The 536,629-nt window shown below is 45.4% G+C and overlaps 7 protein-coding genes, 1 long non-coding RNA gene, 1 other non-coding gene and 3 pseudogenes across 17 annotated transcripts in view; 5 read left to right on the top strand and 7 right to left on the bottom strand.

Annotated features, from left to right (window-relative positions):
- The window catches only part of LOC112834987 (O-acyltransferase like protein-like), a 60,464-nt gene extending 58,697 nt beyond the window's left edge, over positions 1-1,767 (top strand). For both annotated transcript variants that reach the window (XM_073898112.1, XM_073898113.1), the window contains 2 exons: positions 1,220-1,362; positions 1,638-1,767. In XM_073898112.1, the coding sequence (XP_073754213.1) occupies positions 1,220-1,362; positions 1,638-1,763 (269 nt within the window). In that variant the 3' untranslated portion in view covers positions 1,764-1,767. The remainder of the gene's footprint in view (positions 1-1,219; positions 1,363-1,637) is intronic.
- Positions 1,768-6,024: 4,257 nt separating this feature from the next.
- On the top strand, positions 6,025-27,280 carry LOC112835142 (glyceraldehyde-3-phosphate dehydrogenase-like; annotated as a pseudogene).
- A 10,003-nt stretch (positions 27,281-37,283) lies between these two features.
- SEC11C (SEC11 homolog C, signal peptidase complex subunit) lies at positions 37,284-54,211 on the top strand. Its single transcript, XM_025886697.2, has 6 exons — positions 37,284-37,472; positions 44,086-44,195; positions 48,685-48,834; positions 50,930-51,049; positions 53,321-53,378; positions 54,011-54,211. The coding sequence occupies exons 1-6, from the start codon at positions 37,386-37,388 to the stop codon at positions 54,062-54,064; spliced, it is 579 nt and encodes a 192-aa protein (XP_025742482.1). The 5' UTR covers positions 37,284-37,385; the 3' UTR covers positions 54,065-54,211.
- Positions 54,212-84,123: 29,912 nt separating this feature from the next.
- GRP (gastrin releasing peptide) lies at positions 84,124-96,139 on the top strand. Of its 3 annotated transcripts, none has more exons than XM_025886810.2 (3): positions 84,124-84,411; positions 89,543-89,764; positions 95,941-96,139. In XM_025886810.2, the coding sequence occupies exons 1-3, from the start codon at positions 84,273-84,275 to the stop codon at positions 95,976-95,978; spliced, it is 399 nt and encodes a 132-aa protein (XP_025742595.1). In that variant the 5' UTR covers positions 84,124-84,272; the 3' UTR covers positions 95,979-96,139. The 3 variants fall into 3 exon arrangements, with proteins under 3 accessions (XP_025742595.1, XP_025742593.1, XP_025742594.1); XM_025886808.2 differs by having other exon boundaries at positions 89,543-89,778; positions 95,920-96,139; XM_025886809.2 differs by having other exon boundaries at positions 84,125-84,411; positions 95,920-96,139.
- Positions 96,140-107,291: 11,152 nt separating this feature from the next.
- On the bottom strand, positions 107,292-107,831 carry LOC112835320 (small ribosomal subunit protein uS13-like; annotated as a pseudogene).
- Positions 107,832-113,302: 5,471 nt separating this feature from the next.
- LOC112835386 (U2 spliceosomal RNA) lies at positions 113,303-113,493 on the top strand. The gene has a single exon (XR_003211200.1). It is a non-coding gene; the product is annotated as a U2 spliceosomal RNA (small nuclear RNA).
- Positions 113,494-120,934: 7,441 nt separating this feature from the next.
- Positions 120,935-125,284, bottom strand: RAX (retina and anterior neural fold homeobox). The gene is made up of 3 exons (XM_025886873.1): positions 124,996-125,284; positions 124,438-124,688; positions 120,935-121,432 (listed from the first exon to the last, which is right to left on the bottom strand). The coding sequence occupies exons 1-3, from the start codon at positions 125,282-125,284 to the stop codon at positions 120,935-120,937; spliced, it is 1,038 nt and encodes a 345-aa protein (XP_025742658.1).
- A 16,208-nt stretch (positions 125,285-141,492) lies between these two features.
- Positions 141,493-162,831, bottom strand: CPLX4 (complexin 4). The gene is made up of 3 exons (XM_025886874.2): positions 162,515-162,831; positions 156,110-156,197; positions 141,493-141,721 (listed from the first exon to the last, which is right to left on the bottom strand). The coding sequence occupies exons 1-3, from the start codon at positions 162,679-162,681 to the stop codon at positions 141,494-141,496; spliced, it is 483 nt and encodes a 160-aa protein (XP_025742659.1). The 5' UTR covers positions 162,682-162,831; the 3' UTR covers position 141,493.
- A 2,730-nt stretch (positions 162,832-165,561) lies between these two features.
- On the bottom strand, positions 165,562-193,115 carry LMAN1 (lectin, mannose binding 1). Its single transcript, XM_025886709.2, has 13 exons — positions 192,838-193,115; positions 189,162-189,316; positions 188,973-189,080; positions 187,777-187,838; positions 185,778-185,877; positions 182,805-182,928; positions 180,594-180,652; positions 180,043-180,175; positions 178,210-178,403; positions 178,021-178,091; positions 173,726-173,879; positions 169,502-169,623; positions 165,562-168,921 (listed from the first exon to the last, which is right to left on the bottom strand). The coding sequence occupies exons 1-13, from the start codon at positions 193,073-193,075 to the stop codon at positions 168,885-168,887; spliced, it is 1,557 nt and encodes a 518-aa protein (XP_025742494.1). The 5' UTR covers positions 193,076-193,115; the 3' UTR covers positions 165,562-168,884.
- Positions 193,116-217,616: 24,501 nt separating this feature from the next.
- CCBE1 (collagen and calcium binding EGF domains 1) lies at positions 217,617-466,695 on the bottom strand. 5 transcript variants are annotated; one of them, XR_012379994.1, is made up of 12 exons: positions 466,239-466,694; positions 465,773-465,853; positions 268,706-268,758; positions 264,001-264,135; positions 261,582-261,734; positions 252,590-252,693; positions 246,595-246,715; positions 243,422-243,561; positions 243,285-243,320; positions 242,536-242,571; positions 222,549-222,690; positions 217,617-217,839 (listed from the first exon to the last, which is right to left on the bottom strand). XR_012379994.1 is itself a non-coding variant. In XM_073898114.1 (12 exons), exons 1-12 carry the CDS (start codon positions 466,367-466,369, stop codon positions 229,678-229,680), a joined length of 1,140 nt encoding a protein of 379 aa, XP_073754215.1. In that variant the 5' UTR covers positions 466,370-466,694; the 3' UTR covers positions 229,663-229,677. The 5 variants fall into 5 exon arrangements, 3 of the variants coding, with proteins under 3 accessions (XP_073754215.1, XP_025742491.1, XP_073754216.1); XR_012379993.1 differs by lacking the exons at positions 217,617-217,839; positions 222,549-222,690 and adding exons at positions 228,634-228,782; positions 229,664-229,977 and having other exon boundaries at positions 466,239-466,695; XM_073898114.1 differs by lacking the exons at positions 217,617-217,839; positions 222,549-222,690 and adding exons at positions 229,663-229,701; positions 229,852-229,977.
- Positions 387,575-389,065, bottom strand: LOC112835157 (tubulin alpha-1B chain pseudogene; annotated as a pseudogene).
- Positions 466,696-487,400: 20,705 nt separating the features above from the next.
- On the bottom strand, positions 487,401-501,029 carry LOC141373717 (uncharacterized). Of its 2 annotated transcripts, XR_012379996.1 has the most exons (5): positions 500,851-501,029; positions 496,448-496,523; positions 496,120-496,175; positions 494,926-495,033; positions 487,401-487,792 (listed from the first exon to the last, which is right to left on the bottom strand). It is a non-coding gene; the product is annotated as an uncharacterized lncRNA (long non-coding RNA). The 2 variants fall into 2 exon arrangements; XR_012379995.1 differs by lacking the exons at positions 494,926-495,033; positions 496,120-496,175.
- Positions 501,030-536,629: the final 35,600 nt, after the last annotated feature.

The raw sequence follows: 536,629 nt of genomic DNA, 5'->3' as shown, positions 1-536,629 counted from the left end.
TTTTTTTTAAAGATTTTATTTATTTATTTGACAGAGAGAGAAATCATGAGCAGGGGCAGTGGGAGAGGGAGAAGCAAGCTCCCTGCTGAGGAGGGAGCCCGGTGCAGGACTTGATCCTAGGACCCTGGGATCCTGACCCGAACTGAAGGCAGACGCTTAACCATCTGAGCCACCCAGGCGCCCCCTTTCTTTCTTGCTTGCTTGCTTGCTTGCTTGCTTGCTTGCTTTTCTTGGCTTAAAACAACAGAAATTGATTCTCTCATAGTTCTGGAGACTAGAAACCCCAAATCAAGGTGTTGGCAAGGTCCTTCCAGAAGCCCTGTGGGGATCTGTTCCGTGCTCTCTCCGCCCCCCACCCCCATGGCTGCCGGCAAGCCCCGAATTCCCTGGCCCATGTGTACATCACTCCAATCTCTGCCTCTGTCTTCACATGGCCTTCACCCAGTTCCTCTCCTCTGTGTTTTTTTGTCTCCTTTTCTGTCTCTTACAAGGACACTCATTTTTGGATTTGAGGCCCACTCTATTCCAGGATAATCTCATCTCGAATTCCTTACCTTCATTTCATCTGCAAAGACCCTCATTCCAAATAGAGCAAGGTTTCAGGTGGACCTAGCTTTGGGGAGACCACTCTTTAACCCACTACAGAGAGCAGGAAGTCCTCTGCAGAGAGGGATGTCTCATTGTACTTCATTTGAATTAATTTAAATTAAATAGCTCAAAGTGGGTAGTGGCTACCATGTGGGACAGCACAGTTCTAGAAGTTATAGCAAGTTACAGAATATTTGTCCTGAAAGGGACTAGAAGCTGGCCAAACGCAAGCTCCTCCATAACGGATGACAAGTCCCGGGCCTGGTGATGCCACTGCCTTGTCCCAAGGCCCAGCGGATCTGGTGCTGCATCTGGAGCCAGAACCGAAGCTGGCGGAAGGACTTCGCACCTCGTCTTACACGTGGCATGTCTTGTGCTCCGGGCGACTGTAAACTCTATATTAGCATCTCTTATTTTTTTCATACTCCCACAAAGGGAAGTGTTTTTTTGTTTTTTTGTTTCGTTTTCTCTTGTCTTTGTTTTGGGCACATTCTCTTAAAAATGAGAAGAATAAAGACCTTCTTAGAGGAGGTTCACATACTCAGGAGTGGGGCCCCGAGGGAGCGGGGATGGCCCCGTGGAGCCAAGAGGCACCCGAGGCTCCATAAACCACACTGTCGGTTCCCTCCAGGTGTGGTGAACTGGCTGCTTTCTTGCCGGCTCTGGACTCTCCTGGCCAGCATCAGTTACGCTTGCTACTTGGTGCACCCTATCCTCATCATGCTCTACAACGGGCTTCAAGAAACGCTGATTCACTACACTGACACCAACATGGTGAGTCCCTGCTCTGGGCTCTGGTGTGACTGTGCTGTCCCTTCTCTGCTGGAGCCACAAAGCCACTGGCTGGGGGAGTAGCGGGTTCTGTTGTTGTTGCGAGGAGCCTGTTGTCCTTTGTTTTGTTTGAGGGAGGGCTTCAGGATAATATCTTTCTTTGATTGTATTTTTTCTAGTTTTAATGTTCAGGGCACTCTGTCTTACAGATGCATTTCGTACAGCCAGGAATCTGGTAGTAAGATTGCATCATCCACTCTGCCCCTTTTTCTCTCCAGTTCTATCTTTTCTCTGGACACTGTTTGCTGACCTTCGTCATTGGGCTGGCCCTGACGCTGTGCATTGAGAAACCATGTCAGGAACTGAAGCGGCACCTGCTGGGACCAATGCCTGCAGGGCCATGAATGTTCTGGTAAAACCCGGAAGAATGGATGGTTTCATTCTGCTGATGATGAGCAAAAGCAGGCGTGGCCTCGTTTATGTAATGGATGTTTGTCCCCCTGGCAAGGGGTGTGAATCTGATTTTGTGAATGTTTAAGATATACAACTTCTCTGTGCTTAATACATGAAAGAGTTCTGAGTGTTTACTATATAAAAGGGTTCTGTGATAGCCTACCTAGTAGCACAATAATCACCCTCTGATGTACCTTTTCAGAAAAAAAAAAAAGCAAACAACAACAGAAAACAACCTGGATTTTTGGGGTCTCGTCCTCCATGTATTTTCTATACCTATGATCATAGGAAAACCGAAAACCTAGCAAATTTAATGCAATTTGGGTTATAATGTTCACTTTTCTTGGTAAAAATCACAGTGTATAGTTTTTCACATCGTAATTGTCTTTGTGTTATCATGATACCTTTGTAGACTTGTAACTTTATCCTGGTGCCTCAGGATTGTATGACCCACTGGCATGCACAATTCATGAGTGCATTGTGACAGGCCTTCCAAACATTATCTATTTTACAGTGTGGTCCCTGTTAGGGGTTGACTGTGTCCACTGAAAAAGATACAAAGTCCAAATCCTCTAGTACCTTAGAACGTGACCTGTTTGGGGGTTAGGGTTTTACAGAGGTAATCAAGTTAAAGTGAGTTCATGGGGGGAGGTGGCCCTAATCCAGTATGACTGGTGTCCTTATAAAAAGGGGAAAGCTGGACATAGAGACAGATCTGCACATATGGAAGAAGGGGTGAAAATGTACAGGAATAAGGCAGCCACCCACAAGCCAGGAAACACCAAGGATTGCCGGCAGACCCAGAAGCCAGAGGAGGCGAGGAAGGACGCTCCCCTGGAGCCCTCAGAGAGAGCACAGTCCTGCCGACACCTTGAGTTAGGCCTTCAGCCTTCCAGAACCGTGGGACGATACACATCTGTTGTGGTAAATCAGCCAGTGTGCGGTGCTTTGTTACAGCAACCCTAGCAAAGGAATACAGCCCCTCAACAAAACTCCCAGTGGAGAAGCAGGAGACCAGAGTGAATGGCTTCCAACCCAACCCCTCCGTTTGCAGCAGCAAGGCCCAGAAACGGAGAGATTTTATAAGGCCAGGGTGTCCCGGTTGTAGGGCGTGTGTTCCTTCCTGGGTGTGTGATTTCACGTTAACCATCCCTACTCACATATGCTCGTCACTTACAACAACACTCTCATGTACTGGAGAATCAAAGGATTTATTAACAATCACAGGGAGCTACAAGGAGCTAATTAGCACAGAATGCTCCCCGCCTCTGTATGCACTATTTCTCTCCAAGTGGGTCTGCTAGGAGGACCACTGCGGGGGGCAGGGGTGGAGAGGGCTGCTAACCTCAAATCCTTCAAAGGGCAGTTAATAGCTAACCTTGTCTTTTTTTTTTTTTTTTTAAAGATTTTATTTATTTATTTGAGACAGAGAGAACACATGAGAGGGGGGAGGGTCAGAGGGAGAAGCAGACTCCCTGCTGAGCAGGGAGCCCGATGTGGGACTCGATCCAGGGACTCCAGGATCATGACCTGAGCCGAAGGCAGTTGCTTAACCAACTGAGCCACCCAGGCGCCCGCTAACCTTGTCTTTTTCCAGCTCATCTCGGGGGCCTCATCTCCCAGAGGACTGGTCTATTCTGCTGACAGAATCTGCTGTGAGTGAGGAGACAAGTCCCCGCCTGGCATGTTTAGGATCTGTATTAGAATGCACCAAGTTGGATCTTTGGGCAACCCCAAAGTTCATGGAATTCTTGGGAGCCCCCTGACAGCTGTTTTGGCACCTGACCCCTCTGACTCGGGCCTCAGAGAGGATCGTGAGGGTGGGTGGCGTTTACAGGAGGAACACTGCAATCCGGACAGATGCCAGTGGGAAATGACTCTCCTGCCAACATTGCTGGGCAGTCAAATTGCCAAGTGCTTCTAGTTATGAGGCTAGAACCCTGGGGCCCACGGAAATAGCTTTCATAACTACTAGCGACATTGCTTTTGAACGTTTTTTTTAATAAGAAAAAAATACCCTCTCCACTATTGCAATTTCATAAAATATAAAGTAGGGATAGAGAAATCCAATTTTGTTCTGGCTTTGGTTTCGATCTGGAATTCCCTAGGAGTTTAAGATTTATAGAATATGGGGACCTTCTTTGGATTCAGAAACGAACTGTAAAAAAGCCTATGACATTTATGAGACAGTTGAAAATTTGAACACCACCTGGCTATTCGATGACATTAAGGACTTACTAATTTTTTAATGTGGTCATGTTTTGGTATTGTGGTATTGTGGTCATTTTTTTTTAACAGCCCTTATGTTTTTGATGCATACTGAAATATTTATGGACAAAATGATAAAATCTGGTATTTGCCTCAAAATAGTATCAGGAGGAAGTGGGATAGATGAAACCAGACTGGGCGTGTAGTGATCATTTTTGAAGCTGGGTGATGGGTATGTGGCACCTCATTATGCTGTTTTTTTCTATTTTTGTGTATAATAAACTCAAGCAAATAATAATTATAAACTTGTGCAAATTTATAGAGGCAGCAACATCAGCACAGAGTAAGCATCCATTGATGGGTCCCTCCTCTAATTCTCCCTAAATTCTGAAATCCATGTTTCATCCCCACATACCAGCCCATGGATAAAAATAGGTCATATCGACACTATAGTCACCCCCAGCAGATCTAAAGGCACTCCAGCTCTCCTTAAGTTCCTCCTGACTGGTCTTGGGAGAGTCCAAGAATGTCTGGCTTGCTTGTCTTGTAAACACCTGGACCCTCCTAGCTCCATTTTTTTTTTTTTAAGATTTTATTTATTTATTTGACAGAGAGAGACACAGCGAGAGCGGGAACACAAGCAGGGGCAGTGGGAGAGGGAGAAGCAGGCTTCCTGCTGAGCAGGGAGCCCGATGCGGGGCTCGATCCCAGGACTCCGGGATCATGACTTGAGCGGAAGGCAGATTAACTACTGAGCCACCCAGGTGCCCTCTAGCTCCTTTTTTAATGGCACTGGCTCTCCTTAGAGCTGTGCCCTCCCCCAATCCTGCCCTCAGACTGCTGAGAGCTGCTGGCGGGGCCAGTGCCTCCTTCACCTGCTGGCCCCACTCCACTCTTCAAAGCCTGCCGCCTTCCCCTGACTTCTCTGGGCAGGAGATGGGCTGCGCTGGTTGGGTGCTCAGGCCACTGTGTCCATTCACAGCACAAATGGCACAAACAGATAAGTCCCCTCTGCCCCCCCCCCCCTTGTGCCATCTGTGTTTTCTCATTCAGGCTTTGATGCAGTGCTGCTAAGTGCTCAGCATGTTTTTATAGAAACTGCTCTTGCAGATCTTCCTTATTTTAATAGAGGTCGTTCTCCCTTGGATATACTATGAGTCTGTGGGCGCTGGGATGGAGGGTGATCGGAGTGACAATTTCTTCCTCTTCACATTTACACCATGTTCACCACTAGCCCTGACCTGGCACACAGCAGGTGTTCAATAAACGGCGGCTGAAATAGTGATGGAATCAACCCCTTCTTTTTTTAGGTGAATTCTTTTCCAAGAGCCTCCTCATGCATACAGGTAGGCACCTCTCAACCAGGTCTTAGATATGTTCAGTTTTTTTTTTTTTTAAGATTTTATTTATTTGACAGAGAGAGAGACAGCCAGAGAGGGAACACAAGCAGGGGGAGTGGGAGAGGGAGAAGCAGGCTTCCCACCAAGCAGGGAGCCCGACGCGGGGCTCAATTCCAGGAACCTGGGATCATGACCTGAGCCAAAGGCAGACGCTTAAGGACTGAGGTACCCAGGCGCCCCTAGATATGTTCAGTTTTATAAGAACCTTTCCCCCAAATGGCCCAACCAGACCCCCTTCCAGGGAAGGTCAAAGTTCAGATGCACCAGAGTACTTAAAAGGGTGAGAGACCCTTAGAACTATAGTTCCTAGGCCCCAGCTGGGACTTAAAACAGTGCTGTGCTAATATACACTCAGAGGCAGCCATTTTTGGTGGTCTACCCACCTTCAAGTTCCCCACCCCCGACAAACTCTGACGTTCTAGCATCAAGGTACCCGGACAGAGGCAATGACTCATACTCAGTAAAAGCCAGTTTTGTGCCCCTTGGTGCTTCTGCCAATGATTGGGCCAAGCGTGGTCATGTGACCCAGCTCTGACCAATGAGACTAAGCAGAAGTGTGCCGGGGACTTCTGGGAAAGATTGTCCTCGCTGAGACCTGCGGGGATGGGGGCGTGAGGCAGGAAGCCCTTCTTGTCCTCCCCTCCTTCAGTCTCGGGAGGGTGTGGTGCCGTCGGGAGTTGTGTCAGCATCCTGTAAAAGCGAAGGTGGCAAGGCCGACACACTGAGACTGATGGAGCGACTGAGGGCTGCCTGGCACAGCTGAGGATGAAGACGCTCTACAACAACACGGTGTCTGGATCTGTGTGCTGAAGACTCCCGAACCCCAGCACGCAGATCTCAACTCTCCAGGTAGGAGACTGGAAGTTGCTTCTCGGAGGATTCTGACTGGCGTAAGATGAAACCCTTAAAAATATTGACATACGGGCTCCTGGGTGGCTCAGTCGGTTGGGCGACTGCCTTCGGCTCAGGTCATGATCCTGGAGTCCCGGGATCGAGTCCCGCATCGGGCTCCCTGCTCAGTGGGGAGTCTGCTTCTCCCCCTGACCCTCTTCCCTCTCGTGCTCTCTATCTCTCATTCTCTCTCTCTCTCTCAAAGAAATAAATAAAATCTTTAAAATAAAATAGTGACATAAAAGCTCTCCACAAAAATGTCCTCGCCAGGTCCCTGCTAGTGAAGCTCACAGTCGACAAGTTCAAACCATAGGCTCAAAGTAGGGTGACCACCTCATCCCCATTTGCTTGGGATTTTGTCGGTTTTTGCACCGAAGCTCCCCCATCCTCACACACCCCTCTGTCCTGGGCAAACGGGGATGGGCGGTTACTGAGCTCATGTCCATCAGCTTTTTATTTTATTTATTTATTTTTAAGATTTTATTTCTCTGAGAGAGAGACAAAGAGAGTGGAGGGAGGGGCCGAGGGAGAAGGAGAGGCAGAGAATCCCAAGCAGACTCTGCGCTGAGCGCAGCGCTCCATGCCAGGCTCCATCCCACCACCCTGAGATCATGACCTGAGCAAAACCAAGAGTTGGAGTCTTAACCGACTGAGCCACCCAGGCACCCCTCCATCAGCTTTTAGTTCCTCACTCTTAATGGTGAGCAGAACAACCAAGGTTCCCACAAACCTGAGAAAAGTCTTTAACATCTGGAAAACTGAGTCTAAAATGAACACACAGAGCAAAGGAATTTGGAGGAAAAGGTTCCACGGGGATAAGTAAAGCTACCAGAACTATTGCTATCCTTGAAGAGGTGAGAGAAGAGACCACCTCCAGTAAAGATGCTGAGACAAAGAGGTGATTATTCTTTCTTTTATTCATTCAGTCAGTAACCAAATATTTCTTTTTTTTTTTTTTTCGTTTTTTTTTATTTGAGAGAGAGAGACAGAGATAGTGAGAGAGAGAGCACAAGTGGGGAGGAGAGGGAGAAGCAGGCTTCCCGCCGAGCAGGGAGCCCGATACGGGACTCGATTCCAGGACCCCAGGATCATGACCTGAGCCGAAGGCAGATGCTTAACCGACTGAGCCACCCAGGCGCCCAGTAACCAAATATTTCTTTTTTTTTTAATTTTTATTTATTTATTTATTTGAGAGAGCGAGAATGAGAGAGAGAAAGAGAGAGAGCACATGAGAGGGGGGAGGGTCAGAGGGAGAAGCAGACTCCCTGCCGAGCAGGGAGCCCGATGCGGGACTCGATCCCGGGACTCCAGGATCATGACCTGAGCCGAAGGCAGTCGCTTAACCAACTGAGCCACCCAGGCACCCTAATGTTCACGTGTTTTACTGACTGCATGTGTGCCTTAAATATTTATCCATTCACCGGTTGGTAAGTAGAATTTGGTTTTTCATTTTTGCAAACATAGTTGTAATGAACTCCTTGTATGTGTTTCTTCATGGAGATATGTTAGTTTCCAGGATATATAGTCAGGAAAGTAATTGCAGGGTTATCAGGTGTATGTATATTCTGATAATACTACACAGCTTTCCAAAGTGATTTTGCCAGTTTATGCCTCCACTAGTGGAGGAGGGGAGTAGATACCATTAGCCAAGACCTTCCCCAACCCCTGGTTCTATCAACCTGTTAATTTACTGTTAAATCCCTGATGAGTGGTAGGGTCTGATTACTTCAATTTTCATTTCCCTGTCTACCAATGGGGTTGCGTGTTTTCCATGTGTGTAATGGCCCTTGGAGCTTCTCTTTCAGAGACTGCCTACCATATCCTTGCCCGTTCTTCTACTGAGTGTTTTTCTTGTTATTATTGATTCAAAGATGTCCTTTATATATCCCAAAGACTAATTCTTTGTTGATTATTTGTGTTGCAAATACTTTCTCCCAATCTGTGGCAACAATGCAAAGTGATAAATGCTTTTATCATCTATCATTTACATTTTAATGTAGGCAAATTTACCACTCTTTTCCTCTTGGCTTGTGAGTTTTGGGGTTTTGTTCATGAAATCCACAGAAATATTTTTTAATATTTTTCTCCATAGGGGAAAAGGCTCCAGTAAAAATTCCTGATCTAATGCTAAAAGTCCTTTGATTCATTGTAAGGTGGACTTGTAAGGTTAGATAAACAATGTAATAAATTTGTAAGGTTAAATAAATAAATAGTGCTCAGCAGGGCAGAGAGGACAATTTTGTCTTTCCAGGGGAGGTTTGGCAATGTCTGCAGATATTTTTGTTGTTCTTTAGTGGGCAGAAGCCATGAATGCTGTTCAGCATACTGCAGTGCAGGGGCAGCTGGGTGGCTCAGTCGGTTAAGTGTCCAATTCTTGATCTCAGCCCAGGTCTCTATCTCAGGGTTGTGAGTTCAAGTCCCACATTGGGCTTCGCGCTGGGAGTGGAGCCTACTTCAAAACAAAACAAAACAAAAAAACCCAAACATACTACAAATGTGTAGGGCAGCTATCCCCTCCCCCCTCAAAGAATTATCTGATGAAAGTCGATAGTGCCCAGGTTGAGAAACTCTGAGTCTGGAATGGAATCGGTTTGATTGCTGTGTTCTCACAAGCCAGGAACACTCAGGTACAGAGCCCCTACATGGAGGGACTTGGCATTGTGTCTGGGGCCATCAGTACTTAGACAAGTAACACTGGATCATTCTGTCTTGAACTTGGCAAATACACCCCAGCCAAGTGTGGCGAGTCTACTGGTGGAAACTTGGCTGAGTCTGCCAGACAACCTAATACCTTTGCTCAGATCGCAATAGGAGGGGGACGGGGTGCTGCCAGGGCTTTCTCATCAGGGCCTTATTGCCATGCTAATGAACCCCAACATGCATTATTTGTATTATGCACTGTTTCCAAAAGGCATACCCTATTTTCTGGTCCCAACCAAATTATGTTTACTTCCTTGTTCATTAAAAAAATCATGCTATGCATCTTGACATGGTGTCAGTGTGCCTCTGCTTCTTTCTCTGTAAAATGTTGGAATTTGGCAACAGGAGAGGTTCTCCGATGCTGGTCTGTGCAGGCTGCAGAATCACCTGAGGAGCTTTTAACAAATACAGGTCCCCAGGATAAACTCTGGGGGATTTGCAGGTGGGGTGGGACTCAGCAATCTATACCTTTCCCAAAAATTCCGGAAGGATTCGGGACGCCTGGGTGGCTCAGTCGGTTAAACAGCTGCCTTCGGCTCAGGTCATGATCCCGGGGTCCTGGGATCGAGTCCCGTGTCGGGCTCTCTGCTCGGTGGGGAGCCTGCTTCTCCCTCTCCCACTCCCCCTGCCTGTACTCGCTCTCTCTCTCTCTCTCTCTCTCTCTGACAAATAAATAAAATCTTTAAAAAAAACAATTCCTGAAGGATTCTAGTAAGTAGCCAAGCGTGTTTTTGAACCACCAGACCCACTGAGTGATGGGATTTGTTCGATGTCACAGAGTCTGAATTAATGACACTCATGTGCCAACAGCGACTTCTCCAAGACATGCACAATCTTTGGCTCACAGAGAGCTTTCTCATGCCCAAAGGGACTCCCTACAAGGCTTCCTTTGGGAGTCACAGTCAGTCTGTCAAGCCACCAGGTATCCTTTGGCCAAAGATGTCTTCCATAGTGAGTTTATCAAGGGATATGGGGGCACTGGCTCCCTGAGGCTACCTCCATTCATGCAAGAGGGCACTCACTCATTCACTCACCCATTCCTGTGGGAATTATATGTTCAACAAATGTTTACTTGCTCCTGGCATGTGCCAGGCACTGTGCTAAGCCCTGGGAATACAATGTTGACAAATACAGAGGCAACTTCCACTCCCTTTGATCTTATAGTATCCCAGGTGAGGGTAATAATAACCACCACCACAAATACCTCATTACAACTTAGGTGAGAACCGTGAAAGCCTGGCTCTAACTGGGAGGCTGCCGGGGGAGTTTCTGAGAAAACTAGCCTCAAGCTGAGGTTTGAAAGACAATAACGGCTGTATTTGTCTAGGGCTGCTACATGCCACATACTATTCCAGGCACCTTGTAGAAACCAAGGCATTTAACCCTAACACAGCACCCTGAGGGAAGTGCTGTTCTCAGCCTCACCCACACACACACAAAATGAGGCACAGGAGAAATCATTCGCCTAAGGCCACAGCCATGTGGGGACACCAAGATATGAACCTGAACAGTTTGAGTCCAGAGCCCACACTCTTAGGTACCATGTCCTGGGGCTTTCAGGATGAGGAGGGTCAACCAGGCAGGGCCTGTATGAAAAATTCCTTCCAGAAGTTTGGCTGTGAGGGGAGGAGAGAGACAATGGGGAGCTGGAGTGTAATGGGAGTTGCAAGGATAGAAAAGACAGCATGTTTACAGTCCTTGCAGATTCTGAGAGGACTTTCTCCTCCATACTTGAAGGAAAATGAGGACCAAGGAAGTTTAAGGGAGAGTCTCACAACCAGACCTGGCAACTCGGGGCTCCTTCCAATATGCTGCTTCTCTGCAGCCTCACTCAGTCTCCCCACATCTCCCCAGAAGCCCCTCTTGCTCCCTCCAGGTTCTGCAAACATGCTCAGGGACTTCACAGATCTGAGCCAGAGACCATGGAGACCCTTCCAGAGGTTGGCAGCCTGTGATTTCCAGATCTGCTCTGGGAGTGGGATGGACCTGTGCACTGAGAGCTGGCAGTTCTTCCTCCAGCATCAGATGAAGCTCGTGGCCTCATAAAGCCTTCTGAAACATGGCGAAGCCCCTTCTTGGGAAATGTCTTCATTTACAGAGAATGACCTGAGACAAATGTGCTTGAAGCCTGTGAAGTGTCTCGATATTCTACCCTCCAGTGCCTGCTCTTGGGGATACTGGAGAAATACTCCAGCCGTTCATTACATTTTAAAAATCCCAAATATTGTGTTCCATCATGGGCCTCATGCATAGACATTTGGTTGGTGAAGTAACGCTCCCCAGTTTCCCAAAATCTGATTTGCGAGGTGCTGTTTGGTACAAGGCAAGGAAGCAGGTGTAGTGATGGCACAGATGGGGATCAAGAGACTGAGCATATCTAGGTATAAGCAAATATCCGTGGAGTTTCATCGAGGAGTGGGTGGAAAGGGGGCGACAGAGTGACTAGATGGGGTTGGCGGGGGCAGCGCCTGCCCTCGGGGCTGCCGGAAGCCACGCAACTGGCCGACACTGGAGCGGACAGGAGGACGCTCTCTCTACTTTGGAAGTGGATTCGCGATGGAGAGCGCCTCTTTCCCCAGAAAGCCGACATGCCAGCTGGGAGCTAGGAGTCACATCCCCTCTGTCTCCTCAGCGAGGAGTGGCTGCTGACACGTGATTGCCGGCCTTCCGTTCTCCAGCTGCCTGCCTTCTTCATCGACGTGGTAACTTCCGGGATGATAAACGGGATGCTGGTAGGGCCCAGCCCACTCTGCTCTTGGATGTGACTCTTTCTCATGGGAACGCCGAGGCTACACTAACCTGGCATGTGGCCTTCCCGTGGTTGAAGGCTCCACCTTGCAGGAGAAGGAGAGTTCACAGTCTCCTCCACCAATGGTACCTGCTACCCGAGCAACAGCAGGGCCAAAAGCTCCAGCTTGCCCTGCTTCCACCTCTTTCTCCAGCTACTCAGTGCTGGCTCATCAACAAGGCCATCGACCAGGTGGCATGCTGGCTGCTTAGGAAGAGGCTGGCTGACATCCAGAGTGTGCCATCCTGCTCACCTGATTATTAAGAGCCTCATATGCAGTGGTACTCTTTGGCGACAGTTACATGGGATCCAGTTATTGTCACACCCGGGACTCATTCTGCGAGGATCTTACGTATAACTTTCTCCCAGACGTGGTAACAGTTCCCCTGGTCTCACTCCTTCTGAGCCTCTAGCCATCCAGCCAGATGACTAGTTGCTGCCCAGGAATTAGTGAAGAGCTAGGTCTCTGACCATATCTCCTTTCAGGAACCCAAAATTCTGCTCGTTGCAAAGATTCCTCTGTCCCATAGGGCTGCCCCGCAGCCGGTGTCAGTCTTCTGCCTTGTTGCAGACCATTGTGGGGAACCTTCTGAAAACCAGACTCAACTTCTTCTCGGTCCAAGGGACACCCTCCCCTCAGTCCCCCCACCATGAAGTCATGGCCAAGGGTAGAAGGCAGGTGGCAACGTGGCAGAAGGTGGTGTGCTGGGGTTGTGCAGCATCTGTTCCAGCAACCTAACCATACCCCAGGACCTGCTCATGTATTCCATTGTCCCTTGATGATGGGGTGCCTCTGCATGCATCCAACCTTGCTGGGTTAGATAACAGGCAATTTCTGATGGAGAGCTTAAGGCACATGGCTACCAACGTCCCATGGCCAGGTATTCTATCTTCACCAGGGTGCAGCAGCAAGGTAGGAGCTATTTCTCAAGAGAAGAATATTAATGGCCAGAGAGAGCTTGGTTTTGATCCCTGAACTCTGGGGCCTATTAGGGCTTGTCACAGGCTCCACGGAGCATCTTGGCTGCCCCAGGACCTTGGAATACCAGTGGATCACTTGGGTCACAGGGGCCAAATGGCAAGCTAGATCCCTGGAGAGCCTTCTCTTGCTCAGAACTTCCAGGAACAGCTCTCAAAGGCACACCTCAGTACCACGAGAACTACTTCCTCTTCTGTGACCAGAAAGTCACCTGTCAGTATGGGTACTCAGCTCTGCAGCTGCTAACCCCCAAGCCATGCTTCTGCCGCCATATTTTGGAAGCCAGTACAGCTAGGAAACTGCCATGATCAGGAAGCTCCACAGAAGAACCAGACATGTCCAAGAGGTTTTCTAGCAGATACTACAGAAGCTGCAGAGGTTTCGTGTTTACCTCCCTTCTGCCTTCCAAATCTCTCCCAAATGCCTGTTTGACAATCTAAATCACAGTCACTACCTGTGTTAGTCTGCCAGGGCTGCCATAACAAAATACCAAAGCCTGGGGGGCTTAAACAACAGACATTTATTTTTTATTTACTAATTTTTTTTAATTGAGGAAGAATTGACCTATAGTATTATATTAGTTTCAGGTGTACCACATAGAGATTTGACACTTGTGTATATTGTGAAATGATCACCACATGAAGTCTAGTTAACAACCATCTCCTCACGTAGTTACACATTTTTTTCTTGTGGTGAGAACTTTTTTTCTTAATTCATTAATTTAGACAGCTCGAGGTGGGGGTGGGGAGGGGGAAAGGAGGAGGGAGACAGAATCTCAAGCGGTCTCTGCTGTGTTCAGAGCCTGATGCGGGGCTGGATCACGATCTGAGCCAAAACCAAGAGTTGGACACAACCGACTGCATGACCCAAGCGTCCCTCTTGTGGTGAGAACTTTTTCAAGATCGCCTCAATTAGCAATTCTCAGATATTCAATCCGGTAACAGACGTTTATTTTCTCACAGTTCTGGAAGCTGGAAATTCAAGGCGGAAGTGCTGCGGGGTTGGCTTCTCCCGAGGCCTTCCCCCACTGTGGCTTGTTGGCCGCCATCTTGCCGGGCTCTCACACGGCCCCTCTGTCTTTGCACGCACGCCTCTGGCCTCTCTCCCTCTTCTTGTGAGGACACGAATTCTACTGGTTGAGGGCCCCGTGCTGATGACCCCATGAAAGCTTAATTACATCTTTAAAGCCCTGTCTCCGAATGCAGTCACACGAGGGGGTTAGGGCTTCAACCTATGAATTCTTGGGAACACAATTCAGCCCCTACGAGGACGCTAACTGCAAATGAAGCGAAGGAAGGCAATGTTTGGCTTTCTAGACTCTACAGAACAGTAGTTGGAGGTGGAGAGGGATAATTCCAGCCAGTCCCCCGCATCTCACCTGCCGGGAGGAGGCGAGGGTCACGGGGCCCCAGCCGGAGGGCCCGGAGCCAGGCGGGGACACAGCTTCTCAGCATTACACATGGCGCATCTTCCCTGGGGCCCCAGCTTTCTCTGGCTCCGCACAGATGTAAAGCAAAGCAGCCTCATATTTCCTGGGCCCAGGGAAAGTTTAATGGGACCTAAGAATATCCTTCTGGCTAGCGGTGTTGAACCTAACCTTCCTTCTCCACCCTTCGGAACTAGGTAAGTGGACTGGTAACCAGCCTAAACCTCTCCTCACCTATTATAACGGGTGCAGCCCTAGTGACCCACGGTCTCTCACACGTCTCGTCTCTTTGGAGCAGATACTATTACTATCCCTGGTTTTGGTCTCAGGACCCCTTTACATCTTCAAAATTATTTGGGACCCCACAGAGCTTTTGTTATGTGGGTTCTAGGTGTTGATATTCACTGTGTTAGAAACTAAAACAGAAGGAAATTTTAAACACTTATTTACTAAGGAATTCAAACGTAACAATAAATCTATTACATGCTGGCGTAACATTTTCATGGAAAATATCTATATTTTCAAAACCGAAAATAAGAGTAAGAGGAATGTCATTGTGTTACTGTTTTGAAATCTCTTCAATGTCCAGCTTAATACCTCTGCTTCTTTTATATCTGCTACTGCTTTCAGTCCACTGCAATATGGCACATCATGTGGATTCTGGAAATCTCCAGTGTATACTCATGAGGGACAGAGAGAGTAAAAAAAGGAAATAATATCTTGGTATTACAAAAATAGTTTTGACATTGTGGGTCCCCCAGAAGGCTCTCGGGGACTCGGGGTGTTGTGGGGGGGTGGTATCCAGATTACACTTTGAGAATCACTGCCCTAAGTCAGCATGTAAATTAAAGCAACGAATGCCTGGTGTGTAGCCTGCCTAAAAGAGGAGCTCCCTGGTGAAGCCTGACCCCAACAGCTCCTGAGCAGGAATTGCTAATTTACAACAATAAAGGACGTGGTAAGATACACACAAAAGTTTTAGGGGAGTGTGAAAAGAAGAAAAAGAGAAAAGCAGAGACAAGACAATTGGAAAACCCTTGAGTGAGATTCAAGAAGAAAAATGGAACTTTCCTACATAATATTGAAAATCTCAAAAAGAGGGCAGCACGGAACTAAGCCAGAATGACAGCGTCGGGAGTCCTCTGCTGGAGGATATGGGAAGAGAAGCAGGAAGGCAGGCAGGCAAAGGGGAGGCAAAGTATATCAGCTGGGGCATCTGAAATGAGTGACGAGAAGGGGTTTCTCTTCCATCTTGTTTTAAGTAGTTTCAGAACCTGAAACAGGAAGGGACTGTAGCGATTATCTATTCCATGACGGCATTTTACAGTGGGGCAGCTGAAGCCCAGAGAGGTTGTTACACGTCCGGGTTCACCCACCTGTCATCAAGCAGTCAGCACCAAAACCTGTTCTTCCTGCTCGCCCATATGAGCAGGACAGAAGAGCAAAATAGACCCCTCTGTCTCTCCCTCTGTCTCTCTCCCTCTCTCTCCTTAGATATACTCAGACACAGACAACATAAACATATTCATAGTTTTTTTCCCCTTACTTTCCAAATTTCCTATTAACAAAGTCTAGGAAATCAGTATGACCTGCCTCAGTGATTTCTCTTACCGCCTTTGTGCACAAAACATGATGCAGCGACAGCCATGGCACCAGTTTCAGGCCTGTGGAAACATCTGTGTGTGGCAGATGTGACACCACCCTTCCCCCTTTTGTGAGAGAAGTCCGTTCTGGTCTCAGCTCCCTTTGATTTGAAGGAACAGACGTGCAGGATCTACAAGAAAGCTTTAGTTTGCATGCCCACAAGAGGGCAGCACCTGAAAGAGCAGTGCAGGGTCCCTTTGCCTTGTGGAAACTCACCAGAAGCTTCCCGGGAAAATTGCAGCCTTGCTGAACCGTTAATTAAAAGACTCAGAGTATTCATGGTTTCCTCGTAAATGGCCAGCCTACTAGGAAAATTAGACGATCATCAGGAGGACCAGAATAAGGTTTCCACTGAATCCTTTTGGAAATGTATCTCTTATTTCTAATCTAATCGATTTGTTATTTTCAACCAAAAACAACTTATAATCTTCTCCGTGATTTCCACTGCCTTGTTTCTGAGGAAGTTGAAATGAACTTTATGTTTCATTTATTTTTTCAATTGTTAAGATGAGGACTGCCTGTCACATCTGACTGCCTGTCACACCTAAAGACCCAGAGTTCCTGGATCTTTAACACCCGGTGCATCAGACAAACGCCCAGATGCGCCCTTTCCCCCGCCCCCACCCAAGCTAAGGGACAATGCTGGCTCCTCGGTGATGGAAATCCCTTTGGGTGGACGCTGGCTTTCCTGGGTCAGAGGGCAGCTGGGAGGACTGCTCAGCCCCACGCTGCTCTGGGGGTTTCAGGACCCGTGATCTGATCCGACTGTGGGGCCAGCCCAGAGATATCACGAACCTGAGCACAAACCTGGACCCCGACCCCCCCTGGGAGTGAGGGCAGGTCTGAGGGGGCAGAGTGTCTTCGTAGCCCTGGCTGAGGCACGGCCCAGGGAGTTGTCTCTAAGCCTTTATCTCTAGCGTCATCCCCAGCCCAGCAGCAGCACCTGGGAACTTGTTAGAAACGCAAATGCTCAGTTTCCACCCCAGACCAGCAGCGTAGTCGGAGACTTGGGGGCTGGGGCCCGGCAGTCAGTGCTTCAGCAGGGCCTCCAGATAATTCTGATCCCCACGCAAGCTTGAGAACCAGCAAAGCAACATTTCAGTGGGAGTGTTCATGGTTGCAAAGCCAGGGGAAGCTTGAAGTAAATTATGGAGGAAGTGCGCGAGAGAATATAGAAAAAAGAAGAAAAACAGAGGAAAGGCATTTTCAAGCAAGCATAGAATGGAAGGGCTTCTCCTACCCTGCCTGGGCGTGTGAGGACTGCTAGCTGCACCTGCCCCATGGGGTTGTCAGCAACTTCGTGTCTCTCGAGAGCTTTCCCCTCTCCTACGTCAAATTTATTTGGCTACAAACAACTTTTGTGGTAGTGACCTTCTATTCAGCTACTATTACTCCCCTCACTGCCTCCAAAGCACACAGAGAAATTGGAGGGCTGATGAAAATGTTTCAGGTCTACTAAATACTAAAGCCTTCCCAAACACTGTGTACTTTTTAGAGAGAGTTTCTTTTTATTGGGATTTCGGATTATTGAAAGGTTATCTGTGTCCTGTTCCTAGAGGGATTAGAATAAAACAAAAGAGAGCAGAACATACCGTGATGTGTGTTGTGTGCTGTCCTCCCTCAACTAGCTCTGCTTGTCTGACCACGGTGTGGGCAGCCGGTGGGAAGAATCTGAAGTCATTCCAGAAAATATCACCATGAGCCCGGGAGGCTGAAGCTGATGCAGATGGTTGCTCAGCAGCCCCCCGAGAATGTGAAAATTCCCCCACGTGAAGTGATTCCTTCCAGACTTCTGCAGCTCTAGCTGCAGGAGGTGCCTGTGACAGCCTCGTGCCTCAGTTTCCCTTTCTGGACAACGAGAACTTTAGGGCCTCAGGACCTCTGACAGGCATATGGCCCTTCTGCCCAACTCTGTTCCTTCTCTCTCCTCTCGCTGTCCCCCTTGCTCTGTTCTGTGTCATGGCCATCTCCACTCCTTGAAATTCCTGCTCTAATCCACATATTTTGTGCTGTTTCACAATCTTAAATTAATTCGCATTCAGCCCAGCAAGCTACTTGCCCGTCTTGTTTGTACCCCATGAACTCTCTGCCTTGAGGTATAGAAGTAGACACTTATCAATATCCCTGTTTTATAGTTGAGGGAAATGAGGTTCAGAGGAGTTGGGTGAGTTCCCCAAGATCACACAGCTAGTAAATGACAGAGGGGGGCGGTTCCAGTCAGGCATCTGACCCCCGAGGCGGTGCCCTCAGCGAGTCTCATTATTAATATTGGCTTTTCCTGCCTTGCAGTTTTGTTTTAGAAGGAAATGAGACAGCATCTGTAAGAAACTTTCAAAAAAGTTAAACCCCATAAAAAGGGAAGGAAGGGTGCTGTATTTTTTCAAGCTAGTAGGAGACCCCACATTCCATCCTCCCTGATCAGTTTCTGTTCCCGTTCAGGTTGTCTCATCATCTGACTTAACCAAAGTGCTCAAATAAGGGGGAACAACGATGTTCGAAGTCTGAAGCACCAGCTCCACAGACCGCAGCTGCAGGATGAACGGACGTGCAAGCAGGTGAGGCCGAGCAGTAAGACCGGCGTCCCTCCCCACTAAGTCACGGACCCCAAGAGCAGAGCAACGAGCAGAGCCCGCGACGCTGTGGGGGACACAGTGGAATCTATCCCCACGGCTTCCCCTCAGCCAACAGGGCTGCTGCTTCCACTTACAGTTCTCTCTTCTCCATTCTCATCTCTCTCACTCTGGTTCCCTCTTCTATCTTCACACGTTTTCCCCCCCCCCTCTTTGTGAGGGAGACTGTTGTTTGCCCACCCACGTCCACTTGTTCCTTCGTTCATAATAGCAGACACTTAATAGCTAGGCACGTGGCTGCCCGTCGGGAGGCCATTTCCCAGCCTCCCTTGCAGGTGGGTCAGGATGTGTTGCTGTAGGCTCAACAACTAACCATCGTTCCACTCTGGTGGGGGACGTTCATAGTGGGGGGAGGCTATACACATGCAGGGAAGGGGGGGTATGGGCAGTCTCTGTATCTTCGCTTAGCATTGTTGTGAATCTGAAACTGGTCGCATGAAGTCCTTTATTTATTTATTTTTTTAGATTTTATTTATCAGAGAGAGAGAGAGAGAGAGAGAGAGACAGGCAGGCAGAGGGAGAAGCAGGCTCCTTGCTCAGCAAGGAGCCCGATGTGGGGCTCGATCCCAGGACCCTGGGATCATGACCCGAGCTGAAAGCAGACGCTTAACCGACTGAGCCACCCAGGCGCCCCTCATGAAGTCCTTTAAAAGAAGCAACACACATTCTCAACTCAGAAAGCTTAGAGAGACTAACGAGGGGAAAGGAAAAGAAATGAAACAAAGAAGGAAAATCACTCACAATTTTACTTCCCCAAGCTGGGGAAAGATGACTGTTAACATTTTGGAGTATAAACTTCCAGGATTTTTTTTTCTATGTACACATTCACTTTGCCCTCTGCACAAATTTAAATGTTTAAATTGGCTTCCAGAGTAACTTTATCACTTCGTGTCTTAATATATCCTTGTTGTCATTGTTGATTTTTATGTTACAAATGATAACTCTGAAAGCATATGATCAGAAAAGTTTTTCCTTGGGCACCTGGGTGGCTCAGATGGTTAAGCATCTGCCTTCGGCTCAGGTCATGATCCCAGGACTCTGGGATCGAGTCCCGCATCGGGCTCCCTGCTCCTTGGGAGCCTGCTTCTCCCTCTGCTTCTCTCTCTCTCTCTCCCTCTGTCTCTCATGAATAAATAAATAAAATCTTTAAAAAAAAAAAGAAAAAAGTTTTTCCTTTGGTATTTGAAAAAAAATGCCCATGGGTTCACATAAAAAAGAAAAAAATCCCTCAGTGATGGCATGAATGTAAGAAAAAGTTGTTATCTAAAAAAAGCCCTTTAATATAGTTTACCAGAAACTCATGTCTATTTTTTTATGTGCCAATATACATATTTCTTTTTTTCTTAAGATTTTATTTATTGAGAGAGAGAGATTGAGAGAACAAGTGGAAGGAGGGGCAGAGGGAGAAGCAGACCCCCAGCAGAGCAAGGAGCCCAACACAAGGCTTGATCCCAGCACCCTGGGAGCATGACCTGAGCTGAAAGCAGGCACTTAACCCACTGAGCCACCCAGGTGCTCCAGTATACATATTTTGTATTCCTGACTCAACAATTAGAGACAGACACGTTTGCCCTATAAAATCCAGGCAGAGGCTGCCTGACGGCTGGCCCTGTGGGCAGAGACGAGCTGGATGCTTATGAATTCAGCAACGCTGATCTCATCTATTCTGTTACTGGACTCCTCCCAAATTCAGACAAAAACCAGCTCTGAAAGAACGCCGTTTCCCAGTGCCTCCCTGGCTGTTGAGCTCACTCACATCACTTCTATGCCATGTCCTCTTAAATTGTATGTATGCTCTCTCTGAATCACAGAAGGACAAGCCACTTAATTCTCTAACCTGTAGACCGGCAGGGGACCTGTGCCTACACCTCGGATGCGGGAAGAAGGAGACACAATTTCCTTTCATCCCCCTACTACAGTGTGATCAAAATACCTTGAGCACTTGAGCTTCCTAGGCCAAAGGACAGAAGTGGGCAGATCACCGTTGTGCTCCTCAGGGGCCACCCCAACTTCTGCAGTCCAAACCATGCGTGGCTTAAACAATCAATGAGGAAGGCTTCGGTCAGATGCCCCGAAGAGGGGAGTCATTCTTGTTTGGGGCCACAGCGTCTCTGGTGTGTCTGATACGGGATTTCTGACACACTCTGTTGTTTGGATGGTCCTCCGAAATGCAGTACAGTTGCAGAGGACAGGCCCATGGGATGGAACATTGCGGACGTTTCCTGGCAATGGTCCTTTCTCAAAATCCAATCAATGGAGCTGTTGGGGCCCAAAGAGAGATGACCTGAAAGTGGCTGGGACCCCGGGGGTAGCTGAGAGGCCTCATTCAGAATAAAGCTGGAGGCTCACTTGTGCACACGCGGCTGCTTCCAACTCCACCCATGTGGCCTGGCTGAGTGCTAAGGGGTGGAGGGGGCCAAGGAGAGGACTGGTGCCCAGAGCCTCCCATCGTCGCTCCCTGTGCTGCCTTCCTGTCAGGCAGGCGCACTTACCCATTTCCTATCTCCATCGTCTTGACCATTCCCTGAGAAAGAGTTCTAGAAAAGTTCCTCTGATGGGCTAAATGTTTGCCTTAGGGTCAAGGCTTTCTTGTCTTTCACTTCCAGGGTCATTTGTCTTCAATGGCAGTGCACACAATATTGCATTTGGGCCGTGGCCAGATCTCTCCCCGTTTCCTGATCTGCTTCTCCTGAACCTCAGGGAAGTCTGGCTGGCCTGCTTATTCAGGATTCCTAGTGTTTTTTAATCCCTGACAGCCCTGTCTTCCTCCCCAATGTCCATGTTCTTCTCTAGGTTCTGTCTCACCTTTCTGTCTGGTTTGCCTCAAACCCCCTCATTCCCATGGAGCCCTGGTTACTAATCTGATTTTGATCATCCCATTGCTCAGGAAAGAGTCTTTCTAGAATCTGTATACTGACCAGAAATATTGAACTGGGACAGACACCAGTGCCGAGTCAGACATGAGTAGACAAATTGAAGAGTCAAGCATGGGTGGGGAAGGACCTTGGTCAGGAAGGAAATGTCAACAATCAATGATGAAATCTGAGCCAAAGAAATGGGAAAATCCCACGTCTGAGAAAAACCCAAGATAAGAGACAGCTGGGGCTGGTGTGGGTGTAAGCAAGAAACCACACGTGTTGAATCTGGATGAACTAGGTAGGGAGACGTCTGCTGAAGCAGAGTGGTTTCTGAAGGCTTCCGGTGGTGTTTGAAGCCTGGCTTCTGATCAGCATGTGCCTCTATTTCGAGACCATTCAATGGGCTCCTGAAGACTGGATCTGCCTTGGTTCCCTCTTCCCAAGGCTCTTATGGATCCTGGCTCCCTTTGGCCGTGGTTGAAAAAGGCATCTGATTTACACAGCTGGTTTGGCCTTATCCATGAAATGTTTTAGTTGAATGTGTAAGAACTGGGATTCTTTCCCTTGGAGTGTCTTTGGGTGGTTACATGGATGCTCTGGGCAGGAAAACCTTTGAACCACTGGGGATCACGAATCCCATAGTCCCCCAAGCCCCAGAACCCACTGCTGAGTAACAGAGTCCCAGAGCCTTGTGTTTGGGATCCTGACTTCTCTTGACATCGTTCCCTCTCTGCTGCTCAGCCTCCTGTCCTCACTTCTCTTGATCCTCACAACTCGGTTGTATGGTGGGCTCCAGAACTTTGCTTACTTTTTGGGTGTGGGGCAGAGTCTGAAGACTTTTGATCTTTCCTGAAACATTTATTTATTTACCTATTTATATAAGATTTATTTATTTATTTTAAAGAGAGTGAGCTGGCGGGGGGGGGGGAGAAGAGGGAAAGAGAGAATCTCAAGCAGACTCCCTGCTGAGCTCAGAGCCCAACGCGGGGCTCCATCTCATGACCCTGAGATCATGATCTGAGCCGAAATCAAGAGCCAGCCACTGAACCGACTGGGCCACCCAGGCACCCCTCCAGAAGTGTTTTGTTCAGAGAGAATATATTTCTGTTGTTTAAGTCCCCCCGCCCCGTTGTCACTCTTTGGGGTGGTAGCTCTAGCCAGCCAATACACTGGCGGGGCGCCTGGGTGGCTCAGTCATTAAGCGTCTGCCTTCGGCTCAGGTCATGATCCCAGGGTCCTGCTATCGAGCCCCGCGTCGGGCTCCCTGCTCGGCGGGAAGCCTGCTTCTCCCTCTCCCACTCCCTCTGCTTGTGTTCCTGCTCTTGCTGTATCTTTCTCTGTCAAATAAATAGAATCTTAAAAACAAAACAAAACAAAACAACAACAACAACAACAAAAACACTGGCATGGGCTGGAGCCAGGCAGCAAATCCAGGCTGGGCTCCAATGTCCCTGCTTCAGACTGTGAGGACAAGGCGTGCCATCAGCCTGCTGGAAAGGCGGGGTCCTAAACAACACATTACAAATATACTTCCGAGTGTTTTAGAAGAACCACTAGGGATGAGGAGAGGCAGTGCTGGGTGAATTGACCCTCAAGGCTTTGTGTTCCATGTCCTCTATGTTCCCAGCACAGACGGTGAGAAGATGAACAGTCACTGCCCAGGTTGATGACCGATGCCAAGAAGGGCAGCAGGCCTGTGGGGAGGGCCCTCTTGACAAAGCGCTCCCCAGACACTCACACGATTTCTGGACAAACAGGTAATTACAAAACACGGTTTTGTCCCTGCTTTTCACCAGCTGGACTGTGTTTGCTGTTCACAAAGTTTGGTCCCTATTAACCTCCATGCTTCAAATCAGGAAAACACTTCTGCGAATAGCACTTCAGCGGGCTTCATGGAGACAGACCGAGAATACCTTATTTGCTCTATTTGCCAGATAGATAGCTGGACGGCTGTACTGGTGCAGAGACCTGTGAGCAGCTAAAGTGATGGGAAATACCCTATTTTGCAAATTAAAGTTCAACTGATGAGAGGCACTGGGGAAGATGTGCTCATCAACTACGGAGGGCGTGTGTGGATTTAAACCCCTGCTTCAGTGCAGATCATCTGTAATCACTTGGAGGAAGATGCCCCAACACAGCCAAAAGATGCAGGGAAGAGTCTAAAAGCAGGATTACTATGATAGAAGGAAAGTATTTTCTACTGACTTCTACCCCATTCCTTGTCAATGGTGGCACACACAATTTGAGCTATACCAGGTTATTTTTATATACAGCTCACTTGGTAAAAACCAAACCAAACCCAAACCAAAATAATAACAACATTCTCCCAAATCATTCTTGAACGGAGGAGAACATTTTTTTTTTTTTTTTTGGTGGGTGGGTGGACCTGTCTCTGGGCATCTGACCGAAGCCAGGCCAGGCAGAGTCCTTCCTGGGATGGCAGAACTTGCACTGTGGAAAAGGGTCAGTCTCTCTGTCTGCTGCTGGAGCTGGGAAACTAGGCTCGAGAACTCTTGGCAGGTATTATCTGTGGCATGTGGAGGAAGCTGGTCTGCACTGAGAAGGAAGAGATGAAACCTCTCCTTAGAGAAGCAGAGACCAGAGGGACAGAATGAGAGAGAGCCCCAGCCCCGCCACTCCCTCAGCAAGGTCCCGAGAGAAACACTTTCTTTAGTTCTGGGTATTATCTCAGCAGCCCGCTAAGAAAGCTCTGTTTCTTGTGTATGTTGGACTTCAGTCTTCTGTCGTTTGCAACCAAATACTTTGGAGAGACCAGATGGAGATGACCACTGGAAGCCAGGAGTAAGTCAGCCTGAAGCACAAAGCAAAGACAAAGGAAGAGAGTGGGGGTGGGAATGCTCCAGAAAGGATTGTCCGCTGCCTAAATAGAAACCTTCCCAGCCCTCTAACATTTTCCAGGTAAAGGTGCAGCCAGTTCATCAAACTGGGAGTCTGGAAATTCTGCTAACTGGCCTTGCTCCCCAGAAATTCCCCACTGACCTCTTCGAGGTTACTTATAAAACCTGTGGGTCACTCTGTGCTATTTGTTGGGTCAAAGTATCAGAACTTGAGCTTCCTAGGCCGAAGGACAAAAGTACGCAGATCACCATTGTGTTCTGCAGGGGCCGCCCCAACCTCTGCAGTCCACATCACATGTGGCTTAAACAGTCAACGAGGAAGGCGATTAAAAAATAAAAAGTCTTGGGCGCCTGGGTGGCTCAGTTGGTTGGGCGACTGCCTTCGGCTCAGGTCATGATCCTGGAGTCCCGGGATCGAGTCCCACATCAGGCTCCCTGCTCAGCGAGGAACCTACTTCTCCCTCTGGCCCTTCCCCCTCTCATGTGCTCTCTCTGTCTCTGTCTCTCTCTCTTTCATTCTCACTCTCTCAAAATAAATAAATAAGTCTTTAAAAAAAAAGTCATCTTTAAAAAAAATAAAAATAAAAAATCTCACAGATCAGGTAAGTCCAGAGATAAGGCAAACTCTAGGGTTCTAGTGATGTCGATAAGCACCCAGGTTCTTAGGTTCTTTCCATCCTGCCTAGTTTGTATTATTGTTCCCCAGTAGTTACTGTTCCCTTCTGTGAAGACTGCCATCCTTGGTATATTCTCTTCCTTCTCAGATTGGTCTTAGATTGATACGGCAATTCCATGCATCACCTCCTGGCATGACAACATCCAGAGCTAGCAGAGAGACCCTCTGTTCCAGGGGCTTCCTCTAAGAACAAGGGACTTTTCAAGGAGGCCTCAGGAGACTTCCTCTCATGTCTTTTTTTTTTTTTTAAAGATTTTATTTATTTATTTTGACAGAGACAACAAGAGAGGGAACACAAGCAGGGGGAGTGGGAGACGGAGAAGCAGGCTTCCCGCGGAGCAGGGAGCCCGATGTGGGGCTTGATCCCAGGACCCCAAGATCATGACCTGAGCTGAAGGCAGATGCTTAACAACTGAACCACCCAAGCGCCTCCCCCCCTTTTTTTTAAAAAAGATTTTATTTGTTCATTTGAGACACAGAGATACAGAGAGAGAACACACGTAGGGGGAGAGGCAGAGGGAGGGGGAGAAGCAGGCTTCCTGCAGAGCAGGGAGCCCGATGTGGGGCTCCATCCCAGGACCCTGGGATCATGACCTGAGCCGAAGGCAGATGCTTAACCATCTGAGCCACCCAGGTGCCCCTTCCCCTCATGTCTTATTTGCTGCATGGGGTAGATGAATATTAAAAAAAAAAAAAAAAGAAATCTAGTTTCTGTTAGAAAGGAAAATCAATAAGGGAGTGCTCCCAGTGGTGGTGGTGGGAGTCCGTCCCAGGCAGAGCAGAGATAAGGTCATGGCCTGCTCAGGTTGATGGCTGTGGTTGCCACGCTACCCCAATATGGCTCGGCTTGAGTGGCCTGAAGCTTCTCTGTATTCAGTAGATGGGTCAGCAGTGGAACGTCTATTAGTATTAATAACACTAATGAAAAAGAATCAAAAATCCAGCTCTCTGCTCCTCCCCGTTCCACAGACAGCTGCATCTTCTGGTGCAGTGCCAGCTGCGTCCCCAAGACACGATGGTGAAGGTCGGAGTGAACGGATTTGGCCATATTGGGCGCCTGGTTACCAGGGCTGCTTTTAACTCTGGCAAAGTGGATATTGTCGCCATCAATGACCCCTTCATTGACCTCAACTACATGGCCTACATGTTCCAGTATGATTCCACCCACGGCAAATTCCACGGCACAGTCAAGGCTGAGAACGGGAAGCTTGTCATCAATGGAAAGTCTATCTCCATCCTCCAGGAGCGAGATCCCGCCAACATCAAATGGGGTGATGCTAGTGCTGAGTATGTTGTGGAGTCCGCTGGGGTCTACACCACCATGGAGAAGGCTGGGGCTCACTTGAAGGGTGAGGCCAAGAGGGTCATTATCTCTGCTCCTTCTGCTGAGGCCCCCATGTTCATGATGGGTGTGAACCATGAGAAGTATGACAACTCCCTCAAGATTGTCAGCAATGCCTCCTGCACCACCAACGGCTTGGCTCCTCTGGCCAAGGTCATCCATGACAACTTTGGCATCGTGGAGGGACTCATGACCACCGTCCATGCCATCACTGCCACCCAGAAGACCATGGACGGCCCCTCTGGGAAGTTGTGGCGTGACGGCCGAGGGGCTGCCCAGAACATCATCCCTGCTTCCACTGGCACTGCCAATCCCCACCCCCAACGTGTCCGTCGTGGATCTGACCTGCCGCCTGGAGAAAGCTGCCAAATACGACGACATCAAGAAGGTGGTGAAGCAGGCATCAGAGGGCCCCCTCAAGGGCATCCTGGGGTACACTGAGGACCAGGTTGTCTCTTGCGACTTTAACAGTGATACCCACTCCTCCACCTTCGATGCCAGGGCTGGCATTGCTCTCAATGACCACTTTGTCAAGCTCATTTCCTGGTATGACAATGAATTTGGCTACAGCAACCGGGTGGTGGACCTTATGGTCCACATGGCCTCCAAGGAGTAAGAGCCCCCTGGACCACCAGCCCCAGCGAGAGCAAGAGGAAGAGTGAGGCCCTCAGCTGCTGGGGAGTCCCTGCCCCAACTTATCCCCCAAAACACCGAGAATCTCCCGACCTCCACCATTTCCATCCCAAACCCCCTGAAGAAGGGGAGGGGCTCGGGGAGCCCTACCTTGTCATGTACCATCAATAAAGTATACTGTACCCCCCAAAAATAAAAAATCCAAAAAAACCACTAATCCACAAAACTCCATGCCTGAGCCCACTCTTCCCAAAATCACATTCCTGTCTAGCTTCAGGGGGAAAAATCTGTAGTCACCAAGTTCCGTATTTATACATGCATTCTAGTCACTGAAGAAATAGAAGACATAGACCCAGCCGTCAGAAGCCGCTACACTCTAGTTAGGGAGAGAAAAGAATCACAGCGGAAATATTCAAAAACGGAGCTAAACCCCACAGGGCAAAAGTCTCCAGCCTGAGTTGCACGGACCCCAGGAGCAGGCAGGGACTCGGGACCGAGTGGCGTTTGTCTCATCCGCTAGAGGGCGCTGGGGGGGGTGCGGGGTGGGGGCGGGGACAACAGCGGGAAGTCTGTTCTGCCCCATCATTCCCAGCCTATGACAGGTGTTCAGGCAGTGTTTCCCCAGATTATTTAAAGGGCGTCGGGAGAGCTCTTCTGCTACCTCACTCCGCCTCTCTTGGCTTTTCACACTGACTGACCTTAAAATGTGTATGTGTATGAAATACATCGTGTCCTCAAAAGCGTGTATAATGTACCTTTATTTTTATTTTTATTTTTTAAGTAGGCTCCACTCCCAGCGTGGAGCCCAGCTGGGGGCTTGAACTCACAACGCTGAGATCAAGACCTGGGCTGAGATCAATAGTTGGATACTTAACTGACTGTGCCACCCAGGCACCCCTATCATGTACCTTTAAAGTTAAAAAAAAAAAAACCCATGTGGCCACCAACCATTTTAAGAAATAAAACATTGCCACAGCCCTTGAATCTCCCAGAGGCCTCACACTTTGATCAGAGGTAACCATTCGTCTCATTGTCGCTCTCTTGCTTTACTTTAGAGTTTTACCGCAAACGTATGTATGTATCCCTACGCAATGCACTTCGGCATAATTCACTTTTTGTTTGTATTTAATATTTCATTGTTTGAATACAGCGTCATTTATTTGTCCATCCTACTGTGGATGGGCGTTTTGGTTGCTTGAATTTTTGTTATTCTGAATAATGCTGCCAGGAACGGGCTCGTGTGTATCTCTGATGTACATACGTGTGCAAGAGTTTCTCTAGGACTCATGCCGACAACTGTCATTGCTGCCTCACAAAGTATGCACACCTTCAGTTGTACTAATTCATGCCGATTTCTTTCAAAAGAATTGTGCCAGTTTACTCTCTGGCCCGCAGGACTTGAGAGTTTCTGCTGCCCTGCATCTTCATCCATTCTTGGCCGGCAAGACTTTTACATTTGTGTCCATCTGGGCCATGTGAAATCCCATTACCAGTGTTGGCTGTATTTCCTTCCTGATTACTAATGGGGTTAGGAAACGTTTCCTATGTTGATTAACTATCTGTAATCCTGCTGTGAATGCCACTTTTTAAAAAATGTCTTTCAGTCCAACTGTTTTACTTTTATGGGGTCTTCTTACCTTTAGAAGCAATGAAGAGATTTACACAGGTTGAACAAAAGCCTGTCCTCCGTTTTTATTTTTAAACCAGAATATAACTGGACAAATTGACTGTGCAACCTAGGTCAAGCCTGGAGTGTTCCTCATGTCCCTGCATCTGAAATGACAAGCCCACCAGTGAACGTGCCTCACGTTGCTGTCATTTTAGGGCATTGTCTGACAAGCTTCCTCAAGGTCATCTGACTCTCTGGATAGGGGAAAGCAACTCTGTTCCTTTTACTATTTTCTATTGATTAGGACCCGGAAACCTTACAACTCTGTAAAGTTAGATGTTTATAAAAATACTTGCTGGTGAGATGCAGATTTTTATCTGGTAAAGGAGATAATTCTAAAAGTTATGACTTGGGGTACCTGGGTGGTGCAGTTGGTTAAGTGTCTGCCTTCGGCTCAAGTCATGATCTCAGGGTCCTGGGATTGAGCCCCACATGGGGATCCCTGCTCAGCGGGAAGCCTGCTTCTCCCTCTCCCACTCCCCCTGCTTGTGTTCCCTCTCTTGCTGTGTCTCTCTCTGTCAAATAAAATCTTAAAAAAAAAAAAATTCAAGCCCCAGGCCACCAGGGGTCAAAAAATACCAGCCATTGTATCGCTTGCCCTCTGAGTTCAAGCTTTATTGTCATATCTGCTCTCTGAGGAATTTCTTTACTTTCCTGACAGTTCAATGGTGCATTAAATTAAAAAACAAATTCAGTGTGCTGTATTGAAAGGGTTCTGTCTGAATATATAGTCTGCCATATGGATCAAAATGGAAGTGCTTCCAACTGATTTTTTAGCGGTTTGATGTTCGTTACATTTTGCCAACCAAGGCCTTCCCGGACCAGGAAAATGCCTCTCTGCTCTCTGGGTTTGGGGAGCCACAGGGCAGCATGGAGGCTGTGGGTGTGTAGGGCACAGGAATGGGGAAGAGACAAAGGAAGGCGGGCACACCTGTAGGAGGGTAAGGTCGGGCCCACACCCAGGGGCTTCCCCGTTGTGAAACTCGGGGCTACCCCAGGGTGAAGAGGAGGCTCGTGCCCAACAGCAGCAGCAACAAAACTGACACCCCCTGTGCTCTGGGCGTGGAGACCACTGCTGTCCACCCGCCTGCCCCCCCCCTCGGCCCTGGGCTGGAGGCACCGTCCCTGGGTGTCTAACCCCCCAAAGCGGGGTTTGCCTTGCATTCTGCTCCCTCTCTCAGAGTCCTGCTTGCGCCTCAGGGTGTGGGGAGCTGACTGTGCCCAGTGGACTGAGAGCCCGCAGGAGCTGTACGATTGGCCTCGCTGTCCTGATTGCACTCCCCGGAAGCTCTGAAGCTTGAGTTGGCCCTATGCGTGGCATTGCAAACTTCAGCAAGGAGACAAAGAAACCTTAAGAAGAAAGAGAAAATAACAAAACAGTGCCAGGTTGTGAAATTCAATGTGTCTGAGCATCTACTACAGGGGAGGTGCTGTTTTGAGAGTAATCAGTTCTCAAGGAAAAATTCCAGATTTTCCAAGATGGTCCTGCTTTCAAATATTCTGCCCTAAAGTCAAACTAGTTATCAGAACTTTGTCTCCATGCTTGGGCTGGAAACTATGTAATGTATCCAGCCCATGTCACTTCTTTCTAATCTGGAATCTGCTATTTACTGGTTAAATAAGCACTGACAGGTCACCTACTCTCTCAGCCTCTGCCTCTTCTGCAAAATGCAGAGACTCCTACAGAGTAAACGTCTATCCTCTGGTTCTGCCTGGAACTTCCTCTGTCTAAGGGGGACACTATACCCATTTGGAGAACAGCCTCTCTCCCACTGCAGCCTCCCAATCATGGGGTTCTACAGGGGGCTACAGTCACAGTTCCCGTTACTCCTTGCCTCTGGGGGGGTGGCATATATCTTAAACCAGTTAGAATCCTCCATAATCCACCCCCCCCCTAGAATTAAGTGATTCCTTGTCTTTCTATCTGTGAAACTGGGCAGGTAATGTCTCTCCTCTTCCCCCAGCTGCTGACTGCTAGATTGGGGCCCCACAGAGCCTTACTGAGCCTGCTGGGCTCTCATCCATCCAGGACAAGACATCACTGTGGCAGACCCAGCTCAGTGTGGGACGGGGAGGGGCTCCCAGGCTCCCAGGAAGTCCCAGCATTTTGGGGCCCCCTGCATTCCCTCCCTGTTGTGGGGAGTTGGGGGACAGTCGGCCAGGTGGCCGGTGACCCTCTCCAGGGCTCCCTCGGATCATGTTCAATTTTAACAAACGCACAACCCTGATGTGCTGGCACTTCTGGCAAAAACCTATTTTGGCAAATGCAAAATTGCTAATGAAATTAAGTACCATTCCATGTAGCATCTGTTCTGTGACCAATTTACCAGCTTCCGAGTGAATTGGCACTTGAGCCTGTTCTCAGGCACAGCCTACGACGCTTCTTGCTTCCAGCTGCAGAGAGCCTCTGTGGGGAGAAGGAGTCAGGGAGGAATGTTGACAGCCCACCATTTCCTTCTATTAGTGAAGCCAGCACCTCCTTCCCATTCTCCCCATTTCCATGTGAGTCTACCTGTACGATTGTAAGAATGTGCTGTATTGGGTAAGACTTTATTGGTCACCAGTGGCAGAAACCTAGTTTTACCCAGGTTAAACCACAAGGGGATTTTATTATAAAAATACCATTTTTATAAATTCTGTCCATATCACGGAGCCCAGGACAGGAATGAGGGGACCTCTGGAACATGGAACTCAAACGTGGTCGGGGCTGTCCATCTCCCAGCTCTGTTCTGCCCTGTGCATCCCATTGGGTCCTCCTCTCCTTTCTGTTGTCTCTCCTTGTGTGATTCCCGAGGAAACATGACTGCATGTAGACCCAGATACTGAGGGAAAGGCTTTCTGTGCCAACTGTGTATGGTGCCCACACCTGGACAGGACCACTAACGATGCCACAACAGGATAGGCTCTGAGGCCAGCCCACTGTGGGCCGGGATCTGCCAGGACCTGTGGCCGGGCTCAGGATCCTGTTGGAACTGGGGGCTGCTCCTGGCTCTCTGCCCGTCTCCATACCCTGTTCTTCGAAGCTGAGGGCTTGCCTGGGCACGGTCTGTGCCTCTTCTCCCCTGAACTATCTCGCAGGAGCTGCCACGCCCCAGGGGTGTCCGGCCCCAGAGGTGTCCGGCCCCAGCGGGTAGACATAAAAACAGATTCCAAATCTTCCTGAGATTTAGATGACAGGGCTGGCTCCTCATCATTCATAACATTATGCATGTCTAAAATCACCCTAATTATTTATATTTACTTGTTTATTGTCTCTCTCTCTCCCTACTACAATGAAATGCCATGCAAGCAAGAACCCTGTCATGTGCCCCTTCCAATTTGTATTTTTGTATCCTTCAGGTAAATACCTAGTAGTGCAATTGCTGATAGGGTAGTTCTATTTTTAACTTTTTGAGGAACCTCCATACTGTTTTCCAGAGTGGATTCCCACCAACAGTATAAGAGGGTTCCTCCCTGTCTCTGCATCCTTACCAACACCTGTTGTTTCTGGTATTGTTAATTTTAGCCATTCTGTCCATGTCCTACTTATTAATCTCTTTGTTTGTACCCCAAGATTCTGTCTTTGCCCCAACGTAACATGGATAGCCAAAGATGAATTACCTCCGTTGGGGAGTAAGGGGTCACTTCAGAATCTGAGACTAAGGTGGTGAATTCTTGACTTCTAAGATCAAAGGTACCATTCGGATGTAAAAACGAAGATATGAATGGGGATGCTTTCTCTTTTTTCTTTTGAATCCCTTTGAAAACTCTAAGCCCGGGCATGGAGAGGAAAGGTAGAGTGGACCTGGTATAGATTACAAGAGCTAACTCTGCTTTCCCCCTTCCAGCAGAGTCCTGAAGGTGGAACGAGGTATAAAGATACATGCTGATTTCTAAGATCAGTCATTCCAGAGTGGAAGTGCATCATCTGGACCTCTGAGCACCTTGCTAGGGTCCCCTGAGCCGCAGTGATGGACGATAACAGAATAGAAATTGATGGAGGGCCATTGACGCTCAAGGCCAAATGACGCTGAGCGATGTACCAAACTTACCTGGGAGTCAGAAAGACTGGGGAAGCTAGCCAAGAAAAGACCCAAAGAGCAGAGCTGGTAGACCCCCAAAGCCTGGGGCTTGAGTTGATGTGTGTGCATATGAAGACCGAGGACATGACAGGACCTTGGGCACTTCAATGAAGGGGCAGCGAGGACAGAAGCCAGTGACTCAGCAATGGAAGGCTCACATCCAAGGACCAGATACAACAAACTACATTGTCAAGATTTCTAGAACAGGAGTGGGACAGATCAAGAGGGAGAAGCAGATGCAAACGACAGTCCCTAAAAGTCGGGATTTGCCTCCCTTAACTCAGTTGCCATCTGGGGTGGAAAGAGAGGGGTAGGAGAGAGTGTTTAAATACTCGCAAATTGATCGAGTTTTAAAACTGAAAGTGACTATATTAAGTTGCTGCAAACCAGGCGGAAGGGGGCTTTAATATAACTTTTCTTTTTTTTTTCTTTTAGATTTATTTACTTATTTATTTGAGAGAGAGAGAAGGAGAGAGAGAGAGAGGAGGGGCAGAGGGAGAGAATCTTCAAGCAGTGAGTGTGGAGCCCAATGCAGGACTCGATCCCACGACCCGTGAGATCACAACCTGAGCAGAAACCAAGAGGTGGATGCTCAACCGGCTGAGCCAGCCAGGCACCCCTTTAATATAACTTTTTTAAGCTTTAGGAAAAGATAGTTACATTTTGCTCCCCAGGGACCATGACTGTGAAATTTATACCTGCCCCAGAACATGAGAGGCCACAACTTTGTTTCTACAGATGGGGAAACTGAGGCCCGAGAAGACAGATGGGTGGTTCAAGGTGATACTGCCGCGCAGGGGCACAGCAAGGAGGACAACGCAGATCTCCTGAATCTTGTTCCGGATGCCCAGCAACAGGGAATTACCGTCCTTTGTCTATCTAATTCTTGCAGAAAGTACTGAGCCTCATGGATGGAGCAAATGTAAGACAATGTCTCCCTAACTTTTTGTTAAAAATAGTGTTAAACTGAGATGCCAAGTTTTAAAAGCTCTCGACTCTCCCATGTCAGCCAAGTAGCATGGGACATAGATCGAAATGAGCATCTTTGGTTAGTGAATGTCATCTTCCTTCCCCCCTTCCCGTTACTATTCCTGACAGTATAAAATCCCTCCTGGGTGGTTGTAACGACTGTAAGGCATAGGGAAGTAATCAGAAGGGCTGGGTGGGATAGAAGAGGTGGCAGCTGGAGAAATGGCTTATTTTGACAAGAGCACTTAGGCAGCAGGTGGGAGATAGATGGAGAAAGAAGGAGAGGCAGCCAAATTTCCACGCTCTGATGATTACATCCCCGAGGAACAGTGCAGCTCTTCTGAGGCGTATCCTTCCACAGATGCAGGAGACAGCAAAGCACAGAGCGACTCAGAATGTTGGTGTCTGGCACCATTAACCAGGTGCTGCTGATTCAGATCTGACACAAAGCGACTCATTCGTGCCCAGCCAGACGAGCTCCAGTGTTCCTGCTGGAACTGACCAGATTCCAAGTCATCCACCTGATGTCTTCCTGTGTGGGTGCTCCATTTAAGAACGAGTCCTACCTCTCTCCATCCAGCTCAGGTAGCCCAGGATCCCTGAGATTCTGCTCATGATGGTTTCTAATACCATCAATCTGTCGGCAGTACCTTGAACTTAGAAACTGAAAGTTGAAATTCCCACCTGGAACTGTGTCTGCTCATGCAGTCCCGGGGGCTTCAAAGGGCAGAAAAGAACAGAGGAGAGACAGTGTGGTGTAGGAAATGAGAGCATAAGTTTGGATTTGGCAGACCCAGATTCAAGTTTTGGCTCTGTCTTTTCTTAGGTCTGTGACATTGGGCAGGCTGCTTATCATCTCCGAGACTTATTTTCCATTTTCTGTAAAATACAGTTTTTGTCATTGATAGTAAGTATAAAGAAGCATTTATCTGATGCAAAGTAAATATGGGAACAATGTTACCTGGTGTTGCCTCTGTAGCAATTCATCTCCCCACTCACAAGGGCTACCCGGATGTGCTAAGAGGGTTCCAAACTAGAGTGCATACTTTTTAGTATGCCCCGCCCCTTTCACTGGTTACCCTATATGATAATCATGTCCTGCACATTTACAGCTTCAACTGGATTTAAGAACTGTGTCTTATTCACCTCTGGATTCCTAGTGCTCAGTGGAGCAGACAAATCAATAATTAAGAGAGTGGACCAATTGTGGTGTAGAAGATTTCTTAGAGTTTTATTTCTGATTATGGCACTTGAAGGAAGAGAGGGTATATGGCATCAGCCTTGGGGGATTTGTTTGGGGGATTTCACTCAGAAAATTAGTATGCTTATTTCTCCATGGAAAAAGGATAAATAAGGCAATGTTATGTTTTGGTTTAAGATATGCAATAAATCAGAGACAACTTCAGAAGCAACATGTAGGCAGAGGATTGGTTGATTTCTGGGCACTAAACTAGACCTCCCCAGATACTGGCAGCAGGGTCTACAGTAATTAAACTCTGCTCCTTTTCCTAAGTCTTTGGAGGAAATAAGCCACTAGGAGTTAAGATTCTCTGTTTGGTATCACAGCACTGCTGGAGATGGTGAAAAAGGAGCTGAGAACAGAGACAAAGAGGCAAAGTCCAAGCCCTAGTTGGGGGATGGGGTTGGAGATTTTCGGGTTGCTTCGTGGTACTTTGAGACCTCACTTGACTTTAATGACTTCCTTTGTAAGAACAAGACAAGCAGACAAGACTGGGGGCCCAGTAGCATCAAGAGTTGATTCCCGAGGGATGTCCAAGATCACACCTGTCACAATCACACCACATGGAGGAGTGTGGACCCTGCCCTTGGTCAGGGGTAGGTTGGAAGGATGGCTGGTCAGGTGTCACAGCTTCTGCTTTGTCTCCTTCTTCAAAGGGCTTCTTTCTTTGTTTTTAAGAGCGTAGTGCTAAGACCATTCCTACACCAGGATGGCAGGGAATGACCATGAACCACATAAACATATCTACTAAACCCAAACTAAATGTATCTTCAACTCAACTTCTCCTTAGGTTGGAACCTCAAAATGCTCTTTGTGCCTCCAACATGAAGTATGATGGAGGGGAGGTTGGAATGCAAAGAAACAAGATTCAACCAATAGCAATTCAAATATCTTGCTTTTGAGAATTTTACAAAACTATTTGGCCATTTTCTTCTCCAGGTCCTTGGAAGGGGCCTTTGCAAGTAAAGGGTCCCAAAGTTTACCTTTCATTAGCTTTAGAGTGAGTTAGTTTCTGGGATATTTTATTTATTTATTTTTATTTATTATTTTTAAATTAAAGATTTTTTTAAGGGGTGCTGAGGTGGCTCAGCCAGTTAAATGTCTGCCTTCAGTTCGGGTCATGATCCCAGGGTCCTGGCATTGAGCCCCGCATGGAGGCCCACATCGGGCTCCCTGCTCAGTGGGGAGTCTGCTTCTCCCTCTCCCTCTGCTGCTCCCCTTGCTCATGCTCTCTCTCTGTCAAATAAATAAAATCTTTCTAAAAAAGATTTTTAAAAATGATTTTATTTATTTATTTATTGAGTGCGTGAGTGAGTGAGTGTGAGCAGGGGGAGGGACAGAGGGAGAGGAAGTGTGAGAATCTCAAGCAGGCTCCGTACTGACTGAGCGCAGAGCCCTACTCTGGGCTGGATCTCATGACCCTGAGATCATGACCTGAGCCCAAATCAAGACTCTGATGCTTAAGTGACTGAACCACCCTGGGACCCCTGGGATATTTTAAATTGCAACCTGCCCCCTACACCCGGAGCACCTCATTCCTCTTATTCCCTTTTCTTATTTCCATAGCACCACTGCCCTCTAGGTACTGTATAATTTACTCATTTATTATATCTACTTCTGTTAGAAGGTATAGAATGTAAGTTTTATGAGGGCAGGCATTTTATTTTGTTCACTGATGTTTCTCAAGTGCCTAGAAAAAGGCCAGGTGCATAGTAGATGCTTCAGAAAGAGTTGTGAATAAAAGAATGAAATAAATAATGCATAACTGAGTGAATGAATGATGTAGCTAATCTACAATTGGAAACTGTAAAATTTGAGTTCTATTTCAGACTCTGACCCTTAACCTTGGCCAGGTCCTTTAGACTTTCTGTGCCTGTTTCTTCGTGTATAAAATTCGGTGGTTATTTATTCGTTCAATTAATATTTATTGCAACACAACACAACATGGTCAAGAGGATACAATGATGCTTCATAGCATTCAAATCCTACTACTTCTTGCAGAGCGTAGAACTCCGAGACTTCAAAAATCCCGCCTCTTTCAAGCCCCGCCCACCAGCCATGTTATTCTTTAGGCTCCTCCCCGGTTCAGCCCAGCCGGCTGCCTGTGTAGAGGCCCCGCCTCCCCTCGGCGCAGTCATCCAATGGCTAAGATACACGGGTAGGTGAATGCCGGGGAGCTTTAGGTGTCCTCTTGGCGCCTGACCAGAGTCTTGAGGAATTCAGTTCCTCTTGAATAGTCGCTTCCCCGAGTTGTCCCTGCGATATGCAAGATCACCCTCTCCCCCAAGTTCGCTCGGAAGGGTCGGACAAGGCTCCTGAGTCCCCTCGCTGCCCTCCCTAGAAGCCCTGGGTCTTCACTGGACGAGCCTTTCGCCCCGCAGCATTCTGGGAGTGGTAGTTTTCTTCTTCCCTGTTCCTTCCAGGTGGACTGGTGGCTAAGATTCGCAGAGAACTACCATTCCCGGGCGCCCGAGCGAGTTGCCGGTCACGTGACCCGCAAGGACGCGGAGCTGGTAGGCGGGGGCCGGGTCGGGCCGGTGCTCCGCCGCTGTCTGTGACACCCGGGGCGGGTGGGCAGACTCGGCCCCTGAAGAGCCCACCATGGTGCGCGCGGGCGCCGTGGGGACGCATCTCCCGGCGTCCGGCTTGGACATCTTTGGGGACCTGAGGAAGATGAACAAGCGCCAGGTAAGGGAGGCCCGCGCGGGGGGCGCGCCCCGGAGCAAGAACCGGCTGCAACTGCGGGGAGTCGGGGCTTTCTGGGTCGGGCTCCGGGAAGGACAGCGCCCGGCGACTGGGGCCGACGGCGCCCCCAGGCTCCCTCACCGGCTCTCAGAGGCCCTGGGTTCAAATCTGCGCGAACCCACGTGTGGGCACTGGTGTGCGCTGTCTTGACTGACAAGAGCGCCGTGAGGGGAGGGTGGCCGGAAAGGAGAAGAGAATCGGAATCTAGTGTGGTTGAGCAAGCTAGGAGAGGTGACTCGGCCGTGAGTGACAGCTGTCTGCACGTGTTTGAAGGGCCAGCCCCTGGAAGAGGCTCTGGAGGCCTGACACCCCGAGGAAGGCTGCCCCCGGATGGAAGGGGCGAGAAGGCAGGCGAAAGGAAAGAACTTTCTGACAGTGGAAACTGTCCAGTAATGCCTTCCAAAGTAATTTCTTCGCATTCTGGGACGTGTTCTCCCCACTATGCATCGGGACTAAATAAAGCTCCTTGTGCCTGGCGATCTCACTGGGGATGCTCAGTCGTTTTTAGACACAGGGTTCCAGAGGGGACCCCAGAAGTCTTCCCTAATTTCTTAGATTCTGTCATCTGGCTACACCTTGAATATAGGAAGCAGTTAGCATGGGGTCTCTGGGCAGCTGGGGTTGATTTCTCACTCTTCTGTGACCTCAGAGGAAAGCTTCCTTTTTGCTCTCTCCTTGGTCAGCTCCTTGGCCAGCATCGCTGTCTTTGAGTCTTCAATATAAGGCTGAGTAGGGACTGGAAAGGAAGCCCTCTCAGCCAGGAAAAATGCGATTGCTTAAGCTTCTAGATAGAGAATTTAGGGGACCTGTAGGCATGATAGATCCTAATGGATCCTAATACTTTTACTGGTATGAATAATAAATTATGCTAAGAAAAATGGAACCATCCTATTGGTAATTTTGATCGTCTTTGAAAATGGTATAGGGGCTCCTGGATGGCTCAGTGGGTTAAGTGTTCAACTCTTGATCTAGGCTCAGGTCAGAGTCCCAAGATGGAGCCCCATATGGGGCTCCCCGTTGGGCATGGAGCCTGCTTAAGATTCTCTCTCCCCCTCTTCCTCGGCTCCTCCCCTCCTCCTCCCCCCCCCCCCCCGTGCTCTCGCTCTCTAAAACAAACAAAAACACTTAAAAAGAAAATGGTATAAATTATTATGATTTTGACACATCCTGTCATTTTTGCCACTATATTGTGGAGTGGGATGATGCCTACGGCATAGCACAACTTACGCCTGTGGACATATGGGTTTTTTGTTTTGTTTTGTTTTGTTTTGTTTTGTTTTGTTTTGTTTTCCAAAAAGAATTTCATGCTAGTGCAGTAGTGTGGGAGAGCTTGGTGACTCAAGTCACCAAGTCTAAACTGTTGTTTAGAATCTGGTTGTTTCTAGGTGTGCATGGCTGATGAGCTCTTAGGAGTTTCTGTGATTAAGACGAGTTGTGGCAGTGATTATCACCAGCTTGAAAAACCAACAGCTAATTCCTTGAGCACTGATGCTGTTCCCAAGAAAATCCTCCAGAAAATAGAGCTTTATTTTAAAGTCTAGACTTAATTGGCTAGGTTTTCAGAATGTCTCTAAAACTGGTACTGATTACTGGTGGTTATAATTGCAGACTATCAGAGAAGGCCTTCTGATGAATGTCTCAACTCCTAAACTGGTTTGCCTTTTCACAGGTCTGTGTATTCCCACTCTCGGTGATAAGGCCTGTCCGTAGCTGTTGCATTGTCTATGTTTTGCTAGTTTTCTAATTAAAATGCACAAGTTCAAATCTGCTTCCTCCTGGTACTTTCTTTCTTTTTCTTTTAAGCTTTGTCCTTTTCTTTCTTTTCCCCTCCAAAATAGCATCCTCTGACACCTTGTCAGGCATGCGTGCTCCGCCAGTCTCGGAAGTGGGACCTCCTTTCTCTGCTGCCCCAGCTTGCTATAAAGTAAGGCAAGAGCCACACGCAAAAACAAGGACTCTTTGTTTCTGCAGTGAGGAAGAGAGGAAGGAAGAAATACAGCTACTGGCATTTCTGCTGCTTTGTCGGCCAGAATATCGGGTCTGAAACGTTTGTTTGAAACTCTCAGACATTGGCTGTTTCATCTCTGGTTGACAAAGACTGAGTGTGCGCTTGCTTCTGAACTTTTGCTTCGGCTATGAATTGCCGAGCTTAGAAAGTTGGGAGGTGAAGATGGACGAACAAAAGGCACCAGTGAAACGTGGCGGTGTATCTCTTACATCCCCATCAGTCTGTCCAGTAGTTCAACCAAAATTATGTTTCGGAATTCTGGGATTTTAATCCCATACTCATATTAGTAGGTTCCTTAAAGGTAGGGTGTTGAAGTAGGATCTGCGGTTTTGCAATTAGCTTGTTAGGTTTTTGTATAATCGGTTATTTTTTTTAGCCAATAGGCGTCTTGCTCAAAGGACTTTTTTTTGAGGAATTGATTTTACTTCCCCTCGATGAATTTTTCAAGCATAGAAAATCATACTGGAAAAAATATTTTTAGCACTAGGCCTTTATTACATAAATGGCAAGGTTTTATACTTTGCTTTTATCAGGGTGGAGCCCAGTGGTTTGAAAATCTGTCTAAAAATGACAATTTCTGTTTAAAACTGTGGTTTGGGGCTTTCCCAGTCAGATCTGTAATTCATAATGGAACAACATTTATTTATCAAGTCCTTCAAGTCTGGCAGAGCAGGTGGAGAAGTTTTCGAATGCGAGCTACAGTGAACAGCCTCTGCTTTAGACTGATGTGCCTTGCAAGGTGGATTTTACTTCGGAAGCAACAATGTAATGTATTATAGCCCAGTGCTTTAACAGTATCCGCTTGGCACTCCAGTTTCCTTCTTTGTCTTTTGGGGATTTAGTGATAGTTTCATAATTTGCTCTTGACACAGTAGCCAAAGAGTTTTTTTTTTTTTTTTTAATGGTGTGTAACTTTAATTTTGAATTACATTTATCTTCTTTTCAATTATTACATCAGAATAGCTTCATGGTAATTTTTTTAAGGTTTTATTTATTTATTTGAGAGAGAGAGAGAGAGAGAGAGAGGAAGCGGGAGAGTGAGAGTGAGCAGGGGTGAGGGGCAGAGGGAGAAGCAGGCTCCCCGCTGAGCAGGGAGCCCCATGCGGGGCTCCATCCCAGGACCCTGGGATCATGACCTGAGCCGAAGGTAGACACTTAACCGACTGAGCCACCCAGGCGTCCCACTTCACGGTTATTTTAATTCATTTTTATGTCCCCACTTTCAGTTATTTCCTCCATAAATACCTGGAATGACATAATTTCACAGACGTGTAATAGGAGCAGTATGAGCTCTGCTTTTCCTACCTTACTGCCACGTCAGACTGCGTGTTCCTGTTTTGTCACACTCCTCAAAGTAATCATTTTAACGGCCGTATAACATTCTGTCAAGTTCCTTTAAACATTTGTTTTCCCCCGACTTTGGAATTAGTTCATGTCCATCACAGACATTTTAAAGAATAGAGACTAGTGTAAAGAAGAAAATTCAGTCACTCATAATTCCACCATGCTAACATGGCCTCTGTTGGCCTTTGAGGGCACCCCCTTATGTTCGTTCTACAAACTGTTTTGCGGTTTGTGGAGATTCTACTGCAGCCTACACTTTTGTTTTAAATAGTGCAGTTACTTGCCATTATTTTACTCAATCATTTCTCTGTTGTTGCTCATTTATTTCCTTTTCTCTGTTCCTAGAAATAGGACCATGATGCGTATTGTTGGGCCATAATTCCCTATCTGCCTTTATTGTAGACGAAATTCCTAAAGTAGGATTACTGGGCCCAAAGTAATCTCGTGATTCTAGTGCCAGATTGCTCTCAGAATGACCGGGTCTGCCTCCTTTCTCACCACAGTGCACCCTGGGCCAGCACCGAGTATTAGCATTAAAAAACAAAAACCAAAAAAACCCCCCCAAACTTGAAGTTTGCTAGGCATAAAAAAGAAGAGGGGAGGAGGGAGGGAGGATTGGATTTGAACACTCTAAGTGTTTATTCACCACTTGTATTTCTTCTTTGGAAAAGTAATAGTTTTAAGCTTTTACCTCTTTTGTTGTTGTTGTTTTGGGGATTTTAGTGTTTTTCTTACTAATTGTTTGTGCCCACCATATATTAAAGATGTTTATTTTCTCACTATTTACTCAACAAATTGAGTACTTACTTTTTGCCAGACCTGTGTTGAACTTTGGAGGTACAGCTGTGAACCAGGCCAAAATGATCTTTGCCTTTGTAGAACATACAGTCTAATGTAAAAGACACATTAAAAATGATATGTATAATTATAGTGATGGACGGTATAAAGAAGTGCAGAATGCAGTGAGAATATGTAACAGGAGGACCTAGGCTGGTCTACAGCAGAGTAGCAAGCTCCAGCCCACCATCTGTGTTTGTTTGTTTGTTTAGAGACTTGGGGGATGGGAGGTAGGGTTGGGGGAGGGGCAGAGGGGAGAGAGAGAATCTGAGGCAGGTTTCATGCTCAGCGTCCAGTGCAGGGCTCAATGTCAACGTTCCTGAGATCGTGATCTGAGCCGAAATCAAGAGTCAGACACTTAACCGACTGAGCCACCCAGGCACCCCCCACACCATCTATTTTTATAAATAAAGTTAATTGGAACACAGCCATATTCATTCTTTTACCTATTGTCTTTGGTTGCTTTCTCGCTGCAATGGCAGGGTTGAGTAATTTCAACAGACTATATGGCTTGTAAAATACTTATTATGTGGTCCTTTATAGAAAAAGTTTGCTGACTCCTTGTCTAGTGGGTCCGGGAGGGCTTCCCTGGGGAACTGGTGCCGAAAGTAGGATTTAAGATAAGTGAGCATTACGTATGCTAAGGAATCTAGGGAGAGAGCCTTTGGGCAGAGTAAATAGCCAGGTAAAGATCCTGGAGTGGATAGGAGCATGTGCTCGCTGAAGCACTTGACAGATACCGCTATCGTACCTGGAGTGAAGTGAGCTTCACCAGCTGAAGCTAGGGAGTAGGGGGATGTACCAGACAGGGCCATAGAGACCATATTCATCCTCAGAGTAGTGGGATCCAATTGAAGGGGTGCAATCGAGGGGCAGTTGAAGCAGGGCATAGAGATGATCAGATGGCCAGAGGTGCCTTTGCAAGTGAGTGTAGAGTATAACGTGGAGGGTGCATTGACAGAGGTGTGTATGGACGTCAGGAAACTGGTTAGCAGGCTCTTGCAGTTGCCCAGCGGGCTCTGTTGGTGACTTGGATGAGAGTGGTGCCAATGGGAAAAGAGAGAATGCAACAGATTCCAGAAATGTTTAGAAGGTAGAATGTATAGAACGAATTGGGAGGGGGAGTGACAAGAGTCCTGCCATGTAGGTGAGCACATATGGCAGAAGAACAGGTGTACATGGGCAGGTAGAGGGGGATAACTGAATTAGAGACGTGGGGATTGAGCAGTTTCAGTTCCAGGCATGTTGAGAGTGGTTGGTTCAGGTGGAGGGAGAAGGACTTTGGAGATGAGGATGTCTAAGAATTGAGACACGAAAGTGTTGGGTAGGCCGTCTCCGTGGCTCTTCAGATCACCCAGACAGAGGGGTTGTGAGGAGGAAGACTTGAGGCAGGTACTAGAGTAAGGAGCCATCCTGGAGGGCACTAAGGGCAGATGCCCTGCGGGACTTACATTCCAAGTAGTAGTAGGCACAGTGACTTTTGTCCCTACAGCCTCTTGGAAGACTGTAAACATCTGGCCCAACAATCCAGCTACAGTCCGATATAGGGTGTTGTGAGGTAGGCACGTGTTGCTCCCCCTCCCCCCCCCGCCGCTGTAGTCACCAGGGGTTGTGTGTGGCAGGCAACTGTCAGCAAGGAAGAGCCTTGAGCTTTGGCAGGACAGGCCCTGTGGATCTTAACTCAGTGGTCTAAGGTGGAGCAAGATCAGCTTAGAACTAGATATCATCTTGTGTGGCTTTCTGCCTATGTTCTTAACCAGATATTGTTTGCTTTTTACCTTTTAAACATTTATGGAAAATTTAAACATCCAGGTGTTTAAAGTTTTTGTTCACTTTGCAATGTAATTTCAGATGCAGAACAGCCTCGTTGCAAAGTACTATAGGACTCTGAAGCCTCATTTGAGGTCTTTGGCCAGGTGGCTATGGAGTGGTTCTAGGTAAATCACACTGCGTGCATTAGGCTCTCAGGTCTGATGGGTAGTCTCTACACTAGAGCAGGAGGCCCTTGGGGTAGAACTTGAATAACAGGACTCTTCAGGGTTGAAGGTTCTGGGAAATCCCAGAGAGGTAAGTAAGTAGAGTCTTACCGAAGCTTTAACAAAGTAGGTCCCATGGATTGCTCTGGGTTTTTTTCTCTCATTGCTCATTGAAAGAGAGACAATATACAGAAGACTCATTCCATGGACAAAAGTTGAAATACTACCTGAGTTTGCAGTTTGTGTGAATTAGCTTCATATCCTAAAATCACAACTTAGCTTTTGGTTTGGTTTTGTTTTGTTTTGTTTGTAAACAGACTCATCTCCAGCTTAGGGTTTGTGCATACTCTTCCATTGGTTTTCACTTTGGGTTTGGCCTTTCTCGTTCCAGCTCTATTACCAGGTTTTAAACTTTGCCATGATCGTGTCTTCTGCGCTTATGATCTGGAAAGGCTTGATCGTCCTCACTGGCAGCGAGAGCCCGATCGTGGTGGTGCTGAGGTACGTGCCGCACACTGTCTTGCCGCCGTCACGCTCCTGCCCGCGACAGAGGAGCAGTGTTGCCTGAGCGAAAGCCTGCGTGACAGCCAGCGCTCAGTATTTTCACTGGGTAGATTATTAGAGTTTTCTTTGTTGAAACCTGTTTTCATTTCGTTCTGATCTTTGTTGAAACATCTCACCTTTTTCAGCACACGCTTTGGAGCTTTGATCGTGGGGATGCTAATGCCCCAGTACTGTATATTTGCTTTTGCATTTTAATGCTTTAATGCACCTAAAATAACAATCTTATGTGATTATTTGTGTACAAATTGATTTTAAACATAAGTAATTTAAAACTGTGATTTAAAACTGTGATTTGGTTGTCTTTGTACCAGACAGGGAAGTGTATCTCCCCAGTGCCCAGCAGAGTGTGCTGTGTTGTTTCAAGCATCTTCCGCAACACTGTTGTACGGGGCTGCTCTCTTCCTGAGACTAGTATCTTCTAAAGCACAGGACGTTAATTTAAGAAAAGTTAATACTTTAATTAACTTCATATAGCCATAAAGTCATGCAAGGGGGGGGGAAACGTAATCAGTTTGAAATCAAAGAAACATGTTGGGGAGCCCTTAGGTGCTTCAAGATGCTCTCTGTCCAACGTGGCCTAGACCATCAAGCCTTGTGGGGCAGGGCGGGGGTGGGTGGGTGATGGAGCCCGTGTGCTTTACAGGGGGAGCGGTAGGCTGTAGCAGTGACCGGGCAGGGTCACCGCTGGCCCGTGGAGGAGCCAAGGTCAGCACTCAGGGTTCGTGCCTCCCAAACCAGTGCCCTTTCCCTCCACTGGGCCTTGCTGCCGTATCATGGGGCTTCAGCCATGGCCCTGGCTTCACCAGGTTGCCCTGGTGTGGCTGGCCAAGGGGCCTATTCTAGAGAGACACTGCTTTCATAAATTTAGGAGCCTTAGGAGAGCATGCAGGTTTCTGATTCACTGGTGTGCACGCTGTGCTCTAGGAGTGCCCTGGGGTCCAGTGGATAGGTTAGGAGGGAGAAGGGGAACAAATGCATGGATTCTAGATACCTCAGCCTTGTTTCAGTTATAACAGCTCTATTTTTATGTATTGTATATGGATATGCAGCCTGGTAAGATTTCATTCGAAGGAAGGATTTTAAGGCTTTTTTTTTTTTCATTAGAAATTAAAAACCTCTGGGGCGCCTGGGTGACTCAGTCAGCTAAGCATCTGCCTTCGGCTCAGGTCATGATCTCGGGGTCCTGGGATCGAGCCCCGCATCGGGTTCCCTGCTCAGCGGGGAGTCTGCTTCTCCCTCTGCCCCTCACCCCGCTGTGTGCTCCCCCCTCAAATAAATAAATAAAATCTTAAAGAAAAAAAAAAGAAATTAAAAACCTCTAATTTAGATGGGCCCTCCTACTTAACAGATAAAGAGCCTGAGGCCCATGAAGGCCAAGCCACTTGCATCTTACAGTTACTTTTGACAGAGCCCAAACTATATTCCAGATGTTCTGGTTTTCCTTTAATCACACAGACACACTTGTACACAGAAACTGTTGTAACAAAAAAGAAGTCTGTAGGGACTTCTTTTTTTTTTAAGCACGCTTTATAGTTCTAAATTTGGTTTGTCAACATAAACTGTTGACATCATGAGAGATGTGTGACCTCGGGGAACACTGACCTTTGGGAAATCCCTGGCCCGTGAGGAAAGCAAGTGTAAGTTGATATTAGTGAAACATTCCAAAGAAGTGCATTCCTCATGAGACATGATAATGACTCTTTTTCTTTTTTTTTCTTTTCTTTCTTTCTTTCTTTCTTTCTTTTGTAAAGATTTTATTTATTTATTTGACAGAGACAGTGAGAGAGGGAACACAAGCAGGGGGAGTGGGAGAGGGAGAAGCAGGCTTCCCGTGGAGCAGGGAGCCCAATGCGGGGCTCGATCCCAGGACCCTGGGATCATGACCTGAGCCGAAGGCAGATGCTTAACGACTGAGCCACCCAGGCGCCCCAACAATAATGACTCTTGATGACAAACTGTACTCTTCTGCCTCTGAGACTTATCCAGGAGGTTTTTCTAGTTGTAGTTCTTAACTGTTTGCTCTTTCTTTCCCTCATAGTCATTTATATTTTTAGCCCTCTCTCTGTTTTTTATTCAGACTTCCTATTTTTGAATGCTAGATCTATTATGATACTTAGTGTCACTGGTTTCACTTAAATAATAAACACATCAGCAAGTACTTAGTGACAGGCAAGTCTCCCCTGTGTTTCTCTTTGCTGATCTGCATGTGCTGACAAGTTTAAGGTGGTCCAGGGCCCGGAGGGACAGGAGGGCCAACTTCTTGAGCTGCTCCCATTTTGAACTCACATTTTCCTTTAAAGCACCCCATTTCTTCACTAGTCTGGTTCTTCCTCGCTGCATCCTGCCCTCAACTAACTTCTCAAAGGTTTTTGATCATACAGCCTCTATATTGCAATATTGTTTGGTCTTATTTATTTTCTCATGCATTATGACACAGCATGAGCATATAGAAAATGAATTCTGAATGGATTAAAGACCTCAGTGTGAGACAGGAATCCAGCAAAATTCTAGAGGAGAGCATAGGCAGTAACCTCTTCGACATTGGCCACAGCAACTTCTTTCAAGACATGTCTCCAAAGGCAAGGGAAACAAAAGCAAAAATGAACTTTTGGAACTTCATCAAGATAAAAAGCTTCTGCACAGCAAAGGAAACACTCAGCGAAACTAAGAGGCAACCCACGGAATGGAAGAAGATATTTGCAAATGACACTACAGATAAAGGGCTGGTATCCAAGATCTATAAAGAACTTCTCAAACTCAACACTTAAAAAACAAATAACCCAGTCAAAAAATGGGCAGAAGACATGAACAGACACTTCTCCAAAGAAGACATACAAATGGCTAACAGACGCATGAAAAAATGCTCAACATCACTAGCCACCAGGGAAATTCAAATCAAAACCATAATGAGATACCACCTTACACCAGTTAGAATGGCAAAAATTAACAAAACAGGAAAGAGCAAATGTTGGGAGGATGTGGAGAAAGGGGAACCCTCTTACACTGTTGTTGGGAACGCAGGCTGGTACAGCCACTCTGGAAAACAGTATGGAGGTTCCTCAAGATGTTAAAAATAGAGCTACCCTATGACCCAGCAATTGCACTACTAGGTATTTACCCCAAAGATACAGATGTAGTGATCCGAAGGGGCACATGCACCCCAATGTTCATAGCAGCATTGTCCCAATAGCCAAACTGTGGAAGGAGCTGAGATGCCCTTCAACAGATGAATGGATAAAGATGTGGTACATATATACGATGGAATATTATTCAGCCATCAGGAAGGATGAATACCTACCATTTGCATCAACACGAATGAAACTGGAGGGGATTATGCTAAGTGAAATAAGTCAAGCAGAGAAAGACAATTATCATATGGTTTCACTCATATGTGGAACATAAGCAATAGCACGGAGGACAATAGGGGAAAGGGGAGAAAACTGAAGGGGGAGAAATCAGAGAGGGAGATGAACCAGGAGAGACTATGGAGCCCGGGAAACAAACTGAGGGTTTCAGAGGGGAGGGGGGTGGGGGATGGGGTAACAGGGTGATGGGTATTAAGGAGGGCACGTGTTGTGATGAGCACTGGGTGTTATATGCAATTAATGAATCATTGAACACTCTATCAAAAACTAATGATGTACTATACAGTGGCTAACTGAACATTAAAAAAAAGGAAAATGAATTCTGTTTTGAGAATTTCAGCTTCTACTAGATTACAATTTACTTTGAATCCATTGAAGATTTTTGGCATGGGTTTAAACCAGTACCAGGTAGGATTATTTATTGACCTCCACATCAGAAGCAGTCAACATTTGTTAAAATTGGGCTTTCTGTAGAATACGGCCTAGAGGATGATGCCGCAGGAGTCCCAAGACTTGGGTTTGAATTTTGTCCCAACCCTCAGCTCATTTTTTGGGTAGATCACTCTTCTCAGGCATTCATTTGTTTGCTTCTCTTCCTTGAATGGGAGTGCCCACGTCCTAGGTGCTGGGGATGAGCCATGAAACGCAAGACTTGCCCTAGAGTATCAACCAGCTTCAGAGTCTGCACTTCTGAATGAAAATAGTAATGTATTTGTAGATGTAGGACCTTTTTTTTTTTGAGGCTAAAAATTGGCAGCTTTTACTTCAAAGTGTTCACATTATACCTGGTTCTTTTTCTACCTAATACAAAGTACAGTGGGGCCTGCAACTATCCTTTTCATACTTAATCTAAGAAGAAATCGTTTCCTTTCTCACTTGATGTCATCATCATGAGCAGTCGGAAGGGAACCACTGTGGCATGATTGATAGCTCCCAGACCTGCCTGACAAATGATGGAGGTGGAGACTTTCACTGATCCCTTTATTTTTGTGTTCTTCATGAATTGAAAAGTTCCCCTGTGAGCCCAGGCTAAATGGATGTGATTTTGTGTTTCTTCCCAGTGGCAGTATGGAGCCAGCCTTTCACAGAGGTGACCTTCTGTTCCTGACAAACTTTCGGGAAGACCCTATTAGAGCGGGTGAAATCGTGGTCTTTAAAGTCGAAGGACGAGACATTCCAATAGTTCACAGAGTGATCAAAGTTCATGAAAAGTAAGGTGACTTGACTTCTTTTTGGTGTTGTTTTATAAATTTTGGTAGCCAAATTTATTTATTTATTTTATTTATTCATTCATTCATTCATTCATTCCACTAGCACTGATTATTATCCAACTTTTTTTTCCCGTTTTTTTTCCTCAAGTTTTATTTGAATTCCAGTTAGTCAACATACAGTGTAATATTAGTTTCAGGTGTGGAATTTGTGATTCAATTTCGGTAGCCAGTTTTCATGGTTGAATAGAAAGTAGCAGATGCTCTGGATTATGCTCCTAGTCCTGCCGTTTACTAATTGGGTGAGTGTGGACCTGCTACTTTACCCAGTCTGTAAGACGGGCATGATAACATCACCATTTCCCACCATGACTCACAGGGCGAGTGTGAGAACTGAATGGACAGGTGTTTCCGGAAGCACTCAGTAACTTAAGTTGCACACAATGGGAGGTGGAATGTACGAGAACATAATCGTTATTTGAAGGAGTCTCAGAAAAAATCCAGTCCCGTTGCAGCCGAGGATGATGGTGATGTGAGGACTGTTTTCTGAAATGCAGAAAGCTGCCTGTTTCTCTGTGTCACTTCGGACCAAGTGGCATTCACAGCTGTAGCCTTAGCCCTGGATGGCGGCCCGGCTCAGGGTTCAGTCACTGCATGTTGTGCTTCAGTTCTCCCCGCACAGATAGTCTTCCTTTCCTCTAAATGCCAGTGGTGGCTTCTGAAGGCACTTTTTGGGAAGGAGAGACACTGACTTCTCCTTCAAATATATTAAGTTCCCAGGGGAGGGTACAGTCACGTGATTAGTGAAAATGTTACCTTCTCTATACTGGGTTATTCATTTACCTCTTGCAGCTTAGTGTAGCATTTTTTACCTGCCTGAGTTACGGAATTAAACTGACCGCTGTATTTGTGTTTTTTAAATAACAGGGCGTTTCTCATTGCGCGTGGGTGTGTGCGGGTGTGTGTACACACAAGTGTACTGTAACTATTTGTGTATCTCCAGTGTTAGGTTCCCATTCCATTCACTGCTTGCAGGGGTCCCCCAAGAAGTCGATATTTAAAATTGTCACCTTGCTTTGCTGTAAACATTGGAATGACCCTGTTCCTGTTTGCGTTGCGCTTGTGGGTCTACACGATGGGACTTGATGTCCACTTGTTAACTGACTAATAAAGAAATATGCATGGTTGTAATGTGACAGCTGACTTAAAAACAATTTCTACAGATGAAAAATTATTCAAAATTGAGGAAATAATGGTGATTTTCTGTAATTTGCATGAGTTGTGGGAGAGACTGCTTGGGGTTTTATCTTCTTGATTTCCTTTATAACCGCAGCTGCAAATCAGCTTGCTTCTTCTGGCGTGGTTTCAAATCTTTGTGGGCTTTTAATATTTTATCTAATTATAATAGTGCCTTTTTTCATTTGTCTTATTGAAAGAAGACCCTCTTTATAGCTCTGTAATATGCCGTAATGTTGTGTTTCTAGTGTCAAGGCTGTGTAAGCACCGGTTTAGAATGTTCAAAATTAATCCCATGGGTCTCTTTAACACACTGGTTTTATGCCATTTGTGATTCCTGTTTCTTTGCAAACCAGATTTTGTACCACTTTGCTCAGCACTGAAGGAAATAATGCATTAACATTCTGCATTTGGCAAGGAGAAGTAAGTTTGAGGAGGGGTAAGGGCACACCCGCATTGAATTAGCTTGTGCTCAAATCCATGTGATCTAGGACCACGTTCATGTGTAGAGGGAAGGGGAATATAATCCATGTTCACAAGTTGGTCTTTGAGGACTAAGAGAGTGAAGACAGTTGCTGGAAGCTCATCATTGCCTTGCTGGTGCCCTCGTGCTTTGCCATGCTTTTTGGTTATCAGGGTAACATGAGCATTTTAGAATTTGAGTCTGCAAGATCACCAGCAGACCTGTGTGTTAGTCGGATGGTTATCTGTAAGCAATCACCTTAGACCAGGAAAGATCTAGTTATTGTCGAATGCTCATCTAAATGCCCGTATCTGACTGTGACATGCTGGGTAAACTAATTGTTTTCTAATGATGCTGTGCTGAAAGTCATTTGTGAAAGGACATTATTTTGCTTTCTAGAGATAATGGAGACATCAAATTTCTGACTAAAGGAGACAATAATGAAGTTGACGACAGAGGCTTGTACAAAGAGGGCCAGAACTGGCTTGAGAAGAAGGATGTGGTGGGAAGGGCCAGAGGGTGAGCATTAACTTTTAAGTTATATAAGAGATTCAGGAACCAGAAAAATAGTAACAAAGAAACTAGGGGTGCCTGAGTGGGCTCAGTTGGTTAAGCGTCCCACTCTTGGCTTCAGCTCAGGTCATGATCTCAGGGTCGTGAGATCAAGCCCTGCATGGGGCTCCGTGCTGAGTGTGGAGCCTGCTGGGGATTCTCTCTCTGCCCCTTCCCCTCTCTCTTTCAGTCTCCCTCTTTCTCCCTCCCTCCCTCCCTCAAAAAAAAGTAAGAAACTAAGTGTATAAGATAATGGAATCACTTGTTGTAAGTAGTACAATTTGTACTGTGTACTGCATTTACTGTGTAAATACCACTCAGAACTAAAACTGAATGCAAGTATATTATCTATATCATTGGTTTAATTCTGTTTTAGAAAGAAATCGTCACCTAGAGATTAGTTATTTGTGGTTTTAAATAGCAATTACAAGAAATCCTCCCAGAGATAACACTCAAGGGAATATTCTAGACATTTCCTCTACCTATACAGATGTGTGTACTTATACAATATATAATTTTACATAGTAGAATTTTATTTTATTTTTTCACCCAACAAGAAGTTGGAAATAGATTTCTGTGTCAAATCTACACCCATGTATTTTTAAGTGGGTATGTACTGTTGTTCCACTGAGAATCATAAAATCCTAACTTAGCCAATCCTCTTTTGGTGGACAGACTATTTCCTGTTTTTCTCTACCAGAAACAGTTATGTGATAAATCTTTTAATATTCATCTTTGCATAATTGTTCCAGCAGTGAGTTCTGCTTCTGACTGTCACAGCAGAGCATGTATCCTTTTATTAAAAAAACAAAAAAGGCAATTCTTCCTCTCTCTTGGTGACTGTTTTTTATGTTTAACCTGTGTTAGAAGTGTCTTTTTTTTATCTTCTCTAAATCCCTCGAGCTGTTTAAGGCTGGAGAACCTGGTTACCATTTTCTAAGATTTAGCTTTATCAGTCAGATTGTGGTTTGAGGCCTCTGCTCACCTTCTAACTCCTTTACCCTATTGCGTTTCCACTGGAGTATCTGTGGGGAGAAGAGAGAGACTTCCAGCTAGTCAGTCCTCTATTTTTAGATGTCCTGGGGACAGGCTTCGTATAAAGGAGAGCTTGGAGCTGCTGATTTACATAGGACTGGTTGCCTTACCTGGAGCTGCTGATTTACATAGGACTGGTTTCCCCTTGGTGAGGTGAGGCTTGGGTCCTCTGACTGCATCTTTTTTTTTAAAGCTTTTATTTATTTATTTGTCAGAGAGAGAGTGCATAAGCAGGGGGAGGGTCAGGCAGAGGGAGAAGCAGACTGCCTGCTGAGCAAGGAGCCCGATTTGGGACTCGATCCCAGGACCCTGAGATCATGACCTGAGCCGAAGGCACTTAACCGACTGAGCCACCCAGGTGTCCCCACTGATTGCATCTTCTCATGAATTTTGTCAGGAGAATCATTGGCTAGCTTATGCCCCAGACCTTCTGTGTCTGTGATCATAATCATGTGGGTATAAATTATGGGACTCACATCTGTGTTCACTGCCCAGTAAGCCTGTTACATCTGGAAAGCCCCATGAAATGAAAATGATGATGGTTCTTCCAGTTACAAACTAACTCTTCATGTATTTTGAAAGTTTTCCCTAACGGCTGTCTTAATATAGGCTGTCTGGATGTGACTTCTCCACTGAAAAAATTAAAAACTAGTCTGATAGCAGTTGTTGGTTCCATTTGTACAAGTGGCTCAACTAATTATTTTATTTATTTTTTTAAAGGATTTTTTTTTTTTAAGATTTTTTAAATTTATTTGACAGAGAGACAGCCAGAGAGAGAACACAAGCAGGGGGAGTGGGAGAGAGAAAAGCAGACTCCCGCAGAGCAGGGAGCCCGACTTGGGGCTCCATCCCAGGACTCTGGGATTGTGACCTGAGCCGAAGGCAGACGCTTAACGACTGAGCCACCCAGGCGCCTCTCAACTAATTATTTTAATTCTGTTATGGTGAATGCAGCGAGTGAAGACAAGCAGCATCTCTAGTTGAAATCATGCGCTTGCTTAAAAAATCATCCTGCTGTTAGTCATGATCCTTTTGATTAAGAAAGCCTTTTGAGGCAGGAGTAAATGTTAGTTTTATAGCCCTAATCAAGGCTATTCCCAAGGAAGATTTGTGTCCTAAGGCTGATTTAGAGTGTTTTTAAATGTTGCTATCATCATTTTACAAACAATTTTTATATTTCTGGCTTTTCATCCCACAATTTAGGTTTTTACCATATGTTGGTATGGTCACCATAATAATGAATGACTACCCAAAATTCAAGGTAGGAATGTGTCTCTACGTCTGCATTAAAAAAATGTATATATATTGGAGCTTTTTGCACGTGCCGCTGTGAAGATGCAGTCTGTTTAAAATGTTTTGCTGGGTTTTTTTGTTTTTTTTTTTTGCAGAGTGTTTGTATTTAACTACGAATTAATATAACCATTTAAATTAACACTTAAATCAGTTATTTAAAATAGCTACTTTCATCTTTTGTGTTCATAGTGTATTCTAAAACGGCACCTCTGTATTTGTTGCTTTTTATCACGGAAATCTTTAGACATACAAAAAAAAGTAGTACAATAAACCCAGTAGTGATGATCTCTCAACCTCAATAAAAATGGTATCTATATTTTTTAAAAACCACTTGAAAAACAATAGGGAACCTACGCAAGAATGAGCAATGAATTAGCCGTGTTTGTTGGGTGCTTGATCCTTAGTCCATCAGTATATTTGGGAGGGGTTTAAACCATAATGTGGCATTGAGCAGCTAGTTTGGAGAACCAGGCAAGGGGGAAGAGGTCATCTTTTGATTCTGTCCTCAGTCTAGCACTGAGCAGACTTCATCTGAATACATTTATAGACCAAACTAATTTGTAGAGCTCACAGTAATTTCCCACTGTGTTTTCTTTACAGTATGCTCTTTTGGCTGTAATGGGTGCATATGTGTTACTAAAACGTGAATCCTAAAATGAGAAGAAGTTCCTGGGACCAGATCGAAATGAATTCTGTTGAAAAAGAGAAAACCTAATATATTTGAAATGTTCCACTTTCTGTATAAAAGGAAACAATGTGGAGACGTTTTTGTCTTGTCCAAATAAATGATTCATCAGTGAAGATTGTTTTCTTTTGTGGGCTCTGATTTGAACCTGCTCAATCTATGTGCCACTTGTGGTAGTCATTCTAAGCCAAGCACCGGGGTCTGGGCCACTTCTGGACCTGCTGCTGGGGATGATGCATGGTCCCCACGATGTAGTCATAATGTCTGAGTTTCAAAACTAAAACTCTTTGCATAGCATAATAGCATTTCGGGGGTGGGGGGAATGAACAGGCCCCTAAAAGGAAATGGTTTCTTATTTACTAAAGTAGAATCTGATAAGTTAATAAAGCCTAAAACCTTTTTAAAAGGAAAGATGTAATCTGCTTTGTGTTTGTGGTGGGATCTATCTTGAGATAGTTGGATAAATTATTTGAAAAGTGCTTCATAAATTAGAAAAACAGTGCATCCTCCTTTGAAAACTTACAAAAAGTACAGAAGGGTGAGAGACACACGTCCCTCTCTGTAGTTTCCCAGGGACCTCCACTGTGGGAGTTTTACACACACAGTATATTGTCCTGCGCAGAAAGTGGTCCTTCACGAAACTGTCAGGCACTTCTTTTTTTTTTTTTAAAGATTTTATTTATAAGAGAGAGAGAATGAGAGAGAGAAAGCACGAGAGGGAAGAGGGTCAGAGGGAGAAGCAGACTCCCCGCTGAGCAGGGAGCTCGATGCGGGACTCGATCCCGGGACTCCAGGATCATGACCTGAGCCGAAGGCAGTTGCTTAACCAACTGAGCCACCCAGGCGCCCACTGTCAGGCACTTCTGTTCCAGTTAGTGCCCTAGGTGCTAGGGCTGTGAAGTCCTAGCCTGGATGGAGTTTGCAGCGCATGGGAGGAACACTTGGATTTCAGAAGTGACAATTGCTCTGAAGTAAAATTGACCAGGGTCAGCTGATAGAGAGCCAAAGAGAATTCTTGCTTTTCATGTAGAGGCCAGGGAAGACTCTGCGGAGGGGACCTTGAGCAGAATTAAGAAATCAGGCAGATAAATCCTGGGGAAGAGCATTCCAGTCCAGAGAAGGGAGGGATGCTCTCAAGCTTTAGTGAGCGTGCAGAGCACCTGGCTGCCCTTAAAGGCAGGTTCTGACTCAGGAGGGCTGGGGTGGGGCCCGAGACTCTGCATTCCCAACTCCCTCCCGGGAAGGAAGGGCGATGCTGCTGGGGCCTGGACCACAATATGTGTAGCAGTGTTAGAGGAGTAGAAAGGAGGCCAATGATGTTTTCAAATGCCCTCTTCAGTTTTAACAGAAATGTTCTCTTTTCACCAAATATCCTTTTGGTGAGAACTTACAAGTTTCCGTCATTCTTTGAGGTCTGTCCAAATCTGGTGGAAGGGCTTAGGATCCCTAAAAGCCACTTAACCACCTCTCGGCCTTGAGCAAGCTCAGTTCTCTCAGGATCGAATGGAGGATAGGAACTGCACTCAGCTCCCTGGCCGTCCCCAGGAACAGGAAGCTAACTGACTGAATGCTCTTAGCACGGGCGCTTGACGTGTGTGCAGTACGTGCTCAGTCGCCCTTCCCTATTGTTAGGCGAGTTTTCCTTTTCAGTGTGAGCCTGTGCCTCGTCACCCACCTGCACAGCTCCTCTCTGATGGAGCCCCTGATCTGGGGAAGAGCAGCAGGGGTGAGCCGCAGGGGGGGCAGCTTGCCCCATAAGCCTTTCTCTCTGCCGAAATAGGTTGTGGCGACGACAATGGCCCTCATCCTGTCGAAATCAGCAAAGTGAAAGAGAAAGAATTTACAGGACGCTTTCTAAAAACATGACTCTCCTGTGCCCTTTAATAAACTCCTTTCTTAAGAAAAAGATTTTTATTCCTTTAACTAAAAATGGAATATCAAAATGTTGGGTCAAAGCTTTATTATTTTATCATCTTCCTGGGGGTCTGTCGTTGGTTAATATAAACTTTAAAGAAGTCTCACTGTGGCTGAGCTGATCGTTAATTCTTTCCGCATGCCTGACATCCTGGCATAAACCCTACCATGGCTCGGTCGGCACCAGATGATTGTGGCTAGTTAGCAAGCACCAGCGCTTTGGGCCTCTTAGATGCTGTCGGGGCCTCGTGCGGTAGAGGTGATGGGGTTGGTGCTGCATTGAAAGGCCTTTTTCTGGGGGTCTCCGCTGCAGCCTCGCTGATGGGAACACATGCACAAGAACTGGGCCACCATCCAAGCAGACGCATGGGCACTGCGACATCCCAACAGCTTACGCTGGAATCTTCAGGAAGAACCTCTTGCTGGGAGCTTTCGGGTGCTCCTGGGACACACATTTCTTATGGGTTGGGCAACTGTTTTTCCCCTTCCCAATGGCTTCGAAGCCTCAAAATGGAAGGTGGCTGGTGGGAGCTGGCCAGACAAGAAATCCCCACTGAGAAGGGAGAAGACAACAGGTAGCAAGGGGAGCAAGGGTGGCAGGACGCCCCCTGGGGTAGGGACAGACAGGCCACGGTTCGGCTCCCCGAGGCCTCCCCATGTTCTAAGAGGCCTTACAGGGTCAAATGGTGTTTGCTCTACTATGTTTAAATCAATACAGGTTTCCGTCGAAAACTGGAAAGTTCCCACTATGGGAGTAAGCTTCAGTTTTTCTAACAAGGTAGTGGTAGAACCTCTGGTTTTCCTGCCCACAGGCCTCAGTCAGGCTCTTTCTCCTTCGACAGTGAATGTGTCAGTCTTACTCAAACGCCACACGCACACACGTGCACACACGCTACCGCAGCAGCCAGTCTGTGGGCTTTAAACCGCTCTACGAACACTGTGGGCCAGCACGGTCGCCAGCAAGGCAGAGCAAACGGGGCATTGCTGTGAAGTGGGAGGAAGTCTGACCAGTCGAAGTGAGCAACGTATGAGAATCCTCAAATGAGTGGGGCGCACGCCTGGGCATCTGCACTTTAAAAACCCCCCTGCATGACGTGTCCACGCCAGGGGTGGAGAAGCACCGAGAAACATCTGCACGGGTAAGTTGGGAGTAAATGCTATTAGGATGCTTGATCGTTCACATTTCCCTTTATGGTCATTTTCAGATGGCAGGATAGGAAAAGCCCAGAAGCGCAACGTATCCGTGTGCCCCCTTCCTGTCGCCATTTTCCAGTCTGATGCTAACGCCTGCATCCGTGACCATCTGGTTTCTGCTGGAGCACCTCTTAACCAAGCAGCCTCTGGCCCGGGGCAGGGGACAGTCAGTCGAGTTGCATCCAGAAATTCCGGACAGAGATCCAGCCACCGCACTCTTTGGGTTCAGCAGGTTCCCTCCGTTTCCAGTAAGAGGCGTGGGTTGGGGTGAGGCAGGGTGCAGTGAGGGGAGGGATTTGCAGTCACATGGAGGTTTAAGCCCTGCCTCCACCTACGAGATCTGTAGTCTGTAACTGACTCAGACTCAGTTTCCTTGTTTCCAGAATTAATGTCAAGGTGGGGCAAGAGTTTATTAGATGCTCCTTTTGATCAAATAGAACTTTACCCTTTCTTCCTTGAGATCACTGGAGTTTAGGGGTGCCTGGGCTCAGTCGGTTAAGCATCTGCCTTCTGCTCAGGTCATGATTCCAGAGTCCGGGGATCCAGCCCCATGTCGGGCTCCCTGCTTAGGGGGGAGTCTGCTTCTCCCTTTACCCTTCCCCCTGCTCCATTTCTCTCTTGCTCACTCACTCTCTCTCAAATAAATAAATATAAAATGAAACAAAAGATAACTGGAGTTTAAATACTGAGGATCGAGTGATTGCCTCCCAGTCATCTTGAACATTCTTTCCTATCATCTTTAGCCATGAGTGCTCTATTTTCTCTGAATTTCGCATTTGCATCCCTACATTGTTGCAAACACATCCTATGACAGCAACATTCTGCCTTGGAGGCTCAGCCTTTAGCCACAGGAAGCTTTAGGATGATAAGAAGAGAGCAGAAATCCCTTATACGCTTGATATTGCCTCAGCGCCTGTTCTGTGCGGTTCTGCACAAGTGTGGGCATGGGACACTGCCTCCCATGCTCTCTGTGGCTCAGCTTCTGTTGGGTTTCCTCTGGGCTTCCCTCCGCCATCACCCAGTGCCATCCACTGCAAGCCTCTTGTCAGACTTCATGCTTTCCCCAAAGTGCTTAGCTTTCGCTGTTCGGCAGGAATTTCTTTGAATGGACTTTATTTTTTAGCGCAGTTTTAGGTTATGGCAAAATTGAATGGGAAGTGCAGAGAGTTCTCATGTATTCCCTGTTGGCCCAAACACAGTACCTCCCCACCATTGATGTCTGCCACACAGTAGTAGTGTATCTGTTACGATGGACGAACGAACCTACATGAGCCCGTCATTACCACCTGAAGTCCATAGCTCACATCAGGGTTCACTCTTGGTGTTGTACATCCCATGAGCTTTGACAAATGTATGATGGCATGTACCCATCATTATAATATCATACAGAATAGTTTCACTGTCGAAAACCCCTGTGCTCTGCGTCTTCACCCTTCCATCCCCCAACCCCTGGCAACCACTGATCTTTCTTATTGCTTCTGCAATTTTGCCTTTTCCAGAATGTCCTGGGGTTGGACTCACACAGTATGTGTAGCCTTTTCGGGTTGCTTTCTTTCACTTAATTATTTGCTTTTAAGTTTCTTCCATATCTTTTTTTTAAATTTTATTTTATTATGTTAATCACCATACATTACATCATTAGTTTTTGATGTAGTGTTCTGTGATTCATTGTTTGCGTCTTTTTATGTCTCGGTGGCTCATTTATTTTTATCACAGAATAATATGATTTCACTGTATGGATGTGCTGCAGTATATTTATCCCTTTATCTACCAAAGAATATCTTGGTTGCCTCCAGGTTTGGCAATAAGCAAAGTCGTTATAAACATTCATATACAGCTTTGGTGTGGACATAAGTTTTCAGGTCTGGGTAAATACCAAGGAGCATACTGGATCTTACATAAGAGTATGTTTAGTTTTGTAAGAAACTACCGAACTGTCTTGCCAAGTAGCTGTACCACTTTGCATTCTCGCCAGTGATGTCTGAAAGTTCCCATTGTTCCACATCCTTGCCAGAATTTCGTATTTCAGTGTTCCAGATTTGGGCCATTCTAATGGATGCGTAGTCAGTATCTCATGTTGCTTTACTTTGCATTTCCCCAATGACATATGACATGAAACACCTTTCATATGCTTATTTCCCATCTGTATATCTCCTGTGGTAAGGAATCTGTTAAGGTCTTTGGTCCATTTTTAAATCAGGCTGTTTTTTCATTGTTGAATTTTAAGAGTTCTTTGTATCTTTTGGGTAATAGTCCTTTACCACATGTGCCTTTTGCAAATATTTTCTCCCAGTCTGTGGCTTGTCTTCTCTTGCTATTGTCTTTTGCTGAGCAGAAGTGTTTATTTTCATGAAGTCCAGCTTGTCAAGTATGTGTTTCATGGATGATGGCTTTGGTGTTATATCTAAAAAGACATTGCCATACCCCAAATCAGCTAGATATTTCTCCTGTTATCCTCTAGGTATCTGACAGTTTTGTATTTTACATTTAGGTCTATGACCCGTTTTGAGTTGATTTTTATAGAGGGTGTAAGGTCTGTGTCTAGATTCATTGTTTTGCATGTGGATGTGCAGTTATCCTAGCACCATTTGTTTTGAAAGACTGTCTTTGCTCCATTGTATTGCTTTTGCTCCTTTGTCAAAGATCAGTTGACTGTATTTATGTGGGTCTATTTCTGGGCTCTCTACTCTGTTCCATTGATCCATGTGTCCATTCTTTCACTGATACCACACTAATTACTCTAGCTTTATAGTAAGTCTTGAAGTCAGACAATATCAGCCCTCCAACTTTGTTCTTCTCCTTCAGCACTGAGTGGCTCTTCTGGGTCTTTTTTGCCTCTGCATGTAAAGTTTAGAATCAGTTTGTCAATGTCCAGACTGCAGGATTTTTACTAGGTATTCATATTTGGAAAAAACACACAGTCCCCCACTGCTTTATTCCTTTGTACGTTTCATTCCTCAAACCCAACTATGAAGAAGAATTCCTGCCTTCTTTAAAATCTCAAGTTGATGTTTATCTACCTTCCCTGATTCGTGCACTGGTATAGAAATAGCTGAGCCTCTTCTTCCCCTGAGATTCACTGGGAGCTTCCTTGGTTATTTTTCTGTTTTGCTGCAACATGTCTGATATCCTCCACAGATCTGTTTGTCTGCTGTGGCTGCGTATATATCTCCCTCCCTCTTGGTTATCGATTTCAAGAGCTCTTGATTAGATCAGTGGATTTAAAGGCAGATTGGGTCTGGCTTCTCACTAAGGAAAAAACGCATCATAACAGAATCAGGCTGCCGTTTAGAGCTCCTACCTGGTAGCTCTGGGAGCATTCGACGGGAGCTCAGCAGCGGATGAGAGACCCAAACGGACCTGGTGATTCACTCTCAGAGTTAACAAATCATCCTTAAGATGGGGTAATGTAATCCCTGTGAGTGCAAAGCTATGCTTCATGGTCCCACTTCATGCATTGTACCTAGGCCAGGTGCCTTTTCAAGTCAACATAGGAACCAAAAATGGAAAATAGCAGTAAAAGATAATTTTTCACATTTTTATGCTTACAATGTTATATTTTCTACTTTCCAATTTTTTTTTTTTTGAGAGAGAGAAAGAAGGGGGAGGAGTAAAGGGAGAAGGGGAGAGGTAAAGGGAGAGGGGAGGGGTAAAGGGAGAGGGGGAGGGAGAATCTTAAATGGGTTCCATGCTTGGCACAGAGCCCGATGCAGAGCTCGGTCTCACCACCCTGAGATCATCACCTGAACTGAAAGCAAGAGTTGGACGTGTAACTGACTGAGCCACCCAGGGGCCCCTCTACTTTCCAATTTTTAATAGAAAGTGAATGAGCCACTGTGAAACATTTTAAAGCGGAGCAAAGACCCATAAAAGAGCTTCCTTACACGTATGTAGAAAGTTGGTGTTTTCCAAGCGTTTGCTTGTCGCTTGCCCTCTGGCCCTTTGGGAGTGAGGTTGGGTGCTACCTTAAAGGTCATCGTGAGTAGTCTTGGCTACTCAAGAACTAAGTGGAATAAATATTCCCATGGAAAATATTCTCCTCTGTGGTTTTGAATTTTATTTTCAAAGAATCTCTTGAATCGATTGCTTCATAGAAGCCCGGTCTGACCATATTCTTCCCATGAGAAAGGTCTCTCTCAGACATTTCTAGACTTCCTCCCAGACTGAGATCCTAGAGGTGGAAAATTTAGACAAGAGGGCCCTCTACGTCCAGAGAGTGAATACAAATGGGGTCATTGCAGATGCCTTGGTAGGTGAGGGAGAAACACGGGGGGGTGCCGATTTCCTGGGCCTATGGAATCACATTTGCTTTGATTAAACAACAGGGGTTATTGGGTGCCTGGGTGGCTCAGTTGGTTAAGCGACTGCCTTCAGCTCAGGTCATGATCCTGGAGTCCTGGGATCGGGTCCCACACTGGGCTCCCTGCTCAGCAGGGAGTCTGCTTCTCCCTCTGACCCTCGTGTTCTCTATATATATCTCATTCTCTCTCTCAAATAAATAAATAAAATCTTAAAAAAAAAAAAAAACAGGGGTTGTTATGAGGTGCCCTGCACCTAGCTCCTGCCCACAACTTCTCCCTCAGTGGGTGCAGACCCACCCTCTCCACACACACCCCACGTGCGCTTCAAGTGGTTTTTGATGGATTGGCCGGTTTAAAGTTGTGGTCCAAATTGGTAAAATAAACAAATAAATAAACAAACAAATAAATAAATAAATTTGTATCGTTCCAGCAACTCATAGGAACTTGCAAACTGAGAATCCCAATGGGGACTCTGACAGGTAAGATGTAAAATGGAGATTAAGGGGTTTAAGAGGAAATTTGAAAAACAAACAGTCTCAGATAAAAAGATAGGTACGAAACTGCCCAGTAGTGGGGCTCCAGACAGCACCTGTAATTCTTCCCAGCTCCAGACTGGACCTCGCCCAGGGACACAGCATGGAGAGAGCCGGACTGTCCGCCCGCCCCTCTTCCGGGATCTGATGGCTTTTCCCGTCAGAAGTGACTCTCACTTGCGACTTGCAGCCCAGCCTCATGCTGCTCGGTCCTGAGTCTTAGAGCCCCCATTGCTCTGTGGAGACCCCCCTCCGTCTTTTACCATTTCTTGCCAAATGAGAGGGGAGTTAGGGAGAGGAGGGAAGAGCCCAGTGGTAGGAAGGGAGCAGCTGGGGTAGGCCTAGGGCTTTTCTAACTTAAGTTTCTATATTTCATGTTCGAAGTTTCTCATCATCAGTGGTTTCCAGGCCTGGCCACCCATAAGAATCTCCTGGGCACTTGGAGCAATCCAAGTTTCTGGGCCCCACCCACACGTTTGAAAAGGGCTCTTTGCAGCTGGGGGCCAGATGTGGCCTTCTGTGGCCCGTCCAGGCAACCGTCACAGGCGGCCAGGGTTGCTGTTCGTGGGCTTGCGAGCAGCTTTCTCACCTCTGTGCGGGACGAGTGTGTCCAGTAAGCGGGTCAGAAATTCCTCTTTCAGAGGATATTTCCAGGGCAAGAGAGCCGTGCATCCCCAACCCCCTCAATTCGCCAGAATTTCTGGAACCTGATCTACCCACCTGGCCTTTACTTTGGGGCAAATGCCTCTCCCGGAGGGTGCTTCTTCACTCGCCTCCTCCTCAGGCCCTATAGCAAGTCCCTGTCTTCCCACAGCAGTACAGTATCTAAGCGGGGAGGGGTGTATGAAGAAGTTGGGGAGGGAAGGGAGGTCAGCACTTTGCTCCCCACCCATATAGGTGTCCCCAAGTCAGCGCTTTCAAACCTTGAGTGTGCATAGGAATCGCCTGGGGGGTCTTGTCAGAATGTGGATTCTCAGGCCGGGGGTGGGGCCTGAGAGTCTGCATTCCCTATAAACTTCCAGGAGCTGCTGGGGGTGCCCATCAGGGGGCCCACTTGGGAGAGCAAGGCCATAGGATGCCACTTCCCTCCACCCCTTCCTTGGAAATTTTTCGGGTAAATTTGGACCCACTGTGTTGTGTGGCTTCATAGGTGAGGGTAGCGGGCTGGAGGGGGACCTGGGATCCTTACCTGGGTAGAGTAGGAGGTGACTGTCCCGATTTGACTCAGACAAGGTCGCAGGTTCGATGTAACACTGAGACAAGAGCCCTGGTGAGAAGGGGGGTCTTCTCCTCGCCAGCCAGCTGAGCAGGGAGACTTACCCACAGAGAACCAACCATGACCTCCAGGCAGCAAGGGAGGATAGTCCCTCTCCTGTCCGCGCCCTCTGTGACTGCCCGTGTAAGGCTCCCTCCCATCTGTGCTCACGTTCCTGCTTGTACTGCGATCACCTGCTGTCACCTGTCCTTCCCCCAAGTGCCTGTTCCTGTCCTGCTTCCTTCGTGCTCCAGGAGAGATCATAAGAAGCAACACACGTAAAAGTCTTGAGCTGAGAGTGGGTGCTCAATAAATACATTTGTTGAGTGAATGTGAGTAAAATAATTTGCTTGAATATTCCACTCCGTATCTCTGCAGCATCAGCATCAGGACACAGAGGCACCAGTGAACAGGAAATATTAAGTGGGGCCCCCTGTTGCGCACACGGTAGCTACCACTCAGGGGGCTTCTTTGATGTCATTTCTTCTCCAAACACTGGCTTTCTTAGCTGTGAGCTCTCAGTCTCCAAGGTAAGCCTGTCCCCGGCAGAGGAACGAGGCAGGGCCTCGGCCACCCTCTGAGGAAGGCTGAGCCTATTTGCGTCTCTAATCACAAGGAAATAACTACTGACAGCCCCAACTAAAGGAGAAATATTAAGAATGACACTGAATTTCCTGTATTGGGAGAAAAAATGGAACATTAATAAAAAGTACTAGAGGCCAGAGCATAGCAGTAAGTTGCAGATTATGAAACCATATTTGAAGGCTGCTTGAAACTCAATTCCCTTGGAATTTGCAAAAGTGCGTTAGGCTTCAACTGGCTGTTTCAGAATTCTTTGATTATGATAGGTCAGCATATTATATATATATATATGGTAGGGGGCTTGCACTGCAGTCAGATATGCTGTAGAATGTTAGTTCTCTCTGGTCTCCACTCAAAGCTGGCAGCCTAACTGGAGACTCTCTGGGTTGGTCAAAGCAGCACACTCACACGTGGTATATGTTGCTTCTGAAATCCAAAAAGGCCAAATATTGCACCTCCTTTTTCCTAGTAGATGGTGCAAGGTGCAGGGATTTATCTTTCACCTTAGGGGGAAAAGCTTGACGTGGCCCAGACCACTGAACCCCCAGAATCATCAATTAAGTGGTGGACGCCTGAATTATGTGAGATTTATTCTCAGCCTCTAAAGTGCACCTGCCTTTAGTAAGGGCATCTAGAGTAACTTCCTATTTCTTACTCATCAGATTCAATCAGTATGTCCGTGTGGCACACCAGTGTGACATTGTGTGGACGGCCAAGCTCTGTCTGGACCATATTATGGCAGAGGGCAGGAGAACTGACAAAGGCCTGAGGCGAGAACATCAGGGTGTACTGTTGGCTCTGCCAGGAAGCAGCAAATTGCTTTTTGGTAGTTGGTCCTTGCACATTGGGATGGAGAAAAAGGCATTTTCTAGGTCAACAGATGTGTACCAAGTGTCAGGGCTTCTGTTGATTTGTTCAAGTAAAGATACTACATCTGGGATAGGGGCTATAATTGGAATCACCACCTGCTCAAACTTACAAGAGTCTGTAGACGTTCTCCAAGACATTCTCCAACTTCCACACAGGCCAAACAAATGAATTAAATGGTGATGAATATCACCACCCTCATATCTTTTAATCTTTTGGTGATGGCCTCGATCTCTACACTTCCCCTATCTTGGTAGGGAGGGGACATTTAATAGGCTTCCATTTAGCCCTTCCTACCCTAATGACCCTTTACTCTACAGGTGAGAGAGAATTTGGAGAGTCTGAAGGGGCCAAGTACATCTGTTCCGAATATACATCTAGGAACTGGGAAGTAACCACTGGATGGTCTGTAGATCAATTAATCCCACTGTGGCTCAAACATGGGCTAAGACTCAATCATTCACTTGACCACTAGAAGCCCTCACCTTGATGTTCGAGAACAGTCCATTTAAGTCCCTAGGAATTAAAGTCAATTCAGAGCCAGTGCCTAGTAAGTCCCCAAAGGTCTAGATATTTCCATTTCCCCAATGCACCATTCTCTCTAGTAAATGGTTTCAGGGCCTTTGGGAGAAAGCTTTGAGGAAGATTTAGAACACGTACATCAGTTCTTTGTATGTTTATAATATGTATTTTATGTACATTTTATACATATGTACTCCCTCAAGAAGACCCAGGTTCCCCGCAGTTAAGGACCTTGGGTCTGGTAGTTGATTTATATCTGGAGATTCAGTGAGTGGTTCTGACAGTGACACAGGTTTTGGGCTATCAGACCTAGAGTTTTCCTTGTCACGTTAAACCAGCAATACTCTAGTAAGCTATCTATTGTCTTCCTAGGGACACCAAGATCAATTCACCACCACTAAAGATCTTTGAAGCTCCAGGCATTCTTATTACTGGTATGTTCATGCTGCCCTTTTCAGGAGATATGCCCACTTTGACTTTGGTAGTTGAACACCCACTTTGACTTTGGTAGTTGAACGCAGCCATTTGTTTGCTGCTCCTCTAGGGTTCCCGTATCCCCCATTGAAATGGTGGAGCCCATCTCAGTGGTGTTTTCCAGTACTGTCATACCTATTCCACAAGGAGAGCAACCACACACTTTTCATGGGTTCAGGTTCTCCCCTCATTTATGTATTTCTCAGTGCTTCAGTTGAGAGGGTCTTCTGGCCCTTCTTGGGGAAAGTCGTTGGGGGAGAGTGTGGGAGGGGTGCAGATTTCACATGACAAACCCAGTCCCACATTCCTATTTAACCACACTGCAGCAGAACTAATCCCATCAAAAGCTGGGGTCTGTGTTTCCTCCCTTGAATCTGGCTGGGAACATGGAGCTACCCTGGCCAATGGAGCATAATGGAAATAAGTTATGAGACTTTAAGGCTAAGTAAAGAAGGAGTATGATCTCTCCCCCACCTCCTTCTCTCTCTCATCACTTGCTCTGGGGAAGCCAGTTCCCGTGCCATAAGGATACTCATTTAGCCCTGTGAAGAGGTCCTATAAGGAGGAACTGAAGCTTTCTGCCAATAGCTAACAATGTTCTAATTCTGGGAAGGAGCCACCTGGGAAGTGGTCCCTCTAGCCCCATTCCAGCCTTCAGATGATTGCCGCCCCAGCCAACATCTGATTACAACCATAAGAGAGCCCAAACCAGAACGGCCCTGTCAAGCCACTCTTGAATTCCCAACCCATGGAATTTATTTCAAGACAATAAATGATTATTGTCATTTTAAGCCACTATGTTTTAGGGCAATTTCTTACACAGAAATGGGTAACTAATACATATGCATTGCTGATGGGTACATACATATGTAATAAAAACAGAGAATGACATGCATGGCTGTGGTTGCTATTTCAGGAGAGTTGTTACTTCTGGGGATAGAAAAAGGAGATGGGACTGGAGAGGAGTGCAAAGTAAGCTTCAGAAGTATCGGTGATATTTTAGTTTTTAAGAAAAGATCTAAAGCAAATATGGCACACGTTAAGATATGTTAAATCTGCCTGATGTATACATAAAGTATATTTTATATTATTCTGTACTTTTCTATATGCTTAAAAAATGTAAATTAAAATACTGAGGGTGAGGGGGTAAAATATACTTTTGCCTAGACCACGATTTGCCAAGGTTGATTGTACTCCAAATTCTTAATGGCACAGTCTGGTTTTGGCCATTGGTTCTTTACTTGATCTGTCTGGTCTTGAGATTTTCATCAGAGACGCCAAGACTGCTATGCTTGCCACGGAGAATGTGGCAAGAAGAATGTCCCCAAATTACTCTGGCAAGCCTCCTCTAAGTAGAGCCGAGGGAGTTTATTTTCTAAAACTACATGTACACAGAGGTAGCTGTTCATAACCCTCTAAGGGATTGCTTTTATAGGTTTTGTCTCTGTGAGTGAGAACATATATGAGGGAATTAAAGGAACATAGCGTTATGGATCATAGAGTTTTAAGGTAGAAAGGGAACTCGCGTTCACCCTGTCTGCCGTGGCAGGGAGGTCTTTTACAATGTCCCTGACAGCTAGTGAATCAAGCCCTACTTCTATACCTAATGGTGACGGATATTTATTCCTTCCTGGAGCAGTGTGTTCTGTGGAACAGCACGGAAAGTGCTCAATTCCTATTGAACAGAAGCCCCCATGACTCTCATGCACGGCTTTTAGCTTCTAGAGCAACACATAGAAAGTTTACTCCCTTCCACGTGACCACCCTTCGAGTGTTTGAAAACAACAATCCGGTCCCTCTTCAGACTTCCCGCCTCCTGGTAATGCATCCTCAATTCCTTCAGAAAGTGAGGAATCTAGCAATTCTTGAATATCTGTTTCTATGCCAAGTGGTTTATATCCAGGGTTTTATATCATCTTCAAACTCCCTGTGATTCTCCACATCACAGATAGGGAAACTGAGGCTCAGGGAACTGAAGTAACTTAGCCTACAATCACAAGGCTCATAAAGCTGCAGAGCTAGTCAGTCTGACTAAGCACACTTTTTGTGAGACGTGGGGTCCTCAGAGGGCACTGCAGCCCTCCCTGCTTCTCCTGCTCTAACACACAGCTCCTGAGATGCGATGCCGAGAACCGGACATGACATAATGAGCCCATAGCCTCTTTGTAATATTTTGGCTTATTTGATCCTCTCTCCAACCCTGTGAATATGTGAGAAAGGCATCAGAACTCATGTACTGCAGATCAGGATAGAGGGTCAGCAAGATGGGTGGTGCAAAGAAATCAACCAACCCTTGAATAGGAGAATTGAGGTGCAAACCCAAATCTTCACATTCAATGTCAGTTCTTTCGGTTGTGCCCAGATGCCTCTCCATGATCCAGAATCCCATCAGCATTAAGAAGAGGTCCCACCCTGGGATGCCTGGGTGGCTCAGTCGGTTGGGCATCTGCCTTCGGCTCAGGTTGCGATCCCGGGGTCCTGGGATCGAGCCCCGCATTGGACTCCTTGCTTAGTGGGGAGCCTGCTTCTCCCTCTGCCCCTCCTCCGCGTGTGCTCTTTCTCTCTGACAAATAAATAAAGCCTTTAAAAAAAAAAAAAAGAACATGTTCCACCCTAATTAATCTGGACTTAAGTATCGTAATTGTTAATATATAGCCCCAAATGGCCTTAGTTTCTTTAGCAGCCACATGACACTATTCTGTAGTGTCCGAGATGGGTTCTGTTAGTGGGTGGCCCCCCAAATCTCTTTGTTTTACAGATACACCTGTGACGTCATCGTCTCTCTGCACAATTGAGTTTACATTGCTCCTTGTCAACCTTCCTCTTCCTTCCAACCCACCGAACCCAGTCCCAAGCTCTAGCCTTGGAGGGTGTTTTGAACTCCCACCGTGTTATCCATGTAGTAGCGACTCCTGTTAGCACCAGGTGACAAGCCCCTTGACAAGTACCTGTTTGCTCTCATCATGGAGTTCTTGACGCCAGTGGGGAAAACACAAGGCTAGGGGCAGAGCCTGAGGATGCGGGTTCCCAGCACAGTGCCCCAGGGAAAGATGATGGTGGAGGAGGGAAGTCAATGTGGGTTCAGATGCCTCCCCGCAGCATGACTGGGACAGCATGAGCACCAGCCCCCTGGGGACATAGTCCCTCTATACAGTGGGCGGGGGGGGGGGGTAGAGAAATTGATGGGTTTGGGAGTAGTGAGACACACACGGAGACCCTCCCCACATCCCCCAACAGGAAACCATTCTAATTTATGACAGACCTGCTCAACACCCCAGTGAAGGCTATTCAATGCCATTGCCTTCCCCCACCTTTGCCTCATTGGTGGGATTCTAGTTTGGAAAAACCCCATCGCAGCTGCCTGCCTCTGGAGCTTCCCCTCAACTGCAGGAGACCCCCTCGCACCCACAGCTTGCCTCGCTCTAACCGCTTAGCACACCCTCCTTTTCCGGTACCGTTTCTCCCAAACAGATGGTGTTCATAGACAAGAAAGACATGAAAGTTATTGAGCTGCAAGGCTGGTAATCAACACCCCAAAACCCGCCCTCTATTGATGCCAGTGAGAGGAGGGGTTCTTCCAGACTCAGCCACTGAAGGAGCTGAGAGAGACCCCCCACCCCCCCCACCACCGCATCCCCTGCCTGGCCTGGGCTGCGTCCAGGGACAGGCTGACAATCTATTGTGCGTCACTGACTAGGGGGCATAAATGGATGTGTTCCCTGCGGCTTTTTCTTCTTCGGACTTCAGGGCTGTGTGTGTGCAGGTTTTATAGTCGTGCACAGAGACCTGCTTCTCCCCTACCTCCCCCGAGCTGTGGTCCATCCCACTGCTAGGAGGTATTTATTGAGCTCCCCTCGATCCCGGAACTCTCTGCATGTGGCTGTGGGGGCCCCAGAGAAATGCCGGGGCTCTTGGACTGACGAGCAGGTGATGCTGCCAGGGCGGCCTGCCCTTTGAGAAACGTCCTGGGAGAAGGTAGAAGTAAGATAGGAGGCAGAGGGGGGGGTGGGGCGGGCAGTGAGTTTGTGTTTGAGTCCTGGGAACAACAGGAACGATCTGTAAATGTGGAATCACACGCCCATGCACGTGCAAGTGTACATTTGGCTGCCAGGAATCTGAGGTGCAATGGGGGGAGGCTTGGGGTCAGGATGAGGGAGGTGCCTGATTTCTGAACCAGCTTCTTGGGGAGCTGGGATGGAGGGGTGTGGCCGTGAGGAGGGAGAGTGGGGGGCATGGAGGACCCCCTGGGTGCTGAAAGAGATCATGGAAAAGGCCACAGGTTCTCCCCATAATCCCAGGACAAGGCGTTCCTAGTCGCAGACAGGCTTCCTAGTGGGTCGGGGGCCTATCTGTCGGTAAGAGGGCCGGGCAATGCATGGGATTTTGAAGCAGCCCCCAAAGCTCCGCCAGTAACAGTTTCAGAAACAAACCTCTCTACGGCCCCCTTGTCTTCCCCATGGAAGGTAATGTCTCTTTTGGTCAATGCCTAAAATGTCTGCAGCAAAGATAAATACTGTTTGTACTAGAATTTGGGGTAAAGCCTAAAAATGCAGCAGGCGCTACTGACGGAGACAACCCCGCGTGGAGTTTAGAAGGACAGGCTGTGGGTCCCACCGAGGCCTGGGATTCCTCCCAGCTCTGCCATTTGCTTCTTAGGCGATTTCTATCACTCTCTGGGCCTCATCTTCTTCGTCTGCAAACTGGGGTCTACAACTGACACTTCCCTTACAGTATTCTTGTAGGGATTAAAGGAGCCAGTGCATTTTTTGTGCAGTCATATTTGTCAACCACCAACAAATAGCAACTGTTATGAGCCCACCCATGCAGTCGAGTGGAAAAGGTTCACTGATCAGCGCATAAGTGATAGGGTCTCTCTTTATATAAGGGGACAAGCAAAGAGAACTCAGAGGTTGCTGAGGGACTTAAAGAGGAAGAATGGGGAAATTAGCAAAGGCCACCAAGCCAGGCAACTGAAGGCAGGGGGAGGCACAGGTCTCCCACCCTGCCCAGAGGCACTTCGGGTTCCCTTGAGCACACTCAGTGAGGAATTACCATCCTGTTGTCAGTTCCTGAAGCAGGTGGCTTGGCGTCCGATCATTTCTGTGGATATTTCGCTTGGGTAGAGGAAACTCATTCCCAGGGCAAGTGCTAATTAAATAGGTTGAGACTTGGTCTCTGCCCTCAAGCCATACAGTCTGAGTGGGGAGATCAAGTACCTGGCAGGTTGAACTGGGAAGGGGTGGTGCACTCGCTGTGTATTGAAAGCAGCACCCCCCCCCCAGGGGGCTGGGACAGCCAGCAACCACCAGAAGGAGTGGCATTTCCCACCGAGCCTTGAAGAGTAGGGTCAGCGTAACCAGAGCAAATGGAAAGGGCATCCCTGCTGGGCAGGACAGCAAAACTGACAAAGTGGAGAGACCTTCTCCCCAGGCGGTACTAGGGACATGTCGGTTCCAGCTGAACCTGGGTAAGGTTCTGACAAGGTGCAGCTCAAACAGAGTCAGGCTCTGGGGCTGAGGGAGACACATTGATCTCCTGAAAGGTGAGGAAAGGAATTGGGAGACCCGAAGGGCAGGATGATCAAGACACGGTTCCCCAGGCCTGCAATACCACCTCCGAAACCGCAAGGACAGACGAGACGAGCAGGACGTGCTTGGGGAGCAGGCAGGCTGTGGCAGGGGTCTTGTCGGGGAAAGTTGGCCCTGGAGCGAGGGAAGGTTACGTTGGGGAAAGGCCAAGTGGAGTGGGAGGTTTGTTGAGGGCTCTTTAATAACAAATCCTATTGCTAATAAAAAATATAATTTAATCAACTCCCCATAAAGATTACAAACTTCCAGGAAATCAGACAGTAAGTGTACCCATGGGGGGGGGGGGAAGACTTTGAGCTGGTGTGTTGTCTGACTCTGTTTTCTAGCTATTTCCCTCCCTTGCATCAAGCATGTGTAGACAACTGCATCCATTAGTGAATATTCAGTTCATATTAGCCCTGGCCTTTAAAAGTAATTGTAGCCTCGATGCTCTAAGTTGAATAATGACAAATAAGTGGCAGTTTTTATTTTTGGTTTTTGTCATTTCCATTCGAACTTCTTGAATGGCAGAGCAATGAAATTGCCAGCCTGAAACCCATTAATGTCTTCCTATCACCAGGGTCATTCCTGGATCATTTTGCCCGAGGCTGGAAACAACAGTAAAGCACCTTCCTTCTAACTCGCGGTTGGGTTGGGGGGGGGGATATGCTTTGGTATTCATACTCCTAAGTCAATTAAAATTGGTTTATCTGGCTTCTTTAGACTATAGGAAAGTTAAAAGGTCATGATTTCTCTTGGCTCCAATTAAAGAATTTCCCCATGACCAACTCTACTGTTAATTCAACCTGTTTCTTTAGGAGATTTAAAGCCTCCAACGAGAAATAAAAAGTCAGCCCCAAGGAGACTTAGAGTCTGAGCTGTGATTAAATTTACGCCTCGATTCAAAAATTACAGAAGGTAACCGGGAGCCCCTCCAGCCAAGCTGAAGCCAGGTTTATAACCCCCACTCCATTCATCAGGATTAACAGTTAATTTTAATTCAAACTCTGTGCAAGTGGGCTTCCAGAGAGCCTCCCCCAGCACCCTGGAGCCAGCACACTGATTTCCTGGCAGTCAGCTGTTTTACCCAAGAAGTTCCTAAATGGTGACAGGCCAAATATTTCAGGCAGAAATGACAGAAGTGAAGGTCCCAGGCATATAGCACTATTTACAGGTGTCCTCTGGGAATTTAGAAGTAACCAGAAAATTCCAAATGTACACATATTCAGATAGGGCAATTCCATTCTCAGGACGCTACCGTGCAGAAATATTCATACATGCGTATGAAGATCGTGCACCGGGATGTTTATCACAGGAAAGCCAGGCCCATTGAAAAGCACAGAATTCTCAGCACAAATGACTCTGTCCAGCCCCCCACACTACGAGGCTTGACCAAACTCTAGCATGGTTTCTATCAGCCCAAAACCGTGTTCCTAGGATGACCCTCGCCTTCTGAAAATGCCTATCCAAGAAAGCTCAACACTGTCAGAAGAATTTACTGTTGTTCCATCTAACACCCCAACTACGGGTCCCAGATATCTCTTTTCTCTAAAGCAGTTACTTTAGAAAAATTGCAATTATAAATCCTTTCTCTGCCCCTTTGAGACAGAAATCTTCTACCACCCAGAAATGTTTCCTCAAGGATCTGGGAGCCGCCTCTATGGAATGTAGACACCTAGGGTGATGGCTCCCTGGCTCCCAGTCTGGTGAAAAGTAGGAGCCCCACTTTGGTGGGTGCCTTGTTCCAATTCGCAAACTATCTCCTGTCCTAAAGATATGAGAAGCCTGTCTCTCCTCTGGATAAGCACTGAATAGCAAACGCAGATGGCCTAATCACACTGACCCCCCGCCCCCAACATGTCCTGTAGTAGTTTTCCTTAAGCACAACCCAGTGTTTAAAATTTCTCCACCCACTTGATGCGGGTAGCACTGCCCCCCAGCCCACCTCTGAGTTGTGACAGCCACAAAAGTCTCTAGGCGTTGCCAAATATCCTAGGGCAGGGGCCAGGGAAGGTGGGGATGGGGGTGGGGGGCAAAATTGGCCCAGGTCAGGAACCACTGGATTAGAAGGTAATGTAATGACTGGCTACTTAACAAGGTAAGAAGGGGTAATTAAACTCTAGTGCTTCTGTTTAGGAAGCGGGGGACACTTCAGGCTTTTGGGGGAGCCTCAAAGCCATTGCACACGCTGTGAAGAGAACAGGAATCTTGGGATCTGGTATGGTTCCAAACTCCAGAAGCAGAGGAATGTTCATCAACACGATGACTCAGGAAATGAGTGTTCTCATGCTCTGCCCACCATTCCAGGTAAGAATTTAAGAAATTTAATAAGAAAATTGATCTGTCCGCACATGGTGAAAGAGAATCTAATGAGCAACAAGCCAGGCAGATTCAAAAGCCTCAAATTCTTCTCTCTAATACTGTCACAGCCATTTTTGAACATAATTATGGACTTGAAACCCCGCAGGAGAATTCAGTGGAAATCATTTAAATATTTATTTGATGTGAAACCTCTGACCCAGGCAATTCATAGAGCAATTAAAGGAGGAGGGCCTGGAAGATTTGACGGAACATAGTTTTGAGTTTTGCTGACAAATGGTCAGTACCAGTAATAATTAGTGGCATCTTAAATTAGATCTAAACATGAATAAGGATCAAGGATCCCATAGGCCTCAGTACAGGAAACTGTATTATCCAATATACAGTGCTCATTAACAACCCGGAGGGGAAAGTAAATCTGACTTTAGAGTTAGATTAAATTTGCAGATAATGCAAAATGCATGACAAATGGCAAATGCAGAAGATAAATTAAAGTCAAAATTACCAAAGGACTGGACATTTGAGAACCCTGGTCAGAGCTAAATAAGGTGGCATTGAATGAGAAAAGGGAAAGCATTTCACTGTTGGGTTTGATTACATTTGACGGTCTGAGTAAACAACAGGAACCGGGGAGAAGTAAGGGGTTGCTGGAGAAGCTGAAGAAAACTTGACCTTCCTCCAACATACCTTGGAAGGTTGGCTTAATAACTTAGCATATTGTGTTTTAAGGAGATTTATTTTGCAGCAGGGGAAGTAGGAAGTGGCAGACCCGCTGTCCTTGCAATCCTAGTTCAGGGGTACAGAGTTTTGCTAAAGGCAAACGGAACTCTGGTGGAGGGCAGACCCTCATCTGGCTACATGGTGATTCGGTGCTTTCAAGCCATCATCCTGTCTCCATCATCATCACCAGCACCACCAACACCACCTATTGAGCTCCTACAGTTAGCCCAGACTCTGTTAGAAGAACTTATCTAGCTTCAAAAAAAAAATCTATGACAAAAGCTGGTGAACATCTATTGTTACTTGAACACATGCTTTAACACGCTTATACTGAAGAAAAGAGCACTCAACAGAATATATACCAGGAAGCTAAAGATTGGTATAATGGAAAAGATTTCTCTTTTCCTGATAACAAGGAATAATATAAAAAGTGCTTTAAAATGTTTATAGAGGACACTTATTGTGATGAGCACTGAGAAATGTATGGAATTGTTGACTCATTATATTGTACACCTACAGCACTGCATGTTAATTCTACTTCAGTAAAGAAAAATAAAATACTTAAGTCATTTTTTTAGGGTTTTTTTTGTTTTGTTTTGTTTTTATCCTCACAACAATCGTTACGAGTGACGAAACTGAGATGCAGTTTAAATGTTTTGGCCAAGGTCACACAGTAAGTGGTGGGGGAGGGATTTGCACCCCGGATTCCTTGGGGAAAAAACTGCAGCCAGAAGAAATCAGTGAGAAAACCTAGAAGATTCCCAGCAAACTTGAGAAAAGATTTTGATTCTATTTGTAGGCAAAGTCTATTTGTTGGCGCTAGTCAAAGAAACACAACATTTGCCTTCCACGCGCTCCTACCTCCTTTTTCAGAATCTGCCTGTATTGCTGACCGATTTATTGGTCTGTAGGAAAAACCTGATTCATAGTAGCTTAAACAAATAGGGGTTTATTTGTCACATGTAACAAGAAAACAGAGGTGGACAGATGCTAGAGGGACGACTTCTCATATTGGCAATGTCAGGGCTGATGTCTCTGGGTATTTCTGAGCGTTTCTGTCATGGCTGCAAGATGGCTGCTAGAGCTGGGTGGAGTGTCTATGTTCAAGGCAGGAAGAAGGTGGAAGGTCAGTGCCATCCATATCTGTTCCCTTTATCAGGAAGGCAAAAGCTTTCCCATGGCCACAGGCTGACTTCCACTTAGGTCCCATTGGCCAAAATAGGTCACATACCTGCTCCTGCCCCAAGGAGACTAGGGGTATAGGAAACAGGACAATATGATTGAGTTAAAGCAGCCATGGGAGGCCGGGCCCTGGAGGTAGCAAGAAAGGAAGGAGAAATGGCCGTTGGAAGTGACTTAGTGTATCTACAACATCCTTCTCTCTTCCCTTCAACCAAGCAGCTGGGTTCCTACAGTGCCTTGGTCTGAGTAGCCGACATGCTCTAGCTAAAGTGTGAGTCACCAGGGAGCTAAGATGGGCCTGTTCACAACAGTTCACAGTAGTTCATTTTCAATAGGGTGTCTTCAAAGGAACTTAAATCACAAATTTGTAGAAAAGGATTCTGGAAAGCCATCCCTTTGCAGGGGCAAACATCGATGGGAGAGTTTAAATGTTCACTGGGGTGAAGCTCAGGCAGGCATTTATTTCTGGGCAGTAAATAGAATCAGAGGCATTCCAAACATGGAGTTATAACTTGATGGATCACTCAAACAGGAAGGATTGGCTTTTGTATCAGGAGATGATGCTGGGCAGTTTTTTAGAGTGTTAAACACATAGTCACCATATGATCAAGCAACTCCACTCCCAGGTACTTACCCCAGAGAAATGAAGACATATGTTACACAAAGATATAAATGTTCATGGCAGCCTCATTTATTATAGCCAAAAACAAAGCACAAAGCAAAACAAAACAACGCCCTCATCCCCCAATTAGAAACAGACCAAATATCTGTCAACTGGTGAATACGGAAACAAATTGAAACACAGTCATAAGATAGAAGACTATTTATCAAAAGAAAGGAACAAACATTCTGATACATGCAACAGTGTGTTTGACTCTCCAAAGCATTACCGTAAATGAAAGACACCCCAACACAAAAGACTACAGACTGTCGAATGTCATTTGTATGAAATTCCAGAAAAGACAAATGATCTGTAGTAACAGAAAGCGTATCAGTGATTTACTGAAGCTGGCGGGGGGTACGCTTGGGGGTGATGGGAAAGTTAGTGATTAGGGTGGTTGTACACAACAGTGTATCCTCAAAACAGGTGCCTTGTAATATGTCAATGATAAGTCAATAAAGTTGGTCTGTATTTTGAAAAATCCTATCCATGTCTCCATTTTCATGGTTTCTTTTTCTTTTCGTTTCCTTTGTTTCTAGCCAAGTTCCTTTGGAAATTTCCAACTTTGGTTGGACTCCAAGAAAAGCGGTATTTACCCGATGCCTACAAGAAATGCAGAGTGCCTTCGAGATTACTGTGGCATTCATGACAGTTGCCCAAATTTGACAACAGAGAGAGATAGTGTGATGGTTAATTTGATGTGTCAACTTGGCTGGGCCTCAATACCTAGATATTTGGTAAAACATTATTCTAGATGTTTCTGTGAAAGTACTTTTTAGATAAGATTAAGATTTAAATCAGTAGACTTGGGGGAAAACAGATTGCCCTCCATAATATGGATGGGTCTTACCCAACCAGTTGAAGGCCTTATAGAAAAAAACTGACTTATCCCCAAGCAAGAAGGAATTCTGTCTGCAGTCTGCATTTGGATTCTGCAACTCAGCCCTGTCTCCAGCCTGCTGGCCTAGCCCATCAGATTTTGGACTTGGAAGCCTCCGCTATTGCTTGAGTTAATTCTTAAAAATCTCTCGATAGGTAGATGGATAGATAGATTGATCGATCGATCGATCTGTATGTATTCATACATACACACATCCTGGTGGTTCGTCTCTTTGGAGAACCATGACTGATGCAGACAGGTAGAAATGAGATGTGAATTAGGTAAAGCTCTAGGCCCTTAGTATACAAGTTGCTGCACCAGGGCCGGCAATGAAGAGCTATGATTAACAGGGAGGGCCTGCCCCATAGCTCCAAGAAAGGGAAAAATAAAATCATGTACTTGCTAATAAGGGTGAGATGAGATATCGATACAAAGCAATTCTCACTTTATCATAAATACTATGACTATGAGAGGGTCACATAGTTAAACCTCCTGACTTATGGAGCACTACTCTTTTCACTGCCTCTGGATACCTATGGAAGTGTCCCCTCCTTTGTCTTAGATGACAGCCAAAGTGACCCCACTTTGAACCTTAAGAGGACGAACACTAGTTTGAACTTGAATTAGAATTCCGATTTTGGTGGAAAGGATCGTCACATTATTATATCAGGTGCTACGATCGATCATTTTAAGCACCTTCCACCTAATTCATTCGAGCTGACGTTATTCTCCTCATCACTGTGGCCAGGAGGTTTCAAGAAATGCCATGCATGCCGCAGGACACTACTCTACTGCGGGATCCACCCCGTCCCCAGCACTCCCAAGAGGCTGTGCTGGGAGGCTCCATGTGTGCACTTGACCCATCAGGCACCCTTGTTCCCATCGTAATGTGATATATTGGTCTGAATACCTGGGTGCCACAGTGCTAGGCGCCAACCAGAAGGAGCATAAGAGAGATGAATAGGTGTACCTTGATTTGATAAACCAAATCAGATTAAACTAATAGCATTTCAGAGACTTTCCTGAATAATATTTTCCTTAGGAATGCACTACTAAACTCATTGCAAATTTGCCTGGCTAGAGTTGAGAGGCCATGGCCCGGAGAAGCCCACTGGTGGAGGGGGTTGATGATTTGGAGATAACCATGCTTCATATTGGTGTGGTCGGCTTCTCACGAATGTGAAAGCACTTCTAGAAAGTGCTTTCACATTCGTGGCCTTTTTTATTGTTGTCCTTACAAATATCCCAGGAGAGAGGCAGGATGCGGAGCACAGCCTCTGTGGATAGGTCCTTAGAAGAAAGAGCCAGAGTTGCTCAGAACGAGAACTTTCCCACGCTGCACCATCACCCACTCTCCTACAGCTCAGGGCTCAACTCTCTGCAGTCTGAGGGGTGGGGACAATGCCTGAAGCCTCCTAGCCTTCCAGCCAGGGTTGACCCGAAACAGGCAGCAGCTCATACAGTGGCTTTCATTCCTTAGGAGGCCAAGTGAGACAAGCATGTATCTGTGGAAAGTTCTAGAAAATAGTGCCTCTTGCCCACCACATCCCTTGACCCATGCTCAGCTCCCTCTGGGGAGGATCCAAGCAAGGGATTCCTTTGTGGACACCCTCAGCACCACCTCTGTCTCTCACTTTCTTAAGCTTAGAGGGGACATAGTCACACTGGAGGGTGTCCAGATCAGTCAGGATTGGGAGAGGAGGAGCAATCATTACATTTGAGGAAGTGCTGATGGCACAGGGAAAATCTAATGTAGAGAAGAATTAGTGTCTTAGGAAAGATATAGGGTTTGTAAGCACTTGAGGGACTGGACAGGGCAGAATAAGACCACCTGATGGGGGACGCTAGAAATGCTCACTACAAGGAATAGTTTTCCAATGTCAGCATTCTCTAAAGAGGAGAACAGATGAGTTCCCCCACACTGGGGTGTTCAAGTTGGAGCACAAGGAGCACCGGGTGGGAAAGTAGTTAAGGAGGAGGAGCAGTTAGGATGGACCAGAGCTTCTCAGGTGGGGTGATTAGCCCCGACCAAGGGGGTATTTGCAGTGTCTGCAGACATTTTGGTTGTCACACTGAGGGGGTGCTACTAACATCTAACAGGTAGAGGCCAGGGCTCCTGCTAAATATATCTTACAATGCCCAGGGCAGCCCCCACAACAAAGAGTTATCTGACCCCAAATTTGAACAGTGCTGAGGCTGAGAAGCCCTGGAGTAAATAAACTATAGGTCTGGAATCTCTCCAGTCACTCAGAAGGCCATGGAAGTAATCAGTGAAGTGCCAGGAATATTCGGATTTTGAGGAGGATCCCACAGTAAGATGTTCAAGTAGACAGATCTCGGAAATACATTTTCAGTTTCAGACATTGTGGGCTATATTTTGGGACTCTGGCCCTTCCTGCTGTAGCCGAAACTATGAGCCTCTCCGGAAAGCAAATTGATACATTCCCACCACGTCTGCCCACTTCCACGAGCGAGTAGGAAGGCGATGTGCCAACACCTAGAGGCACGGTGGGATGGGGAGTGGGCAACAGCTGCAAACAAGCAAGCAGGGAGGTCTGCAGTGAGATTTCGCCCAAAGGCCTCTAAAAATTATCCCCAATACCCATTCTAAAATTATTTTTAGTATACTTTTTATGCCTTCTGGGAGATGAAATTTATCAAACCCCAGAAAAATCCTGGAGCTACACAGAAGTCCAGTTTTACCAGACTTACCACACTTTGAGCTTGGGAATCAGATGGATCTGAGGTGGACTCTTGGCTCTGCCCAAGAGTGTTGGACAAGTCATTTATTTCTTCTGGGCCTCAGTGTCCACATTTATAAAATGGGATAAATAACATCCATGTCCTCGGACAGCTGGGAACATCACAAGAGTGAATGTACAGACGGCAATGCACGATGCCTGGTACATAATAGCTGCTCACTAAGTTAGCTCCTCAGGGGAGCTAAATAGCCTGGGGCATTGGGTCGGCACGGAACCAGGAAATTATGCTATCTTGAAGCTCACGATGTAAGATAAGAATTAGCTTGCCCTGGGGCGCCCGGGTGGCTCAGTCGGTTGGGTGTCTGCCTTCGGCTCAGGTCATGATCCTGGGGTCCTAGGATCCAGCCCCACATTGGGCTCCCTGCTCAGCGGGGAGTCCGCTTCTCCCCCTCACCCCCCCTCACCACAGCCTGGGTGCACTCTCTCTCCCTCTCAAATAAATAAATAGAATCTTTAAAAAAAATTAGCTTGCCCTAATTGTATTTCTCCATCATTAATTAAAATAAATAAGCCACTGCCAGTCGATAAATACAACATGACCTTATTTAATCCTCTTGACACCAACTCAATTTGTAGATGAAGAGATGAGGATGCGGATGCTAAGGGCCTGGCCTAAGGTCACATAGTTGCTCCTGCGTGGCAGAGGCCACATTAGAGCCCACACACAGGCCGCATACCACTGCCCTGTTCCCAGCCGTTTTCCTTCTCAGTCTTCTTTTGCTCTGTCCTTGGCCTGGAAATCTCGGGGCACCTCACTGCAGCAGGACCCGCCCTCGAAGCCTTCACAGACACCGATGTGTAAATGACCAGTTACAGCCAGCATAGCCCCTCAACCTTAAGCAGAGACTCCCTGCCTGGACAATGATGGGCAATGATAGAGATGGGCCCTGTTCCTATATTTCAAGAAGTTGCCTTAAAAAATATACATTTACAGGCGCCTGGGTGGCTCAGTTGGTTGAGCGACTGCCTTCGGCTCAGGTCATGATCCTGGAGTCCCGGGATCGAGTCCCGCGTCGGGCTCCCTGCTGAGCAGGGAGTCTGCTTCTCCCTCTGACCCTCCCCCCTCTCATGTGCTCTCTCTCTCTCTCAAATAAATAAATAAAAATCTTTGAAAAAAATATACACTTACACTTGATGAAGCTGAAAAGAGATTAACTATAAAAGTCAATGTTCCACTGATTTAAGCTGGAATTACATTGATCCTCTGTGGTAATACTACTTATTTCAACATGATTAGAAATTCTGATGGACAGTTCCTTAGGTCTTTGATGAGTGGAAATGGGAAATCTAAGCAATATGGTCTGTTTTGCAATAAAAAGCCCATCAAAACCTGAGTTCTATGGGAGAAATTAATTTTAAAAATGTCCGTAGCAATGAAATGTCTGGGAGTCACTGAGCTAAAAGGAAAAGCACAAATCATGGAATATCAGGCACAAGGCAATGTGTACCTGAGGATCTGGGGAGAAGGGTCGTGGTGTATGAGACACCAGGTGCCCATCTGCTCATGCCTTCTTTTCAGGGAACACTGCCGTGGAGTGGACACTGCTCCTAACCCGTGTGTTCCTAACCCCTGACAAGTGTTAACTGGACATAGTAAGATGTTCTCGATGGAGGAAGCAGTTCATTGATTTACATTTTGGTACAAGCTCCTTCTCTTCTTGTAGAACAGCCCTTTGAGGAGAGGCACACTAGGGAATGGTAGAGGCACAAGATGGAATAAACCTGGGTTCCTGCATATCCATGTGGAACACAGCTACTTTCCAACTGGGACCATCCGCCCTGGACGGTAATGAGAAAGAGAAAAAGACCTGTCTTTTGAATGTGGCGTCGCAGTGTGAGATTTCTTTCTCATAGCAGTTTAGCTTTCCCCTAGCAAAGTCAGTGGGGTTAATCATCTCTACCTGGCAGGGCTGTGGTGAAGATTTTAAAAGGCATAGAAGAGGGACGCCTGGGTGGCTCACTTGGTTAAGTGGCTGCCTTCAGCTCAGGTCATGATCCTGTGGTCCTGGGATCAATCCCTGCTCAGTGGGGAGTCTCCTTCTCCCTCTGCCTGCCCCTCCCCCTGCTTGTGCTCTCTCTCGCTCTCTCTCTGTCTGACAAGTAAATTTTAAAAATCTTTAAGAGTAAATAAAAAATAAAAGACATAGAAGAGGTTACCCAGCTAGGATCTGTTCGGGCTCATTTGTATTGAATGGCTGAATCAAACATGCTATGGTTTCTTTCTCTAGCTGGTAACAATCCATTGTCTTTCCTGGTTCGGGGGTTGGACTCAGGCTCCTATATCTGCAGGACGATGCATCCCTTCCATCCAGGGAGTCTCTTCTCTGTGCCTAGGACTGGGCTAGGCACTGTGGATGCAGCCTTGAGCAAGACTGACTTGCCCTTAAGGGGTGCCAAAGCAAGTCACATGTCCAAGCCCAAGACTGGGTGCAGACAGCCTGTGTCCTGGGATGCTTAGAGGAAGACCAGGAGTGGATGGAGGGACCCAGGTATTTCCTGGCCTGCAAGAGCCCCAAGACACAGCGGTTTGCCTGAATTAGCAAAGAGTTGCATTTTCCACACAATTGTTCCTACACTTCAATGTACTTACAGTGGTTTTTCCATGGTCTCAGAGGGGCAAAGCAGCATTTAAAGATCCTAAAATTATCTTGATTAAACAAAGGGAAGGAACATTTTTTGACAACTTAATCTGGAAAGATAAAGTCTGAATGCTCCTCCAAAGACCCAAGGTTGTAGAAGGCATTTAGACCTGACCATTTCTCAGGTTAGGTGTTCATGTATCAGACACATATTAAACACTACTGTGATCCAGGTTCTCTGCAGGAACACGGGGGGACAAGACCAACAGAAGTTCATAGCCAAGTGGGAGGTAGTAAATCTATGAATGATCACCTGACAGTGGAACGTCCGCTTACTGATGGGATGGATGCAGACAGAAGCTGGGAATCCAGGACAGATGGAGTCCAGGCCAAGTGTGGACTTTTCCTCCTGATTGTCATTTGGGTCATGCCTTCAGGACAGTAGTACTGCATTTCTGTGACTAATAACGTGATCTTGAAATTAGCTTTTTTTGGGTGCCTTATAGCCAGATACATGGATGGAAATGCTCTTCCAAGCCCAAGCAGTCAGTCATGCAATGTGCCCATGTAATAATCTCAGAATGGCACAAATACAGTGAATCACCAGATATGCGCAAAAAAATGTAGGATTTCAACTTCTACAGTATCAACACCAGAGCTGACAAGGAACACCAGGGATCCACCAGGGACCCACCAGCAAGACAAGTCACCAGCACTGGTGAGGAATCACCGTGCAGGAGCACACAAACATGCCCCCGGTGCTGCCAGCCTAGACGTGGGCAACAGCATCCTCCAGCTTCGGTTTATTGCTGCTTTGCTATGGTGTTCATCCCCTTTGTATCCATGGCATCAGGAACCTCGGGAGTTGGGCCCTTGATCGTTCTTCACATCTGAGAACAGAAGGAGCAGAGGGAAGTTAAGCAACTCCAGAGAGTTGTGTGAGTTAATAGTTTAGGGACAGTCTGAGCTTTCTGGTGGACGCAGCCTAGAGAAATCGGCATCAAAGCAGCTTCTTCATGGAAGCAATATGCTTATGAAAGGGGCCAGGTGTATAATAAAGTTATTGTTAGCTCTGTTCACATAACATATCCTTCCTGCTGCGACCTGCATCTCCTCATACAAGTGGACAAGGGCATCTCTGAAATGCCCTTTCAGAGGTGGGATGTAGGTATTACTGGTGGTGGTGGTGAGAAGGGGCTCTGCAAGAGGGAGGCGAGGGTCTGGGCTCTGTGGACTGGGACCTCGAGGAGGGAGTGTGGTTCACGGAGGGGGGAAAGGTGTGAGAATCCAAAGTCCCTCGCTATCCTGGTTCCAACCCCCTCCAGCAAAGCCCCGCCTGAAAGCGTCCTTCCTCTGTGCGCCCCCCCCCCCCCCCCCCCCCCCCCCCCCCGCCGCCGGCCCACCCCTGGAATCCGGCCGCGGGGTCTCGGCTCCCCCTTGCAGGATCCGAAGACAGCTCACCCAGCAGAACCCCGGGGTGAAATCGTGTTGGGGCGGAGGCGTCGAGGATGGGCAGAATTAATCCAACGTGGGCGGGCCGGGCGGACAGGATTACCGGGGCAGGTCAAGAGGGGCAGTGTGCGCAGCCTCTCCCTCCCTCGGCCGGAAGATGGATGATTTTCGGGGACTGCTGTCCCAACGCCCCAGCTCGCTGCAGGGAGACGTCAGAGCGCTCGGGGCCGCGGGAGAAGAGCCCCCCGCCTCCCCCCCCCCCCCGCCCGGGCTGCCGTATAAAGTCGGGGCCCCGTGGCGGCGGCGGCGGCGGCGGCGGCGCTCTCCGAGTCCGGGTCCTCGCGCCACCGCTCCGTGGGGAGAGCGCGCCCCGCCGGCCTCACCAAGCGCTCCAAGGGCTTCCCGCCGGGACCATGCGCGGCCGCGAGCTCCCTCTCGTCCTGCTGGCGCTGGTCCTCTGGCAGGCGCCCCGGGGGCCGGCCGCCCCGGTGTCGGCGGGCTCAGGGACCGTGCTGGACAAGATGTACCCGCGCGGCAACCACTGGGCGGTGGGTGAGTGTCCCGCGCGCTCCAGTCCTCGGCGGGACCCCAGCCGTCTGCCGCGACCTTTCCACTCCGCTCGCACCGGGCTCCACGCCACACCCCGCCCCACCCCCCTTGCCCGTCCTGGGAAGCCGTCGGTCCCCGAGCAGCCTCGGGCTGCGCCGGTGGTCCTTTCCCGCTCCCCTCCCTCTTCCCGCGGGCGCCCGGGCCGGCTCCCCCGACAAGCCAACCTGCCCCCTCACCTACCCCACACCTCCTTTTATCTGCCTGTTGGTAGCCTTGTCTCGCACGGTTCTGTCCTTGAACGACGTGGGGAGCCGGGTCCCCGAGCGCGTCCCGGAGCCCCGGGATTCCGACCGCCGGGAGCCGGACGCGGGCTGCGCCCCGGGCGCCGCGCAAAGCCACAGGTGTGGGAGCCGGTCCTGGGGATCCCGGGCTGCTCAGCGAGCGCGCCCGGCATGCCGCCCCCTTGTCTGTGGCTCTCCTGAGCTCCCTCGGTCCTTCCGCCACTGCGGCGATTTCCTCTCCGCCGCCTTCCCTCTCCCCGGCCCTCCCTCCTTCCCTCTCGCAGGCTCCGGGCGCCCGCTCCCCGCGCCGATCCCGGCCTCTCCGTCCCCGAGCCCCCGCTGTCCTCCGGCTCTCTAGATCTGCGGCCTCCCCTAGCTCCTTCCCCCTTCCCTCTGTCCACACGTCCTGGCCTCCATGCCCCGGGCTGGGAGGCGCGCCGGCCGGGCCCCGGAACCCCAGCGCCGGTGGGGAGGGCGCCCTCCGGGGGGCGGGCAGCCGGGCGCGACCCCACGGCTTTCCGGCAACTGGCCGGAGGGTAGCGGCCCCGCCACCCCGCGCCCACCCAGCGTCACTCCGGGGCTCTCCCCCGCGCCCGGCATAGCCTCTGTCTGGCCGATGCAAAGCTTCCAGCTTCCTCCGAAGCCTCCCCAGGTAGCCGGCTACCACGGCCCCAACTCTTCCCCAGAAGCTGGTCGATCCCACAGAGATTTAAGGGGGGTGGTGCGGGTGGTGCTGGTGCGGGTGGTGTGCGTTCCACTATTTCCTTAGCCACGTACTCGTAGTCGGGGAGGGTGTGTTGGAAAAAGATGCTAATCCCAACACCAGCCCAGTCACAGATGGTGTGAGGATCGGGACGCATTTATGGGAAGAGGTGAGGCTGACCGGTCACGTCCTCAGCTCCTCTGTGTTGCGTATCCTCTGTCAGAGAAATCCAGAACTTGGGGTTGCCACCAGGGTAGTCTTCATTGCCGAGTTCCTGAGGTCCCAGGGATGAAGGTATTTGCGATCTCTGAGGGGACACCCGGAACACATAGAGGAGAGGTTGGGATGGGTGAAGATGAAAAACCCCACCCTCAAAGAGAGAAGGGTATTTAGAAGGTATTCCAAAGCCGAACCTAGAATTCATGCTTTAAAAGGATTTCTGGGAATTTAGACCTAGTGGCCATTGTCCAGTCCGGCCACCAGCCAGTGGGCTGGAAAGGTAGAATGAAAGTCCCAGATTTCCAACCTCTTTTCGCTCATTCATATTTTTGGACTAAAAGGCTTATTATGAGGCAACCCGTACAGGCCAAAAGCAGGACAAGAGAGTCATCTGGGCCCCTGGAATCATGTTGTTTCTGAAGCAAGCCCACGCTGATTGCTATAGTTCCCCAGTGCACCTGTCCCCCGGGTGCTTAGGAGGTCCGGCATTGAAACACCCTGCATGGGGGGCACTCGGGCATTCCTAATCCAAGAGCACGCTAACCAGTGGCACCCCCCCCCCCAATTTTCTTATTTTCGTATGTGTTCTTGGAAGCACTCTTTTCCCTTTTCCTCTCTTGGCCAGCTTTGCAGAGTTGATGGAGAGAACAAGAGACAGAGGGAGGTGAAGTAGGAAATCACAGTTGGGTCTAAAATAACATGTGATTGAGAAAAAGTTTGCTTTGGAGAAATGTGCTCTCTGGGAATCTGAGCACTCATAAGCAGGAACAATGTTGTTAGATTTTAAATTTAGCTTTCCACTCTCCTAAGGAAATGCCTGTCCTCCTCAATCACTGAAGACGTGCAGTTTAGTTTTAATTATATCAAACTAAAGCTACATATTGCTGTCCATGAGGAAGCTGTCAGCACAAATTTGCAGGTTTGTTAAGGGAATTGCTTCTTGCAGCTGAGAGAAGCATGGTGCAGCAATGGAAAGCAAGTTAACAGATGGAAAACTTAAATTCTTATCTGGCTTGATGTTTCTGGAAATGTTTTGTTTGTGCAAAATATAGGTATGAGAATACAGGTCGTGCTAACTCTCCGCTCTGCTCCCATGAAATGCTCCCGGTCGTGGCTCTCACACTGACGTCACGAATGTCCTGGAGGGTTGAATTCTGAGACACCACTGTTCAGCGGCAGAATGGCTCTCTGTGGGAGTGTTGCCCCAGAAACTGTGAAATGTAGTTTAAGGATCACTCCAGAAAAACTAGCTCTCAGAAGTGCTCAACACTCTGTGTCTTAATGGAGATTTTCCTAAGTTGGGGTGATCTTCAAATTTTGAGTTAAGAAAATTCATTTATGTTTCAAGCTTGCTGTGGTAGTGGTATTTTTACATGATTAAAAGGGACAAAAGCTTTTATTTATTTATTTATTTATTTATTTATTTATTTATTTATTTTACTTTGGGGCAAGGTTTTATTTTTTTCAAGAGTCTGCCTTTTGTCTAGGCTGAGATCTCTATTACTATGATACGGAGACATAACAAATGATGGGAGAAGTGGAAGTGGGCAGAGCATCCGTGTCGCCATGGAGACGATTATTTGGTTGGTAGTATAGCCCTCTCCAAAGTGAAATAGGACCCAGGCAGTGGGTTCCCTGGGATGTTAGAGATGGTGCACTTCCTTCCCTTAATGACCAGTCTCTGGATCTGGGGGTGGGAGTCTGAACACCACCCACCCACCAAATATGCAGATCTATATGCTGTCACGAGGACCTATATTAAATCAATCACAGAATGGTGGATTACTTTTATCTTCCCGTTTTACAAAAGTCCACCAAATTATTCAGGCATGATAAAAATGGAGTTCTTATTTGTAAAAACAGCTCCATTGCCCCTCTGCTTCGTTGGCCATAGCACCTTCCTCATTTCTAGCATCCTAACTAGACGAGAGCAGAGAGGGGGGTAAGAGTGACCAAGGTCATTAATGGAGCATCAGGTTCTAATCCTGCTTTCCCATCATCATGATTCAATTTCCTCCATACAAATACAGCCAAATGCTTCATTGCTTCCTGGGAAGCTGTGCCCCATAATCACTGTTATGACTAAAAGCCAGGTGATTTCATGGATATCCGGGTACCAACCCGACCAAGCAGATAATGGAGGAGCCAATCCTTCAAGATTCCAATCCTTCAGGTGGGACCGTGTCCTCAGTCAGGTCTTGAAATTGTGTGAGGTGTCATGTCATAAATAACAGGTGCTCACACTGCAATGCAGTAAGACCTCACTTTAAGGCGCCCCAATACTCACAGAATTAATTTTTCTGAGTCACATAATGAATCATGATACACTGATACATGATCCCTATTCCTTTTGATAACATTAGAAAGCGCTTTGTAGACATTACCCTTATTTCCGGACCCCAGAGTGATTTCTACCTGCCTTATATTTTTAGGGAGTTCAAAGACACTTCCAAGCAGTATAATATAGTAGAGTCTTGTCTGTGAGCTGATTTTAATCCTAGAATCTTTGCTTATATGTGGATTACCTTTGGCAAGTCGCATTTGCATCGAACCTATTGTGGAATAGATCAAATGAAATGTCCCGTAAAGACACGCCAACAATAAAGTCAGGGGGAGGGCTTCTCTGTTGGTGGACGGAGCTCTTGCCATTTTAAGTGGCTGAGGTCTGTTGAACCTTATTCCCACGAAGTTTGCCTTAAATACATCTAATGCCAGACAACATTGGAGCCACAGAGAGTTTTCCTTGTGAGCTTTAAATCAAAAGCATCATGGCTTTGGGGCGCCTGGGTGGCTCAGTCGGTTAAGCGTCTGCCTCCCGCTCAGGTCATTGTCCCAGGGTCCTGGGTTCAAGCCCCGCATCAGGCTCCTTGCTCTGCGGGAAGCCTGCTTCTCCTACCCGCCGCTCCCCCTGCTTATGCGCGCTCTCTCTCTGTGTCTCAAATAAATAAATCTTTTTTTTTTAAGCACCATAGTTTTACTAGTATTAGGATTTTAAAAGTACTATAAAATCCAATTGCAGGGAGATGGGGAAAAAAGCACTGGAGAAAGTAAGTAAGATGATGTGGGTATTCTTAGCAAGGGGCTAAGGTGTTAAGAATGCAGACCTTGAACTCCCTTACCCACTTCTGACACCGTGGCTATCCCCACTTGCATACATGAATTTCTGCATTTTTAGTGGCCTGGCCTCCCACACAGCAACTTTTCTTCATTTATATGGCAAGTGCACATCGCTGGAGCCACGGGTAGGCTTTCACTGACCGTTTCAGACATCTAGGAGAAAATTCTGCATTTCTGTGACTGAGAATCGTTGCTCAGAACTTGTTTTCACCTTGTTTTTCATTACATACTCAACAAATGAATTTCTAGGTGACAATTCCTAGATTCAGTCTCAGCAAAAATTCTAAGAAAGTTTAAATGAAAAATTCCATTGGTACATTTGTATTAGAGCCCAGAGGAAACCAACGTCCTTTTTAATCACACGAAGAAAAGCACCAAGACTCTTCTTTTCAGCAGCAATTTAGAAGCAACTGAGGAAGACGTTTAACCTCCATCATTCAGCTGGGAGTAGAATTGGTGGCAACATTGTAGATATGGAAGGTTCCTTAGGTTTCATCTAGTCCGACCTGTTCAGTGTAGAGTTGAGGAAATTGAGGACTGGGGATGCTCAACACTTGGCAGAGGTCACCTAGCTGGTTAGTGGAGGTGCTGGGACCAAACCCAGGGGTCCTGAGCTGTGGTTGTAGGTTGTGTTCAGCTGGTTGCACATTCTGAACAGGCAGTCATTTATGAACTAACGTCTGATACGAAAATGCTGTTTATTCTGCACTTTGGAGGAAGCAGGGCAAACTTAATTGGTGTCCTTTGCAATTTCTTGTTTTTTCCTTCCCCTGGGTTTATTGGTGGTAGTCTGTTTTTGGTTTTGTTTTCACAGGGCACTTAATGGGGAAAAAGAGCACAGGAGAGTCCCCATATGTTTATGAGGGAGCAAGCCTGATGCAGCAGCTGCAAGAGTACATGCGGTGGGAAGAAGCTGCAAGGAATTTGCTAAGTCTCCTAGAAGCAAAGGGGACCAGAAGCCATCAGTCACCTCCCCCATCTGCTTGGGATTACCAGGATGACAGCAACTTTAAAATCCTAGGTTCAAAACCTAAAGGTATAACGTACCAGGTGGGAGAGGGCGAGGGGGTGGGGTGGGGTGGGGGGTGGAGGTGTTTGGGGAGAGTTGGAAGGAGGTTAGGTTTGAGCAGAGAAGAATAAAATTGTTTACGGTGCAAGCCTTCAGAACCACTTAATTAAGCTGACACCAATACATGCTGAGAAATGAGTAGACACTTCCCGTAATTTTCTTTCGACATAAGATGATTTTTCCTCTTAACAAATCGAAGGAGTATTGGTTCCAAACTCCAGTTTAGGAGTATAGTCAGTAGTCATGCTGATTAGTGATTGTGCATTGATGGGATTTTTTTTAATCCAACAGGCCCTCCCAGAATATTTTGAAAGGGAGGCCAAAGATTATTTGAGTCAATCCCTATGTTTATTTGTTTTAATTTTTATTTAAATTTTAGTTAGTTAACACACAGTGCCATATTGCTTTCAGGAGTAGAACTCAGTAATTCATCACTTACATACAACACCAGCACTCGCAACAAATGCCCTCCTTAATCCCCATCCCCCATCTAGCCCCTCCCCCACCCATCTCCCTCCAGCAACCCTCAGTTTGTTCTCTATCGTTAAGAGTCTCTTATGGTTTGTTTCTCTCTTTTTTCCTCCCTTCCCATGTGTTTATCTGTTTCGTTTCTTAAATTCCACATATGTGTGAAATCATATGGTATTTGTCTTTGACTGATTTATTTCACTTAGCATAATACACTCTAGCTCCATCCACGTTGTTGGAAATGGCAAAACTTCATTCTTTTTGATGGCTGAGTAATATCCCACTGTATATATACACCACATCTTCTTTATCCATTCATCAGCTGATGGACATTTGGGCTCTTTCCATAGTTGGCCATTGTTGATAATGTTGCTGTAAACATCGTGGTGCATGTGTCCCTTCAAATCTATATTTTTGTATCCTTTGAGTAAATACCTAGAACTGCAATTGCTGAATTGTAGGGTAGCTCTATTTCTAACTTTTTGAGGAAGCTCCATACAGTTTTCTGGAGTGGTTACACCAGTTCGCATTCCCACCAACAGGGCAAGAGGGTTCCCCTTTCTCCATATCCTTACCAATACCTGCTGTTTCCTGTGTTGTTAATTTTAGCCATTCTGACAGGTGTGAAGTGATATCTCATCGTGATTTTGATTTGTGTTTCCCTGATGATGAGTGATGTTGAGCATCTTTTCGTGTGTCTGTCAGCCATCTGGATGTCTTCTTTGGAAAACTATCTATTCATGTCTTCTGCCCATTTCTTAACTGGATTATTTGTTTTTGGGTGTTGAGTTTGATAAATTCTTTATAGATTTTGGATACTAGCCCTTTATCAGATATGCCATTTGCAAATATCTTCTCCCGTTCGTAGCCTGCCTTTCAGTTGTGTTGATTGTTTCCTTCACTGTGCAGAAGCTTTTTATCTGGATGAAGTCCCAATAGTTCATTTAATGCTTTTGTTTCCGTTGCCTCCGGCAACATGCTCATTTGTTTTTGATGAGTACTAGTGGAAGGGATTGTTCACATATGCTTTTAGAAGAGTGGACTCTGAGGACACCTGGATGGCTCAGTTGGTTAAGTGTCTGCCTTCGGCTCAGGTCATGATCCCAGGGTCCTGGGAGCAGGCTTCCTGCTCAGCTGGGAGCCTGCTTCTCCTTCTCCCTCTGCTGCTCTCCCTGCTCGCTCTCTCTCTCTCTCTCTGTCAAATAAATAAATAAAATATTTAAAAAAAGAGAGAGATAGCACTCTGGTTTGCTACCTTTTATGCAAAAGAGCACTTCTTTATATTTCTTCTGAGATTACCTAGTTTGGGTCTCACACTAGTATTTTGAAACTTGGTGAACATATCTTATCAACTGATTTGTCCTGTATATGGTCTTGTAGAAGAGAGGGAGAAAGAATTATACCAAACTGGCACTGCTTAGATAAAAAGACAGTAAATGGGATGAAAGAGAGAATAAAATTTATAGGAGGAAAGCAAGGCAACTGAAAATGAAGTGATTCTCATTAACCTTTAAGAAGTTTCCATGAAATTTGTATAAAAAGCAAAAATAATAATCACAACTCTAGTAAAACTAAGGATAGCTACTTCTATTGAGTGATTACCATAATCCAAGTCCTGGGCAAAGCAGTTTGCCTCCACTCTGTTCATGCTCACAGCAGTCTTAGGAGGAAGATTCAAGAACATTTTATTCCTCTCTCTCACATAGCTTTTCACTGGTGAGAGCAAGGGCAGGAGCCCACGCGGGCTCCGTGGACATGTGAAGTGTCTGCTGGGCAACGGTGGGTCCTCATGGATCTTAAATATGAAGGATGCAGGATCCAGTAGTGGCCTTGCTTCTCACTGTTTCTGACAATAATATTGTGTTTCACTCGCAGAGCTTGAGGAACTGCCGCCTTCACTCCTTCATGGTGATTAACTCTTTGATTGATGGCCCCTTTGTAGAGGTTCAGGGCTGGCTTTCCCAAGCCTCAGCCGGCTTCTCTGGAGGGAGGTTCTATGTTTCACTGCGCTTTGGTCTACTGTGGATTCTCGATGCTAAACACAAACGGAAAGTTCATTTGTTGCATTAAGCACCTAGGGAGAAAATCTCTAGTAGCCTTTATTCAGAAAGAAAATCTGGATTAAACCCACCGATACAGAAATAAGTAGCAACTTTGTACAAAGCTCCGAGTGATTCTCTTGCCCCCACCTGTATTATTGGGGTGAGCTCCCTTGTTTGTGGGTGGGTTACAGGGCTCTGAGGGCTCCGGGAATTTGGGATGGACTTCTCAGCCCCTGGCTGAGGTCTTTTCTTTGTCAGGTGACTTGATGGACTTCCTGGGGGTAGATGTCCAAGAGCAGCACCTTCTTTGTCTGAGGAATAACGATGATCACCAGCACAAAACCCCCAAAACCAATTTTACAAACACTGAAATGGACTTACACTCCCAGCTCATTTCCTTTTTGAGTGAAACCCCAATATCCGCTTTGAGTTGCTTTATTCTCTCAACTCTGGCTCTGCATAACTTTGGAATGTTTTTGTTTTTTGTTTTTTTTAATTCAGCTCCTGCGGCGCCTGGGTGGCTCAGTTGGTTAAGCGGCTGACTCTTGATTTTGGCTCAGGTCATGATCTCAGGGTCCTGGGATCGAGCTCCCCATCGAGCTCCCCATCGGGCTCTGTGCTCAATGGGCATTATGCTTGAGATTCTCTCTCCCTCTCTCAAATAAATAAATAAATAAATAAATTTTACTCTTCATTTATTTATTTGAAAGAGAGTGAGCGAGAGAGCAGGATTCTGGGATCATGACCCGAGCTGAAGGCAGACGCTTAACCGACTGAGCCACCCAGGTGCCCCTAAATCTTGTTAAAAAAAATAAAAATTCAGCTCCTTCCTTAAAAATCAAAGTTTTCCTGTCATATTCAGAAGAATATTCTGTAAGCTGTGAAGCCCATTATGAAATAGCTCCAAAAAGATCTCTGAGTGGTTTAGTGTGGGGTGGACTGAGTGGGCCGTCACAGAGAGTGTTTCAAGGGGACAATATTTATCAGTATTCATGTGACACAGGAGAAACTAAGTCATCTTTTTATAATCAGGCCTCAATTTTCTACTATTTTTGTATGTTTTGTTTTTCTTCTTTTTATAAGTTTAGGAAGCCCATCCCATTTCATTCCACCTTTTTTTTTTTAGACTTTATTTATTTGAGAGAGTTCGCATAAGGGGGGGAAGGGCAGAGCAAGACTGGGAAGGAGCCTCCCCGCTGAGCACAGAGCCTGTTGTGGGGCTCAATCCCACGACGACCCCGAGATCATGACTGGAGCCGAAACCAAGAGTTGGACGCCCAACTGACTGAGTCACCCAGGCGCCCTGCATTTTGTTCCACCTTAAGTTGAATAATGAACTATTATACACATTGGTACCATTCTTTTGGATATATTTCTCAGTGATATGAAAAAAATTCAACAGTTAGTGTAGTTGTTGCATAGACCAAAAGAGTTTATCACTCTTCCTGCTTTGGAAATTCCGTCTTAGTGAAAGAATGTTGATATGCAAATTGAAAACATCTTACAGTTCTTACTCACAAGAGGGAGTACCAAGAGAATGGTTCTATTAGAAATCCATATATTGCTCAGCGTTAGAAAGAAGTTTAATAACTTAGCCGAGCATTGCCAGAAGTAGCAGGAGGAATTTTCAAAGGCTGAAGGACTTTTCTTAACATTAAAAACTATTCACATATGCTCTCCTCTCCCATTTTAGTAATAAAACATGAAGTTCTGTTGCCAAATCTTCCAGAGCTGTAGTCAGAAACTCTGAGCATTTTCCTATGTTTTGGTGGCAGAGATATTTACTTAATTCAGAAAAGACTTGTATAAATGTGCACTGAATCTAGACTACTATATCGTGGCAAATGAGCTCTGGAACATTATTAACAATTATGGCCAATCATTTTCAAGGTTAACCTTCATCTTTTAACTGTACCCTTATCATAAAAAATTAATGGAACTTTTACCCAATGGTTTCTATCAAGTCAGCCCCGTGGCCTAATCCGTAATTCTAGATGTGGCTGTGGATTGTCTTGAGTTTCAATGAAGGTTGAAGTGGGCCTTCGGGTTCCTTTTGTAATTTGGACCTAGACTATGGTTCTTTACAGCCTTTGTTTTTTACTTATTTGGTGGACAGGAAGAAAGGGGCCCAGGGAGTACACTGGAGAGGCTGTTATGGAAAGGAAGTAAATGTATGAGTTTGCCCTCACTTTTAAGGGATGGCTCCCACTGTCCCATCAAATCAGCACAGAGAATAGAAAGGTTTTATTTCTTAATATGTGAAACGCTCCAAAGGAAGTTCCAAGTATAGGAAAAGCAGCAACATGTACTTGAGAATAACTAAAAATTCCCTGATTACCTTGACAGTTGCTATGAAGGAGCAGAGTGAGGTCACCCCCACCTCAAATATAGCCCCGCCCTCCTGCCTCTGGTCCTTGATCTTCCTAGGTTACCAACTCCTCTTGTCATGGTAGCTTCACCTCCATTCCCTTGAGCCAAACAGCTCAGATTCAATATTTTGAGCCAATGTGGGGGCTTCATGGATCCTCGCCCACCTCCTCTGCCGGCCCCTTTTATAACCAGTGGCTCATATTGCAAGATGGATGGAAGCATCTTCAGGCAGGCTGGTGACCCTTAATAGTGCAGCCCTGGGCACATGGAGAAAAGCAAAACTAATTGGTCTGTGTGGGAAGTGAACCCCAGACCCTGGCCTCGTTAGCACCTGGTCAAAATAGTTGAGCCACAGAGCAGGTAATAACTGGCCTGAGACTATCAGTAGTTCCTATATTAGAAACAAATGGCAGGTCTGGCCGCTGGGGAACCTGAACGGCCTGAGAAGCTTGGAAGGCGTAATAAGCTCGAGTCTGGTTGAAGGGCGTTTTCTCATCTCAGCATATAAAGGGTGCTGTATGGGAACAAAGACGTATTTTAACATTACAACTACTCATTCTTTCTTCAGTCTGAATTTGAACAGAAGCCACAATGAGCAAACCACAATAAATTTAGAATTGGCAGAAATTCAAATTAGCTCCTGTTCCCAAGTTGCACAGCACCACCCCTTGCAGTCATGGCTTCGTAATGTGCCGTCATGTGTTTCATAAACTGGCTTTGATTTGTGCAATGAGGCATTGCCAAAGTAAGCAAAGTAAGAATTAAGATTCCATATTCGCTAATAGTCCTCCTACCCCGCTGACACTTTAGTAACAAATTCCTGGCGATCATACATTTAATTTCCAACTTTGGTCAAAATAGACCTGAATAGTCATATCAGGATACAAGGTAGGCTAATAGAACAGAAAGAGGCAAACATATAGTGGCTCCGGAAAGAGGAAGTCAGTTTCTCTCTCTCTCTCTCTCTCTCTCTCTCTCTCTCTCTCTCTCTCTCTCTCGGGGACAGCTGTGGTTCTCTGGCATGGACATGCTCAGAATCTCCTGGAGGATTTCTGAAAGCCCAGATCGCTGGGCTCCACCCCCAGAGTTTCCAATTCACTAGGTCTGCGGTAGACCTAGGAATTTGCTTTTCTAACAAGCTCCCAAGTGATGCTGATGGTTTTTTGGGAATGTATTTGCCTCTAGCAGTAGACCTCAGGATCGCTAACTATGTTTGCTTCTGTCTTTTTAATATTTTTTAAGTTGGTGGACTCTCTGCTCCAGGTTCTCAACGAGAGGGAAGGAACCCCCAGCTGAACTAACCAGGACAACAGGCCTCTCTCAACGAAGCAAAGCAAAACCCTTAAGAGACTATGTTCTGCCGGCATCAATTCTACTGGATCATCAACAAGATTTCCTTTGTGCAAAACACTTAACTATTCTTGTATCTTTCAACCTTAACTAAATTCATGATTTTCAAGCAGCATCTTCTGTTTTGAATTTGTTTGCTGTGAATAACTGTCCATAAGGAGTCTTCCAATTAATGCTCTTTACATCTAAGCTATTTGTCAATTACATTCTAGTCCCCACCCTGTTACCATTCACAATAAAAAAACTTAAGCACATGGTCCAAAGGGCAGGTAGTTCTCTTATTTCAATTCCAAGTGAAAGGATGTGGCAGAGATTAACAAACAGCTTGATAATGAGCTTGTGTGCTCACTGGTGAAGGCAGACTGGCTTTTTAACTCTCCCTCCTGAAGGCCACTTACTGAATCCTCGTAGTGACTTCCAACTCTCTAGAGGCTTCAACTAGAAGCTCATATTCCCTTATCCTTACCATTGCATGGGCCAGGCTGAAGGTAGAGGCTTAATCTTCACTTAATAATTCCCATTTCTTTAGCCCTTACCATAGGTATTTTGCTAATGTTATCAATAACAGTTTTATAAGCTGAGAATGAGTCTTCTCACTTAATAGATGAGGAAACAGCATTAGAGAGGTCAAGTGACTTGGCCAAGGTCATATAGTAGATGGAACTGGGATTCAGACATCCAACGTCACGAGATGTTCTGTAGCATTTAACGTTGTCCATATTACCTTGTTTTTAACCTCCCTTTCAGTATATTTAAGCCTAGCAAGTAGTGCTCTTTCTTCAAAATCTCATTGCCAATCTGGGAGGAAAGTGGCCCCCACAGGCAGATTTAGTCAGCTCCACAACAAAAGGAGAAACTGAATTCGAGAGATTCCCTTCCATTTCCAGAGAACGTGGCCTGGTGGTTGGTATCACTCACCGGTTCCAAATTTATCATGACATTCACACATGAACAGATTTTAAAGCTTCTTGCCATATGTTTAGATTTCCTTCATTTGGGGAAATCACATTTGAAACAGTAAAGAGATTTATCTTGCTCTTGTTTTGATTGTCAAAGAACCACGAAGATGTGATGTTTTCTTTCTAATTTCTTTTAAAACCGCGTCGACTCACAGCTTACACAGAGCCAGCCCTGGGGAGAGACACGAAATGTGTCGTCAGTGTCCTACCACCGTCTTCTTCCTGGGGCCCTCCTGGTATCTTTCCCAAGAACTTGATCCTGAGCTGTGTCAGCTGAAGTCATCCAGGCAGCTAAGGATCAAGGGGTAAGCCCTATCACCAGGGTTCGCCCTTCGGAAGGGACACTCGTGAAGATGAAAACAGTCTCCCGACCCAGGGGAAACTTTCTCAAATGGTGTCATTTCAGGCAGGGAGAGAAAGGCAATACTCTTAGAACAACCACCCCGCTTAGACTGTCACTTCTTTGCTTATTGCTTATGTCATAAGAGTAGATGTGATCCTGTGTTTTCGCTGCAATTATTTTTCCTCTGTGTGTTCTGAGAGACAAGAACAGCTCCCTCAAGTCTCCTGAGCTTGTCAGGGCTCCTCTGTACCAAGGACAAGTCAGCATTAGAATCCGTTTATTGAAGAGATACACTGTTCCCTGCTTCTATAGAAGAGCTTTCTCGAATCCTCCTTTGCAAGTGCAGGCTTATCGCATATCAAAGTGTGTGCCGCTTGGGTAGGGCAATTTTTAGCTGCAAAGAACAGCATCCTCCTTGGCTGGTTTTAGTAGGAAAGGAAACTTTATGAGGAGATGGTAGGCAGGGAAGGCCAGAGAAACGGGCTCGAGGCACACTAGCACGTTCAGTGATCAAAGCCACGCCCCTGATCAGGTTGATGAGGTGGTGAGCGCAGGCCCTGCTATCCCTAAAGCATTCCACAGAACTGCCAGAATGAACTTGGCACTCTCATCTCCTGCTTGTGCTACCATGTGTGCTTGCAGTGGTGTGTCCCTCCTCCCCAAAGCTTCTTCAGCCTTGGCTTACTTCCAAATCAGAGTTTTGAATGTCTGTGTCTGATTGGTGGAACCTAGATCACATGTCTGCATCCAGCCTCAAGGGAAATTGGGAAACGTAGTTTTAAGGATTCTATTTTTGGGCCTACGGGACTTAAACTGTGGGACCTTATTTAAAAAAAAAAAAAGGAGGGCGTCTGGGTGGCTCAGTTGGTTAAGCGACTGCCTTCGGCTCAGGTCATGATCCTGGAGTCCTGGGATCAAGTCCCGCATCGGGCTCCCTGCTCAGCGGGGAGTCTGCTTCTCCCTCTGACCCTCTTCCCTCTCGTGCTCTCGATCTCTCATTCTCTCTCTCTCTCAAATAAATAAATAAAATCTTAAAAAAAAAAGGAGCTGGTGTTCAAATAATATGGTCAGAGACAGATAACATGTCCCCTTCCCTTTTTTTCTCAAAAAAAAAAAAAAAAGAATTTCCTCTTTGATCTCTACCCATTCCTCTTCTAGAGGATACTCAACATCCAGCCAGGGATTCTGGGAAAGCAGGAGCCTGGTGGCTGTTTTCCACAGCACGCGGGCCAGATGTGTGTGCACAGAGCAAGAAGAGAGATTGCTTTTAAGAGGTGACAGTATTCAGAAGTCCTTGCAGCAAAGCAGGATAACCAGTAGGAAGAATCCAGAAGGGAAGAAAGCAATAATCTTCAAATTTGTTCTTTTAAAAACAGTCTCTCTCTCTCTCTCTTTTTTCTTTTTCTAAGTGCTACAGGGTGGATTGCTCAGGGTAATTTGGCAATCTGTGCTTATGATCAGAGGTTCAGTAACACACGAAGCAGGCATTTCAAGCAGAGCAGTACAATTTCTCTAGCCCCACAATGCCCACCTTTCAGTTCCTACTGGGGACATTTGATCATCACAAAGCATTTTAACCCAGCTCAGATGGGAAGGGAGTAATCCAAGTAAATTGTGGGATTTGCATTATTCATTTCCTCAGCCACAGGCTGCTTCAATCAAACACTGTGAAATAGCTCTTCCAGGGAAACCCTCAATGATGAACTATTACCATTTCCAAAGCAGCAAGACCGTAGCCATCATGTGCACTGAAAGGCCTCCTAGCTTCGCCTCTTGGGGCTCTGTGTTTTCCAATTAATCACTTCCTTAATCAGACCCAGATGAAACACAGAAACATCTCTCTGTTTCCCCTCTGGTTTTCCTTCCATTCTCCCCGGCCCCCAGAAGTTATAGAACTTATCACCTGACTGACCACAGAGGTGGCTTTAACCATGGCTGGACTGAGAGTCTCCAAGGAGAGAATGAGAATGTTCTTGGTCCTTCCACTCGGCCGCTGTAATCATGCCCTGCTCGTGCCCCACTTCTTCACCAGAGAAGATTCTGGTGGCTCTCCCCTAGCTCTGTCTCCAGAGACCCCCCCCCCCGGGGGTGACCTCTCCTCTCTGGAGAAGGCTGGGCTCTCCTTCCTTGGAGGAACAGGTGCCACGCTTCCACACTTTGGCCGATGCCGTGATGTGAGGGCACAAAACACAGACTCCCTGCTCTTTGAAATCTTCCGCCTTTGTCTTTTGGTCAGAATGGGCTGCCACCTGCCCTTCCTCCACCCCCTAATAGCCGCATTTCTTTTACTATTAATAAGGAAAAGAAGGGGCTGGATGTTGGGTAGCCATGTCGGCTATTACAAGATTGAATCCCGGGAAGGCACCACGCTGGAAATAGTGGGTCTTGACACTGACATGACTGGAAGACTCCTAGACAACAGGTCACTGGGTTTAATATGAAGGTGCCCTGCCCTGTGTCTCTCCTGAACATTAAGTGCCAGAAAACCATTGTTTCCAGACCGTATGCTTTCTCTGTGGCCCCACCCATCCTTCATCTTTGAAAACAAGGGACTGCAATAAACACCACGTTTTGTTGATTGCATGTCATCTTTACTGCTAAAAGTAAACACAAGATGTGATACTTTCCAAATACCCATTGGCATAGGAGAGCCCCCTTTGTGCTGTTGTGGCAGCTGTCTTTATATATGGATGCGTGTGTTTATGTGGATGTGTGGGAGTTATGTTTGCGCTCTTCCGCCCACATTCCTTCAGGAACAGAGGGACTTGGTAAACAAACTGGAAGAAAGGAACCTACAGCCTTGCTTTTGTCTGTTTGGCTTTTTTTTTTTTTCAGCTTTACAGAGGTATAATTGACAAATAAAAATTGTGTATATTTAAGGTGTACACTATGATATTTTGATATACACATGCCTTGTGAAATGCTTACCACAATCAAGCTAGTTAATAAATCCATCACTTTGCACGTTACCTTTTCTTTCTTTTTTTTTTTTCATGCAAAGAGTTAAGATCTCCTCTTAGCAAATTTCAAGTATACAATACAGTATTGTTAACTATAGTCACCATGCTTAGATCCCCAGAATTTGTTCATCCTGCATAACTGAAACTTGGTGCCCTTTGACCAATATTTCCCACCCCTGACAACCACCATTCTACTCTGCTTCTTTAGAGTTCAACTTTTTCTTCTTCTTCTTTTTTTAAAGACTTTATTTATTTATTTGATAGAGAGAGAGAGCACAAGCAGGGCGAGCAGCAGAGAGAGACAGGGAGAAGCAGGCTCGCCGCTGAGCAGGGAGCCCGATGTGGGGCTCGATCTTAGGGCCCTGGGATCATGACCTGAGCAGAAGGCAGATGCTTAACCGACTGAGCCACCCAGGCGCCCACAGAGTTCAACTTTTTTAGATTCTACTCATAAGTGACACCATGCGGTTTTTGTCTTTCTGTGTCTGGCTTATTTCACTTAGCACACAGACCTCCAGTTTCATCCATGTCATCACCAAGGACAGGGTTTCCTTCTTTCTAAGTCTGAGTCATATTGGGGCACCTGGGTGGCTCAGTCAGTTAAGCATCTGCCTTCAGCTCAGGTCATGATCCCTGGGTCCTGGGATTGAGCCCCTTGAAAGGCTTCCTGCTCAGTGGGGATTCTGCTTCTCCCTCTCATGAGCAATCTCTCTCTCATCCTCTCTATCTCAAATAAATAAATAAAACCTTAGAAAAAGGCTGAGTAATATTCCATTTCCTCTGCACTCTGCATTTTCTTTCTCCATTCATCCACTGACAGACATTTAAGTTGTTTGCATAACTTGGCTATTGTGCGTAATGCCGCTACCGACATGGAAATGCAGATAATCTCTTAAGATACGGATTCTGAGGGCGCCTGGGTGGCTCAGTTGGTTAAGCGACTGCCTTCGGCTCAGGTCATGATCCTGGAGTCCCGGGATCAAGTCCCGCATGGGGCTCCCTGCTCAGCGGGGAGTCTGCTTCTCCCTCTGGCCCTCCCCCCTCTCATGTGCTCTCTCTCTCTCATTCTCTCTGTCTCAAATAAATAAATAAAATCTTTAAAAAAAAAAAAGATACGGATTCCGTTTCGTTTGGGTAGCCAGAAGTGGGATTGCTGGGGCACTCAGGAGTTCTACCTGTGGACCTGCTTTCCTTTGCCTTGTGGGCTGACTCATTAAGCTCATTAATGGATGATGAGTGAATGATTCCATCTGACTCTAGATGGGAAAGAGATTTACTGTAGATCTTTAGGAATGAACATTGTACCGGTTACGATACTTTGGCTGTTAGTAACAGAAAACCCTTAACTCAAATTTGCATAAAAGATAAAAAGATTTCTTTTCTCACAGGAAGGTGGGATTCAAGGTTGTTTAGTTCAATTTAATTTAGTGACTCAAATATATCCCAAGAATGTGGGTTTTTCCATCTTGCCTCTGCCACTAGCGGTTCAGATTTGTCCTTCAGATGCTCTCCCTCATGGTCACAGGATGGTTGCTGGTGTTCTGGGTGTCATATCCAGACATGACGACATTCAAAGGAAGAAGCGAGGCCATCTCTTTTTAGGCTTCACCTTATGAATAGAGATAAATCCTTCCCCAGAGGTCTCTAATCCCTCACCTCAGTGACCAGCTGGGTCACATGCTTGCCCTAACTCTGCCGCTAGTGAAGGGAATCGGACCACTGAGTAGGATTTACCAATGAGTCATGTGGTGGAAGTGGCAGGAACCTAAACAAAATCAAGACTCTCTCAGTGAGGAAGGATGATGGAAGTGATTTGGGATGGACTTCCAACAGCGTCTGCAACAAGCATGAGCTTCATTTCTCGTGACCTCACCCAACCCTGGTTTGATCAGTATACCGATTTCAAAACTTAGCCACAGCCAGTAAGTACAAACTTGCTGGGTTTTAATCCTTTCTCAGATGCTCATGTAAAGTCCTTCCAGTAGTTTTAAGACCATGAGTCCTGAAGAGCAAGCAATAGTCCGTCTCTCTTACTCAGAGCTCGGATGTTGTGATCGCAGTTGACAGGCTGCTCCTGGCTTTTGTCTGGGCCTCCCTCTGCCTTAACTGCTTACTCTGCCTGCAAGACAAACGGCCATCACTGTAGCAACATAATTGCTCCTTTGACTCCACCACTGAAATAAAGAGAAATGAAAAAGGAAATCGGGAGCTTCAAATTGTGGTCCCTCCGCTGGGCAATCTCCCGTGATACCTCAGCTAGCAGCAGACTGAATGGGCAGGCTGGGGGTTGATCTTGAATTAAAAAAAAAAAAAAATACCCAGACCAGATTGTGGAGAGGGCCCCTTTCTTCCCACTTGACTCCTGGGGTTGGATGGAGAAAAGGAAAATGAATAATGTAAAAAACAATTTATCTTAGTAGTAGTCAGGAACAGGCAGCCTGCTGGTCGGAGGCTACAATAGACATGCTGTTTGCCTGGACAGTGTCTAAAAAATTAGAATGTGTCACACATGCTTAAAAATCAAGGGATTTGGGGGCACCTGGGTGGCTCAGTCATTAAGCATCTGCCTTTGGCTCAGGTCATGATCCCAGGGTCCTGGGATCGAGCCCCGCATTGGGCTCCCTGCTCCACGGGAAGCCTGCTTCTCCCTCTCCCACTCCCCCTGCTTGTGTTCCCTCTCTCGCTGACTCTCGCTGTCAAATAAAAAAAAAAAAAAAAAATCAAGGGATTTCACATATCAATCCAGGTTGTGAGCTCTTGCAAAATGCTGCTCTCTCTAAAGACAGTCAGTGCCTGGTGCTGCCCCTGTGGATGGGGCTCACCTTGTTCACTTTGCCACAGTCCCCATCACACCCCGGTGCCCACACATTCCTGCTTATTTGTTTACATTACCTGCCTGAACACTCGAGGCATGAAGTTTATGCTCCTGGTTTAACTGTTAGGTATGTCAGGGGTAAGGGGACTAGTCTGTGCTTGTTCAACAATATTGTTTAAATTCCTGCCCGTGCTTCTGATTTCCTAGTTGCGCGGGCAACGTTTTGGAAAGGTGTTTACCACATAATATTTGCTCTCCCGACTGATTCTGAAGATTCACTCCCTTCCCAGCTGGTGGCTGGAACAAGTTAGGACGCCGGATCACTGGGCAATGCCGTGCACTCTGAAATGCTACTGCTCAGACATCCTTGATAAAGAAAAGGAGCTGGAATCGATTCTCGTGAGAACCTAGCACCAGACCATTTCTTTCCAGAGATTCTTTTGCTGAGGCCCTTGCTGTGTCTGGAAACAAACCGAAGAGGAGGCCCTCCGTGGAATCTTGAGGAATAACTGCGGGCTGTGCAGCACACACCCCGCCTGACCTCTCCCTGCTCCACCAAATCTTGTGACCCTACGTGCATTTGTGAGAGCAAGGGCACGGCTCTCCTAGAACCAACCAATCATTACGCAGAGATTTTAATGCAACCCATAGAATATTCTACTGTTCTCTGGATGATGAGATTGAGAGAAAGATTGAATTCGTACCAAGACTTCCAGAGATTCCCGATGACTGCAACAGGTGAAATATTAAAAGAGGGAGAGAGGCGTGTGAAGCAAGAAACTTTCTGTCATATTTTGAAGATGTCAGTGAATGTCTATGTCCAATCTCCACCCTGGTGGGGCAGCAGGGTCTCCAGTCCTGGGATCGAGTCACGCATCAGGGCTCCCTGCTCCACGGGGAGTCTGCTTCTCCCTCTGCCCCTCCCCTCTGCTCGTGCTCTGTCTCTTGCTTTCTTTCTCTCTCTCTCTCTCTCTCTCTCTCTCTCTCTCTCTCAAATAAATAAATAAATAAATAAATAAATAAAATCTTAAAAAAAAAGAAGAAGCCATTTATTAGTTTAAAGTTAAAGGACATGTGTTATAGGCATGCGAGCCCATTCAGGGACAGTAAGATGCCGGCGGTGGCCCTGACGCATCATTGGAGTGACCCCGAGCCTGCCTCATTTCTGGCACTGCTGGGTAAGCATGTGGTTTCCAGAGAGTAATCAAGGGAAGGAAATCCATGGCATTACGTGGTTGCTGAGGTGACTGATGGATTTAGTTTCTAGTAGACCTCAACTGGGATCCCTCAGTTGGTTTATTTCCTGCTGAACCCAGAAGGTTGACACTCAAAACAAGCCCTTTATTTATTAAGAAGTCCAAGTGTGAGGCATAGTATTCCTCTGCTCGTGCCCTCTCAGTGGGTCTAAAATGAACCTCATCGTCCTGAATCTCCTTCTCGAAGGATGTTGAAATAGTTTTCCTATTGCCACATGGCCTGAATGGCCTCTCTACGTGTATCCTTGCTGCCTTCCAATACCCTGAGTGGGCTTTTCCAAGTTCATAAGAAATCACGGAACTCTGCTTCATAAAACATGGTCTCTATTCTCAGGCAGAAGGTCAATTCTCTAGAGTAGTCTGTTGCCCTTCCTGGTCTTGCTACTGCCTCCGACCTCACCTCTCCCCACTTGGGTCTCACTGGACTTCTTTTAGTTCCATGCACTTACCAAGTTCTTTGGTGCTTCAGGGCCTTTGCACATTCTGCTGCCCCCTCTGTACCTTCATGTCTTGGCTTAAATGTCATTCCCTCAGAGAACTCATCCCTTTCATCACCACCCCTCCCAAATAGGTTAAAGTCTTCCTTTTTTAACTGAAAAACTTGAGATAATTAGAGATTCACATTGTAGTTGTAAGAAATAATACAGAGAGGGGTGCCCTGGGTGGCTCAGTCAGTTGGGCATCTGCCTTCGGCTCAGGTCATAATCTCTGGGTCCTGGGATCGAGCCCCACGTTGGGCTTCCTGCTCAGTAAGGGAGTTTGCTTCTCTCTCTCTCTCTCTCTCTCTCTCCCTCTCTGCGCCTCCCCACCACTCATTCTCTCTCTCTCAAATAATACATATCTTTAAAAAAATAAATACAATCTTAAAAAAAGGAAATCATACAGAGAGATACTTTGTACACTTTGCCCAGTTTCTCTTAATGGTAATATATTGCAAAACTGTAGTATAATATTACAACCAGGATGTTGGCATTGAAATAATTCTCTGATTTTATTCAGACTTCCCAGTTACACTTGTGTGTGTATTTCGGGTTCTATACCACTTTTATCACCCGAGTAGGTTTGCATATTCACCAACACGGTGGAGATACTGAGCAGTTTCAACATTGCATGGTCCTTCTTTTTTATTTATTTATTTATTTATTTATTTATTTATTTATTTATTTGAGAGAGAGAGACGAGAGGGTGAGGGTCAGAGGGAGAAGCAGACTCCCCGCTGAGCAGGGAGCCCGATGAGGGACTCGAACCCGGGACTCCAGAATCATGACCTGAGCCAAAAGTTGTCACTTAACCAACTGAGCCACCCAGGCTCCCCTGCATGGTCCCTCTTGTTACCTTTCTATAACTTGCTCTCTGCCCTGCCATCACCCCTCCTCCTGTCAAGCACTAATCTGTCCTCTATGTCTCAAATTTGTCATTTCAAAAGTATTAACATAAATGAAACCATAGAGAACACAACTCTTTTGGAATTAGCTTTCTTCCACAGCATGATTCCCTGGAAATGCACACTGCATCTCTCAAAAGTCCACTCTTTCTATTGCTAACTAGTATTCTGTGGCTTGTGGGCCACGGTCCTGTGTAGCCTCTTACCTGTGGGAGGATATCTGGGCAGGCTCCCAAGTTTGACCTGCTACGTACATTCTTGTGCAGATTTTTGTGTGAACATTAAGTTCCCAAATTAGAGCCTCTCAACTCGCATGGCAGCCCTCAGTACCATATCCCATCCCTCAAGTACAACCCAGATTTTTGTGCCATTGGATCCCATTCAGGGCCAAATCATCTTGGGGTTGTTATTAGATACTACCCAGCCTTATGTCTCCATACCGCTCCATACTCACAGATGTAGAAACAGAGAAAACTATAGGAAGTCCCCAATGCTATTATCTTTATACCTTCATATATTGAAGGCCTCAGAATATGACCTTGTTTGGAAATAATGTTAATTATTAATGAGTAAACTCAAGATGAAATCTTACCAGAGTAGGGTTGGCCACTAATCCAATATGACTGTGTCCTTATAAAAAGGGAAATGTTACAGACACACACGTGCGCACACACAGACACACACACACACACACACGGAGAATGCCATCTGAAGATTGGGGTTATGCTCTCACAAGCCAAGGAGTTTACCAGCAGCTAGAAAAGAGGCCTGGCAGGGACCCTTCCCTAGAGCCTTGAGAGAGCATCTTATTTCAGACTTCCAGCCTCCAGAAATGTGAGAGAATAAATTTCTGTTGTTTAAGCCACCCGGTTTGTGGTGCTAGCAGCCCTAGCAAACTAATTCAGGTCCTCTCCTGGGGCCCAGGGGAGGGTTGTACAAGTGAAAAGTCCCTGGCAAATCTGCCTTTTGCTCATGAGGATAGCTAGTTTCATTTCGGAAAATCAAGAATTGTGCTTTAAAAAATCTTTTTGCACATCAGTATTTAAAATCTGTAATTTTTTTTTTAAGATTTTATGTACTTGACAGAGAGACACAGCAAGAGAGGGAACACAAGCAGGGGGAGTGGGAGAGGGAGAAGCTGGCTTCCCGTGGAGCAGGGAGCCCGACGCGGGGCTTGATCCCAGGACGCCGAGATCATGACCCAAGCGGAAGGCAGATGCTTGACGACTGAGCCACCCAGGTGCCCCTGTATTAAATATACATAGACTTCTTTTATTTATTAGTTTTAAGTGATATTATTTGCATTCCAGCACTAGCAAATTTGCTCTAGTTCTGATCTCTTTCCTTTTTCTTTTTTTTTTTCTCAGTTCCTCAGTTCTATAATGTGAGTGCAGATAATCACACCACATCCCCCCATTTGTTTTGTTGTAGTTCCAGAGACTGCGTATAATCAGGGCTCATCCACGATTTTTTGGCTGTGGGTTCCTTAGTTATCTCTTGATTACCTGAAATCCATCCCCAAACAGTTATGTTTTTAAAGATTTTTTTTTTAGGTGTATAAACTATTTTATTAACAGACAAGGCCTACAAATTTATTTCTTCTTGGACACACCCACGGTGCGGCCACGGCGCCCTGTGGTCTTGGTGTGCTGGCCTCGGACACGAAGTCCCCAGAAGTGGCGCAGCCCTCTGTGGGCCCTAATTTTCTTCAGTCTCTCCAGGTGTTCACGAAGTTTGTTGTCCAGACCATTGGCCAGGACCTAGCTGTACTTTCCATCCTTCACGTACTTTTGTCTGTTCAAAAACCAGTCTGGGATCTTATACTGGCGAGGATTCTGCATAATGGTGATCACACGTTCCTCCTCATCCTCAGTGAGCTCTCCGGCCCTTTTGGTGAGATCGATGTCTGCTTTCCTCAACACCACATGAGCATATCTTCGCCCCACACCCTTAATTGCAGTGATGGCAAAGGCTATTTTCCGCCGCCCATCGATATTGGTGTTGAGCACTCGCAAAATGTGCTCGAACTTCTCAGGGATCACTAGAGACATGGCGGCGGCCCCAACGGCGGCGTGTAGGCCTCCTGTGGAAGAGATTAAAGATTTTATTTTTAAGTAATCGCCACACCCAGTGTGGCGCTCGAACTTACAACTCTGAGATCAAGAGTTGCAAACTCCACAACCTGAGCCAGCCAGGTGCCCCTCTAATAGTTATTTTAAAACGGGCTCTTAAGAACGAATAATATGGGGCGCCTGGGCGGCTCAGTCGTTGGGCGTCTGCCTTCGGCTGGGGCCACGATTCCAGGGTCCTGGGATCGAGCCCCGCATCGGGCTCCCCGCTCAGCGGGAAGCCTGCTTCTCCTTCTCCCACTCCCCCTGCTTGTGTTCCCTCTCTCACTGGGTCTCTCTGTCAAATAAATAAATAAAATCTTTAAAAAAACAAACAAAAAACCCTGGCTCTTTAAAAAAAAAAAAAAAAGAACGAATAATATTCCTTGGATTCTTGCTTATTCACAACTATTTGTCTATAGCTTTCGTTGTTTTTTAAAGATTTATTTATTTGAAAGAAAGAGAGAGACCATGAATAGGGGGAGGGGCAGAGAGAGAAGCAGACTCCCTGCTGAGTGGGGACTTAGACAAGGGGCTCCATCTCACAACCCTGAGATCATGACCTGAGCTGAAATCGAGTCAAATGCTCAACCACCTGAGCCACCCAGGAGGCCCACTATAGCCTCTATTCTTGAAGGAAACTCCATCTGGACACAAAACCCTCTCCTAATGTCTAAAAGGTACGGAATTGGGTACCTGGGTGGCTCAGTCAGCTAAGCACCTGCCTTTGGCCCAGGTCATGATCCCAGGGTCCTGGGATCGAGTCCTACATCAGGCTCTCTGCTCAGCGGGGAGCCTGCTTCTCCCTCTCCCTCTGCCTGCCACTCCCCTTGCTGTGCTCTCTCTCTCAAATAAATAAATAAAATCTTAAAAAAAAAAAAAGAATTGCCCTACTTTAAGGCTCATTTTATTAAAAATGCACATATTTCCTCACGGAAGTTTTAAGAAGCTAAGTCACTCCTGCTTTGAACGAATTACCTTAGAACCAATTCATTCCTAATGTGAAGTGCGGGCTGGGGTGGGGCATGAGAATGTGAAATCATAGCTTTCTTGGCCTCCTGGTTTCTCTTAGGGTGGCTTTAATGATGTAAGAAATCCCGTGGCTGGGCTGACCTAGCCTGGGTGGGAATCTGAGTGGAGAAGGAGGGTCTTTCCACCCAAGGGGAAGCATGAAGCCCATGGACTTGGGAGGAGTCAGACCGGAAAGCCATTACCCGGCTGAGGGAAGGCCCTTCTCATTGCAGGCCATGCTGGGAAGTCAGCATTCCAGCGGGAAAGCTTCTAGTGCGCAATCAGTGGGTGAAGTTCTCAAAAGGGCCATCAGATGGCACCCTCAGCCAAATTACTGAAGTGCGTGTTTTAGCGGGACAGAATTTTGCTGCTGGGAGACTAGTAGAGGCCCTGAGGTCTAGCCCTTTGGTTTCACAGCTCAGGAACTCCAGTCAGACGGAGACTACTCTGCCGGAAGCCATGTATCAAATCCGTAGCAGAACTGGGGTTCCTGTGACCTCCTGACAAGAAATCCAATCATCTCTCTATAATGGTAATCTGAAAGGAGTGCTCCTCACCCCAAAACAAAATATAGAAAAGACAGAGGAGGGCTGTTTGAATATTCACACAGTCCTGTGAGTTTGAGTACAAAGCCTCGCAGGCTAAAACCTTGAGCCTCAAGCAGATTTTTGTCAAGTGGGCTTATTTGCTTTAAAAATAGTGGGGGAGGGGGCGCCTGGGTGGCTCAGTTGGTTAAGCGACTGCCTTTGGCTCAGGTCATGATCCTGGAGTCCCGGGATCGAGTCCCGCATGGGGGTCCCCGCTTGGTGAGGGGCCTGCTTCTCCCTCTGACCCTCCCCACCCTCATGTACTCTTACTCTCTCATTCTCACTCTCTCAAAGATAAATAAATAAATCTTTATAAAAAAATAAAATAAAAATAAAAATGGTGGGGGAGCTTACTAGCCCTTTATCTGATAAGTCATTTGCAAATATCTTCTCTCATTCGGTAAGTTGCCTTTTAGTTTTGTTGACTGTTTCCTTTGCTGTGCGAAAGGTTTTGTGTTTTTTTTTTTATCTCCATGAAGTCCCAGTAGTTCATTTTTAGTTTTGTTTGTACCCTAATGTTTATGGCAGCAATGTCCACAATAGCCAAAATATGGAAAGAGCCCAGATGTTTATTGACAGATGAATGGATAAAGATGTGTGTATACCCACACACACACACACACAAGAATATTATTCAGCCATCAAAAATAATGAAATCTTGCCATTTACAATGACGTGGATAGAGCTAGAGCATATTATGTTAAGCAATGGGGCACCTGGGTGGCTCAGTCGGTTGGGCGTCTGCATTCGGCTCGGGTCATGGTGCTGAGTCCTGGGATCAAGCCCGTGGTCAGGCTCCCTGCTCAGCGGGGAGTCTGCTTCTCCCTCTGCCCGTCCCCCTGCTCATGCTCTCTCTCTCTCTCTCAAATAAATAAATAAATAAAATCTTTAAAAAAAATGATGCTAAGCAAAATAAGTCAGTCAGAGAAAGACAAACACCATATGATTTCACTCATATATGGAATTTAAGAAACAGAACAGATGAACATAGGGAAAGGGAGGGACAAATGAAATAAGATGAAAACAGAGAGGGAGGCAAAGCATAGGAGATGCTGAACTCTAGGAAACAAACTGAGGGTTGCTGGAAGGGAGGTGGGTGCAGGGATGGGGGCATGGAGGGATGGACATTAAGGAGGGCACGTGTTGTAATGAGCACTGGGTGTTATATGCAACCGATGAATCACTAAATTCTGCTCCCGAAACTAATGATACAGTATATGTCAACTAAACTGAATTTAAATAAAGAATTTTTAAAATAAAAATAAATAAATAAAAAATAAAAAGAGGTGGAGGAGGACAGAGGAGGGGAGTTCATAGATACGAGACAGACTGATCCTGGGGAAGTAAGGAGACTGCGGCCAGAGAAACCCAAGAGAGATCCCTGGAGGAGATGAGCTTTGAGATGCGTTAGATGCAAGGAGAGGAGAAAAGGCGACAGACACAGGATGGTTAGTACGCATCCAGGTGAAAGAAAGCAGGAACAATCCTACATTGACCCAGCGCTGGCCCTATGCAAATGGAATGCGAATCCAGCTTCCCTGGGGCTTCAGGCCCCCCTCTTTCCATGCTTGCTCCTCACGGCCTTGGGGGGGTAGCCCCAGCTCTCTGAACTATCACTGGCAGAGAAAGTTCTCTCCAGCTAAGCTTCAACATCACACAGTGAATTTAAGCAATTGCTCTCTTTCCCAGGAGAGCTGGCATTTTAGGTCGGTTTGTCATTTTGGATGAAAGGGTATTGCCCACCCGGAGTAATAATATGGAGAAGGAATTAGAGGGGAGCAAAATGCTGTCCAGGTTGCTTGTTTAAAGTGGAGAGTCTCTATCACCGAGAAGGTCAGGGGGAAAGGAAATGGGTAGCGAGGCATGCAGGGTGAGCCTTGAAGGTCAGAAAGAAGAGCTGAGATCTGGAACTGGAAGCAGGTGGATGTATCACTGTGCCTAGGACAGTAGGCGCTGAATGTGTTAGCGGAATTGCTACATCTTTATTGACCCTGCAAAGGCTCACCTGGCAAGGGAGCGGCATAATGAAAATGGTATTTAGGAAAATTATTCCAGCACAAGTACCTGAAATGGATGAAAGGAGCAAAAGCTTGGGGGAAAGACTATTTTGTGTATTTTTTAAAACAACTTTTGGGATATACGATTCACCCACTTAAGGTGTGCCATTCAATAGTGTTTAGTATATTCAAAGATACATGCAATCATCCATAATCACGGCCCATCTTAGAACATTTTCTTCACCTCAAGAAGAAATCCCATATCCTTTATCTATCACCCTCTATGTCCCCACCCCCCTCTCCCCCAGCACTAAGCAACCACGAATCAATTTTCTGTCTCTATAGATTTCCCTCTTCTGGACTTTCATAGGAATGTCCGTGTATATGGTATGTGGTCTATTGTGACTGGCTTCTTTCACTTAACCTAATGTCTTCAAAGTCCCCCCATGCTGTAGCCAGTAGACATACTTCATGCCTTTTCCTGGCTGAATAATCCCATCATATGTATATGCCACACTCTGTCAGTTCATCTGTTGAGGGACATTTGGGTTGTTTCCAGCTTTTGGCCATTATGAAGAATGCTGTTACAAACATTCACGTACAAGTTTCTGTGTGGACATCCATTTTCATTCCTCTTGCCCAGAATTGATGGGTCATATGAAATTGTATTTAATCATTTGAAGGACCACCAGATTGCTCTCCGAAGTGGCTGTACTAGTTTACATCTCCACTGTCATTGTACGAGGGTTCTCATTTCTCCACATTCTCATGAACACTTCTTCCAGCTGACTTTTTGATTCTAGCCGTCCTAATATGTATGCAGTGGTGTCTCACTGTGGTTTTGTCTTTCATTTCTCTGATGACTCCTTATATCAAATATTTTTCATGTGATTTTCTCTATTGTTTTTCTTTTCTCCATTTCATTGATTTCCACTCCGATTTCTTTGTTTTATTTTATTTTATTTTAAAGATTTCATTTATTTATTTGACAGAGAGAGACACAGCGAGAGAGGGAACACAAGCAGGGGGAGTGCGAGAGGGAGAAGCAGGCTTCCCGCCGAGCAGGGAGCCCGATGCGGGGCTCGATCCCAGGACCTCAGGATCATGACCTGAGCCGAAGGCAGACACTTAACGACTGAGTCACCCAGGCACCCCTGATTTCTTAAAAAAAAAAAAAATTATTTATTTTAGAGGTGTGGGGGTTGGGCAGAGGCAGAGGGAGAGAGCGAATCCGAAGCGGACTCCATGCTTAGCACCGGGCAGATGCAGGGCTCGATCTCATTACCCTGAGATCATGACCTGAGCCGAAAACAAGAATCGGATGCTTAACTGACTGAGCCACCCAGGCGCCCCTTCCACTCTGATTTCAACTATTTTCTTCCTTCTGCTCACTCTGGGTTTAGTCTAATCTTCTTTTCCTAGTATCTTAAGGTGGAAGGTGAGGTTGTAGATTTCAGATCTTTCTTCTTCGTTTAACGTAGGCACTTGCTGCTAAAAATCCTTCTAAGCACTGCTTCAGCTGTATCCCAGAACTTTGGGTATGTTGCATTCTCCTTCATCTTAAAGCATTTTCTGTGGGGAAAGATATTCCAGAGTTTGGGTAAAGCCATAGGGGTGGAAAAGCTCAGGGCAAGTTCACTAAATGCTGGCGTTTCTCAAGGCTCCGACATGAGGCATCCTCCTCTCTCCGCTCCCTCCTCCGAGGCAACCTCCTCTATGCCGATGGTTTATATTATCTTCTGTACACTGATCTCAGAGCTTGGATCCTTTCCCTGAGCTCCAAACCAGTCCTTGGAATTGTCTACTCAATATCTTCCCTCAAACTCACTTGATCAAAACTGGACTTAAAAAAAAAACTGTTTCTCAGTCTTTTGGCTAAGATCAAGTGTAGTATCTGTTCCAATCAGTTTAATATCTGATATGTCCTGGATCCAAAGACAATATATTAAGTGGATTTTTGGAGCAGGGAGGTGGAAGAGGAGTTTGTTCCGTCCACTGTACGCATCGACCTGGCATTGCAGTACTCCCAGGAATGGTGCTCCCCCAAAATCTCATTCAACCTCAAACCTGGCCACCTTGTCACTACACACACAAGGCCAAGCTTCCATTCTCCCTCAGTTACAGCAATAGCCTTCTATTTGGTCTTCTGGAACCCTGTCTTACCTCCTTCCAAGCTCTTCTCCATATGACGGGCAGGATAATCTGTTTGAAATGATCATGTCACCACCTGTAGCGACATTGGTTAATTTTTGCCTGTCTGGCACCAGAACACCCTTCCTGTGCTGGAGAATTCTCCTCCTTATGCGTCTTGGTTGGATGCTGAGCCTGGCTCCCGAATTGTTTGTAGCCACATACAGACTTATTTCTTCAAGTTGTCCTTCGGCTCCTGCCAGCCCAGCCTAGTTTGGGAGCCTTAGACAAGCCTGGCTCTCTCTTCCTTGGCAGGTGTGGTGACCTCCCCTTCTCCACACCTCTTCCTTGTTTTCTTCCATTTTCCCTTCAGGGCTCATGAGTGTCACTTCCTCAGGGTGACTTTGGTGACTTTGTGACTTCATAGGCTAAGGCAGGTTTCTTTGTTATAAGCTGTTACAGAATGTGGTGCTTTCCCTGGGAATCACATGCCCTTTGTGTTAGTTATTGCTCATCAATTACTAGGTGCTTCCATGGGGTCAGGCACTGAATATACCCAGAAGGGTCGGACAGCTGCCTGTAAGGATCCTACAGTTTCACTGGGGGCCACAGACAACACTATGGGATACGTGCTGGAATAGCCTCTGAGTGGACAACAACGAAGTGCTCTTGGCGGGGGGGTTGGTGCAGGGGTGGGGGAGAGGCAAGGAACTGACCGCCTGCAGGAATGCAGGCCAGCTGTGCAGAGGGGCGGTGGCACCTGGGCCAGGTCCCGGAGGAGTTTGCTAGGAGCAGGACGGTGGGAAGTCCTTCTAGGCAGAAGGAATATTTATGCTCAAAGCCACAAAGTGAAAAAGCATATGGTGGACCAGCGAGAGGCAGAGTATGCTGGTGTCACTGGAACAGAGGGCAAGGAAAGAAAGAGGGAAAGAAGGAAAGAAGAAGAATGCCAGAGACAAGCCTGGAAAGCTGGGTCGGGTCTGGTTCAAAAGAGCCATACTCGCCAGGAGCTTGGCTTTGGTCCCATGGGCCATAAGGAAATATTTTAAGCAGAGGAACTGTTTGAGATACCTAATTCTGGCTATAGTGTGAAGGAGAGTTTGAGGACTGATTGACAAGCAGATCCATATGGAGGCCATATCTTTACAGCTCCTGAGAGAGAGAGAGAGAGAGAGAAAGGACTCAATACATGGTTGTAAATGAATCAATGAAGAAACCACCATGAAGCAGGAGCATATGTGTTAAGTGCCATATGAGAACGTCTGTATGCCGTGGGAAGCCGGGCAGCATGGGGGAGGGATAATAAAGCCCTGAACTAGAGAACTGGCAGAGAAAATCAAGGCTAGGTGAACTTAGGTGTTCTGAAGTAAGAGCAATGCGGCTAAGTAATGAACTGCATATAGGTGTTTAAAGGAATGACTGAATCAGGGCTAGGTTTGGCTGGCAGTCATCAAATAGACTTAAAACAGAGAACCCACGTGGCAATCCGGAGCTGGTATAGTGCTCCTGTGTCAGGGACTTATCACATACGGTCCCTTCTATCCTGTTACTCAACATTCTCAACACATGGCTTCATGACATGGTCCCAGATGGGTACTCCAGGACCAGCATCACACCCGCCTCGTAGGCAGGGGGCAGCAGGGAAGAGATAAGAGCAGAGCAAGCTTGTGACTTGTAAGAACTTACTTCCTAGAAGTGTTTTCCCTTCCATGACATTAGTAGATATTTAATCATATCTAATTGAAAGGGAGGTTGGGAGGTGTCTTCATTCTGGCCCCCTAAGATTTGGAAGCTATATGGTGGAGAGAAGTAAGAGGTAAAAAGGAAGTGGAAAATAACTTGTCTGAGCATCAAGAATGATTCTCATACCCATTGGGTGGCTCTGAATGAAGAAAGAGGGAGGAGTTTTAAGGAGGTTTACAGGAAGCCACAGAATAAAGATGAGTGAGTTTTCTTTTGAGCATATCTATTTTGGGTGGCCTGTGGAACACCAAGTGGAGAAAACCAGTAGGCATTTGAAAACGTATGTAGAAATGGGTCATTTCCTCTACTTAGACCATGCTCCTTGAGGGTGGAGATTCTTGTTTATCATTACATGTCCACTATGCCTTACAAATTCCCAGAATGGATAACGATTGTAGGAAAATTAAGAAGGTGAAAAAAACCCGCTAAGGGCTAACTTTTTAAAAGTACAAATGGAGAGACTATATAGAACCCAGCTATTGTTAGTTCTGGAAATAACTTCTGCAGGTGACTTTTGACAGGAAGGCACCCTCCTATACAATTCATTCAGAATCTACTGTGAACACACACCCATGTTAAGTACAGAGCAGAGGAAAGCTGCTTGGAAAATGGGGTGTTATAGTTCAGGCGTCTTTGGTGGGACAATGATGGAGGAGGGGAGATCTTGGAGATCCAGCTTTGGTGTGTGTGTGGGGCGGAATGGGGCTGTTGAAGGTCACCACCAGGCAATGTCACAACTCCGCCATCCCACAGGTCTTCCCACTTCCAGGCTGAGGCGCGCCGCTGCACCTGCTTTTAAGAAGCCGACCCAGAAGTTGGAGGGAACATGGCATCCTCCAAGCCTCTTCCAGGGCTGTGAGAGAGGTGGCCAAGGATCTAGACGATTTAATCCAGTTTTAGGAAAGGGGGTTTACAGTGAGCAGTTAAGGCACAGTTAAAGAATTAATCACTAATGAGTCATTAACTCTGCCCACTATTGTACAGTTAACAAGCTGAGGCCAGATTATGAGAGCCAGTTTCCAATTAAGGGGACGACATTGGCCACAAAATACACCATCCGCCTCTTGAAGGGTCCCGCGCACCCGTGGGGCGCTGCAGGGCCGCCCCTTTCCCAGGCGAGTTAGGACGCGGGCGGAGCCCCGAGGGCCGGTGCGGAGCTCGCGCTGGATGTGCAGAGAGGAGGCGCCAATTTTTTCATTAATTTTATCTCCCCCGGAAATCTTTTCCTGCTGGCCTCCTGGAGGCTTGAGTTCTATTCGTGTAGTAAGGTTCTGAGGGTGAAAAGGAGCACTTGGATGGAGACAGAGAAGGGCCCGAGGCGAGGCTGGGGGGCCGGGGAGAGGGTGGGAAGGTGGCAGGAGCGGAGAGGCATGACTTCAAATGTTAAAGTCCCCTGGGCAGCTGAGTCCGCACTCCTGACGTCCCCACCGTACACCGCCTGCGGGGCTGCCGCGGCTCCGGGGGAGCGGAGTCCTGGGCTGCCCCGGCTTCCAGAATCCCTCAGCAGACTTTGGATTAACCGATGAATTTGGCTCAGAGAGGGGAGGATTAGGATTCCCTGTCTCCGTTCTTTGGATTCTGGATTAACTGGAGATGGGAGCGGGGGACGCGCAGGGATTGTCTCCCCTGCTTTGACATTTCCCATCTCCCAAACAGGGACTCTCTGTTTAAAATTACATAGGGGCCACCCTAGGCCAGTTGCAGACCTCTGGTCAAAGCCTGCCCCTCCCCAGGGGTCTCTCCCAGTCCTCCCTGTGTCACCCACACCAGTCCCGGTCACCCTCCCGGGCAGCAGAGGTGGGAGCTCAGACCCTCAAGGCGCAGAACTGGGTTTCGAGAGCGGGACAACCAATCCTGATGAACAGCCTGGACGGGCCTGGGGCCACAGCGTGGGGCCCCAGGACACGGAGCAAGGAGGGCCCCGCGGGGCCGCGGCCACCTCTGGACCCCGTGGCTCCTGAAAGGGGTGACCAGGAGACGCGGGGCCCTCAGTCCCCCGCGTCCCTGCGGGAGAGAAAAATCGCCACCATAAATTCAGAACCCTGGCGCGCGATGTGATCACGACACTCCCGTGGGCAAGAAGACACGCCTCCAAAATGGGGAAAACGCGAAAACGGAAACGCCCCCACGCGGGGGCCAGGACCGGGGTGGCATAGCTCCGCGCGTCCGCGATCTCTGGATTAGCCCTTGGTCTCGGCTGGGCACAGGCCCCGAGCACCCCAGGTCCCCCAGGCCGCGCCTGACTCCGCCCTTCTCTCGGAGTGGTCCAATCCGAGGCGTCCTTTCCCGCCCCGCCCCCCCCAGGCCCGGAACCGGGCCCTGAGCGGCTCCTAGCAGGGTACCCAGGAGCCCAAACCAAGCGATTCGGCTGCAGACTCACCTGCCTTCCGCCCGCGGCAGGTCAGACAATGTGCTGTCTTCTGGGGAGGAGGCTCCCAAGGCCTCCCTCTTAGACTGACTGAATCCAGTCAACCTGAAGCAGCGCCTGCCTAGAGACCTAGGTCGCTGTGCTTGGACAAGTGTCTTCCCCAAACCCTGTAGAACCACTCCCAACAGGTTCTTGCTCCCCTTCAGTGGACGCTGTAAGCGTCGCCTGAGCCAAACCCGCAGTCTCATCATGGAAGACTCAAGAACCATTTTTCAAGTGATGCAGGCTTACTGGGGAGACCTCCCCCCACCTCGAGTCCCTGAAAGACACCCCAAATCATAGCCAGCACAATCTGGTTTCCAAAGCTGGCGCCTCTGCAAAGGGCTTTTCGCAGCCACGAGCTTGAGCAGCATCCCCAAGTGTTTTCAGGGTCGTCTGGCGCTTTAAGGCTCTTTAGCGCAAGTCATTCTAACCTCCAGCCTGAGTTAAGTCCTGGCTTCTGGCCTCTCCAGCACCTCTACTCTTGGAATTCTTAGAGCTGCTTTGTTAGGCAGCCCCTAGGAGTGGGGGAGTGGGGGCTCCGGGGCTGTTGGAAGCTAGCACCCACCCCTCAGGATCTTAACTCTCAGTGTGGCCTAATGAGTTGTTCCTGGGAGTTGAAATAGGAGCACTTCTTCAGCAAGTGTTTCTGGAACACTGCAGTATGCTTGTGAACTGACCAGAGCTTCTGGTTATTTCAGCTCCAATGCTTATAAGAGGTGTCATTTGAGGCAACGTCCCTGTGCCCCAGTTTCCTCATTTATAAAATGAGGCTAACCGTGTCTTCCTGGCATGGTCCTTGTGAGGCTTAAATGAATCAGTAGATGTAAGCTGCTCGGGGGAGTGCTGGCACATAATAAGCTCTCAATGATCATTAGCTGTTAGTATTTTGATCATTTTCCAAGAATTTGTCCCTGAAATCCAGGTATGACTCACTCTGTTGGTGTCTAAAGAGATGGTTTAGAATATTCATTCTCAGACTAAGTAGTAAAAGAGGAGAAAGAAGTGATGGAAAGCTGCAGGTGACAAAGCAGAGGAAGAAAAGCGACGCAAGGAGGAAAATGGATCGTCATGGAAATGATCTAAAGGAAGCAAAGAAGACGCTGGTGGTGAGATGGGCAAGGTCAGAGGTGCCCAGGACTTCGGGAAGGAGAGGGAAGGCTGAGCCGCCAGCGAACTCGGGAGGCCTCTGACTAAATCATTCCTAGTAAAAGGAGGGCATTAAAGGATGAAAGGGTGGCTGCAAGAGGGCAGTCCAGACTGAAAGAAATGTACTTACACATTCATCCTGTTTACCTATTTTTTTTTTCCATGCCAACAGCCGGGATCACTTGGCCAATCCATCCATTTCCCAACGAACATCCTTGTGAGAGAAAGTACAGGTATTACTTCCTACCCCTTAGGGGAAATAACAGATCCAATAAATCCTTACTGAGCAGTCTGCTCTATGCAAGGCACCACGTGAGGGTCTTAGGGGTACACACCCCTGATTATGCTATAGCCTCTCAGGACCCTCAAGGCAAGGCCTGAGTCCTGTGATGACACTTCCTCTACCCCCAGCCTCAGGACAGTCATCCTTTGCCCAGGTCGGTTTCAGGAGCCCAGGAGTAGGGATAGCGCGGGATCACAGTATGTATTGCCTTGCTTGGTGCTTGGTCGTTCACACAAAGCCCTTACAGTTGATCTTATTGCATCTTTTCCACCTCCCCGGGACATAGGGTTCATTTAGACAAGGAAAGGGGGCTGGGCTAGCTCACTAACGTGCTAACGAACGACAAAACAGTAGGGGGTGGATGATGCTAAGGCTCCGGCCGCATCTTTTCCAGTGCACTCAAAGCAACGAGGCCAGAGGACCTGCGCGGCGGGAAAGCGGGTTATTCCCCAGTCCGCCCAGCTTCCAGGATCCACTGCGGATACCGCGGCTGCTCAGGCTGGGAGTTCCGGGCTCTCCTTCCCGGGGCGACTCCCCGAGGGCCGCGGGAGCTTCGGAAGCGGGCTGAGACCTCTGGATTCCCTCCCGCCCCAGGGCCGGCGCCAAAGAACAGCGGATACTGTCCACGACGCGCCCGCAAGGATGTGCGCCCCGGGGTCGCGGCGCGGAGCGCTCCAGAACACTGTCCCAGAGCACGGCAGCTAACCTGACGGGCACTGAACAGAACCGCGGGGCTGGGGGGTTGAGGAGCGAGTTGGGGAAGCGAGAGAGAGGCGAGGGGATCAGAAGAGGAAAAGTGGTTCTGCCCGAGTCTTCGGAGGACTAATGTCATCAGTCCTGGGTAGCAGGGGCTGGCACCGAGCCCATGACCCGGACAGTGATCCGAGAGGGCCCTTGGGCAGCGACGGGCGGCAAGCAGGGAGGCGGGGCCCTCAGGGGTTCCGGACACTCAGCTCTCCCCCTGGGGAAGGTGGTGTAGACGTTTCCTATTGGGATCAGTCTTTCGAAGTAGCAGTCACAGCTTGGCTATTGGGGTATAGAGGGCCTGGGAACGCGCAGGCAGCTGAGCCTTGGGCTCCAAACGCCCCGAACACCACACACTCGCGGCTCCCGCAAGCGCCAGGAGAGGAGCGCTCGGGGGTGGGGGGACTCGCAGTCTCTGCAGCAGCAAAGTGCCCCCAGGAGGGTACGCAGGAGGGAGCCCCAGGTCCTGCGCGGTCCTCTGCTTTCCCTGAGCCACCCCAGCCGTCACCGCAGCTCCTCCCGTACCGCCATCCGCCTTCCTCCCCGCCGCCGCAGTCCTGGGCGCCCTTAACCGGAGTCAGACCAAAACAAGGCAATCTTTAATTCTCCTCCCCAATATTTCAAACTACGCATACAAACAGTCCCTCAAACTCTATTTCTCGGCCTCCCCTTCCTCCCAGTTGTCGTTTCCCGGGCTAGCCACGCCGCCCGGGAACAGCCGAGGCCAGGCGCTTTGGGTCCCCTGAACCCCGAGGGGCCGGGCCGCCTCTCCCCCTCCAGCAGCAGGGCCGGGGGTCCTGGGGGTGGAGGGATGGCCAGAGGTCAAAGGGCCTCGGCTGGCCGTAAGGTCCGTCCTCCCGTGCGAGCCAGGAGCAGACGCGCGTCCGGGACCCAAGCCTGGCTGCAGCATCAGGCGGCTTGGGAGGGTGGCCGTGTGGGGAACCCGGGGGGGGGGGGGGAAAGGGCGCGCGCCTGCGGGTCCGGGTCGGTTCCCAGGACTGTCGTCCGGCCCGATCTCGTCGCGGGTGCCCCTAGAGGGCCTGCCAAGGCTTCCCGATGGCCTGGATGTGCTCCTTGGCCTTCAGGCGCAGAGCCGCGATGCTGCTGTTGCGCGGGTCCGCCTCGTCCAGGGGGAACTTGTCCCCGAAGCCCGGCGCGCAGGGGTAGGCGGACGGCGGCGGCCCGAGGGGCTGCAGGCCCGGGCCCAGCGGCGGAGAGTTCAGGAAGGGCGGCGGCGGCGGCGGCGGCGTGTAGCTGGCGGGCAGGCTCTGCGCCGGCGGCCCGAAGCCCGGCAGGCTCTGCAGCGCCGTGGCGCCCCCGCCCGGCAGCGGCGACCCCAGCCACGACTCGAGCGGCAGGGCGCCTCCCGCCGGCCCGCCGCCGCCGCCCGGGCCCGCCCCGAGGGGCGCCAGGGCTGCGGAGGGCGGGGAGCGGCTGAAGGAGAGGAGGGGCGAGTCTTGCAGCTTCATGGACGACACTTCGAGCTTCTCCTGCCGCCGCCACTTGGCCCGTCGGTTCTGGAACCACACCTGCGGAGGGCAGCACAGCGGCCGTCGGGCTGCGGCGGAGGCTCGGGCCGCGCCCCCGCCCTGCTCCCGGGGCAGCCCGACCGGGACGACTCTCTCACCCCCAAAGAAAACTGGGGTTGGACTGTTTCGCACCACCTCCCCACCCCTACGCTCTCCTTTCTTTTCCACCCCGTTTTCTCCTTTTTGCCTCTTCCCTCCTCTCGTTTTTGGAAAGCAGATGTCACCAAATTTCGGGGACCTGCTGGTTGTCAGCTCCTCCTGGCACCTCGGTTTAGCAGTTACTTCCTCTCTCTATGGTCCTGCTCTCAGTGACTGTGTTTGGGCTCAGACTCTCGTGCTTTTTTTTTTTTTTAATTTTAAAAAATATTTTATTTATTTATTTGGGAGAGAGAGAGCACAAGAAGCAGGAGCGGCGGGCAGGGGCAGAGGCAGAAGCAGGCTCCCCGCTGAGCAGGGAGCCCAACACGGGGCTCTATCCCAGGACCCCGGGATCATGACCTGAGCGGAAGGCAGGCGCCCCCAGTTTCTGTGCTTTGCCTACCTTTTGTCTCTATTATAAACATATATATAAACAAATACTCCAAGTACCCTAACTGGCAGCACTGGATGTTAAAATACAGCTATTTCCAGGAATTACTGGTTATGATAACTAGTAGAAAAAAGTGGGTTTATTTTATCCCAAGCTTATTTGAGTTGCTGCTTTAATAAGATCTTCATTCTTCTTTAATTGATATCCCTTTAGTATTTCTGATATTTCTTATAAATGGCTTTCAATGATTATAATCGTTTGTTTATCATATTGAAGTTTTTGGAGTCAATTTTGACATTACTCTAAGATAAGTTCAATGAATTCAGTTTTTCTTTCTTTCTTTCTTCCTTCCTTCCTTCCTTCCTTCCTTCCTTCCTTCCTTCCTTCCTTTCTTTCTTTCTTTCTTTCTTTCTTTCTTTCTTTCTTTCTTTCTTTCTTTCTTTCTTCTTTCTTTCTTTCTTTCTTTTTTCTTTACATATAGAAAGTCTGCACCAAGAATGAAGTCTGGTCTCTTAATGATAAAATGTCCATTACTGATTTGGTAAAAGCCCAAGAAAAGGTGTAATTAGGGTTTCACTACCAAATTCCTACCCCTGGAAACAGAACAGAGAGAACTGGTCTAGTTTGGTAGAGAATCTGAAAGAAGTTTGGCCAAAGTGGTGGCTTCCTTTAATGGAAGGAAATAGGGGAGTAGCTGAGACCTTAGAAGGGTAATGTATGTACTGCTAGGATTTGGGGGGCGGAGGAGGAAGAAAAGGGAAAAAAAGTTCAGTACCCTTGTCCCCTTCCCACAAAAGATTCATCTCCATAGCTGGGGCCCTAATTACCCCAGACACATTAGCTATTTGCCGATAATAGAGAAAAGAGAAACATCAGCTTGGGGAGGGCTCCCATCCCACTGCTTCCTCCAATTCCATGCATGTCCCACTCTGGCCCCCCCAAAATATCGGCTACCGCCTTCCACCCAGTATTCAAAGTCAGAGAGCTGAAGACTGGGACGGTCGGCCCTTAGAGGGCTGTACTGCTGCCCTCCGCGCAGCTGGAGGCCCCCGGTAGACCTCCCCCTCTGTCTGATTACATCAGAGCCATGTGTTAAGAACCCGCCATATGCTGGGCACTGTGCTGGCCCTGTGGTCACAGAGAAGTCACAGACACTGTTCTCAAGAAGCTGACAGCTTAGAGGAGGGGCCAAAATCCCTGAACAAATAAAGAGGGAGGAAGGAAGGTAGGACAGAGGTGGCATCAAGTGCGAAGGCAGCCCTGAGCTGGCTGGGTCTGCGGTCTGTGGGGGCCCTGGGGGCACTGGGGGCACTGGGAGGCTTTGTCTCTCCTCTTCTTTCCTCGTTCACTTGTGTCCCTTTCTTCCCCCTGGGGCAGCCTCTCTCCCTGAAAAGCAGGTACTGAAATGTCCACACCTTCAATGACACCATTGCAGTTCCACGGCCCCAAATTAAGAGAAATTGAACTGTCCTTGCAAGTTAATCCTAAATTACATTAGGGAACTATTTTTTTTTTAAACCATGGCATTTACTCGTTACTTTAAACTCCTAATCTAATAAGCAGAAGAGACAAAAGGCAAAAGCTTGTCCCCTTTCACCTTTAAGGTAAGGCTAAAAGCCCCCTAACATCTGAATATCTTCACTTCCTGGAAATCTAATTCATTAGACACACACAAAAATCCCACCTTAGTTCCACTGCCTTTCAGAGGTAGTGAAATTTGTTCCCAATGACTCCCTTTCAGGCCTCTGTAAACTCTCCTAATTTGGAAATCCTCCCAGATTTTTCACAGATGACTAGCAAATATTTAAGGCTTTCAAATATTTTAATGATCAGGGATTAAAGATAATTCAGCTTTAATTAAAGCAAAAACCCTTTTACAAAAAAAAAGAAAGAAAGAGAGAGAGAGAGAGAGAGAAAGAAAGAAAGAAAAGAAAAGAAAAGGCCTCTCTGCAGCAGCGGGAAGTTTGGTTGGATGTGCACCAAAGAAGCAAAAGTCAGTTTCTTAAACAAATTCACCAAAACTTTCAACAACTGCAGGCGCCAGGGCCCTTGCAAGAAGACTGGGTTTGGGTTTCTCGACAGGGTGAGCGCGAGTGACGAGGGTGGCATTTGGGGCCCCAATCCAGGAGGCTGCCTACATCCCGTCTCTACTCACCGCCTCCCGCCCCTGTCCTGGCTGCGTCTAATGAGCTGTGTCTCTCTTCATCTTGCCAGCCCTGTCTTAGTGCTCTCTTTAGGTTCGAAGAGGGAGACCCCCAAAAGGGAGATGCTACCACAAACTGGAACAGACTGTCCAAGGGGCGGTGGTGGGTCCCCCACAAGGTCGGTGACGCGCCTCTGAGGCTCTGGGCGAGCCCCGTCGAGGAGGACCAATGGGAAGAGCGTCACAATACATGCGTGGCCGCCCGGGGGTTTGGTGAGCACTAGCTGCAGCTTGGGCCTGGGGCCCTCCCGGGGACCGATCTGGGCGCTTTACCTGGACCCGGACTTCGGGTAGGTTGACTTTGCCGGCCAGCTCCTCGCGGCTGTACACGTCGGGGTAGTGCGACTTCTCGAACGCGCGTTCCAGCTCGTGTAGCTGGTATGTGGTGAAGGTCGTGCGGTTCCGCCGGTGCTTCTTCTTGGGTTCCTCCTCCGACAGCTTCGCGTCACCGGTGGCCGGACCGACCGGCAGCCCTGGGCTCGGCCGTGCCTCCCCAGGCTCCTTGGGGCAATAGGGTCGAGGGGCTGGGACGAAGAGGCCCCAGACGGTCAGAGACACTCCGGGAGTTATCTCTGGGCCCACTCCACCTACACTTGGGCGCCGGCAGCGGGACGCGGGCTCCTCCCGGGCACGGGACCAGGAGGTCGGGGTAAGGCTGTGAGGGGCCCCTAAGATTTCTCGGAACGCAAACTGGAGCCTCCTGCTATACACAGCCCGACTCCGCGCCCACATGCCTTAATAAAGGTTAAGGCAGGGGCTTATTCGTCTTGCGGAGCTCCTAAGTTTGGGCACCCCCTCAGGGCCCCGCAGCAGCCAGGGGTGCACACTCACCTTCGTACTCCGGAGCAGGCGCCGGGGCAGGCTGCGGGGAGGGCTCGCCGCCTCCCCCGGGCGCCTTGGGGCAGGCGGCCCGCGCGCCTGGCCTCCTATCCCGCTCCTTCGCGCCCCGGGCGCCGGGCTCCGCGGAGAAGGAACCAAGGATCGCGTCGTCCTTGGTAAATCCCAGAATAGCCTCGATGCTGTGCAGCCGCGAGGTGCTTCCTCCCGGGCTGCGGAGCAGGTGGCCGGCAAGCGAGAAGCTGCCGTCGGCCATGGCGGGGGCGCAGCCCGGCAGGTGCATGGGGAGCGCCAGGAGGCCGGAGGGCGCGGCCCGCACTCTAGCAGCGCCGCCTGCCTTGGAGACCGAGAGAAGAGGCTCGAAGTCGGCGCTTCCCGGGTACCGCCGTCCCACCCGCGGGGTCCGGACCCAAGGTCAAGCTTGGCGGGTGACGCGGGCCCGGGCTGCGCGCGCCGGAGGCGGGCAGCGCTCGGCCCACGGCGGCCTGGGTCTCTGCAGGAGTCTGAAGTTCGGACTCGGGGTAGCTGGGGCTCCGGGGGCTAAAGGCTGCGAGCCCGTTCGCCCCGGCTCCTCCCCTCCTGCCCCGAACCCTGCCTCTTCCCTCGGCCCCTCCCCCGGCAGCGGGGCGGGTCTTTCCCTCAGGGTCCCAGTGCTGCCACTCCGGGCGGGGCCGGCACTCCGAACTTTCCACCTTCCACCTTTCGATCCGCTCCAAACGCTCCAAACACGTCTCGGGGGGAACCGGCGGTGGGATGTTTGACAGGCCTGGGGACCCCGCTCCGGGGCCCGTTTCACCCGTCTGGCCTCAATGGGGCCGACGGCCTTGGTCTCACCTTTCCCCAGTACCCCGTGGGTTTGCCTCCCTTCTTGGGCTTCCCCCCCCGCCCCCACCATCACTCCCGCGACCCCAGAGTCGCCTCCGCCCTCGGGCTCACTTCCTCGGCAGGGCTGAGCGCCCGGGGCGACCTTTGGAAAGAGCGGACGGGCGGCTGCCCCGGCTCTTCAGCGTAGGACGTCGGGCCACGCACGCTTCTTCCCAGTTTTGAAATTTCCCTACTCTCTCCTTCTTTTTACCCCCAAGGGCACTCCTCTTTCGGCTCCGTAGTCCGAAGCCTTCGGGTTTATTTTATTTGTCTATATATGTTTAACCGCTCCTTCCTGTCTCCGGACTCGCGCGCCGGTAGGCTCGCTCACCCCAGCGCCAGCCCCAGGAGGCGGTGGGGCCATCTGTCCCTGCACACCCGGTGACCTCGAGTGCCCGACCGCCCAGCAGGAGGCTGGGAGGCCCCGAGACGGACCTGCTGCCGGCTCAGGCCCGGGGCGGGTGGGGTAGGGGGGACCCGCCTTCACTCTCGTAGACTGTCCCGCGGGACCCCTCTCCCCACCAACAGTCTCCAGACCCAGGAGGTGTCCCAGCCTCAGGCTGACGGGGCAAGGACCTTCGTCTGGGGTGAAGGCCTCGCACTTCTCTGGGGGGTTATAGGCGTAATCTGCTTGCATTTCCTTGCACTTTGGGAGCCCCACGAGGCTTCCTTGGCCCAGAATGAGAGTCGCAGGCCAGGTTGGAATGATGGTTACTGCCGACAAGTGTTTTTTCACGTGTGCGGGTGCTGTGGTCCGCGCTGTGAAGGCTGACACTTCTCAACTTTGCGGCCCGACCCGAGGCCACCCCCGCCCCGTCCCCCTTCTCTAAACTATTAGCGGGAAACGTGAACCAAAATGCTTTCCTAAAGGTCTGAGGACCTAGAGATTCCTTTCCTTTTCCCCACTTTTATTGCGATGTAATTGACATACAGCGCGGTGTGAGTTGAAGGTGTACGGTATAATGACTTGGTTTACCTGCCTAGTGAAATGATTACCAAGATAAGTTTAGTTAACACCTCATGATCTCATACAGATACAAAATAGAGATTCTTAAAATGTCCTCTGCAGTAGGAGCTCTGATCCCCACACAGGGACGTCTCCCCCACCTCCACCCCCCCCCCCACCATTAGTTTCTCTCTGCATGCATTCAGACAAGGGTTTACTGCCTCCCTTCTGAGTGTCCCACACTAAGGTGGGCCATGCCAGCACCACAAAAGAAAAGAAAGGCCGGGTGCTGGCCTTGAGAAGTTTAACGGCCAGCCTGGGAGATAAGACAACAGAAGGAACAAGAGAAAAACGCATATCTTCCAACCCTCACCTCTATTTTATTTTTTTAAAGTTTATTTATTTAAGTAATCTCTATACCTAACATGGGGCTAGAATTCAGGACCTCATGAGATCAAGAGCTGCATGCTCTTCAGACTGAGCCAGCCAGGCGCCCCCAATCCTTCAAACTGGTGTTAGAAGGGCACTCAAAAGGACATGTGACCACATTAAGGATCATGAAATGATTAATTCTCTATGATGGGCATATGCAAGTGGTCATTACACAAATTGCTCTATTTTTTAGTAGACCTATAAAAAGGTAAAATGGCAAGCAGGTGAGTTTGCAGTAGATAGATATTGAGCTACTGGTTCAAGTAAAAAGTTATGTTTTATTTTAAAGATTTATTGATTTTTATTTGAGAGAGAGAGAGAGAGTGGAGGAGGGTCAAAGGGAGAGAGAGAATCTCAAGCAGACTCCTTGCTGAGCAAGGAGCTGGTTGCAGGCTCCATCCCAGGACCCTGAGATCATGACCTGAGCCGAAATCAAGAGTCAAATGCTTAACCGACTGAGCCACCCAGGTGCCCCAGAAGTGACGTTTTATTTTAAGAAAAAGCTACATTAATGATAATCAATATGCACCTTATAGCTTTCAGAATCCTTTCACACTCTTCCCATCAGAGGATGCTCACAACCCTGTGAGGTGAGCAGGACAAATGCCTTTGTTCCCATTTTATAGAAGAGGACACTGAGGCTGTTAAGGGGAGAGACCAGGACTAGAACTCAGACCACGGGACTCCTTGTCCAGCGTTTTCTGCCTGTGGCTCATTTGTAATAAAGGTTGTAGAGTGGGATGTTTTTGAAAAGAATAAAAGCCCATCTTAGCCTGCCGTCCATCCTTAATCCTTCCCGGAGACTGGCCACCGCATCTAAGAGGCTGAGGTAATGGCAGCTTAGCTTCCCCGAGAAGTGAAGTCAGAGCCTGTAGACAGAGGCCTTTGGGGCACTGGTGTCCCAGACTAGTGAACAAATCCTAGGGAGGTTCCCATCTCAGTCCAGGCAAAGCCTGTCCCTGGGGCCCTCGGGCTTTCTAGGCTGTCGAAGGCCACTATCCCTGCAAAGGGTCTGGTGGCACCCCCACAATGTCCCAAATGCCAGTTACATAGACCTGGTGGCTGCCCGAGTGGCTGACTGGTGGTTGCTGTTTCCCCTATGACCAAGAATGCTTTTTATGTAAACTTCCCCAATATTAAATTGATCTCTATAATCACTGCTCAACAAAGATTGGCAGTGTTTTCTTAAGCTTCTGCCCACACGCTAAGGGGCTTAGAGCCTTGTTTTCCAAAGTTAATTCCCTCTGGGACTGGCCAGCTCTCCCTAATAGGTCCAGGTGAGGTTAGCTTTTATTTACTGTTTATTTCAGAGTCTTGAGAGAAAAGCAGAAAAGGCTTCAACAGCCACTGGCGAGGGACTCCGGGGGAAACAGGGCAAAGCAGGACAAGGGGAGGTTGGGGCTTCCTTTGTGCGCGACATAAAGAGCTAGTCAATGGCATTGTGGGCACGGTGGAGGGTACTCCAAGCAATCAGCCGGGGGTCATTGTTAGGGGCTAATCTACATGTGTATTTCCCAAGAACTCGATTAGGGAAGATGAATGGACTCGGCCATGTCCCTAATTCTAGCATGAAGCTCGCTGCATTTTTCCAGCAGTTACGCCAGCTCATAATCAGCCCAACTTTAGCAAAAGTAAGGCGCCTGCCTTCTGAACTCCACCTCTGTTTAATTCATTAATTCATTAGGTGGATCAAAGAAAAATCCCTCCTCCCAGGCCCCACATGCGGGCTGAACCTAGACATAGCTAAAGCCCATTTAAACTTGGCATGGCTCAGAGAAACCTTTCCAGAAGTGAGGAGAGTGGGGGTGGTCGGGGCTTGGGAAGGTCTTTAGAGTGGGAGGTTCTGTGTGATGTGGGAAGGACAATATGGAACAATAATTGAAGTGGGGTGGGGTGAGAGGGGGAGATTTTGAGGAGAAAGGAAATTGGGACAGGCTAGCATGAAGAAAATGAAATCTAAATGTAACCAGCAACTATGGGAAGTTGTAGCGTAAAGTGGCTCTTTTGTCTTGGATGGATGTGGGAGGTCCCATTTCTGGAAGCATTCTAGGTGGACTGCTTCCCCCAGAACACTCTTGCGGGAAATGGGCCTTTGTACGGTGATTTCCCTGTGCGCTGGGTGAGCAAGTGACGTGTTCACAAAGTGAGCTAATGGCGTTTGACTGTAGTGTCTAGTAATTTCACCTTGAAGCGGTGTTTGAGGTTTTGGCGAAAAATGTTTATTTAAGGGCTTATATGATATCACTTCACATGTGTAAAACCAACTCTATCATCTGGATGTAGATTCTTCCTTCAGTAGATGTATTTTTATCCTGGAATAACTCCTCTTGTCTCACACTCCTCCTATTAGCTCATACATGTTCTTTCAGGGAAATATATAAATAAATTTATCGAATACTAATGCTATGCCAATGGGCACTCTTCTGAGTGTGAATTTACGTGGATTACCTAATCAGTCCTCACAATAACCCTGTGAGATAGTCGATATTATCTCCTCTTATAGATGAGGAATCTGAAACACAGATTAAATCGCTTGCCAAGGTTTCAGGGTTTGGGGTGGAATCTGGACCTAGGTGTTTTTTCAGTAATGTGCCCTTCTAACCACTATGTGCACTGCCTCCCAATATGGCGTGTTTACATGATAGGCACTGTGAATCTTCCCGTGACTCTAAGAGAACTAGCAGATGAAATAAGAGCACTTGGGAGTCAAAGGATATAGGAATACTATGGAAATCAAGAGTCCAAGGCTGGGGGCGCCTGGGTGGCTCAGTTGGTTGGGCGACTGCCTTCGGCTCAGGTCATGATCTTGGAGTCCCGGGATCGAGTCCCGCATCGGGGGGGGGGGTCCCTGCTCAGCGGGGAGTCTGCTTCTCCCTCTGACCCTCTTCCCTCTCGTGCTGTCTCTCATTCTCTCTCTCTCAAACAAATAAATAAAATTAAAAAAAAAAGAGTCCGAGGCTTAACTGACTGAGCCACCCAGTATATTTTTAAGCAGCAGCCCTGTGTCATTTATTTTGTCTTCCCTTGATGCTACGAATTCTCTCCTGTACTATATTGTACATTGCATGTCACATCCTGGGCACAGTATACAAGATGCTGACCGTTGTAAAAAAAAAAAAAAAAGAAAACAGTGCTTGTTTGTCGGTCACTACCAAATCTTCCGAACCAATAAAATATTTTCCTACTTGAAGCACAGCAGAAGGAAAATCAGGAAAACGTTCTTAGAAATGCTTATCAGAAAACCCATCTTTACAAGTAGACAACCAATAATGAATATTGTTGGCCACTTTCATCAGATTGGCACAAGTGATAAAACACTTCCTATACATCAGTGTACCACTCCATATGGCAATCTAAATATTTTCTAGTATTTTCAGACTGAGGTGGGGTAAATGTTGATAAAAGGATACTGCAGTGAATTATTATGTACCCCATCACATAACTGTGGCTAAAACACACCAACCAATGAAGGGATGGGCATCATATAGGCATTTCTGGCTGAATGGAGAGCCTCTCCGATGGGCAGATGGAAATAGACGTTTTCCCTAATCACAAGATGAAACCAAGGGCATTTGGGAGCTGCTGAGTTTCCCCGGTGGCATTACGCTGTTTGAAAGACTCCCTTTGGGTAAGAACAGAGACCACAGCTCTCCGCAGATCATCCATTAGTTGGCAAGAAGTCTGCCCTCCTTTGGCATCCCTGTTGTTTCCCAATTACAGTATTTTTAGGAACACCATCACTTAAAACTAGCCTCTGATTTAGTTTTCTGGTTCTCCCACTGCTAGCCCCCCCCCACCTTTCCTTCGGAGATCTGGGAATCTGGGAAACCGGGGTCCAGAGAGAGGAAGTGATTTGCCCACGATGAGACAGAATGGCTGTGGCAGGGCTCGGACTAGGGGCCAGTCTCTGGACCTCCCTGACTCTTCCACAGGCCACCGTGGCTTTACCACTGCCATGCTGAGCTCTCAGGAGTCCTGCACTTGGAAGTCCCATGCTTGTCATTGGAGTAAGTGTGCGCATGAGTCCTGGAGGAATACGTTTATTGAACAAACACAATGAAGTTACTCTTCGTACTGCTCCCCAATCATTTACCAATCCAGTTACCTTGGCCTTGGTCCTGAGCTTGCTTTTGCAGCTGATGCCAATCCAAGTAGACTCCATGTAAGAGGAAAAATTCCCTTGGCAGTAGATTTGCAGAGCATTTGGGCAAACAACCCGTGTGCCGGAATCAGCCAGCAGTGGCTTGTGAGAGCCCATGGTTAGTATCACTTCCCAGCTCTGAGTTCACCGACGCCGCATTAGTGGCTTGAAACAAGTCATAGTCACAGTTAGGCAAGCCCTGAAAATCAAAGCATTCTCCCTCTTCTCTTTCTCCACCCCACATTAGTGGTCTAAAAATACTCACTAGCACACCAATGTTCTTACTTCATTAGAGAGTGAAGAAATCAGAAAGTAGTATTATTATTAAAGCTAAAATATAATCTATTGAGTAAGAGATGGCCACCTTTTTTGCCAATAAAATGGAGCATTTACATCATTATCTCAGAATATATAAATAAAAGAGGGAAACTTGGATTTCTGCCAAAGAAATGGGCCTTTTTTTTTTTTTTTTTGAGTTGTTAGGAGCAAAGCTATATTAAGATAATTCCTCTTTACTTGTTTTCTAATTAAACTAATTGAATTCAGAGTGTCTAAGGGAAGCACAAGAGACATTTATCTCAAGGGGATGATGGTCTTGAAGCCCATCAATCCTCTTTGGAGTGCTAAGAAGGTAAATCCGAGGATGACCATTCTGCAGCAGCCTTGACCCACCCCCGCACTCAGAGTTTGGCCATCTCCAGCAGTCTCCTCCCCTCTTCTTTTTGAAAGGACAGTTATCAGGAGTCAATTCTCATTTCATTTTCACAGCACCCTGTGAGTCAAGACTTACCCCTCCCCCACTTACCTGGCCTCACTGAACACTACTGGCCACTCTCCTGTCTGCTCCTACTTGCTCACGGAGCTACAGCCATATTGGTCTTTTCCTCTTCTTGAAATCCTCCAAGCCCCTTCCTGCCTCAGGACCCTTGCACTGACTACTCTCACTGCCCGAAATGCTCCCCACCCCCACGTTCACATAATCCTTCTTGTCATTTTATTTTTCTCATAGCACCTTCCATTCTCCAAAACTATCTTATGTATTGTTTGTGTAATTGTTACCTGTCTCCCCTCATTAGAATCTAAGCTGCGTGAGAATAGGGACTTTGTCTATTGGATCCCTAGCATCCAGAACATGAGCTACACACAGTGGTGGTTGATTTCATGACTAACAGCAAGGAACTGTATTTTACAGATGAGGAAACTAAGGTTAAGAAACTTGTCTGATTTCAGATAGCTATTAATTAGCACAAGTACATATATTTTCACATCCTTATCATCAGTCATCTGAAGTCCTTCTAAGTATTAGCTATTTCCCATGTGTTTGGAAAATGTCAAACTGCTTTGCTGTCCTTCCTACGTAGTTGACAGAAACCATTTGATCGCTTTCAAAAGTCAGTTCAGGCCACTCCAGTCTTGTTAGCATCAGCGCTGTCTGGGGTTTCCTCTCTGGTCTTTGATGTGAGTGTTCATCGAATGAGGAGCCGGGACCCATGCAATGCCCCAGCCACCATGCTCAGAGCCACCCCAGCCGGCTTCTCTCTCAGCGGAGTGCACCGTCTGAGGGAATGCCGTTCTTTCTCCAAAGCGGCTCCTGCAACTCTCCTGAGGACCATTAGCTGTAGCTTACTTTTATAATTTCATAGACATTTGTTTGTCAATTTTTATTGTACTTTCTCCTTTGACCCCTTAAGCCCTAAAAATGCTGATCTCATATATCCTGACCAATCTAATTAGCCCTTTTTAACCACCAGATGCTTTCAATAGGGTTTTCAAGATGCGCCCCCCCCCCCAGAAGAGTCTTCATTCAGATGTCAGGAGCTTACGGCACTTACTGAGGGTGCGTGCACTGTAAGTCAAAGGAATAAGCTTTAAAGAAATGTAACTTGGAAATCTTTAATGTTTTCTGAAATGACTTGAGAAAACAAGCAAGCATCACTTTGTGCTTTATGCTATTTTTCTGTAGCTCTAGGAATTAGATGCCATCTAAGAATGATGTCTTTAGTTTATAGGTAGGGTTGACTAACACAGAGTTTTCCCAGGAGAGCAGCACTTTAGAGGAAGGTGAAGAAGCTGAACTTGGATACATGTGCATTTGCTATACTTGCAATGCTACTTTTGGTTAGGTTTCAAATTTTTCCATAATAAAAAGGTTTTTTTAAAGAAAAAAAGAGAAAATCCCAGATTTCTGAATCTGAATTTAATTGGTATGATACCAAATTTTACTGCATTCTCCAAGAATCATTTTTGTAGCTTGACAAACTATTTCTAATGTAGACAGAAATCTAAGGGTGATCTAGAAATTCCACTTCTAGGTGGAATTGCATCCAATTTCATTGGGGGGGGAGGAAAGTAGGAGCTATCAGGTAGTCAAAAAGTAGAATCAACCCAAGTGTCCATGAACAGAGGAATGGATAAACAAAATGTGGTCTATACATACAACGGAATATTATTCTGCCTTAAAAAGGAAAGAAACCCTGACACAGGGGCACCTGGGTGGCTCAGTCGGTTGGACGTCTGCCTTCGGCTCAGGTCATGATCCTGGGGTCCTGGGGTCGAGTCCCGCATCGGGCTCCCTGCTCGGCGGGAGGCCTGCTTCTCCCTCTCCCACTCCCCCTGCTTGTGTTCCCTCTCTCACTGTCTCTCTCTCTCTGTCAAATAAATAAATAAAATCTTTAAAAAAAAAAAAAAGAAAGAAAGAAACTCCGACACATGCTGCAACATGGGTGAAAACTGAGAACATTCTGCTGAGTGAAATAAGCCAGTCATGAAGGGAGAAGTACTGTGTGATCCACTCATATGAGGTCCCTAGAGTGGTCAAATGCATAGAGACTGAAAGTAGAAAGGTGGTTGCCAGGCTGGGGGGAAGGAGAGAATGGGGAGGTCCTGTTTAACGGGTTCAGAGTTTCAGTTGGGGAAAATGGAAAGGTTCTGGAGATGGAAGGTGGTGATCACTGTTCAACACGAATGGACTTCATGTCACCAGAACTATACACTTAAAAATGGTGAAAGAGGGGGACGCCTGGGAGGCTCAGTCAGTTGAGCTTCCAACTCTTGGCTTTGGCTCAGGTCGTGATCTCAGGGGTTGTGGGATCAAGTCCCACATCGGGCTCAGCGCTCTGCAGGGAGTCTGCTTGAGGATTCTCTCCCTCTCCCTCTGCCCCTCCCTGCACTCACATGCGCGCTCTCTCTCTCTCTCTCTCAAATAAACAAATATGGTAAAAAATGTTGAAAAGGGTAAATTTTATGTTATGTTATTTTATGGTCCTTCAGAATTCCTGTGGTTACACAGTGAGCATATTTATTTCATTTTTACTTTTATATTCTCATTTGCATTAAGAAATATGTAATTTTCATCAAAATGTTTAGTTTTTGTGGGAGTAGGATTTATATATTATTCAATACTTTGAATTCTTAAGGGAAAGTCCTACACATGAATACATGAATATGAACCAAGTACCTGTCCGTTATTTGGACTACTGAGCAGAGAAGAAACTGAGAGCCTAAAACTCATGTGGGAAATAGGTGAAGGGGATCAGGTGGATACTTACCTTGACGAACACTGAGTAACATACGGAACTGTTGAATCACTATATTGTCCACCTGAGACTAATATAACACTGTATGTCAACTACACTGGAATTAGAATGTTAAAAATTACATTATTGGGGCGGCTGGGTGGCTCAGTCAGTTAAGCGTCTGACTCTTGGTTTCGGCTCAGGTCGTGATCTCGTTGTCTTGAGATCAAGCCCCGTGTCAGGCTCCGCACTGAGAGTGGAGTCTGCTTCAGATTCTCTCTCCTTCTCCCTCCTCTCTGCGCGCGCTCTCTCTAAAATAAATAAATAAAAATTTTTTGAAAAACTGCATTATTAAAAAATAAAATGCACGGAGAACTCCAAACTTCATTGCGTCCATCTGTTTCTGCCTTTCTTCCTATTGTACCTTTTTCACTAGCGCTGCTAACAATTAGAAGTTTGTTCATTCTGCCCCCGGTACTTATTCTTTTAATTTTTCAAGATTTTACTTATTTATTAGAGAGAGAGCGAGCGTTCAATAGAGAGAGCACAAGCAGGGGGAGTTGCAGGCAGAGGCAGAGGGAGAAGCAGGTTTTCCGCTGAGCAGGGAGCCCGATGGAGACTCAGCCAACCAGCTGAGCCACTCAGGTGCCCCTGCCCCCAATATTTAATGATAAAATATAAAACATGTATTAAGGACACTTAAAAATATATAATAAAGTTGAGAGGTTTATAAGCACCATGTATCCATGCGTTAGATTTTAAAATTAGTATTTTGTTATATTGTTCTAATATATATATTTATTCATCTCTCTATCCATCCATCCCTTGTACTTTTTTGTACTTCAAGTCAGTAGCAGATTTCAGTACATTTCATCCCCAAGTACACCAACACATGCACATCATTAGCTAGAGTTCAACATTTTTTAAGGATTCTCCTTTTCTTTTTCAGTACAATATATACATGATAAGATACATACATCTTAGTGTACCATATAATGAGTTGCACAAAAGCATATACCTTAATATGCTCTTTTATAGTAAATCCCTATCAAGACATGGTGCTCTACTGAGGCACCTGGGTGACCTCAGTCCCTAAGCTTCTGCCTTTGGCTCAGGTCATGATCCCAAGGTCCTGGGATCGAGCCCCACATCGGGCTCCCTGTTCATCAAGAGTCTGCTTCTCCCTTTCCCTCTGCCCCTCCCCTGGCTAGTGCTCTCTCTTACTCTCTCTCTCAAATAAATAAATAAATAAAAATTAAAAGAAAAGAAATTCTTGAACGGGTAAACCACTCTATGGTGAAAAATATCAGAACAGTATTTGCCTCGAGGGGAACAGTGGTGAGCACTGGCCAGGAAGGGGCATGCATGAATTTTCTGAGATGCTAGTAATGCACCATGTCTTTTTTTTTTTTTTTAAGATTTTTACTTATTCATTTCTATGAGAGAGAGAGAGTGAGAGAGAGGGGCTGTGAACATTCTTGGACACATCTTTTTGAGGACATGTGCTTTCAAATCCTAAGTGTGCATTGCTAGGTCAGAGGATAGTGTGGTTTAGTCCGTTACTTGCATATGAAAGTGCCAGCATGTTTTCCAAAACTGGTTGTACTATTTCACACTCCCTCCAGTAGTGCAGGAAAGCTCCAACTGCTCCACACCCTCCCTGACGCTTGTTGTCAGCTTTTACAATGTTAAGCAAATCTAGTGGGTCTGTCGTGGTGTGTCATTTTGTGATTGTTTTTAATGTTCATTTCCCTGACAATTACACTGAGCGCCTTTTCATAGGCTTGGCTGTCTCTGCATCTCCCTTCGTTAAGGGTCTGCTCACACCCTTCCCTTTCTTTTTGTACTTGTTTTTTAAAATTTTTATTATTGAGTTGTAAAGAGTTTTAAATATATACTTATGTAAATTACAGATACATTTATATCTAACAAAAGACTGGAATTTGGGATATATATATAAGTATATATATTTTTTTCTTTGTGGGTAAGATTTTGAGAATTCTTTCTCTTTTTTTTTTAGATTTTACTTATTTATTTGACAGAGAGAAACAGGGGGAGAGGGAACATAAGCAGGGGGAGTGGGAGAGGGGGAAGCAGGCAGCCCGATGCGGGACTCGATTCCAGGACCCTGAGATCATGACCTGAGCCGAAGGCAGATGCTTAACGACTGAGCCACCCAGGTGCCCCTAACTTTTGGGCTTTTAAAAAATATATTTGCTTGCTTTCTAGTTCATTGATTTGTGCTCCTATATTTATTGTTTCCTCCCTTCTCCTTAATTTGCTGTGTTATGTTTTTATGAAGAGTATTTTGGTTGGTTTGTTTAGCAGTCTGCAAACTTGGCTAGATATAAACTCCCAACTCTTTTCCCCCTCGGTGGGCAGCAACAGAATTCTTAGTTCAGTTGTTGACCTTAACTGGGCTGCTTGGCGTCTGCCTGATGCACACATAGTTGGGGGATTAACCAGTATCTTGAATGGACTTTATACACAAAATTAGGGCCATCCGCCTATGGCTCTGTCCCTTCTGGAAATTGCTCTTTCACTTTATGGCTACTGGAGTCACCCCAAACTCTGCTGGTTCTTTGAGCCAATACAGCTGCAGGTTTTCTATCTGAGTTTTAGCTGGCTTAATTGCCTTGACTGGGGTCTGCCCTCAGATGAAACCGGTAAACAAAGGAAAACTCACCTGCGCTTCTTCCTTCTTCCAAGCGTAGGTTCAATTCCCCTCCAGTGTGGGCTTGCTTTTGGCTGCTCTCTGGTGCCTTCGGGCTGTTGTTTCTTTGCATTTGGTCAAGAGTTTAAAGTTGTTTTTAAAGTTGTTATCTGCAGGAGGGTTAATCCACTAGGAGATAATCTGCCACTATCAGAAGCTGCAAACCCACAGTTTGTTCGTTTATAATCTCACTCCACTCCCCGTCTCCGGCCGTTCTGTTTGTAGGAGGCGATTTGGCCAGATTTCTAGCGTCAGGAGTGAAACTGAAGTGCTTCTAAAACTCACAAACCGGATTACTTGGCCTCTGAATGACTGAGCTTGCTATGTCAATATTCTTTCAAAAGAAGAACTCTCGTTTCCTTCAATTGTAGGAGCACCTAGCTAATTGAGGACTGAGTAATTCTGGGCAAAATTGGAAAGTCCATTTATTTTTTTTTTAAAGATTTTATTTATTTATTTGAGAGAGCGAGAGCAAACGAAAGGGGGGGCAGAGGGAGAAGGAGAAGCAGATTCCCTGCTGAGCGGGGAGCCTGACATGGGGCTCTGTCCCAGGACCCTGAGATCATGACTTGAACCAAAGGCAGACGCTTAACCGACTGAGCCACCCAGGTGCCCCTATTTATGGGAGTTTACAATTTACAATTTTTGGATTCTCTGTCGTGGTGAAAGGAGACCTTTTTATGTCCATCACATGGCACAGACACCATCTACCTCTAGAAGGAAAAAGGCCTTTTGGATGTCCTAACACAGGCCCTCCCTGCCCCAACCCCAGATGGATGTGGTATGTGGCGTCATCTGGTGTGCTGTGGTGGGCTTTGCTATGGTGTACTATGGACCAGGGTTGTGTGGTGTCACGTGGCGTGATGTGTTGTGATATGAGAGGAATCTGATGACTATGGCAGTCTTCTAGTAGTTACACAGCCCCACTGGGATGCAGACCGAAGGGCATCAGAAAACGTTGATTGTCGGGCGCCTGGGTGGCTCAGTTGGTTGAGCGGCTGCCTTCGGCTCAGGTCATGATCCTGGAGTCCCGGGATCGAGTCCCGCGTCGGGCTCCCTGCTCGGCAGGGAGTCTGCTTCTCCCTCTGACCCTCTTCCCTCTCATGCTCTCTATCTCTCATTCTCTCTCTCTCTCTGAAATAAATAAATAAAATCTTAAAAAAAAAAAAGAAAATGTGGATTGTCAAGATGAAGTACCAATGTAGTGATTTCCTTATCTGCATTGGCTGCATCTCATAAGAAGGCAAGTCTTCCGTGCCATCCTGCAGCTAGTCTGTGGGCTAACGTGGCAGCCACAGTATTTCATGTCACAACAAAGTATATAAACCCAGGGCCACATGCATCACCCATCCATCCCACTCATTCCGTCCGTTATGGGGCAGAGTCAGGCACTGAACTGAAAATAAATTGTATCCGTTATTTTGCAGCTTTAAAAATGTTGAATATTTTACATTTTCTGTTATAAAACCAATCACAACTCGCATGCCAGTTCTGATAAAAGACAAGCATGGTTTTAAAATGTGTCCATGGGGGCGCCTGGGTGGCTCAGTTGGTTGGGCGACTGCCTTCGGCTCAGGTCATGATCCTGGAGTCCCGGGATCGAGTCCCGCGTCAGGCTCCCTGCTCAGCAGGGAGTCTGCTTCTCCCTCTGACTCTCCCCCCTCTCATGTGCTCTCTCTCTCTCAGATAAATAAATAAAATCTTTAAAAAAATAAAATAAAATATGTCCATAGTATCTGGGGTTTGTGATGGCCTGAATTTGTGTCCCCTCAAGGTTCATATGCTGAATTCTCACCTCCATGGTGATGTTGTTAGGTGGGGTCTTTGGGAGGTGATTAGGTGATGAGAGTGGAGCCCCCATGAATGGGATGAGTGCTCTTATTAAAGGGACCCCACGGAGCTCCCTTGCCCCTTCCATGGTGTAAGGATAAAATGAGAATTCTACAACCCAGAAGAGGGTCCTCACCCAGCTACACTGGCACCTTGACCTCAGCCTTCCAGGCTCCCAAGCTATGAGAAATAAACATTTTTTATTTATAAGTCACCCAGCCTGTTGTATCTGATTATAGCAGCCAGGATGGACTATGACAGTGGACTTCAAGACCAATTAGCCGAGGGGCGCCTGGGTGGCTCCGTCGTTAGGCGTCTGCCTTCGGCTCAGGTCATGGTCCCAGGGTCCTGGGATCGAGTCCCGCATCGGGCTCCCTGCTCCGCGGGAAGCCTGCTTCTCCCTCTCCCACTCCCCCTGCTTGTGTTCCTGCTCTCGCTAACTCTCTCTCTCTGTCAAATAAATAAATAAAATCTTAAAAAAAAAAAAAGACTAATTAGCCACCAGCATTACTCCAATATTCTCCCAGGGACTTCCAAGAGAGGCTAAACTTTTCCAAGGATCATAGGTCCTGGACCTCTAATGATTTGTTTTATTTGCATATTTTCATAACATGAAACTTTACGTTTCATGCGTTCTAGACGTTCTAGAACACATTCAGGAACTCTAAGTTAGAGAACAGGTTAGCCCCTAGCTTTTTGGTCTTAGTTCTCCTTTCCTCTGATAGAGCAGTTCTTGTCTTTGGGGGCGCCTGGGTGTCTCAGCTGGATAAGCATCCAACTCTTTGATTTCGGCTCAGGTCATGATCTCAGGGTTGTGAGACTGAGCCCCACGGTGGGTTCCACGCTCAGCAGAGAGTCTGCTTGGGATTCTCTCTCTCCTCCCTCTGCCCCTCCCACCTCCGCTCTGGTGAGCCCTGAGCATTATTTATTCAATGAGCAGATTCACTGAAAGGCTAGTATTTTGTTTTGGTTTGGTTGGCTTTAGTTAAACAGCTCTAGATGTTTCTGAGGTAAATATTCTAAGTCTTTTGAGCAGTTCTCTTGGAAAGAGAGCAAGTGTTAAGGGAAGGAAATCCAGTATCCCCTGGAAGACTGACTGCGGCACAGAAGGGCAGCATGATTTACTGGAAGCCAGTCTGCAGCAGAGGGATGGGGGGCGGGGACAGGACAGGAGAACAAAGCAGAGGCAGGGGAGGCGAGAGGGAGAAGGGGACCAGAGAGCGGGGGGGGCGGGAGGACACACACACACACACACACACACACACACACACAGTGAGATTGATTTAACTTCTCAACGCTCTTTATTTGTCCACCTGCTTTGTTGCCATTGCAATCACCAACAGATGACAGGTGATGATGCTGAACGTGGAGAGAGCCATAGCCTTCCTAGTTGCCCCACCTCTACTGTCACCCCTCAATCCATTCTTCACATGGCCTCTGGAATGATGCCAAGGGCTGGGGAAGTCCATTCTCCGTCTTCATTTCTCATCATATCCCCGCCACCGCCCCTTGGCCTCGAACTGTCCAAGTGCTGAACTTGATGGGGCCTCGAGGACCAGCCGTGTCAAGGTGCCTGGGAGTGAGAGTCGGTGTGATCTTTGCTTGCCCTTGAGCGGCAGCCTGGGTTCCCAGTGGGCTCCCTGACTTCCCACATCTTTTTCCAAGGGACCTGGAGTCATGCTAACGGTTGGAGAGGGTGAGACCTTGCTCTTTAAAGAAAGGAAGTCGGAGAGGAAATGCCATTTGCTTTCGTTTCTTCCAGGCTGTCCTGAAGATCTTCAAGCAGGAACTGTTCCCTATCACTCACAGATGAAATTTCACACTGAGCCACATTTGTAACTAAAAGGAAAGTATGTTTCCTACCGCAAGGTGCTAGCTAAGCGCTCTAGCAGGAACAGTTAGAACATCAAGCTGTCGTCTACGTTGTGGAGCGCTTTCTGATCATGGATCTTCTGTGTTCATTATGTTTAAGTATACGCTGCTGGGGATGCTCCTCGGAGAGTGGTCACCTCCATCTTGACGCCGTTCCCTCCTCCAGCCCGCCTGGCCCCTCACATCACAGAACATTTCTGCTCTGCCGTCTGCTTCATTTCCGTGAAGGTGGCCTGGGCTTTTTCTTTTATGGTATCCAAGTCCATGTTCTGGAGATTCTGTAAGTGCCCAAGAATCGAATCCTTGTCTTCTTCCTCTTCTTGATCTTCATCTACCATTTTCCGGAGATCTTCGGGCAAGTCCACATCATCTCCAGCCATCTGGATTTGGTTCTCGTCCATTTCACTCTGTGCAAAACACAAATGCAGAAGACATAAACCACTCTCAAACAACCAAACCACCAAACAGATAGCAAAATCCTCCGTCGGAGATGAATGACATGGATGGCGCGCTCGGCTGTCTCTCTGTGCAGAGCCTGGAGGTCCTGGTTGACATGCCTCTCTTTCACTGCACCTCGGGCCGATTAGAACTTTCTACAAAGGTGGTTCTCAAAGTGTGGTCCCTGGGCCCAGCAGCATTAGACATCTAGGAACATGGTAGAAAGACAAATCCTTGGGCCCCACCCCAGACCAACTGAATCAGAAACTCCTGGGCGGAGCTCAGCACTATGGGTTTTAAAAAAAAAAGAATCCGTCCCCATCCGGCCTGCCAGCAAAGCTTGAGAATCACACTGTAGACTCCACCTCAGGGCAGATTTGCAAGCTTTGCCATCTACTGGCCCCAAGCTGTGACTCAGTGGCCCCCGCTGATCCCACCCTGGAGGGTGCGGTCTGGGCTCACAGGGGGACCAACCGTGCTCAGTCACCATGGCAACTTCTGCTTGACCTTTGCCCCCTCCCTCCCTTCTACTAGACAGGGGCCCCTTGCAGGGCGCAGAATCGTGTCCAGTTCAACCTCGCATGCTCCGCACCTGGAAGCAAGTCCGCACTGGCGCTTGTTTATTACGTGACTCGTCGGGGGCATGGCTGCTACCCAGCATCCTTCTGCGCTCCTCCCACCACAGTCTGCCCCTTACATATTTCACTTTGTGATCCCAAGAGTGTTCCAGAGTTTCGTAGTGCATGCTGCCTGGTCTTAGACATTCCCTTATCCCTTTGGCCACGGGGCCAAGAGAGAAGAATCTAAAGAAGTTTCTCTGGGATGGGCGCCTGGGGTGGCTCAGTCCCTTAAGTGTCCGACTCTTGATTTTGGCTCAGGTCATGACCTGATGATCTCAGGGTTGTGAAGATTGAGCCCCACACCCAGCTTAAGATCCTCTCTCTCCCTCTTCCTCTGTTCCTCCTTCCCCACTCCCTTTCTAAAAAAAGCTTTCTCTGGGAAAGGTAAGGGTAGTTTATATTCCCAGGTGGCTGCATCAGATGATTTCTGAGATCAGGTTCTAACAGGAGGCAAACAGCGCTCCAGGGGCCCAGAAGATTACAGAATGTCAGAAAAACATAGGGTCAGAAAGACCTCAGCAGGCTTTGGGGATCACCCACCTCGATGTGCTGCGACCAAAGTGTGTGAAAACTCACGTGGAGTTAAAGTGATCACTTAGTCTTGATCAGACCTGCATTGATTTGATTTTAGAAAGATCTTGACACCTGCTGAGTGCCCAGGTGGAGTTAAAGTCAACACCTACAGGAAAATATTAATTCCCCTTGCCTGGGTGCTGAGTAGAAATGGCTATAGACAAACATCGGTTGTCTCTGGGTCCAAAGAGCGCGTCAGAGTAAGGCGGACACTATGCTCCATCTGTAAAGTGGATCTCCCGGGCCTTCTCCAGCTCTAGGGCCGCATGGCTCCCCCCAGAGTTCCTTCTTTTGGTTGGTTCTCTGGGCAGAAGGACAGCAAGCCTGGCTGCAGGGACATGTAGTGGCAGGATTCCCATGCGGGGGGAGACGTACCCCTTTTGGGGGGTGCGATCCTCACACACGCCGTCCCGGAAGGCCCCTGGGAAGGGCCACTCTCCACCGCAGCCTCCCGAGGGAGAGAAGCCTCTCCCTGCACTTGGCCAGGCCTTGGCCCCTCAAAGCGCTTAATGGATTAATTAGTTCCTCGTCAAACTCTTGTGGGGATTAATTAGTTAGTTAATCCGCAGGGGCTCCCAGCCAACCCTCCACCTCTCTATTTTTTATTTACCTACCCTAGAGGTTGCCTTTCTTGCTGATCATCCTCTGGGCAATTTTGCAGGGAGGAGAGGAAAGGCAGGTTGTCAGCCTGGCAATTCTCAGTTCCTGTCGATGCAGGACATCTCCCCTCTCTTACGCACCCCGAAATAAATAATGATTTGAAAAGGCATTCCTGAGGGATGCCTGGGTGGCTCAGTCCGTTAAGCGTCTGCCTTCGGCTCCGGTCACGATCCCAGGGTCCTGGGATCAAGTCCCACATTGGGCTTCTCGCTCAGCAAGGAGCCTGCTTCTCCCTCTGCCGGCCTCTGTCTCTCTCTCTCTCTCTCCGATAAATAAATAAAATCTTTAAAAAATACATATTTAAAAAAAAGAAAAGAAAAGGCATTCCTGGGAATTCTGGCCCTCCCTCCCCGCCCCTCTGGTTGGAAAAAAGATCTCTGTGGATGTCACCGGAGTCAAGAACCAGAAGGGGTAGCCTGGAGGGGCGCTGGACCAGCCAGCTGGAGCTCAGAGAGTTGGGCTGCTCACGAGGGCGATGCTCCCCTGCCTCCCCTTCATCCCGCGGGTCAGCGTGCTGCCTCTGGGGAAGCTTTGGAACGGGTTCCTCCTTCAAGGAGGGGTTTCAAGTTTACTTTCTCCTCATTCCACTTGCCTGGGGAAGGGAGAGCGGTGGGGTTCCACTTTGCCTTACAACTCACCGAGGGGCTCTTGATTGGCACTTTTACCAAAGTGTGTCTCAAAGTGGGGTCCCCCAGTGGGGTCCCCCAGGCCAGCAGCATCAGCGTCTCCTGGGGCCTTGTTGGAAATGCGCATCCTCAGACCTCACCCCGACCTGCTGACTCAGAAGCTGGGAGGGTAGGCCCAGCAATCTTGGACTTAGTGAGCCCTCCTGGTGATTCTGGTGCACACTACAGTTTAAGAACCCCGGCTCCCCTTTCCTTGAAGACAGGACTGTAGCTGACTCATCTGCAAGGCTCCGAACCCAGCAGAGTGTCTGGCATGCAGACACAGACAGTAAATGTTCATTGAATGATTCTATGAGCCTGTCATCAGAGACTACAACAGCCTTCACAATCCTTAAATGTGCAGGTCTGCTTTGCTGTAAAGAGCTCTATTGTCGTAGCTACTGACTTACTTGCCACTGCCGTTGGGCCAGCGCCCTGGGAGGCCCAGTGTCGGTTTGAGAATCATTGCCTGAGTGCGAAGGTTGCCACCACCACCACCACTTACATGCTGTGTGACCTTGGACACCTTACACAACCTCTCTGAGCTTTATTTCCTTACCTAGAAATTGGGATTCTATTATTAGCCTTAGAGTTGTAAAGGATTAATTAGATGACACCTGCATTATTTGGAGTACATTAAGCAGTCAACCCCCGGTGGCTGCTCAGAAGTAGAATAACCCTCAGTGGTGGGCTGGGGATTTGCGCTGGATAATCGTGACTCCTGCACATGGTGGTCAGCCTGATCAGAGACCTTGCTCTCTGTGTACCTTCACCTCTGGCCTAGAAACGGCCCCCGCTTTCACTCCAGAATCACGTTCCTGGCAGGCTGGGCCTGTTCATTTCCCTTTCGGCACTAGGTCCTCAATTCTGGGAGACATCTACCAGGCCTCTCTTGCCATTTTGTCATCCCACGTGCATGTTTGTGGGACCCAGAGGACGGCCCAGGTTCATGACCAGCCCCCCCCCCCGCCCCGTCTGTCCCTCCCTGGGAACCTTATGTATACAGACCTCCTGCCTGCCTCCTGAGGCTTAGCAGGACTCACTGAACTCCCAGGGGCACCGGCCCGGTGCAGAGGCCTAAGCAGTCTCAGAATACATTTAGGCAGGGAATTTGGGGCCCTGGGAAGCCGGAGTGTGGTCTAAAAGAGGGTCGTAGGCTCTGGGCAGGGCTGTCCCTTTGGCCCTGTAGACTTTTCACCCCCATGTGAGGGAATGAGGCCCAGGACAGAGGGGAGCCCTCTAAAGCATGGGGCCCAAGGCAAGTGGCTCCAGTTGTCCAGTCTAAAGGCAGTATTCAGTGTCATCATTGGCTATGGCCAGAGTCCTACAGTCACCCTCCTTCTAGAAGGACAACACTACTGACCATCCATCAGCAGCACCATTGCTTCAGGTGAGAACCCTTTTCCCTGGGCTGCAACCTGTGCTGTGTGTACCTTACGACTAAGGGCAGGACAACCAGACAGGGCCAGTGAGCAGCTAGAGGATGAAATGAAGCCCTTCGGGACCAAACCTGGGCCCTAGCCTCATTAGCACTGGGTCCTAAGCATGTGAGCTGGCCCCAGACCCAGGACAGGTCAAGGGCGAGGGTCCTGTTTGTAAAAAGGGGTCTGGGCTTTTTGCAGCCTTCTGCGGCTGACTCGGACCGTTCCCACCGCGGAGGCGGCGTGGGACAGTCAGAGACCCGGGTTCGAGTCCCAGCTTTGTCATTCACCCTCTGCATGCCCTTTGTTTGGCAAGTCACCTTACACTGCCGATGCCCAGTGGGAGGATTCCCAAGCAGATGGAAGGAGACATGCTGTCAGATGGTCTTGTAAGCTTCTAAGCCCTGGACAAGCGTGGCTGCGGTTATTCATATTTTTGAGAAAAAACGGGCAGCTCGCGGTCACCATCCCTGCTGAAAGGGTCCCTGCGATGAAGACGACACAGACAGTGACACAGAGCGTGGGAGAGTATTGGCCCTTGAGAGAAAGATCCAGGACAGAGCAAGCCACGAAGAGGAATCAATGAAGTGTAGACGGTGGCCCGTGCGCAGCCTCGTCCCCTGGCCTCCCCAACCTCCCTGCCCGCGGGGCCTTGTCTGCAATCCACACAGCGAACGTCTCGAGCACACTTTCTGCTGCCCACTGACAAGTCAGGTGGGGGAGACCAGGGTTTGGACACGGTCCACACATCAAGGACGGCAGTGTGCCTCAGCAACCCCCCCAGATTCCAGGGCGGTTACAGACAACCTGACTCAGCTCCAGGGAGGCAGGGAGGCTTAGCCCTGGGGAGGGGGTGTGAATGAAGGGAGGCGAGAATGAGTGAGGGAGGAGGTGAGCCCGCATACAGCTAGGGGCCCCGACAGCTGCCCTTTATTCCTAGAGGCTCAGCCTCAGAGGTCTTCTCGTTTCTAGAAATCTTATCAATTTGGGATATTGTTTAATGCAGTTAAGAGCTAATTATTTTTATGCCGGCTGACCAGAATCAGTTTTAATCTCTTGGTTTTTAACTAGATTTATAATCTTCATTGCCAGTGCTGAATGCCCCATTATTTAAATAGCCCCGCACCCTGCTCTGGTTATTCCTTGTGACTGATTTCTGACCTTTCACTGAAGGGTAAGCATGACCCTGGATTCCCACGGTCTGAGCCCTAGATTTTGACAAACTGGCCTTTATCTTGTACCCACCTCGAGAGAGGTTGTAAAACGATCATATCTCAGACGGCTATTTTGTCAAAAAGCTCAGCATTCACCACTTCTTAGGGTCCGAGTCCATCAAACTTGGTGTGCTGCAAATACCAGCTTGCTGGATTCTAGGCAGATTTTATTTGGGGTTTGGTTTGTTTATTTAGTTTTGGTCTACATGATACCAAACAGCTAGATTACTGGATTTCTTTGACTCTGACACATTGATCTAACATCAGATGTTTCCCTATTTGAGAGGACAAACCACCTCTCACCGTCCTCGGTATGACTAGGGGGCTGCCTTGGCTTCTAGGGAGGGGGACAGCCACCCCTGGTTCCTGTCCCGCAGGAACCTATGAGACGTGGAGGGGGAGAGATAAAAGAACACAGCCAGTCAGGGCGCCTGGGTGGCTCAGTCGTTAAGCGTCTGCCTTCGGCTCAGGTCATGATCCCAGGGTCCTGGGATCGAGCCCCGCGTCGGGCTCCCTGCGCAAGCGGGAGGCCTGCTTCTCCCTCTCCCACTCCCCCTGCTTGTGCTCTCTCTCTCTCACTATGTCTCTATCTGTCAAATAAATAAAATCTTAAAAAAAAAAAAAAAAAGAACACAGCCAGTCTACACACCCCCCCACAGCAGGTAAAAGTGAGCATGGCCTGCTTTGCCAAAGGTAAAGGGGAATTGAGGCCAGAGCAGGAGCGAGGCAGACTCCGATGGTCTGTGGCAGGGGCCCAGGCAATAGAATTTTTTAAAAGCTTTCCAAGTGATTCTGGAGCTGAGCAGTGCGGAAGCCCTTGTCTGGGGCTTGCTACCTGCAATATCTGCTCCACCGCACCGTTCTCCCCCCGTCAGCTCCTTGGACAGAGGGTGTGGCTGTGACTTCTCCGGTTGAGAGTGTGCGCACATACAGGACCCAGGAGGAGTGAGGGTCTCTAGATACCAGCTGTATACATCTCCCACCTTCTTTCCTTCGCAAAGCCATGGCAGAGGGGCTTGAGAAGCCCGTGGAGGTCACTATCCAAGCCTCTCGTTTTCCAGAGGAGGAAGCCGAGGTCCTGAGACTCGTGTAACTGTCATTCAGCTTGTTTGGGGGTGAGCAGCCCGCACCGCCGCTGGGGCTGGCAGGAAAATGTGGCCAGTGGGGTCCGATCGGCTTGGGGTCTTATCCGGCCTTGCCATTTACAGGCGGCGTGACCTTGGGAAGCCCCTTTCCCTCTCCCCCTCCCAGCCTGTGTCCTTGTCTGTGTGAAGGAGAAATAATATCGACCCACCTTGCCTGGTGGTCGTGAGGACTCGGTGAGATTGCCCGCGTGGCTGAGGACCACGGCCCCCGCGTCCCGGCGTCCCGGGGCTCTCTCTCCCCTTCCCCGGCTCCCCTCAGGACATCCAGGGCATGGCTCTTTCAGGGGTGGGGGCAGAAGGAGCAAACTGAACCGGGACAGGATGGGGAGGAGAAGGAAGGGAAGGCCCTTGACGGGCCCCCGATGGCCTCCAGCTCTGCCACCAGAAACAGCTGCCCCAGAGCAGGAGGTTTCAGGGTCTGGGACCCTGCTGGGCGGCCCAAGAGCTCCGCATCTGAAGGAGGCCGGCAAAGAAACGTCCACAGAATCAGATCTTTTTTCAAGAGGCAAATTTTAAATTCTGTTCTAAGGGAGCTTTCAATGTGACACATTTAAAGGCAACCCCGCTGGTAGATTTTCTTCTATCTTCCTCTTTATTCAACATGAATGATGCCTCTAATACAGCAGACGAACACCAGGTGTAACTAAATCATATAGCTCGGCAGGGGGCACAACATCATTTTTCAATGACTAACCTAGATTGACAATTCCGGTAATAGGATTAGGGTTCATTGTGGAACTGTTTTCTCTTATTAATTTGGCTTGACTTACATATACATTTTGAATTGGCGAGGGAGAGGGGCACATTTGTTTTTAGAAAGAACCTTGTGGCTTGACTTAAAACGTATTACTTCCTCTATTTGAAGAAATACGACATTTTAGTTATACTATAAAGTCACCTTCGGGCTTTGCGTACACGGTTATAATGTCTAATGCAGACTTGGTCTCTCTCTGAAAATTTATTTTAACATAACTCTCCCAGCAGATAAATTCTTTCTGCTGTTTTCGATACTTTGCTCTTTGGGTGTTGTTGTTGTTGTTTGTTTGTTTGTTTTTCTCTTCCCAGTAACATCCCACATTCAGCAACCATTTTGTGTGTGTGTGGACACACATGCGTGCACACTTTCTACATGTCAGGCCCTGTGCAAGTCACCGAAGACAGAGATGAACAACTTAGCCCCTTTGTTACAGAGCGCAGATCCAGCAGGCCAGAATATTCACGGTGGTCAGATAACAGGAGACATGCACGCCGGGATCGTGGGAGCATGAAGGGCGGTGGGAAGAAGAGGGCCACAGAAGGTTCTGTAAGAAGTGGCACTAGACCAAATTCTTCCGGGAAGAAAAGGGGCCCCGGAGAGCGGAATGTGGGGAGCAGAGCAGGAGGAAGGTCCAGTCCAAGCAGGGAGTAGCAAGAGCTGAGACTGGAAAAATAGGAGCCGCATCATGGCTTTATTCTCGCAAGTTATGATGAGCCTTTTCGTTTGGTTTGGTTTGGTCTGGTTTTTAAACAGCGGACACACAGGATCAGGTTTGCATTTTGGAAACCTCACTCTGCAATTCTTTTTTTTTTTTTTAAGATTTTATTTATTTATTTGAGAGAGAGCACGAGAGGGAGGAGGCTCAGAGGGAGAAGCGCACTCCCCGCCGAGCAGGGAGCCCGACGCGGGACTCGATCCCGGGACTCCGGGACCACGACCCGAGCCGAAGGCAGTCGCCGAACCGACCGAGCCACCCAGGCGCCCCTCACTCTGCAGTTCTGAGGGGAGCAAGGCTCAAGTGGAAAAGCCGCTGATGAGCTGTTGTGGTAAAATGAGCCCTGCACTTGGGGATGAGTTGAGAATTATGTGGGAGGTGACATGAGGGTGACTTGATGATTTACTGGGTGTGAGGCTGGAGGAGGAGGGAAGAGTCAAGGGTGGCTCCCGGCTGCCAGCCTTGGCGGGGTGGGGACAGGCTGGGGTGGGGGTGGGCATCCCTGGAAATGGGGCCTGCAGGAGGAGCAGGTTTGGGGGAAAACGAGCCAGTCTGTTCTGGAGAAGAGCTATGAGGTGCCCGAGAGGAGGCAGATGCAGCAGGAACCATAGGGAGATTCCGGGGGCTGCGGGTGTAGGTCTGAGAGTCATCCACCCGCGTGTGGCCCCTGAGAGTGACAGCACGATGCCCTCCCTCCCCTCTCCCCCGAGGGGAGAGTGTGCAGATTCAGTGGGAAAAAGAGCAGGCCTGCGATATCCCAAAATCTGGGGGCAGCACACAGGGGGACGGTAACCCGTGGAGGAGACACAGGAGGAACAGTTCCGGGCAAATGAGACCCAGAAGCGGAGGAGAGAGAGAGGGCTTCCGGAGGAGGTGAGGTCATGACAGTCATGGCGTTGAGCAGGACTACCCAGCATCTGAAGGACGTAGGCGTCAGTGGGGCAGTAATGGGAGCCGGTCACTTTGGAAAGGTACCTAGAAAGGCACGTCTACTCCAAAAGTTCTATCTGCTTGTTCTCGTGGGGAGACATTTGACCTTCTTTATAAAGGAGAGACACGGAGAGGGAACGGGGAAGACACAGGGCAGGGGCTGATCAGTGGAGCCAGACCCAATCCTAACACGAGCATCATGCATTCCCTTAGGTGCCTTGAGTCCTCCGGGTACCTGCGACCCCAAAGCCAGAGGAAATCCACACCGCGTGGACATGCACACAGTTTCCCAGATCCTTCGGATTATTGCATTTGATCGCCACCCTTATTGGACTCCTTATGAGATTACTGCAATTAAAAGGGGTCATCCAAAGACACGGGTATAATAAATAGTGTTGTCATAAACAGTGAAGGATGAGCCGGGGGAGGAGGCTTTTACTGTTCCCTAGAGGGCTGGGCCCAAATTGCTCCTTTCCCCGAGTCCAAATTTCCTTCCCCCGGTCAGCAATCAGTGAAACTCTTTCACGGGGAACACCAGCCAAATAATTTCTTTAGAAAATACAGTTCTAATTCCAAAATGTGACATAGTTATCCTCATTAGACCTGACAGCTCCCGGGAAGACATTTTCCTCAAATCTGCTCTCCGTTGGGCCTCGGTAAGGGGAAGGGCCCAGAACCGCCTCCTGCTGGTTGTGTGGCTGCCGGTGACCCCGGGGAATTGTGAATGAGGCACCAGGGGGTCATCCCTCGTTAGCTGGAGGACACAGTGAATGTGTCCAACTCCCCGTGGACTGCTAAGACTATTAGTACGGCTGCTTACCCAATAGGCACTTGATAAGACAACAGAGGGCTTAGAAGTCTGCAAACCTTGAGGGGAGGGAAAGGTGGTTATGAGGAGCCCAAGGAAGGGCCTGGTGATGACCCTTTGCTTTCTGCCCAGCACTGTTTTCTTGTTAGACAGTTGTGTTCGTTCTCGAGTCTACCATCCTGGATGGAGATACAGTTGAGAGAGGGTGTAGGGGCAGTGGGGCATAAAAAGTACTGTGTGAAGAATCGGGAGGCTGAAGGACCCGTTGGCACAGTAAGCTTTGTGAACTTGGGCAAGTCCCTTGATTTCAATGGGTTTTATGATTATGCACTGATGTGCTTTTTTATGTCTATAGAAAATAAGTTTAATAAAAATAGAAAGACCATTCAGACAAGGGGAGCCAAAGTACCGGGGCAGCCCAGGAACCCACACCTGCCCCAGGAGGAGAGCTTGGACAGCTGGAAGGAGGGGCAGTGGGTATGTTCCTCAGATGACCCTGCCCATTCCGAGGTTAAGGCTAATTGTTAATGACAATATGATTTGTCCTACCAATGTCTTTTGATGACCTTTTTTAATAGTTGCCATGCCTTACATATATCCTCAGGACTTATTTATCTTACACCTGGAAGTCTGTCCCCTCTGGCCCCCTTCACCCTTTTCACGCTCCCCACCCACCCCACCTCTGGCCACCACCAGTCTCTTCTCTGTGTCTGACTACTTCTTCTTTGTTAAGATTCCACATACAAGTGAGATCATACAGTATTGTCTTCCTTTGTCTGACTTATTTCACTTAGGATGATACCCTCAAGGTCTATGTTGTTGCAAATGGCAAGATTTCCTTTTTTGTATGGTTGAATGATACACACACATACACACACGCACACATACACCCCAGGATGGCCATTTTCAAAGGCAATAATCAAATAAGTAATCTTATAAAGAATTGAAGTAATCAAGATGCCCAGCCCCACGAAGAGGATATATGTAACGATTTGGGAATCTGTTGCCCCATCTCCAGCCTCGCAGTTCCTCTGTCAGCACTGCCCCCCCACTCTAGGGGTGTAGCACTGGCTGCTGGCCCCTCATTTCTTTCTCTGGGGTCTCTGGACTTACGGCCATGGCCTTGAGCTTTCCCAATCACAACGAGGCTCCGGGGCATGGCCTGACCTTCCAGGGCCTCCTTGCTCCTTAAAAGGAGCATCGAGGAGATGAAGACCTACAAATTCAAGTCCCATTGTGGTTTTCGGAAGGCCTTCTAGGGATTCCACTGTGAGGAGTTCTTCTGCATAATCAAAGAAACCCCTAAGAGTTACATACAGGTCCGTGTAGCCAGCAGCACGGGCCCCTCCAGATAAGCTGGCTTGGTACAGTACGAGAATCAAAGCATGGCTTTCAAGGCCCAGGGAAAGACTGTCCCCATAGTGGTCATTTCCCCAAAGTCATCCCCTCTTGGGGCCGAATATTCCAATGCCTTCCCCTCGTCCTCGATTACTGGCGTTTCAAAATCTCCCTCCATCCTGCCCGCTGAGGAGACAGCTCACCCCGGTTTGCTTTCTAGCTCTCCGTCCTGGCACAGCATGGGAGGGTCCTGCTGCTCAGACGCTCCCCTCCCGGCCTGTCCCCACCCGGCCCTCGCGGGCGCGGCCACCTCCTGTTGGCGACAGCCGCTCCTAGGAGGGCCCTCCAGGCCCTTCCCGGCTCGCCAGCACGGCAGCTGCTTTACAATACAATGCACAATCTGGTCCTTAGCAGCAAACGAATAGACTTCCAAAAAAAAAAAAAAATCACGTCCATACATTTCTTTCTGTTCCCAGCATCACCGTCCCTGCTGCAACCCCCAGGCCCCACGGAAGAACTGAGAACCGCGGCGCGCCCATTACTTCCCTGCGGCTGCCGTGCGCGTCTAGGGACAGCAGGGGGCGCGAGGGAGCCGATCCTGTCCCTGCCCCGCGGGCTGCACACAGAAGCCAGGGCAGGAGTGGGGGCTGCTCTTGGCCTGGGAAATGCGTCTGTCCCCCAGTGCAACCTTCTGGGCCTGGGGGCTTTGAAGGCCCGCTGTGCCCAGAGCCTAGACGAGGCGGGTGGGAGGGAGGAGGACACTTGTAACAGCCCCGGGAGGCAGAGGGGGTGCCCAAGGGTGGGGCTGGACTTCACGGGCAAGGTGCTCCAGGGTGGCTGGGCCCTTAGCCACATCTGGTGAGAAGTGGACACAGTGGAATGGGAGCCCGCTGGTCTTTTTTTTTTTTATGATATACTTTCTATTAATAACCATTTTGTGGATCGTGTAGTTGGGTTAGAGTTTCCCCAATTTGTACGTGCTGTATGAAAAGCGGGTAATTGTATCTGTTAGTATTTTTACTATTCACACCACAGGCCGATCCTGGAAGCACCGTGTAGAATCAATCCATTTTTAACAAAATGCAGTCATAATATAAAAGGACGCCTGGGAGGCCTCTGCCCGAAAGCCAACTGCAGCGACGGATCAAGGGCAGAACACTTTCAAGTGATATTCTCATCTGTCTACTTGGCTTGTGTTTGGGAAGTTCGCAGCGGCTCCCATGGCTGGGGCGAAGCCGGCAGACCACCCCGGAACGGGAGAAGCCACGTGCCTGCTGGGTTTCAGGGTAGGATTCTGCACCACGTCACTGAAATCCCCAGCCGTACAGGTTGTCCCCAAAGTCTTCCTGCAGGTTGAAGCCACAAAGAGCTCAAAACTGCACTCAAACTTTTGGGACACCTCGAACACTGAGTAGAAATTGCAGAGACCTCGGGGCCAGAGGGAGCAGCGTTCAAATCCTTTTGTGAAGAAGTCCCTCTTTTTCGTGGTTGAGAAGCTTACGTTCCCATCCTGGTTCTACCAGTCAGTGCCTGTGGGTTTTTGCAAAGCTCCCTAACCCTTCAGGTTGCAGTTTCCTCGTGTCTAAAAAGAGGCAGTGGCATTAGGTCGTTAGATGAACTCAAAGTTCTTTTTCAGGGTTCAAGAAAAACTCAGGTGAGGTCTCACATGCATTAGGCATTTGAAGCAGCTATGCGGAAAGGAGCTGATGAGCACTGGGAAGTCATGCAATGAGAGATACTGGGCCCCACTGTTAACAATTGGTTGACTTTTTCACGTTCCCTCCACTGCACCCCCGGCTGGCTTTAGGGAGCCTTAGCCTATGCAGACATAGTCCCTGTCCCTCCCTTGGGCCTGATCATCTCCAGGGAGGATCTGAATGTGTACATTTTGTGGCTGTAATTCTTTCCTCTTTTTATAGCTTCTGTTGGAAAGGCTCTAGTCCCAAAGGATAGCTTGACTCTGAAATGTGGGTTCTTTTTCCTCTGAAGACCATCAAAGCCCTGCTGCTGAGCCTTGAGGGGTTCACCCCTGAGGTTCTGGAAAGGAGCAAGGCGTGGGGCCCTCATTACGAAGAAAATAATCAAAAGCTCATGTTCTCGACCTCGAGTTGTTGCCTTGTTGACACAGATCGGTGTGTTTACTCCAGGTCTTTGAGACCCCTGGCTATTTGCTATTATTATGAAGAAAGAAGACTTCCGGGCATAGACAGAACCACGGGAAAAATAAGAATTGTCATCTACTGAGCTCCACCAGTCAGGCACTGTACTAGGTTCTTTACATTATGGTACCTCGGACAAAGACTTGGTGACGCCGGTGTCACTGTCTCCGCTTTACAGATGAGGAAACTGAAGCTTAGCTATATTAAAGAGCCATCTGAGGCTGCAGCAGAATTGAAACCCAGTTCTCCTAAAGACAGCTGGACCCATCCCAGGCAGCTTTGGGGAATCCACCAGACGATGGGAGTGGAAGGGACCGTGTTCCCAAGTGGCCAATGGGAAAAAGCATTAAACGAGAATAAGGGAGGCAAAAAGCAAAGCCCTTCTTTTCAAAATTCGTGGGTCGCAGTGAAAATGTTTAACCTTCGCTGTGAGTTTTCCTCTCCTCTCTGAGAGCAGAACCTGGTTCCTGGGGTGTCTTAGGGAGGGGAGTGTCTCCCACAAGTTGGAGCTATTGAACTCTTTGGTGACTTCAGCACTGGCCTTGCAGGGACAGTGGGGCTGTCTCCCTTTGTTTAGTGCTGGTAGCTTCTGAAGTCCGTAGGGCACCCACAGGAGGAGAGCTTCTGAGCCCCACCGTCACACGTCAACACCTCCTTTTCCCCTCGGTAAGCCAGCTGCCTGACCAGAGCCTACAGGTGTTCGGTCTCTCCGCCAGCACCGAGATGGATCGACGGATGATGCCAGGGGATGGCCAACGCCACAACAGTGTCTCCATAAAGAAGGAGCCGATTGCTCTTTTGAAATACAGGCAGAGTATGGGGGGAGTTAAGACCCTGGGTTCTGCCCTTCCTGGCCTTTGGCAGGAGGGACTTACTTTCTCTCACTTCTGCTTCCTCTACCGTCAAGCGGAGGTGATGATAGAATACCCGAGAGGGCTGTTGGGAAGGTTTCAAGGAGTTGCTATGTCCGAAGCTGTTTGAACAGTGCCTGGCATGTGATACTAAATGCCAGCTATGATTTCCTCCCTGTGTAGTTACACATAGAAGTTCTATGGGCTTTACAGAACTTTACATTAAACTGTCACTTAGAGGTATTAACTCCATTTTGTTGAGAGAAAATGCAAGTTCATAGAGGTTAAATGACTTTGGAATCTAGTTTTTATGAACTAGTTCAATGTTCTTTTCACTACATCAAATGCCTCAATTAAGATTAAGACAATATACGTGTGTGTACGTGTGTGCATGTGGGGTGTGTATTCGTAAGTGTGACCCTTTGCTGATAATCAAACATTCCCCATTTTCTATTATTTAAGAAATTAAATAGGATGTTTATCGTATTAAGAGCGTCTCACCTTCGGGAGTCTGTACTTTTCTCTGAGATGAACTCTGAGGCATGCCCTCTCTGCCTTTTTTTGTGTAAATGCAGCATCTCTTTCCATCCTAAAAGTAAAAGAATAGAATAAAGGATCAAAGGACTTAGAAAGCTGAGGGCATTCCAATCCCTGCACAGAGGAGCTGGACACTGGGATAAAGCTTCCTATGTCCCCAAACACCTGCCTCTCTTTCTGTCGTTCTGTCATGACTCAAGGCAGACCCCTAAATCCCAGAGACGGCTTGGTTCTGGGAATCTCCTTAAGATGCAGCCCAGGGAGGGGCAGAGTGGCTATTCCTAGTGTATAGTTGACCTCCCAGGGTTGCTCTAAATAGAACTTGGGGCCACAACCATCAGAATCCCCTGGGTGCTGGGTAAGAGCGCAGCTTCCTGGGTGCGATCTCAGACTGACTCATCAGAATCCCTGGGGGCAGATGAGCGGAAGCTATGTTTTTAACAAGTTTCCTGAATGATTCTTAGTGAAGTGAGAACAGGGTCAGACCATCCACGGCTGGGGGGTCCTTTGGAGGCACATGGTATTTAGGGATGTAGAGAAAGCTGTTTCCCTTCATTGTCACCCCCTCTGGGCCCCATTTTGGTACAGTGTTCCCTTCCGTTTGGAAGGAGGCATCCCCAAACGGGGGAGGGTAGATTCCCATAATGCTTTGGGGATGACCTAATTGGACTCAGGATTAGGCTGGGTGGAAATGGACTCCCTTGCTTACAGTGACCGAGGCAGGAGCAGGCAACCTTTGGGGGAGGTGCATTACGAGGGCTTCCATTTACACACATGGCCCTGCCCTCTGGCTATATTGGACCGGCCCCAGCTGGGTAAATGAAATCTTTTCTCTGGGAGTTTGGGACCAGGACCGAGACAGACAGACATTCACTGGGAAAGGTGGCCCTGGAGGCCGTGGGCTGCCATGTTCCCCAGGCCACAGGGTCTGGGTGGCACGGCGAGGAGAGGTGACAGCTGAGAGGCCGAAACAAAGCAGCCATACTGGGGACAGGAGAGATGGCAAAAGCCCAGAAGGAGCTCACGGCTGGCTTGCCACATTATTCTGGTTCCTAGGTTAGGCCCCTGTGAGGCCTGGTGGGGTTTCTTTTCTTTGTTAATACTTAAATTATTTATTTATTTATTTATTAAAGATTTTATGTATTTATTTGACAGAGAGAGAGACACAGCGAGAGCAGGAACACAAGCAGGGGAGTGGGAGAGGGAAGCAGGCTTCCCGCAGAGCAGGGAGCCCGATGCGGGGCTCGATCCCAGGACCCTGGGATCATGATCTGAGCTTAAAGGCAGACGTGTAATGACTGAGCCACCCAGGCGCCCCAAATTATTTATTTATGGAGAGAGACTGTGAGCCGGTGGGGGAGAGGGGCAGAGGGAGAGAGAGAGAGAATCTCAAGCAAATGGAGCCCGACACAGGGCTAGATCTCACGACCCTGAGATCAGGACCTGAACCAAAATCAAGAGCCGGACCCTTAACCGACTGAGCCACTCCCAGGCGTCCAGCCTGGTGGGGTTCCTGCTGAGGGGTTTCGTGAAACATCGTTGCATGAAGCATTATTTGCATTAAAATAAATTCCGTTTTCATTTTTCAGGTGGCTAAATTGGTTTCTATTTCTTAACTTCACGGTTTGAAATCTTCTTCACCACCACACAGAAGCCTGCCTGAAGGAGGGGCTGATCTGAAGTGATCAGATTAAACTACTGTCCACGGGGCCCTGAGCACAGGCCCTCCCTGAGCACACTGCCCAGCCCCCCTCCCCCCGCAAGGCCAGGGCCAAAATAGGCACCAGATAGCACTGGCCCATCTTCTGGATTTGGAGAGCGAAACAGAGTAAGTGACTTGCCTAAGAGATCAGTGACCCAGGGCTTAGGCAGAAGCAGATCTTTTCTCCCCAGTATTTTACTACGAAAATTTTTAAACATACAGAAATGTTATTAGAATTTTATAGTGAAACCCATGTACTCACCGTCTAGATTCTACAATTAGCGTCTTACTACATGTTTTATCACATACTTTTCTCTCTACGCATTCATTTATCCATCTTATCTTTTGAAGCATTTCAGAGTTGTAGACACCAGTACTCCTTCCCCCAAACACGTCAACACGAAAGCCATTCGCTACAGAGACATACTTGTTTGCAGTTCTTTTTTTTTCTTTTGAAGTAAAATCTGTGTACAATTCAATGCACAGAGCTTCCATGTACTGTGCTGGTTAATTTTATGTGGTGACTTGACTGGGACGCGGGGTGCCCAGATTAAACATGATTTCTGGGTGTGTCTGGGAGGGTGTTTCCAAATGAGATTAGCCCTTGAATCAATGGGCTGAATAAAGCAGCTTGCCCTCCTGGTGTGGGTGGGCAGCATCCAATCCATTGAGGGCTTGACTGAAAAGCAAAGGCAGAGAGGAAGGGGGAGTTCTCTCTGCCTGTCTGCTGGAGATGAGGTCTCTCTCCTGCCCTTACCTAGGACTTACACCGACAGCCCTTCTAGTTGAGAAAGACACCAGCAACCTTCCTGGGCCTCCAGCTTGCAGACAGCCGAGAGTGGGGCTTCTCAGCCTCCATAATCACGTGAGCCAATCCTTACAATCAGTCTCCTGTACACATATATACACATACACATATGCATATGTCTGTTTCTCCTATTGGTTCCGTTTCTGTGTGTAACCCAAACTCCTATTAAGATATGAAAAAGGTTACTATCACCTGAGAAATTTCTCTCATCTCCATGTCCAGTTAACACCTGCTTCCCAGTCACTGTCCTTTATCCACCAGAGATTGGTTGTGACTGTTCTAGAACTTTCTGTAAATGGAACCATAACCTACACATTCTTTTGTATAAGTCTTCTTTTACTCAGCATGAAAAAACTTTTGAGATTTATCCAGGTGGTGTTATTTATCAGTGGTTTGTTCCTTTTTATTATTACTGAGTGCGTTGTCCTGTATGAATATGTCAGGCTTGTTTATTCATTCTCCTGTGGATGGACTTGGACTATTTCCCATTCAGGGCCACTGTCAATGAAGCTGCTATGAATACTTTTGTCCCAGTCTTTTTGTGGACATACATGTTCAGTTCCCTGCAGTAAATATCTAGGCATGGCACCACTGAGTTGCAGGGTAATTTGGTTGAGTGAGTTTAGTTTTATAAGAAACAGCCTGACTTTTTCCCAAGTGGCTGTACCATCTCATGTCTCATCAAATGGAAAAAAATTCTTAAGTTTTTCCACATTTTGGCCAACATTTGGTATTGTGTCTTTTTAATTTTAGCCATTCTGGTGTGTGTAGTGGTACTTTAGTGTGATTTTAACTTTCATTTCCACGATGACTAATAATATCAGATGGGTTTTTTCATGTACTAATTGGCCGGCCATTTGTGTATCTTTATGAAGTACTTGTTCAAAGCTTTTTGCCATTTTTTCTTCTTTTTGCTTTCATTATTGAGTTGTAGACATTCTGTATATATTCTAGATCCCAGTCCTTTGTCAGGCATATTTTGCAAATATTTTCTTTCAGTCTGTGACCTGCCTATAAGTATTCTCTCTTTTTTTTTATTTGTCAGAGAGAGAGAGAGAGAGAGAGCATAAGCAGGGGAAATGGCAGGCAGAGGGAGAAGCAGGCTGCCCACTGAGCAGGGAGCCCAGTGCGAGACTTGATCCCAGGATGATCTGAGCCGAAGGCAGACGCTTAACTGACTGAGCCACCCAGGTGCCCCTGTAAGTATTCTCTTAATAGTGTCTTTTGACGTACAAGAATTTCCAACTTTGATAAAGTCTACATTATTTTAAAATTTTATAGTCATTGCTTTCAGAGTCATGTTTAAGAAATCTTTGCCTACTTTCAAGTTGCAAAGATTTTTCTATATGCTTTATAATTGTAGCTTTTATGTTCAGTTCTGTGATGCATATCACCGTTCAAGTAACAGGGGCACCTGGGTGGCTCAGATGGTTGGGCGTCTGCCTTCGGCTCAGGTCAGGATCCCAGGGTCCTGGGATCGAGTCACGCATCAGGCTCCCTGCTCAGCGGGGAGCCTGCTTCTCCCTCCGCCTCTTTCTCTCTCTCTGTCTCTCATGAACAAATAAATAAAATCTTTTAAAAAAAAGTTCAAGTAACAAATGGTATGATAGCAATTATTGTACCATAACTAAGGTAAAGGGACATTTTACTATTATTGAGAAAAATGGAGAGATCAACGGACTGTTGTGCATTCTAGGTGATGAAGCTATTGAAAACTCAGGCAACAAACTGGAAGTCATGCCTCTTGCCAGAAGCAGGCTGACCCCATTGCCCTGCTACTATTTCTTAAATCGGGTGACTACATAAATTGGTAACACACACACACACACACAGACACACACAGCCAAGTAGTTGGCAAATAACCCAATCCACTGATTGACCACACCATTTGGGCATTCTGGCCTTTGATCTATCCAGATATAAACTTAGGGAAAATTAGGACATTGGTTAATCAAACAGATGCTGTATCTGTGACCAGATGTATTGCTTGGGCCTCTTATATGATATTTTACACAATCAGATGTATTACGTAAATTTCTGGTCAGTTTCTTTTTATTCACTCACTTGAGCTGAGAACATTTGGTGCTATCATTCTGCTTCTGTTTCTTCATTGTGCTTGTTTTTTGTTTGTTTACAAGCCCTAGGAGAAACTAGCCTATACGCAGTTTTATTTTAGCACCAACATCATGTGTGCAGTTCTATGTATTTTTTAAACTGACTTTAATTGACTGCAGAGCCAAGCGTAATACATTCTAGGTAGTTTATAAGCTACAATTTCTTTCAGAGAAAATATAATAGACAAAGTTTCCATTAAATGTAAGCCTTTGTACTTTCTTAGTTTCCTCCAGGTCATTAACCTTTCACTTATAATCATCTTAGCAATAGGACTTAGGCCACTCTTATGTAATTGATCATTAGCAAAAGAGCCATGATGGCAAAAAAAAAAAAATACTCTTATTAAATGAGAAATACTTCTTTTTTTAAAGTAGGCACCATGCCCAAAGTGGGGCTTGAACTCAAAACCCCGAGATCAAGAGTCGCATGCTCTACCAAATGAGCCATCCAAGTGCCCCGAGAAATACTTTTAATTAATACTTAAAAAAAAGAATGAACACTTAACCTCAAGATTGAGGCTTCAATTCTTCACTGTTATGAAAAGACTCTTAGGGCGCCTGGGTGGCTCAGTCGTTAAGCGTCTGCCTTCGGCTCAGGTCATGATCCCAGGGTCCTGGGATCGAGCCCCACATGGGGCTCCCTGCTCAGCGGGAAGCCTGCTTCTCCCTCTGACACTCCCCCTGCTTGGGTTCCTGTTCTCACCGTCTCTCTCTCTCTGTCAAATAAATAAATAAAATCTTAAAAAAAAAGACTTAAATTATTCTACCTTAAAATCTAAAAAATTACATACAGATTATACTTAAAGATCAGTCTGCAGCAGTGAAAAATTGTGGGTGATATTCACATTCCATAATTCCCAACTAAAATGTTACTGATGTTTTGTTTTTATTTTACATAGTCAGGAGAATGTCCTTATGTGGCCAGGAGAATGTTCTTATTTCTTGGGGGTACATTGAAGTATTTAGGGGTGAAGTACCATGTCTTTAACTTTACAACTTACCTTAAAAATGCCTCTATCTATCATCTATCTATCTATTTATCCATCCATCCATCCACCCAACTAATCATCTATAAGCAAATACAACATGTTAACTGTGACTTTATTCATAGGTTTACATGGGTGTTCATTATACTGTTCTACTTTTCTGTACTTTTAAAATTTCCATAATAAACAGCCCACAAATTTGTTCACCGTTTTTGTGAAGCCGAGTCCTCTGACCTAACCCTCTTGTTGTGCTTTCTAGGGTTTTCGCACACGTAAGAGAAAAAAGATTGCATGGTGTGTGCTTTGAGGCCCTCTTCCAGGTGTAAGATCTGAATTCCTCAATTTGAAAGCTTTCTATGTGCTAGGAGGGTGAGTTTGGGGAAGACCGTAGAGTTGGGCTCACCATTGTTCATCTGAACATTTCAACCGAGGTTAACTGAAATGAACCTAGACCAGAAAAAGTGTTAAGCCGCTTTCAGAACGACACACAGCTTCGTTCACTGTGTCTCCCCGTCATCCCTGCACGCAGGAGGACATGGTACCTGCTGCGGCGAGGAGACAGCGAACAGAACGTTCGCCCACGTTCCTGCGGCGAGGAGACAGTTCATGGGGCAGAACCCACGTTCCTAAGGCCAGAAGCACACAGCACAAGAACACGCATCTAAACAGCAAAGCGAAAGAGGTCAGGAAGCTGAAGCAGGTATGGCCAGAATTCATTTCTTTTGGCTCTGAGAGGGAAAGGGAGCCGCGGGTACTCACTTCTCCTCAATCATTTGCTTCTGATATTCCTCATACTCCTCTCTAGTCATCCCTTGAGCTGCTGCCGGATCCGATGTTCCTCCTTCTTCTTTTTTTTCTTCAGACCCGCCACCGAATCCAAAATTCTTTACCTGGTTACTTATCATAGTTTTCATAAAGAAAGCCATGGTTTCTGCCCCCAGAAAAATAAAACCTAACTCAGACAAAACGTGAAGAAGAGAGAGAAAAAAAGACAAAATCTCCAAATTTCCCCAACGACAGCAACGCGCTTAAGAGCAAAGGACTTTGCACAGCCTCATCTAATCAAGGGCATGATGATAGAGAAGAGTGGTTTGCGGGATGTAAGCTGGATTAAAGAGATGAACTCCTTAATATAGGGAGGCAGATGGTTCAGATTACTAAGGCATACAGTCAGACACAACCGACTGCTTTCTGAATTAATACACTAAGCTAATTTCAGAGGCAAAAAATCCCTCACATTGTCTACTCCTCTCCCCACCCATTTCTAAATTTGAAATTATAAGCGCAGCAGGGCTTCATCAAGAGTCCTGTTTCAATTAATCAGAGCTGACTGACTACATGTCTGTAATGGAATGTCCAAATTCCAGCCCTTGAGCACAACATCCTGTTGAAAACGGAGTCCAGTGAAGCTCAAAACCCCAAATGCTTCATTAAGCAAAAATAATCCTTTGATCCATCATTTTATCTCATTTAACTCTTAAGGACTATGCAAGGATTTGCCTTTTGGCATGCTGGAGTTGTGCACTTCTTCCGTGGCGCCCGTGGCCCATACATCAATCCTCAACTGAGGTAAGTCTAAAGGGCGAGCCAGTGAGCCCTTCACTTAGATCTGGAAGATCACCTCAGCCTTCTCCTGCACTGACATGTTACATCTCTGCTTGGAAAATGAAGCACCAGACACTTTCAGTGCTCAAACCCACAAGGTAAGCACATGAGCTAAACCACCCACGTGGAACGGGGTCACATTTTCCCCCTTACACTGGGTCCACTTCCTGGGGGCTCTGTTCATGCTCACTGGTGTACTCTGATCAAACTTTTGACAATGTTTTCTAACACGCAGCACATTTTCAGTGGCCGTGGTTTTCTTCAGGTCAAGGGAGGAATTGAGTATGGCTAAGACTTTAATCTGTTAGCATCTTTCTAATTAAAGCACTCCAAGAGGGGGTGGGGCGGAGAAAGAGATGTAGGCTCTTTGTAACCTGGGCTTGTTAATTTGTCTGTAGGCGTGGGCCCCTCAGATCGTACAGAACTGGGTAATGGTTAATAATTCCCTTTTACTAACCTATTTAAAGATGTTGCTAAAATGATCTCAACGGGAAAGACTGCAAAGGGTCGGGATGAGATAGGAACTGAGCCGAGTGCTCCAACCAAGAGCACGCATTCATACTGGCTGCACTTTCACTTTTAGAGGCACTGCCTAGAACTTAATGCATTCGTACCATTGTCTCTACACTTCCATTTCTAACCCACTAGGTCTCCTCTCCTCTTGCACTGAGGGGTGTTACAGAGCCCGTTAGCTGACGGGGTAAAACTACAGCCTGGGATTCCGTGTTGTGTTTGCTCAGGTCAGCCCGACTCTCCTTTAGAAAACACTGCAGTGTTTCATGAGATTAAAAACCACTTAAAAAAAAAAAGATTTTATTTATTTGTCAGAGAGAGAGAGAGAGAGAGAGAGAGCACAAGCAGGGGCAGTGGCAGGCAGAGGGAGAGGGAGAAGCAGACTCCCTGCTGAACAGGGAGCCCGAAACGGGGCTCCATCCCAAGACCCTGGGCTCGTGACCTGAGCCGAAGGCAGACCCTTACCTGACTGAGTCGTCCTAAAAACCACTTTTATTTCCCAAAGAAAAAGACGATCTGCGTAACAGTGTTGTTCCGAAAGCGGAATCCCTAGTTACACTTTCCGGTATGGATGTGGGGGAGGGGGTAATCTAGCATCACAGAGACCCTTAGGTAGTAGCTACACGGGTGCGGCAGCTGGATATCCCCGATACTGCTGTTTCCTGAAATCAGATCTCTCATGGTCTCCCCACTAGATAATTCCATTTAAAGTGGGATGTCTTTAAAATCTCTTTATTCCTCAATTTATTACAATGGCCTTCCACTTGGACATCCAATAAACTATTTGCTATGCGTAGAGTCTTTTATTCCTCCAGAAAAGGAAAATATCCCAAGATTTGTGACATGGGGCAACCAAGTGTAACCCCTCAAAGGCTTCTCATCATACCTGAATAAAGTCCCAAATCCTTACTATGGCAAGGCAGGCAAGGCATATCCGCAATGCTCCAAGTGAACTGCATAACCTCTGACCAGTGTCTAGGCTTTACCTACACATAGTCTAGTCCAGTTTCTACCACCTCTCGCTCTCCCAGCAGGCTCGCTGATCAGGCATTATGTCATTTCCTCTGATTTCTTTCAAACCCATCTAATTTATTTAAATCTTTTATTTTATTCCATCCAGTAGTTCTCTGTGTTATAGCAGAAGAGGGTCAATTACCATTTTCTGAAACCACTTTAAAAGACTCTTTTACGATGCTACCAAGCCTGTGAGAGAAATATTATAAGGAAACTGACAATCATGTTTAGTTAAGTGGCAGATCCCAGATTTAAACCCAGTTTTGTCGGACACCAAAGCCCCCTTCTTTCAATACTGCATGGGCTCTCAAAATTGGAATTACTAGGTTAAATAAATGGTGCTTGCCAAGAAGATAAAAGTACTTTTAAAAACTGCCATTAGTGATGATGAAGAGTTCCACCTTAACTACACTTTTACCAGCATCTGGTTTATTAAAGGTGAAAACGTCAAATACACTGCCTTAATTAGTTGGTGCTTACCATTACCAGCAAGGGTAAGCTGTGCACTGTCACTCCTGCTTCTCTTTTCCTGCTTCTGTGCGCTGATGGCGCCCGTGGTAGGCCACCTAGGGCACAGCGTGCAGCAAGTGAGAAATGAGACAGTATCATAATCCAGGCCTACTTGGAAAATAAATGACTACTTATTACCCGAGATCAATGAAGGAAAAAGTAAATTTACTAAAATATTTCTTTATTTGTTAAGGTCAATGTCATTTCTTGAATTCCAGCTAGCATCAAATAACAATCAGAAAAAAACACTTGACAAAATGTTATCCAATTGAAATTAACAGTGGATAGAAAATCCTTTTAAACTTTAAAAGAAATATATTAAACAGGCAACGTACAGATCTAAAAAATTGCAAGTGGTGATTTTACATTAGATCTTATAAATAAAAAAATCCCCCATATAATCGTCTATTCACTATTTCCCTGCAATAAGCACATGGACAGGAAAAGATAATCACATCTTAATATTCACAACTGTTATTTAAGTTCTTTACAAAGATTGTATCTCTGCAATGCACAGGGTCAGGCAATCCCTTATTCAAGTAATCTGTTTTCCCTAAGTTATCAAAAAAGTACAACTGTCTGAGATAAAATGTCACAAAAATTGCAATCAGGAAAGCAAAATGCTTTAGCAGGCAGACTTTGAGGTGGGAGTTTTCATGGCTTGACCATGATCTGATGATTTTGTAAGTTTAAAAGCTATCAACCAAAGTACCAAGAGCTACAGGCAACAATCTGGGTTTAGTCTGTGGTTGTTAACAAACCAAGAGTTTCAGTAAGGAAAACATTCATTGTAAGAATAAATGAATCAGTGCACATTTGCTAATGTCATTGAAAATGAAAATGGTATATTATGCTCTCAGCTCAGCTTTAAACCAACAAAACAAAAGAGTTTTCTTTCCCCACTCCCTATCTTAGTGGTTCTCAGACACTAGTGTGCTCAGAATCACCTGAGGTGCTTGTTGAAAAGTGATATTCTGAAGCCCCGCCCCTGAATTTTGATTCAGGTGGTTTGGAATGGAGGCCTGGAATCTGTATGCTTCACAAGCACACCATGACCCACGGACCACACTTCGAGAAACACCGATGTCCCTTTAATACACAACAAAACATTGTTTATTGTTCGTGGCTTCTTAGTAAAGTTTCAAGCTGAATAAAGCATTCAAACAATTAGAACACAAACAGGTACATTAAAAAAAAGTATTAGCTGTTATGTCATTGGATTTCTTTTTAAAAGTGGTATCACAGGAACAATGACTTACACTAAAATTTTAAAATCAATTTTGTTTTAATCCAAGGCACCTGTAAAATACTTGCTGGTGTGAGAGAAGGTAACAAATTTAATTATACAAAATAGTACAGAAATTAAAGAATCCTGGCAGTGATTGATTTTTCCACAGAGTAAACATTTTTCTTCAGAAATGAGCTACTTAAAGTCAAAGATTTTGAGGAAAATAAACCGATTTTCAAATAAAATGATGAACAGCCTGCGCGAACTGCTTTACTGAGTGATTTTCAAGTAAATTAAATTACTAAGTGAAAAAGAAAAAGATTCACACATTTTCGTAATAGCTCTCTCCACTTGAATTAGTAACGGTCAGCACAATTCCTCTCGAACTGTCGCCTGAACAATGTCCACTGCACACATACGCCTGGTGTCCCATTAGTCCGTTCAGGCACACAAGACCATGGAGTTTATAACACTGGATATTTTGCAGCCTTTTATCTCAAGAGGAGTTCCCAACTTTAACAGCCCACAACTTAAATATTCTTCTGAAGGTTTTTTTTTTTTTTATTTTCCCCATAGATTAAGAGCAAATCCTGTGATGACGGCTCTGGAACATGAATTTCAAAATGTGAATACCACAAAGGAGAAACACCAGAGAATCATTTTCTCTGTTAAAGTGACTGAAGTAGAGTGCGTTGTTATTAGAATATTCTTACTCAGCATTCCAGGATAAATGCTACTATAATTATAAAGCAGTGCTAGGACTGTTTGCGTACGCAGTACGAAGGAGGTACTGCTATAATGCAGAGGTCCTCATGGTCTCTGTATATATTTTAGGCAGTCAGCCCAATCTGTAGATGGCATTTGAGAACATACTTATGAAGATTTGGAAGAATGGAAGGGTACTGTTTTATAAAACAGTATAACTTATTTTGGATTCCGTGACAAATGAAAGATAAGTACTTAGCTAAAAGAGGTAAAAGAGTGCTTTGAAGTTGGCAAACACAGGTCTACACCAGCTGTGCAAACACTGCCAAGTCTGCATCTCAAAGTGTCCTTTACAGACCGATTCTGCAACACCTAGGACAACTACGGACAAAGACCACCACGACCCCTTCCAGGCTGACATTTCAAGGTTAAGCTTCCTAACAAGTGCTTCACAATATCCTTAGTTCTGGCATAAAAAAAAAAAAAAGAAAGAAAGAAAAGAAAAGAAGAGAAAGAAAGAAAGGAAGGAAGGAAGGAAGGAAGGAAGGAAGGAAGGAAGGAAGGAAGGAAAGAAAGAAAGAAAAAGAAATCAGAAGTATTGATTCTATTTTTCAAATTTTGTCTTCAAACGTCTTAACACTGCTTCTATTCCAGCCTCCTTGATTTAAACGACACCAGAATGTATGGAGTGATGTAAACCAAAATGCAGTGGTAGGTTTTTTGGTGAACTTAAAATCTCCTCAGGACATGCAATCTGAGCTGAATTTACATACTATACAAAATGGGAGAAATAAGTTCCTTAAATTACAAACATAAATCCAAAAATTATTTTCATACTATGGAACTGGTACTGTTGGCATGGAGACGTTCACGAACATGAGCAGTCATGAACTGAGCACACTACCAGGCAGAACCATAAAAACCGTTATGAGAGGAACATTTTCAACTCAACGGTTTTTCAGGCAAAGAGCAGCTATTAATTTTCCCCCAAAATTTCCTTTAAAAGTGAAATGCATCATTGATAATCAGAGGGGAAGATACTTCAACATTCTGAAGCCTATTATCTAGATCCTAAAGCTCTCAGACAAAATATTCTTTGATTTCAAAGGGAATTGTATTGGATAAAAGGACTGCTGGGGCCTCTAGACAAGACTCTGGTGATGAAATGAACAGGACGGGGGCTCAGCGCGGGGGCAGCAGGGCGCGCGTACTGATGTTAAGTAAAGAAATATTCAACGCTGGGCCTAGGGGTAACGTGCACATCTTGGGGTTGCCCCTCATTTCTATCATTTACCGTCTTATTTATCAATATTCTGTTCAGTGGCTGTATTCTACTGGCCAGAAACTCACTGAAATTTAAATAGATTTATGTACTATGCACAAATTTACATGTGTTTGTCTTTGTTTTAAGGTTTATTCTTACTGCAAATCAATATTTAAAGTCATTTTATATAAAATTTAATAATTTAGACTATGAAGCAATTTAAATACTTAAATTCCCTCAAAAAGACATTTTGTACATACATACATGATGTAGACATATGAAAATGGTGGTCAAAAGAATTTTTTGGCAGCTGCTTCTTGCTGAGTCCTACGGAAAAAGAGAAAGAAAAAAATCTGAAAGTTCTATATATTTTACTTCATAAAGAAACAGGATTGCTTAGAATTGAAATATACACTGCCTTTCGAAGTATAAAATGCACTAAGATAAGCATACTTTCTATACTTTCGAAGTATAAGTATAAAATGCATTAAGGTAAGCATACTTTCTATACATGCACTCCCACCTGACTGAAATAGACTAGAAATAATACTTGCTTTGCGGTAAACCGAATTTTACAAGTACTGAAAGTTGTTACACATACAGATTACTTTGAATATTTAAAATTAAACAAATACAGGGGCGCCTGGGTGGCTCAGTCGTTAAGTGTCTGCCTTCGGCTCAGGTCATGATCCCAGGGTCCTGGGATGGAGCCCCACATCAGGCTCCCTGCTCCGCAGGAAGCCTGCTTCTCCCTCTCCCACTCCCCCTGCTTGTGTTCACTCTCTCGCTGGGTCTCTCTGTCAAATAAATAAAATCCTAAAAATAAATAAATAAATAAATAAATAAATAAATAAATAAATAAAATAAAACAAATACAGAAAAAGGTTGAGTCAAATTTTAGACTTACCTATACATGATATAACCAATGAATAACACCGTTTGTACCACTACAAATATAACGAAGTGCATCGTCGATAAACATGATGGAAATGGTGGCAGTTCTGGGCATTTTGGTCTTTCATTTGATGGCTATAAGGCAAAGAACTATTACAATTAGTCCAAGTGGTATTTTAGAAAAAGAAATAAATGTGAAACCTTTATTAAATTCATGGTTAACTATATAAACTCAAGATTTTCATTTATTTGTCCCGTAAATATCTTCCACCCCCTTAACTTTTACCACCCCCCCCTTTTTTTAAATAAAGTTTACTTATTTACTTTTTTGGTCATCTCTATGCCCAATGTGGGGCTCAAACTCACAACCCCAAGATCAAGATTCGCATGTTACGCTGACTGAACCAGCCAGACACCCCCACCACCGAACTTTCTGAAAGAGGAATTGACACTGGAAGGCCTCTACCTTCACAGTCCAGTCACTAACACACTGCCATCTGGCTCGAATCTTCAGCATGATGATGATGATTTTTTGTGTTCCTGATGGTCACAGACCACGAATTCCCTGAACACACCCAGTTTATACTTGCTGTACTACAGTGATTATTAATAATATCCCCTTTATTCTCAAAAGTGTTCTGGTTCAGGCAATTACATCGTCACCTCACCAATGAACTGCCTGACAAATATAATGGCTTTTTCTTAGCCCTCATCCTCCCCAACCTCCTAGCAGCCAATATTACCAATTAGTATTTTGAAAAATGTTCCTTTTCCTATTTCCATGGGTATTCTTTCTATTTTAAGGGGGTAATTAAATACCAGGGACAAAGATTTAATCAAGGTATCCAGACCAGACAGAACGGCTTCTTGGATTAGCTCTTCTCAGTATGTTTCCATCCGTGGGACACCGCCCTGCAGTACATACATACCTCCCACAGCACCAGCCTGGGCACCGTAACACAGGCCCAAACTGGGAGAGAATAACCGCAAACAGAACTCGGAATAAACCACAGTGCTTTGGATGACAGGTAATGGTCATTAAGAAAACTCTTAACTCATATTTGAAAAATACGAACATCCAAGACATAAAAATATAGATTTGGCAGTATCCGAAAATATAAAGGAGACAAGATTACATGTTAAAGACCTAAGTTCTTCCCTTCTACCACTTACTAGTTAATGACCTCCGGAAAGTTATTTAACAACATACTAACTTTCTTTCCTAAAGGATAATAGATATTTTTAAAAAACTTTTGAAGATAAAAAGCTCCACATAACCTATAAGGTACTAGGACTTCTGGGAAGGCAGAATGGGTAATATGGACCAACCACCTAGCAGAAGACAACTAGCAGAGCTAGAAACAAATCCAATCCAAAACAAACAACACCTGTCTGAAGGCAAAGGCAGTGAACAAAATGGCAAGAAATGATGGGATCAGCATTTTGGGGGGAGGGGGGGTTCGTGGGGGAAGGCCAAAGAAAGACAACTTCAAACCCATGGATCAGAGAAGAAATTGGAATGGAAATTAGAAAGGGCCCCAGGATGGTTCAGTCAGTTGAGTGTGGGACTCTTGGTTTTTGGCTCATGATCTCAGGGTTGTGGGATCGAGCCCCACGGCAGGCAAAACCCAGGCTGGCTAAAGATTTTCCAAATTTAATGACAACTATAAACTCACAGAACCAAGATATTAAACCCCAAGCAGATGAAAAAGGAAACAAAAGCAAAGCATATCATAAACTGTTGAAAATCAGTATCAGAGAGAAAATCTTAAAAGCAGAGAAAAAAGACACATTAGGTACAGAGAAACAAAAGACTGACTTCTCATAAGAAATGATAAACTATGATACAGTCACATAATGGGGTTCATGCAGCTGTAAGAGGAATAAGAAGTATCTGTATACCACTATGGCCACCCCGGTAAGTGAAAGAAAGCAGAGAGAAGATAAATATGTATAGTCTGCTACTATCTGTAAAAATATAGTTTCTGCTTATATTAAGAAAAGCAAGAAACAGTGGACAGAGAAACGACAGTCCCCCCAGATTGTTCCCTAATAAGGAAGAAATAAAAAGCACAAGTGTAAAATTTAGCCTTCTTTGAATCTATCTTACTCTGTAGATGTGAGAAACCATCTGAGGTTTAGTCTAGATACAAATTTACAGGAAATTTACATTGAGTATAATTATCCATACAGTTGGGTTCATAATTACCATCTTGTTACTTATTTCCCATTTCCTTAATCTGTCCCCAGTCTTTTAGAGCTATTCGATATAGTCCTGCAAGAATAGCCTTGAGCATGCTGGGTTTTTTGGGTTTTTTTTAAGATTTATTTATTTGAGAGAGAGAGCACACACAGGAGTCAGGAGAGGAACAGAGGGAGAGAATCCTCAAGCAGACTCCCCATTGAGCACGGAGCCTGATGCCGGGCTCCATCCCACAACCCCGAGATCGTGACCTGAGCTGAAATCAAGAGTCAAATGCTTAACCAGCTGAGCCACGCAGGTGCCTCTAGGTATCTGGGTTTTTTTTTTGCCAGTGTATCTGTAAAAAATGCTAGGTTCAATAGGCAAATGAATGTGTGTTTTTACTAGACATTGTTAAATTCTCCTTCCTAAGGGTTGTGCCATGTTCTACGCCCTCTAACAATGTGCTACTAGCCTTGGCAAGGGAGTATGTTGTCAGACTTTGGCTTTTCGTCAAACAGGTGTGGTATCACAGGAGAGTTTTATTTTCCATTTCTCTTGTTATTTAAGTAGCTTCAGCATCTTTTCATATATGGTACAAGCTTTTTCCCACAAACACTCCGTTCATTTCTCTAGCACATTTTTGATTGGGTTGTTCCACAGCAAATTTTTAGTGTTGGTCATTTCAAGGAGACCGGACTGGAAAGGGAAGAGGCAAATGCTACAAGCTTTTGTGAATTTTTTTCTTTTTAAAGATTTTATTTATTTATTTGACAGAGAGATAGTGAGAGCAGGAACACAAGCAGGGGGAGTGGGAGAGGGAGAAGCAGGCTTCCTGCCGAGCAGGGAACCCGACGTGGGACTCGATCCCAGGACCCTGGGATCATGACCTGAGCCGAAGGCAGACTCTTAATGACTGAGCCACCCGGGTGCCCCACATTTGTGAATTTTATAAGGGTTTGGAAGCCAGTAAGTAAGTTAAGGAAAAACTGAAAACTGAAAAACTTCTAAGTACCACAGATCTGTCATCTAATATTGTCTCTTATGCATATTTAACTTTGAAAACATGTTACCTATCTTTAATATTTATGGCCAATTTCTAAAAATGTAGATGGGGCTTATACTTAAAAAAAAAAAGGCCTGATAAACTAAACCAAATTCAAAACCAAACAAAAAAAACTTTTTAAAAAGTGAACCAAGTAAGAGAGGAAAAGTTGCTGGAGAAAGAAGAATCTTGCTTAAAGAAAGAGGCTACCAATCATCCAGGGTCAGACCTGCGCTTCCTCAGAGCCCAGAGAGAGAAGTGGGAGCTACCCAGCGTCTGTCTCAGTAAAGGGTCAAGAGATGTTCACCTTTTTTTTTTTTAATGAAAGATTTTATTTATTTATTTAATTTATTTATTTGGCAGAGAGAGAGCAGGAGAGCACAAGCAGTGGGAACGGCAGAGGGAGAGGGAGAAACAGGCCCCCTTTCGAGCAGGGAGCCCGATGCGGGGCTCGATCCCAGGACGCGTAACCAACTGAGCCACCCAGATGCCCCTAGATGTTCACCTTTTTAAAACTGTTTAAAGATATCATTACTGATAATAAGAGCCTTTTTTTTAAAAGAAAATTTACAGAAAGAATCTAGAAAAAAGTCTGAGACTGTGACAGCTCCAATGATAGGAATAGCAATGTATTTTTTAAAAATTCTATTCAACAGGGTATGGAGGGGCGCCTGGGTGGCTCAGTCGGTTAAGCATCTGCCTTCGGCTCAGGTCATGATCCCAGGGTCCTGGGATCGAGTCCCGCGTCGGGCTCCCTGCTCACCAGGGAGTCTGCTTCTCCCTCTGCCTCTGCCCCTCCCCCCAAATAAATAAAATCTTAAAAAAAAATTATATTCAATAGGGTATGGAAACATGGAACATAAAGACATTTGGATCATATGGAATAATTCTACCTTGAATATTAAAAATGAACATTAGGATTAAGTAAAAAGTTAAAATATTTTCAGAATATGTGTTCTTTCTTTTCTAAGGAAGACTGATGATGATAAAAGTAGAAGGCAAGAGCTTACCATGTTTCGCTGCACTAAGTTGTCTATGTCCCGCTTCACAATGTGAAGGTGCTCTTTGATGTCGTTGAAGTGCTGGGTTGACTCATAAACTCCACCTGCAGATCCAGGATGCTGTATGCCGCTGACCAGCCTGACAGTTTCACTCATGGAGTTCCTGAAACAGAAAATCCCTTTAGATAAGGGAGTTGCTAGAAAAATGATTTTTTTCAGTCGCGCATTTCAAAAGGTTAGATATACTTCTAAGCCCATTATATTAGATTAAAAAAAAATCAATATTTAGAAATACTGAATTGTATTCAGGATTGGAAAACAATTTATAAAACTACAGTTTATGGGGCATCTGGGTGGCTCAGTTGGTTAAGCGTCTGCCTCCGGCTCAGGTCACGATCCCGGGGTCCTGGGATCAAGTCCTACATCAGGCTCCCTATTAGTGGGGAGCCTGCTTCTCCCTCTGTCTCTGCCCTTACTCATGCTCCCTCTCTCTCAAATATAAATAAATAAATAAAAATAAATGGAGAGGGAACTTCAGAGCGAGAGTGCCCCTCTTCGCTCTCTCAGGAAATGATGGATTCAGGTTATGGCTGGGACCGCTACGAAAATTTGGAGGGGTTGAAGGGGGTACTTCATAATGAACAGTGCAGGCCGACAACATCCAGTTATTAATAACTGTTGCAACCGGGGGATGGAGTATGAGGGATGGCTTTTATGCTCAACTTCTTTGTATGTTTGAAAATGTTTAATGAAAATAAAAATTGGCAAGGCATTCTGGTATGCTAGAAATAGCACCTGAAAGTGAGGAGATAATGAAACTACTTCTGACTGTTTTTATGTTGGGACCTTTTATCAGTCAGGACCTTTTTTTCTTTTTCGGTAAACTGAAGGGAATTGTACTACATGTTTTTGCTAAAAAAAATTCTATGATTCTCTAAGGAGATGAAAATCCACAGACACAAACCACCTATTCCACAAAACATAAATATTTCCTTTCTTTTTACGGTTTTTTTTCTGAAGCCTAATCCAGAAGGAAAAAACCTCTAGAGGATAAATTTAGAAATCTGAGTTCAGTTTTTACCTTAACTTATGGTATGCATGACATTCGTTCTCAATTAGTAAGTGGGAGTTTATGAGGATTGCTAACTACTCTAAATAAGTGCTTTCATGGATAATACAGCCAGATGGCTAGGATTTACTAACTACTAACTGAATCTTAAGATGTTCTAGTACCACTATTACGTGTAATAAGCAAAGCACAAGAGTATCTAGAATATACTACCATTCACGTAAGAAAGAAGGGGATCTAAGAAAAATACATGTGTGGAAAAAGTACAAGAAGAAGAAACCAGAAATGAATGGGATAGGTTAGCAATGGGGGGTGGGTGGGAAAAGGCTAGAAAGGGGGGAAATGGGAATGGGGTGGTGGTGCTGAAGAGGGAGTGACACTTCAGTGAACACATAAATTTCAACTCAGAACCTCTCAGAACCATCGTATTCATGTAACCTTCATATACCCCAAATATACACGATTAAAATCAACCAGGATGTAGGACGAATACAAATGCTAACAAAGAACGTAACTCTGTTATGAATGCATAGCATAACGGTACTGAAGACAGTGGGGAGAGAACTGAACTAACTAGCTGTCTGGAAAATAGTGTCTATATTACAAATTATAAGGTTAGATGCAAAAGGATCTTTACATAAATGTATTAGTAAATATGTTCCTCATGGGGATATTAGTTAACAATTTGAAACCACTTTATGGGTACATTATGTGCACACTAAAAAAAAGTAAGTACATTATAGATAATAAAAACCAGGCTTCTCCCTCCTGGAGAAAGAATTTTCAAAGAAGGAAAGAAGAAGGTGAAAATCAACTCTGTAATGTTCAGCCTAGTCTAGTCCAACCAGAATCCAAAATGTCTGGATAATCTCAGGGTCTTTTTAATACAAATGAGAGTGATGGGTACAAGAATAAAGATATGTGTGTATGCGTGGGTTAGTAAACATTCATCTATTCCCTAGCTCTGTCACTGAGAGGGCCTAGGAGCAGTGGAACCACAGGGGGAGTGAGCACACCTACTGCCCAGATCTTGGGTTTCTAAGTACCTTTCTTCAATAAAAGGAACCAGGGCTCACTGGAGAAGTGGTTGATTCCAGAGCCGGGGCAGAGAAAACACAAAATGAGCCTGAAACACGGTGTAGCACCAGAAAGTCAAAGAAATGGTTTAAAAAAAGATGAGAGCTTGTTGAAAGAACACAGAAGCCAACCTGGAGGAGTTCTTAATTACCAGAGCAGAACAATTTGAGCAGTAAATAATGACAGTATGGGATTGTAACCCACAGAATACATATCCATGAGCCTGTATGACATAAATAATTGATTAAATAAATAAATGGGGCAGAAAAGAGCCGGTCCTTACAGAATTCCAATAAATACATGGGAAGGAATGATGAAAAGAGAAAAAAAAAAAAAAACCCAGCATTTGGGAAATACCTCATTCTTGTTTCAGGCAAAATGTCAATGGATGCTACAATTAGCAAGCAAAAGTTTAAACTGAAACAGGATACTTATATCTTTACATAGTCTCAAAGTACCTTTTCCAAAATATAATTAAGCATCAAGGGAAAGACAGTAACTTTAAAGTAGAGAAAGCAGGAAAAAGCCACCATAACCAAGTGATCCCAGCCAACAACAGAAATAAGACATACTGACATCATGAACATGATACAGTGTTGTATTCTTGTCAAAAATGCAGAACCTCCATCCAATCATGAGTAAACACCAGACAGACCCGAATCGAGAGACAGTGGACCAAATAACAGCTTAATGCAGAAACCGTCATGGTCACGAAAGACAAGAGAAGATGAACTATTTCATACTGCATAAGTCTAAAGGGATAGAACTAAATGCAATGTGTGCTGCTGGACAGGATCATGGAACAGAAAGAAGGGCATGCGTGGAAAACGGGTGAAATTTGGATAAGATCATTAGTTAATAGTACTGTAACGCTGTTCATTTCTTGGCTCTGACAACTGTGCTGTGGTTATGTAAGTTGTGAACATTAGGGGAAGATGGAAAGGAATATAATGGAAATTGTACTATTTTTGCAATGTCTGAAGTCTAAAATCAGATCAAAATAAAGATTTTTTAAAATAATGTCACATGACCCAGTCTATTTCTGAAAGAATTTTTTTTAAAAAGATTTTATTTATTTATTTGACAAAGAGAGCAAGAGAGCAAAAGCAGGGGGAGCAGCAGAGGGAGAAGCAGGCTCCCCGCGGAGCAGAGAGCCCGATGCAGGGCTCGATCCCAGGACCCTGGGATCATGACCTGAGCCGAAGGCAGCTGCTTCACTGACTGAGCCACCCAGGTGCCCCTATTTCTGAAATAATTTAACTATTCACTTAGGATCATAAATATTTTAATCATGAGCTCACAACTTAAAGATTTTTAAAAATGCGAGACAGTAAAAGTGAAAAGAAGACCCAATCTGCAGTTACAAGTGGGGCTGCCTTTCATCTCTAGGTGTGGATATTATCACCTTGTGTATATTAACCGAATACTGTTTAATTTTCCAGTGCTAAAGAACTCACCTTGACATTTTTGTTTGTCAAGGGTTGTACTGGTTGGTGCAATGCTTTAAAAAGTTAGCTTATAAAATGTAACACTTTGGCTGTTTCTCTACTGTAGGCATTGAAAGCTGTTAATTATCTGTGTAAGTGAACACTTTTTAGAAACTTATCATTCAAAGTTCCAAGGACACGGTAGCTCTTCTCTGTTCCAACCCTGTCCAGTCTCTCTTAAGACTACAAGATGGAATGGAAGAGAGGTAGTCATACATAGCATATTTCCTTGAAAATGGTTTCCTTCCATCAAAAAGAAGTTCCTGCATCAGGCATGCGTGTATTACAGTTCTACAGTGCTATGCATGCTTACCCTTCTAGGATTTTTCACAGAATTGTTATATATTACACATGTTCTTTTTATTTTAGAAATATGTGAATACTTCTGGCTGTCAAGTAGCTGTGACAAATGTATTTTTTTAAAGATGCTAAAGCATTTTTTTCTCCTCTGCCTTAGAACAATTCAAACATTTAGGCCTACTGGCAGTTTCTGAGTATCAAAGGTTCCTGTATATTCCACTCCCTGATTTATAAAATGAATCTAGAATGTGATTCTTACCCTCATGGGGAATTCTTACGATAATAATGTGCTTGCACAGAGGGAGAGAGAAGCCATGGATTTTGGATTTTGGATATCACCTAACACTTGGACGTGGCTTCTGTAGACTTACTTCATTTCATTTACTTGTCTCAGGATCTCGTGCTGAGTGTTGACAACAGTATCCAGCTCTTGTTGGGTGATCTGGAGGAAAACAGAAGAACCCAGTTCTGTAGGAACACATGGCGGAGCAGCCTTTCCGCCACGCATCCTCCTCCATCAGAGGCTGCCTAAGGCACACATGCTTGCTTGCAAAGCTTACCCGGCCCTGCTGCCCTGGGACTCCTGATCCTCTTTTAGCGATCTCCTCTGTCAAGGAAGAGACGTATCTCCTCTGTTCATCAAGAATCATATCTAACTGGCGGTTCAGCTGCTTGATTTCAAGATGGATACGATTCTGTCCTTCAAAGATTTGTCTCAGCTCGCGGTCTCCTACACTCTCAAATATTTCATCCGCTGAAATGGAAATTGCATATTAAAATGATCAAAATCACCAACACATGTAGTTTTTCGTTTTTTTTTAAGATTTTATTTATTTATTTGAGAGAGAGAGAATGAGAGATAGAGAGCACGAGAGGGAAGAGGGTCAGAGGGAGAAGCAGACTCCCTGCTGAGCAGGGAGCCCGATGTGGGACTCGATCCCAGGACTCCAGGATCATGACCTGAGCCGAAGGCAGTCGCTTAACCAACTGAGCCACACAGGTGCCCCACCAACACATGTAGTTTTGGAAACATCGTAAGTGACTGAGGTATCAACATATACTAAAATTAGAACATCACCAATATGATCTACTCCAGTGGTATGACCTCCTCCATAGTGAACATGCAGATAATCAATTCAATCATGACAACATTACTATTTGTTTTTTGCCATGTCTGGTGGCTGAACACCTATTATAAATTAGTTCTGAATTTTTTTCACCTAAAAATAATTTCCTTTCAAATATACTATACGACTCTATTTATATGAAAAGGCAAAACTAATCTATGTTACCAGAAATCCAGAATAGCGGTTGCCTCTGAAGAGGGAGGCTGACTTTGAAAGAGGCATGAGGGAACATCTTGGGGTGATAAAAATATTCTATGTATTGACCTGAGTGATGATTAAGTGGGTATACAAATTTGTCAGAATTCATCAAACTACGCTTTTAAAATCTGTGCCTTTCACTTAGGTAATGAATTTAACAATGGAGTTGAGAACAGCTGATTTCCCTTTTAAAGCTGATTGTGCTGGAAATTATTTCATTCAAACACTTACTACAATAAGCTTCAGGATATACTCACAAATCATATGTGATATTTAAAACAAATTCAAGAAGAGAATTAAATTTATTTTTCATTTTTATCTTCTTTAAGTCTGATTTATATTATTGATCATTTAGAGAATCACAGGGAGTACAAAAGCTAGCTATGGGCCATATTAAATACAGCTTTGATCATCTGTGCTGGTGGGAACAATCCAGATAAAAGTTAGCAGATAATAGAAAGCCACTCTACTTGGACTTCTCGTGTTTTATTTTTGGCACACAGCACACTTAAGTTCAACATTGGCTTAGACTAATTATTTTACAATTTGCAAATTTTCAAGTCTAGAGTTCTGTCGAGCAGTAAGGGAAGGAGAGCTAGAGAATCATTTTATATTACTTTCACAAGAATTTTGATATTTTTCCAGTATTATCTCTACATTAATAAGGTAATGTGTGTCACTCAAAGGAAAGACATAAACTTTAGATGATTTCATTCCACAAATATTTACTGAGTCTCAACTACTAGGTCAGCATTGGGTTCTTGATGTTTTTTAGGTGTCGGGGGGGGGCAGAGCAGTCAACAGGAAAACAGAATCCCTGTCCTCACAGAGCCTGCACTTCAGGGGATCACTGTTCATCCACATCACCCAGTATCACCCACTGCATGCTTTCCTAAGCCACGCCCTTACTGGTAGAAACATCAACCTCCAAGCCTTGTGATGGCAGAAGATTCGCTTATAGATTGCTTCTGGAAACGACTTGGATATGCCAGACAAGAGCTCAAGGATGGGATGAATGCACATGCCACAACCCCTGTGCAGCTCTGAGCACAGCTTCCTCCAACTCACCAGGTTGCCCCTGAAGGTCAGGGTGGCCCTTCTGGAATTCCTCCTTTTTTTTATCCAATTCTTGTTGAAAGTGCTCAAATTCTTCCTGATACTTTTCTTTTTCTTTTTCTGAAATTTCTTTATCTGGGGTAGGCTTTTTTGGAATTTAGGAATAGATCATTAAAAAAAATTAAAAAGATAAGAAAATAATAAACCTCAATATACTTTTTTCCCCTTCATTTGAACTACTCAACCACTAGTTGAAAGGTTAACATAAAAATGTAATTTATTTAAATCAAAACCATTTTACTCTTGCTACTAATAATTACAACAAAACAGTAACACTAGCAACTACCATTTATTGAATTCACTGTCCTATTTAATGCTTATGACACCACAAGGTGGCCGGTACCAATGTCTCAGTTTTACCAGTGAAGAAATGGAGCGGTACAGAGGTTAAGTCACTTTTACAAGATCAAACAGCAATAACAGGCAGAAACAAAACCCAAATCTAAGTTGGGCTTCCCAAGTTTTCAGCAATAAACTTTGGAAAAAAAAAAATGTATACTTACCAGCTCTTTCCCAGGCTCAGTCAATTGGAAAGTCAGAAAAGAAAGGACATCATGGTCATCTACAAATTAAAAAAAAAAAAAAAATCTGAAAAAGTTCCATAACAGATTTTTATGGTTGTGAAGTTACTTTAGAGAGATCTGTTGCTTTAAAAATAATCAATATGAAAAATAACAAAAATCAGCTCTCATCTGGTAAAGGCAATGGTGCTGTGAGCTTAGAGATAAAAATTCACCAGAAAGATTTACATCAGAGATAAACTAAAATTCATTTTCTTTTATCCTAAACCATAATATTTAACAGTGTTTAACATATAACAGATGTTTAATAAATAAGGGATCAGGGAATAAACAAACGAGGGGTCAAAACAAGCCCAGACTCCTAAATCTGACACCAAGATCTTCCCATATTTTCCCACAAATCTCCCTCACAGGCTGTGTCCCAGCCAAATGAGACAAAATCCTGTCCTTCATGTGTTTCCGTTCCTGTCTCTCAACCTTTCTTACAGTACTTACCGCTACTTGCCTTACTTTCTTGTTACAAACTTGACATTGCCTTGTGCTGGCTTACTGGGACAGTCCTGATTTATCCATGTTGTCCTGGCATTACTAATAGCATCTTCTTTTATTCTCAAAACATTCCAATTTAGATAATATGACCACCCTATCTATATACATCATTCATATTTGTTTCCCTCACACAGCAGATATGAACAATTTTACTTTATTTAAAATCATATTTTAAAAATCAAATTAATTTCAGGCTGCTTAAGCTGAAAACGGACTTAGCAGATCAAACCTCATAATGCTGACCTAAAATACCAATCCTGGCTAGTCATGTCTGCACAGCAAGAGCAATTAATTCCAACTGGAAATCTCTATGCTTTCTTCCCGCTATTATGGAGATTGAGATATGCAACCAGAGGGAAGAGAAAATTGTAACACTCCAAGTGTGTAAGTTATGTAACTTTTCAGGAAAAGATGTACAGCGTGATAGAGCACTGGACCCAGGAGTCAGAAATCCAAACCAAGTCCTGCCTTGGTTTGGCCGCCATTACTGGCCATGTAATATTTATAATGTACTTTAATCCAAGATTTGGCAAGCTTAACTAAAAATAAGTAAAACAATCTATCCTCTCTCTCCCTCCCTGTGATGTTGTAAGGAACAATTATATATTTGAAAATAATAAAAAATTATACAAAACATACCATGTAAACACAAGATGATATATATTTTTTTAAACACAAGATGGTATTAACGTCGAACGAGAAGTTCATTTATCACCAAATGTGGGGCAAAAATGGTAAATATATCTTGAAACTTTAGTCCCCAGGGGCACCTGGGTGGCTCAGTCATTAAGCGTCTGCCTTCAGCTCAGGTCATGATCCCAGGGTCCTGGGATCGAGTCCCACGTCGGGCTCCCTGCTCGGCAGGAAGCCTGCTTCTCCCTCTCCCACTCCCCCTGCTTGTGTTCCCTCTCTCGCTATCTCTCTCTGTCAAATAAATAAATAAAATCTTAAAAAAAAAAAAAAAACTTTAGCCCCCAATAATATTTCCTCAGGCTACCAAATTCATTTAAATGTGCTGTGACAACTTTCAGGATCCTAAACCATTTGGCAATTAACCTATTATAGCCTTGACTTTAAATGTCGACCATCACATGATCCTGGAGTCCCGGAGAGTCCCGCATCAGGCTCCCTGCTCGGCAGTGAGTCTGCTTCTCCCTCAGACCCTCCCCCCTCTCACGCTCTCTCTCTCTATCTCATTCTCTCTCTCAAATAAATAAATAAAATCTTTAAAAAAAAAATAAATGTCGACCATCAGTTGTATGCAGCCCCAGCCAACTCTATACCTACAGAATATCAGTAGAAAATGAGCAGATTCAAGATACCAAAAGACCAGCTCTGCAGACTATGTAAAGGTTACAGCTCATCCTAAAAGGTTAAAAGTAGGGCGCCTGGGTGGCTCAGATGGTTAAACTTCTGCCTTCGGCTCAGGTCATGATCCCAGGGTCCTGGGATCGAGTCCCACATCGGGCTCCCTGCTCAGCGGGGAGCCTGCTTCTCCCTCTGCCTCTCTCTTATGAATAAATACATAAAATCTTTAAAAAAAAAAAAAGGTTAAAAGTAAATAAGTCTGCATTTCTCCAAATAGACTATTCCCAATGAAACTCAATACACGAACTTTTAATATTAAAAGATAGCAAGATTTACCTGCAAGACCTCCAGTTGCAGCAGATATTCCAAAATGCCCTTGAGGAGGGATAACCATATTGTCCACTCTGGCACAAAATTCATAGTCATTTTTATCTGGTGTGAAGCCATTATTGATCATTACCTAAAAAAAGACATACTGCAGCTATAGCTTTTACAAGACATTATAAAATTAATTTCAAATAGTCAATTTATGACTAAGTGATCTTTATACTTGGTCTACTAACCGTCAAAAAGCTATCAGTTTTCTCTCGCTATTATAAAGGGTAATCCCCTGTCCAGGAAATCACCTCACTTATTTAGCATCATTATACAAGATATTTCACTTTAAAGTTTTTATCCTACAACGTGTCAAAGGCTTAAAGAGAAATATTTGATAATGTTCCATGAAACTCTTTCTAAAATAGAAGACTCAGGGAACCACGATGACTTCCTTTGAATGGTTCATACAGAAGAGGGACCAGACTCGTTCCGAAACCCCAGTGTTAGACCTCAAACGAATAGGCTGAATTTACAATTTTTACCACAGCTAGTTGAGAATTAAATATAATTATATTAAATAGATTGCTGTGCAAGGAGTAAGCTTCTCTTTATTCAACTGGGGAGGGGGTGTGACTGGACAGTGGTTAAGTTAGCAGAGAGACAACAAAAGGGACAGAAGTCATATTGACACAAAGGCAGAAAATGAAAAAACTAAAAGGACACCTAAGTTTCTTCTCTGCAGAATGTATTTTTGAAGTAATAACCCAAAATGTCTTAAAAAAAAAATCTTGGAGTCCCAAGGCAGCACAGGAACCCGGCAGACACACAGGTACTCTTCTCCTGACCCCAATTAAGCAGTGGCCCAGCCTTTCACTTCCAACAACCCAGCGTAAGGGTGGCTGAGCCAGAGGGGAAGCCAGAGGAGGGCTGTGGCACCAGAGTGGGGCACTTCTGTTATTACTTACAGGTGCACCCATCACTTGTCAGTGACTGGTAGGATTTAGTCACATAGGTAAAATGATAGAGTACACTGTCCGCACTTTTGGCAAGAGAGTAAGATATCTGTCAATATGAAGGGTAAATCTCTTTGTAACGTAGGATGGAAACATGTGAACTACTACCATTCTTTTAAAATTCTTTTTTTTTAAGTAGGCTCCATGTCCAGAGTGGAGCCTGATGCGGGGCTTGAACTCACGACCCTGAGATCAAGACCTGAGCTGAGATCAAGAGTCAGACGCTTAACCGACTGAGCCACCTAGATGCCCCTACTACCAATTTTTTCAAACCACCTGCCATTTAGTTAGCTAACATTAATATTCTGTTCCCTCTGATCAGTAATGCTCCAATTTCAGTTTACATCATTTATGAATGGTTCTCCTCTACAGTGTTTTAAATCAGAATCAACAATCAGTAAGACATTTGTCTTTGAGAGATAAAACACAAAAAGTATTAAGTTAATCACACCCTAATTCTAACACTAAAAATTTTCAACTATTCCAATACTTTTCCCTTGAACCTGAACAAACTGAAAATCCATTAGGAGTCTTTACTGCCTAGTACTAATTCTTTCATTTACTTAAGATTTTATTTATTTGACAGAGAGAGAGAGAGAAAGAGAGTGAAAGAACACACAAGCAGGCGGAGCGGCAGGGAGAGGGAGAAGCAGACTCCCTGCTGAGCAGGGAGCCCAATGAGGGGCTCGATCCCAGGACCCCAGGATCATGACCTGAGCCAAAGGCAGACGTTTAACTGACCGAGCCACCCAGGCATCCCAGGATATACCCACTTTAAGTACTACCCTGAACTCAATTTGTCTATATAACTAAACTCATTACCAACTCCCAACCTTCCCACTCCTCACTCAAACTCAAAAATGTGCTGCTTCTTAGCTTAGTTGTACAACTGGCCAGAAATCCAGGAACTATCTCTGACTCCCCCACTGCACACACCCTCCCACCCCCAAGCACAGTCTCTCCCTCCTAATCACCTCTCCTCCCTTCTTTCCTCTCCCCTGGCTCAGACCACAAGGGGAGTCTTGCAGGGAAGACGGCTCTGGGTTCAAATCACAGCTGTGTTACTTATGTGGTATGATACTAAGTTACTTAAAATATCCCATATCCCATTTCCCCGTGTGTAAGATGGGGGTGCCTGCCCCATAGGGCTATTGGAAAAAATAAGTGAGAAACTGCACTTAAAGTACAGAGCACCAGGCATGGCCCATTACGTGTAGTCTCCTTTCACAAATACCATTATAAGAACACTGCTGCCTAAGTCATCTACCCAAACTACAAACAGGATCATTTCACTTTCCTGCTTAAAACTTTCAACAGTTCCTTACAGGATAAACTACCCGAGGCCTGCGTGACTTGCCACCACTGACCTTTCAACCCCACTCCCCAGTCTGCTCTATCCTCCAGCCATTCCAAATCATGTGCCTTTCCCAAACCTTTCACCAGTCCCTGTGCCTGTTTTCTCTGCCTTGAATATGCATCCCACCCTGGAAATCTCCGCTTCCCCTTCCTGATGCAGCTCAGCTCTGAGAAACCGTTCCTGACCTTCCCCACGCCCACTTGCAGTTACAAGATTCTAACCCCTTGATTCCTTAATGGTATGTGTGCTGTGACACGTCTCCCACCTAGCACAGTAATGTTCCACCAGTGTCTCCCCTCCACTAAACTACAAGCTCTTTGGAGAAAATGACCTTTCTCTTACTCAGATTCATATCTGGATGGCTCGGATATGTGTGTAATGTGTGGCATCTAGCAAGTAGGATGGTCAAACATGTACTGACTGAATGCAAACCTACGGGAAAGGTTTTACAACACATGACCACTCAGGCCAAGCTCTGAAGCCACTTCCATTCTCTCTTCGCAACGCTGAGTACATAAACCAATATCCAAATTTACATGCCTTTAATTTTTATCAGATTCAGAATGGTAAGTCCTACCAGAATACTGTTCATCTGAGTATCTCTAAGTGCATGTTACTTACCATCAGTGTTTTCTGGTAATATGTAATCTTTGCGCGGACAGGATAGGGTTTATTACGAAAGTCTCTCTGACAACTTGCTAAAGCTTGATTAACACCATCGCTGTAGTACGAAGAAAGGGAAAACAAACAAAAAAGGTAAGAAAGCTTCTCAATATCTAAAAACTCACTATTTAAAATGATCACCATCCAGAAAGAAAAAATAAAATCAAGTTATGACAGTCTTGGGATATTTGAAGTTACTTATTCAGAAGACACAAAGTTTTTTGTGTTTGTCTGTTTTTTAATTTTATTACATTAGTCACCATACATTACATCATTAGTTTTTGATGTAGTGATCCACGATTCATTGTTTGCGTATAACACCCAGTGCTCCATGCAGTACGCGCCCTCCTTAATAGCCATCACCAGGCTAACCCATCCCCCCACCCCCCTCCCCTCTAGAACCCTCAGTTTGTTTCTCAGAGTCCGTAGTCTCTTGTGGTTCGTCTCTCCCTCCGATTTCCCCCCCTTCATTTACCCTTCCTTCTCCTAATGTCCTCCATGCTATTTCTTATGTTCCACAAATAAGTGAAACCATATGATAATTAACTTTCTCTGCTTGACTTAGTTCACTTAGCATAATCTCCTCCAGTCCCATCCATGTTGATGTAAAAGCTGGGTATTCATCCTTTCTGATGGCTGAGTAATATTCCGTTGTATATATGGACCCCATCTTCTTTATCCATTCATCTGTTGAAGGGCATCTCGGCTCTTTCCACACTTTGGCTATTGCGGACATTGCTGCTATGAACATTGGGGCACATGTGGCCCCTCTTTTCACTACATCTGTGTCTTTGGGGTAAACACCCAGTAGTGCAGTTGCTGGGTCAAAGGGTAGCTCTATTTTTAATTTTTTGAGGCACCTCCACACTGTTTTCCAAAGTGGCTGCACCAACTTGCATTCCCACCAACAGTGTAAGAGGGTTCCCCTTTCTCCACAACCTCTCCAACATTTGTTGTTTCTTGCCTTGTCAATTTTTGCCATTCTAACTGGTGTAAGGTGGTACCTCAGTGTGGTTTTGATTTGAATTTCCCTGATGGTTAATGATGATGAACATTTTTTCATGTGTCTGTTAGCCATTTGTATGCAGAAGACACAAAGTTAATGCACAAGTTTTCTGTGATTCCTGTCAGAACTCGTGGATAACGTCAGAAGCCAAAGCTACCATGGGCCAACAGCAAGAGGAAAGTTCTACTCCTCTACCTGAGAGAAGGACAAAATAGTCCTTTACGTCAGGGCAGAATCGAAATACATATGGAGCTTTTAAAAATGTAGATGCCTAGATTCCACCCCAAGTCAACTGAAGCAGACTGACAAGGAGGTTGGCCTTGGCACCTCTGGTTTAAATAGCTTCCACAGGGGGTCATGACAAACTAGAAGGATTAAAAATCACGAAGGTAGGAAACAGTAAACGGAAGTGCAGATGAGTAATTTTTCTTACAGTTCACTGATTGGCTCAAAGGTAATTCCTCCCAAAACAAACATGAAAAATAAAAAATGTATATACCTAATTCATACACATCATAAATATACCACTTAGAAATTTTGTAGCCTATTGAGAATCTTTACATAAAGCAACATGAAGGATGAGTAAGGTGGTGTAAATTGCTCAGCCATTAGTTTGGTCAAGGGTTTCAACTTTATTTTTCAAAGATAAAGATGAAAGAAACATGATTAATGGCATCACCGAGAACCAGGAACATTTTATAAATCTTTCAAAATATTATCTAATTTTAGGTTCAATAAAACAACTCTTTTTTATGTTTGAAATCTGAGGTGGTCCATAGAATGAACTTTAAAACAGAACCAAATTAAAATAAGACCTTTCTACCAAGTTTCAAAATACATCAAGAAAATTAATAATCTTATTTCATCCGAAAAATATTCAAATTTGAAACAATACATTTTTTAAGGTTTCCAAAAAGCTGCAATCAAATAATATAAAAAACACACACTTACTTTTGATGGTCATAATGGATTTGTCCATTGTTGCCTATAATTACTATAGCAGGATTATTTTTCTAAAAATAAAAAGAATTTGTTTTAAAGTCCTTAGGTCAAAGAATTCTAGATCGTTCTAGAAGTCCTATAAAGTCTCTTACATCTCTAAAATTCTAGGACTCAAAATTTTAAAATAATAGGAAAGATTTCCACTTATTTAGAAAAAATTAGTAAACTCATAATCATTCAAAAAAACAGTCTCTTAACACCTCAGTAAAGATTGATGATGTGCCCTGTGTGAATAATCAACTACAACACATATTTGAGGATTCACTATGTGGGACCCAAGGGAGATTAGTAACAGAAGGACTAATATACCTCAGCATTCAAGGAGTTATTAAGTTTTCCTTTAAATTGCTAATAAAGACCTCTGACAATCAGCAGAGAAACTACCAGCTGAAACAAAGATCAATCTTAAGGCTGCAAACGCAGCACAAGTTAATGTTACTAAATCGCAAGTACATTTTGTTCTGAACTGTTTTAGGCTCTCTTAAGGACATCCTCAGAGATACTGGCGGATCAAATGGAGGGATTAACATATGAAAAGGTATATTAATATGTGAGCTAGTAGTAGTAATGCATAGGGTCTTTTCTTGAAAACAGACTATAATACTAAACACTGCCGGTTTCCTGCCTACCTCTAAATGACTCAGGCTTATGCATCAAAATTACTAAGCACATACAGAGCACCGGGGAGGGAGGTCACTGCAAAGTTCTAAAGAGTAAGAACTCCATTACAACCTCAAGTTGGTGTATGACAAATCAGGAGCAAAGAGCTTAAATTTCTAAAGTCTCAGTTATATAAAGACTAATCATCATACTTAGAATATATTTTGGGGATTTCTCAAACTACTAACCTGACAAAAGTGTTAAATAAGCAATATTTCTCATAGCCTAACTTTTGTTAGCAGATATGCTCAAGTAGGTAATAGTCCTGACAACAAATATACCTTTCTGGGCGCCTGGGTGGCTCAGTTGGTTAAGCGACTGCCTTCGGCTCACGTCATGATCCTGGAGTCCCGGGATCGAGTCCCACATCGGGCTCCCTGCTCAGTGGGGAGTCTGCTTCTCCCTCTGACCCTCTTCCCTCTCGTGCTCTCTCTCATTCTCTCTCTCTCCCAAATAAATAAATAAAATCTTTAAAAAATATATACCTTTCCGTCATTGTCGAAAGAATCAAAAAATATTCCAACACCATTCCACATATCAGCTGATCCAAACACAGGACCCTCCAAGCCTTGATTTTCTGTATACCAAACTGCCTGTAAATTTAACAAGGGACATTTAGAGGCTAGTGGTATATGCATAGATACACACTTTCTAAGTTAAAGAAGTTATCATACCAGGCCATCAGCTCCAATTCGACCTCTTCCAGTCACTCTAAATGTCACCTCAACTTCCCAGTTCTCAAAGGCTGCTTTTGTCTTTGTCCACACCGATCCTCTTTGGCTTTTTAAAGATGGTGCTATTCGAATTTGATCTGAACTTGGAATAGCATCTAGAACAAATATCAGGGAAGAACTTTAAGTTACAATTAGGTAAAACTCAAGGAACCATCACCAAACTGCTCCATATGCCTACAGAGATCTAATTTTAACTCGGTAACCTGTACAATAATTTTGTTCGGAAAAAATTACATGTTGACAGTTTTAACTTTAAAACTTTAGAGCTTTTGGGGCACCTGAATGGCTCAGTCAGTTAAGCGTCTGCCTTCGGCTCAGGTCATGATCCCAGAGAGCCAGGATCAAGCCCCGGTCTGGTTCCCTGCTCAGCGGAGAGCCTGCTTCTCCCTCTGCCCCTCATCCCGCTTGTGCTCTCTCTCTCTCTCTTGCTCTCTTCTCTCTCTCAAATAAAATCTTTAAAAAAAATAAAATAGTAAAAAAATAAATAAAATACTTAAAAATAATAAGAAAATAAAATTTTAGAGCTTTCTAACAACCTTCCCATCCCCATCTTTTGAATAGTGAAATACTTCTGGGGGGAAATAAAATTAATGCTGTACTACATTAAAAATTCAAGGGGCAGGAGGAAGGAAATTATGGCTTGAAGAGCAAATCAACTATTTGATTTGAGGTACTTGAAAACTATCCTTTTTCAAGTACCTCAAAAACTTGTATTTTTTTTAAAACTGTGAACTATTTTACCAGTTTATAAATGTTAGAAAGCTCAAACAGTGTGAAAAGAACATACCACTAGGAATCAAGAGACTTATTCCTAGTCTCAGTTCAGCTGTGTGACTTTGAACAAATAATTCTTACTGTCTTGGGTTCACCATATGTTCACCTGTAAAATGAAGGGGCTGGGCTCAGTCACTTCCATAAACACCCCAAAACTTATATGCAAAATTTTGTGCATGTGTATTCTTCTAAGGGAGAGGGTCAACTGAATTTCAAGTCAATAAACAGTTCTTTAGCTTCAGCAGATTCTCAAAGAGAATTGTGATCCCCAAAATGGTAGTTTGCATCTCCAAGCTAGGTTCAAATCCCAGCTCCACCACTTACTAGCTGTTTGATTATAGGCAAGTTATTCCATCTCTCTAATAACCTCATAGGCATATAATGCACAGAAGTACTTCAATAAGTGTTAGCTAGTCCTGTTATAGAACTAGATATTATTAAAGCACCTATCAGGCCCAAGTTTGAACAATTCTAACATATATATCCTCTCAGCTATTAACCAGTTCTGACATCCATTCTGGGAAATAATTGTATTATGTCTTTACAGCTAGGAAAAACTGACAAAAGACAAGTTGAGGTACTTTAGTAAGATCAGTCACTGTCGCCATCACTTTCAAGCACTTAAAGGTTGGGGCAAGCCTCATGGAAAGAGTGGTGGACACAGAATCAGAAGACCTGGATATGAGTTGCAGTCTCCTGACACTAGCTATGTAACCTTCTCCAAGAACCTTAACCTTTCTGAGCAGCAGTTTTTTCATCTCTAAGACAGGTAACACCTGCCTTGCCTACAAACGATCAAATCAGAAAGGCAGGCGAAAGAGCTCTGAGAACTACAAAGGGTTACAAATTGCTGTGATCATTCTTGTGCCCTTATGAACCCAGGATGTGTACTAACAGTACAAAAGGACATTAGAGTTAAGAAAAGAAACACCATCGATCTGGTCTTCATTTGGGGATGAATGTAATAGGCCATGTTTAAACTAAATCTTAAATCTCTATTTAAAAAAATTGCTCTAAATAATGGATCTCAGGGTAAAATTAGACGGGAAAAAATGATCAATGGAGTTAAGAAAACAATGAGACTGTAAAAGTTAGTGATAATGAAAGCAAGGGGTATTCACAGCAGGGATGCCCAGAGTCAGTATGCAGAAAAGTCATGACTAAAACACTAGTCCCTTTATTTCAAATTCAGTCTAGTCATACAACTTTAATTCAACCAGGGACACGACCTGACATTTTTGCAGGAGACAAGCTTAGTTGGGTATAGGCTCTGTAGAGAAAGTCAAGATAGCTAACTTGAGTAGTTGATTAACATTCTTAATTGGCTGATGTGTGTGGTATAATAAATGTGAAAGACAGAAGAACAAGCAGGCAAGGGAGAGATGCAGAAGTGAAAAAGTGTGAGCAAATTCATTACCACTACCGAAAACTTCATCATCACTCCAAAACAAAAACCAAAAACCCTCAAAACTTGTGTTTGGTACACCTGCAGCATCTTTGTATATTAGGAACAATGTTACCTTGGTAACAAAAGCCCAGCAATATATCCTTGATGAGTGGGCACACAGCAAATGCCTGCTGAATAACAAAATAACTGCGCTCTATTTCAAATACTTAATGACTTGGTCATTAAGGCAAACTGAAATTTTATACTTTCAAATTATACATTAATTTCAGTGAAATGGTCCTTCCTAAAAGTGTGTTTCCTACTCAGTAATTACTTTCTAGAAATGGAATATTTTGTTTCAAGCACTTGACATTCTAAAACGATGTATACAAACCTTATATAAGTGATTGTTTAATTACACAATGATGGAACTCAAAATGCCAGAACTTCACACCCCATAAAAAGGCATTTGCCACTTGTTTCAAAGGGTGCATCTGATGGTCACTGAACAGAGCTTACAGCATGCCAAGTGTTATGGCTGATTCCTTAGTCAGCAGTGACACATCATCACTAGAAAGTACAGATACATTTTCTTTCACATATGTAAATGTCTAGCAAGGCTCTCTTATCTACCAACAGTGACACAGAGTGAATAAAACATGGAGCACAGATTACTTTCAATTTTCAAAAAAACTAAATACAACTTTTAAGAGGCTGTACATGTAATGTTATTTTAACATATCAAGTGCAGAAACAATACCAAAAAATATATATATCCCTTCTACTAAATAAAGGGATGAGTGGGACTCTTGTTACATAATGTGTTGATACAACTGAAAAGATCAAAGATCACACCAAGTCACTGAAAGAGGCAAATTCAAGGTGTAGCAGTTCCAAGAGCGTAACAATGTCCTCGGACATAACAAGACTTAAAAACAACTCTAAAATCAATATATGCCAGCCATCTCTGGAGTCATCAGGGGGTACAAACTGGAGCATTAACCATTGCTTACACCGGAGAAAAGACAGCAGGGGAGGACGTAGGAACAGCGGGAAAGGAGGTAGGGAAGCTGCTTGAACAGGTCTCAGGTTGGGATGGCCGGGGGTGGGGCTGCGGGACGTTCGCGTAGAGACGTGGCGTTAGAGTGAAATGCGATGCTTAGAAGACAGTTTGAGTGCTTGCAAGTGTAGGAAAGTAACAAAACACCTCCAGACTGAACGGAAAGAACGGACGAAATCAAAGAAAGGAGGACAGGAGGCCGAGGGGTGGGCAGAATGGGGAGAAGAGTCGGGCGCAGGCGGAGAGAGCCCTGCGGACCAGAGCCGACCTGCAGGAGGGGCTGCTGAGAAGGGTCCACCGCGCTAGTGGTGTGCAGCAGGGACAAGGTAAAGGAGAGGAGAGGAGACGCAAGGCGGGGAGGGGACCCTGGCCCCCCGCCCTCTTTCCCGGCTTACTCCCCGCGTGGGCCCAGAAGGGCACTGTCCCGTCGCTCTGCACCAGGTGCGGTCCCTTGAAGCTGTATTTGTACTCGAAACGGCGGTGTGGCGACGCGGCTGCGGTGCCCGCGGCACCAGCGGCCGCAGGGTCGCCTCCCATGCCGTCGCTCCCGGCGAAGCGACTAAGCGACAGCAGCACGGCGCAGAAAAGAGGCTGAACTCTGGCCAGGGAACCCCATTGCCTGGATCCCGCCATCTTGGATTCTGGGAAGCGGAGGCCGGCGGGAGGAGGAGGGGCGCGGGAGCTGCGGACGGCCAACAGGGCGCTCGCTGATTGGCGGAGCCCGAGAGACCCCGAGGGCAAGGGTGAGCCCCGCCCCCGGACTTCGCTAGCCCGGCGGCGGACTCGGAGCAGCAGTGGGCGGGGCCCCGCGGGAGGGGGCGGGGCCTGGAGGCGGTGCTGTCCGCGAGCTCCTCCCGTCCTCTTTGGGGCGGGAAAAGGTCTCCAATATTCCCTTCCCACGTGACTGGGAGTGTTGGAGGAGCCGACCACATGCCTACCTGCAAGAAGCTTTCTCCTGCCGCATAACCTGCGTTAGAGGTGGAATTACGGAGGGGGCCTGGGTGGCTCAGTAGGTTAAGCAGCTGCCTTCAGCTCAGATCGTGATCCCGGGGTCCTGGCATCGAGCCCCATCCGGGGCTCCCTGCTCCTTGGGGAGCCTGTTTCTCTCTCTCTCTCTCTCTCTCTCTCTATCTGTGTCGGTCATGAATTAATTAAAAAAAAAAAAAAAAGAGGTGGAATTCCCGAGCCCTAACACCTGTGGACCCACCACATATGTCCTATCTGGCTATAATAAAGTGTTCCAGTATTTGTTGGAAGAAAGTAGTTTCTTTTGATGTTGATACTGATTGTTCGGTAGCTGGTTTTCATTAGGCGACAAGTCTTTCCAGAAACAAGGGCATAGTTTGGTGGTATGATGGTCCCAGCCCACTGAGCTCCATCAACCTGTGTTAGCGCATTTCAAACAGAGGGCCATGAATATTAAGCTAGGGAGTTTGGATATTGCCCTTGAAAATAGGAAGTGTCTGTAATGGTCTTAAAGGAGAAAAAACGGGGCAAGTTCTTGTTGAGAGAGGACATCTAGGGGAGAGGTGACTAGTGTCTGGAGTGAGACCGGAGTAGGGCAATCGAGACTAAAGAGACAAGAGAACTTGACACAGTGAATGAATTAAAAACATTAAAAATAAAAAATAAAATTAAAAGATAAAACATAAGGGTTTACCTATTTCTCTCCTAATCCCCTTTCGTCACACCCTCCACCTTTTACTTCTGTTAAGACCATTTTGTTCAGGGTGGCAATATGTACAGCTGAAATACTCATTTCTCCAGCCTGCAGGACATTTAATGAGAGGTAGGCAGAAATGCCTCAGGAGAGAGTCAGGTACCAAATAAAAAGGTAAAACCTCACTAGGTGAAGGCTTTCCTTTTCCCTGTTTGTACTGCTTCCTGACTGAAATGTGTGTGCAATGCCTAGACAGCCACAGCCATCTTGTGACCACTAAAAATGATGGCCCAAGAAGCCAGAGGAGCCCCTGTCTTTAATGATTTCCTTGAGCTCTCTGGCAGGCCGAGTCTGCCTATCTCCAGACTTCTGTTTTCTGAGATAAGACCCTCACTCATTTAAGCTATTGGTTCCAGGTTTTGTTACCTGCAATCCTAACTGATATCATAGCTCTCATGTATTGAGTGCTACTATGTATCAGGCACTATTCAGGGTGATAAACATACGTTCACTCATTGAGGAGGAAATTAACCCAATATTTTCATTTAACAACAAGGCTTTGCCCTAGCTATTTCATTTATAAGAAATAGTCCTCTTTCTGAAACTATATGTCTATCTTCCGTAAAATAACACGTTGAACATCTTAAAAGTCCTTCTTCAACTTTTTCCCAATTATAAATCAGTCATGAAACGTGAAGGCTTCTTTACGAAAGGATGAGCTTTGGCACCTGGGTGGCTCAGTTGGTTAAGCGACTGCCTTGGGCTCAGGTCATGATCCCAGAGTCCTGGGATCGAGTCCCGCTTGGGGCTCCCGACTCAGTGGGGAGCCTGCTTCTCCCTCTGACCCTCTCCCCTCTCATGTTGTTTCTCTCTCTCGCTCTCTAATAAATAAATAAAATCTTTAAAAAAGAAAACAAAAACGAAAGGATGAGGTTTTACCTTTGGGTCAGTACCATAAGGTTGGTTTTTGTTTTGTTTTGTTTTAATATATGAGTTTTATAAAATATGGTGGAGTGTCGCAAGTGTAGGAAAGTAACAAAACACCTCCAGACTGAACGGAAAGAATGGACGAAATTAAAGAAAGGAGGACAGGAGGCCGAGGGGGTGGGCAGAATGGGGAGAAGAGTCGGGTGCAGGCATTAGGGAGTGGCATCAGAAGGGGGATAGAAATTATGGAAGTCTCTCCGCATCCTACTGAGCCCAGCACAGAGCTGAGAAATGAAGTAGCAGTACTGGGGCTCACTTTGGTAACTGATTCCTTGTAACTCTTTCCTGGTAAAAGGGGCGACTCCTCGTATGCCTCTCCTATGCTAGCGAAAAGTGTCTTAGATGCCAGAAGACTGACCGGACTGTCCCATTTATAAAACCTATGGTGTTGCTTTGCTCTTAAATGAATAAAAAGACCAGGAGCAGATTGGGAGGCATCTTTTCTTCCTGGTCTTCCCACTCAATGAAGTGGCCATGTGGATCAATGTGCTGTTTTTCCATAATTGGTGATCAATTTCAAAAACTTTTTTTTAAAGATTTTATTTATTTATTTGACAGAGAGATAGAGCCAGAGAGCACAAGCAGAGGAAATGGCAGAGGGAGAGGGAGAAGCAGGCTCTGCACTGAGCAGGGAGCCCGATGCGGGACTCCATCCCAGGACCCTGGGATCATGACCTGAGCCGAAGGCAGTCGCTTAACCATCTGAGCCACCCAGGTGCCCCAAAAACATTTTTTTTTAACTCATCTACATTGCCCTTACCAGTGGTACTCATTCTTATTGGCTAGAGTCAGGGATAAAAATATGTGGTCCATGAGACACTTCAGTAAGCTTATAATTGACCCTCATTTTCACTTAAACTGGAAGTGAATGGCTGGAAAAATTTTCACAAAAAATCATTGCAGCAAATATAGCTTTAAAACTAAGGCCGCAGGACAAGTCATTATTTGCATTCATGGATTAACTATTTGAGGGGCCTCGTAATGACTCTAAATCAATCATATTTGATAAGAGTAATAAAAATGATGATATTATCTGCTTGATTCCTCAGTGTGTGATCATTCATTCATGCATGTGTTCATTTGTATCATTCATTAAGCATAATTGAATACTCCACTATACCAGACAAGGCAGTAAGAATATATCCTGTATAGAGAATTCAGATTTAATCTTAAACAATGAGAAAATTAGTATACATATTTTAATAAATGGGATGTTTTGGGCTATAGAAACAAAACAACTCAATTTAAAGTGACTGAAACAATAACATATACTGTAAGTTTTCCCCAGAACTGTAAGTTAGAGGTAGGACTGGGTGCGGGAAGGTACAAGGTTTGGCTGTGCATCTTTGAAATTTCCTTGGCTCTACCTTGTATTCACTTTGTCCTCAGGCTTCTCTCCAACTTCTAAGATGGCAGCTCCTTCTTCATATTCCATGGGAGAGAGAAAAAAAAAATATCTCTTCCAACCTTGGCATATGTTCTTCTATTCTTTTTTTTTTTTTGGTAAAGATTTTACTTATTTATTTGAGAGAGAGAGCGAAAGTGAGAGAGCTTGCACAGGAGGGGGAGGGGCAGAGGGAGAGGGAGAGAATCTCAAGCAGATGTTGCACTGAGCATGGAGCCTGACGCTGGGCTGATCCCAGGACGCTGAGATCATGACCTGAGCTGAAACCAAGAGTCAGGCACTTAACCAACTGAGCCACCCAGGTGCCCCCAAACTTCTGTTCTTTATTCAATTTAGGTTACATGCCCATCTTTGGAACATTAACAGCGACCAAGGGAAGACCATACACTGAATCAATTACTGATAAGAATATGGGGTTACTAGATTTGGTTAAGAACAGTGGTCCTCAAATCTTAGTGTGATTCAGAATTACCTGTGGAACCCTACCCCGACATTCATAATTTAATAGGTCGAGGATGGGGCCCACGAATTTGCATTGCTAACAAGTTCCAGTGATGTTAATGATGCTTGTTTGGGGACCACACTTCGAGAATCACTGGCTTAGACAAATCATGATCTACCTCAGGAACTGGGGATGGAGTTGGCTCCCCTGAGCCACATGGGCTATATGTGGGAGGGGCGACTCTCTGACCCAAGTTGAGGTCCGGTTTAGAAAGAAGAGGGTTGAAATGAAAGATCAGAAGACAACCAACCGCAACTCCTACACTTGTTTAAGCAAGAACATGATAATGTCATAGAATTTATGCATTATTAAGGATGCAAGATGGATGAGTAATCTAAATTAGGAGGACATGATAATGATTATAAGAACAAAGAGTTTTCAGTCTAAGATTACACCATAGTTCAAATAATCAGATCTTTTTACTCAACAGGGATGCAAGATGTAAGATTTCTAAGGAAGGCGAACACAGAGTTGGATGGAGTCTCTAGACGGAAGAGTCGTGTTCCCTCTCTGGATCGCCTTTCCTGGCTTATGGAGTCATTATTGTCTCTGCAAGGCCAGTTTGTAACTGCAAGGGCAGAGCCATAAGCAATTTGCTTAAATCCTTCTCAGGATGGTTTTTAATTAGGGTACCTTTTATAGGTGAGGGTGTAATAATGGAATGATTGATTGGTCAATCTTTGTATCATTTGTATCTGCACCCATTTGTCAAATCAGAGTAAGACAAACAAAAAGGTGTTTCCCAGAGTGTGCTCCTTAAAACTCCCCGGTGCCAAGAGATGCTATGAGATACTACGAGGATAAGAGTTTTACAAGCAAATGAGTGTAGGAGACTTGAGCTTCCGTATGCACATTAAAGGGTTAAAAGCTCATAGAAATTCTCTAGTGGTGAAGCCCAATTGATTTTGTTTTAACACATTTCCCAAAGCTATTTGGTCACAGGAGCTTTTTTGCACAAGGCTCTTAAACATATGGCAGGACTCCTGTCTTGTGGAACACACTTTTGGAAATGCTGAACGCAACTACTTTAAAACACTATCAAAGAATTCTGTTTCCATCAGGAACCACTCCAGGATTTGCCAAGCTTCTCTCTAAAAGCAAATTCACTCTGATGGCTAATCTGAGTGTACCATAGTCAGTTTCTGGGTGTTTCACAGATGCCATGATTAAGCTAAGATCAAATCTAATAAAATGATTTTTCATAGGACTTCTCTGCTAATTCCTCCTTTGACCGCTACATATGGACAAAATGAGGGCTGCTGATGCCTTATACACAACAGATATTTAAATATTTTTAAAGGTGGTATACAGCTGAGGAATATAATCATGAACACACAAAACTTTATATGTCATCAGTGAACATTACTGTTGAATAGGATTTTAGCAATTTGCCAACAACTCCTTCAAAAGTCTGCATGAATAATATGAGGTGTCCAATCACCAACAATGTTTCTTTCTTTTTTTTAAAAAATATTTTATTTATTTATTTGACAGAGAGAGACAGTGAGAGCAGGAACACAAGCAGGGGGAGTGGGAGAGGGAGAAGCAGGCCCCCCGCCGAGCAGGGAGCCCGATGCGGGACTCGATCCCAGGACCCCGGGATCATGACCCGAGCCGAAGGCAGACGCCCAACGACTGAGCCACACAGGCGCCCCTCTTTCTTTCTTTCTTTCTTTTTTTAATGGTGTTTATTTCTAACACATTCAGTTCGGTTGTTTCCTAAACACTTCCTGGATGGATGCCTCTGAGATTCCAGGGCCTCTAGTATTTCTAGTTTGTTACTTTTATGTTGAGAACTATTCATAATATTTTAAATGTTAAGACAGTTTCTTTTCTTTTCTTTTTTTAAAGATTTTATTTATTTATTTGACAGAGAGAGAAACACAGCGAGAGAGGGAACACAAGCAGGGGGAGTGGGAGAGGGAGAAGCAGGCTTCCCACCAAGCAGGGAGCCCGATGCAGGGCTCAATCCCAGGACCTTGGGATCATGACCTGAGCCGAAGGCAGATGCTTAACGACTGAGCCACCCAGGCGCCCCAAGACAGTTTCTTTTTTTAACTTCTAGAATTACACTCAATGGTTTCAGTATCGTCTAGATGATTAAACAACTAGTAATGCTAAATGCATGCTGTCATGATATTCTCATTCAATACCTGCATTTACTCATATTTTACTTCCAAAAACCATCTGAAGAGGCATCTTATTAGGTGCATTCTGAGGGTCCCTCCTTCTACCAATTTCCCTTTGAGGCCTACATAATATAAAGGAGGACACGCTAGTACCCCAACTTTTTTCCCCAAAGTGTTTACTTCTGTTTTTTTTTTAAATAGTTTCTTCCATTCCCTTGCTTGTCCCAAATTGGTACATGAAGCTTGGTGATTGCACAGATGAAATGCATAGAGTAAAAACCCTGCAATTATGGTAAAAATACGTACTTAAAGCAGTTAGTTATCAAAGACAAATGGATGCAGGATCCTGCACCAGAATGAATCTGCTCAATATTGACATAGTGAATTGTCCCGAGAAGATTAAACCACAACTAGAAAAGCAGGCGGAGGAACAGTGAGTGACAGGGGCTTTATGGGGGGGGGGGCAATGCCTCCCAGGGGGAGAGTTCATCTTCTTACTCAAAGAGACGCCTTCAGGGATCATGTAACTTGAATTCCCTGTGAATTCAGTGTCATCTTAGCTTGACCAGCTCTGGAAGAACATATTAACCTCCGCTTGTGATTTTCAGAAAACCATTCTAATTTAGCAAGTAATTAAGGGTCACATGCAGGATAAAGAGCTAGATAATCTTGGATTACCCACAGGAAGCTTTGTCTCCAAGGCAACCCCCGGGTGGAGGGGCTGTTAATGCAAAGGCCAGTCGGTTAATGAACTGGGAATAGTAACTGGCTCCCAGGCCCGTTAGAGCCAGGGAAATAGAAATAACAATTATATTGCTATTGAATGATTCAGCGATAGAAAATAAATGCTTCAAAAGCTATAGCAGACTAAACATGAGAAAGGATATAATTGTCACTATTCTTCTGGATCAAGGCTACAGATCTAAAATTAGCTTCTCTTGAATTCAGGCTACGCCAATCTTTATTTATGAATTTTAGACTTGTCTCCAGCGGAATCCTCTGGTTTCAGGGCTTCCTATGACCTAATTACCCCACAGCCTGGTTTCTCCAGAGGGGCAGCCTCAGTAACTACACCAGGCTGGAAGATTGGCCCAAGGGACCTTTGGAAGAGGAGACAAAGGTAGCATTGTCCGTCAGAGGCTTTAATATCTCACGCTGAGCTAGAAAATAAGATAAGGTTGCACAGATAAGCACCGTAAGAGGATTTCTGACCAGGTTGGTAAAGGGGGGGGGGGGGGGTTGCCGAGGACCTAATGAGGAAGTGCTGTGAAAAGGTGGGGTTGCAAAGGCAGCCCCACAAGGAAACCTAAGTGGGACAGGGCAGAGACCTCCGGCTCCTCACTGACTCCTTACGGGGCTTCATTTTCCCCAATGGCCAAGGTTGGGTCTTACATTCATTCCACAAAGCTTTCTACAACTCCGTGAACCCTGTTCACTTCCCGCCTTCAAAAGCGTACGGAAATGCATTTCACACTCAACTGTATGTTCTGTCTCGCCTGCCTTGGTTTTGGGATTCTTGGCTTGTGAGTCATGTGGATTTCGTCAATATTCTATAAACATTTACTAAGAATCAGTTGTGAGATGGGCATTGTGTTGGATGCTGGAGATACCAGGATAAATGAGATATGGTGTCTGACAGCAGGAGCCCACAGACTAGTGAAGGAGACAGGTGAGCAAGCAGAGATGGGCTGTAAACCCCGAGAGAGAGAAAAGCAGCCGGACTTACATGGGATGCTGTACATTCTTGGATATTCAGTAATAAGAGAGAGAACTAGCAACAAGAAAGGTGATTTATCAGGAAGGCCAATGGCATGGTAGACTAAAACACAGCATTCAAGGAAAACTCAGCATTGAAAATTTCAGCTCATAATCCCTAAATCAAGAGACAGACGAAAAGCAGAGGGTGAGGAACTTCTGGGTTAAGGTAGAAAAGAGTAAAGAGCAAGGAAGATATTTTGGCAAAGATTTACTACAACCTCCTTCCCAGGAAAATCAGCCCAGCGTGATGTGCCTTCAGCATCCGCCGAGGTATACACACTTTTTTTTTCTAAGATTTTATTTATTTATTTGAGAGAGAGGGAGAATGAGAGATAGGAGCACGAGAGGGGGGAGGGTCAGAGGGAGAAGCAGACTCCCCGCTGAGCAGGGAGCCCGATGCGGGACTCGATCCCGGGACCCCAGGATCATGACCTGAGCCGAAGGCAGTCGCTTAACCGACTGAGCCACCCAGGCGCCCGAGGTATACACACTTTTGAGTGAATTCTATGGTCCGGACAGATTTGAGTATGTGAGCGATGAAAATGATCCAAAACTTATCAGGTTTAGATGACAGGAAATAGAAAGAGATAATTCACTTTAACGTGACACCAAATTGGAAAAGGACAGATTTCATGGTTTTAGGGAACTAGTCTTAAGATTCCACAAAACAGAGATATATAGGCTGATGGGATTTATGAACGGTTGTGTGCTTATTTAGGAAACTGTTTTCATGATAAAGGAATGAACGCCCAGTGTTGACCAAAAAAAACGAGAAAGACAAAAGGAAACCTGATAGAATAAAGCTCACAAGGCTCTGGGGAGTTGAGACCCAAATGAGACTGCTGAGTGAGAAGCAGGGCCCTAAAGAAGGGCCAAAGAAATTCAGAGTCTTTAGGCCCAAAGGCAAAGGAGAAGAAAGAGATACCAGCTCCACTGAGGGAAACTGAAAACACTGGGTTGTATAGTGGAGCCACTCAAGGGAGGAAAACATGCTGCTTTATCAGATGGGGCTGGGGAAGGCTCCTAGTGGAAGTAGAGTACACTCAGCTGAGATGTTCACCCCGCCAGTGTGCATTTATAAATGGGATAGGCAGAGGTAAGGGGCTCTTGTATTTTCCTTTCTGTACTTGTAAACAGATATAAAAAGCACTGGGGTGGGGAGGGAAGTAGATTTGGGAGCAGATACAACACAAGCCGGCTGGGAGGTAGAAATAAACTGAAGCCCTTTGTCTGATGACTATTTAAATGGTCTGGAAGTATGCAGGAAGGTGCTCTGTGCCTATAATTATGGTCATGATTTATAACCTTCTCTGGGTTAAATTTCCAGATATGCATGACCACATCTAAAAACCACAACAAGGGCCTAAAACTGCAATCAACTCATTAACTCATCTGATTAACATTTATTATGTTTCCTCTATGTGCCGAGCACTGCTCCAAAGATCAGGGGTAGAACAATGAGCCAGACAGAGGAGGCTTTGGTCTTCCAGTGTGCTACATGCTCATAACAGGAGATATAAAATAAAACTATCAAGAGATTTTTTTAAAAGAAAATTTCAAACTGTGGTACTGATAAATGCCGCAAACCCCAACAACAACAATACCAAAAGCAAACAGATATGGGATTGAGAGTGACTGGTGGGGTTGGGTGGGCAGGTGGAGGGCTCTGGGAAGGCCTCACTATGGGGAGACATTTGATCTGAGGACTGAGGGATAAAGAGATGGCCAAGTGAGGATCAGAGGACAGAGTGTCGCAGGCAGAAGGAACAGAAAGTGCAAAGTCCCTGGGGCGAGAAAGCTATGGCTTGTGGCAGAAGAGAAACCCAGAATGACTGGGGTGTGGTCTGAAGCTGGAAAGGGGTAGGGGAAGATGCTGGGAGATTGCAGGGGCTTTCTGAACAGGGTGAGGGGTTTGAATCTTATTTGAGTTACAGATGGAAAGTGCTGGAGTGTTTTCAGGAAGTGACTACTGTAATCTTCCTCCGTGATCTGTGCCATTAAATGAATCTCATGGACCAGTGGCGCCAATATCATCTGGAAGTTTGTTAGAAATGCAGATCTCAGGGCACCTGGTGGCTCAGTCGGTTAAACATCTGCTTTCGGCTCAGGTCATGATCCCAGAATCCTGGGATCAAGCCCCACATCGGGTTCCCTGCTCATCGGGGAGTCTGCTTCTCCCTCTGCTCCTCCCACCACCACGCTAGTGTGCTTGTGCGTGCGCTCTCTCTCTCTCTCTCTCTCTCTCTCGTGTGTGCATGCTCGCAAAAATAAATAAATAAAATCTTTTTTTTAAAGATTTTATTTATTTATTTGAGAGAGAGAATGAGAGACAGAGAGCATGAGAGGGAAGAGGGTCAGAGGGAGAAGCAGACTCCCTGCTGAGCAGAGAGCCCGATGCGGGACTCGATCCCGGGACTCCAGGATCATGACCTGAGCCGAAGGCAGTCGCTGAACCAACTGAGCCACCCAGGCGCCCAGATAAAATCTTTAAAAAGAAAGAAATGCAGATCTCAGATCCCACCCCAGACCAAGGGAATCAGAATCTGTATCTTAACAAGGTCACCAGGGGCTGCACATGTACATAAAACTTTGAGAAGCACTGCTACGATCATATCCGTGCTTTAAAAAGACTCTAAGGCACACATAATAAGATGGTTACAATTAAAAAAAAAAGAAAAGAAGTGTTGATAAGGTTGTGAAGAAGTGGGAATGCTCGTACATTGCTGATGGGAATGTGAAGTGGTGTGGTCATTATGGAAACCAGTTTGGCTATTGCTCAATAACTCAAACATTAGTAGTTAACATGTGACCCAGCAATTTCACTCCTGAGTACACGTATCCAAAAGAACTGCAAACAGGTGTTCAAAGAAAAACTTGTCAATGAAAGTTCATAACAGCACTATTCACAATAGCCGAAAGGTGGAGACAATTCAAATGTCCATTAACGGATGCAGGGTAAAATGTGATACATCCCTATCATGGGATATTATTCAGCCATAAAAGGAATGAAGAGTTGATATGTACTACAGTACAAATGACCCTTGAAAATATCTACCCTAAGTGAAACAAGCCAGACACAGTAGGTCACTTACTATATGATTCCGTTTATATGAAGCATTGAAAACAGGCAAATCCATAGAGACAGAAGGCTGACCGGTGGTGCCCGGGGGCAGGGGGCGGGGAAGATGGAGAGGGGCTGCTTACCGGGTATAGGATTCCTGCTAGGGGTGATGAAAATGTTCAGGAACTAGATAGTGGTGATGGTTGTACAGCACTGTATACGTACTAAATGTCACTAATGGTAAATTTTATGTTATGTATATTATACCATCATTTTTAAAAAAGGACTGTAAAGAACAAGAGTGGAAAACACATCAGACAATACTTCCTCAAGGCCACTTGTGGGTGTGGTGTGTGGTTGCTAAGTGGTGTTTTGATTTTGTAACATTTCATTAAAGATTGTCATAGTAAAACTTTAAAATGCACCTACATTGTTTTGAGAAAACATCAAGCTAATGGACCTCGTAGTACCCTGTTGAAAGCTAAAGTTAGAATGTGCTTGGCTAACTTAGATATGAATCAAGTCGAATGCGGTTCAACAGGTCAAGCAAAGGAACTGAACAGTTGATGAGGGTGGGAAAGTGACAAAAGGTACGAGAGATAAAAAAAAAAAAATCAAGGAGTTAGAGGCCATGGCCAGAGGGAGCTCTGTGGACAGAAAGCCAATTCTGGCAACTGGATTCACGTATGATGAACTTCAGATCATGTAGAAACCACCGGGTTCCCTTGCCGTGCCATTCAACATCATTCAGACACATTCCCCAATGTGGGGTTGGTAACTTGGGAAGCACAGGAGAATGATGAATTGGTTAGATTTAGATTATGAATACCTATCAAGAGACGTTTTGCAAACCCCTTCATTTATTTGTCCCACCCTTGTCCCATCTCCTGGCCCCCTATTAACACGCCATGTCCCGAGAGCTCTGTCTACAGTGGTCTTGAATCACGCCACCACCATTTATTGTGTGTGATACTGGGCAAGTCACTTAACCTTCTGTGCCTCTGTCTTCTCATCTATGAAATGGGGATAATGATTCAGAGCGGTGTGAATGAACTGAGTCAATACATGGAAAAGACTCGAGGAAATGCTTGGCTCCTGAGTCACTCAATCCCATTAGCTGTGATTACTGTTACTCCGCAGGGCGCTGGGATTATGGAGAGAGTAAGACCTTCTCCCACCTATGGTAGAGCTCACATCTGGTAGGGAATCCACTGCGGTGCTGCCTGGCAAACATGAAGTAAGAGGTGGGCACAAAGTGCTTTGGGGTCTCAGAGGGACCCCATTATGACCCTCCTCCTTCAGCTAAATTCCCATTTAGCACGAGAATCCTTTTGGCAATTTTTTATTTTTTTATTTTTTTTTAAAGATTTTATTTATTTATTCATGAGAGAGAGAGAGAGAGAGGCAGAGGGAGAAGCAGGCTCCCAAGGAGCAGGGAGCTCAATGCGGGACTCGATCCCAGGACCCCGGGATCATGACCTGAGCCAAAGGCAGACGCTCAACCATCTGAGCCACCCAGGCGCCCAGCACGAGAATCCTTTTGACAGAAAGCACCCTCCCAGCCATTCCAGATGGGAGGCTTCATGCTCCCGCCTCTGTCACATCTTTCCCCTCCTCTGATACCTACAGAGCACAGCCCACCCTCCAAAGAGGGTTGAAATGTGAGGGTTCAAAGACTAAGAGATATCTGAGTAGATCAGGAAAGGGAGGCCAGTCGCTGTAGCCAGCGGGGACAATAGGTACGAGGTTATGAGGAGTCATCCCTACAGATAAGAGGGAAATCTCCCAGCTTCTGGTGGCTGCCAGTGATTTTTGGCATTTCTTGGCTGTGGCTACATTCCTCCAGCTGTGTTCACATGGCCATCTCCCCTCTGTGTTTCCGTGTCTAATTTGATTCTTCTCATAAGGACACTAGTCATTGATTAAAGTCACCCTAATCCAGGATGGCCTCATTTTAACTTGATTACCTCTGAAAAGACCCTGTTTCCAAATGAGGTCACGTTCATAGGTACTGGGGGTTAAGGATAGAACATATCTTTTGTTGAGGGTGGGGGAGATACAATTCAACCCACAGCAAGGCCTGGCCCATTAGACCAGGGCAGAGATTCACACAAATACATAGTTTACGTGGATCGCTCTGGGGGTTTGAGATGAGGAGTCTGGAGGACCACAGGATGCTAGAAGAAGAGTTAGGGGTTTATTGCAAAACAGTGAGAACTTCTGAGCCCTGGACAAAGGTTACCTTTGAGAACGCTGAGCCATCAGAAGCACCAACAACCTCGTTAGGATTTTCGGCAAGAATAGTTCATAGGCAGTGAGGAATGTGTACTTCTATTAGGAGATAGATGCATCGTGTCTGGTTCTGAGCAGCCATTGACTATTCTTTCCTCCATTCATTATTTCACTCAGTTTGATAAGATGATGATATTCTTTTTTTGGCACATAAAATACGTTTCATAAATATTTGGATCAAAATTAAACTAAGGAAAAAACAAATATATGGTAAGTAAATGCTACCAAAACAATCTAGAAGCAAAATAAAATATGACAAACCAGAAGCAAGAACATTAAAACCATGTCTAGGTAAGATGACCTTGTCAGGGAGGTCCCTCTGTCTATCCAAACCTACCAATTAACCTCTCGAACTCAGTCAAATTCTGTCTTCTCCAGGAAGCTTTCCCCATCCCTGCTGGTGTGCACCAGGATCACCTCTGAAATCCCAAATTCTGCCCTCTGCCCTTAAAGCTTCTCTTCTCCAGAACAGCTTTAGTCCCTTCTACCATTGCCCACAGGTCATCCTGTAGACCCTTTGGCATTATGACCCTCCTCCTCCAGCTAAATTCCCATTTAGCACGAGAATCCTTTTGACAGAAAGCACCCTCCCAGCCATTCCAGATGGGAGGCTTCATGCTCCTGCCTCTGTCACATTCCTGCTGGTGCATTACCTCCAGGCTGTCATTGCCTCTCCGATACCTGCCACCTGCCAGATTTGCCCTTCAGATGTACCCCCCCAACCCCCTTCAAAGCCTGCTGAACACGAGCTGATCAGATCACATCTTTCCCCTCCTCTGATACCTACAGAGCACAGCCCACCCTCCAAAGAGGGTTGAAATGCAGGGACAGTACAGTTTAATAGCTCCAAACTAAAGACTTAGTTCCCAGGCATCATCCAGAAGTGACCTATATGTTTTTGTTGTTAGCTTTCTGTGTTTTTCTGTTTGGTGGTATCGCTTTGAACTCTTGGCTTTTGATGTATTTGTTGTATTTTCATCCACTTCATTTATTATCCAGGAGCCCCGTTCTTTAATCTTGCCATTGGCATGATCTGCAAGGAAGTCACTTACCTTTCTGGATCTTCCTTTCTTCCTTGTCCAGTTGGGAGATGTGTCTCTGTGATCTTCAAATTCCCCTCACAGTCGGTGAAGCATCTGCCTTTGGCTCAGGCCATGATCCCAGGGTCCTGGGGTTGAGCCCTGTGTCGGGCTCCCTGCTCAGCGGGCAGCCTGCTTCTCCCTCTGCCTGCCACTCCCCTTGTTTGTGCTCTCTCTCTCTCAAATTAAAAAAAATCTTTAAAAAAAAAAAGGCTGAGATCTTAATTTCTGGCTCTCATGTGTCTCAGAGCTCATATAAAGGTATTTTTCCAATGAAGTCAACTGAATCATTGTATAACTAAGTTCAATTTAATTTTTGTCTGTGCACGTTATTTTATCAAATTAATTTGTAAAACAAAAACATTGTCAGATGGCTCGTTCTGTTTTTTCTTTTAAATATTAAAAAAGTACAGCCCCTGAGCTGATAGAGGTCACACTGATTGACCCTTCTGCTTGCTCTTTCAGAAGCTGCAGTCAGCTAGCAAACAGCTTCCCCAGCCTCCTGCCGAAGCATCTGCTGAGGTTCTGCATATTGTGGTGTGTCCTCCCTCCCCTCCTCAGTCGCCCCCCCATCCTCAGGCTGCTAATTAACTCATTAGAAGCTGCTTTAATAGGAGCTGACGGGAGGTTTTGCTGTCTGCTGACCGTAGCTCAAAGCACCTGCCTCAGCGTCACCTGGAGACCTTGGTGAATGTGTCCTCCAACACCCACACTCTGGCATCACACATTGCTTTTCCCCCATAGCATTTATGACAGCATCAGGAATCGGAACATTTCTTGTGTAAATCTTTGTGCAACGCCTGCCCCCCACCCTGGACAAGAAGGTCCGTGAGGGCAGGTTGTGTGGGGTTTTGCTCACCTTCACATCCCCCATACTCAGCTCAGGTGGCACTTTGCAGGCATCCCAGTATTTATTGGATGCTGAATGCATGGCTGCATGAGTGATTGAAAGCATCAGCTCGGTTGAGAGCCTCCCGGACACACAGAGACCTTTCTCTTGATTTTCAAATTGTCCATGTAAGATTAAAGAAGTATTTACCCCCAACTGGGGCTGACATCGTGGGTGTAGGTGTCAGAAAATGCGTGCAAACGCATGCCTGTGTATACGACGGACAGCAGGGCTCTCCTGTTCTAATGCAACGTACTCAGGAATTTCAGAGGAGGAGACTGGCCAATTTCTGGTCCTGTGGGGCTGCATGGTGCTAGGGGAAAAAAGCATTGACCTGGTAGACTGAAGATCTAGAGTCTGGGGCGGACTCCGCCCCTCTCGGTGACCTGGATGATTATGAGCTCCTCATTTCTTCCTCTGCAGAGCAGTGGCACTTGTAGGGATCTTTCTAGGTTCTCCATGTGGGGAGTATGGGTCTTACTGACCTAGAGCCAGGGTACTGGCAGGCTGCCTTCTCAGCCCACAGATGACATAAATGATGTCCATTCTAAGCATCTCCCCCTAAACCAAACCCTTCCTTCAATTCACAATTTTCAGACAAGATGCTGCACAATCGTTGTTGCCTTTTACGACTCTTCTACTTCCTGGGTTTCTGTCTCTCACTTAGTCTCCTTGTGTTGGCTTTAAAATTATTGACACCTAACTGCATGCCAGGCACTGTTCCAAGCACTTGACATGTATCAGCTTATTTCAACAAGGATAAACTGCAGTCGCCCTAGGGTTTGCACACATCACGTGCTCACAGTGACAGGCTGACCTGTGGCATGTCACCTTCATATTTCTTTGACCGATGCCTATGGCATGGCTGGATTTTACATTAAGGCAGCTGGGAAAGGTAACTTAAGCACTTGAGTACTTAGGTGGGAGTGGGAGACAAACTGCAGGGTCAGTGCCCTCAAGTAAGTTACAATGTGTCAGGAAATGAACCTGCAAGGAGTGTTTGACAACAATAAGAGATAATATATAAGGTGCTAAATCCTTTGGCATACTCTCTAAATCCTCCATGAGGTCAGGGAAGGGAGTGTCAAAAGGCAGCCCCTGTGTTCTGGATGCTTATCTCCGAGTCCCCCTGGCATCCTTCCTTTCTGCGGGGTTCCTGATACGCAACAAGAGCAGACAAGCCAGCCGCCCTGCCCGCCAGAAGGTGATTCTGGAAGCCCACTATTCCACAGCGCGCCTCTCCTCCCTGCAACGCACTCTGCTCTCATTTCTTTGCTACTTAAAAATGGAAACAGTCACCTTGACCAAAGATATTAAGATGCCATTTTTCTGATGATAAAAGTTACACAGTTTCATTCTAGAGATTTGGAAAGCATAGAAAAGTATAAAAAGGAAGCAAAAAAAAAAAAAAACAAAACCAACACATTGAACTCTCTCGGAGGCACCGTTGGTTAAGTCAATGCTACCTTCTTTTCCCTAATTCCTATTCCCTGAAGGCAAATGTTCACGCCCACTTTTCCACCCCATGCCTGGGATGCAGGGGCAGGTCTGTGATGAAGGCTCTTCTCCTCAGCGGGAAGAAACGGCAAATCACATCCAACTGGCGAGAGGAGAACTTTTTTCCCTCTGAGAAGGGGGACAAAGGTCGGGATGATGCATGCCTGTCTCCCAGACAGTCTCTCCGGAGCCACAGTTCTTGAAAGGGAGCCAGGGAGTTGGAACATAAAGGTTTTAGCCTGAATTCAGCCCACTACGGGAATGAAGGGACAGGCACAGCGGACTAACCAGATGATTCCCATTCTGGCTAACCTGGGAAGATGCTCTGGAAAGATTTGAAAATCAAATCTTTCGGTCGCGCCCCTTCCTCCCCCACCAAACCTTTCCGTTCCACCTCTCCTGGACCCACACAGATGACAGCTTTATTTGTGGTCCAGCTACACTTTATAGTTCTCTCTCTTTTTTTTCTTTTTTGGTCTCATTAACTCCACTCCCTCAGTCTCCCCAGATTTTCCAATGATTAAAGTAGTGGGCTTTTAAAAAAGGCCTCCAATTAGCACCTCATCAGCTCCAATTAGAGGAGACAAAAGCAGTGTAAAGATAACTCAAGGAGAGAGGCCGGCACAACCTCATGTAATCACTTAAGACAAGCATTGAGCGTTCTCTTTGCTAACCACGCTGGGCCTATTCACCTTTCTTTCTTCCTTTTGGATGCATTTAAGACTGTTTTGCTGGGAAGACAGGCCTCCCGGGAGTCTCATAATTCCTTATTCAGAGGCTACCTGTTTACAGCTCCCGGAGCCCGAGGACCTAAACAATCCTATATTGTCTGCCTGGCGCTTCCCTAAACTTCAGCCTCCCTAATGGCCAGTTCCCTGGGAGCCGCCGAATCAGTTAAAGCTGGGCTTTATACTCACAGAGGGTTCTCCTTGGAGTGTCTTCTAATTACACAGGAGGGCAACAATGTATTTTTTTTTTCAATGAGAGTTCTTTGGAGCAGTTAATTTGGTGCCTGTACTAAATGCCCCCAAACATTAATTAGGGTGGAAGGAACCCTAATTTCCTCTGCAGCTTTCCCCTCCACTTACTTCCCTCGCTTTCACATAGGCCTGGATGAGTCTCCATAATGAAATTACCTCATTAATGCCTTTATTCTTCACAGTAACTCATTCAAAACCGACCATTTAGCTTTAATTTAATGCTGTCAAAAGGAAAAAGGTGCATTCATGGCTTTGATTAGCAAAAAATTTCCCCCCCTAAGGGGCGGACAGATTTAAATTATGAAGATGGTAAGTAGTGAGTTATAATTGGGCACAAGCAGCACTTCAGGGAAGCGTAAATGCTTTCAAAGCCAGGCCTGGCCGGTCTGCAGACTATTAACTGTGTCCAGTGCCTTGTTCTATTTGAATTGATGGCAAGTTAACTATAAAAAAGAAAATGGGGTTTAATTTTTGTTTAATACACAGTGGGGTTGTATTTACCCACAGAGCAATAGCTTTTCGATGAGCTCAGCCTTTGTTCTCTTAATAATTTATTATCCGTGCTTTCTAGCATGAGTCTTGAAGGGCGCCGTGCATGCCTCTGTTTCTGGGGAAAAACAAACCCTTAAGTGTGTGGACTGAGCAGGCGGGTGGTTGACCTAACACCTCGACTAGGGCAGCACCAGGTATGTGAGCTCGAACAACATGTTTCGTAAGGATTTTTAAAGTTATAGCACTGTGCAGCTTTAACCTTTAAAAATCTCTTTCCTCGATGTTTTCTCAGTTGCTACAATCCTAGGAAGAAAGCCTTCAATAGAACATGCCCAGTGAAAAAGCAGATGTTCAGGGAGGCTGAGGGATTTACTAAGAAAAAAAAAATCACGGTTAGTGGCAAATGCAGGACCAATAGCCACTACATTGCAAGCTTGGGGAGCACACAATACACCATACTCCAGTTTTGAGGACCGAGCTGCCTTTTTGCAACATCCAGAGTTTCAAGTGTGTTTACATTGGCTCCATCTCAGTTTGTATATAAAGGAAAGTCTACATCACCAGGTAATACTATCCTATCTGAAACATACTGCCCGGTGATATAGATTTATATATGTATAATCATATAGCACATGGTTCATTACATGTCCGTGAATCGCAAATGCATGGAGTAGGTCATTTTGGATGCACAGGGTGTTCAGTCACTAAGCAATGAGAGAGAGATCCAAACAAGATCATGTAGCTTCTCTTAAAACCTGAATTTATGTGACATAACCATCAAAACAATATAGAGGCTCAATAGAAAGAGTATGGGACTTGGGGTCAGATAGATCTGCTTTAAAAATCCCACGTCTACCATGACCTGGGGTCTTCTATTTTCTCAGTCTGAGTCACGTCATTTGTCCAATCACAAAACCAATTTGGGAGGACGTGATAACACAGGAAACGTGTAAACATGTAAACTGTGCCTTGCAAGTTTCAGAGAGTAAGTGTTGGGGAGGAAATACTTTCATCTACCCTCTTAGGTTCTATACTTGAGGCGTGCAAATAAAATAGACAAAAGATAGATTAGCAAGAGAAAAGGCAGATTTTTATTCACTGAAAAATGTGACTTAAGGAGGAATCTGGGATTTACATACCATTTTAAATAGGAGATGGGGAGGGGCAGAGGAGCATTTCTGGGAGAACAAATGACTTCTTAGAAACAGGGTGGGGAAGTGGAAGAAAAGGGCATTGAAAAACAAATGATTTTTTGGAACAATAAATGGGCCCTTGGGAGAATAGATGGGAGATATGATAGTTTTGTGGCAGTGTACATTTAGGTGTGGTGTAGAATTTTCCTCTCCAAGAAGAGATTAGAGTTGCTTGAGGGGAAAGGATTTCTGACAACGGCAATCTTTTAGGAGACCCTGCTTTTAGGCAAATAAGGGGTTTCAGGAACTTAAGCGCTTTCAGCTTAAAATATTTTTTATGCCGCAGTGGCTTATTCTGGACCCTTTCATAAGGAAAACATGGTATTAATAATAACCATTTATTGAACCAAGCTAAATGCCCTATATCTTGGAAAAGCCCCATGTTGCACCAACTCATATACTTTTGTATTAATTCATACACTTAATATTTATGGTTTAGGAGATAATATTTTAAATAATAATTATTTTAAAACCACCAGATATTAAGCATGCCATTAAAATACTTTATACATTTTGGAGCACTTGAGATTACAAAATATTTTGGCAACAAATGTCAAATACAAATAGTTCTGCCCATATAGAAAATATTGACGATGGGAAAATGTGTTCCTTACATCAAGTCCATGTAATTGCATCAGATAGTTGACAAATATATATATATTTTAAAGATTTTATTCATTTATCTGACAGAGAGAGACATAGCGAGAGAAGGAACACAAGCAGGGGAGTAGGAGAGGGAGAAGCAGGCTTCCCGCGGAGCAGGGAGCCCGACGCGGGGCTCGATCCCAGGACCCTGGGATCATGACCTGAGCCAAGGCAGACGCTTAATGACTAAGCCACCCAGGTGCCCCAGATACGTGACAAATATTTAACCTCTTCTTGGTTAGTCAAGCATATTATTTATAAAAAAAAGATTATTCATTAGCAAAACAAATATCTCCCTTAATTAATATAATATCAGTTGTTTTAGCCAATAATCCAACATGCCAGTGTGAGAACGAGTATTTTTCTGGCCTTTGGTTATAATTTACTGGGCTTGGTCACTGTTGAAATGGCCGTGGTGTGTTTTGGGTCAAGACCCTTATTTTCTTGCCTTGGAAACATGAAACACACTCAGGTTTGGAATAGCTGGGAATGCCAGATCTTCTCAGGGAAAAGCTTCCTTCATGTTGGTTGCTGTTAAATCGTCACACCTTCCCGTTCCTTCCCTGCTTATGGTCGCTGTGTGTGTGTGTGTGTGTGTGTGTCTGTGTGTGTGTGTGTGTGAGAGAGAGAGAGAGAGAGAGAGAGAGAGAGATACTGAAAAAGATTAAAACCTCGACTGGCTTGGACTGTGAGCTTTCCTATCTTCCCGACATGTCAGGCACAGTGATGTGGACAACACACCTCATTAAATGTAGCACGATACACAATGGCATATACAGGACTGCTGTCCTCCTCTCCCTTACTCCGTTAGTGCAATTTTTGGACATGACCTCAGGCTTTTTATACTAAGAGAGAAGGATTTGCAAAACATCTTTTTGTGCATTTCCTCTTCATTTAGGACTTTTTGTGGGCGCATCACAATATCAAGAAATAATTACACCAGTGTGATTTAGTTCTAGAATTAGAAACGTATTATATTATATTGGCAATGTATTCCACATAAGATACCAAATTGCTTAAAGGCCATTGGAAAATAGGTGCTGTTAGGGACACCAAAGATTGCTGGTCACACCTGAAGCCAGGACAGACGCCTGGGACAGATCCTTCCCCAGGGCCTTCAGAAGGAGTGTGGCCCTGCCAGCACCTTATTTTTGGACTTTTAGCTCCCAGGACTGTGAGATAATGAGTTTCTGCATTTTAAGCCACCCATTTTATGATACTTCATTTTTGCAGCCCTAAGAAATGAACACAGGTGCAATACAAATGTTCTTAGAAATGATCATTTAACCTCATTTTAAGTAATGAGCCTTGTGCTTGCTTCGGCAGCACATATACTAAAAAAAGTAATGAGCCTTACTCTTTTGTCATCACGATTTGACTAATACATTGATTTATTATACAAATCAGGTTCATATGCTCTTATTAGTACAATATTTATGTATTTTTTTGTTCATATAATCCTTTTCTTCCAAAGATCTTTGAGCAGTAACAGTTCGATCACTGCTGGATATTTATCAGAAAAAAAAATTTTCTGAGGCACTTCTCTGACATTCTCCCTTTTCCCACCCCCCCAAATAAAATATCCTATGTATAGGCCACTTCAGTGTCTCGCCTTTACTCTGTGGTGTTCTTGACCATAGGGAAACACCAGATATCAAGGTGACTTTCTCATTAAGGGAAGTCATTTTCATCTCTCATTTTAAAATGAAGATAATATGTACATTTCAAAAATTTTAGGAGAAATTACATACTTACAGCATTGACAGAATCAAGAGCCATGGAGTAAGTGAAAATCTTTTCCATAAATAAATGTGAAACAAAGTTGAAAGTGTCTAGTTCAATGGCTGGTACATAGTAAGCGCTTAATAGATACCTATGTCTGTCTTCCCACTCCTCTTTTATATAACAGGGCATTAGTGTAATAGAAACAGGGAAGTCAGGCAGCAAATCCACGGTTTTTTTTGAAGATTTATTTATTTATTTTAGAGAGAGAGCACATGTGCGTGTGCATGTGAACGGGGGGAGGGGCAGAGGGAGAGAGAGAATCTCAAGCAGAATCTGTGCTGAGCGTGGAGCCCGATTGTGGGGCTCGATCTCATGACCCATGAGATCTTAACTGAGCCAAAACCAAGAGTGAGACGTTTAACCAACTGAGCCACCCAGCTGCCCCAGGAAATCCACTTTTATTTATTTATTTATTTATTTAAAGATTTTATTTATTTATTTGACAGAGAGAGAGACAGAGAGAGAGGGAACACAAGCAGGGGGAGTGGGAGAGGGAGAAGCAGGCTCCCTGCTGAGCAGGGAGCCCGATGTGGGGCTCAATCCCAGGACCCTGGGATCATGACCTGAGCTGAAGGCAGACGCTTAACCAATTGAGCCACCCAGGCACCCCGGAAATCCACTTTTAATCAAAGAGCTATGTGGGAGATACTCAAAGAATTTTGTAAATTCTTTTTTTTTTAAGATTGTTTATTTATTTATTTGAGAGAGAGAATGAGAGAGAGAGAGAGAGCACATGAGAGGGGGAGGGTCAGAGGGCGAAGCAGACTCCCTGCCAAGCAGGGAGCCCGATGCAGGACTCGATCCAGGGACTCCAGGATCATGACCTGAGCCGAAGGCAGTCGCTTAAGCGACTGAGCCACCCAGGCGCCCAATTCTGTAAATTCTTAAGACAAATTTAAAATATGCATGGTGTGAGCTGACAGGTGCATCAGAGCCAGGAGCTTCAAGCAAGGCTTTAAAAACATAGGTTAGACATACCCAGCACACTTGGACAGGACCTCTCCCAGCTCTGAATGTCTATGTTGTCTTGTTTTTTTAAGCACATTCTGCCTTGGAAACTGTTTGTGTCTGTGAATGGCCCACAATGACCTCACTTCGTATGTTGCCCCAAGTATCGTCATTCCTATCTTTTCGGCACTGTTTACATGTCTGCCTTTTCCAATAAGCTATGAACCCCTCAAGGGCAAGTGCAAACACACAGGTACATTCTTACTACCACTTCCTGCTCCAGGGTGCTGGCCAAATTCACATCTATTTCAAAGCCACTCTTGTTTCTGGCAAAATCCTCTTGGACCTGAGCTGGTTTCCTCCCTTGGGTTCGGGCCAAGAATTTTAACTCCATGATCTTATTCCACACGATGTGTTTCCACAACTGAACTCAGTATGGGGCACATTGTAGGTCGATACATAACTGTAAGAATAATGCTTTAGCATATTATAGTTATACATTGTACAGTCCTGTGACATCAGAACTGTTATGAAGATAAAAGTTCAGCTTGTAGATGGAGAAAAATGACATACTTGTACAGCAGTATAGAGACCGGCAGTAATTGAAGGCAATTGATGTGTAAAGCTTTATTTCATTCTTTGTGTCCTCATCTGAACAATGGAAAAACGAATGCCAGTCACCATTAAAAATACCGTATTCATTTTACAGGGGGTAATTTTCCAATGAGCAAATAAAACTGTGAGCCTTCAGGAGTATTCATCTCCTTTGATTGCTGGCTCATTTGATTCATGCTAGACTAAGAGTCTGTTTTGAAGAACACAGAGACAGTTTGTAATTATGCCCTGGAAAGTACACAATTTCGTTTTCTTCACCGTGGCTGTGCTGGAAGGAAAACTGCACACAAACCCCCTCTTCTCTCTTCTTTCCTTGTTGCATCTGGTCAATTCTAACAAATACGACTAATGGCCAGGCTATATCGGCATCACCTAGTCAAGTAGCCCATTCAGTCTGCTCAAAAGAGCACACACATCATCAAGCATTTGGCTGAATGCACAATTCACACTGAATAGGGCAAATATTTGGATTCAAGTATAGGTCAGCAGCAACCAATTGAAATATTGATAAAGGAAGCCTGTGGGAACTAAATGTACATAAAAGAAGGAAAGAAGGAAAGGGAAAAAAGGAGGTTCTTAAGGGGTGAGCCAGGGCACCGAGACCGCAGGGGTGATTTGTCTCTCCCACAAGTAGGTAGGTGGCTTAGCTCAGGAGGGGAGCAGGGCCAGCACTAGGAGCCTGTTTTCCTAGCTTCAGAAAGCGCTATGTTCAAACTGTCCTGTTTGGTTCCAACGTGGAATTCATAATTTACTACGAAAGTACCATGAAACTTTCCAGTAGGAACCCCCTGCCCCTGCTCACACAATTTTATTTAAAAAGAGAATGAGGCTGGAGTCTCTTTGTGTGTGTGTGTTTTTTTAAATATTGTCCTATTTAGCCCCCAGGTCACACTGCGGTAGGTTTTATTGACTTGAAAACACTCCAGAGCACGGAGGAGTCCCCGGTAACCTCCTGGCTCCGATCCCCATCGTGCACTCACCCGTGTCGCTTAGCAAATCCAGACCTCTGTGGCTCAAAGTAAATGTTTGCTGCCGTCACAGCCCATTTATAACGCCTCACTTTATGGGTGGTTTAATTCTCAAACATCCACTCTGCATGTGGGCATTAACGTGTCCCAGTGCCACACCCAGCCACATCCTTTTCTCATACAAGGGTCAGAAATCCCAATCTCCAGCTTCAGCCAAAGCTTGAAACCCTCCAGTGAGATGCAATCGGGACAAGGGCCCCCAGTCCCAGTCTTGCCGGCCTTCTCCCCTGCCCTTGGAATTGCGGTGGCCAACAGGAAGACCGGGCAGCAGCTTGATCCCAAGCACCGAGAGCTCGGCTGAATTTGGGGGGCAAGGGGGTGCGGTTGTAGATAATCGTTAGGTATCCAGGGGTCACTCCTTGGAAATGAAGATTCTGTCTGCAGCCTGCAGCCCTGAGGATGGCCATGTGCTTCAGAGAGGAGGGGAATGTCGATGTTCTAAGCTTGTTCAGCTTCACGAAGAGATTAAGGGAAATGACAAATGACTTTTGTACATCATTTTTAAAGGAGGTAGCAAACTTGAAACCAATGAAAGTCACACTGAATATACAACTAACTTCTCAGAAATTTCTTCCAAAACCCAGATAGGAAATGTTGGTTTATTTAGCCGTCTATGAATCAGGCTTCTTTATCAAACCTGGAGTTTTAACCCTATAGGATAAAGACAATTGATATTTATCACAAAGAACCATACATCTTGCAATGTTAAATTGTGCTCAGAATAAAGTGTTCTCTTATAGTTCTTTGTATTTTATTTGTTTATGGAGCATATGATATTTATCCAATAATCAATATGTTTATCTAAATAGACCACACCATACTCAGTCACTTCTGATAACTTTTTTTTTTGGCCTTATATTAAATGGCTATTTAAATGCTAAGTGGAACAATCTTACCCCAAATCTTAGGCCAACCAATGGGGAGGGTCAGGGTGGTTGTGGTAGTATGTGCACACTGATCTCCCATTCAGAAGACTCTCACTCCCTCTGGACCACCACCTGCGTAACTTGGGCTGTTAGAAGCATGGACAAGGAAGTGGGTGAGTCAGTGAAACTCATGATCACTCTTTAAGAAAGCGGCTAAGTCCGAACTGGAGAAGTAGACTAATGGGTGAGGGTATGTAGCCAGCACTCATGCCTCAGCAAGACTTTTATGATCGTAAGAGCAGAACCCAATCAATGAGGAAAGTAAAAAAGGTAGGGTGAGTTATACAAGGATGAAAGGGTGCCTCAGAGCAGGAAGAGCAGCAGGCCTCACAAGCAAGAGGAATCATGAAAGGCAAAGCCATCAGGGGGGAAGGCAGAGGTCCCTCCTCCACCCCCCACTCCTCCTGGGGCAGCATGGTCTACCACTTTGCCTCTCATGTGATCTCTCTGGATATCAGGGCAACTTCAGAATAGAGACAATACTCACATTATGCTGATTTCACTCATTTTCTTTAAAAAAAAAAAAAGAGAAAGTACCATGCCTTATCAATTCTAAGATGCCTTAGATTATAAGACCCATCATTAGCTGAAGTATCTCTAAGAAAGAAAAACCACCGCCCATTAAACCCTGACACCAGCTTAACAATAGTCCTTTGCCGTGTGCACAAATTGATGCCACTGGTCTCTCATTGCTTTGACACTTCTTGCATCCATTCTGAGGGATTTGGCCCTTTCTTCTGCCTTCTGTTGCATGTCTTGGAAAGCAATCCTTATCTCAGGAAACAAAAGGTGACACAGCTTCACTTGCTCGGGGGGTGTCTACATTTCGGAGATCTTTTTGAAGTGATCTGTAAGAAAATACAGAACTGTGGTTTACTTCCACGGAAGAACATTTGCTTTACTAACAGCAAATTCACACTGTTGTTCTAGTTCTGTGCTTCTTGGTAGACACAATAACGTTTTGTTTTAATGTTGAATCAGGGTGGAATTTTCTTGAAGCCAACTTAAAGACCATGTGAGTACCAAAAATGCACATTAACGCAGTGGGAGGGATGACAATATGCACAGCTACGGGAAATTGGAAGAAGCAACAGGTGACGGCAAGTACTTGAGGACTGTTGCCTGGTTGACAGCAATTATAAAATACCTTTGATTTGTAAGATGCTTTCGACTTTGTAGATGTTAAAGTGGGAAATAATGTGCATGTCATTAAAGAGGTCATTAAATTCGGTGTTTGCCGGGTCAGTGTTGAGAATAGAGGTCCTCAAAGGAAACAACGACCAAGGTTCTTCCAGAACAGAACTTTCCAGTTCTGTGAGGGTGCAGCTAGCTAGGAGGGAGCATCCACTCCTGGTGTCCATGTAACTTGGGAGCTCTCACAACCTGTCTCCTGCGAGCCTCATGACAAGACCTGGGAGTAGGCATTAGATCTTTATTTAGTGGTGAGGAACTGGAGCCTCAGGGAGGCAAAGGGCCTGCTCCCATCACACTGTCTGTAGGTGGCAGGGAGAGGTGGAGGGGAGATCTGTGAGGCTCCAGAGTGGGCGCTTTCCCCATACCATGGGGTGGGGCTGGGGCAGTTAAGGGTTTGCAGGCAATTCTGCATGGGTGGATGAACCACATGGAACAGCCTGGGGTTGGAGATGGGCCTGGACAAATCAGATCTTAAAACCAATGCTTCTGGGGCGCCTGGGTGGCTCAGTGGGTTAAGTGTCTGCCTTTGGCTCAGGTCATGATCCTGGGGTCCTGGGATAGAGCCCCATGTCAGGGCTCCCTGCTCAGTGGGAAGTCTGCCTCTCCCTCTCCTTCTGCCCCTCTCCCCGCCTCGTGCTCTCTTAAGCGCACTCTCTCTCCCTCTCTCTCTCAAATAAGTAAATAAAATCTTTAAAACAAAAAACCAACACTTCCTTTAGCAGAGAGCTGATTTACAATGTAGGTGACAGCTGAATATTCCCTAGCATGTCTTGGACAGAAAATATATGGGACAGTAGAGAAACTCTTTGGCTGGTTTTTTTTTCCTTTGGGGCCCAGAAACTTATGCCATATATATGTATATATATATAATGTCATAAAATATATGTATAATATATTGATATCTCTGCCAAATGCAGATGTGAAATCAAAGTAGGCCATTTATGATTTCAACGAGGTTCTAACACCCTTCTTAACGAATATTTATGAAATGAAAAAATCTAACCGTGACCCTAAATTGACCTTCACAAACTCTCTCCACCCCAGGCACATCTTGTTTTTTTCATTATTATTTCATTATGTACAAATTCGTGGCAAAGACAACTGTATTATATTTAACAAATGTAGAAGCCTCCCGTGGTCAGGAGCGGTTGGTTGGTTCATTGAGAAAGTCCATCAAACCAGACTTTAAAAAAGTAAACGTTTTCATTTAGCTTAAAGCATAGAACGTATATTCAGAGCAATCTGGAGATGTAAACCCATTGTCTTTTCTTTGCACAGGATCCACTGCTTGGCACTCTCATTATTTTACACAAATCACACCCTTAATGCATTGACTACAATTTACAGTTTTGGGTTCTTTACATTGCAGAGATACTGTAACACAATAAAAGTGTGGAATTCTACTAAGTATTAATCAATTTTCCCTAAAGGTCTTCTTCCTTTTTTTTTTTTTTAAAGTAATTGCTACACCCAACACCGGGCTCAAGCTCAGGACCCCAAGATCAAGAGTTGCGTGCTCTACCGACAGAGCCAGCCAGGCGCCCCTTCCCCTAAGCTTTTATAACAATCTCATTCAGACATGATCTGATAAAAAATATATGTTTCAACGATTATTTGTTTTTACTAAGTCTCTTCAAAGTATCCAATTTTGCTTTCTTTTTTTCGAGCACTCTCTTGTTCATAGATCTAGCCCATATTTTCTCAGCTACATAATAAATACCCTAACAGGTACTCAGCATGCCTTGCATTGTGGCCTGACAGCTTCCAGCCAGGTCTGGCTCCTTCCACACGGTCTCACGAAGGCCTTTCCTCTAATAGCACCCATGCACATCAGAGTCCATCTGCAGCTGCTTCTCAGAAGACCCCCAACTGACACAGCACACGTTACATGTATTGTAGAAAAAATTTACTGTAGTAGAAAAATATATAACAACTGAAACAAAAAAATCAATTAAGCTTTCAGATTTCCTGAGATCTGAATCCACATGAAACACAAGCTTTGATGTCGGCCTAGGCACCATCAGTGGTGAGGAGAGAGGGGCCCCAAATGATGCAGTAATCTTAATCAAAAGCTCAGTTCTCTAGTATGTACGTTTATTAAGCTAGGAAACCGGACTTGTGTGTTTACCGAATGCATTTCTATTGAAAAGAGATATTACAATTCTATTACGGGAAATGGGAAGGAGATGAAAGAAGAAGGAATCTTGCCTGCTAATGAAGCCATTGCTGTTTTGGTGAAGGGTGAATTCATGAATTTTAGAACATTTGCATAAGCATCGAAGCAAATAGGATTGTGAAGTAGCTATCAAGTAATCAGAACATTCAATTAACTAGAGCCCAAACCAGGAGCTTCTTGACACTCAGATTGCCAAATAATCCCAGAGGCTGGTACAGAGCTGGGCAAGCCTTGTTCTGTGAAGATCTGCTGTGGGCTTAGCTTCCAGGCCTTTCCTCAGCAGGCTTGCAAGGTGTGTGTTGGGCGGGGGGGGGTTGGAAGTTGGCTCAGGAGAATGAACCAGGCATCCCTTTTCACCTACATCTCTCAGACTGATTGTGGTGGGTTGCACTGTTGTTCCAGCAGAGGTCAGAACTAATAGTCACATTGTCACGCAGAACCTAGGGTGGAGGCACCTTCGATAGGTGTCTACCTTGTAAGCAAATCTGGTACCAGGTGTGCAAGTCTTGGATTTTGCCGTTGAGAGAGGCGTTGGGTAATTACCTGGAGAACCTAATGCTTTCTAGGAGTGCTGGAGGCAGCTAAGGGCCCTCCCCCTCCTTTGGGGGCACTCCCTGGTCTCCACAACAATGCTGAATGTTCAGTTCCCAGCAGTGGCAATACTACCTCCTAGGGGTTGTTTAGGAAATGATGTGTGGTGTACGGGGGTGTGTGTGTGTGTGTGTGTGTGTGTGTGTGTGTGTGTGGGCGGGGCTGCTGTCACAGGGAGTGAAAAGCCTACAGCCTCACTCTGCTTTCCATAGAAATGCAATTTATCCTTTAAAACTTTATAATTCTACATAAATTAAGGAAAGAGTATACTTACACTTGGTTGGAATTTTACTGAGAGTTAATCACCGATACAATGCAGCTCACAGTCACCAACACTTATTCTGCTTTGTGGCTGTCGTGTTTGGGTGAGTGCGTGAATAAGTGCAAGCATCAGCCTCCTCCCTTGTGTCTTCTAGCTGTTGGAATACAGATTAATTTATTATAACAACCTCTCTTTAATTTATTCTTGATATATTGTTAGGACATTAGAGTGATGAAAATAATATCTGTGTATGTGATTGTGCATTTCATTTTAGGAAACTATAGGCGAGTTTTGCGCAATATTTGCTAGAAAAGGGGGGGGCGTTGGGTCTGATAGAATGGGACGCGCTTCTCAGACTGAACCTACAAGCCCCAGCAATTCCTCTGTGCGGCAATACCACGGAAGTCAGTTGTGTTCTGGAATACGACTGCTATGGGCTCTGGCCCGACACACTGCGGTGACTGTTCACGGGCTGGACATTCTGCTGCTGAAACCCAGGGGCCCCGACTCAGTCCTCCACGCAGTGTGTTGGTCCAGCACTAACCTAGCCTCTTGGAGCTAGAGCAGACCAGGTGATCTATGTCCTATCCTGGAAAGTCAGGTGCTGGAGTGAAACGCAGGGACTTCTGCGTACTGCCTCCCTATGGCCTATTCCAGTCTCATATCCAACCTAGAACATCAGCTTCTCTTCACCCAAGCAGACAAAGCAGTGGAGAGCCAATACATTCTCCTTGATTCCAAAAGCGAGAAAAAAATCTTCCTTAAATCCAGGCAATTAGCAGTCTTCCTTACAGACAGAATATTAATGTGGTAAGGAGTTGGCCCCTAACGAAGCCCCTCTGGAGCACGCCTGCAGGAAACTGTAACAGACACCTGGCTCAACTGCCCTTGGCATGAAAAACAACAGAGTTTGCATCTGGGCAGAGGGGAAAGGGGGGGTTCCAGACAGCTCGGCTGGGTGTTTAAGTGAAACCTCAGACCGTATAGCGACACTGCAGTTGGAGCCTCCCGCCAGGACTGCTGCCCTCCACTGAGGAACGTTCTAGAAGGAATGTAGGCTTATCCCCAATGAAAGCGGCATGGGGCAGCTGCTTCGGGGGGCGTGACTCGGGCTCACTGTGCGATTCAACTGCTCCACCTGCCGACCCAGCTAGGAAATGCAGGGGTGTGTGCGGAGGGCGCGCCGGGGAGGAGGGAAACTGAGGCTGACCTGACAGCTCTGTGGTCCTCAGACTGAGCCGTAGGGAAAGCTAATTGCACGTTCATGCTTATAGTCTCCGTGTACGTGCTACTTTCCCAAGTGTTGCATATGACAGAGGATTTGTGTCTGCTTCTGCTAAAACATAGTTTCACACCTCTGTTCTTAAAAAGACACTGTCTTTCTTTCCTACCCACTCTTGCACAGCAGCAGAGCTAAACCTTAGCATTGTCCCCAAAGTCCTCCTTCCCCTCCTGACTCCTCTGCCCAGCCTCCACCAGGACTGCCTGGTCTCTTGGGCCATGCCTCTGCAGAGCCTCCTCCGAAAGACCCTTTGCGTCCTGCTCCCCTTGCTTCTAAGGAGACGCGTTCTGAAGGAGTCTTTCTCTTTTCATTCATCCCTCTCTTCTTCAGTTCTGCTTTTGGGTAGAGTACCTTGACACCTGTTAATTATTTTTGTTTGGTTACACTTCCCCTGGTCAAAGCAAAGACCAGTATCGAAAGGATATTCTATATATTTCTATATATAATCTAATGTAAGGGGTACTGAAAGTGTGGGTCACAGAACCTGTTAGAAATGCAGATGTTCCACCCCACCCTAGACCTGGTGACTCACAAGCTCTGGGCATGTGGTGCAGCAAGGTGCTTTCACAAGGCTGCCAGTGATTCTGAGGCCCACGCAGGCTTGAGAACCACAGGGCTAATGTCTTTCTTCCCTAGTTCCCTTCTCTTACTTGCGCAGGTGCACTCCCCCTCAGATGCCCCTGGAGGGGCTGACAAACACTGGGGTCTCCTCTAACAAATGCTGGGGCTGGGAAAGCAGATTTCCAAACAGCAAGCATGCAAACACTTACATTGTAGCATTTAACCACCTCCCTTCCAAGGTTAGAGTCTGGGTGGGAAGCCTGAGAGCAAGCCGCCTCTCAGAGCTACTCAATGCCCCAGCCAGAGAAAGTAGGACGGTCCCCATTATTTCAGAGTTAATGTCACGAACCCTGGGGCAAGGGGCTGAACAACTCTCTCATTTCCTCTGAAACACATTATACCATGGTGTCTCTTCCCGACCTGAGGCAGAATTTTGGAGGGTCTTCTTTTTTTCTTCTTTTTTATTTAAATTCAGTTAGCCATCATACAGTACATCATCAGTTTCAGATGTAGTGTTCAATAATTTATCAGTTGCGTATAAGACCCAGTGCTCATTACATCACATGCCCTCCTTAATGCCTATCACCCAGTTGCCCCATTCCCTCCAAGGTCTTCTAATTGGGTTTGAGGATATGCTAATTTTAACTCTTAGAGAACTTGTCTGTTGAGGGTTTTACCAGAGCAGATCAAGTTTCACTGCATATTACAGAAAACTAAAAACTAGCTATAATTCCAGTGGTTAAAAGAGACAGAAGTTCATTTTTCTCTCACGTACAAGGCCAGAGGCAGGCAGCCAAGGATTGGCTTCCTGATGGGGTTCCTGATGGCTCCATGACCATCAGGAACCCTGGCTCCATCTTTTTCTGCTTTACCATCCTTAATGGTTCAACTCATGGTATACAATGGCTGCTTAAGCTCTCAACATCACATCTAAATTCCAGCCAGTGGGAAGGAGGAAAAGAGCATGTCCCCTTTCTTTGAGGACATGTTCTGGAACTTAAACATAACATTTTGCTTACATTTGTTGGCTGATACCTAGTCACATGGCATCTCTAGTTGCAAGGGAGGCTGGGAAATGCAGCCTTTATTTTGGATGGTCACAAGCTCAGTGAAAAACTGGAAGTTTTATTGTTACTAAGGGGGAAGGTTGAGTATGATTAGCCATCTGCTTCAGAGGTCCCATTTTAAGGGCTATGGGTCACACCTACAACATTCCTGGCTTCCTGGGTCTACCCCAGAGTATCTTGCCTGCGTTTTGGGGGCCAGTTCTGCTGAAAGACTAACCTCCACGTTTTTCTCACTCCTTTCTTTTTCCTTTTTTAAAGATTTTATTTATTTATTTGAGAGAGAGATAGAGAGAGCACATGAGAGGGAGAGCACCAGCAGGGGGAGGGGTGGAGGGAGAGGGAGAAGCAGGCTCCCCGCTGAGCGGGGAGCCCAACATGGGGCTGGATCCCGGGACCCTGAAATCATGACCTAAGCCAAAGGCCGACACATAACCCACTGAGCCACCCAGGCGCCCCTGTTTTTCTCACTCCTAATGAGATTCGCCAGCTGCAAGAAAACATATAGGTCTTTTGGATAGTAAGGAAATTCCAAGTTGCTTATTTACTCTTTACATTATTTCAAGCAACTCACTTTGTAGACTTCTGAGGCCTCAAGAATCCTGTGATTCTCTGGAAAAGAACACAGTGTCGTGGTTCTTTCTGTTAGAACATAAAGCAGAGCAGTCTTTGCCAGGTCCTAGATCATGAATTTCGCATGGGTTCTGGCCCCTGTCAAGTGTGTTCTAGGGAATTGAGGCAGTCCTGCCCAGAAGCTTCCATCTTTGTTCCTGAAGCCCCCAAACAACTCTTAATGCTGAGGCCTTGCTAACTTTCATGCACGTAGCTTAGCATCCTCCCTGTCCCTAAGCCTATCCATTCTCTTTTTTTTTTTTTAAGATTTTATGTATTTATTTGACAGATAGAGACATAGCAAGAGAGGGAACACAAGCGGGGGGGGGGGGGAGAGGAAGAAGCAGGCTTCCTGCAGAGCAGGGACCCCAATGTGAGGCTTGATCCCAGGACCCTGGGCTCATGACCCAAGCCGAAGGCAGACGCTTAACGACTGAGCCACCCAGGCGCCCCCCATGGGATTATTTTAAAGCTATCATTTAACACATCATAATATTTTAGGTAACTATTTTTTAAAAAGATTTTCAAAAATCATAAAGTGCATATGAAATGTTTTAATGGTGTCACAGACTGACTTCCCCAAACTCAAAAATCAAAATGAGATAAACAAGCACCCCCCATTCTGTTTTTATCCTTCCCACCCATGCATCTGCCTTCCCCCAAGTGAGTCACTGCGATTGAGACTAATTATGGAGCTATTTGGATATCCCCTATGCCAAGAGCATCATCTTAATTATGCGCCCCAGGTCCAAGACCTGGGAATCTTTGCAGGCGAATCTGCACATGCTGGTGTTTCTCCCTGCCGTTTGGAAACCAAGTGACCTCAATGTTTGGTTTACCATGCACATCTTTCATTTTTCACCTCCCCTGGCATTTGAAGGAATCTCTGGCTAGGCCTGGATTTCCTCACATGTGTTCCCCGAGACAGCAGGAGTTGTGAAATGCCAGAATGGAGATGTTTCTCTTTCTGAAAAGAGAGTGTAGAGTTCTGCCGGACGGCGCTGGGGGAGGCAGGATGCTCTCTGTCTGACAAAGATGGAGGCACCTGCCTACAGCTCCTCGGGCACTTGCCTTGGATTAGGATCGGACCCCCTCAGACTTAAAAGATTGAAAGAAAAGATGATCTTTGGGCATAAATAAAAACAAATGGAGGAGAGCCTGAAGTAACTCTAAAGTGGTTTTGAAAGTGCTAAGAATGCATCTCATCTGTAAGTGGTTTATCGAAAAGTCTAAATTTGTTGAGGATACAAAGTGGTCCTTAAGTTTTGTTGAACTGTGTCCCCCCCACCCCTTCTTTTGGTTGTGGCTCCTTTCATGAAATTTTGGCCAAATTCGAACTTTCTAACCACCTTTGGGATTTAAGACCAAGTCCTGTTCCTTGAAAATACTTTAAACTTGAACTTGATTTAAATCTTGGCCCTTCCCTGCTCCGCAACTCCAGTGGGGGCTAGGGTTGTAGGCCTGGCTGTTTGGAAAGGAGCTGAGCGTCCTCCACCCTGGGCCTCTACCAGTTCAAGCTTCTGGGGGGCGGGGGGTTGGAGCAAGGCGGGAGGCGTGAGGACCGGTGTTGGTGATGGCCACGTGTCTGAGTGGGAAGGGGTCCCCGGCACTCCTCTTCCTTCTGTGTACCTTCACATGCAGGCAAGCCCTCCTTGCAAACACCTCCACGGTCTGTCCCCATCTTCCTCCCAGCGATAAGAAACCATGGTTCCTCGGGCTCCAAGGGAGAGGCTACTCTCACCGGGTCTCCGACTTCACCAACACAGACGTACAATACGTCTTTATGCGTAAGTATGTCCCCTCTCTTCAGGGCACGCATGCCAAGCACCCTGTCTTCTTCCTCATGGGGCTGGGGGCTGTAGGTGGAAAAGGAAAGCAAATCATACTCCCGGACTCTCAGAGCATCCTCCCAAGGAGGCCCGTTCCTTGGCCTTGCTCGCGTGGCAGTAAGCACGATCACCCGTGCGTCCTGTAGCTCAGCGCGCACCTAGCGAGGGAACCGTGAGCTGCCCTCTCGCACGCTTGTGAGCGCCCCATGTTGTCAGAGGTATTCTTTCGGAACTCCCTCTCACTTCGCTTTAGGATGGGGAGCTCCTCTCCTCATCCCCGTCCGTAGGGAATCACCTGGCCCCCAGAACCCCGTCTTCTCTACAGGCTCCCTGTGCCTCCCACTCCCCCGGCCCACTTCTCCCATAGCCCGGGTTGGGTGGGGAGTAAGCGGGGCAGGCACCGCTCTGAGCAGAAGCTGCTCCCAAGGCCCTGTGGGGAGGCGGCTGCTGCCTAACTCCTTGAAGATGCTCACTTTAGCGGGGCGTGGTTGGCTCAGTCGGTTCAGCGTCCGACTCTTGATTTTGGCTCAGGGTTTGATCTTAGGGTTGTGGGATCGAGCCCCATGTCAGGCTCCAAGCTCAGTGCAGCGTCTGCTTGTCCCTCTCCCTCTGCTCCTCCCCCTGCTCTCCCTCCCCCTCCCTCTCTCTCTATCTCTAAAATAAATAAATAAAATCTTTTAGAAAAAAGATGCTCACTTTAGAATGTGGGGGGTTGCTGATGCATTCTGTCTTCAGCTTTGGGCCCAAACACAATTTTGGCTCAACAGGAAAATTCCATTTCCTCAGCAGGCCTTGCAGCTTGTGAAAGCCACCTGTCAATACATACTTCATGCGGAAGAGGCAGCAGAAACTTTTTGAGGCCTTGTTTTATTGGCTTGTGTGGAGGTGGTTGCTTTTCCTTAAAAGGGGTGAGAGTCAAAATAAACAGGAGGTGTTATCCAGCATGAACCCAATTTTGAATTGTAAAATAAAGACCCTTGGGGGAATTCTGTACAGAAAAAATTTTTTTTCTTTAAGATTTTATTTCTTTATTTGACAGAGAGAGGCACAGCGAGAGAGGGAGCACAAGCAGGGGGAGTGGGGGAGGGGGAAGCAGGCTTCCCGCGGAGCAGGGAGCCCGATGCGGGGGCTCGATCCCAGGACCCTGGGACCGTGACCTGAGCCGAAGGCAGACGCTTGACGACTGAGCCACCCAGGCGCCCCTGTACAGAAAAAAATTTAAAAAAAGGTGCTGGGGCTTCAGTGTGTATCGACGCAGGCCTGGGATTTCATTCACTAGACCGTAATCCCAGACACTGGGGACCAGGACTCGTCTTGAGATCTATTATATTTTCAGTGCTCACCACAGTGTATGTCACATAGAAGGCAGTCGATACATACTCTTTGAAGAATTGAATGAACAGAAGTAATTGGGGACCCGCAGTGGCTGTATCCTTAGTGACTGGTTGCTTCCTGCATTTTCTGAACTCTAACTGTGCCCCAAGCACTGTTCTAGGTTCCCAGGAGCTATGAAGATGGTTAAAATTCCTGTCCTCAAGAAGTTTTTGACTAAGGGTGGGAGACAGAGTGACCCAGCTCCCTACTTATAAAGCCTCCAGATTCTATGTGGGAGAAAGCGACGAGCCTGTCTTTGAAGCCAGCAAGGAGTGAGGGGCGGGGAAGCCCCCGGCCTAACTCCTAGGATCCAAATTGTGTCAAGGGAAGCTGGGTCCTTCATGTTCCCCCAGTGTGACGTGGGGGGTCACCCAGCTAGTAATAGAAGTGACTCAGAAACCTCACCTTCACGAGGATGGTTAGCAGAGACGACACTCACTGACCTGGAAGAGATGGTGCATTTGAGATCATCAAGTTCATGGGTTGTCTTGGCTTCCCATAACCCTCCCTCCTTCCCTGGGGGACTTCCTCCATGCCTACCTTTAGTTCCCAGGTTAGATTTGTTTTTTTTTCCCCTCCTTGTTATATCTCACCAATTCCCCCAAACTGTTTTCTGTTGAGTCTTCACATGGAATCGGGTGACTAATTTCTCCACGTACCTGCTGGTTGATGAATACACCGGCTCTCACAACCGAAAGCTGTAGCCTGAATGAATGGTCCTTAGGAAGGGAAATTAGTGGTGAGGATTTCAGACTTGAGGCGGAGCCCATGGGGGTGGGTGGCTTGGTATTTTGGGTTGTCAGTTTCATATTCCCCATTCCCTCAGAGGGTGGCGCTTCACTCCTCAGAGGTCCCATCCACACACCCGGGATTCCTCCCCACCCCCCACTACCCCTTTGCCTTGAGTGACCCTGGGGCAGTTCTCCCCTGAGAACAGTAACCAGATTCCTTGGTCTCTTGGGGGGCCTTTGGGAACCAAGTAAAAGGCACGAAAGAGCCGGAATTGCCTGAGGAAGGGGTGCCTGGGAGTTGCCTATGCACCCCTCTGCGAACTGGGTGCAGCCCTCCAGTCCCATCTGACCACGGACAGGCCACTGAATGGAACTTCAAGTCCAGTAGTCAGGGAACCGAGCAGAGGAAGACCCAGGTGCCACCAAATGGGTTGGTTACCCAAGAAAGACTCACTAAGAGAAAATGCTCCCCTACACCACACTCAGATTTTATCTTTGCTAGAAGGATGCCCGTGTAGCTCAGAAAGCCAATCCCCTGGGGCTACTTTTGTTTCCTTGGAACAACCAAAGCAAATCGTATCAATCCAATGGCTGTCATCCCATCTTGCATGAATATTTATACATAAAGTGTGTACCAATCAGGTGAGTGGCATTGGGTCTCAGCAGCCCACAGCACCACGGACTCAGCCCTGGAAGGATAGTGTGCTGGGCTGTTGTCCAAGAAGGCTGAACTTCTGAAGGGGCCTCTTTCTGAAAGGTTTTCCAGCTGTGGTTTCCTTTCTGAATAATCTGAGCCTAATTCCATTTGTGGCACCTTTCTCCTTTCCAGGTTTTTGCAGAAGGCAAATTACCCACATCTGGCTCTCTATAATCACATATATGTTCTGCTCCGTTTGGCTGAGACTTTTACAGAGTTGTAAATAAATGACCTCGTGGGAACCCTGGAGAAGCAGTCCATGTTACCCGGTCTTTCAATTACAGGGCATGATGGCAGCCTAGCAAGATGCTGGGCATTATCTCCAGAATGCTGGGGGTAAAAAGGTCCACAACCTTCTCTGAGCTGACTCAGGGCAGACCCAGCACATGGCTGGGTTACTGGGCGGGGGCCGGGGCGGGGGGGGAGAAGGCAAAGCAGAGAGAACCAAGAATGCCCGTGGATTATAGTTTAAAACAAAACACTCAAACAACAAAACTTGACTTTGGAAACAGTCCCATCCTCCTATATCATAAAAACGATTTATAAAGCAAAATATGACTCTGTAGATAGGACTTCTCTTCTCGTTTAATAATTTCCCCACCCAGCTCCCATTCCCAGTGTGGTTGGCAGTGATGTTCGAGACGGATGATGAAACAAAGCCGCAGGAAAACAGACTGGAGGAGAAATGAGAATGGAAAGCATTGTCCCCTTGCTGGAAATGGACGAGAATCGGGAGGCCCTGAATCACCTGGGGCTGCTGGTGGAGACCACCCCATATGGAACAGGAACCAAATCACACTTAACTGGATCGACAAGCTATACGGACTTCACTATTTCTCTCCCATGTTTGGGAACCAGCCTTCCAATATTAGCAACCTTTGTCAAGGCCAGGGCCCCTGGAGGGAGAGAGGCAATAAAATGGGCAAAGCTTGTGTCTGCTACCTTCCCATATTCTCTTCCAGGGGCGTCCCCTTCCTCCCTCCAGATGTTTTCTTTCCCCCTCAGCTGGCCATTGACTCGATTCCTGATAAACTGTTAATGCAGAGATAAGCTTTACTTGATGCTGTCTCGGGCTGTGCCAGTTTCCAGGGAAACCACATCTATGTGTATTTAAAAAGTATCAGGCACAAAGGATTGGATAATTGATCTCTAAGAGCCATATTTGCATTCCCAATTCTCGTTGGAGTTCTTAGGGAATCTGATTCTCTCCTGCTCCCATCCAAAGTTCACAGCAGATACTCCCGCGTGACAAATGAGAGTCTTTGCTGGTCACGGTGCGGTTCACGAATCAGTAGCAGTGACCACCCCCCACCCACCCTGGCCCCGGGAGGGTGTCAGAACGCAGATTCAGATTCCGCATTGCCCACATGCGCTGAATGAGAACCCTCATTTTCATAAAGTCCCCAGATGATTCTTATGCACAGTCCCGTTTGAGAAGCACTGGTTAAGCAAGTGGGTTTCCAACTGTGGGCTGCCACCTATTAGTAAGTCATGGAATCAACTTCGTGATTGTGACCAGGATTTTAAAAAAAGAAAAACACATCCTATAGAGAACATACAAGAGTGCATCATACATAGGAAGGGTAAATACCGTGAAACTTGTTCCAATTGTAAATATTGGGCCATTGTGTAAAATGTGTGGAGCCTCCCCTCCCTCACCCCAGTGGGTCATCGTCAAAAGCACGTGGAAACCACTGGTCTCACGGTTTGGCTGGCTACCTGTGCAGTCTAAGCTTTCCCTTTCCATTGGGTTCATGCACCAGACAGGTAACTGCAGCTCAGTAAATTACCCTCTCTGTAAATACACCTGAATGGAAACATGCTTTCTTATGTTCCCTTTTACCATGAACTTTTACAAGAAATGATTATGTGTGTTGATGGGTGACTATTTAATAAGGACTCATTGGATATATTCCTTCTAGAAAAAAATCTCTCCTGAATGACAGCATGTTTTTTTTTTAAGATTTTATTTATTCATTTGAGACACAGAGATACAGAGAGAGAGAGAGAGAGAGAGAGCACGAGCAGGGGGAGAGGCAGAGGGAGAGGGAGAAGCAGGCTCCTCGCAGAGCAGGGAGCCCGATGCGGGGCTCGATCCCAGGACCCTGGGATCATGACCTGAGCCAAAGGCAGACGCTCAATCATCTGAGCCACCCAGGCGCCCCAACAGCGTGTTTCTTTTTATTAAAGTATTATTTAATCCATTATACATAATTTTTGAGTCTTGACTCCTAGTTTTCTTTGGGCCATATCTAGCACCAACCATAAGATCTTCATTATGCTTGCATCATGTCCTTGAGGATGTATCATATCTATAACTTATGTATATAGTCTCACTATGTGCCTTTGCCAGTCACCTCATATCAGAAGGTAAGAAAGGTAGTCAGTCCAGTCCAGATTAACACGCAGCCCCCGGCCTTCTGTACCACAGAGGCCTATTCTGTGAAGTCGTGTGTGAGTCCAACCTGGGGGCAGAATGTGAGGCTGGGTGGCTGAGCTGTGTGTATCCTACAGGGTTAATCTGACAGTGAATTGATGTTTGCTTTGAAATATGCCTCTGGTTGTTATGAATGTTTTAGCTTTGTGACCTTGGGCAAGTTATTTTACCTTGAAGTGGATGCATACATTAGGGATAATAAAAGTACCCACCCTGTAGGGTTTTGTGAAGACAAAAATGTGTGAATTCTATCAAATTCACTATAAAAAGTATTGATTGGACTCCCACCATATACTGGGCACAGTGGGAGATGCTGGGAATTCAGTTGAGGGAAAGAGAAAGTTCCTGCCCCTGAGGGGTTTCCAGTCTCTCAAGGAAGCAGACAACAGACCAGCAGCAAGTTCTCAGAGAGACAGTCAAGAAACAAGGCGCTTGCTTCTACAGCCTCCCAGTGAGTTTCCCTTCTTCCATCCTTGTCTGTTCCAGAACCCTCCACGGGTCCAGAAGGAAATACTGAGTCCTAACAGAGCGCCTTAAGGTTCTACCCAGACTATGGTTACCTCTCCGAGGCATTTCCTACCACTTGCCGGCTTGTGTATTTTGTACCAGCCACAGTGAGTTCATTGGTAGTTTTTGAACATACCAGGTAGGTCCGCCTCAGGGTCTCACTCAGATCTGTGTGGGTCATTTCCCCCCAACATCTCCCTATGGCTCACCTCTCCCTTCATTCAGGTCTCTGCTTACAACCCCTTTGTTGGTGAGGTCTTTCCAGAAGATCACATCTAAAGTATAGCTTCCTACCCTCCACCACTCTCTATTCCTCTACCCTACTTTCTTTTCCCCCATAGCTCTTTCTAACATAGTCAGACCTTGTAATGGTAGATTTTATGTGTCCACTTGTCGAGGCCCCAGGACCCAGATACTTGGTCAAGCATTATCTTAGAGGGTTGCTGCAGAGGGTTTTTTTTTTTTTTTTTAGATGAGAATAACATGTAAATGGGTAGACTGCACAAGCAGTTTGTTCTCCATAATGTGGGTGGGCCTCATCCAATCAGTTGAAGGCCTTAACAGAAAAACACTGACCTACCCCAAAGAAGGAATTCAGCTAGCAGACTGCCTTTGGACTCAAACTGCAACACCAACTCCTCCTGGGGTCTCCAGCCTGCCAGTCACATAAGCCGATTCTTAAAGTAACTCTGTGTAAATACATACACATTTATACTTTTATACGTGTGTACACACGCACGCACACACACACACAATCAATGTCTCTACGCATATATTCATCCTATTGGTTCGGTTTCTCTGGAGAACCTGGACTAATACCCATTATCTGTTTGTCTGCCTGGACCAAAATGCATCTCCATGATGAGAGCAAGGGCTTTTATCACTACTCTCTCCTTGGCCCTCAATAAATTTTTATTGAAGTGGGCAAGAATTTCAGATTTGAAAAATGCTATTAAAGGAAATAAGCAGGGTGATAAAAGCCAAAGATTAGGTTGAAAACTTGCTTCTTGTACTCGGTTGAGTGGTATTCCTCCCCACTCCCCAAAGTTCATGTGTACCTGGCACTGGAGAACATGACCTTATTTGGAATTAGGGTCTTTGTTGATATAATTGAGATGAGGCCATTGGATGGTAAGCCCTCATCTAATAAATAGTGTCTTTATAAGAAGAGACAACAGGGGTGGCTGAGTGGCTTAGTCGGTTAAGTGTCTGAGTCGTGATTTCAGCTCAGGTCATGATCTCTGGGGCGTGAGATTGAGCCCCGCCTCGGGCTCCGCACTGGGCATGAAGCCTGCTTGAGATTCTCTCCCTCTCCCTCTCCCTCTGCACCTCCCTTCCTCCCCACCCCTACCCCACCCCCATTTGTGCTCTCATGCTCTCAAAAGAAAAGAAAAGAAAAGAAAAAATACAGACACAGAACTCACAGACAGGAGAATATCACATGAAGATGGAGAGACAGAGACGTGAAGGGAGAGCAGCATGTGATGCTCGAGGCAGGAGCACCAAGCATGGCCAGCAGCCGCCAGCACCGGCAGCGGGGTGTGCACGGCCCGGCCCGTCCGGCACAGCCTCCGGGAGGTACTGACCCTGCCGACACCTCTTCGAAGGCCAGCCTCCAGAAGGGTGAGAAGGGCCCCCCAGAGGCGCTGCCCTGCTTCGGCAGCCGGAGGAACTGACCGCGCCCCTGCCTCCCGTCCCGTCTCCACCAGCTCCCCAGAGCCCTGCCGTTCAACTGTGGCTGCCCCCACAACCCCTCGCAGAGGTGCCTTTGCCTGTGCCCACCCTGGCCCCCCCCAGCTGCTGAGCGCAGGTGCCCACCTGGCCACCCCGTAACCTTGGGGCTGCGCGTGAACAGGTGATGAAAATCTGCACACCGAGCTGGGGCGGGGGGGCAGTATTTCAAAAGCACAGCAAGCTTCTTCACAACTTGAGGGGCCGGGTCTCGGGAGGCAACTAGCTTCCAGCTCTGCCAGAATCAAGACCCAAGTGCAGGGGGTGACCACCCAACGGCACAGATGGGCTGTCCAGAAGCGGTGAGGGGGAGCGGTCACCCAGCTCCCGTCACGAGCTGCTGTTTAAATTCAGAAGGCTGGAGAGATCACATATGAGGCAGCCTCCCAGCTCTCCCTGGGCTTATTTCCCCTAGAGGATTTGTGAAGCTTTTCTCCGCGAGGGCTGGAGGCTTGGGCGCTGCTGTGTGGGTGCGCTGGGTGCTGCTGGGTGCCACGCGCCACTCTGGGCGGGGGCGGGTCGGGGGTGCCCGGGGAGCTCAGGGCGGCTCCCGCGGGCAAGGGCTGGGACTGGCTCTCCAAGCACTTTTCCTTCCCAGGGCTTATCACAGTTTGTGACTGCATAGTTTCGTGATTAATTGATCTGCCTGGGAGGACCCTTGTCTGTGTTGCCAGAGATTCCCAGGAGGCTGGGGATTAGGGCTTCTCGCTGCCTGTTTTGTCTGCAGAGCCCAGCACAGTGTGCAGCTTACAAGCATTTGATAAATATTTGCAGAAGGAAAATGAGATGTATAAATACAGGCCAACTTCAGGATGTTAAAGGAACCCTGCTAATGAGTGCTACAAATCTCTTAGGGGCATCCTCCCTTTTTAGTAGGGAACTCCTCCTCCCCTAAGGCCTACCTGATGACAATTCCCTTTTTCTTGTCTTCACATAGGGGACCTCAGCTACCACCTCAAGGGGCTTCCTCCCCATTCTCTCTCTTTTTTAGGTAGTTTCTCCTCCAAAAGCAACCTTATGCGGAATTCTAATCCAGAACCAACTGAAAATGGAGTCGCTTGCACTACAATGGGACTAGGGGGCGGGACCCTCACAGGCCTCCACTTTGTGAGCTCCTAAGGCCTCTTCAATGATCCCCAGAGAGTTCTGATTTGAAAAGCCCACCCCGGGGGGAGGGGTGTCCCCGAGGATCCTCGCCAGCTGGAGACACGGGCCTTTAGGACTCAGATTCAGTGGAACCTGGGCTGTTAGACCTTGACTCAGACTCTAATGTTGGGTCCACACTCAGACCCCAGGAGGCAGCCTCCCCAGAATGCAGGTTCCAGCTCTTGGGAGAAATGTCTCCATCTCCCTGTCTTCATCTTGTAAAAAGACAGCTCATTCCCCAAGATCAGAAATCAGGACAAAACACAGCACAACCACATAAGAAAAATAACTTTGTTATTAAGCATATATAATCTTATCAAAAGTACTTCATAGTATCACATCCATAACTGAATATTAGCTCAACCGTGGTATGGACCTGTTATAAATAATGAACCCAGCTATGAAGTATAGGACTAGTTACTGCGAAATAAAAACAGTCGTGACACACACACAGAATCCTCCAGGGCACGTGCTCTCGGGATCTCGTAAAGAATGCTGAGGGTCTCTGGGGGATGTGTAGAAGGGTCTGTCTTCTAGGCTTTCCCTAAAGCAGTAATATTTTTTGGAGGAGCCTGTGAAGTCCAAGATTTTATGCTTTAACAATTACAGTCATGAGGGGTTTTTTTTTTTTCCTTCAAATGGAAAATTATTTTTTGATTTGTTGGGAAATACACATGCTGACCATGCCAGGAAAAACTTCATCTATTTCCCTGAATTCATTATTAATAACTTGAGATGGCTCTATTCTATTAGCTGTTTGGCTTGGATTCCTACAAATAAATTTCCCTTTCAGGAAGGTTATCTGAGAGATGTCAAGGTTGCACAATGAGGTTCCTGTCTCTCTGTGACAGGCCGGCCTTGGGGAGTTGGAGGGGCAGTGACACCCAAAGTGTGATGAGGGACTTGCTCTCGGTGCAAGGAGATGCCTGGCGCCTAGTCACAGTGATGATCTGCCCCTGCCTGCCTGGGAAAAGCCATCACAAGGCAAAGAGTAGTTGGGAATCCTGGAGAGGGAGCATGACCAGAACCGGGATGCCCTTCACCTGGTATTTGGTGTGCCAGTGTGCATATGGACCCACCTGCCTGAGTTTATACAGTAGAAAGGACTTCAGTTGGTCAGTTCACTCAGGGGTGGGTGCCGGAATTAACCCAGGACAGAGAAGGCAGCGTTTGCCTTTGTACCCTCCCCCCACACTTTGGCACAGTAAAGCTTATAATTTCTCCTCCTGGAATTGGGGAGGGAGGAGGATTTTCCTAAACTAAAATGTATGCTCTCCTTGCACTATTTTCAACAGCCTATTTTTATTCCCACAGCTTTCCAAAAACAAAAGCAATGATTAGGTTCCTATTCTAAATTCTAGTTATCAGGATGCAATGCAAAAAATGAAAGTCAACATTTCTACAAAGATCTTTTCTCCCCCAGAAAACATGGAGTGGCTTAGCAAAGCTGTAGCAAATGTTATTCCCCATTAGGTTTTGAGAAGCCCTGTTTAGACAATGAGCGTTGACTTTCTATCCATAACCTAAAGATACATTAGGAGTAACAGTATTATGTCTTATCTTTGGAAAAGTATAATTTGAGCATACAGAGTACCTATTTGGTCCTGAATAGCAGTCCAAATTTTGGAAATCTGAGGATGAACAATTATAAACTGCCCTCATCTAGCAGACTGAAGTTATACAACACAGGTTCTGGTGTGTTTTCCTGGAAAACAAGATGTAGAGTAGGCTCATGAATGCCAGATATTGCTTCCTTTAGTTCCTTTTTAAATATGTATTATCCTAGCCTCTGGTCGAACATGCAGTTTTGGTTGCATTTTAGGAGCATTTGACAATAAAGAAGTTTATGTTTCTAAACACAAATCCTCATTAAAAAAAAAATCAAAGATGGGCCTAATCATTTTTCATAAGGCCTGTAAATAATTTGCTTTAGCACTCATCCATCCACACCCTTTAAATATTGTGTTCTGCAAATAGGCAGCATTAAATGCGTTCCAGATGGGAATCAACAGCTGCTTAGCTCAGCTCTTGGTGAACCCGAGGTTGGCGAGGCCCCCGGCTGTGGAGATCGGACTCGAGAGACTGAAGGGGGAGGGAAAATGCTAGAAAAGGAGCACTGAGAATGCATTTGCTTGTCGCTGTGACCTTCTGGCGGGCTGGCACCAGGAATTGTGCAAGAGGAAGAAACGGAAAGCCCAGCCAGCAGCTAACCGACGGGAGTCAGGGCTTGTACCCTGATGGCAACAAGGGCAGGCAGGCCGTTGTCGCGGGGGGAGACTCGCAAACGGGAGCCCTTCCTAGCGTTCTGGAGAGAGAAGGTGGCAAGGTGGTGGGCACCCGCACACCAACAGCTCTCTCTTCAACAAGTTTTTCCAGGAGGAGAGTTAAATGAAGGGCAAAAAGGAAAAAGAGAAGTAAGCACATACCTCCCAGAAATGTGGGGAGAAATCGCAGACCAGGGAAGAGGAACCGCACCATGAGCAAGTGTGAGTGTGACCAGCATCATCTGTGAGGCTCAGTATGGGGGGGGGGGAGGAAAGGCCCCCAAACAGGTGGCTGCCTTTCTGGGTGGCAGATGCCAATGGGGACTTGAGGAGAACGGTGTGCTCCCCATCAAAGCCAAGAGGTTCCCCGATGATATTCCAAAGGAGCAGATGCTCCTGCTGGTCTCTTCAGGGTTTCTCTTGCTCCCATTTCTAAGGAACCAGAAGAAGTCTTTTCTGGGATACGCCTCCCTCTGGGACCCAGAGGTGTATGGGCGACCACAGACTCAGTGGCAGGTTTTACACCCCTTTCCCAGCTGCTTCCCACCTCTGCTGAGGAAGAGGGATCAAGGAGAAGGCCTGTGAGAACTAGAACTTGGACTAAATGATGGAAAATTAAGGAAAAATGGCAATAGTGGGAAGGAAATTTCTGCCAAACAAGAAAAATTGTTATTTCTTCGCTGGGCATCGAAGAGGACGTCCAATAGCGTGTTATTCTCTGTGTTGGCAAGCTTCGCTGGCCCCAGACAAGGACTTCCAATTCCCAAGGAGTGCCAATTGACTTGCCTCTGCAGATTCTGTAGGGACCCTGCCTGAGGCTCCCCTTCTCCCTCCCCAGTGACCCAAGCGAGCGACCTCCTTCCAACCTCCAGCTGGATCAGTGCACACTGATCTAACTAGGATCGCGGCGTAATGGTCCCTCCTGGGCACCCAGAGTCAGGCCATTCAGCGGGGGTCCCTAAGGGTCAGCCACCCTTATTTAACAGTCCGTGATTTACTGAGCAAGCCCATTCATTTGATCAAATAGCTTTAAAATGTCTTGGCAAACCAGGAGCCCATTATTCTAATGAGAATCTGGGCACTTCATTCATTTACTTTGTTTTGAGAAGAGGATTTACTCCTACAGTAATAATCTTCTCTGAAGAGGAAACTTACAGATATGCATGGCACAAACCCTTAATAGTCACATTGGAATTTAGAATGTGGCAATTTATAGGACAGGAAATATAGGACTATAATTTTCCTCCATCTTCCCTAATCTCTGCTCCTTATTTCCCTCCTTCCTTTAATCAAAATTGGGAAACAAGGTTGGATAAGAGGATAGAATATTTAAAATATATTAGATTGACAAGGAAAAAGAATTATCCACCAAGGTAAACATACACTGTTGTCTTCCCCCTTTTAATTAAAGAAGGCTAATTTTGATACTGAGTAATAGTCTATTTTGGACACATAACTTTTTTTTTTTTTAAATAAGTAACCTCAAGTCTTCTCAGAGCTCACCTTGCCACCTTTCCCTTTTGGATATTCTGCCAAACTTTAAGACACCATGAGAGTACTTAACTCAGAAATCCAGAAAGTTGTGAACAAGAAGGAACTACAAGGAAAGTTCCAATGTGTCCCCCCCCCCCCGCCCCCCGGCCCCAGCTGGCTCTTGGAGGTAAGGAGATAAATGAGTGACTTACTCTCCCATGTCTCTAGCAGGGGACTCTGAAAACATTATTTAGAACAAGCAGGAGGGAAAAGGCAGGAAAAGAGTGAAAGAAATTTAAGGTGTATCTTTTCTAGGTCTCCACTGGCTTGGGTTTTTTTCTTTCTTTCTCTGTATATGATTTAACTGCAGGTGAAAACACTCTTTGCTCCTCCTTTGGCATGACGATGATGGGATGTGCTAAGGGTAAAAGTCTCTGGTGGGTCCCAAGTCTCTCATCTCGGTTCTTTTTGGGTACTCGTCTCCAGAGCCAAAATCCATGGTTTCCGGATAGCTGGAAAATTCCTGAGGTGAAGGGAACTCCTCTGCTGAAGAGTGTGTCCGGTGCCCAAACACCTTCTCCTGCAGCTCAGCGATGTCATTGCGGATGTCAGCCAGCATAAGCAGCAGGAAGTCAAAAGACCCAGGGGGTCCCTGTGCACAGGAGAGGAATCAAAGCCAGAAGACCACAGACTCAATCCTGTGCAAAGCCATGGCTTCTATGGGCTCCTTGATTTGCTACTCCCCCTGCTTGATGGCAATTACTTAGTTGATAACTCTGCGTCCCAAATGGAGTAAACAACTACTATGGTAGCCAGGTTGCGGGGGGGCGTTCTTAAGATTGCCTCCTAATTCCTTCATCTCCCGTATGAGCTGTGGTGACACATACTCTCTCCTCCCTCCCAATTCTCAGCTACATCAAATCTGGTAGAATGAAAGAATAGGAGAAGAACCCTCCTACATTACTTTCCAAAGAAAACGGGGTAGCATAGAGTAGTGGTCAAGAGGCTGGGATTCTGTTGGGTTTGAATCTCAGCTTTGTCACTTACTAGCTGGTCTTGGGCAGGTTACTCAATTTCTTTGGGTTTCCATCTCCCAATCTGGAGATTATAATAGCCTCAACATCATAGGGTTTCGTAAGTGAGGATCCAAATGAGTTTTATATATATACATATATATATATATATATATATAGGGCTTAGAGCATCAAAAATGCTCTAAATGTTATCTTTTAAAAAAGGAAATGATTAAAATGTTAATAAGGATCATTGACTATAACTGTGACCTGAATGCAGGTGAAAGTATGTTGTAAAGACATCCATTCCCCATTGACTGGGAAAGGTCCAAGGCCTTCCTTTTCTATGGATTGAACACGTTTTATCATTGCCTAGTATTTGTTAAGCTTTAACTTCTATGTCGCGTTGTGTGGGGCATGTCAAAATAACACGTGAACTGGCAAGGTTTGGGCTTGTTAGCGGCTTTGCAGTAAAATCCTTATCACGCCCAGCCTCCGATGCTGTAGCTGCCGCTTTCAAAACTCTATCTGCAAAGCCCTTAGTGGCGGAGAGTGTTCTGATAGTCACTGATGCTCATTTGAAGAGTGGCAGCTCAGATTCCACTTGCCATTGCACAGGTGAGCCGACGGACAGACATCCGGGGGTGCTAAGGACGGCCAGGACAAGACAGCTCATCGGTGGAAGGGTTGAGATGAGAACCCAGACCTCCTGCATCTCAGCCGAGGCTGTCTGTTGGTCTTCAGAAATGACACTGATCTTTTCAAAAGCAATGGACTTGCTTGACCCTTCTGTGCTTTGGACACTACTAATTTTCATTTTTTAATCTCCCAGACACCAACATATATCCAAGCCAACGTATTCTCGGCGGTCCTAAGCAGCCACGCATGTGTCTGCGGGGTTTTGGGATAGGCCTGCTCATTGGACCTGCTAGAGCTGCAGCGCTGGCTAAACTCTTAAGTGTTCAGAGTTATGACAGCCCCGTCAGATGTTTTAGGACATACTTGGAAATAAGACTCACGGCATACTGGTTTTTTTTTTTAATCTTAAGAGAAGACCTTCCGCATAAAGATTAGCCACGACAAAAGAAAAAAAAATTAATCCCAATTAGCTCTTAAAGTCCTCCATGATTCTCCTCTAAACCCCCAAGTTCCCCTCGGGTAGCTGAGTCATGGCTAGAAGGGGCTGGCTCTTGCTGGTAAGACCATCTTACAGGCTCATCAGAGCTACACCCTGGAGGACATTCCCCCCGAGGGAGCGGGGCAGATAGTGCTACTCACCGGCGACCCTCTGGGTCCAGGAGCTCCTCTCTCCCCCTGCAAGCAGAAAGGTCAGATTAGCTTGGGGGACCACGTGGGAAGCCACCCCTGGGCTCTATGTAGACCCCCACCATCACCATTGCCCTACACAAACACGTATTTTCTATCAGAAACAAATGGAAGCTTGCAGCTGGACTCAAGGGACCATTTGTTTGAACAGAACTGCTGGGGTCAAGTGTCTCTCATTCCGATTTCCCCCAGGGCCGCGTATTTTCAAACCGGATCAGACAAGAGGAATGCCTGTATTTCCAGGCAAAGTGTGCAGTAACTTATCAACTTTCTAAACTAATGCACTCTGACTTATTTGCGGGGGGAGCAGCAGGGAGCTGTGGAAGTGAAAGCACCCACTCGCAGAGCCTGGAGCTTTTCCTGTTCTTGATGCAAACAAGTCAAAGGAGACGGGACACACCACACAGCCCTGCCGAAGAACACTGGCCCAAGAGAAAAACCCCCTGCTCCACAGAGGCCTGTTTAAAATGTACAGCGGTGCTCATTCTTAGGGGTGGTTTTGGTGGTTGCTTTTGTTGTTGTTGTTGTTATTACGGTTGTTTACATCTTAGATTTTCTTTCCACCTTGGGGGAAAAGAGTGTCTCAATTTTGTTATGTACAAAGTGGGAAGAGGACGCAGTGCTTGGGCTTTACTTGTTGCCTGCCCAGTAGGTTGCAACCGGGGAAACTTGGGCTATAAGGGACCACTCATAAGACTGACCTTAGAGCCATCTCTTCCGGGCGCACCTGGCGGACCCTACAAGACAAAGGGATCTAGTTCAACAGAAGGAAAACGCATGGGACAAGAACACACACTGTCCCCAACAACAGTAAGTGGATCGCCGATAAAATACTGACCACAGGGCCCCTCCGGCCTTGCTTAATGTGGGACAGATCAGGAGATGGTCCTATGGGTCCCATGGAGCCCCGCGGGCCGGGCTGCCCGGGAGGGCCCGGCATACCGGGGAAGCCTGGGCTCCCCTTTGGTCCTGGTGAGCCTGTAATCAGAGAACAGCTCATTAGCTCCACATCCCGCGAGGAGGACAAGGGCTCTGGATGACCAGAGAGTCTGGGAGCCCTTTGCAGCCATTTGTCTTTGCAATCTGCCATTTGCCTTCTGAGAGCTCTACTAAGATGCCCCGTAGTCATTTTAAACTTAACACGAGCAGAATTCTCCATCCTTATATAATCATGGTAGACCACATTTCTCCAAAAACATCTCGACACCCCTTCTCTTACTTCATTGTGTACCCTAATACTATATAATGCGTGTGTGTACATTAGCTATACATCAAATATAGATGCACGTAACTATATCCATACGCACATACACAACAGAGTAATATTCCACTGCTCTGTATACCACCTGTGGTTTATCCATTCATGCACTGATGGACACAGGTAGCTTGGCTATTGCGCATACTGTTGTCATGTGTACAGGTATGCAAACATCTCTTCGAGATCTTGCTTTGGATTCTTTTTGGATATCATACCCACATGTGGGATGGCTGGATCATATTAGTTCCACTTTTAATTTTTTGAGCAACCTCCATCCTGTCTTCCACAGTGGCCACACCAGTTTGCATTCCTGCCAACACGGTGCAAGGGACCCCTTTTCTCCACATCCCCGCCAACACCTGCTCTTTTCTTGATAGTGGCTATCCTAATTTTGCCCTCATTTACACAATCAATGAACTTCAGAGATCACTGTATGTCAAGTGTCCTTAGAATGTGGGGCTTTGATGTGTGAATGGCAACATCTTACACATAAGAAGGGGGTCGGGGAGCAGCAACCACCCCCTCACCACCAACGCCAACGGATTCCAACCCAGTGTAGTTTCCTGTGCTGACACTCCAGTCTGTGATTCATCATAAGCCCTGGGACTGGACTTTTAGTTACGGATAAGAGAAACCTTTTTATCTCTCTAAGCTGCCCCAGTACATCTCAATGGAGGACATCACAAACTGACGCTGGAAATAAGGAGGGAGAGAGAAAGAAAGGATTGGAGGACAAAGTAAGGGCACAGTCCTTTGCTAAAGTTAGTCCTCTGTTACTCTCTGCTCCATCAAGGACCCTGGACAGCTCAAACTCTGTTAGAAACCAGATGGCAGAATTGGAAAGGAAAGCTAGCAAGTCATTCATTAAGAAGACAGCCAGCCAATGGTACTCTTGTTTCTACTTCATTTGTCCTTGTTGGAGTGATTTGTACACTGGCCTAGAGATGAACTTCCTCCAGGGAAGCAGAGCAAGAACATACTCTTAGAGAAGGGTGGGGAACTCTGTGCTGGGAATCCATTTGCAAGGAGCAGCAAGAAGCTGCCGGTAGGAGGATCTGGAGAAAATTTCACCATGGCCCAGAGTACCTTGGGCCAAGGGAGTGAACAAGGTCAACCAAGGTCCTGGACCAGTTCTTGCTCCCTGTATAGACTGAGACCCAGTTTGGTATGTTTGGTAGAAACCAGGAGATCAAGATATAAGTGGAAACGAAAACAAATAAATAGTCTGGAAGGAATTTGGAGCCTTTGTTTGTTGTTGAACTGCCAACCTCAAATCTGCCCATATTCTTGAACAAACCCTCCCACTCTCCCGTGTCCAGGTCAAACCCAAGTCCTGGGATCACTGCAGGCCACCGTGGTCTCTCCTGTAAGCTCCCACAGCAGGAAGCACCTGTTCACTTACTTAGGGGCAGGCAGATAGGTTTTCTTCTATTTGCCTTTGCTCTTTGTGTCTTGTCTTTGTCATTAGAAGGCCAGGCTTTCATTCATAACACCGAGCACACTACTAAGCAATGATAATCAGGGAGAAGACACTCCGTATTTTCGAATCATCCGCTAACACTAGTATCATTTCCTTTACTGGTGTGGATTCTGTTGATCTATCTTATCTATGGAGGGACTTATAATAAAATATAAAACATCATGTCACTATTTTTTAAAGTTCTCATTGTAGGGCACCTGGGTGGCTCAGTCGGTTAAGTGTCTGCTTTCAACTCAGGTCATGATCCCAGCGTCCTGGGATCGAGCCCCACATCGGGCTCCCTGCTTTGCGGGGAGTCTGCTTCTCCCTCTCCGTCTCCCTGCCACACCCCTGCTTGTGCTCTCGTTCTCTCTCTCTCAAAAAAAAAAAAAAAAAAAAAAAAACCCCCAAACATTTGTTAAAAAGAAAAATAAAGTTCTCATTATATATTTCCTGATGGAACGATAGGACATTTGGTATTTTCTTCAAGCGATGAGGGTGGATCTCTAAAGCAATATGCTGAGTGAGGAAGTCAGACAAAAAGCACACCCATGATGAGATTCCATTGCTCTGAGGTTCTAGAACAGACAAAAGTAGTGATAGAAAGCAGGTTGGTGGTTGCCTACAGGTGGGGACAGGGGAGTAGATTGCAAAGGGGCACAAGGGAACTTTTTGGGGTGATGGAAATATTCTGTATCTTGATACAGGGTAGTGGTAAGAGCGAGCTTGATATAAGACGTATACATTCCTCAGAACTTGTTGAACTGGATTAAAGGCGTACATTTTACCGTATATAATTGTATCTCAGCGAAGTTGACTTCGAAGAAAAATATATGGATCTATGTATATAAAGAAATACAAATGTGAGTGTGCTCACAAACAATGGGGAAAGGAGGAAGTAAGACTGAGGAACGCTAGAAATGAGGCTGGCCACGAGGTGTTATGGCTGGCTGATGTGCCCCCACGGGTTCCTCACCCGATTCTATTTCTGTACATTAACACTACAAATAAGTCTTCATTTGGTTTCTCCGTAACTGAAAATGATCTCTAAGCATCTTACCCAAGCCCAGGACAATGACCTTCTTCTTCCAGATTTCTCCCAGTTATGAGGGTTTCTCAGCTCGAGGACACAATTCCCACAAGCATCTCATGACACGGGTGTGGGAGCTCCCCGGAATCCTGCGGCTGCCCTCACCCATGCAGTCTGGACCCGGTGCAGCCTGCACCTGCGTGAGCTCCCGGCAGGCAGCAGCTGGTGGCTCTGTCCCCCTCCTTTGCTCTCCTCCCCACTCACCTGGAGGGCCCTGGCCCCCAGGCAGCCCAGGAGGTCCCGGAAGGTAGGCGTTTGAGGCCAGCACCTTGTTGCCTGTGATGTACTTGCCCAGGTCGGCAGCATTGTTGGGGAGCAGGGCAATCTGGAAAGAGAAGAGGATCCCCTGGTCAGGAAGTGACGGCTCCACGGCCAGGAAGCTGGTTCGCATTTGTGTGTTTGCAGGGGCTCCAAATCCTTTTCGTGGTCATTCTCCTCTATCCAAGCCAGTTAGAGCCCAAGGGGGCAGCAGAGATCCCCTTCCAAATCCAGACGCCTTCCAGTGAAAATTACTTGTATGAGATCACTTGGCTGGTTAGTGGACAAAACTGGACAGGCTCCAGATAGTCTAGATATCATTACTCATTATTCCCATAACTGATAGAATCTACCTGTTTCAGACTTTCAATTTGTTATTTTACTTAGTATCTAGTATGCGCCAGGCCCTGTGCTTGGTTCTAAGGTGACAATGGTGATCAAGACATGGGCCCTCAGCCTTGGGAGCCAGGACCAGGAACGTGGCCTACAGGTTCACCTACACACTCAGGTGTTCGGGAACTAGTGGCAAACAGTGACCGTGATGGAAAAATATGTCCACAAAGTTGCGGATACTCCTACCTTCAAAAGGTGGAGGCTAACTTTCGCCCTCTGAGTGTGGGCTGTTCTTTGAGACTCATTTCCAATAACAAACATGGCAGAGGTGATGGTGTGTAACTTCTGAAACTAGGGCATAAAGGGCACCAGAGCTTCCTCTTCGCTTTCCCTCCTGGGTTGCGGGCAGCTCACTCTAGGGGAAGCCAAAGGGGCCACCCAGACAAATGACCTTCCCATTCCTTGAGGTCAGGTAAGCTATGTGAATCCGTGAGACTTTCTGGGAGAACTGAACCCTACGAACCTCCATTTTCCTCACCAATAAAAGGGAACACCACCCCCCACCTTTAGGGCCGTGGGGATTTTAATGGAAAATGTAGGTCAGGTGCCCAGCACAGGACCTGAAACATAGTAAGTGACTTGATAAAATGGTATCTGGTCTCTTTCTTTCAAGAAGCTAATTTGGGGGTACAAAGTCAGGTGGAGAAAGGCCCATTTATGAAGGTCAGGGCTATCCCCTCCAGAAGGCTTTGGATCCTGGAGTCCTGCAGAAACCAGGTTATCTCTGAGATTTTCTGGAACATATTACATCTGTCCCTATATCCTCTTAGAGGAGGCCCTGCTTGGAAACCCTGGGTCTAGAGGGTGACAGAGGCCAAGAGAAGGAGCATGGCAGACTTCCTCCCTAGCCCTGGCATGCTCTGATGCCCTACACCCATCTTTGGATCTGAGGGATCAAGCCTGGAGGATGAGACCAGCTCTCTTTGCTCCCTTGTAAATGTCATGAGGTGACCCAGTAAATGTCAACCTCCATTTCCGGCTGACCTGGCGCTGGGTAATTACATCCCAGCAGGTGTGCAGGGTGCCTGGCTTGACTTGCTGCACAAACACAGCAGAGCATGGGCTTGTGGGATGCAGGTATTTGCAAAGGTCATAGTAATATAGGAAGAGTCTACATTATCCTGGATTCCAATTGACAGAATCATGAATATCACTATCTCATATTATTAGCCTTCGTCATAAAGTATCTCATAAAGCTGCTGGTATGAATCAGGTAGGTGCTGCTGTAAAGCACTTTGTAAGGACATACAACTAACATTATTTAGGGTGGCTCAGTTAAGCCCCCGACTCTTGGTTTTGGCTCAGGTCGTGATCTCAGGGTCGTGAGATTGGGCCCCACATCAGGCTCTGCACTCAGTGGGATGTCTGCTTGCGATCCTCTCCCTCTGCTCCTGCCCCCCATGCTCACTCACTCTCTCAAGTAAATAGTTATCTTTAAAGATTTTATTTATTTATTTGTCAGAGAGAGAGATGGAGAGAGAGAGAGCACAACCAGGGGGGAGTGGCAGGCAGAGGGAGAAGCAGGCTTCCTGCTGAGCAGGGAGCCTGATGCGGGGCTCGAGCCCAGGACCCTGGGTTCATGACCTGAGCCGAAGGCAGACGCTGAACTGACTGAGGCCCCCAGGCGTCCCTCAAATAAATCTTTAAAGAAATGTTACTTGGTAAACATTTACAAAGCTCTAAGTAGCAAATACTGTTTTAGGTCTTTTGTAAATGTTAACTCATTTGATCATCATGAAAACAAAAATAGTTTTGTCATTTTTTTTTTTTTTTTAGCTTCTCCCTCTACCTGTCATCCCCTTTTAATAGAAGGGAGGCACAAAGACATTAAGTCACTTCCCTAGGGTCATACATCCAGCACGTAGCGGGGCTAGGATTTAAGCTTAGCTTATATGGTTCTGGAATCTGTGCTCCTAACACCAAGCTGCCTCTCTCAACATTACCAGTGATCCTCAGCAAAGCATCTCCAGTCACTTTAGTATGGATGAGTCTTCCCAACATCCCGAGAAGGCCCCTTTTGCAGAGCAACTAGATCAAAGTAGCAAAGGAGGTCACAAACGACTGAGAAGTCATTTCTTTGCCTGGCACTAAAGGCAGTGCTAGAATGTGCAAATGCAGACGGCGGGCCGCCAATGTGCGCATGCCTCTGAAACCCCACTGACCTCTACCTTCGGAGGCTGTCTGTCCCCTTCCACGTGGCAACGGTTGGCGGACTCACACCACTGGCTCGATTGCCCCGATAGGACAGTTTACGAAGGCAGGACTTGATTCCACAGATTCCCTCCTCTCCCAGCCCACCGTAAGGCATAGCAGGTGCTCACCAAACCCCTCCCGAGTCATCATTCATGCTCTGCAGTGGTGTCCACCTCAAACCAAATGGTCCATGCAGCAGGAACACAGGGGCTTTCAGAAAACTGGCTTCCTTGCCTCTGACAGGAAGAGCTGACAGGCCCGGCACCCTCTTTATGAGTTATATGATGGATATTTTACCTATTCCCAAATCTCCCTTTTAGCCAAATCACTTTTTCCCCCTTCCCAAGCCAAAGAAAGAAATTATGGAGCTGGAGCCACTGGGGTCTGCATACAATTTTTAAAAACTTCTTATTGGAAAATAAAAGCACAGAATCTGGAAACCCCACAACTCCATATCCTAGCAAGCGAGTACAAGGCAAGTACCTTTTTTACGAAAACTAAGTCAAAAAACGGTACTTAGCCACTTACCAGAAGTCACCCTTCATGTGCGCTGACCCAATCACGGTCTCATCCTTCCCCCCTAAAAGTAACTGCTATCCTGATTTTAATAACTTCCCGTGTTTTAAAAATAATTTTAAAGGGGAGGCAAACCAAGAAACAGACTTTTAACTATAGACAACAAACTGATGGTCACCAGAGGGAGGTGGGTGGGGATGGGTTAAGTAGGTGACGGGGATTAAAGAGCGCACTTGTTGTGACGAGCACAGTGTGATGTGCGGAAATGCTGAATCACTATATTGTGCACCTGAAACTAATATTACACTGTATTTAACTAACTGGGATTTAAATAAAAACGTAAAAATTGTAAAAAAATAAAAATAATTTCAAAATAACCTAACTATGCATGCCCACATACTATGTTTTAGTCTTGTTCATTGTACAAAAACGACAGGTCTTTTAAGTTTCCTTCAATCCGCAGGTCGCGGCTCCACGTCATTCTTTTCCTTACAATTTACCCACCAAAGAACCCAGGGCAGTTCTGGAACTGTTGAGTTCCCCACAGTTGGGGTTTTGCGGACTACACTCACGGGGCGATTCAGCATGTCTGCATACCGTTTTCTTTCATGGGGTTGGCCATGGTCCAAGACACCCAGTACCTACTCCTTGGTCCAAGTGTATTTGGGTAGAGGTCGTACATTTTCTGAAAGAACAGAGGGCATCTATTGCAGTGAGATGAAGTTAAAATCCAATGGGCAGTCCTGCCCCCAGCATAGGGGCAGAAGTCCAGCCTGCCTCTTGGGCAGTGACTTTACTTCTCTGAGGATACCTGCATCTTTCTTACAGGGTCACGGTGGGAGTTAAATGAGATCCTGGATGTAAGACTCCTTTATCAACTACAGAATGCAACACATGCTTACAGGTGCCTTGAAAAATGGGTTGCTCCTAGTAATGTCCTTTAAATGCCAGCATTAGGTCAGACTTGCCACAATGTGTTTGCAGAATTCAGTATGAGGTGGACCAATTCCAGTCCCACCAACCACATGAGAGTTACCGCACGAGCTACTGGAGTGCTAAGTGTGCGAGAGTTACCACTTAGTACTGGAGTACTAAGTACATGAGAGTTAACCTCATGAGAGTTACTGGAGTACTAAGTACTTGCTACTGGATTGTATGGAGCTCTACAGCAAGGTCTCTAAAGGTGACGGGTATCAGAACACAAAATTTTCAACTCTTTAGACATTTCTTTCACCGAATAGACATTCTGTGAAAGCCAGGGAGGCCAAGGGAAAGCCAGATGTTGATTTAGCGACTGCATTTCCGAACACGTGAGATTTAGTGGCACTATTCTAACGATCCTCCAGGCTGGGAAAGGCTTCCCTATAGCTCCCGGAAGTTTTTTTTTTGTTATGTTAATCACCATACACTACGTCATTAGTTTTGGATGTAGTGATCCATGGTTCATTGTTTGGGTATAACACCCAGGGCTCCATTCAATATGTGCCCTCTTTAATACCCATCACCAGGCTAACCCATCTTCCCACTCCCCTCCGCTCTAGAACCCTCAGTTTGTTTTTCAGAATCCATCATCTCTCATGGTTTGTCTCCCCCTGGATTTTTAACTATCCAGGAGAGGAAGCAGAGAACAGCTTTAGGCCTTGAGATATCGAGAAACTGCCTCCCCCAAGCCCTAATCCTCTGGCCTACGAAACGCGAACTTACTTCTTCCATTGACCCTTTTTTGGCTTTGCTCAATAAATATTAACACCAACCCAAGTGTAACCTGAGGGTATGTGTGGGATGTGTTTATGTGCTATGCTTACAAAGTGTTCCGCCCGTTCTCCCTATCACTGGATCACAGACTACTTAGGATCGTGATTACAGGATACATATATAGATCTTTGCCAACAACATATGAAAGACCAGCAAAGCCATTCTCCTTCTCTGCCCATTGATCTGCTGGTAGCTGTGGTTCTCATTAAGGGCTGCTTGAATGTTTGTTGAACATGGAAAAGCAATATTGTCTTATGCTTACCCTTTGCCCTTTAGAATAACAAAGTTAAACAGATTACATACACCTCTTTGGTGTGCTAAGAGCCTTGGGCAGAAGCAATTAAACAAACCAGTAAGTATATGTTTTATCGGTGTAAGAGCAATTTCTGAGTTGCTGACAAACTGGCGAAATGACTGAACTGAGGCATGATAAATACCATCGATCTGGATCCAGGACAGTTGTTCAAGAAATCAGGTCCCCAGATCCATCACGGGGGCATTACTCATAGCCTAACAATGTTACTAGAAATCTGATAGTCTCTGAGGCTTGCGTGGGAGCCTTTTACAAAGTGAGTCAGCCCTCATTCTTGTTGACACGAGGCACCCAAACGGCTGCTTTCCAGTGGGAAAAATAAAGTTGCTACAGAAATTCATCACTAGCTTATGGATGTTTATAGACAGGACGTTCTCGGTCATAAAACATCCCCAAATGTTGGCTAAGATAGAACTGTGTACGTCTGCCCCAGGACCACGTGTCTGGACGTCTGTTTTACAAAAGGTTTCAACAGTCCAGGCTCACCCTCCGGACAGCTTCCCCACGCGCCCCTCACCTCATGGCCTGCCTTAACAGTTACCTAAATCGATCCCTTTCTCGCCTTTATCGTCTTGTTGCCCTTCCGACGGCAGCTCTGAGGGTGGGTGGGCGAAGCAAAGCCTGGGTGCCAACCCAGCTGGTACCCGCCTCCGTGAACGCTCATGGAGGTCGTGCGTGACAACTCGTTTTCCTCGTTTCTCAACATTCTGCCTTTTTCCCTCTGCCGAGCCCTCTTCCTGCAGGACTGTCTCTAGTGGAGCAGGCACGTACCTTTTGCTTCAGCTGCAGCACTGTCTGCTTCATCTGGTGGAGCTCCTTGCATGTGGCACAGCAGGTTCTGGCCTCTACCGCGTTCTCAGACTTCTCGCCGTGCCCTGCGCGAGGGGACGGGCTCGGGTGGGTTGGGGAGGCTGGAGGCCGTCCAGACCCAGAAAGACAGCCTCACAACTGGCAGTCCCCGGAGGACCCACGGACAGCGGGACGTGTGAGGGAGAGAGGCCGGCGACTTTACGGTTCTCAGGTCACTGACCGCACCCCCGGGTCAGGGGAGAGATGGAGGCAGCACCCCCCCGCCCGGCCCCCAGTGCTCTGTCCTCAGCTGTTCCCATTCAGGCACCCCGGGATCGTCCTCTTTCATGTGTGAACATGGAAACCACGGCCCTTTCATCAGTGCTTCTCAGGAGGTGGGATCTACCAACCTGACATGATTTATACCCCCATCCAAGGGTCAGTGTTCACCAGGGCTGTCTGGAATTCAGCTGGGGACAGCCAAGGAACATCCCTCTAAGCCACTTCGTGTCCTCCTTGGCTCATGTGCTTTATCTTAATCTCCCGCCCCTCCCCCCCGCCTTCTGGGAAGCCCTCTGTGCAGTCTCCATTCATGGAAACCCATCAACTATTCAGACTCAGGTCAGATGTTCCACAAAGCCTGTCCTCTCTACGGAGAGACCTCAGTCCTGAGGTCAGGCACCATTTACCACGTGTCCTCTCAAATGGCGGTGTTCTAAGCTTCCCCATGGAGGGGATACCCTACCTACACCAGAGTGTAAGCCACCTAAGAACTGGAATTTCTGGTCGCTCACGTAGTGGACATGCACTGCGTGTGAAGTAGAGCGTCATAGGTTGAACTGTTTTCCTGCCAAAATTCGTATGTTGAAGCCATAACCCCTAGTACCTCAGAACGTGACCTTATTCAGAAATAGGGCCATTGACGTAATAAGATGAAGTTCTACTGTCATAGGGTGGAGACCATAATCAATGTGACTGGTGTTCTTATAAAAGGAGATATCAGGGCATGGATGCGCACCCAGGAACACCACCACATGAAGATGAAGGCAGAGATCAGGTAATAGGGCAGGAGCCAAGGAATGCCAAAGATTGCTGGCAAAGCCCCCAGAAGCGGGGGGAGGGGCACGGGACAGATTCTCCCGCATGGCCCTCAGAAGGAACCAACCCTGCCGACACCTTGATCTCAGACTTGTGGCCTCTGGAACAGACATGATACATTTCTGTCCTTTAAGCCACCCAGTTGGTAGCAGTCTATGACGGAACTAGTGAACGGATAGATGTGCCGGGCATCAGGAGAGCCCCATGCTCACATGAAACTTCCTCATGCAGCCCGCTGATTTCTCCAAGGGCATCAGTCCCCTGCTTGGTGATCTACATGGTGACCGGTGTTTCTGCTCTTTGGGGAGGGGAGGAGGCCCGGGGGCAACTTGACAACTGAGATCTCTGGCTATTCACCTGCCACACCCCATCCCTCCCCGTCACGGGAGGCCTGTGGTTTGGAGCGCCCATGTTGGGAATACACTTAAGCCAGCAGGTTCAAGTGGGTGAAGCAGGGCTCCATCTCTAAGTTACCATAAGCAACAGGGTCAACCTATAGCTCAGGTTTTGAATGACTGGGAAAAGCACCTGGGTCTATGGGACAATGGCAGTCTCTAAATCCACCTATGTGTACGAAGTGTAACATGACCCCCTCGCTCATTCCCACTTCCTAGGCTAGCTGTCTCATCAGCGGCTTCCCACTGATAGCATGTTCAACGGGTACACTTGGGGAGTGAGGTTGACTCACCTTGCAGCTGTGTAATATTGAGTTGAATTGTGAGGCTAGGGAAGGTCTCTGCTTGGAGGAGGTGAAGTGGATCTGTTAAGAGTGTGGTCTCCCAAGTGCCACTGTCCTGGCTCTACGGCCCAGCGCTGTCACTGACTAGCTCCGGAATCCTGGGCAAGTTATCTGACCTCGATAAGCCCTAATTTCCTCAACCATAACTATGGAAGAATAATTCCTACGGCAGAGGGCTACCATGATGATTAAATGAAGGTAAGGCCTGTGAAGGCGTGGGCATGCCACCTGCCAGTAATAAATGGGAGACAGTGCCCGGCACAGTCTTCAGACCCACTAAGTCCTTTGCATTGCTTTTGCCTGAGAACCCCAGAATTCTTGAAGGATAGTCTTAACATGAACAGAACGAGGCAAAACTGACATTTTGTATCTGAAAGTCATCTCGCAAGTTGATTGACGTGGGTTTAGAACTGAGGTTTCCTGAATCTGAGTCCAACACCTTTTCTACAATTCAGACTATTTCCTCTGGGCTCTTTATCCCAGTTTAATGTACAAATTTACAGTCCTACTTGCCTACGGAACTTGGGCTCATGTGAGGAGGACCAGAGTTATTTAGACCCGTCTCCAACATAACTGAGTAATACAAGGACAATTCCATGCAGACTACACTGGGTGAAGAACTGAAGCCTTACCAAATCTGGTTGGGCTGATGGCAGGGAATGGCAGACCCCTGCATAAACAGGGCTCCCCACTCCAGGTTTATTAGTTATGTCAGCAGTGAAGGACAGCTGGAGGACATCCATCTCTGCCAACCTAGCACCCGTCCATTCCATCCCATCTCCCGGTCGAACTACACAATCCCATCCCATAACCCACCTCTCTCGCTCACCCACTTGTCTGTTCATCCATCCCTCCCCATTCTCCCTGGTCCACCTTAGGAGCATCTGCTATTTGCCAGGCCACGTGAGGCATTAAGGGTGCAAAACAGACGAGGACACCAGTTTAACAATTTGCAACTGACCTTTGTAAGGAACCAGCCCTGTTGGCAGAGCCAGGCCATTGTGAACAGGAGTCAGAAGCCCATCTTCCCATTTCTGCTTCTATACACTCGGTTAAATTTTCCAAGTGTTGGTGTGATGGAAGCAACTTGATATTTTCATGGTAAGAATAAACCTCCCTACCGGGTTCTAGACTCTAGTTCATTTAGATCATGGAGTGTTAGAAGTGATATATTTTGGGTTCAGTCTCTTTTACAGATAAGTAACTTGCTCTCGGTCCTCCGGAGTGCTGTGTACAGAGGCTGGGCACTTGCAGGTCCTGAATCCGGCATCGTGGGGGTGCAGGGAGCCGGCTCTTGGGAGTTCTGTTCAGGATACCTGGGTGCTCTCCGGCAGGCAGACTCCAGGGCAGTGGTCCTCAAGTGGGACCCCCAGACCAGCAGCAGCACCATCACCGCCTGGGCACCTGTTCTCAAAAATGGGAAATCCTGGGACTGGGGCCTAGTGCACAGTTCTGCCAAAGTCCTCCAAGGGACTCTGAAGCACACACATGCTGCTCAGCCGTCACTGCTCCGGGGAGTAAGCTCTGCGGAGAGACTTTGACCTGAAAATGCCTGGTCTGTTCTCTGTCCCTTTGTATAATCATCAGAACACAGACATCAGGATTAACCGTGTCCATTCACAGACACGGAGTAACAGAGTAGCAGGGAACAGAGGCTCTGGTGGAGTCAGATGATCAGGATTTAAATCCTGATGCTGCCAATTAGTATCCTTTAGGTTGGAAGCCACAGCTTCTGGGCATGTTCTTCCAACAGTAAAATGACAAAGGCATTTATCACCTGGGTAACTGCCATAGTAGCAATGAAATAAGACCCATAAGTTCCTAGAACAGTGCCCAGTATATGGCAAGTGCTCCATAAATGTTATTATTGTGGGTATTAAGTTCCCTACAAAATAACAGATGTGGGATAGGGCTCTTTACATCATCCTTTGGAAAGAGCTCTCAGACAGTTGGAAGATAAATTGTGTGTGCAGGCCTGGAACATGCAATCTGTTCCGAATCGGGGCTCATCTATCCTGCAATTTGTCTACAGTAATGTCGAACGTGGAGCTAAAAGAATCTTGTGTATGCTATGTTAATAATTCATTTAGAAATCTGGGGAGATCTCTGATCTTGCATGTTTTCAGTCCTCTCAATTCATGCTTTAGTCACTGAGTATCTCGAACTGTGACCATGCTCATGTTAAGTGAAGGATTACTCAACATTCTGCTCCAACCAGTTCAGATTTTAAAGGTGCATTATTACTGATTAGCCACATGGGGGCATAGAGCTCTAATTTTTACTAATGTGGAGCAGGATATGTATCCCAAAGCATTAGAAATAGAATGCTCTCATTCTCTCAAATAAAATCTTAAAAAAAAAAATTCCTTAGATACTGTATTAGTATTTCAATAAACTCAGAAACTAAAGGATGTTCCCAACACATTGCACATGGGCAATGTCACCAACGAACAGAGCATGTTTGTTTTTAAAAGGTGACTGTGCAGGTTTGTGCCCTGGCAGGCAGTTCTCAATGCTACTGGCACATAACCACTTGGGGGGGGGGGGGGGGGGGGTTTAAAAAAAAATCCCATTATGTTGCATCTGGGGGTTGCAGCCAGGGAACGGGATTGGCAATTTTTAAAGCTCCCCAGGTTGAGAACCACTGATCTAGGGATTAGTGAAGCTTGAAAGTTACACGAAACACCTGGCCGTCCCCGACACTTTGAACTGTAGTAAGGGACGCCGGGGGTCATGGTCGCTCTATCAGAAAGTAAACAAAAGTTGAAAAATAGAGCAGTAAGCTCATTACTATGGAGCCGGCATGTCCTTAATTTGTCTCCCGATCAGTACTACACAGACTCCCTGGAGTATCTAAGCTGGTTCCAGTGACATATTTTCAAAGCAAGCAAGTGACGGAGCGGGCCCTGCTTGCTGAGCAGCCAGACGACTCGCGCCACCATGCCCGTGGGCGCATGGCAAACTTTCACCCCCAACCCCCCGCCTGCTCTCCCCACGCTCTTCTCACAGCGAGCTGAGGCTGGGTTTGACTGTAAATTCCTCTGACTCTAACGTCACAGACATTGGACAATGCAAAGTTAGAAGAAAAAAAAGGGGGGGGAAAGGAGATTTTAGATCCATGTTTTACATTCAATTGTTATAAAAATTCATTCTCTCTTCAATAAAAAAATAATCACAATGAAATATGAGGTTTATTTATTAGTCCAAAACAGATGAAGATGAAGCTGCTTAGCTGGCTCGCCTGGCCCCTAACTTTTCCAGTTGCTGAGCCGAGTATCTGCATGTTCATGATTCATCTTTTAGATGCTGTGAGGAAAGTTCTCAGCCTAGGTGGTGAAGCTGGGCATGTCTTGGAGCCTTGGTGCTCGCTTAGATGGAGGACCAAGAAATGAGGACTGTGCCAGGGCTCTCAGGGCCGGTTGGGCTTCGGTTACTCACGCTACACCCCACCACACTGTGGAAGGGACGCGGGAGGGTGAGAGGGTGCTGAGAGACTGGAAGTCCCACATTCCTGCTCCCCCTACAGAGCAGGCAGCTGGGGCCCGGAGCCTGCCCCGCGACCCCCAGCGGTCAATGCTGCAGCAGCTCCGGCTGCCCGCAATCCCAGCCCCCAAGCCAAGGAACTTGCCACGGCCTCCGGGTTGTCCAAGAAACGCCTCTAGGGTGCTTGCGTTCTGTTGCCAGCACCATCAGAGTCAGCCCCCCACCTTCTCGGTGGCCCGTCGCTTGAGTTATGACTCTCACATTCAGGGCCTACGACGGGCCTGTCCTCGCTCACAATTTTAATTACGGGTCTGGATTCCTCCTCTGTCCCTTCCCTCCCGATGTCCTTGGTTACTGGTGTTGGAATGTTTTTCTTAGCAGAACACTAAAACCAAATGCTCGTCCTGTGTACGTGTGTGGTGAATTCAATGGACACTGGTGACTGAAAAATACTGAGAAATTCTTTGTCTCATGCTGCTGCTGGTGGCAGGGGAGTGTGATTCAGCAGACAGTGCTGTTCAGCTTTTGTTTGTTTTTTTTAAACTATTTGTAGCTGTTCTATGAGGAGGATGGAGAGTTAGGAGAAAGGGAATTTGCAGTCTAGGCTCATCTGTAAATGAGTTTTGTGTGACAATAAAGCTCAACAGGAGAACCACCGGACCGTTCTCACTAATTAGACAGACTGCTCCCACCGATGTCCCTGTAAACAGGAACAAACTGTCTCTCGGTATGGCAGGATGGAAGATTCCTGTCCCGTTTTTGTTCCTCAGACGCTCCGCCATCCACAGCAAATGGCTTCGCTCTGGGCTTTCGGCCGCTTCATCTGGCGATGAAGTCGTCTTTGCCCGAGAGCCAACCAGACGACCTACCAAGTTCAGCCCCAGAGCTCAGGCCTTTGATGTTAAAAAGCTAGCATTTTCCAAATTCTGTTTTTCAGGATACTCCTGTCTGCGCTCTCGCGTTTATAGGCCTTTCTTAAGAAAATAATTTGGGGAAATTCAGGCTTAATCAAAATTAACATTTTTGAAAAAGGCAATCTGAGCCATTCATGCACGTGGCCCATGGACCCTTAAAGTGGGTGCAGTAGCATGTTCTTCCCCAAACATCTGAACGCAGATGCTTCTGAAGAGAGAAAGGCTTATTAGCAGCTCACAAGACCCCAAAGCTCTGTAGGACACAATGTGGGGACATGCTGTAATAAACAGTCGAGATAAAATAGGTCATCTTTAAATGAAAGGACTATGAGAGAAGGTGCAATAAAAAAGTTGCCTATCTATATCCCTTACCATTACAAGCGCTTGCTCTTTCCCAGAATTCTCAGCCAGAGAAGTCAAACTGCTCATCACTGAAGTAAAACTGCTGATCTCTTGAACTTGCTCTCTCACACTAAAACTTCTTGTGTGTTACACTAAAAACGTTTAAGTAGTAGAATTCATTTCTCAAGGAAGGAAGCAGAGGACTACGGTCTGAGGACTGACCTAACACAAGAGACTGCTAACTTCAGAGACACAAGGAGAACTTCTTGGGCCCCGACTCTGTAGCTGGGCCCCCGGCCAGGTCTACACGGCCAAAGCACGAGGCAGGAGGTGTAGTGCCTCCCACCAGGCCCATCTTATCACTGTGCTCAGACAAGAGCCCTCCCTAGGGTACCACTCAACACAGGGAGGCCATCTGAGACCAAAGAACAAGTATATTTCAGTGGAAAACTCTTACACTGTCTCTGGAAGTTCCAACCAGCTTCTCTGGTTCTCTGTGAGTTAAAGGCCGGGTCCCCGGGCAGACCACCCCCCACCTCGCCCCTACCAGGTGGGAACCGCTCAGGGGTGAGGCCAGGTCCTGTTATTTAGGGATTCCTCCTCTCTAATCCCACCCGGCACTCAAGCAGTAAGCGTTTGTGGTTGCGGTTTCTGACGGTTAAGGTCTAGATTGGGTTGCTCAACGCTGCCCTTCATGCCCAAGTAAACAGGTTTCACCTGAACAGAAATGTAAGGCAAAGAGACAATGGAGTTGCTAGGCTGAGTCGCCCGCACAGCCCCTGGGCTTCCTGGCTCAGAGCATAGCTGCAAATCCAATTCCAACATGAAAACTTAGGAGGCTGCTTTCTTGTGGCTAATGTTCAAATTGGCCCGCGAATTAATGTCAGTGGCTAAAAGGCCGCACCTCCGTTTTAAAAGGCTTAGTTCCTCTCAATAAAGGAGACAATCGTAAGTTACACACCCAGCCCCTCTCCTACCTTCTCCACCACGGGACAAAAATGAAGTGATTTTAATTTTGAATTAAAAAAAGAAAAAGTCCTGCAAACATTTTTCCACAATCCATGCTTCTGCCCAAAAGACTGTTCACCCCTGCTCTAAGCACCTCTGGGCATGTAAGGCCCCCCGTGCTTTAGACTTTAAGAAGTGCCACCAAGCCCTCTGATTCATTCACATTATTCCAGATTGTCCAATCCTGCGCTGGTTCCAAACACATTTTGCATCTACTTCTAATACAATGGTGGCTTCCTCCTGACTCAACCTGCTCGTTCGCAGAATTTTGCTTTGTAGCTCTTCCATGTGAGGCGGCTGTTCCCCAGCGGTTTGCCATCCTCAGCGGATGGCAACTGTCCTCCACTCCTTGTAGAAATCTCAGGCTACACCCAAGAATCACCATTTCCTGAGTGCTCAGAACGTTTAGGCTTCCTGCCCCCTGCCTTCTTGGTATAGGTGATTTGCCCAGGACCCCCTCCCCACTCAGAGATGATCCAAGGCCCAGCCAGCCTCTCTGGACAGACAGCATCCTGACCCCTCCCAAGGGGGGTGGGGAAGAGCTGTGCCTTGAGCACAGGAAGATGGGAGCAGCTTCCCGGCCTATGAGTGTTGGGTACAGGAGCACAAGGGCTCCTTCTTCCAAACTTAAGGGGGTGATCCAACATTCGGGCTGATCGTATCCCTGAGTGACAGACATAGCAGTGGAGCTGGGTTGACATAACGTAGATCAGCTTCTCGAACTCTGTGAAGGCCAGCTTTTAACACTGTTTCACTTCACTGTGGGCTGTATTTGCAAAGCACAATAAAAACCAATAACTAGAAAAAGACGAAATACAAGCACTGATCTTTGGATTTAGGCAAAATGTCTCTCAAATGGGTATAAAAATGTCTGAACACTGGACTTCTGTATTTATGCAATCATGAACCAAGTAACGAAGAGTTCCAGGCAGGCCCGGGGCATGGACTATACGTTAAGCAGCATCGATGTACACGGTTACCCGACACGGACATGTTTCCTATCGATGTTCAACCCATTCTCTGAGAGAACACAGGGTTTCCGACCTCTGCTCTGCTCATCTGAGGGTGGTCCAAGCACCTAGCTAAGTTCTACTGATTTCTGCGTGAGCCCAGCACCACCTCCACTTGGTGGAGAGCTTCCGCAAATACGCACCAGCTCGCAACCCTCGCTGCTGGCAGGCTTTGCTCCACCGGGCTCGACCTTATGCCCTAACCCTCTCTTAACCCAGATCCCACCTGCCCTTCATGCAAACGCCCCTTCCTGCCCCCACTGCTCCCTTTCTTGCGCTCATTTTCAAGTTGGCCTACGAATTAATGTCAGTGGCTGAAAGCCCTGGTGGGCTCCCAAGGGCCTGCTGACCTATGGGGGCGCATCGCTTGCCCCACTCACCAGTGTCGTTGGGGTATTTGTCTCCCCTGGTGCACGTCCTCCCGTCGTCCTCCTGGATGTAACCCTCCCGGCATTCACAGCGGTAGCTGCCCACGGTGTTGATGCATGTGTGCGCGCATAGCGTCTCGTTGCTGGTGGCACACTCGTCGATATCTGGGTTTGGACCAAAGGCAGAGAATGCTCTGTTTCAGAGAACGCTCTTCCCACACAACAGGTGACACTCAGCGTGGCCCTCCCATGAAGGTCTGCAAAGGACCCTCTGCCAGCCTCGATCAGAGAAGGTGCTAGAAACACGAGCCAGCGTGCCCGGAGCGCCTCAGGCTGTGTTGCCACGGTGGCAAGCTGATCAGGGACAGGATCCGCCACTGCCAAGTCATGTGGCCTGGTGCAGGCGTTGCCAGCCTTCAAAATTCCCATCTATAAGACATGATAAGGTCGCCGGCCCGAAATACTTGGCTGGGCTCCTCCGAAGAGAAAATGAGTTGACAGAGAGCAACACTTCGAAAAGCATGCATCAGAGCCATGATTTTCTGCAAGGACCCGAGCGGGCTGAGGGTTTTTATGCCCCCCTCCTCCGCCCCCTTTATGGCTCTAGGTTCAGAGTGGCAAGACGGTGACCCAAGGTCAGTTAGGAATGGCTCCTTCCCGGTGAAGAGATGTAATGAAACCTGAGAAAAGCCACTTCTGGCGAAAGAAAATAGTCACGATGGATCTAATGGAGTTTTCCCCAGGAAATTTCGGTGTCATCAATGACCCAGACGGACCGCCCATGAGCTGTGGAAATGAGCCATGAGACCACCAAACAAGTTACCGGTCAGAGTCCACATAAACCGTGCACATCACAGACTTGCTCCCCTGTGGAATGGGGCAGAAATAAAACTGTTTCCCACCAGGGGAAGAGAGGGAGGCCTGGGTCTGTTTCCTGCTCACTGGTCGAAGACATCAGGTGGCAGCGTATGTATGTGTGTGTGTGTGGGGGGACATGATACTCAGTCCTGACCGTGTACATGTGGGAGGCAGATAGAGCTCAGCCCTGCACTTCAGGATGCGGACAACATTCCAGCTACTCTCTGGAACAGCGGCCCGGGGACCCCCCCTCTGGCAGGCCCCCGGGGGCCCCCGGGAGTGTAGTCGTTCGGACGTTCCCCTGGTAGTACGCACTGTGTCACCTGTGGACTAAGTGCTTCAGCTGCATTCACCTCTGCAATTCCTCAGGCTGAACACCTTTCCTCACATACCTCTGCCCTACACCCAAGGGTGAAGTTGTCCCTACTGTCCAGAGGGAGGAGGAGGCTGAAAGGAGAGAAACAGATGGAATTCTTAACAGAATGCCAGTTTTGTGGATCCCCAAATGGGAAACGCAGAGTACCGCAGCTACCACAAACTGGAAGAGCGCCCCCGCGCCCGGACCTCAGAGAGACAGACTGGTGCACCATGTTCTCTGTAGGAGGCGCCATTGGTCCTGGATTCAGGCACTTAGTGGCCTCAGTCCTCTTCTTTGTCAGTGTGGGGTGCCCCACAGGTGCCACTGGGGAGAAGCTAGGAGGTTAATATCTAGAACTTCTCTCCAATGGTGCTCTCTAGAGCTCCAGTTGGGACAGAGAAGGAGGGGCTGCTGATCACAGCTCGCTTATTCTCCACTTGGGACCATCTGCCTGGCTCCTCAGTTCATCCTCCAGGGGCTTCTCAAACTTGCCTGTGCATGGGGGTCACTAGAGACGTTTGTGTAAATGCAGATTTCTGGACCCACCCTCAGGCTCTAGAGGCGAGGCCAGGAATCTTTTCTAAAAACAAGAACCCCAGATGTTTCTGAGGCAGGTTAGCCACGGACTGACCACACTTGGAGACATGTGGCTCCAGGGGACAATTACCATCACCCTGTCTTAGAAACACAAAGAGGGCATGGCTGGACAGCCCAGCCAGTGAGGGGAGGACCCCGCCGGTGGCGAGGCCCGGTGCTGAGCTCGCTCAGCTGCAGTCCAGGTGGGGGGCTTCAGCTCCCTCTGACTCACTTCCAATCTGCCTGCCACATGGGCCCTTCCTCGTTCCCAGCCTCTCCGCCTTGCCTTCCGAGAGAACGTGGAGTCTCATGTTTCTGTGTTTTAATGTTTCTGCCCACTTATATTCTGTTTGACATTGTTCTCGTTTTCACTTGATAATGCTCCCCTTCTCCTGCTCTCAGATCTCACTGCCTATTAGGATCTGACTGGTACCAGCTCCATGAAGAATATTCCTTGGCCGAGGTTGGTTTGATCAAGGCAGTGACGACTGGCATGATATTATCTGAGTACCGAGACATAAGGGAAGAAACAAAGGTCAAAGCAGCTCCGGGGAGCTGGCCCCACAGATGGAGAGTATCCAACAAAGGACAGAATCATGATCCCAGAAGCTGGGACATTAGCGTGTGCTGCCAACACACCCAGGCAGTAAGGTTTCTCGCGGTTCCGGTGTCTCTCCCGGTCGTACCGGAACCCTGGATAACAGGTGCACAGCACTCGGCCGAAGTTATCTGTGCACTGCTGCTCACAGGGAGCCTCGGCACACACGTCGTAATCTGAAAAAGACAAGGGTGAGCTCACATCAGCCACAGTCGTTCAGCACACAGGGGTGGTGACATGGGGCCCGGGTCTGGAACAGACCTCCTGGGCTGCACCCTGCTCGGGAATGGCGAAGGGTGGCCGGCTACGTTTAGAAGGGCGTTAACCCTTTGCGCCATGGGCCACCTTTTAAAAAGTACTATGTTGGGGAACTTGGTGCTCAGCCTGGCCCGTGATTGAAGGCAAACATCCCCTGTGACTTTTCCCCGGGTCACCTTCCTCATCCACTGGGGTCTGCCACTCATCTGGAAAGCAAAGATGCTCTGGATGCCCCAGCATAGCCCTGCAGCAGTACCTGCGGGCCTGGTCTGGGCTTTTTCACCAGCTGCGGTAGAGAGAGGGAATTCCTTCCAGATGAACACTAAAGAAAAGCCGGCCCTAGTGAGGGGCACGGGCACCATCGCATGAGTGCAACCGCTGGAAGTCACACAGGCTAGGAGGAGCGTGAGGGAGGCTCTGGAACAGAGCTGGTGTGAGTGATGCAGGGCTGGGGTGTGCGCGCACGTGTGTGTGCGCGCGTGCGTGCGTGTGTGTATCCTGCATGCTGAGGAGGGGCTGGGAGCGGCTGGAGATCTCTGGATGCCCTCTTGAAAAGAATTAAAGCATCTCCTCCTCCCAGTCCTTACAAACTGATACTTAACAAGCCTCTGAAGGGACTTTGGCTCGGAGTCAGGAGCTCAGGCTGCACATTCACCTCCAGACTAGATCCAGCATCTCAATCACTGCGCTATCTTCCCTAGGTGCTGACAGATAAATGATCCTCGGATGTGGAGTAAACCCAGCTTTGCTCTGCCGCACAGGAAGGTGGAATGGGTGGGTTGGTCTGTTTTCAGCTCCGATGCAGGCGGGGGTCCATGGGGCAAGGATCATGCCATTCTCATGAGGACCTGCAAAGCTGCCCCTGCTAAATCTTTTCCCCTGTAATTGTGATGCCAAGTCTACTTTCCTGCCAGTCAAACATGGTTTCCTCAACTAAATATCACCTCTAGGCAGCCAGGGTGGTTGTTGTTGAAGACTTCATTTACTTGAGAGAGGGAGAGCACAGAGGGAGTGTGAAAGGGAGCAGCAGACTTTCTGCGGAGCAGGGAGCCCGATGTGGGGCTTGATCCCAGGACCCTGAGAGCATGACCTGAGCCGAAGGCAGACGCTTAGGTGCCCCTGGGCAGTCCAAGTTTTGTGCTCTATACTCTTCTCTTGCTCCCGTGTTCTGCCTTATTTGTGGAATGCCTACTCTGTCCCAGGCTAGGAGACATGCAGCATTATGGTGAAGAGTATGGGTTCCAGAGCCAGCGCTCCGAACTCTGCTACTGTCTGTGACCTCAGGTCCTTTAAGTCTCATCCTCTTACCTACAAAATAGGATTGACAGTAATAACGACTTTATGGTGCTTTTATGAAGGTTAACTTGGATGATGCCTTAAAGCACAATGCCCGACACACAGTAAAGCTTAACCTGCTCTTCTGCTGCCTTTATTACTAGGTCTTACTATTGTTTGGGTATCTGGCAAGGACGATGTCCCTTGGAATAACTGGCACTACTTTCTTCCTACAGTTTATGCTCAATTAATAACTGTTGAGCTAGAACAAATGAGATTATTCTATCACCTGGCATATCAAAATAATACAGCAGAGGGCTTGGCAAAGTAGATCCGGTTGGCAACCACTATTCCACTCTGCAGTGCTAGGGCAAAAGCAGCCATAGATAATACTTAAGTGCATGAGTATGGTTGTGTTTCAATAGAACTTTATTTACAAAAATATGCGGTGGGTCAGATTTGGCCATGGGTGGTTGACTTTTGACTTAGAGCAACAAATATGAGGCAGCAACACTCTTTTAAATTGCACCTTCTCCTCAGCACATTTGTTTAGAAATTCCAGTCTCTTTACTATCTGTGATGGTTAATTTTACGTGTCAGTGTGGCGAGGCCACAGTACCCAGATATTTGGTCAAGGACATTCTAAACGTTTCTGTGGAGATATTTGCTAAATGGGATCAACATTTAATTTGGTAGAGTCTGAATAAAGCAGATTGCCCTCCAAAATGTTGGTGGGCCCTTTCAATCAGTTGAAGGTCTTAATAGAAAAAAACACTTCCCCCAGGGAAGAGGGAATTTTGGTAGCAGACGACCTTTTGAGTCAAACTGTTAACTTGTTCCTGGGTTTCCAGCCTATCCTACGGACTTTTGATTTGCTAGTCTCCACAATCTTGTCAACTAACTCCTTTAAAGAAACCTCTCTCTGCTTCTCTGGACAATCCTAACGAATATACTATCTTTTCTGAATTTCTACATTTCTATGTTGCATTCTTGCTAATGGAAATCTTTATGACTATGGAGATCTTTAGTAAGAAGCCCATGCACACAGACTTATTCCCACAGACTGAAACACTTCAGTGTTCTAGGGACAGCAACAGAGCAGACTGCTAGTTAGGGCAAAGGTTATGTTAATCACAGGTGTCACAGGTCCCAATGAGGGTGAGGGGAGGCTACCTTTAGGCTCTGATGTTTGAAACCACAACACCTAACATTTCAAGAAAACCTAAGAATGTGGTATGCATGTAATGTGTTTTTATTTAGGCTGGGCAAGGTCTTTAGCTGGGTTCTTAAATCAACTGGCCTAAACTTAGTTTTCTTAGTATCTGCCAAATTGAAATATAAAGGACAGAGCTGCAGATGGAGAAAAGCTGGTTTATAAAAGAATGCAATTATTTTGATCTTTGTGGGTTTTTTCTCCCACCATGCTCTAACCAGCAGAATTGGCTGGCAGTGCGAAATTTAGTCTCAGAGAGGCCCAAGGCCACATAAACCATCTTATGTAAAGTGATTTCCTAACCAGCCTTCCTAAAGCAGCTTTCTCAAAGGTCCCAGCTATGGTTTAGTGAACTCTTCCACCCTTTCACCGAAGAGAGCAATACGCAGGGGGGATTCATTTATTTCTAACTGAGACAAAGAAACTGCTATGAGATAATGCAACCTGAATTGGCTTGGCTGGGCTCCTGGTTCTCCGCAAAGGCCTGGCTTCTTGGGTGACAGTGAAGAAACCTATTTCTCATTACCCACCCACCTCTCCCCGGCCCCAGGCAAACTAATCTCACGCTCTCCAGACAGTTCTTAGTGTTCTCTGGATCAGCGCTGGGGTCCTTCGCAGCTCCCTTCCTCCTACCTGTCCAGGTCCTCGACAGCCTTCCTTGATCAGCTGGCTCCCCCTCCTTCCTGAGACCACCTCAGACTGCCCTGAGTTCTCTGTGCTCCGGGCCTGCTCCAGACACTTTCTGTTCTGAATGCCGCTACCACACATGTTGTGGTCATTATTAAAAACAACAGCAGGAACCACCGTTTATCAAGCACTTAATAAGAGCCAGCTTCTGTTCCAAGTACCTTACATGCGGTAAGATTCTTAAAACCACCATGAGTGAAGTACTAATACTTTCCCACAAAGACTAAGGTAGGATACTGAATCCTTGTGTCCTCTTGAAATTCACATGTTGAAATCCTAACCTCCAAGGTGATGGTCTGAGAAGGTGGGGCCTTTGGGAGGGGCTTCTTAGATCCTGAGGACTCTGTCCTCATGAAGGGGCTTGGTGCATTTATAAAAGAAACCCCAGAGAGCTCTCTCGTCCCTTCTGCCCTGAAAGGGACAGAGCAAGAAGGTGGCTATTTATGAACCAGGAAGCTCCCACCAGGCATGGCATTTTCCGGGGTTTTGGTCTTGGACTTAGCCTCCAGAACTATAAAAGAAATAAACATTTGTGGTTTAAGCCACCAGACTATGGTATTTCTGTTATAGCAGCCAGAATGGACTAAGGCAATATGGGAAGTGTAATTAAAATTCAGGTCTCTTGGGATGCCTGGGTGGCTCAATTGGTTAAGCCTTGGCCATTGGCTCAGGTCATGATCCCAGGGTCCTGGGATCGAGTCCCGCATCGGGCTCCCTGCTCAGCGGGGAGTCTGCTTCTCCCTCTGCCTGTCACTACCACCCCCCCCCCGCTTGTGCTCCCCCTCTCTCTGACAAATAAATAATAATAAAAATAAAATCTTTAAAAAAATTCAGGTATCTCTGATTTCATGCTTGTCTATACCTGTCTCCCCAGCTTGAGGGTATGGGCTTTGAGGGTTGGGCCCAGGTCTGACACTACTCTTGTCTCCTCAGTGCTGGGCTGAGCACAGGGCTTGAAGGGGCTTTGAGTTTAGCATATGAAAAGCACAGAGAGAGGTGGGGAGGATGCTTGTGTTCTAACTGTGTATGACATGCTGATTAGGGAAATACAGCCTTTTGAGCTTAAAACCTGAAATACATGAGTACGGTTTGTATATATGGAAGATGCTCAATATATGTGTATAAGTTGTGTAATGATTTAGGTAGAGCATACTATACATGGAGCTCAACTGGCACTAGAAGAATTTAATGCCAAAAAAACCTGAAATTACACACAGGTAACCAACATACATCCTATATACACCTGAACTTTATAGACACCTAACAACTAGTCACAAACAAGGTGAAAAGACATAATCTTTTATATTACATACCTTCTGGGATGCATTGTCCAAGAACAAACTTATACCCTTTGCAGCATTTTTTCCTAAGAGACAAACAAAAATGTATTTTAAATGGGATGTTAGATTAAAAATATAATTCTTTTCAGTTACTGAATGACTTGTGCCCAGGGAAAAGTGAGGCCTAAGGGAAAGAAAGGGATGTGTAGCTTTAAGGGAAGCAGAGATAAAACGGGGAAATATTATCAATAGCACATGGCCACATCTTCCAATAGCAGGATGCCCTTTTCATCACGGAATATATGTTTTCATATATTCAAGTTTTCACATTACCTCCAACCAAGTTCCTCTCCTGCTTAAATATATGTAATTAATCCCTTGAATCCAATGAAGTGGATTAACGCAGAGACTTCAAGATAGTTAGATCAGATGATCGGAGGGCCTCAGGATATAAAGGGACTTTGAGGCTGGTCAGACCCCTCAGCCCACAAGCCAGGGATTCACCGACTTGCTAATTTTAACAATTAGCTAACAACTAGATAATTATAACATAATGATGGCTAATTATAATCATAATTAGATAGCTAATTATTAGTAAGACTGAGGCTGGGACCCAAGCATTCTGACTCCCATTTGAGTGCTTGCTTTATCCTGTACCACATAAGGTACTGAAAGGTATCTAAATTATCTGAATTTAAAAAACAGCAAACAAGCAGTTCATTCACTTTCATTCATTCATTTTGAGAGAGAGAGTTAAGAGAGCACGTGGGAGCAGGGCAGAGGGAGAGGGGGAGAGAGAGAATCTCAAGCAGACTCAAAGTTGAGCATGGAGCCCAATGCAGGGCTCGATCTCACCACCCTGAGATCACGACCTGAGCCAAAATCAAGAGTTGGACACTTAACCCACTGAGTCACCCAGGTGCCCCAACAACAGGCAATTCTAACAAAAATTTCCAAGACTTGTATCTCTGCCTGAGGTAGAGAGATGGTGCCATCAGTTCAAAATGTACATCTCCACTGGAAATATTATGTGTCTGGTAAGGAGTTGTAAGCTCCTAACAGACCAATCCCCTACAGATAGCAACTATAAACTCTGGACAAAACAGAAGCAAACCACCACTTGGTAGGTCCTGGTGAGTAAAGAGAAGTGGGCAGGATTTAAGAGGAGAGTTGAAATTCTGAACAAGGGACCAACCTGGGCTAAGTTTCCTGCTTTTTAGGGCTTTAGCCTATCATAGTGCCCATCCCAGTTGCTATGTGGTGTGGAAAGCTAAAACACAGGGAACCCACAGGGAGTTTTGGCTCGATCAAATGGAGGACAAAGTTGGGGCAACCAGAGGCATGAAAAACTGAGGAAAACCCTGGAAGGGAGAGTGCTGGAAAAGGGGAGCCTTAAATTCTGGGTATAAATTCTCCCCAAGCTCTGGTAAGCCCTAACCCATGCGTGTGGGGAGCAGGCTCAAAACACCTCCGCTAAATGCAACACAGGTTGAAGGCTTGAGCTACCACCTACTGCCAGGCAGTTTTCACATTACATCCAACCAAGTTCCTCTCCTGCTTAAAGAGAAATATCAACATTCTGTGGATGAACTGAACAGGATCCAGGGTCTCCATGATGTAACTTGTACAAATGTGACCCATTCTCAAGGGAAAGACAATCAATGATGCCAACTCTAATTGCAGATGTTGGAATTATCAGACACAACGTTAAAGCAGCTGTTACAACTATGTTTCAAGATAGAAGGGAAAATACCCTTGTAATCAATGAAAAGGTAGGAAATCTAAGAGAAATAGAAACTATGAAAGGAACAAAATAGAAGAATTAGGAAATATATCAAATTAAAAAAAAAAACAAAAAAACCAGGGTGCCTGGGTGGCTCAGTTGGTTGGGTGACTGCCTTCAGTTCAGGTCATGATCCCGGAATCCTGGGATCGAGTCCCGCATCGCGCTCCCGGCTCAGCAGGGAGCCTGCTTCTCCCTCTGACCCCTTCCCTCTCGTGCTGTTTCTCTTTCTCTCTCTCTCTCTCTCTCAAATAAATAAAATCTTAAGAAAAACAAAAAACAAAAAACCATCTCACTGGATGGGTTTAACAACTGAACGGTGACAGGAATTAGTGAATTTGAAGATCTAAGCACAGGAATAAGCCAATTTAAAGAGAAAAAAATGATTAAAAAAATGCACTATACCTCAGGGACTGGTGGGACAATTTCAAAAGCTCTAATGTATGGTATTTGGAGTTCCAGAAGGTGGGGAGAGAGAAAACGGAACCAAAAATAAATTTGAAAAATGGTTGAAATATCCCAAGTTGATGGGGTGCCTGGGTGGCTCAGTTGGTTAAGTGTCTGCCTTTGGCTCAGGTCATGATCCCCGGGTCCTGGGATCAAGCCCCGGGTCAGGCTCTCTGCTCAGCAGGGAGCCTGTTTCCTCCCCCCACCCCATGCTTGTGCTCTCTGCCTTTCTCTGAAATGAATAAATCTTAAAAGAAAAGAAAATATCCCTAGTGAAAAACAAATTTACAGACTAAAAATGTTCAGCAAACCTGAAATGGGTTAAATACACACGCGTAAAAAAAACATCTAGAGACATCACAGTCCTCCTGCCGAAAACTAAAGAGAAAAATCTTGAAAGCAGGCGGAGAGAATGTGCACATCTATAAGAGTGTGGCCATGCGCAGCTCATCAAAAGCGATGGTAACCAGAAAGAGTGGTAGGACATCTTTTAAGTGCTGAGAAAAACCAGGCTGTCAGCCCAGAATCCTATATCCAGTGAAAATACCCTTCAAGAATGAAGATGAAATAAAGATGTTTCAGATTAAAGAAAACCAAGCATTCATCACCAGCAGAGCTGGGTAATGACAAATACTAAAAGGGAGCTCTTCAGAATATAAACGACAGGGTACTGGGGGGAACTTGGATCTTTAGGAAGGAATGAAATGCCTCCTGCATGATGTATCTGGGTACATATAAAAGGCTATTTTTTCATGCTTAGTTATTTTAAGGCAAAAATTATACACTGTCTTGCAGGATTCATAATGCAAGTAAATGCAACAAAGAGAACTGCAGAATTAAAAAAAATGGCAGGGCTGTAAATGGACCTACATGGTCACAAACTGTCTACACTGCGTGTGAAAGTATACAACACTGACATTTCCACCACAGCACACATTCCCCTTTGTTCTCCATCTCTCCAGCCTCCGTTACTCTTCCCTTCCCTCCCATTCTCTCCCAGCTGGGTTCCTGGTAAGCTTCCTTTGACCACTTCCAAAATTAGTATGCTAATTCAGAGGCCAAGAATTAACCTGGGTGTGGTGAATTTGCAAATCTCCAAAATATAGCCCAAGATCTTTTGCATTGATTATAAAGGTTAAACTATCATTTAAAAAAATGATTTCTTTGTAACAGTAAGAGAAATCACATTCAAGGTTACTCCCATCAAAATATCATTCTCAATCATTTGTATCTGGACATGCTTTTTAGGTTAAATATGGTCCAATGACTGGGAAGTGCACATCACCTGCAGTCTATTGATGCTGCCACGTGTGTGAGCATATCATTTGTATGTTGAAGTGAATACGGGGGCAGGAACCACAGATCTGGGAAATTAGGCATTATCTGAGTCCTAAAGCAAATTCCCACCTTTGTCAAATGGTCCGAACCTTCCACCAGGTTAGACAAAGACTTCTAAGAAAAATATGATACACTTAAATGCATGTTTTCCATCACATTTCAGTGAGACAATAATTTAACATTACTTCCTACTTTTACAAATTATCGGTCAATTTTATTTATTTTTAAAGATTTTATTTATTCATGAGAGACAGAGGGAGGGAGAGAGAGAGAGAGAGAGAGACAGAGAGAGAGAGAGAAGCAGAAGGAGAAGCAGGCTCCCAAGGAGCAGGGAGCCTGATGTGGGACTCGATCCCAGGACCCTGGGATCATGACCTGAGCCGAAGGCAGATGCTTAACCATCTGAGCCACCCAGGCGCCCAATTTTATTTTTTTAAGATTTTGTTTTTAAGTAATCGCCACACCCAACATGGGACTTGAACTTACAACCCTAAGATCAAGAGTTGCATGCTCTCCCAGTGAACCAGCCAGGGGCCCGTCAAATCAGTCTTCGTAGACTGGTCTGCTAGGCGGGTTCAACTCACAGGAGAAACTTCAGCAATCTCTTCCTAAAACTTTTTTTTTTTTTTAAGACTTTATTTATTTGAGACAGAGAGAACACGTGAGAGAGAGCGCATGAGCAGGGGTGGGGCACAGGGAGAAGCAGACTCCTCGCTGAGCAGGGAGCCTGACGCGAGGCTCGAGCCCAGGACTTTGGGCTCATGACTGAGCCGAAGGCAGATGCTTAACCAACTGAGCCACCCAGTTGCCCCTCTTCCTAAAACTTTTAAAATTTACAAGAATTTTATTAAATCCATTTATAAACTTTATATAAAATGTATTAAAAATGTATACAATTTACAAATATCACATCTGGTAAGAGAACATTCTGAGGCCCAACTGGGTACAGCACAGCCTCATTTCTCCCTGCAACATTTCTCATGTGCAATCCAGCTGGGGTGGACAATCTTACTTCAAAAGCATAAGTGGGCTTCCATTATAAAAACTGGTGGCATCTGGGATGTTCCTGAATCAGACTGGACTGAAATAACTACAGGTCCCCTCCCCTGCAAAGGACACATTTGACAATCTGTATGTGTACACTCAATATAGGTTATTTTGAATCTTTCCTCAGCCTATTTTATGGTTCGTGTGTGTGTGTGTGTGTGTGTGTGTGTGTGTATGTGTGTGTGATTTACTGCTATGAACGATGTCTGGCAATGTCCAGAGTTTTCCAATTAGACATAATTTCCCAACATCTCCAACTGATTTATAATTTTACATGACAAGGGAAGCCCCTGGGGTAGAAACTTATGATTATTATTTCTAACAGAGGTAGAGGTCTACCTTTACATTCTGTGAAACTTACACTGTCTAGTTTTTCATGGTTTAAGAAAGTCCAAGTTCCTAACAACCAGAAAGAAAACTGCTTAATAGGGTATTCATTAAAATTTTACAGCTCTTACTTACTGTATTACTTGAAGCTGTCCTACAGAAAACTGTAAGAGGAAGAACAGTGCCCTATATTATCTGAAACTCAAGCAAATCACAAGAAAGTTGGATGGAGGGGAAACATGTGTTTTTGATACATCTTAAGTACAACAGCACATTTAAACATATGGTTCTATTTCTATTTAAATAGCGCACCTAACGTACAGCTGCTGAGAAGTTTGATGCCATTTCAAAGTTCATGCACGTGGATGCAACCCTTACAACAATCTCTCTTTCTACATCCAAGAAATCATATGTGGGCATTCTGATCTTCTTGAGCATTGCAAAGGCTTGGGATTGTCCATTTAGGGGAGCCCAAAGTAACGTGTCATTTGCCTTTTTATGAAATTAAATAACATAGTGATTTGATATGCTTTCAAAAGACTACGGAGCTCTATCAGGAGAAGATCTAAGCTTCAGAATGGCCATGCTTCATTTAAATACCTGCTCAGCTAAGAATTAACTTCTCCTCCTTGGCTGTTTTTTTCTTTAATTGCATACCTAACGCCATCTCTCTGCTCAAAAGAAGGAGATCTGAGATTCCACTGTACCCGCCTGCTTCTCTAGAGTTCCTGGGAAGACAGCATTATTTTGCATGTTAAACACCCATCCAACATAAACCATTTAAAATAAACAATGAAATATTCCAAAGTATAAAAAAATAAACACTGGCCGTACATGTCATGCCATTTCAAAGATTACTTACAACATAATTTACGTATAACGAAGTCAAGATAGCCAAAGTGAAATCTCCTTCTCGTTATGCAAGCAAGGCACTCGTTAGACCGAACTACAAACATGGCTGTGTGGTTTTTTTATCTTTAAGAAAAACAAATGAAGATGGGAAAAGCTCATGTGGATTCTGGGGAGACGGTCCTTCTTAATCCACTTCATGTGTCATAGCTTGGTTTTCCAAATGCAAATGCTTTTCTCGTTTCTTGGCGAGGGGAAGTGGTGATCAGGGGTGGTGGTTACATAGAAAGGGCAACATCTGCTCATCAGGAAAGTCTGTGGAGGCTTCCCCTGGGTGCCCCGGAGCATGAACACACATACAAAATCATAAATAAAAACAGTGGAGCCAGAGATATATCCCAGCAACCAAGTGTATGAGAGAGCTTTTGGAAGGAAAAATGGAATTGGGAAAATGAAGATGATAGAAATGCCGTCTGTCTGCTGTTAGCCGATGGTAGAAAAGAATTTTTTTAAAAGATTTTATTTATTTATTTGAGAGAGAGAGAATGAGAGATAGAGAGCACGAGAGGGAAGAGGTTCAGAGGGAGAAGCAGACTCCCTGCTCAGCAGGGAGCCCGATGCGGGACTCGATCCTGGGACTCCAGGATCATGACCTGAGCCGAAGGCAGTCGCTCAACCAACTGAGCCATCCAGGTGCCCAAGAATTTTTTTTTTAAACTTTCTATAGATTTAGAGGACAAGGAGGGATCGTGAAAGGTCAAGTGAGTTATAAGGCAAGAAATATTTCAACACTTGCTCCACAATAGTAAATTTTCCTAAGATTTATTTGGGGTTTCCTTTGCAGAGCTGTCTAGATATGCACCAGATGGATCAGATTTTTTTTTTTTAATGAGAGAAAGAACCACACTTTTTAGAGTATTTTACGGTTCTTTGTGCCAAGCTATGTGCAGTGGATGGAGCAATGGCTTTGGGGTCAAGCAATCTGGTTTACAATTCTGGCTCTGTCATTTAAAGACCTTGCGATGTGACCTTGGGCTCATCTCTTAAACTCGCTGAGTTTCAGATTCCTCATGGATAAAACATGAGTAATAATATTTGCTTTGCAGAATTATCACAAGGATTACAGATAATAAAGGTACCTAGCACAGGGCCTGGCTTAGGGTCAGAATAGTGTTCTAGCTACAGCTTTATGAACACATCAAGAAAATAGCAAAAGCCACTCTTCCCAGATGCCTTCACCTTATGACTTATCTCTTCCTTCCACTTCCTATTCAATGGCTGATACGTTCTTCCAAAAACAAGAGAGATGGGGAAGCAGAGAAAGGAAGGAGGGAGAAAAGTTTTGATTTTAAGATGATGGAAAAGTAATATTTTTGGCCTCTTCTTTCACAAGTTAACCCCAAATAATGGGAATAAGAAATAAAAATGCAAGGTCAAAATCCATGGATTAGGAATATAATTCTAATATGGAGTCTAATAGGAATGTGGCCAGTAGATGGGAGAATGGGAAGTGATTTTTTTTGAAGATTTTATTTATTTGTCAGAATAAGACAGTGAGTGAGCGAGCGTGCTCGCACAAGCAGGGGGAGGGGCAGAGAGAGAAGCAGTCTCCCTGCTGAGCAAGGAGCCCAACGCAGCACTTGATCTCAGAACCCTGGGATCATGACCTGAGCCGAAAGCAGATGCTTAACTGAGTGAGCCACCCAGTTCCCTGGGAAGTGATTTTGCAGAATGGCGTAACTTCAAACCTACGAGCCTCCACAGGGGGTTATGGAGAAGCCAACACCCTGCAGCACCCTCCAACACCCTGCAGCTCCTCAGCCAGGCTTAGGAACCGCACACACCAGGCATCGAGGAAAGGGGAGGCCAGAAGAGAGCAAGACAATCTCAAAGTCTGGTGAGAAGCTGGACTTCCTGCCCTGCCCCCCCCACCCCCCACCCCCAGGCACCCTTTGTCAGCTACCCTTCATCTACCACTGCAAGTGGCAGAAGGTACAGTCTTTGGGGAAACGTGCACCCGAGAAGCTCAAGACTGTCACATCAAGCAGGAGGCCCCTGGGGGACTTGCCCACGAGCAGATAATCCTGCCCAGGCACACAGAATTTCCAAACATTTTTAAAGAACCCCTTCAATGGAATATCTCATTCCAAAACAATGAAAGCCTCCCCATGATGGTTTCTGAAGGCCAGCTGATGGCAGCTTCCCCACATCCCCAGTTAGCCCATTCTAATTGAAGAGATACAAGGCCGGGAAAATGCAGAGACCAGTATGCACGGTCTCTTTCCACCACCTAATCCTGCCGTGGCATACCAGACGAGGGGGTCTATGAGAGACTTTTGCCAGGAACAACACAGCCCACGAAACCCTTGGGACTACATTAAAGGCCTGAGGATGGATGGATGGATGAATTGATTGATCTTTAAAGATTTTACTCATTTATTTGAGAGAGCACGAGCAGGGGAAGGAGCAGAGGGAGAGGGACAAGTAGACTCCGCACTGAGCGCAGAGCCCAACTTGGGGCTTGATCTCATGACCCTGAGATCATGACCTGAGCTGAAATCAAGAGTCAGTTGCTTTTTTTTTTTTTTTAAAGATTTTATTTGACAGAGAGAGACACAGCGAGAGAGGGAACACAAACGGGGAGAGGGAGAAGCAGGCTTCCCGCGGAGCAGGGAGCCCGATGCGGGGCTCGATCCCAGGACCCTGGGATCATGACCTGAGCCGAAGGCAGACGCCTAACGACTGAGCCACCCATGCGCCCCAAGAGTCAGTTGCTTAACCGCCTGAGACACGTAGGTGTCCCTGAAGGCCTGAGGATTTAAAAGTGGTCCTGAATTTCTTTGTAAAACTCCTTAGAGTGAGGAAGCTTTCCTCTCTTTCAACCTTCTTCTCTTGCCAAAACTTTTATTGAGCTTTGCATGACTTCACATGAACTACTAGAACTACTTTTATACCAGATGCCCTGAGAACAGAACCCAGTAAAATGACTCGCCTCCCATCTAGGCATGCTTGGTTCCAGCCCTTTAACCAGAAAGCATTTTCTCCCAGGCAAATCGAGTAAGATCACGGTTACTACAGCAATCAGTGAAGGTAAAAAATAAAAGGGGGGGGGGGGGAGGAAACCTATTTATTCATCTACATATAAGCTTGTTCGTGCCAAATCTCAGTGACAATATGAAGGGAATCATAAGGAGTATGTTACGTGTAACATGCTTTCATATGCACAATTATACTAATGGTCAAGATCAAAGGTGGAAAACAGCATGGCAGTTCCTCAACAATTTAAACACAAAGTAACCACATGATCCCACAATTCTGAGTATATACCAGAAAGAAGTGAAAGCAAACTCAAAACAGGTATTTGTCCACAGCAGCATCATTCACAATAGCCAAAGGTACAAACACCCCAGATGTCCCTTGACAGATGAATGAAGACAGACAAATGTGATGCACTCACACACATAACGGAATATTATTCATCCTTTAAAGGATGTTCTGATATGTGCTACAATGTGGATGGAACTTGAAAACGTTACGCTAAGTGAAATCACACAAAGGAACAAATTTTGTGTGACTCCACTTATAGGAGGTACCTCAAGTGGTCAAATTCATAAGCAGAAAGTAGAAAGGTGGTAGCCAGGGGCTGGGTGGGGAGGGAATGGGGGATGGGGAGTTGTGGGTAAATGGGTACACAGTGTTCGGGAGAATGAGAAAGTTCTGGAGATGGACGGTGACGGTTGCACCACAATGTCAACATGCATAATGCTACTACGCACCTAAAAGTGGATAATATGGTAAATTTTATGTTGTGTGTTTTACCAAACATACACAAAAAAATTACATGAGGGGGCGCCTGGGTGGCTCAGTCGTTAAGCGTCTGCCTTCGGCTCAGGTCATGATCCCGGGGTCCTGGGATCGAGCCCCGCATCGGGCTCCCTGCTCTGCGGGAAGCCTGCTTCTCCCTCTGCCACTCCCCCTGCTTGTGTTCCCTCTCTCTCTTGCTGTGTCTCTGTCAAATAAATAAATAAAATCTTAAAAAAAAATCAAATGAGGAGAGAATGCTGTTGAAGTCATACTTCTAGCCAGTAACTCCCTGGGCACGGTATCATCTGGGTTTTAGTTCTCTGAATTACTGAAACACTTTTTTTTTTTTTTTTAAAGGTACGTGAGGGTTATTCTTAGATGGGGCTGAGATAACAACCAGAAAGCATTTATCCCTACAAGGCTTCAAGTGGTGATAATCTATTCCTTCCACAAACGTTCATCACACACCTCCCAGGAAGACAGAAGAGCTGGTGGTTAGGGTCTTGGCCCTGGGGGATGTACCTCCCAGGTTTGAATCTAGGCTCTGCTGCTTTCCAGCTGTGGGACCTGGACAAGTGACTTAAAGTCCCCCTAGCTTGATTTCCTCATCTGTAAAATGGGGTAGTAATAGTACCCACCTCACTGGCTTGCTGTGAGGGGTCAAGGAGTGAAGATGTGCATGCAGAGCTTCGTATGGTGCTCTGTACCTACATCGAACAGAAAACGTAGAAGGAAATGGGCTGGTTTTCCTGTTGTGTCCCCCGTCCAGTGCTCACCTTCAGGGACGCTGGAGTGTTTTAGAGGAGGGGGCATCAGGAAGTGAGCAGCTGGGCCACAGTCTGACTGCCCATCGCCCTGGCTTTCAGGCAGACGCCGTCCGGGCTGACTGACTGCAGTACAAAAGCCGGTGACTTGGCCATTTCGTTTCCACGGTCACTCCGGCACAAGGATCGTTTTATCGGCTAGCAGGAGAAGAGAAACCCTCTCAGGCTACTAACGTGTGAAATATGTTTTCATCAAAAAAAATTTTAGGTTGGGTATTCACGGATCTCTCTATGTGGGTAAGACGAAAAATGCTCCTTGTGGATTTTTTTTTTTCTGAGATAAAATTGACTTATAACTTTAGACCAGTTTCAGGTGCACAACATATTGATTTGATATTTGTAGACACTGTGAAATCACTACAGTAAATCTGGTTCTTTACTTTTTTTTTTTCATTTTCCTGCAATGAGCAGGTACTGATTTTTTTTTAATAAGAGAAAATAAAGGAAATAAGAAACTAAAGGGATCTTTAGGGATTTTTCAAGGGTGTTTTGGTACATTTCTAAGGCCAGGCTTGGCAATAGCTTTGGAAGCTGGTAAAGAAGTAACATTGGCGAGCACATCTGAGAATAGGGCTTACAGTCATCCATCATGATTTAGTTCACCCAGAGACTCCTCAGGATTGACATTTTGGACAAACTTGACCAACTAGGTTTCAACCAATCTGCTTTTGACCAAGTCACTGGGAACCAATATATGGCATTTATTAAGAGATTGCTTCTGGGACTGAGTGTATCATTTAGAAGGATGTTTGTTTTTGTTTTTTTGTTTTTTTATCAGAAAACTGGTTTAAGAGAGGTTTGCCTTAGAAAGGATTTTAATAGAACCATTTCCCCCATTCAGGAGACATGTTTAAGCCAATGCATCTCTGCTGACGTTTATTCCCATAGCTGCTAATTTTCAGAAGCACCGAGAACTGTGAATCGCGTCTCACTTTGTGGGTCATTGTCCGTGGACAGGGCGTGGAAAGTGGAGACTATTCCTTGCAACATAGTTCACCCTATGCAGTGACACCGTGGGGCCAGAGCCCTAGTCATTGCTGTGTTTTTATTCTATCGACACTCTAACCATCATCCTAGGAACACCTGAATGTTTTTTTTTTTTTTTAAGATTTATTTGAGAGACAGAAATATGAGTGGGAAGGAAGGGTGGGGGGAGGAGTACAGAGAGAGGGAGAAGCAGGGAGCCCGATGCGGGGCTCAATCCCAGGACCCCAAGATCATGACCTGAGCTGAAGGCAGACGCTTCTCTAAGTCACCCAGGTGACCCTGCCTGAATGGTTATTAATAATCTGCTAAATGGCATTCATCAAGAAAATATGTTAAGCACCGAATTGCTCACGATAAACCAAACAATACAAGTCATCCATGGTTACCAAAGCATCCTCAAGTTCCTGACTGCTTCTCTGCCTTCTCCTCCCACTCCAGGCTTCCCCTGCAGCTCAGCTAGCATTTCCTCCTGCTCTCTCTCCTTCAAAGGGTGCATTCAGCTTCAGGATTTCAACTCTGACCTTTCTTAAGACTCCTAAACTGCAAACTCCCGTGCACCCACGTTGTATTCATTTTGCTTGCCCTGTATCTTCCAGATTTCCTGCAATGATTGGGTATTAACTGCTGTAGTGAGAACGTGTTATATTTTAAAATAGAAAATTAACTTCTCACTGACAAACTGGCATAGAAGAGTATCCTTGATGGGGCCAGAGCTTGACAAGAACAAGTCTGTTTTTAAATATTGCCTCCTATTTTTCTCCCTAGTAAGAGACCCAGATGACCCAAAACAGCTGCACTTCCAAAGGTCATTACTGCGGTAGAGATAGCCAGCGGTTTCTCCTTATCTACTTCCTTTTCTTTTCTATTGTAACAAAAGCCCAAATTATAGGCTGGGTACGTAAACACCCAGAAATAAAGGAAGCATTCCCCAGCACTCACCCACCAGGTACTGCCTTGTGAATAAGCCGGGCAACAGGATGTGAGTAGCCGTGATCTGTGCGACTCTCAGGTGCCACCCTTACATGGAAGGGGGAACATAATCTCTCCCTTTCACCTTCCCGTGAGTAGGAGCATGAACACGGTAGTGTGCTATCTTGGACCTTAGCGATGGGTGGCTCAACATACAAGAAGCTCAATGATGCTGTCCAGCCACCATATGAATTAAGGACTCGGGACGGTTTTATGTAAGAGAAACTTCCACCTTGTTTAAGCTGTTATTTTTGGTTTCAGCTTTAGGAGCCTAATACACCCCAAAAGCTAAAATAACTGAAGGAAATGGATCTATGGGAGCAAGGCTACTGGAATGAGAGCTTAGTAAGACATAAGGGGGCCTGGAGAAGACCTAGTCTTTTATTCTGCTCCAGGAACAACTGTGCATGGAGCCTTGAGGCTTGTGAAATACTGACCCTTGAAATGTGAATGTCTGGAGCCATCCTCGCAAATTAACCAAAGCTAGAGACCTCTCGGTTTTGACAGGGCTACGATTCTCCTTTCTGCAGAGTGGGCAGACTTTCATTGGCACTCAGCCGCCTTCCCTGCATTTCACCTTGTAAATGAGGCATCTCCAGGGAGCTCTCAGCACAGGAAACATCTAACAACAATTTCCCGATTCAGATTTTTGCCCAGGGGTCAGTCACCTGAGAATCAAATGAGGAAGTCTTAAAGTAGATGGCTTTACTTGTAATGACTTTCAAGACGGAGGGGACCCGATCTGAGATCTTCTTTGTTACATTAATTACTCATGTGACATATTCCTCACATGCACCAAACTCATGGAAAATGAAATACAACGGACATTAATTCAGGTCTAACTTTATACATTACTGAAAGTGGGATTTCTACCTCTAAATCAGTTACAGATGAGAGCAGGAGTCTTCTACTTTACAAACTGAATTATATAATGATCCAGCATTGCAGTAAAAACTTCAGATTAGCTAACAACTGGAAGCATTACAGTTGACTTAATTCAACTAGCACTTAGTTGAGAGCTTCCTCTATGCCAAGCCAAGCATTTTCCATAGATTACTTAATTAAATTCGCATAACCACACTTTTTACAGATGGGAAAACTAAAGCACAGAATGCTTAAGTAACTTTGTTCAAATTAGTAGCTGAGCTGGACACGAATCCAAGCTGCAGGATTCGAGAGGCCACCTCTTCCTGGAACTGGGTGTTACCGGAGATACAGCGATGAGTAAGATTTGCATGTGGCCCTTGAACACAGTCTGCGAGAAATACATATTCACAGCTCCCAAGAACACAAGATGGGGCATTAACAGCATCGTGACAGAAGTACACTGTGTCTTCTCAGTACAGATGGAAAGAGTCGTAACTCAATGTCAGAGGCTACAGAAATGTGTGGCCCACGGGAGTTGCTCCTGCCCCAGAAAAATACATCTGGGCCCAGACAAAGGGGCCCTCACCCTCCCTATACACCAGCCTCGTCTCTCTGGCTTGGCCCCAAATCCAGTTTCCCTGTCTTGCAACCTCAGTTTCCCTCTGGGGAAAAAAATTGCCTGCCCTTGATTGAGGATGGAGACCACTTTCAGGATAAGCCCCCCAAGCCTGAAACTCATGGAATCTGAGTCAGAGAGTCACAGTACAGGCCCAGAGGAAGGGCCACCGAGATGTTTTTGGCAAGAAATTAAGACAGTGTAAATGGGGTAGTGGAATGGAACAATGAGGATGGACTTTAAAGAAATTTTGGAGGCAGAATCCATAGGATTTCCTAACACATGGCATGTAGAGAACAAGAAAAACAGAGACGTCAAAGACTAGAGAATTCTCTCAGTTGAGCTGTCCGGAGGATGAGGTCACCATTAACTAGTGCAGGTTAAGCGGGAAAAGAGCTAAATACAAAGGATTTTTATGGCATAAATTTGGGGATGATAGAAAGTTTTAATTACCCTCGGTTTGGACATAGTGTTTAGGATAGTTGAGGCCTCAGGCAACTCCAGGGTGAAGCAGGGTCTTCAGAGGAACAGGTGAAGCTGAGCATTGGATAAAAACACCCCGGGAAGGTGTGGGCCCAGGACATGATTTGGGGAGATGTCCTCCTGCAAGAACTGGGCCCAGGAGGGAAGCCAGAGAGAAAAAAGGACTATTGAGAGAAGCGATAGCGAAGAAACCAACAAACTGCCTACGTGAGCTTGAACAAATCACTGTCCTGCTCTGGGTCTCTGCTTCCCATTCTGGGAAGAAGGGGTCTTGGACTAGGGTGATATTTTAGATCTCCCCCAACCTCCAAATATCCTGGCTCTTGAGGTGATGAAAATGTTCTATACCTTCACTGTGGTGGTAGTTACATGGGTGTATACTTTGTCAAAACTCACCAGACACTTAGAATTGGTGCACTTTATTGGATGTAAGTGAGGGGCGCCTGGGTGGCTCAGTCGGTTAAGTGTCCAACTCTTGATTTCGGCTCAGCTCAAGATCTCAGGGTTGTGGGATCAAGCCCTATGTTAGGCTCCACGCTCAGTGGGGAGTATGCTGGAGATTCTCTTTCTCCCTCCCTCTGCCCCTCTCATACATGTGCGCTCTAAAATAATTCTTTTAAAAAGGATGTAACTTATACTGAAGTGGGTTTTAAAAATTTCTAAAAAAAATAAATTCTGGTTCCAAGTAATTACTATTCCATGCAAAATTATTAATGATAGTATGAAATATTCCATTTATGAGTATTTTTTGACCGGAAAAAAAGAAATCCAGGTCAAAATACATACATCCTCGGGGGTGGGGTGGGGTGTGGGGAACAGGCATGATTTAGAAGGAACTGCTCTAAGAAATTAGTTTCTGACCATTCCAGACATTGGTATGAGTGAGCACGTCTTGAGAATGTTTTACAAACACATGGGAAAGTAATGAGACCTCTGGATGGCTCTCAGACATGGCTCATACCATAGGTTCTTTAGGGCAATTCTGACTCCCCGGGACCTGCAGCCCACAGGTGCTAATGACCTCGAGATAAATTTGCTCAAGTGGTGGTTCTCAGGAGGTCATCCCGTGTCAGTCAATACACAGGTCAACTCAATAAGGGTTCCTAAGGTGCAAGAATGGATGTTGTTGATGCAAGGTATACCCACTTTTTAAAACAACCTGGGCTCCTTGATATCCGAAGTATCAATTAGAAGGGAGAGGTTGACCACACCTCTATATTGAGTCGACAGTGCGGTTTGTCATTTATTATGGTATTTTTTCCTTTTTGCAAATTTTGAGAGTTTCTTAGAGCGCTAAGTCTGATCCCTGACAACAAAGTATAATTTGGGGCTCTATAAAAAAGGTAGCGCTGCAGAGAATGTTATGGGCTACAGGAAGATATGTGAATTTCTACCATTGTGCACGCTGCAATCAGGTTCTGCTAATGGACCATGAACTCCAGGACAGGGATCAGATCTTGGTTATCCTGAGGACCTAGCCTAATGTTGGAGAGATCACAGATGCTTGGCACGTCCTGACTGAACTTGGCTAGAATTCCTTTCTTAGGAAGAATGTATCCAAGATGCTATTTACATGATAAGAGTAATAGCCTTATCTTCTTTTTTTCCTTTTGGTTTATCTTTTCTGGCCTCCTATGGGCTCTTCTTCCTTCCTTCCTCCTTTTCTGTATTACAAGGTGCAGAAGGAATTAGGGGCTGGCAGGGGTAGTGGACAGAGATTAAGGAGTGTGTAACCCTAGTAATGTTTCCTGTATGGAATAATGACACATTGCCTTTACCATCTTCTGCCTCCTGGGACTAAAAATATTCAGCTTTATCTGGAGTAAGTAGTATGTGCTCCCTGTCTGAGATGAAGAACTGAGAGGCCCAGCTCATCTAGGCCGTCCCAGACTTTTCAATGGTGCAACTGGAACAACAGTCCAGAGGCTGCTGGGCAACTTGGCCACCCTGTCCAGGGTAAGAAGGGGTGTCGGGATGCTAATTTTAGATCTTTGCTGAGTGGCGACATCAGCCTCTGTGTTTAGGAGCTCCGAACGAATCAGAGCAGGTAAACACAAAAATGTGGAGACCTTGCCTGGTATCACTTTATGGACATCTGTTTTAAAGTCAGGCAGACCTGAGTTTGAAACCCAATTCCCCCACTTACTGGTTGGACGAATTGATGTAAGTTATGTATAATTTTACATTTCACAGTTTTTTCTTCTGAAAAATGCAGTATGGATACATACTTTGTTAGGGTTTCAATGAGATGGACAAAGCACTTGGTATAGTTCCTGTTATATAAGAAATATCCAGTAAAGAGATAGTAATAACGATAGCAGGAGGAACAGTCATGGTTACTGTTATTCTGGCCTGCTCCTTCAGCGCAAGGGTTACAGTGTATAGTAAATGAATGTTCATAACAGTTATGATGAAGTGCTGTGAAACACTGGAAGGCTTGAAGATAAACAGCACATTAACTTACACTGAATCAATGAATAGTAATCGAATGCTGACCCTGAGCAAGTCACCAATAGATGCCTTGGGAAATAGGAAGAATCCTAAAATAAAAAGACCTGGAATAATCACTGAGGATTCAGAACATAAGAACAGTTCAACTACAACCTGACCTTCAAAAATCATCTAATAGTCAAGATACCAAAAGATACTCAGTCCATCAAAAATGACCACAGAACAGGGCAGGCCCAGACCCGTGCGGTCTGAGAATTCTCTGTGGATTAGATGTGGATTTTATGGGAGGGATAAGATCTATCTAGACAGTGCAGAGAATGGAAGGCCACTTAGGGCAGAGACAGGGCATTCAGAAAAGCATGGCGAGGTGCTGTTTATCCTGGCCCGAGGGACATAGCACTGTTTGGTTTTTGTTACATGGTAAGAGATAACAGTGCCTTATTAACTAGAACCTCAAATTACCCAGAGAGGTCAGTCTCTGTGCCTGCCCGCCTATGGTCCCTTCCTAGGGAAAACTGCCCAGCCCATCGTTGCTTCTGACTGGGTAGCCCGGACGGTCCTACTTTGTACCGAGAGGCAACGCTCCTGTCCCTCTAGGTTGAGAAGACTGGGAAAGGACATCTGAATCGAGTGTCCAATCTAGCCATCTCTCCCAGGAGAAAACAGTGAGCCAGACCAATCTCACGCTCCTGTCCAGGGCTCTACACTAACAGATGCCCCGTGGGTAGCCTAGCTAGCCACAGTGGTACGGCGGAGTCTCCTGCAGTTGAGAAAGGTCTGGAGAGACCAGTGGGCTGAAACCCTGAGTTGCAGAGGGGGGAACCTGGGTAATGGTCAGACTCCTGAGAGCAGCAGAGACTTCATGAGGGAAATGAGGGTGGAGCCACCCCCAGGGCGGCTCAGTTTTCTGACATTGCAGTCTCCCCCCCCACCCCAACCATCTTAACCACAGGTCCCTTTATTCTTGAGATTCAAGTGGCACTTCTGTTCTTGGCAACCAAGATCTTGATCTTTTCCAGTTATCCTGGTAACATATGGATGATCTAGTTTTGGGAAGTAATAGTACAAAAGGCTTTGGATTTGGGGGGTTAATCCATGACTACTGTGTGTTTTGTCAAAAGCACAAATATTTGTTTCATGTGCAGAAACCACTAACGGATGGTTCAAATATTTTTATTCACCTGTAGACACAGTCCTTTTCACACTGAGAGTTGAATTCTGTCAATAACAGATGAATGTCCAAAGTGCTTTTGGCAGTTAGTAAATTATTTACTGGTAATCTTGAGAAAGAGTCGTAGCTTGAGTTTAAACAAGAAACCAGTGGCACCAGGCTGAGCAAAGCAAGCCGAGGAGGAAATGTGTTTCTTAACTATGAGCTTGATTTAAAAAACAAGGGAAGTTCTAGTGTCTCCAGACACATAAGTACGTAAGTCCCTGGCAGTGCCTCGGTGCTGTCTTCTGAATGGCTTTCCCTGGGGTCTGGTTCCTTATTCCTGGCCAAAAGACATCCTTCTGTGGGTTCCATTAGGAAGAAGTGATAAGACTGACAAACAGATGCATTGCTGTTTCATGCACGTGACCACTCCTTGCTGTTATATTATTAACTGAAGCCCCTCCTCCAGATCTTTGAAATGCTTTCTAATCTGGTCTCCTGATGGAACCTCAGGCCAAGTGGCTCTCAGAAGTTGGAAAGAGCAGATTTCTTCCCTCCCCCAAGCATAGCATTTGTTGATAATGAGCAAATAGTGCCATGTGATTAAGCAATAACTGTAACCTTGAAAACTTGTCCTAGCGGCCTCAGTGTCATTTACTCATACATCCCAAGCACTGTTATGGACACTAGGAGACACCACTATCTCAGGGCATCAACTGGGAAAAAAAAAAAAAAAAAAAAAAGGAAAGGATGGTACTCGACTCAGAGAAGTAAGTCTTTGATGGACTTTTAGACACTATGACAAAGTGAAGAATCCCAGATACCATAGGGGGTGAGGGGTGATGCCTTGTGGCAAGGGATGGACTAGGGGTTGCTTTCTCAAGTCTAATAAATGACACTAGGAAAGCAATGGTCTTCTTACGCTCAACAGCGGCCCACTGAACCAGAGGTACCATTTCAACACTGCAGAGATCTGCAGATGTCTGCAGGAACTGAAGGGTGTTTATATGTGGTGGCAAGATAGGGCAATGGTTAGGGAGCAGAGGTCAATGGCAAGGACCTTCCCACACAGCCACAGCTGCTCTAGGTATTTCCAGTTTGGGCCAATATCTTCCAGGGATTGGTGCTCTGGGGGCTTTGGACGCCTGTGAGGAAGGCTATCTCGGATGCATCTTATGGAATGAGGGTCCACTTTGAAAAAGCTCAGTTCTAAAAGGTAGGAGGTGGCCCTCTAGCAGGGGCTCCCTGAGTCCAGAGAGAGCTCCTGGGGAAGTGGTGGCAAAACTATGCTGGGGGCCACTGAGACCACCCTCCGGCCCGAGGATGCCCTGGTTAGCGCCGGCCTGAGCGCAGCCCTCGCCCACAATGGTGCTGACGGGCTGGACCCGGAGCACAGGGTTTCCCCACAGATTCCAGGAGACCACCTCAAGTGCCCGTTTCTCCCTGTGTGGCTCCCCCTGGGGGACAACCACAGCAGTGCCCCTCCCCACCCTTTCTGTATTTCCACTGTGGCAGCACTCACAGCAGCCGGGACCCTCAGAAGATCATCAGGCAGGTCCCACATATGTGATTTCCCTTTGGTTTGTTGGCGTCCTTCTGCCGAAAGAGACCACGGTCTCCTGAATGTCTTTCTAGGAGCCTCCCAGCAGGTGCAGGCCCAGAGATAACAGCCGGCTTCATCCAGCAAACTGCCAACATACCCTTCCAAGTCCCCATCCCCGCTTTCTAACGAAGCTGCTCTGCCTGGACCCTGCCATCTGATTAAACCTGGAAGTCGGGCAAGGGGGCCTTACCTTGGAAGGACAGGGACAGTGGAGAGGGCACAGCAGGGCTCCCTCCTTGGGCATGGCTTTGTGCCATCCCGCCCTCTAGCAGAAGCCAATGAGCCAAGGGCAAGTCACATACTCAGGACCTGCTCCCACTCTTCCACAGACCATATTCTCACCGCTGTCGGGGGCTCCTTGCCTGGGGCAGTGGAAATCCATAAAGCATGGGGAAGGGTCTCCCAGAGTGAGTCACAAGGTAAGAAGCTGTTTCTTCCTAAGGAGTCCCATCGAATCCTCACGAGGAATGACAAGACAGTCTGTGGTTACTCCCATCTCACAGGTGAACAAAGTGAGTGCCAGACAGCTTTAAGAATCCTGGCCAAGGTCATACAGTGAAGAACGGTTAGAGCCAGGATTTCAGTCCCCCAACTACAAAGCACAGTGTCTGTCTCAGAACAGTCACTCATTAGGATCTGGAAACAAAACAATGCAGATGTGGAAACACCCACGCCAGCCAGAGCAGAGCCGCGTCCTGAGCCCAGGGGTACCAGGGCTGCTCAGCAGGAGCGGCGGTCTGATGGTGATGCGGGGATGGCCTATGGGGGCTGCCCCCTCCTCCCTGGGGACAACACCTCCCCTTCCACCTCCTGGCTTTAGAGGGTAGCCCTGGACCCGTGGTCGCTAAATGAGGACAGAAGCGTGGGTAAAGCCCATTTATTCTTCCTGAGACCCAGGCCCGGAGTGTGGGCAGTTAGCAAAACTGAATGCGTGCCAGGTTGAGCTGAATCCTAGAAAACCCGCTGAGGTGTGGAGGAAACTCCTTCCTGAAGTCTCCACTTGAAGTGCGACTAGTCTTGCCCCGCCTGACCCCAAACACACCTCACCTACCCTTTGAGGTTCAGCTCAACTGCCTCCTCTGGAAGTCTGCCTCTGAACTCCTACCCACCAGGAGGGGTTTCCAATTCCTGTGAACACCCACGTACTATCTGTGCTCATCTCAGGAGACAGAGAAAAAAAGCCCAAACAATGGTGGGTCTCAATCCTGGCGGCATGCTAGAATCTACTGGAGATTTTTTTCTTTTTAAATGATGAAAACACTTACGCCCAGAACAAAGTCCTGAGTAATTAAATCAGAACTTCTGGGGTGGGCACCAGGGAATCAGCTTTTAAGAATCAGTGAGTATTGAGAACGAGGGCTGTCATACCTTGAAACTTGAGTGTGTCCCTTTTTCCCATCTAGCTGGGAGCTGCTCAGGGCAAAGCCCCAGCCTCCTGTACTGCTGTCCGTAACATCAGGCCCAGGCTTGCCCAACGCCCGTGCTCATCGAAAGTCGGCTGAGTGATTGCAGCCTCAGTGAAAATCGAAACAATCCCCAGGTGGGACATGGGGCATGTTTTGTGTTTTTGTTTTGTTTTGTTTTGTTTTTTGGAAGAAAAGAGTCATATGTTTTCATCCTCTGATACGGGCAACCTAAGAACATGAATTCCAAAGACAATAAATCTCCCCCCAAACCCATTAACATCCCAAGGGAGGAACAGGCTGTGTAGTTGGTTATCTCCTGCTTTCAATTATGGAGCCTTCAGCCAGATTCCTTTATGTGCCTCTGAGGCCCGAGCTTTGTAAATGGCATACTTTCAATTATTTATCTAAACAAAGGTGAGCCAGAGGGCAGCGCTAAACACTCCTCCGGTGAACTTGAGCCCAACTCTGCGTCCTTGGAATTCTCAAGCTTACAAGACTTGGCTTTGCGGCTCCAATTTCCTTACCTAAATTAGTAAATAAATAAAAAGGAAAAAAAGAAAAAATGGAAAAAAAGGCACATTAGATCCAAGGCCATAAATTCCATTTCAGAAGTGAGAGGCAGGCCAGAGGGAGTGCAAGGACCCGTGCTTTGTGGCCGGCGGCTCTTCTGTTGCAAGGCCGCTCAAATCCAGCAGTCCTAACTCATGGGCAAGGAGAGGGACTGCGGGCTCCCTTCTAGTTTTGCGCCGTCTCTCCTGTCAGAGGACGCATCGAATTCTATGTCACCGATGAACAATAAATCCTCTTAAAAAGGAACGGAGACCGACCAACAACGATCTGCAGATATAAGTAGAGGAAAAGCCCCCTCTTGCTTGTGAAGACAGGCTCCTGGCTCGTTGTCAGCCAGACAAGTGTTCTGACCTGTTCTCTGCGGGTCTGGGTTCGTGCCTGAGGTCCCCGAGCACCACCCGGTCTACGGTGCTGTGGGTACAAGGGCAGCCGTGGAGTAGTGAGGACTACCCTTGTGGGAATCAAGCACTCCCTTCACGTGCCATCCAATGTCAGCTGCAGAGCAGGAGGAATTTGGGACCCGCCGGCCAGCCAGAGGGAAGGATTTCTAGGTGTCAGACCCACAGCAGTAGTAAGCGCAGCTGAGGTTTACTGGGTGCCCCATGGTCTTCCGAGCGCTCCGCCCCACACAGCACCACGGAGAGGTATCATCCTGCCGCACAGACATCCGGAGAGATGAGCCAACTTGCTCTGGTCACACAAGTGATGGGCCTGGAATTGGTACCAAGATCCGCCTGACGCAGAAGTCTGGGTTCCTAATCACGCCGTTATATAACCTTCCCTCATCCCAGTACGGATACTCGAAAATGTTTCTGGAATCCACCTCTCCTCTCCATCTCTGCTGCCAACTACCTTAGTTCAGACCTAAAAACCTCTCAATACTTTTTTTTTTTATAGCTTCTTAATTCATCTTCCTGCCAATCTTTCCCACATCCCACTGAGTGCAAATATTTTAAAGCATATCTATTTTATGACCCTGTGTAAGAACGTTCCTTGGCTCCCAGTGCCTAGGACTCTAGTCCAATCCTTCGTGAAGCGCGAGTGGCCTCGCCTTACCTTGTCCTTATCTTTCCCCATTGGGATCCGGCCACATCAAATGTCCAGCTCACAAGATCCCTCTGTAAAACGTTCTCTATCTCCTTCAGCTCTCCCTTGTTCAAATGTTTGTCCTTCCCCCCGCAAGCGTGAGCTCCTACGAGGCAAGAGGCTTGTCTTGTTCATCTTTGTAATTTCCCCAGGATGTGGCAGAAGGGAAATGCCAATAAATATTACAAAGCTTGACTCACTGATTGAATGAACAGACTCTCAAATTTGGGAGTGGGGGAGGAAAGCAAAAATCATGGAATCCCAGTATAATCAGTCTCAACGATTCCTGTGTTATCGATTTTACTCATTTCTGGAATAACCACAAGACATTAAAAAATTAAATTCTAACTAAAAATATGCTTCCTTGACATTTTAGTCTAGACTTATTCCATTCAAAAGTATCTTCCTCGGTAATGGCTATTATTCGTAGTATCTGATCCTAGAACATCTACCTTTTTCTTTCTTAGTCAAAGCGCAATTTTCTTGATTAATCAAAAATTCTCATCGACCACTACTATTCTCACTTGTTTGGGTAAAGAGCCAGCACCTGATTCAGTCGATAGGCATATTAAATTGAGTCTTTGACATCTTCCTGCCCTCCCCATGAGAACCAGAAATTAGCGTGGGTAGAGGTTAATATCGAGGTTTATCTCGATTTTCTCTTCTTCGACACCACCCCTGGCTCTCTGCACCAAGCAAGAAGTGACTTCCTTTCCCCCTGAACTTCCACAGTACTTGCTGTGTGTATCACTCAGACCCTGCCAAGATCACACGTAACAAATTCTAGTGGAAAGGGTGCCATGCTGGGAACATCACCCCTGCTAAAATTCAGGTGCATCATGGGGCACTGGGTGGCGAATTCACCTCTCTGGACCTTTGTTTACTCACTGCAAAACGAGGAACTCACACGAGTTGGGTTACATGGCCTCTTTCCAGCTTCTTCCCAGCTCTACAACGCTGTGAAAAATGCCAGATATCTTGATACTATTTGAAAGCTCCCTTGTGGGGTGGAAGGTGAAGTGCAAGAGCACAGAACTTTGGGTCACAAACTATTAAGAGTTGACAACAATGATTTGAACGTAATATTCCTCTTCATTTTCCAAAGGGCCACATGATGGCCTCCTCAAACTTAACACACAACCAGGAGATGACCACCAGCAGGGTGAGAGTGACCGTCACTGGGCCTGATGCAGTAGGTTGTATTAACTATGCCGTGACACGTTCATCTTGATGAAGATGGGTGATCCCAATTATACAAACTCAGAATCACGCACACGGGAAAGAAAACTTAAACATTCCTCTCAGTCAGGATCAACCAGTGTGAATTCAAAACAATGCTTTAGACAAGCCAAATGTACACCCCCCAAAATGTGAGAAATAGATGTGCAAATGGATTCCTCTAAGGATAAGCCTGAAGTTGTAAGTGACTTAGAGAAAGGGAGACTTGGAGAACCAGCATTTTCTTACTAAGTATACAATTTCATATCTTTAAACATAATTTATAAAGACGTATTAAAATGAGAACAAAATAACAGTCATTCAAGGGGAAAGATAAATATAGCAGAAATTTAGGCTAAAGAGAGCTTCTACAGTTGAACATTATGTTTAGGGCTAACTTTCCGGGCAGCTGAGCCCAAAAAGGGAGCGATGACGAGTCAGTTCTAATACGTACAGGCCTGTACAAAAGGTAAGAAATTTACCAAAGGGATGATCATCACTCAGTCCCAAGTGGAAACAGAAGGTGCACTAAAAGGATAATCCAAGGAGGGGCTGTTTACAAAGAGAATAAAGTACAAATATGTGGGCAGGGTATAGGGAAACTACAAAGGCAAGTGCAGGAACTCAGGGATGACCGCATAGGAGCTGTTGCCACCTGCGGAGGATTGAACACTGCCCTCCACCCGGGAACCTCAGAATGTGATCTTATTTGGGAATAGAGTCTATTACAGATGTAAGGAAGGTAAGGATGGGGGGAGATCATACTGGATTGGGGTGGGTCCTCAATCCAATGTAAGAGACAGAAAAGCAGAAAACGATACAGAGAAAAAGAAGGTGGCCATTTCAAGGTGGAGGCAGAGATTGGAGTGATGTGTTGCAAATGAAGGAATACCGGGGATTGTTGGCAACCGCCGGAAGCTATCAGAAGAGCACGGGCTAGTTTCTCCTTAAGAAGCTGCAGAAGGAAGCCATCTTGACGACGCCTTGATTTCAGACTTCTGGCTCCCTGAACTGTAGGAGAATACACTTCTATGGTGTTAACCCACCCAGGTTGCGGTAATTTGTCACGGCAGCCCCAGGAGATGAATACAGCACCGCAACTCCCAAAGGGATGAAAAGACGGCGAGAAACTGAGTGCAGGGGGACAGTGTGTGCTAAGTGGGCCCCTGGGTGGAGCAGTGACCTTCAGTGGCAGGAGAGCACCAGGCTGAGGCAGCCTTGCAAGAAGGGAGCCGGAGGAATAAACGTCTTTCCTCCACCCCTCCCATCTCCCCCTGGGGTATCCCACTGGTTATACCCAACAGGGAGCCAGAGGAGGTGGGAGCCCCAAAGACATGGGCCACATGGGCCAGCCCCCTGGCACAGAGCAGGAGATCATAGGGTGGACAGTGTATCTGGAGGGGTGGACAAAAGCCACCAGCAGGAGATGCAACCTCCCAGTGATCACGTCTGGGATGAAAAAGCTGGAAAGTTTCAACCTAAGTCTTTCCTTCTGAAAAGGCGCTATTACTCTCCCCAGAAACGAGAGATGTGCGTCCCTCTTCTCCTGTACTGGGCCCTCTTTAGCTGAGGTTTCTCTAACTCAAACTCTCTCTTTGGCCCCTTTGTTCTTTTCTTCTGTCTCCATCCTCAGCGTTCATCGTGGCTTTTACTGAACAGGGATCCCCACATCTGCACCATTAGCCCAACCTCTCACTCCAGCTCCAGCCCCACTTACCAACGGTCCTGGGAAACCTTCACCCAGATAGCTCATCAACTGTTCAGAGTCAAAACATCTGAAAATCAACCGTATCATCTTCTTCCCCAAACCAACATCTCCTTTGGAATTCCTCACCTCATTTCTCTAACCCATCCAGGTTTAAACTCTCCAATTCATTTCCTTCACCCAAACGTCAGGCCTATTGGTTTTAATAAAGACTTTGTGCTTCCATCCACACTTTACATTTCAACAACGGCTACCACTTGTGTCAAAGCCATATCCGTCTACACTGGGTGATGGCTAACAAGCTCTGAGCCAGTTTCCACAACTCCAGGTTCCCAGGTCTTCCGAGCTTGCCATGGCCAGGGCAATCCCACCTTCCTCCTGCCATGCCCATGTTCAAATTCTCAATGACCCTTTCTGTGGCAGGCCCTGCCCTGTCAGATCCATGATCCCCCCCCTCCCCCACCGGCTGCTGAGGATCTTCACGGTCCAGGTCCATTCCTCTCTTCCAACCTTAGTCCGCACCATCTGTCAAAGGAGAACCTTGCTGAGGCCAGGCTGCTTCCTTTGCTGTCCTACCCTCACGCTGTGCTCCTGCCTGTCCCTTCATCACCTGATGAGAACAATCACTTACGCTCTGTACACAAATCCGCCATGAATCCAAGTGAACCGAAAGCATTTGTCAAAAATCTTACAGATCTTATATGCAGTCAATATGTTCTTGGTGATCAGTAGGAAGCATATACTTGACCATAACCTTTTGTATCTGTCCCTCTATCCTTATTTTCCAGATTAACCTACAAACCATATATGGTGGTAGTTCGTGCTTCTCTCGGGCAAGGAAGGTACTACAGCACAGTAATTATAGAGCTTGAGTTTGGTGTCAGACGTGAATCAGAGTTCAAGTCCACCCACTACTATTCGTGTGACCTTGGACAAGTTGCCCACTTCCTCTTTGTGTCTCAGTTTTCTCATCTGTTAAATGGCAATTTGAAACTTGCCCCATAGAGTCACTGCGGTGGTAAAAAGAGCTAGCTAGTTTACGTGAAGCACTTAGCACAGTACAGGCATAAAATTAGGCTCTTAACAATATAAACAGCGAACAGCACAGTCACGCAACTTCTACTCAAGGCCAGTTAAGTGTCATTTCTGCAGCACAGACATGGACAGTTGGTTGCTGGGTCACATCACACGGTCCCCATTCTCATTATCCTGGTCTATCAAAGCCAGCAATTTTGCTTAGCCATGCTAGGTTTAAGAAAAAGCAGATATAATCTTCCAGACCACAGTTTTTCTAAACAACCAAATCTATAATCAGTGCTTCTGTGGATCCCAAACTGTCTTGTATTCTCAATAGACTCTGTGAGAAACTTATCTGTGTAAAGATGCAAACATGAATGAAAAATTACATGCACGTTGCAGTAGCTGCAATGGATAATAATCTACTATGATCGAGAATTTTAATGATCCTATCTATAAATTATTTGCTATCATTTAATATATACAGGAAAATTCAGCAATTTTTTAATTTTTATTATTGTGCATTCATAGATGCATGGTAAATATTAAGAAAATGCTAGTATTTTTATTTTGAATGTAATTAATACAAGGGGATAAAAAAGGAAAAACAAAGAATTTGGTCCTTAACCAAACCCCTCATGGACATACACTGAAACCAGGCGATTTTGGACACATTTGGAATTTAGCACATTTTTTAAGTTTGCAGAAGCACACCACACAAAAGAGGAACTTCAGTGCCCAGTGGAAACCAGCCAGATTCATACAGGAGGGGGTTAGGAAAAAATTTTTTCATGTATACTTTCTAACGACCTTTCGGAAATCCAGATGGTTCCTTTGCTCTGAATGTATTCTTAGATAGGGCTGATTTACTGAATGTCATTGTTCACGAGCTGGGCAAGAAAAGAAATAATTGTTTAAGTGACCCAGCTTTTTTTTTCAAGCAGTGGAATGGTGATTTTCTCGGCGGGGGGGGGGGGGGGAGGGCAGGGAAGGGAGTCACTGTGTGAACCGTGTTGTCCAAGGGTGCCGGACTGCCAAAGGTGGGAGCCAGCAGGAAAATCCATGAACCCAAACACCAGGACAACGCACTGGAGTTGGTGCTGTGAAATGTGAGTCTCTGACACCACGGTCTTCTTGGACGAGAAAGACAGAAACACCTGGGGAGCAAGAGCCCTTGTGTTGCAGAGAAACAATCGTGTATTGACTGACCGTGGGGTCTCCCTGCTGGGTGAATGGTAGAGAATGCTGGGGCCATTTGCCATACTCTGTGCATGGTGTGATATAGTTATTAGGATTTAATTATATTTTCTTCATCTTTGCTCCAACCCTCCGCATTTCTAGTCTCAAACCTTCACCAACCTCGGCTGTCTGCTTTCTTTCCGTACTACCTATAGGACATTGTTTTCCTAATAACCAAAATGACCTTTAAAAAAATGTCAACAGCCCCTCTGCTCAGACTCGGCCACTGGCATCCCACTGCACACAGAATAAAAATTCAAACTCCCTGCTCTGGTCCAAAGAGTCCTATATGATCAAATCCCTGGCTTCCTCCCCAAATGAAGGTCCTCCCTGGTTCCCTGGACTGGAGCTACATGGGCCAGCCTCTCCCCCTCCCTTCATGTCACGGCATGCCCCATCACTCCTGGTGTCCGCCGCAGACCTAGATGGCTGGTATTTTGGCATGCTTATATAAAACACAAATATGCGGATCCCTCAAGAACACTGCTTTATTTATGGACTGGTCATGTGCAATTTATATGAAGATATACTTGCTGTGCAAACCCTGACAAAAGACAAGTCCCCAAGATTTCTCCCCTCAAAACCAGATCCCTACCTCCTCTAAGCTTCTGCTGGTGGAAGTTCTGCAACCCCTACTGTTGATGACGTTACCGTATTTCACTGAATGCAAGACATTATCAATTTTAAGACGCACCATTATTTTACGTAACAAATGGTTTTGTTAAGTTGCCAATTAAAATCCGACACAATGCTTTATCACTGAAATTCTTCTATGCTAAGATAGTTCTTTTCATCCTGATTAGACACAGATTGTCATAGGACATACATGTGGATATACATAGAGGATCACAAAAGAGATTGGTTAAGATGGTCTTAAAACATCCTCACATATGAAGTCTGACTCCTCAGAATCAGTCTATTAGCTGAGAGTCACCAATTCCTGTGCTTTTACCCCAAAACATCCTTTGTGCCATGGGAGCACTGGTGATGCAGCTTTTTAACTACTTATTTTGGGGGGGGCTGAGGGAGAGGACCTCAGACTCCCCACTGAGTACGGAGACCAACGGGGGGGCTTGATCTCATGACCTGAGCCCAAATCAAGAGTTGGATGCCCAACCAAGCCACCCAGTGTCCTCTGGTGATGCAGCATTTTTAAATAAGCACTCTGAGTGCCGAGAGCCGACTTTTGACTCCTGCTCCAGGAATGCTGGAGATATCAGATTCACCCCCACCCCCACCACCTTTTGGTTCTAAGGAGTTAAAAGTCAACTGTGTACATTAACAACTGCTTTACTGTGTCTCTGGGACTTTTTCCCAAGCAGCTAAAACCCGTGACGCACATTGTGATGCTGTCATGTTTGCAAATAGAGTGCTCTCAGGATTCCAAAAATATCCCCATGGCTGCCCAGATACAGTGAGTGGAAGATACCCCCATATCTTAAAATTTGTGACAGTTGGTCATCACCATCATCATCATAACAAACGTTATTACATTCTGGTTCTGGGAACTTGACCTCCTCATAGCTCCTGAAAGGGGTCCCCGGTGCATCACAGTTCAGAAGCCCTCGCTGCATCAGTGGACACCGGCTTTGCGGAGTGGCCATAAACTGGGCTGGGCCAATCAAATTTGGGCAGGAGTTTCAACTCAGAGACAAGAGATCCAGGTCAGCTGTGGGGAGCAGAGCGGAGCATCCATGGACTCTAACTTTGGGCTAGCCCTTTGGTTGGGGGTGGGGGCGGTGGGGGCTGTGTACACGGAACAAGCGCAAGATGGTCAAATGGAAGAGGCAAAATGAATGGATTCAAACCATAATGAGAGGGAACAGACATTTAATGAGACAGAGAAACTAACATTAACCTCTTTCTAATCTTGATCACGCAAGGCTCATGCATACTTCATTCTGTCCTTAGGTTTGGTGGTTCCTCTGTAGCCTTATAATTTATTCCTGTTTTCCCCTGAGGTAGATTTCTGCTTCTGGCAGCCAGAGGAGCTGTGGCTGTAAGAGCTGGAAACTCCCCTGCCCTGAAATCATCCATCACAGAGATGGGACTAAAGAACGTGCGGGGATGGTGATGTCCCCTCTGAGACAGGCAGAGTGGGTGTCCTTGTGTGATTCTGGCAGCCCAGGGCAGGAAAGAGCTCGCTGCTCCTCAGCCCATATGGGGATCCCCTTTCCCAGAGTCCTACTGCTAGGGACAGCATCCTTTCTGCTAGATGAGAGATGGATGTGCTTTGGATGAAGGAAAAAATCAGTATTATCAAGAGAGGTGCTTGAAGGACAGGCTCCCTGGTAAGCAGCAATGGTCCACAGGCCTCACTAGAGGGGTGAAGGAGTGAAAACACAAGCACTCATCTCCTCTCCATCACCTGCTCTGGGTCTCAGCCTCCTCCCAGCCCAGCAGGGCAGACAGCAGGGCTCTGCTCTTCCAAGCTGAAGCCAGGGCACCCCCTGATGACAGAAGACTCGGCAGCGGGGGGGGGGGCGGGGGGGAGGGAGACTTCTTTGGAGAGTACGTCATTTTCTTGAAGCAGAGGATGAGGTTTTTCAGTTGAGAACTGAAGAGTGACATGGGATAGGTAGCAGGGAGAATATGAAGGGACACTGTTCAGTCAGGAGGGAAAGAAAAATGAAGGTAATGAAGCACCTTTCCTGTCTGGCTCTTGGCCGAAGATCAGCTGTATTCTTCTGAGGATTGCTTTCTAGGACTGCCGAGCCCCAGCATCAGTCAACAATGCCTGACACCCCAGTCAGGTACGTGGAGTCTGGTGGCAGGTAGTGGGACAGGTGGCCAGTGTGCCGTTCCATCAGGGACGTGGTGGTGGGGGGTAGTTTTCCGGGTGGGCTGAGCACTGAGCCAGTGGAAGCTTCTGGTGGCAGAAGCAAGCCTGTGAATCTGGAGGTGGCTGACAAGAGAGCCCTGGCTACCCTACATGATAGCAAAGGCTACACTTTAAGAGGAAAAAAAAGGGGGGAGGACCAGGCAACACCTACGTGCAAGAGTCTCATCTCAAACCCTGAGTTACAGGTAAGGCAACGGCTCCGAGCTGAAATCCAGACCCAGGTCTGACTAGCTCCAGCCATGCTTGTGCCAGCCACAGCATCTCAGGAAGCGAGGAGGGGGCAGACCCCTCCTGCTCTGAGGCAGCCCGTGCACCACGCTCAGCCCACCATGGGCTGGCTGCAGAAGGCACGACGAACTCAAATGGCCCCGCTGACCTCCATGGGATGGCCACAGCTTGGAGCTCTGGGACACTAGAAACCATCCCAAGAACAGTGGTATGACCACCGCCTGGCATGGGGCCATCACTACGTTATCCTTTCAAAGAGCTTTCACACCCCTGCCACACCGCTTGCTTATCCCAGATTTGTAAGATCAATAAGGGAGCACTTCTGCACCGTGCACAGCATCTAGCAGACTGCTGCTAGGTAGTACAGTATCCAGTGGCACTTAATTAGTGCTGATTACCATGCCCAGACTTTAGGGGGGAGCTCCTCTTGCTTGGCTCCTCCATGGACACATGGCCCTCCCACGAAGTTGACTTGAGAGCAGCCCTCTCACAGCTTTGATCTGGTACTTTGTTTTCCTGAAGCTCAGCCTTCAGTGCAGCCAAGACCAGCAACCTGAAGGGCTAGTCTAACTTGGAAAGCCACGGGTGACATTTTCAGCTGGCTCAGACCCTGAGGTTGAAGCCCTGTGCGTATAAGGGTAGCTTCTGGCTGGGGCTTTGTTTGCTATGGAATACAGACTTCCCTTGGGGAATTCAGGCATGTTTTCTTTCCTTTTTTTTCCCCCCCTTAAAAAAAAAAAAAAGCTGCAGCCCTAATCTAAGTGGCATCTGTTGACTTTAAAGAACACACACTTAATCCTTACCCCGGAGCACCCTTGCCACGACACAGAATGCCTCTTGCTTTTCAATCACTGAAACACAAGGGAAAAGCCATCTATTTTAGTAGATATATTTTAAGTTGTTTTGGCCACAGCTCCCCAGGCTGTTTAGTGGCTGTTGATAAATTTCTATAATTTCAATTTCTGACCCTCCTGACCCTAGCTCAAGGGTACTTCTGGATAACACCCGGAATTACAATAACCAGGGGGCCAGGTTCACGTACACATGGTTTTACTTTAGTGTTTGCAAAGCTGAGAAGCAGGAAGTTCTGTTATGCACGCATGTCACAGTTTTCTCCAAAGAGGATACAAAGTAAAGTGATACGTGAACAAGGGCAAAACGTGGTGGTGGTGGGGTGGGGGGCTCAAGGAAAAGAAGGGCGGGAAGATGAAGCCAAACCACAATGGGGCCCCAAGGAAAAGATGGCACGACCATCGCAACCCGCATACTGGCCTCCATGAGCCACATGTTTGTTTCTCGAGTTTTCGATCTGGTATTGTAGTCATGCGAATAACAGCTATGTTTTAGTTAAAGACCAATTATTCGGGAATCAAGATAATAGATCTTAGTCACAGATCTATAACAGATCTTCCTAAGAAGGGCCCTGAGCTGCAATTTGTCCATAAATGGTATCATTTCCAAAACTGGACTGTTAAGATTCTCCACCCATGTCTTTTGAGATCTTCTCCGAGCTACTGTGTCCCGAGGTTCTGAGCCTAGAAACTCACGGTGTCTGATTCTCTGAGCAGTAGTTCATTTGGACTGTCAACACAGACCCTCCGGAAAGCCTATCTTGGACACAATTTCAGGTTAGAAGGCCAAGGTAATCTTTGAGTTTGATGAAAATTAATTCAATACTAGGAAAAATGATCCTCTGGGAAAATATTACCTTCACAATTGTGCTGGCTCTATGCTGCTCCTCTCTAGGCCTTGAAAAATCCGCTCTGGAGGGAGGCAGGAATAAAGAAGCTGAGGTGTCAGGCTTTCTGAGTTCAAATCCTGCCTCTGCCACTTTCCAGCTGTGCCTTGGACAAGCTAGTATCGCTGAGCCTCAGTTGCCTCATCTGCAAAATGGGCACAATAGGAAGCTCTACTTGATAGGTTTGAGGGGAGACTGAGGAGACTGTGCAAGTCCTGCTCAAGCATGGTGCTTGCCTTATCTTGGTGCTCAAGAAACATTTTTCTTCTAATTTACTTTGCAGAGCACCATTGCTCTTATACATGGAAGCCACGTTGCTAAGGAAAGGGAACAGGGACAAAAATTTTCTTCAGAAAGACCTCTACTTTTCTCTCCTTGGCTAGGAATGCAAATATCTACAACTCTTCATTAAGGCTGAGGGGATAAGAGTAAGCCAATGAAAATGAGAAGGGCCAGCAAACATGTCAAGTGGCTGATAGCAGCTGTCGGTGTTTGTTGTTGCAACAGCACCCTGTCGATGGATGGGAGTCATTAACATTCCACTGATAGGGGGTAAAACAATCTGTACTCAAAAGGAAAGTGTGTGTGGGGGGGGTCGCCAAGGTTTATCTTTGTTGAACTCTCCTGTTAGGACTCATCTTCACGGTCTGTTTCCCTTCACAGGAGATGATTTGGCTCATTACCACAGACCTTCCTGGCTTGCTAACCGAATTTCCACTTAATTGGTTTCCATGTTGTGACCTGGCTCTTGAGACTCGAGAGGCTTTGGAGTCCAGTCCCCGGTCCTCTCGGGCAAGGTCATAGTGAAATGTAGTGGGGGTGTGCAGCAACCTGCAAGGTGTTTGCCAGATTTTTCACAGCAAACACAGAGAACGTACGGGTAAGTGTCAGCAATGCTGTCCATACTGCTCTGCCAAGGGAGTCCAAAGTTTGGATCCAAACTCAACTTTTTTCACTTGGGTCTTCCTTAGAAAGCACTGTGTGACCTTTTTTGTTCCCCGACCATTATCTCACATTCAGGTCATCCTGAAATAAACCAAATATCAATTAAGCTTTTTAGTGCCAGCCAGCTTGCCTTGACCACCACTGTTCCCCTGGCACTTTTGCCCATAACACAAACTTTATGTAAGACAGAAGAGTCTAAACCAAGAATGTACATTTTTCTCATGGCAGGTAGGACATTGGAGAGGAGCTTCTGGTACTACACAAGTCCATGGACATCTATGCTTCTATTTCCTTGTCTTTGCAAAAATGGGAATCAAGATAATAGATCTTGGTGAGATTGCTTGGGCCCCTCTGAGCATAGGATGTGGAGAACAGGGCATCCAACTAAACCGTATCACTACAAACAATTCATTGGTTCACTCATAAACAAGTCGTTCTTTTACATTGTTGCTAATTGTAAGGAATCCCAGGTATTTGCCATTCTTGGATCATTCAAGTTGGCTTCATTAGGGGCACGGTTTCCTTTTCTTGGTGTAAGAAGAATTTTCACCTGTTTGTGTTCAGAAGGGTAAGCATTCGTCAGGAATCTTTGGGCTCTGCTTCCAGTAAAAAGTCATCTACTCACGTATAAAAAATATAGTGCCATAGAGGCATTATGTATAGTCTATATACACCTTAAACCAAAGCTCACTGCCTCCTCTATAATGCACATCATTGTCTTATTTTTGACTTGTCAAGTATCATTGGACCCCAGAGCTCCTGGTCGTATGGAAGCCCCATTTTAAGACTGAGTATGTGTGCACCGATTAGGTGAAAGCATCTGATAAGTTTTGTTCCTTTCTTCCTAGAGTCATTTACACTGCACTTAATACCAGTGCCTCCTAACAGCAGGCTTGCAAAGAAGTGGGCTTTCTTTCTTCTGAGCCATTAGCAGTTGGGCTGGCAGGGGGTTAGAGCCACAGTCACTGAAAGGCCTACGTCTTGACTTTGCAAGACAGACACATTTTCTTGACCACACAACATACTTGGTCAAGGAGGTGGGGGAGTGTCAAAGATTAAAAAAAGACATGTCACAGGATCAGAAAGTCCAAGGTTGTTGGGTTGGCAGGGGAATGCTGCCTCCCACGACACTGTCCATGGTTCTGAACCAGGCAGGGCACTTCTGTGGGGAAGGTGGGGCAGAAGGAACTGCAGCCTTGGGGCTAGGCCTGTGATCAGCATCATGAAAAAGGAGATGTTGTTCTGTTGGTTTGAACATAAAACGGGAGGTTCAAACAAAGCCCCAGGACCTCCTGGTGGGTCCCAACATTTTTCTGAGGACACAACTCTAAAAAACACAAATTACTCAATGGTAATGATAAGCTTCCCCTTCGGGGGGCTTCTCAGGATCTTGGATGGGAGTCAGTATGCAGTAACAGTAACAATATCAAACACATTTAGCACTTACTCTGTTCCAGTCACTGTTCTAATCAAACTCTCTCACACACACACATGTGCATATACATATATGTTTCTATCAAGAACTTAAAGAGCCTTGACATGAATAATTCCTTCTTGGAAAATCAGATTTCAAAATATCAGAGATATATTTAAAAAGTTCCTTTCTTCAGAATCATTACCACTTCTTTGGTGGATATCTTCCAAAGTTTGTTTGCATGACTTAAGTGTTTAATCTGAGTAAGTTTGTATGTCATAAAGCCTAAAACCATAAAACTCCTAGAAGAGAACATAGGCAGTAATTTCTTTAACATCAGTGGTAGCAATACTTGTTTAGATAGGTCTTCTAAGGCAAAGGAAACCAAAGCAAAAATACATTATTGGGACTACATCAAAATAAAATGTTTCTGCACAGTGAAAAACTATTAACAACAAAAAAAAGGCAACCTACTGGATGGGAGAAAATATTTGCAAATGATATATCCAATACGGGGTTAATACCCAAAATATGTACAGAACTTATTACAACTCAACACCCAAAAAACCAATAATCTGATTAAAATGAGCAGAGGCTAGACAGACATTTTTCCAAAGACATAGAGACACATGGAAAGATGCTTATCATCACTAATTACCAGAGAAATGCAAATCAAAACCACAAGGAGATATTGACCTTACACCTGTCAAAATGCCTAGAATCAAAAAGACAAGACATAACAAGTGTTGCTAAGGATGTGCAGAAAAAGGAACCCTCATAATGTAATTTGGTACAGCCACTGTGGAAAACGGTATGGAGACTGCTCACAAAATTAAAAATAGAAATACTGTATAATCCGATAATTTCACTACTGAGCATTTACCCAAAGAAAATGAAAACACTAATACAAAAAGATACATGGACCCCTATGTTCATTGCAACATTATTTACAATAGCTAAGATATGGAAACGAGTGTCCATTGATAGATGAATGGGTAAAGAAGATGTAGCACACACGAACATGCTGGAATATCATGCAGCCATAAAAAGGCATGAGCGTTTGCCATTTACAACATGGGTAAACTTAGAGGATATTATGCTAAGAGAAACAAGACAAAAGCACACATTTCGCTTATACATGGAAGCTAAAATTCATACGTGGATGAACAAACAGCAGAATCAGATCTATAAATACAGAGAATAAACGGATGACTGCCAGAGGGGAGAGGGGCAGGGGATGGGCCAGATTGGTGAAGAGGAATGGAAGATACAGACTTACAGTTATGGAACGAGTAAGTCACAGGAGGCTATTTGCTCCTTCCCTTTTGACAAAGAACTGCATTTCTGGGGCAGTGCCCGCTGCATCCCTGAGACACTAGAGTAAAGGTTGGAATAAATGGATTTGACCATATCGGGGGCCTAATCGCCAGGGCTGCTTTTAACTCCAGCAAAGTGGATATTGTCCTCATCAATGACCACTTCATTGACCTCAACTACACAGTCTACATGTTCTAGTATGATTCTACTCACAGCAAATTCAACGGCACAGTCAAGGTTGAGAACGAGAAACCTGTCATCAATGGAAAGCCCATCTCCATCTTCCAGGAGCGGGATCCTACCATCAAATGGGGTAATGCTGGTACTGAGTATCTTGTGGAGTCCATGAAGTCTTCACCACCATGGAGGAGGCTGGAGCTCACTCGAAGGGTAGGGCCAAGAGGGTCACCATCTCTGCCCCTTCTGCTGATACCCCCATGTTTGTGATGGGCATGGACTATGAGAAGTACCACAGCTCCCTCAAGATTATCAGCAACGTCTCCTGCATCACCAACTGCTTGGCCCCTCTGGCCAAGGTCACCCGTGACAACTTTGGCATGGTGGAGGGACTGAGGACCACAGTCCATGACATCACCGCCACCCAGAAAACTGTGGACGCCCCCACTGGGAAGCTGTGGTGTGATGGCCAAGGGGCTGCTCAGAACATCATCCCTGCTTCTACCGGTGCTGCCAAGGCTGTAGGCAAGGTCACTGCGGAGCTGAATGGGAAGCTCCCTGGCAGGGCCTTCCATGTTCCCACCCCCAATGTGTCCATTGTGGAGCTGACCTGCCGCCTGGAGAAAGCTGCCAAATACATCATCAAGAGGATGGTGAAGCAGGCATTGGAGGTCCCCTCAAGGGCATGCTGGGCTCCACTGAGGACTAGGTTGTCTCCTGCAACTTCAACAGTGACACCCACTCTTCCACCTTCAATGCTGGGGTTGGCATTGCCCTCAGTGACCACTGTGTCAAGCTCATTTCCTGGTATGACAACGAATTTGGCTATAGCAGCCAGGAGGGTGGACCTTCTGGTCCATTTGGCCTCCAAGGAGTAAGAGCCCCTGGACCACCAGCCCCAGCGAGAGCAAGAGGAAGAGAGAGGCCCTCAGCTGCTGGGAAGTCCTCACCCCAACTCATCCCCCAACACACTGAGAATCTCCTGACCTCTACAGTTTCCATCCCAGACCCCCTGAAGAAGGGGAGGGGCTTGGGGAGCCCAACTTTGTTACACACCATCAATAAAGTATACTCTACCCAGCCAAAAAAAAAAAAAAAGTCACAGGAATAAAATGAATGTGTTTGTATGTCATGAGACCTGAAACCACAGAACTCCTGGAAGAGAACACAGGCAGTGATCTCTCTGACACTGGCTGGAGCATCATTTTTCTAGATATATCTCCTAAGGCAAGGGAAACCAAAGCAAAACTACACAGGGACATATAACATAGGGAGTATAGTCAATGGTATGGTGGTAACGTTGCATGGTGACAGAAGCTACACTCAGGGTGAGCACAGCACGAGGTATAGAGTTGTGGAATCTCTATGCTGTAAACCTACAATTAATGTCACATTGTGTGTCAATTATACTAAAAAAAAAATGTATGTCACACAGTCCGGGAGGAAGAAAAGAATAGTGCCAGCTAGCCCCATCCCTGCAAACTTACAGAGTTGGGGAGAGTGGGGGGGGGGAGACAAAGCTCAACTCTGATGAGTTGCTGATAGGCTGGGACTCCTGCAGCTGACCAGATCCCCAGCTGGGAGTCCCCCTCTATTTATCATCACTCAGTTCTCAACTGGTAGCAGGCACATTATTCAGTTAGTGTTTATGCACATTTGGTTATAGGGCCATGATTAAGAAAACAAACCATTCATAACACAACTATAAACAGAACTCTAACTCACTCATCTGCTAATGGCTCTTCCCTGTTTGGTCATCATGTTCACCGCTGCCTTTATTCTTCCCATGTGTGAAACCTGCCTATTTGCCAGTGGGCTGACCAGGATGAGGGGGTCGTAACTCCCCCGCAAACAGCAAAGAAAGCAGTGTTGGTGGCATATGCGTGGTGCGGCCATGAAGTTACAGGGAGACACATGCGGCAGCTACCATCGGGGACCCACGCAACCTGCAATAGCCAGCATCTCTAATCACTTGGGCTCGGCACCTTCTCTGGCCAAGAGAACCCATGTGCCGGCTGGCAGGGCCACCCAAAGTGGGGAGGAGGTGGTGGTGCTGGGGAATTAACAGCTCCCCAGGAGCAGCCCTTAACCAAGGACTGGTAACTCCCAGATTGGGCTCTAACTTTACACTATTCCCAGAGTTCCTGGCAGGATTAAGCCCCAGGGCCCCGGAGCAGTAACTTACTTGAAGCACACCCTCTATTGGCCACCTTCCCCACAAGCATCGCCTGGGATCAGCTCCCAAATATACCACAGATCTATAAATCCTGGTCTCCGGGGCGGCTTCTAGGGGAACCCAAACTAAGACCCATGGCATGCGCATCTGTGTTGTTATATAAACCATCCTCTGAGCAGGCCAGTGAACCACAAACTAACTCCCATCAGGCAGGCTGCTCTGAAAGCGGCTCCTCCCTGGGTCTCTCTCCGTCACTGTCTGGCTCTTGGTCCCTCCACCCAGGGCCTCACTGCAGATCAATACCAGCTCGGAGGTCCTTGGACATACTTGAAAAGGAGCACAGGAAGAGGAATGAAGTAAAAGAAAAAGAGATATACCATGAAGTTGCAGACTATTCTTATATGAAATACGAGAACAGTGGAGTCCTCTGGGTGCACAACCGTCTCGGTGAACAGCTCTGAATGAGCTGGAAAACGTATGGCTTCCCAGCATCATTGTTTCAAATTAAAGTCAATTTTAAAAATTTAAAATTTTAAAAACGAAAGAAAAAAAGCACTCTTTCGGTGGTAGAATTGTTATCATGGTGTGGCAGAGAGAGAAGGGGACCAAAGAAAGCGGACTCAGTACTTCATAAATTGGACCTGGTTTTAAAGCTCAGCATAAGCTGAGCCATTAAAACAGGAATACTCTATCACCCCTGAGCAACGTTTGCGATGTGTGATTGAGATGGAATCATTTTTGGTTTTATGCAGGCAGTCCTCCGAAGCTTCTGGAGTTCATCAATAACGCAAAGTTTCAGGCTCATTGAAATGCATGTCGGGGGCGCCTGGGTGGCTCAGTCGTTAAGTGCCTGCCTTCGGCTCAGGTCATGATCCCGGGGTCCTGGGATCGGGTCCCACAACGGGCTCCCTGCTCGGCGGGAAGCCTGCTTCTCCCTCTCCCACTCCCCCTGCTTGTGTTCCTGCTCTCGCTGTCTCTGTCTCTGTCAAATAAATAAATAAAATCTTTAAAAAAAAATGCATGTCGGAAGTGATTCACACACAGGCATGTGTACACACACACACATATATGCACATCTTTATCCATCCATCCATCCATAAATGATTTACTGAGAGTAAATTCACTGACATTTACTGCCATGTGGGAGATATCAGGGGAGGTCCTGGCAAAAGAGATGCTGGGTCTGTCCTCAGAGAGCTTACAGTCCAGTGTGGGAGAACGATGGTCAATGTTAGACACGCGCGCGCGCGCGCAATGCTGCAAGTGTGAAAGAGGATTTTTTTCTTCAAATGGTAACAGAGCAAGAGTGTGAAGAAACAAGTCTTCTCATACGGTGCTGCTGGAAAGGTCAATTGGTATAAACTTTCTGGAGGACAACTTAAGAGAAAAGTCCTTAATATTTGGTTCTCCCTCTGACCCAGAGAACTCCAATATCTAGGAACTTGTTCTAATAAAGTGATCACAAACGTACGCACATTCGAGGATGTTCTTCGTACTGTCCTAGAAAGGAACAAAAGCACAAGCAGCAACCTAAATATCTAACAATTGGACATTGTTTATGTAAGTGACAGAATTTGTATAATGGAGTACCAGGATTTTTAAAATGTGGTTGGAAAATATATAATGAATCGCGAAGAGGTCAATTTAGTAATGGAAAGAAAAAAAAAGACTAAAAAACTACCTATAATCCTTTTTTAACATCCATAACATTTCCCAGTGTAAATGTTAATTGATGTTTTCTTTGTGTGACAGAATTATGGTGATCTTTAAATTTTGGATTATGACTCCTGATTCTATACCAAGAGAATCTCTTACTTGATTAGAGAAAAGGAACAGTTACTTAAAGAGGAGGCTTTTTTGGTCAGTGAAGAACAGTGAGGGATCAAGGATGCAATTTCCACACATGCATGGATTCCCACATTTTAAATACAGATCAGCCTTGACAAATAGGTCAAGTGAGATGGCTCGTGCTAGCTAATTTGACAGAAGAACAAGCATACGGGAAGGCTTTTTGCTTAGAAATGGTGAAAATTGGCTCTTTAATGCCTGTGGTGCCCTAACACAAATTTTAATGGGTGGGGGGGGTCCTTAAACTAGCCCTCCTGGGAGCCCCGTTCCCAGAACTCACGTCGCACAGGCAAGCATACTCAGAAGGAATCCCCTCAGGCCCGCTTTCAAACATCCACCTTCTCTAAACCCTTCCCGGTGAAGGTGCGCCTTACACTGTGGAGAGTAAAGGCAACAGAGCAGGAAAGAGGAGCACTGTGGGTAGCGCAACACAGCATGGGACCAGAGTAAATGTTACAGTATCCGACTGGTTACTGTACTTTCCTATGTGGTTTCTGTACCAGTTGTTCATGCAGTTGAATGAAAACTTAACCCAGATGAGACTGAGGAGGAGGAAGGAAACTTACTGGCTCAGACAACTGGAAAGATTTAAAGGATGGCCTCATTCCAGGGTGTGAGATGTACCATTGGGAGCCATCTCTCAGTACTGCTGCTCCTCGGCCTGCTCCATTCTTAGATCTGCTGGGCACCCCCAGGCACACATCTTCACAACACCATGTCCAAGGGTCTGATGTTTCATAGGAGGACATCATTGCCATACAAGTCCTAGGACTTCCTCTCGTCCACTGGCCCAGACTGGGTCCTGTGCCTATCTCTGTGCCAAGCAATGTGACTTTGGGGCTAATGCTTTGGCTCACATCTTAGCCCCAGACTCTGACCAGTGTGGGAGGTCTATTCCACTTGCTGTACTCAGATTGAGAAAGAACAATTTCTACAAAACAAAATGAGGATGGCATTGCTAGGAAGAGGGAGTGGATGCCATGCAGTGGGGAAAAAAACCAAATGTGTTGTTCACTAAATTGATAGGTTTTAGAGGGAAAAAAAAATATATATATATATACACACATATAGGGTGAAAAAGATTGTCCTTGGTTATTTCTAAATTGACAAGCATTTGAATCAATCCAGGGATATGTAAAAGATGTATGTTTTTATATTTTTATCACTATTTGGAAATGGTTAAGAACTTGGTAATTTATATCATTTTATGATTATAAATATGCCCATGTATCTAAATATATAAATCCTAGAAATTACAGAAAGATACAAAGAACAAGATAATCACCCATAATTCTACAACACACAATATCAAGTATTTGGCAACTCTTTCGCTTTTTTATATGTATTTGGTAAATCGTTGAGATCATACTGATACGCTATTGTGCATATGGCTTCTCTCACTTCATTTCACAGAATAAGCATTTTATCTCAAAACTTTAATTTCTGACGCCTGCAAAATGTTATTTTTAGATAGCATTTTACTACCACGGTGTATGCTATATTTAACAGAGCTTTAAATAACATTTGGCCTCATCTTTAAGACTTCCTTAAATTCAATTACTTGATCTGAGTTTTAAGATTTATTTGATTGAGAGAGAGAGAGAGAGAGAGAGAGGAGAGAGCATGCAAGTGGGTAGAGGGCCAGAGGGTGAAAATCTCTGACACCCTCCTGAACAAGGAGCCTGATGCAGGGCTTGATCTCATGACTCATGAGATCAGGACCTGAGCTGAAATCAAGAGGTAGACGCTTAACTGAATGAGGCACCCAGGTGCTCCAATTTTTGGATATTTTTAAGGCTCTCTTATCATAGCAGAATAATTTGAATAATCAGAAAAACAGCCTTTTCTCCACATTTCAACTGAAAAGTAACACCTGAATCTGATCCACTTTTAGCTAAAATAGCTTTTTACTAAATATCCAGGATAAATGGCTTCTATACGAAGGATAAATATCCAGGGTAAACTCCTTCTTCAAAGGAAACATGTCCCAAATTATTTAGGACTCATACCTCTACCAAAATTTAGATGTTAAATATAAACTTTGGTCCCCTCATAAGTTTTGGATTAACCAGAATTCAACACAGGCTATGTTTACCTGCTTGATTGGATAATGAATCAATGACAGTTTTTAAGGGAGAAACGTATGTTTGAACTTTCTTCAAGTAACTTCTTGCAATGGGGACTTTTCAGATAAACGTCAAAACATCCATACAGGGAGGGTCAACATATTGCAATTTTGCATGCTCCTGCCATACAGGGAGGGTCAACATGTTGCAATTTTGCACGCTCCTGCACACAAAGTAGCTGACAAAACCCATAGAAGGAAACAAGGTTGACTCTAAGATTCAGAATAATTGATTTTCCCTGACAGGGTAGCATCCACCAGAACCACATGTCTCCAATTTTCCATAAGGATTTTCAGCTGAGTTGGACTTGGCTGATTGCCAAAGGAGCATCCTGCTTACCATCAACTTCCTTCTCTAAAAAATGTTCGCTCAAAGCCTCAAGATCCAGACATGCTAAACACAAATACAAATTAATCCAATCTGGCACAATGCCTTTTAACTGTGGCAGTGTACAGAGTTGGGTGTTTTGTTGAAATAGTGTTTTAAAAGTAATAGATTTTTGTTGGTTTTCATCAGTCACAAAAGGACTATAAAGCTATTTTTCTGGAACAGTATCTTCTGAATGCTGAACTTCTCCCGTTACTCAATCCATCTGTCTTCATCTCTCAGCCAGACGTGCAGATTTTATAGTCCAAAGTGGAATCTTTAACCCTCCCTGCCAGCAACATCTAAATCCCATGTGTCAGACTCACATTCAAATGTTGCTCCATAAGAGCTGAGATGACTATTTTAAGCAAACAAAAATTTTACTAAGTTGAAAATTAAGAGCCAAATTCCAAAAAGCATTACACACATAAAAATCCCCCAGCTCTGCCTTTCTAACCCATCAGAACTGTGATTTTTTGGGTTTCATGATTTCAACACAACTTTTTCTTCTTTCCCCGATACGGATTTCCCTGGCTCTTGGTTATGGTAACAAGAAATGTATTCATGAGTTATGTGGATGAGTCTGAGTGAACACATCCTTCCAGAGTAAAAGTTACTTTGTTTTTTCGGGAGGCATTTCCCCCCAAATATACAGATCAGCAGGGAATTTGGGGAATGGCACAAAGCCTTTATCATCAGCAGTGGACCCAAGGGCTCTGCTGTAGTGTCTTCCGGCTTTCTACTCCACACCTGTGGGTGCTATCAATCAAGGATTTCTTTTCTGTGTTTCTCTCACTCTAGACTCAGGTGAAGACATAGGAGATTTAACAAGGAATCACACATCACCAATGGCCTGTGATCACAGGTCATCATACCACTTGATCTCAGCATCTTTTCATTTTTATTTTTTAATGTGGAGAAAGTGCTACAGGAAATCTGTATGCTTTGCAGAATAAAAAATTGTTAGAAATTCTATATTTTTATTTTATTTTTTTTGAAATTCTATTTTTAAAAGACAAATTCATTGGATTAGTGAACAGTGAAAAAAGATTTTAAAGTAATGCTTTTCTAAAAAAAATAACAAAATACTACACGGTGATAACATAAAGTTGGAAAATGTAAAGCATGAATAAAAATGTTCCATAATCCTACTTATCACATATAAATACTGAGCACATTTTATTGTATAATACTTATATATGAAACATACATATTATACAAAATAAGGACTGTACGCTATATGGTTTTGTTCTTGGCTTTAATTTGAAAGTCTCATTTTCTGTCAAACATTTTGTGAACACAAGATATTTATTGGCTACATTATATTCTAAATCATGGCTAAACTATGATTGGACTTTTTTCTTTTTACTGTGTATTTGTAGTCTGAAGTTCTATGCTAAGATACATAATCCTTTAACAGACACCTCTTACATGAACCCTGGTTGTTTCCTTATCACAAATTCCTAAACAGAACTTCAAGGCTCTTGATTGCCAAATCCCTCTCCAGAAAGTTGTATCAATGAACACTCCTGTTAACATGAAGTAAAAGTGTCCACCCTGTTACCTCATCAGCACTGAGTACTAACTTTAAAATGCCATTTGCCGGTTGAAGAGGCATATACTGAGATTCATTATGGGGCAGAAATAGTGGTTGGGATCAGAGGAATCAAGACTCTCCCAGCGTAGAGACAAGCCTGCACAGAGACGGGGAGGGGGCAGGCTACTTTAGCAGAAAGGCAGTGCGCACACCGATAATGTGCAGAATCCTGAAGTCAGACATTCTGGGTTCAAAATCTGGCTTTCTTATTTACCAGCTGTGTGGTCTTAGGTAAGATACGTATTAACCTTTCTGTGTCTCCATTTCTTCAACTGTATAATGGGAATTGTAACAACCTCAAGGGCTATGAAATTTAAATTAGATAATGCATATATAAGGTGCCTGTCTTAGCTACCATTCTATTACAGTTATAAAACTGTAAAATTAGAACATTTTGTAACTAATTAGCACGTTACAGTTGTCAAGGTGCTTTCATGCACATTTACTAAATTTTGTTTTGAAGACCACTGTGAATGGCAGTCAGGGCTAAGTAGCGCTAAACCCTTTGTAGAGAGGAGAGATGAAGAAAAATCGAAGCTAAAAGAGGTAAAGTGTCCACGGCCCACGATGGGCAGAAACAGGAGAGTCCTGGACCCTGCATCTCCTGCGCCTGGACTCTGCATGGTGTCATGCTTTCCATTTGCACACGACAGCCTTCAGCATCATTGATGTGATCCCAAGATAGGTTAATTTAAATCAAATGCATGTAGAAGTTCAACTTTCTGTGACTTCCTGAAGTTTTCCACTTTGGAGGAAGAACAGTCCACCTCCTGTACCAAAACAGTCATTTGATTGCTTACCATGTTGCCTTCAGACTGCCCCACTTATAGCCCCAAGAACCCCGGGCCATGAGATGTCCTTCATACAGGAAGCCAGGCTACTGGCTCTGCAAAAAGTCTGCTGGTTAGACAAATAGTTAAGGGAACACAGGATACGGTGACCAAAGACTCAACTCCCCAAATCCTGACTGGCTCTGTAGCTTTTGTTTATCTACAGAGTATGTGTGTTCATTGCATGTCTTCCATGGAGCCTCGCCCTCCCTGCTCAGGTCTCCTAGATGCACTTTTCAGGGCTCAAACTCCTCTCCTTTTCTAGCGAAGCTATTTGGAAAAGGAAATCCGGTTGGGAGATGATGGAAGGCCAAGCGTCAGCATCTGATTTACAAGTTAGTAATAAAGGCAAAGAGAGGTTAAACCAAACTGTCCGGGCCCCTGGATAGAGAATCGACCTCTCGGGTCTCCAACAGAGACAGGGTCCTTAGCTTCCGACTTCTGACTCTATCTAGCTATCGACTGCTTCTCGGGCCAAGGGGAGAACTCAGGGTCCTGCAAGTCATGTTGAAGAACCCAGACTTAACGCTGTCGGTCACGGAGAATCACTGTCGTTCTCTGGGGAGGGGAATGCCATGACCAGATGGGAGTTCCATACGTGCCATCTGTGGGAAGGGCGCCAAGCGGTAGGATCTGACAAGGACAAGACTGAAGTCTGAGGGACCAGCTAGGAGGGGGGGCTGTCACAGAAGCCCAGAGACGGGAGATAAGGGAAAAGCATCAGGAGATGGATTCAAGAAATAATTACTTAGAAATTTAACCCAGAGGCATGCTGATAGACTGGATGTGGGAGATGAGAAAGAATCGAAGACAACTTCTGTGCTTCCAACCACGCTGTGGGAGGCACTACCACTACCACTGGAAACAAAACATGAGGAGGAAGCGGGTGGGGGCAGAATTTGGAATATCAAGTACGTGAGTTCAGCCATCTGAGAACCCAGAGCGGAGGGAAAATTTGGGAGCCCTCAGCCACAGAGGGACTGTCAACGTTAAAATCCTATGTGCCATGAGGGAGCAAAGAGAGAAGTGGTGGGCCACAGATGAAACCCTGGGGAGCCCCAGTGAGTGTACTGGGGGAAATGGTCAGAGAGAAAGGAGAACCAGGGAGACCATGTTTAAGAAAGTTGAAAGGGTAAAGAGCTTAAAATAAAAAAGGCGGTAAAGAGCTTTAAGGAGAAACAAGTGCCTCAGTAAGAGTGGAAAAATGAACACTGCATACAGTAAGAGGACCTTTATCTGAAGAACAATTTCAGAAGAGCAGTGTGGGCAAAAGGCTTAATACCGAGGGCTACTTGAGGTAAAAAGGGTAAAAATGAAACAACAGAGAGAGTGAACATGGATGATCTTTTAAGAACTCTGGATGCTCAATGGGAAGAGAGACTGATAATAGCCAGCAGGAGTGGAGTTTTTTTTTGTTTGTTTTTTTTTAGGTGAGAAGCCAGAAAATAACTGAGTGAGGATGACTAAGAGGACAAGTTCTTTGAGGAAGCAGGAGGGAATGGGGTCAAGGTCAGGTTGGACTTGAACAGGAGGCTGGACATCCCAACCTCTGATGCTAATTTTCGATTCCTCTATCAGCTGGCATTCTTAAAAGTGACATGGCTTCTGTAATTTTCTGGAAAATCTGGCTTGAGCTGTGGTTCATGACACAAAACAGAGGAAGAGAATAGTGAAACACATGATTTCTATAAAGCACCACTTTCCCATTGTTCTAAAACAGTTCGCTTCTCAAATACCATGATCAATAGCACTAGATGTTATTATAGATACAGATTTCCCAATTACTTTGACATTGTCTTGTTCTAGCGCTGGATCTATTGTTTCTCAAATTATTGATATTTTTCGTAAACATATTTTAATCAGATGCTTTATTACAATGAGAAAACTCTTCTGTCAGCTAAGTGATGGCCATGATTTGACGGATTCAAGACTGTTCAAGCAAAATACCAAAAAGTCCAGTTGAAATGTCCTCTAGAGAGGGCTGTCTTGTTAAATACATCTGAGTACTCAGTGTTCTTCCAACCTAAGAAGGGATCACAGAGTAAGCTGAACGATTTGATATCCCTCAAATCAACTTGCTGGCCACACAATTCCTGAATAAAAAGAACTCCCAACTTTAAAAAAGAAATGACCCAGATACCTGAACTACACCTCATCAGTGCCCCTGCCCGAATGAAAGAGACACATTCAAGATAAAAGTAAAAACCACATTCACTTTCAACCACATGTGATCTTTCTCCTTCTCCTGTCCAAGAATCTCACGTGCTATCAAGTCAGGCCTCTTACTAGACAGAAAAATGAACAAGAGAGGAGCAAAAAAAGATGTTCTCAGGAACAAAAAAAAATTACTAAGTACCTACTATTCACTGAAGGGGCTATGTATAAGACAAGAAGGTGATACTCTCAAATGGTATTTCATTTGGGGAGCCAAAATACACAAACTTAAAGCCTTGATCAAGTCAGTGTCCAGCTGGGACAAGTAAGTGGCAGAGATCTGAGAGGCGCAGGCTTTCCGACAATGGGGAGGGAGCTGGGGGGGGCAGCAATCCAGGAAGGGTTCTTAGATGACAGGAGATCAGAACTGGGTTCTTCTAAGCCGTGTCTTTGACAATTCACCGAAGGATGGCGGGTGAGCAAAGGGATAGGTTCAAGACTGTAAAGAGTTTCTCCAGGGCTTGGCAAGAGCAGAAGATGCCTATAGAATGACAGAGATATGCCTAGACAGGTGAGAAGGGGCCCCATGGGAGAAGGGTCTTGGGCACAACATGTGGGAACTCTGACATGGGGAGCATGTGGGTACAGTAGTTGTAGTAGTGGGCGTTAATAAGCACACTCCCTTCAGCGTGGGATGAAAACCCATTTTGTTCTAAAGAGGGTCCCAGAAATACGTAATAGGTCAACTAAGGAGTGATAGAACCTAAAAGATAATCATAAGGAAAATACAGTGTAACAGAAAGAACGTTGGAGTTCAAGGTAGGAGATGTGACTCCCAGACCCAGCTCCATCAGCTGACCCTCCTGACTTCAGACAACTCACTCTGGCCATCTGCCCACTGGTTTCTTCATTAAGGCGGTGTGGAGTCAGACAACACACAGTCTTTACCGTACAGTTCTAAGATCTGGATTTCGTGTAATAACATTTACCTCATAGGGCTGTTCTGAGTATAAAGTGACATAAAACATGTAAAGTCCTTATCACGATGCCTGATACAGAACAAGCCCTCAGAGAAATGTCAGTTGCTTTTGACATACTATTACTAAGAATTATTTTAGGATTTGGCTGCTTCATACGCGCATATGTGACTCAGGTTAATATAGAATTCACTGGACTACCTGTCCATTTTGGAAACTGAGTAATAGTTTCCTGGTTGAGAGTCCACCTGCAAAGATCTCAGGATAATACAAGTTTCACCTTAAAACTAGAGTATGTTGATTATTGGATATCCTGTCTTACACCTGCTAAGGTTTCACTGTAGTCCTTAACTGCCCCAAAAAGCCCACACACTTGAAAAATGCGAGGCACTCAGAAGCACACCTGGAGAGCAGCAGGCCTTCCTGCGGTGTTAATTATTATTCCTGTCCAGTCACCGCTGAACCCTCCAGTTCATCCCAAAGACGTGGCCCATCTACAGTCAAAACGAGACAGGAAGATACTCCATGAGTCCTTGTATTCTAATTGAAGAACATACAAAAGCCTCACCAAATTAAAAACCAAGTAGGCAAGGACCCTGAACACTGTTTTTCTGCAGAGCTCTAGTCCTGGACTCAGCCTCCAGAAACCTGACCCTTCTGAGATTATCATTACAACAACATCACATCAACACATACGGTGGGGCAAACCTAGAGGTGATCTGTTCAAATGCTAAGGATTCATTCATCCAACTGCCAGGTGCTGGGGGTCCTGAGCATGAGTGAGTTCTGGGCTCTTGGGAGGAGGGGGCACCCAGGAGGGAAAGAGACAGACCCACCAGTCACTGTGCTGGCCCAGCTCCAGATGGCCCGAGAGGGACCCAGTGGAAGTGGCATCGTTTCTCCTTTTGGCCCCCAATATGAGCATGGGCCATACCAATTAAATTTGCTTTTAAAAACCTACTGCCATGTCATTTTCATCTACTAGACACCGAATAAACATACTCGTGGCCTTCCATATATCTCCATGTTCTGATATGGTGGTCTTTTTAGGGGCTGAAGGTCCAGAAGGCAGGACCTGTGTCAAGAAACATGGTTAACAGCCCATTCAGTTCATCTCTTCCAATGACGGGGCCAGGCAGGGTGGACCCGGCCCCACAGCCTGCTTAACCTGCAAAGGTCCTGGGGCTCTGCTTCGCTGGGCAGGAGGAAGTGGGAGGTAACATTTACGAAGTACCAGTAACCCGCCTCTCCTTTTCTCATAGGTTGTCTCATGTCATCCTCAAAATCCCGTGAGAGATCAGGATACCCAGTGCACGGACTGAAGCAGCAGCCTCGCCGATCTATGGTTAATTAACCCGGATTAATCATAACAGCCAGAAATGGGGAGGGGAGGGGAGTGTGAATACCCGATTGCAAAGTTCATGTTCTTTCTACCCTGTTAAGCCACTTCAGACTCGGAATAGAAAGATTTCTGATTAAACTTTCCTCTTGAGACAACAGTTAAATAAAATGAAAAGTTACCCTGGCCTTGTCCACTCCCGCCAAATGCCACCCGTGGCACCCAGGACTGCTGCGTCTGCCTGGTAATTGGAACCTTCTGTCTGGCGGGTCACCAGTGCCTACAGGCTTCAGAGCCCTTCACTCGGGGGGGAGGGGGGGCGAGGAGCCAGAGTGGGAGGATCAACATAAAAGGGAAGTATGGCATTTGATTATTTCCTTTTCATAATATTTTGAAAGCTTGGTCCTAGTTTTTGTCCCCCTCCCCAATGCTATTCTTGGTTTTCATTCCATTATGTTAAATATATGTTCAAATAAAGTCTTCAAAGAAAACAAAGACTACAATCAGAAATGACATTTTATTCTGAGCACGGTAAGTTCAAAAGAAATGGACCATGAGAACTGTCAGGGGACAGCGAGGTGTTAATGATGTCTGATGGACCTGCACATGACTGCCCATTACTTCGGTTATGAATCTAGAATTTGTCTTTTGAAATAGAAAATAAGAATTGAAACTTACACCAAGGCAAACTTGGTTAGAACACTTTAACTAAATCCTCCCACAGAAGACTAGTTATAAAGACAGATGTAAGTAGAATAACACTTTCTTGTATTGCTTTTAGTCCATACTTTTCCAATTTTATGTTCGCACACGCACATATAAAAATATATGAACTCGGGCACCTGGGTGGCTCAGTCGTTAAGCGTCTGCCTTCGGCTCAGGTCATGATCCCAGGGTCCTGGGATCGAGTCCCACATCGGGCTCCCTGCTCAGCGGGAAGCCTGCTTCTCCCTCTCCCACTCCCCCTGCTTGTGTTCCTGCTCTGTCTCTCTGTGTCAAATAAATAAATAAAATCTTAAAAAAAATATATGAACTCTAATTAGCATGCATAACTTTTCTAAAGAAATGTAAGCACCATGGAAATAAAATATTCACAATTAAAATATTCATATTTAAAGCATCTTAGTGTGAAACCTACATACAGAAATATGGAAGTTATATATTCAGTGAAAACAAATGTTTATCAAATGAAGACCTGTGTAAACATATCCGGGTTAAAAGAGATCTTTACAAACACACTGAAATTCTTTCTCCATGCCATGTGTCTACTAATTTTTTTTTAATTTTTTTTAATTTGAGAGCCAGCAAGCGAGAGTGAGAGAGCACACAAGCGGGAGGGAGCAGCAGAGAGGGAGGGAGAAGCAGACTCCCTGCTGAGCAGAGAGCCTGATGCAGGACTCGATTCCAGGACCCTGGGATCATGACCCGAGCCGAAGGCAGATGCTTAACTGACTGAGCCACCCTGGCGCCCCCAATCGTTATTTTTTTTTAAACAAAGCTATTTTGCTTTTCCATGCACAGAAATGTTAGATCACCTTACAATATCCAAGGTATTCAGGTGATCCATTACATATATGGGATATATATATATATGCATCCATGTGTATACACAAGGACAAAAATACATTAATCCATTTACCTAAGTCATAACTTCAATCTGTAATGACAATCATCACATGACTCTATCATCACATGTCCTGGGTATCCATGATCTTGGGCCTGATTCATGGCATTGGGAGACCTCGAACAGCAGAAACCACCACCACCACCACCACCACCACCACCCATTTGGAGAATCATCATCATGACCGTTTCTTTAAAAACTGCAAAGATTCGTCCTTCATAACCCGGCACATGGAAGAGGATTACAAAAGGTGGGATAATGATAAATAAATGCATGACTATTACCTTCATAGAAAGTTCGCCTAGCCTGTCTTAAAAGTCTACCGACCTAAAAATAAAACACTTGCAACATTCATGTCATGTACTAAAACTTTTGCTTGAATTTTAAAAATTCAAATTCAAAATAAGAACCATCTGTTATTTACTGAATCTCTCATCTGTGAGGCCCTGCAGCTTCACTTTTTTTTTTTTTAAGTTTTATTTATTTATTTGAGAGAGAGAATGAGAGACAGAGAGTACAAGAGGGAAGAGGGTCAGAGGGAGAAGCAGACTCCCTGCTGAGCAGGGAGCCCGATGTGGGACTCGATCCCGGGACCCTGGGACCATGACCTGAGCTGAAGGCAGATGCTTAACCAACTGAGCCACCCAGGCGCCCCTTCACTTGGTTTTACTTAGTCTTGTCCTTAATATGTGAAAACACATGCTTACTTTAAAATATGTAGGATATGCCTAAATTACCCGTGTGTGTGGATATAACCCTCAGTCTGAGAGCTCCATCCTGGTCCAGTACAACCCCTACTTTGGGGTAAATTGCTCTAAAGCAGTGATTCTCAAAGTGTGCTCTCCAGTATCAGGGAAACTTGTTAGAAAGGTAAATTGTCAGCTCTATCCCAGACCTACTGAATCAGAAATTCTAAGGATGGAGCCAGGCCATCTGTGTTTCAACAAGCCCACCAGTTGATTCTGATGCTGACATCTGAGAATCACTGTTTTAAAGAATGGGTTCTCCCCAGATTCTGTTTGGTTCCAGAAATTTCTCTCCACTCCCTTGAAAATGTCTCCCAGAACTTTGTGGCCTGGGACCTAGACCTGTGTAACCTGGAGTTCATAACCTGTTCAGCTCGAAAGTCATCAAATTGACTGCACACATCAAAGTCAAGTACTCACTGGGAGAATGGGAAGGAGAAAAGAAGTCCTAAGTTACGGCGCTAAGATCTAGAAAGGAAAACATTCCCATTTTATCCATTTTTATTCTGAAACTGAAAAATTATTCCTAATTTTTAGAGAGGTGAATAAAATGTTACACCAGTTTCTACAAATAATTTCTTAACTCTATATAACAGACTTATGAAAATTGTACAATTTCTTGGATCTTAGGGCAAGCAATTCAGAACGTTGTCGTTTTCCTTCAGCAATAATGAAATCAATGGCATAATTAAATCTTGATGCTGGAAAGGTACTAAGAAATGTTGAGACTCTCAAAGTTGGTGAATGGAGACTTGAGCTTTGTCAAGAGGGTGTACTCATTAAGCACTGGCCCTCTTTTGTAAAGAGGAAGGTTTTCGTCAATAGAAATTATAGCTATTCAAATTAATTTCACACCCACCAGACTGGCAGAAACCCAAAAGCTTGATATAACCAAGAGTTGATAAGCATGGGGAGCAACAGAAACTCTCAAATACTGTTGTCGTAAGTGAAAATGGGCATATTTTGGAGAGAGATGTGCATGCCTGGGGAAGTTGGAAATGTGCGTATTGCTATAGCAGCTCCAGTCCTAAGTGCATGGAAGACTGGAACACTGAGAAATTCATGCACATGAGCACAAGGGTGCGTGCATAGGTATGTTCACTGTGGCACTGTTTTTCATTTTTTTTTTTTTTAAAGATTTTATTTATTTGAGACAGAGAGAGACACACAGCGAGAGACGGAACACAAGCAGGGGGAGCGGGAGAGGGAGAAGCAGGCTTCCCGCGGAGCAGGGAGCCTGATGCGGGGCTCGATCCCAGGACCCCGGGATCATGACCCGAGCTGAAGGCAGACGCTTAACCGACTGAGCCACCCAGGCGCCCCGGCACTGTTTTTCATAACTAAAAATTTTGGAAATGATCCAAAAGTGCCTCAACAAGAGAATGGATATATAAATTGTGGTTTAACATACACAAAAGTATCACGTATTTGGATACAATAAAATACAAAAACCAAGCTGAAAGGATAGGCCACAATACCATTTCTGTCAAAGTTTACATACTTGAAAATAATAGTATATATTGCTAAGGAATACGTATATCAGCATAAAGGTATTTCAGAGAAATATAACAATCCAGATTTGGGACAGTGTGTACTTCTTCCAGGGGGAGAAGGATACAGATTTCAATTGTCATGTTTTATTTATTTTTTCCAGGTGAATACAAGATGTTTTCATGATATTCTTTAACATTTGTAAAGGCCAAATATTTCACCTAAAAAATACTTTTTGGGGCACCTGGGTGGCTCAGTCTGTTAAGCGTCTGCCTTCAACTCAGGTCATGGTCCCAGGGTCCTGGGATCGAGCCCCGCATCGGGCTCCCTGCTCCGTGGGAAGCCTGCTTCTCCCTCTCCCACTCCCCCTGCTTGTGTTCCCTCTCTCGCTGTGTCTCTGTCAAATAAATAAAATCTAAAAAATAAAATAAAATAAAAATAAATAAATAACACTTTCTGAATCTAGAGAGATAGGAATAGCAACTCTAGCCCTTACTAGTAGGAAGACTTTGGTCAAATTAACCTCTAAGACACTTGATTTTCTTATCTGGTACAAGATATTTTTGAGGGTCCAATGACCTGCCATCTTTGAGGTTCTCTACATTGTAGGAATTAATATTGCATTTACTATGTTCCATATAATCTTCAAGGTATTTTAAAATAACTCATTTAGTCCCCATAATACCCCTGTGAAGCAAGCACTATTATTATCTGGCACACAGCAGGTGCTCAAGAAATCTGTGTGTCGGGCGCCTGGGTGGCTCAGATGTTAAGCATCTGCCTTCGGCTCAGGTCATGATCCCGAGGTCCTGGGATCGAGTCCCACATCGGGTTCCCTGCTCAGCGGGGAGCCTGCTTCTCCCTCTGCCTCTCTCTCCCCTTGTCTGTCATGAATAAATAAAAAAAAATAAAATCTTAAAAAAAAAAAAAAAAAGAAATCTGTGTGTCCCTTCACTGGGCTCACCATCTTCCTTCTCACTCTTCTCCTGCAACATGGCACCACCTCTAGCTCGCCTCTCTTGTCAACCAGACTCCTTCGAATGCTTCAGCATATGCAAGAAAGAGGTCTGTATTTGAAATATTCAAAACAATGCAAGAGGGAGAGCTTTAGGTACAAAGTTAAGGTTATCTTGGGCTGGGAAAGTATCAACTTTCCCAGAGAATGGAGGAGAGAAAAAGTCCAGGAGAACCACAACATGGTAATGACGACAGTACAGAAACAAATGAGAAGAACGACAGACACAAACCTGTGGAGCAAAATTGTTTTAAATGGGCATCCTCATCTCTTGATGCTAAACAAAATAAAAGAACACTTTTGTGTTTTTGTTTTGCTAGCTTATAAACTAGAAAAAAGCAAATTCTCAGGGCATAGTTCCTGGGAACATTTGTGAGACCTTTGATGTCATCGGCTAAGACTGAAAAACTCTTTGGGGCTGGGTTTTGTCAACCGTTAATGTCATCCATTTTATATTGGCTCTGATCCATTTTCAAGGCTGCCATTTTCAAAATCGGATTTTAGAGTTCCCTGTATGGTATTTACCATCTCTGTAGGACAAGGCAAGCCAATGTGACATATACTAAGAGTGCAGCTGCCAAGTTGATCAAGCCAATAAAGTACACAGCATTCAATGTGTATACTCATTAGAATGTGGCTAATCCTTCTGTTCTCAATATGTTTTCCATCTTATCCATCAAAACTGAAGTTGAACCACATGTTCAATTCAACTTAACGGGATCTGATTCACAACTCCACCCCTTCCTATGTGCCATAGGGCAAGTCACTAAACCTCTTTGATGGCACTTTCCCCACCCAGAAAATGGAGATGATATCAGTGCTCACTTTATAGGGGTATTATGGGGACTAAATGGGCCATTTTAAAACACCTTGAAGATTACATGGAACACGGTAAATCCAATATGTATTTCTAAATGAATATGGTTATAGGGGCACCTGGGTGGCTCAGTTGGTTGAGCATCTGACTCTTGATTTCAGCTCATGTCATGATCTCAGGGTCATGGGATCAGCCTCCTGTCAGTCTCCGTGCTCAGAGGGGAGTCTGCTTCTCTCTGCCCCTCCCCCCACTCTCATGTGCAGGCACTCTCTAAATAAATTTTTAGAAAAATAGGGGCACCTGAGTGGCTCAGTCGTTAAGCGTCTGCCTTCGGCTCAGGTCACAGTCCTAGGGTCCTGGACCCCACATCGGGCTCCCTGCTCTGTGGGAAGCCTGCTTCTCCCTCTCCCACTCCCCCTGCTTGTTTTCCCTCTCTCACTGTATCTGTCAAATAAATAAATAACATCTTTAAAAAAAAATCTTTAAAAAAATAAATGAATATGGTTATAAATAAGCTACATTTCCAAGACAAGGTGATATCTAACAAAACATCTTGCTTTTCATTCAGTATGTCTTATAGATAATACATCTAAAGACTTACGGTTCCATACAGCAAGGATAAGAATGATATGAGCACATTTTAATATAGTACAGAATAGTTAGACTAAAAGCTATGAAATGGATGAGTTCATTCTAAAAAACTCCATGGTAAATTTCAGATAATTTCAAAGAACTTTAGAGCAATGTTCATCTTCAGTTGCCAAAATATACATGCATATTTGTTTTCTCTTCATTTCCATCCATAAATATCTCTGATAAAGCCATTATTTTTCAGTACAACTTAAATCCATTAAACATAATCATAAACAGGTTTGTATCTATTATTGAGATACTTTCAAAAAGGAACAACGCTAAAAAATAAATATTTCAGTGGACATCTCTCAAACATCACCCCTGCCTTCCCTCTATAGAATATAGGTGTCTTCTTGGTTATCTTATTAAGTAACACAAAATTCTCAAAAGGATAATTTAAGGGTATTGAAATATTTGTTCTTAATTATGGGAACTACTAGCCAAAGGTGCTACCCATGACAACTTGAAGATCAATGCCTAACATGGAGGAACAAGAGAAAACCACCAAAAGTAAATCACATGGTATAGAGACTAGTGACACAGGCTCTCTCTATTCAAGGACTAGAGTGGCCCGTCAGGAAAGAAATTGGGAGTCTGAGCAGACTTCTACAATGACCCCAATGATACCTGTCTCCTGGCATTTCTCTCTCTTGTCACCCCCTCCCCTTGTGGGTTGGCTGAATGTAGTGACTTGTTTCTAACCAACAGATAAGGCAAAGGGATAGGATGTCCCTTCTGATTGGGTTATGAAGGACTGCCATCCATCTTGCTGGCTGGCTCTCTCTAATGCCTCCTTGGTTTGTATGCGTGATGAAGCACACCGAAGAGGCCCATTTGCAAGGAATGGAGGATGGCCTCTGGCCAACAGCCAGTGAAGAACAGAGGCCCTCCATCCAATATCCCACGAGTAACTGCATCCCGCTACCAACCACGTGACCTTGGGAGCACATTCTTTCCCAGTTGAACTTCAAATAGACCACAGTCCACTGATGTTTTATTATAGCCTGTGAGAGGTGATGAAAGAAAGAACCCAGCTCAGCAGTTCCTGAGTAACTCACCAACAGAAACTAAGACAATAAGCATGTATTAAGCTGTTAAGTTTGGGGTTATTTTGTTATGCAGCAACTAATATAAGGTCTACGAACTAGTGAAAATCAGACAAGGCATAAAGCTATTTGCATTGGGGCGCCTGGGTGGCTCAGTCATTAAGCGTCTGCCTTCAGCTCAGGTCATGGTCCCAGGGTCCTGGGATCGAGCCCCGCATTGGGCTCCCAGCTCCGCGGGGAGCCTCCTTCTCTCTCTCCCACTCCCCCTGCTTGTGTTCCCTCTCTCGCTGTGTCTCTGTCAGATAAATAAAATCTAAAAAAAAAAAAGCCATTTGCATTAATATTATCCTAATTCTTCAGAGCTGCATGAATCTATTTTTTTTTTTTTTATAAGTTTATTTTTTGACAGTGAGCACGGGTGTGTGAGCTTGGATGGGGTCGGTGCGGGGGTTGGCAGAGGGAGAGGAAGTGGATTTCCTGCTGAGCACGTAGGACTCCAGGATCATGACCTGAACCAAAGGCAGAAGCTTAACCGACTGAGCCACCCAGGCGTCCCCTGACTAGATCTTCTGGTTCCTCAAAATCTCTACACTTCCATTAGGCAGTTTCAAAACTAAAACGAGAAATTCCCTGAGGTTTGTCCCAAAGGTTGTATTGCCAGATTTGCTTTAAAACGCACATAACAGTACAATAACATGATTTTCAGCTTTTAAATGTTATACCAGAGTTCTATTAATTTTACTTCTATAGTCTTTTTGTTTTTGAAAGATTATTTTGTAAGAATCAACAGGCTTTTTCAAATTCTACATGCCCTTGAACCATGGGGAATTCTGTTTGGTAAATTCTCCCGAGGGGTCACATGCCTCACTCCCCACTTCCAGAATCCTCTTTGAGGCACTTGGTTTACTTTGAAGATCAATGCATAATCTTGAGTCCATAAAATTCTGAAATTTTAGATAGTCCTTTCATTTCCCATGATGAATAAAAGAATGGGAATTTATAAACAATTAATGTATACTTAATCCCTTGCTATCTTTGAGAAACTGATAAACTTACTATAAGCACTCCTTAACATTTCCTCCATAGAGGAAGGTAGCTAAACGTTATTTGTCTTGCATTTTTGTGTTCTTCATATTGTCTGTAATCCAAAGGAGGCCACAGCTCAATCTTTAGCCATCATCTGAGAAAATTATATACAGGATCCAGAAAGGCAATTTATAATGTATTGGAATAATTCAGGGTCAAATAATGTTCCAGTGAAGTTGACTGCCAATTTGGTCATGTTATATTTGGATTCTGGCCAACCCTGGTATGAGGTGGGTGGTAATGGAGAGGAAAGAGTGCTGTCATTCTGTGATTGTTGTTGGTGGGGTGGAGGTTCCTTTTTGACTTCTTACAGTTTCAAACTGTAGTGGTTTAGGTTAAAGTGTCAATATAATCAATTTTCTTAACATAACTACTTTCAAAAAAAAACCCAATCTATGTTGTGAGGTTTTATTTCTAAAGGAATTCAAGTTCTAAAAGAGGTGTCAGCAAACAATGGCCCTTTGTTTTTGTAAATAAAGTTTTATTGGGACATAGCCACACCCTTTATTTACATATTGTCTATGGCTTCTTTCATGCTACAAGAGCAGAATTAAGTAGTTGTGACAGACCCCAAGGCCCATAAAGCCTAAAGTATTTAATATCTGGTTCCTTACAGAAAAGTTTCACAGACTCCTGTTCTAGAAAAAGCATGACAGAAATTAAGGAATGGTGTTGTTAGAAAAGTAACAAATCAAAGACAGGCTAGTTACCTCTTCCCTTGAAGCACTGGATTTGGAGTCCAAAGAATCACATTTGAATCTTTACAAGATCCCTACGGACATGGCAGTCTTGAACGACTCATTAAAGTTCTTTGAGACTGCTCCTCATTACACATGAGACTAATATCTGACCCATTTCTCAGGGTTGCTTAAGGACATGGTACAATTTTATATACATAGGGTAACTTTGTAAAGAACACATCTTTTTTTCCCCACTGTTAATCAGTAGGAAGTCTACTATTCAATCTTGAAAATTTATTCACTTAAATCCTGTTCAGTATTCTTTAAAAGTCAGAAAAGAAAATCATGAAAAATGTGATGACTGGAAGCCAAAAATAAGGAGATGATGATGTCCATAACTATATGAAAAACCACAGGCAAAATTCCAGATTAATTTAAATGAAACTTTGCAATAATAAGAGGGATGTAGGGATCATTTGGAATCAAGATGGATTTACTAAGTATATGTGCTTTCAAATATTCTCATTACTTTTCTGGAGAAGGGCAAGGGGAAGCGCATGCAATGGACATATCTGGATTTCAACAAGATATTTAACAATCTCTTATAATCTCATTGAGGTCAAGCTGGAAAAACATTGTGGATGGAAGGTACTACTAAGTCAATTGTTCTAAAGACGACCAATGGATTGGTAGCTACCCTTGGCCTGGAATTGTTCTACATACTTATTAATGACTTGGGTAAGAATTCTGACAAAAACTTGCTTAAATATGTAGGTGACCTGAAAATGGGAAGGATAGCAAATGCAGAGTATAAAATTTTCCACAGTATTTCACCCTCTAAATATATTTTCATATCCATTTTGTGTGCTCTGCCTCTCAGTAAACCACCTGTTAAATAATCTAGGCTTTACAACACTTGGTTAAGTGGGTATCACTACCATCTTCATTGTTTTACAAGAAAGGATATGAATTCAGCTGATGGGGGACAAAATTGGGACTTAATCCTGCGTTCTAGTGACACATCTATTTTCTCTCCACCATGCATGAGCTGAGGCAGGACCCCCAAAGGATCAACAGGCTATAAAGAATAAGCCAGTTCTAATAAGATAGTAAGTGTAAAAAATTCTAAAAACCAATTTCAGAAGGTTAGAATGGGAAAGAAGGGGCTTAAGAGCAGTCAATCTGCAAAAGGGTTTCTTAGTTAACCAGAAGTTAAATGTGGGTTGCTCTATGGTACAGCTGCTATTAAGAGGTGACAATACTATTGAGCTATAAAGAGGAGGAGGAAATCCTGCCATTTGCAACAACATGATGGACCTTGAGGGCATTATGCTAAGTGGAATAAGACCTAAAAAAGACAAATCCTGTACGATCCACTTATATGTGGAATCTAAAAAAATAATAATAATAACTCAAACTCATAACAACAGATCAGGTCGGTGGTTGCCAGAGGCAGGGGGTGAGGTGGGGTGGGAATTGGGAGAAGGTAGTCAAAAAGGACAAAATTCCAGTTAAGATAAATTCTAGGGATATAACATACTGCACAGTGACTAGAGTTAAATACTGTATTGTGTATTTGAAAGTTCTGAAGAAACTAGATCTTAAAAGCTCTCATCACAAAAAAAAAATTTATAACTAGGTGAGGTGATAGACATTAACTTACTGTGATAATCATTTCTCAATATATACATACATCAAATCATTATGTTATATACCTTAAACTTGTACAATGCTATACCTCAATTACATCTCCATAAAACTGGGGGAAAAAGATAAGGCTTCCAGACATGTGGTATCCAGAAAGTCCTGCTGAATGCTGTTGTTCAGACGAAAGAACAGAGTTCAGGCCCAGGTGTCCATATTTAAGGGTCACTCGTAACCGGGCCATCCAACAGAGATCAGCAGGTGGAGTGAGTGGCCATGGGAGGAAGCATTGAAAGAAAAGCACATTGAGGGAAGACACAGGATGATACAACCACTGTATTCAAACAGGTGAAGGGATGTGATGGAGAACACCTTGGACTTCTTCCAGCTCTTCTCACCAAGCAAGGCCAGAATGAAAGAGTCAAGATATCGGGAGACTGATATCTGCTCAGTTAAAAAATTCTTTCTTACAACTAGAGTTGTCTCTAAGAGAATTATACTTTCTTGGCGAATTCCGCATCCCCTATTGCTGAACAGTAACTTGTATGTGCTCCTACTGAAAGCCTTGAAGAATTTAGGGGGTATGTGTACAGTGTGAGGTCTAACAACCTCTCCAAACATGAGATTCTAGAATGTCTATGAACAACCTGTTCACATAACATGATAAATATTAGTTCTCATACAAAGACAGAACTCTCAATGCAAACCTAAAGCACTATAGAGAAACTGCATAAACTGAAAATGATAGATTTTAAAAAATTTTATACATATATATGTTTAAAAAGAATACCATAAAGGATCAGGAGAGATGATACTATCACTTTAATGGACTGATAAGTCATTCTTAATGTTCTTGAGCTGGTGCTCATCTCAAAAGTGAAATACACTAAAAGAGGGAAGCACTGTTTTTAAAAATTTATGTAATATTGCTGGGAAACTAGTAGCACTTCTGTGAAGTCTCTTGGCCAAGAGAGTCCAAGAAAGGCAGAACCGAAGAGTGCTTTGGAATGGCAAAGCATCACCGACCACACATCCCTTCTTCCCCTCGGGCAGAAATTCTGGCTCACTCTCCTCCTGGGGCCCTCAAGGGCCACTATGGAAGTGCCCCATGTAACTGAGCCTCCTCCGAAGCTCTGACCCATCAGCGTCCCTCTCTTCTTGGCCACAGTTGGCTTCTCAATCCCTGCTAACCTCTTGAACCCCACCAGGGAGGAAGACGGATTCCTCCAAGATCCAGCCAAACCCAGGCCACCCAGAAGTGACCTCTTCCCTCTTTTTGAAAAGTTCTCCTAAATTTTTTATGGAAGAAGCCAACAAGCATAATTAGAATCCTCCTCAGAATTTTGGCTTCCTTCTCAGGAAGTCCTAGACTTTTCTAGCTCAATTCTAAACATTTCATACATCACTATACGTTAAAAACTACCTGGGGAGTATTTAAAACACAGGGGCCAGGACCCTGTCCTTGACTCAGTGTGGGGGAAATATTGGGATCCTGCACAAGTTCTTCTCTCTCCTCTAGAGCCTGTGGATCACACACCTGGAGGAACCCTGCTACAGAATCTAGAACTCTGTGCCAACACTCAATAAACATTATTTAGGGAGTCTTACAAGAAAGATGCAATAAAGTATGTTTATTTTCCACCCACTTAATTTTTTCTATGGCAAATATTTTAGGTTGTAAGAAGGAAACTGTTTCGTTATGCATATGATTTTCAGATAAGTTAGGCAACATATCTTAAAAAAAAAAAAAAAAAAACCTTAACCATCATTTTTACCTAAGACTGGATAGCACAAGGATTCTATCCATGAAACCTGTATGTGAGAACCCAAAAGCAAGTTCAGATTTCTCCTAGTTCTGGGATTCTCAGTTTGTATTTCAATGAGCGTCACCTGTCCTGCAAAACGCTGGAAATGGAACACAGGTATTCTAGAAGGAGCATTTTTTTTTCCATTATAAAAATACTCTTAGAAAGTAACACATTGCATGCTCTATTTAAATGTTTACATTGTATAACGTTCAAAAACTAAATGTATAAAATACCTAGCACAATAAAGATAATATATAAACAGCTGACCAAGGCATAACAGAAAGAGCTACTTTAATAAATTGTATCAGTGATATAATGGGTGTTTTTCCTAAATGCTGGAAAGAGGTGTAAATGATTGTCTGGGGCTAGCTACCTTTGGTCTTTCTTGAGACTTAATGGATTCCCCCTTCATGTAACTATAAACCAAGATATAATAGTCCTAAACATATTTGTCTGTTAAACATGTTACCTTCAGATGCTTTTTATTATTAAAGAAAGTTTAAGGAAATGAACCCGTTATGAAATAAAAGCTCTCAGTATATTTCTACGCCATTGCTTTACCCTTGCAAAAATTGCCAGATTTGATATCATCTTGCAAATGATCTCATCAAATTAAATGAGGCTTTGTCTTGGGTCTCACACACACCTGACCTTGCAGCAGCTCTGAACTGGGAGAATCAAGGCTTCCTCCGGGCTGCGTTCTCTTCCACTCGTGTGGCTTAAAGAGCTTCACAGCATGGAAGTCAGCAGCATGGTTCTTTTCCTTGATAAGGAGAGGAAGCTAAGAGAGAAAGGGGGGAGAAAGGCGGCAGCGATCTGTTCAGGTACCAGGAGCAGGAAATGCACACAACAGATGGCAGCTCTGATTTACTACCCCAGCAGTGAGTTCGGAAACTAATGGAAGGGTCTACTTGTCCATTACACCTTCCATGAAGCAGCCGGAGTTGAATTGTACCCATTTCACATTGGTGTCAGAAGATGCCGTGAGCAGTTTATGCTGCACTGGACATCTAACAGAACAGGTACACTGAGTCACATTTTCTAACAACCCCTCAGTCCTATTAGGAAGTTTGGTTCCAGACACTGGAAAAAAAAAAAAAAAACTAAAAAACAAGATTTATATATTTTTTGTTAATATCAATTTAAAAAGCTTAAAATTAAATCTTAAAAAATACGCCTCTTATTAAGAATTACAAGGGACTCACAGACCTCTATTTTTCCAGAAGAGAGAATAAACTGGAGGGCCCCGAAGAGAACAAAAGGTCAAGAGAGAGGCTCTCCTGACAGAGCTTCAGGTATCCAAGAAAACTTCTCCTGCATCTTTTTTTTTTTTTTTTTTTTTAAAAAAGATTTTATTTGTCAGAGCGAGTGAGCACAAGCAGGGGGAGCGGCAGGCAGAGGGAGAAGCAGGCTTCCCGCTGAGCAAGGAGCCGGATGTGGGACTTGACCCCAGGACCCTGGGATCATGACCTGAGCCAAAGGCAGACGCTTAACCGACTGAGCCCCCCAGGCGCCCTTTCTCTTCCATCTTATACCGTACCTTTATGCACATCTGCACATGTGTGTATGTGTATATACGTAGACATGCATATCTTAAGGGAGCCTCCACTTTTCCCCACGAGAGCAATTAAGTACTCATCAGAAAAGATTCCAAATAATCAGAAGTTAATACAAAACTGAAAAGTAAAAATACACTCCCCAACCCAATTCCACTCTTCACTCCAGACCCTTTTCTCCCTCTGGTATGTATTTACTTAAAATTTTGCTTTCATGAAAATGGTGACACACGATGCCGAATTTTCTACTCAACAATGTATCTGGTATCATTCTCCATCAGCATACACTTAATTAACTCAATAAGGCTGCTGGATATTCCATAATATAGATTTATTACAATTCACACCTCTCTTACTGATAGGCTCTTATGTTCTGGTTCATTGCCGTTACAAGTAATGATATATACATATCCCTCTATAATATTCTGGGGGAACTTACAGAAATATTTTTACTCATAGAAGTATTTTAACACGTAGAAGGGGAATGTGCTGAGTCATGCACATTTTACATTTTGATACGCCCTGCCAAATAACCTTTTAAAAGGGCCACAGTAATTTACACCCCAACCCAAATGTAGAAGATTCTCCCACAAGCTTATTAACACTAGATATTAACTAGGTACTTCAGATTTGTCAATTTCCTGGCGAAAACAGCCTGTAAGCGTTTTCATTTGCGTTACCTTGACTGCTAACAAAAGTGTGCATTTTTCATGTTTATTACTCACATCCCTACTTCTTTAGTGAATGGCCTGTCATATAGGTAGTAACACTGGTGTTCTATAGTGAATCATACCTCACATTCATGCTCTCGGGTTATCACCACCTACGCTGGCACTGGACTTGGCCACGTGACTTGCTCTGATCAAAATGTTATTAGCAAGCATGACCCAAACAGAGGCTTGTTGAGAAATGTTTATGCAGTGGGGCTGTTCCCTTTGGAAAGCTCACTCTTAGAACCCTAAGTCACCACATAAAGGTCCAGCTTCCTTGCAAGAAGGACCTCATGGAGAAAGAGATGCCTGGCTGTTCTACTCACCCCAGCTGAGGCCCCAGACATGCCAGTGAAGAAGCCACCTTGGACATTCCAGCCCCGAAGGACACCAAAGGGAGGAGAAGCACCCACCTGAGCCAGCCCCAGATTGCAGAACCATGAGGCATACTAAATCGGTTTTGACTCAACCCAGGGCATTTTGGGTAGTTTGTTCAACAGCAATAGATGATAAAATCCTTCATTTTTATACTTCTGATTTGTAGAAACTTGTTCTATTTGGGGAATATTAATCCTTTATCCCATTATACATTCTGTAAATATTTCTCTCAGTCGGCATTTTAAACATGCTAATCTTCTGTATGGCAAAGGTTATATAGTCGAATCTGTTAATCTTCCAGATGTTGTCTATAGAAATTTTAAGGCAATTTATTATCTAAGTTGATAGAACTCTTGAGGTTTCCACAGTAATTTCACTTTGTCTAATCTCTAGAGCTCCTCCTTTCCTCCTCTTCTCAGAAGGAAAAGATCTGGATAGGATTTACTTTATGCTCACTGAGGCAGAAAAAAAAAACTATTGTGCTACTCTAAGTTATTGTGAACTCTTGCGTTTATATTTTTTGTCTTACACCAATAATTCATTAATTCGTGGGCAGTTCTAGACAGAAGAGCACTTATAAGAGGCATAAAAGGATTTTAATGCACATTTAATATTTATTGAATAAAACACAACCTAAGTTCATTAATTGATCTATCGAGAATTATTAATTGGATGCTTATATGGGGACAATGCCTTGGGGTAGCTAGATTCACAAAGCATTAAAGCATGGCCTATGGCCACAGGATGTTTACAGTGTAGATGGGCTGGGATCATAACTCAAAGGTTGGAAGCGTGGGTGGTTAAAGGAGAAATCAGGCTGAAGAGTGGGGAAGAGGAGAAAGATCCAGGTTGCTGGAGGTGGTGCCACATGGGCTGAGTCTCTAGGACTGATGGAATTTGGATATGAAGGTGGTACATATGTGAGGCATCAGACAGAGGGAACTGCAGGCACATGGCCCCCCAGTGAAAGTGTGTGTGTGACAGCAAGCTGCTTACTTTGAACCTTGGAAAGGTCATTGTGGACCAGGGCAAGGGTGACATCCAATGCCAAGTTAGAGTGGGACTTAATTAGTCGGGAATAGCCTAATGAGATCTGGTTTGTGAAGATTATTCTGGGAGTAAAATGGATTAAGGGACAGAAGGTTAGTAAACATATTGTAAATGCCCAGGTGAGAAGTGTGTGGAGTCTGAAGTAGGACCACTCACAGCCTGCGGTTAGAGGAATGGAAAAGGCAAGGGGGAGGGAGGGGGAGGGGCATTTCCAGGACAGAAGCCAAAGGACTTGGTAATGACTAATTACTTGTGACCTCTAAGATATCTGGAAGGAGCAGCAGAGATAGAAATCTCAGGAATTTCCATCCATGATAAGAAATCACACATCTCGTTTTAGCCCACAGCTTATCCACCTGCAGGAAACGGCCAGGGCGGGGGGCGGGGGCTGATTCCCGAAATTTGGCAACAGGAGGCACTTTACACTCTTTTAAAAAATTCTGGCACTAAAACGTTACCTTTGGGGTTTATCTACATATTTTGACACTCTGCCTATGCAATCCTCTCATTTCCTTCACTTCCCTGAGGAGCAAGTGCGCTGGGATGCCTCACAGAGGAAACCTTGGGAAAGCAGGATCTGTGCACAGGGACACCCTGAAATCCAGCCATCTAGTTCAGGCCAGCCAATGTGGGTTCAGGCCAAGAATCCGGATGGGATGTGAAGAGACCATCCTCCCTGGTCTCACACTTCAGGAAACGACCGCATCTGTGGACGACTGAATAAGCAAAGGGGATAGCTTTTCCTTCCACTGCCTCATCTGACAGCATACCTGCAGGAGGCTTCTTCCTCTGACACTCTGCGGCATTTCCTGATCGTAAAAAACCGACAACTTTTCCCCTCATGTGTAGCCTTGTCCTCCAACCAACCTCTCCTTGGTAAATACTTAGGTCAAAAGGGTCAGCTAGGCCCACAGGAGACAGCCAGCCACACGCAAGGGGAGGTGGTCCCTATGTGGACTTAACCTCCAGACGGGGGCACACATGAAGCATCCCCCTATGGGGCTTTTCCTAGGAACATTTGGTTAAGCCAAGGAATGGCCAAGATTCTTTGATCAGCTCTTTTTGTCCCGAGGGAACGATTTATTCATCGGTTCATGTCCACCTCCAAGAAACCTTTCAGGTTGGTGAAGTGTCTTAACCAGCAGCTGGTGGGCAGACCCCTTGGCCAAGGACATGCTCTAAGCCCAAGACACAGAAGGGACTTGGGGTTTCAGCTCCAAAGACAACAGAAAGAGGCAACCTGGTGACCTCTGACCGGCAGAAAATCCATGGTTCTGTGCCTGGTAGCGAAGATGAGTATAATCCAGTTTAAAGCTTCCTTCAGGCCAAGGAAGAGAGAATTGTTGTGCAGGTGACGGGAGGAATGGCATGCTTGAAGGAGAGAAATGGGCTGTAACCTCGGTGTGAGGGAATCGTCACAAAGCTTGGCTCCTGCAGCTCCCAGGAGGGCACTGGCCAGTCCATTCGTGGGAGAATTTGCGGTTGCTTCGGGGTTCTGGTGTCTAAGGCCAAGTGCCTGACAACTGGGTTTCTTTTTATTGTAATGTACGTGCCCGACATTAAGCTTTTGCTTGCTGAGGCACCCATTTTAGAGACATTCATTTCAAAGAAACCTATTGCCAACTACAAAGAGCCAGGCCCCCCACCCATGAAGTTCTCCTTTTAGAAAACCCTGGGTAACCTAGACTACTGACCACTTGAGTGACCCTGCTTTTCCCTTCCCATGCTTTAAGTCCCACTGTTAGGTTTTAAAGTCACCAATAAAGAGTGACCTCGTGAAACCCTAGGCCCCCACCCTCGACCCCAATAAAGGCAGAATGCCAGGTCTGTGCTTCCTCTCTCGCTGTGTGGCCCCGGGCATGCCTTGCACCCTCCGGGACGCGTCATAAGCCTTGTTTTTCCAGAATTCCCTGATGGCCGTGGCTGAGGTACGCCTTGAAATCCCAAGAACCACAGGGGCCAGTGTAGCCACAACATTGGCTCAGGGCGGGGAAATGTCTGCAAGGCTCAGCACAAGCAGCCCGGGCCCAGGTCAGGGCCCCGGAGGCATTCCTAGCCCATAGCATCACTATCGATAGGCGGAGACCAACACAAAACAGTGTTGCCATGACAACTGCTGGATCACAATCTAGCAAGGGAGAGTGACGGACCAGGCAATGCAGGATTTATACTAGACAAGTAGAAGAAATTCAAAGAACAGCGAAGTTCGGGAGGGCTTGAGAGAGTGAAATTCAAGTGAATGGGTGCGGGTGGGGCACCCGGGAGGGTATTCCGGATGAACGGTCCCCACAGATGAAGGCACAGAAGCAACAACGAAGGGTAATGGTTTAGCAACAGGCCAGAGCAGAACCAATCATGTTTCCATACGAGGCCATGAAAATGAAAGCATCTGGGACTTTAGAAACCAAACACAGAGGTTCAGATTTCAACTGGAAATGAGAAAATCACGCAGAGTTTTTGGGTGGGAAGGCTGGGGACTACGTTGGCTAAGTGGAGCCAAGGACCACTGTTGTCCTGCAGGTGTGTGGTGATGACAAGATGGTGGGAGAGAGGAGGATGGCATATTCTATAAAGAAAACAAGAACAGCCTGGGCTAGAAATGGTGGTAGTGGGAGGGAGGTGGTAGAACTAAGTCAGCATCACAGAGCTGAGTGCTTAGAGTTCACCTTGAGAGAATGGTGGAGCCCCTGGCAGAAATTAAAACTGGGAGAGCAAGCCGATTTGGGGGAGAAGAGGAGGACCTTGGTTTTCAAGATGTCAACCAAAACTCCCAATTGACATGTCCAGCAAGCAATGCTAGAAGGAATGGCCCCAGCGGGAAGGACAGGTATGAAGGTGATGCTAGGGCATCACCATCTTGTGAGCCATGAGAACAGAGTTGCTTAAGTTAGCATGAAACCCAAAAGGTGACATCAGAAGGGCCTCGCCTCACAGCTCATTAAAAGCACTAATACGGGCGCCTGGGTGGCTCAGTTGGTTAAGCGACTGCCTTCGGCTCAGGTCATGATCCTGGAGTCCCAGGATCGAGTCCCGCATCGGGCTCCCTGCTCGGCAGGGAGTCTGCTTCTCCCTCTGACCCTATCCCCTCTGATGTGCTCTCTCTCTCTCTCATTCTCTCTCTCTCAAATAAATAAAATCTTTAAAAAAAAAAAGCACTAATAGGACATGGGTCACACACCTGATAAACGTTTCAATACATGAAAGCTATTTGCTTCCAACTGAAGAATACTTGTGGCTGTTCTTCATAACATGGCTGAGACAGAGAGTGACTGCGTACCGTGAGATATCCAGGGACCCCCGTGACCCGCCCCTGAACAGCGAGGGCAGTGTGCGGAGTGCCCAGGAACATGCCAAAAGCAGCAGTGCTCCAGGACCCCTAGGGGGACTCTCCCTGGTCACAGCAAACGAGATCTCTGATCATTCTGCTCCTGCAGGGAAGGATGACCTGACTGAAATACAAGCAGTGGACATCTCAGCTGAAATTCTGAAGACTTTTACTTTAACACGCTGTACTTTCATTTTCCCGGAGGATAAAGAAAGACGGCGTGCCCTCACATGGCACAGAGCAGTGCGCACGCGAGCTCTCATCTCTTCTCAGGAGGGCTCTATCCTACCACCACCACCACCACCTACGGCCATCCCACCGCGGGCTAGGGTTTCAACACATCCATTTTGGGGAGAACACATTCAGTCCATCACAACATCTAGAAAACATACCGGCTCCTGGTTAGGGAACAAGTCACAGGGATAAAAGACACGGCATAAAGAATGTAATCAGTGACACCCTCCTAGCAGTCTCCTGGGACAGATGGTAGCTACACTTGCGGAGAACACAGCAAAACAACATAAACTTGTTGAGTCGCTACGCTGAACGCCTGAAACTAATGCCATGTTGTATGTCTGCTACACTCAAAACCAAACAAAAACAATAAAAAACTTGAGAATGCTCTGATTTTTCCAGTCTCTAGAGGAGGAGGGGTAGGGACTGCAGGTCCTGGCTATAACCACTAAGATCCCTTTCAGATTTGGCAACGAACAATTACTTAAGAACAAAATGCCAAGAAACTCTTCAGATTAACCTCAGGGCACATTTGCTGCCACAAATGAAATCATGGACCAGCAAAACCTAAAATAACCCATGCTTTAAAATGGCAGCAACTGGGGCGCCTGGGTGGCTCAGTCGTTAAGCGTCTGCCTTCGGCTCAGGTCATGATCCCAGGGTCCTGGGATCGAGCCCCGCGTCGGGCTCCCTGCTCCGCGGGAAGCCTGCTTCTCCCTCTCCCACGCCCCCTGCTTGTGTTCCCCCTCTCGCTGTCTCTCTCTCTCTGTCAAATGACTAAAATCTTTAAATAAAATAAAATGGTAGCATCTGATTCAAATATAGTAGCCAGAAACGTAACACTTGTGAAAATAATCATGGTGAATGGAGATTTTTAACTCAGCTATTCTGATTATTCTATGCCCAAAAGAATTCCAGCAAAATAAGTCGGACAAAGTGCAGTTTGAAAGAGCAGACAGTACCAGTGGGCATCCAGGGAGGGACACAAGAGCAAACTGATTTAAGAGCAGGGAATACTTGATCTTGAGGATTGAGGCTGACTTTAAACATAAAACGCCATTTGGTGCACCTGGGCCCCAGGTAACGTCTGCCAATCAGCTGCGTAAGCTCTTGGGAACACCAGGCACCAAACCCCCTCCCCAGCCCTGCTGCCTTCTGTCACCAATTAAGCGAAAGCAGTGAGGGAGAGGTTAACACTCAGACCAGGGGATGAACAAGCAAGGCCAACAGCACCTCGGCGATACAGTGTCCAATTAACATGGCCCTAGAGCAGCTCATGGACGGTAATTAACCTTAATGATCTACAGCTGCTCTCCATGCTGGGCGAGGCCAGCACAGGACTGGGCCCCGTTCCCCCACCCCCCGCCCCGCCCCCGAGCATGGGGGAAACGACACCACCAGCATGCCATAGAGAGCCCACTCATTCTGCGGAGTCCGCTCCCGATTATCCTGCCCGTTGTACAGGTAAGCATGCTACATCCCAACGATAATTTGCCCAAGGACATAACTGAGGAACTTCCCTGAGCCGCACGGCTGTCAGCCAGCCACCTGGCTTCCTAGGGAGTCCCCCGGCATGATGGCACCATCGGAAGGGGTGCTTCCGTGAATCCTTAAAAGCACTCTTGGTCTGATTCTGTTGGCTTATCTACGCCCCGCTTTAGCTTGTCTACACAACAGCTACCCGGAAGCTATGGACTCAGGTAAACCAGACAGACACCCAGGCCAGCAGCACAGCATCAGGTGGCCTCTTGGTGGGCAGGCGTCATCTAAATCGGGGGTTGGCAAACCACGATCCATGGACCCATTCTGGCCCGCTACCCGTTTTTTGTAAATAAAATTTTACCGGAACACAGCTACGCTCACTAGTTTACATAGTCCTCTGATTTCAAGTTACAAGGGCAGAATAGAATAGTTGTGACAGAGACCGTACAGGCTGCAAAGCCTAAAGTACTACCTGGCCCTTTACAGAAAAGTTTCCTGACCCCTTCTTGGTGGCCTCTTTAGAAGGGCCTTCACCCCTAAGACTTCATAAGCTTCAGACGACCAAGTTCTGAGGTGGGCTGACTCCTTGGTAAATCTTTTCATCAAGTGGAACAGATTAGAAGGCCCTTCTCTGAAATTGTGTCTGCCCGAGCCCCAGCCCAGAATATGAGCTGAAGAATCCTATGAGCTCAAGAATCCTGCTCCTAAAAAACAGGGGATGCATTCTCCAACAGTGTTTTGGAAAACATTTCCTAATGAATAAAAACAGAAACGTACTAAAAAATTATGTTTTAACTAGTCTATCATCATGTTTATAAGAGACTAGGTGCTTAACATTTCCTGAAATTAAGGACTTGTTCACTTAAGGGGTACAGTTTTGACACGGACAAGCAGTGGAGAATTTGAGATCACAAAGACTTAGTTCAAATCCTGACTCCACCCGACCCCCACCCCCCCGCCTTGGCCCCTACAACCCTTGGACAAGTTCCTTAACGTTCCCGATACTCGATGTCTTCATCTGTGATATAGAGCTCTGTAGCTGTTCTCAACTGCTGTGTAACAATTCACCCCAAAACTCAGTGGCTTCAAACAATCACCACATGTCTGACCATCATTCTCCACTGGAGCTCGGTTCAGCCGGGCGTTCTTGCCTTGGCTCACTCCTACGGCTGCAGTCATTCGGCAGCTGGCCTGCCACTGGAGGGTATAAGAGGCCTCACTCACGTGGCACGTGGCTCGTCCCTCGGCACCAGCTGTCATCCAGGCCCCTCTCTTGCCAGGGGCCTGTCATCATCTAGTCAGGAAGACCGGAGCTCCTTGCATGGAGGCAAGAACATTCCAAGAGAAAAGCAGAAGCTGTACCTCCTGATGGTGAAGGCTGCGGAACGTGCACATTATCACTCTGTCACATCCTACTGGCCTGGGGACGCCACAAGAGGTGGAGAAATGGACTCCGCCTCTTGATGAAAAGAGCTGCAAAATACCGTAGCCACATGTCCCCCAGGACGTGCAGGCCTTTATGTCTGTTGCAATCCAGAGGTAACACACATAGAACGTGTCCTCAGAGGATCAGTTTATGAACTAGCAGGGGCACAGAGAAAGAACGTCTCTTCATCCGGTTTTTGGCAAGACATCTTAAAGACATTCCTCCTGTTAATGTGCATCCAGATGCTGTCAGTGCCCGGAGCCAATCTGACAACTCCTTCTGCTTCAGCTCTCCTAAGGATTCATTTGCCCACTTAATTCAAAAGAAATGCACATCAAAGTTGGCAATAGTTCTAAAGTAGATTTTCCATCGGGAAAAAATGAAAAAATAAAAGACGACTTCACTCTGGGAAATCGTCTAAATCAAAAAAGGAAAATACGTGGTCAAACTTATTTAGTATCACAAATAATGCTAATTGGCAGCCTACGGAAAATATGGAGTATTGTCACCTGCCCCTTTAGTAAAAGGACCCATTTAATCATTTTGGGGTGGAAAAAAAGCACTGTATATGTTTGTTTGTTAAGAGAGGGGTTGGGGAGAGAGAATCCCAAGCAGATTCCATGCCCAGCGTGGAGCCCGACACGGGTCTGAATCTCACGACCCTGAGATCATGACCTGAGTCGAAATCGAGAGCCCGATGCTTAACTGACCGAGCCACCCAGGCGCCCCAGTGTATGTGCTCTTAAAATGAGTGTTTAGGCTTGGTTAAAGGTGGCGTTTTCCTCCCTTGAGACAAAGTTGGCCTTTCTCAGATCACGTGGTTGGCCCATGTGTCCAGCCATACAAAGATAAAATAGTAACATGGGGGAGATAGGGTGAAGATGGAACATTGGTCTCCCGACTCCACTCATGTAGCCTCTTGGAGGAGGCCGTCTCCATGTGCTGGGGGATAGCCCCACGAGCCAAAGGTGCTGCAGCCCATGTATCGTCAGAGGGTTGACCATCCTAACCCTGGAGTCGATAAAAGACAGCAAAGTCCTGGACAAATGAGACAGCATTTTAAGTTACCCCTGTTCTCATCTGAAGCCAAAGAGTCTAGCTGTGGGGACGGAGTCTCTAATCACAGGCACGACTCTGAGAAGGGGTGCCGGGGCATTGCAGCTCAGCTGATGCACTCAGTCTCCCCTGACGCCATCACAGACCTCAGAGGCACAGGGACCTGCTTACTTGACACAGGAGTAAACTGAGGCCCAGAGAGGCCCTTACACTCCACTAGAGTGACTGCTACATACACACACACAGCTACTGCACAGACCAGGCATATGTAGCCCAGATGCAGTGACGGCCCTACCTCGGAACGGGCAGCTGCTGCGAGGCCCTGGGTGGGGATGGAATCACAGCTGCTGAGAAATGCTGTCGGGCCGTTTCAATTGCACACTCAAGCCACTCAAATCCTTTCCGTCCCCGTGGCAAAGGAAAGGGGAGAAAATCTGGGGCCAAATCCAAACCAGCCATGGTACTTTCTATTTGGGAAAAGCACATTTTTTTTTTTTTTTTTAAGTGGGCAGGTACAGCCTCGTAAAGTTTCCTGCTATGGAGCCAGGAGCCCTGAAGAGTAGAGGTGACATGCCACAGCTCTGATTTCAATAACTTGGGTGAGCCCCAGATGCCAGGCTGCTCCTCCAGCACCCCCCTCCCCCACTGCTCTTGGAGGCCTGGGAAGGGGTCATCCCTCCCGTCCTGGAAGTGGAAGTAAGATAGTTCTGTGGTGTTGCAAATCACAACCAAGGATGGAGGAGCTTTCTACTCCCTTCCAGACTTTAGAGGCGGTGCTGCTGTGGACAACTAGCATCTAGAAGAGAATCTGGTTATTGATCAGTGTTCAATGAGAAGCAAGCACACTTCTTTCCAGGTCGGAAGCTTGTCCCAGAATAAAGGGTTTAGGGAGGGATGCTGGCTTATAATTACGATTTTCTGCTTACAACTGATTTTAAAAATGTAAATCCAGTTCATTACATTTGATCATACCATGTGTGTGGACCCGCTACTAGAATCTCCTCTCCCGCTAGCACACTGGGGATTTTATGTAAGAAGGTGTTCTGGAGCGGAGCAAGATGGCGGAGGAGTAGGAGACCTGGATTCCGCCCGGTCTCAGGAATTCAGCTGAATAGGGATCAAACCATTCTGAACACCTACGTACTCAACAGGAGACCGAAGATAAGAATAGTAACAACTCTCTGAACAGAGAAGCGACCACTTACTGGAAGGTAGGACGTGCGGAGAAGTGAACCCGAGGCGATATTCGGGAAGATAGACGGCGGGGGAGGGGGCCTCCGTCGGCCGCTTCTGGCAAGTGCTAGAGCCGCGGAGCACAAAATCGGACCTTTTAGAAGTTGGCTCCACTGAGGGACTCGCTGCAGTGGCTAAGCGGGGGTGGGTGGAACCCTCGCGGGACAGTGTGGTCTCAGGACCCCCGGGGTCACAGAAAGACCGGGGGTCCCTGAGTGCGTCAGAGCTCCCAGGTATTGGAGCGGGGAAGCCGGCTGCAGAGACGGAGCCGAGGCGCGGGCTCTCAGCTCGGGGTTGTCATAAACTGTGATCCGCGGCCCAGTCGGGCCACTGCTCCTCCAGCAGGGACCCAACAAGCGGCAGATCCGGGGAGACTCCCCTTCCTCCCCCGGGAGGAGCGGCGCGGGAGCACACCGCAGGGATCTGCTGGGTTTGGAGACTCCACACGGGGTCGGGTGCCAGAGATAGAAACGCTCGGTCACAGGCCGGGTGAGCACGGAGTGCGGCCGGAGACCGGAGAGACGGGAGTGACTGCTTTTCTCTGGGGGCGCACTGAGGAGCGGGGCCCCGAGTTCTCGGCTCCTCTGGGTGGAGATTGAGAGGCCACTATTTTCACTCTCATCCTCCAAAGCTGTACTGAGAGCTTGCAGGGAACAAAAGCTCCCAAGAGCAAACCCGAGCAGATTGCTTAGCCCGGACCGACAAGGGCGGGGCAATTCGGCTTCCGGCAAAGACATTTGGGAACCAGGGCAACAGGCCCCTCCCCCAGAAGATCAGCACGAACAGCCAGCCAAGACCAAGTTTACCGATCAAGGAGAACGGGAGAACTCTAGCGCTAGGGGAATACTGCACATAGAATATATGGTTTTACCATGATTCTTTAGTTTTTCAAAGTTAAGTTTTTTAGCTGGTTTTTTTTTTTTGAATTTCTCTTTTTCCCTTTTTCAACCAACATCTTATCAATCCTTTTAAAAAAAAAAACTATTTTTCAGAGTCAAATTCTATCCCTTCATACTAGTTACCCTTATATTTGGAATATAAGTTATTCTCTCTTTAAAATTTTGAGATAGTTTCTTCTAACAGATCAAAATATACCCTAAATCACTAGTGTATGGCTTTGTTCTACTCTCCTGCCTGATCACATTCTCTTCCTTTTTTTTTTCTTTTAAATCTTTTCTTTTTTCAAACTTATCAATTCCTTTTATAAAACCTTTCATAATTTTCATCTTTACAGTCATCTTCCATCCCTTCATTGTATCAACCCTTATTTTGTACATATATAAGTCTTTCTTTCCTTAAAACTTTAGGAGGCACTTTCTTCTAAGAGACCAAAATACACCCAAAATCTAGTGTGTGGTCCTGATCTATGCACCAGCCTGATCATATTTGATCATATTCTGTTTTTTTTGTTTTGTTCTTGTTTGTTTTTATCTTTTTCTTTTTTTCCTCTTTTTTCTTTCTTTCCCTTTCTTTTCCCCTGGTTTCAGGTCTTTTCTGATTTGTGTAGAGTATATTTGCTGGGGACGTTGTTAACCTGTTAGCATTTTGTTCTCTCATTCTTCTGTTCTCCTATGGACAAAATGACAAGATGAAAAAAAATCACCTCAGCAAAAAGAACAAGAGATAATACCCTCTGCCAGGGACCTACTCAATATGGACATTAGTACCATGTCAGACCTAGAGTTCAGAATCATGACTTTAAAGATACTAGCTGGGCTTGAAAAAAGCATGGAAGTTATTAGAGACTTGGAGAAATAAAAGAACTCAAATCTAACCAAGTCGAAATCAAAAAGGCTATTAATGAGGTGCAATCAAAAATGGGGGCACTAACTGCTAGGATAAATGAGGCAGAAGAGAGAATCAGCGATATAGAAGACCAAATGATGGAAAATAAAGAGGCTGAGAAAAAGAGATAAACAACTACAGGATCACGAGGGCAGAATTCGAGAGATAAGCGAGACGATAAGACGAAACAACATTAGAATAATTGGGATCCCAGAAGAAGAAGAAAGAGAGAGAGGGGCAGAAGGTATACTGGAGCAAATTATAGCAGAGAACCTCCCTAATGTGGGAAAGGAAACAGGCATCAAAATCCAGGAGGCACAGAGAACCCCTCTCAAAATCAATAAAAACAGGTCAACACCCCGACATCTAATAGTAAAACTTACGAGTCTCAGAGACAAAGAGAAAATCTTGAAAGCAGCTCAGGAGAAGAGATATGTAACCTACAATGGTAGAAATATTAGATTGGCAACAGACCTATCCACAGAGACCTGGCAGGCCAGAAAGGACTGGCATGATATCTTCAGAGCACTAAACGAGAAAAATATGCAGCCAAGAATACTATATCCAGCTAGGTTGACATTGAAAATAGAAGGAGAGATAAAAATCTTCCAGGGGAAAAAAAAAAAAAAAAAAAACTAAAGGAATTTGCAAACACGAAACCAGCCCTCTAAGAAATCTTGAAAGGGGTCCTCTAAGCAAAGAGAGAGCCTAAAAGCAGCATAGACCAGAAAGGAACACAGACAATATACAGTGACAGTCACCTTACAGGCAATACAATGGCACTAAATTCATATCTTTCAATAGTTACCCTGAAGGTAAATGGGCTAAATGCCCCAATTAAAAGACACAGGCTATCAGATTGGATTAAAAAACAAGACCCATCGATATGCTGTCTGTAAGAGACTCATTTTAGACCCAAAGACACCCCCACATTGAAAGTGAGGGGGTGGAAAACCATTTACCATGCTAATGGACACCAAAAGAAAGCTGGGGTGGCAATCCTTATATCAGACAAATTAGATTTTAAAACAAAGACTATAATAAGAGATGAAGAAGGACACTATACCCTACTTAAAGGGTCTATCCAACAAGAAGATCTAACAATTGTAAATATCTATGCCCCTAACGTGGGAGCAGCCAATTATATAAGGCAATTAATAAAAGAAGCAAAGAAACACATTGACAACAATACAATAGTGGGGGACTTTAACACCCCCCTAACTGAAATGGACAGATCACCTAAGCAAAAGATCAACAAGGAAATCAAGACTTTAAATGACACACTGGACCAAATGGACTTCACAGACATATTCAGAACATTCCATCCCAAAGCAATGGAATACACATTCTTCTCTAGTGCCCCTGGAACAATCTCCAGAATAGATCACATCCTAGGTCACAAACGAGGTCTCAACCAGTACCAAAAGATTGGGATTATTCCCTGCCTATTTTCAGACCACAGTGCTTTGAAACTAGAACTCAATCACAAGAGGAAAGTCGGAAAGAACTCAAATACATGGAGGCTAAAGAGCATCCTACTAAAGGATGAATGGGTCAACCAGGAAATTGAAGAATTAAAATTCATGGAAACCAATGAAAATGAAAACACAACTGTTCAAAATCTTTGGGATACAGCAGAGGCAGTCCTGAGAGGAAAGTATATAGCAATACAAGCCTTTCTCAAGAAACAAGAAAGGTCTCAAATACACAACCTAACCCTACACCTAAAGGAGCTAGAGAAAAAACAGCAAATAAAGCCTAAACCCAGCAGGAGAAGAGAAATAATAAAGATCAGAGCAGAAATCTATGAAATAGAAAGTGAAAGAACAGTAGAACAGATCAACGAAACTAGGAGCTGGTTCTTTGAAAGAATTAACAAGATTGATAAACCCCTGGCCAGACTTATCAAAAAGAGAAATGACCCAAATCCACAAAATCATGAATGAAAGAGGAGAGATCAGAACCAACACCAAAGACATACAAACAATTATAAGAACATACTATGAGCAACTCTGTGCCAGCAAATTAGATAACCTGGAAGAAATGGATGCATTCCTAGAGATGTATCAAGTACCAAAATCGAACCAGGAAGAAATAGAAAACCTGAACAGACCTATAACCACTAAGGAAATTGAAGCAGTCATCAAAAATCTCCCAACAAACAAAAGCCCAGGGCCAGATGGCTTCCCAGGGGAATTCTATGAGACATTTAAAGAAGAATTAATACCTATTCTCCTGAAACTGTTCCAAAAAATAGAAACGGAAGGAAAACTTCCCAACTCATTTTATGAGGCCACCATTACCTTGATCCCCAAACCAGACAAAGACCCCATCAAAAAGGAGAATTACAGACCAATATCCTTGATGAACATGGATGCAAAAATTCTCACCAAAACACTAGCCAATAGGATCCAACAGGACATTAAAAGGATTATTCACCATGACCAAGTGGGATTTATCCCTGGGCTGCAAGGTTGGTTCAACATCCGCAAATCAATCAACGTGATACAATACATTAACAAAAGAAAGAACAAGAATCATATGATCCTCTCAATAGATGCAGAAAAAAGCATTTGACAAAGTACAGCATCCTTTCTTGATCCAAACTCTTCAGAGTATAGGGATAGAGGGTACATACCTCAATATCCTAAAAGCCATCTATGAAAAACCTACAGCGAATATCATTCTCCATGGGGAATCCCCTAAGGTCAGGAACGCGGCAGGGATGTCCACTATCACCACTGCTATTCAACACAGTATTAGAAGTCCTTAGCCACAGCAATCAGACAACAAAAGGAAATCAAAGGCATCCAAATCGGCAAAGAGGAAGTCAAACTCTCACTCTTTGCAAATGATATGATACTGTATGTGGAAAACCCAAAAAAGACTCCAGCCCAAAACAGCTAGAACTCATACAGGAATTCAGTCAAGTAGCAGGATATAAAATCAATGCACAGAAATCAGTGGCATTCCTATACACCAACAACAAGACAGAAGAGAGACAAATCAAGGAGTCGATCCCATTTACAATTGCACCCAAAACCATAAGATACCTAGGAATAAATTTAACCAAAGAGGCAAAGGATCTATACTCAGAAAACTCTAAAATACTCAGGAAAGAAATTGAAGAAGACACAAAGAAATGGAAAAACGTTCCATGCTCATGGATTGGAGGAACAAACATTGTGAAGATGTCCATGCTACCTAGAGCAATCTACACATTCAAGGCAATCCCCATCAAAATACCATCCACTGTTTTCAAAGAAATGGAACAAATAATCCTAAAATTTGTATGGAACCAAAAGAGACCCCGAATAGCCAGATGAATGTTGAAAAAGCAAAGCAAAGCTGGCGGCATCACAATTCCGGACTTCCAGCTCTATTACAAAGCTGTCATCATCAAGACAGTATGGTACTGGCACAAAAACAGACACATAGATCAATGGAACAGAATAGAACGCCCAGAAATGGACCCTCAACTCTACGGTCAACTAATCTTTGACAAAGCAGGAAAGAATGTCCAATGGAAAAAAAGACAGTCTCTTCAACAAATGGTGTTGGGAAAATTGGACAGCCACATGCAGAAGAATGAAACTGGACCATTTCCTTACACCACACACAAAAATAGATTGCATATGGTTGAAAGACCTACACGTGTGACAGGAGTCCATCAAAATCCTACAGGAGAACACAGGCAGCAACCTCTTCGGCCTCAGCTGCAGCAACTTCTTCCTAGAAACATCGCCAAAGGCAAGGGAAGCAAGGGCAAAAATGAACTATTGGGATTTCATCAAGATAAAAAGCTTTTGCACAGCAAAAGCTTAAAGTCCACAAACCCAAAAGAAAACCGACAGAATGGGAGAAAATATTTGCAAATGACATATCAGATAAAGGGCTAGTATCCAAAATCTATAAAGAACTTATCAAACTCAACAACACCCAAAGAACAAATAATCCAATCAAGAAATGGGCAGAAGACATGAACAGACATTTTTCCAAAGACGACATCCACATGGCCAACAGACCCATGAAAAAGTGCTCAACATCTCTCGGCATCAGGGAAATCCAAGTCAAAACCTCAATGAGATACCACCTCACGCCAGTCAGAATGCTTAAATTAACAAGTCAGGAAACGACAGATGTTGGCGGGGATGCGGAGAAAGGGGAACCCTCCTACACTGTTGGTGGGAATGCAAGCTGGTGCAGCCACTCTGGAAAACAGTATGGAGGTTCCTCAAACAGTTGAAAATAGAGCTACCGTACGATCCAGCAATTGCACTACTGGGTACTTACCCCAAAGATACAAATGTAGAGATCCGAAGGGGTACGTGCACCCCAATGTTTATAGCAGCAATGTCCACAATAGCCAAACTGTGGAAAGAGCCGAGATGTCCATCGACAGAGGAATGGATAAAGTAGGTGTGGTATATATACACAATGGAATATTATGCAGCCATCAAAAGGAATGAGATCTTGCCATTTGCAATGACGTGGTTGGAACTGGAGGGTGTTATACTGAGTGAAATAAGTCAATCAGAGAAAGACATGTATCATATGACCTCACTGATGAGGAATTCTTAATCTCAGGAAACAAACTGAGGGTTGCTGGAGTGGTGGGGGGTGGGAGGGACGGGGTGGCTGGGTGATAGACATTGGAGAGGGTATGTGCTATGGTGAGCGCTGTGAATTGTGCAAGACTGTTGAATCACAGATCTGTACTTCTGAAACAATGCAATATATATTAAGAAAAAAAGAAGAAGATAGCAGGAGGGGAAGAATGAAGGGGAGTAAATCGGAGGGGGAGATGAACCATGAGAGACAATGGACTCTGAAAAACAAACTGAGGGTTCTAGAGGGGAGGGTGGTGGGGGGATGGGTTAGCCTGGTGATGGGTATTAAAGAGGGCACGTTCTGCGTGGAGCCCTGGGTGTTATGCACAAACAATGAATCATGGAACACTACATCAAAAACTAATGATGTAATGTATGGTGATCAACGTAACAATAAAAAATTAAAAAATTAAAAAAAATAAAGTGGTATGCCATTGTGCTGGTAAAAAAAAAAAAAAAAAAAAGGTGTTCCACATTCTAGCAGGGAGGACTGTCTCGTGGAGGCAGATGAGGACAGTGGGCCATGGCTCTTCTGCCCCGGCCCAGCCACTACCCGGAAATGTGCTCATAATGAAGTGGAACCAGAGGTCTCCAACCGAATGTCCCACTGTCTGGACAGAATAAAGCAGCCTTTGAGATCTAGTGGCAAGAGGCTGGAATGAGAAATCAGAGTGTCAGATTCTAGCCCTCTGCCAGGAACCAGCAGAGACTTTAATTAAGCCAGGCACTGATTTAAAGTCATTCATATAATGAAACAGTTGGAGGACCCAATTTCTTAGATTCCCCTGGCTCTTGACATTTATTTTATCCCTCTCAGAGCCAATTTAACAGATGTATGTGTACTCTTCATATTGGGGAACATATGAATGGAAAATGTTACCCATTCTCCTCTCATGGGAACTATAGCAAGAAGTGGTTTCGGAATCTAAAATTTTTTCTTGAAATGGCTCATTTTTAAAAAATCCTTTCAGAACTGTCTATTGCCCAATATTCAAAGGTAAAAGACTGAGTTTCAACCAACATATGGACCCTTGGCTTTTTTCTCTTGGGGGCGTGCGCTGAATTTGATGGTAAATTTTAATGGGTACATCACAGTCGATCAAAACCGTGCCAGTAGCCCACGACCGACATCCTCTGCTATTGTGCTCTCTCGTGTTATGTTTGTCAAAACAGGTGATGTTCACCTTCTGCTCTGAAAGTCCAGGTCCAATATCATAATTCAGAAGTCTGGTTCTTGGGCCAGCTACTTGGGTTTTTGTTTCAGAAAGATCAAAGCGACTGAAGTCACTGTATTTGCCTTAGGAGGAGTTATGGCGCTAACTTACAGTAAAAGTCTTCAGTTGCACTCAGAATGTTCCAAAGTTGAAAGAAATGCTGCTGGATCATGTACAAATGCCAATGACCTGGAGTCATTCTTTATATTCTATTATATGAAGGGAAGTCAGTGTTACAGTCACAGCTCACACTTCCTGAAAAAAACAGACCAACTCCATCTGTTTTAAAGCGAAGGCACTGAAACCACAACTCAAGAGTTTAGGGGGTGTCACAGAGAATCCCCGCGGGAAGCTTTGCTGCCCGCAGCCTTGATGATGAAATATACTTTCTACACCTATCAGGATATTCAGATTCTCATCATTTTCAGGGTTTGCTCAGAATAAGGGTACGCAGGTCTCAGCTATGCAAGCTCCCCAGGAAGCTATTCCATCCCAGGACCTCTCCCCGCTCCTTCCCTCAGACCCAGTGTCCTGTTTGGTGACCACCTTGAGTGACATCGCAGTGGACCTGCCTGCTATGGCTTCGGTGGGGGGCTGCTTTGGGAAATGCATGGAATAAGACAAGGCATCTTGTCCTCCGAGCCCGAGATCTCAGCAGGGCCAAATCCCAGCTGTTGACAAGTCCCAGGAGGGCTCAGGGCCCAGCTGGGTTCTGTCTTCCAGGAACGATTAATGCGGAGGACGTGATGGAGTGCAGAGCATGAGGCGTCCTCAGAGCAGGAGAAAGCGACCTGCAGTTACACTGCCTCCCCGGCATTCCTTCCTGGAGATGATTAACGGAAGCCCCAGGACTGACCTTAATCAGATGTGCTGTAATTACTTATTGAATGTGACCCAGCTGCAGAAGAAAGGTTTATACAACATTAAAGGCAGCTGGAGACAGAACCATGACAATGACCTTGTGTGTTGGAATTTAATTAAAAGGCTCCTTTCTGCTCAGAGAACCAGCCATTTTTTTTTTTTAGCAGACTACAAGGATATAATCAGCTCTGAAATTATTTGATCAATACATCATCCTAGTAACTTCAACCCACACAGTTTTTTTCCCCCCTGCTTTTTGTTTCACTGAAGTAGTAGTATTCAAGGAAAGAGGTATTCCATGTAAGTCCATTTTATGGCTAGGTTAAAACAAAGATAAAATTGTAGGAGGGGAAGAATGAAGGGGGGAAATCGGAGGGGGAGACGAACCATGAGAGACTGTGGACTCAAACAAACTGAGGGTTCTAGAGGTGAGGGAGGTGGGGGGATGGGTTAGCCTGGTGATGGGTATTAAGGAGGGCACGTTCTGCATGGAGCACTGGGTGTTATACGCAAACAATGAATCATGGCACACTATATCAAAACCTAACGATGTAACGTATGGTGATTGACATAATAAAATTTAAAAAAATTGTATTGTTTATGGGAATATTTATACATATTCAAACTCTGCTGCATTCACTCATGCTGCACCAGCTGAGCTAAGCTGGGACTGCATTTCTTAGAGATTTTGGCCCTGCACAGTTTTATATGAACATTGGTCACAACAGGGCACCATTTGGAAGGTGGAGTGCAGCAGAAACCATGCTTTGCATGCTCCCGAGGTCACCGGAGGGCATAGGTGCCGTTGCAGCTTGCTGGGCAGTAGCTGGGCACCCACCCCCTTCAACCTCTGTGTATCCGGACCAGCTTCTCCCACAGGTTGCCAACATCATGCTTGTTGGAGGCCTAGAGGCGGCAGGAGACAGATTCTAGCGCATCCTTGCCCTTCTCCACTTCATTCCCATCTTTCCTTGTGATGCCAGCCCCACAGACTTCAAGTTCAGCACCAGACATGGAAGAGACAGCTTTACAGAGACCGTCTAACCAGCACCCACAAGGGTGGACAGTTAAACACCCGTGCTTCTCTAATTCCCTCATACACAGATCTTTACTAAACTTGTACATGGATATGTAACTGAAGTTTTTATGACCATGTCGTTATCACGACCACTCCAGGTCAAAGATGAGAAAGTGTGGGGAAGAAAAACCCTCAAAATTCTCCCAAAGAAGAGCGGAAGACAGCTCTATAACTGGTGACTCAGGTGCATCTGTGTTCCACTTTCTAAGTGACTTACAATGCACTGTTTAAAATTTTGTAGGGTATTTATATATATATATATTATGCATGTAGTTATTGAAGGAAGAATATGAACACCTGACCCATAGGAAACGAATCCATGGGTAAGCCAGGAACCAATCCGAATCTCCCTTTTTAGAATACTAAGAAACTTAGCAATGTAAATATGAGAGAGTTGGGGAGGAGAGTAGCCCTTTCCCACCGTGGGCAAATTCACTCATTTTCAGACAGGCAGGAGAATCAATCAGATCCAGAGAGAAGCAGGGACAAGACCCTGTGGCCCCACAGAGATGGAGAAAAGGACCCAGTGTGGGCCTGAAGACTTGCCACTTTTCAAGGGACCCAGCGTACTTGCTGCACCTCATTTCCAAGATAGCCCCCCTGATCTTTGCAAAAAAACTGCTTTCTACTTGAGGTACCTGGAGATCTGTTTCCTACAGCCCTGATAAGCGCTGACCAGAACCCAGGTGTGCTTTCCCCATCCACACCAAGTGTGCTCTTGTTACCTATCAGCCCCTGGCCCATGTCAGCTCTGCCTCCTGGCACTGCAGGGGACTCAACTGTTTCTATTTCAAGAGCCTTCACCCTCAGAGGTCACACATCTCTGCGTATCGTCCTGTGTGTCGTCACTGAGCCTGTAGTGAAGTCTTGCCAGACATTTCGATCGAGTCTGGGCTGTGTTGTTTCTGCTCCCCTGAGCGACAGTGTTCAAGGAAGGAGGTCTTCCATATGCAACAAGTTTATGGATTACTTAAGCTTCAAAACAAAAACTGTTGGCGCATTTCTGGGAATATTAACATTTTTATTCTCTGGTGCGTCTCGGTCCATGATTAGGACAGGGTGGTGGAGGGGAGCACAGCCCCTCAGCCCCGCAGATCCCAACAGCAGAGGGGAGGGAGGAAGAGAGTGTGTTGGGAGGTGACAACCAATTTCCTAAATTTGATCAGCTGTTTCTATTCTTTTCCCCCATAATATTTGTTGGATACTTGTGCATTCATTTGACCATGTGGCCAACACTCGTAAATAAACAATCTGTAGCAAATATCAAGGGTTTCTAAAAAAGATACAGGAAATATATAAAATTGAGAAAATTCTGCTTTACCTTTTTTTCTCATATGAGCTAGGAAGTAATACCACTATTTGATTTTGGCTGTGGACCTCCTCGGACTGGCTCAAAGGGCACAGAGCCATGAGCAGCATTGGATCTCATGGGGGTGAGGCCCTTTCCGGTATAAGTGAGCCAACCTTGATGGATGGTTGGAAGTTAAGCTCCCTGAGCTTCGATTCAGCCGCTAAGTCTCTGTTGAACATTTACTAGGTGTGCAGAATTCACATTTTGGTGTTGTTAACAAAAGGCTTTAAAATTTAGTAGTTGGTAAAACACATTAAATCGGTTGCACAAAGGAACAAGGAAGGTTGTTTATGACCATAACCCCAAATCTGTGGTGGCTCAGTATCTAGAGAAGAAAGTGCTGTGTGTGGCAGAGAATGTGATGAACAGGTTTGAGCCAGTGAAGAATGAATTCACTTCTGGAGTGAAGAACCCATGCTGGCTTAATGGAGAGTTCCAGAAGGCAGGGTGAGCAGGGGTGTGCCAACATCAAAAGCATGACAAACCTGACCAGGGTGGATGGTCCCCTAAGAGCATTCTGACTTCAGGAGCCACAAAGGGAGACAATGTTTATAACAAACAGGTCCAGTCTTCATTTACTCTGAATTCTTTGAACACTCGCCTTTTGAAAATGTTTCATTTTTTAATTAAATACAGTACAAACTTAAAAACGCATAATGGAAGAAGTTAAATTCTCCTCAGTCCTACCCAGTAGGGACCATGATTCACTTGCTCTGAGTTTCCTTTCTATTTTCAGTGCACAAACTAACGGAGGTAATTCATCAATACAGAAATGAGATACCATTATGCATACACTCTTCTGTGTTCCTTTTGCTTAGTATACATTTTCTGACATCAGTACAGACTCCTCTACTATTTGAAATGGTTGCAGGGTATTCATTGTATGGACAGATTGTGGTTTATTTAACCATCTCTACACATTGCTGTATATGTGGCTCATTCCCGGTTTTCTCATCATATATGACAATGCTTCCAGAACTTTCTCTGTAGCCTTCATAGGGTACCTATTACCAGCTGTCTTGCATTTTACCAATGGTCTCACCGACCACATCATGACATCTTTGGAACCTGCCTGAAACATGCTTCCTCCACAGTACTCAGCTTCCTGTACAGTGCGCATATTCAAATCCTGTAGTCAGAATGAAGGGCAATGCACATGAGGCCATTTGAAGCTGACAGAGAGGAGAAACCAGGGGCAGTCAGAAAGGCTGTGCCTTCAACAACCCAAGAACAAAGTGAGAAACACCCGGGCTAGGTCCAAGGTGCTGAAAGTAGGAAGCAAAGAACAGACCTAGGAGCGATTTAAAGACAGATGACAAGGGGACTTCAACATAGGAGTTCTGTCACGTGAACCACAGCTAAAACCAGCAAACACAATGGCTTCAACAATCCAGCATGACCACCGCAACAGAGCCGAAGACTTAGCTTTGTTCCCCGTGTTCATGGCTGGGCTGGCTGCTGGACCACCACAGAGAAAGGGGAGCCAGTTGCGGGGCTAAGGAGATCCACCAGGGGGGAAAGCAGGGGCCTACTGGCTTGAGGTGCGGGCCTTCTTGGGCTGACTCTGCCGGTCAAAAGGCAGGGAGGTAGGAGGCGGAAGGGAGTAGGCAAGAGGAGGGCAGAGGTCGGGATTTAGTCAAGTGAGAGGTAGGTCAGATTTCCAGGAAGTCTGTGTGCTTTGTTCTGAACAGGATCCCAGCCAATGGCGCAGGCTGAGGGTGGAGGGCGCGAGATCCAGCCCCCACAGAGAACAGCCGAGAAGGACGGTCAAGGGCTGTGTCAGGGGAGGCTGGAACATAGCATTTACAATGCACTCTACACTCCTGATCTGAACCTGCAGCAGCAGGCAGACTTCAGGACCTGAAGTCAGGGTCAGACTGAGCCTGGAGGCAGGCCGGCCACATCGTCTACCAGACCCAGTGCAAACTGAGAACGTGGGGCCCTTGTTCAGAAATCATGAAGCCTTCTCAAGATGGTGACATCGGAGCATCCAACTACACACAGGGTCCTTCCGAGCACGGGGTCCTGTGCGTGCGCAGAGGCCGTGTGGCTGTGAAGCTTGCCCTGCCCGTCTGGGGAGACAAACCCACACCCTGCAGCAGCGGGCAAGATGGGCCGCCAACACTTTAACAGCACAGATATCCTGGGAGCACAGGTTTGTTGTTTGTTTTTTAACAGCTCAAATAAACTGTTGGCTCCCCCAAGTCGAATACCAAACCCAACTTAATGTATAACACAGGGGAAGGCAGAGCTTTTCAGGCTGCTACTCCAGGACTCTTGTCCACAGCCCCTGGCCGGGCCCCCAGTCATCACACCACCTCCGACCTGCACACAGCAGCAGGCACAGCTCTCAGGCAGCGGGAGGCTCTACTGGACGCCCTGACAGATCGCACCCGAGTCGAGGATGCAGAGAGCAAAATGCCCAGAACACGCGACAAGGTGATACAGAAGCAGCAAAGCCAATCAGCCAATCATTCCGTCCATCCATCCATCCATCCATCCAGTCTTCCCACCCACGTGGTAGTGCAAACGGCCTCTTCCAGGACCACTCACAATACATCTGTTTTCATTATTCACTTGACTCTTAGGACCATTTTGAGAGCAAATTTCCGGGGGGCGGGGGTGAAGCGGGAGTAGAGCAGGGGGACACTTTCATATTGGACATGTCTGCTTAAAGTTCACACACATAACTCACTAGCATTCCCTAATTAAACCTGTCTGCTTAAATTTTACAACATTTCTGGGGCGCCTGGGTGGCTCAGTTGTTAAGCGTCTGCCTTTGGCTCAGGTCATGATCACAAGGTCCTGGGATCGAGTTCCGCATGGGGCTCCCTGCTCAGTGGGAAGCCTGCTTCTCCCTCTCCCGCTCCCCCTGCTTGTGTTCCCTGTCAAATAAATAAAATCTTTAAAAAAAAATTTACAACATTTCCAAAAAGACATAGAAAATTTACCTAAAAGGATGGAAGTACCATCATTAAACAAGTGTAACTTTTTGCAGCTGGTTAAATCCTTGGTACAGGCTCTTCAGACATGTGCTTGGAAAAAGCCCCACCACAAAGTAGGAAAGAGGCACCGGTGCTGGGAAAGAAAATTTCTGCTCTTCTCTGCACTGCCAGAGATCCTGTTTGCTGATGCTGCTCATCTTATCTGAACATACTAATAAAACCCTTAAATTCCCTTATTAAGAAACATAACCACTGACGTTACGACAGGTTAGCATTTGCCTCTTAAGATCACTCCCCACCACTTTTTTTCTCCAAGAAAAAAAAATGAGGGCTGCTTCCTGGAATGTCTAGCTACTAAAAAAAAAAAAAAACCCTCTAAAGTCTAAGACATTAAGAATAAAGATGAAAGTCAGGGTGAAATGAGCAATTAAGATAAACTAAATGGATTTTTTTTTTCCTGTTTCAGACAAGCTTCCTAGGCCTACCACATCACCACCACAAATCACGTTGCAAATGGTCTCCTTGCTATCTGTAATGTGAAGAGTCTCTCCCTGTTCTATGGTTCTGGCTTTACTGAAATACAGGAGACACATTTTGTCCTTTGCTACTTTATTTTGTGGGACGTCCTTGCTCGTATGAATCTTTGAGGACACGACTCTTCAGTTAGCTACTGAAACACAGGAGATGGCAGTGGGGAGGCAAATTGAGATGATGTTTTTTCCCCTGACTTCATCCTCAGACCAGTCTAAGCCGCTGAGTGGATCCTGCAATTATATAGTGATTCTGCTGGTGCCCAATGCCTCTGCTGGTAACTGATGCCCCTTCTTGGTGTATTTTCCAGGGCAGATGTCCTATGCTCCACCTAGAATGGTCTGAACTGTATCCAAGACTGGCCAACAACATGACTTTGTACAACAACAAAACTGTTCTGCCACGGATGAAAGTCATTGTCAATAATGTGCAGCTTTACCTCAAAAAGTTGAAAGTAGAGCTACCCTACAACGCAGTAATTGCACTACTGGGTATTTACCCCAAAGATACAAATGTAGGGATCCGAAGGGGCACGTGCACCCCAATGTTTATAGCAGCAATGTCCACAATAGCCAAACTATGGAAAGAGCCAAGATGTCTGTCAAAAGATGGATAAAGAAAACATGGTGTAAATACACACACACACACGATGGAATATTATGCAGCCATCAAAAAATGAAATCTTGCCATTTGCAATGACGTGGATGAACTAGAGGGTATTATGCTAAGTGAAATAAGTCCATCGGAGAAAGACAATTATCATATGGTCTCACTAATATGAGAAATTGAGGAATTGAGAAACGAGAGAGAGGGTCATAGAGGAAGCGAGGGAAAAATGAAACAAGATGAAACCAGAGAGGGAGACAAACCATAAGAGACTCTTAATCTCAGGAAACAAACTGAGGGTTGCTGGAGTGGTGGGGGGTGGGAGGGATGGGGTGGCTGGGTGATGGACATTGGGGAGGGTATGTGGTATGTGCTGTGGTGAGCGCTGTGAATTGTGTAAGACTGATGAATCACAGATCTGTACTTCTGAAACAAATAATACATTATATGTTAATAAAAAAATAAGGTGCAGCTTTAAAGCCGACCCCACTCTGGGTTTGAGCAGTAGACTCATATTTCATGCACCAGAGCATGGATCCAAGATGTCCCTTTCCTGATGTTATTTTTAAATGGCACGGTTTTCAAAAAAATTTTTTTAACTTGTTTTGAACTTATAATGTTGTCTATTTGTTCACAGGCTATTCAAATATTGCTGTTGTGGCTCTTTTTCTCATTTTGGAAATCTGAATTCACACAGAAAGAGAACCACAGCAAAGAAAATCCTTCTTGTGGGCAGAAGTGAGTCCCTCCAGGGGTCTTTCCAGCATTTTCCAAACTTGAACCTTTCTGTATTAGCTCAGGCAGCCATAACAAAATTCCTCAGGCTGGGTGGCTTAAACAACAGATTTCCTGGAAGTCCAAGATCAAGGAGCCAGCTAGGTTGGTGTCCGGTGAGGACTCAGTCCTTCGGTTGCAGATGGCAGCCTTCTGTGTCCTCACATGGCTTTTCTTTGTGCCCTTCGGTGCAGAGAGCAAGCACACACAATGGAGCTCTCTGGGGTCTCTTCCTACAAAGATGCTAATCCTATTGATCAGAATTTCACCTTTATGACTTCATGTAACCTTAATTATCCCCACAGAGGCCCTTTCTCCAAATATAGCCAAACTGGGAGTTGGAGCTTCCACATATGAACTGGGGGGGGGGGGCGCACACACACAATTAGTCCACAGAACACTTCCCAATCCTGACATCTCAGATTATCTGGTAGGAACCAAAGGCCAAGATTTTCTGTAGAATAATGTTAAATTCTGCTCTGCTGTCAAAGTGTTGTCTACTCACAGCTATTCAGTTGGTTTATAAAAAGATCTGATCCAAAATTCTGCCTCTACTCTGTCCAGTGACAGATTACTACCAGTCCGCGCAAGGGGAACGGGACAACCAGAGAGGTGGTGGTGGTTGGGGGTGGTCTTTCAACAGAGGTGTGACAAAATAAACAGTGTTACTTGCCCCCCAAAAGGTTTCTTGAAAGGAACTAGCACAGAGTGTCTGAGAGCAGTCTTTTGAGCTCCTCTTTTTCTTAGCTGGCCTCTCACAAAATCAGCCAATGGACTAATTTTCTTCTCAGGAGGGTTTCAAGAGAGTCTAGTAATGAAAGCCTTCCAACTTCTCCCTTTGACCATGAGAACAAAGGAAAAGACAGCTAACCTGAAGTGACCAGAAGCTAGTCTTCCAGAAGCCAGGCAGCATCTGGTTGGCTTACCTGCACAGAAAAATTAAGTAGCAAGCTGTGTGCTACTAACATCAGGCACGACTCCTAAGGGACAGGAAACACCGAATGTGCTGGGGGACATGAGCCCACACAAAGGAGGGACAAAATGTTACTTGAGGCCAAGCAGAGCTGCTATCTGAAACAAGACTATGTACTGGTGAGAGGGCTTTGAAAAGTCAGGCTTCTAAGCCAGAACTTAAAACAGGCCGCAGAGAGTTTCTGATCAAGAGAGCACACTGGTGTTTAAGGAAGATGCATCTGGTCCTGGGTCGGCTGGCTGTAACATTTCTGGCTTCTGCAAGGGCTTTGCATATATTCTCTTGGATTTGACTTTGCCCCAAATGAGCAAGAATAGTTGCTAGGGCAGGGACCCTGAAATCACAGCCAAGGAAGAAGAGTCCTGTGTGACGTGGTCAGGGCAATGACCTCACAGAAAATGAAAGGAAAGTTGCTTCAGGGACGTGCTAGGGAGCCAGGACCTCCCAGAGGCCCAGGGCAGCTCATCAACAGCAATGTTCAAAGTGCTCTGTGTGTGAGGCTGCCAGAAAGGACAAAGGGCAGAACTGCTGCTGGGCAGAGGAATCAGACCACAATCCCAGCACACCAGCTCTGAGAGAGCTGGATGCCCCCTCGGCTGCCCACCAACCAGGATGAAAACTGAGGCTTCAGAGCCTCTGTCATTCGTGTAGTCCCCAGCAGGGCTGTGGGCTCAGATCCCACAAAGCAGGTCCTTCGGGGGGGGGCATATTGCTTCAATTTCATGCTCCATCAGAAGGGTAAGTTGACCACTGGGTTGGAATGTATGAGCTTGAATCAGAAATTCACCCTATTTCTGATTATAATCAACTCCCCAAAGTAAAACTTGTTTCTCTTTTTTTGCTCAACAGGGGAGCAAGCCAAGATTACTTCCTTTTAGAGAACGACTTCCTAAGGGCAGGAAGAAAGGGTGAGGCATGTGGCGCATCATATATTGCTTTGCTGCATTATCCCATGACTCGTACGTGGTTTTTTAAAAATAGATTGTATGGTCTCTGGGGATGGTTTATTTTTTTATCCATATAGTAGTCCCACTAAATAGTAAAATAAATGAACAGATGGATATAGATGGGTAACACGGACAAAAGGTAGAAATACCTGCATCTTATAACAAGATTGATTTAATCTATTATCTCTGAAACACAGAGTGTTTCTCAATGTATGGTCTGGACCTGGGAATGTCATTTCTCAGACCCCAACCCAGACCTACTGGGGTTAGGGACCCAGCAATCTAAGCCAGCTTTCAATGTTGTCCAGACACTGGACAGAGCTTTCTCTTTAGGCTACTGGAGAGTCCAGTCCAGTGGCACCCTGGGTACTTTTCAGAACGATCTTAGATTGACACCAAAATGGGTCTTTGTGGTGCTAGTTTTGGCAGAGGTGGGATTTGGGGGGAGTAAACAAAAATGTAAAGAGCATATTACTTGGCATCACCTTAAGATTCACTGGCATTTTCATAGTTACTGAGCATAAGAATAAACCATGCAGCCCATAACAGCGAGTGTGTGTTTTAAAAAAATGTCTTGTGACATCAAATCAATTCCCTGATCAGCTTGCTATTGAGTTTAATCTAGCCAAGCCAGTATTATTGTAGCTGTCACAATTTTTTTTTCCTTTGCCCTGTGAAGCTGGAACCAATTGTTGTCATAAGAAGACTAAATAAAAAGAGGTCCCGGATTTCCTGTTATTACAGATCGATTTTTTTGAGATGTTAAAATAGTATCATATGGGTGTTTGTGGGATTTTTTTTTTTTAACATAATTAAACCCACATGAAATGGCACTGCACAGACTTTGTCACAGATTGTTTTGACAATGTTTCCAAATGAAATACTTCAAGGAAGAATAATGACCATATAACATTTTTTTTCTTTCTCTTAACATTCCCTATCATGATTTTATAATACATTGTTTAAAAAAATACCCCACTTTATGTGGAATGTCAAAATATGTAAATCAGTCAAGATAATTTATATTGCTTGGGCAAGCTTGGCTGGATTAACTTCATTTACTTTCAAACTTCAGCAAATACAGATAAGCAGGGTGAACCAGAGTTCTTGAGAGGGCCTTTCGATGGCAGGAAGCAGAAGCTGAATCCCAGCACAATGTTCAAGAGAACGAACTACAACCCGCTCGCACGTTTGCACTTCATTCAGGATGCAAGGTCTTGAAGACCCTGAAGACAATACACATGGGTGCCCTTGAGATGTTTAATTGTGTGTGTCAACTTAGACTCTGCTGACTAGCTGTTTGGTCACATGCTTGTCCAGATGTTACTGTAAAGTTATTTTTTAGATGTTATGAACATTGGAATCAGGAGACTTTGAATAAAGCAGATTAGCCTTCATAATGTGGGTGGGCCTCCTGCAATCATTTGAAGACCTCAAGAGCAAAGGTGTACGGTACGGGAAAGAGGACTCTGCCTCCAGATTCCAACACAAAATCTGCCTGAGCTTTCCACCACTGGACTCCAGATCACTACACCAACTCTTACCCGAATCTCCAGCCCTCTGGCTGGTCCTACAGATCTGACTTTCCGGCCCCACAACTGCATGAGTCAATCACTTGAAATCAATCTCTCTCTAGATATAGATCCTATTGGTTCTGTTTATCTGGGGAACTCTAACAGCCCCCAAACCCTAACTTTTGATCCATGGTCTCCATAACATTCTTACTGTTCTTCTGTTCTCGTTTTAGTTGACATAATTTGGTCAAAACAGCAGAGGAAAAAAAAAAAAATCAAGAAACTTTCAAGAGTTATTTTTAAAAAAAAAAACCTAAGTATCACAACTTTCCAGGCAGAAAAATGAAGTTCTTGCTATACAGGGTTATTACCAATTGGAGTAACCACCACAAAACATCTGAAATCCTACAGAACTTTGTCTACACTTATTTCATTTACTATATAATTTCACACTAGTGTCATGCTTAGCCTCCCCAATACATTGTAAGCCTCTTGAAGACAGAGAATGCCTGAAATTTCACATGTACAGAGTTGTTGTATCACCGTGTTATATACCTGAAATTAACGTAACATCGTGTGTCAACTATACTAAAAAAAAAAATGGTCTTCATGCAATAGGTGTTAAATACATTCTTTGCTAAATGGATGAGTTGTGGAAATCTTCAGAGTAAATGTCATTCTGAGGCCTTTCTGCTCCTTCACAGCTTCCCCTCCCCGCCTCAGGCGGCCCACGCTCTATCTGCGCCAAGCCCAACAGGAACAGCTGCGGGCTTTAAAAGGCTACACAGGTGCCAAATAACTTCTGAATGATCCCCGTTTAATCCCTGCTGGTTCGCACCAATGCAACCCCTAGGATCTGATTAAGTTAGATGGCATTTCAGTGTTTTTGAGACCGAACCCAGGTTTTACCTTTGAGAGTTTATAGCACCGGGATTTGGCCAGACTCTCTTCGCTTGAATACTTCCAGAACTTGAGCTGAAGGCAACGGATGATCTGAAATTGAAGCCCACGCTCATACCACCAGATAGCTCTTCACTCAACAAATCCCACTTACAGGAAATGACTTGGTAACGCTGCGTGCATTAGAGAAATGGGGTCTATGTTTAAAATATCATAGTAGGAATGCCACTGCCCATGAAGCACTTGTTAAAAACTGGGTCAAAACCGCTAATAGATTTCACAAACTCCCTCGTGTATGGTATTCGGTTGAGCTCCACACATAATTCCATGAAATGTACCCTTAACATTCTAGGCTCTATTTTGGAAGAAAAGTTTTTTTTTTTTTTTTTTTTTAAGATTTTTATTTATTTGACAGAGACACAGCGAGGGAGGGAACACAAGCAGGGGGAGTGGGAGAGGGAGAAGCAGGCTTCCCGCCGAGCAGGGAGCCCGATGTGGGGCTCGGTCCCAGGACCGCGGGATCATGACCTGAGCCGAAGGCAGATGCTTAACAACTGAGCCACCCAGGTGCCCTTAAATCAAAAGTCTTCTTGATGAAGCTTTCATAAAGTAAATTTATAGGGATAGTCTCTATTTTACTGCAGCCTGGCAAGGTGTTTAACTGTGTCACATAGGTCTTGTGGCTTCTGAGTATTTGCCAAATTTGGGGTAAGGAGAGACTTTTACCTCCAAGTAGTTGCCTCTTTCCCCAGTGAAAAAAGCAGTTGATACACTATTATGGGTTGAACAGTGCTCCCCCCATTCCCCGACAAAGTCATATGTTGAAGTCCTAACTCCCAGTACCTCCAAATGTGACCTCAGAAATAGGGTCATTATAGATATAATTAGGTAACATGAGGTCACACTGAAGAAAGGTGAGCCCCTAACCCAACATATTGGTGTTATAGAAAAAGAAAATTCGGACACAGATGCACACTCGGGGAGAACGCCATGTGACGATGAAGGCAGAGATTGGGGTGCTGCAACAGGAGCTAAGGAATGCCAAAGGCTGCCTGCCCTGCAAACCTCCAGAAGGTACGGGAGAGGCATGGAACAGATTCTCCTCATATCCCTCCAAAAGCACCAACCCTGCTGACACCTTCAGCCCAGACTTCTAGCTCTGAGAACTGAGAAACAGATTTCTCTTTTATGAGCTACCTCATTTGTGGGACCTTGTTGTGGCAGCTCAAGCAAACTGATCCACACCAATCCATGCAAAACCACAAAGTGACAACTGTGCAAATTACAAGCCAAGGGACACAGAACGCAACGGAGACAGAGTGTGCACACTCTCCCCGGGTTATTGGTAAAGCCAGCAGCCGGTCTCTTGCTGAATTCTCTTGTGATAACCAACCTATAGGAGTAATGGGCGTACATTTTCAAAAAAGTGACCTCCGAGAGACTGAGAATATTCAAATTATAATCGGATACAAGGAAAGAATATCTGTATAGACGAGCACAACATGATCAATGTGGACAAAAGACAGAACTTGAAAGGGAAGAGAACGGGAATGGAGATCAGGCAGCCCTGGTAGAGTCTCATATAGGTCACCAGGTCACCCCTAACGGCATAGTTCTCATTTCATTCACATGCCTTCAGTCTGGATGAACTGCTACTTTGCCAATCATTCATAAAGTCCTAAGTTAAAAGGAGACTGGACTCAACCCACTTAGGCCACCACAGTTCTGATGCCCCAGGTGGGTAAGACCCTCCCCCATCTTACAGAGATGATTTCATCACTCCCTTTTATATATATTAAGGCACGAATCACATACATACAGTAAAATTCACCTTTTAAAACATAGTGTTGCCAGATTTGATACATGTATAGTCAATAACTGCCTTCCACGATCAAGATACAGAACAGTTCCATTCCCCTCAAATCCTGCCCCCAGTGCCCCCTTTGGTTAACCCCTTCCCATCCAGCCCTAGGCAACCATTGACCTGTTTCCTGTTCCTGTAACTTTTCCTCTGCAACAACGTCACAGAAAAAAAAAAATCACAGAGGAGGTCATAGCCTTTTTAGTTCTGGCTTTTTCAAACACTTAGACTAATGTATTCGAAATCCATTCACCTTCCTACATGGATGAGCAGCTCATGCCCATTTATTGCCGAGTAGTATTCCACGGTAGGGATACACCACGGCTGTCTGCATTCCCCCAGATGAAAGGCATCTGGCTTGTTTCCAGCTTTTGGAGATAACACATAAAAGCCACTATAAATATTTGCATGCACATTTTTGTGTAAACATAGGTTTTCATCTCACTTGGATTTAAATACTCAGCAGTGGAACTGCTCGGTCATATGACGAATGTATGTTTAACTTTATAAGAAAATGTCAAAACTGTTTTCCAAAACGGCTATACCATTCAGACAGTTGTTTTTAAAGCAGCTCCCCCTCCCCAACTACATGGGCTCCATATTACACTTAAATGTTCAGGAAAAGATTAGTCAGTAAATGTTTTTGTTCGTGAGCAGTTTCATTACAAACGTCAATGTTATTTTAAGCGGAAAGATGTCTAACACTTGTCAGAAACCTCAGTAGTTGTAATTAAGCCAACAAACAAATGTAGCAAGGCTGTAAGGCAACAGAGGCCTAAGGCTAAAAGCCACTTCTTTCCACTTTTATTTTGCTTCTGATTCAATATGGGGTTAAATCGCTTTTGCCATGCCCCCCGCCCTCCCCCTGCAGTGATGAGCTGAGTGGGTCCAGGCCCTGGTTTTGACGCTGCCATTTCCCATACGCTTGCCCTCCCACCTACAGCTCCTACCATGGCATTTCTGGGCCAGTCAGATGAATGGGCACCTCAGAAGTATGGAGGAGGGACGCCTGGGTGGCTCAGTCATTACGTGTCTGCCTTCGGCTCAGGTCATGATCCCAGGGTCCTGGGATCGAGTCCCACATCGGGCTCCTTGCTCAGTGAGGAGCCTGCTTCTCCCTCTCCCTCTACTGCTCCTCCTGCTTGTGCTCTCTCCGAAAAAAAAAAAGTGCTTTTATAAAAAAAAAAAAAAAAAAAAAAAGCACGGAGGATTTGTGCGCGTCTCGCCCAGAGTTCATCTTCTCCAGAGATCTGTCTGCCATCTTTTGAGGGGAAGATGCCAAGCAGGTCTGCAGATTGGGTTTGCTTCCCTGAAAGAGGTCTTTTTTTTTTTTTTTTTTTTTTTTTATTGGTCCCCCCCTCCCTTAATCCCTTCATGCTCTCTGAACTTCAGGCCAGTCATGGATGTGCCTTTCTGCACGGGACCAAGACAAACCCTGCTGGTAAGTCTAAAGACCAGCTGGTTCACGTTTTGTAAAAAAAACCCAATACCCCGGTTTCTTCTCTGAAGGGTCTTCACGCGAACCTGTGTTTGTGGGGAAACAGGAGTGCCTGAGAGGATACGGCTACCCTGGATCTGGATATGGACGGGAAAGGGATGGCGGATTTTGAGAAAGGCATGAGCATGGACTACACACTTGGGCAAATGCACACGTAGGGAGAGAGGGTTTGACGGGGGTCACCATGGGTGGCGGCTCTCTGAGGCTGAAGTCTCCAGGCAACAGCTCCAGCTGGAGCTGGTTTTTCAAACAAGAGCCAACTCTGCAGCGCAGTGGAGGTTCGAAGATTTATTTAATAAAGGAAAGCCCCCTGGAAAGACACAAGAGACCCGCTTAAGCTGCCCCTGATTGACACCACTTCTATTCTGCAAGTTCTAAACCTAAGTCATCAGAAAGTGTACCCCACGCGTCTTAGATCATATTTGATAAAAAGAGGCTCAAGTTCATTTGCCACATAGAAAGAAGTGTTAACAAGATTTGTGGATTTTTAAGAATTGTAATAGGTATCTATGAATAAATCAGCACATAAGTTACACAGAATGCAGCCTGTACCCACACACATATATGTCTCATTGGGAAAACCCACAAAGGAGTTGTGGTAGACCTGTATCAAATTAATTTTAAACAGATGTAAAGAAAAAAAATCAATGTGATTTATTTGACCAAAGTGAATTGGTCACACAGGGAAAGGGCCAATCTACAGAGCTGACACAGTTTAAACACAAGATAGGACCAACACGGAGGTCTGTCACTTTGCCTCACCGACTGAAGCCTAATCCCTGGGTGCTCAGACAGAGTATGAGAGAATTTCTATCCAATTTCTCTCAAAGCACAAGAATCCCCTTAAAAAAAAAAAAAAAAAAAGCCGGACAGGGGATTCATCATTTTTGACAACTTTTGAATTTTTTTTGACAACTGGTATAGCTGCGTATTCAGCAAATATGCCTGTTATTGGCTTCTTGATTTGTTAAAATTCGTTGGAGAAGCAAGAGGAACTATAGCAGGAAGAGAAAACAGCTCCATAGATGCGCACCCAGGACACAGCATACACCCGATCCCCACTTCCCAAGAACCGTTCCCCCAACCTCGCCTACACACTGGAATCCCGCGGGATCTTTAAAAAAAAAAAAAAAAAAGGCAGCAGATTCCTGGGTCCCACACTCTGAGATGCTAATTGAAATGCTGGGGGAGCGGGGAGCCTCTGGGCACTGAGTGCTTCAAAAGCTCCTAACTTACTGCTCAGCAGAGGTCGAAAACTGTTGTGGTTCCAGGGGAAGCCAGTGTTAACTGACTCACCTTCATAACACTCTGTCTACAGTGGGACACAGTAACTCTGAGAAGTCCAGACGACCCTCGTCACTCCCCACGCGGCGTGTGGCGGTGCCAACAGGAGGAAGCATTTGGGTTCTCGCTGCATGAGTGCCCCTCGGGGACAGCCCCTCGGGACTGGCCCCGCGCAGCACCATTTTCGTCACTGCTCTGGGATGTCTACGGACTGGCCCAGCACGCGTGGACCCGACTTGCCCTGTTAGGACAGAACACGCCTCGAGTGTGCTACCAGCATCTGCCTTCATGGTCTTCACTGGGACAACTGGTTTGCTGGACACACCAGAGACAGAGACCTCTGGGGTCTGGAAACAGGAAAACAACAGTGTAAGAACATCTTCCTGGAGCTCCTCTCTTTTCTGTAATTCAAGGAGAACAAGTCACATTGATTTAAATGGAATTTCTTTTCTAGAGAAAACAGAAGGAAACCCTTAGTAAGAGTCTGAGAGGGTGAAGCCGGTTGTCAGTCAGCTACAGAAAATCTTAGGGTTAAGGCAACTGTGGGTATAATTTAGTCCAACATTCTCACCTGTGATATTAGGCCACGGAGTCCTAACCACGGTAGTGACTTACCCAAGGGTGAACAGTCCAGCTTTCCCCGCCGGACGACAGTCCTCAATACTAGGCAATATACTCAGGGACCCGAGAACACTGGAAGTGTTGACTATGTGCTGGCCAGACTCAGGCCCCGTGATTTTTTTTGTTTAAGATTTATTTATTTGAGAGCGTGCGCACACGCTGGGGGGGGGGGCGGGGAACAAGGAGAGGGAGAGAGAATCTCAAGCAGAGTGTGGAGCCCCACACGGGCCTCCATCTCATGACCCTGAGCCGAAATCAAGAGTCAGACGCTCAACCGACTGTGCCCCCCAGGCGCCCCTCAGGGCCTGTGATTTTAATCCACTTTTAGGGGCTTCTCTGGTGGAAGCTGCCCCTAGGGTGGGAGGAGAAAAGGCACCAGGGCTGTGCACTATTTCCTTTGGTTAGTTTTATTTATTTCCTTTAACTTGAGCAACAGTTGCCAACACATTTGAAACCCAAGTGACAACTTTTCATACCTAGTGTTTAACACTGAGGAGAAGCCAAGCAGAATATACATTGACGGGAGAAATATAAACTCACCCGACAGGCTTTCTAGGTCTTGTGGAAAACGTTCAAGGCCCTCCTACTCCTCTCTCTTCAACTTTCAACTTTGAAAAGAAAAGCCCCGGAGTAACAGACAGTGGGTACTGGGAGTAAGAGCTATGCCCAAGGGTAACAGACCTTTTGGTAAGCCAAGGCAAAGAGGAATGCAAGGGGGCTTTTTGGTCCCTCCAAATAAACCAACCACGAGTGTATTCTCAACTTTGGTCCTACTGACATTGGGGGCCGGATACTTCGTTGGCAGGCAGGAAGGGGAGCTGGCCTATGCTTTGTACGACGTTCAGCAGCATCCCTGGCCTTTACCCATTAAGATACCAACAGCGCCCACCTTCCATTGTGACAACCAGAAAGGTCCCCACTACACACAGCTGAGAACCACTGCACTCCAGGGTCTTTGCCCCATCGGTGGTTCCATTCGATGTTCTGGGTCTTCCGCCCTCGTCTTATTGCTAATAATAACGACCCCTGTCACAAGGCCTGAAGATGAAGATGAAAGGAGAGGGTGAGAAAAATCAGGGTGACCCTACTGCACCTTTGAGGTTCAGGGCTCCCCTTCCTACCACAAACCCGCGGTACCACTTAACCGGCCTGCCTCTCTGTTCCTCAGGCTAGGGCTGCTCCCTTGTCCCCACCAGGAGGAAAGCCTACTGGTTTTTCAAGGTCCAAGTCAAAAGCAGCTGCCCCAGGCGGCCTTTCCTTCACCACCTCTTCTTCACCTTTCTTATGCTTTCGGAACTTATTCTTGTAAAGAACAGTAAAGAAATTAAACTGCATTGTGACCCAGTACAGGGCACTCCACTTTTTTTTTTTTTTTTTAAGACCTCAGGGTGTTAGAACTCCGGTTATGTTGTCTAAGCCTGAGGCTTTATTCAGCTGAGCAGGTACCAGCCTTATTTTAACCACCAGAGGACAACTCATGCCAAGTACTTGATAAGAAAACGCTGGAATTTGTGCTATGCGCAAACAGACCTTGAGAGTCTGTCTGGAGGCGCTCAGTGGAGATGGGGGCAAGAGCGGCTCCTGCCTTAAGAAGTCACGCTCTTCCCCTCGGCATCATGTGCGCCCTGGGGTGGCGAGTGAGGGAGGGGCACCTGCTGAGCCGCGGCGGGGCGCCATTAGCCCTCGTCCACCAAGGCTGGCCACCAGCAGCTCCGTAGCCCCGTGCCCTTGCACCAGCGCCCTGGACCAGGACTCTCCTCAGGCTCACAGAGAAAATGAAGGCGTTTTTACAACCTGGTTGAAATAAATAAATAAATAAATAAATTTGCTAGTTGTAAAATGGTTATGTGTTTTTATAAAGGAAAAAAGTAAAGCTTGAAGGCGCATACTAACCATTTTTAGACTAAATTCTAACCCTGCGTGGGGTTCAATACCTCCACTCAGGACAGGGGTGAGTTCTCCCAGGTAAATATCTTTACTAAATGGAAATGTATGCTTTCAGCTTTAAGTTCATGTGAAAAAACATTCTCGTGGATGAAAAGGAACCTCAAGGCAACTTTCCAGCTCTCCATTTTAATGCTTACTATTTCTGAATTTGCTTCCATATATAACCAAAACTTGTCTCCTGTGGTGGGGGGGAGGGCAAACCCGCCCCCAGATTAACAGTTCATGAGGACAAGAACATGCTCTGTTCGTTGATTTGGTTTTTCATCATCCAAACTGCCAATGTCCTTTTCCTAAAGAGCCATGTGACAGCTTCCCCTCAGGATTTATTGCTAGGGGGAAAAAAGTTTCTCCCTATAGATAACAGCCAAAATCTCTGCTCCCTCACTGTGCTTCATGGGTCTTGGACTATGGAGTCGAAGTGGAGATCTTTCCACACAAGGGCAATTCTTTGGTCCGAAGGGTGTGTGGCTAGTGCCATGCTCCTTCGGAACTTTTAACCCAAACTCCAGGCCTTCTGCATGTAGCCTGAGAGAACCCACTCAAAAGACAACTTTGATTCGGTCACTTGCCTACTTGAGACCAGCAAAAGTTAGTGGCTTCCTATCACCACAAAGGATCAAAACAACACACACACCCTGCCCTCAGGTGGTCTCACAAAGATGCCCCGTAAACCATGTCTCTCCTGGCGGTCCAAGTGAGCGCCACACTGGCCTTCTTTCAGCTTTTCCAGCAGGCCACGTTCCTTCCTGCCATGTGGCATTTCAACACGCTGTCCGCTGCACATGGAGTACCCCGACTCACCCTTATCTCCTAAATGTTACCTCCTCCAGGAAGCCTTCTCGGATGCCTACTCCACTCCCAAGGTACCCAGGTCTTTCTCATCAATGCGCTCACCCCCCACAGCAACTTCACATTTACTCTGTGATTACTTGGTTATCATTCGCCCCTAGCCTTCTGACAACCAGGAGCCCCAACCACCACGTTGAGAACAAGGATGGCGCTGGGTTTTGCTGCTACCAAGCCCCCAACACCAAGGTCAGAGCCTGACACATCAGAGCAGCTCAGGAAGGACCTGTGGGCGAGTGACCTCTGAATCAAATCCATTACAATTTGCAGAGCGCCCCTCTCAGACACCTCAAATTCTAGCTTCTCCTCTCAGAGGTAGAAATGTAGCAAAACGTCTTACATTATTAAGTATCAGCAAAACAACTTTTTTTTTTTTAAGCGGTCACAAGCCCACGTGGAGGTAAAACTGTAGACACTGAAGACACCTGGCACCCCGGACCCCATGCCTCGTTATGAGCGTCATGCTCCTCCCTTTTTGTTCAGTCTGTACCAACAGCTTACACGTGTAGGCAGGGACACTCTCCAAAAACCGAGGCAAGTGGAGCCACTTAGTAAGACCCGCATGTACTATTGCACTCCAACTTTTAATTGCACACCTGTACTTCAACTACTACTTTCTAAGTCCACTGGAGTGTTTTCACACGTGTAAATTTTTTATTTTAAATAAAAATTTTAACTTGATTTTAAAAGGGTGGGAGATTCTTGAGTGTGTGAGATTTGAAGTGTGAAATAAAATTTTAGGTAAAAGTAGGAAACTTTGGGTCTTAAAAATATTTGCTACAAAACTGATACCAAAAATGGAAGAAATTCTGTCTCTCAATATTGACCTTTTAAGTAACAATTTGACTTAAAATTTGATGTGCTGTTTTATATCTAAAAGTGGCACACAAAAACTAATTTCATGGAAAAGGAAGTGCTCAATTTAACTTTGGGGTGATGTCCTAATTCAGTCCTAAGAGGTTGCTCATCTGTTATGAGTCCAATAAAGAACCAGGTTTAAAAAGAAAAGTCACGTGATAACCATCGGTAAAGAGGGAGGGAGCTCTGAATTACTTTGTTCCTTTCATTTCAAACACACAGGGAGGCTAGAAAGCACATAAATATTTGGGCGGTGGGGGAATCCAATCTACATAGGTACACTTGAAAACAAGAAAAATCTCCATGTCTGGAAAGAGAAAAGGCAGTGGTGAGTGGCTGAAACCCTCTGGTCTCTGGGAAGTGGTCCCCACTGGTACTAGGAAATGCAGCCCAACAGCACTCACGAGCAGAACCAAGTTCCCTGGGAAAATAGTGGAGCTAGGATCAGGCTGCCATTAGGCCTAAGATGCTTCTGCACCAGCTCCTAGACACGTTCAGAAACATAATGCTCTCCGATGGTCAAGGAGGAAAGAGCATCAGCCACATGAAAGAGAGCTTGCTAGACGGGCAAGTGCGCACAGCATTGAGAATGGTCATTTTGAATGACAAACCCCACACTTCAGTTTGAGACCCCTCCGTTGCTTCGCAACCTTAGCAGACATACGGAGACACACACGGAAGCACAGGAGAGAAGCTCACACGAGAAGTACAAAGCTTAGCAGGAAACTCAGTAACAAACACGTGGCAGACCCACAACTGGGAAAATTCCGCCGATAAAACCTGATGAAAAAGAAATAGGGAAGCAGCCTAAAAATTACTTCAAAAAATATTCTTTAAAGAGAAGGAGTGGCACCTGAGTGGCTCAGCTCACGATCTCAGGGTCCTGGATCGAGCGCCGTGTCAGGTTCCTGCTCAGTGGGGAGCCTGCCTCTCCCTCTGCCCCTCCCCACGAGCTTGTGCCCCTCCACCTCAAATAAGTAAAATCTTTTTTTTTTCCCCTAAAGATTTTATTTATTCATTTGAGACACAGAGATAGAGAAAGAAAGAAAGAGAGAGAGAGAGAGAGAGAGAGAGAGAGCGTGAGCATGAGCGGGGGGGGGAGTCAGAAGGAGAAGCAGGCTCCCCGCTAAGCCAGGAGCCCAAACATGGGGCTCGATCCCAGGACCCTGGGATCACGACCTGAGACGAAGGCAGACGCTTAACCATCTGAGCCACCCAGGCACCCCTCAAATAAGTAAAATCTTAAAAAAAATAAAGAGAAGAAGGAATAGCAAATTTCCAATGAGTCTGGAGATTAGGGGGAAAAAGAGAGTATGAGACCAAGCCAAGTGCAAACCATGAACATTAAAATCTTAAAAAAAAAGATTTCATCAAATAAAAACTGAATTTGAACAAAGAATTGAAAACAGCTTCAATGGCAGAGTCTACCAAATATGGACTGAATAATTCCAATTTTATAAACTCTTACAAAGAAGATATACTTCCCAATTCACTTTATCAACCTTAAAGCCCAGTTTAAAAAAAAAAAAAGTATGAGAAAGGATGATTTCAATCATGAACATCAATGTGAAAATCCTAAACAAAATATTAGCATTCCTAACCTAGCAACGATTACCAAATAATGCATTATGACCAGTTTGGGTTTATTTCAGGAAAAGGAATTTGTCTTAGCACTGATAAAAATGTTTGCCACATAAAGAAGAAAAATCATATAATCATCACAGTGGATGCCAAAAAAGCAATTGCTAGGATTCAACACTCAAATATGATAAAAAAGCTTTCCGCAAACTAGGAATTGAAAAGAATTGCTTTTACTAATCTGATTGTTTTAGTCAGGACAGAAGGATGCTATAGTAACAGGACTATATGCTGGACAGGATATGCTATAGTAACAAGCCCCAAATTTTCAATACCATAATATATAAAAGTATTTTATAAGTATACCGTCTATAGGCAGCATCTTGAGGTAGCTCTCTTCCAGGTGAGATTTATAAACAAAAAATGAAGATTCAAAAAGAAACAAAACTTTTATTAATCACTGATAAGATTACAAAACAAAATCCAAAGAACCTTCACATAAATTTCTAGCATGGGAATTTATTAAGTTTGCTGGATACCAGTTTATAACTGAAACCAATTTTACTTTTTTTTAATTTTTAAAAAAAATATTTTATTTATTTGAGAGAGAGAATGAGATAGAGCACATGAGAGGGGGGAGGGTCAGAGGGAGAAGCAGACTCCCTGCTGAGCAGGGAGCCCGATGCGGGACTCGATCCCGGGACTCCAGGATCATGACCTGAGCCGGAGGCAGTCGTTCAACCAACTGAGCCACCCAGGCGCCTTTTTAACATAACAATAAAAAATTTTAATCACCATACATTACATCTTAGTTTTTGATGTAGTGTTCCATGATTCACTGTGTATAACACCCAGTGCTCCACGCAGAATGGGCCCTCTTTAATACCCATCACCAGGCTAACCCATCCTCCCACCCCCTCCCCAAAACCAATTTTACTTTTTATAGAGATCACAAATGAAAATATTTTACACAGATACCATTTGAATAGCATTAAAATGTCAAGTAACTAGCAATAAATTAAAGAATTCTACAAATACAAAACTTTGAGATACATTTAAGAAGGCCAAAGGAAATAGACTCATACTAATGAACTGGAAGACTTATAAAGACATCAGTTCTCAAGTTCATCTATAGATTTAATGAAATCCTAATAGATTTTTTTTTTGGTGGAATTTGACACTGGTTCTAAAATTTACATAGAATCCCAAAGGGCCAAGAATAGCCAAGATTAACTTTTGAGGTGTGCCAAATATAGCAAATTCTGTAATTTGCATTAATCTATGTACACAGCCTGATTATTTTCTACATAGGAAGAGCTCATGCAACTACCACTCACATTAAGATGTAAATATTTCCAGCATCACTCAATAAGTTTCCCTCATGCCAGGTTATAACCCCCCATATTAGGAGGCAACCACTATTCTAACTTCTAGCACTCCCGAATAGCTTTGTCTAATCTTGCTCACATAATTGAAACCAAACAGAATGTTCCCTTTTTAACTGGTTTAAAACATGTGAAGAACAACAGGCAATTATTCTATCAAACAGCAAGAAGTACTCCTCTGCTCAGTTCTGGTGAGCACTTCTTGCTAAGATCCCACAGAACACGGAACCTCTCATGATGGGGGTAGCAATGGCAGCAGGTGGCTTCTCAGCACCAAGCTCCTGAGGTGCTACGCGATCAGCAGTGCCCAACAGCCGTTAGCTTCCTGCAGCATCCCTTCAAGCAGATGCTCAGGGAAGGCCACCTGCGAGGCCCCTCAAAAGTGCCTGACACCTCAGGAGACTCTGCAGCAGAGTGTTGCTGGCAAGGAACCTCTCCACGAGTGGCTTCCCCACCATCTCCTTGGGTAGTTTGGCAGTGATTTTCAAGGTATGGTGCGTCCTGATAGAGGACTTCGGCCAGCCTCCCAGAGGGAGTATTGCCAGCAAGTTCCATTTGCCCAGGATCTTAGCAATTTCTGCCACCACACACAGCAATGCCCTTTTCAACAAGGTCTGGGTATCACCATAGAGGAGCCCTTGGAGATTGGGGGCAGGGGGGGCTCTCTTCCATGGGCTTTAACTCAGCCTTAGAGGTAGTAGCTACTCCCTATATTGTCAATTCACAAACCTTATGAAAGGTCTAATTTCCCAGAAAAGTACAGTTCATCAATATGGACCACCTTACTGATAGCAAGTTTAAATAGACCACTTTCATGTAAGAAAGAGAGAAAGTTACCTCTCACAAAATGGTTTTACTGAGGTTTTTCACTAAACCATTAAAGACCAGATAGGTCCAATGTTAGATAAATAGCCCATCACTGATAGCACCAAAAGTAGTATTACAAACACCACCACATGAGAATATGGATATAAAATTCCAAAAAATAGCAAATAGAATCTAGTATCTCATTAAAAAAATAATGGACCACAACCAACTGTTTTTAAGAAATCCCAACTGGGATATACTCAAGCAATGCATGTTAGGTTCAATAGTAGAAAATGCATCAACAAACACATCTTATTAACAGATCTTGGAAAACCATAAAATTATTTCAATAGCACTTAAAAAAGAAGTTGACAAACTTCAATGCCCATTTCTTGTTTTAAACACACACACACACACACACACACACGAAAATAGCAATTCGTGGATATATAACCTTAGTCCTAAAATCAGCACCTTATTTTTAACAACTTATTCAACTTTCTAAATGGAAAGGTGCTTATTAGAGGCATTTCCTCTATGATCAGAAACAAAATGCAGATGTTACTTGCACTATTTAACATTAGCATTCTTCTCTTTAGCCAGTTCAATTAGACAAATCAATTAGAGGTATTAAAAATTGGAAAATAAAACTACCCCTATGTGCAGATGACAGGATAGTATACCTAGAAAAGATAAAACAATTTTAAAGATCTCCACAGTAAAAAAAAAAATTTAGTAAGATGGCATATGACCTAGCAGCATAGGAGGTAAAATGCTTGGGAATAAGAAATTTGCAAAGCCTATATAGAGAATATTTTTAAACACTCTTGGAAGATAAAGAAATACACTAGAATAAAAAGACAACCCTTGTCCTCGGACAGGAAGACTCAACATCACAAATCTGTCAGTTCTCCCTAAATTCTAATAAAATTACCAACTTCAATAAAAACATCAACAAACTTTTTGGTTTTTATGGAGCTAGACAAGAGGATACTAGAGTTCATATGGAAAGACAAACATGCAAGAATAGTTAAGAAAACACTAAAAAAGAGAAGCTAGAGCCAGGGAAAAAGTGAGGCATCTAGAATCAGTGGGATAAAGATGCCCTTAATAATGAATTGTGCCAGGACAGCTAGGCAGCCGTTTGCAAAAAGAATCAGATCCAGACCTCAATGCACGCACGAGAATCAGTTTCAAATGAATCTTGACGGAAATGCAAGAACTGAAACAAAAGCGCTGGAAGAAAACATGGGGTTGGGTACCTGGGTGGCTCAGTGGGTTAAGGTGGTCATGATCTGGGGTCCTGGAGTCAGTCAAGCACCATGTCAGGCTCCCTGCTCATTGGGGAGTCTGCTTCTCCTCCTCCCTCCACCCCTCCCTTAACTGTATGCACATGCTCTCATGCCCTCTCAAAATCTTAAAAAAAAAAAAAAATGGGGAAAATGCCTCTATAAAGTGAGAGCACAAAGCAGCTAATTAGAAGCAAATTCCACATGCAACTTTTAGAAAACTGATAAATTTGACTATGTAAAAATACAAAACCTTGGGCGCCTGGGTGGCTCAGTTGGTTAAGCGACTGCCTTCCGCTCAGGTCATGATCCCGGAGTCCCAGGATCGAGTCCCGCATCGGGCTCCCTGCTCAGCAGGGAGTCTGCTTCTCCCTCTGACCCTCCCCCCTCTCATGTGCTCACTCTCTCATTCTCTCTCTCAAATGAATAAATAAACTCTTTAAAAAAATACAAAACCTTTGCATCATGAAATATACCATAAGTCCAAATGACAAACTGGCAGAAAATGCTTGTAATGCATGCCACGACTAAAAGGCTGATATTTATATATTACATGTAATTACATATTAAATCTATTTTTGCATATATATATATATTTTTTAAATGGGGGATGAGGCAAAACCCCAACAGAAATATACAGTTAAGATCTAAAAATAGGTGCTTAAATGTATAAAAAGATGTCCAGGTTTACCCATAAGAAATTTAAAATTACACTAAGATACCATCTTTTATCTATTAGATTAGTAAAAATTAAAGAGCTTGAAAACACTGTTGTCAAGGCTTGGAGAAACAGGTGTACTCGGAAAGTGCTGGTGGGCAGGCAAACTGGTCCACACCTCATGGAGTGGAATCTGGTAATACTTAAACAGCAGATAAAAACCTACAAATGCATTTACTGCTTGACCTTAGCAATCTCAGTTTTAGGAATTTGAGTCTCAAAGTGAAAATACATGTGCACAAGTCTATTATTCATTGTGGGATGATGTGTAACTACAAAATAATGGGAAAGTACCCACATAAAAGACATGTTGAATTAACTATGGTATATCCACATCATGGAATATTCTGCAGCTGAAGAAAAATAAAACGAAGATTCCTGTAAACTGACATGGAGGGAGACCTCCACAAAATATTGCTAAGTGAAGAAAGTCAAGTGCCTAAGAACATATATAGTATGCCAACTTTAGTACAAAAGGGGGATGATAGTATGTATTTTTATCTATATGCATCTATTTTTGCTAACAAGCATAGGATAAATGAATGAGATTATTGGGTAAAAATGGAGCCCATGGATTAGTGGAGGGAATGGTGCTTCTGAGTATTCTCTTTTGTGTAGCTTTGCCTTCTGGAATCATGTTAATGTTTCATATCCTCAAAACCTGCCTCAGTAAGGATGAGGGCTCAGTCCAGCAAAATCCAGACCATGGAAAACTCTACAGACCAAAGGGCCCAGGATCTTCAACAAACAACTGTAACGAAAAGAAATTTTAAGATTTTAAAAGATAGTTGAATTAAAAATAGGCAAACCAAAAATAGGCATTCAGGGATGCACAGATGGGTGACGGAACTATAGAGAAATTCAAGGAAGTGTTGGGATAGTGGCTAGTTTTGGAGGGAAGGAAGGCTTGCATTTCAGAACATGGCCCGGGGATCGACTGCTAACTGGCTATTTTCTGACCCAGATGGTGACTACAAAGATGTCTGCCTTCTATCAAGCTGCACAGTTGTTTTCAGTGCTAATCTATCTTTCTGTATTTTATGATACAAAACTTTTTGAGAAGAGACTAAATGCCTGGCCATTTCTCAGTGATCTGTATCATGCTCATCTGAAGATATCCTTACATCTTTAGCAATCATCTACCTGAGTCAGTACAATTCTGTAACATTCCTTCCGCTAGATGCTGCATGATCAGAGAACATACATATTCTAATTTTCAGATTAGCTTAAGAAAAACATAAGAGACTAAGTATTGCCAACAGTAACTTTGGTAATGCATTCCAGTACCAAATGCAAATGCTAAATTGTGTTTGTTCTATCAGCTGTTTTGGATTATCTGCATTGTTATCCTCCCTCATAGCATAGACAATAAAAAAATGAAAACTCAATTCATTTGCTTAAGAAAAAGAGGCCTAGTGTTATTACATAAGACAAGATCTGAAATTCTGTGAACTTGCTGGACACGTTTATAAGCTTTATCATCCTGGCTGCAGGCAGTTTTGGCATGAGTATTCCCAAGATTCTTGATTTATGCTGACATACGAACATTTAAAACATTTTGTGGATCAGATGGACAGTTCTATTTTTAATTTTTTGAGGGCCTTCCATAGCAGCTGTACCAATTTATAATCCCACCAACAGGGCGCAGAGTCCCTTTTCTCCATATTCTGGCCAGCATTTGTTACCTCTTATCTTTTTGATGATGGCCATTCTAACAGGCATGAGGTGATAACTCACTGTGGTCTTAATTTGTACTTCCCTAATGACTAGTGATGCTGAGTGTCTTTTCATGCACCATATGATCGGGCAATTCCACTTTGGGGAATATATCCAAAGGAACAAAAACACTAACTTGAAAAGTATCTTCAGCCCCATGTTCATTACAACATTATTTACAACAGACAAGACAGGTAATCAAGCTAAGGGTCCATCAATGGACGAATGGATAAAGAAGTTGTGATAGGTGTATACACACACACAGGATTATTATTCAGCCATAAAAAGGAGGAGATCCTACCATTTGTGACCCTAATGGATGGACCCCAAAGGCACAATGCTAAGTGAAATAAATCACAGAAAGACAAAGACAAATACCTTATGATCTCACGTATGTGTGAAATCTGAGAGAGAGAGAGAGAGAGAGAGAGAGAGAGAGAGAGAGAGACACCTCATAGAAAAAGAAATCAGACATGATTACCAGAGGCAGAGGGAGAGCAGAGGGGCAACTAGAGGAAGATGGTCAAAAGGTAAAAATTTCCAGCTATAAGAAATATAAGAACTTCCAGTCCTAAGACATTTATATAATACACAACATGACTGCAGCTATAACACTGCTGTGTGATATTCAGGAAAGTTGTTAAGGAGTTGATCTTAAGTTATCATGAGAAAACTATTTACTATATAGGAGATTAACAGAGGTTAGCTAAACCTCTGAGATAATTATGTCACAGTATATGTAAAATCAAACCATCATGCTGCATGCTTTAAACTTATGCAATGACGTATTCAATAATGTCTCACAACTAGAAAACATTGGGGAGACAGGAGGAGTGAGTTAAAGGAGCACGAAGTTTCAGGTGGGGAAGACAGAATAAGTCCTGAAGATGGATGGTGGTGGTGGTGGTTGCACAACAGTGTGAATGTACTTAATGTTACTGAACTGCCCACTTAAAAACGGCTGAGATGCTAAATTTTAGGTTATGTGTATTTTTTCCACAATTTTTCTTAAGAAGCAAAAGACATGCAGACTACTCTTGAGCAAAACAAAATTCTTGTGTAAGGTTAACTGTTCTGTTTAGAAAGTCTAAATTTTGCTCAAAGGGGAACAGACCTTCAAGTTGATTTGCAAAGGCTTTTTCTGAAAGGGTGTACTCCGCTCCTATACGAAACATCACTACAGCGTAAGTTTCCCAAAACATAAGCTACACCCATCTACCAGTAGCAGGCAATGATCCAGTTACGGGGGACAGGCACAATATTTCAGTAGGACTGGACAAGAGAAAGATTTCCATTTACTACCAAGAAAATACGAATATTTCCACATCAATAAATATTCTCTCTCCGACTTTGGGACGTTGCTACAAGAGGAGATCATAGGACAGTGAAACTGGGGTAACTACAACTATCTGGATCAACATGAGTTCAGCCCCTAATGTTAAGTGAAAAAAAGTATTTATATGAAACTTAACATGAAAAATAATACGTCACTTTGGGGATATATACATAAGCAATCAAAGTATAAGGAATATGTGGAAAGATACTAAGTCCGGGATCGTGGCTCAGTGTGGCTGGAATAGGGAGCTGAAATCAGGGAGGGGGGACTAACGGGTATGTTCACTACTGAAGTATTTCTTACCTTAACCTGAGCGTTAGAGGGCCTTTACTGTAGGTTTTATACTTTCTGTATACATATTTAGAGTGGGAGAAAGGGGCAGAGGGAGAGAATAACAAGCAGACGCGCTCCCCCCCCCCACCCCCGGAGCGCAGAGCCTGACATAGGGCTCCATCCTACAACCCTGAGATCATGACCTGAGCTGAAACCAAGAGTCAGAAGCTTAACGGACTGAGCCACCCAGGCGCCCCAGACAAGCGCTATTTTTACTGCCTCCATAGTTTTAGCATCTTCCAGAATGTCAGAAAGATGGAATCATAGTACGTAACGTTTTCAGATTGGCTTCTTTCCTTAGTAATATACATTTAAGGTTTCTCGATGTTTTCTCATGGCTTGATAGTTCATTTCTTTTTAGCACTGAGCAATATTCCATTGTCTGGATATATCAGTTTATTTACCCGTTCACGGACTGAAGAACATCTTGGCTACCTCCAAGTTTAGGCAATTATGAATGAAGCTTCTATAAACATCTGCAAGGGTTTTTTTTTTTTTTCCTTCTCCCCCCACCCCTCCCGCCCCAAGTCCTTTGGGTAAAGGCCAGGGAGCATGATTGCTGGGATCTCACAGTAAGAGTTATGTTTAGTTTTGTAAGAAACTACCCAACTGTCCTCCAAAGTAGCTATGCCATTTTGCCTCCCCCCAGCAACGACGGAGAGCCCCTGGTACCCCCAACCACTGCCAGCATCTGGTGGTGTCGCTATGATGGACTGTGGCCATTCTAATAGGTGTGTAGTGGTAGCTCGTTGTCCTTTTAATAACCTTTTTCCTTTCCTCGGTTACCCCATCTGAGAAATGGAAACAACTGTAGAACTCACCTTGTCGTTTCATTATGAGGATTAACTATAACAAAGCAAGAAAAATCGCTTCGCACTGAGCCTGCTCGTTGTAAATTCTCACGTTTTATATTTTTATCACCACCTGAGTTCCTCCAGAAACTAGGGTAAGTTCCCTTGACCAAAAGTATCTTTCCCCCTCTCATGCCTGTATTGCCTTGAATTCCTGCCACTGGTGACTCTTAGCTCTCAAACTTTATAGCATTAAAAAATAGTTTGAAAAGCAAATGTGTATATAAATATAGTGTAAAACAATTCAGTTTCCCAACTGAATGTATCAGTTCTTTGGCAGGGAGAACAAATGTACTGGAAAAGGTGCAGGACTAATACATGTTAATACCAAGATGAAGGCAGTTAGGTCTTATCAGTGGGATCCCACAGGGGCAGCCCTCCCCACAGGCTCTGCCACCTTCAGGAAATGAAAAGTGAATTTAAGGGAACAGAACGTGAAATTAAGGTGTAAATATAATTGTTATAGATTTCCTAGAAATGTTACCCATTAAAACCTACAAATGTCTACATGGAGATGGTGGTGCCTAATTCTATAACAAATCCCCATGTGATTTTTTTTTTTTTTTTTTACATAAATGGCAAAAGAATGGGTAAATGAACGCTGAGTATAATGGCTGTTTGCCCTATCACTTCCCTTATGGAAATGGAAAGGTAAGTCTTGTTCTCAAAGGTACAACTTCAAACGTTTCGGTGGTTTACATTAGAGGAGGAGGAGGAGGGAAAGAAGCCCAGGCAGAAGGTCCAAACTCAGGATCCAGGATCCTGACTCTAGGGCAGTGGAGAACAGATCACGATGACAGAAAACTTTTTAAAAGAATTTCTCCAAGTAATTGTTTTCCTCGTTTAAACAGTAAAAATTAGATGTACATGGAAACGTTTATCGGAGCTGACCCTTTTTGAAATGTTTGTTTCAATATCTGCATCATTTTCAAGAGTCTTAGCTAATATTTCAGAAACATGCTAGATCTAAGTTGACAGGAAATCACTCTTGGCTGTAATATATGACAAAAGGGAAGAAAGCTCTACTAAGTAGCAAACAATTTGTTTTTACAACAGAAGCTAAACTCCTATGTCTGATGGCCCCTCTGAGCCCGGATTCTCACAGTTGACAGGTGGAGAGCTCACACCGCATCTCTAGTTTTATATTATTGAGACAACAGTGGTTCACAGAAGACTTTTTCATCTGTTCGGTCATATATGCTGGAAATTCGAGTGGGAGCCAACCATCAATAGAAGCAGTGCTGTTCGTTTGGTTAAAACGGGACTCCTCTGGAGACAAAGCCATGGGTTTGACATTTAAGGAGACCACCCAGTCTCACGTGGGTAAAACCTCTTCCATAGCAAAAGGACACAACACCCCGTTAAAGCTTAGAAACGTAAGCCACAAAAGAGCATGTGGTTGCCCCAATGCAAATAGGCCAATGCGGCAAGAAATATTCTGGATACGCTAATCATCTTCGAAAAGGAACAACAGTACATTTTATCCAGTTATTAAAGGCTTTAAAGTTCATTTAATGTCTCCAGTTGGCCATGGTGCTAGGAATAAATAGTACAGCCCGTGGTCATGAGCTTGGGCTCTGGAGTCAGACTGGTGGATTTAAACCTCAGACCTCTCGCTAGCTGTGTAAACAGAGACAAGTTACATAATCCCACAGCATTTCCTCACCTGTAAACTCAGGATCATCAAAGTGCCTATCTCATGAAATTGTTAAGATTAGAGGAGATAATCCATATAGTATGGCAGGGCACATAAGAAGTGTTCAATTAATAACCAACTACCATTCAGTGTCATGTGGAGTCAGAAAAGGAACAAGTGGGGAAGCATAAGGCTTCAGGAGGAAAGAGGCATTTTCTGGAGCATTCACGGAGCAAAACATTTATATATATATACTATGCTATGTGACCCTTAGAGCAAATCCATGTGGTCTTATTACTATCTGTTTATAGACAAGAGAACTGATCTTCAGAGACAAAGTGTGGTTCCCAATGTCCCACAACTAGTAAGTGGAGGAGTGGGGATATGAACCCAAGTCTGACTTCCAAGTCCATGATATTTCCATTAACACTGTTTTTCATTAAGAAATGTCCAGGAGGGCACAGATATAGAAACCGAGAAGGGACTTTACGAGCCTTGCTAGTCCATCTCCATCTCTGCATGGATTTCATTCAAGCACCTTAGAAATAATCTATCTACACTTTTCTTCAAGATTGTTGAAAAGGAACCCATTCTGGAACCTCTCAAGGAACGCAGTTTGGAACCTTGTAGTCTGAACGTGAAGGGAACAGAGAAAGAAGTGAAAGAAGAAACTGGAGAAAGGAAACATAAAGGCAGGATGGAAACGGAGATTAGGGACCCTGGTGGGCACACACCGTGCTCCTCGCCCAGTACCCATGCCCCCGTCTCCCAGTAACAGCACTATCAAGTAGGGGTCAGTGAAGACCCACAGAAACCACACTAGCTAGTCTCAGCAGAAAGGGATTAAATACTGGGCATTAAGTGATTTACAAAGCCTGGAGTAGTAGGCTCCAGGTCAAGCGGTCGGAAAAAGCCCCCCACCCCACAGAAGGACATTGCCTCTGCTGTGATACAGAGTCACCCACCGCTGTGGGACGCCACCGTATCCTGAAGTTGCCCAATCACATTGCCACGGACACGGTCCAAGCCAGCCAAGTGGCTGCTTATCTACCTGTTAACCCAGTTCCGAACCATTTCACTTGAGTACCAGCGACCTAAGCAAGACTTAATTCCCAGCCAGAATCCCAGGTGCAAACCATGAAGGAACGCGGTTTCTAGGCCTCCAGCCTCTGAAGTGTGTGAAGGCATACTGGGTGGTGGCTGGAAAGGCTGCTGAGGTAACCTCCCCACAGTACCACCTCTGCGCCCCTGTTCTCTTTTCACAACCACTCTTCCCATGGTTTACCCATGTGGCTGAGGTAGGGATGGCTCCGCCCCCAGCCAAGGATAATGTAATCCAGACCTGGCCAAGCAGAGTCCTCCATTCCCCTGGCCTCAGGGACGGGCTCTCTGGTGGGCATACGACCCGAGCCAGGAGGGAGGGCTCAATTCCATGGTTTTCTTGGATCCACTGAGAAAGAATACCTCTTTCTGACAGATCTAAAGCTACAAGGAGGTGAGCCTGACTTTTCTAGAGGCTGTTGCACCATCACACGGCAAAATGTGCCTGAGAAAGCAGCAGATGCAGAGGTGAGCAGAAATCAAAGATGGAGAAACTCAAAGCCGGTGTCACTGACTGGGGCCCTGAGTCCAGTCATAGTTGCTGTCAGACCCTCTTTTGACATTTCACTATGACTTCTTTGTTAACCAGTCTATTCTCCTTTAAGTTCTAGGACTTCCTCCTGCAACCAGTCCCGAGTCACAGAGGATGCCAGGATGCAAGAAGGGATGAGATAAGAGGCGAGGACAGATGAGGGCTGGGCGGCGGGGGGGTGGGGGGGAGGTGAAGGAGGATTCGTAAGTTTTATTATGAAGGTTTATAAATTATACTACATGCCAGGCACCATGCTGGGTGCTATTCATGCCATTATCTCATTTAGAACTAAATTAGGAGCTGACACATTTGCTAAGTACTTGAGAAAATATGCACTTCGGGACCCAGCGGCATCTAAAACTAAGATAATTACACCACACCTGAAGAGAACAGGAGCGGCGCTGAATTACATAATGACTAAAATGGAAATAACTCTTCTGTTGCAGCTCATTTCCTTAATTTTCGTCACTACAGTGTAGTGAACAGAGTGAACTAAATGTAGTTTATTCATGGAAGTCCGAGGTTATCCCTGGGCACTACTGAATTGTCGCCTTCGGGCGTGGTGGCTACAGCACAAAGTGTGGAGTTAGATCTGGCTTCCAATGTCAGTTACATCTCTTCCTAAGATCCGAGTGGGTGATGCTCTGTGCCTTAACGTTTTTCATCTGTACCACTGGGGTATTCATTCCCGTCCGCAAAATTATCGTAAGCAACACACCTCGTCTGCGATCTACAGATGCAGAGACATGAAAGGCTTCCACATGCCCTTGCACACCTGTTGGTTTTAAAAGAGACACCAGTGTCACTCCTGGTTCGTTCTTATTCCATCATTTGAGAGCACAACTTTCATTGCTGAAGGTCAAAGATTCACCCTAACCCCACAGAGCTATAGTGTTTCCCAATGAAACAGGCCATTCCAGAGGGAGAGCAAGAGCCCCCCGTCTCCCAGCTATTATGTTTTATGGTATGTCAGAAGAAGCATCAGGCATTAAGTGAATGAGGTGGGTTGCACCGAAGGATATGCAGGAAGACCAAAGAGGATTACAACTGCCAGTTAGCAGAGCCCCCCCTGTGCCCTAGCTGCCCTCTTTCCCCCAGCAACCCTCCCAGCTGGTTACCAACTCCTCCCCACACAGACTCTCCCCTCTGAACAGCTCCCCCCTTTTCTTATATAGAGCAGTTTCTCCCTCTCCTGATTTCTCCAGTTGGCGCCCTCGTCCCTCACCCCCAAGCCTCGGGATTGATATTCCTTAAAAGATCTCGAGCCTGGTGAGGGGAGGCAGGGAGAGGTGTGCAATCATTTTCCCTTCCTGTAATTCACTAAGCCCATTTCCCCCGCCTGCAAGAGAGAGAAACGGGGGCCTGTGCTCAGCTTCAAACGGAGGCCTATTTTAGCTACGTCTCAGTTTTCTTTTAATTGCATTCATTACCTATCTAACAGCAAAACTTGGACAAAGGACGTATGTGGAGCCCAGAATATTATTAGAGGAACAGGACATCCTGCTCTTGTCAAACCAGACACTTAAATTCAATCTTTTGAAATTTCAGAAGAAACTGTGTCTCTCCCCCGCCCCCCCAGCCGCATGCATACACCCTTCATCCCCCCTGTCAATTCTTCCAAAAGAGCTTTTCAACTGTACCCATCTTTAAATAATCAGCAAATTCAACATCTGATTGGCTTGCCTGTACAGGAAAGTTAAAAACATCCACAAATTTGTTTTTTTTTTTTTTTAAAAACAGAAACATCACTTTTATTGACAAGTTAGGGCCACAGCAGACAGCTTCCAGAACAGAGATAGGACAGTCCCAAGACAACAGAGTGTAAAATCGCAGCGGACAGCTTAATACTCTTCACCCTCACCCTCCGCACTGTCCACTCCAACCTCCTCACAATCCTTCCCCAGGGCAGCCATGTCCTCACGGGCCTCAGAAAACTCTCCTTCCTCCATGCCCTCCCCCACATACCAGTGAACAAAGGCACGCTTGGCATACATCAGGTCGAACTTGTGGTCCAGGCGAGCCCAGGCCTCAGCGATGGCTGTGGTGTTGCTCAGCATGCACACGGCCCGCTGCACCTTGGCCAGGTCTCCACCGGGCACCATAGTGGGAGGCTGGTGATTAATGCCCACTTTGAAGCCAGTGGGGCACCAGTCCACAAACTGGATGCTGCGCTTGGTCTTGATGATGGCAATGGCAGCACTGACATCTTTGGGAACCACGTCGCCACGGTACAACAGGCAGCAGGCCATGTATTTACCGTGCCGAGGGTCACATTTCACCATCTGGTTGGCCGGCTCAAAGTATGCGTTGGTGATCTCTGCTACAGAAAGCTGTTCATGGTAGGCTTCCTCAGCAGAGACGACAGGGGCGTAGGTGGCCAGAGGGAAGTGGATGAGGGGATAGGGCACCAGGTTGGTCTGGAATTCTGTCAAATGGACATTCAGGGCTCCAACAAGTCGGAGGGAAGCAGTGATGGAGGACACAATCTGGCTAATAAGGCGGTTAAGGTTAGTGTAGGTTGGGCGTTCAATATCGAGGTTTCTACGGCAGATATCATAGATGGCCTCATCGTCTACCATGAAGGCACAATCAGAGTGCTCCAGGGTGGTGTGGGTAGTGAGGATGGAGTTGTAGGGCTCAACTACAGCTGTGGAAACCTGGGGGGCTGGGTAAATGGCGAACTCCAGCTTGGACTTCTTGCCATAATCGACAGAGAGACGTTCCATCAGCAGGGAGGTGAACCCGGAACCAGTTCCCCCTCCAAAGCTGTGGAAAACCAAGAAGGCCTGAAGACCTGTGCACTGGTCAGCCAGCTTCCGAATGCGGTCCAAGACAAGGTCAGTGATCTCCTTGCCAATGGTGTAGTGCCCTCGGGCGTAGTTGTTGGCAGCGTCCTCCTTGCCGGTGACGAGCTGCTCAGGGTGGAAGAGCTGCCGGTCGGTGCCGGTGCGAACTTCATCAATGACCGTGGGTTCCAGGTCTACAAACACGGCCCTGGGCACATGCTTGCCGGCGCCCGTCTCACTGAAGAAGGTGTTGAAGGAGTCATCTCCTCCCCTGATGGTCTTGTCACTTGGCATCGGGCCATTGGGCTGGATGCCGTGTTCCAGGCAATAGAGCTCCCAGCAGGCATTGCCGATCTGGACACCAGCCTGGCCCACGTGGATGGAGATGCACTCATGCATGACTGCAACTTATAGGGTTCCTCGGGGGCGGGAAGAGGCGAGGGGACGGCGACAAGGTCTTCCCGCTGACAGACTACCAAGGAGTCCGGGGGAGAAGAAATTTGAAACATTTTAAGACTAGACCTAATACAACAAAATGGGAGAAATATCGAAAAAGGATCCACTGCAAGCCACAGGAGTGCTTGATATTTATGAGACCACTTGTTATTACAACCGAATTCTACCTGCTGTCCTTGACTAAACACCACAGATAGGTGTCATGGGGCCCAAAGTACAAGATCTTCTACCAGGATCATTCTTTGGGCGGGGGGACGACAGGAGGGCCAAGGGGCTGGAGTAGCAAAACGAGCTGAAATTTTTCATGACTTTCTTACATCTGTCTTATTCCACTTTTACCTTTGGACAAACATGTCAAGAGAGACCGCAAGGTTACAAGCATTACTATCTTCACGTGATCCTTCATTTCTTCCTTCTTCCATCAAGATTATCGCTAAAGGGTCAAAGCACTGACTTCCTCATTTTTCATTCATATCCCTAATGTTTACGCACAGAGTACAAATTCAATATAAACCCTCTGGATAAACAGATTTTCCCATTGACCGTGACCTCGTAGGAAAACGCCACCCTATGAAAATAGGAAACACAGAAAGGGAATGTATGTTGGACAAGGCAGAGCAGACAGAAATTCCTGAGTTCGAAGTGGGGAGAAATCTCGAGGAGGAGTGATCACAGTAAGCCTGAATAACCACGAAAGGCTTCGGGGAACCTTGAAGCATGAGCAGGACTTGGAAGAGTGACAGGGACAGAAGGGAAAGGGGGATTCCACAGAGAAGCCAGGCCTGAGTGAGGGGGTAAACCCAGAGGACCTAGGAATGGTGGGCCATAAATTATCTTGCCCAATATCTATAGGACCCTAAAGACCATGGTGAGGGGGATTATATGATGGTCAGTTTCCAAACCCAACTCAGAACACGGGGTCTGACGAAAGGAGAGACCATGCAGCCAAATGGTAAAAAGCACAAGTTTGAAGTCAGATAGACTTGAGAGCAAAACCTAGCTTCACATTTACAGGCTGTTTCCCTGGACAACTTGCTGAACCTGTGTGTCTTATGGTCTTGAGCCATCAAGTGAAATAATACCTACCCTGTTGTTGTGGGAACTAATGATATCGCTTGAATTGTGCTCACATGCTCCCAGGTACACAATACCTCAATTTATTTGCTATTTTGACACATTCCATTTTAAATGATCCTTGAGAAAATTCCAGAGTGTGTGTGCACCAGAGCCAAATGCTGACCAGTCACTCAGAAGATCCTGGAATAACCACGGCAGCCATGACTCCTATAGCCTCAAGTATCAGGGCACAGAATTTAGTCCCTGGGGTTTGAAACTCTTCTTTAAAGAAGCTGAAGAAATGGGAGATGCTAAATGCTGCAAGGAATCATCAGTTAATGTCAGCTAGGCCCTTTGGGTCCTTGGCCGAAAGGTTTCTGTAAATAAGGTTTTTATTATTATTTCTAAAACAATTTTTTTCTACGGCTGTGAAGAGGCAGGATGTGGCCTTTAGAGATAAGGACGGCTCATCTCTCCATAAAACATCTGATTTAAATGTAATCTTTGGCTTTCTCCAAGGAGCACAGCTCCTGACTTCAAAACCTTTCACATTCTGGGTCATTTTCAAGTTTATGCTCATCTTTAATTACGGAATTATCTACTAATTATATGTTCCTACGTTGTTAAATCTAACAAGAACACAAAGCGAAGTTAGCACCCCCCTCCTAACACAAAGTGGCTGTTCTTTTTTCCCCCGCTTACCCCAGAAAACACGCCCCCTTATCTTTTATAAAGAAACACCAATTTTATCTTAGGAGAAAGAGACCCTCTTTGTCCTTGTTAACATACTGGAGACTGAGCAAGTCACCAGATTAAAAAAATAAAAAGCAGCTCAGACATTATAAAGAGGATCGAGGTAACACCTGCAGCCTGAGGTAGACAGTGAAACTTCTATTTGGACTTCCTCAGGCTGAAAGGTACTCAACCACTCTGTGCCTCAGACTCCACATCCAAACAGGGATTACTCCATAGGGCTGTTATAACATGGAGTCGGGGCACCTGGGTGGCTCAGTGTCCGACTCTTGATTTTGGCTCAGGTCATGATCTAAGGGTTGTGGGACTGAGCCCCGAGTCAGGCTCTGCGCTCAGCGGGAAGTCTGCTGGAGGATTCTCTCTCTCCACCCACCCCTGCCCCTCTCCCCGACCCTCCCACTTGCACACAATCTCTTAAAATGGTTGGTGTGGAAAGCCTGATCCTCAGTATATGGAAACATTGACCTTATCACTTTTTTACAGTTGAAAGTGGCGGGGGGGGAAGTCTCTTCTTCTATTCCTCTGGGACTTCATCTTACCTCAGGCAGGCCAACGAGGAAGAATCCAATGGAGAAAGTTGGCAGAAGAAACCAAAAACGTATCCGAGTGGGGCCTCTCCTCACCTGAAGAGGTTCAGTGCTACAGAGCCATACAAGGCCAAAGAGTCACCGGACAGAGCATGGCACCACCAGCCAGGAGGCCGCGAGTCCTCTTCCTAGAGCGGGGGCAACGTCCGAGGGCACGCAAAACAGACACTCATCAAGTAAAAAGACGGTCTCAACCTGACTTTCTGACAGTCCCCTCTACCAGACAGGTGTAAGACAATCAGTACATTTCACGACTCCCTTGATACAAACGGACACTTCTAAGCACCTAACCCCAGTCACCTGTATTTAAAAGGAATGTGAATTCCTCATCTACTTTTATAACAGGAAAAAAAAATGCTAAACAGAGAGGTGACGAGTAGTAAATAAACAGTTTCCACTATTTATGATTGCTTCAATAGGTATTTGCATCCATGGCCAATTTGAACTACTATTCATAGTGGTAATTTTGATATGCACTAGACCAGAACCCCGGATTCTTAAATGCCGCACTGTGTCCTGCCTAGTTTTGTCAGCTTAGTAATGAGTGTGTTTTTAAGATCTACTGCAAGCCTTTCCAAACATACTTAGTTTCTGTCAGCTACTGCTAAGATGATGGATAAGGCCAGTCCGGGGACAAGACCCTTGTGTCCTATATCCAGTGACCAGCACAGATCCTGGCAGGAGCAGACCTGCCTCAAACTGGAGATGTGAGCTCCGTCTCCGCTTTCACCGCCACCAACCCTGCGTTCATCGCGGAGGATGAAAGCCGTGCCTGGGGAAAAATGTGTTCTGGCCTGATTGCAAATACCAGACAAAGTGTCCACTCGGGGAGCCTCACCGGCAATGGTGGGGCTGGTGGACCTGCCCAGCAGGGATGCTGTCCACTGTGAGGCAAAGGGAGTAGAAACAGACAAAGAGGAGTTGTTTGGCAGCAATGTGAGCTTTTGTCTTTTTGATAAGACCTCTTCTGGAACATGCTACAGATAAGAGAAATTCTTTAAAAATGATAAAGCCTATATTTGGACGCTTAAACACACATACTATGCTCACAGATACAAAGAGCAGACTGGTGGTTCCCTGAGGGATGGGGTAAGAGAAACGGGTGAAGGGGGTCAACAGGTACAAACTTCCAGTTATAAGTCCTGGCGATGTAATGTCCAGCATGGCACCTCTAGTTAATACTGCACTGCATATATGAAAGTTGCTAAGGGAGTAGATCTTAAGAGTTCTTATCAAGAAAAAAATTCTTTATGGCGATAGGTGTTAACTAGACTCACTCTGGTGATCACTTCGCAATACATACAAATATTGAATCATGGTGCAGATCTTAAATATGCTGTAGGTCAATGATAGCTCGGTTTTTAAAAATACCAGAAAAACTTAAAACACAAGAACAATGAAGCCTGACCATTGCTTCGTTTGCTGAAAGCCAGTTACTGGGCCAGGCACTGAGGAGCCATAACAAAGAGGACACCTTAAAAAGAACAATCAGAGGCTGGAACAAGGCGTGAACTGGGCTGTATCTAGCACAGGTCTAAGGAATGCTCCTCACTGCTGGGAAAAGACAAGAAGGGCCTCACAGAGGAAGCAACACTTGAACTAAGCCTTGAAGGGCCAAAAAAACCCACAAAAAACCCAGGTGATCCAGGTGGATGCTGAGAGGGTGGCAGAGGGAGGCAGCTCTACGCAGAGGAAACCACGTACTCTGGCCAGCTCCTCAGCACCCCCATTTGCAACCACTGGGATCATCACCCAGTAGATGTTCCCTGACTGCCTCTCGTGCGCTAAGACCTTACTGGGAAACCAGAGACCTAAAAAGGACACGGAGCCTCTTCAGGCAGGTACTCCCCCCCCCCCACTCATTCCAGTGAAAAGATCTCAGGTAGATGAAGCACCAGACCACCCGCTCCCAGGAGACCCCAGACTGAGTTACAGACATCAGACAGGGAAAGCCAGGGGAGGGCTCAACTGCCCCAGAGCCCCCGGGGACAACCTCCTGATGAGGCAGCCTCTAATAACCTGTTTTCCTCCTGGCAATTTCCATGGGAAAAGGTGAAGGAATTGACCTGCTCCACTTGAACACTGCTCAGGCCAGGCCCCAGGAAACTGGGCTTGGGATACGAATCTGAATGAACTTCTCAGCCATAGCTTCCTGCCTGAAGCATGTTACCCATCCCAAACCACTGTGATGATCTCGGCTCCTGCTGTGCTTTGGGATCAACTCCAATCCACCCCAGACTCAGAGTCTGACAAATACAGTTTTCTCAGTAATACAAACTTAATCCTTAACTGTGAACTGTTTCAGGAAAAAATGCTTTGTGGAGCTCTCAGAGGGCAGGGATCACACTCACATGTCGTTTGCATGCTCCACGACAGATCTAAAGGCATTCAAACTCCCCCCAAATTGTTCAGTTCCTTGGGACGTAATTCATCAGATGTGACAGACAGGGACACAGTGACCCTTTCAGGGAAAGGCATCCTTGAAGAAGAAAATGTCCACACAGCAAACCACAAAATGCATGCGTGAAATGCTGACTTCCTATGTGCCTTTTTGTTTATAAATCAAACTTTAATTATCTACATACTTAGCAAGTCTGTTATGACATCCCATTACAAACGGTCTTCAAAACAAGTCATAAACAGCACTTCTTGTCTTCAAAGATAATGTCCCTGCGGGAACCCCTGCCATCTTTGGGCCCTATCTCGGAGCCAGCTGAGCATCTGTAAATCAAGCATCTCCCACTGGCCACTGGGGGACATACACCAACCTCAGAGGGGTGTCAAGAAACGCATCAAGAATCCTCTCTGGAGGCTGTATTTCAGTTTGGATCTTTTGTCACTCCGGCTATTTTAAAATGAAAAGGGAACCCAGCGAAGTCTTTTTATCCAAGAAATCTGACTTTGACTGTAACTGCTTTCTTAACCAAAATGGGTTGACCTTACATTGATAAACACAAATGCAGGTTCTCTCACTTTACATTTTACTAGCTACTCAGAGAAGCCTTTTTCCAATGCACGCCCACACTCTAAATGAAAACCCATAAGCACACTCATGCATTAGACTGATAAAGGGGAAAAATGGTACTCTTGAAAAGAGTTTAATCCTAGTTTAATCCAAAAATCCTGTCCAGTACATCAGGTAATGTTAGTATTTTTGCAATTGTGGATTTGGTCCTCTAATTTTGTGTGGTTTTGGCTGGCGTTTATAGATAAGCATGTACCAATCAGCAGGGTAGATGCTGGTTCATGAGCTTGTGGGTACCATGAAGATCCTCCTCTTAATGTTCAGAGTCTGATAGTCTGCGAACCAAAAAGGATGAATTACTTACATGGATGCAAATTGCTATACTGGAGACCTACCACCATTTAGGATATCGTTCCAACGGCAGAATCATCCCAAATTTCAAACTGATATACAATGAACTATAGGGCACAACTCCCCTAGTAGTTGGTGATGGCCTACAAGGATAAAATGGAAGCATGATTGCTACAGTCCTATAGACCATCCGAAGCAAAAAAAGGATTGCATAGCTGGATTTCAGCATTCATTCTTGTTTCTTTCGCTGCCCTCCCTCCATGCCCTTCAGCTGTCCTTGACAGACTCCTTTCATCCTATAGCACCACACTGGGGCTTGGGAGCTAATACAGCACACTGGTTAAACACAGGTTCTGGAACCTACCTAAATTCAAATTCTAACCACTTACTGTGTGACACTAACAATGCTATTAATCTCTTCAAATCTCAGGTTGTTGGCTTACCATATACAAACGGGGGATAATAAAAGCATATGTGTGTGGGGCTTGTATTAAAAATTAAAAACGCAACAAGCTACTCAGTACGGTGTTTGACCTACAAAGTACTCAATAAGCATTAATGTTATTTACAAAACTCTTTTTCCGGGTTTTGACTCCTTATAGGTCAACACTACAATGAATTTTCCTATGTTCCAGATCCCCAAGAGCCCTACTTCTGGCTCGCACCGAACAGATTATATAACAAACTTTGGCCAAGGTGTTAATGGCAGATAAAAGGATTTAGTGTTCATCCTACTAAATACTATCTTCGCATTTCGAAGGAGAAGAGCTGCCCTCGGTCTTTACTGCCTACTGCCAGGAGAAGCGTAAGACGACGACCCGATTTTATATCAGCAAAGGAATAATCTGGAGAAGGGTCTTTGAAGGTAAAATTTGTCAACTACTCAAGGAAGTTAAGGATTTCTGAAATACTTTGACACCTGGCCTGTGAGCATTGCAATTGGAGCTTTAATAAAATAAGGTGTTTATCGTGAATGAACACCAAATCCCTACAGAACCCCAAACTTCACTGTCTTAAGGCCCAAAGACTTAAGGCTGATATACCCATTCATTCACTCTTCAGTTTGTTCATTTGAATTTTCAATGGCCATTTATCCACCATTCTTTGTGAACCATACACTGATCTAGCTACTGGAATATAAAGTTTTATATATTGTTGAATTGCCTTTTAAATAGTTGACACCGAGCTGAACAGGTATCAATACCCTAACCGAGGAGCTCAGAGAATGACGGTCTAACACAGCCGGCCAGGCTTGGGTTTTAGTGGCGGAATTTTCAGGGAGGACTCCAGTCCAGCACTGGCTAAAAGAACTTTCTGCAATGTTGGACATATTCTACAGCTCTGATGCTCAATATGGTGGCCGCTATGTGGTTAGCGCGTCTTTGAAATGTGGCTAGTGTATTTCGGAACTAAATTAAAAATTTTAAAGGTAAGTTTAAATAGCCACAGGTGGCTAGTGGCTGCTACGTTGGACCGTGCAGCTCTTGAGGAATGCTAAATGACTCGTGTGAGACGGTGAGAAGTTCCTCCGGATCGGTGGTGGTGAAGCAAAGGTATCTGCAGAGGTAAAGCAGTAGAAACATCCTCAACTTCCCAGCCTCCCAGTTACGAATTTATCCCCCTCCCCGCCCAGTCTCTTCCTTTGCCATTCTTCCTCAGTGGGATATAAATCTTGTCTCTTACCCAAGGTTGATCCTTCCCCTTTTGTTTCGGATTCCATTCTTCCTTATTCGTCAATTACCTCCTCTCTCAAGTCTTCCCTCTACACTGGGTCTTTCCCTTTGGCATATAAACATGTTCATGCCTCTCCTGTGTTCAAAACAAGTCTCCTCAATCCTACTGTTATTCTCTTGCTGCCATCTGTGTCTCTCCGGCCCAACCCAACCTCCTGAAACAGTATTTCAACATCTCTTTGTTGTCTCCTTTATCTCATTACCCAGTCTTTGCTGATTCATCATCTGGTCCCCGCCCTTACCCTTCCACTGACACAGCCCTCCCGAGGATTACCAAGGTCCTCTTTGATGCTATATCCAACGGACTTCTTTGAGTTCTTGCCCAACTTTACTTTGCTGTCACCTCTGATCTGCTGACCAACTCCTCTTCCTTGAAACTCCTCCACCCGTCCTCAGGACACCACTTTTCTCCCTCCTTTTTTTTTAGGCCTCTATCTTCCACACTGCTTTGCAGGCTCCTCTTCGTGTTCTGATGGGTTTGGTCTTCAGCCGTTTTCCCTTCCCATCATACACACTCCATCCTGGAGTCTCAGCTACTTCTGTGGCTTCATCCACCATTCACTTGCCAGTGATTCCCAGAAGTCTATCCCCAGCTCACATCTCTCTCTTGTTCCCAGACTCATATATATAACTGCTTACTGGTTATCTCGCTCATATGTTGCAAGCAGCTCAAATTCAACAAGTCCAAAAATAATCAATCATTGTTATCCAACCTCATTGCCACTAAAAAGTTTTTTTTTAATATTTTACTTATTTGAGAGAGAGAGAGAGAGAGAGAGAGAGAGAGAGAGAGAGAGAACACACAAGCAGGGGGAGTGGGAGAGGGAGAAGCAGGCTTCCCGCGGAGCAGGGAGCCTGATGCAGGGCTCGATGCCAGGACCCCGGGATCATGATCTGAGCCAAAGGCAGATACTTAATGACTGAGCCACCCAAGTGTCCTGAAAATGGCTGTTTCTTAGGAATCCCATGTGCTAGAGAATGGTTCCATTATTCACCTAATGGACCAAAGCCAGACAGAAATCATTCTCATCTCCTCCACATCTGGTCTACCAAGTACTTCAGGTTCCAGCCTCTTACTAGTTCTCAGATCTTTATAGGTCTCTCAATCCCTGTCACCATGTGTAGTCAAGGATTATCATCCTTCCTGGCCTAATTTACCATACAATTATCTTTACTCCCTATCCAGTTGCACCCTCCTCCAGTCCATTCTTCATGTGCTCAGATTTGATTAAGTAGATTTGAAAAGGCTTTTTCTGAAAGGGTCTACACCTCTCCTAATACAAAATATTGCTAAAGTGTAAATTCTCCAAAACATAAGCTACACCAATCCACCCATACAGGTGATGGTCCAGCTATGGGGAGTAGGCACAATATTCACAATACTTCAGTAGGATTGGACAAGAGAAAGATTTCCATTTACTACCAAGAAAATACAAACGAAATATTTCCACATCAATAAATATTCTTTCTCTGACTTTGGGACATTGCTCCAACGGGAGATCATAGGAAAGTGAAATGGGGGTAACTAGAACTATCTGGGTCAACATGGATATAGCCCCTAATGTTAAGTGGGGAAAAAAGTCCTATTTATATGAAACATAACATGAACAATACTACTAGACGCCACTTAGGGAATACATACATAAGTAATCAAAGTATAAGGAGTATGTGGGAATAACAGACTAAGATAGGGATCGTGGCTCAGTGTGGCTGGAATAGGGGGCTGAAATCAGGGAGGGGTGGCCAAGGGGTATGTTCACCACTGAAATATTTCATATCTTAACCTGTTAGAAGGGCCTTTACTGTAGGTTTTATACTTTTTGTATATATTAAGTTATTTGGTAAATGTCTTAAAAGTAATTTCTAAAAACAGACCTTTTTATGCGAAGACCATCAAACATTGTTCTAGGCTCCGTCCCTCCTCACCCGTTCTTCCCAAAAAGCCACCCTGTAATCATGTTACAGACCAAGATACCACTAGAACAGAAAGGATTCCTAGACTCTGGCCATAGGAAATCTTATCCTCGAGCAACATGTGATAAAATTCAGAATAAAAGATTGTGGAATCCCCCAGAATTGGCACATACTGCACTTTAACCGGATTGTCCGTGTTCATTCTCAGACGGGCTTTTGTTTCCTGCACATTACATAACCGCACTTGTCTGACCTGCCTTCGAACAGGAAAAGCAGCATTGGCGCCTGCAGCCATTTCCCTAGAGGGCTCCAGAGCTGGCTCAGAAAATAACCCCACCAACCCCTAGGTGGATACATGAGCTGGGCTGAGCCTCAGAGACCAAAGGTGACAAGGCTCGTTCTCTCTGCAGAGCCAGCTAGAAAAGTGAATTTCAGCATACAGCTCTTCTCCCCCCCTACCAAAGTCCCTGGGGAGATTCCTGAGCTGCTAACAGCACAGGGACAAGTGCTCAACACAGGCACAACCCAAAGGGCCTGTTTTAAGCACAACAATGACCTTACGAGATGTCCCCAAGCCAATATCCTTTGAATCAGATTGACTCGCCTTTCTGAATTGCTTTTACTGTGTAGGTCTCATGCTTTAGCACAAAGAGGAGGAAGTGACAGCATCTGCAACAGCAGGCTTGTTTTCAACGAGTTGGAAGGTCCATGCACCTGGAAGTTACGGAGACATCAACTGGCTGATGTCACAGCTGGCTCTGGCTCTCCCAACGTGAGAACAATGTAGTCTCACGGGGGAGCCCCGCCATCAATGCAGGTCTTTGTCAGTTATCAGGTGTCACTCAGCTGGTGTCCTCAGCATCAACACTCCCTCCCAGCAGAGAGCTGGCAAGCGTGCCCCTGAGGACTAGAGTGATAACACGGGAAAGGACTCCCACAGCACCTGCTTGTGGGAGGCTCCTCTCCCGGCCCCTCTGAGCACAGCTCAGAAGGAAAAGCACAGTAAACGCGAGCTTTTCAGAAAGCAGAAAAAATTCAAAATGCTTTTTAGGACACCCCCACGCTTGGGCAAAGCAGAGAGCTGTCAAAAAGCATTTCTCTGAGGGCAGAAAAATGGCATGCATGATATTAAACTAAAGGCTTCAAAAGTGAGCCTGAGGCTTAAGCATAAAGCCCAGGCTGAAGCATATGCTGATTCAAGCATATAGTCACTGAGAAGACAGAGGTCTAAAAAGTCTTAGGAGCAGGGCAAGATCTACCTACTTTGCTGACTGAAAGCTATTCAGTCTGCACACTTCTGAGCCTGGCTCAGGTGTGACGGACTGCTGGGGCTTTGCTGATCATACCCCTGAGCCAGTGGAGTCCCCTGCTAAGAGTTCCTGGAATTCGCAGGTCAAAGCAGAAAATCTACAGTGTGGACCTAAAGGATGGTTTCTTAGTAAGTTTCACTCGCCTTTGAGTACGAGTGATCGGGGCAGAGATCAAGTGTCAAATAAAGATCTTAGTTAATCCTCTGGCAAAAGCAATGGATTTTCAAACTACACCGAACCCTCCCTCCGTCCGGCACTGTGTTGGCATCTTAGAATAAGGTGTTCCAGAGAGAACCTGAACCTTCCTCCTGCCTTCTCCAGGGCAGCCCGACAGGCCACAGCAAGCCCAAGGCTGTGAGAGAGGGGACAAGGGCTGCCCCCGCTGCTCCCCCTCCTCTCTGGCCGCCTGGTCAGAGGCAGGGAAGAGGTCTAGCTGGAAGGGGCACCATTCCCTTCTTCCCGAAAACGCAGCAGCAACAATAACAATGAATATTTATGGAGCTCTATTATTTGGCAGGCGCTGGGCTAAGGGGCTGCAGAAACTGAGGCTTGGAATGCCCAAATAAATTAGCCAAGTTCACAGAGCTAACAAGTAATGGAGCCCAGATGGGAACCCCAGTATTCTGAAGCCTTCTCCCGGGTGCTGTAGGAACCACAGATGTAAAGGATTCTGAAAATGCACCTCCCGTGATTTCCCTGCATACATGACCACGGTTTGGGGGGAAAAGAACTCAAACCCAGGTGGGCTTTTCTTCCGCATGCATTTAAAAAACCTATTAGATGGCTGGTTGGAGGTATGATGGGAGGAATAAAAAAGTAATTCCCGCTCCGGTTGGGAAGACAAGACCTTACACTGAAAGAATTTGAGACTGACGAGAGGGCATATAATTAAGTGAAATTACACGGTATGGACCTTAAAGCCCTAAGGGAAGTCAGAGCAGACAGACCTAAAGGAAGCTCCCTGACAAGGGCCTGAAGGGGCGGGGGTGGGCAGGGCAAAGACCTGCACCTCTGGGGAAGTGACAGGAGCAAAGACCCAAAGACCGGGGGCCGCACATGTATACAGATAACCACACGGTGCCCAGCAGGGCACGGTTGTCATTTGTCACCACCCACAGGGTCACTACACAAACTGTAATGCACGTATTCTTTCATATTCTCCAGAGTGGTTTCTGTAACACTTAAAAGTTCAAAAGTTACTTCTGAATTTGTTACTTTAAAAGTTAATATTCAGTGTATTCAGGTCTACAAATCCAAATCCCGCCTTAAGAATTAAAGTTCCAGGGGCGCCTGGGTGGCTCAGCCGGTTAAGAGTCCGACTCTTGATTTCATCTCAGGTCGTGATCTCAGGCTTGTGAGATCGAGCCCCATGTCGGGCTCTGAGCTGGGCAGGGAGTCTGCTTAATATTCTCCCTGTCCCTCTGGCCTTCCCCTGCCCCCAACTCTCTCCTGCTCTAGCTCTCTTCCTCTCTCAAAAAAAAAAAAAAAATTCCCCCTACAGATCTATATAAGCATCTTTTAACAATTAAGAGGGAGTTCACAAATTATGCTCTGAATGTTTTAACTTAAAATCTCAATATAATCAGTTATTAATGTCTCTCATGTATCCCATACTTGTTAACATAAGTCTAAACCTTTTACTCAATTACCTATTTTAAGTATAAGCATAAGAATATTTTTCTGTCCTGGGCAACATTTTTATAATTTTAAATGCCACCAATACTTAAAATAACAAATGTACACAGACTGGTCTTTAACCAAAAAAGAATGTGTTTGATTTACTTAGTTCTTACTTAAAACACACTTAATCCACTAAAGAAACAATCATGCCTTCCCAAATTTAAGCTTCCTTCCACACTAGATTTGGGGGATATTTTTCAGCTGGCTGGGTTTGCATATTGGCCACAATCTGGAGCAGCAGAGAGCTGGGGCAATTTTTCTCAGCATCCCATGTTATGGTTGTTACGTCAACCCCAGTCCAGAAGGAATGGCCTCACAGCCCACATCCCCAGCGTTAAGTACAGGTTACCAGTTTCTCAATACTGGAAGTCTGGACGCTGGGATTGTAGCTCACTTCCTTCAAGCCAAGGTTGGAGTTTCCATTTCTTTGGCTCATGCAGTCTTTCTCAAGGCTTTGTTGGCCTCTGTGGTCACAGTCCAAAAGTTGAGCTGATGACAGTTTTCCTGACTTCCATTAACTTGATATGAAACCAAGTGACATTACCCACCCCACCTACACATCTCAGGGTTGATTTCAGAACAAATGTTAACATGTGAGAAACGTGTCCAAATCAAAACTTTAGCATATTTCTGTTCTTACTGAATGGCACATCCAGATGTCCCAGTCAGAAACCCAGGCCTCCAGTGACTCCTTCCTTTCCTCACTCAGCACATGCAATTACAAACGTCCGACAACCATGTGTCCGGTCTTGCCTCCTGCCCTCTGCTTCACCTGCCCTACCTAGGATGGACACCGGAACACATCCGGTCTTGATGAGACGACGACCCACAGTTCACAGTCCGAACCAGTCTCCCCTGTGTACGTCCTCCACACTACACTACCAAAGTGACCACTTGCTGAACACAAAGCTCTACTGGGGTCAACCACTGAGCTGTAAAACCGGACGCGATTTCCGATTATCTTCAGGGTCATCCCTTAGGATCTGTAAGGCTGTTCAAAGATTTACTTCCAGTTTTATTCCCAGAATCCCCTGTTCTTGTTCCTAACACCATGCTCACCCATGCTCCACACTGTGGCCTACCCAGTTCCTTCTCTCTGTCCACTTCTCAGATGCTATTCCTTGTTCGAGGGTCATTTCCGATGTCATCTGCAACTGGTCAAGCAGATCAACCATCAGGAAAAAAAAAAAAAAACTGATCCCCTCTTCCATGTCTTTTCATTGCCCTTGCTCTACACCTGGACTGTATCAAACTATAATTTTATTTCCTAACTAGGTTGTGAGCACAGACTAAAACGGGAACTGTTCTATTCTTTATAGATACAATATTTAGCATATTTATTTAACCTACTGTTTGTTCTGTGAAGTAGATTATTCTTGGCACAAAGAAGGTGTTGAATAGATGTCCTCCCCCGCCTCAGATACCACCTTAGAAGGCAAGATCCACACAGGAGCTTTGTTTTGTCAGCATAGTTAAAACCGTGCACACTGTAAGCATTCAATATATGAAAAGGAGGAAAAGGAACAACAACAACAAAAAATGAAAGCAAGCTAGCTTCTTTACAAGAAGGCGAGGCTTTCTAAGGGGACTTTAGTGATAAAAGCTTACTTACAAAGAACCACCACCATGGCCATATCGGGACCAAGAGGAAATTCTAAGGAAGTCACGGGGGCCAAAGCCGGCCAAGCCTTGCTGTGATCCAACAAGGCAGACGTCACACGAACGGGTGGCCTGGCCGCCTCCTGGCTAGCACACCACTGCTGCCTCCCTCCCAACCCAAGGACCCTCATGAGGGCCAGTGAGAGACAAGCTCCCTAGAACCCTCCGGAGCTAGACAATGTGGGCAGCCTTGGCAAACGAGTGGGGGCTGCTCTGGGGTCAGCGGAGCTCGTGGTATTGAACGGAGGAGGAGGGAGGGACATTGAGATGACAGGTTTGAGGATTCTGGTCTTAAATGCAAAGTTGGCAAAAATGGGGAAAAGACAGGAGGTGAGCCAGTGGAGACCCTGAGAAATGGTGAAGCAAGAGGATTTATGGGAAACCCCACATGTGGTTGACACAGACTCTGAAGTAAGGGATTGTAGGTTAAGCAGCATTATCTAAAACATGTGCAAAGTTGGATCCGTTTCAAGTCTAGACATTAAGAACATGACAAAGGGAAGAAGAGCTGCCCCTTTCCCTTCTTTGGGATTATGGCTCCTCAGGGAGGAAACAGGACCCCCGGGCTAGAAGGAGGTAGTGCCATCTTGGCTGGAGCTCATCTCTTGTGAAACTCCCTCAGAGGCTCGATGCCAAATCCCTTCCTTCAGAGTCCTGGCTCTTCCAAGGGCCTGGTCGCCTTCATCCTCCCCCTGCCTGGCACCAGAAGCTTGGTCCATTAAGGTTGGAGGGAGTCCAGGGTTAAACGAGTTGCATTACATTTCCCAGAAACGGATTTTTAATGTAATAACCAAAGAATTTCACACAATGGCCACAGTGTGATAAATGAATTGCCAAATTTAATTTGAAAGTCCACTTGGCTAGAAGGGTTTGTTTTCCAGCCTAACTCTGCCACGAAATGGGTAATGTCGGGCAGGTCGGTACCTCACCCTGGGCTTTAGCTTTCACATGTGCTGAGTGAGAGTCTTAACAGCACCTGTCTTGTCTGCCTCTCTGGGCGGACGTGAAGCCGCTGATCCTCAAACTCGGCCGTGCAAATTCAGCTGTCCAGTTTCACCCCAGACTAATCACATGAGGACCTTTGGGACTGGAGCCCAAGCATCAGCGTTCCTGAAAGCTCCCAGGTGATTCTAGCGTGCAGCCGGAGCCCAAGGTGCCACACCACGGGACTGACAAGACTGGTGGAACGGCCGTGAGGTCCACGATCATCACCGATAGTCACCTCGTGTGACGGGGGCGGGGTGCTGAAAGAATTATTCTGGCATCTCCTTAGAAACAGGAACCACACACCTTTTTCATTTCCCATCACTCCCTGCACGCTTTTGACATCAGAGGAGGAGTTACTGAATGCCTAAGCTAACTTTGATAACGCTCACAGGTTTTGATCTAAGATTCTTTGTTGAGCAAAACCACCTCTGAAGACGGCACGTGCTTCACCATAAGCCCAGCCTTTGGCAAGGGCACCTCCCACCCCCCAACATACGCTCCTTAGACTGAGGTCAGCAGCTGAGAAAAGGAACAGGAAACACAAGAAGGGTGAGTTTATTTTAAATGAAGAGAAGTGTAATTTTCCATCAGAGAGCAGACTGCCTGTCTTTGGCCGAGAACAGGTCACAGGGCAGGAGGAGGGATGGAAGCCGGAGGCAAACACCACTCGAGGTCCTTCTTCTGGAGATCTTCCCTGATTCTGGGTTGCCCTGGCTGGCCTCCGACTCCAACCAACACCTTTCCTAGAGAATTCTGCCATTAGGTTTTCCATTTCTAGGCTCATAAGGCATCCATGTTAGCAGAAACACTTTTTGAGACAATACCTCTGACTTGGGGATTACTAATGTCAGACCTGAGCCATGCTGAGCTTGGGGCCCCCATGTCCAAACACGCTTTTATTGGATCCATTATTCCTTGCCCGCTGAGAAGGTCCAAGGCCCAGTGCCTGAAGTAATGATGTCAGGATTACTCAGACACAATAAATTCACTGATAGATATTCTATCACTCGCCTCAAAGACAGGTCTGTATAAGTAGATCTAAGATCCATTTATCTTTAAAAATCTAAGACACCTAAGATAACCAATTTGAACCATACTTAACTATGTGTAAAAGTCAAATGTCCCCATAACTGTTGTTTTTTTAAAAAAAAGATTTTATTTGACAGAGACAGCGAGAGCAGGAACACAAGCAGGGGGAGTGGGAGAGGGAGAAGCAGGCTTCCCGCCGAGCAGGGAGCCCGGTGCGGGGCTCGGTCCCAGGACCCTGAAATCATGACCTGAGCCGAAGGCAGATGCTTAACGACTGAGCCACCCAGGCGCCCCAAGAGACTGAGAAACATTTTTAAAGTGTATTTTACTTTATACGAAATGGAGAGATGGAATGAATATATGGTACCCCCAGCTATCCTGGGAAACAGTTGCTTGATTTCAATGTTAATATTAGGACTGTCAAACATAATTACAAATCAAGCGTTTTATGCTGGTTGTTAGAACTTAGGATTTTTTTCTAATATGAAAGTAGCAAAGATGAAAAATACTTGAAAATCTTAAATATGTGTCAGCCCCAGAGAATCTATTTCAAAAGCATAACAGACTGAAATCAATCACACTGGAAATGATGCCACCGTCATGTATTACGTGTTTTCCTAAATCATAAAGTTTCAAAATGTTTTCCTTTTCTCAGTGTCTAGTATCTAGAAAAACATTGCTATGGCCAATGCCAGAAGAAGTTACTGCCCGGGCTGGCTCTCCGGGGATTTTTAATAGTTTGTCTCACATTTAGGTCTTTAATCCCATCTGCATACTAACCAGGCCTGACCCAGCTTAGCTTCTGAGATCAGATGAGATCGGGTGTATTCAAGGTGGTATGGCCATAGACAAGATCTTTAATCCATTTTGAGTTTATTTTTGTGTACAGTTTAAGAAAGTGGTCCAGTTTTCCCCAACACCATTTGCTGCAGGGACTGTCTTTTTCTCCCACTGCTATTCTTGTCTCCTTTGTCAAAGATTGAGCATATAGTCATGGGCTTATTTCTGGCCTATTCATTCCACGGATCTATGCATCTATTTTTGTGCCAGTATTATACTGTTTTGATTACTACAGCTTCGTAGTATACCTTGATATCTGGGACTGTGAGGTTTCCAGCTTTGTTCTTTTTCAAGGCAGCTTTGACTATTCAGGGTCTTTTGTGGTTCCATACCAATTTTAGGTTTGTTCGTTCTAGTTCTGTGAAAAATGCTGTCAGTATTTTGATAAGGATTGCACTGAATCTATAGATTGCTTTGGGGAGTATGGACATGTTAACATTATCAATTCTTCCAGTCCTTGAGCATGGAATATCTATTTGATGGAAGAAATTAAAGATGATATAAACAATGTCTTATAGTTTTCAGAGTACAGCCCTTTCACCTCCTTGGTTAAGTTTATTCCTCGGTGTTTTGTGCAATTGTAAATGGGATTTTCTTAGTTTCTCTGCTACTTCATTATTAGCTGTAGAAATGAACCAGATTTCTGTATATTAATTTTGTATCCTGCAGTCTTACTGAATTCATTTATCAGTTCTAGGAATTTTTTGGTGGAGTCTTGAGGGTTTTCTATATATAGCATTATTATCACCTGTGAATAGTGAAAGTGTTACTTTTTCCTTACCTACCTGGATGCCTTTTGTTCCTTTTTCTTGTCTGTTGTGGCTAGGACTTCCAATACTATGTTGAATAAAAGTGGTGAGAATGGACATCCTTGTCTTATTCCTGATCTTAGGGGTAAAGTGCTCAGTTTTTCACCACTGTGTGTGATGTCGCTGTGGATTTTTCACATACAGGCTTTACTACGTTGAGGTGTGTTCCCTCTAATCCTTTTAGGGGTTTTGCCGTGAATGAATATTGTATTTGTCTAATAGTTTTTCTACCTTTATTGAGATGATCATAGTTTTTATCCTTTCTCCTGATGTGGTATCATGTTGATTGATTTGCAAATACTGAACCACCTTGCATCCCAGGAATAACTCCCACTTGATTATGGTGAATTTTTTTTTAATGTATTGTTGGATTTGGCTTGCTAATATTTTGTGAGGGTTTCTGCATCTATGTTATCACAAATACGGGCCTGTCCATCTCTTTGTAGAGTCTTTATCAGTTTTTGGTATCCGGGTAATGCTGGCCTCCTAGAATGAATTTGGAAGCTTTCCTCTCTCTAGTATTTTTAGGAATAGTTTGAGGAAAAATGGTTAAGTTTTCTTTATATGTTTGGTAGAATTCACCTGTGAAGACATCTGGTCCTGGACTTTTGTTGGGAGTTTGTTTACTGATTCAATTTCATTGCTGGTAACTGGTCTGTTCAGATTTCCTCTTTCTTCCTGATTCCTGTTTCTAGGAATTTAGCCATTTCTTCTAGGTTGTACAGTTTGTTGGCCTGTAATTTTTCATAATATTCTCTTGTAATCCTTTATATTTCTCTGTGGTGTCAGTTTTATTATTTCTCCTCTTTCATTTCTGATTTTGAGTCCTTTTTCTAATGAGTCTGACTAGAGGTTTATCAATTTTGTTGATCTTTTCAAAGAACCAGTGCCTGGTTTCATTGATCTATTGTTTGTTTTTTTAGTTTCTATATCATTTATTTCTGCTCTAATCTTCATTTCCTTCCTTCTACTAGTTTAGGGTATTCTTTTTCCAGCTCCTCTAGGTGTAAGGTTAGGTTGAGATTTTTCTTGCTTCTTGAGCTAGGCCTGTATTGCTGGAAACTTCCTCTTAGAACAGCTTTTGCTGCATCCCAAAGATTTTGGACTGCTGTATTTTCATTTGTTTCCACGTATTTTATTTCCTCTGATTTCTTAGTTGACCCATTGTTTAGTAGCATTAACCTCCATGTATTTGCGTTCTTTCCAGATTTTCTTATGGTTGATTCCAAGTTTTATAGCATTGTGATCAGAAAAGATGATATGACCTCTTTTTTTTTTTTAATTTATTGAGACTTGTTTTGTGACCTAATGTGATCTATTACTGGAGAATTTTCTTTGTGCACTTGAAAAGAATGTGTACTCTGCTTTTAGGATGGAATGCTCCGAATATAGGTGTTAGATCCAGCTGGTCCAGTGTCCTTCAAAGCCACCGTTTCCTTGTTGATTTTCTGTTTGGATGACCTATGTAAGTAGGGTGGTTAAAGTCCCCTACTATTATCGTATTGCTATTCATTGCTTCCTTTATGCTTGTTATTAGCTACTTTATGTATTTGGGTGCTCCCATGTCGGGTGCATAAATATTTATAATTGTTCTATCTTGGTGGATTGTTCCCTTCTGATTATGTAGTGTAAAGGGGCACCAATTCCTTTAACACAAGTCAGCTAAGCAGGTAGGGAATTTATGGCAGAGATCTGATGAGGGAAAGTACTTATTCACTGTCTCATTAAACATTTCTACAGCTTTTGGCCTTAATCCTTATAAGCCAAGTCTAGAGAGGGCAAAGGGGAGGAGGGCACAGTCGCAGAGAGAGATACGCACCTACACATGTGTACACACACTTTTCCCCCACACTGTGAGAATCTTGAATACCAGGCTTCCCATGTGACTTCACATGTGACCCTCTCCCCACCCCTTCACCTCTGACCTCGGTGCTCTTCTACCTTCTTTACTCTCTTCCTGTGTCCTAGAGATCCCCCTGGATCAAAAGGAGAAAGCTTCTCCTCCTAGGACTTTCTGGGGATATACCTGGTTAGAGGGAAGGAACTTCAGAGTGGCTGGAAAGTCTGCAATTTACAGGGCTAGATTCTCTCCCCCTCGCCCCCGCAGTGTGGCCAGTGTCCTGAAGCTTTCGAAAGAAAAAGCTGAGCCCCTTAGGACTTTAAATTGAAGTTTTTGATTTTTAATCTTCATGGGATTGTGCAAATCCTGATACTATATTTGGCAGGATCCCACGTTGGTTGCAAATGGGAAGGGTTTCTCGAATAATGTTCATGCATTGGCTGGGTCTGTCAGGGCAAACGAACTTCAATGCACTGTGCAGGAGGCCAGAGAGGGGTGAAACCGAGATAAAGTAAGGGGAGGAAGTGATGGAGTCCACCAACTCATAGCAAAAATGTGACATGTATAAGATGATCTGAAAGACCACACCTCCCTTAGAAGGGCATCCCAGGATTCTGGAACAAAACACTATGGCACTGGGGACCCAGAGGCTGCCAAGAAATGATGCATTACTCAACAGTGCACCTGTCCTCCCACTTAGCTCCGAAACAGCCAAAACCAAACTCCATGCACACGCAGATCAAGCCGGAAGAACAGGAGAGTGGCTTGTCAAGTCTATAGATGGTCTGAAGGTGTAGAGATGAACAGCCCATCAGGAAAAGTTTAATCAGCCACTCATTCCTCCAGGACTCAGGCCTGAACTAACTACAGTCCTCTCTCTGGAGGTCTCCACCTCCTGACAACTTGCCTTAGGGCCACTGGAGTCACGGGTTTGTCCTCAAACCCGCTTAGTGAAGCTGCTCATAGAGGACATTGCTGGGCCACCCACCCCTGCCCGTGGAGGCAAACTCGTGATATTATGACGTTAAGCATCCCCTACGGGGCGCCGGGGTGGCTCAGTCGGTTAAGCATCTGCCTTCGGCTTGGGTCATAGTCTGCAGATCGGGAAGCCTGCTTCTCCCTCCCCCTCTGCTCCTGCCCGCCCTGCTTGTACTCTCCCTCTCTCAAATGAATAAAATCTTAAAAAAAAAAAAAGCATCTTTTGCATACCTCATTATACATTACATAGGTTATAACCAAATCCAAACTAAGAAACATGGGATTATTTCCATCTCACAGGAGAACAAAGAGGCTCAGGGGTGAGAAATCTTGTCGAAGTCACACTGCTGGTGAGCGAACTCGGATCTCCCGGACTCCGAAACCTATCCATCCTTTCGTCACTTGCGTGGCCCAAGACCGTGGATGAAAGCGAGGGCACAGCCACTGTCCCTTTATTCTTTGCCTTAACATCAGAAGTATCCGCTTACCTCCACGTGGGGAACCTGCCACGTAAGTGACCTGCAGTCGGCAACTCAGATGCCACCCTCGGTTACGGAGTCCAGCTGCCGACTTACATTCCGCGTACTTGGGCCTCCAGCACACTCGGGGGGCCCATAACCGCCGCGCAGAGACGTCTGCCTGGACGGGTGCCCTTGGACTCCCAGCCCTGGTGCTGAACCAGAGCCCGCCTTCTTCCAGCTTCTCTCCCCGCCTCCTCTGTATCCACCCGCCCTCTTCCCAGGTCAAGTTTTCACTGTTAGTTTCTCCTCCGTGGCCATCTCCACGGGTGCTTCCTGCCTGTGACCGAGGCGGTCAAGAGGGCCTTCCCCCTCGGGGCCACCACCGTACGGCCCGGACAGAGGAAGTGACGTGCCCCGTCCCTTGGTCCCATCTGCCCACACGAGCAGCCTGCCCTTCAGGGGAGCCCCGGCGAGCAGCTGCACAGTTCCACACTCCTGCCACTTCTCAGAACTCTGGGGGGATTCATCTATTGAAAACATTTTTATAGGCTGCAACACACTCAGTATTCTCAGGAGTAGCAACTCCGTTTAGATTCCTGTTACGAGTCGAGCGTCATCTGGGGCCAAATCTGACGAACAAGGGAGCACGAGCCTGTACGGTCGGGACGTGAAAGGCGGCGCGCACACAGGAGGGGACGGGCTCACGGCTTTCGCGGGTCACGGCTTCCACCGCCGGCTCACAGCTGCCGTTTGGCGGGCACCTGGGCCAGGCCCTTTGAAAATCATCCCTACCCTTGAATCAACCGAGAACGCTACCCTTGCTCTCATTTTACAAAAGGAAGACGGAGGCACGGCAGGCGGGGCGAGGCACAAAACTAAGATGGCAGAGCAAATATTCGAAGTCCGCGGTCTTGTGTCCCACCTGCCACGCTCTCTGCTGCTGGGCCCCTACTCTGGGCGGCCCCAGCCCCAGGACGTGCATGTCCACCCAGCACCACTCCCAGGTTCATCCTGTACACGGTAGGAGCCCTCGGACAACAGAAAGCAGCACTCCGAGGTTTTTTTTGTTTTTTGTTTTGTTTTGTTTTGGCCTCCAAGCTGCAGGACCCTGGAAGGTTGTTGACTAATTGTTTACAATTCCCTCCACATCCACCAAGAGTCACACTGAGGGGGCAAGTCTGAGCTCACGAAAACATGGCTGGTTTTTAAGGACACACGTGAATTCAAAGGAATGCCTGATTTTGCAATTAAAAAAACAAACTGAAAATAGAAGAAAGTCACGAGCAGCTCCTCACTTGGGGGGAGGCCGGCCAAGGCTGTCAGGATGAACTGTGTGGTTTCCATTAAACATGTTCCCTAGCAAAGACCCAAACCACAAGGCCAATAGGAATAACTTGTTCCAAATGAGAGAGGCTGATGGACTAGACCTCAGTGGCAGAATTACCTTTCTGTATAAAAAGGAGGGTGGTCTGGCCAGGCCGTGGCTGGAGTCACTAGAAATGCAATCTAAGAACATGTTTCTCAGAGCTTCTGGTAAAGAAGTGCTTTGCAACTCTTGCTGCCCTTATTCTTCACTGCGAGGCTGGCAGAGAACATTATTGATATTTCCTTTTCATTGGCCAGACTTTAACATTTCAGCCCCAAATTCTCTTTGGCCTGTGCTAGAACCATTCCAAGGCCATGACAGAGTATTTGGGGCTCAGCTACACATAGGAGAGCATCTTGGAGGGGAGATGGGGCTAGCAAGCACGGGAGAAAGAACATAGGTATCACCTCTGAAATATGCAGTAGACTGAAATTGTTTTCTAACTTTTTAAAAGATTTGTGATTGTTGGAATATCAACATCTAGTGAGCACAACTTTCCAACCTCGATAGACTCCAGGGACTACGAACAAAATACAGAGTCTGGCTTCCTGATGCTTATGCAGGAGGCAGAGGCAAGTTTGTAAATATTGTTACAGAGGTGGTGGCCACAAAACAAGACGACAAAGGACCGAGGGGTGCTCGGCTTCCCGTTAGTACAAGCATGCAGCCACAGCGCTTTCAGGTCTGAGAGGCGTTTGAACATAGCTAACGAGAACAGAACAAGGAGACTCAGACAAGCTCAGACTTGCCACCAGCCCAAGGCAATGGTGGCCAGGTCACTCTACCTCCCTGGGCTTCATTAGTGTTTAGCAAGCCCTGGTCATTCCTGTAACCACCAGGGCTATTAGGGCTTACCTTGATCATCCACTGACCTTAAAGCAGCAAGCACGTTATCGTGGATACAAAAAAAAAAAAAAAAAAAAGGTACATGATTATAAGTTGATGGTTCTCAACCACAGCTTTATAGTAGTATCGACTGGGCAGTTAAACAGGTGCGACACAGCAGAATCTCTGGGGGTGTGGGCCCCAGGACCAAGGCACCTACGATTTCATTCCCCAGGCTGCACACCAATGTCACACATGAAAACTGAAAGCCATGCTATAACCAGAAGGTAAGATCCTCACAGCAGAGCAAAATTGTAGCCAGATACTAACGTCTGCAGGGAGCTTTGGAGACTCACGGCTTTGCAAAGGAAACGACCTTCTGGAAAGTGAACCACCTCACCATCTGAGTCAACATTCTTGAATGCAGAACCAGCAGGGATGTGATGTGGGGATTTCTAAGGCACTTTTCAACAATCTGGAGTTCTAAAATCAGTCATTATGGCTCGGGTAAAGTTAAGAAAACACTGAGGGCTGAAATGTTGTGTAGAAGTATCAAAGCGCAGAAATGGACACCCCCAAGGATGCCCCCATGGACAAGGCAACAGAGGAGGTCACATGTATCCAATCTAAGTATCTGTTGCACGTCATGCAGTCAGTTCCCAAAAAGTCGGCCTGGAGAGAAGTGCATTTTGTAAGTGCCACCTCAAAGTGCTAGTTCATTTAAAGAATCCCACGGTACGTCCTGGAGTAAGTTAGGCCATGTCTCCCTGCATCTGCTTTGAAAGTTCAAGCTGTCCTTGAAGCGAAATGGCCCCTACAGAAGCATTTTTTTTTTTTTCAGGACCTAAAGAAGGTGGCTGATGTTCCATTTTCAGGAGATGAGGAGGAGGGTAGGACAACAATAGGAATAATTCACACTTACTGAGTTTAGGCTCTCGTCCTGGCACTTAAACACTGCAAGAGCGTTTGTTCTGGGCACAGTTCTAAGAATTGTACACATATCAACTTGTTTAACTTTCACAACGAGGTAGCTGTTATCCTCATTTTACAGAAGAGGCAACGGAGGCACAGAGAGGCTGAGCACCTTGACCGAGGTCACACAGCGAGTGAGCCCTCAAGGCCACCCGACTCCAGAATCCATGCTCTCACCTGCAGCACAATGCCACCTCCACATGAATCTCCTCTCACAGCCTCCAAAGAACCCTGTAAGTACAGTCAATGTCCCCATTCTACAGACAGGAAAATTAAGGCCCTGAGGGGTGATGCGCTGGGGTTTGCACTGTGCTGGGCCTGAACCTTCACTCTTAGTCACCATGCGCTTCCGCCTCTCCTTGTGCTTCCCAGCTGTGCCCCTGCTCTTGGACACACGTGTACATCCTGTTCCTAGAGAGCAACGCCCACATCACTTTCCTTTTGAATAATCCCCATCTCAGAGAGGCGCAAACATCCCCTCATTGATTAGTTCAGCAATCCGTGCTCGTTCCAGGTGAAGACAGCAGATTTCGGTCCATTCCTTTTCGCGTTAATGCGAATAGGTTTCCTAGAATGCCCCCCCCCCCCCCCAACACACACACGCCGAGATGCAGCGTCCCTGCTCTGGGTACACACACATGCAACAAATCTCCAAAAGTTAGAACTTAGCTGAAGTGGTCTGTTTTTACAAAAGAAATACAAAATCTGTCACTAAAGTGGCTATTTAACGGAGTTATTGTGATAAAGCATTATTTCCTTAGCTTATAAAGCATTTTACAGCCCATTCTTCTGTGTTTCCTTCAGTGTCACAGTGGGTCTCATTGGGTGCTCCCACAAGATGTGCTCAAGCCCTCATCCCCAGGACCTGGGAATGTGACCTTTTTTGGAAAAAGGGTCTCTGTAGAGACAAGTTAAGATGAGGTCATAACGGATTCAGGTGGGACCTTGAACTCCAAAGCAAACACACATAAGGAGAAGGCAGGCAGACTGGATGCAGCACAGCTGCAAGCCAAGAACACCAGGGTCCACAGCACCAGCAGAGGCAGAAAGAGGCCAGGAAGGATTCTTCCCTACAGACACCTAGACTTCAACACTTCCAGTCCTCACAGAATGGGAGAATGTTCCTGTTATTTTAAGCCACCCAGTTTGTGGTATTACAGCAACCCCCCAAAAACGGATACGGGTATGTTGGAAACTACACCTGAAAGTGCATTAAAATGCCAGATAGGGACCTCCATCCTTGGGGATCCATTTTCAATTCGTAAACATCGCAGAGATCAGCTATGTGGAAGTCACTACTTTTCATCTGAAAAGGAGAAAGGAGTCAGATCAAACAAAGTGCATCTTTTATTGGCTTCCCAGAATAAAATGGTATTTTTCTGAATAGTTTTTCTTCCACTCCCAATTCCCCTCCCCCAAGTAACATGAGGCCATGGGAAAAAAAAAAAGGTCTTCAGGCTCTTCACACTTGAGCACACACACACACACAGTACCAGAGAAGCCCGCTCCGTGTCTGACCAAGCCAACTGCCCAATCCATGCTCCGGGCCAACAGCATTGTCACACAGCCAATCCTGGGATGGTGTCGTGAGGCATTTTGTGCTTCTGTCACCACCTCAACAGCCACAACTTTGTGGAAGAGAGGGCAGTCACAAGACCTAATGGGCTGAAGCAGGTTGTAAGACTCAGGGACACAACTGTATGCCCGCTCTGCTCAGACACCTCATCTAACTTGAGACAGCTTGTTGGGAACAACTTCATCCTGACAGCCCGGTCCTCGCTCTGACGCCCAGCCCCACGTGACCAAGTGCCTACCCCTCTCCACTTAGGTGTCCAACAGCCCTCCCTCCCAAATGCAACATGGCCCATGTGGACTTGCTCGGCTTCTCCCCAACCCTGCTTCCTCGCAGTTACTTCCCCAACCTCCTAGTTACAGACCAAAACCTTCAGAGCCATCCTTGACTTCTCCACCCACCCAAATCCCAATCCGTTGGCAAATACTGTGGACCCTACCTTCAAAACACTCTTGAAATCCCACTGCTTCTCACCTCTTCCATTATTTCCTTCACGGGTCCAACCACCAACTCTCAGCCACGTTATTGTAGGAGGCTCCTGCGGGATCTCCTTTAAACCCTTGTCCCCCTGCCCCCAGACTATTCCTAACCAGCAGCCAGAGCCATCTCACAAGTCGGATCCTATCACTCCTCCATTCAAAACTCTCTAGTGGCTCCCATGGGTCTCAGACATGGCTCCACATGGTCCTCTAACCTCATCTCCCCTCTGCTCAGGACACTCAGGCCACCCTTCCAAACTTCACCCTGGTTCTCTCCCTGCCCAGTCATTAACAAGGTTCTGGGGGCAAAGGATAGGCTGTAGGTCTGCAGGGGTGGGGGTTGGGGGGGGAATGAATCAAAATTCCAGAAAGGAAGCCTACTTTCAATTTCGCAAAGCCACAGATGGTACACGCTTCAACTGCCTGCCAAGCTCCATCTGCATGAGGAAACAGAAGTCCTCCAAGTCCCTGGGGATGTGTAAACCAGCTGCCATGCGCAGCAAACCTGTGACAGCAAATAAAACCCTGGCCCCTGCCTCCTGCCACATTAGGCTCCCTGAGATAAAAGGAGGCAGGCTGCCAACAAGCTGCTGGCAAAAGGAAGACATTTATTCACATTTATTATTTGAAAGCCTTTTGGGGGAAAAATCATTTAATCTTTCTTCATAATCAGCTCTTTTTATAGCACATTTGCTTTGAGATCATAGTCAAAGTAATGCGAAATGTGTTTGGTCTTCACTTTTTCATTAAGGTTGAAGAAATGGCCATTTGTTCCTGTTACATATTACTGGATAACAGGGTACCCCAAAAATGTAGTGGCTTAAAACCACCACCATTTTACATCTGACACTTTGGTGGGTCAGGAAGTCAGGCGGGGTTCAGCTGGGAGATTCTTCTGTTCCACGTGGCATCAAAGGTTCCCTGGAGTCCCTCAGCTGGTAGATGGGCTGGGCGGAAGGGTCTCAGCCACCTGTACTCTCATGTCTGGTACTTTAACAGGAATGCCTGGAATGCTAGGCTCATCTGGGACAGCCCACCACAGCACCCAGCTGCGGCCTCTCCTCTCCAGCATGGTGGGCTCACATTGAACGTCTCATGAGGTGGATGGAGGCTCCAGGATCAAGTGTCCCAGTGAATAAGGCTGCACGGTCTTTTACGACTTCTCCCCAGAAGCTTCACGGGATCACTTCTGCTGTATTCCATCGACTGATGCAATAAGAAGCCCTTCCAGATTCAAGGGGAGGGAACACAGACCCCTTTTCCCAGTAGGAGCTTCAAAATATTTGAGACTAAGTTTTAGAACTATCACAGAGTGGTTTCTGAATTTACCCACACGACAGATCCTTAATTTTCTACCCTTCCCCCAGGTACCCAGTGGCTTTGTGGTGGCTCATGGCCGCCTTTCTCACCGACCCCCTCATTCAGCCAGTAATGATTAAATGCATACTAGAGATCTAGCAATGTGCAAACCCTGGCAGGTGTCAGAGCAAACACTAGCCGACAGCACAGACAGCTGTTGTTCTCGCCTGTCTAGCATCCAGTCCTCCTTTTGGAGATCATACTTCCATTGTCCTTTAGGAAATAATCCCCTTCCCTCTTTCAGTTCATGGGATTGGGGTGGGCAGGTGATAGAGACCTGGCCAGAGTTCGACTTTTCTCCCCCTACCCGGTACATTGTAATTGGTTCGAGGATTGATACATGGTCCCAAAATAGTAAATCCCAATACTTTCGCATGATTTGGAGGGAAAGGCAGAAAAGGGGAGAGGGTAATGGGTAGGTATCTAGTGGAAAACAAGTGCCATTAAATAAAACCAAGAACAGAGCCAAGAGATAACAAGTAAGAAGCTCAATTCAGAGGAAATGTTCCCAACATACCTGAAGCCAGCCCACCCCTGGGTTTTCCAGCTACATGAGCTGATCAACTCCCTTTGTTAGATTTAAAAAAAAAAAAAAAAAAAAAAAAAAAAAAAGCCTGAGTTGGGTTTCTTTCACTTGTAACTGAGAATTCTGACTTATACCCAGGAAACAACGACAGAGCAACACAATATTGGGATGAATAGGGTACATAAAATAAGAAGGCTCTTAGAGAATGAACCTCTAACACAGCCAGGAAAGGCCCTTGGGACAAGGACCTTGGAGCAGCAGAGTATCAGTCAGCTACCTTTGTACGCAGCCATGCAGAGTCCAGCGACTGTACTGTGTGTAAGGGGGGCAGGGTTCTAGTCATATCGCCTACTTTCCGGCCTCCTGATTTACTCAAAGAACCTGGGGGAAAGGGCATGGCCCGGAGCAGCCTACATTTGCCACTGTTTCCCACTAGGTGGCACCCATGCATCAGGGAGGCAGAAATCTGGGGTTTCACAAATTAACAGACTATAGAATTAAGACCCTTAAAATTAAGTATTGGACGGTTTGGATGGAAATCTTAAAGATAGCGGGAAATATAAGACAGCAAATGTGTGAGACAGATACCACTTACCTTAGTACCTACTCTGCATTCAGTACACAGACAGCCCCTATATTGTCCTACAGATTCAAATAGGATCAGACACGGACTCCACAAAAACTTAAAAATATCAGTGTGAAGCCAAGGCTCACCTGTAAAAGCTTTAAGGTTCAATACAAAGAGAATGAGTAACTAAGCAGTAAATGTCACATCATCCGTTAGAAGGGCAGTAGGAATCTCCATAGACCCGAATTAGAAGAGCTGGTCCACCAAGCTAGTCATGTCACTGATGAAGCAGCAAAGGTCCAAAAATGTTGCACAAGGACCTCAGGATCACAAGAGATAAATGAGGGCTGGTAGTCAGAGAAGAAGAGCCGATGGCGGATATCGGTTCTGGGAAGGACTTGGAAAATTGGGAATGATTTTACAAAGGAGGGAACAGAGTGAACCAAGGACAGGGTCACAAAGGTAAGGCTGGGTGTTCATGCTCGAGGCTATGTAATTTTTTTGAAACTAGTTTTAAGCATTCTGTGCCCAAAGGACTTCATCAGTAAGAGGATGATCCAAACAGCCTCCTTACCTTTTAATTCATGCATACTTCAGGAGCTCACAGGGAGAAGATCTTACAAAATTCAATGTAGGGCAGAAATGACCTATGGTGGTGGATGCAAACCAGAGCTTCAAAGCAGTAATACTCTACAAGTGTTCGTTGTTCCCAAAGGATAATTTTATTATTATTAATATGACTAAAACTTCCCTACTCCCTGGTGTTAGGTCAATGACCAATTAGCTGAAGATAACTACAGAGTAACTGCCCATCCTCTGCTCTCACATTTCCTCTCTGGATCCCATCTCTTCTGTAGGATCACTGCTCTGAGAATCACTGTAGATCATTTTTCAAAAAAATACATTAATTTTCTCTAGTCAAAATTCAGGCATATTCTCATTTCATTATTTATTGCTCCCGTCCCCACTGAGAATGGAACACTTCCCTCTTTAGCATCATCTGTGCATTTCATTAAACTGGGTTTCCAGGCTCCTCTGGATCCCTGGTGTCCTTATGGAAGGACCCTCAGCCAGCAATAGCCCTTGAGGCAAAACACTGAAAGCACTGTCTAAATCTTTAAGAGGTTAAGTAGCCAGGAGAACAAAGGGCAGGCAACCGATCCAAAAACAGGCTGTTTCTTCCTGTATTACACATATTTATAAAATTTGTTATGTGCCTAAAGTGATTTTATGCATGTAATTTTATAGTAAAATCTTGGATTTCTTTTACAGTATCAATATTCCATTAACATGGGGCCCAAACAAATGGTAGATCTTATAACTGGACAAACACCAACAGAAAGGGTCATATCCTGACTCAACAATGAAAAACATTAATCAAGTTGTGGATGAATATCTGTAATTTCAAGGGAGACATGGCCAACATGAGAAATAAAACTGGCCGGGCGGATGTGCCTGCAAAATTTTAAGAGCTGCAGTAAATGCACGAAAAAGAATGGAAGGACTTCTTGATAATTTGAGCCTCGATTCCGGCACATACTAGGGACCTGAACCCAAAAAGAAGCCCGAACTAAGACAAACACAGTGTGCTAAACTTCAAACTGAAGTCAGACACGATCATTTTACAAAATGGTAACAGCATCCTCAAAGGGCTACTCCCTCAGTGAGAGATGGGCTGCCCAGCAAGGGAAAGCAATAAGAGCGCTTTTCACCTGAGCTGAGGCCCAAACAGACAAGGTCTCCCCTGTGCATCTATGTAATCATAGATCTATATTCATGCAGCTTCATAGGCTGCATTTATCCTAACTGCAGGATCCAGGATCCCCTGAGCTGCAAGATGAACACAAAGTGGTCCCAATTCACGGTACTTGGCAGAAGCAAACCCAAGTCTTACTGGAGGAGCACATCCTTCAGCCAAACCTTTCAGGATTCCTGCAGATCACCGTGGCTAAATAGGAGTTCACCAGAAAAAATTACAGAACACTGAGGAAACAAGACTCCTTGAGCAAGAGTCAGCAAAAAACAAAAACCACCAAGAATTAGAATGCCTAAGTCTATCCATCTGAATCTCTTCACATGATATAAAAGAACCAAATTTAAAATGCCATTTAAAGAAATAACATTAGCAAGGAACGAAGACCTGAAGGACCAGGGAAATCTGGGAAAAAAAATTTCTAAATATGCAAAATCTCTAGTCACTAGTATTAAAGACCCCAAAATGAGTTAAATAAGTCAGACAGCCTGAAGACCAAATTAGGTATTGAAGGAACTTCCCAGGACACAGCCACTAAAAAACTGAAGAGGGGTGAAGAGACAGGAGGGCTGAGGATGAGAAGGTCTAACACACATCTAATTAGATCTCCAAAAGGGAAAAAAAAAAAAAATAGAACAGTCAGCATTTGAAGAGGTAACAGCAGAGAATTCCCCAGCACTGATGCAAGACAAAATCCTCATTCTGAAGGCACGACAAATTCTAATTCAGGAGGGAAGGAAGGGAGGGAGCTAAGACAGAATAAAAATATAGAAAGCAAAGACTGTTTACAGGCAGAGAAAAGAGACCAATTACTTCAAAGCAATGACAATTTGACATCAGATTTTAATAGCTATAAATGGAAGCCAGATGACAGTGAAATCATAACTTCAAAGTGCTGTTAGGAAGTAACTATCAATCCAGAATCACGTGAACAGCTAATCTGGCATTCAATAAAAACAGAATTTTAAGCAAACCAAAAAAAAAAAAGAGAGAAAGTATGAGTGGCACGTCACCAAAGGAATTGCCAAAAAGGATGTACTTCATTAGAAAGGAAAATTATCCTGAAAGGGAGATATGCAATAAGGAAAAAGCATGCAAACAAATCAATGTGATGAAATCTAAAAAAAAAAAAAAAAAAAAAAAAAAAAATCAGCAACTATAAAACCCAAAAGCAACATGCGTAGTGTGGGGGATTAGAGCAAAGATCTAAAATACTCCTCAGAACTTACAGAGGTATGCTCAAAATTAAAATATTCTAACAAAAGTATTATTCAGGAGGAGAACAAGGTACTAATGAGACTTCAAGGTCAGTGTGCATGTTGAACATTTAAAAATAACCCATTAAATGATTAGAATTGGTGGCTTCAAAAAAAAATAGTAGAGGGAAATACTTTTAAATGAAAAATCCAAAGACAAAAATAAAAAGCAAGCAACAGCACAGAAAAAGCATACAATGACATAGGGGGAAGTAATTTTTATAATATCGGAAGTCCATCTATTTTCCAAGAGTCAAATTACATTTAAAAAATTAAACTAGCTATGTGCTTCTCCCTCTCCCACTCCCCTTGCTTGTGTTCCTGCTCTGTCAAGTAAATCTTTTTAAAAAAATAAAATTACAAATATCTTTTCATCAAAAGACACCAGAAGTAGTTTCTGTAGCACATAAACTGACAAAGTATTAGTATTCAAAATCCATAAAGAATCAATCGATAAAGAATATAATATGCAGTAGCAAAACGAGTCAAGGGCATTTCATGGTGGAAGAAACCCAAACAGCCCGATAACTCACAGAGAGATGCTTAAGCTCATTAGGAATCAAAAGCAAATGCAAACCACAAAGATGTATTTTACATGTACACGATGGAGATTAAGTCAGACCATGCCAGTTGGTGGGAAGGTGCAAATCAACAGGAGTCCTCTTCCTGGTGGGAGAGTAAACTGAGTTCCCCAGGAGACACACCGAAGAACGTTCAGAGCTGCAGTGTTGTAAAAGCAAAAACCTGGGAACTCCAATGTCTATCAACAGAATATGTAAATTGTGTGGTTTTCATAAATGGAAGACTTTGCTGCAAGGAGGAATGAGTCAGCCCCCCGAGGGGAATGAGGACTCAAACCCCAGGTGAAAGGAAAAAAGAAAAAAAATTCCTTCCTCGCAGAAGGAATACTGAAAATAATTTAGGAGAATAGTTATCCTTCTATAAAAATTAGTTTATGAACGGATGGTTGGGTGGCACCTGTCATTTACATGTTTATGTACATTTTATATATCTAATCTATGTAGTTTTATGTTATTCACACCATCTAGCATTATTTATCCTGTTTCTTTTCATCAGACCTTAACTTATATATGTGATTCTCTCTTCAAACTAACCCTCACGGTAAAGAAAACAAGCCACCACAGAGGCTACTCGAGCAAATGCTCCATTGTTTGAAGGCAATTTCGAAAGCATTTCGAGTCACAGCAGCTGCTTTGGAAGCTTAGAACCTTGCATGGGCCACTCAATAGCCCAAGTAAGGGCGCCCGGGGTGGCTCAGTAGGTTAAGTGGCTGCCTTCAGCTCAGGTCATGATCTCTGGGTTCCTGGGATCGAGCCCCGTATCAAGCTCCCTCCTCAGCGGGGAGTCTGCTTCTCCCGCTGCCCCTCCCCCAGCTCCTGTGTGCACGCTTGTGCGCGTTCCCACTTTCACACTCTCAAATGAATAATCTTAAAAAAAAGAATAGCCCAAAATGCACAAGTCCTTCAGGGTAGAGGGTGCGCCTTGGCCATGCAATTTAGGGAAACACTTCCTTAATCCAGCTAAGTAAGTTTCTAAACTGCAGGTCTTCTCAGAACCCTTAGTACATGCTCGTTTACTGTGGATGCCAAAGTGAGAGGTGCCAAGTAGTGCTTCCCAAATATATGTGACCAAAGATCCTTCCTCTCCCCTCCTCTGAAACATCCCATAGGGCTAGTATTCTGCAGAACACAATTTAAGACCCGCTGACCTGGATCATCCCTCTGGGTCTCTATTGACAGAGTGTATAAATTCTAGTGTTCCTATGCTCTGTGGCCATGGAAGGTACCCCTCCCAGACTATGTTAGCAAGCCATTTTAACCTGTCTTTAAAGAGGTATATGCTCCAAAATTTCCCCAGGCATTATTTCTACAGAACCACTACCCCCAGAACAATCTGATTATTTAACTGAATGCCCATGTGGTTAAATCCTTTCAAGTACCATTTGCCATTTCCAAGAACTTGCTAAATAAAAATGAATCTCTAATTGGTCCAATGTGTGATGAAATGTTTATGCATATAGATGTCTCCCTAATACCTCATATCCCTCCCTCCATATTATAACTCCCAGCTGGAATGGGGGAGAGGTTGAGGGGGAAAAAGATTCTGTATCCATGCTACCTCCCCCATAAGAATACCCTTGCCAATTCCTAACAGTATCATCTGCAAGTGAATTAAAGCCCAGAGATCTTCCCGCTTCCCACAAGTTATCAGTGAAAAAATTGATATCAAATTTTTCTTGCTCTCATCTGCTTTTTCTACTAGATATGAATAATGATGCAAAATTATGCCCATCAAAATGCTATATTTGCTCCCAGCGTAAGTCATCTGTTGGTTTACAAATCTTGGGAATGTCACAGATCCACATATGGCTTCTGAGAACCAGGATTTTATAGCTGGATGTTTAACACATGCAGTATGAGGTCATAAAAATTTCATCTGGTGTTGGACAAGGCCCTCCTGCTTCTCGGCGGGAGAAAAACAGAAGAGTAAGATTTAAAAACTACCTGCTTCCTTTCAGAATCGTTCCAAAGCACTTAATACAAAAGGCATTCCCTCCTATGTCCCATTCCATTGAGGTCCTTGCTCTTGGCCATAGAAAGAGCAATCTAGGTTAAGATGTCAACATGGGATACTTGATCTCAGAGGGTCCGTGAACTACGACACAATCTGTGGCCAACACTCTCCCCCTTATTCCAAAGAAGCTGTAGACACCCCACGCAAGACATTAAATGGTCTTGAGACCAATTCAGCTAGCCTCTGCCCAGGGTTTTACAAGACAATTTAAGAGAGGTGTAGAGAATTTCTTCGAAGAAAGCTAATGAGTCCACCCTTCCCCCTTTACCAAGTGGGAGGGGCTCCAGGCAGTAAGTGCCCACTGGAGGTTGTAGGGCATAGTGACAGGTGCTGAAATCACACTGTTGAAGCTTTAAAAGGCTAACAAGATGGATAATCATTCTCAGAATTCGTCAGGGTCAAGAAAGTGTGAGTTTCCTGGGGGGTCAGATACAGATTTCAAGAAGGGACCAGGGCCCCACACCCAAGAGGACTACCTGGAGGAAGACAGGATCCTAAGAAGTGGGTGGCCAAGAACTCACTGCTAAAAGGGAGGGTGCAGGGTCATAGAGGGGCTATGGCCAGTGTTCAGGGGACACTGGTGAGGAAGCACGGAGGGCTCAGAGCTTACAGTGTCTAAAGCAAGATCTCAGCTTGGGAATGAGCTTGGACTTGGGGGACCACAAATCCTGTGAAATCAATGCAGAATTTCATGTGTATGTGGCCAGCTATTCTGACCATTAACCATAATAGGGCCACAGACCCATTTAGGAACAGCCGCCCCAGGGCTGCCTGGCTGGCTCAGTCAGGGGAACGTGCAACTCCTGATCTCAGGGTTGTGAGTTCAAGCCGCATGTTGAGTGTAGAGATTTTATTTATTTTTAAAGATTTTATTTATTTGACAGAGACAGCGAGAGGGGGAACACAAGCAGGGGGCATGGGAGAGGGAGAAGCAGGCTTCCTGCCGAGCAGGGAGCCCAATGCGGGGCTCGATCCCAGGACCCTGGGATCACGACCCGAGGCAAAGGCAGACACTTAACTGAGCCACCCAGGCGCCTTGAGATTTTAAAAACAAAACAGCTGCCTGAAAAGCGTAAATATCGCTCATAACAGCTGAGGTTTTTGATCGGTCTTATGTAGCAACGGTTTCTCAAAACGTAATTTACTTCCTGATGAGGGCCTGATGTGCAGTGAGTCGGTTACTGATGAAGTGCTGGCCCATCTGCTTCAACCATCAGCCAAGCTGTGACTGGGACCCACCGGTGCCCTATGGATATAGAAGAACCTGAGATGGAGAGGTCCCTGCAGAATTTCCTCCCAGAAAGCCCTTCTGAATCTGGGTTACCCCCTAAACACACACTAGGGACCACCAGCCTTAGCAGGACAATGCAAAAGGCTTGGATCATTCTGTGGTCTTGAGGAGGGAGGGGCGCATGAACTCGAAGGAATTTACTGCGTTGATTTTATCTAATAGAGTGACTAAAGCAAAAAGTTGATGCTGATGCTAGACTTGGAGGGGGGAAAAAAAGATAGTTGGTAACAGTTTCTCAGATTTCTTTAATCCGTTTACATTTGGTTTCATTTCTGCCTAAAAATATCCACCATGTATTCAGTATCAGAACAAATCAGCCCTAAAATGTTCACAAAATGGAGGATATGAAAAGTCATCCTCAAATATACCTAATTCTGTATTAAGAGCTGTATAATTAACAACATGGGAAATATTCCCTGTAGATGAAAAACATTCAAAACATGTATATATGAGCTCAACAAGGGTACAGTTGCACATACAGAAAAAAACTGGAAAAATATGCACTAGAATAATGCTACCTCTGTCGGATGCAATTATGCATCAACTGTTTTCCTATTCTGTATTCTCTACAATGAACACTTTGCAATCATATTATGTAACAATCCAACTACTCTGCAAGGTTTGCTCTTAACAGCAGTGTTGGCAGAAAACTCCTGTGCGTGTTAATTTCTTTGAAAAGTCCTGGCAGGGGCGCCTGGGTGGCTCAGTCGTTAAGCGTCTGCCTTCGGCTCAGGTGATGATCCCAGGGTCCTGGGATAGAGCCCCACATCAGGCTCCCTGCTTAGTGGGAAGCCTGCTTCTCCCTCTCCCACGCCCCCTGCTTGTGTTCCCTCTCTTGCTGTGTCTGTCAAATAAAATCTTTTAAAAAATAAAAAGTCCTGGCACTTCCCATAAGTTGAGTCATAAAAGGAAATGCCTGTGTTGTATTACAGATCTGTCCCTCCACCTGTGAATGATGATGTATTAAAATATGCAGATTCAACTGGATACTGGTGAGGAAGGATGGAATTTTCACAATTTTCTATCTGGCACACATTTCAATTTTTTTTTGCGACAAATTTTTCATTTCATTTACATAAAGGCACTTTAGATTTGTTTTATTGGGGTATAATTGACACGTATTAGTTTCAGGTGTAAAACAATGACTTGCTATTTATATATACTGCAAAATGATCAAAATCTAGTTTATACCCACTACCATAGTTACAGAATTTTCTTGTGATAACTTTTAAGATCTACTCTTAGCAACTTTCAAATATATAATACAGTATTAAGTTTTTGTTTTTTATTTTTTAGTAATCTACAGTACCCAATGTGGACTCAAACTCATGACCCCCAGATCGAGTTGTATGCTCTTCCGACTGAGCCAGCCGGGCACCCCTAGAGTGCAGTATTAATTGTAGTCGCCATGCTATGGATTACATCCCCATGACATTTTATAACTGGAAGCCTATACTTTGACTCCCATTTCAGCACACCCCAATTCAAAGTGGTCCATCAAAACTGTTTATAAAAGCCTGTGTATTTCTAAGAGTGGACAGGAAGCATCTCAGCACACTATTACTGTTCAGTTACTAAGACACAAGAGGCTTCAGGAAACTTCCATCCCTTCCTGTATCCTGTGGAGAAGCGTGGCCATTGGGAGATTTGTGCTCTGCCCTTTGAACCTGGGTGGTCGTGCCTCTGGGCTCAGCCCCTGCAAGTCGCTATGAGGACCTCCTCAGCAGTGTGAGCCAAGAAAATACTCTCCACAGTTCAGCCAGAGGCACGGTCTCTGTTCAAGCACTGATACAATGAAACGCAAGACGATCCACAGCCCTCCTTCCCTTTACTGAAATATGTCATCTATAAGTTAACACTTTATGGGAAGTAGTAGCTACTATTAATAGAGCACTTCTGTAACACATGTCAGGCCTTGTACACACATTCGCTTATTTCATCCTCAATCATTTTACAGATGGGGAGACTGGGCCTCTGAGAGGCTGAGAGGTCCCATAGCCCCCATAATTAGGGAGTTGTAGAGTCTGGATTCAATCTATGCCTTGCTGATTCCAAAGTACAGTGTTTCAACCACCTCAGCTACTGTTCAGTTTTAATGAAACAAACACCCATTCCTTGCTCACTAAAACTGGGTGTGGGGGGGTGAGGAGAGAGAAAGGGGTCATAAACCTAAACCTTCACAGAGCATGTGCACAGGGCAGGGACCACTACTCCAGTCTAGGCATGTGAACTCCAAGAGTGACCAAGCCAAGGCCACTATCAAAGAGCTCAGAGCTCCATCAGATGGGAGAAAAGGCCCAGGAAAGGGGTGGCTTCAAAGAGAGCACGGGAAAGGGAAGGGGCTCAGGCAAGCTCTGTCCGTATGCTTTGGTAACAGTTGGAAGGGGGCTATGAGCCATGGTTACCCCGCTGGGGAGCCACTTCTATAATTGTCTTCCTCTGTATGGTTATCCCAGCTTCAGGACCATAGAGAAGATTTGAAATACAGAATCCACGGCACTACTTCTCGGAGAAAAGCTTCTGGCACACAGCAAAAATAATTCACATGGAATTATCTAAGAGAACCCGATTAAAGAACACAACAAACTGACACATAGGGACATAGGCTAGTCTCCACCATCCACCTCAGCCTGGACACCACGCTGAGTGGGATGGGGAGGGACCAAGCAGAGCACACCCACAGAGCAGAGGCCCAGCTCTCCAAACAAACAAACAAAAAAGCCTCCACATCTATTCAGGGTGACCCCTTTCCTCCCCAGGTTCCTACAAGCGAATGACATTTAACCTCCTGTTACCTTCAACTTTTATCATGCCCTGGGAAACCTCCTAATGTGATCGAGTTCAGAAAGCCTCCGACACATTAAAAGGTGCCTAATCCTTTTAGTGTAAGGGATAATCTTCTCAGAGAAAACTTCACCAGCTTACGTTAAGTGCAATTTCCTCTGAAGTTACTATCCCAGCTGGAATTTGAACGTTCAAGCATTTCTGATGCCCTGGGAAAGCTCCCCAAACATTCCAGAACCACACTTCTCCCTCTAACCCATTCTCTGCTTGGATCTTACAGTCACTCCTTTCGGCTCCTGAGCATCTTAATTGTTTCTTAGGAGTTCCTGGTTCCCACACCAGGCAGGTCCCACTTGAAAGCATGTTTCCAGCTCTGCACCCACACCTCACCTGGGAAAGTAACTGTAGTCAGAAGTAGAGTTAGTGCTCGGTGGCTGACAAGCAGCAAGGACAACTGAAATATAAGGAAACAGCGACTCCCTTCCTGTGCGGGGGGAGCCGCCACAGAACCTGGAGAAAGAGACTCTAGCACAGCTTGAGAAACTACAGCACATAAGGGGCAAGGTGAATTTTCCAAGAATGGACTATTTACAGGCCACAGACAGGGAATGAATCTGAATATCATGGGGGATTTCTTAACCTCACCCCCTGATCGTGATGATTTTTTTACCCTACTCCATTTCTCCAGAGGTCAAACCCAGGCTACAGAAAGAAAAGGACCTAGGATCCCACCAACTGCACCGTGTCCAAGTGGGTAAACACTCAGGCTATTTAGAAAATTCGCCTTTGGACAACCAAGCAAATCTAAAAAATGAGCTGCAAGCACTGGGGTTGGCTGCAGATATTCAAAAACCAGTGTAGGAGCTCCTGGGTGGCTCAGTCGGTTAAGCATCCGACTGTTGATTTTGGCTCTGGTTATGAACTCAGGGTCGTGAGACTGAGCCCTGAGTAGGGCTCCATGTTGGGCATGGAGCCTCAAGATTCTCTCTCCCTCTCTACACCCTGTCACCACCCCCTTCCCTGGCAAAAAAAAACAAAAAACAAAAAACAAAAAAACTAGTGTACATACTGCATTGCTAGGAAACAAAACCGAGCAATTCTAAGTGAAAATCTGCCACTACCTTTTTGGGACAGGTATTGCCAAAGGTGCATGCTAAGTGCTCTTTTTCCCTTTAGGCTGAGCTTAGAGTTCTGTAAGTGATGACTTTCCGGCAGTCATTCCTAGACCTAACTTGATATTTCTCTGCACTGTTCATTTTTTTCTGAGAATCAAATAATCTGTTAGCTATGGCTCCGCATATCTTAACAAGGATCTATTCCTGAGATGGAGTGATTGACAGGAACCAAATTAATCTTCTGCAGCTGTATGAACAGTTTTCTAGGCAAGACCCTCAGGGAGAAAGGGAAGGGCGGATAGCACAGCTAAGGGCATCACCGTGTGCCTTCAGACTCGAGACCAGGGCATAGGACTCCTTCCTGTCATTCATGTAAATTTCAGCTCTGGGAAAACAAGGGGAAAAGCCGGGACTATCATTTTAGAATATGTCCTTCCCAGGAGTCTCAACCTTGGAATCCAAGAACCAAGGACAATTCAGGCCTCATCAATCACTGATGGGTGAACAAGTGACAAGGACCCCAGCTGAATCTGAGTGGCAACAGGTGTTGCCAATCATCAGCAATGGGTCTGTTGTGCAGGCAGGGGTCTAGCGAGTCTGAAGGACAATTAGGCTCGTTCTGCATCTTTTCAATGATCAGCAAAGGCAACACACAGACGACTCCCTTTTGACTTTAAAATGCGAAGTCTGTAGCCCGGAATGAAATGCTACAGGCCCTGAATAAAGCTTAGGTCTACAGAAATAGTTCTTGTGACAATGGGGTAAAGAAAGGAAAGAGAGGAGGTGGCCGCTCCCATCCCACTCTGACTGGGAACCAGGTGAGAAAGCCATTTCTCCACTTGAAGGAATTTCAGTTCCAGTATGGTTTGACGCAGCCCCACTGCAAAGGTGATTTTATAGAAGACTCTGAAAGGGAGGCGGGGTCAGACTGCTCTCACCATTTCACTTCTCAGCCCCTCCCCCCGCCCACATTCCACAAAAATCATCATGTAGGTTTGTGGCATTAGCCTGGACAAAACACTCCCACTAACCTCTTACCCTCTCCTCCATCATGCTCTAAGAACGACATTGTTCTTACCTTCCGACCCCGGCAGAACTGGCAACCATCGCTCCTGTCCCCAGCAAGCCCAGCAAGAACCAGACTAGGCCTCTCAGACACCCTGAACACAGCCGAGGGTCACTCCTTCAGGGAAGGAGCGAAACACCAAAATTCTCACACCCAATTTAGGGAAATGCAGTCTGGTCTTTTTAAGTCCACCTGCTTAATAAAACCAATATATCTGAGGCATCATTTTATCTGAACAGAAAATGATTTAACAAATCACACAGCTTTAAAAGCTTCTACTCGGAAGGTAAGCACCATGTTAAACGCAGTACTACACTTTTCATTCTGCCAATTTTTCCCTCGCAGCAATCCTATTAGTACATTAGTTCTACTTCATAGATAAGGAATCTAAAGCTCAGAGAAGTTAAGAAGATTACCCAAGGTCATCCCATAAGCCCCAAAATTCATTCTCAACATCAATGCTGCTTTACGTTCCCAATGGATAAGGGATCCCACGTGGACAGTGACGGATGGAAAAAATTCGGAACACCCCATAGCACTGCTTTCCATGGGGCTAATCTTAGTATAATTCAAAAATCAAAAGTGTAAATATTAGTTACTATCCAACTATTGATCCTTCTGATGAGAAAATAGGGAATTCTATCAGAAGTGGATTGAGGACTGCCATGTCATTTACAAAAACTTACAAACTTATAATAGACACATAAGCAAAAACATCAGCTCCATCAGGAACATTAATACATAAAATTGCTGATTCCAGAGGTTATCTATGCAGCCAGAAGGCTTTCAGCATTGCTAAGATAGTACAAAGAGAAAGCAGCATAATTTGATGGTTTAAAATGAGGCTAGAAAAAAAATGGTTAGAATTATAATTACTGATAGAAGAGTTAGAGGTTCCACTCCAGGGCGCCTGGGTGGCTCAGTCATTAAGCTTCTGATTTTGGCTCAGGTCATGATCCCAGGGACCTGGGATCGAGCCCTGCATCAGGCTCCCTGCTCAGTGGGAAGCCTGCTCCTCCCTCTCCCACTCCCCCTGCTTGTGTTCCTGCTCTTGCAATCTGTCTCTGTCAAATAAAATCTTTAAAAAAAAAAAAAAAAAAAAAAGAGGTTCCATTCTGTTTGATGGCTGAGTACTGATCCGATAAACAGTGAAGGAAAAGACTATGCCTATCCAGCATGAACAGGATTGTTGCTTGTCCTTCTGAGCACAAATCATTTCTTTCTTGCCAATCTGGTATAAAGGCACATATAGCAGAAATGAAGAAAACGTTCACATGACACCTGAGGTTACACAGCCCGTGTTTGGCTGGGCATGTGCATGGCAGCAACATGGTATTTGTGGGAAGACAACTGGAACAAGGGCCAGGAGACCCAGGGTAGATCCTGACAGTCACCACCTGGACGTGTGACCTTGGGCAGTCCCTCAGCCTCTTGGAATCTGGACACTGTCATCCAAACAAAAAGGGAGCTTTGACCACGAGGGCTGGGTCTCTTCTGGTTCTAAAATTCACCTTCCCACTTTTAGATAATGTTAGTTTGTGACTAATATTGCTGGGCTCTATTCAACATAGAGATCTAATGACAAAGTCTATGGCCATAGGTCCATAGTAGAGCCAGTTACCAAGCACGGCTCTGTAAGACTGGTCACCCATCAGGAGCAATGGATGGGTGGGTGAGGGGGGGGGAATGATCTTTCCATAAGGAGACAAGCTTCAAGGACTTGTTATATCCAATTGGTTTTTTAACGGCTCTTGGCAACTTTTCAGTAAAGGGCCAGATACTAAATCTTTTAGGCTTTATGGGCCATTCAATCTCTCACAACTACTCAATTCTGCCTTTGTAGCAAGAAAGCAACCACAAACATGTAAAGAAATGCTCATGATTATGTTCCAATAAAACTTTATTTAAAAAAAAAAAAACCACCACCATACAGAACCCAGATTCAGCAGATGAACCGTTTGCCAACCCGAGACAGAACAGGATTCCTCGGAGTCAAGACAACCCCCAAAAGGCCCTTGGACTGTAGAGAGCCCACCAGCCACAGTCGCTGGCCAGAGCCCATCTTCATAAGAGACTGCTGTGCATGGTTTCCCAGGGCTGCCGCTCAGGCAGCAGACATTCAAGCCCCAACTGAACACACCAAACACACACACATCATCACTCAGAACGCAAAGAACCCACATTCACTTTTTCATGAAGCCTGATAGCAAGTCTGTGATGTTTTCACAAACCTGTAAGCAATCTGGTCTGGTGATTTATTCCAAATGTTGACTCTACTTGGAATGTGGTACGCAGGATTATAGAACATGAGAGGGTGGTAGGAGGAAAAGGCAGGGACAATGAGGTATCCTAAATATAATGTCTGCTTTGGAGTCTTAAAAAAAACAAAAAACAAAAAACAAAAACAAAACGGAGGACCATTCCCACAGAAGTGAACTTGCACACTATAATTTTACAATTAGATTTTCAATGAGCAGGTCCATTTCAAGTGAATCATAAAGTGTTCGTCTCAATAAGATGGGGTAGGATTTCAGAGGGCACAACAGTTCACTGAAATTCTCTCATACTTAATGAAAAAGGCAAGCCAATTATATTTTGTACTATTTTTATATAGTAGAGAAGGATTTTTTTAAAGCCCTACAAAACATTCGTGACTGTGGCTCATTTTACTGTAGAATGTTTAAAAGAGTATTTTAAGTTATATTAAATCTTAGGAGAGCAACTACTTTAACACTGAATTATTTTCTCGGGTATTTGGTAATTGCTAGTTTGCAATATAGGGAAGGAGGTTAATTTACCTTCCAGTGAGCCATGGCTTTAAATTGGTTTTACAAAGGGAGAATTTAGGGATGCTGCTCAGAGAACATGAATTCCAGGCCATTTAGTTTTTGCTCTTGATGGTCAGGAAGGGCATCTGGGCCTAATTATTCGCATGTGTATCTAGTGGGCAATTGTCTGGTTAACTGATATATTTTAAGAGGTCGGCATTTTTAGTGATGGAGTTGTAAACAGAAGGCTTATTACTTCGTCCGAAGAACAAAGTTTCTTAGACACCAAATGCTAATGTCGCAGGCTTCCTCTAGTACAGAAACTGCTGTGGGTTCAGCATTACTTTATACTACTGCTAAGTCTTGGAGTGTGAAGGCCCAAAGAGCCCCTCTCGCTCTCTGCACGCTTCTGCACCCGGAGGCTACTGTAATTTGCCATTAGCCAAGCCCAGACACCCTGAAAGGGAGGAGAAACTACTAGAGCTGGGAAGATGAGTCTAGGATGTCCTGTGGTTTACTGGCTTCACAGAGGGCACTTGGCGGGGACAGGCCAGCACCCCAAAATGTCTCCACCCCTCGTCCTTCGCAGCCTGAAATTCTACCTTGAGCCTTTCAGTTCCTCGGTCCCATCATCTCCAGCAGTCCTGCGTAGACACGAAAGACCTCCAAAAGCCACCAATCTCTTACCTATGTTGCCACACAAAATGGTTTGGATGTAGCCAAGCTACCCAGCAAAGCATCCAGGGAACGAGACCTGAGACAGGTTTGTAGGTGAGTGGAAGGGAAGGAGTGAGCGGTTCGAGGCACGCCCGGGACGGGAGCGGAGTGAGTGGCCAGGCAACACAAAGAACAGAGCAGCTCTAACGGGGAGGAGGACCGAAGAGAAACCCCAAGACAAAGGTGATTCCTCCATTTGCATCCAACCTGACTGGGGCAGGGCACTGCATCGCCACTGGCCTCCCAGACAATGGACACCAAACTTGGAATCCTCCTTAACAGGAAGGATTGCCTTCACTGACTCCTACGGGTTATCAGAGTTTCAAGATGGTTAATGACACCAACCTACAAGCTTAATATATAACCTGTTGTAAAATTACAATGTTTTAAAAGACAGTCTGATGAAGAACTATGTTAAGGGCCATACACAGCTTGGCTGTAGAAAGGCCACATTAGAGCTACTGAACACAGTACACCAGAGAAGCTAAGCGTTCGGGGCTGTGAAGGTAGATGGCCCTATTTTGAAACTACTCTGATGCACATGCACTGAGTGACCTTGGGCAGGGTATCCGAGTTCCACGTCACGGTTTACTCATCTGTAAAATGGGGATATCAACGCTACTTCTCTCATATGGCTGCTGGGAGGATTCAGTAAGGTAAGACACACAGGGAGCCTACTATGGCACCCAGCCATGTCATAAGGACCCAATACAGGTCACCTGACACTACCTCCCCTTTACTGTAAGTAATCATGCTCCATGGAAAGGCGAGGTGATGCTCAGTGCTGTAGCATCAGAAAGGCTCAGACAGTTGATCTTTCCACCAGCACCAAATCAGTGCCTATAATGCCACAAGTAATCATCTTTTAAAAATGGAAAAGGAAAGCCAGATGAGCCCAAGCGTGCCACGATGCATTCCTCTGCATGCCCCCCCCACCCCCATTACAGAACTGGCGGGGGTCGTGAAGTAGCCCCAGGTACTCTGATCTCCTTGGAGAAAGGTTCCATGTAAACATGGAGGATTAGGTTACTGGAGAAATTTTATAAGGAAATGGGGCCTCCCACACTGAATTTGGAGCACATTCCATAAATGCTCTTAATATGTTAAGGTTTAAAAAATAGGGTTCTTTTAAACAGGAGCCAATTTTGAAGATGAGAAGCCAGTACAGGCGCTGTTAAATCTAACAACACAGATTTCTTACATGGCTTTCGAATAACCAACTAATTCTTGAAAGTACTCCCTTCATGCTTTCTGTTCAGCACCACCAAAAAAGTAATTTAAAAATGGGGGAGGTAAGGGACACCTGGGTGGCTCACTTGTTAAGCGTCTGCCTTTGGCTCAGGTCATGATCCCGGGGTCCTGGGATGGAGCCCCGCATCGGGCTCCCTGCTCACTGGGGAGCCTGCTTCTCCCTCTGCCTGCCCCTCCCCCTGCTCATGTGCTCACATGCTCCCGCTCTCTCAAATAAAATGTTAAAAAAAAAAAAAAAAAAAAAGAAAAATGGAGAGGTGGGCAGGCAGAAACTTACTCCCAGCATTTCAGAGAGTTTCAATAAGTGATTTGTTTGCATTTTTAGTGACTATTCACTGCATGCCAAAATGAATGAAAACGGCCATGAAACAAAATCTATCACATCTAGTGTGTAGCCAGAGAGCAGAACCATGCTAGGGATGTGCCCCACAACAATGTCACATTTCTGGAGAGCCAGGGTCCCAGGAAACGTGGCCGGGCCTGGCCACAGCACCCACTGACCTGCCGCTGTGTCATATGGACACAGAGGAAACTGAAGGTCCCTTCTCAGTGGACTGAGACAGAAACTCTCCCCACGGCCAACAAGCTGCTACATGATCAAACATGGATGAAAGCTGCCTAGACGGTTTACTCATCTGTAAAATGAGAGGGTTGTGGAGACAAAATGGAGCACAGAGATGTTTTCAGTCCTAAGTTTCTGTGACAGGGGTCCCCTTGATCCCCAGCACCTCCCCGTGGAACATGGTCGTCTCCCCTCTTTAGCTGTGTCCTGAGCCGGTGAGTCACAATGCTGGAGTTTCTTAGGGTCCATGATTATTCTCCAGATGGCCACTCCAGGAATCAGAACCTCCACGTCCAGTTGTATAGCCTTGCCCTGCATATGGGCCCTAGCTGCGGGGAGCCAACTGGGGCCAAAATCCAGCCTGCTTGCCCCCCCCCCCCCCCAGTGTATCAGCCTAGAGGAAGAGATGCTTTTTCCTGATTCAAACAACAACATGCTACGTCCTAGTTGCACCCCTGCCTGGAAACATGAACCTCTTCACAAACACACCAAGTATAAACCAACCTAAGTAATAAGCAATGATCATTCAGTCTAACACATGAGAAAAAATATGCCTTTTAGGGAGAGACTGACTGCTTATATAGAGCCTGAATCTTATTTTCATCTTTTTTACTAAGGAAAATCGAAGTTTAACATAGTCTCAGGGACTGCATTTCAATTCCTAAACACTGACATTACTCTCTTTAGAATATTCCCCTTGCAATATTCTGGGTATGTCTGGTGCAGAGGGTAAAGGCTTTTCAAGCTTAAGATTAAACATTCTGTGTATATTAACTATTTAAACCACACTACATAAATACTGTACAGGTTCTCAGCTTTGACATTTCTGTGTTCTTTACATGTTTTTCCTTCATAGGGAAATTTATACAGTAACGTCCACTTAAATCAAAGACTGTCCTCATTTTGTGCCCCTACAAATGAGAACCCAATTTGTTTTCCAAAAATGATATGAAGTCATCCAAAAATTCCTCCTGAAAAGCTTAGAAAATTAGATTCATGGAAATAATCGGCTGGAACCGGTCTTTCATTAGAATAACTTCATAATCCCATGGCCAAAAGGCTAACCACAGATTTACACGCCCTTTTTTGCCCAAGACATCTCAATACCTGGCAGACTAAGGGGAAATGTATAAATAAATACATCTTTGTAAACTAATTCCTCCCATGACAGCTTGGTGATCATGGAATGGATTTTTATTTTTTATTTTTTATTTTTTAGTATTTTTCCCCCTTGACCAAAGCTATTTTCCCTGGAGATGGTCCAACAATATAATATACTAACATACTCCCATTGTGGAATTCATCTGGAAAATTTTGCAACTTAAAAAAACAACTCGGCCATCTAATAGGCGTCTCTATGGACCTGCAGATTGGAGACCAAAAACATACAGTAAATATTTTTGGTCTAGCTCAAAAGGAGTTTGGCGATGTGTGTAACTGACTTCTTTGTTTATAATAACTTACTGAAGAAGTTAGGACACTTTGTTCACATCCATTTGTTTCGGGGGTTAAGGATCTGGAGGGTAAAATGTACACAGTGCCTGACTAGTAGTGACTCAGTAAATATTTGCTGAATGAAAGCTTCAGGTCTTGTACTCACGAGCTATTTGCTTTGATGCCAGACACTGAAATTCTCAGAGCTTTAATTTCCCCCCAAGAAATGGGGCTCATGCAGTTTTCATTATTTACCATGGTGAGGTTCTGTAAGGTTGCCGCAAACACTAAATTTGCAAATACCATTGCGTTCCTGCAAGAATCTGGTCACAACATTTTGTCAACTGATTGCTACATAACCTTGTTTTTTGTTTCTGTTTAAAGACATCTTATTTAATATTGCTGACTCGTCAACAATGAAGTCACAACCAACAGCAATAACTCTTGCCTGAACAGCGCTTCTCTAAAGGTGTAGGTCACCACAGCCTCCTTGGCCTTGGAACACTAGACAGCACTATCCTCGGGGTCCATTTTAAACAGTGAAATCACCTACAAAAAGCACACACACAAAAAAAAACCGTGGAAAACTTGGCACAAGTAGACCACAAAAAAGGCTACTTTGTTTACAGGAGAGTGGAAAGGCGGCCGACTGTCACCTCGATCCCCCTCAGCTGGGAATGTACGCATCAGGACACATTTCTCACTCTTCTGCACTTGTCTGTGAATGACCACAAAAGCCCCATGAGTACTGATCTGGGGGTTACAAATGAATGTCAGCAAGCAGGTAAGTTTGCAAATACATAATCCACAAGCAGTGAGCATGGACTCTATCCATTCCCTAAATGTTGACTGCCTCCTTAAACCCAGCCACTGTGGTGGGAAGGTGACCAGCACAGCTTCTTTCCTCACTGTGCTAACAGTCTAGTCGGGGAAACCAGACTGACAGTCACCCAAATACAGAATTGCAAAGCGTGATAACCACGTGATGTAGAAGATACGGGAATATCTGAAGTGAGACCATAATTTCACAGTAGGTTCAGGAGGATCAGGGCATTTAAGCCCAGTACCAAAGCACAGGTTGAAGGCTAGAAGGCAGAATAAATGCAAGAGCCCCGAGGCAAGCTTGGGCATAATTAAATCCGGTCACGAATACTGAAGGTTTGCAACAGAAGGAAACCTACAGACTGGCTCCAAGTTCAATGCACTTAATTTTTTTAAGTGATTTTCATTCAACAAAGATTGACTATTTCCCAAGCACCAGGCACCAGGCATGATGCTAGGGATACAGGGGAGAAATACTGTTCTTACGGTCATGGAGCTTACAGTCATGGGGTAGGGGGAAAGACCCTTCGAGGGACCTAGAGCATGAAAAAGCAACAGCAAGCTCCAAAGAGAAAACTAGTCTTTTTCTCTGGTTATGGCTGAGTTTTAAGGATAGTGGGGATTTACTGGAAGAGTGGGAAGAGGCAACATCAAGTGAACACATGTCCTGATTTGCCCAGAACAATCTCCCTGTTTGCCTAGGATATCGGCATAGTCATTGACAGCGTTTTCATTCTCAAAAGTGTCCTGTTTTGGACAACACCATCTTCCCTGATGCGGCAGAGTCCAGTGAGGCAGGGACCTGAGAATGGGGAGGTGGAGGAGGGGGCGGCTATGGATTGGCCCCGGAGGGTCGGCCAAGCCAAGAAGTGGTTTTCACACAAAGCCAAGCAGAGCTGGACAACTTCAGACTGGCTGTCTTAGGAAAGTGACACAGCAACACAAAATCAAGTCCCGGAGGAAGACAGAGCCCAGGCCAGAGCCTGTTATTTAGGGCAAGAGACGTGAGCTCAGCAGCAATGGTGATGGACAGAAAGATCTCGTTTGTGAGACTCTCATGAGGAGGAGGGACAGGCCTTGGTATCAACGGAGCGAGCCTGGAGATTTCTGAAAGGCAGAGAGTAATGGGTAACTCCCATGACTGCAGTTTGGGAGACTGGGAAGTTGGTGGTGGAGCCACTAGGTGAGATCTAGAACGCAAGGCTGAGAGGGAAGAATGGCCAGAGAAAGGAGTTCCATTTCAGACGCTATGTCTGTGGAGCCTGCAGGACCTCCACAGGAGTGCCATGGATGTCTAGAACTTTGAAGAACTGTCCATGTGCATTTGGCAGCTGAGGGTAAATAGGAACAGATGAGATCACTCTGGGTGGCACCGGAGCCGTAGACCGAGAGGAGACCCACCATAAGAACCCAGAGTGTGAACCCACCTCCCCTAAGGCACGCCCAAGAAACACACAACTCAACAAAAAGAACGGGCCTTCTACGCAAACACTCCTTCAATGCAAATCCTCATCTGCCTCTGCTCCCAGCTTTCAAACTAGGTCGCCACAATTAAGTGTCTCCTCCTATTTTAAGGAGTTCCCTGCCAGCAATCTGAAAAACAGTATCAAAAGGTGAGCTGAGGCAGAAACCAAGTGAAAAGATTAGTAAGAAACAAGGGGAATAGAGTCAGAATTCTTAAATATCCTTCCATTGGCTTCCTCTCTTGGGGATTACGTTTACTTATAGAAGTCCAGTAGCTAAAGTTAGCCTGGACTTCAGATAGATTTCACTGTAATTGTCTCATGATTTGATGGGAGAAATTCTACAAAGCTAAAGGGGTTGTATGCATTAGCTGGCATTCTCCCCTTCATGCCCATGCAACCATTTGGCCCATCGACCAGGATGCTCCCTTCAAGATGGAAGCTCACTCATAAGGACACAGGCAAACATCCCTACTCATAGCCAGTAACAATCATCAAGAGACAGAGGACATTCCCTGTCTCAGCATTTTAAACCTGATTTTGTTGGTTATGGGACTGAAGATGTGTTGACTTCTCAGTTTATTAGCTTTAAAGGCTCCCCATGGTTAATAGCAACAAAACATCAGACTAGATGGCTGGTAATTATAGAAAGAATCCACAGGAATTTTTTTTTTTAATCCCATTCTAAGTAAATGTTGGATAATTATCATCAAGCTTACCATAGGAAGCAACCATGTGAAAACCCTTCAAAAAGGAGTATACTGAGGCGCCTTGGTCGCTCAGTTGGTTAAGCATCTACTTTCGGCTCAGGTCATGATCTTAGGGTCCTGGGATGGAGCCCCCGTGTCGGGCTCCCTGCTCAGTGGGAAGTCTGCTATCCTTCTCCCTCTGCCTCTCCCCGCCATTCACGCATGCTCTAATAAAATCTTTAAAAATATATATATCACATCATTTTAACCAACAATTTATCTGGCTATGCTTATTTTATAGATCCAACTGCAAAAAATGCAATCTCATGGAAATATCTGGGTATATCACTTCACTATGTGTAGTCAACAAGAAAAGCCGATTTTCTTCTGAAGACAAAATAAAAGCAAACCTCTAGGTGTCAGGGAGCATTAACACTCAAGAGGAGCCGTGCTTAGAGGTCTGAGTGCATGTATACACTCTGGGCCAGTTCTCGCCACTTAAGCGTTTCCCACTGAAAAGCATACTGCTCACCAGGAGACAGAGCAAATGGGTCTAGTGAACATCTGCTTTATAGCTAGTACTGTCAGCTGAGGAACATGGCCCTAACTGAGCAAGAACACCGTGGGGGCTGGAGTTAATCTATCAAGCTCACCAACACGTGACAGATACAATGTGCAAAACACAGTAGTGAACTCCTGGGGGTGATGCCAAGGACCAGGGAGCAAATGCTGCAAACCACCTTCAGAGATTCACCTCTTCAGAGCAGAAGTACCAATATTTTACTGGCCTGCTGGGAAAGCTCCCTCTTTTTGGGAGGGCTGGGAGCGAAGGACATTCTGCTTGAAGATACAGCCACGTGACAGGGGCCAGCAACTGTGATCCCTGAGCAGCCAGGGCCTGTGGCAGCGGCCACATCACACTCATGGGACAGGGTTTGCTCTTATCGTAAAATGTCACAACAAAGTCACAAGGCCCAGCTGTGAAGCTACAAGGCACCTTTTGCTCCTTTGTAAGTAAGGCATACTCACTGTAGATATTTTAGGAACGGTCCGGGTATTCCTCCCAGGTACAGGAGGAAAGTTCTGTTTTGTAACTATTTACAAAGATGTGCACAGGGTTAGGGGAAACCACTCCAGGGTATGAGGTACCAAGGAGCTAGCAACCCCCTTTCCAGCTGCACTTTTCTCTACTATTTTCCAACACAGTGTTGTCTGTCTCCAAGCACACAAGGTGTACAAACGTTAAAGACAGAGGGCCTTGACAATACTCTTGAGTAACAAGGTCCCATCAGTGCCCAGTGCCTTTCTCCTGGCTGACCCCGCCTGTGCCCGATGCACTTAGCTCCCATTAGCCATCTTGTGCTCCCCTAGGAGTTTCTGGCCAACAGCTGCCTGCTCCTTTCAAGGCATGACCCCCGAATCCACACGAGGCACTGGCAGGACCATAACACTCCAAGACGTAGTCACAAGGGCTGTCCTGCGGCTCAGGGGACAGTTAGAGTCAGGGAGGGGAGGCTTGGGACCATCGCCCCTCAGGGCCCGTGCGTGCTGGTGGCAGCTCAGGCACGTCCCTGCAGCTCTAACCAAGCTGCCTTCAAACCCGGCTCTCTAGCAGAGGCTCATGCACCCAAAGGCTCGGACACAAGAAGACCACGGTGACTTCGTGGCCTCTCGCCCAGATACCATAAAGGGCCAGAAATGACTAGGCCGGGCATCACTTTGGGTTGCTCCAGGCTCTCCTCAAACTTCTGGGCAGACGTGGGTGTCAGGGTGCTTTCAGTGGGAAGCACCTGAGCCCAGGGTCAGGCCGAGCTGGATGGAAGCCCAGCCGCTGGCACACGCCCCTGCTGTGGGATCTCAGGCCAGTTTACGAACCACATCCAGCTTCAGTTTGCTCGGGTGGAAGATGGAAGAATTAGCTGCCCTGTCAGGCTGTCGTGTAAAATGCACCCACAGTGCAGCACGGAATGGGCCCCCATCGAATGGTAGTCGTAATGTCATCACAGATGTATTAACTTGAATATCTCTTTGGCAGCTACAGAGTCAAACAACAAGGACTTGAAGATAGAGCTTTCTCTCGCTCATATGATGTGCATGAACAGCACAGGCTGCTAAGATCCTGGCTTGCTGCTTTTCAGTCCCAACCTGTGCTATTTGAGCCCCCGCACGTCTGAGCTCCAGGGAGCAGCAAAGGCGGGGCGGGTGGGGGAGAGGGGGGGAGAGAGAGAGAGAGTTGCTTTTGTGGGTTTTTTTTTTTTTTTCAGTTTTTAAGGCAAGACCCCCAAGTATTAGGTTTTTGTGGATTACAGCATTACTGTTAATTTTATCTCACAACTAAAGAAATGGACGCTTTCATAGGAATGGTTTCTTTGTCTGGACCGCTATGCCCAAATACCACCGGCTGGGTGGTTTAAACCACAGTCTGGAGACTGGGCAGTCCAAGATCAGGGTGCCACAGGAGCGCCTGCTTCCTGGTTCGTGGTGTCCTCACACGGGGGACAGAAAGAACGCTCTAGCCCCTTTCATGAAGGCATGAGTCCCATTCCTGGAGGCTCCACTCTCATGACCTAATCAACCACCTCCCCCAAGAACCCACCTCCTAACAGCATCACATCGGGGATGCAGTACAATATGAATTGTGGGGGAGGGGGACCACATTCAGTCCACCGTAGTTTTCAATCAATGGAAGTGTTGTTAACAGATTCTTTCTTCCTCAAAGGGGGATAAAGTACAAGAAAGGGAAACAGAAACACGTCTGAGATAAGGAGACATGAGCTCAGGATGGAAAGAATGATCCTAAGGGGAAGATGGATGAAGATGGAGAGGTTATCTGCCTCCTTTATTATTAAGACCTGCCTTGTTGTCACACGTGTGTGTTCACAGACATGGGATGGCTCACATCTTACACAACTCCTGTATGGCTGACATCTTAGACAACTCTGGCCATGTATCCACTTCCATAATGCTACTGCTTCAAAATCAACTTCTCTTCCTGAGCAAAGCATCCTATTCACTACCACACACCCTACCCACCCCCATTAGTACTCCCAAATCTTCAATCCTGTCACCGCGGTGTACAAAAGCATTTCAGAAACCCTTCAACAAAACTAAACCCAAGACATTCAAAGCTATGCCTACAGTTTGGCCTTGAGCAAAGGTCTACAGAAAGTGGTTGAATAGGTCTTAATGATTGTAATGGGAAAATTCTCACCTAAATAATATTTATTGAGTTGGGGGGAGGGGTGGCATAGCTGCTGACAGGTCCAGAACATAGGAAATCAGTTCAAGTGGCCAGCAAGAGGTGACTGGTGGGGGGGCGGGTGACAGGATGCAGGTTTCATCAATAGCTTTCCCAAAGACCAGCAGCTGCGGGAAGAACGGGGGGAGATCAGGAGGGAGGACAACCCCTAGAACACTGTCGAGTGAGGGATGAGGTGACAGAAGCCCAAGCAGGAGTGATGAAGGAAGAGGCACATTTCAAGGCTGTTATTATTTGGTAGATGAGATGGAGCATGGAGAGAAGAAAGGGGGATCAATACTCCAAGATAGCAGGGCTGCTGAGCCAGGAAAATGTTGGCCGCATTAGCAATAAGGTTGGCAAGACGCTCGTTTGGAGACATAATAAATTCAAGAGGAGTGAAATCTGTGCAACATTCAAAAGGATGAGAGAAGAAAGCAGCAAGGCCTTTAGCCATGGACTTGGGGACGGTCTTTATTCACATAGAATAGTTAAGTGCACTAACAGCCCCAAGCAAACTAGAACTTGGGGCCAAGAGCTCTAAACTGCTATTGTGTACAGAAATAGAAATGGAATATAAAATATAGCAAAGAGATGGTTGGAGCAGCTGTTTGGAAAGTCCGAGTAGCCACATGAGACTCTAAGTCAACAGAAAAGAAGACATCAAGTGAAGGAGGATTCTGGTTCGCAGGGTGGCGGTTAGAGACCTACAGCAAAGCTTCTCTGCAGTAACAGCCTCGAACAATCCTCCCCTTCCTCTGCATGGGCCACCTCCCTCCAGTCTGGGCTGGGCCTGTCCCCCTTGGTTTGATGAAGAGTACACAGAGACTTCTAGGGAAGATGGCGGAATAGGAAGACCCAGGCTCGCCTCATCCCATGGTATCACTAGGTACCATCAAAACAGTGTAAATAGCCCAGAAAACACCTTGACAACTGACAGAACCAACCCCACAACTAACTGTAGAGCAGAGGCCACATCGAAAAGGGTAGGAAAGGAAGAGACCGTTGGGAGCTACATGGACCCACTGGTACAAAGAAGGGAGAGCAGCAGACCCTCACACTGGAGAGCCCACACAGGGACGATGAACCCCGTAACATTTGGTTTTGAAAGCCAGGAGTCCAATTTCATGAGTTCCTATAGTCTGTGGGACTGAAAACCTGGAATATTAAAAATCAGCAGGCTCGGGGGTGCCTGGGAGGCTCAGTTGGTTAAGCGTCTGCCTTCAGCTCAGGTCATGATCCCAGGGTCCTGGGATCGAGCCCCGCATTGGGCTCCCTGCTCCGTGGGAAGCCTGCTTCTCCCTCTCGCTCTCCCCCTGCTTGTGTTCCCTTCTCTCGCTGTCTGTCAAACAGATAAATAAAATCTTAAAAAATCAGCAGGCTCCGCACTGGGAAAGCCAGGAGGGCAAGAGGAAACGGAGCCCTCACCCTCAAAGAGACAGCATAGAAGGAGCAGTATGTTGGGAGGTTCCTCCAGGAACAAAGGAATTAGTAGGTGCCATTTCCCTCCCCGACTCCACAGCATAAATGCACAGCCCCCTGCAGGAACCAGCGCAGCACCCATGCACACTGCTCAACGTGCTCACGCCACATCTCCCGCCCCTTCCCAATGCCTCTTGGCCAAAGCCCGTGTTTAGTGCAGCATTATCTACAATAGCCAGATTATGGAAGCAGCCCAAGTATCCATCAACAGATGAATGGATAAAGAACAGGTAGTGCATATATTATATATATGTACACATACATGTAATATACACACACACAATAGAGTATCATTTAGCCATAAAAAAGAATGAAAGCTTGCCATTTGCAATGACAATGAATATAATGCTAAGTGAAAATAAGTCAGAGAAACACGACTACCATATGATTTCACTTATATGTGGCATTTAAGAAACAAATAAAGAGAAACCAAAAAAAAAAAAAAAACCTCTTAACTACAGAGGTTTTTAAGCCTCTTAAGCAGCAGAGGTTCTGCTGCTTACCAGAGGGAAGCCTGGGGATGGGGGAAACAGGTAAAGGGGACCAAAGGGCTCACTTACGATGATGACGGGCACTGAGTCATGAATAAAATTGTTGAATCACTCTACTGTACACCTGAAACTAATATAACAGTGTAACCATACTGGAATCTAATACAAAAAATACACAAAACGCCAGTATACAGCAACAATGACCCACACTACTTCCAGTCTTCAGTACTTTAGGCCTGAAAAGCTACCTCCAACAGTTTCCATCTCCATGCTGTTGGAATACCTGGAACCTCCACAAAAGGAAGCCCCACCTAGACTCCTGATAAAAGCACAGGTAGAGAGGTCACTTGGAGACAGAGGCATTCCAGCTGGCGGCCGGTACCAAGGCCCCCAACACAAGACTGGGGCCACCTTGGCTCCTCCAGCCCCCGCTGAGTCTCCCCAGGCAACACCATTTGGAGCAGATCCAAAATGCAAACCCCTAGAATATCATTGTTTCAGGTCACTGAGATCTGAGGTGGTTATGCAGCAATAAAGGACTGAGAACAAAATCCTGCTGCAATTAAGAAATGAATAATCAAAATTAGAAACACTACTCCGCTGTGGCTCTGTCGCTTAGAAGCTATAGGACTTTGTGGAAGCTGCTTGAGAGGCCTAAGCCTTAATTTACCTCATCTGTAAAGTCACGAATAAAAACTGTTAGGTCAATATTTCTGAGCACAACCAAAATTAATGTTAAGTGTGTGTTTGGCAATGTCCAGAAAAATTAAACACAATCTCTTCTGTTACACAATATTTGCATTCTTTTAAGAAATCTTGTATAGTCAACAATTCTGTTATAAAAATGACTGCTCCCACAGGAAAAAGGGGTTTAGGATCTCCAAACGTTCAGATTTACAATAAAAGTTATTTTCTGCAAGACTAATAAATGACAATAGTTTATGGCTCTAAAACCTAAACCTCTCTGAGCAAATCCAGCATTTAATCATTATCCAGGTTCTGCTCAAAAGGCCTTTCGTGTCCTATCTCCACCAAGACTGTCATTCACACTTCCTTGTACACATTCCTATCTGTGTCATCTGTGGCTTTTCATAAAGTGCAAAAATGGAAATAGTTACTACAGCCCCCCTGTTAAATCACCACTTGGATCATAAGAATGTTGAAGGAAAGAACCCAGAGCCAATCAGCTGAGCAAACCAAGTGTCACCAACTTTCGCTATGAACACTTCCAGTTCCCAGTCAGGAAAGTTTCGTTATAGCCTGGGTAGCAAACGGAGTTCTGTAATCTGTCACATTATATCGCATTTTGGTGTTAAAGCAATCCTGCAGGAGAAGAGTCTGTACCGTAGCCTACCCGTGATGCAATAAAATCTGTTAACTCCACTTACCTTTTATGATAATGACTGGTATGTTCAATGGCTGATTTCACTTTGAGCTATTTATGGAGAAAACAAAGCCCTATTCACTAAAATCTACAGCAACCCTACCTGCTCCCCTACCCCCAACACAGGATTATGGAATCATGAAAGCACCTACTCTTCACGGTACAGTTTTGCTCTGAGCAGCCTAAGTGGACAGCTCCCACCTTAAAAGACTTACTTTACTCTTCCACCGAGCTAAGGAAAATAACGTCCTTTTATCTCCATTTTCTTCTTTAGAAACTTAGGGACTGTGTGAACATATACCAGCACTAGAAACCCCACCACATCCAGGAGATAGAGAGAAAACTGGTCCGTCCAGAGTAGAAGACACCATGCTCAAGTATGAAGATAGAGCAGGTTCACGACATCCTCAGAATATTGTCTTGGAGACTAGCACCGTTTAAGCTAGAAGATGCTGCTTGAGGGGAAATGTATACGGGACCTACAGATGGGAGAGGAGGACAGAAAGGTCAGGAAGGAAAGCAGCAAGATCTCGAAGATCTTTAAACAGGAGCCAGTAAGAACGAGAAATCATGCCATCGTTAAGGAAAAGCCAGCACCATTAGGTGAGGACAAAGCGAGGAAGTCACAAATAGTAAAAAGCCAAGAAATGTGCCCCTCTGTCGGCATGCACGTAGGTCATCTCCCGAAGCAGGCAGCCGCAGAAAGCAAAGCAGCAGCGAAAATCGACACACAGCACAGACAGCTGTTGGCATACTGCACGTGCAGCCTGGACATCATAGGGATCCATCGACGGGCCTTAGACTGGACAGCAACAATCTGTACTGGAAGGCCATGGTAAGAGTCATTCCTGTGAAACTGACCACATCCATTATAGGGACAATTTCATCACGTAACCTGTTCTTTTTACAGTGACCCTTGGGTGAAATTTTTTTTTTTTTTTTTTTTTTTAAGATTTTGACAGGGACACAGCGAGAGAGGGAACACAAGCAGGGGCAGTGGGAGAGGGAGAAGCAGGCTTCCCGCAGAGCAGGGAGCCCGATGCGGGGCTCGATCCCAGGACCCTGGGATCATAACCTGAGCCGAAGGCAGACGCTTAACGACTGAGCCACGCAGGCGCCCCTCTCTTTGGTCTTAATAGGAAGAACACTTGTAGTTCTCCTGGGCATTGTTCAGTTTTTACCATATGGACTCGTGCAGCATTTTCTCATGGGCTGCTGGAGAGCCCAGAGCCAACTGGCCCACCCATAGTAAGTCTGTCTTTGTGGTATACACTCTTACCCTCAATCCTGGCTCCATTTCTTAAGTCCCAGCTTTTTTTTTTTTCATCTTTTTAATTTATGCTATCTTCTCATGTTTTATGTATTATAAACGGCCTTACATATCTGGAATAGATCCAAGTACAAATTTAAATCCACAGAGTGTAAACATGGCTCTGTTTCAGAAGATGATCTTACTGCACAGTGACCGTGTGTATTCATTCACCTTTCCCCAAACAGGCATTCTGTGTGGAGAATGGGCGGGGCATTGTGCTAGGCACAGGGGATTCAGAACTAAGACAGATGTGGCCCTGCCTTTACATCTGGTCAGGAAAAGACACAAGATAAACTACGAATTAAGTATGCAACAGAAAAAAAACAAGGACCTGATAAGGAGAACCGAAGGGACTGGGGATATACCGTGGTAACTGTAAATTCTGAAGGACTGGGAGCTGGGATTGGACTTGGGGGGGGTGTTGCTTTTAAGTTGGGGAAGACCTTTTATCCAGGCAAAGGGAACAGAACAGGCGACAGCTTGAGACAAGGAAGAGTGTTTGCCATTTAAAGAAGCGAGACAAGAGCTGAACTGAGGAAAGAGCACAGGATGAGGGTAGACAGGCAGAGGTCAGATCACTCAAGGCCTCTCAGTCTAGGGTAAGGAGTATAGAATTTGTTTCTAGGGCAACAGGAAACCACTGAAGGATTTTTAAACCCTGGGTGAGACATCATCCCTTTTAAGGTTCAGGGTTTCACTTTCTGCTGCATGGGAATGAATTCCAAGAGGTAGGGCAGAAGCAAAGATAACAGTTGCAATAGTCTGGACCAAAGGTATGGATGGCCTGGACCAGGTGGGTGGCAGTAAGGAGCCCAAGTTTGGATATATTTGGTGAAATATTGGATGCAGAGGATATGTGAAAAGGAGGATCCAAAATTGCTTCTGGATCCATCTAGAGCAACTCATACAGGGATTAGGGGAACAAGTGAGCAGGAGGGTTTGTATCGTGAGTCGGGGAGGGGAGTAGAAATTACCATTTGGATGCATCATCTTAAATGTAGACCACTGGATATGTGAATTGCTGAAACTCAAAAAAATATATCCCTCCCAAGACCCTGTCCCAGGAAAGTACTAGACTGTATGTTCCACCAAAACAGAGTAAATCAGAAAGAGAGGCAAATAGGGGATCCAGGAAACCCGGAATCTGACACCAGAAAGATTTCCCAGGCTGATCCCTTAGTAAGGGAGATCCCAAGGCCACAGCTGGGTTAGTGAGAAACCAGTTCAGACCAGGGCAGGCCTCAAATTCTGGAAGGGATTCCTCCAAGAAGTTTGAAATGACAGAACACTTAATAAGTTTAAGTATGTTGAGAGGAACTTATTACAAACGAGGGTGATGTAGGGGTTGGATTCATGATTCTATTTTTTTTTTTAAAGGCAAAAAGACCATTATGAACTCCAGGAAAGGCAAAATATGGAAGAAAGGAAAAGCACTGAGCACTTAGCAGGGCTCAGAGGTCAGTAGCATTTCCACAATCATCCTATAGACAATGAAAACTGGTCTATCCCAAACCATAAGTACATGGAGGCAGAGATGGGCAGCGCGTGGATGGTGGCTCAGGACAGTGGACTTCTCTCCTCCCACAGGAGGAGTTCATCAAGAGACAACACCAAAAATCAGGAAAAAAAGTTATTATTTAGAGCTACAGATGTAAAAATCAAAGAAACGAGTTTTAAACAACAGAAGGTGGTTGCTATAGTGGGATAGGAGACCTTGGGAGGGGATGAGGGCCTGTTTGTCTTCTTAGCTGTGGAGTCACTGGACTCTAGATAATATTCAAAACTACTTAAAACTATGGGAAGACATTAAGTCAGTCATACCACTGATTTTACTTTACTATGTAACACGCTGAAAATGCACATCAGAACATTAAAAACAGGGCAACAACTATGGCTACTTTCACTTCCTAATACCTACAGTACTTTCTGACAGTGAAGCTAATGCTCTGTTAATTTTGCTACCAAGAAAGAGTCAAAAGAAAGTCTTTCACTTGGTTAAAAAAGATCCCAAATAGAAGCGCCTGAGTGGCTCAGTCTGTTAAGCGTCTGCCTCCGGCTCAGGTCACGATCCCAGGGTCCTGGGATTGAGTTCCATATGGGCTCCCTGTTGGGTGGGGAGCCTGCTTCTGCTGCTCACCCTGCTTGTGTGTGGGTGCACTCTAATAAAATCTTTAAGATTTTATTTGACAGAGAGAGAGACAGCGAGAGAGGGAACACAAGCAGGGGGAGTGGGAGAGGGAGAAGCAGGCTTCCTGCCGAGCAGGGAGCCCGATGCGGGGCTTGATCCCAGGACCCTGGGATCATGACCTGAGCTGAAGGCAGACGCTTAACGACTGAGCCACCCAGGCGCCCCCACTCTAATAAAATCTTAAAAAAAGACCCTAAATGTAGTAAAACAGGTACAAAACTAAATGAAATATTAGCATTCTTTTTGAAACTATACTTTCATCCGCTAAGAACACACTCCATTCATGGTATGGTATTATCCTGGGGGGTCAAACCCATGGAAATGCCTTTGAGGAAAAACGAGCTTACTCTTGTGAAATGTAAGCAAGTAACTGTCCCTGGTTCATTGTCTCATACAGAGTTCTGCTCTGCTCCACATGGGCATCCCAGGTACAGTACTGAACTTCCCCTCTAGAAACATTCTCTGAATTAGGTATACCTGTGAAAATAGGAGATCACACATTAGTGATGATAGAAGTACCAACTCATCCATGATTTCATTCAAGAGATATAACTCAACAAACCTCCATTTTATTTGGGAGAAAAAAAATGGTTAAAAACATGCATATTGGGTTTTTTGCGTGATGATGTTTTTGAACTACATGAAGATTGCATTTCTTTGAGATGAATATTGAAATGTGTAATGGTAAAAGGACATGTCTGGGATTTGCTTTAAAATACTCTAGCAGAGGGGCGCCTGGGTGGCTCAGTCATTAAGCATCTGCCTTTGGCTCAGGTCATGATCCCAGGGTCCTGGTATCGAGCCCCACATCGGGCTCCCTGCTTGGCGGGAAGCCGCCTTCTCCCTCTCCCACTCCCCCTGCTTGTTCTGTGTCTGTCAAATAAATAAAATCTTAAAAAAAAAAAAAAAAACCTCTAGCAGGGACACCTGGGTGGCTCAGTCAGTTAAGTGTCTGCCTTCAGCTCAGGTCATGATCCTGGGGTCCTGGAATCCAGCTCCGTATCAGGCTCCCTGCTCAGCGGAGAGCCTGCTTCTCCCTCTGCCTGCCATTCCCCCTGCTTGTGTTCTGACAAAATCTTTTTTAATACTCTAGCAAAGAAAAAAGGGAATAGTGCAAATGGTAGAGAATATTGATAATCACGGATGTTGGTAGTGAGCCTATGGGACTCGATTTTCCCACCATAGATTTCATGTTTTCATAATTAAATGTATCCGGAGGGAAAACATGGTCACCTTTTTGCTTTCAAAAAAAAGGGGGGGGGGAGTTTGTACTTCTTCCTCTTTGTGTTTGTGATACAAGCATACCAAAAAGCCAAGGCTGCAGTTTAAGGCCATCCCATTATACCCTCAGCCTGGTGAAAGTGCTCTCAGAGGCAACCCAGGTTGAGATGCAGACCAAGCAGGGTAGAACACAAGAAGAGATGAACAGAATCAATCTTCAAGCTAATGAAGAAACTGTCAACTTAACGCAAAACTCTAGTGGCCTACCATCTTGTTAAAGCAGGACCACCTAACCATGGGAAAGGATATTAAACGGGAATTATCTGGTCCAGGTATTTACCCAAATGATACAAGCGCAGTGATCTGAAGGGGCACCTGCACCCCAATGTTTATAGCGGCAATGTCCACAATAGCCAAACTATACAAAGAGCCCAGATGTCCACTGACAGATGAATGGATAAAGATGTGGGATATATACACAACTGAATATTATGCAGCCATCCAAAAAATGAAATCTTGCCATTTGCAATGACATGGATGGAACTAGAGGGTATTATGCTAAGCGAAATAAGTCAATCCAAGACAGACAGCTATAGGATTTCACTCATACGTGGAATTTAAGAAAATGAGAGGATCGTAGGGGAAGGGAGGTATAAATAAGATGAAATCAGAGAGAGGGATGAACCATAAGAGACTCTTAACTGTAGGAAACTAAGGGTTGCTGGAGGGTAGGTCGGCTTGAGGGGGGGGCGCGTGGGTGGTAACTGGGTGACAGGCATTAAGGAGGGCACATGACGTGATGAGCACTGGGTGTTATATGCAACTGATGAATCACTGACCTACCTCTGAAACCAATATTACACTATTAATTTAAATAAAATTTTAAAAAATATAAAAGGGAGAAAAATAATTATCTGGTAATTCAAGAGAAGCCTGATCCTCTTATGTGGGTAATTTGGCTGAAAACAAAGTTCTTGGTTTACCCCTTGTTTCACCACATCCCTCCGTCTCTTGGCAGCTCTAAACAGCCAAATATGGAACCAGAACCAGGGCAGCAAGACGAGGACCCTGGCAACGCAGGGCTGCAGCAGGCCAATTAGCACTCGAAGTCTTCACAAGGTCCCTTAGATAAACTCAAAAGGATACACAGTAAAATGTAAATTCGCAATAAAAGTTTTTGTAAATGTAAGACAAGGATTAAGCCCAGTATATTAGTTTAAAAGAGGTGAAGGAAATTTTATGAGAAAGGCTTCTCATCTGAGGTCATCATTCCTTCCCACTTTATTAGCATGAGTCTCCTCCAAATGGAACAATCTCTCCTTTCTCGAGGTCACCATGGAAGTACAGCTCTTCCCTACATGAGGAAACACATACTTCCCCCTCCTTAGCTCAATCTGTGGGACAGAGGGTCTTGAAGGCCAGCAGACAGGAGCCGGCTGGTGGCTCAGGGTGTGATGGGCGGGTGAGGCCTTAACACTTGCGCAGAGTAAGATGGGCTCCCCAGCTCACACGGCCCGTGCTTGAAGCAAAGCGGAGCTCGCTTTCAAGAGTATATGTACCTGGGGAGTAAAAAGACATTCTACTCTTTAATCATGGGGTAAGAAAAACTACCCAAGGCATTCAAGAGATTCATGCCACAGTGCAAAGGTGGCTCTCCTGTTTTTAAGACTGATGAGAGAATTATCCAGAACACCCCACAGTATCTTCAGTTAAGATGTTTTTTACATCGGGCGCCTGGGTGGCTCAGTTGGTTAAGCGACTGCCTTCGGCTCAGGTCATGATCCTGGAGTCCCAGGATCGAGTCCCGCATCGGGCTCCCTGCTCAGCAGGGAGTCTGCTTCTCCCTCTGACCCTCCCCCCCCTCATGTACACACACACTCTCATTCTCTCTCAAATAAAATCTTTTAAAAAAGATGTTTTTTATGTCAAGCAAATCCCCTGGGCTGAAAACTAAGCCCATTTCCGTTTGTTCTGCTCTCTGTGAATGAGTGATCAGTCACAGATTGCCAGACCTAGGAGGAACGCAATCAAAGCCCCAACCTCCTGCGGCCCAGGATCAGGGAACACCAGAGGGTCATAGGGAGCAGCACCCGTATGTTCTAGAAGGGCAGTGGCAGGCCGTACAGATCTTGCTGTTCCAGATCAAAGTGCAATCTGGTGACACTAGGTTGTTTTTTGATTCATTTAGGTAAAAACTTCATCTATTTGAAATTTGCCTCTTCAGTTTAAAACCTGAACCCGTCGAAGCATCAGGAAGGACCCTTCAGCATCTGCTGCCTTAGAAGGCGTGCTCTCCAGTGAAGAGATGAATTAAGGAGTATCTGTACAATGAAATACTGTGCTGTTAAAATGGATCAGTGCCCTCTGTGATAAGAAGTGTTCCTTACCTATTATGTGAAAAAAAAGCAATTGCAGAACAAACCCATTTCTGTACATAGCAACTACAAATATTCTGTTCCACAGGCACAGAAAAGAGCAAGAAAACCACACTCTAGTCCCCTGGCAGCCATTAGCCTAGAGAGGGGAATTACAGAGGATCCCAGTTCGAAGTCCTGCATCCCTATGATGTAAACGCACAAAAAACGAGTGTCGTGATCACTAAAAGGATGATTTCCTCTTTTTTTGTGCCCCTTTCCCTGCAGGAACTTCCCAAAGCATGATTTCCCTTTCCAGACTTCTCTAAAAGAACAGCAGCATCGTTCCCTCATCGTTATGGCAATTGCCCTTCGTAACGTCCTCAGAAGTGTGGATGAAACCCTCCCGTCTTCGGGGCACAGCGTGTTAAATGTGCTCCCGGCAGCACCGGGGGCTGCACAGGACTGCATACGTCACATCAAAGATACGTGCACGAGCACACACCAAATGTGTCAGGACAATGCAACAGTCGAGCTGTATGTAAGCCAAGGGGTAAGTAGACATCCTAGGAGGATACCAGTCATTTTAAAGGATAGACAGGGGAAAGGAAGTTTTTATAAACAGCCAAGAAAGGAGTCGCCGGAGGCAGGACTTGGTGGGGCAGCTTGCATAGAGCTCAATGCTAAGAGCTACAGGGTTGGGGGGGGGTAGTCGACACGAGAGATGCACACATGCCCCCTCCCTGCTCCCACGACCCAGAAGTGGCTCCAGGTGTGTGAAGACTGCCACCCCCCCCCTGCCCTAGGACAGCAGGTGGCAGCCGGGCTGCCAGAGCCTCCCGGGCTAGGCATCTCCAGCCTTGAGCAGCCTTTGTTTCTGACCTCAGTGTGCCCTCCACAAATAATTTTCATCTGTGCTGCAACCTGAAGATGTGGTTCCCAAACACTAGGGGTCTCTGGGAAAAAGGCTTGAAGATGGTGGGGTGGCAAACGCTGAGTCACCTATTAGGATCCTTTCGTGCCTTCACTTGAGATTTTAAGTGTCCGTTCCTGTTACATCCTCTCTAATAGGGTGCCACACATTATGGTGTCAAACTCTGAAAGCATATTTTAAATGCAGAGGACACTTATGAACCACTTCGTCTTATCAGCCTCCAATTCAAAGAAATCCCTCTTTAAAGAACTGCAGGAACACATCCACCCATGAAATGCAATTGCCTTTCCTCCCTCGGCTTATAATTTCTATTTCTAGGACGTAACCAACATAATTGCTGTTACTCCAAAAAGCAGCCCATGTACATACCTATGCATTCCATATGGATACATTCGGGGATTGCCTGGTTTAAGGCCAGAAAATACAGGGCTCAGGTGATAACCATGCGGGCATGCTAGAGTATTATCTCGTGTTAAAGTTAATTACAAACCTATAAAAAGCTCCGTGTTTGCTAGGGGTTGAGACGTTCTTCCAGTTATCAGAAGAGAAACCTGAGGAGACCTAAAACTGGAATGGGAAGAGACTCTCTGCTAGCACAGCTTATCCCACTATGTGGAAAAAACCAGTATGTTTGCATTTGATGCTTGCAAGGAAAGAAAAACACAGCTTGAAACTGAAAAGCTTTCATTTATAATACGCTGAGCCATGTTTACATCTTGGGAGAAGGTTCATGTGGTGCGGCAACAAAGCAAAATATTTTTGGAAAAAAAAAAAGTACCAAAAGTCACTAAGTAGCTCCAGACACCAAGCTGAGAGCCTGCGATAGGAAATGAAAAGTGATGGAATTTGCACATGGGACTTCAAACTGCTCCGCTTGGGAAACACAGAACTCATGAGGACCAGTCTACCCGTCCTGACCCACCTCCACCCACACCATCACTCCCGATTGCCCACGAACCACCCCACAGAGGTAAAGGAGATGCCAAGAGAAACACTAAGACCTACCAGACAAGGGATGGAGACACCAGGCTGACAGATGGTTCACCAACACAAACTTTGGCTAGAAGTTTCCCTATTGAGAGGCATGAGAACCCAATCACAGAAGGAAGCAACCACTTGTCCCCTAAGCAAAGAGCCAGACTGCTCACCCCCCTTTTGCCCTTTGCTCCAAGTTTTCAGCCTTGGCTGCAAGTTGTTATGCATGGAGCTTTAAAAAAAATTCCTGGTACTGGGTGTCCACCTCCGGAGTTTCGGATAGAACTGGTCTAGTGTGCACTATGGGGACACTAGGTTTTTGTTTTTTTAAACATTCACTAGAGGGGTATATGGACCCCAATGTTTATGGCAGTAATGTCCACAACAGCCAAAATGTGGAAAGAGCCCAGATGTCCATCAACAGAGGAATAAAGATGAGGTACATATATACAATGGACTATTACTCAACCATCCAAAAGAATGAACTCTTATGATTTGCAACAATGTGGATGGAACTGGAGGGCATTATGCTAAGTGAAATAAGTCAGAGAAAAACCGGTATCCTAGGATTTCACTCTTATGTGGAATTTAAGAAACAAAACAGATCAACACAGGGGAAGGAAACAAAAGAGATAAAAACCGAGAGGGAAGCAAACGGTAAGAGACTCAACTCTAGGAAACAGACAGGGTTGCTGGAGGGGAGGGGGGGTGGGAGAGATGGGGTAACTGGGTGATGGGCATTAAGGAGGGCACTGGGTGTTATATGCAAGCAACTGATGAATCACTGAATCCTACCCCTGAAACTAGAAGAGACGTTAAATTACAAAAAACTCACTAGGTGATTCTGATGTGAGGTCCAGGCTATGAATCACTGCCTATGGTTCTACAAAGCAAACAAAGAGGAGCCATGTGAGAGCAAGTGAACACGAACAACACAGTGGTGAGCAGGACCGTGCTTCTCAATTTAACGTGCACAGGAAACAACAGATTCTGCTCTGAAAGATCTGGAGTGGGGCCTCAGCATCAGTATCCCTAATGGATATCTCATCATAAGGGCTAGAACTGATTATGGCCTCCATCGCACACCCTAGAGAAGCTCCACAGACATGAACATCATGGACTACATTACGGTTTATGCTACTTTAGGTGGTTTAACCCTCTCCCTTCTTCAGTGGCATTGCTAAAGTTACTTTAGCTTCATTGGCTCCCTCAGGATCACCCTGGCAGACAGGGATACCCCACGGAAAGTACAGTGTCTAGAAAACATCTCCTTCACGTGGCCCAATGTGTGCTGGGTTTTATCGGAGGGGAAGGATAGGGGCTGATCGGCGACCTCCCAAAATTGAAGTCCTAACCTCAGTACCTAAGAATGTGACTGTATGTAGAGATAGGAGCCCTGAAGAGGTCACAGAGCTAAAATGAGGTCATGAGAATGGGCCTGAATCCAATAGGAGTACTGCCCCATAAGAGACGATCACACACAGATACAGAGGGAAGACCAGGGGGAGACACAGGGAGGAGACAGCAGTCTGCAAGCCCAGGAGACCCATCGGAAGGGGTCAACCCTCCCAACACCTTCACCTCAGACTTCTGGCCTCCGGGAACTGTGAGAAAATAGTTTAAGCTACCCAAGACTATGTTGTTTAAGCAGTCCTAGCAAACCAACATGGGGGCTTGGTTTGTGGGTTTTTTTCCTAAGATTTTAGAGAATGAGTAAGGCGGGGGGGGGGGGTAGAGGGAGAATCCCAAGCAGACTCCAAGCTGAGCACAGAGCCCAACTTGGGGTTTGATCCCATGACCCTGAGATCATGACTTAAACCTGAAACCAAGAATCGGACACTTAACCAACAGAGCCACCAGGTGCACCTGTGTATCTACTTTTAAACCCTGGCTCTGCCACACACCTGCTCTGAGACCTTGACTGAGAACTTGCATGAAGACTTACCCACAAGGAAAGTAGCCACCTCGCTTTTTGTTGTGATCTCGGTTTTTGGTATTCAAAACTCGCTCCCCCTCTTCTGTCTTTCCTCTGTGTTCCAGATAGAAACTGGTGCCTGGTTAGGTGATCTCCACATAAGTGGCATATCTGGCATAAAACTTCTTTCCCTATATCCACCCAGCTAGGCCAGAATGAGCATGAGTGATCTCTAACAAACATATGTAAATTAGTATTAAATTCAATGTTCACAGAATTTGCAAAAAAAAAAAAAATCCTTCAAGTTTTCTGAGAGATAAAATCTCACTGATGTTGCATTCTAGGTTCTTCTAACCTTTCAGGTACTGCCAGAACTACATTCCAGTGCATTTTTTGGAACAACCTTGCTTCCAAGGAACAGTCTTTGTGGTCTTGGTGGGTTCCTAGGAAGGCAACCTCTGCTCCGCCATGCAATTTTTCCCACCATAAAAATCACGAGCAATTTCGCTATAGAAAAATTCCAAAACATGGACATGTTACCAAGAACAATGCCGAGAGAGAGCAAAAGCAAGAGAAGAGCTGGAGAGAAAGCCACGGCACCATGTCCACACTGGCTTTTAGACAGCCTGACCTCCAAGGTAGTAGTGCTGGGCACACAGGAGAGGTCAGAAAATTGAGTTTGTAGAGCTATCAACCTTTCTAAGCTTAGGCGGCCTTCTAAATTTGGTTGAATCTGTGGAAAAACCACTGTTAACAAGGTCAGAAGCTCCCACATGAGTTTAATATGAACTTTTTCTCCACCCAACTTCATCTCCATAGGATGCTCTCTGCTCCTTATCAAGTTTTTATACCTTTTTCTTTACCACGCCCCAGAGCATTTCTCCTAATAGGTCAGGCGGTGTGTTCCAACGTTTTCCTCCTTTCCTCTCCAAAATGCCATTAGATTTTGCTTTTGTCCCCTCAAAATATTTGTGCTTTCCTTTACCACGTTTTCCCCCCATGCTCAGTGTCAGAAGGCATCACTAAGTCTTCATGAGCTTTATGGAACAAAAGAGTTGACATCGTTAAAAGGCACTTCAGAGTTTAAATTCAAAGGTAACTTTGGACACTGCTTAGTGGAACTGAGAAATGGTAGAATACTTTTCGGCCATAGAAGGAAAACCATAATGTTGCAATTCTGATTGAAAGGGACTTTGATGTAGGTTCCATCAAATAGGCACCCTCATTTGATTTTTGAACGTGAAGTTTTCCACTATAGAAATTCAAAGCAAACTCAGGGAGAGGCAGCTCTGAGTCAACAAAGCATGGGATGATCAATATGCAAGTCAGGAATTACGAAAGTATGGAATTAGGGGTGGGGGAGGGTAAGATCCGCCAAGGCAATCCAGAGTACTCAACCCACACACGAAGGCCTGGTCTTGGGAACATGAAGAAAAGCAGAAGTCAGTCCTCAACTACTTGTAAATAGCTTAAGAACACTGACAAGTTACGTCCATTTATAGTACCATTTGGGGATGACGACGGGGGGGGGGGGGAAGAAATTCCAGCTCAATAACTGATTCCCTGAGATCAGGAAACCAAGTCACAAAGATGCTCAGGCCAGGAGGTCCAAATACAATAAGGCAACATGAAGGCAAGGACCTAAAGATGAAGCTAAATACACCCCAAGTGACCTGCCTGAGAACTTCTATCTGTGGACAAGGTTGGGTACGGAGAACCGCCCGCCCCCCCCCGCCCCTTTGTCTTTGTGTTAAGATGGCTCACTAGAGTGTGGCTCAGTTGGTTAAGTGTCCAACTCGATCTCAGCTCAGGTCTTGATCTCAGGGTTGTGAGTTCCAGCCCTACGCTGGGCTCCACGCTGGGCATGGAGCCTACTTGGGGAGGGGGGAGGGGAAGATGGCTTTCTAGAAATCAGCAAACGTCCTATAAACGGCCAGATGTTAAAGATCTGAGGCTTCGGAGGCCAAATGAGGTCTCTGTTCTGTTTTTAACAACCCTTTAAAGATATGAAAAGCATTTTTAGATCATGAGTTGTATAAAAAAAAAATGCCACGGGCCCTACTCCTTGACCAATTCCTGCTCTGTACCAAACTCCCAGACCAGATCCTAGAGCAGAGGGCTCTCCTAGCCTCCCACCCGTTCTCAACCAGCAGCTGCTGGGCTGAGAGCTGCCCCCGCCGTTCCCAGAGGATGGAGGCTGGAGGGCTTCACCCCAGAGGAGCAAACACAGAACATCCCCCAGGTGTAGCCAAGAAAGAAAGGTTGAGAACAGAGATAAAGGTTGAACACAGATGTGGTCCACGTTCCTGAAATCCGAAAGTACGAAAAGATGATCTATTTCACGTTCTGCCACACTGAACAAGGCAGTATATTCATGCATCCAAACTCTCACGCATGCTTTTGACTTGAAGCTGGAAAGATGTGCTGCTTTGCTCAAAGGGGATTAAATACGTAGACCTCATACCACCACCCCATCCCCCCACCCAGGTCTCGGGATAGAAACCATCCAGAAGGTTCAGCTACAACTACAATGATCTATAAGGGATTAGGAGAAGGGAGGAATGTGGAGGGGCAGGCCTTAGAACAGTCTGCTTAAAGTTACTGTTGGAAAACAGGAGAGTGGAGTAAGTGGTGAACTGGGTGTTCCTAATGGGCCAGTTCTGAGGCTGCCATCCACCTCACAGGGCAAACGCCAGAGAATTCCCGTCTTTGTACTACTTTCACATTCCAAGAATTCTTGAAAGAGACTTGGGGCACGCGCTAATTTTCCACTAACACCTCTGCAGAACAAAACTTTGACTACCACCACCCCTGGACTCCTGTGTCCCTGCTTGGTGGGTTTCTTTTGCTGAAAGGAGACAGCTGTTTCATAGGAAACTTCAAGCTCTTAGCCCCCACAATGGGACCTTAATCAGATGTGTACCAAAAGAACTCTTAAATATAACCCAAAAGACAGCTTTGACTCAAAATTCCCTTACTAAAAGATAAGTTGAATTAAAATCTAAGTACTAGGAGGGCAGAGGCAGGAATTCTTCTGCCTTTCCCACAGATGTATTCTAAGTTCCTAGAACTGTGCTTGGCACCGTAACTCGCAAGTATTTGCCGAATAAGTGAACCAAAGTTGGTAAAACTTTAAAACTCAAATGGCTCCGTGGAAAAGAACCTAGCCTAAGAAGCTGATGGTATAGTTTTCACCCCCAGAGAAAAGCAATAGAGAGATGGAGTGGAGACCTCTGTTCTGTGGCTATTCAGCAGGGCTCCCAACGCTGGCGGACCGGCTCACTAACAAAAGCGAGGAGGGTCCTGCTGAGCAGGGAGTGGTAGGTTTGGAGCTGAACTCACTGACACGTGAACTACTGATTGAAATGCAAACTTTCTCTGGAGAAGATAGGATATTCTAGAATAAAAGAGTACATTTGCTTTTTCCAGGTGCACCCACGCAGCTTCACTTAGAAAAGATGAATATCGGAAAGTCAGGCATCCATGACCTCAGGGACAACGAGCAAAGCCACTGGACCCATCTCAGAGGGCACACTGGGGAAAGCGCAGCCTTTTGTGGTGAATTTGGTTGTCCTTTCCTATCACTTGGTGCTGTTTCTCTGAGAATGAGTGAAAAGTGATATGGAACCCGCCTTGGCCAAGCCCTCCCACCTCCCCGCCTTCCTCCAACACCTGTTCTTCAGCTGAAGATAAACGTGGGAGGGAGCGGGATCCCCTTTAAAACTGCAACCCCCCACTTCAAAGCCAGGGTCTACAGGGCAATTAACAGGAACACCTGCGTCCTCTTCAGGTGTTAAAGTAGTAAGGTCAGGGCATTAGCTGGAGCTGCCCGAGAATCCGCACCTGTAACACATTAGCAGCTCAAGCAGGTCCAGCCGAGCGCCGAGGAAGACAACCGTAGCACCTCATAGCAGCCCAGGGAGTCTGGTTTCCGAAAGAGCCTCTCAGCTAGAAAAGGAGGCATACCCGGATAGGCCAGCGACCGCAGTTCTAGAAAGCCTAATAGATTGAAAGTTGACTTCACTTGTAACATTCACTCGGTCATTTGACGATGTGGGGAACACTGTCCAGGCCTGAGGCTAGCCTCGGAGGGTATGGTCATGGACCAGGGGACAGTTGGTCCACACCCCCAGCGGGCTGACCATCCGGTGAAAGAGGGTCGAACCCAGGGAAACCGAGACTGCAACATGCCTGTGATTTAGACAGTCCTGCCCAAACCACCTCTACCTGTGTCCTGCTCTTTTCATACCAGCTCTTTTGAAGTGGGTCGTGAAGATAGGCTTTCTGAAAGGGGGCAGCATGCCCCCACCCACCGCCGGTCCTGAGCTTTGTCAGCAGTGGGCTGAGGACCAGAGGGTCTGCTTCCTAGTCTTGTCTCTGCCCAGAATATCCTTCGTGACTCTAGGCAAGGGGCCTCTAAGATCCTTTAAAGTGGGGTAACTATGCCTTCTTCCTGCTCTTGTGAGCACACGAGTAGGGCGCCTTATATGGTTAGCAAGCAAGAAACAAAGACATGCTGTGATTTTTTTTTCCCGAGGCACTGCATTTCCGGGCTTTCCTACATTTGAAAAGGTATCTAAAAACTAGTGTGTACAGTGGTGTATAAACACCGTTTCCGGATGTGGAGTTTGCTTTAAAAATTTCTACCGTACTGTCCAAAACTCAGTGTCCAATGAGCACCTATGTGCACTCAACGTGCCAAACGTGGGAGGGGATTCGACAGGGAGCATGAGTGGTACTGTTCGTCCAGCACTTCCTATGTATATCAGCTCATTTAATCCTTCACCGTAACCCTGTAACTCCTAGTACTAATAGGATCTTCATTTTACAGAGACGACCACTAAGGTAAAGAAACCAAAGTCACAGAACAATTTAGTCAAGCTGGGATTCCAACTGGCAGTTCCTATTACTGCGCAGGTTTTGACCTCCGAGCCCTCTATAGGAACTGTGACCTACCAGATAGCACATTCTCCAGTCCTCCCTCCAATGTGGCCTCAGCTAGAGCGCAGGGCTCTCAAGCTGGTAGGGCTGCTCTAAGTGACTTTCTTGTTCTCCAAATCCCACATAAACCCATTTGCAGAAATATCACATTAACTTTGACATTTTAACAGGATTTGGCAATACACATTATGGAAAAGTGGGGGTTTTAGCATCCCTAGGTCATTATGTCCCGCGGGAACAGGGTCCTAAGAGCAGTACCTAATGAGATGCGGAGGGACGAACTGCCGAGGGGAAGCTACGGGCCATGGCAGTCCACAAACCACAAAACGGAGCTACAGCCAATTCAATTTAAACACCTAACACTGTGATAAAGAACGTATTTTCTCTTGCCCAGAAAGCCATTCCTAGCTGCTTCTAAGCTCATTTCCATCATTGATAGAGTATGAACTACATGACTTTGAACTGGATCATCTACCATTGCGTACTGGTTTCAAAGGCCTTAGTCTAAAACATCAGGTCTCTAAGCATACCAGAGACAGTAACTTCTTCTTCTATAGGCATTTTGTAAGGCTATTTTAAGCTCCTAATCGATGCTCAATAAATCCTTACTGGGTCAGGAAAGTTAGAATGTTTATTAGATACCGCTTCACTCAAAAATTGGATTTTTATGGACATTCCCTACACAATGTATTTTCATTTTTGAAAAGCCTTTTAACAGGCTTTACTCATAGACCCAATAAACGGAAGGTAAACATGAACCTCTTGTTCAAAACTACATGGTCGGGGGTGGGGGTAAACTTGGGGGGAAAAACAGCCACCAGAGGCTAACACCCTGATAAATTTATATGCTTAGTTTGGCTATAATAGTCTTAAATCACACCCCAACTGTGAAATCTTTATTAAAGGAGTACACCCTGCATCAGATTATAACACTGAGCAGTACGTACTCTAAGCTTGTTAGGCTGTCACTGGCATTCAGTCAAGTGTTAAACTTTGGGCACCTGGCCCAACGCACACTGGGGTAGAGGCTCAAGAGACAGGCCCTGTGATTAAGAAATCCTTCAAGGAAGGAAAGCTATACACATATGAACCAATATTGTGTTTGACAGGAGACTATTATTTAAGGACAGATCTCCAGGATAGTGGTTAACTGAAAAACCACTGCTCATGGTGAGTGTTGGAGTTTTCTATCAAACTGTCTTTTGAATTTACTATCATCTGAATTTATAGTCTTCCTTAGAACCCCAGGATCTTGAAAGTTCTACCTCCTCTGTAGGCACCTCCGGGATGATGAAAGGGCCTGGGCCCAGACTTTGAAGTCAGACAAACCTGGATTTGAATCTCGGCTCCCAAGTGTATTAACTTTGTGACCCTGACCAAGTTTACTTAATCCTGGAGTTTCGGTTCTTCCCCCGTAAAACTGAAATACAAACGCAAGACTGGCTTTGAGGATTAGAGATAATGTAAAGTGCATAGAATGGTGCTGAGTACAAAGTCCTCAGGCTGTCATTTCATATACAGAAGGCAAACGTGGAAAGGTGCTTGGGTGAAACCATGGGAAACAAGTGTACAAAGGTGGCGGGGGGGGGGGTGCCCAGAACAAAGAATCTGAACCCAGCTTTCCTCCTCCCTACCATTTAGTTCTCTATAGCTTTTAGGAATAACAGATCAGATTAACACTACCATGAACATGGTGGGAGTAAACTCTTTTAAGTCCCATAAAAAAAATTTAACAAGTGCAGAAGGACTTCTGTAGTGCTAAACACTGTTCAAAGGACCAGGGGTAAAATCGGGGCCATCTGTCAGCATTCCCTAAGCAGCTCAGCTACCGTACTTAAGCTTAATTAAGGATCATCCAAGAGTTGAGTCCAGTCTCCTGGAAGGCTGGTTTTTAGTTTTTGGTTGATGCAGGAGTAACAACTTGTGCACCTGTAGAAGCCTCTGCGCCTCTCGAAGAATTTGAATGGGTTTGCACAGTGACCAGATTGACAGCGGTTTCTATGTAAGTGCTTAGCCTTTAATGCATGTTGCATTAACACACAGGCTCTGATTTGGAGGTTTGGGATGGGCCTGGAGACTAACAAGCTCCTAGAGGATACTGCTGGTTTCCAGATCCCACCTGGAGCAGCAAGGGCCTCTGGGAGCCGAGACAATAAATTCACAAACCAAGCACAAGTACCTCCATTCTTGGGGTTCAAAAGCAAACAGGGGCTCAGTAACTGCCAATCAACTGTGTCTTCAGGAAATTACTGAGTTATGGGAACAGTATAAAACAGTATACACAGAACTCTGGATATCCATAAAACAAAGTAACAAAACCAGAAAATATTCACAGGGACCATTACTCATTCTCCCCAGCTGAAAACTCCCTCCCATTCCACTCATTCCCCAAAACAAAGTTCCTTACTTTTCTGTGATGTAAAATAGCCTTTTTGTTAGTTCTCATAAGCTGTTTTTTTGGATAGCTGTTAATGAGAACACTTAAAAACACCGTCTTGTGGAGTCTTAGTGTAAAAAAATTTTTTTTAAAAACCAGGGAAAAGGAGTAACAGTATAAGTCAACTTAGAACACTAATCAGGCACCAGTGGTTTCTGAAAATTGGACATGCATTCTGCAAGTACCACTGATTTATGTGCAGTCTGACCTTCAGGGACTGAACAAATGAGTAAACCATCTCAGGGACACTTTCCCTGTTAAGTTAGAGGCTTTGTACTAGAATGATAGGAAAACAACATGTCCTAATACTGTGGTCATGTGGATGACACACGGGGCTAGCACCAGGCAAGCAATCCTGGTGCCAGTACCCTCGGGTCATCCTACCAGCTGGATAACCTTACCCAGTTAACCTCTTCAAGCCTTTACACCCGCAAACTGAACATACTTCCCCCCCCATTCTCCATCTCCCCACCCAGGCCTCAGCACATTTGATCGGTGTTGACCCCCCACGTCCTGGGTAAGACAATGCTTTCCAAGCCCAGGGAGTATTGCCTCACTTAAAGGATAGGGGTCATTCCACTCCCGACAACAGATTTTAAAGCGGAGTATGCAACGTAACTGATTATTGGTTTGCTTACCACAAACTCACCAGCCCTGAAACCACTTATATCTGAAACTTTGAGCATGTGAACTAAGATCTCAGCGGCTCCGAAAGCATGGTGACTGATTCATCCATTACAACATTATGAAGAGTAAAGCTTTTCTCCAAATTCACTTCTGGGGATTGCTGCATTACCTTGTACTACCCAATATTTATCCTGGTACCCCCCAGTGTAGGACTGGCAGAAAGTCTGGCGGGAGTGTGATTCTCAGTACCTTCAAAAAGCAATTCTTGTTTATGGGTCTATGCCCCCCGTCTAGTCAAAGCAGTGGACCAGAAGCCAAGAACTCAACGGTGAAAACAAATCAACCCTCACCTCCAAAAGGCTGCAAGCAGGGAACAGTAATTTGAGAATGAGAACCACCTGGGAAACATCTTCCAATCTACATACATTCCCTAGCCCGGTAATTTTAACAAGCACCCAGGTGATCTGTGGACTGCACTTTCAGGAAGTACTCTCCTTGTGGCTCAATAAGCTCAACATTCTCTCCCCCCAACACACTCACGTCCACAGCCCGCAAACCTCCTCCATCCTTTTGCCCACAGAGGCCGTTAGTGTTACACTCCGTCCCAGGAGATCAAAGGACAGTCAAAGACCAAGTATTTGTCAACTTTGTTTTTGAAACAAAACGCAAACGCGGCCATCCGTCTTCGCCATGGCGCACAGTTGGCACCCATAATCCAATCCACTTTCCTTAGAAGCTTTCAGCCTCTTCCTCTCCACCACGCGAAGCATTCCAGGAAGCGGTAAACGCCTCAGGGTCCTAGGGAGCAAAGTCTAGGTGCACACTTGGTTGCCCATCATTGCTCTGGCCCAAAAAGCACACCAAGAGGTTTGCACTAAAGGACTCCCCAAGCACATCCCGGCGCAACCGTGGCCCCCAGTCACCAAGCGCGTCTCCAAACCCCTCCTTTGCGGAGCCGCGTTCCCAACTAGCCCGGAGACTTACCTGAAACACGTGGTAAGCTGCCCCGAAGGCTTCAGACACGGGTATTTCGTCGTGGCGATCTTGTTTTCTGAGCAGATCTCTCTAGGAAGACAGTTGGAGCAGCCGCTTCGCTGACCGTCCGCGGGAGAGCGAAGGACAGGGCGCGCGAGGGTGGCAGGGCGCTGCGTCCCGGCGCGCCGAGCAGGCGCTGGTCCCCGAGTGCGGACGCCGAGCGGCCTCGGGGCCTGGGCTGGGGTCCGCCCGCGCGAACCCAGCCCCGGAGGAACCTTACCAGGGAGCCCCAGACCCACTGACGGGGGAGCCCGGGCAGGGCGCGGAGTTTAATGCCGCCCAAGGTAGTTGAGCCCCCAGCCCGTGCCAAAGGAGCCAGGGCGTTGGGAGGGGCGTGCGGGCGCCTGCAGGGGCCGGGATACTGCCCCCACCCCACGAGCCAGGCGCGCACCCAGCTGGGACTGGCAGCGTTTACCTGTCGCCGTCCTCGGGCTCCTCTCGGTAGCTCCACGTGTGTCCTAGCGCCAGGAGCAGCAGCAGCGGACCCAGGCTCCTGCCCAGCTGCCCCCTCGCCGCTCCTCCCCGACTCGGAGGCGGCGGCACCATCAGGGAAGCTCCCAGCTTCTTCCCGGTGCTGGAGCTCTCTCCCCGCCTGTGCTCCGCTCCTCCGCGGCCGCCGCCTTCCCTCTCCCCGGCAGGGGGCGCCGGAGGGCAGGGGCGTCTGCGCCACCTGCGCGAGGCACGCGGCTGGGGGTGTCCTGGAGGCGGGGGGCAGGCCAGGAGTCAGGGTGTGGGTGCAGAGGTGGCGGAGGAGCAGGGAGACGGGGGTCGCCTGCAGTGCTCGGCCGTCGCGGGGTCTCAGCCGTCTCGCCCGGGATGTCCACTCGGGATCCACGGACTCGCCGGGCTCGGCTTTGGGCAGCACCCTCCCCTCTCCCCGGGCTGGGAGGGACCGGCAGGGCGCGCGAGCCGGCTGCTGTGCGCATCTTGCCCCAGGCCAGCTCGACCGGGAGGAGGAGGAGCCGGCTCGCACCCCGGGGAGAAGGAGGGGGGAGCCCAAGGGTTAATAAGCTTCCTTCCTGGCGTCAGGTCACTTCTCAAGGCCAGGGCAGGCCTACTGGTCGCCTATTCGCCCTGCTTTCCTGTCACCCCGGGCTCCTCTCGGCGGGATTCGGGAAGGAGTCGGAAGGACAGGCGCTTCTCCCCAGCTGCCTTTCACGCCCGGGACAGCACAGCTTATAGGGTGTAGCAGCCTGGCTTCCTTAGAATCTTAAAGTTCTCTGGTCGTTTGCAATTGTTCGTAAAGCCTCTATTTTCTTCCTAAATTGGAGCTGGGGACAAGTGAGCTGCGCGCTTTCTTTTCTTTCTTTTTTCTCTTTTCCCCCCGCCCCCCCCCCCCACGGGCGGTCTTATATGCTCTTGCCCTGAGCGGCTTTCACGAGGTTTCCATGCCACGTGAGCCACCACACGTAAGCGCTGGACACTCCTCCAAGACCAGGTGAGACCGAGGGGCCCTTAATCGCCGGTTCTGCCCGCCGCTAGTTAATCCCGGCGTGAGCACGCCGAGCCCGCAAACCCCGGGCGGGGGGCGGTAAATCCGCTCGTTTGGTGATGACACCACTGTCGTTCGTTATACCTCTGCATCTGGACGCTCGGTTGCACATCAGGAGTTTCCGTGCCTGGTGACATAGACGTGCTCCACGGAGCCAGGCAAGTGGTTGTGGCCCAGAAAGAAATTGGAAGAGCACGAGGTTATAATGCCAAACCAACACGTGGTTCTGCAGAGGCCAGGACCCGGCGAAAGGTAGCTTGTTCACAAGTTACCAGTGTTAAGCAGGTGCTTGGGTTCAGAATATTCTGGTCAACTGAGAATTACCGTGCATATCACATACACCTTGACATTTTTAAGAGCAGTGGCAGCCTCCTCCCTCTGTAGAATGCTTTTCTATTTTCCAAAGGTTTTTCACATTCATGATTTTATTTGATACACTGTCCCTTGAAACTTGGAATCTGATTGCTTAGTTCAATAAGGTGGGGTTTTTTTTTCCCTACAAATCTCACACAGACTTAGCAGACCATAAAACAGACTCGATATTAAAATATAGTGCTATACACAAAGAAAATTTTCACGTGGTAATTCAGAAGACCTTTCAGAAGCTTGCAACACCTGAGAATGAGGATCATGGGGGTCAGAAAAAAAACAATCCGGATTCAAATCCAGGCTGTGTGACTTACTAGCTATGTGACTTTGGGCAAGTTGCTTAACCTTTCTGAAACTTATTTTTCTCATCTGCAAAATGGGGAACCTCCCTCATAAATGTTTATGAGTATTAAATGAGGTAGTGCATAGAAAGTATTTTTCAGTGTCCGCCATGTATTGAGTGCTCAGTAGACACTATTATTATTTTTAATGTAATTGCACAGAATTTTCAGTTTTAACTTTCTAGCTTTCTGCTTCCTAGATAAATACAAGTTTATTTCACAATAGTTGTTTGGGCTTCTAAGAGATACCTCTCTAAGCACATTGAAAAATAAAGGCATCCTGGAACTTATAAAAATTGTATCACTTTAGATTGTACCACAAACCTGTTTAGTCTCCATCTTGCAGGGAAGACCCTATCCTGTAGGAGGGTCTGTTTTTGTTACCAATTACTTTGATATCTTGCTATCTTTTTTCTCATTTTTACTTGTTTTGTTTTTCTACTCTTGCATGGTGGACATTCTACAATAGAAGGGTGAGGATTAGTTATCACTTTCATTAAATAGTTAATAAACCACATATGGAGACACAAAGCTTGGCAGAGAAAGTAATTCAGGCTGCAAAATGGTAAAAGCAAAACCATGCCCATTATGCACAGCTGTGCAGCAGAAGATTGGGGACAAAGCCAACTTTGCCACCACCTTATTTTCAGCCCAGTACACTGAGCACACATGACAAAGAGGCGTCAGAGAAGGTGCTGGGGCCATGCAATCAGCCCAGGTTTGCCTGGGGAGGAAATCCTAAGAGTGGGTGATCAGAGCATTTCTGGAAGAGGTGAGCTGGAGCAGAGACCTGGAGAAAACCTTTGCCCCAACGCCTGGAATTTAAACTCCTTGGCAACTACCGACAGCAGGACACTTAGTATCATGCTTGGGGTGGGGGCTGGGCTGGAGACCGCAACCAAGCAGAAGGAGATGTGATGGCCTTGTATGGATACCAGTTCCCCGAGCAGTTAAACACTCATGCAAAAGACAAAACCTGCATTTGCTCAGGCTACAGCCTGTATGGGAGATGTCACAAGGAGGCCAAGTGTGGTAGGGACCTCCAGGGTCATAGGTTTTCTTTCCTGACACCCTCACTCTCTCCCCCACCAGGCATGAGCTCCCCACTCCCGATCTGCCCCATTCCCTCGTTTATAAAACAGTGGATGAGAGGCCTCACCCACTGCCTCTTTCATAAGAGTGCGGCAAAGATTAATGATAGGGACCAAATGCTCCTCAGGGGAGGCTCTGTATGATTATTTCTTTTCAGCATACCACTCTCTGTGATGTTTTCCATGTAGGCCTGTCAGCTTCCCTGAAACAAACCAGAGAGTGGATTGTTACACAATTTACCATATCCTCAGGACATGGGGCTATGCCTAGGGCATTAATGTGCACACTCAGCTCTAGGTTAGACTCCCTGGTGGACCAGATACTGAGTGTAGGGGGCAGTGCGGAGGGAGATGGGCTGACCTGAGAATCTAGAGGCCAGCATACAAAAGCAAAGCGAAAGGAAAAAAGAAAGTAAGACTAGGCCATGGGGCAGAGAATACCCTTCTGAATGAGAACTGTTGCCTCTTCCACTCATTTTTAAGGGACTCCAATAACTTATTTGGACAAATTCAACATAGTATTAGAAAAAAGAGATCCATAAAAAAGATAAATTACTATAAGAAACAGAACACCACCAGTCGAGGGCACAATTCATTTCATTTCATTGTTTGTTCAAATTTTTCCTTTTCATAAAAAAGAATTTGTGACGGCAGACAAAAACATACTATTTTACAGTGTGTCTATTTATCCATATTATATGCCTTATGTATAGTATATATTATATATAGAATAGAGCAAGATTAGATAAAGCAATTCAGGCAAAGGAAAGTCAGGATAAATAATAAAATGAAACTGAAGTGAAATTAGTTGGCACGATCATTATACAGAAAGTCCTATGCTATGTTTAAACACATCACAAATCAATTCTCAGCTTCTCAGATGTCAATTCAAGATAATTCCATGATCAGTTACCAAATCAAGGTAGCTGTAAAGGAAAAGCCTACAAATTGCTAAAAAAAAAAAAAATCACAGATTTTTCCTGTTGGTCTCCCTGAAATATAGCAACAGTCATCTGTCAAGTAAAGGTCTTTTCATAGAAACAAGACTCAACAAGTGTGGGTAGAGTTCCTACTGAATTTGAGTGATATCCGTACAATATAATATCCCTAAAATAAACAGGTTGCCCTGATAACTTTCCTTCAGTTTCAGTTTTCCTTGCCATACAGCCAGGTTAGCTTAGAGAAACAGGGTTACACCTTGAAAAGGGTTCAAATGTGCCTGTCTCCAAACCATTGTGAGGAAATGCTCCAGGCAAGAAGACTCAAACATGTTAACACAGTAAAAGGATTTTAAAGTTCTAGTTTTGGGGTATGTACGCTGCCTTGGCACTTAGTTTGCCTTTGTTTTAACTTGCACAAATTCTGAACATATATTGAAGCTTTGGGTCTCTGGAATTTTCACCCAGGATAGGAAGAAACATCTACGTCCATGACAGAATCCCATTTTTTGCCAAACTTTGAAATAAAAACAATTTTAAAAGATGAGTTAGCCTATGTGTGTATAGGCTGCTAAAAGAAAAACGTACACACAGTAAAGAAAGAGGGAGACAGATCTTTCTTGTTACTTGGTTGAAGATCTCAAAAAAAATCAAGAAAAAGTATTCGTGTGACTTGGATGTTGTATTCTTGAAAGTTCACACACACACACTGAATCCCTGCCTGGGGTTTCTCCCAAAGGAGGAGCTTGTGGAAACAATGGGAGTTGGCAGTCTCCTTGACCTTCAGAGCTGCAGGATCAAACCCCAGGTTTCTAGGTTAAGTGTGTTCTAACACCACTCAACTTTACAGCTCCTCCTGAGACAAGTGGAAACCGCAGGACATGCAGCTGGGATGGCCCCATCTCTTGGGTCCCCATAAGCATAAGCAAGGAAGCATAAGGGGCCAACACTAGAGGTAGGACCACTGGCTCCCATTATGTGATCGCTGGTCGAGAAAATGGCATCATTAGAATTATCCCAGGATTTATGAGCTAACTCCTGTGGGTGTCAACCATGCCAATACACAAACTTCTGTGCTTTATTTTTGTAGAGCTAACTCTATTTGTATCCCTTTCCTCCATGTGGATAGGAGTTCTTACTTAACATTTATGGAGAACTAGGAGATACTGAGCTCAGTAATATGGTATCAAGCCAATTTGACGGTTAATAAAAATGTTGACCATTAAGAGTTTTCCAATCTGAGCCAAGATGTCCTTTGGGATATCTTGGTGAAATAAAGATAAATGTATTACCAGTGTTACCAGAGCCCCAGTACTTACTGTAATCTATAATTAAAGTATATTTTCCCTCTGGATATGACAGGGAAAATATATTTACCTCTCTTTAAAAAATGGATAGAAACAGCACTGGGAAATGGCAAGAAATTGGACTTAAAAATCGGACTTACCTAGGTTTGAAATCCAGCTTACAACCTAAAACCTCTGTGACCCTGATCAAATTGTGAAATCTTCTTGGGACCCTGTTTATCCATAAGTAATGTAGAAACCCAATCTCTAACTTGTAGAATTGTTGAAAAGAGCTAATGAGATATAGAACATGCCTGTGGCATCAGAGACCCTAAATGATAGCCAGTATTGTTTTAATTGTTTTTCTCCAAAAATTCTGATGCAATTACGGTGGGCCATCCACACTGTCAGCTCTAATTTGCTTCCATAAGAGAGAGTTTGTGAAATGGATGGCCAAGGCTAGAGACATTCTGTCATGGGAGACTAAGTAGCAGAATTGAGACCGGTGTCATTACCATTGTGCTTGAATTAGATGTTTCCGAGTGACTAAGGCTCTGGGTAAGTCAAATCCATTAACGGTTGCTAGAAATGCGAACGTATATACTTGGAGAATCTCTGTGCTTCTGAGTACTGTGCCCGTCTGACTTTTATATATTTTAAATCAAATCATGGGTTTTTTTTTTAAAGATTTTATTTATTTGAAAGAGAGTGTGTGGGGGTGGGGATGGGGGAAGGGAGAGCAGACTCCGCCCTGACCAAGAGCCGGAGGTGGGGCTCATTGTCAGGACCCTGAGATCATGACCTGAGCCTAAACCAAGAGTCACCTAACCAACTGAGGCACCCAGGTGCCCCAAATCAAATCACGGTTCAAAAGTGTTCAAGGAGTTGGCTAGTTAAGACCCAGCTGTGGTCAATTCTAGAGTGGCATGAATGTTCTCTATAAATCTATCTATTGGTGAGATTGCATTAATTTCTTGTGAGCTTTTTCTCATTGGGTCAGGCCTAGAAAATTTGCAGTAGTGTGAAGGGCCCCTGCCTAAGGAGGCCACAATCTTTCAGTAGGGCAGTTATGTTTAAAGCAAATGTGGCAGTCCATATTGTGTAGAAAAATCTTCGAGTTCAGTTTAAAGGTTGTTAGATTCTTGTAGAAGGTGAGATATATTTCTTAACCACAACGGAGACCTGTTCATGCTATAATACTAAGAAAGCCACATTCCTGCAAGCTTTTAATGGATGGTGATTTTCCAAGAATTTGGCACAAAGAATAACAACAGGTGCATGCAGACATTTTGAAAGTACTTTACAAGTGTTATCTCATTTAATCCTTACTATAATCCTCTGTCACTGATTCTGTTATTATCTGCATTTTACAGATGAGGAAACTGAAGTAGAGATTTTCGTTAACTTGCCTAAGGTACAGAGTTAAGAGTAATGAGCTGGATTTGAATTGGGGCCCCAGCGCGCATGTGCTCAACACTTACATTAAACTGCCTTTTGGAGAGGTGAGCATCTGGGCAGTTTTCTCCTAAGAGACAGACTACATCCAGGATGTTTGCCCAGGGATATGAGAACCAGGGAAAACCCAAGGTCTACCACCCTAACCAGTAACTCTGAGAATCTATCATGATTCATGCTCAGGCATGATCCTTCCTCTGCAGCTCTATACCAACGAGCTGGCCCCATAAGTTCTCACCTATGTGTATGAGCTGACCTCTCTCCATAGCAAAGCCGAGCTACATCCACTGGACCTGTCCTCATGGAGCCACACAGTCGGCTTATTTATGTAAAATGCTGGCATGAGAAGAATGAGCTCAGGTTTCCAAATTCTTGGCACTCTGGCACTTTTGCAAACTATCCTTCCAGTTCTGTCCTTGGCCCCGAGACAGCTCTTTATCAGACCTAGACCTCTTACAGAACTCGAAGATTATGAAAGGACTCAGAGTGGGGGGGGGAGCATTCTTGCAGGCACCACAAAGAAGTACCTAGGCAAAATGTTTTGAAAATTTCAGAGTCCAGCATAATCTCTTGGCATCTCCTTTCAACCCGAAACTGATTCTTTGAGACCCAGAAAGACTGGAGGACGATAAGCAGTTGCAACCAAGGTTTGCTCAAGAAAGGTGGTGGAGTTTGGGACCTCTCCCCTCCTTCCCTTCCCCTCCCTACTCCTACCCTCCACCCCCCCACCCCCCTCCACCCCACCCCCGCCATTCTGTCCCCACACCCAGCACTCAGAGGTTGCTGGCTTGTCTGGATGTTTAAGAGCAGCATGGGTTTGCATTCTTCAGTCCTAATCTTTACCAACAATGCAGAATCCCAAAGGAATGCCAGATAAAATGAGCTGCCTTGGTTTAAGTTCGCTTAATTGACGTGCATCACTTTTTGTATGGGGTGTTTCAGGGCAATCATTTGCCTTCTTTCTGCTTGATCAGTGATGTTTAGACCTGAGTGTATCTTTTAGTATTGTTTGTTTGGTTTGATCACAGATGAGCGTCCTGATAATTCATCAGGAAAGGGAGTTGGGACCTTGCAAATCTTCTTGCAGTTCAGCATTTATCTGTAGTGTAACTATAATGAACAGCAAAGTTATGTGTATGCAGTTTGACTTGTCTTTGGCTCTTGCATCTTCACGTCCTGATGAAGACTAATGGGCCCTGACCCCTTGTGTTGGTAACCCGCCATTAAACCCCCCCAAGTGACCCACTTTGAAGTTGATCCCCCCTCAGGCTGCATCCTTCCTACTTGGCCAGTCATCCTTGCTTTTCCTTTTGGGTCTTTCTCTCTTGTTTCTGCTTTTTGCTTGCTTTCTTGTCCATTCTCTTCCATCCATCATTTTGCCGTAACTCCTTTGCTCAGATGCTGCCCTGTTACCCACCAGCTTTCACTCTCCAGCCTCTGACTTGATTCTCCTCTTATCTTCCTTCTACTGCTGCTCTTCCTTCAAGTGCATCCTTCCCCCAGCGCCCGGGTACAAAGTATATTCCTTACTCAATCCTATTTCTTCCTTGAAATCCTTGGTTCTCAACCAGGAGGCATTTTTGTCACTCAGCAGAAATTCAGCAACGTCTGGAGAGATGTTTAGTTGTCACCCTGGGGAGGGTGCTGCTAGCATCTTGTGGGTCGAGGCCAGGATGTTGCTTACCCTCCTGCAATGCACAGGTCAGCCCCCTCTCCACTGCACACAATAAAAAATTACCTGGTAAATTGTCAGTAGTGTCAAGGTTGAGAAATCCTGCCCTACCGACATGTATCCATCTCTCTCCCTCTAATTCTTTTTTCTCCTGTTTCCAAACCCCAGTTGCTTAATTCTTCCTGTCCCCAAGTCTTTCTCCCATCTTCTTGCTAGCGTTTCTTCCATGCCTGGCATTCTCCTTGGCTGGATTCCCCTTTATACCTTTAAACTCGGTCAGATCTCATCTCTCAGGCTCTCTCTCTCTCTCTCTCCCTCCCCTTGCCTTAGTGTTCTCATCTTAGTTCAGCGGTTACCTTATCTCTCAGCTGTCCCACTGGAGGGACTGGAGGATCTGGGAAAATATTTTTCTTGGAATTCTATTTATTCTCCAAGTTTTCACAAATCCAATACAGCCCTTAAGCTTCTGGTTTCAAAGTCTCTCAGGCATATCACGTGTGCCTGCAGGTGCAGCCCGCCTCCTTCTGCTCACCTGCTGCTGGCCATGGAGGCTATTCTGTTCTTTCTCCAGTACGCTGATGCTTATGTACTGCTTGCACCCATGTGGCATAATTGCTGGCTCTTCTCCCACTGTGAGAGAGAAAAAATACCTTCCCCTACCTTCATTCATTCAAAAAAAAAAAAATCTAATGAGTCTTTACTGTATGGCAGGCAATGCTGGGTATGTTGGTGACTAAAGTAAGTAAGAGCTGTCCCCAGGGAGCTCCAGCCCTGATGGGGAGATAAGCAAGATAACTGGCCACACCCAAATGAGCTGCTGCAAACTGTAACAGAGTCCGAATGCAACAAGCAGGGGGCTCTGGGAGCAGAGAGGAGAAAACACCCACGTTGGTTTCCTAGGGCTGTTATAAGAAGTTACGGCAACTTAGTGGCTCGAAACAACACACATTTATTATCTTGTAGTTCTAGAAGCCACGAGTCCAAAATCGGTCTCGCTGTGCTAACATCCAAGTGCCGGGCAGGCTTCGTTCCTTCTGCAGAATTTGGGAGCAGGTTTTGGTAGGGTGAGGGAAGGAAAGAACCAGAGAGCTTATTCCTTTGCTTTGAAGACTAGCGTGGAGCTTGCTGGTTAAATGTTTGCAGGCAAAGACATAGAATGAATAATGCATGAACAAAAAGATGGTAGGCAGCCCTTCGTGCAGAGGGCACAGCAAAGCAAGGATGGAGGCAGCAGTGACCACGCATCATGCTTCTTTCAATGCCCTCATAGCTAAGACTCCTCTTTCACAGATGAATGGATTGTGAAGTGCAGGCGCCCAGGTGGACACCCCTGTGGCTCGGTGGCATGGCCACAAGAATCCAGGTGTGCTGGGATTCCTGGGTGGCTCAGTTGGTTAAGCAACTGCCTTTGGCTCGGGTCATGATCCCGGAGTCCTGGGATGGAGCCTCACATCAGGCTCCGTGCTCAGCGGGGCGCCTGCTTCTCCATCTGCCTGCCTGCCTGCCTGTGCTCTCTCTTTCTCTCTCTGACAAACAAACAAACAAACAAACAAATAAATAAATAAATAAATAAAATAATAAAATAATAAAATAATAATAATAACAAAAAAAGAATCCAGGCGTACAACATTGCTTTCTCTCCTCCAGTACCAGCACTGAAGCCCAGCATTCAGAAAAAGACCATTGTAACTGGAGATTCTCGCGTTGGACCCCAAAGCGCAAAACACCCGTGACTCTATAAGGAGCCCCTATACCACTTGTTACACCTCTGTGGCTCTGTATTTCTTTATTTCTCACTCCTTGCAAAAGCACTATCGACCTTTAATCAGGTCTCAAAGAAAGGGGTCAGAAGGCGTGTGGTTTAAATTACCCCAACTTAACAGCCCCTTTTTTCCAAAAAGTATTTTCTTTCTCTTAAGGCCAGACTCGTTCTCCACACGGTGAGCAATTAATAAATCAAAGTGGGTTGAGTTGTGTGGTTACCATAGGAAACTCTACCCTTCGGGAGGCATTAAGCTTCATCTCTGGAGATCAAGACATTTTTGAAAAGTGTGAAAGTTGTTGTAGTTCATTGATAGGGTGCCTTTACAACGTTATGAAACTTGTAGCCAACAGTAACTATTTTGAGGCTGGCTTTATTTTTCTTCTGGCTTGGACTCCCTGAAATTTAAGGTCAAGGTTAAGAAAACTTAGAGCAGTAGTTTAAGAGATTGAAGGAAAACAGGAAGATTTAGCATACATCTTCAAAATGCTGTCATTTCTGTGAGGGGTACTTCGGTACAGAAAACTTGGTGTTAAGGAAGAGATTTTTTTTTTTTCCCCTGAGATCAAATGGATCACAATACATTCGAAGCGCTTTTCCCTAAGTATCATCACCTTGTATTTTCCCACGAGAAGGTCCTTTTCCCTGTGACTGTATGGGTGTCCCTGAGAGGGCCGTAATTCTGTTTGTGATATCACTATCTATTCCCAGCCTTGGGTGCTGGTGCCAGACTGGGGATTATATGCACATTCTTCAGTGCTCTGTGAAATGAACGTGGTCTCAGTGAGAACACGGGCCTCCCGGTATCCCCTATCAAAGTTGACCTTGTGTCCTATCGTGTCTCAACAATTCTGCCCGTCCTTTATCAACTGTTCGCTACATCCCAAGCACTGTTCTAAGTGATTACTGATGTGATGTCATCCAGTCCTTACAGCAAGCCTGCCGGGTAAATCTGATTCCCATTTTATGGATGAGGAAAACTGAGGCCTGGAAAGGTCAGTCACTCATCTAGGGTCACCTAGCTACTAAGCAGTGGGGTTTGAAATCAGACACAGGCTGTCTGGTCTGGGAATGCACACGCTTAGCCACTACCCTCTCTGGTTCTGACTCTAGACAAAAAGGCAATTTTGCATAAGAAGTCACTGTCCAGGCCACCCTCCCTACAGAAACCTCATTTGGATCTGTCACCATAGTTTCCCTTGGGCCCTGTCTCTGTAGAGCCCTCAGAGACCCCTAGTGGCCTGAGTCACCAGGCCAGACAGCTTGGGCTCTGCCAGCAGACAAGGTCTGGAGTTTCCTTGAGGACAGAGGAAGTGAATCCAAAGTTCATCCCACACAGTGTCCTGCGGCGAGTTTTTATCATCTGCGATTAGTTGGCCAAATTGGATGCTTTACCGTCTCAAGGTTCTAAGAGCAGTCCCTGTGTGAGCTAGACAGCTCTGCGGAGCTCCATGGCCACAGGCTGTGTGCATAATTCCCCCAAAGTCATAAAGAGGGGACCTTGGTGAGCAGATGGCAAAGGATGACTGCAAATGTTACCACAATCAGAAAAACTTGAGGCATGTGTGGGGGTGAAGCGTGTACATGCAGACAAAAGGAAGACATGTTGCTCCATAATTGACAAGAATACATTCAGAGCCACTAGGATTTGTCTAGAGCCTGGACCCCAAGTTTACGATTTAAGACAAGGAAACTTACACATTTTTGAATATTTCATTTAGGTCTTGTGCCTAGTATGTTCCTAATAAATCCTTGCTGAATCAGAAGAAAAAAGTTTTGGGATGCCTCGTGGTCAGTCGGTTAAGTGTCCGCCTTCGGCTCAGGTCATGATCCCAGGGTCTTGGGATCGAGTCCCACATCAGGCTTCCTGCTCAGTGGGGGGGTCTGCTTCTCCCTCTCCCTGCTCTGCCTGCCACCCCACCCCCTGCTTGTGCTCTCTCTCGTTCTCTCTCAGGCAAATAAATAAATAAACTCTTTTTAAAAAGTTTTATTTAGCACATCACTGCATTCTTCATATATAGCATGCACGTCTCTTATCTGTTAAATGATTCCACTATGGTTGAGGAAGGGATCCAGTTATGTTCCTTTTATATGTCAGTTATGCACCATTTGCAAAGTTTTGTCATCTTCATCATCACCTTCATCATCATCATCATCATCATCATCATCGTACTAGTGGTGAAGATCAGTTGCTCTGAGTATGAACACTGAGAGCTGGTATCCAGTGTCTAGACTGGCCTGTCTCACTGGGACCACATGCATTTAGCCCTCGGCTGGCCCGGAGGCTAGAGGATAGGTTGGGTGCCTTGCTCAGCCCTCTGTTACTTGATTTTTCTGGTTCTTTTCTATCATCTAGCTTCTGGGGGTTTCCAGCTATAGCTGACTTTCCTGAGGAAAAAAAAAAACACAAGCAGCAGAGGAATGACTGGGTGTGTAGGGGCCCTATGACAAACCCCAGAGATAGAATAGGTGGTAAGCTAGACGGAAAACAGATGCCCACCCCAGCAAGGGCCGAATGGCTCCCCGGGTGAACAGAAGGCCGAAGTAGAGGCATCTGGATAGCAGGCTCTGTCTGCAGCCACTTAAGGATGAGACCCAGGATTGGAATGCTATCCCCCTCTTCCTGAATCTAGGTCAACGCTTCCGGTTCGCCGTTTATTATTACTCATGTAATTAACAGATAGTTGTGGGTTTCAAGACCCTCTAGATTCCAGTTCTTTCTGAAGTTCTTCACTGCTTAGCCACCCCACCAGACCCGCACCGTCTGGGGGAGGGAGAGGAAATAGAATTAAAATTCCATCCAAAGCTTTTCCTCCTGGCACAGTTCTGCTAGGAGACAGCTTAGGAGAGGTTGGAAGTTGCCGTTTAATGAGGTGTTGTGTTTGTTGGAGGTGGCCTGGTCCCCGCTGGGAGGTTACTGTAATCATGGTGAGGTCTGCCAGAGGCAATGGTGAGCAGACAGCCAGAGGACGGGGAACGGAGGACAGGGCAGGGAAGGAGACATCTGTGCGCTGAGCACTGAATATGCACCCCCGCCCCCCCCCCGCCCCCCCCCCCCCCCGTGGGAAGCACCCCCTCTTGGGGAGGCTATGGCCTCACTTTTAGGGACCAAAGTGATGTAAATATTTTATGACGATCAGAAAAGAGCAGCGCCTTCCTGCCTTCTTCATGGCCAACAAACCACGAGTCTGAATGGAAACAGCTTTCTCATTCCGCCCGCCACCACCCCCCCGCCCCCGCCGCCGAAATGTTAGGGAAAAGCCTTATAAAACAATTTCGCGGTGATGGAGTGAGTAAGCTATTCTTCCTCATCTCTTGCATTCCCCATCAAGGAATGCTCTCCAAACAGTTTCTAACACCTCATATAGTCCAATCACAAGAGCCAGCTGTTTGGGTTTTTTGTTTGCGTTTATTTCACTTTGGGGGCAAGTGTTTCTTTATAGAAACAATATCTTTTAGAAACAAATCGGAGAAGCTCACTGTTGCAGAGCTAACTCACAGCACCTTAACCTCAAAGCGCATGTTTTGGCACACAGGCCCAGCTGGCCAAGCTGGCTGCCACTTACTGATCTTCCACTAGGCTTCCCAAATGTTTTCCTGGAATATGCTCATGGGGGGTGTTATTTATAATCTCACACAATCCTCATTCTCCTCCTGAACACATCCAGTGGTTGCTTTTCACACGAGGAGTAAGAGCTCACGTGACTTGGGAGGAATGCGTAGGAAGTCCTTGGCACTCCTGACACCTCCTACCTGCATCTAATCAGGAAGAGTCTCAGCCTCCTGAGGAAGGAAGGCTGAGAGTGATGGCCACTCACACACGCACTTGTCCGAGCCTCTACTTCTGTGCATGCCCGATCTTCAGCAGGAGCATCATGAGCAAGCTGTAGGGAGGCAATGTCAAGGCTGGTGGTTCTGATCAGATGCCCTTGTTACATCCTTGTTCCTTAACTTTACTGCTCACACCACTAGGCTCACCTTGAATCAGTGATGGATTCTGGAATGAACACTGGCTGGAAACGGCTACAGAGTGTCTTCAAAAGAGAGAGCTCAAGGGGGCACCTGGCTGGCTCAGTTGCTTGAGCGTCTGACTCTTGGTTTCAGCTCAGGTCATTGATTTCCTGCGCTGTGGGATGGAGATCCGCTTGGGCTCCACGCTCAGCGGAGAATCTGCTGGAGATTATCTCCCTTTCCCTCCCCCTCTGCTCCTCCCCCTGCTGGCGCTCCTTCTTTCTAAAATAAATAAACAAAATCTTTTTTAAAAAAAGAGACAGCTTAGAGATACTACTTAGAGGAATGGGAATAAACCAGCCTTAGGGTGCAGCCAGGTGTTGGCATTACCCCATGGATTCATGTCAACACCGTGCCTTAGTAACCTGGGGCCATGGCCAAGTTCCTTGACCCTCTAGTCCTCACTTTCCTCATCTTTAAAATGGGGGTGATGACAATCCTCACAACATAAGGTCGCTGTGAAGTTAGATAACACATGGAAGGCCGCACAGGACAGAGTAGTACTGGGCACATAAAATGTGTTCGGTAAACATACCATATACGTGTTTCTATGAGTGTGTACTTAGTGACTGTAGAAATCATAAACAAGCATCCTATTTCTATCCAACACTTAGGATTGTAAGAAAGTCATTTAGTTATCGCTCTGTCTCAAATCTTCCTCCTGTGAAACGTTGTGCCCCCTCAAGGACAGGGGTACTTAAACAACATTTACATAGTGCTTCAGATTCTATTGAGAGGCCTATTACCGACACAAAATGTCATTCTGTTATCTTTCCTTGGTTCTAATGGAAAGAAAAATCATCTTAACCTTTGTAAGGATCTTTGTCAGACTTGTTCTAGGAGTATTTTATAAATCATTCCCCCATGAGTTTATTTTATATACTGTGAATTCTTCATACCACCACGGGTATTCTATAAGCACGGTTAGTTAAATAAAGCACATGCAATTTGGCTACAGACAATGTCTGTGTGTAATTAACTTATTACTTTGCAATCAATTAACCAATGCGCTTTGGGGTTTTATAAAAAGTGCTTTCTGAAAGATCCTAGAGGCTAAAAATTACTTATCAAGAATGAAAAGGGAGAAAATATGAGGAAACCCACATGGCAATGCTTTCTTTGGTGATTCAAGATTTTGCCAGTTGGCCAGCAGTTGGAATATACTGGGGCAGGTTTTTCTAATTAAGCCTTTTTCTGAGAAATATCTTTTTCTTCTTTGGCTCTCTGCAACTGAGATGGACTCAATTAGCCAAGTCACAGATTATATGAGGAGTTAGGAAAATTTGTCCTTTCCAGCCTATCGTCCTATATCACACAATACTGTCATACTGGGTCACGTCACTCATGTTGAGATTCAGGGAAATCTGGGAAATTCCCAGAAAACCCTAGTTAACTCAGGAGGTTCCCTTACGAGTATTGTGAGCATTACACGAGGCGATGTTATGCACTCAATGCTCACATGTTACTCTGGAAGTTTGGGATTTAAGCAGAATATGTGTTGGTAAGTGACCGGAAGGGAACTTTTCATTATTCTATTAATTAAAGCCATTCCACGATTGCAGAAACATGTTTTTATTATTTACTCACTGTTTCCAACTAAGCAATAGCTTAGAACAAATACTCATATGGGGTATTTCAATTACTCAGGGTTTTAACTTTCCATTTCCTGGTGTTATGGATTTAATTGTGTCCTTCAAAAAGATACATTGAAGTCCTAACCCCAGTACCTCAGTATGTGACCCTATTTGGAAATGGGATCATTGCAGATGTAGTTAGTCATACTGGAGCAGGATGGCCCTTAATCAGTATGACTGATGTCCTAATTAAGAGGAGGAAAGGCATACAAGGAAGGAGGCTATATGACATGTAACAGGCAGAAATTGTGATGATGCATCTATAAGCCAAAGAAACCAAGGATTGTTGGAAAACACCAGAAGCTAGAGGAGGTGAGGGGAATTCTCCCCTACAGGTTTCAGAGGGAACATGGCCCTGCCAACACCTTGATTTTGAACTTCTGGCCCCCCAAACTCTGAGATAATAAATTTCTGTCATTTTAAGTCACGCAGTTTGTGGTACTTTGTGACAGCAGTGCTAGAAATCTAATACACTTGGTTTGGACATTTCTTTAAACTCTGTTGGATGTCAGTTTGTAGTGTAGAAAGGGAGAGTTGAGTTAAACATTCCGAACTTAATCCTTCAACCATTCGGATCTGCTAACACTTCAAGCCTCATGGATACGTCAGTATTGCCACCCCCCTCAGTGGGCAACCAGAAGTCTACACATGGCTCCTTAGAATGTTACCTCCAGCCCCAAAAGTCCTTACGATGAAAACCCATCGACATTGTGAACTGTCAAAATTCTGTGATTTAAAGCCTCAATATGTTCCTTTGTCTAGAAGAAAATCACTAGAAAGCGTCACCAGGAAAGCATATGTTACTCTTAGTTCCAAGATAATAAATAAGCTAGATACGAACTTTTAAAGAATTTCTGTGACTTGTGTTGGCACTGGTGAATTTTGGCTCCTGTCCTGGTTAGCCTCGCTAGAAATAGTTGAGTTGTTCTAATCATAATGTCTACTAAAAAAAGTTGTAAAGTTGTATATAACCAGAATTTGATCCATCTCTGAGATATACTCCCTTTGTCTTTAGTTGTTTTTCAAAGATGTGCTTCATAAATTGTGTGGAGGGGCACCTGGCTGGCTCAGTCAGCAGAGCATACAACTCTTGATCTTAGGGTTGTGAGTTTGAGCCCCAAGTGTAGAGATTACTTAGAAAATAAAATCTTAAAAAAATAAAAAGAAATTGTGTGGAAAACACTACTTAAGAACATTGACAGATGCTTAAGATATCTTAAGATAAAGCTAGTTTAAGAAAGTGATTGGGTGGAGGATATCCACATGCTTTGACTGCTACCAAAGTTTTGTTTGCAAAGTATATTTAATGACATAGGAAATGCTTAATATATATTTTGGTGAGAAAAGTTAGGATGAGAAATCCACATATAGTTTGATACCAACTAAGCAAAACAAAATCTGTGCGTAGAAAAACGTTAACAGAGACAACTGTTGTGTAGTGGGATTTCAATTTTTATCCTTCTTACTGTCCTCCAAATTCTCAACATAGGCAAAAATTATTTCTCTAATCCCAAAGCAATTTAATTTTAAAAGTAATTACACCAAAACATTAATAGTCATTTTCTGTGGATTATAATATTGTAAATGATTTTTTTCATTCCAAAATAAGTTTATTTTGCAATAAAAAAATTAAACTTCTAAAAAATTTATGTTTATGGATGGTCTAGCCACATGGGTGTCTGTCTGTAAGATGTTAAAGCTGCCTTAAAATGCCCCGTGAAGTGATGCCTGGGTGGCGCAGTCCGTTAAACATCTGCCTTTAGCTCAGGTCATGGTTCCAGTGTCCTGGGATCAAGCCCCATATTGGGCTCCCTGCTCAACGGGGAACTTGCTTCTCCCTCTCCTCTGTAGCTCCCCTTGCTTGTGTTCTCTCTCTCTCTCTCTCTCAAATAAATAATAAATAAAAATCTTTAAAAAAATAAAAACAAAAAATAAAATGATCCATGAAACTTTTGAGATGATGTCATGAGGAACTACCATATGCGTGTTGCGGATTGTGTAAGGGTTCTCAACTCTTCTCCTATTCCCATACTTACCGTGTGACTTTGCAGTTCCTCCCACTAGTGGCAGAGAACATTTCTCTACCCCAGGCTAGGCCTTGTGATTTGCTTTGGCCAATAGAGTGTGACAGTCTGCCAGTTTTGAGCCCAGGTCTTAAGATACAACACATTTCTGCTTCCTAATTGACACATCTGCCATCGCCATGAAGATCCACGCAAGAGCAGCTACTGCTCTATTAGCCTGGGTACAAGAACACACGAGAGCAAATTCAAGTTCTACCCACAATGAAGAGCTAAGCCCAGCAAGCCAAAATTATCCAGCTGAGCCCAACCTAGATCAGCCATTCAATCAACCTATGGACCCAAGTACACAGAAGTAAATGTCTATTGATGAAGGCTATTGAGTTTTGGGAGAGTTTGTTTTACAGCAGAGACCAACTGATAAAATCTCACTGACAGGGGATACAATATTGACTTGGATGAATAATGGCCCAGTATGGGGACTGACAAAGTATGTCAACTCAATATGATAAAAGGTCCTTATGCTATAGCTTAAAAATATAAATGGCCCTGCATCTTGATGAAATAGGTTTTTGTGGATTTGTATGTGAGTTTCCAATGTGTGTCTATGACAAAATTACCGAATGTATGACATACCACTGTGTCTGTATTTAGTCGTCTTTTCTAGCTTTCCGTTAAACCCATGAAATATACATTTTTCACTTTGTCATATTCTGGTTCCCATTGAAGAATGGTACTTTGAGTTATAATTCTCAATGTTCACTTAGCAGCTTACTCGAGAAATTCTAGAAATATTAATGATAGTGTGTGAGGACTGGAATTATCCCTCTCTTTTAGAGCAAGTTTTTCCAACCTTGGCACTATTGGCATTTTGAGACAGATAATTCTTCATTGTGGGGAATTGTTCTGTGCAGTGTAAGACGTTCAGCAGCAACCCTGATCTCTACCTGCTAAATGATGGTAGCACATACCCGTCCCCAGTTGTGACAGTCAAAAACATCTCTCAGTATCTCCAAAAGTCCCAGAAGGGTAAATTAGGATTTGGTTTGGTTAAGTCAAATTCACAACGATAAATATCACTGGCCACTTTTTAAAGTCTACATTTATAATAATTCAGACTGCCATAAAAGAATCCAAAGCTCTGGAACTTCTGATTCTTACGGTCATCATAAATATATTGTTATTGGAATGGGAAAGCCCAAAAATGTGTTAATGGCCTGACAGGTAGATTGTTCTGAACCTATCTGCACCTACTCTGCAGTCAGGCTAAAACTTCCCCCATTGCACAAACTAATGGGGCAGCTTGATGAGACAAGCAATACTCTGGGTATTGTTTTTAAGGTACACAATCACGACCAGCTGAACACCTCATAAAAATGAACAGGGAATGGCAAAATTCTAACTATAAATGAGGAACTTCAAATATCACCTTACCCAAAGATTCCATTTCTATCAGACAAAGGATGAAGCAAAATTTAATTTCCTGACAGTTTATATGCTTCAGCAGGAATGTGGGCAAGCGCCAGTTAAGTGCTAAACCTGACTGTGGGACATGTGGTCAAAATTAACATCAAAACTGAGCTTGTATTCATGATTATATCCTTTTCGGGGAGGTACTCAGATGAGTTTGAACTACACCTTAAAACTGGGCACTCTGGTAGCAGATCTTCAAACTCTACATTCTATTTGACATTGGGTTCCTTCATTAAGCTGCTCTGAATCTCAGTCTCCTTGTCTGCAGAAAGAGAAGGTTGAACTAAGTAGGGTCCGTGACCCCTTTCAGCTAAAACATTCTTTGAGTCCACACAACAGAACAATTGGGCTGAGTTAGGGAGTTTCTCTTTCTTTCTTTCTTTCTTTCTTTCTTTCTTTCTTTCTTTCTTTCTTTCTTTCTTTCTTTCTTTCTTTCAAGATCTTTTATTTATTTAATTGAGAGAGAGCAGGAACAGGGGGAGGGGCAGTGGGAGAGGGAGAAGCAGACTCCTCACTGAGCAGGGAGCCCAATGCGGGACCCTGGGATCATGACCTGAGCCCAGGGCAGACGCTTAACCAACTGAGCCTCCCAGGTGACCAGGGAGTTTCTTATAATAAGACTTGCCTTAGGCTTCAAGCAATTTGCCCAAGATTTTTACCCAGAGCAGCAAACCATGCTCAAACTCAGGAGAGTGAATCTTTCCATTCTCATTTGAGGCCTATCAAGAGATCCAGTTTAGACCACTAAGGGGGTAGGGAGAAAAAGATTCATTGATTTATCACTGGAAACTCAACAGATTTAAGAACAATATGCCAAAAAAGACGGGTCCCTTTAAGAGAGAGTAGAGGAGGAACACATATGTAATCACATCACTAAGTCGCTAAATAAAATGAGAAAGAAATCCCAGAGAATTAAGTTGGGTGGTTGGGACTGATTTATGAAACCACCACCCCATCAGTTGAATTTATTGGATGTGAAAATTTGTGATCAGGCTAAAGAAAGAATTTCCATAACATGTACAGAAAAGATGGTGGAAGAAATACAATACGTCTATTTAGAGGCATTCCTTATTGGCTCTAGTATATGCCGGGAGGAGAGGAGCCTCTGGAATGGTGAAGACAGAGGAAAAAAGTCCCTTCTTCCAGGTTTGTTTACCAACTGAGAGCAAGGGAGTCTCAATGGAGCCTTTAAGACAAGGTTCTCTTACAATCTGCATACGTACATATCCTAATGTATGTGTTTTTTAATGAGAGGATAGCAAAAACAAGTAGTTCTTGTTTTTAAAAAAATAAAGTAAGATAAAATAATAAAACATGGGGGGCACCTGGGTGGCTCAGTCGGTTAAATGGCCGCCTTCGGCTCAGGTCATGATCTCAGGGTCCTGGGATCAAGCCCCGTGTCAGGCTCTCTGCTCAGTAGGGAGTCTGCTTCTCCCACTCTCTCTGGCCCTCCCACCTGCTTGTGCTCTCTCTTTCTCAAATACATAAATAAAATCTTAAAAAGTAAAAATAAAACATGGTTTTCTTGAGAGAAGGGAATGAGAAGAGTTCTTCAGTCAATGAGAAAAAGGCGTAAGCTTACAGCCTCAACGATGCTCACACCCCCATCCTGAGTGCCAGGGACTGATTCTTATCCCTATGGACCACTGACAGGCCATACCACAATAGGGGCCCCCCCAACACACCCCTGCAGCCTGCACCCTTACCTCTTCAGGGTGGGAATATCCAGGCTCAGGGGGTGTGAGCCTGATTAAAGAACTTTCTCTAAGTTCTTTAATCATAGACATGATGCTAGCTTTGTTTGCTTTAAAACAAAGAGGTAGTCATGGAATTTACTAGTTAACTAATTTTTTAAAGCATCTTCCAATTTTACCATGAGGGAATGGAATTTGTATCCAATTTGTATTTGCGAAGATTTATAAAGAACACAAAATGCAAATAGGCTGATCATGGGGAAATGACCTGTAGGAGGCATTGCAAATCCTTTCCTAATGCATGCTCTGCAGTTCTACATTCTTGCTTCTTATGGGCATACCAGAAATACTTTATTTAGTTAAAGTGAATGGAAAGATCCAGCACTTGGAAAGAATTGTCACTAGCCTTGTTTGTTCCAATAAACAACTAAATTTCTTATTGCTCAATAAAAATCAAAACTGACAGTTTGTAAAAACCAGAAAACATAAAATCTTGGACTGTGTTTCTGGCTGATGGATATTTCCAGACTCTGACGATGATCCTGAGGGAGAAGCCGATTTAGGTTTCCACAATGTCAGTGAAACTGGAAAACCTGCTACAAATTGGCCAAAAGTTTTTCCAATTCCAATTCCAATTTGTATGTATTGAAAGATTTTGGGCCCGTGGAACAGCCTTAGTTGGGAAGTCAGCTGACATCATCGCAAGTTTGAAGACTCCTTCTGCAGAATTCTGTAATTAACAATAAGATCAGGTAAAACAGCAAGAATTTGAAATTTCATCATGGTTTCAATTCTCTTAATGCTGGGTCTGCGGCATATTTTAAAGATTCGTTCGACTGAAATAGACTTTAGCTCTGTCTGTGTAAGCCAAATGAAGAAGACATCTGAGTTAAGCAATTGTCTGATCATGGCAAACATGAACAACAAGAATATGGCACGGGAGAACTTACCCTTCCAACAGGATTCTCTGTAGAAGACTGGTCTAGCCACGTGGGGAGAGATGAATGAATATGGTACATGGATAACATTGAGGGCTTGTGGTAGGCAGAATTCCAAAATGCATCTTCCAGATTACCTGCCCTAATCCCTCGAACTGTAAATATGATGAGATATCACACATCCAAAGCCCTCAGTGAGTGTGAAGGTCATAGCACCAACACTTGTCCTTGTGGCCTGCTAGTCAAATCCATTGATCTTTTTCAGTCGGACACTACATAAAATATGCCAGGTGCATGCCCAGGGTCAGATTTCAATTCCAATTAACTTATGTTACAGTAACTCACCTGCTGAATTCAATATCATACTGATTTTTTTTGGCTATTATAACTAATCGTAATTATATAGGGCATCATTTATCAGTAAAAAAAAAAAATACTGGTCTTGAAATTGTCCTGTAGCTGTGTATTGTGTGCCTGAACAAATTAGCTAAGGTTTTATATAATGGACAGGGATATTTGCTGTTTTTCTATAGAGAAAGCTGAACACTAATTGAACTTTTACAAATGAATAATTGGATTTATTTGAACATGATAATGTTACCATATATAATTCCTTTGGATAATCCTCTTTTTAATTGTAATGCCATCAATGAGATATCAGGTTCTTTGTGTTTTGTTTGTTTGCTTTTCCCATGACTGAAGGAGGAAATACTCATACAGAGGAAATTCTATCTAAATAAATGTGGCAACTGGTTTAAAGAAACGTGGTACTCTTGTTGATGACATGAGTATGCTCACTTGGGTTGCTTTGCTTTTTTGTACCTTTTGTTCATTTGTTTATATTATTTATATATAAATATCTATAAATATACTACTTATACTTAAACATTTATATGTAAGTATTTAATATAAATATTTAAATGTAATGTTTATATTATTTCTATGTCAATACTTAAACATAAATATTTGTATCATTTATATATAAATATATATTTATATATTCACTTATTCTAGAACATGTCTTGACACTTTACTATATGCTGTGTTAGGAAACAATGACAGACACAGTGCCTACTCTTATGGAGACTAAAAACATATATGAGCTAATGTTTGTTGCCAGCTTGCCTGTGCAGGCACTGTGTTAGGTACTGAACATGGGTTGTCTCTTTTTTTTTTTTTAAGATTTTATTTATTTATTTGACATAGAGAGAGAGCAGAAGCAGGGGGAGTGGCAGAGGGAGAGGGAGAGGGAGAAGCAGGCTGCCTGCTGAGCAGGGAGCCGATGTGGGGCTCGATCCCAGGACCCTGGGATCATGACCTGAGCTGAAGGCAGATGCTTAACCAACTGAGCCACCCAGGTTCCCCAAAAACCTCCTATTCTTGTTAGGTGAATCGCTCTCTGCTCCTTGAACAAAAAGTCCCAGGCTTTGCCCTTGCCAGATAGCCAGGTCCCCAAATGCAACCCAGCCTTGTATGTCTGACCCAAGCTTCTCTGTGTCCTCACTGGGTCCCTAACCCACCTGGCTTCTCCAGCCCCTAATGCTCTATCACATCCCTACCCCACTCCCCACGTATCTAGCCGTTTTGTCTGTTCACCTGATGTTCCAACCTAGATCATAAATTCCAAATTAGATTATAAAGTTCCCCACAGGGGCGCCTGGGTGGCTAGTTAGTTAAGCGTCTGCCTTCTGCTCAGGTTGTGATTGCAGGGTCCTGGGATGGAGCCCCGCATCGGGCTCCCTGCTGAGTGGGGAGCCTGCTTCTACCTCTCCCTCTGCCCCTCCCCTTGCTTGTGCTCTCTCTGTCAAACAAATAAAATCTTCAAAAAAAAAATAATAATAAAGCTCCCCAAAGCCTGTATTTTCTTTTCTCTCTTCCTAGCCACAGAACTTAGGTAGAGACTTAGGGAATAAGTTACAGTGGTCTTTTCCATTGCTAAATTGGTTCTCTGGCCCTAAAAACATTGATAGATTCATAGAGAGAAAAGGTAGGTGACCTATTTAAGAATCAGTTAATAGGATGTGCTTGCTTGGCTCATTCCCCTCTTCTTCAGTGAATCATGGCCGTTGTCAGAATGTTGCCTACATCCTATGACTGTAGATTTTGCATGACTGGTTTTGCAATGACCACACAATCCTGGTTTATATAATATGCGTTTGTATCTCTACCTTAAGCCTTTGGGACACAGCCAAAGCTTGAGGTCACTGGAGCACCCACTTAGCCTGAAATTGAAGGACAGAAGCTCAAGAGTCTGTCATCGGCCGTCTCTGGCTCTGAAAACTCACAGACCTTTGTACTATCTATCCCTGTGATATTTAACACCTACAGCGTTGAGATGTCATTTTTTATAGCTGTGTATTCTGCCAGCTCCTCAGCAGCAACATGGCCTTGCCCAGCCCCTGGGAGCAAGTGTCTCTAAATGACTGTTGCTTGGACCTGGAATTACAGATGGGATTATTGCCGGGACCTCTAGTCTGGAAGCTGCTAGAGTGTCACATGGTGTTGATAACCACTGGCTTCTCAAAGTGGCTCCAGGCAGCCGAGAATCCTTCTCGCGTTGGGATGTTTGGGCTGAACTCTTGACTCCCACGCTCTACCTTTCCCACCTCTTCCCTTCTGGAGTATCGGATGCTGAGCGTTTGTAGTCATGACGTCATAGGATTGCCTGCAGGCTCATGGGAATACAAAAGTTTTAAGACAGAGAAAAACCCTATGGGATTTTACCCATTCTCAATCCATCTCTGTATTACTTGCCATGTCTTAACCTCACCTTGAAGAACTTGCATTTCTTTTCCTTCTGGGGAAGAGGAATAGGAGTGAGCTCTAGGATCATCTCTCCTCTGGGGGAGAACTGGAGTGTTGGCCTGTAGACTAAAGCAGTTCTCCCAGAGAGTTCTTCCTTAGGGGGCCTCTGGGAGCCATTTTCCACTGGGAGACCAACTGGGAGCTAAAAGCTTGTCGTTTGTTGACACTTCTCCTCCCTCTCACATCTGCCAAGGTTATCCAATGTCATGTGTAGACTGCGTTAGGGATGATGTATAAGCAATACCTGCATGCTTCACTTTATCTTCCACCTCACACGAGTAGGTGATAAAGTGCATCTCCATGACATCGGGAAGGCCTTTATAATCAATTTTCTTTGCTCATCTGCCTTTCTATCCTTCAGACACTCTCGGATATCATAGTGTTTATGTAGGAGGATTCCAAGTGACCACGTGGGAGATGGATTAGAATTGCCTCTTCATGATTTCCACTGTTTTAAAGAAATATTCCCTATTTCCTCACTCTGGCTTTTCATAGATTTGGCTTCCTTGAATAGTTTCGAACCACTTCCTGACCACCGTATTTCCTCCCCTGGGAGGTACTAATGCTGTAATCCTTTTCCTCATTTATCCACTCTTTTCACTCATCTCTGCTCCAGTCCTGAGGCTTTTTCTTGGATTTCTGCAATTGGTGGTCGTTATTTCCTGAGCAGAACAGAGTTTGTCGTATGTCTCTGGGGTTCTTTCCTTTCCCGTTCTCTCTATATTTAAAGTTGTTGCCTCTAAAGAGCTCTCCAGAATCATACTTAATGGTTTAGCCTCATACTCAAGTGGTCAGAGAGGATGTTAGGTCACACTCTTGGTCACCATCAGAATTAAAACCTGTTGAGGCTTTAATGAAGACCACCACCAACTCTGTCTGCCTTGCCAAGAAAGATAGGCTCTCCTAGGTAAGCCAAATGAGTGCATTTCTCCAGCAGACCATCGAAGAGGGATAGTGTGAAATGTTAATGTAGAAAAAAAAATTGGACTCAATATAAATGAGATGTCAATTCCTTCAGGGATGCCCCCAGTTGAGTAATTCTGAGTGTAGTCACCATTCTGTGGTAAATGTGAAGTGTTTGCAGGACAAGGTTGGTGACACATAGGTTACTTAATGGTGAATAAATCTGATAAAATTAAAAATGCCTCCGGCACTAAGGTGTGTGCTAATGTCTTGTACCACATGTATAAAAGGTATGCCATTTACTTGAAAACCTACATGTGCAAGGCTGCATAACCCAAGAGTTACACGATAGTCTAAGAATTGTCACATGCTGAGCTTTCTGTAGGATGCCTTCTTGGTCCCTGAACAAGACACTCTAAGTGACATAGGCGATCAGCAACTTTCTTCCCTGTCATGTAGATAATCTCCAGTCACCCTCTGTGGGACATATCAGTCAGTCCCATAACTGGGAGCTGGGAGCTGGGGGGCAAAGATAAGAGCTGCAATCCTGCCCTCTTTATAGGGCACCTCTAAAACCAGCCTTGTTTTGAGTGAATGTCGATTGTTCGTTCCCTTCCCCCAGTCCTGTCTTAACTTTCCATATTTTCCCTCCAACAAATTCTTAAAATACAGATGGGCAGAGGGTCAAGGAAAATTGGGGACCATTTCCCTCCTGTGGCTAAAAGTTTTCACTCTATTTCTCTCACTGAACGGATTGTACTTTTAGTCACTCAACTTTTCCTTATTCCTGCATGCCAGCGCTATACATGAACATGAGCTTTGCAAGGCTCTCTTGCCAGTCACATTGTCATCCTTATATTTGAGGTATCACCTGGCATCTACAAGTCTAAGTCTTTTCAACTTTTTTTCTCATACGTTAGTTCATTTTTAAATAAAATAATCTAGATAGATATAGAGAATTAGAGCTTTAAGTTTGAAGACAACCGTAATGCTTTCCAGTTGCCCTTCCCATGTGAACCCTGAATGCCCTTGTAACAGAAGTCATCATTTGTCCTCTATCACTCCTTCCTAGTGATAAGAAATTCAACAGCACAAAATCAGATCACACCATTTATTTTTTAAAAAGATTTATTTATTTGAAGGGAGGATGGGCAGACAGAGAAGGAGAGGGGGAGGGAGAGAGAGAGAATCTCAAGCAGACTCCCTGCTGAGTGCGGAGCCCAACTCGGGGCTCGATCTCATGACCCTGAGATCATGACCTGAGTGGAAAACAAGAGTCAGACGCCTAACTAAGTGAGCCACCCAGGCGCCTCCAGATCACACCGTTTATAAACACCTCTGTGGAAAAAAATCTTCCTTGCTACGTATCTTGTCACTTCCACCCTTTGGCCCAGGTTTTAAAATTTAGTATGTTTTCCACAGAATAGCTTTCAAAATACTCAAAGGCAATTATCCTGCCCTCCAAGACTGTATTTTTGTATTTGGTTAACTATGCCCATTTTCTCCAAATGCGTGTAGATTTTCATCCCTCCCACCATCCTGGCCACTGTCCTCGGTTCGGTGTGTCTAGGGGTCCTGCAGAGAGCTTGCTATGCTTCTGCTGTGCTGAGACCGTTCAGTTCGGTGTGTCTAGGGGTCCTGCGGAGAGCTTGCTATGCTTCTGCTGTGCTGAGACCGTTCAGTTCGGTGTGTCTAGGGGTCCTGCAGAGAGCTTGCTGTGCTTCTGCTGTGCTGAGACCGTTCAGTTCGGTGTGTCTAGGGGTCCTGCGGAGAGCTTGCTATGCTTCTGCTGTGCTGAGACCGTCGCGTTTCTATTTCACAGGTAAGGAAACTGAGACTACCCAGGAAATGACTTACCTAAGGTCATAAACTAGACCTTGCATTTGGATCTCTACTCTCCTGCACTTTAATTCTGGTCTGTATTTCCTGATATAACAGGTACGTCTGGCCAGAGACCCATTTAACAATGAGATAGAACAGCCTGGAATTCTACTGATTTCCACTGCAATGAAGTCGTGACAAAGGGGCCGAACCAAGACTCTCTGGAAATGTCAGCTGGTTAGTCAACCTGAGACAACGGTCTCAAAGGTGCCTGCTTGGGTTTTGAAGATTATATGTATATTATTTCTCTGAGGGATGCTGACTAATACAGTCATTAATCTACCTTTTGTGATCTTTAAGGACTGTTTTTGGACGACAGCATGATTATTCTCTTACTTTAATTGTTGGTGATATTGCTCCTTGAGTCCTTTTATTGAGTTCCAAGACAATTTCTTTTATCTTGAAACTTTTCATAAGCTTAAAGCAATACTGCAGCTTTATTATACTCCTAAGAAAACTCAAAATAATTCTGCATCTGTGTGACCAATGCACAGGCTCATGCTTTTACCTCATTACTAACCATTGATGGCACTGTCAACTCTCATTGGCAGGATGCTCTGGTCTTCTACTGTATTTTGAAAATCAACATATTCTTTAATATACCAGATTTAAATATGTTACAGCTGAAGTCTGTTGACTTATTCAAGCCCACTGATGTTCATCAAAGTAAATACTATGCCTTTGTTGCATCCTTTGCTCTTAATCTAATTTTGATCTTCTTAATGTGTGTTCTGTTGGCACCTAGCCTCCTTGTCTGTAAGCTGGCCGCTGAGAAAGGAATTCCACTGAAAAATCAGTTTTGGAAGCACCACACCCTATATGCCACAAGATTCGTAATACACACAGCATATTAAAGGTTTGAAAAGTCCTATAGTAAAGAAACCTGTTTAAATCAATTTAAATCAATGTTTCCTAAGTGTGTTTGACCACAAAAAAATTTCCTTTTTCCCTAAAACATTTGGGAAAATGCTGATGTCATGTTGTAACTTACTGTCCTTGTTAAGGGTCATAAAAAGGCCAGAAAGAATATTCTCTTAAGTAAAGAATAAAGAAAAGTGCAAATTATTTTATGAAACCGACTGGGCAATCAAAGTATTGATGATCCTGACAAAGGGAGCAGACTCAGTTAAATAATGTTATATACCAGTTGTTTATATTTAAATATAATGTCTCTACTTTAAGCCGTTACCAGGACTGGCCAAGAGGACAGTCACTTACTTCCTTTGTAAAGGCAAGCATCTTATATTTGATTCCAAGTCTATAAAAAGGGAAGGTGACATTTCTCCCTTTTGCCTGTTTTAGAAATATCTAGTCACAGTACATGCAATTGGGCTACCTGAATGACAAGGGAGTAGGTCGGTATCTTCCAAGTGAAGAGGAAATAAAGTCAGTTGCTTAGTTTGGGCCTTCAGCAGCTTCTCCCTCTCCCTCTCTCTCTTCTCAGCTTTATTGAAATATAATTGACATATAACGTTGTGTAAGTTCAAGGTGTACAACATGGTGATTTGATACATGTATCTATTATGAAATGGTTACCACAATTAGGTTAGTTAGCACATCTGCCACTTCACGTAATTGCTCTTCTTTTGTTGGGGTGGTGGTGGTGAGAACATTTAAGATCATTCTCTTAGCAGTGTTGAAGTATACAATACAGCATTGTTAACCAAAGTCACCAGGCTGTATATTAGATCCCCAGAGTGTATTCATCTTATAATTGGAAGTTTGTACCCTTTTTTGGAGGGGGAATGGGCAGAGGGAGAGAGAGAATCTTAAGCAGACTCCATGCCCAGCACAGAGCCCAACACGGGGCTCGATCTCATGACCTGAGCCGAAATCAAGAGTTGGCCACTTAACCAACTGAGCCAGGCACCCCTGGAAGGTTGTACCCTTTGACCAACATCTCATTTCCCTCAATCTGTGTATCCGTGGTGCTCTTGGCTGCAAAGCACGGCTGGTAAAGTACTAAGGTGATAAAACCATACAAATAGGGACATTTATGCAAAGCTGTAAATTGAAATCAAGAATGCCATTTAAAAGACCAGAAATAGACGAATTCACTGCGGCAGAAAGTAGAAAAATGGTGGCCAGGGGCTGTGGCAAGGGAGAAATGAAGAGTTATTGTGTATTGGGTACAGAGCTTCTGTTTGGGATAATGAAAAAGTTCTGGAAATGGCTGGTGGTGATGGTCATTTGACATTGGGAATATATTTAATGTTGCAACTACAAATGGCTAAGATGATAATTTTTGTTAGGTATACCTTATGACAATAAAAAAAGCACCAAAAAATATTAGGGAAGTAAATAAAGAGGGAGAGCTACACGTACACATTGTATCCAGGACAACTTTCCTGATTTTGATATTGTTCTGTAGTTATGTAAGATGGAACCATTGGGAGACACTAGGTGAATGAACTTGGGACCGCTTTTTATACTATCTTTGCAACTTCCTGTGAATCTATAACGATTTCAAAATAAAAAGTTAAAATAAAAAATTTTAAAAAGTAAACCTCCATGGCCAGGAAGTATTTACCTGGAAATACAGAGAGGACTGATATTTGGAAGTCTATTCATATTTCACACTTGTAGCTGAAATAAGAGAGAAATCATATGATCTCTTTAGATGCAGATAATGCTCTCATTCTAATGATGAACTGTCTTGTAATAGATTTTTTTTTCCTAAACATCATCAAAAGATCCATCTAGACAACCAATAGGCGTAACACTCAAACATAGCAGGTGTTTTTAATAAAATCAGGAATAAAGATATTATTGTTACTTAACATCATTCTCTAAGTTTGGGTCCCTACATGATTTACGGTTATAACTATTAAAAAAACAGATACAGAGCAACAGGTTACCTTTGGCTGGGCCATCGTCCACTTAGGCCTTGGGAATGTCTGTTAACTTCTCAGCTTCGTTTTCTCTTTCACAACACTAGAGGATTAATCAGACAAAATCATTAGTTTTAACATTATTTTTCTATTTCTTGGCACTGGACACTTTCCTTCAAAAACTTTTTTCCTCCGGAAGACCAGAATATAAAACAGTTAAAACTGGAGTTGCTATGATGCAAACAGGGATGGGGCACCCAAAGCCTGGTCTATCCTGATCCTTCCCCCAACCTCTGCCCACCCCCAGCCCCTCTACAGGAAACAAGCCCCTCATAAACACTCACAAAACCAGGCAGAGGCCCTTCTCCTGTCCCACGCAGTGCAAACATGCGGGGGAGCATGCATCTTTGAAGCATGCCAGGTAAGCTGATTTATGAAATTTGGAATAGAACACAATGTGACAAAGAAACAAAAGAACTTCATCTCTAGCAGAGAACTTGATTGTATACCTGGTACAGGTCTTCCTGCATGACTCTGAGTGAGGGCCCTCACCGCTCTCAGCTTCGGTTCCTTATCTGTGATGTCAGGAGGGTCACTGACTTACATTCATTCAACACCAAATCATGTTACTATGGTCTCATTTTTGTCAGTGGGTGGGTCACTTTTGTCAGTGGATGTGGGCCTCCTTCAGGTATCGGGAGCACAGGTAAAACTAACTCAGGCAGTAGGTCTCAACCTTGGCTGCATGTAGAACCACCAGAAGATGCTTTTAAGATAAACAGATACCCAGGTCCTTCTCAGTCCAGTTAAATCAAAACTCTACCCCTGACACCTTGGGGAATCACTCTACCTGTTTCCCAGGCTAACCTATTAGGTTAGGGCACTCAAGAGGGAAAACCGTTGTCCTAGCAGAACCATAGGATACGTTTCCGGGTAATTTCGCTCAAAATCAAATAGTCTACGGGACCCCATGGTGATATTTTCATTGTCTGGGTGACTAACCAGTAACACTTGCCCTTAAATATTTTCAGATCAAACTTGTCTCTATCTTGCTTCATGGCACAGAACCCTGGGCAGATTCAAAGCCCTTTCTTTTTTCCTTTTTTTAAGTTTATTTATTTTTTAATAAAGATTATTAATAATATTCTAATATTTATATAAATAATATAATAATATATAACTAAATATAAAAATAAATATAATAATATAAATATTGAAATAAAATGTTTTGATAAAAATAAAATTAAAAATTATTTATTATTATTTATTTTTTTATTTATTATTTATTTTTTCTTCGTAATCTCTACACCCAGCATGGAACTCAAACTTACGACCCCAAGATCAAGAGCTGCATGCCCTCCCAACTGAGCCAGCCAGGCACCCCTCAAAGCCCTTTCTGGAGAAACATTTTGACCTTCCAGAGAGACTGTCATCATCAGCTGAGACTCACATTCCTCTCATTCCATTCACAGGGGCCATGCCGCACTCTGCTGTGACAGAGGCAAATCCTCCCATTTTAAGCGATTAAGTCTCTTTCCCTCAAAGGATGTATGTATATAAACTGTATCTGAAGGTAGTAAGCGTGTGCGTGATTTTGTCTAGTAACCAAGTAACATTGCCTTGCTAATGTAGTTGGAGTATTTGCCTTCCTGTCAGCATGTATTAGATCATCAGCTGGGATGACCTGCTTCTGTGGCGGGATGGCTGGTTCCAGCCTGTCTGCAGCCTGTGGGGGTTTAATGAGGAAGGAGTTTTCAGGGACGTGCTACAAATCACTTAGACCTTGTAAGGTAATCCAGAGTTTTCAGAGCAGCCCTCCGTCCATTTCACCTTTCTTATCTCCATTATCTCACTGTTGCGGTTTCGTGCGAAGCTTCAGGAAAGAGCACTGGACGTCGGAGTACGTTGCATGACTCCCTAAAAAGAAGAGAATTGAGCACAGGATCTTTAGGGCAGTGAAACTACTATAATGCTGGATACACGTCATTACCTATTTGTCAAAACCCACAGAATGCACACCAAGAGTAACCCTAGCAAAAGCGTGGACTGCAGGTGATAATGATGTGTCAGTGGAGTTCACCGACCGTAAGAAAGGGTTTCACTCTCGCGGGGGGTGTTGTCAGGAGGTTGTACGTGCGTACGGGCAGGGAGAGTATGGGAACTCTCTGTACTTTCTGCTCAGTTTGGCTGTGAACCCAAAATTATTCCCCCCTAAAAAGTCTACTTGAAAAATTAAAAAAGGGGAAGTTTGAAACTCTGCTTAAAAAATGGTTTTAATCTCAGAAGTTGGCGGGTAGCAAAACAAAGCAAAAGCCTTGATAATAATCTGATCCTTACAAAATGCTCTCATCTGTCTCGACCCTTACGGATACCCTGTCCTCCACCCCTTGCTGTCTTCACACGCTCTCCTCGCTGTTCCCCCCCTCCTGAAGCCTACCTATACCCCCATCTAACCCAGAAAGCTCTCCTAAGCTCCAGGCTCTTCTATCCAAAGGTCTCTGAGAAATCTCAGTTTGATTGTCCCAGGGAAACTTCAACATCAACTTGCCCCAAATGGAAATCATTAACTCCCCACCCCAACTCCTCCTTTATACAAAAAGGTAACCTTCTCTATGGATGAGAACTCCAGTCGTCCTTCCAAATTTTCATGTGAAGATAATGGCAGTCCGCACTTCTGGTCCAAGATAGTGGACAGAATACTTGTGGGTATCTGTGTTTCCACTAAAACCCCAACGGAACTGCATTACGATAAAAGGATTTAAAAAGAAGCATGAAACCACAGGACAAAGAAGAGAGGAAAAGCAACACACTTTCAGAAGGTGGGAGAGCACTCGGATAAATAGTGCTGAACCTGATGAAGGAAAGAACATCAGAACCTAAGCTGGTAGAGTGGAAAAACCCAGAAACAAGCTGATTAACATGGATGAACCGTGAAGAGGTCAAAAAAAAGAAGGCTCCAGGCAACTCTTAAAGAAACAGTCAAATAAATAAAATTTCAGACATATGAGGTCTCACAAACATAGGCCTCTGGCTCGTATTTACTTTCTCGGAAAGCATCTGGACGATGCGTTCCACCAAAATAAAAGAGTAAGCCAAGAACCAAGATGACACGGGATTTAACACAAAAGAGGCCCAGAGTATTCTGGGCTGTGGAAGAAGGACCAATGGCAGGAACACAGCCATGCTCATGACTTGTTAGTTCTTTTAATTGTTCTACGTGTAGGTTTAGAAAAGCTAAATACTGTGTTCAAGATCACACAGCTAGTCTAGTGAGTGTTAGAGCTAGGAACCAAACCCAGGTATGTCCGTTGCAAAGGCATGATAGAGCATTTCTATAATTATGGAATTCTGAGCCAAAGAGTGACTAACACGAGTAGTAACAGTTCCAAGACATACGCTTACAATGAGAATTAAATGAGATAATAACCCAAAGCGTTTACCCAGCATCTGGCACATGGGAACCTAAAGATTACTGACTTGTAGTTAAAAACATAGTCTATTATTATCATTACTGCCTCCATCAAATGTTCCATGAAGGATTTGGATTTGAGCTGGACCTGGAAAGACAAGAAGGGTGTTGACTGTCGCAGAGGAAGGGGACATTCCACACTGAAGAGACAATAGTGACAAAAGAGGAGAGAACAGTGAAGATACACACACACTTCAGACATTTGTCAGAGCATCCCACTGCTAACCGACTGCAGCTCAGCATTGCCAGAAGTTTGCTTTAAATGTCTGGGATTTGAAGGAAATATGTTAATTTTCCATTTCTCTAGATTCTGTAAGCCCTATCCCTGAAGGAAATTAGATCATCAGAAGGCAACAGACCTGAACTCTATTATCTTAACTTCCAACAGATTCACTTTCACAGAACTAAGATTAATGATAGGGACTTCGGAGAAGAGAAAGCATTAATTTGAAGAATGTTTCCATATCTTTTGTAAAATCACACACCCTGTGGACACTGCATGCCCATCCTTAAAGAGTCTGAAGAAGACTTTTTCCCTTGATGAGTTTGTATCCTTGCTGTTACCAAGCAGTGAAAGCTTGTGACCCAATGCCAAGAGCTGATTTCAGGTGCAACAGTGTAACCTAATCCATACCAAACGCTTCAGGACAGCTTTCTTCTTCCTATAAACATGTAAAAATAAACGTGTTTGTCTTCTTCCATGGGCTTATAAATACCATGCACGAGTTTGTGAGCAGGTGAATTTTAAACAAGAAAAATTGAATATATTATTGAATCCTGGTATAATACAAGTGTTAAGAAATGAAGAAAAACATGTTACCTGACAGCAAGGGCATATATAACTGAATATGGTATCCTTACAGCGAGGTGACTGAAAACAGTAGATCATTTGTCTCGCTAAAATTTCAGCAGAAATATATGAGAACCAACTAGCAGAAGTGCTCAGTAAAAGCAAGTTCACCTGTTAAGGGGTACGGCCTTCTACGTAGGAGGAAAACCTTCTCAGATTTTACCACGTTCACCTGTATTAGTCAAGCTTAGCTAGGTTAGGCTGCAGTAATGAACAACGAAGATTTATTTTTCATCAACGCTGTATATCCATCTTGGGTGAGCAGAGTTCTCCACTCTGCATTGTTCCTACTTGGGAACCGAGGCTGCTGGAGCCTCAACCTTCTGGAACATCGGTGGTTGCCATGGCAGGGGCGCGGTGGGGGGTTGGGGGGGAGGAGGAAGGAAACTGACAAGTCAAATATTGCACTGGAAAGCCTTCTGCCTGAAAATGATACAGTTCATTGTCATTTGTGTTTCATTGGTCAGAGCAAGTAACGTGACCTGCTAACCCTCAAGGTGGCAGATGCTGCATTCCTTTCATGTTTAGAAAGATTAAAACCAGAAAAATTGGTGAATAAGCCTAATGACTGCTAAAATCTGCCCCCTTCGCTACTGAACATTCAGTTCGCTTTTCCTTCTGCAAGCAACATACACTCATCTCTTCCTCCAAGGAATACTGCCAGCAAGTTTTATCCCTATGGCTTTTAGTTCGAAACCCAGGATGTGGGGAAATGCACAGTCAGGTCTGGATACGGTGCCTACTGATTTGGGGACCTGTGCAGGAGAAAGTCAACTTTTCTGCCCTCCCACACAACCACACTCCAATGGTAGAAGGACAGGCTAAGTACAGTAAGTACCCCCATTCAGAAATGGGGGGAATGAGAGAGACACCTGGTGGACACTGGTCCACAGCAAATCTAAACCCCACTGGGCAGACATTTTGAGGGCTCCTCCCGGGCGTAGGGAAATTTCCTTGATTATTACGTTCTGGTCCTGCTTCCTGGGAAGAGGTGTCTTATCCAGTCATCCTCCTGAAACCTGGCTCTGACTTGTGAAAGTCTCCCTTTTCCATTATTCTCAGTGGCCACATTCGCAGCGGGCAATGAGACTATGTCCTCCTTGGGATGAGCAGCTCTATCAGCCTACTCCCTGCTCTTAGCAGATTAGAGTCCCAAAGTCATGTTCTTAAATAACCACCACCTGTTTTGTCCAGGCTGATTAATACTTCTTTTATCAAAAACATAGCTTCTCGTGTATCTTCTTCCAGTCAGCTCCATATGGCAATAGCCACAGTTCCTTTTGAGGCAAAATTCTCATGTTGATAGTATTTCTCTGTTTTTTTTTTTGTCCTCATGCCCCTCTTTATCGGTTTTAATTTCAATTCCCTGAGGCCATCAGGCTTCAATGAGAGAGTCACATGCAGACTTCGTCTTTTCCCTGAGCCATTTTGTACAAATGAAACGATTTTTTGGACACCACACCATTAATGGGAATTCACTCAAAGACGTTTTAATTCATGGACAGATTTTTTAACAAAGTGTGATGACCATACCTTGTCCCTCATTTGTCCCTTGACGCAAGGTTGAGTTTTAACTGGCTCCCTGCTGCTTTTACGTTTTCCTCATTGTAATGCTTGCTTTTGGGGACTGAGCCTTCTTTCAGGCTTCAAATCCCTGAGTTCTATTTTCTTACATTCCTGCTTCAAAATGAGCAGTGTCTTTTTGTGCTCACCTCTGTCTTGTAACAACCTGCTGAAAACAGTCAGCAACAAACAACACAGGCTACAAATACTTTTCCCCACAGTCTTTTTCCCTGGAGGCATAAACTCATCAGGAATAAAATATACATCCCAAATTACTGCAGGCACAGTGTCCTTGCCACCCACTACCTGGCCCTTAAGTCATTTGTTTTGGGTCTTTGCCACAGCAGCAGCCTACTTCTACGTACCAATTTTTGTATTACTCAGCATATGGAAGGCTATGCTATAGAAAAAATAATCCCGGTATTTCAGTGCCCGGGAATAAGTTTATTATTTTCCTCTCTTGCTACATGTCCATTTCACATCAGTAGGGGACACTTCTTTACTTTATCCTCACTTCTGGACTCATGCTGCTGGAATCTCTACCAACTAGAACATTACCAGTTGTCATGGAAGGTGGAAGGGAACGTGAAAAGTTGTACACCTACCCAGAAGGGGCACCCTTCTTTTTCACTCATATTCCACTGGCTGAAGCAGTCAGATGACCAACCCCAACTTCAAGTTAGGCAGAGGAATGAATTTTTTTCATGTCCCCAAAAGAAGAGAAGCAGAAATACTGATCATAGCGCTAGTGATTCCACACCCATTTAGTAAAAACCTAAGTGTGTATATGCTCTCCTTCCCCACACACTCATGATTTATGTTGGACTTACCGTCTCTAGGGACCTGTTCCTACAGTAAATTAGGGAGACCAGAATTTAATTCCCGAAGCTTCCAGTCTCAAGTGGATGTCATTGGCATGGTCCACATATTATGAGGAAAACCTCAAAAATGGAGAGGAACATTCATAAGTAGTTACTGGAACGGGGCAACCGTATGCGTGAATATTTTGTTTGCCAAATGTCATAGGAATGTATTTGCTTCTGCGTGGGTAATTCTCTTTTGCTAACCAAGTGGATCCCTTTCTAAGCTTCAAAAAGAAAAAAAGAAAAGATGATCATTAGTGAGCTCAACTGCCTTAAGACTTTAAGACAGATAGTATGGAATACAATGTAATCCCAAGTCTAATTTTTCCATTGGTTGTCTGGTTACTCAAAAAATATTTGATTGACTGAGTAATCCCATGGCCCAGAGAAATACTGTGGCCACAGAATAACAACGAGCCAGATGACAAAAAAAGTTTCCATTCCAAATCCATTTGGCCACAGGCGCAAAACTCGGGTCATAAAGCTGGAAGTACTTCTCCAAGGTTGATGCTGGAACTGATAGCTAGGCGCTATTTATAAACTTTGGGAAGATTTTCTAGATAAAATATTTAAACATGCTTTTGGAAAGCAAATGTCTTGTTTGCTTTGTTGTCTGAACTCTCTTTGATTTGTTAATTTTGCTTTTTCTTAGATTTTCCCCAAACTCTCAAAAGAGAAAGTTCATTTTTTTGTGTGGCAATGAGCAAAAAAATTTGCTCATGAGTGAGAAAACTTGTGGACATATAAACATGGTGTTTTCCTTAGCCCTAGATCTGGTGTTCTGTAGAATAAAGGCATTGCCAAAAATGTCTGCTTCACGTAGATGGGTAAGACAAAGGTCTGCTAACCACGGCACGGCCTCGGGAAGGGTGTTCCTGGGAACCTCGATGTCTTCCTTCAGAGACTTTCCCAGATCTCCCATGGCAAGAACTCCTGCTAAGTCCGGGCTCCAGTGAGTGGGGATATGGCAGGGCAGGGGCCTCTCCCTGCCAAGTTGAAGTGGTTTTAGCTGTGTTGATCTTTTCGTAAATTAAAATTTAGGAAAGAAGTGGGCAGTTTGGTCAGAGGTCCAGAGGTCCACGTGGGCTCCAGCATGGGCTCATCCATAAGATCAGGAGTCAAACGAGAAAAGAATCAGTGGGAGGCAAATGTGGGTTAGGGGGGTAGCTCCGGAGTACAGGTGGGGACTCCCTCAAGGCCAGGGTAAGTGGGTACCATGATTCTTCCTCTGGTCTCAGGACTTTGAAAAGTCTCTCCCCATTCCAGAGCCTACCACATCCATCCTTCTGACCCAAGACTTGGGGTCACCAGTAACCAACCCAAGGACTTTCTAGAAGGGTACAATCAAATATGGATGAGGAAAGAGTGGAGCCCCAGGGCCAGTGTATAAAGAGAATTTAGCCTTCCCTCATTCACCCCACTGCTCAGATCCATGCAGGGAGCCTGGGATCCCTGGGAAGGTTGGGAAGGTTAAGGGGAAGAGTTGGCCATCGATTCTTGTTCAACCCCCACTGAGGCAGTGGAGCTCTGTAATTAAGAGTGACTGTGAGGGGTTGCCTAGGTGGCTCAGTAGGTTAAGCTTCTGACTCTTGGTTTCGGCTCAGGTCACAGTCTCATTGTGGGATCAAGCCTTGCCACAGGCTCTGTGCTGAGCATGGATCCGCCCCTCCCCTGCCTCACTTGCTTGCTCTCTCTCTCTTAAAAAAAAGGGGGGGGGAGTGACCGTGATTCACAGAAAATGAGGAATGTTCTGGAATAAAAAGATAGGGGAAGACTGTATTCTTCAAAAGTGTCAATGCCACCATAAAAGACAAAAAAATTCTAGGTTAAAGAAAGCCAAGGGGATATGACGTGTAAATCCAAAGCTTGATTCTAGACTGGATCCTATGCTTGGTAGGGTAAGGGTGGGGTTGGGGGAGATGGTGAGGGGGTAGGGAGGCACAGATATGCTACAAGGGGAATTATGAGGGCAACTGGCAAAATTGTAATATGACAGTAGATTAAAATATTGCTTCAAGGAAAATACCAAGGCTATGAAAGAGACTATTCCTACTCTTAAGAAATATATAGACAGAGCACAAACAATAAAGGCAATGCAGTAAGATGTTAGCCATGGGTCAATTTTGGTCAAGTATATTGTATTAGTTATCATGGGTAGGAGGGTAGACATGTAATTTGTCCTTCAAAACAGGACACGTTTGAGAGTGAAAGGGAACACAATTCAAAATTATGCCAGGACAACAGGTAAAAACCAGGATAGTCCTAGGCAAACCAGAACCCAAGTCATTGGTGACCTTAAAGTACGTTATTGAATAAATAATGTCAGGACAATCCAGCAACTGAAAAAATAAAGAATTTCAAAAATTCCAGATTGATCATATATTTAAATAGAAAAGATAACCAATAAAAGTACTATAAGGAACCATACAATAATTTTCTTTTATAATCTTAGAAGAGGGAATGTCTTTATAACACAAAAACCCAAACAATAAGAAAATTTTACGTGACAAAAACCATCATAAGCAAAGGGAAAAGACACATGACACACTCTGGAAACAATTTTTGCCATTTATATCTCAGATAAAGAGCTAATTAATAACCTAATATATAAAGAGCTCCTACAAATCAAAATTTTTAAAGATTTTATTTAGTGAGATAGTGAGAGCAGGAACACAAGCAGGGGGAGCGGGAGAGGGAGAAGCAGGCTTCCTGCCGAGCAGGGAGCCCGATGTGGGGCTCGATCCCAGGACCCTGGGATCACGACCTGAGCCGAAGGCAGACACTTAACCAACTGAGCCACCAAGGCGCCCCTCCTACAAATCAGTTTTTAAAATACCATTAACTCCACAGAAAAAGTGGGCAAAGTATAAGGAGACAATTCACAGAGAAGAAAATTAGATGAAAATTCCTCAATCTTAGCCATAATACGAGAAATGCAAAATAAAAATAGCATAATTATGCTTTGTTTTACCTATCAGATTAACAGTAACAAAAAGTCTGATAACGTGCTTTGGTTGTGTGGAAGTGAGAACATGACATGACAGCATGACTTGTACGTTCCTCATTGTAATATAAATTCTTCGAACTTGTAATAATGATTAAATATTCCTTAATCTTGCTTTTTAAAGTTTGCTTTAATATAATGTTTCAGTATTCTATTCTTTGGTACATTTATATTTTAAAGTATAATAAGTAGGAAAATTTGCTAATTTCTTCCAGCGGAGCACACCTAATGACCAAAATCTTGACTTTTGAATCATTACCACCACTTGGTGATAGCATGCACTAATTTCATGTTCATACCTTTTGCGTGATCAATCAACCTCTTGAAAAATGAATTTATAGCAGCATAGGCTGTCTCGCACAACAGATTCTCTCATTAATTCATACTTACGCCTCTCCTCTATGCTCCCTCCCTAACATGCATAGTAGGAGCCTAAATCTTCAGATATCTTTAACCCATCCGTGGCCACATCATCAACGGGAATCTCACTGGATTCTCCGTTCCTCACCAGAGCATGTAGCCAGGAATCAGGCTGGGGTTTTGTTGTGTGTTGTTGATGTTGTTTTGCCCCTCCTTTGATCTTTAGAGCAAATCAGACCTTTTAGCTCAGACTGTCATTAGCGGTCTGCTAGATGTCACTCTGACCTAAATTAATAGTGCTCTAAAATCCGAACTCCATCTTTTTTTTTTTGAATTTAAGTTTATTATGTTATGTTAGTCACCATACAATACATCTTTAAGACCGGACATCAAAGGTACACCAGATTAGTTCCACAGAATGAAGTATTAATCAGCGTTTTACACACACATGTGCACTCTGAAGGTAGGAGACAGAGAGAGGAAGGCGATCAGAAGTCTGGCAGGAAAGGAGGTCTCCAGACAATGAAAGAATGCTGTGGACTGCAATCTGAGACTATGTTTCCGTTTGTAGCTACACGTACCTGAATGACGTAAGAGAGGATGGCAAGCAAAGATCTGGATGAAGAGCATACATCTGGACGTATTGCTCTTGGAAAATCAGACTCAGAAATGAGCTACCACGGGTTCCTGGAGCACCTTCAAAAGAAGATACAACTCCCCACTTCGGAACACTTGGATTATCTGCTTCTCGCCCCGGTACAGGACAGCCGCCTTTTGACAATGTGATAAAAATGGCAGTGGGAGCTCATGACCCACGTCCCAGCTAGCTTTCCCACTGGCCTGCCCCTGAGCTGGGGACTCTCACGGTAGCCATTCTTCCATCTCTTGGAATAAGGCATTCAAGGCCTCAATTAAAGTAAATGTCATCTGATGGGGATGACGCAGGCTGCTGGTATCAGCCACTAACACCTCATCCCACTAAGTGACCAAGTGGGTGAGCTGCCTCTCAGGGACCCTTAGTAAATAAGGAACAAAACAAGTACATTTTGATGATAGAGCAGGAGTTGGGAAAACTCTGGAACCTGAGAAAAGAAGGATAGAACAAGTACGTTTTGATGATAGAGAAGGAATGGGGGGAGCTTTAGAATTTGGGGGGGAGGAAACGTCCAGGTGGGTGGCCACTGTTAAGGACCTCGGGAATTCATAGGAGAGACTGAGCATCTGGGGGTGGCTTCTTCTTCTTTTTTTTTTTTTTAAGATTTATTTATTTATTTGACAGAGAGAGAGATATCAAGAGCAGGAACACAAGCAGGGGGAGTGGGAGAGGGAAAAGCAGGCTTCCCGCTGAGGAGGGAGCCCGGTGTGGGGCCCGATGTGGGCCCCGATCCCTGGACCCTGGGATCATAACCTGAGCCAACGGCTTAACGATTGAGCCACCCAGGTGCCCCCTGGGGGTGGCTTCTTACACCACCTACTACTTTACATTCTTCCTCCTCTCCCTCCCCTCCTCCTCTCCCTCCCCTCCCTCCCCTTCTCCCTTTTGCAGTTACTTCTGCAATTATCAGGAGGCATTTACACTACATGTTCGAGGCATCATCCTCGGCTTTAAGCATGTCTTGTACACATTTTAATGCCATTTAATTTCCCAAAGGGGAATGCTATTCTTCATGCCCTGCACAGAATCAAGCTGATGATTTAACCTGCTTTGTCCACGAGGACTCTCACTACTGGAGTGCAAGCACATGGGGCAGGACAAGCCTCATCTCTGAGCCGGGTACACCAGTGACAGCATTGACTGGTAACATCCTTCAGGGTCCTGTACCTTAGAAACGTAGCACACCTAACTCTTGCCATACAGACCCCTACTTACCCTTTAGCTGTGAGAACTATATCCAATAAGTATGTACTTTGATTCACTCAGTCATGGCTGGATTTTTTTTAAGTCTAGACAGTCTATTGTTTGTTCTATCATATTGATGACGGGATTTGAGAATCTTTCTATTGTTTTCTAAGTACTTGGTGTGCAATCAGTTGGTGAGGTCACATAGTGACTGTTCAGACTCTAGATTTTTCACTAAAGAAAAAACTTCCCTGTGTGTTCAACTCAGAAAGCTTCGCTTATTCAGCCATCTGATTTTGTACGTGTTTTTTCCAAAATAAAGTTTAGTGCCATAACATTAGGCTTAAGATAGTAGAATCACTTTAGTATTAGAAGCTTCTAAATGATACATAGCAAAATATAAAGGCTAAGACACCATATTTACCATTTGAAAGTTTTCCTCTCTAATTCTTAATTATTACAATTTGTTCATTCCACACATTTTACCCAGCGCCGGCTCAGTGCAGGCTTTGCGCTGGGCACCGAGCAAGACAGTGCAAATATAATTACTGCCAAAGTCTAGCTCTGCTCTCCTCCAGGAGCATTTCTCTCCTGAGCTTAAACAAAACCAGACTCCGGAGACAGATGAGCCGTATGCTAAAGGTTTGAGTATAAAGTTGGCTATTGGAAACTCACACCCTAATTTCAGCCACGAAGTATGGTGTCGGGGGCAGGTAGATTTCAGTACGGCTAACAAACAGGATGTATACCTCTGCCTGAAACGCAGTCCTGAGGAATCTGCCTCGAATCCCTCTAACAACGATCAGAACACCAGTTTTCGGGACACTGTGGGACTCAGGAGAGGAGGAACACGTGTCACTAGGATCTTCTGAACAAGGGCAGAAAACCCAGAGCACAACAGTTTCCGTTCGTCCGCTTGGCAGAAGAGCAGGCATCTCCAAAAGCAAACAGTCCTCATATGTTCCCACTTGTGGATCAAAAGGCAGCTGAACCCAGGGGGAGGGGAGAAGTGTGAGATCATTCGTAAGTGCGTGTTTACTGTTCTCAGATGGAAAGTCACTGAGCCTCCCGTGCAAGCACCTGGCACTCGGCTCCAGGCAGGCGCAGCGAATGCAAGCCTTGGGGGTCCGGGCCACTCTGGCTGGGGCCCTTAATCACCCCCCCCAGGGGCTGGCACCCCACACCTGGGCGGGTGCGGTCATTGTCCACCAACTTACCGCTCTCTTCTTGGGTTGCACTTGTTCTTCAGAGCACTGCCTGAAGGACGGAGAACCCTGCTTGCTGAGTCTCCCTGGGGAATTTTCCTGGATGCCCCAGGCAGTTTAATTATATTTACACCATCCCGATGCCCGCCTCCCTCCAGGGTCAAGCTGGGAGCCGGAACTGGTTGGGATACTTCCTCTTGTATATTTTCCTGACTCCTCCCCTCCAGGGGAGGCTTCCAGCCTTTTCACGGCCACCGCTTGGGTGGTATTGGCCCCTGCCCCCTGCGTGCCAACCTTGCGGGTATGTACCACTGCTAAGTGCCTCGGACCCTCCCACACTTGTCCACGTATTCCCTTCCCCCACCACATTACCCGTGCATTGAGGGCTGGGACCGGGGCTTACTTCCCTTTGACGTTGCAGTCCCCTAGAGTAGGAATCACTCAGCAAACCCTTGATAACTGAGGGAATACATCCACCGGCATGACTGGCTTCCCAAAGAGAGGAGGCAGTCAGCACTAGTTTCAACTCCAGATGGTTCCCCTGACAAAACGCGTGTTGACATGTTGGCGGTGCATATGACTGACAGATTTATATTCCTTTTTTTTTCTACTTCCCCAAACACAAAGACTCGTATAACATTGTTCTCGTTACAGAATATCTTCTCAAAACATTTTGGAATTATTGCACTAGGTTTATAACAGCAGTTTAAAGGGTTTTTTTTTTTTTTAAGATTTTATTTATTTATTTGACAGAGAGCACAAGTAGGGGGAGCGGCAGGCAGGGGGAGAAGCAGGCTCCCCGCCGAGCAGGGAGCCCGATGCGGGGCTCCATCCCAGGACCCTGAGATCACGACTTGAGCCGAAGGCAGACACTTAACGACCGAGCCACCCAGGCGCCCCTAAAGGTAGGTTTTTAAAAAGATTTTATTTATTTATTTGAGAGAGACAGAGCATGAGTAGGGGGGAGGGGCAGAGGAAGAGGGAGAAACAGACTCCCCACTGAGCGTGGAGCCTAATGTGGTGAGGGAGGCGGGCTCCATCCCAGGACCCCTAGATCATGATCCGAGCTGAAGTCAGACGCTTAACCCACTGAGCCACCCAGGCACCCCTAGAGAGAGATTTAAAGAAATTTTGGAAGGGCTTAAAAGAGATACAAATTGATTTCTCCACAAACTTTACAGCACCATTCTAAACAGTATTCAGTAAAGAACAATCTTCTTAAAGTCTAAGTTCCAAAGCCAACGTTAATAGGCATTCTATTCTTCATTTCTTCTATTTTTCTGGCTAAAGAGTGTTATCTATCCTGACTCTGCATATGACTTGCCATAGTGCCACAGTACTTCAGTATTCAGGCGCAATTATATGTGTATGAATCATATAAACTATATAAGACTTTGCATTATTTTAATGCATTTACTTTGAATATGATTTTTCCCTGAACTGAACCTTTCTCTTTGTGCTAAAGAAATAGTCTTGGACCAAGAAATTCAAAATGAATAGTAGGAGAACTGTATTAGGTATGTTTATTGTGCTTAACAACACATGTCGGGACTGGACTAAGTTTTATATTAAAACATATTGACGAAATACCTGATGTAACTAATGTTTTCTAAATGCCTCTAACATGTAGCCCTTTATCATTTTGGCAATACTGAATTCAGACAAAGACTTCTTCACACTGGGTGTGGAGAAAAAGGAACCCTTGAGCACGGTCGTGGGAATGCAAGCTGGTGCAGCCACTGAGGAAAACAGTATGGTGGCTCCCCAAAAAGTTAAAAATAGAACTACCCTATGATCCAGGAATCACACTACTGGGTATTTACACCAAAAATACAAAAACACTAATTCAGGGGCACCTGGCTGGCTCAGTGAGTAGAGCATGTGACTCTTGATCTTGGGGTTATAAGTTCGAGCCCTACATTGGGTGTAGAGGGTACTTAAAAATAAAATCTTTAAAAAAACACTAATTCAAAAGGATTTTTAAAGAAGATATTTGCACCCCTATGTTTATGGCAGCATTATTTACAATAGCCAAATTATGGAAGGAGCCAGGTATCCATCAATTGATGAAAGGTATGATAAAGTTGGGATATATAGATATACACACACATATATAAAGATGTGTGATATCTATCATGGAATATTATTCAGCCATAAAAAAGAATGACATCTTGCCATTTGCAACAACATGGACGGAGCTAGAGAGTATAATGCTAAGTGAAATGAATCAGTGTGAGAAAGACAAATACCATGATTTCAATCATATGTGGAATTTAAGAAACAAAACAAAGAAACAAAGGGGGGGAAAGAGAGAGAGAGAGACAAACCAAGAAACAGACTCGACTATAGAGAACAAACTGATGATCACCTGAGGGGAGGAGGTGGGGGGAATGGGTGAAATTGGTGATGGGGATTCAGGAGGGCACCTGTCGTGATGAGCACCGGGTGATGTGTGGAAGTGATGAATCACTATATCGTACACCTGAAACGAATATCACACTGTGTTAATAACTGGAATTAAAACAAAACAAAACAAAAAACCCAAATAAATAAATAAATAAATAACCTCAAATCTGGTTCCCCATACACATTCCAAAAAATTTATTCTGTAAAGACAATACATTTTTTATTTTGAAAAAAACAAGATTCCTCCATGCTTTCAAAATCATACTTTGATAAGTTCAGGAAGAATTTATGGTTTAGAGAAATAACCTTTGCAGCAATACCTGTAGATGGATGGGGTAGTGTAGACAGAACCCACAGGGGGGAATGATCAGGAAACAGATGTAGAGAAAATGAGCAATGTAATAATTTCTCTGCTGTCCTGAAATAATCTGATAAGTACATTGTAAAGCAGTTGATACAGAGACAATGAGAAGATCAGTCACACATCTTTCACCTCTTTGAAACATGCACGTCAATTCTGATTTGTGCTGAATGAAAGGCTGTATCTTATGCCTATATTTTCCTTTCCTTTTTTTTTTTGCAGAATGAATGTCAAAGAAATAATTCATTACACAGCATGGAGTTTGCACTCAAATGGTTGGTGGAGAGGTGAAGGCCTCCCCAGCCACACAGGTAGCTACTGTCCCTGCCCTCCAGCTCCTGCTTGCCGGCAGTTGGCACAGGTAGGAGCGTAGCGTTTATGCACCGAGCTGATGTCCAACAAATAAAAGCAAAAGGGAACTTTCGCTTTGTCCCCCTCCTGCGACTTGGCGTTATCAGGCACTTACAGTAGTAAGACTCTAATGTGTGTTCATAAAAATATAGATAATGTACATAGTTCTGCATTTTCCAAGTTTTCTACTATAAGCACACATTATTTCTATAATTAGAAAAAAAAAACTTATAAAGAAATGAGGGGAAGAGGTGCAGGGAGGCGGTTTTCCTCTCCAAGCACCTGAGGCCACAATGAAGAAGGAAGGAGCCACCGTTCTTCATCATGGCAGGGGCTAGTGAAGGATCGAATGTGCTGGAGTTGAAACCAGAGAGGTTTCAATCAGGGAGGCACATGGCATAGTGTTGCGGGGGGAAGAACCCCCAGTCTGATGAAGATCTCTCTCCTCTGTAATTGAAACCTCTTATGCTTCAGCCTTCAGCCATTGTCTTATTCTGAGGGCAGCAAAGATGAAAACAATTGGCTCATCTTCCTCACCTACGTTCTCTCTGAGACGGCATGGCGTGCTCCTTCAGGAATTGGAGAGTTCTTAGTCCTGCAGACCCTGCAGCGGGGTTTGGAGTGGGCTCTTTGGGAGATAGATCAGAAAATATGATGGGATCAGGAACCTGCACATTCTCACCAGAAAAGCGCAGATGGTCCAACGAAGAGCCTCGTCCCCCCTCAGGTCACCACATCACCGTTGCCTTGGGAACAACACTGCAAAGCACAGCTTCTGTATGTGGGTAGATTTGAAGACTTATGAGGTCGGGAGCAGGTGGGTACACGGAGAAGGTAGGAAAGAGAGTCTGAGAGAGAAAAGAAGGAAGTAACAGTGTAGACTGAGAAATGAGTGACCGGAGACCCTGCGGTCCCAGGACAACACTGAGAATGGCCACTTCATGCCTTCATTCCCATTGGCTTCCGTGCCCTGTTCCCATTTTTCCTGAGGTCCAGCTTTGAGGTACCCCTGTATTCTTATCTTCTCCTTTTCTTTTGTCATGAGTGATCTTGAGTGGATTACCTACAACCAGAAGGAAACTGAAGAGAATTTTGCACACATCCTTTTGGTTTGCCTCTGTATAGGGTGCTTTTATCCTGAATAAACAAGTTTTTTAACTTGAATAAAGCCAAAGCTAGCTCTCATTTCCTTTACAATGTTTGCTGCTGGTTTTAGTCTTCAAATAGCCATTTGCACCTCAAGATCATATAAATATCCAACTGCATTTTTTTTTTAAAGATTTTATTTATTTGACAGAGAGAGACACAGCGAGAGAGGGAACACAAACAGGGGGAGTGGGGGAGGGAGAAGCAGGCTTCCTGAAGAGCAGGGAGCCCGATGCAGGGCTCGATCCCAGGGCCCTGGGATCAGGACCTGAGCCAAAGGCAGACGCCTAACGACTGAGCCACCCAGGCGCCCCTCCAACTGCATTTTTTGTTGTGCTTTTTTTTGTTTGTCTTTTTTTATTATTATTTCTTTGTATTTTCCTTTGGTTCTTGTGTGATTTTATTTGTTACATTAAAACCTCAAATCAGGCTGGGATTTATTTTAGCACAAGGAGTGTGGTATAAGAAAGGTATCATTCTTCACTTTTTTCAATGGTTGTAGAAAAAAGAAGGCCAAGTTTGAGCAAAGGAACCTGGGCATGCTGTTTCCCACCTAGCCTCGTCCGGACTCCTTTATAAAAGAGCTTATGGTCTCTAAAAACCTTGAATCTTTTGAAGTTGGTCTTTGCTCTTGGCTTATTCGAGTTTCATGAATTCCTGGACATGAAGAAAAAAGGCATAGCGATTGATTTCCTTCTGAGAGTCTGTTCCACGATATGGGTACCCTGGTAAGGGAGCCTATAGCTTTCCTATCCCTGATCTATCCATCTATCTATATAAATGTCTCCCAGTCTCTCATGCCTGAAATAAATTCACTGTGATCAGTTCACCCCCAACCCCACTGCCTTACTATATTCCTGGCATACAGTACAATAAAGCCTGCTTCTCTAGAGAATAACTAAACCAAAGACACTGTGTTCCATTTTTATGATGAGACACATATTTCCCAACAAGAGACAAATCCTTCATTTCAAAGGATTGAAGGGATAATACTCCTAAAACATTCCAGCTGGTTGAACGAAGGGCACTGACAAAAGTCGGCTCCAACTTTTAGTTGGCTCTGAACCCACAGCATGCTCATTTGATTGTGAATTGGATTAGCTTTTGCTCATTTGACGCTCTTGCCTCTCGTTATTTTGCTCTAAAGAGAGGAAAATGCGTTCGGGGTCATGTTGGCCCCCAGTTCAATGTGCCGAACATGAGGCATACACTTGCATTGAAGATACAGCCCTGTTTTTACAGACGTGTTTTTGACACTTAGGTGTACAGATGGTGGGCTGTGTCTGTGCCACTTTGTCTCTTAACTGATGAATCTGACCCTGTGGTACTGTCCTTCTGGGGCTGCTATGCCTCAGTCAGTCTCATTCAGCTCTTTTTCTGCCCCTCTGTGTACCGTTCTGTCTCTCTCCTTCCTCTGCTCCTTTAACTGACCACAGTAGAGAGTGCCAATGCATTTCACATTTTCCTATTGTATTTATAATTACGAAATAGTGTTCCTTGTTACCTTTTTAAAGTTTGAAATGCAGATATGCAGAATAGTTTTGATTTCTCAACTGAAAGGATAAATCAAACTGTTTTTTTTTTTAAGATTTTATTTATTTGAGAGAATGAGTGAGAGAGAGAGCATGAGCGGGGTGAGGGGCAGAAGGAGACGCAGACTCCCCAGTGAGCAGGGAGCTCGATGTGGGACTCGATCCCAGGACCCTGGGATCATGACCTGAGCCAAAGGCAGACGCTTAACTGACTGAGCCACCCAGGCGCCCCAAGTCAAACTGTTTAAACTGGTATGACCCAAACTGACAGAGGGTTGACTTGTTGCTTATTTTATTTCATTCTTATCTTTTTTAATTCTAAAGCTGTGGATCATGGACGGGTCCTGGACAAAGAAAATAAATAGTTCCTATTCTATTCCTCCCGTTTCCCACTGAAGACTGGCATGATCCTCCTCTTCCCTGCCCTCCCTCCCTGTGCCCAGCTCCCCCTCCCCACCTGCTGCTCTGCTCCCACCTATCTCCCATTCACCACCAACTGCCCACCCTTTGTTTACCTTATCTTCCGTAGAACCAGGATGTTAATTGCAGTCCGCTCCCATTTTCTGCTGTCAGCCTTGCAGCCTCACTCCCACTAGACGCTCATTCTGACCAGACCGCCACCCTTCCCTCCTACCTGCATGGCTCAGACTCAAACCGGGCACTGTTCACACTCTTCCAAAGCAGACTGGCGAGGCCAGTTGGTACTGCCAACCCCTTCCCAGGCCTGTGCTCATCCAGGAAATCACCACGCAAGATCTCAAGTCCTCACAGCCAATACAGTGGCAGATATTGTTGGTAATAATTTCCCTTGTTCATTGATATCTTTGGATTTGTTGGCTGCAGAATGTGCCACCTGCTAGAAAAAAAAATCGCATTGAATTTTCCCTTGTTAAAAATTTTTGTAAAACTTTGTTGAAGTTTTTGCAAAGTGCAGAAAATGTTGAGAAATCCGTGACAAAAAGAAGAGCAAGATGACCAGAAATTTTGGACCAAAGGAGCTGCTGGAGAGAGACAGTAGAAAGATAGGGTTGGAACCTAGGCTGTAATTTGAACTTCTCACTAATTATACGGCCCTACTGTTGATATGCCTGTGGTTTTTTCTTTTTCTTTTCTTTCTTTTTTTTTTTTTTTTAAAGATTTTGCTTATTTGACAGGGAGAGACACAGCGAGAGAGGGAACACAAGCAGGTAGAGTGGAAGAGGGGGAAGCAGGCTTCCCGTGGAGCGGGCAGCCCGATGTGGGGTCTAATCCCAGGACCCTGGGATCACGACCTGAGCGGAAGGCGGACGCTCAATGACTGAGCCACCCAGGCGCCCCTCTTTTTCGTTTTTTCAGGTTTCTGTAAAACATTTCTTTAAAGTTTAAATTTTTTTTTTTTTAAGTTTGTGTCAGGGCACCTGGGTGGCTCAGTCGATTAAGTGTCCGACTTTTGATCTCAGCTCAGGTCTTGCTCTCAGGGTCGTGAGTTCAAGCCCCATGTTAGGCCCGGCTCTAGGTGTGGAACCTACTTAAAAAAAAAAGTTTGTGTTGTTTCTGCAGGCTGAAAGTGTCCTTAAATATATACAAATTCTAATAGCAATAAGAAACCAAAAAAGAAAAAGGAGATTGTGGAAGTAACCAGTCAAATGTAAACATCTCAGGTTGAGCTAGAGAGGCCTGTGACCTCCGTGGAGGACAGAAGTCACCAAAGAAAGCTGAAGAACAGGGGTGCCTGGGTGGCTCAGTTGTTAAGCGTCTGCCTTTGGCTCAGGTTATGATCCCAGGGTCCTGGGATCGAGCCCCGCATTGGGCTCCCTGCTCTGCGGGAAGCCTGCTTCTCCCTCTCCCACTCCCCCTGCTTGTGTTCCCTCTCTTGCTGTGTCTCTCTCTGTCAAATAAATAAATAAAATCTTAAAAAAAAAAAAGAAAGAAAGCTGAAGAACAAGACTGAAGTGACAGACCATCACAATGGCTTAATGTAACCATTAAATGATGCATTTGCTTTTGATTCCATAAGTAAAGTTTTATAAATTGTTAGGACTGGGTAGCACCTAATAATTGACTAAAATTAGACATTTGGTAATTATTTGTTGAGCGAATGAAAAAAAAAAAACTTCAGTAACTGATCATTTTTGCCAAAACGAATCTGGCCCAGTTTGGAGATGGGTTGGATTGGAGTTCTATATAAAAAATAAAAGTCACGAGGGTGGATGGATTGTATTATAGATGGTTGTGAAAGACAAACGGAATAGTTTAGTGTTTCCAGGGTAGCCAATGGGACCTATGATTGTGTAAATGCGCAGAACTGACCTCATGAACTTGACTAGACCCCTTGAGAATGGGGTCTATACAGAACCAAGCTAAGCACAAAACAGGTGCTTAATCTGTAGTGGTAGAATAAACATTAAAGCTGGTGAGTAAAAGGGATTGGTCTGACTATGATGGACAAAATGGATCGAGAGAGGAGATGGCGGATGCAGGCAGACCAGGTGGGAATGGGATATGATGGTCCCAATGGGGGATAAGGAGGTATACTGGCAATAGGAATGGACAGGTGGAATTAAGATAGAATGGGGAGTTAATAAGATTTGGTGACTGACCCCACCTGGATGAGAGTCTTTCCCCATATAGATGCCAATTCCCAGGAAGGGAGGTAAGGCAGTGTGGAGCAGTGGTAAGGAGCTCAGTCTTTAAATCCAAACAAACAAAGATTTACATTCTACATCCACTACGTACTAGATGTATGACCTTGGGAAAGGTGTTTAATCTCTCCCAGCCCAATTTCTTCTTCTATAAAATAGCAGAGCTGTGAGAAGTCAATGAAATAATGTATGTAAAGTACGTATAATAGTACCTGGAAGAAAATAAATGTTGAATGAAAGTCAGCTATAGTCATTTTCCCTCTGTTCCACCTACTCATCAAAGATTTTCCAGAAGGAGGATGGTGTTCCGTTTTCCCAGGGCAAAATGACCATTAGTTCTCCAAATAGTCCAAGCCAGAAAGAATGTAGCAGTGTGTTTCGGTGGTTACCATGGTCACGGTCGCTGGTCATGAAACTTCTCATGCAGATAAATCAGGCCGACCTTAGCTGACATATAGTAATCACTATTGACAAGAAGGAAACCAGGTTCGTGTCATAGCATGATTTATTTGCCCTTAGTGGGAAACTATCACTGCCAAATTACTTTCTTTTTGGAAACCATAATTGGAAATCTTAAATTCATCTCCTCATATTCAGTGCAAAACAAAACAAGCTTGATAATAAAACAATTGTTTTGGGTTGAAGTTGATCAACTTTGTTATTGTTATCAAGAATCCTGGCATATGTGTACTGCATCATACTGTATTTTCAAGGGTATAAGTTAATACCTACATTGGCATTTCTGTAAAAGTTCTTCCTTCCTCACACCACCACCCAAAGTCCATGCTTTTCTTTGTGTCTTAACACCAGTACCACCTCCGATCACAAACCTGCGCGCACACACACAAAGTCACAACTCCTGTTGTGAAAAATGTAACTATCCTTTTCTGAAATGTTGCCTCCTGGTTTTGATTAACTGAAAAGGGTTAAGACAAAGTTTTGATAAATGGCAGGAGGCAGATCGTGCAGAAACGTGCTATTCTGGCCAAGGAATGTCCTCAATTTGAGAACGTAAGATAAGAAACAGGAAATGAAAAAGAAAATAAAAATCTCCCCCAATTGTAAAGTGTATTAATGGTCAATAACCTTCTGAAGATTATTTCTCTTTAAACATCCGGAAATAGGCTCTTGGTGACTTCCTGGCTAGTTGAGCATTACTTTTTATGAGATACAAGACCAAGATCCACACAAATTTGGAACAAAATGAAATGAGCCACATTTTCCAATTGAGTATTAGTTCTTTTTCTTTCTTTTGTTATTGTCCTTAATAGAGACTATATCTCCACAAAAAACAATTTTCTCAATTACATTTTTTGTTTATGCATTTATTCATTCAACAAACATCTATTTAAAAATGCCTAGTATAGTTCAAATGACTGAAACACAGTTTTATTTTTGTCCATTTTTTATGAGATGACTAAGGAATATATAAGGAGCCCATGGATCTGTGGCTGTCCTTCTGTTTCAGAGCCAGGTTGGATAAATAGAGACTAATTTGTCTAGGGGCAGATGTCAATAAGCCCGTTAGGCCTCAGATCTGATATCACATTCTTCAACCAGCTTAATCAGTAACCTATTGACATTTTTATCTTCATTTGTTTGCCTCTTAAGTTTCATCTCTCATTTGGTTCTAAATTTGGGTGGAGATGTTTGTTGAACTCCCAAACCCCAACATCTTGGTGCTTTAGCTAGGAAACAGGGACAGGTAAAAGGGTTGACCTTGAAGATTGGAAAAAAAAAAAGTGTAGGGAGTGATGCTTCTGTTCTGAAAAAGGCAAGAGGTTAATTCCTTTTTTTTCTTTTAAGTAGGCTCCACGTGGGGCATGGAACCCAATGTAGGTGAAGGGTGTGGAGCCCAACATGGGGCTTGAACTCATGACCCTGAAATCAAGACCTGAGCTGAGATCAAGAGTCGGAGGCTTAACCAACTGAGCCACCCAGGTGCCCCAGGAAGTTAATTCTTCTAGTGAGATGCAACTTGCCTTAAACTACAGAGGCATAGCTTGACCTAGTATTCCAGGGAGGTTAAGGTAGGGATTAGTTCATTAAAAAAGGGGAGGTTTGTTTTGTTTGATTTTGTTTTAAGATTTATTTATTTTGGGGGGGGCAGAGGGTGAGAGAGAATCTTAAGCAGACGTCATACTGAGTGCAGAGCATGACTCAGGGCTTGGTCCCATGACCCTGAGATCATGACCTGAACTGAAATTAAGAGTCAAATGCTTAACTGACTAAGCCACCCAGGTGCCCCCCAAAACAAGTTTTTGAGCCCAAAGAGGACTCAGTGAAAAACAAGCAGTATTCAGATCTTTAGCCAACATTCTTCCAAGAAAGTACATTAAGATTTACTTTGGGGTGAGATTTACAGGCATGCTTTGCCTGTGTGAAAGAGACCTGAAATTACCCATCTGCATTAGTAGGGGTGTGACTTGGTCTAATTAAGGGATACATCGAAAGCCACATTCTCCAAACAGCATTATCAGAAATAAAACTCTTAGTTTGAGCTCCATTTATATGCCTCAGTTGGTTTCAAGCTCAGTGGGGGAATAAAAGAGTATTATTTATTGATCCTCTTGTTCCATTCCTAATAATTCAGACATCCAAATGGATATACCAGGAGTCTGTCACTTAGAATAAAAAGGATCCACTGTAGGTTGAAAAGCCCCTCCCATCACATAGAGTTGCCAGTCATCTTCTCAGTGCCTCCTTAGCTATGAAAGAACAGGTGAAGGTCACTAGAAATGGAATGAAAGTACCTAATATGAAAGAGATCAAATCAAACAAATAAAGGAACTCAGAGAAAGAAAGATAATGCAGGAGTGGAAAACTTTTTTTTTTAAATCATTAAAGTGCACAAAGATGAAAGAGAAGATGTTGCATTCATGAACAAGAATAGGAAGCTATAGAAAAAGAACTTCTGAAATAACAACCCCCCCCCCAAAAAAGCTCTTGTAAATTAAAACTATTGGGCAAAAATGAAAAATTCAACAAAAGTATTGGAAAAGAGGCTGAAAAAGCCTCCCAGAAAAAAAGAATGTGAAGCTGAATAAGTGAAAAATAGGAGAGAGAAGATGAAAAGTTTAGATCATTCTAGGAGATCCAACATCTCAATCATAGGGGATCCAGAAAAAGAGAATAGAAAAAAATATGGAGGAGGAAGGTAGCAAAGAATGAATTCAAGGAAATTCCCCAGAACTGAAGGACATGAGTTTACTGATTGAAAGAACCTACTGAATGACTTGACCAATAAGTTTAGAAAACATACACACATGTCAGGGAGCTCACTGTGAAATTTTAGAACATTGGGTGCAAAATATTAGATCCTAAGAGCATCCAGACAGAGGAAAACACGCTCACACACATCTCATATAAAAGACAGAGAACTGAACTTATATCAGGTTTCACAAAATGACTCTGGAAACTAACAGAAGAAATTCCTTCAAAATTATGAAAAAGAATGATTCCCAACTGAGAATTTTATACCCTGTTAAAATGTCAATCAAGGCTGAGAATAGAATGAAATCATATCTGCAAGGTCTCAATATATTTACCTCCCACTCATTTCTCAGGAAGCCTCTTGAGTGTGGATTCCATCAAAATGATTGAATAAATCAAGAAAGAAGATGACTTGAGATCCAGGAAATGAGATGAAGCAAGGAAGGAGATTAAGGGAATTCTAATAGTGATGGTAAAGGGAGATCCTAGGGTAACAACTTTATTGCAGACCTTGAGAGCAACAATCCAGATTGTAGAAATAGGATGAAAGGCTCAGAAGGGATGTTTCAAAAACAAAAACAAAAAAACAAAGAAATTGAGAGATGTGTTTGAAATTACTGAAAGATTTTATTCTGCTGGCATGGAGATTGGGGATAGATTAATGATACAAAAAACCTAAGCAAATGAAAAAAAAATGACACAATTATTATCTCCAAGGAAAATAAAAAGCTGTACAAAAAGTATATTACATGGCTCTTCTGTGCATATGAATGTTGATTTAACCAAAACCTATGACATATTTATAGTGGTAAGCATAGTGGGGTGCAGAGAAGAAATATTGGAGAAAAGAAACAATTTAAGAGCAATAAATCCTCATCTTCCAAATAAGGAAATCACTAGATTTCCTTAATATCTAAAAAATATTACATATAAGGCAGTAATATAAAAATATGTAAATATATTAAAAATATGAGGATAATACCAAGAAAAATAGGTAAATTCAGTGAAGATGCTTTACCTAAAGACTGAAAAATCAAGATTGGGAAGGGATGGGACTGGAGTATGCTAGTTTTCATGTTAAGCAATGTAACTATTTGACTTTTAAAACTGTGCATGTGCATACATTTTTTTAAATATAAATTAAATGAAAAGTCTGCTCTCCTGGATTATTTGAAGAATAAATTGTTTTACAAGAGGTTGGTTTTCATCTGATTTATCAAGGATGCCCTATACACTTCTCCTCTACAACAGATCAAAACTGCTTAATAAGAAATGAACAAAAGGGGGGCTGGTTTCATTCACTCATTTATGCAACTCAAATATTTGTGGAGAGTTTACTCTGGTTCGTCTGGCAACAAAAGTGAACAAAACTGAAAAAGGCCCCATCCTTGCAGAGTTCACATTCCCATCGAGGAGGAGCGTGGATAGTGTGGCTATGCAAACTGAAGAGAAAACAGAATATGTGGGTGCAGATGCTGGTAGGGGGGACTGTGGTGCCAGACAAACATGTAACTCTTTTCCAGTTGCTTCCTCTGATTCAAAAAGTAGGAAGCGGGGCTCCTGGGTGGCTCAGTTGGTTGAGGGTGGGACTCTTGATTTCGGCTCAGGTCATGATCTCAGGGTCATGGGATCGAGTTGTTCCCCTGGCTCACGCTGAGTGTGGAGCCTGCTTAGGATTCTCTCTCTCCCTCTGCTCCCTTCCCCCATCCGTGCACTCGCTCATGCTCTCTCTCTAAAAAAAGTATAAAAATAAAATTAAAAAGTAGGAAGCAAGGTTGTTAACTAAGAGTGCAGATAGCTGAATGGGCTCTGAAGGTTTGGAGAGAGGGCAGAAGGTATGAAGTTGTTGCAGGGGGAGAGTGTGAACAGATTAGAGGGAGACAGCAAAATTGGCGGTTGGCATATAAAGCCCAGTGAAGTTCATGGCTATTGCCTTTTCCCTCCATCAAACACCACTTGGTACATTTGTGACCTGCTTTAAGTATCAGTGAGGAAGCCCTGGTCCAACAGGAGGAAAATAATAAATCCAGTTTGAAACAGTATGCAAATATCTGTGATGTTATTAGGAGAAACACAACAGAATTGGGAAATCTTTACTACCACCCGCTTCACATCAGCTGTCATTAAGGAACCACGGGCACAACTCAATGAAGCTTTGTGAATTCTTCTGGTCAAGAGCACTAGGTGGAGGGAAAGAGAGAGGGAAGGAAGGAAGGGAGTAAACTGTTCTTTACAGAACAATGCCAGCTAATTGGAAGATAGGATAAAATCGGAAAATCACCATTTGCAGCCCCTTGTATTGATTAGGGCAAAGATCAACAATGGACAATAAGACCATCATGTGGAAGATTACTGGAGAGCATGTCCTTCACACAGACTCAAAGTACCCCTCATATGCTAACAATAAGGGAAAATACGTCTTTACCTTAGATTTGGCAGACATGACCTTCGGAAAGTGATCAACTGAGCATCATCTTTCTGGACCTCCTGATGCGATGTGGAAAGAAGCATACAGTATCACCAGGGTGGCCATTCTTGGCAAAAATGTTGAACTCAAATGTAATCATAAGGAAACAATCAGCCAATTTCAGAATACGGGCCATTGTACAAAACCAATTGGCCTGGATCCTCCGCCAAAGTCAATGTCATGAAAGAGAATAGAAAGTGAGATGCCTGTTCTTGATTAGAAGGAGACTCCAGAGACCGGACACCAATGCCATGTGGACCCAGATTGGATCCTGGATCAGAAAAAAGAAGAGCCAGGAAAAGATGTTTTGGGGACAGTTGTGGAAATCTGAATATGGATTATATATTAGGTGATATTATGGAATTAGTACTCATTTTCTTAGGAGTTGGCTGAAGTTCTTCGACGTGAAATGCTATGGTGTTAGCAACTTCTTTTCAAATGTTTCCGTCAAAACAAGAAAGTGGTGCGTGTGTGTGTGTGTGTGTGTGTGTGTGTGTGTGTAGTGAGAGAACGATAAAGCAAATATGGCAAAATGCTAACTAGTGAATCTTGATGAGGAGTATATGTGTGCTCAACTTTACTGTTGATTTGAAATTTTTCCTAATAAAAGTTGGGTGGAAAACAGGGCGCTAACAGAGACAAGCTGCCGAAAGTCCCCTCCAAGCAAGAACTGGAAAGGGACAAGAGACTGGGGTCATTTGAATGCTTTCTGTGTTTTGCAAGCCACAATTTCTAAATTGTTTTCATCCTAAAAATTTCTTAAATTCCAGCACAACAAATAATTCTAGATGAGTTCCAAAAACATCTGTTTCCATATTCTGGGCGAATATTTTCTGGGTACCAAAACTACCCCCCCAAACCAAAACAGCAACAACAACACCAACAACAAATATCCCCTGCTCCTCTGAGAGAACTCAGAGTCCTCTGAGGACTTCCTCCTAGAAATAAACAGGCTCTCAGCTCTCTGGTTTCCCCAACTCAGAATGTGGCTCACACCAGAAAGGCTAACCATTAAGTAACCGGAGGCCCCACCAGCCAAATAGAAGGAAGCACAACTTACTCTTCTCAAGTTATTCCATTAGAAGTCAAAATTCACCAGTGGACTGAGCCCATTTTAAAGCCATGCAGTTTAAGAGGGCGTGGAAAGCTTGGAGAAGGCTCCAGATGCATAAAAATGACTTCAGGCTTAAAGGCCTGGAGGACAAGTTTTCTGAGGAAGTTCTAAGAATCTATGTAGCACTTTAAGGATGGTTCTCCAGACGTACAAAGAAAATGGCTACCAGATGGTCCCTGCTGCCAAGAGAACAGGAAAAGAGAAAATTGGTTTGCCATAATGAAGGAATTTGTTTCTAGGATGGTTGTGAAAAAGGTATTGGGCATGACCAGAAGGATGGGTCTAGAGAACTAGATATCCTCTCAAGGTGATTCAAGACTTGGTTACGAAATGTTGAATCACCATGTTGTACACCTGACACTGATGTAATATTGTATGTCAAGTACACTTCAATAAAAACAAAAGAAAAAAAAGAAAACATTTAATGGGTTTTGTCAAGTTGTTCAGTGTTTCATCAGATGAAGATTTCAGCACCATCTGTTGGCTAAATAACTGAAGGCACCTCATGATCAACAACTTCCAATGGCTTCTGGAAGCTTTGTACCCCTAGAATTATTCGGCCACAGATTAAACTTTCAAATTAGAGATAAAGTAATGCTGTGATTATCAAACACATAGATTTTAGGACATGTCACACCGTCAGAGGGCGCTGTTGTATAAGAAGTAAAGTGGGAAGAGTGTTACGTTTTAAATATTAGATTCAGAAAATTTTATATTAGATCTCAAGTCCAAATTCTTAAGTGAAAAAACTTGAGATACAGAGATGCCAATTATTTTAAGTCTTTCCTTTTAAATTCACATAGCTTAAAAAAAAAAGACTTGGTCACAAATAAGTTTAAAAGAACACGTTTAAAGCAATTTGAACTGTGAAAATTTTAGTTGAGGGGCGCCTGGGTGGCTCAGTCCTTAAGCGCCTGCCTTCGGCTCGGGTCGTGGTCCCAGGGCCCTGGGATCCAGCTCCGCATCGGGCTCCCTGCTCGGCGGGAAGCCTGCTTCTCCCTCTGCCGCTCCCCCTGCTTGTGCTCGCACGCTCTCTCTCTCTCTATCTCTCTGATAAATAAATAAAATCTTTAAAAAAAATTCTAGTTGACCTAGGAAATTTTTAAGTTTTGTTCAACTTAATCAGTAGATTCTTCTTTCAAATGTGTGTGTGTGTGTATGTGTGTGTGTGTATGTGTGTGTGTGTGTGTGTGTGTGTGTGATATAAACTTTCCTCATCGTTGTTGGGAAAATTAGCCACGTGAGGAAGAATGAAACCGGACCACCCCACACACAAAAATAAACTCAAAATGGTTGAAAGACCTAAATGTAAGACAGGAATCCATCAAAATCTTAGAGGGGACACGGGCAGCAAACTCTTTGACCTTGGCCGCAGCAACTTCTTGCTAGACACATCTCCAAAGTCAACAGAAAGAAAAGCAAATATGAACTTTTGGGACCTCATAAGATAAAATGCTTCTGCTCAGCAAAGGAAACAGTCAACAAAACTAAAAGGCAACCTATGGAATGGGAAAAGATACTTGCAAATGTCTTATCAGATAAAGGGCTAATATCCAAAATCTATAAAGAACTTATCAAACTCAATATCACCCCCCCAAAGAAATCCAGTCAAGAAATGGGCAGAAGAGATAAACAGACATTTCTCCAAAGAAGACATACAAATGGCCAACAGACACATGAAACAATGCTCAAAATCACTCGGCATCAGGGAAATCCAAATCAAAACCACAATGAGATACCACCTCACACTGGTCAGAATGGCGAAAATTAATGACTCAGGAAACAACAGTTGTCAGTGAGGATGCGGAGAAAGGGGAACTCTCTCACACTATTGGTGGAAATGCAAGCCGGTACAGCCACAGAAAGTTTAAAACTAGAGCTACCCTATGACCCAGCAATTGCACTACTAGGTATTTATCCAAAGGATACAAACATAATGCTCTGAAGGGGCACCTGCACCCCAATGTTTATGACAGCAATGTCCACAATAGCCAAACTATGGAAGGAGCCAAGATGTCCACCGACAGATGCATGGATAAAGAAGATGTGGTATATATATATATATACAATGGAATATTATGCAGCCACCAAAAAGAATGAAATCTTGCCTTTACAATGATGTGGATGGAACTAGAGGGTATTTATGCTAAGTGAGATAAGTCAGTCAGAGAAAGACAAATACCATATGATTTCACTCAGACGTAGAATTGAGGATACAAAACAGATAAACATAGGGGAAGGGAAGGAAAAATAAAATAAGATGAAAACAGAGAGGGAGGCAAACCGTAAGAGATTTTTAACTCTAGGAAACAAACTGAGGGTTGCTGGAGGGGAGGTGGGTGGAGGAATGGGGGAACGGGTGATGGGCATTAAGGAGGGCACTTGAAGGAATGAGCACTGGGTCTTACATGCAACTGATGAATCACTAAATTCTACCTCTGAAACTAATAAAAAAATAAAAAATAAAAAAATTTAAAAGGTTAAAAAAAAAACCCACCAAACATTTCCTCATCGTGAGAGACTCTGACCACAAGTGGCATGACAGAAAGTTTATTCCAAGGCAATGAACCAACCATGATGCATCTATATTCAACAAAGGAGCATGAGGGAGGGTGGTAAAGAAAGCACTGTTCTGAGGGCCCAGAGGTCTAGGCCCAGGGATCTGGGCTTGGCTGGGCCACTGATTAACTGCAGCCCAGGCAAGTCACTTCACTCCTCTGATCCTCGGTGTCTGCACCTGTAAAATGAAACCGGACTAGCCCAGCGGTCATCAAACTTCATTGCTGGCCTATTTTTATAAATAACGTTTTATTGGAACACAGCCACTCTCATCACTTACATACTGTCCATGACTTCACTTGCACTATACAGAGCGATTGTGACAGAGATTGCATGGTCCAAGAAGCCTCAAATACTTGCCCTTTACTGGCAGTTTACTGACTCTTGGAATAGATCATCTCCTGGGTACAATTTCCCAAGGTTCTTCGTGATAAGAATCACCTGGGGGACTTGCTGAAAATCCAGGTTACCAAGCCCTGCCCCTGGAAATTCTGCTTCAGTAGATCTGGTGCAGAGTTCAGCCGTTTCTATTTCTGACCATCACTCTGTTGCCTTCAGGCAATGGTGCCCTAAGGGGCTTTCAAGCTCTAAATTTTATCACTGCGTTATTGAATGTGTTTTTCCCTCTGGCTTTATCTTTCTAATCATGTTTAGTTCGATAAGCGCACAAATTGGTCTGGGGAACAGGATGAAAGTGGAAATGAGAACACTAGTTAAACTATGCTTGAGGGAGAGGGGTGAGTCTCTTTCCAGTAAACATCTTCCACACATGATTCACCAAACGTGAGGTGCACATGTAGCTCATCAAGATGTTGGCGCCATCTCAGACATGAGACTCCCTCCATTCCTTCTTAACCATTGTGCTTTCTGTAACCTGTCTCAGGAAAGTTTCCTCTTTCTTTCTTGTAAGGAAGTGAATCTTGTCCTAATACAGCAGGTTACACGTGAGGAGGAGAATGTGGTGAGGAGAACCCCAGGAAAAGATGGAAAGATGGAGGGTGTTTCGTCGGGAGAAGAGTTTCAAATGGAATGACCCCCCCAGTCAAAGTGATTTGACTTTCTATGAATAGCTGGACAAAGTGAGACAAAAATGGGTTCATCAAAGGGAAGCAGATTGATATCATCCCAAGAGCTCAGCAGTGATTTAGGATCCAATTACTTGTGTTTGCTTTGTGCTTTGGTTCGTCTGTTGTTCTCTCGCTCCCGCACCCCCAATTTTGTGACTTTGTCATTATGCCAGGCAATCTTGAGGACAGTCACAGTTTTCCGAAGAGCATTCGCACGTTCTCCTCCCTGCCCACTCCCTGCAAGATTCCCTTTTCAGCAAAACTTGGAACTCCAGAGGCTGGTTCTGTCTTCCCTTGCAGCTTTATACCATGTATGTCTGGGAGCTCAGCCCTTCCTGAGGCGGAGGAGCAAAGATCCCTATGTGCTCTGCCGTAGGCATTTACTTTGGGTTTGAGGAAGCCGCTGGGGCCAGGAGAAAGCAAATTTGAAAAATCCCAGGCTGTGTGTTTGGGTGGCCCTTCATCAGCTGGGAGGTGGCTCTCTCTGTTGGACTCGCAGTGCCATCTCTTGGCCTCAGGCTGACAATGCTCTGGACTCTGGAAGTGTGAAGATTCTAGAGTTTAACGTGGTATCTTGAACTGCGGCAGAAGCTAGTGTCACCTGTAAACATATCCTGAAAGCAAATCTTTAATCAAGCAATCCTCCTCGTTTGAGGTTGACTTTTAGATCTTGACACCACTAGGATCCCTCATAGCCTCTGAGGTTGGGGTTCTTCATCCTTATGCCACCTGAATCCACCTTGCTTTGCTTAATGGCTTTTTTTCCCCGCACATCCCAAAAAACAAAGTGTTGCAAAACACCGCTTAAAAATAGTCATTTTAGGGGCTCCTGCCTGGCTCAGTCAGTAGAGCATGTGACTCTTGAACTTGGGGTCGTGTGTTCGATGCCCACGTTGGGCACAGAGTGTACTTAATTTTAAAAAAGTCATTTTAGTTCCTGCACACTCAGGTAATTTTGAGGCCCCTTCTGGTCGCTTTTTGATGAACTACAGATAGCAACAAATTGAATACACAAAAATTGATTTCTAGCAGTGAATTGCAAGGCTAGTCAAACAAATGCCATTGAAGATAATTTGCTCTGAGACTTTTCAGACACCAATGAAACAGAAACACTAGGAAGGATAAAGCAAAGAGCAGGGAAATAGAAAACAAAATGGACAAGTTACCCCCCCCCCAAAAAAAGCAGTTCCCATTTTTGTAAGCACATTTTTGTTGACTGTTCTTTTCAATGCTTCTTCAAAAGTGGGAATAAATATCTGCAGAAAAAATAATAAAAATAAGTACAAGGGCAGCCAAGCCATAAAGCAACAGCTTAATTTTATAAACACTAAAATAAAAATTAGTTTGGGTTGTTTGGGGGTAGGTACAATGTCCTGTTTTTGCAAGTCAACAACACACGTTTAGGGATAGATAACACAATTATTCTATTAAACACAGGGAACCCTCCCAAATCAACCGCTATTCCTAACCCCCACTCCCACAGCAACACATACACACATACTCGCATTTAGAATTAGAAAAGGATTCAGAATTAATAAGAATTAAGGGTAAGTGTGAATCAGCCAGGAAAACAGTTGTCTGGTTTCTCCTGACATTTTCTTTCTGCAGTACAAAGAGCCTTGCTTTCGGGGCACCTGGCTGGCTTAGTCGGTAGAGCGTGCAACTCTTGATCTTGGGGTTGTGAGCTTGAGCCCCATGTGGGGTATAGAGATTACTTAAAAAGAAAATCTTAAAAAAGAGAGAGAGAAAGAGACTTGCTTTGGAGAAGGGGGTGCTTGGCCACACCGGTGTGCCCATCTCTCATTCCATGGCCTTTACCCTAAAGCATTGTTAAAAGCACAAACCCTGGCACAACCCTGCATGGCCTTAAACAGGCTACTTATGTTCCTCAACTCACTCCCTCATCTGTATAACGGACATGAAAATAGCACCCACCTCGGAGGGCTGTTTGAAGACTTCACAGTACTGGCAAAATGCTTAGAACAGTTCCTGGAATGTAATACATGAGCATATATAAAGTTGTGGCTACAATTACTTATTTATAAGTCAGATTCTATTTCTTGTCCTGGTGCTCACTTCATGTTTTCTCACCCTGGTGCTTAAAGTGTTTGCTCTCCTATATGTGAAGTGATCCTTCACTAGCCTTACCCATCTCAAGCTTTTTACACAACAGTCCATGTCTTCTCTGCTTCCCTCTGACACAGTGATAGGGGTTAGGGGAGGAAAAGCGGGCTCCCAGGGGAGTCTGCCCTGAAGAGTAGCTGACTAACAAAATCTGTGGCTTTTGCAGTTATACGTGAGTTATACAGACTCATGAGAAGGACAGAAATGTGGGGGCCGGTTGATATTTATTGCGTTAGTTTGCTAGGGGTACCATAATAAAATGCCACACACAGGTGGCTTAAACAACAGACATTTATTTTCTCATAGGTCTGGAGGCTGGATGTCCAAGATCAAGGTGCTGTGGGTTTTCTGCTGAGGACTCATCCCTTGGCTTATAGACAGCCACCTTCCTGCTGTGTCCTCACATGGCCTTCCCTTTCTAAACCTATCTGGGTCCTAATCTCTTCTAAGGACACCATTCATATGGGATTAGGGCCCACCCAAATGACCTTATTTTACCTTTATCTCTTTAAAGGCCCTAGCTCCACATATAGTCACATTCTGAGGTACTGAGCGTTAGGAGTCGTGGGGAGAGGGGCGCAATTCAGCCCATAACATTTAGTATAAATGTTTTAGTGAAAAGAAAGCCATTGTTTTACTGATGACAAAAAAAAAAAAAAGTCCCAGTTCTTTGCCCCATAGATTCCTGTTTTCAATCCATAAGGGAAAACACCATGCATAGCAATGGAATATTCTGGGAAAGTAGATCTTGACTAGCTATTTTAGTGAGGAGTTTAGCCCCAAAGCAAGTTCATATTAGAAATCAAATGTGATCCTTCACAGCAATTTAACAGTGGGAAATTTATTTTTTATTATTATTCATTTATCTGTTTTTCCATGTACTTCCATCCATGCATTACATTATTTGTAAAAAAAAAAAAAATTCTATTGAACGCAGGGCCTGGGTGACTCAGTCGGCTGAGTGTCTGCCTTTGGCTTGGGTCATGATCCCAGGGTCCTGGGATCGAGACCCACATGGGGCTCCCTGCTCAACGGGGAGTATGCATCTCCCTCTCCGTCTGCGGCTCCCCCTTGTTGTGCTCTCTCTCTCTGTCAAATAAATAAATAAAATCTTAAAAAAATTCTATCGAACATTTACTATAGGAACCATATTTGAAATATAAAGAGGAATGTCATAAGCTCCATCAATGAGGCACAGATAATAAACTGGGAGCTGGAGACAAGGGACAGATAATTATGATACTGATGGTTGCAGATGTGCTATGGTGTGTCCAGACTCAAGTTCTGTCTGACTGAGGCTGAACATCGGGGCTAACGGAAAGCTTCCTGGAAGATGGTTCCTGGTCAAATCTTGAAGATTTCAGCCAGAGGAAGAGAGAGTGAAAAAGTGGGTATATACACTCATACCCAGGCACATGGAGGGGGAGAGCACCCCCCCCCCCCAGAGCTGTTCACTTCTCAATGAGAAGCACATCTGTCCTTGGGATAACTGAAGGGAGAAACATAGGCCATCTTTTGAACCAGCATTTTTACTCATGAATTAGCCATTTAAAAACATACCTTTTACATACTAAGATGTCTTGCCAAGGTCAGAACTGAGACTCACTGGCTACTTCTTCCTTCCACTCCAAAAGACTAGCTTTGTTTTTACGTTCTGTGCGACACTCTCTGAATGGCGCCATGCATGTGGGGAAACATTTACAGGGGTTGGGATTAGAATGGGACCCAGGAACCCCAAGGGAGAGAATTTGAACCTTGTTCAGAATCAGAATTCATTATGGCTATAGCTACAGGGCGAGAGCCCAGTGACAGCCAGGCTATAGAGACAGACGAGGGAACCATGAGATTAACAAAAAAAAAACAGCACCAGCGAGCCAATCTGGTGGGGTGGGTCAAACTCAGCAGGAGAGTGCTAAGTCAGGGAGGGGCGGTGATTCCAGATTGTGTGGCGCTCGGCCACCCCTCTCTACTTCCCTCCCGAGCTCAGAGAACCTGTCAGCTCTCAGGTGAGGACTGAGCTGTGGGGACAATGCATCCTGCCAGGAGCCCCCTCCAGGCAAGAGCTGAAGGATCTGGACAGGACAAGGGGAAGACCTTTCCCCAGGGCCCAGGGAAGAGTGGTCAGCGGGGCAGGAAGGGGCCGGGGCCAGCAGAGGGACTAGAGCTGGCAGAACACAGGGCTTATGGAGCTACCAGACATGGAGATAATTTAGAGGCGACAGCCTCATTCCTTTCTGGCTCCTGAGGAAACACAGAAGTGAAGGGTGCTGTGGGGACCTCGCCCCTCGTGGGACTGTTGATTCGGTGAACTAGGGGACAAACTGTGAGAGGACCCACGAGCTTGTGGGGAAGGAGCATTATGGACCCACGTCAAAACCCCCAGGGTTCTTGGAAGAACACAGGGCAAAAAAGCCTGGACAAAATAGGACACCAGATGAGGGAGGGGCAGGGCTTGGGGTTCTGAAATCTGATCCTGTCTGCAAAGACGCCCACAGTTCTCAGTGTGGAGCGACGTGTGGGGCCAAGTGGACACATAGGCACAACAGTGTGTGCCTGAGAGAGATCTTGCTGTAGAAATGCAAAGTTGCGCTCAGTTTGGAAATGAACTATATGGCTTCATAAATTTTGAGAGACAACTTTGCAGTACCTGTCCGAACCACTGCGTGTGATTTCACTGTCCCCTGGATGAGGAGGGGGTTAGTGGAATAATTCGAGCAACTTAAGCTTCAGGGAGCCGTGCGTCCTGTGGGGAGAGTTGAAGGCACAGGTGGGTGGGGAAGGCGGGAAATGAAGGGTGGATGGAGAAGAGGGTGGGCAGCCCCCCCACCCCGCCCCTCCTTTTCCTCAGGATTAGCCCTCCAGGGAACTTTCCTCCCTGCCTCTGGGTGTCCCCTGCTCTCTCCCTGTCATACCACAGCAACAACCCCACCACTACCAGCTTTACCTCAGATGATCTCTCCCTTCACCTGGTGGAACTCACCTATCCTGTGTTCCATTCCAGAATATCGGGTACCTATTTGATTCAGAGCTATAATGTTAATTCATGCAAAGAGATCACATATTGGCCTTTTTTCCAGTGATGTCTCCTTACCTCAGACCACTCCTTACCTCAACGATTGATTCTTGGCAGAGGCATTTCAAGCGTTTCCAGGCATGAAAGCTCCCTGTTAGTGCTCACCTGGGGCATGAGCCTCTTACAGGTTCCATTTATGATACCGTCTTCTGCTTCGGTCTGGAAACAACTTCGGTTATGGTGAGTACAAGTGTGGAAAGCAGAGCCGCACGGACCTGGGTTCAAGTCTGGACTCTGACCGTGTGGAGCATGTAACTGAAGCCCCCAGAGCAGCGATTTCCAGATCTGCAAAGGGGGGAAACCTGGACCGTACAGGGCTCTGACCGAGAGGTCAGTGAAGACGCGGAGCTGCAGTTACGGCAGAGCCCCTCCCTTCCCCTTCCTCCTTCTGAGGGAGCCCCCTTCCCATACAGCTGCTGCAATTGGGAGGCCTCTTTCCAATCAGACTCTGGGGTGGCATGGGGATACTGCTCCTCTGCCCCCCCCACCCGTTGGGAGTGCGGAACCGTGGGGGCCTCTGGAAATCCTGAAGGGCTCCCCGTATGCGGACACAGGCAGGGGGAAAAGATGAAAGAGCTCATGTCCTGGAAGACATCACGGAGCTGCCTCTTGAACCAGTCCTGGACTCGACTACCCATGGAGTCCTTATCAAGTGAGATAATAAACCGTCAGGTTTAAACTGTTTTCAGCTGGGTGTTCGATGCTTGCTATCAAATCTCTCAGATACAAAAGCATTTTGCAAAAGTCTCTTATAAGAACTTGGTGATGTTAACGATCTTTCCTCGTCTTGATTCTCACCAATCACTCAGGATGAGCTACTTCTAGCTAGTTTAAACCAAAGAGCCAGGTGGTCTGCTCAGGCAGCGCCCCCTTCCCCCCCCCCTGCCCCCCCCCCCCGCATCTGTGCCCATGAGCCTCTTAGAGACAACAGAACACGGAGGGAATGTTTTGACTAGTTATCTCAACACACCTTAAATCTTCACACATACCCAAATGAAAGATCAAATTAGGCTTTTCACAAAAGCAAAAGAGAATTGTACGTAGTGTTACAAATGACCCCCAGCAACCAGCGATTGTTGGCAGCCTTCGAAAATGAACACTCTTTAAAGAAATGAAAGTTCCAGGAGAATTTGTGTCCTCACCCACATGACTGTGGTGGAAATGTTACTCCAGGTGACAGTATTTGTGAAAATACACGTGTAGCTTCCTGCATTCTGTTTGATCCAAGAGGATGTTCCTGGAGAGTTTCTGGGGGGCCAGTGGTGACTAGAATTCTTGCAAAGGCCTAGGACTAGTATGGCCTGCCTCTCCCCTCCCCCCAGCCCAGCGCCCAGTCACCCTGCCTGCCTCCTTGTGCCACGAATTAAGATGGCAGCCCGACTATAATTTAGGTGCCCATCAATCTTTAATTTTTTTTTCTTCCTTGCCCAATAATGTTGTGTTGTTTAGAATTAGACTCTTGGTTAAATGAGATTTCTTTTTCTTTTTTTTGCTCCTGTTGTAACTCAATCGGATTCTCATTTAAAACGAAAGTAAATTTGCAAAGCCAGAAAGAACAATGGTACACAGGAAACAAGAAAAACAAGCTGGTTGCCTTGCACACATGTGGTGTTTGCAAATAGCATTCTCCCATTTGGAAAACCTGGCTTCCCAACTAGGACACCTCAACTGGAATTTTGGTTCACATCTAAAATGTTGTATCTTGGGACTTCAAAGGGCCTGAGGAAACTTTTTTGGAATGCTGGCAACATTTGCAACCTTGATCCTGGTGGCACCCATATGAACAATTTACACGTCAAAACTCACAGAAATATATACATTAAAAAAAGCGAACTTTATTGAATGTAAATTTTCAACCTGATTTCAAAGAAAAAAGAAAATATAATCCTTGTAATTTCCCAGGCCCAAACCCAGCCAGTTAGAGTAAAATCATTTTGCTATCTTTTATCAGGGTGTTGAGGTGGGGTTTTTTGTTTTGTTTTGTTTTTTTGTTTTTTAAGTAATCTCTACACTCAATGTGAGGCTCAAACTCAAGAGTTGCATGCTCTACCCACTGAGACAGTCAGGCACCCATGCACTTTTTTTTTTTTTAAGTTTTCTTTACCTCTTTTTATTTTTTAGAAGATTTTTATTTATTTATTTGAGAGAAAGAGAGAGAGAGAGAGAGCACAGGCAGGGGAGGGGCAGAAGAAGAGGGAGAAGCAGGCGCCCCCCTGAGCTGGGAGCCTGATGTGGGGCTCCATCCCAGAACTCTGGGATCATGACCTGAGCCGAAGGCAGATACTTAACCGACTGAGCCAACCCAGCTCCCCGATTTACCTCTTTTTAAATCTGCCTCCCAAGTCTCTTCCAGGAAATTGCATTTTAAATGCTACAAAATTGAGTTCATTATGAATTCTTTGTGAAATAAATGTTCATTCTTTAAAAACAAAACAAAACAAAACAAAACAAGAGGGTAAGGGGGATCTTGGAAGTAACACGGTTATACAGATAACTCTCTGAAAACACGATCTTCTTCTAGAACAATTTATTTTCTAGCACACCCCTGCACAAATTCCTTAGAGTGGCCTAGCTCTAAAACAATAGGAAAATCACTTCCCTTTTCTGTTTTCAGGTTCTGCAGCTATAAAATGTAGGGTGGACTAGATTAACCTTATTTGTGCCAAACCCAATTTCTGGCAGTGCTGCCTGAAGCATCGTATTGAGAGAAGTCCAGTGGTCTGCCACCACGCCTTCCAATGACCCTGGCCCCCAGGGCTGGTGATGGCATCCAACACCTATGTGCCATCTTGGAATCTCCTGTAAGACAGTCAGCTCCGTGAAGATGCAGACCTGTTGTTTGGTTCCCTTCTTTTTCTTTTTCTTTTTTAATTTTTTTATTATGTTATGTTAATCACCATACATTACATCATTAGTTTTTGACGCAGTGATCCACGATTCATTGTTTGCGTATAACAGCCAGTGCTCCACGCAGAACGTGCCCTCCTTAATACCCATCACCGGGCTAACCCATCCCCCCCC

The sequence above is a fragment of the Callorhinus ursinus genome, unplaced genomic scaffold, assembly GCF_003265705.2.
Source record: "Callorhinus ursinus isolate GAN/ISIS: 27379988/994484 unplaced genomic scaffold, GSC_fseal_2.0 scaffold11, whole genome shotgun sequence".
NCBI classification, from domain to species: domain Eukaryota; kingdom Metazoa; phylum Chordata; class Mammalia; order Carnivora; family Otariidae; genus Callorhinus; species Callorhinus ursinus.
Note: the sequence above shows the minus strand (reverse complement) of the source record. Positions and strands in the feature narration are given on the sequence as shown.

Bases quoted from the DNA above. Each gene is read 5' to 3' on its own strand.
- RAX (XM_025886873.1), bottom strand. From the start codon at position 125,284: ATGCACCTGCCGGGCTGCGCCCCCGCCATGGCCGACGGCAGCTTCTCG. The intron at 124,689-124,995 runs GTGAGTGTGCAC...TCTTCGTCCCAG, and splicing joins GCCTGCTCCGGAGTACGAAG to CCCCTCGACCCTATTGCCCC. The intron at 121,433-124,437 runs GTAAAGCGCCCA...TGCCCTCCGCAG, and splicing joins TACCCGAAGTCCGGGTCCAG to GTGTGGTTCCAGAACCGACG.
- SEC11C (XM_025886697.2), top strand. From the start codon at position 37,386: ATGGTGCGCGCGGGCGCCGTGGGGACGCATCTCCCGGCGTCCGGCTTG. The intron at 37,473-44,085 runs GTAAGGGAGGCC...TTCTCGTTCCAG, and splicing joins GGAAGATGAACAAGCGCCAG to CTCTATTACCAGGTTTTAAA. The intron at 53,379-54,010 runs GTAGGAATGTGT...TTTTCTTTACAG, and splicing joins ATGACTACCCAAAATTCAAG to TATGCTCTTTTGGCTGTAAT.
- LMAN1 (XM_025886709.2), bottom strand. From the start codon at position 193,075: ATGGCGGGATCCAGGCAATGGGGTTCCCTGGCCAGAGTTCAGCCTCTT. The intron at 189,081-189,161 runs GTATGATAACTT...TTAAATTTACAG, and splicing joins GAATTGGAGCTGATGGCCTG to GCAGTTTGGTATACAGAAAA. The intron at 187,839-188,972 runs GTATATATTTTT...TTTTATTTTTAG, and splicing joins CTTTCGACAATGACGGAAAG to AAAAATAATCCTGCTATAGT.
- CCBE1 (XM_025886706.2), bottom strand. From the start codon at position 466,369: ATGGTGCCGCCGCCTCCGAGTCGGGGAGGAGCGGCGAGGGGGCAGCTG. The intron at 465,854-466,238 runs GTAAACGCTGCC...CTGTCTTCCTAG, and splicing joins GAGCCCGAGGACGGCGACAG to AGAGATCTGCTCAGAAAACA. The intron at 243,321-243,421 runs GTCAGTATTTTA...TTTGTCTTGTAG, and splicing joins AAGGCCGGAGGGGCCCTGTG to GGTCCGCCAGGTGCGCCCGG.
- CPLX4 (XM_025886874.2), bottom strand. From the start codon at position 162,681: ATGGCTTTCTTTATGAAAACTATGATAAGTAACCAGGTAAAGAATTTT. The intron at 156,198-162,514 runs GTGAGTACCCGC...TTTTACTTTTAG, and splicing joins AAGCAAATGATTGAGGAGAA to GATGGAAAGAGATGCTGCAT. The intron at 141,722-156,109 runs GTGAGACGCTCT...TGTTTTGCACAG, and splicing joins AAAAGTACAGACTCCCGAAG to AGTGAAATGGACGAGAACCA.
- GRP (XM_025886808.2), top strand. From the start codon at position 84,273: ATGCGCGGCCGCGAGCTCCCTCTCGTCCTGCTGGCGCTGGTCCTCTGG. The intron at 84,412-89,542 runs GTGAGTGTCCCG...TTGTTTTCACAG, and splicing joins CGGCAACCACTGGGCGGTGG to GGCACTTAATGGGGAAAAAG. The intron at 89,779-95,919 runs GTGGGAGAGGGC...ATATTTTTTAAG, and splicing joins CTAAAGGTATAACGTACCAG to TTGGTGGACTCTCTGCTCCA.